The following is a 561,072-nucleotide window of genomic DNA, read 5'->3' as shown; positions in this document are numbered from 1 at the left end:
CCAATAACTATTTTTTCAGGTAAATCATCTTCTTCAGTATTTCTAATTTCTCTGATAAATTTTTCATAAAATTTTTTGATTATTTTAATGTTTTCTTTTATTGGTTTAGATGCAAGTTCTTTTTTCACGTTGGCGATTTCAGTACGAACTTTACCAATACCTTCAAGTATTTCTTCATCAGGTAGAGGTTGAGATGCAGCTATTTCAGTTGGAAGATCTCGTAAAATCTTTTTTGTTTTCTTGGTTCTTTCTGCTATTTTTTTAGTCTGCGCAGCGGTTTGTTTTAATACTTGAAGAATACCCTTCTTTTTCTTCTCCTCGTCCTCATCATCCTTAAAATCTCCCCATACAGCATTTTTAGTAATTGTTGTAATAGGTTTAAATAACTGTTCTGTGCCTTCTGTAAATTCAACTTGGGCTTCTTGAAGTTCTTACAATTTTTGTCTAACAGAATCACGAACAGGAATAAATGTTTTGATTGTTTTTAGTCTCTCTCGAGCTAATCTAGCAGTGTGAGATTCCTTAGCTGGTGGCATTATTAATACGATAATTTTTAATTGATAGCAGCAGAGGGGGCGGGCCTCCGGTATGTAAACACAAATTTCGATAAAAACTCTCGGTCAGATTGGTCAGTGACCTTATTTTTTTTATATTTCTAAAGAAGCTTATATTTTAAGCAAATGAGGTTTCAGACAAGTGGTCTCTTCGCCCCCTTTACTGCTCACCTAGCTAAAATGACTGCTTCTTTGTACTCAAAACATCAGTCTGAATTAGCCAGTGTGATTTGGATTTTTCACGTACTTCAACAAATTTTCAGTCATATCGATACGATGTCTCTGCAGTGTGGCGGTTCATAAGGATTTGTAACATCGGGGCGTCATGCCTCAAACACGTAGCATCATGTCCCACCCAGTCACATTATCCTGACACCAGACCGAACAGTCCTAACACTAACCTCTTAGGACTAAGCGGCATCTGCTAGTGTGTGTGTGTGTGTGTGTGTGAGAGAGAGAGAGTGAGTTTAGGATTTTTAACGTAGCTTTAAGTCATATCGCTACGACGTCTGCAGTGTGGCAGTTTATAGTGATGTCTAACACTGGGCATCATGCCGCAGACATGTAGCATGATGTCCCCCACCCAGTCACATTATCCGGACACCAGGCCGACCAGTCCTAACACTAACCTCTTAATACTGAGCGCCTAGCGAGGCAGCTGTTAGTACCATTTTTATAAGTCTTTGGTATGACTCAGCCGGGGTTCGAACCCACGACCTCCCGCTTCCGAGGCGAACGCTCTAACCACTAGGCCGCCGGGGCGGTGCAGCTGCTAGTACCATTATTATAAGTCTTTGGTATGACTCGGCCTGGGTTCAAGCCCGCGACCTTCAGTATCTGAGGCGAATGCTCTAACCAGCTAGGCTACCGGAGCGGTCCTGAATTAGTCTAGAGTACACTATCTTTAGCAGTTTTATAATGTAAAGAAAAAAAGTTCTTTTTAACAATATACATCTAAAGTCCAGGAAGTGAACATGACCAAGCGGAGCCGAACTTTTTTTTTAAAGCTGCACATCTGAAGCAAGGCCAAGCAATATACTGTATACCAATTTTACACACATCAAATAATATACCAAAATAAAGGCACTTATGTGTTCTTTGAACAATACCTACGATGTACAAGGTCTTTTGTATATGAAAAAATAGTATAACCCGTGAGGAAAACCGGGCAAAATTCTTTTTCTTAAAAAAATCTAACCCTCCACCGAAGTGCTTAAAGTTAATTCCTGAAAGTTCCGAAAAGTTTTATTTTTAAAAAGGACAGGTGCGAAAAGTGCTTCTAATATGTCTATGCTGTCGATTTCGTTCAAAAAGGCATATATATTTAAAACTGAAACATGAAGGATTAAAAAACTATGTAAAATACAGTCTTTAGTTTTGTTCTTTTTATTCTTGTTTTGGTTTTAAAGTGTCTATTTTCTTGGACGTAATTATGAATGTTATTCATATTTTTGTTTTACTCTGTCTTACGAGCTTCCATGCATCATGTTTTGTTGATATTTTGCCCTAGTATTAAAAGAAAATCGTCAGAGTATTATGTGACAACAGTCGGCAACAGGTGTGGCTATATATCTACCTTTTATCGACTGCTCTTTTGTGTTTGCGTTTCGCACTTGGCGTTTCTGATGGTGTTCTGGACCTTTGTGGCCGCTTTCTTTTAATTTGGTTAGGTTTTCGGCCTGCTGAGGACGTTTTGGTTGCGGTTCTTCTGCCATCTGTTGAGTAAACCTTATTCGGATGGTCTTTACTGCAGCCAGTGACAAATCTTTTGGTTTTCTTATCCCGTTGTTTTTCCGTCATTCTGGCCAAATGATCCATGTCAACAAGGTGGTGCAGATATCTTTCACTGAGGCGATAATTGCCCATGTTTCTCAGAGAACGACATCTCTCTTCCTACTCAGTGGTCACTAATTGTTGACAAACTTTGGTAAATCAGCTACCTTCCATTTTGTGGCCTGTTGTAGGATGTGATTGACACTTTCGAAGTTGTTTGTCCACGTGCTTGTAATTACGCTGTTGTTGACCGGGACAATGACGTGCTCATTGAGCATTGGATACAATTTTGTATCAAAGTAGGTGCGAAACTTTCTTTCGCTGGCTTGCGAGTCTTTTTCTTCGCTGATGGAATGTAATTTGTTGGGTCTTTCAGTGTGGATATCGACATCTGTTTTATTGTTCTTGTTCATATATATATATATATATATATATATATATATATATATATATATATATATATATATATATATATATATATATATATTATTTTTTTAATGTTTTTTATTAAAAAAAAATTTACAAGACCATTTGAGCCGAACACTAAATCAAGCACTCACTGGCGATCTTTAAACGGAAAATCTAAAGCAGCAGAGAGGGTGAACAGACCTTTTGCTGAAACGTCATTTCGAAAACTAAAACCTCACACGAAAAAAATATAAAAAAAATATAAGTGCACTAACGCTAAACCAAAGCCTCTATCTTACCGAGAGTTTCTCTAACTGGGTTAGTTTTATTTTGTTGTTACTTTGTCGTTTGTGTTTTTCTAAATTTGTATGTATGTTTCGTTTCCCACCGGACGTTTCATTGAGGTCGCACCCTCTCTGTTGCTATAATTAAATCATTATTATATCAACCAAATATTTTATCAAGACCTACACGATATCTTGTTCTGGGATCGTGTAAATTTATTGTTATAAAACCGTGTGATTCAGATTGTGCTTTTGAAAAGAAATTTTTGAACTTAATCATGTTCATATCCCCACTGCTCCAAGTCTGATGAATATTTCCCAGAGTATATGTATCAACTCTATTAAACACAACTAAAATATTACAATTATCTCTAATGACTTAAGGTATTTGTACATATCGCTGAGTAACATAAATTACATAGTATTTTTATGCCTTCCACTGGAAAGTATTCTTGCTGGATTTGTTTGTTTGTCAAGCATAACATCATCATACACAATTAAATTATTCATAAATCCATCTAATTCATCTACGGACGGTGCTTCATTAATATCTGTAATACAATTAATAATGTCATCGCCATCGTCATTTAACAATTTTGCATTTTTATTAAAATCTTTAAGTACATCATACAACAGCTGATCATCAACTGACGGAGCTACTAAATACAACTTATCCCATTTGAGCCATCTCATTGTCAAATTAAGTAATAATTGTGTTTTACCAGACCCGGATGGACCAATTATTATCATTCTGATGGAATTTGGTAATACTGAATATATATGCTTGACTGGTTCTTGCTTTCGTGTCGCTGAGAAATCAATGGCATCCATGTTGTTGAAATATAATAAATGATATGAATTTATATTGCGTTCGATGCAGAACATCCACCCACACAAGTGGATTAACAACTACAATAACAAAAAATAAAAAGCGTGTACTTACAGGTAAATGTGTAAAATGTGGTACAAAACTGAGTTAGGGACACAGTCAGGACATAAAATCGGCGGTGATATTGCCGCTTCATTAGGAAAATTACCAGGAACTCAATGGGCTAAATACCCAGGAGAAAAACATCTTCCAGGATATAATTATTGCGGTCCTGGTACTAGACTTGATATTCGACTTTATAGCCAAGACCAGCCAAGGCCTGGTGAATATCCAATAAACGCTACTGATAAAGCGTGCCACGTTCACGATGTAGCTTATAAAAGTAAAGATCTTCAGCAACCACATATCGCAGACGTGAAGTTAATTCATGCATTAAATTCTATTTAAAAAAAAATAAATCTTTCAGGGAATCATTAGCTAATTCGTTGGTAAGATCTGTGATGAAAGGTAAATTATTACTCGGAGCCGGTAATTAATCAACCAATTATTAAAATATTGGAATCGATTTATTTTAGCCCAGTGGGATATTGGAGGGGTAGAGCAGCGATTAGTACAATTGCTGATGCAGCAAATGTTACACGTTCTGTTTCTGCAAAATAGTTACCACGACATGGCAATATGGCATATTTATATACCATCGCCCAAAACAATTAAGCATGCACATTTTGATGTCAGCATTCCTAATGAAGTTCATCGAGCATATATTTCACTTTTATCACATGATACTTTTAAAATTGGAAGACGTCAATCACATACATATAAAAACGCGTTAACTATCGTTGACGTTGCAAGTAGATATAAGGAGGCGGAACCATTATCAACTAAAACAGCAACTGAAGTTTCTTCTGCTTTAGTTTTCTTCAGCTTTTGAACGAAATTATTAAAGAGGACCCTTACGATGCCACGCCTATTACAGGTTGATCCTGGCAAAAAAATTCTTGGTGCAATATCATCTCTGATAATAAAAAAAAAACATAACGTCAAAATCAGACGAGGACATACTGCAATTCATCGTGATCAGAATTGTTGAACGATTTAATTGAAAACTTGCTGAGCGGTTATTTGGATATCAATATGCAAAGGAAATAATTCGGAAAGATACGAGATCTCGCGAATGGGTTGCAAGATTACCAAGTGTGATAGCTGCGTTAAATAATAAAACTACTCAAACAACTGTCATGAAACTCGTTAATGCGACTACACAAAACATATACCAACACAACGACATGAATTTTCAAAACAACCAGTTAGGTAATGTTACTGTCAGGTATTTATATGAACCCGGTGAACTTGGAGGCGGTATAAAAAAGAGCGACTGATCCTATTTGGAGTATTAGAACACATAAAATGTCTAGCGTGGTAAGATCCACGTGGTAAGATCCACGGGTAGACTTGCAGTCTACAGATTAGATTCAGCTGCTACTCACGTGGAGTTGAACGCAAGCAATTACAAGTAATTCATGAAGACACACAAGTACCATCGCATTCAGTTTTGTAACCTAGTACCTCGACGTCGATTACATTCAAGACAGGTCAGATTACATTTTCGCCTGTATGACCAATATTACTATTAATTCTGTCTACGGTAAATTGTCTTGGATTATTATTAGAAAACTGCTATAACATTACTATATTACAGCTCGCACAATGATTATTTTGCTGTTGTTTCAATGTCATGATAAATTCAGCATCGAGATCAAAGTCGTGCTTTTTTGTCAGACTATTTATAACTAATTTTTTCTTACTATATCATTGTCAAAAACATCACTATTACCAGTAGTTTCTGTGAAGTCTATGACAATTCTCCACAGCTGAGATATTCTTCTGACTCGAGACACAGCGAGATAAACTAAATTTTACCATTCGATACGATCATCGACGATCCAGACATTTGTATCAGAGATAGCTAATCCTTGAAATGATTGAATTTTCATTGCGTATCCTAGCGTCCAAGGAATTTTGTCCATAGTTAACGCGCTCTCAACAACATTGACAGGAACTAAGACAATATCATTTAATACATGATTTTGTTTTTCTGACGATCTTGGTATCTTAACGTCGATATTCTGTCGTCGAGTATCTGCTGGTCGTTAACACAATGGTACGGGTATATTTGAACATTTTTCTTTATGTAACATAAATAATTGTTGCTGAAGTGTATCTCGAAATATCTTTCTACTTGCAACTATCAAATCATTGGTCTCCATAAATTCCAAAAGTTGCTCATCGAAGTTTCTGAAATTATCTCACGCATTATTTCACACTGAATTTTATTCTGTTGTAGTCTGATTAATTTCTTAACTCTCTTAATTCTGGATCAAGTGCTCTATGATCATCAATTATTTCTTTATAATAATCTACAATATTCCTCAGCCATCCATGTGGAGACAATCCAACAAAAGGTGGTGGTTGACCAAGATCGCCGCACATTATTACAACAGTATTTTTTTGCGAATAACCAATCATTAACATATTTCATCCCAAACAATAATTCTTGGAATATATTTCTCTCCCATTCGTTCAGGAGTACATTTTTCTCCCTTCCATCGAAAGAATTTATCATACGTGTATGATTTAATATTTCTTTATTTCATTTCTCTTTCGAGTCTGTGTGTAGGTGTTAATACAACTATTTCTGAATAACTGTTCAAGAATAATTCAATCACACGAGTTGTTTTACCAGAACTCCAGGCCCATTGAGATAAACAGTTTTATGTCTAGCTACAGGATCAAATACAGATGGTGCTGATGAAAATTTTGACATTTGTTGTTTTTTTTGGTAATGAATACCCTTAAGTTCAACGTCGGCGGATTAAGAATAATGAAGTATATTTTCTTCTTTTATTCCCTATTCACCCCATGATGCATACGTGCCGATATGTAGTTGTTCTAGCAATCTTGTATTTTTTTTTATATTGATATAAAATGAATCCGTTGCGACTCTTACAGCAAACTCAGAAACTTTATTTATGATCGATAATATATTTATCGAAACGTACGCGAGCACTGAAGATCTTAAATGAGTAAACTGCTGTGACTCACCATCAATATAACTCACAATTGTACCTAATTTAGTTTTGTCTCATAAATTAACATTACTTCGACTTATAAATGTATTTCTATTCGTTGAATCAGCAGTTAAAAATCTGGTTCAGCATCATCTATAATCAGTCTTGTACAATGTCGTTTATGATCATACGATCCTCCTTGAGTGAATTTACCGATTATTTTTCTGCCAAGAACTTTTGCGATTTTATTCTCAAAATCAGTGATATCAGGATTTTCATCATCAGAATATTTCTTTCGTTGTGGTAACCGAACTTCTTTCTGCAGACGATATGACATAATTGCTTCACTTGCTGTTAACAATAATATTATTTTTACATCGAGCATACACCGTAATAATACTGGTGGTGCCCACATTTTTTTCTGAAATATGTTTGCCAAACCAGACATAACAAATCGGATGAAGATTTTTGGCAAACTTAAATGACTCGATAAGAGCGACTCCAGTAAAATCAAAATCTGGTCATGGTCCATTTATCGATACTCTGGTCATTTCGTGTGTGGGGATGTCCAAATCGCTCAAGATACTTAGAACACTCTCCCATTCCAAGAAAACATCCCGGAAAACATGCAACCAAATCAACTGAAATAACATCTCTATAATCGTATTTGGTATTCCATAATCCAACGTGTCCGTATTCGACACAACTGCGTTGTATTTCTTCAAGAAAATTCAATCGTGTTGGTCTCCACGAAATTTTCTCTTTAGCAAAATGAGCAGTAACTGAAGGAACAATAAGGCATTTGCTCGGTAATTGTTCATTACCGTCATGGGTATATTTCAACGCAAGATTTTTCATTTCTTCATGGAGAGATTCTGTACGATAAATAACGCCATTAGGCCGTAGAAACTGATGATAATTTCCATTATCTGAACTTTGAAGGAACCACACTGCTACCGTATCATTCTTACTTATTTCGTTAATAAAATAAAATATATCTCCTTGATAAAATTTAACAGTTCAATTTCTTGGAAATAATGTTACTGTATTAGTCCACGCATGTGCATTTTGATCAAAAATTTAAATTGAAGCTCCGTTCGATTTATACCCAATTCAGACACGTCTTTGACAGATGCTCCGGTATCTTTAACTATTTCACCCCACTCTTTTACTATTTTACGTTTTTATCCATTAAAACATTTAAGCGTATCGCATTTGTAAAATGTTCCGTAACTCGTTCGGCTACACAATTTATTTTTGAAAATTTCATCGGTTTTAGATTATTAACGCTGGGTTTATCATTTATCGGATAAATTTCATAAATAACGCGGTTACAAGATACACTTTTTCATAATACGGTTTGTCAATACCAGTCAACATTCCTGGTTTGGAATTTTTAGTTAGTACGGCATTTTTTCATTATGAAGGACAGGGTTACGTTTGAAACTGATAATACAAGTATTGTTTGTTTTGCTAATACAATAAACTTTACTCAGAAAAAATATCTTTAATCGTCGAGATAATTAATAATCGTTGCCGCTCTTTTGTCGTACATTGTAGCATCGACGACACTGTCGACACCATCGGTGTTGCGAATGATTTTGAACGTCGACCACACACCAGATGCACCATCTTTGTTAAATTCTTTCTTGGCATCATGAAAAGTATTAATCAAACTTTTATTCGTCGGATCAACCAGAGCTCGCATCGGTAAGTCAGGGGATATTCTGTCAAGATGAAATTTATCTTTAGAAGGCTTAATTTTAATCGATGACAATTCGTTCATATTATAATTAAGACAAGTATATATTTAAATTGACATTATATATATATATATATATATATATATATATATATATATATATATATATATATATATATATATATATATATATATATATATATATATAATGATTCAAAGAAAGAACAAATGCAGGTGGTTTATGATAGGCTCTATAACTCCTTGTGACAAAGCTTGTGTAAACGAATTCTGCGGTTATCATTTACAAAGTGTACAGAGAGGGAGTTTAGGACCTAAACCGTATTTGAAATGTGGTGTTAGAGGAAACACGCAGTTATGTGTGCAATGTGGTGGTAAAAAAAATACAGAGAGCTCGATAGATATTATGATAACAAAAATTACAATGACAATAATGACAAGGTTATAAAAAACGCTGAAGAGTATCTGGCAAGATTTTCAAATAAGAAATTAGACAAATAGTCATTTAAAAAGATAATATTAGATGCAAATGGAACAAAAAGAATTTGTGAAGCATCATATCATCAAGAAATATGAAGCATCTCGTGATGGTTATCATCAGACACTGTCGACTAAAAGAACCAGTCGGTTATGGCATTAATACTGGTTAACTGATATTCAATGCCGGGAGAAATAAAATATATCTTTGTCATAAATTTATTTACGAGACTTTTAGGGGGGTACTCGAAGACGGTCTTGAGATCGATCATATTGATGGAGAAAAACTCAGTAACATTTTAGATAATTTACGAGCGATTACTCTGAGCCAAAATTGTAGATCTGGTAACAATTACAAAAAGGGCCGTTAAATCTACAAATACAGAGACTGCCGAAGAAATTGTATTTCAGTCAATGAACGCAGCTGGGAAATATTTTGATATTTCCATGCGCTCGGTTCAGTGCATCCCAGAAAATATAACCAAATCGGCTTTTATAAAGAAATATAGACAAAACGTATGGGGCCTCGAGTGGCCGAGTGGTATAAAGCGCTCTCCGTTACAGATCACTGCCATCTCACTTCTGTCTGTGGAGGTTCGAGTCTATGATTCAGCAAATGTCAGTATGTGAGAAAGCTTGCCAGTAGCGTCTCGTGGGAAGGTGGTTTTTTCTGGGGTTTTCCCGGGTTCTTCCTCCACCATTATTTCTGGCCGCCATGTATATCCTATCGTTTGCTGAAATATGGCCTTAAACCCCACAACAACAACACCAGTATTTTTGTATTGTTGAAGGGAGATAACTGTGTCTCTCAGATAGAGTAATTAAGTAGTTATGTCGCTTGTTTGAATATTATATAACGATATTTAATTTTTTGTTATCATCCACTAATTAATTAATTATGATAGATAATTTATTTCATCAATTTGAGGTTTCTATCGTTTTTGTTCAAACTTCAAATATATATATATATATATATATATATATATATATATATATATATATATATATATATATATATATATATATATATATATATATATATATATATATATAGTAATAGTCGAAGTTTCCACAATCGCAAGAATATCGAGATAGAATAATTATTTATTTTATTTGATACCAGGTGTGACAGTACAGTATAAAGTTTCAGTATTATTGAAGGGAGACAACTCTGTCAAGCTAAAACTGTCTCAGGCAGAATAATTCAGTAGTTATCTCGCTTGTTTGTTGCTACGTAGTGATCTCAAGAAAGGAGATAACTCTGTAGCATAACTTTCTACGATAGAGCTTTTTTATCATCTCTTAATTATTAACCATATGTGTTATAATATCAGTGGAGTAACATAATTCTATAATAGTTCAGATTAGTAGAAGGGTAGTTGTACTTTCTAACTTAAGGCAGAAAGCAAGTCATAAACACGCCGTTACACATACAATACAGCTGAGCTTTTTTATGGATCCTTCTGTTATACAGAAATATAAATCAAATTATTTTATACAGTGTGTTTAAAAATATTTATAAATCCACGCTGTAATTTTACTCAGTACTGTATCATATTCATCTGTTGCAATCCAGCATAGATAACTTTATAATAATTTCTGAAACATATATCGGTAAGATGTGTACAGTGGTACAATGCTAGAATGTTGGATTCTCATACTCGAGGTCCGACAAACGAAACCCGTGATTGACAACTGTCGACGGTGGCAATAATCGTGATTTTTCTATATAAGATGAGGGTCCGCCCCAAAGCTCACACTTCAACGGAAAAAACACCCTCCCCACCATATCACCACGTGGTGGGGACTCTCTTGTACTCTCCTGGGTTGCTTATTGGGGGATGCAAAAATATGTTGAACGTAGAAGGCTCCTGTCCTCATAATTAAGATTATATATCATGACACTATGTTTTATTCCTGACTGAACCATTTCATGACACTATGTGTATTCCTGACTGAACCATTGTCATAACTGAACCATTATCCAAACAAACTATGGTATTCCACTATGTGATATTCCTGATTGAACCATTGTCATGGCCAGTGCACTATGTGGTATTCGTGACTGAATTAGAATCAAAATTGTATATATAGTGCTGTAAATAGTTTAATACAATGCTGTACATATGATACTATATGTGTTGTGCCGTCCTTAAAATTAAGATTGTATATACGCTGTATTAAGCTTAATACAATATGTTTTATTTTTTTTATTATATTATGAATTACGAAATTATTAATGATATTATTTCTGCAATAAAATGTTTTTAAAAAGACGGCATAAAAATTCAACTTAATCCAGAAAAATTATTTGTGATTTTGAATCACTCCAAACAGGTAAATTTGGAGATAGATATACACAAACAGCGGAATATAGATTCATAAAGATTATACAACAAGCTACGTTCCAATCTTTGGCTACTGCAAAGATATAGATGTTAAAAAAATTCGCATCCCTCTCAAGCGTGATCGAAAAATTAGATCAGAATTAGCTCACGAATACGAAACGAAGAAAATTATTAACACGCACGTAATCATAATAATATGTTCTCGCTGCAGTTCATTTAATTGTTCCTGCGTCAACAAAAAATTGGCATTGCCATATTCGTCAATAATTATTTTAACACTAAATTGTTCTGTATTGACTGGGGACTGTGTTATTATGGTTCTGATGGCGTTTTTAAGTACCTCTTTGTCGTGTATGACAATTCTCACATGTTGGTACATTATATAATACCTCATGATTAAATGATTAATTGTAAAACACTCTGCATGATCAAAAAAAGTTAAGATCTTACATATAAATTTGTATTCAGATTTCTATTTCTTAAATCAATTAAGTGTCGGGATTGGTCACTAAGTTTGAAATGTAATCTTGATAATAAATTATTATGACATCGTAGATAGACCGGATTGATCGGTTCTTGTACGATTAAATATCCAGGAGGTACATGCGGTGTAAATGTATACAGAATATATCCTTGTTGAGCCTAACTAGATTTTTTAAGATCTATTTGATAGCTACCATCAGTTGCATTACATACAAGATTTACTGGGTTTGTTGATGTTATATTTACAATTCCTGATGAAATATGCCTGCCGCCACCGTACGGATGATTGTTATGTTGGAGAAGAGATGCTGGTGGGGCTTTTTTCTCCATGACTCAACAATTTTAGCAAAATTTTCATTAATAATACTTTTTTAGCTCCTCTTTATTAAGTTTTGATACCAAAAAAAATTGTAAAATCACCTGGTCCTTTATACTCTTTATCTGTTATTTTATAATGGTTGATAAATGGTTTTCTAGGGCGGGGAAAAGAAATACTATGTTTATATACTTCAGTAACAGTTTTTTTGACATAATCTTAATCTGATTCTACTTGATTAAGATGTTGTATTGACAAGTGATCTGTTGTTTTATATCATCATTATAGTATTGTGATAAGGACGAAAACAAATTTCGTATTTTATTGATTGATTGATTGATCTCAGAATTAATGGGATCGGAAGACATTTAATAAACTTATATGTATCTTAACTCATCACGAAAAACATACATATTATATACATCTGCAGTCCCATTCCACAGCAAAATATTTCGACATTTTGGAGTTGTTATATTTATTTATTTATTCATTCGTAAGAAATTCATTTAACCTTGGTTCTAGTGGTCCATGATATTCTGGTGGAATTTCAGGCCAACCTAAAACAGATTTAATTGACGATTGATAAATACCTACAACGTAATCTGGAGAATATATTTCAATCGCAGCCAATAATGTTGGTTCGTGAACTATTATAGCTATTTTAGATTTTCTGCCACTTATAGATTTTATTCTGCGCTGGAATTCATCATTGATTTGTTCGATTTGGTAACCGCTTGTTGGAATTTCGACAACATTCCAGTCGGGTGCTCCATCATCGTAATTTTTATTTGCAAGTGCAAGCGAATTATTAGCCTGTAATCCACAGAATGATTTTGATCTGATGTTTGGCCAGCTGTAATATACTAGTAATTGTGCTAGCGCTATTTCTTTCGCTAGAATTGCAGTTGGAAAGTTAACATTAAATTCAGGATTAGTTGAGTTTACTGATATCATTTTTGTTTTTGTTGGAGCTGTGTTCGTTACTATTTGTTGAAGTAATTCTTTCGGAGTTGACATTATTTAAATCCCGATTTTCTAAATCAATCACAGTCATTGCTTCTTTGTAGATTTTAATCATCTCCGGGAACTCAAAATCTGATATATTTTCCATCTCTAAGACTTGTTGATAATAACGAGGATAATTTGGAGTATGCTAACGTCGCTGTATGTAATTTTATTATATAATCATGCAATTTTGTGTTTGTGCACGTGCATATTTTATTTGCAATGATATTAAGGATACAGACAATCGTTGTCGCAGCTGAAACACAAGTTCCTACAACTGCTGGTGCCATCATTGTTATCACTGACAATAATACGCCGGCTCCAGCAATAATATCAGACACTGAATAAACAATTATGTCAACGATAAATACACGTCTGCGATATTTCTTTACTTCAACGAAATTTTTTAATTTTGTTTGCCATTCACGTGCTTGATTGTATCTAAAATGTTGAACGTTGATCGGAATACTCATTATATTTTAATTAGGTGGTAATTTAGCTACTGATTCAAGACAACAATAATAAACCAAGCAGATTTTTTTTTCTTCTTTTTCCACAGTAAATGTTTCCTCGTCGTTTTGATCTAACATCATTAACATAGATCCAGGAGATCCACCTAACGGAGTCAGTGGATAACGCCGTGACATCGTGATAGATCTTATAAATGTTGTAACACCAAGTACTGAAAGCCTGTATATACCGGTAACCTCAGCGCAATGTTTAATGGTTTTATTGAGTGGTGACCATAATGCTTGGTCAGTCGCTACTGTATATATTGATAATCTGCTTGTGGTGAATTTTAATCAGATTAATTTTTTAACGAAATCAGGAATTCCACTTATAACAACTTCTATTATTTTTTTTAATATCATCGATATTCTCTGCGTTGTCGTGATTAACTCTGAAAATGATTTAGGATCTCTGATAACACCTAATCGTTTATTAATCGTTTCAATGTCTGACATAGCTGTTTTAATGTCGCCGAGTTTTGTGTTAATATCAACGAGTTTTACGTCAACAGTCAATGGACTTCCAAAGAATTCCTCTACGATTTCATTAATTTTTCTAAAATCTCTACGAAGATTTGTAAACATATTTACGTGAATGTCATACTCAGCTCGCAGCGTGGTTAATTTGTATCTACTGTGTCTACATATTTTTTCTTGCAGCATCTTCATCGGTAGATCGCAAACGATTAGAAACGCTTTATGCAATTTCATTTCTAATAGTTGCAATTGATATAATTGAGTCTCTGATTTTTCCGTCATTGGTAAATGTTGAAATGGTATCCTCGGTAGCACCGAGAACTCTACGAACTATGTCTTTAAAACACAGTATTTATCCTGAAAAATAACAACTTCATCTCGGTCAACTCCTGAGAGGTTTCATACTATCGGCAAGTTCATCTTTAGTCGCGTAATTTGACAAATCAGTATCGTCTTTTTTTCTTGTCTTTGATAGAAGAAGATCTTCCGTAAATATCAACCATTATACTTTAAGATCTGTTTAAAAACGAGTAACGGCTACTTGTATACTCGTGCACGACTTTATGAGGTGGCAATGCTGATGAAGATATAGCATTTAATACTTTAATTACTTTACGACCACATATTGGCGGATCAGTTAGTGTTTGTGTTGGCAATGATGAATACCAAAATGGAAAGTTTTTGGCGTATTTTAAAAATTCTTTTGGCGGAAGAAGCCCATATGAACAAAATAAATAGAACCACGCGGACCGCACCAGTAGAGAGATTGTGTTTAACGCCTGATTTTGATTGTTTGGCGCTATTGAAATGTCTGAGTTGACGTTCTGAAAATGTTTATTTTGACCACCTGTGATCTGATCTTTTTTAGTGATATTTTTATTCCGCAGTTCTTTGCTGAACCTGATTGAAGCTTTTTAATCTGACCAGGAGTTAGACTAACACTAACATGATGATATGATATTATAAATGTCGTGAGTGATTTAATTGCATGTTTTCTACTGGAGCATCAATAACTCTCATTCGTCCACCATTATCTTCAAGTAACATTGTTTTATCGCTGAGTATAACAACGATTGCTCTGTAGCCACCAGCAGGCAGTCGAGCTACACGGGCTCGAAAATGTATATCAACGACAGATTGCCTGAATAAACGTAAATGTTCCAACGAAAAGTAATAAATTGGATATAATGTTGTGAAATCCCGCTGAGATATCTGCAAACCAGTGTCAACATTTTGATCACGCCCCATAAATGTCATGATAAGCACGTGCAACATGATTTTGTTCAAAATTTAACAAAACTTCTTCAGAAGGTTCTTGATGTCCGTTTATCCTCAAAGCAACTTCAGAAACTCCAAGTGTGTCAAATACCACTGGATTTCTCTCCTGCGAATCTACTCTGGCATTTTCATGAAATGCGATGAATATGTGTTGTGGTGCAGAAACTCCTTGCTGTGATGCTATCTGCCATGTAAATAAACCAGCCGCATTACTTTGAACGCTATCTTTAGTAATTGTCAACCATGATAACAATGATTTAACACCTGAATTCATCAAAGCAATTAGTTTTTCTTCTTCAGCAAGCGATGGAGTTATTACCGGCATCCACAGTGACAGTTTTGTTAGTATTACTTTACCAGCATCAACTGCGTTAGGTCGCCAGATTGCATCATTGTTAGTGGCTTTTCTCGCAAGTACCACAATGTGTTTAGCTCTAAATATAACGTTTCTAACATTTCTACAAAATTCAAAGATATGTGCTAGTAAAATCACCCATGAATCGTTTCTTTCTCCATTTAACATTGATCTACGTGCGGAAAATCCTAAGTTGAAATTTTCGTTCATCGATGCAACTTCATTTCCAGCTGAATTTAGTTTTACGTTATTAATTTCAGGCTGATCAGCAGTATCCTTTCCAAACATCATTGACGGACCAGCTGACCTCGAATAATCATTGCTGTATCTTGCCAGACCCAATATCGTCGTAGCAATATCAACATTTTCGAGACACGATTCAATATTTTTCCGTCAATCATGTATATAGCACTGTTAAATAATGCCATGACACCATTATTAACTAAACCAACTCGATCACCAATTCCGTACGCTGTATCATCTGCTTTCAAAAGTCTACCTTCTACTTCGATAAAAGCTTCAGCAGGTAAAAAATATATGCGTGTATCTTGAACTTGTAATTCGATTCGACCACGCTGAATAAGTACACATGCGTCATAAGAGTAATATTGATAATCGCGTATAGATTCATCTTTAAGAACCGGTGCGTCTATATCAAACGCTGGGTCGGATATACGCTTGAACATTTTTATTGTAATTGTTATCTTCTAACACGAAGACCACTTCCTGCTATCAGACTAGCAGTTATATTTTTTCTTTATCTGACTTGGGTATATTAGCCAACTCTGTTTTTTATTTGCAGCTTGATTTATTATTTTACTAACATTTGCAGGCATAACTTCAGCGCTGGGTAAATTTACTGGCTGAGGTTTTCTTCGTGTTAAACGGGCTAATCTTTCTTTGATTGCTGAAAATGCTTTACCAGTAACATTACCATCAACACTGATACCTTAATCGCGAATAGCATCAATAGCTTTCATTCCTAATTGTTTTGCAATCGGTATGGCTTTTGGAGCTATTATCTTATAAAAAAAAACACAAAAAAACCTTGAACAACATCACCAAGTCCATCTCCGTAAATCGCTTTGTACGTTGGCAATCATGAGTTTACTACCTAAACTATTGCAGGTCCACGTTGAGTATTGTGCATAATCATTTTTAAATTACATGTTGATTAATTAATTTTTTTCAGTCGCTGTAATAATCATCAGCAATTTCATTAATGAGAGAATGATAAATGTTACGATCCATAACACCGTCTGTAAATAATCTTCGGCAAATATCAGATATTTCATTAATAATTTCTGGAGAATTATTTCCTGCACGTTTTCTTCCGATCAGAACTTCTAAGCAATCAACATCAGCAAGAACGCTGTCAGGACAAGTAATAAGGCCGCTTCCTTGATTAGAAAAACCACTTCCACTTGCTCCTTCTTCCTCACTTACTTTTATATATGCTTCCTTCTCTCATTCTCCTGAGACTGATTTCCTTTTTACTTGGTGAAGAACGTAATTCCTTTCTTTGTCAAATTTCTTCAAATTCCTAATCTTCTTCTCTTTGTTTCCCTTCTCGTTCAACCCCCTTAATTTTCTACTTCATTTCTTCTTCTCTTTGTCTCCTTTTTACCTTTGCTTTTTGAAGTTGCAACTTCATTTCTTCTTCTTTTTGTCTCCTTTCCAGCATTACTTGTCTAATATGCTCATCTACTATCTTGTTAAAAATGTCAAAATTATTAACATCTTCCTCAGATATGATTGTTGGAGTATCAGATATACATCGCTTTTCCAATCAGAATGTTACTACACAATGTTATTAGAAGCATTAATTAAAACTGAAAATCAAAGCATAGTCGGTCAATATATATAATTTTTAATGGACTTTTTGTAACTATTCCGTATTCGTAACTTTTCGAACTTACCGTTCTTTAGTCATACCATAAAAATACTCTCTCTCTCTCTCTCTCTCTCTCTCTCTCTCTCTCTCTCTCTCTCAGACGTAGAGATTTAAGTTAGCTGACACATTTGGGATTCAGTGTAAATTAATAATCATTGCTAATGTTATTGTATCGCTGCCGTTTTCCTCCTCATAAAACTTCTTATATGTCATCATCACTACCACAACAGTTATTACCAACAGAACGGTTAATAGTGCTGCGTAACACGGGAGAGAGTCCAACGAGTGACAGGAATCCATATCCAAAAGAGAGATAAGTTTTCACCGAAAACTATGTGCAAACCCATATTTGGACATCGTTTTCAACTTTAGACACAAACACTGCTCAACGATGTATTTGCACACAAACTTCACAAAAAAGTTCCATCTTAATAAAACGTAAATGTGACTAAAATATTTCTTTTTAATGACATTTCGATTATTTTGCAAAAGAAAAAACATATCTCTGCTAAACATGTATTTGGATGGATAGATACGATAGATGTATATATTCGAATGTTCTACCACACAAATTTCGATTAGGTAATATTTAGTTCTCATAAGTAACTTATTGAACTGGGGTCATGAAAAATGGCCAAATGTAAATATCTTGTTTGCCACTTCTGTTGCTCAAGCACACTCCATACATGAATATCATTATTTTAATAATAAATATAAAATGATGTAACTTGATCGCTCTTGTCCCCATGCTTTGTCAAGAAATGTCGGTGATTAGATTTGACACAACAGACCATGATATATTACTTCACCGTCTCCAGCATGTATTTGGCATTCTTGATACAGCCTTACTGCGGTTCAAGTCCTACTTGGTCAACAGGACACAAATTGTATCTGCAAATGGAATACTCTCCAGCCCAGTTGATCTATGTTGTGGAGTTCCACAGGGGTCTGTTCTTGGACCTGTTCTCTTCATTCTGTACATTCAGTCGCTCTCAAGTGTCATAGATCATCAACCAGTGTCTCACCCATTGTACGCTGATGACACCCAAATATACAAATCTAGCCACCCAACTGAAGTTGATGCTACCATCCAAGGTGTTGAGAGGTGCATTTCTGATGTGAAATCATGGATGACATGTAACAAGCTGCAAATGAATGATGATAAAACTGAGGCCATTCTGATCACAACACAAAGACTTTCTCATTCACATCCTTTACCTCAAACAATAAATATCAGCAACACCAACATTAAATTCACACAGTCAGTACGAAACTTAGGTGTTACTCTGGACAGTACTCTCACATTGCACCAACATGTCATGAACATATGCAAGGCTGCATATCTTGAGCTGAGACGCATCAGCTCAATTCGCAAATATCTTTCAGTTGATGCCACTAAAACACTTGTGTGTTCATTAGTACTTTCAAGACTGGACTATTGTAACTAAATTCTGTCTGATTCATCTCAATATCTGCTCCAGAAACTTCAGAAAGTTCAAAACACAGCTGCTCGGATCATACTTAGAGTACCACGATGAGAGCACACCTCGCCGCTGCTCTGTACCCTATACTGGCTATCCATTCGATCCAGAATCAAACACAAAATTTGTTCTCTGTGCTACGTTTCACTGTCGGATTCTAGTCCAACATACCTATCCGACCTCACCCATGTGTACACACCAGCAAGATACTTACGCTCCTCTTCTGACAATCGTATACTCATTATTCTCACTATGAAAACAAAGTCATATGGACAGCGTTCTTTTGCATACCAGGGCCCAGCAACGTGGAATGAATTGCCCACTGAACTTAGACACAAAGACACAGTGATCACATTCAAGAGGGCTCTCAAAACTCACTTATTTCGACTGCAAGAACAAACTTAAAGACCTAATAATGTTTCCTACCTTAAATATTCTCAGCATGTTTTTTTAATGTTTTCTAATTTCATGGTGTTTGTTTCTGTAATCATATTATTATATGTTTTTTATCTTATAGGTGTTGTCTAATGTTGTAAAGCGCTTAGATCTTCTCAAGATTAGGCGCTATACAAAGTCCTCATTATTATTATTATTATGTGATTCTGATGGTCCGAACTAATCGATAAATCACCCCCACCCCCCATAAAGAAATATGTGTTGATACCGATAGACGATAGGTATCTGATGTCGGCTGTTCATTGAAATGAACCGCTCCTGTGGCCTAGTGGTTAGATTATCCGCCTCGGATGAGAGAGGTCGTGGGTTTGATCCCCGGCCGAATCATATCAAAGACTTACAAAAATGGTACTAACAGCTGCCTCGCTTGGCGCTCAGCATTAAGAGGTTAGTGTTAGGACTGGTCGGCCTGGTGTCAGGATAATGTGACTGGGTGGACATCATGGGCTACATGTCTGCGGCATGATGCCCCAGTGCTAGACATCATTATAAACTGTCACACTGCAGACATCGTAGCGATATGACTGAAAAATTGTTTCTTTCATTTTGTTTTTAACATTTTTGTCCTGGCCGCTATTATTCCACAAGAATTGTAAGCGAAGCGGGACTTCCACGGAACAAGAAGGTGATTTGTGGCATGACGGTAATATGTGGCATGACACAGTTTAATTTCAGGAGTGTACAAAAGAAGCAAGGCACACACATACACACAATATACATACCCATTTTAAGCAGGTATATAGATAGACACATTCGACAAAATGTAAGAAAATTTATTTGTAGACATAAATACATTCTTTTTAAAAATCCAAATCACACACACGCACACACACTTAAAGAGACAAATGAAACCCATCGAATACGACTAATCTGCGAAGTATTCGAATCAAATTAGCGGGCGTACAGTTTTGCCAGTTATAGAAACCTAAGTGCTTAATAGTACCACACCCAAATACACCCATCAAAGTATCGAACTGTCCATGTTCGTTACCTAAAATGAAGCTTGAAGTTAATTGAATAAAGCCAATTGGCCATGGTCAGTACCTAATAAATATTATAATACGCATACCATTGAATGGTGGCACAGGTAAATATTATAATACGCATACCATTGAATGGTGGCACAGATAAATATTATAATACGCATACCAGTGAATGGTGGCACAGATAAATATTATAATACGCATACCATTAAATGGTGGCACAGATATATATTATAATGCGCATACCATTGAATGGTGGCACAGACATGCAGAAACTGAGTGAAATGCATTTACCTCTTCACAAATCTACATTTGCACTAAAAGTCTACACTTGCACAGTTGAAATTGGGATGGACTTTCGGTGTAACATGAGTGTCTTTTTTAATTTTACATGCCAAAAGCAAAATGTAAGAAAATTTATTTGTAGACATATATATATGACTACCGTATATAGTCACAAACCAATTTGCAAACTGCGTGTGTAAAATGCGTTGGCAGATTAGGGTCCATCTTGTTTGCAGTTTTACTTTAAAAAATCCAGTATAAATTAAGAACAAATTAGCGGTAATACTAAGCAAAATTCATCAAATTAGATCTTGCGGTTGTGAATTCTGTCAGACATTTCTGACTTTTAGCTGATTTCTCGTAAGAACAAGAAAACTTGAATGTGACCATATCTCGAAACACCTCACATGAACAACCATGAAATGTGATATCGTTATTCAAAGCTGTTACCGTTCAGGTTGTTGTGTTTATTTAAATAAATATGACAAACCGTGTTGTCATTTCTTACAGCATAGTCAGTAATATCCTATTAAAAATGTCTCACTAGTTTTAGTGTTAGCTATTTTAGATACTTTCTTCGATGTCAAACTTTCATCCATGCCTTTTTGTGAAAAAGATAAAAGAAGAATGAAAATAGTTGTTGCGTACCCCTTTATAGCTATATATCATTTGCACTTGACCACTACTGTATTTCTTTCATTTAGTTTTTAACATTTTTGTCCTGGCCGCTATTATTCCACAAGAATTGTAAGCGAAGCGGGGCTTCCACGGAACAAGAAGGTAATTTGTGGCATGACACAGTTTAATTTCAGGAGTGTACAAAAGAAGCAAGGCACACACATACACATAACATACATACCCATTTTAAGCAGGTATATAGACAGACAAATTCGACAAAATGTAAGAAAATTTATTTGTAGACATAAATAGATTCTTTTTAAGAAAAATATCATCAAGATATAATTAGATGTTAATTAATTATCACGCGATCGCTTTTTAAACAGCGACTCGACATGTTCAAATTTCATGTCGCGTACCATACAGGGAGTATTGTATAAAACTACAGATAACAAAATAATAATAATGACAAAAATAAAATGCATAATAATTATGCATTATACCCGTCTGTTTAAAAGCTTTTATGTCTGGTTTCGTGGCTAAGATAAAAGAATAAATATCGAAATATGGAAGATCGCATGTAGCATAATTTGAGGGCAAAAGCATGTAACCTGAACCATGTGAAAGGTTGTTGATATTCCACGATTACAAAAATTTCTTTCTAAAATGTTGTACACAATAAACGTTGATGAAGAGTAGACGTTAGACAGAAAAGCAGAAAGACAGTGAGTACTGTGTCTCGCCTTTTCTGACACTTATCACAAGCGAGACACAGAAAAAGTAATCATCAAGCAAGACTGTCCATAACCGCGTGATTAGCAGTTTTAGTTGGTGGCATACCCCAAGAAGGACGAAGAATATTTAAAACAAACACTAGAAACGATAAAAACTGTCATCAGGAGCTTCATTCTTGAAATAATCGGGATTGCTGCATACATACATACATACATACATACATACATACATACATACATGCATACATACATACATACATACATGCATAATATATACATACGTGCTTACATACATAATATTTATATTACATACATACATACATAATATATACATACATGCATACATACATACGTGCATGCATGCATGCGGGCATGCATACATACATACATACACACACATATATACATACATACATACATACGTGCATGTATGTATGTGTGTGTATGTATGTATGCATGCACGCATGCATGCATACATACATACATACATACGTGCTTACATACATACACACAGTATACATACATGCATACATACATACATACATACATACACAAAGGACTTTTAAGTACAAACATGGTGATAATAACATGAAATCGGGACGAGATTTGTCTATGTTATGAAAACTGGATATTCTATATTACGTATAGTGAATTTGGTGTGGTGTCCCACGTAGGTTGGTTGTCATTTTCTTTAAATTGAAAGACAATCCTTTCACAAAGGGCCTTTAGAGTAAATATTTTCAAACAGAAAAGACAATCTTAATTCGACATGAAGACAGATCACATATTGATAAATAAAAAATAAACATTTTTTAGTAAATAAACAAAATAAATGGTTCAAGTTCAGTAGTTCATTCATGAGTGCATCCAGTTTACAACATTTTCCTTAAATCTGATTACGATTGCTGTCATAAACATACTTATCAGCAAGTCAATATACACATATAGCCCATTGTCCTCAACAACATGCTCAACTCCAAACTTCAAAAGCTCCGCTGTTTTTCAAAACAGACTTCTATTTTAGCATTAAGGGACTGACAATTACATACACGATTTACTTACCTCTAAAACTGAAGAGCTTAACCAACGTGCAAAACTATAGACCTCCAAGAATGAAAATTTGACAACGGAAGTGCCACAAACCTGCTTGGGCAATTTTACATTTTGCAAAATAAGCATATTTTAACAGATTCAGTTTATGAAGAATCAAGAGATCTATTAGAATGACCTAGCAAATCGTAATAATAAATGGGACCAAGTGTTTGGAACTATTTTGTCGCTCCTTTCATAAATACATGACCCGCAAGTTTTTCAGCGTAGGGATAATATGATAATTGGATAGAAAAACTCAAGACCAAAGAAGCTTACTTAGCAATGTACTGAGTAGAGTAACGCCCGATGGCCCGGGTAGGGGAGATAACTTTACACAGCTAATTACGATGCCCGAAAAGATGAATATTCCAGTCATATGAAACTGTGTAAACATTCACTCTAAAGAGATTGTGTGAACATTCACTCCTTGCAATAATTAAATTGGTTAGCGTCCCAACGGAATGTCTTTTATGTATTAAATGTCAGCTGCGGGTGAACGATCATTTCGTAAACTCATCATCTTATACATTCTTATTGTACGAACACCAACAAAAATTCGAAAATGAATGGGTTACAGTCGCAAAAACTACGCGTGTTGTTCATTGCAAAACTATATTAGTACATATCCATAGTTTTATTTCCCTGGTTTAAATAATAATTATAAATAATAAATAAACTGCATCTCGGGCAAGAGCTGTGATACATGATCTTCGTATTATGAAATCTATGGTCAACTGTCATTGTTATCAAACAATTTAAGAATGGTATTCTCTTACCACAAAATAATTAAAAATAATCTTTCTTCTTCAAACCTCTGGAAGGGAATTGCGTCTTATTTTTGAATCTTGCAGAATACTTGACTCGCGTGCCATACTCGAATCACGCACAATATTTGTATCCTGTACCATGCTGTTTTGTCGACAATTACCGTATCTGTCTATCACAGATTCAAATTCGCCACTTCCGGGAAAACCTAGAGGATATATCTTCTTTCTGAATATTACCGGTGGTGGTTCCTTTCTTACACCAGGTGGGGGAGTCATACTATCTGATATCCTGGACAGATTCAACATATCTCTCTTTGTAGGTGAACTTGTTTTTTTTCGGCAACTGAATAAAAGTCCTTCCTTTTCCAATGATTCTTTCTCCTTTCTTTTCAGTATTGGTTTCAGTTCCTTTTGCGTGACAGATGAGTCCAAAGCTTGTAATCCACGGGGTGTCATGTCGAATTCGACTTTCCTTCTCTTTGGTACAGTGTGCATGGATACCCTCGATGGAGCAAGTGCCTCCGTGAACTTGATTTCAATATTTGACTTTGTCGTCCGGGGACTCTTTGTCCTTTTTCCATCACCTGGTTCTTCGGGTACATTTTCCATCACATAACCATCTTCCAACCGCACTGAATTATTTTTTCTTTCGTGTAGCGCCACATTTTCTTCAGACAGCATCGTGTTTGGCGTAACGGGAGCTAAAAACTTCGTTCCTTTCTGAATGTATTCCATTTGTTTACTTTCGAGATCAAAACATCTCTCATGACCACGAAGTTTATAGTGTGACAAGGAGTGTAGGAATTCTTCTTTCGAATACCGTTCTTTGATCTTATTCACGTCTTTTAATTTTTCCCTCAAATCCAAACTATCTATAAGCCCAAAGTGAGCTCTGCCCTCAAAATGTTTCTTAGATCTTGGTGTACCTTGTTGGCTTATGCTAAGACGATCTCGAAGACGAATCTTCTGTCCGGTCATATCAAGTAAGGGCAATGATGTATTGGTATGGGAGCCTCGATAGGATCCAATTGTTTCTTTTCTTGGAGTCGATGATGTGGAAGAAGATGATGTATCACTATATCTACTACTGTATGAATTAATCCTAACCCTTTCTCCATCGTTGGGACCATTCGATCGTAGAGCGTATTGATATTTCCCTGTCGTCTGTTGGTCTGTATCTCTGTGCCCGATCTGAGGTAGTGGAATCTGATGCTTAAACCTTGGTTTCTTATCGTGTACTGGATTTCCCTGGAGATTTGCAAGACCTTTGCTGTAGTCAACATTTAGAGTTAATTTCTGAAGTCTTTTACGGATTTGTGAAAATGTAGCATCGGGACCAGCGTCCAAGAAGTTTTGCATCCGGTCCGTTTGCTTTGCTGGTCCGGGTCTCCGAAACTTTCTAAACGAAATTCCGATGCTCTGTACTTGATTCATTTTTCCACAAGCTTTAGTAAAAGCAAAACTGCAAGGAATTTTTGCACCAATAATCGAGATATAGATTCAAATTGTATGATCATAAATCAGAGTTATTTCACCTTTACTTTGGCGCCACCCTTCATAACTTGTTTATCAAACAGTTAAACATTTTGTTTCCACAGACAGCTAGGTGTATATCCGTATATCCTTTGTGATTTCTGATTTTTCGATAAATTCACATCTACATTCATGATGAATAACTTCTCTATATCTGCATTAAAAATTATATTTATCCGTTGTTTATGAAATGAGTTCATAAACTTACTTGCAAATACCTTTCTCTGATATGTCCTTATAAATGTCAATTGTATTTCTACAACTATTTGTATTCTGATAGTTCCACGTCAGGTTTTCTCTCTTAGCTAGCACCCGACTAATCTGAGCATTATATCAAGCTTATACTTAACCCGTGTTTTCACGCTTCGTTGGCTCATTTGAATTAGTGAATGGTGCATAAATATAAAAGACAATAGTAAAGATTAAAAGAGAAGTCCAAAAATAAACTGTAAATTGATCACTGAAACTACGTTAAGCTAAGAAAGAAATATTAACATTACCTTTTTACTTTTCGATATATGTGAAGTAATATTGTTTTGTTGTCTCGCTTGTAAAGCGACACTCTCTCGTTCACGACTAAAATGTTTACGTGAGACGATGGGTATTCTATACAATTGCAATACAAAGGCAGCAGACTCGTCGCTTTAAATTGGAAATTTAAAAACTGTCTTACCAGACATAGTATATACATTACGAATATTTGTATCCATTGCCCCCAGCCAACTCTTGTGAAAATGTATACTTTATTTAAGGTAAAATTTGTCTGTAAGGACCATTTACGATGCAGTACAAGTTTGTTCTTTACAGCAAGTTGTATTTAACATGAATGAACCTCCTGAGGTGTTTTCTATACATGTCCATGCGAATTAGTTACCTACCCATATTTACTGGGTTTTTTTTCAATTATGATTTGCTTGTTTTAGAACATTTGCAATAAAAGTACGGATGATACAAACATGTGATTTGGATTTTTGTAACGTATCTTTAACAGTTTTTTTTTCCAGTCATATCGCCACGATGTCTGGAATGTGGCAATTTATAGTGATGTCTAGCACAAGGGCATCATGCCGCAGACATGTAGCATGACGTCCCACCCAGTCACATTATCCTGACAACAGGTCGACTAGTCATAACAATAACCTCTTAATGCTGAGCGCCTAGTGAGGCACCTTTTAGTGCCATTTTTACACGTCTTTGGTATGACTCGGTCTGGGTTCGAACCCGCGACCTGCCGCATCCGAGGCGGACGCTCTAACCACTAGGCCACCGGAGCGGTGTATAAACATGTGAAAAAATGCTTTTCAACATATCATATCACATAGTCTACACCTTTACATTTTTGTTGCATGATATAGTGTTTTAAATATGCAGTGAAAATAAGCAATACCAAATCTTCTCTGTTAAGGTCAAACATGTATCCTTTATGCAAACGAATGATCACAGGAATTTCTTTGGGTGATTCCTGCGCGTGTCCTAGATGGACATATGTCCTTTAAACAGGGGTGTCATTAAAGGCACGTATCACTATAATTTACGTCGTTCGTACATCATGTTCGGATATCTTATCATACATACCCGAGCAGCATGATGGGCGGACAGACCAAGTTGTATGATATGTTGGACACCCCAAGTTTGTTTGTCCCGCCGCCACCCCCACCCCTAAGTCCTCGCGTGACCGCGCATGAAGGGATACTGGAAGATATTAGAGTCATCCATTTAAGAACCCACCCATGCTGTCGGGACTTAACATGTTTATTTTCATTGATGGCCCACTCCCAAAACGGCTAAAGGAGGTCCAAACCGTGTTTTGTTGGACCGACAGATACCCCCCTTACGGAGCTCGTTCTTACAAAGTGTGCTGGGTAATTTATGGTCGAAGTATTTGTGCAATGTCAGCAATTTTGTGATTGTTATATTTAGTAACGACCTGCTGACAGATAAATATGTTAGTGGATGACATGCGGCCACATCGCCAGTTGAGCCAATTGAGGGTTTCAGTTGTATGTGAGGCGCCAGATCATTCATTCATTCATTCATTCATTCATTCATTCATTCATTCAGTCAATCAATCAATCGAACGAACGAACGATCGATCAATCAATCAATCATAGCCGGCTTCAGCAAAGCTACGAATTATACTCTTGCACAAAGCCATGCACAATTTGTACCTTTTGTGTCAAAGAGATTTATGTGTCCCATGTTGTGGCGCCAAAGCACAAGTCAATCCTTGCAGCCCCTTGCAGATCTGGATTTTTCAATGTAGTTTGCAATGCTCACATTATGCAGTCTTCCGCATCCCTCTTCAGTCAGACCCTTGACACGTGAAGCAAAATCAAAGTTGTTCAAATACTTTTGTAATGGTGATTCCGGCTACAGCAAACCCGCCGACAACAAAAATTTTGTTCATATGAAAAATGGTTGGAAGATGAATCATACATGTGTTTACTGCTGCAATCACACACACACCCAACCTGCACAGTATGATCAATTTATAAGGAATGGTTGACCCCAGTAAATTCACCTCTGTCTGTGTTATCTGATGGTATGGAGACTTAATTAATTTAGTCCTGAGCAATTTTAAGTGCATAAACCAGAGAAGGACTGCCCTATAATTGACAGATAAGGGATAGCCTTTTGTCCATTATAATTTTAAATTTTGACAATGCTTACCTCTGTTATAATAAGCCCATTTTTTTAAATGTGTACTGCCTGCCTGTATATTGATGCATTCATCAGCAATGGTTTTGGTGAGTTGTGTATATACGCGGTTCGTCAAAACGAAAATGTTAGCTGCAATATTGATAGTTTATGACCTTCTACAGCAAATAGAATAAAAGTGCGTCAGGCGGCTACGGATCCTTCAAATGTCATAAGAAGCCAGTCGCAAAAATAGACCACTATGAATTCCTAGTGCGATCTTTTATGAACTCCTCGCAGGCTTTTGCTCTCAATTTTCAATTGACCACTCATACGTGATAACCGAAGTGTAAGCATGTGTGCAAGACCGTATCTTTCTGAGCGCCACCTAGTTTTAATGCTCATCGAAAATTATCTTAAACTCTCGGAAATAGCGTTATCTGCTAACGCCTTTGATGGTCTACGATCGTATTCAGCTTGCCTTCAGCCAAGGCGTGGATTTTGTCATTCATGTTTGTTTTCATGATTAGTTGCCAGGCATGGACACCAGCCCGCAGACCAGAGCTGCAACCTCAAGGGTAACTGCGATAGGGACGGAACTGATGCTTGGCATAATCCCTACGCCAGTGCCCAGAATCGCGGCTGTGATGTTAACACCATCCACCACACTTAGTACGTGCCGGTACTATTTGTAAAAACCATGCCGCTGTTCAACCTATCCACATATGGAGTTTCAAAATGATATTTGTTTTCATGCGTAAATCGTTTTAGGTATAGCGACAATATAATTCCTTTATGAGGAGCGTGATATGAAATTGTAATTGGTCTTGAGATTTGGGGAAGGGAGTTAGCTCTCATGCGGGCCCTGTAACATGTCGATGTGGCGTAGTGGCAGTACGGTATTGTGATGAAAGAAAATGTAAGTTTCTTTACTATCTTTAGATCCGAATATGAATAGGTTTGTAACACGTCCGCCAACATGATCACCAAGAGTCACAACCAGCGTGCCATATATTCGCAGAGCTTGTGATTTTGTAGGGTTTTTAACGAAAGACATTTCTTTTTCGAAGATCACACTTTTTTTGTTCAGTTTCTTGAGCCGAGTGGTAGACGAATTGACATACCCCGATGAAAGTATATTTCCTTAGAAGTATTTGCCAAAGGAGCTTCGCCAAATACTGCATTATCGTTGTGGTATCAACTGTGCCCGCGGCTCCTCCAAGGGCAGTACGTTTGTATATTTTTTCTTGCTGAAGCGGAAGCGCAATTAGGCTTAGGATATTCTGTGTACACCCAGTGTTAGACGTCCGTTTGCTTTCCATCTCCACTTGAATCGATACGTGTCAACCCACTGATATACTTCAACTGCGTGTTTGTATTTCCTGCTGATGTCAATTTGTTTTACTAGTTTCTCAAATACTCCGTCGTCGATATTAAGATCGTCAGACAGCACTAATGATTCGTGTTATATACCTGGCTGCTCCGCATGGTTTTCTGTTGAGCATGTTTTAAACTGCGTAAATGCTAACTCCGAAGGCCAAAGCCGCTTAGAGTAGAATCATTTCGGCTATGGGTCACCGTTGTGGCGATGGCAAAAGATAGACGCAAGGGTAGTTGTAAAGCTGTCTTTTGAGACATTATATATAATGGCAGTACTGATATAATTCACAATTAAGGCGCCGTCTACAGGATTGCAAGGGATGTCCATGTTTCTTAACTGCTTCTCCATTGGTGGTTAATAAAGTTAAACCTGGCGCCCGAGACGGTGACAGTATGGTCGTAGATGAGTACAAAATCTCCACAGTTTTGAAAGTCTTGCGCAGAATCCAAGCGATACAAACCGGACGTAGGTAACGGCCTAACTCCGTTAACTGGTTAACTGACGTGGTGCTATCGGACATTAATTACACACCTTTTAAGGCGGCTCCGATTGTGTTAACAACGAACGATAAAATCGCAGCCGGAAATTTGAGCATCTGGGGCAAATGGTGGTGATGGCTCCAAGGCAACCGCAGTGACGCCGCCAAGGAAGTCAGGACCCCGTAAACTCATTGTGTGTTTTGTCGTTTGCAGTCGTGAGAACACTAATACTTAATTCCAAGGGTGATAGTGCCCTTGAACATATTAAGTGGTGTCTATATTTCATCGAGAGCTCATGAATGCCCCCTTCACATAGTCTGCGCCATTGTGGTTAACGTAGTAGACATCAAACTTGTCACCACAGGAATATCTTATAGCCGGATACTATTTACTGTTTGATCCATCAAAAATTATTCTCTGATGTGTTTATGTAATCGAGGTAGGAATAAAGCCTCATTAATTCGATAAATGCCAAGGAATTAGGTGTTGTGTGCGTGTCTGCTCCGAAGATGGACCTGAGTGGCTCGAGTTTGTACACCCACAATGGATCAGTCGGAATGGCGCTGATCCGCATGGTCGCCGCAATGTGGTCTATATTAATTTCGGAGAGAGAAAGAGCTCAATGAAAAAAGGGAGACGAACAGCTGGAAGAACGGGCTAAGTAAGACGCCGACGAACGGGGCATTTTAGAAAGAAAAAACAACAGGAAACGGCCCACTTTTTGTTCCTGCCAAACAAATATATGCTGACCTTGGATGATATCCCTGGTCGTTGCAAGCAGGAAGAGACCGCAAAGGAGACGTGCAAAGTCGCCAACGCTTTAGCACGTAGCTACAAGCGAGGACCTCTAGTGTCCCAAACTGCTGAAGGTCGAAAATGGCACACTCTTTGCAAACGCACAATGCAAATGAGTTGGGGAAGGCTGGTGTCCACCGTGCATAGGGCATTGTGGAAAGATTCGTCCGTAAAATTTTGGGCATCAGTACGCCCAGGAAAGGGGAACCACGGAAAGATAGACTGCAAAGAGTAGTACTGAGTATGTCCATCGACTGTCTGCCTTTGTTGTGCCTCTAAACAGTAAGATAATTGCGTTGCGAGTTACGCCTGTGGTGTCTATGACACGACCGAATAATCTGGAAGAGAAACGTCTACCTTTATAGACCTTTGTGCGGTACTTATATGCACCAGGTTGGCTGAGAGGAGGACAGCGTCGTCCCGAGGACCTGTGAGGTCCATAACGGTCTACATGTTAGAGCGTACGGTTGCAAATACCGCTCGTCTATACTATATTATTTGCATAGAATGTACGCGAAGAGCTGAAGGCTGCGTCGCTAACAAAAATCTACCAACGGACCGGATATTTGAGCAGCTTCTCCTTTGTGGTCTCTGTACAAATGGATAAACTGCATTGCCCATAGAATGGCACTGGGCGTTGTCCAACTGGTCTACCCTAAACTGCCGCATGCCTTTCGTATCACAAGCCCAGATCATTCCCGCTCAGTAGGTGCCACTCTCGTTGCCTCATATCCAACAATTGATGGCAAAGCGATGCTTTGGAGATGAGACAGGTAGTCCATGGAAAGTAGTCGTGGACAGCCCGTATCTTGCGCTGGTTTCTATAATCAGTACACATACGGAAATTTTTAGCTGGTTTCAACACAAAAGCAGATAGCGAACTCCAATTGTTCCACTTGTTGGTTCTATAAAAAAAATTCTCCAGTAAATATTGAATTTCTCCAGTAAATATTGAATTTCTTTTTTCAAACTTTCCTGCTTGACAGGATTCTTCTTGTAAGTATGCTGTTTCACAGGTGTAGAATCTAGAATCTCACCTTTCTGATAAATTGTATTTGTTCGTATTGGAACATCAGGAAACTAGTATTCACATAATAGATGTGCTAGTTAACTCTTTTCCTACATATATAGATATGAAAATTTCTATTCCAAATTATTTAATGTTTCTGAATTCCGAAGATTGGTTAAGCCAATTCACTACAGTCTGGTTGCATTTCATCGTTTTTATCCACACTGCGTTACAAAGGTACAACTCAACTGATTAACAGGGATATCTCTTCCAAAATACTCATTAAACTTATTTATGTGACAAAGTTGATTCTGTTTCTGCCTCCCATGACTTATGATGACACAATTTAAATTATTTGTTTTCTTTTAAATTTTATAAAGATTATAAACTTTTAGCTCAAAGAGGATACTGAGTTATGAGCAAGAGAGCCAGAACTCTATCACCAGGTTGAAAAAAACTCATTTCCTTTGAATTTCTGTAATACCTTAAACTTATTTTTGACTGAGTAGATTGAATAGTTATTGCTACTTTACAAGCCTTTGACAACTTAAATTTGAAATCAGAGACATAGTCAAGAAAATTATTCTTTGAATCTTCATTTTGAAAGATGATTCCCTTGTAATAAAGCCAATGGTCCGCGGACAGTATGTCCAAAAACTATTTCAAAAGTACCAAAACCCAATGATTCTTGAACTGATTTCCTAACAGCAAATAGCAACAAATGAACACTTCCTTAACAATCTTTTCCTGTATCCAACCAATATGACCGAATCATATTATTCAAACTTTGATGAAATCTTTCCAAAGCCCCTTGTCCCTCAGAGTGAAAGACAAAATATTTAAACAGTTGGATTCCTAATTCAGGCAAATACCAGACATACAGTTTGAGCCTTGATAAGACTGGAATATTCAAGTGTAAAAACTATGGTTTTAGTCTTAATATTTCACAATGAATTGCCTCTGTAAATCTTGTGGATGCATACATTATGGTCAGTTGGTTCCCTGACATGGTCTTAGGTAAGGGACTGACAAAATCTACCATATTCTGCTAAATGGTTCGTCAAATTTAGGAATAGGTTGCAAATCAGTCGTATATATGATCTGAATAGTTTTACTTACCATTTGATAACTGTGACAACAACTACGTTAATTAGAAGCATCACTTAATTTTCGGCCAATAAAATTATTTCAGATACTGTGATAAGTTTTATTGACTCTTAAATGGCCAGCCAAGGGAGTTTCATGGGTTAGACTAACAATTTCCTGTTGATATGATTTTAGAATGACAATTTGATAACACACTGACCAGTCATCACCACCGGGTACTTCAGGTGGACACCATTTTATCATGAGGACCCGATGTTTTAGTTTTACAAAATAATATACTGGGACTTGTGTGGCTTCAGTTTCACTAATAGCCCTAAGTAATAAATATGAAATCACATGATCTTGTTCCTGTTTGACAATAAGTTATTTTCTTTTCTTTTGTCTCTCTGATTGTAACAGAAAGAAAGAGTAGTAAATAACTGTGACCAGTACCTATTGATTGATCATAACCAGGAACAAAACTTGACCTCAACAAAAGATTCATCGACAAATATGTAAGCTAAGGAATAAATTCCTGATCAACGTCATTCTCAGGAGCTATTTTGGCCCTAGCTCTGGTGATTGAACAAGCAGGATTAAATTCAGGGATACAACAGGATCAACTTTCTGACCCAAACCAAGGCTTGTCAGTTACAACTGGATTAACCACAACCTTATCTCCAGCTTCGTCATAGCCTGCTAATGCATGAATACCTTTTCAGCGTAAATAATTCACTTCTACAAGAGTCACGGGTTCTCAGACTATTAACAGACCCGCACTCTACGAATAAGAACACTCTCATTAGAAAAAGACTTTCAGACAGAGGCAAAGACCGTGATAACAAAAGACTGAGAAACTCCCCTCTCCCCTAGCATTTTTATAGAGACAGACTTAGCAGAATCACCAATATGTGATATAGAACTTCATGAATGGTTAATAAGTGTACAAATTAGAATCAGACTAGGGTTTGTTTGACCCATCACATGTATTAATTTCAACACAAAATTGTGTCCTTGACCTAGTTGAAGTAAGAACATTTGACATGGCTCTTTCTTATTCTGTTGCTTATTTTTTAATCTGTAGCAATCAAAAATAACATGCCCATTCTTCTTACAGTAAATGCACGTAGGACGAGATAAGGGATTATCACCAGTCTTATCAGAAATTTAATTTCTCAAAGATGTGCTAACTGAAATGAGACTGAGATGAATTTTGTAACCAAAATGAGGAAGACTTACTGACAAATGAAACTTTGTGAATTAAGGAATAATCATCAGCAGTGCATACGTCATTTTCCAAAGTTTCCACATTTTGCTCCACAAGGTCTTGACATCACTATGGATGCATTTCTTGAACTCTTCAGTTAATATGAGCTGTCTGAGGTTTCTGTAATCTTGTTCAGCCTTTATGGCTGAGCACCACCTGTCATATAGTTTTCTTTTTCGCTAGCAAATTTGGGTTTGTTTAGCTTCTCTTCTACAATGCATAAACCTATGTCGATATGCCTTAGGTACCAACTCATAACCTTTTAAGATAAATTCCATAACACATCATAATCAGCACTTTGTAGTACCATTTTGTGAAGTTTTGACTTCACGAGCATTGCCAATAAGTATACTTTGTACTAATAAAGTCCAATGCTTTCTTGACCATATTATGTTTTCTCAAATTCAAGAAAGTAGACTGCTACGTATTTATCTTGAAAGGGGATAGTTACTAACCTTATATTTCTGGCAACATCAAAACCTGAACTTGTGTACAATGTGTATTCCACCTGAAAGCTCTTATTATTTCTATTTCATTTTCCTTTCTTCTTTTTCTCTTGTTCACTCTGCTTCTCTCTGCATTAGTATTTGCTGCTCTTTTTGAGCTCTCTACATTAGGATTTGCCTCTCTTTTTCCTTTCTCTACATTTGTATTTATGTACTTCTTTTTCTTGATAAGGTTGGGTGTACTCACCTTATATTTTTGGTAAAATCAAAACCTGAACTTGCGTGTAATTGTGGGAAAGGGGCGTTTTCCGCCTGCCAGCTATAGTTCTTTTTATCTATACTGTATTTCTCTTTCTTCTTTTTCTCTCTGCCTCTCTCTCTCTCTTTCTTCTCTCTGCCTCTGGTTTTCCTCTCTTCGCATTTGTATTTGCCTCTTTTACCTCTCTCTCTCTCTCTCTCTCTCTCTCTCTCTCTCTCTCTCTCCATTTGCATTTGACTCTCCTTTTCCATTTTCTGAATTTGCAAATTGATCATTTATTTCTGAGGCTGAAGCTTTATTTATTCCGATTCCCTCAGGGTTTTTAAAACTATATTTTGTTTTAAATCTCCTATTAAAACGAGAGACCGGCTTGATTATAAGACACAAAGCATTACCATCCAAAAATTTCTTTCCCACCAAACACTGAACCACAACATTTTCTATTTCTAGCCTTGTTAAATATGTTTTTAGTTCCAAAATATGAAAATATCTGCCAAGCTTAAGCCACTAGCCCTTTTCATAGACTTTAATCCCTTCTGGATTTGGGTTAGGATTTGAAACAAAGTTCACTGCATTAAAAAACATTGTGAATGCTTGCTTTTTTCATAATATATTTCTTGTATGTGTGAAGTTAAAATCTTTACAAGGATAAAGAAAATTCCGAAACAAAGTCAATTTTAGTTTTATAGACAGTTTTTAGCATCTTTCAAATGTTTTAAAGAAATTCAGATCCTGGAGGAGACAACAATTTATATTACGACTCTGTAACAGAAAGTAAGCTCAGTAAAATCAACAAATAATTTATTTCCCTAGAATACAAAATTAAAATTCAAAAGACACTTACGGCATTGTGAATTCAATATCAAATAATCCTAAATGTCCTCTCATTAGTACACAAGTATATCATGCTCCGAATGAATTCCAATAATCTTAAATGTGTTGATGTACCACAACAGCACTGTTTCATACTGCAAAACACGTGTGTCTAATAAAAGCATGTGCGTTGGAACTAATTTTGATTGTAAAGAAACAATGTACACTCATATTGCCAACACCGAAGATTTCGATCTATTAGCAAGACTCTTGATCCATATCAAAGCAGAAATTATAAAGCTGACGGTACGGTCGAGTCCACTGAGTCACAAAAGAAACTTTCCACTGAGCAAACGACTGAACGTAATATCCAGCGATGGCTTTATGACAACGAGCGTGAAAAAATGCGGTATTGAAAATATTATGATCATTTAAACACATATGAAAGAGAAATGTTCACATCGACTGGCAAGTTCAGGCACTCTCTAGATATTTATGAAAAGTAGACGACAGCTCTATTACTGAATTTGAAAACAAAATGCAAGCGAAGAAGGCAGGTTTTTGGTAGAAAGGCAAGTGCGTCAGAGTCATAAAGCCAAGACGACGAAAAAGTCTTGTTTTCCGCAGGCGAATTTTTTCTTCTCGTTTTACATTTTTTTTTTAAATAGAAAATTATTGGCTTTATATTACAGGTCATACAGGTCATGTAGCTGGTGTCTCTCCAACAACGAGCATGCAAGTGATAGGGCATAAAAATATGACATCTAGCTTACAGAATTTACCCAGAATCTACTTTCTTAATTATTTATTTTAATGACAATTACATGGGTTCCAAAAGTTGATGCACAGCGCGAAATTGTATTGTAATTTTGACTACAGTTCCACTAGATACCACATTATAAAGGGGAATTGACTGCACTCAAAAACGAAATGAATTTGATATTTCCAAGCAAATACTATTTAATCCTGCGTCTACTTGAGAACATCATTTCTAAGAATTCCTATCTTTTCGCATCTGACCATTCTTAACTAACAGTGACAGAAAAGGAACATACAGCTGCAACTAGACAGGTATCTCTAGCTACATGTAAATCGTACGAAATTGACCAAGCTAATAAATCCAGTGCATTTCAAATAGAAAAGCAGAATTTAGTTGAATCGACAGAAAAACAAAATCCGTCCATTTCAGACCAGCAGGAAAAGTTGTCTGTTTCAAGGCTCAGTCATTCACAATATGACTCTAAATTTACATTTTAAGAAAATTTCTATTTGAAATGAATGATACGCTTCTAAGTTCAAAGGTCGCTGGGCAGTGCTATGTGCGCCTGACTATTGTTAATGTGCATTTGTTGAACTACAGCTGTGTATTTGCTTTGGAATCCAGCAGGAATTCAGTTACTTTGCTTGTGTTGATTTTATTTTGCAGCCTAAGGTACAAAAGCAAAATGTGCATATAATAAGATGCTGATTACATTTGCAGTAAACCATAAGAAGTGTTTTAGTCCAAAAGGTCAATGAGCGGTTTGTAATTGAAAGCAATAATTAAAATAAATAGTTCCTCTTAAATTATATCTGAACGCAGCTAAAATGATTCCACAGACTGATCATGGGAATGTGTGTGTGTGTGTGTGTGTGTGTGTGTGTGTGTGTGTGTGTGTGATTTGGATTTTAACGTAGCTTTAAAAAAAATCAGTCATATCGCTTTGATATCTGCAGTTTATAGTGATGTCTAGCACTGGGGCATCATGCCGCAGACATGTAGCATGATGTCACACCCAGTCACATTATCCTGACACCAGGCCGACCGGTCCTAACACTAACCTCTTAATGCTGAGCGCCAAGCGAGGCAACTGTTAGTACCATTTTTGTAAATCTTTGGCATGACTCGGCCGGGGATCGAATCCACGACATACTGCATCCGAGGCGGACGCTCTAACCACTAGGCCACCGGAGCAGTGTGATCACGGAATGAAAACTTTATTTACAAAAGCCCATTCATATGCATTCCCACTTGAGCTATGTCCCAATAACATTTTCTTTAATATAAAAAAATGGAAAATTACATCAAATTATCAATAAGGTGGCTTCCAGAACACTAAACTAGTAAACAAGGTCAGGCCCTGAACTGAGATTTTAGTAAATGTCTTAAAAAGCAATGCATTTGTTAGCTAGGTCAAAGTCCTACCCACCATCACGAAACAAATATCAATCACACATTATAAATTAAATATTACATAACGGTATATCCCCGAGATCCAATGAATTTCATCCCTGACCCGAAATGCGCGGTACTAACTCTAAGTCTATATTTCCTGGAATAGGCACGGGATATGTCACTGCCCGGTCGAGATCAAATATCACGCGCCTTGGGCTCCTCGAGCTCATGGGCACCGAGGCGGGCACGTCCTTGGTTAATTTCTTCTGATTCCCGCTCTGTCGCAGGGTCCGCTCTCTTGCAGGTAAGTCGGTCTCCAAAGCCTTTACAGTGATGTATGGCTCCGAAGGGTAACGGGGCCAGCCCCCGTTAATTCCTCATATTAGTCGCGCGGTGCCTGTTGTGCATGTAACATATACCTACCCTGTGGTTCCTCTGCTACCGGCTCTGCCGCACGAGCTCATCTCAGGGAGTCAAGCAGTTCCCGAAGCTGCTGAAGTGCTGAGCGGCTCCTGTATATGGGGTCGAGTTCCCTTAATACTTCACATTTATTGTGCACTGTACTTGCCCGTTGTGCTCAAGACATTTTTATACTAAGTGATCCATCATAACTGTCTAATAAAATAGGTTATATACTCACCGCAAATCTTTTCACGCACACACACACACACACACACACACACGAAAAGTATCATCATAATTTTCACCGCATAACACACTCGCACTGTTATGAACAGCTTGACCACCAGTTGCTTAAATTGCATGTTCTTTAATCCTTGCGCACTTTGTACTTTTTTTTGTCGTTACCGCACATCTGAGAGCGGTATTTCTTTGTAAGTCTCCCACCTATATGCACGGCACGACAACGGCGACGCACGTACCTTCTCAACCTCTCCGGGTATACCTTGCATTATTTCTGGACACACAGAGCCTCGCCGTGTCATTCCCAACAACAGCCATTCACTGGTCTTATAGGTGCTCTCTTTCCATGATACATTGCACAATATAATTTTCTAATAAAAATTGGTCCAGACGCGATCAGGGTCGGCCTCGTGTGAGGGGTCTCTGAAGGCCCAACAAAACATGGCTTGACCCTCTTTAAGCCCTTTATAGAGTGGCCCATCGATGAAATGCAATATTCTAAAGCCGATAGAGGGAATGGGAGTCTCCAATTTCTTTTTGCGTCTCTATATGGATGACATTTGTGGTTTCCTTCTAGTCCTTCCCATCATATATGACTAATTATAGCTTTAGAGGAATCCGCTGGTAACTTTCAAGATACCCGAAAGTTTAATATTATAAAGTTTTATAATTTTTGAGGTTCCTTTACATGTCCAAAACGTCCAAAGTTGTAATAGCTAAGATGCTTCTGGTTCCGTACTCACCTCCCTTCAGGTATTGCGCCTGTTTGTCGGCTTTCTTTCCCCTTCCTCCCAATCTAAGTTTTCAAAAGTTGGTTTCCTTTGTCCGACATCATTTTATTTTCGTATCTAATGATTTTTATAGCATTGCTTTTCTCATTTTTTTTTTTTTTTTTTTTTTTTTTTTTTTTTTTTTTTTTTGTATTTATGTATTAATTTTGGCAAAAGTGTCAATTTAGTCATATTTGTCTTTTTTATATTATTCTTTTTAATATGTGCGTGTTTGTAGTTCTCCGGAGCAGGCTTTGAAGAATCAGTCAGTACTCTCTTTTTGTTTTATGTCTTTCCCTTACCTCCTCCTCCTCTTTGTGCTACTTCTTTTGTGGCTTGTTTTTGGCATCTTCATTTTAATTCTTTTCTCTTTAGTTCAGTTGTATGTTGTATCGGACTCTTTGTTATTCTATCCTTTTATTCCTTGCTTAATCTTTGTTATCTTTATTACCCTGCTGATGGATCGATTAAGATAACACTATAGCTGACACAATTAAACACATTGTGCTGACATTTAAAGTGTTGGCACTGAAGCCAACAAACTACTAGCTCCACTGTTGGTATAACACAGTAAACATGAAACATACTCAACAAACGATAACATATTTAGTGGACTTGACAAATGTACATAAAGTTCAGACAGGAAACAATTGCGCTCCTGAAAATTGTACGATGATTCGTAGCCTTAGAATGGAATACATATACTCAAACATATTCACATACGCTATCAAATAACTAAAACAGTATGTGTTTTTGTTTTTCTTGTTCTTGTTTTTAATCCGAAATTTTTGCGAAAGTTGGATTTGGCTCGAATATATTTCACAATATTCCATTGGGTCACTGCCATGGTATACGTGACACGTATCAAACATCTAATTAAAGGAGCATACATGTATAAATAAAAGTACACGTGTTTTGTTCCGAATTGGCGGAAAAAAACTAGTTTGATACGGTGTATGAATATATCGAGGAAACATATTGTAAAAATTCTGAAAAATCCCCCAGGTGTTGTACGTAACAAGGGCTGGTTGGTTGGCATCCGTTAGTCTCGAGAGACGATGGAAGTGTGCCCATGCCAGATCTCCTGGTTGGTTGTTGTGCAGCGTCTGCTGTGGCTATGGAGCCCAACATGGGAGTGACAGTCCTTGCTGCACTTGAAGGTTGAGTCTGGTGTGGGTTGGAGCTGCTTCTTCTTCATCTGAGATCGCTTTTCATCAGCTAGCAAGCGTAACAGGGGATAAGCCTAGATATATACTGTGCAGCTGTGTAATCAGTCTGTCTTTAAGACACTGCTGATATGGTGATTTACTCTTTAGCTTCGAATGTTTCAAAATTGTTGTATGGGATTATGAATCAATGTAAACTGCAGTCATAGGCAAGTGGATTTATCCTTACTTCTCTAATGGAACATAGGTTTGGAATTAGTAAGTGACCCTTTCTTCCTACACAATACTGAATATACATACTCTACTTCCAAGCGGGAGGTCGCGGGTTCGAACCCCGGCCGAGTCATACCAAAGACTTAAAATATGGTACTAACAGCTGCCTCGCTAGGTGCTCAGCATTACGATGTTAGTGTCTGGACTGGTCGGCCTGATGTCAGGATAATGTGAATGGGTGGGACATCATGATGTATATCTGCGGCATGATGCCCCAGTGCTAGAAATTACTACAAATCACCTCACTGCAGACATCATTGTGATATGACTGAAAATTTTTTTTAAATCACACACACACACACACACACACACACACACACACAAGTTTCATGGCAAATTGCAAAGAACAAGCGTACTTAAATACTTTCAGTTTTCTTCAGAAAGCTCATTCATTTTCAATGCTTTCAAACTCTCTATTTGTATGTTATTAATACATTTAACTAAAAGGTGAAAATTTAAGCATATATTTAAACAAAACGAAGATTCGGTCTCTCTCTTTAACAGGCGGACTAGATTTTTAGGAATAATTTGGATATTTCTTGGAAAGAAGATTCTAAACAGTATTGTTCTGTTTTCTTCCCTTTCTTTTCTACTTGATCTGTGCCAAGAATTTAAAGTCTTTCGAGACTAACGGATGCCAATTCCCAGCATGTGTCCCAGTCATGAAAAAGTCTCAGCAACAATATTTTAACAAGATGCAATTCTTCTATCTTTGCGTCTTGTTCAAACAGCTGATGCTCTGTGTGATAAGTCAATCCACAGCAATACGCTCTCTCTCTCTCTCTAAGTGCATATATATATATATATATATATATATATATATATATATATATATATATATATATATATATATAAGTTCTGAAACTATAAAAGTCGAAATGATCTTTGGGTGGTCTGGGTTTTTAGATGATTGACATTGTGAAATATCTCTTCTCTGTGCCATCAGTACTGCAGCTGGGAACGGTGTGCATGGTTCAAAAATTTTATTTTTCTTCTCTGATTTCTTAAACCTTTTTGTTAAAGGTTTTTGTTCGCAAAATTCATCACTTTGTGGCAATTATCAAACTCTTCTGAATATCAAATGCTGTAGCCATATTTACTGTCCATTCATTATCTATTTATAGCTCTGTTGTAACTATTATGACTGGTTCAAGGTACAAACCATATGGTTTCACTAAAGTAATCATTTATGCACCAATTCAAGTGTTTGATTAAACAATGGTAAAGATTTGTTCGAACGTGAAGTAATTTCTAACCATACCATAATCTTGACATGACTTTACTTTGTCAGGTTTTGTCAGCGTCAAAGTAGTTGGTCCATCCTTCTCTATCATGTTTGATGTCAACTGGAAATATCAGCTTCACATGAGAACTCGTTGTAAAACATATTGTCCAAAACAATGTTGTTTAGTTTGCGATAATGAATAACAAAAACACGATGTTAATATCGCTAAGTCAAGCACAATTCATGGGAAATTTCCGTACATTACTTACTGACAGAAACTACGGACGTACCGGTACAACGAAAAGCACCGTGGTACGTACCACCGAAAACAAATATCGCAGTGATATCTCGCATTGTACTGTCCCCTATATGGAGCGGTCCAGCGGGGGGGGGGGGGGAGTGGTGGTGGTGGCGGATAAACCTCACTGCATGATTGTGGGTGGCCCTCACATTCTACAGTTTGGTCTGTGCGCTCTCCCTGCTGCTACCGGAGACAAAATCAGAGCTGCCATTGTAACATCATGTGGCACCACCTCCAGGAGATATTACCAGATGTAAAAAGTCCATTTTTGTGTATGGTTGAAATGCATTAATGGCGCAAGAAGAAAGAAATAGAAACTGTAAAATTTAACTCCTATAATAACAAACGAGGATTTGACCATAAACTCGCTCCCGTGACCAATGTTTCCGTTTCTTTCTATGTTGGTATAAAAGTAACTAAAAATTGTAACAGTACAAGTTCCATAAAAAAAAAAAATATTCCCAAAAGAAAAACTAGTTGCATAGAAATTATATTGCTGACTTTGTTAGGAAACACTGCAGTGAAAACCCTTACCAGACTTTCTTTATTACATTATCTTATTTGCCTCTTTCAAAAATTAAACAACAGCTCTTTTTGTGTGCAAATTATAGCTAATCTCAATACAATGCTAGTGTCCTTACAGGTTACGTCATCTCTGGATACTTGTAACTTGATATGCCGGAAGCAAGTTGTCTTTTAATTAAAGTATTTAGTACCTAAATATGGAAATTATTGAGTGTTAGGTAACCAGCTTACTCGTCATGTATAGAGCAATGTTCAACGGTGATGAGAATTCGATTTGAATAGTTTTGATACCTGGCCTATACTTATGGAATATATCGATCAATATATAAATATAGGATAAAAATATTACCGTATACGTTGACACTAACTGCAAAGAACAGAAACACGAATCTGCCGACGCTTACTGCGCTGGCTGGTCGGGGTTTACGCTACTTGTTGAGAGTAATCAGCGCAGCAAACAGCATAAAGCCTGATATCTTGGCACATTATGTGACGGCATATCAGGGTCTACTTATTTTGCAGTTGCACTGAATTTATAGCTAGCATATACGGTAATTGAATCTGTTGATTGTAATATTCGTAAAGCATGTCATTTCATTAGCCACCCAAAGAACAGACTGCCTTGTTTTGAACCAATTTAATAAATTTATACAGAACCAAAATTAATGTCCAATGATAGTTACACACGGAACAAGACACGATGCTTTGTGATGACTGCCACCAAATATTAAAATTCTCGATGTTTACACTACAGGTAAAACTCTTCGTAAAAATATAGTCTTATTTCTCTTTTCTATACTTTTCAATTAGCCGTTAAAAAAAAAAAAGAGTCCTTTGTTCAAAATAAATTCCTTAGACTTCTTGCGTTACCATGCTCTAACAGAAACACTCTTAATATCAGTAGGTTGTAAGCTGGACTGCTGCTAAAATAGCCTGAGATGGGTATTGTGGCGTGTCTATGGGCAAGACACTTTACTCATTGCCTTGTTCATGTGCTAATGTACCTTCACTCACTCACTCACTCAGTCAACCAGTCAACCTTAACACACTGAGAAAGATGTCAAAATAAGTGACAAAATGGATGCTAAACTTACGTAAGAATCTATTCGATATTTTCTGTGGAGTATACAAATTCCAATTTAACTGGAAGCTTTGGGAGGCGTCAGTGTTATACCATTCCATGGATACTACTACTACTACTACCACTAATAATAATAATAATAATAATGTGTGATTTGGATTTTTAACGTAGCTTTAATATTTTTCAGTCATATCGCTACGATGTCTGCAGTGTGGCAGTTTATAGTGATGTCTAGCACTGGGTCATCATGCCACAGACATATATCATGATGTCCCACCAAGTCACATTATCCTGACACCAGGCCGACCAGTCCTAACACTAACCTCTAAATGCTGAACGCCAAGCGAGGCAGCTGCTAGTGCCATTCTGTTAGTCTCTGTTATGACTCGGCCGGGGCTCGAACCCACGATCTCCCGCATCTAAGGCGGACACTCTAACCTCTTAGGCCACCAGAGCGGTCAATAATAATAATAATAATAATAATAATAATAATAATAATCTGTTATTTGTTTATGTATTTTATGCGAACAATCTGATTAAAATCAGATCTCCATTGTCATACATGAAGATCTGACAGCGATAACTTAGGGGCATGTTCTAGTAACCTATGTTATTACCATAATCGCTACTTTTATCAACCAATGCAGATTAAGTCTTATATCTTCGCGTGTGGAGACTGAGCAGTGTGGATGAAGAGCATGAATGTGTACCCAACAATTTGAATCACTTTCAGATTTTTTAAATCTGCATTTCCACTGGCTAATTCAAAGGTAACCAGGACATGGCCCTTAAGCGGTCGTTCGTCAGATTGTTTATGCGCACTAGGTATGTAAGTAAGGAGGCGGATATTTTTGTCATATTTTCTATGTATTTTCTTTTACCAATTTATTTTTGTGTATGGGATCTGATTATTGGTTCTCTTCATTTTCGTCCAAAATTTTGATAAAAATAACTTGTAAAAATTATTCTTTTTTTAAGAAATCATAATCAAACTGATTAGTTTGTTTTCATAAATTCAGTGACTATCAATCATATGTGTCGGGTGTGCACTGCACATAAAGAGTGAAAAAAATCATCACTCAATCAGCTTAATAATCTCTCGAAACTGATGTATTGATTCTAATGAAGATTAATTGTGGCATATTTCTTTTTCTTCCTTGTCTTTACAGTACAGTAACTTGTGTACATTATAGCATTAGATATATGAAGAATGGCATTTTCATCCACATGCAAATAACTGTTTTCTATCTTTGTGAATCTGTCAATCTTATAATAACCTAAAAGAAAATAAATAAGATTGAATGATAACTTTAGCATACAAAATAGCTAAATCTTTACTTTACCTAATGCGCTCTACGATTTTCAGTGTTTTCCTGAACATGTTTTCCAGACAAGTTACGACTATTAACATTTGTAAAAGCATTGCACTACCATTTGATATATCTGTTTTCTTGTGGTCAGCAGGGCCGGATCAGGTCAAGTGTTGGGATGGGGGGTGGGGTGTCCAAATTTCAAAAGGGCCCTAACTTTTCACGAACGGGTACCATAGCAAAAGTCTATCTATATACTGAAAATGTGCATATAAACCAGTAAACGTGCGCAAGAATAAAACGATGGTCAAATTTTGAGTGATAAGTGACTACACGTTTATATGTGTGCACGGTTTCTCTCAGCCGGAATGTGTCAGGAAACACCCCCACCCCCTCGATCCATCCCTGGGTCTTATCCATATGTAAAACTGCAATACATGTCAACGTCTCTGTCATAGTGTGTACAAGCTAGGAACTAGTTTTAGAAAGAAACCCTTGATTTCTTCTGTACCTGACGGAATTATTATAAAATCCAACAGCAGCAATAACAACAACAACAGCAGCAGATATATAAAAAAAAGAAATTCACTCACAAAGTAACTTCAGGTCTCTCCAATTTTGATAACACCATACTAAACATTTTGACACACACACACACACACACACACACACACACACACCACTTGCCACACAAAACCAAACTCTCTTAAGTGTTAGTGCAAAGCCGGCAAAGCCAGAAATGTGTTATGGCAGACTAGTTTCTTCTAACTTTGTCGAAAAACCACAATCCGCCCCAGTTGAATCAAATTTAATAATGCGATTGCAAATGAAAACTCGTGCACTTATCAACCAGAGCGGTTAATTCATCAGTCCACATGCTATTCCACCAAAAGATTTCCATGTAGCGTATCACTGCACTAGTGATAGCAACACTTGCCATATTTCCAGGACAGAAAATATAAATTTCCAAGAAAGTCATGAATTAGAAATTTCCTGGTGTCATTACACACTTAGAACTGTACCCAGTAGGCATATTGTACTGCATAGTATCGTACCGTTGCCTACCATAGAACGTTTACCAATTTAGAAATGATGAAAGTTAAAACAGCCATATAAAGATATTAATTATTTATTGTCAATTTTATATGACATCCATTGATTAAATGTGATAATACAGAACAAATATCATATGATTTTTATGTTTATATTTTCTCATGCGTAGAGCCTGTGTACTTAGAGCCGACAGATCACCCGTTGTCCTCATTAACGTATTTGTCTTAATGCGCAGTGTAAACAAAAGCACGTGGCTCGAGACGCTCATTGCGCAATACTTTCAACAAATAGCACATATAACTTTTTTCTTTATTTTTTTTTTCATTCCACTTAGATAATTATTCAGATTTTCATAAAAGAGAACAAAACCTGATCACCTTTATAGAGAGTGAGAAGTAATAATAGTTCCTGATGAATACTGTGTTTTGAATCTGCTAACTAACTTGCAAGGGTACGGGGTTATTTTACTTTAGTTGGAAACAAATTGGGTGAGGAAAATAATCTATGTCAATGTTTGCACCAGGACAAGGGAATCCCAGTTGCGGGGTTACATTATTTGTTTCCCCACTCGGCATAGCGTCCTAGGGAGACAAATAAAATAACCCCATGACTCCGATTTTCACTGTCTCGGCCTAATACAACGTATCTACCATCACCATCATATTGTATTCTTTGGATAGAAAATTCAAAGTTATTTCTGAAGAAATGTGAACATCAGCAGTACTGATAGGTTTATGACTAAAAATACACAGAAATCCCCATTCAGAGCAGAACATCTCAAGTATGCATTTTCTTTTAACGTTTAACCCAGTGGAAGATATATCTCCTTTTAAATATTGAAGTATATAGACCCCTTACATTCGTTGATAAATTTAACTTTGACCGTTCATAAAATATTTTATTAGTTATAATTTCAACACAGTTGTGTTACGAAATACCAGACACATTAACATGTATATTCAAACACACACATACGCACGCACGCACACGCGCACGCACCTTTAAAAATTATAAAATAATTGAAGTTTGCTGATTTGTCATGAGGGTTTGGGAGGTGCAAATCCCAATAAGCAGGTTCACCAGCATACCGTACACGAAAGTGTTGGACAGAAACGTATAATTACCAACTACTAAAAAACAATGTGAACAAGAGTAAGATCATGCTTTTTTGCATCGTCTTAAAAATGGATTTTTGAAACGCAAAAAAGTTAATAGACCCCCCCCCCCATCCGTTTGCTTGCTATTTTGGGTGAAAACACGAGCATAGCACGTTAGTGAAAAGACATTCACAACAACGATCAATTATATAAGTATTTTTGCAACTCTATCGAATTAATAACTATTAGGACTTACGTTGCAGTGTGCGTGTGTGTGTGTGCGTGCATGCGCGCGCGTGTGTGTGTGTGATTTGTATGCTTAACGTCGCTTTAACAATTTTTCAGTCACATCGTTGCGATGTCTGCAGTGTGGCAGTTTACAGTGATGTCTAGCACTGGGGCATCCTGCCGCAAACATATATCATGATGTCCCACCCAGTCACATTATCCTGACACCAGGCCGACCAGTCCTAACACTAACCTCTTCATTATGAGCGCCATGCGAGGCAGGGGTTAGTACCATTTTTATGTCTTTGGTATTACTCGGCCGTGGTTAGAATCCGCTTCTTGCATCCGAGGAGGACGCTCTAACCACTTAGACCAATGGAGTGGTCAGATATGTTCTAGAATACAACGTAGGAAACAACACTGTTCCGTTCATTAAAGTCATCCCTTTCAAAGTGGATTTTGTCATAGTTGCATACGATGAAGAAGGAAACACGTGTCATGTGTCACCGACAATCTGCATGTCATTTTTATCTTCCTGTCTGTAATTTGTATTTTGACAGCGTCAGTATTGGTAGTTATAGGTTACTGCATTTGTATGGGAAAATATGAACGAGTTTTTCTGCAAAATACTGCACGACATTTTTCACAAATGCAGTAACCTTTTTATCATATGATCTTTTTTAACTACATAAGGCTAAACAATAAAAGACATTTCAAGAAACAATGTGATTGAATTTATTCTTTATTCCAAAATAAATTCACAACCGTAGGTTCATCAATACACAATAACAGTATTCATGCGTACATGGCTCCGTCCAGCGCCATTTAACTTAGTCAAGCGCTCAACACCAGTTTAAAAAAGAATTGTCTTTTAGGTCTACTAAAAATTGAAATTTGAGTCATATTATGAATGAATGCGCATGGATTTTGTTTCTATGTTGACCCAACTCAATTCTGCTATTCTTGTTATGATGGGCTGGATTATTGGGTCTAATTCAGTGAAATAAGGGGAATGGATTTCAGCTGGAAATGTTTACTACTAGAAATTTTGGTACATCTTCTGTGTGTATCAGGTTTTGCAGGACATGTTGGTCGGATTTGTAGATCTAAGTAAGAAGGTACAATTTAAGAAAATTCAAACAATTTAAGTTTATTTCAACAGGCGGAGTTAAAAAAAAAAGAAAATGAGGTGATATTGCCGCGCAGTTAACGAAGTTACCAGGAACACTATGGGCTAAGTACCCAGGAGAAAAACACCTTCCAGGATATAATTAATGTGGTCCTGGTACCCGACTTGATATCCGACTTGATAACCAAGATCAGCCAAGGCCTGGCGAGTATCCAGTAAATGCCATTGATAAGGCGTGTTACGCTCATGATGTAGCTTATAAAAGTAAAAACCTACAAGATAAACATATTGCAGATGTGAAATTCATTCATGCGTTAAATTCCATAAAAAATAAATCTTTCACAGAATCATTAACTAATTGGTTGGTGAGATCTGCGATTAAGGGTAAGCTAGCATTAGAAGCCGGTAATTAATCAACCGATTATTATTATAATGGAGTCGATTTAATATAGCCCAAGAGGATACTGGAGGGGAAAAGCAGCGATTAGCAAGCTTGCTGAAGCAGCAAATGTTACACATGTTGCTGCTGAAAAATTGTTAGCACGACAGGCAATATGGCAAATTTAACTACCACCACCTTAAACAATTCAGCATGCACATTTGGATGTTAGCGTGCCAAATGAAGTTCATCAGGCTGATATTTTATTTTTACCTCATGATACTATTAAAACTGGAATACGTCAATTAACATAGAAATATGCGTTAACTGTCGTTGATGTTGCAAGTAGATGCAAAGAAGCAGATCCGCTATCAACAAAAACAGCAACTGAAGTAGGTTCTGTGTTTGAACGAATTTATCAACGTGGTGGTCTACGATGGCCACAGCTGCTACAAGTTGATCCTGGCAAAGAATTTCAAGGCGCAGGATCATCGTTGATGAAGCAACATAAGTCAAAATACGACGAGGACATACTGCAATTCATCGCGATCAGGCAATTGTTGAACGATTTAATCGAACACTTGCTGAGCGGTTATTTGGATATCAGTATGCGAAGGAAATAATTCAAGACAAAAGATCTCGCGAGTGGGTTGCAAGATTACCAAGTGTGATAGCTGCATTAAATAATGAAATTATTCGAACAACTAACATGAAACCTATTAGCGCGATCACAAAAAAAAACAACATACCCGTACAACGACGTGATTTTTCGAAACAACCAGTATTGGGTAATATGATGTAAGATATTTATATGAACCCGGTGAACTTGAAGGTGGTAAAAAAAGAGCGACTGATCCTATCTGGAGTATTACGACACATAAAATTTCCAGCGTGGTAAGATCCACGGGTAGACCCGCAATCTACAGATTAGATTCAACTGCTCCTCAACGTGGTTTTACACGTGAACAATTACAAGTAATTCCTGAAGACACACAGTTACCACTGCGATCACTTAACTAGCACCCCTACGTCGATTACATTCAAGACAGGTCAGCATCACATTTTCGCGTGTATGACCAAGACTACTATCTTTTCTATCTACGGTAAATTGTTTTGGATTATTACTCGAGTACTGCCACAACATTGCTGTATTACAGCTCGCACAATGATTATTCTGCAGTTGTTTCAGAGCTGTGATAAATTCAACATCTAGATCAAAGTCGCGTGTTTTTTGTCACATTATTTATAAGTAGCTTATTTATTTCTTACTATATCGCTGTCACCACGACATTTATCGAGGACATCATCAGTGTTTTCTGTAGCGTCTATGACAATTCTCCGCAGCTGAGATATTTTTCTGACTCGAGACACTGCGAGATAAACTAAGTTTGACCATTCGACACGATCATCGACAATCCAAACTCGCGTATCAGAGATAGTTAACCCCTGAGATGAGTGAATTGTCATTGCGTATCCCACTATCAATGGAGTCTTATCCGCGCTCAGATCATCCTCAACAACACTGACATCAACTACGACAACATAATTTAATACGAGATTCTGTTTCTCAGTCTGTCCTGATAGATCAACGTCGATATTATGTCGTCGTGTATCAGCTGGTCTATAACACAATGGTACACGTAGATCTGAAAACTTTTCTTTATGCAGCTGAAATAACCACTGTTGAAGTGTATCACGAACTATCTTTCTACTTGCCACTATCAAATCATTTGGTCTCTACGCTTACAGAAAATCGTTCATAGAAGTTTCTGAAATTATTTGACGCATTATTTCACATTGAATTTTATTCGGTTGTAGTCTGATTAATTTTTTAAACTCCCTTAATTCTACATCAAGAGATCTATGATTATCAGGTACTTCTTCATAATAATCTACAAAATTCTTTAGCCACCCGTGCGGAGATAACCCAACAAACGGCGGTGGTTGACCATGATCGCCGCACATGATCACAGCTGTATTTTTCAATAACAGCCAATCGAGAAACATTTTTAATGTATCTTTAGATACTGTGCATACTTCATCCCAAATGATGATCCTTGGAATATATTTTTCGCCCATTCGGTCAGGAGTCCATATGTCACCCTTCCATCGGAAGAAGCTATGATAAGTACATGATCGCACTCCTCGTTGTTTCATTTCTCTTGCGAGTCTGTGTGTAGGTGTTAAAACAACCATATCATTCAATAACTAGCGTTGTTTCACCAGAACCCAACGGTCCGTTTAGATAGACCGTCTTGTGTCTGAATAGTGGATCATAAACAGATGCCGCAGACGATAATTCTGATATCTGATTATTTGTTAAATAAATATCTTTGATTTCAACATCTGCGGATTCAGAATAATTATATAAAATTTATTGTTTTATTCTCCATTCATCCCAAGATGCATCAGTGGTTGTAAATTGTGTCAGTAATTCTGAATATTTTCTTTCGATATAGAATGAATCCGTAGCAACTCTGATCGCGGTGTCAGGGAATATGTTTATCATCGATAATAAATTTATAGAAACATAAGCGAGCATTGAAGATCTTAAATGAGTAAACTGAGGTGACTCACCATCAATATAACCAACAATTGTACCTAATCGTGTTCCGTTAGACAAGTAAGTATTTTCTCGACTTACAAATATATCTCTCTTCGTTGCATCAGCAATTATAAAATAATAGTCAACATCATCCATGATTAATCGTGCATAATGTCGTTTATGATCATATGCCCTGCCTTGAGTAAATTTACCGATTATTCATCTACCGAGATCTTTTGCAGTTTTATTTTCATCATCAGAACTTTTCTGTGATGGCAACCAAACTTTGGTCTGAGGACGGTATGCTATAATTGCTTCACTTACAATCAACGATATCAACATCGCTGCATCGAGAATATATCGTAATAAAACTATTGTTGCCCAACGTTTTTCTGAAAAGTGCCTACCAAACCAAACATAACAGATCGAATGAAGACCTTTACCAAACTCTAATGACTCGATACGGGCGAATCCAGTTAGATCAAAATCGGGTAGTGGTCCATTTATCGATATTCTAGTCATCTCTTGTGTGGGGTGTCCAAATCTTTTAAAATATCCAGAACATTCTCCGTAACCAAGAAAACTTCCCGGATAACACGCGATCATATCAGCCGAGATAACGTCGTTGCGGTCATACTCGCTATTCCACAACCCACCGTGTCCGTATTCACAGCAACTTAATTTGACGTCTTCAAGAAATTCAGATCGTGTTGGCTTCCACGAATTTTTCTCTCTTGCAAAGTGAGCAGCAGCTGACGGAACGGTGAACCAATTATTTAGTAATTGTTCAGTATTCTCTGTTGAAAATTTCTGCGTAAGATTTTTCATTACTTCATGAAGAGATTCTTTACGATATATTTCGCCGTTAGGTCGTACAAATTGATCATATTTTTCATCATCTGAATTCTTAAATAGCCAAACTGATACAGGATCGTTTTTACTTATTTCGTGAATAAAATTCAACATATTTCCCCCAGAGTCTTTAGGGTAAAATCTTACAGTCCGATCTCGTGGAAATATTGTGACTGCGCTAGTCCACGCGTGTGCATTATGATCAATAATTTCAATTGGAGCTCCCTTCGACTTGTTCTTTGAAATCGTATAAAATCTCTCGTTATCGTTTATACTATTATTGGAATTTTTAATTTACTTCCTAACTCGGCGACATAATTTATTGTAGCTCCGGTATCCTTAACTAATTCAGCCCATTTGTTTATTTTTTCAGGTCGTAGATCCGTTAACCCATTTCCACGAATCGCGTTTGTAAAATGTTCGATTACTCGTTCGGTTACACAATTTAGTCTTGACGAAGTAAACGATGACATTCTTATTGGCGCAAGATCATTAATGTTGGGGTTACCATTTAGCTGATAAATTCCATAAATAACCAAGGTCAAAGGATACGCTCGAGCGTAATATGGTCTGTCAGTACCAGTCAACATTCCTGATTTTGGAATTTTTACTTAGCACAGAGGTTTTTCCATTAGCAAGCTTGGTCACGTTTGTCACGGATAATCCACTCAGTGGAATCTGTTTCTGCTAGCAAAATAAACTTTATTCTGAAAAAATATTTCTGATCGCTGAGATAATCGATAATTGTTTTCGCCCGCTCATCGTTCATTGTAGCATCAATGACTTCGTCGACACCTTTGATGTTGAGTATAATTTTGAATGTTAACCACGTATGAGATGCCCCATCGTCGCGAAATTCTTTTTAGCATCTCGAATATTATTAATCAGATTATTCGTCGGATCAACCAGAGGTCGCCTCCGCAAGTCAGGAGTTCTTCTGTCAAGATCGAATCTGGATTCATGAAACGAAGTTTTCCAAGGCTCGATTGTAGATAGTCTCCTAAACTCTTCCATATTTTATTTAAAACAAGTATTTCAATTAAAAATATTATATATACAATGAATCAAGCAAAGAGCCAGTGCAGGTGGCTGATGATAGGGTCTGCAACTCCTTGTAACAAATCTTGTGTAAATGAATTCTGCGGACAACATTCGCAAAGTGTAAGAAGATGGAGTCTTTGTCCAAAACCCTGTTTACGGTGTGGTGTTGGAGTTAGAGGGAAAATGCAGATGTGTGTGCAATGTGGTGGTAAAAAATATAGAGAACTAAAACGATATTATGATTAAAAAATAACCCTGACGTTGTCAAGGACGTTGTCAAGGTTCTTGTTAAAGTTATAAGAAACCCTGAAGATTATAATTTAGACAATTAATATTATATATAAATGGAGCAAAAAGAATATCAGACATCCTATCATCAAGAATTATGAAGCATCTGGTGATGGTGTAATCAGAAACTATCTACTAAAAAATCAGTTGGTGTTGTTAATAATCAGGGTTATCTTAGATTCAACGCTGGAGGGATGATGTATTACAGTCATACATTTATATACGAATGTTTCTTCGGGGGTGATCAAAGACGGTCTTTTGATTGACCATATTGACTCAGATCCCCAAAATATCTCTACGGATAACTTACAAGCTATTACACAGAGTGAAAATTGCAAGTTCGGAAATACTGGAAAACGTAAAACTGTTGTAAGGAGGGCAGCTCAATCCATAAATGATACAGCTGGTGAAAAAATAATATTTCAGTCAATGTATGCAGCTGCCAAGAATTTTGATATCTGAATGCCTTCAGTACAAAAAGTCGCGAATAAAATATATAAATCAACGTTTTCACACAAGTATGAACAATTGATTTCACTTTGTTATGTCCCATAGTGTTTGATAAAAACAACAGAGACAACTCTACCACGGATATGTAACGCGGTTGATAGAGTTATCGTCGTGCTTGACTTACGGAGATAGATTTCAGAATATTTGTAAATTAAAAAAAATTGTGGTTAAGTCTCTCTTCGGAGTTTCTCTCCGGAGTTTTTCTCCAGGTCATGTATTCCTAAAGTCACAAAATCTAACGGTTGAAAAATAAACAATCTGTAATACTGTAATGTTAATTCGACAAGCCAAAATTGAACGTGGAAGTAAATAACTACGGTCTGTCGAGAGCGGCTTAATCATCCTGTGTTACACAAGGAAGTACAAACAATAGTATCTACTTGAAGCAGTGACAGTTGTCTCCGTTGTTTTATAACATTTCCTCCCCTGATTTTATCAAGGATTTTATCAAGGACTGTCAGTGAAGGTAGGTGTAATCGTTTATTTCAGATAAATGGAGTTTTTTTTTTAAGAAACATTATTCTTGTTTTACTGAATCCGTCAGGTTTCCTGGTTCATCTGTATTTTATCTGCGATTATATTTAAGAAAACATAAAAATACAAACAGCAAATAAGCCACGCCCATCACGTAAGCTATTTTCGAAGTTCCAAATATTGGTTACCTTATATACTATACGACCCGTTCAATTATTGGGGTCCTGTCCTATATGTTCTATCTTTAAAAGACAAACACACACCCTCCCACCATGTCACCACGTGGTGGTTGCTCTTTTGCACTCTCCAGAGGTTGATTTCAGGGAAGGTGTGCAAAAATCTATTGAACGTAGAGAATGGCCCCCGTGTATGTTGTGCTGTCGTTAGATAAGATTTAGGTATTGTGCCGTCCTTAATTAATTGTATATACTATATGTATTGTGCCGTTTTTAGAATTACAGTTTACTGTAAATATTTCTTCCTGAGCCTGCTAGAATATCATATGGCAATCTAGGAGCATATGGAGATTGTGCCGTCCTTAATTAAAATTGTATACACTACATGTACTGTGCCGTCCTTACTGTAATCACGAGCCTGCTAGACTGTCGTGTGGCAGTCTAGGTACTCACATGGGGTTGTGTCGTCCTCAGTATAAAACACCCTTCTGGACTTGCTAGAATGTCATATGGCAACCACGGTATTCACATGAGTATGTAAAAAAATTCTTTTAAACGTATATTTAGTATATAATGAACTGTAAAAAGGATATTTTTTCTGCTATTAAAAAATTAGACAAAGACGGCATGAACATATCTGATGAACTAAATCCTGAAAAAATTATTTCTGATTTTGAAACATTACAAGAACGTAAACTTGAAGGGGGATACACACTACCATCAGAATACAAGTTTGTGAAGCGAATTCAGGGGTCCATGTTTCAATCGTTGGCTACAGTAACAGAAACTGAAGTAGGGGAATTGGTCTATCTCTCTCGCGCAGTAGAAAAAATTAGATTAGAACTGTCTCGTGAATACGAAGCCAAAAAGACAATTAACACTGGCATAAGACAATTAAGAAGGATTATGTCAGAAACTGTCAGTGGTAATGGAAATGAAAGTTAGAGTCATTTCATGAAAATGAAACTGAAAGTATGTCAGATTTTAGTCTTTCTCTCACTGATTTTAGTCGATTTGTCAGTTAAAAAATAATATCCACGTTGTCTTTTGATGAAATCAAGGAGGGGAATTATTATGCATTTTTTTTTTCTCTCCTGTTTTTCAAGTATGTGTTATCCTTGACAGAGTCAAGGATAAAATCAAGGACTCTACAATTAAAAAACCTTAGGATTTCACATATCAATACGGACTTAACGTTTCATTTCGTAAATCAAGCAAGTGGCCGGTCTGGTCAGTTAGTTTTAAATTTATTCTTGATAATAGCGGATTATGACATCATAGATGGACCAGATTGATCGGTTCTTGCACAATCAGATATCCAGTTGGTACTTGCGGTGTAAAAGTATACAAGATATATCCTTGCTGTGCTTGATTTGATATTTCAGTATTTGTCTGATAGCTGCCATCAATTACTCCACATACAAGATTGACCGCGATCGTTGAGGTTATATTTACAATTCCCGGTGAAATATGACTGCCTTGTCCGTGTTATCCATTATTGTGCCGGAGAATGTTATCCTGCTGAGGTGCTATCTTTCTCCACTCAGCGAGTATTTTAGGGAAATATTCATCAATGATATCGTTGACGGATTTTTAAAAATTCGGATGGGATTATATATCCAGGATATATCAATGTCGGAAGATCTGCTTCTGTTATTTTATGTTCATCGAAAAAAGATCTTAACCTGATGCTTCAATAACTAAATTCATAATTATGTTGTGATAATATTCAATATCATTAGTGATCTGCTTTAGAATTTCTATTTGTGTGATGATTTCATCTTTCGTAGACGTCAAGTTGAAAAGATACTCTCTGAAACGCTGACGTAATTTTCTTCTTGTTTATGGTCACGGTTCATATGGTCGAAAGCTGGCTCAACGTGTTCCTCGTAAAGGTAACCTCCCGATTCTGCTATATCGTTGTGTAAAAGCCAAACGTGTTTACCGTCACGTCCAATCCTAAACGCGTCCCGTCTATCCCATCTTCGGGTTTTTACGTTCCACGTCGGATGTGAATGTATATAACTCGGAGTAATTCCATGGTACGGGCGTTTATCCGAAGTAAAATCACCCCGTGTTGATTCGGGTGATACGGCCGGGAGTGGCGGAGCAACTTCAGGCCATCCTAGCACGGATCTGATCGACGACTGATATATATCAACGACGTAATCGGGGTAATTTATCTCTAGCGCGGCTGATAGTGTTGATTCATGTACTGTTCTGACTATCTTGGATTCCCGGCCCGTAACAGATTTAATTCTACGTTGAAATTCATAATTGATCTGTTCGATCTGATAAATGCCGGTTGGTATTCCAACAACTACCCGATCAGGTGTTCAATCTGGCTTATTTTTTTTTGCAAACACCAGAGAATTATTTGACTGCAGTCCGCCGAATGACTTTGACCTGATATTTGGCCAACTGTAGAATACTCGCAAATGCGCCAGTGCTATTTCTTTTACTGGAATCGCGGTTGGGAAAACAACGGTAAATTCAGGACTGGTTGAACTTGTTGATATCACTGTGGTTTTAAACGGGGTTGTATTTGCGACTATCTGCTGAAGTAGTTCTGTCATTATTTAAACCGCGATGATTCAAATCATGGCTTTCTAAATCAATTACTTCACATTATGTCTTAAGCATTATGTCAAATTCAGAAATTGACAAATCTATTTCGCCGAATTTTTTTTACTCTTAGTAGTATCGCCGCGGGATCTTCCGTAAATATCTACCATTATTTTCTTCGTTCTTGATCTAAATCAATGATTTCTCAAACTGTTGACTTGTATAATTAGATACGTCTTTGTGAGGTGGCAACGATGGCGTCGTTGATACAGCATCAAGTACAGCAATTGCTTCACTGCCGCATATTGGTGGATCGGTTATTGTTTGTGTTGGTAGCATTGAGTACCAGATTGGCACTCTGCGCCCGGCTTTGTACGCAGAGACATAGTGCATAAATTCACGCGGTGGAGCTAACCCGTATGAGTCAAAATAAACAATTCCACGGGGATCAATTGCATATGCTACCCAACGAATTCCAATCCCGGTACTATTGTCGAGATTAATAATACCAGTTTCGGTGTTGTTTGGTTGTTGTGGTAACTGATCGCGCATAAAAACACCTCTAAATTTTTTTATTTTTAGTTGCTTAGCAGTATCAAATAAACCAAAATTTGACATCGGTGAAATTAACGTAGTGTTCCTGGAAGCCTTAGACCCTTTCCCTGAGGATGAGTTCCTGGAAGTCTTAAGCCATTTCCCGTTGCTTTGCCATTCCATCAGCGGTTCCAACAGCACCTAACGCGGCCGCTTTTGCAACGGCTGGGCCTCAGCAGCTATCAGCGGTGGTATTTCGGCGAGAAGTGGAAATATGCCACCTGTCTTAGCAGTATCCTTGATGACACCGGCGGAAAGTTCAAGTCGTACTCCGGTTTTGGATTGTTTGGCTTTATTAAGATGTTTAAGCTGACGTTCTGTCAACGACCACTTGTTTTCACCACCTGTAATCTGACTGTGCTTTAATGTTATTGTGGTTCCTGTACTTTTTACTGATGCGGATTGTAGCTTTTTAATCTGACCAGGAGTCAGACTGACGTTATCATGATGGTATGATGACATTTATAAAATACTCGTATTTTTAAATCACATATTTTCTACTGGTGCACCAATGACTCATTCGACCACCAACACCTTCAAGCAACATTGCTTTGTCTCTAAGTATAACCGCGATTGCTCTGCCACGATCAGCGGGTAAATCACCTATGCGAGCTCGGAAGTGTATTTCAACGACTGATTGTCTGAATAAATCCAAGTGTTCCAACGAAATTTAATAGATTGGATACAGTGTTGTGAAATCACGCTGAGATATTTGCAACCCAGTGTCAATATTATGATGACGCCCCATATACGACATCACTCGATGGTATGCACGTGCAACATGATTGTGTTCAAAATCCAACAATGTTTCTTCAGAAGGTTCTTGATGTCCGTTTATCCTCAGAACAACTTCAGATACTCGAAATTTGTCGAATACCATTGGATTTCTTTGTTGATTGTTTAATCTTGCATTATTCTGAAGCGCGATAAATATATGTCGTGGTGCTACCATTCCCTGCTGTGATGCTATATGCCACGTCAACAGCCCAGCGGCGTTATTTGGAGCGCTATCTGTGGTCATTGTATGCCATGACAGCAACGATTTACCGCATGTGTTCATGAAAGAAAGCAATCGCTGTTCCTCAGTAATCGATGGAGTCATTACTGGCATCCATAGCGACAGTTTTGTTAGTGTTACTTTATCAGCATCAACTTCATCAGCACGCCATATCGCATCGTTATCGGTGGGTTTTCTAACAAGAACTACGGTGTGTTTAGCACCGAATATAACCTTTCTGACACGAAAACTCTTCATCGTTGTTTAGCATTGCTCTACGTGAGACAAATCCTAACTTGTGATTTGCATTCATTGATATTACTGCAGGTGTTTCTGCGTGTCCAGCCTCGTGTCTCACATTACCCACGGTTACGTTTCTGTTCTCTGGTTGATCAGTTGTGTCTTTTGCAAACATCAATGTTGGGCCGGCTGATCTCGTGTAGTCGTCGGAGTATCTTGCAAGACCAAGTATCGTCGTGGCCACGTCGACATTATCAAGGCACGATTCAATATTATTTCCGTCAATCATATATATAGCACTATTAAATAACGCCATTATGCCGTTGTTAACCAACCCAACTCGATCGTTATCTCCGTATACTCTGTAAAATTCTACCTTCAACTTCGATGAATGCCTCGGAGGGTAGGAAATATTTGCTTGTATCCTAAACTTGTAATTCGATTCTTCCACGTGAGTCGGGTACACGTGCCTCATAAGCATAATATTAATAATCACGCACAGACTCAGCTTTGGAAACTGGTGCGTCTATGTCGAATGCTGGGTCGGATTCACGTTTGAACATTTTATTATATTTATTATCGTCTAACACGAAGACCACTTCCTGCTCTCAGACATGCAGCTATATTTTTTTATATTTCTTTAGCGGAAGGTACACCAGCCAACTCTGCTAGATTTTTTATTTGCGGCTTGATTTATTACTTTACTGACATTTGTGGGCATAACTTGAGTGCTGGGTAATTTTACTGGTTGTGGTCAGACCGCTTACGGTCTGCTTATTAATCGTGCTATTCTGTCTTTGATTGCCGAGAATGCTTTACCAGCAACGTCGCTGATTGCACCAAGAGCTTTTTCACAAATAACCTCGATGGTTTTCATTGATAATTGTTTTGCGATTGGTGCTGCTTTTGGAGCCATCCTTGTAAACAATCCCTGAATAACATTACCGAATCCATCTCCGTAATACATTCTATAAACGGGTAATCGTGAGTTCACTACTCTGACCATCACGGGTCTGCGGTGACCGTTGCTGTATATAATCATCTTATTTGTTATTCATTTATCTAATCATGGTAACAACTAGTCACTATGATAATCATCAACGATTTCATCAATAAGCGCTTGATAAACATTAATATCCATAATACCGCCTTGAAATAATCATCGACAAATATCAGTTGCTTCACTGATTATTTCCGGAGAATTATTACCGGCTCGTTTTCCTCCTATGAGAACTTCTAGTCGTTGCACGTCATCGAGAATATTGTTAGGACAGGCAATAAGACCACTTCCTGTAGTAAAATCGCTACCAGTAGGCCTGGTGTCAGGTGCATCGTAAAATTCTTCCTTTTTTCTAGAAGACTGTGATTTTTTTTGTTGTGGAGGAATTTGTGAAAGAGATTGTTATCGTTCTATCTGTTGCATTGTCGTTTTGGTCGCCCTCACTTGACGAATCCCGTAAATTGGATTTCTTTATCTTTTTTTAACGGCCGGGGTTGAGGTTAGGGGTTTAAGACCAACCAGCTCTTTTGAGGTCCCCTCTGGTGGGAAGTCGCCCTCGGTGGATGTTTCCCAAACATCTTCGTCTTTATCCGAGGACGATTCCCCGATGTTTAACGCACCGTCTTGTAGAACATAGTACTTGTTTTGCAGTAACAGTTTCGCTTCAATCTCTGATTGTGGGTTGCGGTACAGAAAGGGGGATCCCCCTTGAAGTTCTCCAATTCCATGTCTTTATGGTGAGTTATGTTACTTTCTGTCCTCTCCCCTCCTTCGACATTGGAGATACTTGTTGCCTGTATCTCATGTGTCCCTTCTGCAAGAGGGGGTGGGGTTGGGTATCTTCTGTGAGTTGTTCCTCGCTCGTGTTTCTCGTCTCAGTGATCTCAACTGGGGTGTTTATAACGCTTGTAGTACTCTGACCGGGCATTTCTAAGTTAGCTATTGTTGTTGGTGGTGGTAACAGTGATGGTATTTCTCCACTCATAGCGCCAGTTATACTTAGCTGCTTTTGCATCTTAGGTAATGTTTTGTGTTCCTACCATGTCTAGTTCGTCGTCCCTATCCCATTTTCGTTTAGAAATGCATTGTCGTTTTGTTGAATTCGTTTTCACAATCTGTCGGCACGGGGTTAAAAGCTTCGTATCTTGTGCACCGATGTTCATACCCACGTTATAATGTCTTCTGTATGAGTCCCATTACAAAAAAAAAATGTTATGATCTTTGGGTCATCCTCTTTCAATTGTTATTACTCTTATTCCTGATCTTACATTTTGAAAATCCAATATAATGACTAGTCTTTGGTGACATACTTTAATGTTTAATTTTTTCTGCCTTAAGATTTCCATGGTATCCACATTAATTGGTAGGAGTCTTTATTTATTTGGGTTGTATTTCCCTGACTGTTCCGTGGGGGGGGGGGGGCTTCCCTTACTCTTCCTACCTGTCATTTTATTTCGATCTCTTCATGAGGAAGGAGGGGTTTATTTTCCTTGGGGTATAAAATGAACCTCTTCCTTTCCTTCTATTTTTTGGAGAGCATCCATAGTCTTTATTTTGTGTCCCCTTGCTTCTAAAGTTGTTAAAATGTCTGCCTGCCTTGGACAGTTCGGACTGCGCCCATAGTCTGTTTCCTGGCACCCCGGGGGATGGTAAGCCATAAGTCTGTTTCCCGCCCCTCTTCCTTCCACTGTTTTGAATTGTTCAGATTAGATCCCATGTTTCCTTGGACTTGGGATAACAACACATTTTTTGAGCTGAGCTGACTTATCACAGAGTCGAAGTAGAAACTATTTCTGCTTTGAAAATAAAAATGAAAACTATATTTTAATGAGCTTAAACAAAGCAAAGTTTGTTAGTTTACCAACCACAACCAATATCCAAACATTGAAGAGGACTTTCTCTGGTCCAAATTGGCAAAATTTCCAAAACCACAATGAAATCTGGACACAAACACTGAAATTAAAAACTATTTTGTCCCACACCAAAAATGTCTTGGGTCGTCTAAACAAATTCCACAAATGCAGTTCAAAGAAGACGTCACTATAAAAGAACATAAATGTGATGCAAAAATCAGTCGTGAGGTCTACTCACTCCGCGGAAGAGCAAAATTAAAGTAAAGAAATGCAAAGACTTTCCTTCTCAAGACTGGTGTCAGAATCATGCCATATATGGACATACAGGTCCTCACTAAACTAATTTTACCATCACCTTTTCCAGAAAATCAAATATTGGGATTATATCGTTTGCTATTTTATTTCTTCACGGGAGCACTATCGGAGCGCGACGTCCTCTTCTCCAGCCTACCAGAGGGATAGCTTGAATAGCTAAGCCTACCAATATCATGCAATGAAACTACGAATGTGGCGAAGGCACGTAATGTCAAGACTGTTAGATAGCTCCCTCTTAAATTATTAAATTATTGTTAAATTAAATAAATTAAATTATTAAAGTATTGTTTGTCCAATTTGCTACATGTTTCTCTTATTTCTGCAAGAATATTACGTTTTAATTGAGAAGCGCGCGGTACATTAATATCTGAATCCTGGTGACCATTCTAGTCACTATTATTTTATTGGGGGGGGGGGTACCGTTTTTAAAAAATAATAATAAAGGTGTGTTACGGTGTGTCTGTTTGGAAATTGTATAAAAAGAATTTTGATAAATTTTTTTAGTTAAAACTAAAGTTTTGATGGGGTATTTGTTGTCCTAGTGTAATCTAAAGGGGTGTTCATCGATTGTGGATTCGTCTCCAGTATCGGGATCCCTTCCGTTGTTTGTTGAGTGATCTTTGCAAGAGATCTCCTATGTCCCGAGCATGCTATGTGTGTCTTTGCTAAATTGTTTGTGTGCTATAGATTTGCATGTAAGGAGGGCAGACAGAATCAAGGTATATCCCCAGTTGTCTTGTCATTGGAAATTTTGTGGAATGTCCAAGTTGGATTTCTATGATTTTTAATTTTATTTGAAATGTTGAATTTTAACGAGAATCGGTGTGGTATATTATATTTAAAATAAATTCCTAGTGTTTTATGTGTGTGTTCATTGTGTGTCGTTTCTCGTTCTATCTTGTTATGTTATTAGCTTGAGAAAGGCTATGCCTGAGTAAGAAGCCACATTTTCTTTATTTATTCATGCTTCACTTAACTTCAGGTACTAACCTTTTCATATTTTACAAAGTAAAAAAAAAATCCGAAAGGGTTTGAAAAGGAGGTTAGTTTCTGAAAGTTAGTATGGGTAGCTCTTTACTGTTATGTTTATCCTTTAGTTAGTCCCCCGTGATTGTGTTCTGTTTGTCCATGTCCGGCATGTCGGTTTATCTGACGCACTTTCGCAGGCCTGTTCACTTCGCGTGGCGCCTTGTGACATAGCCCTGCGACGTCTGTGCATCATACTTCACTCACATGCAGGTTCCCTATTTCCCTCAAACCTTTAAGATGGAAGGGAAGATAAAGAATTGGAGAGAGAGAGAGAGAGAGAGAGAGAGAGAGAGAGTAGGAAAAGAGAATAAAAGCTTGTACTTGATTAGTAAATTTATCATTCTCAGTTACCCAGTTAATTTTATGTTGTTAGATTATATTGTGGATATTGCTACCGTGAGGCGAGAGATGAGGACAAGGCTCCAGCCCGCGCACAGGGCGGTACACGCCCCTAAATGGGCTGTAAACCGAAGCTCTCCCTCCATCTCCCCCTCCGCGATCGATTTCTCTTCGTAAAGAGAATACATGTGTAGCTTTAAATTTTGAAGATATATTTTTGGATATTGGTACCGTAAGGTGAAAGATGAGGGCAAGGCTCCAGCCAGCGCATAGGCCGGTACACGCCCCTAAATGGGCTGTAAACCGAAGCCATCCTCCATCTCCCCCTCCCTTACCGGTTTATGTATCGTAAAGAAAATATTATTTTCTTTTTTAATTACTTGTCATCAACCTAACATGATTTTTGCTATATAGTCAGTTATTTTTTGTGTTACGTTGTTATCAAAATTCCCGTCTTATATAAAATATTATTTTTATGGTATTTGTTGTTATTTTTCTTGCATTATTAGTTTGACCCATTCGTTTTTTGTTTTGTCACGTTGTGTGATGGTATGTAATTTTGTAAAATTTGCTACTTTACATAATATGCATCTAGGCATTATTTTAATCACGTGTCTTTTAATTGCTTCTTCGCCTGTGAGCCAGGCGTTATGTAGAAATTTAAGGATTATGATTCGTATTTTTAATGATTTTTTAAATTCCAGTTTAGCCAAGTTCTCTTCCAGTTTACCCCCCCCCCCCCCGTTAACCTGTTCTTCCTTACATCCTAATCTCTTTGTTATTTCATCCCTTACCCATTCATAAGTTTTGTTTGTTTCTAAGTTCCATAATTCGTCACTATCTCTATATTTTAATAAGATATCCTTGAAGTAGAGAAATTTCCTAGGGACCTCTAATTTTTTTGTCAGTTGATTATTTTTATATATATATATCTGGCCTGTTTCTCATAGAGAACCCTAACCAGTATATATAGAGATATAAGGCTTCCTATGGCGTTTTGGGTTCTGACTAGATCTTTTTAATTTTATTTATTATATTTGCACATTTTAATATTATAGGACTAGGTAAACCTAATCCCCTTTCTTCGCTCTAGAAAGAGTCTCCTTTATGAGATAGTGTGTTTTGTTTCACCATATGAAATGTATTATGTCTTTGTCTAGTTTTTAGATTTTTATTTTTCATATCAATTGATTTTAGGGTATAGTTTATATTGGAGTATTGATATGTTTTGGCCAATTGGGCCCGTTCCATTATGCATAATTGCGTTAGAGCCCAGATATTTGTGTTTCCTCTAATTTTTTGGGTCAGTTGCTTTTAGTTTTCTAGGTCTGCATTTTTCCCGAAAATAATTCGTAGTGCTTTCACGCTAACTCGTGCTAGGTGCGGTGGTGAACCAGGATGGTTGCCAAGCCAGTTGCCTATTTTTAAAATTTCTTTTTTATCGTGGTTAATTCTTGACCCTGAGGCTTTACAAAATCTTTCAAACTCTTTCTTCAGGTGCTGGAAGGATTTTGTACCCCTTAGAAAGTTAGTACAATCTTCCACATGTTGGAGCATTTTAAATTCTTTTTTTAAGATTTGGGATTTGAATTCCTTCTCTGTTTGGGTTGTTCCGTATCTTATGGTTAAGAATTTAAATTGCTATTACATATAATAGCATAGACTGCGGGCATCCTTGCCTCACTGATCTTTGTATATCAAATTCTTTCGTGCTCTTTCCATTTACCTGTACACGCGATGTCATTCCAGTGTATAGGATTTCAGTCCATTTTCGGAAGTTTGCATAGAAACCAAATTTGTATAGTACTCTTTGTATATAGTTGTGTTCTAATCTGTAAAAGGCTTTCTCTTGGTCGAAAAGTACCATAGCATCTTTTGTTCCTGTTTCATTTATGTAATCTATTGTTGTTCCTAAGTTTAGAATGCTACTTTGTATATCCCTCCCTTTTCCCCCACAAGTTTGATTAACATTTATTATTTTCCCTAGTCCACTTTTCACTCGTTTTGTTAGAATTCTACTTAACGTTTTATAATCGGTGTTGAGGAGTGTAATATGTCTCCAATTTTGTTTCATCTCTTCTCTCTTTCCCTTCCCATTTATAAATTAGTGTAATTAGTCCTTCTCTCATTGATTTGGACATGTGGTTTTTTTTTTATAAAAGATGTTGTTCTATCAAGCGTTTAGGATCAGCGTTAATTCACCGTGGAAGATTTGATAGAATTCCACGGTGAGTCCATCTTTTCCTTGTAATTTTCCTTTCGCGGGCGTTGCAATATTCTTTTTGATTTCTTCGTCTGAGATGACATCATCACACAGGTCCCTGTGTTCTGTTGAAATCATCTCGGATCTTACTTCTTTTAGGTACTTGTTAATTGTGACCATCTCAATACCTTGTGTCGTGTGTAATTCTTTGTAATATGTGTAAATTCCATTTAAAATTTCTTCTTTTTCAGTATATGTTATTTACTTTAATTTTTTCTCAAATATTTCCCTTCCCTTTCTTAATTTCTCTCTTTTGTAAAGTCCCTGGGCTTTGTTATATATTTTTGTAAATTTGCCCGTTCTAATGATTCTTCCCTAGCTCTCTTCCTCTTATTTTTCTTTCATCCTTTTGTTAGTATTATTTTTTTTTTTGTTCTTCGTTTATCGGTTTGTTTAAATCCAATTTTATTTGTTTTCTTTCCTTATTTAATTTCTCCATTTTCATATTTGAGTGTTGAATAGCTTTTCTTTTCATTTTGTCTTTTAAGTTATCACATTCCTCTATAATATTTATGTTTTCTTTATTTGTGAATTTTGTTAGTATTTCTTTTATTGTCTTTATAAAATCCGAATCATTTAAAACCTTGTTATTTAATTTCCATGCTCCAGGTCCCCATTTATTTATGTCTTTAATTTTTATTTCAGTAGTCACCATTTTGTAGTCTGACAGTTAAAGCTTGTTATTCCTACCTTTTTATTTATTTGTTCCTTGTAGTTTGTTCCACAATATCGATCTATTCTGCCGGCTTGCCCTATTTTGTACTCATATGTATACTCTCTTTTTAGCAGATTCAATTTCCTATATATGTCGTGTAAGTAATGATATTTTATTAAGCGATCATTTCATTTTTAAATAGCATATATCCTGGTGTTAATTTGGTTGTCCTGACTACTTTGTCCTCTATCTAATTAAAGTCTCCTCCTAAAATTAGGTTTTCCACTGAGAAATTTTCTAAGTATTTATGTAAGTTTTCGAAAAAGAGCTGTTTTTTCCCCTCTGTTTGCCGGAAAGTATACGTTCATTATATGCCAGTTTTTAATCTTAACATGTATTAACCTACCTTTAAAAAAGTCCCCCTGATCATATCATACCCAACTCATTCAACGTTTGCTTTTTAAAATCATCGCGACCCCCTCCCCTTATATCCTCATTAACAGTCATTACCAATTACTGTTGAATTTAGTTTTTCTTATATAATCTGTTTTAGTTCTGGTGTATGTCCATTGTGTGTTTCTTGTAATATCAATACATTAAAGTTCATTTCTTTGGTTAATTTTTCCACTTTTGTTTTGTCTATCCCGTTGCTGTTTATCGTCCCCTATTTGGAAGTTTGTTCCCTACATTTTCTATTGTACACCAGGTTGCCGCATCACTCTGTTAGTTTATTTTGTATTTTATCCTGGTGTCAGGATAATGTGACGTGTGGGACATCGCGCTACGTGTCTGCGTCATGATGTCACAGTGCTAGGCATCACTATAAACGGCCACACTGCAGACATCGTAGCGATATGACTGAAAAATTGGTAACAGCTACGTTAAAAATCCAAATCACACACACGCAAGGAGTATCAGAGTCACTACTATCTTACAGCAATCAATAACCCCTAATTTTCGGGTGTTTATCACAGTTAATACGATATTATAGTAATCATACAAGGCACTCAAAATATAAATCGTTACCTGTGGATTAGAATAGTCAGGAGGTACTCGACACACAATGAACTGCCTGGGCGATTACTATTCATGGAAGAAACTACTAGACCACGTGACAAATACATGCAGTACACCAGTATGAACATTTAACCCAGTATTCTAGTTCAAACCATATTTATTTGAGAAGCATCATTAAATGCAATTACAAACATATAATTTGGGGGATTCAGTAGAAAGTAGAAGCTGTTAGCACTGTCTCTCCAACAGTAACACGATAGAAAATATGTTAAATCTCGTTGCCGGTACCAATGAAAAAACATGCTTACAGTTAGATACAAAGCATAACCATGATCAAGAACTAATTAGTTGCGAATCAAGCTGTTGAGTTCAGTCAAGTAATTAAATCGTAATCACCCTAATGTAGTGTTGCCAAATGTTTGTTTTCTACAGTTGACATAGTGTTGCCAAATGTTTCAGTTGTAAGAGCGAAAGGCGGTGTATATTGGATTTGATCCCTAAGATATTAATATTTGGAACAATCTATAAAAAAAAGTGTTTTGCATTTCACCGCAGGAGCGATAATTATTGTTAGATACATGATTCGTATGTAAATCGTAATTTAGGTTACTACAACGTGTTTTAGCTTAGCATATGCATGTTCTGAGATATTCTATCACCAGCATAGCAGTGGCGTGGAGTGGTTTCTTGATTACGGTTCAAGCAGGCTTTAAAATTATGTTTTGAAGGGTTGTTTCCCTAGTTTGAATTTGAGACTTTTCTCAGAGTAATTTAATTTCTCCCTGGTATTGTCGGAAATGTATTTGATACGTGCATGCCAAGTGGTATCACTGGATAATATAATGCCCAGATGTTTGTATGTATGATTGTATTTGTACGGCACACCAGCACTGTTAGGCTATTTAGCGCCATATAAAAGATTATATGGGTCATTCTCAAAAAATATTGATAATTGTGTGATTTCTGGTATATTTAACCCAATTTTGATTTAATTCCACCCTTTTTAGCTTGCAATGTCAATTTAAGTTATTACAAAAATAAATGTTAAAGAAAATGGTTCATTCCTTGTCTGAATTTTTCAGCGTTTGCCCCTTGGTTCATTGAATTTTGTAAAATCTTGATGTGATTTCGCCGTAACACAATCAATTTGTGTTAATTTATATCACATATATTAAAGTTTTTTCCCTAAACCTTCAGGTTATTATTGTATCACATTGTTTCTTCATAAATATCAGTCTTATTTACACCAAAAGATTGTGAAACTTATAGGAATTTCCAATAAATTCAAAGTGCATTTCGCCGTGTCCCTTGTGTTACTCAATATATCATTATCTGAGTAAGAGTTGTCTTTCTTATGGAATAATTTCATAAATAGTTTCTCCCTCAAGTAGAACTTCCTCTTTGGAATTATTGGTAATGGAGCAGACGATATGATGCAGCAAGGACGTTTTTATTAAGATTAAAGGTATGTATGGTAATGCCGTAACTTTTATTTCTGTCCACATTGTTACTCCATATATAAACAGTAAATATATTGATTTTATAATAAATTTGTGTGTAGCATTTGTATATCACACCATGGTTAAAAATATTGTTGAATCATTCTGCTAGGGAGCATATATTGTGAAATAAATGAGAAACACAGGTAAATATGTCCCTTGTGTTACTGTCCCTTGTGTTACTGTAAAAAATGTAACACAAGGGACTGATTTAATAACAATAGTGACAAAATTATTGTCTTTCACGGCATAGCATTTTATGAATAATAAAATTATGATTTGATCATAAGTAAACGCTTATTTACCTGTTTGCATTCAATGATAAACCACTGGATCACAAATTTAAATGAACCAAAACTGTCAGATAGAATTTAGTAACACAAGTGACAAATACGGTAACACAAAGGACATAAACTATATATTTTTTTTTTCAAAAGTTCAAGCATACATTTTGTACAAGGAATAAATTTAGGATAAGTTACATCATTCTTTATAGCAAAAATAACAGAAAATATTAGAATATAACATCGAAATACTTGCATAAAATGAGTTTACTTTTCAGTAGAAATAAATATTATTAACCACATCCTTAGTAACACAAGTGACTAAAAAAATACCAAGCTTAATTATTTGATAGCACTACAAAACAGCAGTGGAAAAAACAATATATAATTGATGGTTGTCCATCGTAAAGATATTTTGTCATTTGTTAACATACTCATTACTGTCTTATGTTGTTGCTACCATTAATATAACCACAAAGAATAAAAACGAAACTTTTTATGCCTTTTTATCTTTCTATGTGATTCTCTTGTTTAACCCAAAAATCTAAAAAAAAGGGAATGGACAAAAAAGCTTTTATATACTTTTATTTAATGATAATGAACCATTGGTTTCTTTTATTTTTCAGAATGTAAAGTAGAATCATAATGGCCTTAACAAATGCAGAAAAACAACGTCGTTATCGACTGAAAAGAGATGCCGATCCGTTAAGAAGAGAGGTTATGATAACTGCTGACGGCAATTGTTTACCTTATTCAGGAAGTGTGATTGCTTCTGGAAATGAAGATATGGGGGAAGAAATGCGAGTTAGAATAATAACTGAATCTTGTATCCACAAGGAATCATATTTGAACCAGACATTCTTAGAACGAGGAACTGACGATCCAATGAATGATTCTCTTGCAAAAACATATGCCTTCTATTCTGACGAATATTCAGATGAAGCACTCTCTGATGGACAAATCGAATGGATCTATGAAAAGGAAATCATGAAAATCTGCAAGAACAAATCCTATATGGGTATATGGCAGATATTTGCACTATCGAGTGTTCTTTGTCGCAGAATATTTTCCGTCTATCCTTTATTAGGAAACCCAAATGTAAGAAAGGATCTACACCAATTGGTTAAACCAAGGGAAGAAAGATCTACTCAAACGAGCTACATAATGTGGACAACAAGAAGACAAGACATGTCAAAACATAATTGGATTCCTAATCATTTTGTCACAATGTTGCCGATGGATCGACCAAATACAAAGATTTCTGTAGATGAATCAGTGAAAGATATTGAAATTCAGAACATTATGCCAGAAACAGAGGACAAACAAGAGACAAAAGCTAACGATTCAGAAACAAATCATCATGAATCAGAGAACATTGAAAGTAAGTCTGAACTCAATGAAAGCACCGAGAACATCAGGAGTCATTTTGATATTTCTGATTTAAGTCCTCAAGATTTATTGGGAAAGTTTGTATTAGTGAGTTATGACAATAAACCATATCCTGGAATAGTAACAGACTGTGATGAAGCTGAAGTATATGTCAGCTGTATGCACAGGGTTGGAAGAAGTTTGGAGAATTCCTCCTTTTATTGGCCACTTGCTGTTAGAGATGAGTGTTGGTATGATATGGAGAATGTTATTGGAACTATTCCCGACCCCAAGCTTGTTGGACAAAAGTACTGCATTGATAGTGAACTGTGGGCCTTAGCTTTACAAAAATTGAAAAAATGACATGATTATTTAATTTGTATTGTGAATTTTCCTCAATTTTACCATCTATACACGATGAATTGAAAGTGACTTCATTAGAAATTTCTTTTTCAATTAATAATCAAATATGTTGAGGTTTAATCTTCACAACATCCAACAAATATTTTTATAACGGAGGAGAAAAGTACAAAACTGTCCTTTGTGTTACTTCTTATTCCCTTGTGTTACCAAAATCAGTAAATCAAAAATCAAGGACCAGTAAACTGTGTTCATTCAATCATAGATGAATATTTTGGACTTTATGATTTACATCAAACAATAACAATGAATATTCTTGAAAAAAAATAGATGTTACATTTGTTTAATGTTTGAATATCACTTGTGTTACCATTTGAGTCATTTATGTTACACTATTGTCCCTTGTGTTACATGTCAAATATTAACCAGTTAAAAATTACTTTGCCATTCCAGTTGTTCAAGATTCGACATTAGAACCATTTTGATGACACTTGTTAACATATAGGATAAAAATTAGAAATAAGTAAATTCTTTTGGAATTATAATCAAAAATATGTAAGTTAGATTTTACCTTTTTACTAGGTCATTTTATAAATCTAAGAAAAAAAAAGATAAAAACAGATAAGAAAAAAAATCTTGGATTAGTTGAGTAATTTTCATATATCACAGATGTTAAGCTGATTACATCGTTAATATTAAAGATAATTCGGAGAAATAATTCTTATATTGCATTTGTAACACAAGGGACATTTACTAGTAGCAAGGAGCTATATTTTCAATTTTAATATTTTGTTTGAATTCAAAGTTGGTGTTCATTGTTTGTTTTACACATTTTAATGGTTAAGTGATGAAATAAAGCTTACATTGATGAACTTTGTGTGGTTTCATTATCCAAAAAAATCAGGAATAAGATTTTGACCTTTTTTGAGAATGACCCATATGTGGGATTATTTAAAAGTGATAAAATGTTTCATATCTACCAGCGATACCAAAACCAAATAATTGAAAGTAAAACGATAAGATTGTAATGGTAATAGATAAAACGTCGCGATCAACGGGGAATGTAAATGGTATATGTTAATAAAGACAGATGAAAAGTTATTGAACATAAGGGAAGGTATAAACATTGCACAAAAATGCTCAAGGGGATGGCACAAAAGTTATAGCTTAGAATAAATGTTTAATTCTTTCAGGAATTGTATAATACAAGTGATATTTATTGTATCAAAAAGTTCCTTCATGTCATGCTCATTGTAATACTGATCGCGCGTAGGTTGCAGGTCGAAACACTCTATCATAAAGTGCTTAACAGTGAATGGTTCATTGCAAGTAACGCACTCTGGTGGATGTTGGCCTTTTAGTATGTGGGAGTGGGTTATATACGTATGACCAATTCAAATTCTTGCAATGACTACCTCCTCCCTATGGATGGTTCTGTAGGAAGGAGTCTATTCTCCTAGGGTTGGCTTGATGGCGTGAAGTTTATTATTTACTGCATCATTCCACGATTCCTGCCACTTCTAACGCAAAGACTCTTTGATACTAGGTTTGAAAACAATATGCGGTATTTTAAAATCAGATGTTTCGTGTGATAGGGTCATTTTAGCAGCACGATGTGCTTTTTCATTACCTTTAATACCAATATGACTGGGTAACCAACAGTATAATATATTGTGGGAGATACTCAGCACAGTATATTTGACGAGAATATTGGTTAATAGTGTGTTCTCCAGTTTCTTATTGTGTAGTGACTGAAGTACTGATAGTGAGTCAGAGAAGATGAAGCTGTTTAAAATACGTTTATTTCGATATATTGCAGAGCAAGGTCTATTGCTCTGATTTCGGCTGAAAAAGTCGATTTACCATTTGGTAAGTGAATTTGTTTTGTGTGTTTTCCACTAACGAAGGCTGCAGCAGTCTTTTCGTCATCCTTTGATCCGTCAGTAAAAATTCTTGTGTAGTTGTTAAATTCGGCGAGGAGTTCATGATAAGAGTTGTGAAAGATGAATGGGTTTGTCTCTGATTTTTTTCCCTATCTTGTATCATAAAAGGTACTCTTGGTTGCTCAAATAGCCAGGGTAGTGTTTCTGAGACGAAAGTTTTCAGAATTTTAGAAAGATCAATTTTGGTACTGTCAAGGCTGGATGATATTCTAATGCCAGAGGAAGGTATGGCGTTTGGTTTATTTTCGTATAAGGTTTTGTACTTGGGATGAAAAACAGCCGAAAAAGCAGAGTTCAGAAGGTTTGATTTTAATTTGAGAGCATACTGTGCGGAAAGCATTTCTCTACGATGTGATAAAGATGGTTCGTTCGCTTCAGCAAGAAGGTTTTCACATGGAGATGTCTTAAATGCTCCTAGAGCGAGTCTTATTCCTCGATGATGAATTGGGTCAACGCAACCATAGTCCAGTTTGGAGCGAATCAATGTTCTATATAAATTGAGGATCACTTTTCTATCAGCACCCCAATCAGTATGTGCTACTACTTTAAGCAGATCTAGAGATTTCAAGCATTTAGCTTTCAAGTTCTTTAGGTGTGGAATAAAAGTCAATTTTCTGTCGAAGATAATACCTAAAAATTTGTTTCCACAACAAATCGAATTTGTGTTCCGTCTAGCGTGAGTTTAGGTTCATCATGATGTCCTCGTAACTGACAGAAATGCATACATACTGTTTTTTATTTCGATAATTTGAAACCATGTGTACTGGCCGAATTTCAATTTTGAATCTTGTTGATATTTTGCTGTAGTTGTCTTTCAGTTATATGCATGTGCTTTGATCGATAACATATTAGAAAGCCATCAACGTCTAAGGAGCAAGTCACACCATGAGCCAAACACTTGGTGATGCTACTGAATTTAATGTTGAAAAGCGTAACAAATAAACTACTGCCCTGGGGCACACCCATCTCTTGCTCATGCATATCAGAGATGGTAGAGCCCATTCGTACCTTAAATTCTCTGTCTGAGAGAAAGTTTGATATGAAAGGGGGCAGACGACCCTTTAGACCCAGATCATGCAGGTCATTTAGTATCCCGTACTTCCATGTCGTGTCATAGGCCTTTTTAAATCAAAGAAAAACCGCTACTGAATGTTCCTTTTTGATAAATGCGTCGCGAATAAATGTTTCCAGTCTAACTAGATGACCATTGGTGCTACGGCCATATCGAAAGCCACTTTGGAAAGGAGATATTAAATTGTTAGTTTCCAAGTACCATACAAGCCGAGAATTGATCATTCGTTCCATTGTTTGGCAGACACAGCTCGTCAGAGCAATGGGTCGATAGATGTTAGGATCTGCGCTATCTTTACCTGGTTTGGGAACTGGTATTACTGTTGCTTCTTTCCAAATGTTTTGTACGTTACCAGTAATCCATAAATCATTGATGATTTCCAGAAGAAATGTTAATGATAGTTCTGGTAGGTGTTTCAAAAAATGGTAACGTATTTCGTGAGGCCCAGCGGATGTATCATCCCATATATTTGTGCTGAGTAACCTCTTATAGGATTGTTTCAGCCATGCATAATATAAGATGGTGGTTTTGGTTCAGTTTTTGTCTTATTAGCATTAATTCAGTACTGTCTGGATTAAATGTAACTAAGCATTTAGTTGGACCATTCTTTTGAATATCAGTTTTTAAGATTTTACCAACTCTGATCTCACTATCAGCTATTATATATAACGCTGTATCGTCTGCAAACAGTCTGATGATTCTATATTATCCGATTGATGAAAAATACAAATAATAGTGGTCCCAAAATGGACCCCTGGGGGACTCCAGCTCTAATGTATCGAACATCGGATGATCTAGAATGTATAATAACTCTTTTTCTTGACAGTAAATAACTTTCAAACTGTAATAAGAGATTTCCATAAACACTAATACCTTTTTAATTTTGAGAGCAAGCCTTTGTGCCAAATGTGGTAGAGAGCCTTGCTAATATCGAAGAAAGTAGTCCTAATCTCCATTTCTTGGCCTAGCGCAGAACAAATTATATTATTAATGTCTTTAACTTGTATGTTGTCGAATCACACGGTGAAAAAAATTATTAATTGTGTGAAATTATATCGTGTCGAACAATACAATTGTTTAATATATTTATATACACAATTCTCAAAAATTTCAAATAAAGTACTTGGTAAAGATACAGAGCGATATTTTGACACAACGGTTTTAGAAACTTTCTTATGCGTTTGCTAGTTTCCAGTAGTCTGGAAACACTGAAGTTTGTGGAGCGACATAGTGGATATTTATTTGACTGTGCAATGTTATTCAGCAATTTAGCGTGCATTAAGTCAGAGCCACGTGCTTTCGATGCATTTAAACCTACTAAGACAGTATAAATATCAGCCTCAGTTGTTATAATCTCGTTAATTCCATGATATGTTAAATCTCTCTCAGCTAACTCGTGAATTTGTGGTAAATTTATCGATAAGCAGTCAACATTAATCCAGTTGTCTGTATCTGCTTCTAGGCAAGCAGACCATATTTAATCAAGTTATATATATCTGTATGTAGACAAGCAGTGAACATTTAATCCAGTTATCAGTATCCGACTGTATCTGCCTCATATGGGTTTTTGTTACATTCTACTAGCAAGGATTTTGTGAAAGAGTTACAACCCCATAATTGTTTTTTTAATAGTGTTAAAAATGGAATAATTGAATGTCTAATTAGGATATATACCCATAAATGCCCAAATTTGTGTCAAACTTAATTGCTCAAACAACTGATTTACAGCATTATTCAAATAAGCACGCCATATAAAGTCATCTACCACAGTGTTTTTTGCTTAATTATGGTTACATGATTGTTTAAAAAGGAATGCGACACTGACAAAATCTTAAGCTATCTTCATTACATTTCTTTCTCTTTTTTAGATTTGTATTATCAGCTACGGGTATTTATGGGCTGTAGTTAGTTTATGAGGCAAAATAATACTTTACTGGACTGTAATTTCTCAGTTTCATACAAGAACTTTATTTTAGTAGGAGAATGTTAAAGTTAAGGGTGGTGGTGCTGATCTTCCAAATAAAAAGAACAGCACTTTGAGAGCTACCGTCTGTAGTTTTTAAAAGTTTGCTTTTTTATTATTCAGCATTAAAAATGTGATCAAATATGTCTCATAACGCATGCAGTCGCCCATATCATTATAGGTGTCTGAAAAACATCAAAAGTATACATCTTTTGACTGTTCTGAAGATTAGTGATTAACAACAGGTTGGCTGATATTCCGTATTCACAATTGAATAAGGAAAAAGTAATCAGTTGTTAATTCAAAAAGGAATAAGAAACCTGTTACTTCGTCCAGATTCAACCATTTCTTCATACATTTGGCTACTTATTCCTTATTCACAATTTCCTAAACATGTTCTACATATAGTCCCTGATCTGTCTGTATTCAGCTTTATATAGCTGGTACCAAAAGAACACTTGTATGTCTCCAGTTGGGTAGAACAATATCAATGCATGCCCTGAAGAACTTTCATCACCAATACCAATAATAGTAACCAATTACTTACTGAATTAATTAATTTTACTTTAATTTACTTTAATTAACATTACCTTAATTTCTTGTTTACTTTAGGTTTGATACCTTCAGATTGATTATATTTATGATGTATTTATGTATGTATGATATGATCTTTTTCATATATATGGATCGTGCACAGCAAGAAAATTCCAGCGATGTGTGTTCACTTTGTGACAAAGGTATTGCAATGACGCTTTAAGTTTGATTACATTCTTTTAGGGATTATATTTTGGTGTGTTGTGGAAAACTTTTATTTTTGTATCCATTTTTCTGTAATCATTCTGTAAGTTTGATACCTTCAGATCGATTATATATATATATATATATATATATATATATATATATATATATATATATATATATATATATATATATATATATATGACGTAGTTATATATTTATGATTTAAGTTGAATATATTTCAATTTGTATAATTACTCAGGTGTTTTAAATCTTTCAACACTAACAACTGCTCAGGTGTTATAAATCAGAGTAACAACTTTCATTTTGAGTTTGCTTTGGTACAAAATATATTTACCTAATCTTGTTAAAGAGAACAATTATACTGGATATGCATGCAGTAAAGTAGCCTACATTCAAATGCAAATTGATTGTGTTTATGTTGAAAATAACGACACTTGTCTAAGTGAGCCACCATTGTTTTCCACAATTTTCTTACAACTAATACCCGGGAAATTATTCTACATTCAGTCTACGGATTTAACTGTGCTTCGTTGAGGAATGGGTCAGAGACGATAATTATTTCCATGATTAAATGTGGAGTGTATGTGGTAGAGTGTTTTGAAAATTTGGTGATAATGTAAAATGTACACTATTGTATATTGCCTAAAAATAACTTGTTTGGTCTTGGCTTTTTTTTAACTAAATGAAAAGAGATTATGGTTGCTAACATTTATAATTATGTTTTGGAGTCATAAGTGCCTTTCGTATATGAGGTAACCAATAAATATTACTGCATGACAGCTCTTGTTGTATTCTAAGAAATCCATTTATATTACCATTTCTATCTTTCATGTGTTGTTTTTTTTTTTGCTTGATAACTATTTAAATTTATTGCAAGTAAAATGCACACATTTTCTTTTTCTTCTTTTGTGTGTGCGTTATTTTCATTTTTAATGTAGCTTTAATAATTTTTCAGCCTTATTGTTACAATGTCTGCAGTGTGGCAGTCTATAGTGATGCCTGGCACTGGGGCATGATACCACAGACATGTAGCATCATGTCACACCCAAGCCCATTATCCTGTCACCAGACCTACTAATCCTAACACTAAACTTTTAATGCTGATCGCCAAGCGAGGCAGCTGTTTGTTCCATTTTTATGTCTTTAGTATGACTCGGCCGGGGTTCAAACCCTGACCTCCCGTTGACACTCTACGTGCTCGGGCTACCAGTGCGGTATTTTCTTTATCTGAAAGAGCATTTGGGTTATGAGTTAATATCCATAGGGCGAAAGCAAATTCTCTGTAACTGTACAGGGTTGATTGATTGATTGATTTTATTTTTACGGCACACCAGCACTGTTAGGCTATATAGCGCCATACAAAAGGTTATAAGTTGATCACTAAAAAGTGATAAAAGGTTTCGTATCGACCAGCGATAAAATATCAAATAGTTAAAAGTAAAACGGTAAGATGTAAGGGTAATATAGAAAGCTTCCTGGTCAACGGGGAATGTAAATGGTGTATGTTAATGAAGATTTAGATCACAAGGTATTGAATATAAAGGACGGTTTATACATTACATAAAAATACTCTAGGTGATAGCATAAACGTTATAGCTTAGAATAAATGTTTACTTCTTTCAGGAATTTTAAAATACAAGAGACGTTTATTGTATCAAAAAGTTCCTTCATGTCATGCCCATTCGCACTTAGGTTTGATGTCGAATCACTCTATCATAAAGTGTTTAACAGTGAATGGTTCATCGCAAGAAACACACTTTGATTGGTCTTTGCCTTTCAGCATATGGGAGTGGGTTATATAAGACCAATTTTAACCCTTGCAATGACTACCTCCTCCCTATGGATGGTTCTGTAGGAAGGAGTCCATTCTCCTAGAGTTGGCTTGATTGCATGAAGTTTGTTGTTCACTCTTTGATACTAGGTTTAAAATCAATATACGGTATTTTAAAATCAGATTGTTCTAGGGATAGTGCCATTTTAGCAGCGCGATCTGCTTTTTCATTGCCTTTAATACAAATATGGCTGGGTAACCAACATTTTTCTATATTATGGGAGGTACTCAGCTCATCATTTTTGATGAGGATATTGGTTAATAAAGGGTATTCCAGTTTTCTATTGTTAATACCAATATGGCTGGGTAACCAACATTATTCTATATTATGGGAGGTAGTCAGCTCAGAATTTTTGATGAGGATATTGGTTAATAATGGGTATTCCAGTTTTCTATTGTGTTGTGACTGAAGTACTGATAGTGAGTCGGACAAAATAATGCTTTTAAAATACGTTTGCTTTCGATATATTGCAGAGCAATGTCTATTGCTCTGATTTCGGCTGCAAAAATTGATGCACCATTTGGTAAGCGAACTTGTGTGTTTTCCACTAACGAAGGCTGGAGCAGCCTTTTCCTCATCCTTTGATCCATCAGTATAAATTTTTGTGTAGTTTTTAAATTCGGGAAGAGTTCATGATAAGAGTTGTGGAAGATGAGAGGTTTTGTCTCCGATTTTTTTCCATCGTGTAGCATAAAAGGTACTCTTGGTTGCTCAAATAGCCAGGGAGGTGTTTCGGAACTGCATGTTTTCTGAATTTTAGAAAGATTAATTTTTGTACTGTCAAACCTGGATGATATTCTAATGCCAAAGGAGGGTATGTCATTCGGTTTGTTTTGGTATATTGTGTTGTATTTGGCTTGAAAAACAGCCGAAAAAGCAGGGTTCAGAGGGTTTGATCTTAATTTGAGAGCATACTATGCGGAAAGCATTTATCTACGATGTGATAAATATGGCTCGTTCGCTTCAGCGAGAAGACTTTCACATGGGGATGTCTTAAATTCTCCCAGTGCGAGTCTTATTCCTTGATGATTAATTGGGTCAAACATATTTAAATATGACTTCCTGGCTGAACTATAAACAACAAAACCTCAGTCCAGTAGGAACGAACAAACGTTCAATATAAATTGAGGATGACTCATTTATCAGCATCCTAGTCAGTGTGCTACTTAAAGTAAATCTAGAGATTTCAAGCATTTAGCTTCCAAGTGCTTTATGTGTGGAAGAAAGGTCAGTGTTCTGTTGAAGATAATACCTAGAAAATTTGTTTCTTCAACAACTGGAATAGGTGTTCCGTTCAGTGTGAGTTTAGGGTTGTTATGGTGTCTTCGTAACTGACAAAAATGGATGCATACTGTTTTTGACTTTGAAAATTTTAAACTTTTGGTATTGACCCGATTTGAATCTTGTTTATATTTTGCTGTAGTAGTCTTTCAATTGTATGCGTGTGCTTTGATCGATAACATTCAAAAATCGTCAACATATAGAGAACAATCAGCACCAGGAGCTAAACACTTGGTGATGCTATTGCTTTTGATGATGAAAAGCGTCACAGAAAAAATACTGCCCTGGGGGCACGCCCATCTCTTGCTCATGCATATCAGACATGGTGGAGCCCACTCGTACCTTAAATTCTGTCTGAGAGAGAGAGAGTTCTAAATGAAAGACGGCAGACGGTTTTTTAGACCTAGATCGTGCTGGTCGTTCAGTATCCCGTATTTCCATGTCGTGTCATAAGCCTTTTCTAAATCAAAGAAAACCGCTACTGAATGTTCCTTCTTGATAAATGCATCGCGAATAAATGTTTCCAGTCTAACTAGATGACCATTGGTGCTACGGCCATATCGAAAGCCCCTCTGGAAAGGAGACATTAAAATTGTTAGTTTCCAAGTACCATACAAGCCGAGAATTGATCATTCGTTCCATTGTTTTGCAAACACAGCTCGTCAGAGCAATGGGTCGATACATTTTATGATCTGTGCTAGTTTTACCTGATTTGGGAACTGGTATTACTGTTGCTTTTCCCCCAGATTTTTGGTACATTACCAGTAATCCATAAATCATTGAAGATTTTCAGAAGAACTGTTAATGATGGTTCTGGTAGGTGTTTCAAAAGCTGGTAATGTATATCGTCAGGTCCAGCAGATGTATCATGGACGTTGTTCTAAGCTTCCATAAGCTCCAACAGTGAAAACGGTTGAGTATATCTTTCTGAGTTATTCATTGTGAATTTCAACCGTGTCTTTTCTTTTTGATTTTTAGTAAAATTTTTGGGCGTTGGACGATTAAATTTTCTCAGTGCCTCTCGATGTTGTATAGTGGCTTCTTTACGTTCTTTGGTGAACCCCGATTTTTGGAATTCTTTCACAGTTCGGTGAGGACTTAGGAATGGATTCTTCGCAATCTTGATTAAACAGAAGTAAAATACGGAATAGGGTCATTGTCGTGTAAAACAGTATTCCTGTTAAGCCTAACTGATGTGTGTGCGAAACAGATTATTGGAATGTCGTGAAAAGTCCAAATTTTTATATTCTCAGTATGTGCTTTACATTCGCACTCTACAAGCAGACCACCTGATTTCAGTTTTGTTTAACACTTTTTGGTTTTCCGGCTAATCCAAGTATAGTCTCTTCATCTATAAATGGCGATAGTGCGACAAGTGGTTTATCATCCTCTTTGGATTGGATGACCGTGAAGCGAGGAAAAGATTCCACGCCACATGACTCATCGTCAGAGTCTAAAATGGTTTTTGTTCTCTTTATCTGATTTTTTGTTTGTTTTGATTTTCCATTTTGTTTGTTCTTTTAGTTGTTTTGTCACCCGTGCTCGCCTATTAGCCACGGAGGCCAACAAGGAGACTTTTCAAGTGCCAGGGATGCACAGGTGGTATACTCAGTAGGTAAGATTACCTCCCAATTGACCCTTTAAGCCACCGCCTTCTAGTAAGTCTTCTGGGAGTAGGAGAAAGGAAAACTAAAGGGGTGGACAACAGGGGCAATGGTGGCATAAAGATAGATACATGGAGAAAAAAGAGAAAGTGAGCGAATAAATTAAAACCACTTAGGGCTTGGCGTGACCAGCCGATTTGTCGAGACCGGACCCTCCCGACCACCCGTCTAGAAGAAGTCGATGCCGTTGTAGTGTACTGCATCGAAAAGCCTCTGCTCAACTACCAGGATCCTTTCCTCCCCCGACATGTGACGCAACCCGGGGCAAACAGGTTGCCTCTACTTAGTCGCCTCTTACGACACATAGTGAGGACACATCGGGCCAATTCTACAACCCCAGACCCGCAGGGGTGCCCGTAAGATAATGATATCTTGCGTATACGTTTGGACCATTCATGACCTCTTTAATGGTTTTTTGACATGGATCCTTCTTTGATATTTTAACTCTAGGGGATAGATTCGACACATGAAGGACGTTCCGACAAATTCATAAAGAGGAATAATGGGAACAAAGGGCACCCAGTTGGTGCCGGGTATGACAAACACAAACGGAATGCACCAATTGTATCAATATTTTTACTAATTGGACTTAGAGGATTTTGATTTCAGCGCGTCTAGGACAGTGTACAGATTGATCTCTGTTCCAATAGTAGGAAAAGTTTAAAGAAAAAAAATCACTCTGGTTACAACACGTGCCGTAAGAAGATGAATTCTTTTCTTACTGAACATAAGTTGTCAGGATTTTACATGTTCCCCTACATTATCACCTAAACCAGTGTATGGGGCATTACCTTAAGATTATTTTCCATCCTGAGCTTCACTCATGTTCCTTTACTAGGACGCAACACACACATTCACAAACAGACACATACACTCACAAATACTGTACAAAAAGAACCACTCATTTACAAACCCCATGGTGTTTAACATTGTTTCTTTGAAGCGAAATTAAAGAAACACTAAATGAAACTGAAAGTTGACAAAAGGGTTCACTTTTCTTAAACTCATCACTTCTGTTATTTACTTTGGCAACATATTTTTCCAGCCTTTTGTACGATAAAACACAATTTTTAAAATAAGTATGATGTGGGATTTGATGGACAGCGTAATTTGCATATAACATATTTTGCAAGCAAGATTAGAATGTTGACTAGATAATCATTTTTTTAAAATAATAAATGATCTATAAAATCAGCTTTTCGTGTAATTTTAAAATGTGGGTCCTAAGTTTGGATCCATTCAACAAATCATTTCCAAAAATGTTCAGTAACTGAACAGTCATAGAATTAGTGCTCAGTTTGTTCTGTTCCTTCCTTACAGAAAGTGCATATTATCAGTATTACTTAAAGTAATCCTTTTCAACAACTGGTTTGTGGCAATAGTTCTATGTAGAAATCTAAAATAAAAGGTAATTAGTTTTGTGTCTTTTGTACAAAGGTTAGCAAAAACAAAGAGTTGAACCATTCATTTACACCAATTACACACCCCAGCTGCCTGGAGCAAGTTTCGTATTTACCATTTCGCTTTTGTGTCTTGGTTTTAATTAGCGCTTTATACATAAATTTATTCTTTGCTCAAAGAAGCAAAGTTTTGTCGAGTATTATTACACGGAAAGTATTTCTCAAAAAAAAATTAATTTCTTTTTCAACTTCACTAATATCTTTGAGATAAGAGCAAAGTACTGTATATAATTATTAGTTTGTGTTGTTTGTTTTATTTCATCAAAACATGAGAGGTCATTGTACATCAAAACGGTGATTAATAAGCACGACACCGTTTATTCTCCATCTTGTGTATGACATAAATTTGTCTATAGTTACTAAATTAAGGATATTTTAAGACAAGTATTCCTGAACAGTCGACGGTTAATTTTTCGATAGAGATGAAGAATAAAAAAAAAACGCCGATATATATATATATATATATATATATATATATATATATATATATATATATATATATATAATAACTGTATACCTCCAAATTTTCCAGATACTTGATCGGAAACAAAATTTTGCCATAAACATTCTTCATTCAGTGTAAGGCGCCTAACTCAGGAAAGTTTTATATAACACATTAATGGGTGCAAGTGAATCATATTTAACACCCTCCTTCTTTAAAGGAAGCTATAAGAGTATCTTTTAACACTATCGCTCTTGCCACCCTAAATAAACCTGAAAAATAACGTATTCAATTCATTTTATATATGGGGTGAAGGACTTAGTAAAGCAGCAAAAAAGCTGCATAAATTTTGTCAAAATGGATGATTTTATCAAGGTAATTTTTCCAATAAGGGTAAAATTTCCTCTGCTCCACTAGCCGAGCATATTCTTTTTACTTCTTTCAACTTCGTCAAATAATTAAGTTCAATCATATCCACCAAATTTCAAAAAGAAATTTATTCCCAGTAATCTAAAATTGGCAATAGACCAATTAATATCAATTTCAGGAAATATTCTTTGATTTTATTTTTTTTTTTAAATTTCCAATCCAAATAGTTTTTGATTTAAAAACATTGCAGTGCATCCCTGATGCCAAGGCAAAGTCGTTTAAAATCTGGAATGCTGTCTTCAAGGACAAAGGAGAACCGTCTGATAATAAGAAAGCGTCATCAGCGTACTGCCCTATTTGAATTTCATTTAATTATATAAAATGCCTGTAATATTTGTGTTCTTTTTTAGTTCTAGTCCAAGAAGTTCAATACCTGTTATAAATAAGTAGGGTGCTAAAGGGTCTTCCTGGCGGTAACCTCTTCTCCAATTTGAACATATGGATAAATGTCCATTATTAATGACACAACTTTTAGACTGTATTACAGAATACTCTAAACCACTGACAAATATATTTCCCAAAGTTAAAAAATTCCATGGTATTCTTCAGAAAGTCCCATTCGACCGAGTCAAAATCTTTTCGAAGTCTATTAGTAAGAAAAGACCAGATTTATTTTTTCCTCAAGATACTGCATAAGATCATACCAAATTCTTGTTTTCACTAATGAATATCCCTTTCATAAAACACTTTTGACTGTCACTAATAATAAGAGGGAGGACTTTCTTGACCCTAGAAGCAATTGAAACCGAAGCAATTTTGTAATCTATATTAAGTAGTGAAACTGGTCTCCAATTTTCAACGAATTTTCTGTCTTTACCTTCCTTTGGAATGTAAGTAATGATTCACTGAGACTGAAGTTCTGAGAAATGTTACATATCATATCCAGCATTTAGAGACCTAAACAGTAAGCCGCCTAGATCATTCCAAAAGAATTTATAGAATTCAACAGTAAATCCATCGGAACCAGGGCTAGTTTCATTTTCATATTTTTCAGTGCTAAACCACATTCCTCGAAAGTTAGCTTACCTTCACATGAGCATCTTTCAAAATCTGAAAGTTTTCTATCGTGATTTAAAATGTGATTAAGATTTTGTAAATTATTGTTGTTTTGGCTTTTGTATAGTTTTTCATAAAAATCTTTCTGGTGATTTAATATATCTTTATTACCTGTTACCCTTGTTTCATCTTCCTTAGTTAAAAAGTATTTTATTGTTTGGTTTGTGTAATTTCTCTTTTCAAGGTTAAGAAAATATTTAGAATATTTTCACCAGACTCATACCACATTGCTTTTTGATCTTAACATTACACCTTCCACCCCATTTCCCCTCATTTCTTCCAAATATGCTTGTTTTTTTATTCAGTTCTTTCACGATAGTGAAGTTATTATTTTGATTCTCTAATATATGTAAGGTCCGTATTTCAGCTTCGGTTTTCTTTAAATTTTGTTTCTCAAGTTTTGCCTTAGCTTGAGAATAACTAATTGATTCTGATCTTATAATCATTTTAAGGATTAAAAAAAAATTGATCATTGCAAGTTAATGTCACCTGAAGTGCATTTTTCTTATCGCCTTCACGATAATATTCTTCTACTGTGTTAGATATACAGCTTTTAACCAAGTGAATATATTCTTCTTGCTTTAATAACTTTGAATTGATTTTTTAGTACCCAGACCATCTAGGTACTGCGGATATCGATAATTTTAGTGTTATTATTGATTGGTCTGTTTTATAGCAAGGAATATTGAATGCATCAAGACAATCTGAAAACATAATCTCAGAAATTACAAAAATAATACAGTCTAGTCTGTTTCACAGGATTTGCCTGTCGCCATGAAAACATTCTACTCTCAGGATTGAGAGCTCTCTATGGATCCACTAAGTCAAGTTGATTCTTGATGTCCTGGACTGCTGTTCGGGCCATGGAATGTTTATCATACAGGATATTATGCGAGTCAAGCTCCATGTCCTGAATAACATTCCAGTCACCACAAATAATAACAGAAGAATTGTCAAAATTTATGATATCCTCTTTCAACTTCCAAAAAAGAAAATTCGTTCAAATTATTAGCTAGATAAATGGCTTTGGCTACAGCAAGCAGCAGAGAGGGTGAACAGACCATAGAATTCCGACAAAACAAATAAAACAAACAAATAAATCATCTCGTAGAAAGGTCAAGATTTTACAAATGAACTTTTCCTTGAGATGTTTTATTTCTGTAATGGACGATTGTACTAATAAAACCTCAGTTCGAAATAGTAGCTGAAAAAATAAAGTACTCTACGTGTTTATTTATTTCTTGTTTATTTGTTTGACGACCAACGTTGGTAGGTACCCTCTCTGCTGCTATTAATTTACCACCATACCAAGTTTGATGAATATTTTTCAACGCGTTCTCGCTGTCGTTTTTCCTCATCTGTTTCATCTTCATCTGTTTCATCTTTATTTGTTCTATGTTTCAAGTAATATTCAAGTTCTGATGGTGGTTTTTCTATTTTTGGATTTATGTTCTTTCTTTTTCTGTAATAGTTCATCAAACTTCTGTATCGATCTCCACCGCAATTTTTGCAAATCTGATATAATCCTCTAACGCCGTTGTTACAACCAACACAACTTCGTGGACCAGCATGAGGATTTTTCTTTATAAGATAATTATGTTTCTTGCAATATTCTCCACGGCATTTTTTATTACAATTGTTAGTGGTTCCTTGATGTAACCACGCACAGTTGTTCATTATATTAATGATATCTGTTTAATTAAATTTAATTTTATCATCACCCCTGTTACCCAAATATTTTATCAATACCCACACGATATCTTGTTCTTGGATCATGTAAATTTATTGTTATAAATCCATGCGGAGTAGCTTGCGCTCGTGAGAAGAAATTTTTGAATTTAATTATATCCATGTCACCACCACACCAAGTTTGATGAATATTTCGCAACGTGTGTGTGTCTACGCCATTAAACACAACTAAAATGTTGCAGTTGTCTCTGATCACCTTTGGAATTTGTGTATATCGTTGAGTAACATAGATCACATCTGTATTTTTATGTCTACCGCGAGAAAATATTCTGGCTGGATTTGATTGTTTATCTAGCATCACATCGTCGTATACAACTAAATTATTAATAAATCCGTCTATGGAATCTACGGATGGTGCTTCATCAATATCGGTTATAAACTCTATAACATCATTATCTTCATCCAGTAATCGCGCGTTTTCATTGAAATCTTTAAGTACATCATAACATCGCTGATCATCAACGGATGGTGCTACTAAATATAATTTATCCCATTTCAACCATCTCATTATCAGATTAAGTAATAATTGCGTCTTACCCGATCCAGATGGTCCTATGATAATCATTCTGATGGAGTTCGGTAGCGCAGGATGATGCTTAACAGGTTCTCGCTGCCGAGTTGCTGAGAAATCAATTATATCCATATATATTATAACATGAACTTATATTGTTTACGCTGTAGAGTTAAAACTCCAACTACTGATTTAGCTACAGTTATAACAAAAAATAAAAAAATAGCGTACGGTGGAAAATGTTCTGTGTGCGGTAGAAAGAAATTTTCGTTTTTACCTAATAGGCGCGGTGGTGATATTGCTAATTTGATGTCAAAGTTTCCAGGTACTCCATGGGCTAAATACAGTGGAGAAAAACATCTACCAGGATATAATTATTACGGTCCTGGTACTCGACTCGATATCAGGCTCGATAATCAAGATCAACCAAAACCAGGCGAGGAACCAATAAACGCTATTGATCGAGCTTGTCATGCTCATGATGTAGCTTATAAAAGTCAAAATCTACAAGATAGGCATATTGCAGATGTAAAATTAATTCATTCATTAAATTCTATAAAAAATAAAAATATTACAGAATCATTAGCTAATTGGTTAGTAAGATCCTCGATGAAAGGTAAATTAGCGATTGGGGCTGGTAATTAATAATCGAATCAATTTATTATTCACCGAGAGGATACTGGAGAGGCAAAGCAGCAATTGGTAAACTCGCTGATGCAGCGGCGGTTAAACATTCTACTGCTAAAGCGTGGTTGTCCAGGCAGGCAATATGGCAAATTTATCTACCACGTCCTAAACAAATTCAGTACGCGTATTTCGATGTCAGTGTTCCTAATGAAGTTCATCAAGCTGATATTCTGTTTTTACCGCATGATACTGTGCGTGGAAAAACGTACAAGTACGCGCTAACCGTAGTTGATGTTGCAAGTAGATATAAAGAAGCAGAGCCGCTATCAGCGAAAACATCATCTGAAGTAGCCGATGCGTTTGAACGAATTTATCAACGAGGACTCGGACCACGAGGTGGTCTACGATGGCCACAGCTACTACAGGTTGATCCTGGTAAGGAATTTCTTGGTCCAGTATCATCGCTGATGAAACAACATAATACCAAAATACGACGAGGTCATACTGCAATTCACCGTGATCAAGCAATTGTTGAGCGATTTAATCGAACACTTGCTGAACGGTTATTTGGATATCAATACGCGAGGGAATTTATTCAGGATAAAAGATCTCGCGAATGGGTTGCAAGATTACCAGGCGTGATAGCTGCATTAAATAATGAGATCACACGAACAACCAACATGAAACCCATTAGCGCGGTCACAAAAAAAAATATACCAACACAACGAAAAGATGTTGGAAAACAAAAAATATTAGGTGATGTTACAGTCAGATATTTATATGAGCCTGGTGAACTTGAAGGTGGTAAAGCGAGAGCAACTGATCCTATTTGGAGTGTTACCACACACAAAATATCTACCGTGACAAGATCCACCGGGAGAAACGTAGGCGTTTCCAGACCTGCAATCTACAGATTAGATTCGGCCGCTCCTCAACGTGGATTTACACGTGAACAACTACAAATAATTCCCGCGGATACACAACTACCACCAAAATCACTCCGGTGATTTCGATCACTTAACTAGCACTAGCGCTAAGGGTGCCTGCACTCAAGGCGCTAGCGCCTCTACGTCGATTACACTCAAGACAGGTTAACATGGTATTTTCTCGTGTATGACCGCGACTATTATCTTTTCTATCTACGGTAAATTGTCTTGAATCATTACTCGAATATCGTCATAACATTATACAATTACAACTGGTGCAATGATTATTCTGCTGCTGTTTTAACTCAATAATAAATTCAACATCAAGATCAAAGTCACGTTTATTTTTTTTGTCAGATTGTTTGTATCCGATTAATTTTTTTCTTATTATATCATCATCGATGATGTTAAATTTATCAACGATTTCAGGAATTATAATTCTACGTAATTGAGATATATTTCTGACCCTCGATACCGCCAAATAAACTAAATTTGACCACTCGATGCGATCGTCTACAATCCAGACTCGTGTATCAGAAATAGTTAATCCCTGAGACGAGTGGATCGTCATGGCGTATCCTAACACCCATGGAGATTTGTCAGCGTGTAATGCATCTTCGACCACACTGATATCAACGGCGACAATATCATTTAATACGAGATTTTGATTCTCAGTCTGTCCTGGAATATCAACATTAATATTCTGTTTTCGTGTATCTGATGGTCTATAACACAACGGTACGGGTAGTTCTGAATATTTTTCTTTATGTAGTTGAAATAACTGCTGTTGTAAAGCGTCTCTGATTATTTTTCTACTTGCTACGATCAAATCGGTGGGTCTCCATAATTTCAAAAAATCACTCATTGATGTCTCTGAGATCACTCCACGTATTATTTCACACTGAATTTTGTTTGATTGTAATCTGATTAATTTTTTAAACTCCTTTAAATATGCATCAAGAGCTCTATGATCATCATCTATTTCTTCGTAATAATCAACGAAATTTTTTAACCAATCATGTGGAGATGGTCCAACAAAAGGCGGCGGTTGACCATGATCGCCACACATTATTATGGCGGTATTTTTCGTCAACAACCAATCAAGAAACATTTTTAATGTATCCAATGACACCGTGCATATCTCATCCCAAATAATTATTTTAGGTATATATTTTTCTCCCATCCGTTCAGGAGTCCATGTATCTCCGCGCCACCGAAAGAAACTATGATACGTGCACGATTGTACTTGCCGCTGTTTCATCTCACGTGCGAGTCTATGTGTGGGTGTCAGCACGATCATATCTGAATTTCTAAAAACATTAATTGCTCGAGTCGTTTTGCCGCATCCACCAGGTCCATTGAGATATACTGTCTTATATCTGGTTATTGGATCACTCAACGATGGTGCTTTCGACATTTCTGATATTTTATTACCCTCACGATAAAAATCTCTCACTGGAACATCTGCTGATTCTGTGTAATTGTGTAATAGTTCCTTTTTTATTCTCCACGAACCCCATCGTTCATCATCACTTGTAAATTTCTTAACAGGTTCTAAATATTTACTTGAAATATAAAACGAATCTGTTGCGACTCTGACTGCGGTCTCAGGAAATCTATTAATCATCGATAATAAATTTATAGAAACATAAGCCAACATGGAAGATCTTAGATGAGTATATTGCGGGGATACGTCATTTATGTAACTAACGATCGTACCTAATTTTGTTCCGTCGGATAAATAAACACTCTCTCGATTTACAAATGTATTTTTCGCCGTTGTATCAGCGATTATAAAATCGTACTCGGCATCATCTAGAATTAATCGTGCGTGATGTCTTTTATAATCATATGCACCACCTTGAGTAAATTTTCCTATAATTTTTCTACCGAGATCTTTTGCGGTTTTGAGTTTATTAGGAATATCATCCTTAAACTCGCTGATAACTTCAGAATCTGACATGGGCAACCAAACTTTGGTCTGTGCATGATATGATATAATTGCCTCACTGACCACCAACGATGTCAGTATCATACAATCTAGCATATATCGCAACAAAACTATAGGTGCCCAACGTTTTTCACAAAAATGTCTACCAAACCAAACATAACAAATCTTGTGAAGATTTTCGTTAAGCTCGAATGATTCAATACAGGCGAATCCAGTCAGATCAAAATCAGGTAATGGTCCATTAATTGCCACTCGCGTCATCTCGTTTGTTGGGTGACCAAATCTTTCAAAGTACGTAGAACAATCTCCGTATCCCAGAAAACTTCCTGGATAACATGCAACCATATCAACCGAAATAACATCATTGTAATTGTATTTGGTATTCCATAATCCGCCATGTCCATATTCGACGCAACTTGCGCGTACGTCCTCGAGTAAATCAAATCGTGTTGGTTTCCATGAATTTCGTTCTCTGGCGAAATGAGCCGCAACAGATGGAACGGTAAAACAATTAGTTAGTAATTTGTCAGTATTTTCCGCGTGCTTGCACTGTAAAAACGTCGCAAGATTTTTCATCTCGTCATGGAGGGATTCTGTGCGATATATTTCACCGTTCGGTTTGACAAACTGATCAAATTCACCCTCCTCATTACTTTTAAATAACCATACCGATACAGGATCGGTTTTACTTATTTCGTTGATAAAATCAAACATACTATCTGCCCCAGAATTATCTGCCCCAGAATTATCTGGGGAGTAAAATCTAACAGTTCGATCACGTGGAAATATTGTTACTGCGTTAGTCCATGCGTGCGCGTTATGATCGATAATATTTATTGGAGCTCCCTTCGATTTATATTTCGACTGGTACAGTACTTCTCCCGTTATTGTCGCCACAGTTATTGGAAATTTTAATATTTTTCCTAACTCAGCAACATCTTTTATTGTAGCACCGGTATCCTTAACCGAATCAGCCCACGAGTTTATTTTTTCACGCCTTAAATCAGTTAATCCATTTCCACGCATCGCGTTTGTAAAGTGTTCTATTACTCGTTCAGCCACACAATTTAACCTTGAAAATTTCATCGGCGCTAGTTTATCAACGTTGGGTTTTTTATTTATCTCATAGATTCCATAAATAACCGCTGTTACAGGATACGCTCGTTCATAATACGGTTTGTCAATACCCGTCAGTAGACCCGGTCTGGAATTTTTACTTAATATGACAGTTTTATTATTGCCAAGGACAGGATCATATTTGTCACGGATAATCCAACTACCTGTTTCTGTTAATACAATAAATTTTACTCTGAAGAAATATTTTTGATTGCCCTCGTATTCAGCGATGTAGTTAATGATAGTTGCCGCTCGCTTGTCGTTCATTGTGGCGTCCGTGACAGCGTCCTTGACTCCGTCAGGGCGTATGATCTTGAACGTTGACCATGTATGAGATGCACCATCCGTGTAAAATTCTTTCTTGGCGTCGTGAATTTTCGAGATCAAACTTTTATTTTTCGGATCAACCAAATCTCGCACTGGCAAGTCAGAAGATAATCTGTCAAGGTTGAATTTATATTTAACAGGCCTAGTTTGGGATAATCTCTCAAACTCGTTCATATAATTAAAACAAATATTTAAATAAAGAAAATTATATATATATATATATATATATATATATATATATATATATATATATATATATATATATATATATATATATATATACAATGTCTCAATGTAGATGGTTGATGATCGGCTCAGTAAATCGATGCAACAAATCCTGTAGAAAGGAATTTTGTTGGATACACTCACAAAACATACGACGAGGAAGTCTAGGACCAATACCATGTCTGAGGTGTGGTATTGGAGTGCGAGGAAAAACAGAATTATGTGGAAAGTGCGGCGGAAAACGGTTCAGAGAACTTAAAAGATATTATGACAAAAAAAATAATAGCGGTGAAAACGCTATAAAATCCGTGAGGGATTATATATCAAGATTTCAGACAAACAATGATTTAAACGTATAATATTATTATAATGGAGCAAAATATATTTGTCCCACATCCTGTCATAACAAACTATGAATCAAATATTAATGGTATCATCAGACACTGTAGGTTAAAAAAACCAGTTGGTTGTATTAATAATCATGGTTATCTAAGGTTCACATGCGAGGGGGGAAAGAAACATTATCTATGTCATAGATTTACGTATGAATGTCATAATGGGATGATCAATGACGGTCTTGTTATTGATCATATTGACGGAGATACTCAAAACAATAATTTATCTAACCTTCGTGTTGTCACATACAGCGAGAATAATACACGTGGTAATACAGGAAGATGTAAGACAATCGGAAAGAGGGCGGTAATTTCCACAAACATAGAAACTGGCAAAGAAATTATATTTCAGTCTATGAACGCGGCTGCGACATATTTTGATATTAACTCGCGTGTAGTAAAATACGTCGCAGAAAATATAACCAGATCTACTTTCTCGAAAAAATATAAGCAGAAAATTACATTTCAGTATCAATAACTATCATCACCACATTATTAACTATCATCACCACATTGAATTAATTTTTTTAATTTATGTCACAGTAGGTCCTCCATACACTACTGAATTTTGATTATATAAAAGGGAGATTACTTTGTAATATATAGTTTTCTTCGTAGATTTTTGATTTTTTATGATCGTAATTAGTCAGTTTAACTAATTACATCGTAATTAATTACATCGTAATTAATTACTCGTAGAAGTATTATTTATGTTTTTTAAATATTTCCCCATCATACAACATTACGAGAGATCATGATAATGTTATTGATCCGCAGGAAGCTGTGTAGAACAGAACAGAAACCGTTGTCATGGTAATCGATCTGCAGGTGTGTGTTCATGCCACTGTTATTATTGATTCGCAGTCTGCTTAGGAAAAATGCTGCTATAAATACAGAAACTGTTATTATTCAGAAACCGCTGTTTTATATTCAGAAACTGTTATTATTCAGAAACTGCTGTTATAAATACAGAAACTGTTATTATTCAGAAACTGTTATAAATACAGAAACTGTTATTATTCAGAAACTGTTGTTTTAGTGTAAATATTGGTTCCTTAGCTATATAGCTTAACTATATATTAACTTCCGAAACATATGTTCGTAACAAGGTTTGATAGCTCAATCAGTATGGTATTGGACTGTGACGCTCGCGGTCCAGGATCAAACCCCCATGGCTGACAATTTGTCGGTGGTGTACGCATAATTGCGATTTTTATAATAGTGGGGGGAACCGCAAACCCCCCCCCCCCCCGCTCAGCAAAATCCCAACCACAATATTGACTTGTGGTTGATACATATTTTCGTATCACCCACTGGATTAATTATTGTGGGTGGGTTTTTGCTGAGCGTACATGTTTGTACTGTCCTTAGTTAAGTTATATGTTTGTGCTGTCCTTGAAACATCCCGACGAACTCGCTAAACACTCGATAGGTGTTCTAGGGATATTTTTTTAAAGATTTATATATTATATAATGAACCATGAAAATATCAATGATGTAATTGTTGCTATTAAAAAATTGAAAAAAGATGGAATTAATATATCTGATGAACTTAATCCTGAAAAAATAGTTTCTGACTTTGAGATTTTACAAGAACGTAAAACCCAGGGGACACACACACTATCATCTGAATACAGGCTCATGAAACGGATTCAGGCGGCAATGTTTCAGTCGCTAGCTACCGTAGAAGATGATCATGTGAAGGAGTTCGTTCCTCTCTCTGCCGCCGTAGAAAGAATTAAATCGTTATTATCCCACGAGTATGAGGCAAAGAAAACGATTAGTACTCGTATAAGACAATTAAGAAAAATTATGTTAGAGAGTAACTTCGTTACTGGTGAAACGATCCAAAGTAACTTCGTTACTGGTGAAACGATCCAGAGTAACTTCGTTACTGGTGAAACGATCCAGAGTAACTTCGTTACTGGTGATAATGAAAATGAAAGTTTTGGTAACTGGGGTCCATGTCAACGCTGACCACGTGTACTGGTAGTCAAAATCAAGAAAATTCTAACCCTGTCAAATTGTTCCTAATAAATTTTATTTATTATAAATTAATTTTATTTATTTACTGAATTAATTTGTTGTTTTTTTTACTGAAATTTAACAAAATTGTACAAATTTCTTAATTTTGACTACCATTTACCCCATCAAAAACATAAAATTGTACAAATTTCTTAATTTGACTACCATTTACCCCATCAAAAGCATAAAATTGTACAAATTTCTTAATTTGACTACCATTTACCCCATCAAAAACATAAAATTGTACAAATTTCTTAATTTTGACTACCATTTACCCCATCAAAAGCATAAAATTGTACAAATTTCTTAATTTTACAAATTATTTATTTCTGAATTATTATTTTATTTCTGAATTATTATTTATTTATTTCTGAATTAATTTATTTATTTTTTACTGAAATTTAACAAAATTGTACAAATTTCATAATTTTGACTACCATTTACCCCATCAAAAACATAAAATTGTACAAATTTCTTAATTTGACTACCATTTACCCCATCAAATTTACAAAATTGTACAAATTTCTTAATTTGAGTACCATTTACCCCATCAAAAACATAAAATTGTACAAATTTCTTAATTTTACAAATTATTTATTTCTGAATTATTATTTTATTTCTGAATTATTATTTATTTATAACTCTGATGGGTGAGTTGGTAAACCCTCCATTACATAAAGATCTACGACAAAAGTCTTACGACAAAAGTCTTACGACAAAAGTCTTACGACTTTACATACAGATTTATTACAAGTTCTTCTTCACGTATGTCAATTAAGCGATTAAGGTGGTCTGTGAGTTTAAAATTGATTCGTGTTAACATATTATTGTGACACCGGAGATACACAGGATTAGTTGGTTCTTGCACGATTAAACTTCCAGGGGGAACTTGTGGTGTGAACGTGTACAGGATGTATCCTTGTTGAGCTTGATTTGATCTTCCGAGATCTATTTGATAGCTGCCATCGATTACGTCACAAACCAGATTGACCGCGACCGTCGGTGTTATATTAACGATTCCCGGAGATACGTGTCTTCCGCCGCCGTGTGGATCATTATCATGTCTAAGAACAGCTGCTGGTGGAATTAATTTTCTCCATGCATCGAGTATTTTAGGAAAAAACTCATCAATGACATCACTGACAGATTTTCTTAACTCGGTTACACTATACCCAGGAAATTTAAAATTTGGTACATCGGCTTCTGTTAATTTATATTTATCTAACCATATTTTTGCATAAGTTCCTTCAGAAAATTTTAAACTAACCATAGCTTGAACTATTCGGTTATTAATATATTCCATATCTGATATAAGCTGATTTAATATTTCCACACGCGTGATGATTTTTTCACGCGATGACGCTGATATGTCAAACATATGTTCGTTAAAATATTGATTTAGTTGATCTAGTTGTTTTTTACATTCTTGATTGATTTCCTGAAAATATTTAATAATATCACTCCGATGAAAACCACTAGCAGTTCTTTCCTCGCGAGTATTTTTAAAAGTCCATGCCTCATCACTATCGAAAAGTAGAAAAAAGCTAAACATTGATTTACTTTTTACATCACGTAATCGTTCCAGGTATGATGGATTAATTTCATGATATGATTGTCTATCCGTGACATAATCAGACTTTTTCGGTTCTGGTGGTATCGGTGTTATCGGTGGTGATATTTCAGGCCATCCTAGCACGGATCTTATCGTGGATTGATAAATATCAACGGCATACTCGGGAGAATGTATTTCAATCGTCGAGGACAGGGTGGGTTCATGAACATTAATTGATATTTTTGCTTCTTTTCCCGTTATTGATTTTATTCTACGCGCAAATTCCTCACTGATCTCTTCAATCTCGTAACTGCCGGTTGGTATTCCAACAACAACCCAGTCAGGTGTTCCATCGGGTTTGTTCTTGTTAGCAAATACGAGCGAATTATTTGCTGGTGTACCATTAAATGATTTTGATCTGATATTTGGCCAGATGTAATATACTCGTAATTGTGCTAGTGCTATTTCTTTTACTGGAATTGCAGTAGGAAAGTTAACACTAAATTCAGGATTAATTGAACTTACCGAGATCATCGTTATCTTTGGCGGAGTTGTGTTGGTCACGATCTGCTGGAGTAATTCTGTCATTATTGATACTTGTATCTTTAATACCTTCGTCGTATATTTTGGTTATCATTGAAAATTCGAAATCAGATATAATTCCATCACTGAGACTCGCTGATAACAACGAGGATAATTTCGAGTATGCTACCGTCGTTGTGTGTAATTTTATTTTGTAATCGGATAATTTTTCGTTCGTACAAGTACATATTTTTTTTGTGATGATATTAAGGTCACCTGCAATAGTTGTTGCTGCTGAAATACAAATAGTTACAGCTACTGGTGCCATCGTTGTCAACGCTGATAATATTACACCGGTTCCAGCAACAACAGCGGATACTGAATAAACAATCACATCAACGATAACCAATCGTCGTCGATATTTTTTTACTTTTACTGTATATTGATCGACTTGATCTTTTAGCGCCGTCTGCCATTCACGCGCTTGATTGTATCTGTATTGTGCACCGTCCATATATATTTTTATGCAGTAACCAATTGAGGTGTTTCAGCTACAAATTCCAAACACCACCAGAAGGATGTTGCGGTTAATTTCTTATCATCTGCTTCCAGAATAAATATTTCTTCGGTTCCGTTATTTAATACAACAGATACAACCCCGGAAAACCTGTCGGTGGAATGACGCCATGGAAACGTTGTAAATATTTCAAATTTTGCAGCACTAAACACAGACAGCCTGTACACGCCAGTGACTGTTGCGGTATATTTGATAGTATTATTTTGCTGCGACCATGTTGCAAATCCCGATGATACCGTGCATACGATGTTTGTAATATGCCCGGGAGTTATTGCAGCTGAAATTTTAATCAAATTTGTTTTGTTGACAATCTCAGGAATTCCCGCTACGATGTTTTGCTGTCTTTGTTTGATCGTGTCTAGGTCAGTTTTGATATCAGAAAGTTTCATGTCAATGGCGCGTGGAGTACCGAAGAATTTATCTATGGATTCATCGGTTTTTTGAAAATTTCTTCGAAATCTTCCAAAAGCGCCCACGTGAACGTCATACTCAGCCCGTAACGTGGATAATTTACCGTCTACGGTACCATAGTTGACGTCGACGTATTTTTTTGTTGCTGCATCTTCATCGGATGTTGGATCTCTTAAAACTACTATTTTATTTCCGTTCATGCTGAGTTCACCCATCATTGTGTCACCGGTGTTTCTCACGCGATTAGCAACACTTTTTGCAATTTCATCTCTGATGGTTTTAAGTGACATACTTGAATCTCTGATTCTACCACCGTCAGTAAACACGGGAATATTATCCGTAACTGCACCGAGTACTCGCCGGACTATATCATTCCATTTGATATTGCTGGTTTTTAGTTTACCATATCGATCCTGAAAAATAACAACTTCATCTGGGTCAACTCCAGCCAGGTTCATGATATCAGCGAGGTCATCCTTAGTCACATACTTCGACAGATCAACGTCGCCGGGCTTTTTCTTAACGCGTGAAGATCTTCCGTAAATGTCAACCATTATAATAAGACCCGTTGTTTAAAATGCTTTACGCGCAACAAATCGGTTGCTTGTATAATCGTGCACGACTTTATGTGGCGGCCTGGATGATTTTGATATAGCGTCGAGTACATTAATTACTTCACGGCCGCATATTGGCGGATCTGTCATTGTTTGTGTGGGTAGCGTTGAATACCAAACTTTACAACCAGAGGTTCTTGCGTGGAGTGGTGCGACATACTTGATAAATTCAACAGGTGGAGCTAACCCGTACGAATCAAAATAAACAATTCCATGCGGGTCAACCGCGTATGATACCCAATGAGTACCGGGTCCGGAACGTTTGTCAAGATTAATAATACCTGTTTCTAGTTTGTTTGGTTGTTTCGGTAATTGATCTCGCATAAAAACACCTCTAAAGGCAGATATTTTTAATTTTTTAGCGGCATTAAGTAAATCAAAATTTGATGCTGGAACGTCTAACGAAATGATCCTGGAAGCCTTAGGCCTCTCCCCCAACGAGATCCTGGCAATCTTAAGCCGCGTCCCTTTTTTTTGTATCCTTGCCCTGTTGATTTCTTTAGTGCCATTCCAGCGGCTGTTCCAACAGCACCTAACGCGGCCGCTTTTGCTACGGCTGGAGCAGCCGCAGCTATTAATGCCGGAATGGCCGCAAGTAGTGGAAATATACCACCTGTTTTAACCATGTCTTTGATGGCGCTTGGGGAGAGATGGAATTGAACTCCAGTTTTTGATTCTAGGGCTTTATTGAAATGTTTAATCTGATTATTTGTCAACGATAATTTGTTTGGACCACCACTAATATGATCTCGTTTTAGTGATATTTTAGTTCCGCATTTGTTGGCGGTTTTTGATTGAAGCTTTTTTACCTGACCGGGGGTCAGAGTAACATTAACATGACTATACGACATTTTTATATAAATAATATTTTTCTAAATAACACGATTAAATATTTTCCACCGGTGCATCAACGACCCTCATTCGACCACTGCCACCTTCAAGTAACATGGCTTTGTCGCTAAGTACGACAGCGATCGCTCTGTAGAAGCCGGGAACAATTGGTGGACCGGGTATATCAGGAGGAGGGTTAGTAACATGAGCTCGAAAGTGTATATCAACAACAGATTGTTTGGATAAATCAAGATGTTCTAGCGAAAAATAATAAATCGGATATAGACCTGTAAAATCTAATTGTGATATTTGCAAACCGGTATCTATATTTTGATCACGTCCCATGAATGACATTAAACGATGATATGCGCGCGCTACATGATTTTGTGCATAATTTAACAATATATCCTCGGCTGGTTCTTGATGTCCATTTATCCGTAAGGAAACTTCATTAACTCCAAGGTTGTCAAATATCATATGTGAACGTACTTGATCATTTATCCTAGCATTATCTTGTAGTGCAATAAAAATATGTCGTGGTGCAGAAACACCCTGTTGTGATGCTATATGCCATGTAAATAAACCATTAATATTGCTTTGAGCAGCATCTGTGGTTACTGTTAACCATGATAGCAATGATTTACCGCCTTGATCCATAAAAGATAGTAATTTTTGTTCCTCAGTAATAGATGGAGTCATTACTGGCATCCATAGTGAAAGTTTTGATATATTTACTTTACCAGCAGCAACAACACCATCACCTCGCCAGATTGCATCATTATCATCACCTTTTCTTACGAGCACAATTGTGTGTTTAGCTCCAAAGATGACTTTTCTAACATTTCTGCAAAATCCAAAGATGTGAGATAATGGAATTGCACACGAAAAATTTCTATCACCTCCCGACAGAGCTGATCGGCGTGTTGCAAATCCTAGGTTGTAAGTCGTACTAACACTTTTTATAATATCAAAAGCAGCAGCTGGTCTGGCTGCGTGTTCAAAGTCAACTGGCTGTGGATCAGATGCAGTAACTTGAGGTGTCTGTAACTTAATATACTGAACATGATCAGCGTTGTCAGTAATATCCTTAGCAAACATCATTGTTGGACCAGCTGATCTTGTAAAGTCGTCAGAATATCTCGCCAGACCAATTATTGTTGTAGCAACGTCGACATCATTCTGAATTGATTCAATATTTTTTCCATCAATCATGTATGTGGCGCCACTAAATAATGCCATGATCCCGTTGTTGACAAAACCAACACGCAAATTAGCAGCATATGGGGTATTAGCTACAACATTCGTTACAAGTCTACCTTCTACTTCAATAAACGCTTCAGCGGGCAAGAAATATCTGCTTGTATCATGAACCTGTAATTCGATTCTCCCCCGCTGATTTGGTAGTCTTGCGTCATAAGAATAAAATTGATAATCACGTACCGACTCGTACTTAAGGACAGGTGCCTCCATATCAAATGCTGGGTCTGATTCGCGCCTGAACATTTTTATTATAGTTACCATTTTTCCAAATGATGATCATCGTCGACGAAGACCGCTTCCTGCTATTAAATTTGCTGTTATATTTTTTTCTGCTTCTTCAGATATCGCCGCTAGTTTTTGATTTGCAGCCTGATTTATTATTTTACCTACGTCTGCGGGCATCACCTCAGTACTTGCCAGTTTCACCGGTGATTGTTGTTTTCGTCGCAATAATCGTGCTAGTCTTTCCTTGATCGCCGAGAACGCCTTACTAGCAACATTGACAATTGCACCAGGAGCTTTATCACGAACAATATCAATAGCCTTCATCGATAATTGTTTTGCAACAGGTGCTACTTTTGGAGCTATCCTTGTAAATAATCCCTGAATGACATCACCAAGTCCATTTCCGTAAATAACACTATAGATTGGTAATCGTGAGTTTACCGCTCTAACCTGTGTGGGTTTACGATGATTATCATGCACAATCATCTTATTTTATTTACCATTTATCTAACAACTAGTCATCAACGAGCTCATCGATAAGTTCTCGGTAAACGCCAATATCCATGATACCACCTTGAAATAGTCGCCGACAAATATCAGCTGCTTCATTGGTTATTTCTGGTGAATTATTTCCGGCACGTTTTCCTCCTATGAGAACTTCTAGCCGTGACACGTCATTGATGATATTATCAGGACATAAACCAGATCCTGTTTTAGGTTCATCTTGAGGTGTTTTAAATACTGGTGGTTGCATTACCGGAGTAAGTACTTCAGTGGTGGCCGGGGGTGAGTCACTTTCTCGAAATCCATGTGGTGAATCTATCGGTGCAAATGTTATATCCGGTGCAGAAATTTTACGTAAAGGTGAAGGAATTTTCTTCGAGGAGTATGATTTAAGTGACTCTTTAGCCTTTTTAATTTCCGACTTCAACCTTTGCTGCGGCGAAGAAGATTGCTGTTGTTCTATTTGTTGCAGAGATGGAGGAAGCTGATACTGGGATAACTCTCCTTGTTTTGGTTGTTCCCGTCTTCCTCTAAGTCTATTTACTTCTTCATTAAATCTTTTAAATTCTTGACCTCTAGCTTGTTTTTTATTGTAATATACGCGATATATCCATTTAATGAAATCATCATCATTTGTTTTTCCATAAAAGGGTTTTAAAAAATTAGATTTATTAGATATATTTTTTGATATCATCTCAGGTAATTTCTCTCTTTCAGTTTTTCTAATTTCCTCAACAACTCCTTCGTTAAATCTTGCAATTAATTTTAAGCTCTCTCCCCCTGATTTGGATTTAGATGCAAGTTTTTCTCTCACATCGGCGACTTCAGTACGAAGTTCTCCAATACCTTCAAGTATTTCCTCACCAACAGGTGGAGGTTGAGCCGCAGCTATTTCCCTGGCTATGCCAGGTGGAAGATCTCGTAAAATCTTCTTTGCCTGTTTAGTTCTTCTTGCTATTTTTTCAGTCTGCGCCGCAGTTTGTTTTGATACCGGAAGAAGATCTTCTTTGATGACAGTTGTAACTTGTTCAGTAGCTGCAGTGACGGGTTTAAATAGTTTTTTAGTGTCTTCTTCAAACTCAACTTTTGCTTCTTGCTGCGCTTGCAGATTTTTTCTAAATGAGTCTCTGACAGGAAGAAATTTTTTAATTGTTTCTAATCGTTCTCGTGCTGTTCTTGCAGTATGAGATTCTGGATGTATCATTTTATTATAACATAATAATTTAATTAATATCAGCAGAAGAGGAGCAGCAGAGAGGGTACCTACCAACGTTGGTCGTCAAACAAATAAACAAGAAATAAATAAACACGTAGAGTACTTTATTTTTTCAGCTACTATTTCGAACTGAGGTTTTATTAGTACAATCGTCCATTACAGAAATAAAACATCTCAAGGAAAAGTTCATTTGTAAAATCTTGACCTTTCTACGAGATGATTTATTTGTTTGTTTTATTTGTTTTGTCGGAATTCTATGGTCTGTTCACCCTCTCTGCTGCTCAGCACGTTCCGTAAGATTATATCTTGCCTATACGGTTGGACCATTATATCCCCTCATGTACTCCCTTAATGCTACTTCACCGGTCAATCAAACATCGTGCAGACACTTTAGTGGCATACTTTGGACCGTCTAGGAATTTACCCCCGCCCATTTCTTCCATACCTCAGTCCAGTCTCTAGACTTTCCTTTTTTTCTACATTAGACCTTTATTGGAGTGCCCTTGCTATGTTCCTCTCTTAGGATATTGCAAACTTTCCTATCATCTTTTACATCGCATATATCTTTGTTTAACATTCATTTTTTAAAAATCTTCTATTAGCTTCGTTAATTTGTTGTTTCTGTAAATGTCTGTTTTGTTTTTCTAAATGAGCATCATCCAATAAATGTATAGGGATCCCAGACATACGCGGGAGATCCTTTTTGGCTTCCTGAATCTGTTGATAATATTTGCGATCTTCTTATGCTTTACATTCGGCAAGTTTATCCCTCCCTTTTCTTTATCCCGGTATAAATATTTCTTTTGGTAGGTAATGAAGTTTATCATTCCATATGTAATTGATTATAGTTATATCTAATATTTCTAGCAATTTACCTTCCAAATTTCAATGAGTGTGCAATGTAGTTGGTAGTACTACTTATGTAGCCTTTTGCGACCAGGGTTCTTTCCATTATGCTTAGTGGCATCTATGCTGTGATTTGTTCAATTTTCTCTTTAATATTTTTTTATAGTTTTCTAAAGTGTAATTTCCCCCACAAGAAACTTCCTTTAACCTTCTCTATTAGGTGGGGAGGAAATCCTGGGTGATTTCCTCTTCAGTTGCCTATTAATAGTATTTGTTTTATCTTGATTAATTCTCGACCCTGAGGCTTTTCCATTCGTTTTGCAGGTGTTTAAAAGAGTTTTATCCAGTTATGACACTCGTATAATCATTTGCATGTTGTATCATTTTCAGTTATTTTCTCCAATTTGGTATAGAAATCCCTTTTATGTTATTGTTATCTCTAATTTTGGAACATAGGATTATATAGGATGGACTTGGGGCAGCCCTGACATACTGATCTCTTTATCTCAAACTTTTTGGTTGTTGTGCCATTTACCTGCACTCTTGAAAAGATTTTGTTGTACAGCATTTTGGTCAATTTTCTCCGAAACCAATCTTTTTTAGTACCATGATAATGTAGTTATGCTCAAGCCTGTTGAAAGCATTTTCTTGATGAAATAGTATCATTACTTCTCTAGATCTTTGTAAATTTAAGTAGTCTATTATGGTTTTAATAGTTAAGATATTGTTCTGTATATTCCTTGCTTCTCCCCAACAGCTTTGATTTTCATAGATAATTCCAGATATCCCTTCTTTGAGTCTTATCACTAGGATTCTACTTATAATTTTATAGTCAATATTCAAAAATGAAATCGCTCTCGAATTTTTAAGGTCTTTCTTTTCTTTTTTCCCCTTGTATAAGATGATGATTATTCCCTCCAGCATTGAGTTGGCATTCCCTCTTATAAAAATATGTTCTTGTATAATTGTTTTGGGATGGGTTTAATTTCATATCTAAAAGTCAGATGCAGTTCTGCAGTGAGTCTGTCAGAACCCAGCGATTTGCCCTTGGGCAGTGATTTAATCATTTGTCCAATTTCTTTCCCTTGTATGAAAATCTCGCACCTCTTTTTCTGCTCTGCTTTTATCTGTTAGACATTAGCATTTTGCAAATACATTTTAGTTTTCTCTTGATCTATCTTTTGTTATATATAAAGAGAGATTGGTAAAATATTATAATTTTCTTCTTCACCGCTTCTTTTCCGATGAGAATTGTATTCACATCTTTTTTTTCTATATATATATATATATATATATATATATATATATATATATATATATATATATATCTTCAAATTTTCCAGCCCTTATGTTATTGTTGAGTTCCCAATAGCCAGGATCCCATTTGTCCCTTTTTGTTTTCTATTTTCATTACTATTTCAATTATGTGATGGTCTGAGATTTTATTTGCGCATATGTTGCGTTCTTGGACATAATCCATTCCTATTGCTGACACATACAATTTGTCCAATCTACTCACTTGGTCATTGTTTTATTTGTAGTTGCATTCTGTCCTTAAAAGGTTTAGCTTTCTATAGCTATCTACCAAATTATTTCCAGCTGTAGGTTTTCGAAAGCATTGCTTTCAGAGTATATCTTTGCTGTTAAACCAAGTTTCCTGTCTATTTCCCCTACTACCCACTTGAAGTTTCCCAGAATATAATTTTCTCCATAGTGAAGTTTTGTACATACACTGTACTAAGTAAGTTTTTCTATGAATTGTACTTTCCTTGTGTTGTATTGTGAAGGAATATTGATAATGCGCCAATCGTCTATTTTTATATGTAAAAGTTTGCCCTTGACAAAATCACCTACTTTGAGTCCTTCCCATTGTTTTGGCATTTTTTTTTATAGATAGTTTTATTATTATTGCTACACCTGCCTATACTTCATTCTTAATATTGTTGATTATAGCTATTGTGTTAAATTTTCCTTCTTACATTCAGTTTTTTTTTTCTTCTTACAGTTCATCTCATTTTCAGTCTATAATTCATTACAGCCTTGTTCGGCTGCAGCTATTTGTAAATAGGTGCTTTCAGATGTTACTACTATTGTTTCTCATTTTCCTATCTTGTTTGTCCGTTGTCTCGTTATCTCCTTTTCTTTGTTACAAAGATTCTGTCTGTCCGTTTACCTTATTTTCAATTTCCTATCTTTCGGTTTCATTGTCATTTGCTTCCATAGTTGTTCTGACCGTTTGTGTGTTTTCATCGATCTTGTCTTCTTTTTTCTTTTCCTTCTTTTTCTTTTTGTAGCTCAAGATCGTGATATTTTGAAGTGGAATTTTTGTTTTTGGTGTCTTGATTTTGCCTTTTTCTGGGTTTCAATCTCACTCATGAAACCATTCCCCTGAATTGGATTTTTTTTCTTCTTTTTCTTTCTCTAATGGCCAGGGTTGAGGTGTTGGTTTAAGACCAGTCAGGTCATCTAAGGTCCCCTCTGGTGGGAATACGCCCTTGGTGGATGTTCCCACCTCTCTTCGTCTCTATCCGAGGATGATTCCCTGATGTTTAGCAAAGCGTCTTGTAGCACATAGTACTTGTTTTGTAGCAACAGTTTCACTTCAATATCTGTATCTGTTGGGATTGTGGGTTGTGCTTCAGAAAGGGGGCTACACCGGCCCCTTGAAGTTCTACAATTCCTGGGCTTTTTGGTCAGTTTTGTCACCTTCTGTAATCTGCCCTTCTTAGACATTGGAAATACTCGTTGCCTGTATCTCTTGTGTCCCTTCTGCTGGGGGGGGGGGTCTTCTGTGGGCTGTTCCTCACACGTGTCCCATCTCTCTAATTTATGTTTTGGATTTCCAGAGACTCTCCACTCATAATGCTTGTAATACTCTGTGTGGGAATTTCTAAGTTAGTAATTGTTGTTGGTGGTGCTGGTATTTCTCCACCCATAGGGCCCATTAAAGTTGGCTGCATTGCATCTAAGGCTGCATTTTGTGTTCCTACCATGTCTAGTTCATTGTCTCCTATCTCATTTTCATATAGAAATGCATTGCCCGATTTTGTTGCATTCGTTGAGTGTGTGGGGTGGTGGTGTTACAATCTGTCAGTGTTGTTCACACCTACGGTATCATGTCTTCAGTATGAATCCCATTACAAAAAAAATGTTGTGATCTTTGGGTCATCCTCTTTCAATTGTTATTACTCTTATTCCTGATCTTACATTTTGAAAATCCAATATAATGACTAGTCTTTGGTGACAGGCGCCCCGAGTGGCCGAGTGGTCTAAAGCGCTCACCGTTCTGGATCACTGCCATCTCACTTCTGTCTACGTGGGTTCGAGTCCAAGGCTCGGCTAGCGTGGGTACATGGGAAAGCCTGCCAGTAGCTTCTCGTGGGTCGGTGGTTCTTCCCTGGGTTCTTCCATCACCAGTTATACTGGCTGCCATGTATAATTCACTGGACAACAAATTTTTACAAAAGTCATGTTACTGAAATAAAATTAGTCAATTCTTATCAATTTTTATGTGCTGAACACGAATATGACAGTCAAATTGCAAAATTGGCTCTAGTTTTTTTGTAATCTGCAAGAAATTAATGTTTACATAACGAAATGCATTCCAATAGTAAAAGGTCAACTGTAATAGCCTACCTATAAAAAATCAAGTCATTGACTACATCTTAGATTTCTTCACCTGTCTCTTGTACAGCTGTTCGGGAGCATCTCTGAGGAGTGTCCAGCAGTAGTCAGCCAGCATTGTAGTGGACCATTTTCCCTGGTATCTTTGTTCCATTGTTGCGATATCTTGATGAAAACGTTCGCCGTGTTCATCACTAACAATACCACAGTTGCTAGGAAAGAAATCCAAATGGGAATGAAGGAAGTGAATCTTTAGAGACATATTGCAGCCAAGTTTCTTATACTTCATCAACATGTCTTCTACTAGTTCCTTATAGTTTTCTGCCCTAACATTTCCGAGGAAGTTTGTAGAAACTAGGCGAAAAGCATTCCATGCTTGTTTCACGTCACCTTCCAGCAAGTTGTTGAACCGGTCATCTTTGAAAAGCTCTCGAATCTGAGGACCCACAAAAACTCCCTCTTTAATCTTTGCTTCGCTGAGTCGAGGGAATTTTTCATGCAGGTATCGGAATGCTGGCAAAGTCCGGTCAATGGCTTTCACGAAGTTCTTCATCAAACCTAGTTTGATGTGAAGGGGTGGTAGCAAGATTTTCTGAGCCTCAACCAGAGCTGGGTGTTGGATATTCTTCTCTCCAATGGCTACATTCTGCCTGTGAGTCCATTCCTTCCTCATGTAGTGCATTTCCCTTGCTCGGCTATCCCACTCGCATAAGAAACACATGTATTTTGTATATCCTTGCTGCAGTCCCATTAAAAGGGCAACTACCTTCAAATCACCACAGAGGTGCCAGCTGTACTTGTTATACTCAATGGAATTCAGTAGCTGCCTTAAGTTATCGTATGTCTCTTTCATGTGGACAGCATACGCTACTGGAATAGATGGAAGAATGTTTCCATTGTGCAAAAGCACAGCCTTGAGACTCAGTTTCGAAGAGTCCACAAATAGTCTCCATTCTTGTGGGTCATGAGTGATTTTTAAAGCATTCATGAGGCCCTCAATATCGGAACAGAATATCAGATTACTTTCCTTTCTGAAGAAAGGCTCCAATTGCTGGTGGCGCTTTCGATATGCAGTAATTGTGACATCTTCTTCTAGAAGATTCCATTGTTGGAGTCTTGATCCTAGCAATTCTGCCTTGTTCTTTGATAAGTCCAAATCACGAATCAGGTCATTTAGTTCTTCCTGTGTTATTCTGTGTGGGGTTGATGATGCACCACAGTGAAAATCTGGATCACTGCATGCTGATGGACCAGGAGAAGAACAGGTCGACTCACCTTTGTCTTCGTCAGATGAATCAAGAGAATATTCTGCTGGAGGTTCTGGAATAGGAAGTCCCTCACCATGTGGAACTGGTCTCAATGCAGACGGAATGTTTGGGTAGACTATTCTCGACTTCTTTCGCTTCGTTATTCCGCCGGAAAGAGGAGGAACCAAGCAGAAGTAACAGTCATTTAGGTGGTTGCTTGGCTCTCTCCACACCATTGGGACTGCAAACGGCATTGATGACCTTTTGCAATTCAACCACTGTGAAAGCTGTGTTGTACATGTAGCACAGCATATATGCGGAGCCCAAGGCTTGTCTTGGTCACCAACCTTGCATCCGAAGTAAAGATGATATGCCTTCTTCACTTGAGAATTGATACTTTTCTTCTGGTTGGCAAATGTCACTTCCCCACAAATATAGCAAAAATTGTCCGCGGTATTAACACACTTTCGAGGCATTACTGTTCTTTATTGTACGTAAATGGATAAAATAATAAGTTTTATGTAACAGTAGCTTGAACTGTCTCGCACAACGTCTAAAATATTTTAAATGCTGAACCTATCTGATTGGGCTTTATATAGTACACTGCTTACGTCAGCTTCAGCAGCCGCCTGGCATTAGTATAATAGGCCTACACATGTATAGTACACTGCTGACGTCAACTTACTTCAGCAGCCGCATGGCATTAGTATTGCATTGCATCAGAAAATGATGCAATCAACTGTGGATGATGTGAGCATGATGGTATTATGCAATGTTACATCATTATTCCGGATGTTGCTGCAGTCCTACTGGAGAAATTTACACAGTGAAACATAGAAAATGAGGTATATGAATATCTTCAAAACGAGAGCCAATACAAATTTTTCACGGTTATATTTGTGTTCGGCACACCAAAATACTACAGATTAGGGCCTTTTCAAGTCAGTAATGATTTCACTGTTGACCAGTGTAACCTATCTTGTGCTGAAAAATGGCGTTAAACCCTAGAACAACAAGTCTTTGGTGACATACTTTAATGTTTAATTTTATTCTGCCTTAAGATGTCCATGGTATCCACATCCATCAGTAGGCCTGATATGAGGATGTTTATTTCGGTTCTATTTCTCTTATTGTTCCTGGGGAGGGGATGGGGCCTCACTTACTCTTGCTACCTATCATTTTCTTTTGATCTCTCCCTGAGGGAACAGGGTTTTATTCTCCTATTTTGGAGTGCATTTATAGTGTTCAATATTTTGTCTCCTATGCGTGTAAAATTGTTAAAATGTCTGCTTGCTTTAGTACAGTTCTGACTCCTCTCAAATTCTGTTTCCTGGCACCCCGGGGGGGTGTAAACCATTAGTATCTGTACCCCACCCATCCTCCTTCCACTGTTGTTTTGAATTAATTTTTCAAAATTAGATCTCATTTTTCCTTTGATCTGGGATAAGAAAACATTTTTTGTGCTGAGTTCACTTATCACAAAGTCGAAGCAGAGATGATTTGTACTTTGAAAATGACAATGAAAAGTGATGGTTTTTTTTGGCTTAAGAAAGCAACATTTCTGTTGATAGTTTTGTATTCATAACCAATCTCCTAACATTGAACTGGACTTTCTCTGGCCCAGATTGGCAAAATTTCCCAAACTAAAAAGAAAAATTCAAATCAAGGCTAAAATTACAATCCATTTTGTCCCACACCAACAATTGTATGGGTCATTTAAACAAATTCGACAAATGCAAGTCGAAGAAAACATTACTATGAAGGAAAATAAATGGGATACAAAAGTCTTAAGCTCTACTCACTCCGCGGGTGAGCAAAGTTTAGTAAAGTAATGCAAAGACTTTCCTTCTCAAGATTGGTGTCAGAATCATGCCATATATGGACATACAGGTCCTCACTTCACTAGTGTTACCATCACCTTCTAGAAAATGAAATATTGCATATATATAGTGTTATTTTGTTCTTTCACGGGAGCACTAACGGAGAGCGATGTCCTCTCCACCAGCTGACCAGAGGGATAGCTTGGGTAGCTGAGCCTACCAATATCATGCAATGCACTACGAATGCAGCAAAGGGAAGTAACATCAAGACTATTATATAGTCCCCGCTTACATTAATTTTTGTCAAATTGCCATGTGTTTCTCTTATTTCTGCAAGAATATTACGTTCTAATTGAGAAGCGCATCACTATCTGATTCCTGGGTGTCGATTCTTGCCATTACTATCTTGTAGCAATCAAGAACCCCTAATTTGTAGGGTGTTTATCCCAGTTAATCCGATCTTATGGTAACCATGCAAGGCACTCATAATGTAAATCATTACATATGCATTAAAACATTCACGAGGTACTTACCATAAACTGCCTGGGTGATTACTATTCATGGAACAGGCTTGTAGACCACAGGATAAATACATGTACTCAGCTGAACTGAACTTAAGATGGATGTAATACACTTCTCAGTACTCCTAAAACTCTCCATATTTAAGCAGAGCATGTTCACACCGTGTACACCAGACTGAGACTCTTATTTTGTTCGATGCACAGTTGGAAACAATGAATTCAACTGAACTGGGACTACTATGGAGGCATGTATTCTAAATTCACTGAATGATATCTGGAATATATTTTATACATTATTTGTGCATGCTGACATGAATTGTTTTTATGTTTTAACTATATATGACTTTTCTTCAAAAGAGAAACATGTTTTCGTTTTTTCTCTGCACCCTCCACACCATGATAATTAATACCAGTCTGTGCCACAGGTACTTGACAGGTGTAAAGGATAAAGTTAGAAAGGCAAATAAAACGAAATTTGCTAGGTGTGTGTAATAAAAGTCCATGACTTTAAAAGTTGTGTCATTAAATTGAAACAATTTAGCTAGACATGTAGACAAGCAGGCTACATTTAATTCAGTTATCTATATCTGCCTGTAGACCTTACCTGCAAGTCAGATTTAATCCAGTTATCTATATCTACCTGTAGACAAGCAGTAAACATTTAATCCAGTTTCTAAATCAACCTGTAGACAAGCAGGTGTAATTTAATCCAGTTATCTGTATATGCATTTAGACAAGCAGTTAACATTTAATCCAGTCATCTATATCTGTCTGTAGACATGCAGTTAACATTTAATCCAGTCATCTATATCTGCCTGTAGATGAGCAGTGAACATTTAATCCAGTTATCCATAACTGTGTAAACAAGCAGTCAACCTTTAATCCAGTTTTCTATATCTGCATGTTGACATGCAGTGTACATTTAATCCATTTATTAGCATCTGACTGTAGACATGCAGTGAACATTTAATCCAGTTATCAGTATCTGCCTGTAGACATGCACTGAACATTTAATCCAGTTATCAGCATCTGCCTGTAGACAGCAGGCCGCAATTTTTTTTACCTGCCTCATAAGGGTTTTGTTATATTGTGCTAGCAAGGATTTTGTGGAAAACATTAAAACCCCATAATAGTGTTTTTAAAACCAAAAGAGTTGTTACAAATGGAATAATTGAATGTCTAATTAAGATATATACCCATAAATGCCCAAATTTTTGTCAAACTTAAGAGTTCAAGTATTTGGGTTCAAAAGCTCAAGTCTTTTGGCTCAATGAGGCAAATATCTTTTTTTAAAAGAGCTAAGAGCTCAAAGAAATCCTGATAATTAAATTGTAATGGCTTGCAAATCTAATCAGTTCATCTACAGTATCATACAAGTAAGTCAGTTAAATTTTTTATGTCCAACTCGAGTGAATTATTCTATTTGCTTCATCATTTCTGACTGTTATATATCAAATTACTTTATTACTAATAAAATAAATAATTACAATAAAAAATTTGATGTCATCATCTCAGAAACAAACATGTTTATTGTCAATGATGGAAATATTAGTATTGAGGAAAAAACTGTAAAATAAAGGAGGGGTATGTGGCCTAGACGAGCTTTGGAATGTTCTAAATTGATGGGCTGCCTTATTGTGGCTGAATCAATTCCATGGGATGGTATCTAATGCAGTTATGTTCATATTAGTATATTTTGTGGTCAATGCACATACTGAACTATGTTGCGAAATACACAAAGATACAACGGTTTGAAGAGACCAACATTCTAGTCAACAGCGTCCTCTTTATTACTTTTTCCCTCGGCTTGGTGGGGTCAGGGATGGAGGATTGGGGTGGGGTGGGGGTGATGAGGTACTGAATATTTTTTAGTTTTACTGATTTGAGTGAATTATGTAGGATTCTATTTATTTATGTAGGAATCCAGTGAACCCTTCTGATACGAAAAATTTCATCCGAACATCTCAGCCTAACTAGACATATGAAGTATCCAACCATGCAATAAGGCCTGAATTTGTCCTCCTTCTCTTCCTTCAAAGTATTGTACATGTTTTGGGCTGTCTTGGAAACATGATGGTCATTGTAGCAATTCTGAAGCATCTACATTGGAATTCAGCAATTAGCAAGTTTCTTTATCAACCTTGCAGTGGCTGACCTGTTTGCAGGAATTTCATCCAGGTGTCAAATATTTTTATTTCCTATTCCATGCGACTGATTTTTGTAGTTTGTTTCCTTGGTTATCAGTTTTTGACACTAATGACCTTGACCTTGCAGCCAGTAGTAACCTTCATCACATTGGATAGATATCTTCCTGTGTGTCATCCACATATACATCCTAGGATAATTAATAATACTACAGTGAATCTGTTTATTGTGACGTCATGGGTGTATTCTTTCATTTTATTTTTCTTCCCTTTCGAGGTATCTTTACTTGCTGAATATACCACCTATGTTTCCCTGGCACTTGAAAAGTGTCCCCATGTTGGACTCCGCAGCAGGTGGGTGAACATGGGTGATGAATATAAAACAAGACATAATGGAAAACAAAAACAAAAACCAACTAAAATGTTCTAAACCTTTAACTGACTCGGATAACAAACCAGGTAGCGTGGAATCATTCCCACAGTATATGGTTATTCAGTCAAAAGATTCTACAAAACCAATTGCTGCGTTTATCATCATTTATAGTCAAAAATACTATACTTGGCCTAGGTGGCGATACAAAAGCGTGAAAAAACTCAAATCGGGTAGCTTGCTCATTGAATATGAGCTCAAAGTACAAACAGAAAATACCAAGAAAATTCAGAATTTTTATGATATTCCAGTTACTTCTTTCGCTCATTTGACACTTAACTCATCCAAAGGTGTCATTTGCTGCTGAGACCTCACAGGGGTCAGTGACACTGAAATTGTCGAGGGAATGAGGAATCAAGGTGTTACTGCAATTTGTCGAATTTGTATCAAACATGAAGTACAATTGCAGGACACCAACACCATCATACTAACCTTTAACACACCAACACCACCTAAGGTAGTAAAAGTTGGCTTTTTGCAGGTTAAAGTTGAAGTGTATATTCCAAATCCTCTAAGTTGTTTCAAGTGTCAAAAGTATGGTCACCACAGAGATGCTCCAGAAGCCCCGTATGTGGCCGATGCAGTGAAACCAGCCATTGAGAAGCCGACTGCAACTCCCATTGTGCAAATTGTAGCGTAGATCACCATGCCAATTCTAAAGACTGTGAGACCTGGAAAAAAGAGAAGGATATCCAGAGGGTAAAATATACATCAAACATCCCCTTCCAGAGGCCAGAAAGACAGTCGAATCTCGAACCCATCTACATGGCCCAACCTTCTCAACTGTTGTAAAAGCCAGTCCCAAGACAACCAAGGATGGACAAACTCAAACAGATCTACCCAATACAACAGCAACTATTAATATTCCACACTACAAGGCACAAAGAAACACAATCTCCACACAGACAACTTTCAACAACAACCCCTCCATTACCTAAATCTCCACACAAAAAAAGGAAACAACAACCAAGCAGGCAGCAAAAGGGGTCTGATGACACCATTAAGCTGCACAATAGGTTTGGCAACTTTGAGGACATGGATGCAGAAACTGCTCCTTGTTCTCAGGGTGGCTCCAAACCTACAGCCAAAAAATGTAACCACATACTTCCTCCAGAAAAATAACCGCATGGATTGCCCCCGCAAAAGGTCTAACCTAGCTCCATAATCTCCACTTGAAACTTATAATGAAGAACAAGATCATACATTGGAACCATCGAGGACTTAAAACCAATTACAACGATATTCTTCTGCTTTTAAATGAACATGATCCTGGATTACTATGCCCACAGGAAACATACAGATAACATCACACTTAAAAACTACTCCCTTTTTAACATCTACTTTAAAAATGTTGACAGAGCCTCAGGAGGAGTTTCTTTTGTTGTGAAGGATAGGGCCTGTCATAATGTCATCCCTTTAAACACAGATTTGCAAGCCATTGCTGTAAGTGTCACTCTACACTGAGTGATCACCTTTTGTTCAATTTATATACCACCTAACATCAACCTAACACACACACACACACATATACCACCTAACACCAACCTAGTACCAAATGAATTAGACAATCTTGTTCAACAACTTCCCATGCCATTTGTTTTACTTGGAGATTTTAATGCCCATAACATTTTATGGAGTCAAATCACATAAGTGACAGAGGCCACAAAGTAGAAGACTTCATTTCTAGACAAGATTTTTGTCTATATAACACCAAATCTCCGATGTACTCACAACCAGGAATGGATACATACATGTCTATTGATTTGACAATTTGTTCTCCTTCTCTGCTTTTGGACTATGATTGGAAGGTTGCTGATGATCTTCACAGCAGTGATCACTTTCCTATCTCCCTTGAAAATATTAAATCTACAATTGATGATGCAATTCCACAATGGAATATCCAGAAAGCCAACTGGGCTAAGTTTGAAACACTCTGTAAAACAAGGCTGAATAAAGATACCCTTTTCAACATTAATGACTCTATTTAGTATTTTACTTCTATTTTAATTGAGAATGCAGAGAATCCATTCGCAAGTCCTCACTGAACTGTAAAAGAACCCCCAAACCATGGGAAATTTCTATAAAGAAAGTTTGGGACACTATCTGCAAAATAATTGGAAAGAGAAAACACAATTCTTTCTGACATCTGAAATTAAACAATAACAATTTTAGTTCAAAAAGTGACATAGCAAATATTATTGCTGACAGTTTCTCACAAAATTCCTCATCATCTAATTATTAAGAATTCTGAAGATAAAAAATATAAAAAAGAAAAGTAGTGTTTAAAATTCACATCCAACAACTTGGAAAGTTATAACCAACTGTTTTCATTAATGGTGATTATGGAGGCTGTAAACAAGGCCCATGATACAGCAGCTGGGCCTGATGAAATACATTACCAGTTTTTGAAACACCTTCCAGAATCATGATTAATATCTCTTTTGAAAATCTTCAAAGATTTATGGATTTGAAAAAGAAGCAACAGTAATACCAGTTCCCAAACCAGGGAAAGATAGCACTGATCCTACCAACTATTGCCCCATTGCACTGACGAGTTGTGTGTGCAAAACAATGGAATGAATGATCATTTCTCGGCTTGTATGGTACTCTGAGACTAATAATTTAATATCTCCTTTACCAAGTGGCTTTTGATATGGCTGCAGCACCAATGACTATCTGGTTAGATTGGAAACATTTATTCGTGATGCCTTTATCAAGAAGGAACATTTGGTGGCGGTTTTCTTTGATTTAGAAAAGGCTTATGACACAACATGGAAGTGTGGGATACCAAATGACCTGCACGATCTGGATCTAAAAGGCCATCTACCCTCTTTTATATCAAACTTTCTCTCAAACAGGGAATTCAAGGTACAAGTGGGTTCTACCCTCTCATATACGTACGAGCAAGAGATGGGTGTGCCCCAAGGCAGTATTTTATTTGTAATGCTTTTCAAAATCAAAATTAATAGCACCACCAAGTGTCTAGCTCATGGTGTGGATTGTTCTCTGTATGTTGATGATTTCTTAATATGTTATTGATCAAAGCACATGCATAGAATTGAAAGACAACTACAACAAAACATAAACAAGATTCAAAATTGGAACAATGCTAACGGTTTCAAATTTTCAAAGTCAATAACAGTATGCATGCATTTCTGTCAGTTTGAAGAGACCATGACAAACCTAAAGTCACTCTGGAATGAGTTGTTGAGGAAACCAAGTTTTTAGGTATTATATTCAACAGAAAACTGACTTTTATTCCACACCTAAAGAACTTGAAAGCTAAATGCTTGAAATCTCTAGATTTACTTAAAGTAGTAGTGCACACTGACTGGGGTGCTGATAAAAAAAGTCATCCACAATTTATATTGAACGTTTATTCACTCCAGACTGGATTAGGGTTGCCTTGTTTGTGGTTCAGCTAGAAAGTCATACTTTAAGATGCTTGACCAAATTCATAATCAAGGAAAAAGACTAGCTCTGGGAGAATTTAAGACATCCCCATGTAAAAGCCTTCTTGCTGAAGTGAACTAGCCACCTTTATCATACTGTAGAGAAATGCTTTCCATACAGTATGCTCTCAAATACAAAATCTTATATGAAAATAAACCAAATGCCACATCTTTCTTTGGCTTTAGAATATCATCCAGCCTTGACAGTATAAAATTGATCTTTCTAAAATTCTGAAAACATCCTTCTCTGAAAGTCCTCCCTGGCTACTTAGGCAACCAAATGTTCTTTTTATGCTACATGATGGAAAAAAATCAGAGACAAACCCATCCATATTCCACAACTCTTATCATGATCTCCTCACCGAATTTAAAAACTACACAAGAAATTATACTGACGGATCAAAGGATGAGGAAAAGGCTGCTGCAGCCTTCATTTGTCTAAAACACAGAACACATGCTCGCTTGCCAAATGGTACATCAATTTTTGCAGCCGAAATCAGAGCAATAGACACTGCTCTGCAATAAATCGAAAGCAAACGTATTTTAAACAGCATTATTTTCTCTGATTCGCTCTCAGTACTTCAGTCACAACACAATAGAAAACTGGAATACCCATTATTAACCAATATTCTCATCAAATATACTGAGCTGAGTACCTCCCACAATATAGCATACTTTTGGTTACCCAGCCATATTGGTATTAAAGGTAATGAAAAAGCTGATTGCGCTGCTAAAATGGCCCTTTAGTCTTTACATCATAAGTGGCAGGTATCATAGAATAAATAACAATCTTCATGCAATCAAGCCAACCCTAGGAGAATGAACTCCTTTCTACAGAACCATCCATAGGGAGGAGGTAGTCACTGCAAGAATTTGAATTGGCCATACCTTTATAACCCATTCCCACATGCTAAAAGGTGAAGACCCACTAGAGTGTATTTCTTGCAATGAACCATTCACTCTTAAGCACTTTATGATAGTGTTTTGACCTGCAACCTACACACAATCAGTACTATAATGTGCATGATGTGAAGGAACTTTTTGATACAATAAACATCTCTTGTATTATAGGATTCCTGAAAGAAATAAACATTTATTCTAAACTATAATTTTTATGCTATCACCTTGACCAATTTTATGTAATGTATATACCGTCCTTTATATTCAATACCTTTTCATCTAAATCTTCATCAACATACACCATTTACATTCCCTGTATAATGGGAATTTTTATATATTACCTTTACCATCTTATTGTTTTCCTTTTAATTGATTTTTTTTATTGCTGGTCAATAAGAAACCGATTATTACTTTTAATTAATCCTACATATAATTTTTTGTATGGTGCTAAATAGCCTAACAGTGGATTGATCATTTGGAAAGATTGGATTTGATGTTTATATCACCTAATTGTAAAACCGCTGTAACTCCTCCTATTGGCATTATCTGTGTTAATTTTTACCATTCTTACAATTATTAGGTATATCTTCATTGTATTCAAAGCTAGGAGATACTTTTCTCATGTGTATCTGAGCCAAAGGCACATTTTTGAGAAATACTTTTGATATCAACAGTAATGGCCAAATAAGTACAGATCGGAAACTGTTTGCCATATACATATTTCCTTATCAGGGCATATTTAAATCAGTGGATTACATCAATTCATGAGAATGGAACATTGTAGATTGGATTGTATTTGTGGGCATTGTAAAAAGAAAAATGAATCCGTTAACCTATGCATGGCAACACAGGGATTTCAATATGGCTGCCAGGAAGTTGTTCTGTAGATGTGTGCACGTTGATGTCCATCAAAGGCAACAGAAACCTTGGATTTCCACCGTAATAGTAATAAGGTTTTGATGGATGAAGCAAATGAATACTTCTTTATTGGACTCTAATTTTTTTATTTCTTTTTACTTTAGTAGGAGAATGTTAAAGTTAAGTGGGTGGGGTTGATCTTCCAAACTGGAAAAGATTTTAAGGGTACCTTCTGTAGTTTTTAAAAGTTTGCTTTTTTTGTTAATATTCAGCATCTAAAATGTGAGCAAATATGTCTTTATGCATGCACACCACTCCAGTGGCCTAGTGGTTAGAACATCTGCCTCAGAAGTGCGAGGTCATGGGTCAGATCCCTGGCCATGTCATACCAAAGACTCACAAAAATGGTTCATAAGCTGCCTCGCTAGGTGCTCAGCATTAAGAGGTTAGTGTCAGGACTGGCTGGACTAGTGTCAGGATAATGTGACTGGGTAGGACATCATGCTACATGTCTGTTTCACGATGTCCCAGTGCTAGTCATCACTATAAACTGCCACACTGCAAACATCGTAGTGATATGACTGAAAAATTGTTAAATCTACATTAAAAATCCAAATAACACACACACACTCTTATGCATGCAGTCACCCATATCATTATAGGTGTCTGAAAAACATCAAAAGTATACATCTTTTGACTGTTCTGAAGATTAGTGATTAACAACAGGTTGGCTGATATTCCTTATTCACAATTGAATAAGGAAAAAGTAATCAGTTGTTAATTCAAAAAGGAATAAGAAACCTGTTACTTCATCCAGATTCAACCATTTCTTCATACATTTGGCTACTTATTCCTTATTCACAATTTCCTAAACATGTTCTACATATAGTCTCTGATCTGTCTGTATTCAGCTTTATATAGCTGGTACCAAAAGAACACTTGTATGTCTCCAGGTGGGTAGAACAATATCAATGCATGCCCTGAAGGACTTTCATCACAAACACCAATAATAGTAACCAATTATTTATTGAAATGGGAATAAGGGATAAATAGGCAACTGGATGTAAAAAAGGAATAAGTAACGAAATTTGTATGTGAAAATGGTTGAATCAGAAACAAGTAACTGTTTACTTATTCCTTATTGTATTGGGAATAAGGAATAAGTTACAACGCTAATTTCAGTCTAGTATGTACTTGAATTTTGGCCAGCATTAGTTTTTATTTGTTTATAAAAGATTGTCACCACAGATGCAGCTTTCTCTCAATCTGAAAGCTCTCTTCCCTTAAATGAGTACACAAATGTGTTACAATCTGATGTAAAAGTATAATATCTTGTGCAGGATTATTATTATTATTATGCTGTTGTTGTTTTTGTTGTAGGGTTTAATGCCATTTTTCAGCACACAATAGGCTATACATAGTGGCCAGTATTAATGGTGGAGGAAGAACCCAGGAAAACCCAGGAAAGAACCACCGACCCATGAGAAGCTACTGACAAGCTTCCTCACATACCCACATTGGCTGAATCCGAGACTCGAACCCACGCAGACGGAAGTAAGATGGCAGTGATTTGTAATGGAGAGCGCTTTAGACCACTTGGCCACTTGGGGCCCCGATTATTATGTTGTAACGGTAATTTAAAATGACAATATAGTAAAATGTCAATTATATGAACACCAATTCTCATGACTTTGCTATCATTTAGACTGTGATTGTCCACTGGATACACTATTCTGTACAACTTTTTCAGTCATGTGGACAACTAGATAAAATCCATGTCTCCAGAAGATACTAGATGACTGATCCTTTAACATACACAACAAAGACATCTGATTTTTGTCTTTGTGTAAATGTTTCTGTAGGTAATCTAATCAAACTTACTGCAAGAAAATGCATTGTTGCAAGGATTATTTTACATTTACAGTGTAATAAAAATCATAAAGTATGGCCCAGGCCAATACTCTTACTCCTGATCTTGATGTATATTAAAAATGTGAATTGGGATCATGTTCATAGTACAAATGAACTTCTGTATAATTGCTGTATGTACTGAACATAATGGAATTATATTACAATGTTGGTAATAGTCCAATAACAGAGTAAATAGGAGAGCATTTTGCAAATGCAATCAAGTACCATTCACATCTTCAAATTTTTCTGAGAATAAGAGATCTCATATCTGTGGCTCATCACACCAAGAATAATCCAGTAATGCATGTTCACTTTGTTACAAGGGCATTGCAATGAAGATTTAAATTTGATTACATACTTTTAGGGAATTCTTTTGGTGCATTGTGGATTCGTTTAAGTTTTGTATTCATCTTTCTGTAACCAGTCTGTAGGTATAAAGTTTGAATAAAAGATTTATTAGTGAATATATTTCAATTTGTATAACTGTTCAGCGGTTATAAATCATAGTAACAACTTTCATTTTTAGTTTGCTTTGGTACAAAATATATTTCCCTAATCTTGTTAAAGAGAATAATTATACTGGATATGCATGCAGTAAAGTAGCGTATATTCAAATGCAAATTGATTGTGTTTATGTTGAAAATAACGCTTGTCTAAGACAGCCACCATTATTTCCACAATTTTCTTACAACTAATACCCAGGAAATTATTCTACAATCAGTCTACTGATTTAACTGTGCTTTGCTCAGGAATGGTAATTATCAGAGAAGATAATTATTTCCATGACTAAATATGGAGTGTATCTGGCAGAGAACACTTGAGTGTTTTGATAATTTGGTCACAATGTAAAATATACACTATTGTACTGGCAGAAAAATGCTTTCTTGGGCTTGATTATTTGATTATTTTACCTAAAGAGAAAGATTAGATCATTAAACATGTATAATCATGTTTTAGAGTCACAAATGTCTTTCCTATGTATAGTAACCAAGAAACATGACTGTATTACAGCTTTTTTAAATTCTAAGTGAGCCCCTTACTTTAGCATTTCTATTTGTCATGGTTTTTGATTGCTTGATAATTATATACATTTATTGAAAATAAAATGCACATAAGAAATTGTTTCTTTTTGTGAAAGGGGATTTTGGTTATGATTTAATATCTATAGGGTGAAAGCAGATTTTTTTGTAACTACAAAGAAGTGCAGCAGAAAAATTGAGAATGAGAAAATTAAATGAATTTTAAGCCAACTTATTTTTATATCAACTTTATTTGTAGATCAATTCATTGTGTTCGACCACATCAGAATTACAAAACATCTTTCACATATCTGATCAGTGCAAGTATAAATTTTTAATGTAAACAGTGACAACAAACAGATGAAAGTTAAAAATATGGAAAAAGCATGCAACATTTATGATTTCAAAGAATTAATCTAATTGTGATGCCTTATCACTGTAAAAGCTGATAAACTAAAAGAGATTCATGATGAGGTAGTAACTTTGTTCCAGAGGCTTTGATGTCATTATGGTTCAGGATGGACACACATTTATGGTATCAAAATAAAGACACAAAAAATGTTACAAATTTATAGCAAGAGAAGTAATTTTGAGATTTGATTCAAAGACTCACAGGTTCTGGAATTGGAGTTTTGGTCCAGATCCATTATATAAAGTTCGAATTTGACTTCTCAGAAGATCTCTCAATCAGATGGGTGGGACATCATGCTACATGTCTATGGCATGATGCCCTAGTGCTAGACATCACTATAAACCGCCACACTGCAGACATCGTAGTGATCAAGGTCATTAATATGGAAAAGGTCACAAGATATTCATATGACATGCTGTTCACAGTACTCTTGTTTGTCATCTAGTTCATCAATCTCACATATGTTGTCATCTGAAATGAAATTGATGTTCTGTTTGCCAAAACTCTCAAAAGACAGAATTGTAATTCGCATTGTTTCATAGATTTGAGTTGAAGAGAGCCCTGATATAAAGATCCTCTATTCTGTCTCTGATATGGATTACAGCCTCTTCATATGCATCATGTAAATGGTATAAAAAGGTTTGTCATATCACATTACCAAAACTGCAAGGCAGCATTCATGGTAAGGACACAAATGGAAGAAATGTAACAATCATGCTTTTGAAGTAACAGGTGTATCTTGTAAACTTACTACATACTAATACCTTCCTGCCAATTAAAAATCCAGAAAGAAATTTATCAACAGATATTAAAGAATGTTCAACAATTAAATGAATTTCATTTGAAGCTACAACTATTAATAAATATGACATTTTCACACAAATAACCATGAAAACTATTCATAAAAAATCTGAGAAAACGAAATTGATCACAGATCTGAATTCTAACACATAAAAGATAAATTATATTTACAAATAATAAAGAGTGTACTATTATCAATTTTTTTAAAATAGATATGCATGTCCATTTGAAGTACATGTATATAAATACTAGAAATTAAGAATACATGTTAATATAGAACTGTTCCAAATTCTACATCTCAGATCAAACATGTCAATTTTTGATATGCTAACAAGAATATTTTCACTAAAGACTATTAACTGGTAATTATTAATATCACCTGAATAAAATGAAAACAAGGTAGATAGATTTTGAAACTTCTCAGCAACTTTTTTTCAATCTCCAATAAAATTTGTTATTACTTTGTCTGCTTCAAATGTTTCATGAGCCACTGTGCAAATCTCTCCAGTTGAAAGATCCTTCAAAGAATGTGTCAGTGTGTGTTGTCCTACGTTACTCAGGCTGGAACGCAGGGTATAGATATTCTCATATGAACCTTCATTGTTCTGTGCAAAAGGAAAAATACAAGTAGTTCTAAACGGTTAACTTAAATATGGAATCCATTTCTAGGAAATGATAAATTTGACCACATGCAAAGATTCTTTACCACTTTATATTGGGTTTTAAAGTGACTAAACAGATTGGCTGTCGAGGCTGGAGATTACATAAAAGCAATGAAACTGAGAACAGATTGCCACTAGATCATTCATTATGCTACAAAATTTTGTGCTTGTGCAAGTCTGTAAATTTGTGTGCCTGTGTTTGTATGTGTCCAGATATAATACACTTTGACAACACATGTATATTGATTTTATTCATGCAACATTTCTAGTTCTTTTAAACTTTTTCAGTAGTATTGTAAAATTGTGCTTTTCATGCTCTATACTTCTGTCATATCTTAAATAAATGGAAATTTTCTCTACAGAATAATTAATACTATTAGAATAAAGACAAAAATTAATTATCAGAAACATAAATGTTATTAATATTGTCTTGCAGGTACAAGTCTAATATTAACCAGACAACAATACTCTCAATTCTTAGTATTCTGTAAATTATTATCCAAGATTTGATTTGATAGTTTTCTAAATTTGAAGAAACTAAACTAGCAGCTCTTAACCTCTCAAAGCCCCCAGTTTCCCACGTATCTCATCAGCAATCACTGGATAATATTTGTACCCAGCTTAGAGACTTGATTAAAAAATATGTAGTGTTTTGGGGGGTAAAACATATTTGAATGATTAATACCTACCTGTTGTTGTTACTGCAAAGCTGTACTTTTCCAGAGGGAAAATACCCCAACCAGGTAACAAAATTTGATACTCAAAATAGTGAGAAACAGAAAGTTACAGAACACTGGACCATACGGTGCATGTGTTCTGATGTTGGCCTTGATTTCATCATTCTTTTGAGGGCATATCTTCTGTAGTGGGATATCAGAGCGAGGTGGGAGGAGAAAATTTGGTATTAACAACAGGTAGATATATCATTAAAATTAGTGTTAGCCACCCACCAAAAACTAAATTTTGATATCAGTAACAGCTTAGCTGAATTTGTCAGTTAGGTGGGAGGCTAATGAACTCACAGCTGGTGAATAAAAAACAAAACATGGAATACTCACCCTCACAGGTGAGATGAAGACTACTATGGGAAGGAATCTGCCTTGGCTACTTTCTAAGTGATGACAATCGGGTCCAATTTGAAGACGCCTTCACTCTGGTGGGCCAGTGAGTGAAGGTAAATGGAGGTAAAAGTAGTATGAGAGCACCAAAATGTAGCTTTCATCACATCCTCCAAAGAGGAATGTGTTAGATATGCCCATGAAGAAGCAATTCCCCAAACCTCAAGGGGTTTAATTTTCATGTAAGATAAGTCCCTATCAGCAAGGGACTGGTAAGTTCTTTCAATAGTTAATGTAATCCACCTATAACTGGTGAAAGCTGAAATATCAGCTGAACCATTAATGGGTATGAAAAGCTGCTTTCAACCCTTACTCCCTCTTTAGAAGTTGCCACGGAAAATTTTAATGCTCCTACCAGACATAAAAATCTAACTTAATTATCCCCAGCACATATATGGCTGAGACATAGGAACTCAATCGGATGTGGTGCATCTTTGCTACAAGTCCTGGTAGCCAGAGAAGAGAAACTGACTTATAATTCCCACTGAACCAGATACAACCCTGTTCTATGGATAGGGCATGAAGTTTGCTCCTTCATCTTGCAGACACCAAGGCAAGCAAGAAAACCATCTTGAGGGTGAGGTTCTCAAAGTAATCTTCACCCAGATGCTCAGGGCGGGGCGGGGTTGGGGTTGTAAGAGACCACAAGACACGAGAGATTCCATTTAGGCATTAGAGAATGAGACACTAGTCTTTGTATTCAAAATAACTTATCATGTCTCCCAAGTTAGTCTGTGCTGATGGCTAGGCCCACTGAGAATTTAAAAGCATTGGAAAGGGTTCCTCAATAGCCCTCAGTAGTTGAGAGTGAGTATTATTTCTCTTTCAAGAGAAAGAGAAGAAAATCATCTACATCACTTCTAGAGGAACAGCTAGGATTGACATGTTTTCTACTACACCAATCAGAAAAGATGCAACTTTGAACAAAAACTTTTCCTTGCAGAGAGATTGTTTGAGTTGAGCCAAGCATGAAGGTGGAGAATCTGTGGACTGAAGAGAGCCCCTGTTTTGTGACAGAAGGTCCTTCCTCTGAGGCAAAATTCATGGATGGTCTACCAGCAGATTGTTGAACCATGATCATTGGGGCAACGGGGGTGGGTGGGGGATGTGGGTGGGTGGTGAGGGTGGGGTGGGGGCACTGTGGAGTGCCTGATTTTGTTAAGGACCTGTCAAACCAACCTGAATGGAGGGAAGGTATACATGTACAGATGATCCCATTTCAGGTTGAAAGCATCCATGGCCAGGCTCTCTGGTCAAGGACTGGGGAAATGTATAAAGGACTATCTTCCCTTTCCTTAACAGACTGTCCACCAAAATGTTTCTTCCTGCTTGGAATGTGGCAAACATGGAGAAAAATTGCTGAAGTTGCCCAGTGAAGAGGGTTCCAAACTTCCATGCAGACAGAAGATGCATGTGTGCCTTTTAAGCTCTTGTGGTACACAACCACAGGTGTTGTTTGAGGAGACCATTACAAGATGACCTCTTATTTGGTGGACACATCCCTGAAGGCCTAAAAATTATGCCTTCATTTACAAATTGTGTATGTGGAGAGTTGACTCTTCTGGGACCCTGAGCCCTGAAGAATCGGTCCCTCTGGCTCGAGGCAAGTACCCCACCCTGAATCTAATGCACCTGCTAACATGCAAGATTTGGGTTCAGGGGTGAGGTGTTTGTCCACCAATTTAGATTAAGATGAAAGTCTGAACTCAGAGAAATCATAGTATTTGGAGAGTACCTCTGCTGTTTCCACTCAGCTATGAGGAGAAAGTGGAGTACCTAGATGCAGCCTGCCTAGAGGAACCAACTCTGTTGCAGTGTTCAAGGTCAGCAGAGAGAGAGAAAAAGATGAGCTGCCCATGTGGCCTTTACTCTCAGTATTTCCAACAATGACATGATCTTGTCTACTCTCTCCAGAGGGACACTTACTCCCTGTTTGTGAGGAAATTCATCCCTACATAGACAAAATCTTGAGAAGGACGTACCTCTGTTTTCTCTAAGTTAGATAGAAGACTCATTCTGGTCATTATGGATTAACATAGAGCCAGGTTTAGTCTGAGGGACTCTTGACTGCCGTTGTGGATCAACCAATCAATCAACAACTGGAGGATTCGTATGCCTAATGATATCATATGGGCTGCAACTATTCATATGACCCTGGTAAAAACTTTGGGAACAAAGGCAAACCAAAAGGCAGAGCCTGAAATTGGAAGACTTCCCCATCCAGACAAAACTGGGGGTACTTCCTGTGCAGAGGAAAAATATGGAGTGAATTTATGCATCCTGACGATCAATGGAAACTGCTCAATTGCCAGGCTTTATGGCATTCATGACTGAGGATGTGGTCTCCATCTTGAAAGGTTCCTCTGCAGAAATCTGTTTATGGCAAAAAGGTCAATAATAGACAAAGCTTTCCCCCAGTTTTGGACCAGGAAAATCTGGGAGTAGAAGACCAGAGATTGGTCTTTAAACCCCTCTCTACTGCATCTTTCCACTGATGGGAATGAACCTATCCTGTAAGGGCCCTAGGGTTGACTGGCGTTGAGGGGAGTACGATCTTGAAACTGAAGTCAGTAGCTGACCCTTAAGATAGAAAAGACTCAGCCATCGACTGTTATGCCTAACAAGGCCTCTGAAAAGAGACCTAGTCTGGTGCCCAGAGGAATGGATGGAAGAGGTATGTTTAGCAGGAGAGGGTGCGAGTCCCACAGCTGTCCCCCCTTATCCTTGGGAAAAGGGGAAAGGCCTGTGAACTTCTTCTCTGGGTCTTTGTAGCATTCCTCCCAAGGTCTGGGGTGCTGCTTTGACTGGGGCTGTTCAGCTTGAAAAATTTAGCTGATGGGTCCTGTGGCCAGTCAGGATGAAATCGCTACATAGCTGATTTAGAAGAGCAAGAATTGGATGCAATGGACCAGTGTTGGTGGTCCACCAAATCCCATGTTGCAATGAAGTGGATGAGACCTCTGAAGAGATTCTTTGCCTCCATAGGGGCAGTCCTAAGAAGACTCTTACTGTGCTCAAGTAAGACCTCTGAGGTGTCCAAAGCAACATCCATGCGGAGATGGAGAAGTTCCGCTGACAAAGCCATGGACAACAATGAATGCCTCGATGTGTTGACCACTGCCTCCAAAATACTGTTGAGGGCCAATAGGGATAGAGATTCCTCTTTAAGCAGGCTAAATGAGGCTGCTGAAAAAAACATTAGCATGTTTATAAGTGACCTAGCCATAGAAATACCCACTTTGAGCTGCTTCCGCATCCATGGCAGGTGGTTTAGTGGGCCAGGATGGGGTGTGAACCTTATAACTAAAAGAAACTATCAAGGACTGCAATGTAGTAGGGGGAACAGACCACCCCAGATGTTGCCCGGCAAGTCTTGACCCTTGCTGAACCTTGAGAAAGCTCCTTGACTGTCACAGTGGGAGGGGAGTAACAGATCTGGTCTGAATTTGCCCCAGTAAGTTTCTCCAAGCTGGAAATAATTATGGAGTCAAAAGGATCTGAAAGTGTGGGACACAAACCACTAGGTAAGAGGCAGTAAACCTAATAAATTGCTTTATCAAATGACAAGGTCTTACCTTCAGCTTCCTTAACCGACTGTTGAGCAGGGGCAGGGGACCAAATAGGGGAAGTCACATTGGCCTGTTCTGTGTCAAACTCATGCAGAGACGAGGACAGAGAGTATATCCTCATCTTGTTCCCATCTTGGGAAGATGGATTATGCAACCCAATGTTTCTCTGTCTCTGAAGAGACACTGGTAGAAAAGAAACCTGAAGTGGTAATTCCTCTAGCTTAGTTAAGGGACTGGTATTCAAAGTGGTCTCCACAGGAGGTTTATGGCGACTCTCCAACTGCCTAGGGTGTATTGAGGAAGACTGTGTATTTTCTTCCTCTTACTGTGCCGAACTCTCACAAGACAATGAAGGTACACTGTCAGTAGCCCCAACATCACTAATATGCAGCCAAATTTTAGAACCCCAAGGATGCATGAAAGGAAAAGGACCAATGCTCCCCTGCATTGGAAAACCTGAAATCCCATAGGAATTATGAGGGATCAAAGGAAGGGGGGCATGTTGATCCAATCCCCTTCCTACACCTGGTGTATGCAAAGCTGGTCCCAATCCTTCATGGGTTGGAACGGTAATCTGAAGGAGGGGGGGCTCATCCCAAATCTGATTTCCATACTGACTGTAATTCCTTTTTCCTGGTGTTGGGTTCCTGGAGATCTGTAGGAGACCCCTTCCCCATACCTGATGGAAATGGATCTGTGGCTCAATCCAGTCACTGACAATTGGCCCCAGGATTTGGATGGGTCCTGCTCACCCAGGGCAAGACTCACAAACAGCCCTAACGAAGCTTTGGGCCACTAGAAGATGTTGCTCCACCTCTTGGCACAGAGGTACACAGACAAAGAGAACCCATTAATCTCTGAAGAAACCTTCTTCCTCCTCTTGCAAGTCCTATGATTTTCTGCCAGATTCCAAGTCTCATCTGGCCAAGGCTGCAAAACGGACAGCTGTATATCCTTTCACAATGAGTGAAAGTGGGATTTGTCCCCTTGGCTTTCCGGTGGCCACATGTTCCAACAGTTTGTCAAGACACAGTTCCTAATAAATTTTATTCAATTATATATGCTAAAAGAAGATGAATATAATGCAAATACAATCTTTTATTTCTTTGAATGCTAGGAAAATGTAAACTAATTATGCAATGCTAAATTAAGGTTTTAGCAATCGGAACTAAAATAAGGGGAAGCTACTTGTTCCTTGTGTAACAATAAGAAACAAATAACTAGTCAACCAGGCTTAAAAATGTAAAGGAATTATGGGGAAGAAAAAATAAACGACAGGGGTCATGATTGCTAATTTATTACAGAAGCCTATCAGAAAATAAACTGCCAATGTTTAATAACAGGGCATGTAATTAAAAAAGTAACAAATCATATGTGACCTGCTACTGCATATAAAAAGCATAATTCACTGTATGGATATGGTAAATTTATACATTAGGAACAATAAACTGAAAACGGGAGAGCCCAAGACTGCAATTATGCAATGATAGGCAAATTTATCATAACAATTAACCCACAGCTTACCAGAAGAAAAAAAACAAAACACACTCACCAATGGATAACTAAAAATAACAAATTAAACTGTCGTGGTATACACTATGTGTTCATAACAAATTATCTAAAAACTCGAAAGAGAGCTTAGCTACACAGTTGATAAAACTATATCAGGGTATAATCCTACATCTTAGAAGAATATAGCACAAGAACTAATCTAGTAATCTGCTAGCTGAACCATGAAGAAGTGGCTATCTTGTTCACATGAAGCAATATGAACCATCCTACATCACACCCAAGAGAAGAATAGTGAATTCGAGGCAAACGTCAGAGTGTGTGTGCCATACAGTAAAGTGTTCTAGAATTTTCTGATTCTCAATACTGTGAGGACCAAATTTCACCCACCCAGAAAAGCACGGCTATACAATAACAATAGGTAGGCTACTACTGATATTAAAATTGTCTTTAACTGGATTATAGAAAGACAGATGTTTAGATCAGATAATCCACCATCTCACAGTAAAGAAACTGGAATACGTAAGGACATACAGTGAAACTTGCCTTAGCAGCTACATTCATCAGAATGATATATACTCATCAAGGACAGTACCAAAAGATCCATTTTCTTAATTTCAAGTTGATTTTTAACTGTAATAATGATAATCTTTTGTGGTGACTTTAGTGTTCTTTATAGACATGTTTCACTGTGGCAGAGTTAAGGCAATACCTTTGATGTGCTGGTCCCTTTCACAACTGGAATTTTACTTGTTCTTCTATTCTCTTTCCTTTGTTGAGGCATACCTGCAATGTAATATCTTTCTGTCCGTAATGTGAGTTTTATTAGGTATTGCTTTAAGGGAATAAACTAAAGTTGCAAGAAGAGTTTCCTAATCAGCTGTCATATTCAACATCAAAGCAGAATAAAGATGATATAATCTGACCATGATTATCATTATATAAGGAATCAAGTAATTATGAAGACAGGCCAGGAGAGACTTATTTAGTAGTATCATAATGGGCATTTTACATTTTGGTAGCTGATTAAGGTCAACACTTTTTAATACATGACATGACAAATTTTTACCCATGTGTCAAATGCAAGTGTATGTGATGTGGTTAAAATTTAGGCAGTACAAATAATTTGAACTCTAACATGAACGATTTTACACAGAAAAATTAGCAAGCACAAACCAACGCTGGTAGCACCAATTATCAATTTTTGGAAATGCAATTACTAATGCTTTGGAAATACAATAACTATTTTACTGGAAATAAAACAGCAACACCATAAACAGTGACAAATACTGCAACTGCAGGTGCTGACAATTCCATCTCTGTATACACTGCCAACTTCAGCTGTGTGTTTTCCATAGCCTGCCTGATAACAGAAACACTTCCAAGCAGAGCTCTTTCAATGGTACATTATGGTGAGGTCCTGTGAAGAAACAGAATCTCAGATGTTCTGCACAAGATATATGACTGATCAAACAAAAGACAGTAGTTTGGGGAACCATGGCTACGTACTCAAGATTGATGATACCATAACTAACTCTGCTCCTCCATTCCCCAATTTCTTTTTAGAACTCTAATAATTACACAAAAAGAGGGTAAGAACATATGGTAAAGTGTAAATACTCCACATACAGCAAAAGCATCAAGCTTGAGGGTCTGGTTTGTAATAAATATATCTAGGCAACTGATAATTCAGTCTTGAGGCAAAATAGTTAATATCACATTAACCAAATTACATTACATTTCCTGGAAATCTTCAGGCCTCATGGTTTAATTAGTGCAATAGAACACTGGATTCCATCTTCAATGTGCCATGCAGATGACAAGTATTGAGCCAAATATATTTGGATTAACATCATTCATATATTCCAAAAATTCAGATCGAGTTCCTGAACCCAAGGCAATGCCCATTTAATTACTGTATGAGAGGGCAACACTATTATCCATAAGTAGTAGTACATGTACTTGCTAAACAAATATAAGGCTTGTATACAACTGTTGGTAAGAAGGCAAAATAGGCCACTTGCCAAAGTACAGCACTAGGGCACTCCTTGAGGTATGCCATTTTCTTTACGTTTGAGAAAAAAAGCATCCCTAAGGGGGGGGGGGGCAGGGTTCGAAGAGAATGATGGTATTGAACATGCTATCCTGAACCTTTGCATTTGGATACCAGGAAACCTGTTGTGGTCTGAAATTTTTAACCTAATTTCCAGATTTACCTTTGGCACGGTGAAATATTTACATTTCTTTAGCCGCATGAACTACATCTTACAAATGTATAATCCCTGGGATTGAGTTGATAGAACTTGGACAACTCTATCAAAAACTGCAATGAAGAACATCCAGCAGGTTCATTTGAGATGCTTTCTGTAAAGAGGCCTTCTACTTCATCCACCATTAGTGCCTGGGTGAATGAGTCATCATCACTGTTTTTTTTCTGGGAAGGGGGATGCCCTGTCACTGCTATCATCTTGGGATATTTTTGTGGTTATACAGCCAACAATTGACTTTGAAGTATTGTCATAGAGGGAGCTTTTGTAGCAGTAACACTGGGATGGTTTTTCAGACATGATTGCATCTTTTTGATATTGTTTGAAATAAACTGATAGAAGGATTCAAATGTCCACCATTTGAACAGTGGTGTTTGGTAACTGTTTTTGCAAATTCTTCAAAATGCATCATTTCATGCTGAAATTGGCATATTTCCTACATATGTATGGTCATAGAGACAATGTCCCACAGATATGCAACCCTTGGAACAACTTGGCTTTGTCTGTATAACAGGTAAATCTGAAACCTTTCTGTGGCCTTTTAGTAAGACCCCCCCTCAAGATTTTTTCATAAAACACCTTATTTTAGAATCATACATAATTTTAACTTATGTGGTGCTCTTAAAGTGAATAGAGCATATTTATTAGTGTTTTAGTACATATATACATTAATCTGAAAACACAAATTAGCAAATTAAGTTATGATAAGATATTTTTTGGTCCATTTTTACATCATGAAAATGAAATAGAAATAAAAATAAATTCTGATCATTATTTTGAGCAATATAACACATTTCTTGAATCAGATGCAATTTTGAAATGTGGTACTGAAGAGGGAAGGAACTGGCACAGAGTTGGTTCTCAATAAATATGAATGATTATGTTATTGTAGACGGACAATCTATTCTTTATAATGACAATATTCTCATTTATATTCACAAAGAAAATTGCATGTGTGAGGTTTCTTTTCTTCCAAATTCTGCAAAGTGATTAAACCATTTCCTCTTTTTTGCCAATACCAAGTATGTCAATATTGTTAATTTGTATACTTGTGTCTCTAGATGAGAATCCCACTCAAAGCAGATGGCCTGACATTGATAATATTTCAGTAATTATCACAGTTATATATGTCAAGTCTAGCCTCTAAAATATATTACATATAATAAAAATTTAATTTTTTTTACAACTTTGTAATAAATTTAGTTTAATGAGTAACATTACGTTTATATAATCCAATTACTTAGTATAAATGTCAACTTTTTTCATAAAATGAAATTTTTGTCTTTTTAATGCAATAAATGTCACACTCCTTCCGTTGTTTAATGTTTTTCAGTAGCTATGTGCCAGGATGGTTTACAGTTCTTGCTGTCACAGGTGATCTTCAGAAAAAGACATAATTCAAGGGTTTTACACAAATATTCCCACACATTTTGCCATTACATGTATTGGATAAAACAACACCAAAGTATTTAAAAAGCAGGTGTAGGTGAGTGTATATATTCGTTTTATGTATTTCTGCCAAAAATGTTGTGAAAAATCTGTGATGCCTGTATGCCAAATGGGCAGTTAAACTTTCAACAATGAATATATACTGATGTAATAATATCAACTTTTTACACATGAAAGCAGAGAAAGTACCAGTTGTAATGAGGTTGCCATTTTAAGATGTTAATCTTGATCACCAGCTCATGTATTGTTCTTTTACATTGTCACAACTGTTCATTTGCAGTTCACTGGTTATTTATCTGGTCAGTAAGCGACCATGTTGGTGTCACATGACTTATGACGCTGCTTGAAACAAAGAGGGCAAATTTGGATTTGCTAATTGAAATGATTGCTCTACAGCCTTCTGACAGGAGCCACAAAAACATGACCATCTTTGGTGTCATGAGCTCCAATAACATGCCCAACTTTGGGGTAATGTGCTCCAATAACATGCCCAACTTCATGGTCATGAACCATATCGTCACTAGATAGAGTTGCAATGAAGAGGGAGAAACAAACCATGCTAATCACAGCTCTGCAATCCATAACACGAGCTCCAATGACACACTTAATCCTAGCTTCATGAACCATATCAACATTAGATATAGTTGCATTGTTTATCATAAGAACGAAATAATGGCATGGTAGCAGCACTGACCAGTAAACTGTAACTTTGCTGTAGGAAGGAGTCACTGTACACAGAGTCAAAATAAAGGAAATAGTGCTAATACAAATCCAGCTGTCTATTTCTACAAGAGTCTTGAAATGCAAGGGGGAGACCCAAAACTAATGGAAAAACTACAAAAACTTCATTAGTAACTAAAACCATAAACTGACCATCACTCTGGACTTGAATACTAACTAGTCACTTGACCTATACATCATTCCAAGGCATCCCTTAGGGTTTGAAAGATTCAAAAAAATTTTTTTGAGAAAACAGAAAGTAACTTATGATGCAACAGGAATCTTTACCACCATAGCTTTCCTCAACTTTATGATGTCATTACTAAGTATGAAATCATACTGATGAAGACGTAAAGCCACCTAGCATGGCTTTTCTATCTATCTAACCATAGTTACCATAAATATTTATGTATAAGCCAAATAATTCAGGAAAACATAAAGGCCTGGAAGAAGGGGGTCAGTTTATCTGTAGGCCATGTTCTATTAGCTTGAAAGTTTTTAAGATTGTTTTTGCTGACTACCATTATGGCTGTAAATCTTGAGACACGAAGAAAAAAAAATTCTGTGTCCTAGATTTATATGCATGTAAAAAATACATTCTCTGTGTCCCAACACTTACTAAACTGTTATAAGTTACTAGATCACTTTTATTATTAATTTGCATGTGCATATTTTCTGGTTTCTCCAACATAAAATTAAATAAAGTTAAATAAATACTTCATAATTCATCAGCCAGTTTGAATTTACCTGGGAGACCAGGCTGTACTATAATATACAATATTTACACAGTGCAAATCTTGCTCAGCGTCACTTTAATCCTTGTTTATTCCCAAACATATTAGATGCAGATTTTGCTTTATTCATTGTTTCGACCAAATTGCATTCTTCCAGATAACACTTCAGCTAGTTGGTAATAGCCGTTTCATTTACATTGATCCACGTACTCATGAGTTACTCTTTTTCAATGATACAAGTGATGCTACAAATTGAGGTATTCTTTATGAAAAGGTACACACATACAATTGTGCAAGGCACATAACCAGCATACCTGTTACACATTCATGCAAGAATGGTAATAACAAAGGCAACAATTCTGAATATAGATCAACTAAATTCATCATCAATCTATTTTACTTTTGTGTTTTGGCTAAACAAAATCATAATTTTCCACACAATAGAAAGCTGGAAGTTTCGGTGTCTCTTTTGTTTGTAATTGACAGATTTGTCTTTTATTTTCTCGCAGCAAAATAGGCCAGTTTATCAATGAAACCCTGAAACTGGCTTGGGTTAAGAGGGAATTTTGACCAGCAACTATACCAGTACTTTGATGTGTGATTGGCTTTTACTCCATATATTAGCACAATTACTGTAGTTTTGTAAAACGAGGTGTAAGGTCACTTACATCAAAGCAAACTAAAACTCAGTTTTTACAGTATTAACACATTAACCCTGGCGATGAGTTAATGTGGCAGGAGGTAGTAGCTTACTGCCAAGCTCTGTAGCATCATGGTCATGTATGATGCACTAAAGTGGGGGTTTTTAAAGAAAGGTAGACAGTTGTAGCTTTACAATGATACCAAATAATCTGGAATTTCTGGTTGCACTACAAAATACAGAGGGAAAAGCGTCATTTTTTGGACCAGATTTTTTTCTACCCAAAATTTGCCTGTGGTCAGAATCCGATTTTGTGTCTGGATTTTAGACTTTTTGGTCTCAGATCTCAGGCAAACTGGTATGAACTACAAACAGACAGATGAACCTTTGCAAAAAGTAGGATAAGATGGGCACTTGGAATAAAGAGTGGTCTCTTAAAAAAATAATGGCTCTGTTTAGCAAAAGAAAACATTAAAAAAATATAAAATAAAAAAAATTTAAAAGAAAAAGAAACAAAAATAATAAAAAATCCAACTTTTACCCTTCTGTTCATGCGCGAGCCAAAGAGCCAATTAAAAACGATGTTTCTAACACAACTAGGCAGCATTTTATTGGAAGATCACCTGGAAGTTGGTGTTTTTGGATGTATTCATAAAGAGCTTTCAAAATGTGTTTCCTACTCAAATTTCAGGTGAAAACGATAAAAACCTCCAGGGGTTGATGTGTTAACATAATTTTTTCAATGTATTATTTCTGAAACTTCATTATTGTATTTTGGAGATATCATTAAAGTTTAGTGCAGTGGCGCCCAATGATTCGAATCAAAGGGATGAACTTCATTCAATGGAATATACTTTATTCAGCACTTGTTCAAACCCACAATGTACATGCGGTGGCACCATTATGTAAACATTCTCACTAGCCTAATTGTGAGTGTTGAATCAAACCCAAATGTTATTCATTGTTGTCATACTGGGATAACATTTTAATGAGTTAGGTATTTACAATTACAAGGCAAAATAAAAACAGAATTACTGGTGCAATGATATAAAAAGTCTAATGCAATAACACATAAACAAACAATAATCGAGTCAAAAGGGAGTGGTAGTGTTACAGCAACCCACAATTCTTCTCATTGTCTGATCAAGATATACACAAATCTGAATTAGGTAGAAACAATAAGAAAACAGAAACTTAAATAAATTTCATGACTTTTCAAACAAATTTACACCATTTCTATGTAATAATCATACATGCCAACCCCAAGAAAGGTATACGGGTAATCTTTGCTAATATAAATTTGCCTAAATAAAAGAATCTTGTGATGTCATTTTGGACTTGTGGGTCAGCTTATACGTGGGTCATGCACTTTTTAGTGTTTATACCTATTCTGTTTTTTTTTGGGGGCGTGGCATATGCAAATGGATCTATAGATGAGTATATATGGTAAGTGTGAAACATAGAGACTTATTGTTGAAATAATTTTCACATGTGAAAAATATATCCTTATACTTTCATGTGAAAATATAAAATTTCCCAATCATGCTATGCATCTTTTAAATGTGTGTATACCTGCAGTAATGAAGAAAAAAAAGAAAAAAGAATACCTTGTGAGCTAGAACAAATAAATAGAAACTGCCTTACATATCAGACATGGAAATTAATATCTGATAATGAAATCTGACCAGATGCCATTGGTGTCTCACTGAAGCTATTTCCCCTTACTACCTTGAGAACAACGACACAAACCCTTTGTGATACATTGATCAACTGGACTTGCATTGTTCTCAGATAGGGTCAAATAGTTTACAAAATGACAAATATGTAATTTACTGTGACTGATTATGTCAATCCAATCCTACTGCTTTCTTAAGTTTAGTATATTTTATGATCAGGCTATGATAGTAAGGTGAATTTATGAAAATGGGGATGGGGTGTGTATTGTGCTGAAGAGTGAGTTTAATCTTCTAAACTTCAATTTTGGAGCAAGTTTTTGTATAATATTAAAAAACATTATTTTCCTATGTTAATGTCAGATATATTTCATCTTGTGGTACCAAAAACTATATATTTTAAATTACGGCTTCACCACTTGTTAAAATATTATGTTTCTGGTACCACACGAAGAAATATATCTGGTATTTATGTAGGAAAAGAATATATATATATATATATCCTCTTGTACATAAAAAGTAAAATCTTGTACATGCAAATAAATTAAATCTTTCAGTTTATCATATACTGTATTTGTTTTTGAATGGGAAAAAAAATCTGAGACAATTCAAGAATGCAGTTATCTTGAAATAACAATATACCAAAAATGTTTGTAATTATACCTTTATGAAGCTTATCATTTGGAGCCTTTCTTGATCTTGCCTTGTTTTCCTTTGATGATAACATCTCAAAGGATTCACTAAGCTGCATGTGAGTTTCCTTACCCATGTTGGCATGGATTTCATCATCAAAATAAAACTCTTCCACTTCATGTGAACCAATCTGCTCTACCTTTTCTTTACATCCTTTTACTTTAAATATGTTTTTAGCTTTTTTCTTTTCTACTCCTCTCTGATAAGTTGAATCTGAAAAAGAATAACACTGAAACATGTACACCACTCCCTCGATGATACGCGAGTTACTGAGGGACCTCCAACAATTGACAAAAATTGCTTTGTCATAGAGAAAACCGTGGCAGGGGGGAGAAGCAGCGTTAGGGAACTTTGCTGTTTAATGACTGATTCCTCATTTTACAATCACATCGAAAATAATTTTTAATAATGCAATTTTTCTAATGAAGTTGTTCATTATTCAGTTTAATAATATTTATTTTCAAAATGTCCAACATACGAAAGATCGTTCCAACTGGTTTCAACAACCATCATGTTTACCTGAAAAATCTGTGTATTACGTCACTACTTTTTGTTTTCTTGATTTGTCTGGTTCCCATAGTGGTGTTTAATAGTATTCTGCCAAATCAGGAGTCCACAGAGCGGGGAACTAGACTAACTGTTGATACACCACCAAACAAGATTCCTTTTTGTTTAAAACAAGCAACATTTATTTCATGAGACAAAAGTCTACGTCGAAACTCAATTTTTATATTGTTCAATTAGTACAATATTGATGTTGTGATTTCATTGGAAGTAATAATGACTTTTTTTATCATCCTTGAGGATATCTCTAAGTGTCAGTTCAAGAATTCTCTGAAACTCGCTTGCCCACAATGGTCTGTATCTATGAAATCAAGCTCTTTATTTTACGAAGTATTCATTTCGCTTGGCTGCCTTGTTATCTTTGATCACGGTTATGAAAGAGTTGGTTAATTTAAGGCAGTTTATGTTACATACACAGTAAGATTTATAACAGTGTTCGATTGATCAAATGAAGTGAGTTCACCAGACATACGACCGGGGCTGCTAGATTTTGAGTTTGTAGGATTTTCGTGCCTTTTAACTTTTCTTTTATTCCACCTCCTTTATTTGAATCAAAAGACATAATTAACGTGATAATACAAAGGAGGCCAGCTTCCAGCTTTTAATTCAGTGCAACAATACAACAAATACTTCTGCAAGTCAGTTATCGAAAGACAGTCGGCACTTAATCAGTTTCTCAGAGAAACACTCACGGACATAGCTATTATGGTGGATTGATGCATTTTGCATTTAATTACAAGAGGACACATTGCATTTATGATGATTACACTTAAAAGTAACTAAAAGATAGAACTAGAACATAAATTTCAATTTAAAAAAAACATTTTTAATTTGTATTTATTTATTAAAGCACTGCCTCCACTTGGTGTGACATTCTCATTGATCGAAATTTCCTTACATATTGTTAATTGTGGTTTACTAGGAATGTTGCTTGGAAAAAAAATGTAAAAATTGTATGACCTATTTTTAAATTTGATATTTCATAGTGTTGGTTAGAATTCCCAGGTCCTATCTACCATTTTTGATGATAAAATGAGCGATACATCAAAGTTTTTGTTACCAATTTTTATCACAATTTTTTTCAAGTTCAACAAATAGGGATCAATTTTTGGGGTATTTTTGGGTTTAAAAAATGGGATCCACACCTGACCACATGTTATAAGTGGGTTCGCGAGTTAACAGGGCACAAGTTAATGAGGGAGTGGTGTATACAGTAGTCCAAAGCTAAAATGAACCAGTAGTACCTATTCAACACTGTGAGGAAAATGATACTGCCTCCAATGTAGTATATTTACAGCCTTTGATCACATCACTGCTTAAGCATCAGAAGTATCATGATATCACTTTTGTATTTTTGTTACTGATCAACGTCAAAGGTGAATATGCCACATGACTTTGTCCTCAAATCACATGTGCAATGCATGAAAATTACCAAACAGATACACATGCAAAAGGATGGTCATGTAGGATAGAACACATAAACCTAGTTCAGTAACCAACAAAACTGCTATTATAATACTAATCTACATGGATACAGAATAGACACAATGTAGATACGATATGGGTATGATGTGAGTATAAACACATCAATGACCATGTAAACGTCCATCTTCTACTGACCACTGTCATGATTTGCATCAATGCTCAAGTGATAATACTGGAGACAACTATTATTGGAATTTTATTTCAGACACTGAGCAGGCATACCATAATCAGTGCACCAACTGGGCACAGCATAATTGGTGGATTAATTGGTTTGAGAGCTCACTATTCAAACTCTGTTTCTTTCTGGATTTCATTTACTTTTTTACATCTTCTGCCATCAGTTTGACTTCTTAAAATACTCTTAGTTTTACAATAAGCATCTGCTGAAATCATTGCAAGTATTATGAACTTATTTACTGGCTCTGAAAGATTATCTTTGATTTCTGATATTCTTTTATCTAGATCTAATATTTTAAGCTTAATATCATCTCATCCAAGCATCACTGACTTAAACACTCTCAATTATAGGCTGCAGACCTTTTTTGTCGATATCAGTTGTTTCTATGGACTTAATCGTATCATTTTAGATTGTGGATCTATCTGCTTGATACCAGATGTTTCATACAGATTAGCAAATCTTTGAGCATTCCATACCTGATATAGTCCAGTTGAGCTGGTTCCATATATTTATTGGACTTCTTGCATAGGAATGGAACCAAGCAGACATCGTATTTCCACAATAGTCTGTGGTGGAAAGTCTGCTTGTTTTTTGGGGGGGGCATTTATACATTATATGTTTACCATGAAAATTACTATTCTTATACTGCCTGTAAATCCATTATCTCCGGTTCCAAATCCATGCTAAAAGTTGCTGGTGGTTTTCCATTTCTGTCAACACCATGTTGAACCCAGTCATTCTAATTGTTTATTCCTCAATATTTGTATTAAGACTGCTTTCTGCTGCTGCGAGAAGTATGGAAAAGACATGTATTCATGGATGCAGCTGTAATGGGATTACATTACCTACACCTCCAGTCCCACCAGTTACTACTGATATGGGTCCAACAATTCTGATTGGTGTGCCTATAATAGTTAATGTAGGTATGATTCCCACCACACCAAGGCCAACACTGGTTGCTGCAGCAATTCTGCGAATAGCATTTGAGAACATACACACATTTATATTTCATGAGTAGTGCAGACTCTGCAGTTCTCTTGGCAATTTCATCTTGCAGCATTTGTGCCACTTCAATTATATTCTTGTGTTAGTAGCTTTGAGCATCTACCATAGTTATTATACTTATACTGTCAACTTTATAACTAATTACTCAACAGGCTGACATTGTTCAGGTACAACAAGTGTACACCTTTCCAAGCAAGCACTTTTTCACTTGTATATAACTGACATACGATCACATAAATATTTTCTGGAGGAATATTCAAATCTCAGACAATTGTATGTTCCTTGAGTTTGGCACCACGTTCATTCAGAAACACACTGATTAAGCTTTAGTGTTTTGTCTCTAACAATTGTTTTTATTCAAGAATTGTTATGCAATCAAGTACATCCTTGTAAAATAAAATTCAATATCTTCCTCTTTATAACTGAGTCAATGCTGGTTCAACATATTCGCTGGGAAATGTCACTAGAATGAATTCAGTTGTGAATTTCACTTCACTGTTGTAGAGGCAGTCTTTGGCTTATTTTACACCTTACAGTGGTCTCTTTTTGTCTGGTGTGTTCACTTTTTATGCAACAATTTTAAGCTGGCCTCGATCTGGAGGGTGCACATCAATGGGGTGGTCCCAACAGTTGATTTCTATCTTGCCATCGAGTAGATTACATTCAAGTGTATATGAGGATCTGGTAACACAATTTATAAGTAGATATTTGTTGACAAGTGGAACAAAATTACTATTGATGTTAGCATCTGCTGTCATCTCATCCACCACCACTTCAGTGAATTCTGCAACATCATCATCATGTGGGTATTGAGAATCCATCACATTATGTATAATAAATCTTAAACACCAATGACAAAGACGGTTACATACCCACCCCGATAATTGCTGATTCCCTTCAAGCTGAATTTCATATCTGGTGATTAATAATTTTGATACTATAAGTGTGAAAAAATTCGGACAAATACCAATGCTGGTTTTGTTCATATGTGATATTTGTGGTAGCATTAATTATTTATTACCACCACCATTTGACTCCACCTACCATTATTTCTAGTTATAAACAAGTACATTCTGGACTTGTGCACTTTCAAGATGTGGCATTTAGATCTAGCAAAATCATTGTCAAGAACTGAAAACATGTCAGTCATTTGTAAAGGTTACCATGTAAGTTTTTTCCTTTACTTTGCTGATTAATATTCCTTGAATTTCGTTCCATGAAGTTACTGTGTGGTGGTGGGGGAACCTCTGTGACTTTAACATTCACATATTGTTTCATCTCTGTATTAGCAGTGTCAGTGTAATTGTTGATAAACTTAACCAACACACCTGTGTCTCTGATTCCCCAAATTTCATTGATTTTTGCCAGATTTATTTGTCCATGGCACCTCACAGCTTCAAAACAACAACTTGAATGTCCACATTAGAAGTTCATAGTTTTCCAGTCAGATTGTATGAAATCTCAGGAGAAGGAAAACTCTGATTCCAAACCTCTGCTGCCTTGTGGCTATACCCACTCATGGGAAAGGCTAAGGGAGTAAACCCCGACAGAAAATCCGGAGATGGAGTCCCTAAGGCGGTATGACATTGACTTCAACGTCATTCCGGCAACTCCTGCGATGCCGTTGGTGCCAAGCTGTATCGGCATTCGTCATTCCCTTGGGCACACCAGCTGCATGGAGAGGGGGGGATCTGCTGCATGGGCAACAGCTGATTCTCCATACCACCCTGCCCAGGCTTCATAGCTCCACTGGAGAGGACACTCCAGCGTCGTCGTACGGCGTCGGCACAACACGAGAAGTAGCAGTTTACCGGTTCTAAGTCAAAGCTCGATTGGCGTAGAGCTTGGTGCCAGGGGTTACTTCCGATGGTGGGAGAGATCACCAGGTCTCACTGGACAGCTACCGCCCACCTCAAGCTGGGCAGCCCCCAGTCAGTAAGGTGCTGCCCGCCATGGCCTGCCTGCTTCACTGGGTGCGTGGAGCTTAGAGAACCATCTCGACAAGTGGGCCACAAAACTCTGCACCAGGAAAGACTAAAAGAAGAAATAAAAAGACTCCAACTCTTCGTTTTGCAACCTGGAACATCAGGACCATGTGTCCTGGATTGACCACTGACCTACAGCAGATCGACGATGCACGGAAGACTGCCGTCATTGACAGAGAACTCTCCCGACTGAACATCGACATTGCCTGCCTCCAGGAGACCCGACTGGCTGACAGCGGCACCATCAGGGAAGAATATTACACATTCTTTTGGCAGGAGAAGCCCTTGGATGGACCTAGGCAGTATGGTGTAGGCTTTGCCGTCAAGAACATGCTAATCGCCTTCATTGAACCTCCATCATCAGGTACTGAGAGAATCCTTGCCCTCCGGCTGTCAACATCCTTAGGCCCGGTCAACATCTTCAGTGTGTCCGCCCCAACCCTCTGCTCCACCTACGAGGAGAAAGACAAGTTTTATGAGGCTCTGGATCAGGCAATATCCAGTATCCCCAACAATGAAAGCCTTTACTTACTAGGAGACTTCAATGCTAGAGTGGGAGGTGACCATGAGGCCTGGTCCACCTGTCTCGGTTTTTACGGAAGGGGCAAGATCAACAAGAATGGTCAGCGACTGCTGGAGATGTGCTGCTCCCACAGCCTATGTGTGACCAACACTTTCTTCAAATGCAAGGAGATCCACCAGGTGTCATGGAGACACCCACATTCATGCCACTGGCACCAGCTAGACCTCGTCATCACCAGGCATGCAGAACTGGCCAGTGTCCTCCTTACCCGCAGCTACCACAGTGCTGATTGTGACACGGACCATTCCCTCGTGGCCAGCAAGGTGCGAATATTACCCAAGAAGCTGCACCACGCCAAGAAGAAGGGTCACCCACGCATCAACACCTGCTGTGCAAGCAACCCAGAGAAAACACAGCAGTTCATCAGCAAACTCAAGGAAGCCCTCACCAAAGTGACACCTGATGACACCATTGACTCCAAGTGGTCCCATATCCGTGACTCTGTGTACAATTCAGCCATCACAGCTTACGGGAAGAAGGAGCGAAAGAATGTCGACTGGTATGAGGCAAACTGGGAGGAGATGGAGCCCGTGACTGAGGCAAAGAGGAAAGCCCTCCTGGCATACAAGGCTGCACCTAGCCCCAGAACACTACAAGCCCTCAGGATTGCAAGGAATAATGTCCAGAAGACCGCCCGCCGCTGTGCCAACACCTACTGGCTGAACCTTTGCAACAGTATACAGACAGCTGCTGACACCGGAGATACAAGAGGAATGTATGAGGGTATCAAAAAGGCGACAGGCCCCCCCCCAGCTACAAGACCGCCCCCCTCAAGTCCAAGACGGGTGAAGTCATCACAGACCAGGGGAAACAACTGCAGCGATGGGTTGAGCACTATCTCAAACTATATGCAACCCAAAACAATGTCACTGGAACTGCCCTGGACGCCATTCCAGACCTGCCTGTCATGGAGGAGCTAGACACACAGCCCACCCTGGAAGAGCTCGGAAAAGCCATCGATTGCCTTGCCTGTGGGAAGGCTCCTGGAAGCGACGGCATTCCGCCTGAAGTCCTCAAGAGTGGAAAACCAGCACTGCTCCAGCCCCTACACACACTCCTCTGCCTTTGCTGGGAACAGGAATACATCCCACAGGACATGCATGACGCCAACATCGTCACTTTGTACAAAAACAAAGGAGACCGTAGCAACTGCAACAACTATCGGGGCATCTCCCTCCTCAGCATCGTCGGAAAGGCTTTCGCCCGTGTTGCCTTGGCGCGCTTGCAGATCCTAGCCTCCCGCGTCTACCCAGAGTCCCAGTGTGGACTTCGAGCTGGCAGGTCAACTGTAGACATGATCTTCTCACTACGTCAGTACAGGAGAAGTGTCGCGAGCAGCAGATACCCCTCTACACTGCCTTCATAGACATGACGAAGGCGTTTGACATGGTTAGTCGGAGTGGACTCTTCAGACTCCTGCAGAAGATCGGCTGCCCCCCACGTCTGCTTGCTGTCATTATGTCGTTCCACGAAAACATGCACAGCACAGTGTGCTTCAATGGCACAACATCTGTTGTATTCCCAGTCATTAGCGGAGTCAAACAAGGCTGTGTCCTTGCACCAACGCTCTTTGCCATCTTCTTCTCCATGCTTCTCCAGTACGCATTCAAGGACTGCAGCGAGGGAGTGTACATCCATACCAGGGCTGATGGCAAGCTGTTCAACATCGCCCGTCTCCGTGCTAAGACTAAAGTCACAGAGGTACTCATCCGTGAATTGCTCTTTGCCGACGATGCTGCCTTGACATCACACACAGAAGATGGACTTCAGCAGCTGGTATGCCGCCTCTCCCATGCATGTAAGGAATTTGGACTGACCATCAGTTTGAAGAAAACGAATGTCATGGCACAGGACACAGACTCCCCTCCCTCTGTCTCCATCGATGGGTACAATTTGGAAGTTGTCGAGAACTTCACATACCTCGGGTCTAACATCTCCAGCTCACTCTCCATTGATTCTGAGGTGGGCGGCAGGATTGCCAAGGCAGCAGCAGTGATGGCCAGACTTAACCAGAGGGTCTGGAACAACCCCAACCTCACAGAGAAGACCAAACTGCGTGTCTACCAAGCCTGCATGCTCAGCTCACTTCTCTACAGCAGCGAAACATGGACCACCTATGCAAGACACGAGAGGAAATTCAACAGCTTCCACCTGAGATGTCTGCGGCGCATTCTGCACATCCAGTGGCAGGACAAAGTACCCAACACAGAGGTTCTAGAACGCACCAACATGAACAGCATGTTCTCCATACTCAGCGAGAGGCGCCTTTGCTGGCTCGGCCAAGTCAAGAGAATGGACCCAGGTCGCATTCCCAAGGACCTGTTATATGGGGAGTTAGCAGAAGGTGCACGACCAACTGGACGACCACATCTACGCTACAGAGATGTTTGCAAGAAGGATATGAAGACAGCAAACATCAATGTCAATGACTGGGAGAGCTGTGCAAACAACCGTTCCAGCTGGCGTCTAGCTGTCAGGCAGGGAGTTCAAAATGCAGAGGAAAAGAGAAGAATAAAACAAGCTGAAAAGAGAGCTAAAAAGAAGGATAAGCAAAAGCATACTTTGGAGCTACGCCATCGTCTCCCGTAGATGGACGGATGCCAAGAAGGTATGAAATCTCAAGCTCACCAAGGTTGATGTCAACAACAATCCATTGTGGTGGCAAACCTGTTCAGATCCACTTCAGCACTGTGACTGGTTTAGAAGCATCCTGAAATATTTAACATTTTGTATACTGTTAAGTGTACTTTCTAAGTGATAATCTAAAATCATCAAGTACATGTGGTGTTGGTGAATACTTGAGTGCACTCAATGCTTCAAGAAAAAGTTGTCCATGTATTGGGACATCCAGCCAAGTTTGTAATGGCAGCATTTAACAAAAAGTGACAGCACAAGCAAGTACAAGTCAGAATATCAAAGATGTTTAGGAGATACCACATTTGTGACCCAAAGAGTCCCAAGTCCAATTGATGAATCCAGGTTAACGATACAGGTTTCCGCTGTAAAGGGAATCATGCCCTACTGCATTGTCGTGCTTTACAGTTAACATGACTGTTTGGCTCTGAAAATAACCTTGTGAACATCTCTACAAAATCTGAATATATGACAGAGAAATTGCATATGAAAACATAAATGAGCCTTCATTAATTGTACTCGAGGCTGAGCAAATTCAATGTAAGTTGGTGCTAATTACATCTGGTATTTCAGCAGTTATTGTATTGTTTCTGATATTTCCAAAGGTATATGGTTTATGATCTGCAGCATCCAATGAGTCCTTATAAAACATCATAAATGGGACAGCTGACTTTGCATAATCATAGATATATCTGGCAAGGCTGATAATTGCCATGGCAATGTCAACATTGTCAAGAGTTGCTTCGATTTCCTTTCTGTCAATGAAATAACGTGTGCTTTCAAACAATGCCACTGTTAAAACCTTGACATCAACACCACGTCTATCTTTGCTAGACAAGGTTCTGATATGTTAACCCTATCTACACCTTGGCAGATCAATCAGATATTTCAGTGCTTTGTCTTAGTGAGCTATTGGATTTCTTGAGTTGTCTCCCCTATTATGTGATGCCAACTAACCAACAGCATTTAAACATGGATGCATTGTTCATCGACCGAAAATAGTGCAAGCAACTGACTTCAAAAGTATACTTCGTAAGTTTAACATCAAAAGTATTAAGTTACCAGAGAGAAACCATTACAGGTTTATATGATGGAAAGGATGTATTTGTACAAACATGGACCAGCAGTAGAAAATTGCTCATTTATGTATCAATTCCAGTTGTGTGCTGCCCTTGTCTCAATCATGTAGGAACAGTGTACAAATTTGAACAACTTGATTTTGGGAGGATGCGGTGGCTTGCGGCATCCAATGAAATTCACATACCCAAAGCACTAAAATATTGTATCCATCTGCCAAGGTATAGATAGGGTTAACACATTATAGCTTTGGCTAGCGAAGATGCACCAGGTCATCATCCATTACCAATTTTTCCCAATTTCCAAGGAGACCTCACATGGAAGAAAATACTGAAATGTATCCTGCACATGTAATTCTATTTTTGAAGGAATGTGGTCCTGAGCTGGATATGGATAAATACTGAAAATCTCTGGTTATGTGATCTACCCTCCTGAGTATGCCATGACCCACGTGCAATCTGGTATATCTTGAAGTTTTACCATTGATACTTTAATATTAGTGGTTTTGTCTAATTCTTTTGCATGAAAGCAGCAATCTGCTACCCATTACCATCTTTGGAATTGCTGAATAGGCTATATGTTGTTAAGCAGCTTTGTTGATGATGCAGCTGCCATGATGGCAAGAATAAACCATCTGTATCTTAATTCAAAATTTTTTGAGAATTCAATCTTATCTTTTGAGGTTTTCTTGGTGTACTCAAGGTAAAGTTTTTTGAGACTGGTTAGTAGCAAATGCTTTTTTTAAAAATATTCTTTAGAATCATTAACCCCTACTTGTTACATACTCCTTCTTGTGAGGGTATATGCAGGAATATTCATGAAACAGATAAAAATCCACAACTTTGTTATAGTCACTCCCTGGGAAATGCTTCTCTGTTGTTTAGTATTGGGATCATTACCAATTGGGATTACCTTCTTTAGCTGCCTGGCTGTCTATACTACATATTCTATAACACTGAATTCCTGAGTGGTCCTCTCCTTTGTTCAGCTGTTTGGTGTTAGGGCAATAACCTGATCTTTTCTTCTCACACAGAAACTTTTATTTTGTCTTTCAGAAGAGCAATCAGCCTATTCAGGTCACTACCAGGGTCACTCTCATTCTTTGTTGACTGAAGGTATGTCATTTCCACCTTTCTGCTGTCTGATATTATATAAGGCTGAGTAATAGATGTCATGAAAAGGTATACAATCAGTTTTGTTAAGAGAGTCAACTGATGTTTTCACTGGATGATATTCTTCATCATCATTTCTGTCTCAGAATGACTTTCTCTTTTACTGTTATTTCTTTTACAACATAAAGGCAATGCTTTATCACAGGCTTTAAGTGTAGCTGCTGGGCTGTTTTTATCTTACAGACTCTGTAAAGCATGAAATCAAATGATTCTTTACTTGAAACTTTTATTTCAGCTAAGCTATTTCATTGTGTTTCTCTGCAAAAATTTGCACAATTACAATAATGAATCATTAAATAAGAGATTCATTGGCCAGTTACTGTAGATAAGACATGTATTCAGAAAAAAAGATCACACATGCAAAAATTATATGGGTAATCAAATCATATAGTTCCTCAAAAGATTTTGAACAAAACTAACAATGTATTATATTGACCCAGACTTGTACAAGTTTACTCTTATATCTAAACAGAATTTCAAACTTGTGATGTCCTTCTTATGCACAGAAAATGGATCCTAGCAGTATTTCATTCAGTTTTCATAACATGTTAAGAACACCTTTTCATTATGGAGGCATGTTTAATTGTGGTTTTCAAACTGAATTCCACGTTGCCATTGCAGCAGTTCCTTATTTTCTTGCTTGAGCTTGGAAACAATAATAAATCCTGTTTTTCTAGAGAATGTCAAGTTATGACACTCCACATTTAGGCATTTCCCTATTTGACATGAAGAACTGCCTGAAACCATCTTGATCCTTTCCCAAAGTAGATTAATTTGTCAATGACAGCATGATTGGCTGATAAAGCAGCAGGGAAGTCGTACAGACCAGGTGGCTCAGATAAATTTAAGCCTCCCACACAACATTTCTCCGTAGAAGCCTCAGATTGCAAAAATAAACCTTCCTGCGCAAATTAATCCGCAAAATTTCAACCCAAAGTGCATTTTCAGGCATAAAAAAAAACAGCATTTTTTTGGGGGGGGTATTGTAAAATTTATTTGTGATTGCAAGATTGGGCTGCGGATATTAATTTTATTTCACAATAAAACAATATCTTTGAAAATAAGATGAGCCGGAAAACTAGCACAGTTGGAGAACCTCATTCTGCCAGATTAGCGCGAGAGCAATTAGCGGCATTAAAGAAGTTTATTCCGACAAAACAATTATTTAAGAAAAATGTTCGTGGTTACGAAGATATGCAACATGGAATTTTAGAAACTTCGGCAAAATGGTTGAAGCCAGTTACTAAAACAATTGAACAAACTGTATATGGTGACGAAAAAGATAAGGAAGATGAGGAAGCCAGAAAACGTGGAATTTTTCGTGCGTTGAAAGGTATTGAGGAGCAATCACGAACATTACCCGATCGATTAGCAATAGCAGCAGCGGCAGCGCAACAGGGTGGACAACCTGCAATTGCCTTTAAAGTAGGTCGTAAAGGAAAAACTGAAGCAAGACCTAGAGGGAGAAAACCTGGAGTAAAAAAAAGGAAATTTGATATCGATGATTTAAGAGAAAATTTCACCGATGAGGGATGGAATATAATATCACAACCGCTATCTACGATATATAGTTTAGATCAATTTGGTCAACTTGCTGAAGATATGTTCAGTATTCGAAATGACTATTTGTCTGATATAGGAAGAGGAAGATATCCAACTCGTAAAAGTTGGTTTAGTATGTTATTTAGAATTTATGATGGAAAAACGCAAGCGAGTGAAAGGGATCCATCTTTTAGAAGATTTATGGCAGCAGCAGACGATAGATATGATCATAATAAACAAATGGCGGAAGAAAGAAAACAGCAAGAGAAAGAAAGAAAACAGCAAGAGAAAGAAAGAAAACAACAAGAAAGAAAAGAAAAAACTAAAACACGAGGAAGAAAAGCAGCACCACAGGAAGATATTCAACTACAGGAGCCAATATTTCAACCAGAGGAATTAGGAGCTAGACCAAAGGAAGATATTCCACCACAGAAAAAAGAAAGAAAATCAAGAAAGAAAAAAGATCAGAGTGATGAACCAATAATTGTTCCCGAATATGTACCATCATCGGCTAGTAGTTCGTTTACAATTGATCCTAGTGTATCAGCGGATAATTATTTGAATATAGGAAGATTGTATTTACTTAGCAACTATGATTCAGTAGTTCAAATGACTGCGGATGATTCTACGGAAAATAAAAGATTCTTTTTGCGAAAAGAATTTGATGCTGATAAAGTTAAAACTGTTGATTGGTATGCGATAATGTATTTTGGTAGTTTAGGAAAACCAGTAAGATATTCCGATGAAGATTTTGGGAAATTTATATCGGATGTTGGTAATTACAGAATAGAGTTATCAGAGGGAAAAGCAATAGCAAGAGCAAGAGCAAGAGAATTTTTAGCAACACCTAAAAAGGATATTCCTGCATCAGCATACTCCTACCTCGATCCATTACCTACAGATGTTTCTACTTTATTACAACCTCTTCCTCCTCGTCCCACTCCTCTTTCATTACCTACAGGTAAGGAAAGTTCGCCACCTGAGAGAAGTGGTACTCCTGAAAAGGCTCAACTGAGTAATCTTCTTACTATAAGGGAAAAATATCCTAAACAAGATAGTCCTACAAGGGATTTGCCACCGAAGTCATCGTCGTCAGGGACATCTTCAACGCCGTCAGATGAAGTATTTTACGTAACGCCATTGGAATCTCCAGAAACAAAAAAAACAGGAAGCGGATATTCAGTTTGTCCCGATAGTGTTGTCAACGATGTATCTCGCCTCGAAGTATTAATCGGAGGAAAACGAGCCGGAAATAACTCTCGTGAGATAGTCAACGAAGCATCAGATATTTGTCAGCGATTATTCCGTGGTGGTATCATCGATTCTCACATTTACAAGGAGTTTGTCGATGAACTCATCGATTAAATCAACACAATTGAAATAATATGATTATTCATAAACATCAGCGCAGACCTAATCAGGTCCGCATAGTAAACTCTCGATTGCCAGTGTACAAATATATTCACGGCAATGGATTCGGCGATATCATTGGAAGTCTTGTCACGCGAGTAATACCTAAAATTGGACCCGTGATTAAGCAATTTGGGTTGAAAGCGATAGGAAAGATAGGTGAGACTGCTGTTTCTGGTATCGGTAATTTGGCCAGTAAAGGCTTCAACGCTATCAAAGATAAAATATTAAGTTTAGTACGTAAAAAGCAACCCGTCAAATTACCCATTACCAGCGAAATGCCACCTGAAGTCAGTAAGGCCATAAATGATGCGGCAAATAAAAAAATAAATGATCTAGCACAGGAAGCTGCTATAACAAATCTAGCGCAGGAAGTTGCTAATACAAATCTAGCGCAGAATGTTGATAGGACAAATCTAGCAAATACAAGTTTTGTTTCAGGTGATGGTCTTCGTTTTAGACGATATTATTAATAATAAATGTTCGCACAAGTGTCAAATGAAGTATTTGACATGGATGAACCAGTAGGTAGGGATACATCAGTGCGAGATTTCCAGTATTTCTCGTACGAGGTAGTTGAGCCAGATTCAAGAAATCGAAAGGAAATACAAGTCCACGATACAACAAGATATTTTCTTCCATCTGAGGCGTATATCGAATTTGTTGGGAGAATTGTAAAGGCAGCTGATGATACCAACTTTGCGGCGGCTTATAAGATAGGATTTGTTAACAATGGTATCATGGCATTATTCAAGAACGCCACTTACATGATCGATGGAAAAGAGATTGAATCAATCACGAATAATGTTGATATAGCAACGACGATCATAGGACTAGCAAGATACTCTGATGATTTTACCAGGTCAGCCGGTCCTAGTATGATGTTCGCCAAGGATAACAGTGATCATCCTGATAATATTTCAATTACTTTTGGTGTACCACAAAATCTCGCTGCTAATGCCGCCGCCACCAATGTTCCTGTAGCACTTAGCATCAATGAAAATTACAATCTTGGATTTGCAACACGAAATAAAATGTTAGTTGGTGGTAATCGAAGATTTTCTTGTGCAATTCCGTTATCTCACATTTTTGGATTTTGCAGACATTTTAGAAAAGTTATTTACGGAGCGAAGCATACGATATCTTTCGTTCGAGACGCCGATGATAATAGAGCCATCTGGCGAGAAGCTGGTCCAGATGCTGGCAAAGTTGTCCTTGAAAAAATTACCTTGTGGATGCCAGCAATAACACCGTCGATGATTATAGAAGAAAAATTATTGTCGTTTATGAATCAAGGTGGAAAGTCCATCATGTCCTGGTTGACAACTATGACTGACTCCTACGATATTAATATGAACGGAATATTTACCTGGCGAATTGCTTCACAACAGGGCTCCTCTGCACCTAGACATATCTTTGTTGCTCTCCAAAACATAAATAAATACGATCAATTACACAGTCACATGATATTTGATCAATTCGAGGCAACAAACGTATCGTTGAGAATAAATGGCCAACAGGAGCCATCCGAAGAAATAGCTATCAATTTTGAAAATTATTCCACGGCGCGCGCGTATCATCGCTTGCTAAGTTTCATGGGTCGTGATCAAAATATCGATACAGGATTGCAAATATCACAGCTGGATTTTAATACTTTCTATCCTATCTATTACTTTTCCCTGGAACATCTCGATTTAGTAAAGCAGTCGGTTGTCGATATTCATTTTAAAGCCAGAATTAACACAGGAGGAAACGCAAGAGCAATTGCAGTTATTCTCAGTGATAGAACAATGATCCTGGAAGGCATCAGTGGTAGAATGAGAGTTATCGATGCACCCGTAGAGAACATGTAATAAATTCTAAATTTAGATTAAGTGATTATTAATATGCCATACGATCACGTCAGCGTAACTCTGACCCCCGGTCAGGTGAAAAAACTTCATGCAGCAACAACAGCGCGACGAGGTTTAAGTTTAACCTTAAAAAGTAATCAACTTCACGGTGGACCTAACAAACTATCGTTAACTAAAAATCAACACGGACATTTCACCAGAGCCAGATCAGCAAATACTGGTATTCGCTTGAATCTCTCGATAGGTGCAATCAGAGATATGATCAAAGTAGGTGGTATTTTTCCTTTATTCGCCGCTATTCCAGGATTAATAGCTGCAGCGGCCCCCATGATTGCAAAGGCAGTAGGATTAGGTGCACTTGGTGGGATGGGTTCCGCATTAGGAAGGAAGGTCGTCGGAGGAAGATATCGCAAAAAAAAGGGAGGGATATTCCCTCTTCTCCCTCTTCTCGCAAAATTGATGCAGCCGCAACAAGGATCAGGCCTTTACCTAAGACGACCCCCGTACGGATCCGGTCTAAGTCGAGCCTACCAGCCTCAAATTTAGATTTAATAAGTGAAGCAAAAAAAAAGAAAATAAAATTTTTCAGGGGCGTATTTATGCGAGATCAACTACCGGATAAACCAAATCCTACCGAGACAGGAATAATAAACCTCGATAAAAATTCTGGTCCTGGCACTCACTGGGTTGCTTACGCGATTAATCCTCGCGAAATCATTTACTTCGACTCATACGGATTAGCACCGCCAAATGAATTTATCAAATATGTGTCAAAACTAAAACTTCCGGTTTGGTATTCAACACTTCCAACACAAACATTAGCAGATCCACCAATATGCGGTCCAGAGTCAATTAACGTCCTTGATGCAATTTCAAAATCATCCAACTCTTATCGCAAAATTTTATTTGAATATACCGTAGATAAATATCATGGTTGACATTTACGGTAGATCTCTCTTCAGAAAAGAAAAAAAGGGAGCAGTCGACATCGATACATCAAAATTCGCAACCAAGAGTGATATTAACAATCTTTTATCGCTGTCAGAGGTGGATCCTGGCGAAGTTGCTGTTTTTCAAAATACCGAAGGGCGATTACAAACTAGCAACGTTAAAATAACTGATATAATCAAGCGAGACGAATACCGCGATCACATTAGTCAATTTACTCGCCAATCGGAGATGGTATTAAAATCTGTTGCTGATATCGCCGATATTATAGCAAAGTTACCCCTGAAGGCCGATAAAGCATTACACGACGATCTTCAGGATAGAATGACAAAAAGACTTAATAGGCTAAATAACGACCTTAAAAAACTTGACGATGTTTTAGATAAATTTAGCAAAAAATTTGACGAGAATATAAAAACATCCAGTGATACTTCCTTCGCATCAGATAAAAAAGCCGATCAAGCATCGCATGACGATCTTAGCGAGAAAATAAAAAAAATCAACGAGGAAATTACTAATATTCTTGCCGAAATTAACGAAGTAAATATCTCGATGAGTCAGAAAATCGATAAAACATCAATCGACGATCTCAACAAAAAAATAAAAAAAATCAACGAGGAAATTACTAATATTCTTGCCGAAATTAACGAAGTAAATATCTCGATGGGTCAGAAACCATCCATCGACGATCTCAACAAAAAAATCAACGAGGAAATTATTAAACTCGGTAATGTTGTTGTTCCTGAATTTACCAGGGGGATTAACGTGATGCAAGGACAAATAAAATCCATCAACGATGAAATTAACGTGGTACGTGAATTAGCGCGTCAAAAGTTAGATACATCAATGTACGACGAAAAAATTCAAGATTTAAACACGAAACTTCTTGCTGCAACAGCAAAGATTGACCAATCCGACGATAAAACTGGTCACGCCACTGACGTAAAACAATTAGGTAAGGAAATTATCGAAACAACCACAAAAATTAACAATATCAACACAAAAATATCATCAATGAACCTTGAAAGATTATCGCGAATTTCGATACCAGAGGAAGTAGAAACAAAAAATCTTACCTGCAGTGTGCCACTTGTGGTAGAGGTACGAAAAGAGGCATGGTGGACACCCGAGAATAACACATTTAAATTTAAACCGCCAATTAGTGGATATTATCGAATATTTATTCAATCTCCGGTAGGTTTTAAAATAAAAGCCGCAGGTGGTAAAATTTTTGGTGAAAATTTTAATTATGTTATGTACACAGGTTACGAGACTACATTTGTGCTGGAACCACCAGATAGAACCAATATGGGACCGTTTGATTATAGTATAGTTTTCGAATTTTTGTCGGGATTGGAAACAGTTGGTGTTCCAGATGAAATTGATGAGACGGTAACTATCAAAGTAGGAAATTACCAGGAATTAATCAAATAAATAACTAATAATGACCGCATCTGATTACCGTTACAATCAGGCGCGATCATGGCAGGATTCGTTGCGAAAACAACTAGACGATTATCAAACAAAAATAAATAAATACCAGCGCAAATTAGTTATCATTGATGTTGCAGTGTACGCGGTATCAGCTGTAGTTGCTGGTGCAGGAATAATTCTATCCGCGGTAACAATGATAGCGCCAATCGTAGCAACAATAATAATTTCGTCAACAACAGCAATCGCGGGTGTTTTAAATATCATCGCGAAAAAAATATCATCGTGCACAAGTGAAAAATTATCATCATATAAAAATAAACTTGCTAAGATCAATGATGCGTACTCGAAGTTATCACTGTTACTTTCTGAAAGTCTCAACGATGGTATTATATCCGATCTAGAATTTTCTTCAATGATCAGTATTTACTCGGAGATTGAACAAATGAATATTAATAATGTCCGAGCTAGCCCAGATCGTGACAAACACGACACCGCCGACAACAACGTTAATATCGCTAAGTTCAACGAAACCCGAGTTTAGTATTAATTTCTCAACACCAATTAGCGTTAATGAAATTGCGTTAACACAATTGCGCGTCTACAATAGCTGGCCTAATGTTAGATCGAAATCATTCGGTAATTTGATGCCAAATAATTCACTTGTTTTTGCAAATAAAAATAAACCCGATGGAACACCCGATTGGATCGTCGTTGGTATACCAACGGGCAGTTACGAAATTGATCAGCTGAATAATGAGTTTACTACCAGAATATCAAATTTAACCGGCGATGCTACTCCGGGAATAAAAATATCTTCACATGATCCAACACTATCGTCAATGATAGAAGTGAAATCACCGTACGTGGTAGATATTTACCAATCATCGATCAGGAATATATTAGGTTGGCCCGAGGTCGCACCTCTGATAAAACCAAAGAAATCGGATGTTATTATTCCAGGTTGGTATGATGAAACCCTTCCAGAACTACCGGAACCAAAAAAGGAAGATTTTACAACCAACGAAGGATGGTATGGAGATATCAAACACAAGCCTCTGATCCACAGCGCCATCAATCTCATGAATAACCACAAAATTAACCTAGTAATATTCGCTTTCACTTTTATTAACGAAAGAATTCTCTCATGGCTGCCTCTTCCTAAAATCCCCCCAGATGTGAAAATCTTCGACGCTACCCACATTAACAGGATAATAGCCCCCATAGACGGTATCTTGGTAAGAAGAACCCTCGACGAGTTTATTCAAGAACACGAATTACAATTAAATTTATTGCGCGGATCATTTCATGAATGCATCCTAAATAAATCTGGTTCATGTAGCGAAATTATAAAGCACGTGAAGATTTTAAATCAACTCGCGAATGATATTGAATATTATCATGATATGTTTATTCAGGCGATAGTCGACGATATATCAATTGCCGAATATGTTCTTCCTATCAGCAAATTCGAGTTGATCAAGAACTCGGGTGAGAAACAAAAATTCATGAGAGTATTTGAATTAACCGAGGAAACACTGCCAAATTTCAAATTTCCCAATTCTGATTTTGATGCGATGAGAAAATCCGTCACTGATACCATTGATGATTTATTTCCGAAATTACATGCCGCATGGACCAAAAAAATACATTCAGAATTGATTCTTAAACACAATAACGATCCTGACAAAGGTGGACGACATATATCGCCGGGTATCGTTAATATAACGGAAGTTATCGCGATTTATCTTCACGCGGATGTTGTCGAGGGTAGTTACAATGTTGATGCGTCAGAGTCAAATCAAGCCCATCAGGGTTTTATATTGTATTCATTTTCACCTAGCGCATCCCCGGGTTATTTGATAATCAAGGAGCCAATGAATCCGTTTTACCTGCGATGTCATAATCGATTTTTATCAAGAATAAATTTCAAACTAACGGATCAGAAAGGAAATTTACTTGATATACGAGGAGAAACTGTAAGTATCAATCTTTTGGTGAAATCATAGATTTTTAAATCGCAAGTGAGATTTTCCAAATCTGTCTCCGTGGGAAAAATGGGCGAAAAAAATAAATAAAATCCAGGGAAATTTTCAAAATTAATCTTTTTTTTTTGTTTTGCGGAGATATTCAATTATTCTTCGTCACTCTCCGAATCAAATATTATTGGTACGTAGGAGAATTTGATCCACGAATCAGCATCATAAGAAAACGTTGCGTTGTATTTTCCTTCTGCCACAAATTGTACTGATCGTGGTTCAATAAAGAAATGTTTTGCTGCTGCACTCATCGATGTAAACGCGATTTCCTCACCTGTTGCCTGATTCACTGATTTAACAGTCTTCGAATAATTAGGAAATCCATGGTTATTACCAAATCTTGAATTTTCACTCTGGGTTACCGCGCGCAGATTGGAAAGTTTATTGTTAAGTTTATTACCGTCAATGTGGTCGATAACAAGTCCGATCTCTATTGGTCCTTTGTAGCATTCGAACACAAATCTATGATTCGAATAACATTCTGTTCTTTCATTTCTTTTATGGACTGTAAATTTGAGATATCCCGAATTACAAATACTACCAACACGTTTCTTTGTTTTGATGTTTCTGACATTACCATCCTCAGATGCTTCGTAACCTTCGATGATGGGATGCGATTTATACTCGCATGTGATTTTCATTGTGGGAATCGCTGATTTCATTTCCATATATGATATTCTCTTTGTTTAAATCGTAATTTGCTTTGAAACGATTAATATAATCTTCTTCACAAGATATCACTGACGAGGATCTTTTTTCATAATATCTCCGTAACTCACGATATTTTTTCCCTCCACAGGAGAAACATAATCTTGTCTTTCCTCGAATACCAACTTGGCAAACTAAACATCGCTGTGGTCCTTTGTTACCTCGTCGAATTTCGTATATATGAGCGCCACAATATTCACCTCTGCAGGATTTGTTACATGATTTTGTTGATCCAACTGTTATCCACGCGCATTGCTTCATTATATTTAGATATTTGTCTAAAATATAATAATGGATTTATTTGATCTCGATGAGGCAGAATATATCATTCCTGAGGTTGATCGTGCAAAGAAAGAATTTTTTGATGATGGAGCGATTCATGTTTGGTCGACATGGAAAACTAACTTTGTTGATGCTACGATGAATTTGGAGCGAGCGAAAAAGATAATCGAACATATAAAAAACTCACACAAAAAAGAGAGATTTATTTTCGGAATAAAATTTATTGCACAAATGCCCGATGACATTTGGATTATTCGTGATAAACGAGATCCGGTACGCGGCGGTAAGAAAAATGTTGTTCTTGATAAAAATTCGAAACCAGGATTGTTATTAGGGATTGATGGTCCTTATTATGCTAGGGCGTATCCTTCTAGTGCTGTTGTTTATGGAATTTATCGGCTGAATAATAATCCTGATGTGAAAAATCTACCTGCGATGAGGGAATCTCCGATGATAAATTGTGTAGCTGAGCGAGTTATCGAACATATGAGGAATGCCCGTCGCGGATCTGGTCTGACTCAATTGAGATTGAATAAAATTAATTCATGGGCAAAGACAGTTGCTGATGGCGCATCAATCGATGATGTTGCTGCGTTAAGTAAGAAACTTAAATTTCCTATTACGGTTAAAACACTATCAGGAGAAATATTATATTCATCGCCGTATAATTCTCGAGGAACACCAATCGAAATTGTTGATCATAATTCACATGCGTGGAGTCAGTCGGTAATGATATTTCCGCGAGATCGTGTTGTTAAGTTTTATCCCGTGGAATCTGGGAAAGATAGTTCCGATGCAATGTTTAGGTTTATCAAACTATTAGCCAAGTCCGATCCAATATCGATTTGGTTATTTTCTAGCGAAGAAAGATACGATCAATTTATCTTACCACGCGGAGATATTTACCGAGATGAAATATTACACGAAGCGATGAAAAATATCGCGGAGAAGTATTCATCAAATCCAGATCAGTTGCTGACAAACTGCTTTACTGTTCCGTCTGTTGCTGCTCACGCTGCTAGAGAAAGAAATTCGTGGAAACCTACAAGAAATGAATTTCTTAATGATATTCAACTTAGTTGTATCGAATACGGCCATGGAGGATTATGGAATACCAAATACTATTTCGAGGATATGATTTCCGTTGATATGAGCGCATGCTATCCTGGAAGTTTTCTCGGATATGGTGATTGTGCAAATTACTTTGCTAAATTTGGCCATCCTACCAACGAGATGACGAGAGTTGCAATTAACGGACCGTTACCTGATTTTGTAATGACAGGATTCGCTCATGTTACTTCATTCGAACTTGCTGAAAATTTGCATAAAATTTGTTATATTTGGTTTGGTCGGCATTTATCTCAGCGAAGATGGGTCCCTACGGTATTGTTGAGATATATGCTGGATTCGTCGATGTTAATATCATTGACGGTAAGTGAAGCGATTATATCGTATAGAAAGCAGACCGAGGTGTGGTTGCCGACAGATTGTGAAAATGCGAAAGATATTGGAAGAAAAATAATTGGTAAATTTACTCAAGGAGGATCAGTTGATCATAAACATCGCCACGCTAGGTTATTTATCAATGATGCCGAGATGGATTTTATTATTGCTGATACAGTATCGCGTGGAATATTTTGCAACAGAGAAAATATTATTATTGATGGAGAAAAGTTGGGTACCGTGATCACTTATCTTGATGGAGAATCAGCACAGTATACTCATTTAAGATCATCAATGCTCGCTTATGTGAGTATTAATTTGCTGTCGATGATAAATAAATTTTCTGATATCGCGGTAAGAGTTGCAACGGATTCATTTTATATCGATAAGAAATATCAGTGCAGGCTAGAAAATTTAATCACCAATGGTTCCTGGGGAACCTGGAGAATAAAGAACGAAGATATTCTAGATTATTGTGAGGACGCGGATGTGGAAGATTGCGATAAATTTCATAAAGATAAATGCGATGAAGTATCAACAGCAGTATCAGTGTTCGATCCAATTTCACGAAACAAATTCGTTTACCTAAATGGTCCTGGTGGTAGTGGTAAAACAACACGAGCAATAAATTTATTTTCAAATTCTGATATGATCGTGTTAACTCCAACTCATAGATTAGCGCGAGAAATAAAACAACGTGGCGTTAATTCTTGTACTTATCATAGTTATTTCAAGTACAGCGGTGGATTGTGGGATCCGGCTCGAATGGGAAACAAATATATCAACAAGATTATAATATTTGATGAAATTTGCACGGTAAATTTAGTTGTGTTAAAATTATTCCTGGGTTGGCTAGAAGAAAAAAATACTGCAGTAATAATGTGCGGAGATCACGGCCAACCTGATCCTATTGATGGTGAATCTCCTCACAGGTGGCTTAGAAATTTTGTAGATTATTATGAAGAAATTGACGCTGATTATAGATCTAATGATATTTTACTGACCGAGTTTAAAAAAATGATTCGATTGCAACCTAATAAATTTCAATGTGATGTGATGAGAAAAATAATCGACGAAACTTCGATGGATAATTTTCTAACTTTGTGGCGTCCAGATCATTTGATCGTTGCTAGCAGAAAAATTGTTCGCGATGTTATTCAGGAAATATTATTCAAACTTCATTGTGATAAATTTCCAACATTGCAGGTGCCGTTGTGTTATAGGCCAACTGATACTAGGAAACAAAATATCAATGTTATTTTGCCATGTGGAGAAGAAAAAATATTAGTTTTGAATGATATTATTTTCGTTGATATTAATCTTGTCAATGATGCAATAAACGCAGAAAGATCGCCATGGAAACTCGGATACGCAGCAACGATACATTCATCACAGGGATTAACAGTAGATGGCCAGGTCTGGATCGTCGATGATAGAATTTCCTGGTCAAATTTAGTTTATCTAGCCGTGTCTCGAGTAAGAAAATTATCTCAGTTAGGTAGAATTAAATTTCACATTAACGACGATGGTGGTAATTGAGTATCCTTTGGTATTATTTGTAATTCTTCTTTGGTAAATCCGCGTTGTGGCGCTAGTGAATCTAGAAAATAAATCGCTGGCCTTCCTGATGATCTTGTTACAGCTGATATTTTATGTGTCGTAACACTCCAGTTTGGATCAGTTGCTCTTTTTCTGCCACCCTCGGCTTCTCCCTCCTTATATAAATATCTGACCGTGACGCTACCTAACACAGGTGGAATAGTAGAATCTCGCTTTAGTGGTATATTTGGTTTTGTAATTGCAGTTGCGGGTTTCATTGATATTGTTCGTGTTACTTCGTTATTTAGTGCGTTAATCACGTGAGGTAATCTTGTTACCCAATCGTGAGATCGTTTATCTTGGATAAATTCTCTCGCGTACTGATATCCGAATAATCGTTCTGCAAGAGTTTTATTGAATCTCTCAACGATAGCTTGATTGTGATGAACACCTACAATACCGCGACGGATTTTAACATTATTCTTTTTCATCAGTGAAGTAACCGCGCCAAGAAATTCTCGACCTGGATCAACCTGGAGAAGCTTCGGCCATGTTAATGGAGATCGTGAATAAATTTCGCTAAACGCCTTAGCAATATCTGTTGCTGTTTTATTCGATAACGGTTCCGCTTCCTTGTATCTGCTAGCAATATCAACAACCGTCAGAACATATTTGTATGTAACTCCGTCAACGGTATCGTAAGGAAGAAACATAAGATCAGCCTGATGGACTTCATTAGGGACGCTGACAGAGAAACTCGCATATGATATTTTCTTAGGCGGAGGAAGATAAATTTGCCAGACTGCTTGCCTCGATAGCCACGATTCAGCGATAGATTGCTTTACTTTTGCTGCCTTAGCAAGTTTGGCAATTGCTGATTTTCCTCGCCAAAATCCTCGCGGAGAATAATATATTTGCTCCATTATAAATTACCAGCACCTAGTACTAATTTACCTTTCATTGCTCCTTTTATTAACCAAGTTGCCAATTTCTCTTTGAAATTTTTATCAGGAATAGCATCTATTGCGTGAATTAATTTAATATCAGCGAGATGTCTTTGTTGTAAATCTCCGCTGCGATATGCAAGATCGTGATAGTAGCATGCGTTATCGATAGCGTTTACTGGATCCTCGCCAGGATTTGGTTGATTATTATCGTTAAGTCTTATATCTAGCCTTGTACCAGGTCCGCAGTAATTATATCCTGGTAAATGTTTCTCTCCGGGATATTTCGCCCAGGGAACTCCAGGCAGATTTGTTAAGGAGGTTGCGATGTCTCCTCCGGTTCTACTTTTTTTTTTACAAATCTAAACTTAATTGTCTTACAAACTTCACATTCTCCCTTGATTGCATTTCTGTTGTTGCGTGTAACGACTTCGATTGGATTTATCGTAGCAGTTCGAGTGCGACACTTAACACAATATGAATCCATAATATTCTAATAACATGAATGTAATTGATTTTTCAGCCACAAAAAAACGCGAGCAAGTAAAGCACACCGAGGCATTACCAAATTCGATAAGAATGATAATCATTGGACCATCTGGTTCTGGAAAGACGCAATTGTTGTTGAATTTGATAATGAGATGGTTGAAATGGGACAAATTGTATTTGGTTGCACCATCCGTTGATGATCAGCGATGTTATCAAGTACTAAAAGAATTTAGCGATAATACTGAGGATGGCACAATAGAATTTATAACGGATATCAATGAAACTCCATCAGTGGAAAATTTAGACGGCGATGCTAATAATCTTGTCGTTTTCGATGATGTGATGCTGGACAAACAAACTAACCCAGCTAGGATATTCTCGCGTGGCCGACACAAGAACACCGATGTGATTTACGTGACACAGCGATATACGCAAATTCCGAAGGTAATTAGAGATAATTGTAATATTTTATCGGTATTTAATGGCGTTGATACTCACACGCTGAGGAATATCCATCAAACTTGGTGTAACGGCGACATGGATATAAATAAGTTTAAAAATTTCTTCAGTCACGCTCAGGCAACACCACACGGTTTTGTCACGATTAATCTTCATGATCCGCGTAGTAGGTATCGAATCGGTCTTGATCAAATTTACTCATAAAATTGCAGCCCAATCTTGCAATCACAAATAAATTTTACAATACCCCCCCCAAAAAAATGCTGTTTTTTTTTATGCCTGAAAATGCACTTTGGGTTGAAATTTTGCGGATTAATTTGCGCAGGAAGGTTTATTTTTGCAATCTGAGGCTTCTACGGAGAAATGTTGTGTGGGAGGCTTAAATTTATCTGAGCCACCTGGTCTGTACGACTTCCCTGCTGCTTGATAATGCATTATTTCCAGAAAATGATTCCTAGGAGATGGTACAATGATTAAGCAATAACTTTTAGAAGGCAATGCAGTATCCCTACAAACTGAAGCAACATTAAGGGCTAGGAGACGATGCAAAAAACACTTGGAACTTGAAGAAATGTTTGCTGTATGTAGCAAAAGTTTGATTTGAGCTATGAATTTAAAATATAAAAATGTAAGTCTGTTGTGTGTCTATTTTGACTATTTTGTAACTATTTCAGTAATATAAATCCTTTTTCATCTGCATCCAGGTGATTAAATGAAAAAGAACTTAGATAATTTGCAAACATTTACAAAGGCTATTTCCTTCTGAGGGTACTACTGATTTTCAGCACTGGCACTAGCTTCAAATAAGGTGTATAAATGCAATATGATTTGATGATGAAAAAACTGAGACAAACAGTTGAAACTGTGTAAAAAAATACAGCTAAGTATCTAGATCATATAAAAAATACATTATGCTAGGTAACTGCCCACTTCATTGATCCAAATAACTGCCAGCAGGCTTGGGGATGTAGAAAAGGCTTGAGATAACTGCCTTCATATTATAAGGTGTGGCTATGGAGGCAGGAACCACAATGGCTCAGCGGTTGCTCTCCAGACAGGGTGTTTGAATCATTATCATTGGATCAACCTTGTTTGGGCTACCATAGTGTGTTCTTCGGCATGGCACTTTACTCAAATTGCCTCGGTACAAATAATCTACTAAATAATCTAATAAGCATAGTAATATTTACATGATATTTTCAAATAATACCAACAAACAAAAATTAAAGCAATAATGAAGATAAAGAAGAGTGCTTGATAAGAAGAACGTTATGTCAGTTACATTAAGCAAATTCAAAGAGAAAAGGGGTGACTCATTTCTGCACTGGCCTTTAAATAAATTATGAATAAACAAATTTTTAAAAACTTTTTAGAAACTAGACATTGCAGTGCTAATGTCTGGAGCAGTGGCTGCAGAGTCAGCAAAATGTCAAAGTATCAATGAAGCCCATAACTCAAAAAAAGGAGACAGAATTTAGCATTACTCTTGTTTTGTAATAATAGCTGCTATATCTTTAACTAATCTAATAATAATGGTTTAAAACATAACTACATTACATTAGCATGATAAATACTGGGAAAATGCTGAATAGTTTCATCAAAGCAATTATAATGATATAATTTAGAAACATAGGCATCTGATGCTAATAGCCTTGTAACAGATAGGAAAATCTTGGTCATATTGAAGAAAATTTCTAGGATATAACTTATAAGAACAAAACAGTTTTGGTCAATATTCATCAATATTGAAGAAATAGGGAACATGACCTTCTTCCTCTCATAAAACTATATATATATATATACTGATACTGTAGTACACAAGTAAAAGACATTCCTTGCAATGGAATGTTGACATGTCATTTCATATTTTCTGTTATATATGATGTTGTTCTTGTTGTAGGTTTCAACGCCATTTTTCAGCACATGATAGGCTATACATGGCGGCCAGTATTAATGGTGGAGGAAGAACCTGGGAATTCCCTGCAAAGAACCACCAACCCACGAGAAGCTACCGGCAAGCTTTCTCACATATCCACATTAGCCGAATCCGAGACTCCATATATATGATGTTATCATCATTTCATATTAAAAACACAGTACAGACCAATACCTAAGTCATAAACAAAACTGTAACATGAAGAACCAATAAAGTATATACATTTCAGATAATATTCAAATCTGCTGTAAGGCCAAATTTTGTCAAGAGTTAACTAATTCCTTTCAGATGTTTATTATGTTTCAAATTTGGCAAAATTCTACTGATTCTGAGAAATCATTTAAAATTTTTTCTAATTATTGTGATGGCAGCCCAATTTGATTGTGGATTGGAATCATTTCTAAAATGTGAAAGCCAACTATGTTATGGTGCTTTTTGTCAAATTTGATGAAATCCTGTTGAGCATTTTTTTAAAAAGTTGGTTAAAGATCACACATGCAAAAATTATATGGGTAATCTAATTTTTGTAACAGCAGTCACATTTTATGGCAAATTGGGATGGAACATTTGTATATAATTTTAAAGCCACCGTGCCATAATGTTTTCTGTCAAATTTGGTCAAATTCAGTAATGCAGTTTTTGAGAAAAAGTAGTTTAATGGTTTTTCTTCTATTTAATAATGTTGGCCATTTTTTAAAGTGGAAAAGCATCATTGGTACAAATACTGAAAGTCATCTACGGTATTTCGCATTATTTTTCATACACGAAAAATTAGATGTAAAATAAATTATTATCATAATTAAAATAAAGGGATTGTACCTGAACAAGTTCTACGGAATACATGCTACTCAACAATCTAATGGTACAAATGTACAAAGTAAACGTTTATTTTCTGTCTCATTCTGCTCTCAACTCAAGAATCTAATTACAATAAAAATAAAAGTACTCAAAGATTTATGTTGTTATTAGTGAACGAGAGAGAGAGGATTATGTCTCAGTATGCAAGCTTGTCTGCATTTAGATCGTATGTAGCTGTTATGTAATGTTGGCAAAATGATTAAGATGTTTGAACATGTATTAGTTAAGGGTATTATTTATTAGACAACATTGTCACGGAATTAAGTGCAACTTGTATTTTTACATTAGCAATAATCACATTATCAAATTGCAATAAAAAATAAAGAACTTGAAATCACGTTTTAGTTAATGCATGTGCATATGTGTGTGAGAGAGAGAGAGAGAGATGAAACAAAATTTTGTCAGTGTACAAGAGCATATTTATTTAGGGTGGTTTTTATTTTAAGCATTTGCAAAGAGAAGAAAAAAAATGTTACTTGACGATTGTGATAATCCTCATGTATTATGACCCTACTATATTCCATTATCAATAAACATTGCTAAATCAACAATTCATTCTTGTTTTCATTACAATGTACATTGTCACAACAACCACATGGCTATGCAGTGTTATTTACATGGTAATTAAACATGCTTAGCGCTTTGGGTTATTCCAGTTGAAACCAGGTTGAGTGCAAGAATCGACAGAAGAGGTCAAATTAGCGAGGCTGCCAGTAGAGAAATGAGGCTCTCCTTAGGGAAATGAAAATCTGTCAATGTGCTTTTGAAGCCATTGTCCATACAGCAGATGTTTTAAGGATAAGCAATCATACACATTACTTGTTATTCAAACTCGTCAATAAAGATAATAGCAGGGTATATTGTAGAATAGATCTGCAATAAAATGTTAATTATATTATATTATATTTATCAATTTAACTGAGTCTGTGACTTTCATATTAAGATAGAAAATGACTAGGTTTTTTATTTTATGTTTGTATGGCTATAATGAAACAATAAGACTAGTTGACCAATGATCTGTGGTATTCACTTTAGCATGTACTGAGATGTAATTTTTGTTGGATAAGAAAACATCAAAGGTCTTCTGAACTCATTTTAAAATGCATGTGGTGTTTTGTTACGTGATGAACTTTATAAGGAGAACTAATTAATGATAATATTTAAAGGTATGGTCTGTGAAGTCCTTTCCTTTTTCCATTTGTTAATAAACACCAGTAGATATTGTAAGGACAATAAGAGCTTATGCACATGGGCACCCACAGGATTTTTTGAAAGGGGGGGGGTGCAGTCAGCATCATTTTAAAAGTTTTAAAGCCCTCTATGCCAGGATGCTTCAGTAAATTTTGGTCAAATTCTTTTAAGCACTTTTTGAGAAGAAGCTGTTTAATTTTTTTTCTATTTGAGTAACAAGAGCATTATTTGATGGCAGGATGCTGTCTGCCAAATTTGGATGAAATTAGTCTTCTGACTTTTGAGAAGTTGAAAATAGAATTTGTTGATGGACATATAATAGATGACATGAGAATTTTCTGACCACAAAGGGTCAGGTGAGCTAAATAAAAAGGTACTGGTCCATAATCAACCATAGGATACCTGAAGATTCCTGTCTTTTAGCAAGAGCTATAATTACATCCTCTGTAAATCCACAATCTTCTGACTCTGAACTGTTCTTTAGGATGCTTCTCTTGATCTTTTCAAGCTCTTTGTCCACCCATTCTGAAACTGTGGCTGAGTCCTGGCTATTGGCTTCTTTCATATACCTCTCAGAAAATTCTTCAGCTGATAAAGACATAAATTTAAATAAAATGTAGTAAAATCTTATTCACTTAATTGAAAGTGTGTTCCAATCTGGTTTCTTACTAAATTGTGAGGGTGCATGGAAAATCTAACCAAGCATTCATATGTTCAGGTTACACCACTTATTATTCACAATCAGGATTTAATGACATTATTATTATTATTATTATCATTATTAAAATGTCATGTGCTGTGATGTCACAATGAAACCTACACATGTTGATAGGCAAATTTTTCTACCAAAATTGTGATGATTAGACTTGATGGGCTCTTTTCTTGACCAGTTCAGTACCCATTCACTATTGTAAAACTCCATAGTGATCCATAAATTTTGTTGTGGAGTTTCTTGTTGACCATTAAGATGTAAAGTATTCAATAATCAGAATTAAATAGATTTAGGTTAAGCAAAATTAGTATTATATTTTTAAACAATAGTTTATATTTAATTTTAGATGAGTAAATGCACATAGATGACCTGTATGACTTTTACTATAGATATGTACCTGTGATAATTTGAAGGTGGACTTCATTATAGCACACTGTTATGAATTTTAATATCTGCAGTAATTCTATATCTTGTAAGATGAAATATTTACTTTTATCTGGAAGGTTTTATCTTTCTAAAGTTTTAGCAGTTGTTTTGCTATTATATTTGTACAACCTGTTTATTATCTATGCCCATTATCCTAAAGGACAATGTATTTACATTTATTTGTAAGGACATTTCTTCCCAGAGTTGTAATTTTTCCTCTTTTGTAATTTTATAGTATACTTTTAGTCAGTACTCTATGGCCAGGATTGTGCTCACTTCCTGTTAAACACTAAACATACATATACAAAACTGTATACATCATCTAAGCTATTATGACAAATGAGTTTTTACCTACAAAGCTACTGCATAGAAAGATGATGAACAACCCTAGAGCCTTCCAAGAGGGAGGAGGATCAAAGGCTTGAGACAACAGCTAGTTCTACAGACACTGAAAGGCGTAGTAGCAGAGGATAATGGTATCATGTGAAAATGCAAGAAATCAAGGGGTATGAAGATCAATCGAGATGAAAGTATTAGCCTTACACAGATTAGTTGCAGTGTGCAGAGCCTAGCTCTGGTGAGATGGAAAAAGATAATGAGCCTGGTATCACAGCAAAGGATTGATCTCTACACAGCAGATTTGTCCCAGTCAAGTTCAGCTGGCAGAGTGGAGGAGAAGACTGGACAGTCTTTTTCTGAACTGAAGAGAGACTACTGAACTCGATGCAACCACCTGAGGAGGGAGTGCCCATTCTATTCAGCCAGAGCTACAACAGCTTGTCTCTGAAGATCATGATCAGCAAAGAACATGCTTAGGCGAGTTGAGAACAGATGACAAGTCGAGCAAATGAAGATATGGCAGAAGCCTTGGTCAATGAGAACAGTTCTAGGATGCTATGCAAGAAATGATGGTGGGAGGTCCTTAATGAAAGCTGCTTAAAGTTAAGAAAGATGAACAGCTATAAGAGTGGAGAAGAGTGAAGTCACACAAGATGGTGGCCTGTATCATGAATCCCTACAAATTTGCTTCATCTATCCTGTGAGAAAAGCATTAGTCTGGCCATCTGGAGTGTTCCTGAAATAAACACATTCTAACCCTCACTGAGAAAATGATCTAGGAGAGCGTCTGAGAATCCTACCAGTAGAACCGCCATCTTGTGCCCCCAAACTGGCAAGCCTACCTGAAAAGAAGTGCGTGAAGTTGCAAAGAAAGTAAGATTAAGTTCAGCTGCAAGACCTAGTGATACCCTACACAAGGTGTACAAAATGTGCCAAAGTTACCTAAGCATCTGTAGGGACTGATGTGGATGATATGTAGGAAAGAAAGGACCCTATTTGTTAGCAGGATGCTGAGGGCTGCTTTGTTACAATGTAGAAGGATGCTAACGATAAGCCAATTCCCACTGATATCATTACTCAGTGTGGAAGGAAAGATATTGGCAAACAGGATAACAAAGTGCATAATAAGCAACAAATATGTAAATATATCAGTGTTGAAATTAGGAGTCCTGGATTTTCTGAGTGTACTGAACACAAGTGCCACAAGTCAACTCATCAGAAAAGCCAGGATGTAAGATGGCAATTTGATCCATGTATGGTTAGAGCTTGACAGTGAATATGGTTCAATAACGCAAAAGCTGACTTGACCATCACTATATATTAGAGAGTGTACAGCTGATAATCAGGAGGTATTACAGCAACATCCAGTGAGAAATTAAGGCAGAGAATTCCATCACTTCAAAGATTGCAATGGAAAGAGGGATCATCACATCTGGACTATATGTCATGGTATGAACCTCAAAGTAACAGAACTGGAGATGAGAGGGCCAAAAACAATATCAGGGCTATGCATACCAACCAATGGGATTCATGGATGACCTGACAGTCACCAATGACACACATATCCAGTCAAGTTGGTGTTAACTGCACTGAAGAAGACTGAATCATGGGCTCACATGAAGCTTAAGCCAAGGAAGTCCACAAGTTTGGTGATAAGAAATGGTTGCATCACCTCTCAGTTTGCAATGAAGATCCATGATGAAGAAATACTATATATTCTGGATAATCCTATCAAGTTCCTTGGCAACTGGTTTGATGCAACACTGAAAGACACCAATGGTATCAAATGGCTAAAGAACCATTCAGAAGAAGGGATGTGGAAGATTGAAAGATCAGGACAACCCAGGAAATTCATGGCATGGATGCATCAGAAGTGACTACCACCTACACTGGTCTGGCAATTTAAGCTTTATGAGATAGGAATGACAACTGTGGAAAGCTTTGAGAGAACAATCAGCATGTATCTGTGCAGATGGCTTGGAGTCTCACTATTATTCATGGGAGGTCGGTTCTACATCGGGTCTGAAATGCTTCAGCTAACATCAGTGGTGGAAGTGTACAAGGTGGCAAAAGCAAGGGTACTTCTGATGCCGAAGCATTCACAGGACAAGGGCAGAAAGCAGACTCCAGCACAAGGATATAATTGGAAAAACCCACTCTGGAAGACAATGCTTCAGAGCAAATCACACCCAGTGCTGGAAGGAAGTTGGTCCAGTTACAAGATGATCAATGATCCAGGATATGCAAGGAAACTGAATGAAAGGAGTTAATAATCAATGATTGTCCAACTTGGCAGCCAAGGAGCATGGACCTGAGAGGAAGCTTACATCATTTGATATTTGGAATTACTAAATTCCACTTTCATAATTGTCACCGATAGCATCATGGGTTAAATTGATTTAAATCACCTATGACTATTAAGATGTATTGTATCATCAGATATAAAGTTAGCATTTCTTTTCCAGATCCAGTGTCGGCTGAGATCAGTGTATTACCTTTGCCATCTCCAACAAACCTGCACAGATGGGGCTTCAATGAGAATCTTGTGTGGTTTTTTTCTGAGGTAAAAAGAGATAGCCTAGAGCACAGCCTGTCAGCTGCAAGACTTCACTAATACAAGGCTGTTACAGATGGAGGCATGACAAGGTCATCAGAGAGCTAGCAAACATGTAAGAGAGGAAGAAAGATGTATAAAAAAAACACCTATGACCAGGCCAAGATTTATGAACTTCATCAAAGAGGGATAAACCAGTAACATCTTGAGATAGAGGATGGGAATTCTCAACAAAGTTGACAGTTGGAACAAGTGTGTGGAACTTGGTAAGAAACTGGTTTTCCCAGATATTATCCAGATGCCTCCACATCCATATGTAGTGACTTGACCTGAATCTAGGCAGAAGCTTGTGGCCTTTAAGTTGACTTTACCTAAAGAGGAGACATGTGACAAGGCTCATGAAAGAAAGTTGTCCAAGTATGCAGAGTTGATGGAGACAAGCAAAAGCAGAAGATGGAATACTTGGTTATTCCAAGTAATTTTCAGAAGTGTCGCCAGCCCCCAAAACTTGGTTGGGAAGATGCTCATTACTCAAGGGATAAGAGAAAAACCATAAAGTTGTGGTTCAAGTACTGGGCTAAACTGATAAAAAAGCATCCAGATGGCGACTAATTAAATGAGGACAACAGCTAGCTGTCTACCACCAGCATGTAGTGACTGATCAACATGATCAGGAGGGTGTTCCTGGAACTGGGGTTTAATACCCAGTGGTAGATAACCCTGCCGATGATGGTAGAGCATAATTGGATACACTGTATTACAATATACACTGTATATATACTTGCTTATAAGTTCATGTTTTTTGTCTTAAAATGATTCATGCTAATTAGGGGTCATCTTATAAGTATGACAAAAAAAATGGATTAATCTAGGGGTAATATTGGAAACTCTAGATGTTTGCTGAACATAAAAAATACTGTCAATTCAAATCTATTATGTTTTCATGCTAATATTCCCATTCAGAAATAAGTACAGCTTATCGCATGGTAGTTGGGATCCATAGCTGCCTATTGCATTATATATGAACAGAAATATAGCAGAAATGATTGAAATGATTAGTGTGCTTGTGTGTTTGGGGAGGGGTGGTAAATAAAATGACATTAAAATGTATAGTAATAATGTTAATTTATGTAAATTAGTTTTTTTCTTCACTGCATGGTATTTATATATTTAATTATGCCCAGTAATGTTTAAAATGTAAATAAAATATAATACCAATCTTCAGGTTGTTTTCTATCAAGCCATATTGTTATGTATATAATAGATCAGATCATGAGTAACAATAAAACGATAATGTAAACACCACATTTTAATATGGTAAGTATACTTGCCATTATAATTTCTGTCTACAGTTGCATCAAGTTTAAAGTTATTTAAAATGATGAAAACATATCCACCTCCCCTCCCCGATTAAATTAAGGTTGCACTTGAGGTCAATGCATAAATAAATGAACATTTATCTGCAACAAGTGCAAGAAGTCATGTCAAGAAATTTTTATCAATAAAATATCATGTCTTCAATTTAAAATATCACTTACATATGATGATTTGTGACTCCGTGTCAACACATCATGTGCAGCACTTTTAATAATTCCAAAATATAGAATAACAGACAAAAGTATCAAAATAACAAACTTATATAAATACACATGTATGTAATCCATTTATAATCCAGTGAGGTCAGAAAAAAATGCATTTGTTCACAATAAGGACTAATCCAAATAGAATAAGCACTGTTCACTCACATGATGTGTATTCCCTAATGGAAGTATTTCATAACTTGTTCAATACCCAATCATTCTTGTTTGTATTTTTTTATATTTAAATAGCAAAGTTTATTATATTTCGCTATGCATAATTTTTGAGAACTCAATGTCCTAGCTTTCCAGCCACATGTTCTTTCTTGAATTCAAGTATGGCTTCAGAAAAAGCAGTGGGTATCTCTAGTGGGTCCTCCTAGTCACTATAGATCCTTCTTCTAGTTTTCTCTTTTGGTGCATAGGAAATACTGGACAATGTCAGCATCAGTCTTACATTCAACTGCAGGGCAGTCCTCATGAATTCTGATCCAATGCTAAACATCATCAAATGAGAAAAAACTTCCCCTTAGCAAAGTTTTAGCTTTTTCAACATCCTCCTCTGTGAATTCCTCAAAATCACAATCCTATTCGCAGAATAAACATCCCTTTTCCTGGTATTTCCATTGCAAGACAGTATGTCTTAATTAATTCACAAATACTGATAATACTGAACTCACTTTAAAATGCAACTGATTTCACTCGAAAGTGACAGTTAATTGTTTGAATGGACCTTATTTGTAGTACATTATGCAAACAAGCATCTATTTATTCTGGGTGGCACTGCAACATATCACAGAAAGCAGTGGCAAGTATAAAAGACATGCTGCTGCTAATCCTATCTGTGATTTCTTGCTGTCCAGATGTAAATAAACAATGATAATAAGCTGGTGTTCTGTATAATCGGCGAGCTGTGTTTATGGAGATTAAGTCACAGATCTGCTGGATGGCTTTAGTAATAAAGGCAAATTTAAAAGTCCTGTGTACTATAGCCAAATACAATAGTTGACACAGACCAACAACAATTAGGACTTATTAGAGACATGGGTAATTTTGGGCATGCAATTGCCCATTAGGAATACAATATCTAACATTACCTGAAAAAGTGGCTAATTAGAGTTAAACTGACTGTAAAAACAAGTTCTGGTAATGTCCAAATTAAGTACAGTTTTCAGCTGATAGATGTTAAAAATTATTATTTAATTATAATTATTATAATTTTGATTATGGGATCCAAATCATTACCACATTATATCCAAAACTGCATTATAAGGAGCTGTGTTACAGTGGGAGAGAACTGCATATGGTATGCACTGACTTTATCCATTTCATGGCTGTATTCATTACAAAATACTTGTATCTAGAATTATTTGGATTTAAATTTTAAATTGAAAATACTATGGGTAAATTAAATACTACCCCAGACAGGCTGAAATGTCTGTCAATGTTGGTTACCATGGTTGTTTACTAGCAAGTATAATGTTTCCGTTTTTGTGCAAGTCCTAACAATCTGCATAATATAATGTGTTTTGCTGTATAAACACTTTGCTGGATGCAATAAAAATTAAGATTTAATTTGTATTTTTTATTTCCATTAGTTAGATTTAATTTCCAAGTGATATTTCCTCTTCATTTGCAAATGTATTTGGCCCAATAAGCCCATGGCCTTGTAAAGGCAGCACTCACTTTGTTTTTAAGTTGACGATACTTTTGATTGAGCTGCAAATTTAATACATGTACTTGTTAAGTGCCAAGTGGTTCTACAACTTCCTGTGCATGTTTAATATTGATCCCTTAGCTTGTAAAGGCAGCACCCTCTTTATTTTTCCCATATGACAATAGTGTGTTCAATTACAGCCTTTAACCTTTTGCTGCAAATCACTCTGGATGTTGAAGAGTGATTAGCACAGGATTTATCCATTAATTCAATAATTTGGTGTCCCTTTTGAGTTTACTTCTTGTGCAATAATAATAATAATAATAATAATAATAATAATATTTATAGTAATAATAATAACAAATACTACTACTACTACTACTACTAATAATAATAATAATAACAATGACTTTATTTAAAGAGGGTAACACAATTAGCTAAGAACTAATCTACCTTGAAATTTATCATGGACACTGGATGGGTATTGGGTATACTTTATTTCAGTATGCAGGGGATGAAATGGTTGGTTACCATGACAACCAATTACATCCTAGAATGTGCAAAAATATTGAAAAAATTACATATTTTTTCAGCATTCATTTAAAATAAGCTTACTACTTTCTTAACAAATCAGTCAATCTTAGAATTTTTTCCATTTATGATTGAGAACAAAAGGATTTTCTAATTTTTGGTTTGGATCGATTGTCCAAGTTGCACCAAATATAGGCACAACAGTTGTTTTGTTTTCAGTGAAGTGTTCAGACTGAACACTTAAAGTCAATTACATTGTGGCAGTATAAATTGTGCGTATATTTTTCTTTAATGTACTCACATGGTCTTCAACATTTCAAACATAAAAATGTATTTTGGTTTAACATTGAATTTGTTTAAATTTATACCAAATAAGTAACATTTAAAAAAGCAGCCATATATGTTAAGATATTAAAAGTGAGTTGATACATTTCTAAAATATGAATGTGTTTTCAAAGACATTGAAATGACAAACAATTCATAAATGCAAGAAGATAAAATTATTGTAATCAATTTTATTTGTATTTATTCACACACACAAATAAATGAATGCATATATATATATAATATATACACACATACATACATACATACATACATACATACATACACACACACATACACACACACATATACATGTACTTAGATACTGCATTTGTTTACAAGGAATACACCACCACAATTACCACTGATGATGAACTAAGTTCTTATTGATGATGAACCAAGTTCTTATATTCTAGGATCAAAATTTTATCAAGAAAAACTAAAAATATCAGCTTTAGATGTGTTATAATATTTTCCTGCTGTTACTAATGTTAAATAAGTGTTAATTATTGCATATAAGCAATAATGTATTGTTTTGCATCATGGAAGCAAGCAGATTTTATGGTGAATGCTTAAAGTATACATATAAAAAAAAAATAATTTAAATTTATTGAACAATCCTCAATATCCAAGTGTGTACCTCTTTTAAGTCTATTGTTTATTATTTAGAAAAATGATATGTATCAAGCCATCAACTCTACAAAAGAATTTTGCAGCTTAGCCCAGCACACTTTAAGTATGCTATTTCATTAGGTATTTCTGTATGCAGTATTTGACAAGCTTGGTATTGTGAAACCGAACTTTTTTAAATGTATATACACCATGTAAATGCATCTGTACTCAAGATGTCATAAAGCAGTACAATCCAAGTTCTACATGCCTGTCAAAAAGCAGTTCTACCCAAGCTATAAAATCCTATCATTAATACTAGTGATTAATAGAGCATACAAGTGCATGAATTGGCAAATGTGATTTAAAAGCTCAAAATAAAATATATGTTTTGATATAATCTAACTAGGTGAAAATACAGTACACTGTGCCAACATGATTTCAAAATATTCACGTGTCAGAGAACATATCAGAAATAATTAATAATGCAATCTTTTGACTTTGGGATTAAAACAAGACAACAAAACAAACAGCTGTCAAAAGAAAGAAAGAACTTGACTTGCGTCAGTTGATGAAATAAATACTGGTATTTCAAGATCGGATAGCAATGTGTGTGTGTGTGTGTGAGTGTGTGTGTATGTATAGATGTAAAGTATCTCCTTAAAGCTGGGGCTTATTTATAACACTCATGTTGTATAAATATAAAATCATGTGAAATCAAATTTTGGATGTGTATGAAAGAGAGGCACCTTTTACTAAAGTGGTATGTTTTTGGGAAAAGGGGCATTTTTTTCGAACATAACAAAACGGGCATAATGCTATAAGTATTTTTCAACCAAACAATGCACTTTTGTGCAGTTTTAAGTAGGCTTTTCAGTGAGCTGGATAATGGGGGAGTGATGATATACAGCTAGAAAAGGCAGAGCGGGGAGAGCAGATCTTGAAGAATTATTACAAAATATGAACTACAGTATGAAATAATCCCAAAGATCAATGACTGAATCACACTAATCAGAAGTAATGAAAGGAACAGAAGAGTTACTTTCATCTTTGATTTCACAATGTCATATTAACTGTTTTGCTTATTGGGAATCATTAAACATTTCATTATCAGAAAATAATAAAGACTGTGAATATTAACATACTGTTTCAGAACATGGATAACATCATTAAATAATCAAGATGAAGGTTAAGAGGAAGAATAGCTTAAATTATGACAGCTAAAAAAATGTTATGGAAATATAATTGTTCAATATAAATATGAAATGCAATCAGTTTATAAATGTATAATTACTTTTGTTAATATATCACATCACAGAAAGTAATGACTAAGAGCTCATAATTTGATTTCTTTAAACATGTATTTAATCAAATCTATCATGTAAAAAAAATTATATTTCAATATCAATAGGTCAAATTATTGGAAATATTTTATTACTTATACCATTATAATCATTGTTGTTGTTAAGTAATTCATAAATCAACATTAAATTAATGTATCCCTTCTCTGTGTTTCTTACTAATGAAGAAGAGTGATGTAAGCCGAGTTTTATCTTTCTGTGAATTTCCTATCTGTATAAAGGTTGCCAAATTTCAAAATTGTAAAACTCACCATCTACCCCTCTTATTTTCAATGCAGAAGCAACTTGAAACGAGTTCTTGGGAGCAGTCATTAAACTGCTACTGATTAAAAACAAAGGTCTAGCAGATCTTTAGAAACATGGGGGAGGTGGGGTGGCAATCGCATATGAAATAAGTATTGATGTGCAATATTTATTATATCTAACAAATTTATTGGTTGTTGAAATGTAAAGAGCTTGATTCATTAAGGGACTCACTATCATACATCAATTTCCTTGTTAACTTCAACAAATTATAATGATTAATAAATGATATATTACATTAAATAAAGATTTAAAAGTATTGAAACTTGTTTCCCTAAGGGGAAAATCCTAAATTTACTGTGATAAACACATGATTGAGCTGTGGTGTTGCACAGAATTTGCTGTGAAATGTGACAAATTATTTTTTCTCTCTTCATCTGTAAATTTTTCATGCTGATTAACATTATAATTAGCGAGTAAATGGTTTATTTTTTTGTTTTAAATATGGAAAAACATTTTTTTTTGAGAAATAGGTGATTTTTGATCATATTATTTTGCTGAAATAATGGATATTGAGAACTGAACATTAAGCAGTATGTTATTTGTAGCATATAGCCTCATTCCAAACTTTGAAGTTTGCTCTAATATTCTTTTTTAGGGGGTGGGGTGAAACCTTGAAAATTAATAAACTGGACTACTTCAAAGAATGCATGTTCCATTGCAAATTATCAAAAATCTTTTAGCTGTACTATTCATAATTTCAAATGACTGCATGTCACATCCATGAATTACAGAAAACTTGTTTATAAATGTCATTGTCACATATAATAGATGAGTATAACTTGACCTGTGTTGTTGCTTTGATCCTGAAAATAAATTGATAATTTGTTTCATATTTATTTTCTAGACTTAGTTTTTTCAGCCTTAAAAGTGATAGTTATGCATATAAAGACTTAAGTTTGGTGGTACTGTGTCTTTTTTGGTTTTGTCTTTAAAGGTGTCATTATGCAGTAGGCTAAAAGGGCTGGTGTCAAAAGGCATCATTATACCATAAATGGTTTTAAAAAATTACAGAATGTATGATCAAACCATTAGTTACAGATTCCAAGCTCAGTCTCTACATATTCACCAGCATATGACAGTGAAGCGAGGGATTATGAGATGGATATTTACAATGATTGCAAGACGATTTACAACAGTCAGACAACAATGGAGGATTTCAGAACTTTACATAGTGGACTCTATACCTGAGAATCATGAAAATGGGGACTTTCATTGTTCATAAGATGTTGAATTAACATATTATGGGATATGGTGAATCGGATCATTATGAACTATTTTGATACCAGTAATTCATGGATTCATCATATAATGAATGTAAAATCTCACGCATTAATGGATTTTAATGTATTTAATAATGACCAATTATAAGCTGCCGATTTATTTGTGACCAATTCTACTAAATAATACGATTTTATTTTACATTGGTTTCATCTTTGTTTCTCCTCTTTATCTCTCCAGACCTGCTGGTTTATCTTTCCAACATGCAACTCTAACTCACTGACATGTCAACTCTTCAGACAGGTCTGACTTGTAAAATACACCCTGACTGATAGGAAGATCAAAGAGAATAGATTTTTGTAGCACTAAAAAGGTGAGACTTTACTAATGATTGAGTATACATGGTATTATATTAATACAGGATCACCTAACAATCTGTAAATGAAAACCTACATTGCGCGAAAACCATAAAGTGACCTTGACCTTTGATGTACTGACTATGATATTCTTAGGTATGTTCCATGTACTCTAATTAACTTTTGCACTGAATCTGACTTCATACATAGGAACGGAAGATATCACTACTTCCATATATAGAAACTGAAGATATAACCACTTCCCCAAAACTGGATAATTTACCAAAGAAAAGGCTTCAACTATTTACCCTTGACCTTCTAAGCCTTCATTCACAAGAATGTCAGTATACAATGATGTAATTTCTTAACAGACTTGAGGAAAACCTATTTATGGATGGCAAAGTTAATGTCACTTTCAAAAACAAACCAATTTAGCACACTACAACCTTGATCTTTTGACACCTTAATCTGTATACATTTGTAATATCTGATGACAAATTTTGCATGGAAACATAACCAGATCAAAAAATTGTAATCACATAAAAACCTGTAAACAATTTCTCTTATGATTCTAATTTGATGCCTTTTACCCTCCAATCTACAGGGGTGTTTTCTGCCATCTGATGAAGATATCAGCAAAGCCTGATGATAAAGATCTGCAGATGCAAAATGAATATTGCCAACCTTCCTTATAGCAGTGGAAGTGGTGCTCACTGCCTACGTCCATGAAAATTAATACTGAATAAAATGTTTTAGTCAATATAACTGGATCTAATAGCGTCACTGCTTGCAGGAATTTCATATTTAAGGAAAAGTGAGTGAGATATGTTAATTATTTTGAATGAACTAAAAAAAGCCATTCTTGCCTTTATACAGTAAGAAATGTTGCAACAATCATGCTATGGATGTGTCTCTCTAGTAATGCCACTGGGTTCTCTATTTTATTCAATCTAATTCATTATTTCAAAGACAATGTGTTATGTGTATTTAATTTGTATTGTATGATTGACCTTTATCCATAAATGAGGGCAGGAGTTGCACCAACATGTCTAATTTAATGTTTTGTGAGTATGTTTACTTAGGTTTGACTTCTGGATACAGCGCTGTTTTGTACCTTAGAATTTTCTAGGATTCTGTTTACAGTGTGATGGAATTTTCCATTAAGATGACAAAGTAGTGGGGATATATATATATATATATATATATATATATATATATATATATATATATATATATATATATATATATATATATATGACTATTTATAACTTAGATATTCTGTAAAAGAACTGTTGACCCTCATTCTGGTTCTCATATTGTGACTTAGGTTTTTCTACATGGAAGAAGTAAACAGAAATTCCTCATTCCTATATTAATATCAAAAGTGGAATCATTTTATTGTTTTCAATTTATATTTAAGAGAATTTATTTATTTATTCACTGAAATTTCAAAGTGCTCTTTGACTAAATCACTATTTTGGGATTATTGTAAATTCACTCAAGGACATTTTGGATTATATAATGTGATCCCTTGGGACTGCTAGCACATAAATGCTATTCCAGGCTATTGGCACATCAGTACATTCACAATACTCTTTACTTTTATGATTATATGGCATTTAATTCACAATGCTGTAAGTTCTTTCTTAAATTTTCACTTGTATTATAGGGAGATAAAATTATTTGTTGACATTTTACAAAAAAATATTTTTTATATACTTAGTTTAAGGCCATAGAATCATAACAGAAACTTGGGGCACTCAAGCGAGACACAAAATTCTTTAAATTATTTTTAAAAAATTCAGCTTGTTTTGAAATTTAAATTCACTTGGTCTTGGAATTTGTATTGTCCCTGGTATATTAATTTCACTTACTGGAGATATCTACAGTGAAACCAATAAGCTTTCACAATGTCACCTAAAGAAGAGAACTTTATTTTAAATTCTACCAAGGAAAGGTTAGAGTCCTTAATATAGGACAAATTGCTCCAGCTTGCCAGACAATAAGATTTTTCTGAAGCAAAGGCTTCTTTAATAAAGCAAGAAATAAAAAATATTTTGGTCCAATATTATGTGGAAAAGAATTTTTTGGATGAAAGTGCTTAGGGTTTAATTAATAAGTATATTTGGCTCTGAAATGAAATTAAAAATCCAGATGGAAATTGAGTTAAAACTGCTTCATCTTCAAAACTAAATTATGGAAAATGTAGTATTTTTGGGTGGTAAAACTAATTTTAATTATGTATTACTTACCCATACCTACTGTTTAGCATTTTTTTTCATACCAAAATAACACCATCCATATGATGTGAATACAGCTTCCTCTGGAGTGAAGAATTGTCAGTATGATGCAATCCACTCATGCTGCTTTCCTAGTCCTTGGTATGTCATGTGCAAAACAAGTGCAGATCATAGATCATCCTTTTCATAGGCATCTATTATATCTGGACATCAGAGCAGGGTGGTAGGAAGATAATGGACCAATAGCTATGGGTAAGTATTGCATAATTAAAATTAGTTTTACCCCCCATTTTAATAGCAGCGATAGCTTACAAGAAAAAAACAAGAAAGTGGAATGAACTCACTGTTGATGGAAAGGTCCATTATATGGGATGTTGGTGTTTCTCAGGTCCACATGTTGCAGCGTAACAACAGGACCCAGAAAAAATGCCTGCGCTTTGATGTGTTAACGAATAGAGGGAAAAGGCAGAAAAAGGTAGTATGGGAGAGCCAAAATGTTGCCTTCATGACGTCCTCCATGCAGGAGTGATTAAGGTAGGCCCAGGAGATAGCAACGGCTTGAACCTCATGGGCTTTAAGTTTCATAAAGGAAAGCTCTTGATCAGTAAGAGACTAGTACACTCTTTTAATCGTCGTGACAATCCATCATAAGACACTGGCTGCTGAAATGTCTATGGTACCCTTGAGAGGGAGGAAAAGATGCTTCCTGCCCTTTCTCTTTATCTGTATGCCTTAAGATAAAAACAAAGTGCTCTCAGGGGATATAAAAATCTATCTGTATCATCCACAGCACAAATTCAACTGAAGTGGGGGATTTCTATCTGTAGTGGAGTTATAGAAGGCAATTGATTTTTGGCTAAATGTCCATGGTTAACAAAGGAGGGAAACCAAATCATAATTCTCATTAAACCAGAGACAGCCAGTGCTGATAGATAAGGCGTGAATCTCACCTTGTCTTTGCATGGAAGTGATGGTGGGTAGAAACAATGTCTTGAGAGTGAGGTCCTGAAATGAAGTCTCACTCAATGGTTCTGAGGGGGGTTTCTTTCCAGTTAATGAACATAAAATGCAAGACATAATATACTTACATGGTTCCCACACTTTTCTAAAGATAAATTTCCTGGTCAATTCCAGGGTTTTCTCAGGATGAAATTAATTTTTTCAAGGTTTACATATTACCATTACTGAATGGGATTAAAGAACATTTTAGATTATAAATTTAAGGATGGTTCTCTTTCAAGACTCTCCAAAACATCTAAGCCAGAAAAGATGATCATGTACAAAACCACAAAATGTCACACGAAACAAGTTTAATTAAATTCCTACAAATTGGCATGTAAAGTCATTTCAAGGTGCAAAATGAAAATTTTGACTTTATCTTGCTGACCTGCATTATATTGCACAGTGGGAGCAAAATAATGAACAGAAATTAGTTTTGTTCCTTTCAAACCTTTAAATCTAAAGAATCCTATAGCAATATATATATATATATATATATATATATATATATATATATATATATATATATATATATATATATATATATACACACACACATTTTATAGAAAGTAAACATTTCCTATTACAGTATATAAAAAAACAATAAACGTCAATAATTAGAATCATGTCTTGTAATGAAAAGAGTTTATCCCTGAATTTATCTGTGCTAATAAAATCCCAAACAAGATTTTCCAATCAACCTTAAGACGATCTGGTTAAAAATCCATCATTTAAAAAACATTTTCAAAAGGGTTGATTTAAATTTTGACAAAAGACCCTCAAAATTATAAACTGTTGTATAAACAAGGACTGAATTTTCAGTAAAATCAACTTGTCTTGTAATTTGTTAAACCAATCCCCAAATCTGTATTGATAAAGGGGCTCGAATCATTCTTTATAATAGAAGGGGCGACAATTTCTCATTTCAGCTCTGAGATTCAACAATTTGGGCCGCAAATTTGGTTTGAAACAAATATCAGTCCGTTTTCTAATCTGGGTTTCCTCTGAATATTCCAACTCCATTTTTCATATTTGGACATTTAGGATGGGGTATGGGGTCCTTGCAATTGTCAAAACATCGAAAATTTGGAATTTGGTGCCACCGTGTGGTAGCGATATATGGTAGTCGTTTACCAGCTGGCCTAGAAAAATTACACTTGTGTTATATCGGACTGCTCCAGTGGCCTAGAGGTTAGAGCGCCCGCCTCAGAGGTCATGGGTTCGATCCCTGGCCAAGTCATACCAAAGACTTTCAAAAATGGTACTGACAGCTGCCTCGCTGGGCATTCAGCATTAAGAGGTTAGTGTTAGGACTGGTCGGCATGGTGTCAGGATAATATGACTGGGTGGGACATCATGCTACATGTCTGTGGCATGATGCCCCAGTGCTAGATATCACTATAAACTGCCATACTGCAGACATAGTAGTGATATGACTGATATTTTTTTTAAAGCTATGTTAAAAATCCAAATCACATCACATCCCAACACTTATGTTATATCGACTTATACCTGCATGAAATCGATAGGAAAATGATTTTTTTTCTCAGAAATAGCAAGAATTATAATCTTTGTGTCTTTAATCCACTGACAGACTAGATGTAACTATGGCATTGAAAAAATCTGACCCGGTACTCGCCATTTTCGTTACTAGTCACTTCACAAAGCTCAAATGATGACATTGGAAGTTCATTCGTCACATGATATCAACAACAAACTCCATTTTGATGTTGTTGTATAGAAATTCAGTTACGGTATATTAAATGAAAGTCAGATACATTTTGTAAAAACTGGCAATCTGGCCAGTCTGACTTATCAAGCATTTCAACATGGTAGGCCCGTGATACAACAAAACTCCAGAAGTTGTTCACGGAATATATAAATATGGAAAGTGTTGTGTTCTTTCATTATTGTATTTTTATTACAACCAGTATAAGACTTTCATTTAATATTTTTTTATTTTTTCTCTACAACATTTGAAAATATGGGTTGTTAGATATGTGCACTCATGCCACTAGCAATGCAAATCGCAAGTACCAGGTCACATTTCATCAATGCCATAGTTTTATCTTGTCTTTTAGCAAATTAAAGACATAATGATTTTAATACTCATAATTTCTGAGAAAGTAAGTAATTTTGAAATCGATTTCATACAGTAAGCGGCTATGGTTTGCCACCACTATGTTGGTCTTTTGTGACGTTAGACTGGTTTTCATACCTTCCACATAAGGAAAGATACGGATATTGAGTTGACTTTGAAAATAAAATTCTGCTAGACGAATCTAATCCACTGAGCATTTGGACTGACTCAGCATATATGTTTATTGCAAGCACCCAAATGATCATACTGCACCTTCCGAATATTCTAGTTAGAACTCGATAAATTTAACTCATGATCAGTGTAGCTACGACTCAGTTACGTGATTATTTTGGGTGTCAAGTGGTGGCAGAAAATTTCTGGGTTCTTCATGACTTTAATAGATAATTGTGAAATTCCAGTACTTTTCATGGTCGGGAAAAAAATTATAATTTTTCACGTCTTTTTCCCCCGATTTCTTGTTAGTGTGGGAACCCTGTACTTAATAAGATTGGCAAGGTGGTGCAAATCAGAACCAATTGCCATGCTTGAGAGAATTTAAGTGTGTTTGCCATGGCAGCTCTATAGCCCTTGACAGTCGATTTTAAGTATCTTTTGTTCTCAAAGAATAACAAAAGGAAATCAAAAATAGAAGTTACTGAGGGACAGCTGGGATCAACATATTTCCTACTAAATGAATCACACAAGAGTCTCCACATCGCATCATAAACCTTGGATGTCGAATTTTTACTGGCCTGCATGATGCAATTGACTTGGTCAGAAAAATTGTTCTAGGGGATTGATCACTTGAGATGAGTTAAGCGTGAAGGTGGAGAATGTGTGGGCCATTGAGTAGGACCGATCCCTGTTGTTGTGACAGAAGATTGCACCTGTGAGGATGAGACCTGGATCAAGCAATTACCAGGTCTAGAAGATTGTTGAACCACGAGTGCTGGGGCCATAGTGGGGCTATGAGAATGATGGAAGCAGAGAAGTTCTGTCTCATTTGCTGAAAGGGTGGGAAGGCATATGCAAACAATCGATCCTACTGGAGATGAAGGCACCCACCATCCAAGCTTCTTGATCCAGGACAGGGGAAACATACCAGGGAAATCTGTTGTTGAGCCTGGTTGCAATTAGATCCACTATAGGTCTTCCCCCCCCCCGTGAAAAGTGACTGCAACAGAGCAGTGAAGACTCTGTGAGGATGGCTTTGCCCATTGTAGATAGACTGTTTCCTACAAGTTTCTTGCTAAAAATGTGGCAAACTCTGAGTGTTATATTCTCCAAGGTGGCCCAGAGGAGGAGGTTCAAGCCTTCCACAAAGAGTAGGGGCATGTTTGCCTCCTAGACTTTGGAGATTAGCTACAACGATTGTGTTGTCGGAGGAGACTATGTCACACTGATCCCTTAGTGTGCTGAAGCACCCTTGCAATGCTCAGTATACCTCTTTCATTTCTAGGATGTTGATGTAGAAGGATGATTCAGAAAGGGTCCAAAGGCCCTGTAGAATTATGCTCTCCAGCTCTAAATGAGCACACCAACTGGAATCTGACACATCAGTGAACAGATAGGAGTGGGGGTCAGGTGCATGCATGGGGAATCCAATCATGAATACATCCAATTCATCCACCATTTCAATGGTGATGAAGTTTTGGTACTAGAAAGATAGATGATAGAGAATCTCTGTGATGTTGCCACCTGGTGAAAAGGAGGAACTGTAGAGGTCACATATAAAGATTTCCTAATAGAACCAAGTTGGCAGTGATGTTCAAGGTTCCCGGAAGGTACAGATGCAGTTGAGCAAAGAAGTTTTTGCAAGTAGTTCCTCTAATAGAGCCAGGATTTAATCTATCTGATCCAGTGAAACGTGGACTAAGTTCTAATTTGCAAGGAAATTAAGCCCCACATATACAAAGTCTTACAATGGAATGAGTTCAGTTTCTTGAGGTTGGGCAAAAGGCCCAGTTAAGTTACCACAAACAGCGGAACAGTTCCTGATGAAGGGATTGGAGGTAAAAATTCTGGGTACAGAAGAAATTATAAACGGTAAGACCAAAAGTTGAAAATCCTCCTGGTCTTAGCAAAATCAGAGATATTTATGGTGAGCAAGAAATATGTGGATGCATAGATAGGCATCCTGAAGGCTGATGGAGACTGCCCAATCAGACGGATGAAGTGCATTTCTGATTGAGGAGGTGGTTTCCGTCTTGAAAGTTTTTTCCAGAAGGAAATTGTTTAAAGTTCAGAGGTCAACTATAATGAGAAACTTTCCACTTTTCTTGCAAACCAGAAAGAAACAACAACAGCAGGCAGGTGACTGATCATTCAGAACCCTCTCGACTGCCCCTTTCTGAAAAAGCTTGACAAGCGTCAGAAAAGAGGCCTTGGGGAGCACTCAATGGGAACATCTGGGAGAAGGATGTGCAGCAGTAGAGGGCTCAAGTTGCTACAGATCTTTTCCAAGTAGGAAAGGATCTTTTTATTATCAGAAGACCAAACCTCCTCTTCCACATCCAAAAGAGACTAAGGAGCAGGTGTAAAAGCAGGCATCAATAGTGCTTCTTCAACATGAACTCATTAGAGTCTACTAGAATGGAGACAGCATCAGTGAGGACACTCTGGGCTTGGAGTGTGGGCATCGTTAAGTCCCTCAGTTGTGGAGAGGGCATAAGATCACTAAGCCCTGTACTTTAACATGGTGAGTGTGGGCTGAAGGAATAGCATTTATAGAGGAGAGATGATAATGTCTCTGTCCTGGAAGAAATGTAGCCTCCTGATTTGTCTCCACCTGGTGATGAGGTGACAGTGGAACATGCACTGCAGTATCACCTCTGCTATGAGGGCAGGGTCCAAAAGAATTAGGGGAAATACAAGACCAAGGACCCTGCAACTGAAGATCTCACATCCCATAGTTCAATGGGGAAATAGGAAAGGGGTGATACCAATCTGATCCCCTAATCTAGTCTGAGCCTACTGGTTAGACTCCCAGTGTTGTTCATAATAAGCTGGTGTGGGTGGAGAGGTGGAAACTCAGTCCAAACCCTATCCTTGTACTGTGAAGCCATAATGTGATTATCAGAGGTTACAGGATTGTCGACTGATGCACCACTCAAAAAGGAGTGGTACTGATCCCTCCATGGGGATGGCATTACTCACTACCTCTAAAGGGGTGGGAGCAGTGCATCTCCTCCATTTGGGGAAGTGAACTGTATGAGAAGACAACTGCATTTCCTTCTCCATGTGAGGTTGTGATCTTCCACGTGATGAGTGGTGCACATCTTCCATAACGGAAGGCAGCGACATGCTACTAGATGTCCAATGTATCTCCTTCACAACAGGAGGTAGCAACATGCTTCTGGTTAGAAGACCCAAGGTTCTTGCATAGTCCAGTAAGGTCTGTAAGAGTGAAACTGGAAAATTCTGATGAGGATAAAGGATGAAGTTCTTCTTTCGCTGATATCTGCAGGCTATGATTTACAAAAATGGACAATAATTTTTTTTTTCCTTGTGCATTTTGAATATTTAATGCAGTCTGGATGATTGTCCCAAGAAAACTTCTTATGGCCACACTTTCCCCCCAGACTGTGTTGACATTATTCTATAGTAACTAAAAAAATTACAATTTATGTATGTATGGATAGATGGATGTGTGTGTGTGTGTGTGTGTGTATATATATATATATATATATATATATATATATATATATATATATATATATATATATATATATATATATATATATATAATGTGTGTGTGTGTCTGTGTGTGTGTGTGTAACTCACCTTGTTTGTATGTAGTGCATATGGAGTACACTTCTGTGTTCTCTATGTATGTACTAAACAGTTTTACAGTGTTTACCTGTTGTTTTTCCATGTAAGAAAGAGACTTCTCAGTTCTGTGTAACAAAATTTATTGATTAAAGGAAGCAGACATAATTACAATAGCAATGTGAAAAGAAAATTCGAGGTATTGAATAAAAATAATATAGATACTGTATTCAATGTCAATCTAGACAGAAGAACATGTAGCCTCTATTTAGCAAGCTGTCATTCCTGCATAAAACTTACTGGTACCTAGATATATTTGATAAAGGTAGTAAAGTGTACCTGACCCCTGTGAGTGTACATAAAGTAACCCCAAGTCCCTGAAGAAACCGAATACCAGAGTGAAAAGATTGCCATGTATGACTTGGAAAATGAACAGATCATGCAACACAATTAGAGAAATAATTGTAGAGGCCAGGCTGCAAATGAGGTTAAAAAAACTGCTACAAGCAAATTTTCTCTGGTGAATTGTTGACACACATCTGATACTACAATGTCCTTGGAAAAGATAAACTATCTGTGCTCGTTTTGCACATGACAAACCAAGGACAAGGCGAGTTGCATGCATGAATTGCATCATACTGACAATTCTTCACTCCATAGGAGGTTGTATTCACATCAAACAGGTGGTGGATTTTTTGGCATGAAAAGCAAAGGTAAACAATAGCTATGGGTAAGCTATTGCTACTATTAAATCTAAAATCACAAAGAGAAATAAAATTGTAGAAAGAGAAAAAAGGGGAGAAAGAGAGAAAAAAATGCAAACACAAATGCAAGGTCAATTTAATAAAGACAAAGAAGAAAGGCAAATGCAACTGCAGAAAGATGCAACTTAGGGAGAGAGAAAGAGAAGACAGGCATAAGCAAATGCAAACAGAAAAAGAAGAGACAAGCAAATGCAGAAAGAAAAAGAAATGCAACTTAAATTAAAAGAATTAGAACTGGCAAGCAAAAAGCACACTGCTCAAACAAGTTCAAGTTTTGATGTTACCAAATATATTAGGTTAGAGCCCCTTTTTAAAGAAAAAGACGTAGATCAATATTTTCCTTATTTTGAGAAAATTGTTGAAAATTTGAAATGGCCAAGAGAACACTGGCCTTTATTATTACAAAGAGTACTAACTGGTAAAGCTCGTGAAGTCTGCACTTTGCTGTCTGATGTTGTTAAAGAATGTATCTTGAAGGGTTTAAAGTTGATACCTGAGGCATATCATTTATGGTTTAGGAACTGTGAAAAATAAACTGGACATACCAATGTTGAATGTGCATGGGAAAAAGAACAATTATTTGATAGGTGGTGCTCAACTAAGAAGGTTGATCAAGATATTGATAACCTCAGAATGATCATATTACATGAAGAGTTTAAAACCCAAAAGCCTACATTATCTGCAAAATGTTAAATATGCCAATTCCTCTGAATCATGCTGAATCCTGAAAGATATTGGTAATAAACATCATTGGCTTCCGTTAAAACCAGATAATATTGACGTTTCATCATATTATCAATCAAGTAATTTCTTCCTCAAAATGAGAAACCCTGCCATTTTTCACTTGTATGAATTAATCCAATCTTGAACAGCAACATCCATGGGTGAACCAATTTCTGTAGAAAGCTAGCACACAAGATTTGATAAGTCATTGTTGTAAGCATAAGCAGCTAACATCTCATAATCAGATTGTCTTCTGGCCAAATTCACCCTTCATTGTACACTGTAGCAACCTTGCTAATCATCAATATTCACCTGAGCCTTATTTGCATCTAATGGACATTTTGTTTCCTTTCTTGTGTTTTTACACAATTTGGTGTTCCCAAATCTATCCAGTCAAATCAAGGGTCAAATTTTACATCTGGAATTTTCTAGCAGGTTATGCATGAATTAGGCATTCAACAATTTCAATCTTCTGCCTATCACCCTGAAAGCCAAGGGGCTTTAGAAAGATTTTATCAAACTTTGAAGAACATGATTCAGTCATATTGCTTCGATACAGGAAATGATTGGTACGAGGGTGTTCATTTGCTGTTGTTTGCTGTTAGGAAATTAGTTCAAGAATCATTAGCTTGAAGTCCTTTTGAACTAGTTTTGGACATACTGTCTGTGGTCCACTGAAGTTATTAAATGAAAAACTTCTTTCAATCGAAGATTCAGAAATTAATTTTCTACACTATGTCTCTAATTTCAAATATAACTTGTCAAGGGCCTGTGACCTAGCAAGAACTAATCTTCACTCTACTCAGTCAAAACTGAAGTTAATGTATGACAGAAATACAAAAGAAAGGCATTTTCACCTGGTGACAGAGTTCTGGCTCTCCATACATCAAAATCCTCTTCAGACTAAGTATTATGGTCTTTAAACAGTTGAAAACAAAGTGACTTCAATGATATCATTAACACAACTGAGAGGCAAAAACAGAAACAACTTTGTCATATAAATGTTAAAGGAGTCTGTTGATAGAAATAGCCTTGTTAATCATTCAGTCAATTTAGTTGTGCTTGTCCCCCCCAGTCAGGACTTAAAAAATGGCATGCAACTGGACTGTATTGTCTTTAATGTAACTAATGTTTGGAATTCAGAAATGCTGAGTAACTCGGACCAAAACTTTCACATCTACAGCCACAAGAAAAAAAAAAGAGAACTAAAACAGTTATTATGTGAATATAAGCACTTTTTTCCCCAGATGTTTCAACACAAGCAAATAAAATCTACCATGACACTGACATTGTTGATTCTACATCTGTGAAACAGCATCCTTACAGGAAGAACCCCCTCAAACATTAATGTTTAAAAAAAGAGGAAATTCAATATTTGCTGGAGAGTGATTTAATAGAACAAAGTAAAAGTAACTGGAGTTCACCATGCATTCTAGTGCCGAAACCTGATAATATTTTTCCCATAGGTACTGACTGTAGAAATGTGAACAGAGTCAACAAAACAGATTCAATTCCAATGACTGCACTGACAAAATTGGAAATACAAAATATGTCACCAAGTTTAACCTTTTGCATGGATTCTGGCAAATTCCATTATGGAAAGAAAACAGGAAATATTTGCCATTCATAAATCCGGATGAACTATATGAATATATAGTGATGCCATGTGGTATATAAAGTTTGGCTTCATGCATAATTACATCTGGTCCAGATAATTATGATGCATACATCAATAATTCATCATCTACAATGATACAGGGAAAGATCACTTGGAAAACATTCAGAAAGTCTTTAATCAACTCAGTGATGCAAATCTGACAATTAATATATCTAAAAGTGAATTTTGCCATGTTGTGTTACATTTTTAAGACATATTGTGGGACACAATCAAGTTAAACCTCTAGAAGATAAGGTCAAGGCTATCTCTGAATTCCCTAAGCCTATCGGTAAATGCAACTGATACAATTTTTAGGCATGGTGTGGTATTATTGGAAACTTTGCTCCAATTTTTCCATATCTGCTGAACCTCTGATTATCTTGTTGAGTAAGAAAACCAAGTTTCATAGGTCTGGAAAATACCAGGAGGCTTTTGATAAATTAAAGGCCATAGTTAAGAGTTAACCAGTTCTTTAAGTTCCATATATCAGTCGATCATTTAAAAGGTCTGCTGGCTCCAGTGGCCTAGTGGTTAGAGCATCCACCTCGGAATGTTGTTTTTTTAAATGTTTTTGCAACATTTTGAAGTGTATATTAGCTCAGCTCCTTCCCCAATTATTGTCTTCAGTGATCATAACCTCCTTATCTAACAAAATGAAAACTAAAAATAAGAGATTATTAAGGTCGAGTTTGATGTTGCAGAAATACAGCACTGACATCAGGCACATCAAGGGAAATGATAATCTAACTGTTGTTGTTGTTGTTCTAGGGTTTAACGCCATTTTTCAGCACAATATAGGCTATACATGGCGGCGCAGTATAACTGGTGGAGGAAGAACCCTGGAAAACCCAGGGAAGAACCACCAACCCACGAGAAGCTACTGGCAGGCTTTCCCATGTACCCATGCTATCTGAGCCTTGGACTTGACCCCACGCAAATAGAGGTGAGATGGCAGTGATCCGGAACAGTGAGCACTTTAGACCACTCAGCCACTCTGGGCCCCAATCTAACTGTAGATGCACTTTCAAGTGTATAGAAGTAATATATTGCTTTGTGTATATTTTGTGTAATTTTAGTTGTCTGTAGATTTGACTAATATGTAAAAGAAAGTTTTATGTATAAATCTTTCTTTTTCATTATGATGGGAGGTGTTGTTTATATTTAATTCGTATTGTGTGATTAATCTTTATCCATAAATTGAGGGTAGGAGTTAGGTCGATATTTCAAAATCATATTTTGTAAATACATTTACTTAGGTTTGACTTGTAGATAAAGCCTTGATTCTGACTTAGAATTTTCTAGAAAAGAATTATGTTTACAGTTTGATGGAAATTTCCATTAGATGACAGATTAGTGGGGATCTACATAGGATTGCTATAACTTAGAATTTTCTGGAAATGAACTTTTGACTCTCACTCTGGTTCTTATATTGTGACTTAGGTTTTAATCTAAGGGACAAGTAAACAGAAATTCCTCATTCCTATTTTAACAACTAAAGTGGAATCATCTTATTGTTGTGTTAAATTTTTATTTGACAGGATTTATTTAGGTAAATTATTTAACAGAATTACAAAGTGCTCTTTGAATTTAGGACTAAATCACTATTTTGGGATTATTATGAACTCATTCAAGGACTTTTGGATTGTATCTTTGTGATGCATCAAGTCTGGTAGCAGAAAAACACTGTTTAAGGCTACTGACACTTCAGCACATTTAAAGTTGGAATTTATTTGGAATACCACTGAAATTCATTTGGAATACTCTATACTTCTGGACTTGTGATAGAATTTGTAGCACTATATGCGATTTAATTCATAATACTGTAAGTGCTTTTTTAAATTTTCACTTTGTATTTTAGGGAAATAAATCATCTGTTGAATTTTGCAACACTTTTGGTTTTTACTCTGTTCTGTTGCTTAGTCATAACACAATGTCCAAAATCTTGTTCAAAACCAATTATTACAAAATACTAAAACATTTCCATATTTTTCTATTATTTTCAATTTCTGGGTGGGTATGTTAAATAGCTTGCCAGTAACTTCCCATGGCCAGAGGCTCTTCCCAGGCTCTTCCTGATCCAAATATACTAGCCACCATGTATGGCCTATCATGTGCTGAAAATGGCATTAAACTGAACAAATCCAAACCAATAAAAAATGAATGCTTGAAACAAATTATCTGATAAAAAGAAATTATTTAAGAAATAATTAAAAAAGAGATTATACATGGGCTCTTTTTATCACAACTCAAAGCCAAGAATAAAATTTTGCTTAGTGACTTCGTCACCATTAACACATTAACCCCTGGAGGTTTTTGTTGTTTTCGCCTGAAATTCGAGTAGGAAACACATTTTGAAAGCTATTTCTGAATACATCTGAAAACACCAACTTCCAGGTGATCTTCCAATAACATACTGCCTAGTTGTGTTATAAGTTAGAAACATCATTTTTCATTGGCTATTTGGCTCACGCAAGAGCATAAGGGTAAAAGTTGGAATTTTTTTAAAAACATTTTTTGTGTGTGTTTAACAGGCCTATTATTTTCGTATCGAGACCACTCTTTTATCCAAATGCCCATCTTATCCTACTTTTTGCAAAGGTTCATCTGTCTGTTTGCAGTTCATACTGGTTTGCCTTAGATCTGAGACCAAAAAGTCTAAAATCCAGACACAAAATCGGATTCCGACCACGGGTGAATTTTGGGTAGAAATAAATCTGGTCCAAAAAATGAGGTTTTTCCCTCTGTATTTTGTAGTGCAACTAGAAATTCCAGATTATTTGGTATCATTGTAAAGCCACATCTGTCTTACTTTCTATAATACCACCCACGTTAGTGTATCATGCATGACCATGACGCTACAGAGCTTGGCAGTAGGCTACTACCTCCTGCCACATTAACTTGTCGCCTGGGGTTAATGTTAAGGTGTATTTACCAGATTCACTTGTAGATACTGTTGTAAAACTGTAAGAGCTTTCATTTTCATTGGGCTCTTCGTTTTTTGCCATTTCTGCATGCTCTGGAACTAAACTGTCCTCTTGGTCCTTCTCTATTAAATTGCTACAGTTGTTACCTGCAGAATACATACATGTATTTTTCATTCATTTTTCATGAAAAATTATTTAACCTAACAGAATAGGTCAGTGAAACTCTAACATCTACTTGACTAAAGCAAATTATACTGACCTAATTATATTTAACCTCAAGTGTTTTATCATAAACAATTGATACAATAATACCTGATGCTACACACATTTAAGGACATATCAAAGATAGATTTTGGGGTTTTATAATGCTTACTATCAACGTTAAATTTCTACAGCACCAACTCAAAACATATCAAACATTTACTCATCTTTACTAGCCAAGTCCCTTCTACATATTCGATTTCGAATTAAACCACATTCTTGACACTGTTAGCAAGCAGCTTGCAGATAATTGCCATTCAATCCATCACATAGCAGCCAACAAATGAATTTGATCCCAATATTCTATTTTTGGAATGTACATCTGTATTTCACAATTTTAGTTTTAATGTACCTAATTTAAACAGTTTTATGTGTAGATTTAAGCTGAACATTGGTGTTTTCATCAGGTCTACAAACTCTGAAAAACCTCAGACTATGATGCTTTGAACTAGACAGACTTTTGCCAGTAAAAATACTGAATTAGAAATTTTGATTAATGATACTTTAACTTAGCATGTTGATAAGAATCTTGACTGGAGTAGGCAAGCTGGTTAGGTTACACTGCACATTAAGTTCCAGAATCTATCTAATATGCATACATTCTCCAGCTTTTGGACTACTCCTGCACACTTTGGGGAAACACCTGCTAGTTAACTGCTCTCTCCAATTATAATGTGGTACTTGGAATCCAAAAATGCATTATGTACCAAATCATGGTGTGTGTGATCTGTGTGTGTGTGTGGGTGGGGTCACAAAACAATGGACACTAATCAAACATATGAGTTTGTGTAAATTGCATATTTTGTATTACTTCATGGAACATGTAATTTTTGAAAACTGATATTGTCAAATAATGTTTTAAAAAGGAATTAATGATATAGTATAATAAAGCTTCATGTTCATACATGTAATTCTACTGGCAATAGGTCACAAATACTGTTTTAAAGACTGTATACTGCACATACCATTTTATCGTTAAAATCTACCACTTTTAAAAATTAAACAGTAAATGTACTTAAAATTTTCTTTTTTTTATATAAAGAAACCCCAAAACATTGTATTTTTTTGCATTCTATCAACACAATAAAGGAACCCGTCAAAACCTGTCTACTGGGGACCAGAAATGTTCCACCAGTGTGATGACTAATGCAATGATGCGTGGTTGAATAATCAGATTAAAATTATGAATAGTCGACATGTGTGCACAGGAAGCTGTTAATTGATTACCTATTATTTTAAATGTTTAAGGCTAAATGTTGGTTGGTTCTTGAGGCATTATAAGCAATAAAGGGATCAAAAGTGGTCCAAGATGGCATCTGGGTCTTAAATTACAAAAATAGACCAAACTTTGGCAGAGGGGAGATCAAATGAAGAGAATGACATTTTTTTTATATTTTAAATTGGGTGAGCATTTTGATTTTGTATCTTGTTTAATTGGTATTGTATTGTTCATGATGTTTTATGAGGAATATTTTTAATATGCCTGTACTGAATATTTGCTTCATATTCGCTTCTGCCCTGAATAGTTTATTTAATGAGGTATTTGTATTCGGCAAAATAGTATGATGCAGCCAAATATGAGCAGTACAATGAGGTCAACCTTCATGAACAGCAGACTCATTGTTATCAGACAAGAGTAGCACAATTGATAATGACAACCAGTTGAACAAATTTCTGAATAAGCCTTGTATCCACAGATATATTGATCCAGTATCATAGTGGCAGACCAATGCTGACAAGTTTCCTTTACTCTTTTCTTGCACCCAAGGTTATCTAGCAGCACCTCCATCAAGCGTCCCAAGTGAAAGTCTATTCAGTGCTGCTGGCAACACCTTGTCAGACAAAAGATGTTTTCTATTAGCCGACACTGTTGCGGGACTCTTTTTAAAAATTGTTTTTTTAAAGCTAATGTAATCTTCATGCAGCAGTAACTGTTGGGTTGCTTTTGAAAGAAACTGAATGATGTTCCACCATGTTCATTATACTTTAAGCAATTTGAATGCACAAAGTAATAGAAATAACAAACTTACACTCATATAATCCACCTGAAATCTACTAATGTCAGAAACATGTCCTAATCCAAGTAGCACTCTTATGTCTGCATGATTTATATCCCATTTTCCATACTTGCTCACATTTACTTGTTGATTACAGACAGAATAACATTCCTTCACATCTACTTGATGTATCCAATGATTTTACTTTGTTTTAGACCTGCTCATTCCAGTTGTTCTTCCTGGACTTCTCTGCTGAAAGATTATATTTCCCAGTTCACTATTTATCCAAATGATTTAAGTGAACATTTTCTGCCTTACCAGTAATTCACTTGTCAATACTGCTAATACAATAATCAAGTTGCTGCTTACTGGTACTCTTAAATCTAAATGATTTCACAACAAAATCACACTAAATTTTCTTAATGGACTTATAGTTCATTAGGACTCTTTATTACAAACTGCATTTTAGTTGGGGAGAGCTGTATGGACAGGATCCATGAACTTCAGAAGAGGGCAACAAGTATAACCTTGTAACTATCACATGACACACTAGTGAAACTCTTTTCTCCAACTTAAAATTACTGAAATTTAAGTACTAACTTAACTAAATTACTACTAACTGACATTAAAGATGTTCAAAGTAACAAAATTCATGGTAAAATAGTATATGATGCATCTCCAGGTTAATTATAAGCAACATTTTAACATCATGGATACAAAACTGACTGTGTGCCTACTCTGGTGCTATCATATGGAATGAATTTTGAAAAAATTATGTCAGAAACAACTGTTTTTTAAAGGTAAAACTGAATATTTGCAACAGGTGCCAGGTACACATTGATCAACAAGTTTTATACTCCTCTGTTTCTAAGTGCACTGATTTATTGAATTAGTTTTTGAAATAACATTTGATAAATTTTCAAGAGAATATGTAAATCATGACTTGTAAATATCATGAATTCTTTTAAATGCATCTAAAAATTTCCTTCTATGTCTTGGAAGCCTCAGGGGATAATAGTTAACTGTGACTGAGTTACTCTGATCAGATAAAGTTTAAACAGCAGTATTATTATTGACAAGTGCTTAAAATCATGAAGCATTGAATTTATTCATGTCTTCTTACTGTTGCTATAGATTACTGTCATCTTATCTGCTTCAAAAACTCTGAAATGGGAACAAGGAACAGAAATACTGGCCAATAGTATCCCATTAGACTTGACCAAATAGATACCAAACTTTGGAGTTCTTTTACAAAACTAATGTGTCCTTGAACATCACTGTCTTATCAAAATATTTAATTTTGTTTTGAAAAGCTTTTCCTAACTTAAAGTTCCTTTGATAAGCTATGTATAGTTTGTATGTAAAACACCACTGTCGATAATCTGAATTCAATAAAAATGTCACATGATGTCACCAAAAATAAAACAGAGAACATCAGAAACCTGCAACTGATAAATTTCAAAGACAAATAATGAATACATTTTAAATAAAATATATATTTTAAAGAAAACGAAATGGAACACATGCAAAAACAATCTTAACTGAAAATTTACCAAAACACTTGCTTTTATTAGGATCTTGAGAAGTTTCCTGGTCCCTTGAATACAGCAACTGTAAATGTATTATCGATTCACACACTCATAGGTGAGTTAACTGTCAGAACATGCAAACAACTATAAAAAAAATCTAGTAGTACAACAATTCCAACAGCTGCCAGATACAGACTCACATTTCATCTAGCCAATGAATAAGGGATTATGTACTCCAAAACTCTGCAAGTCTAAACTGTATTTATATTTTTTTGTATGTTTGTTGTTGTTCTTGTGGGCTTAATGCCATTTTTCAGTACAAGGTATGCTATACATGGTGGCCAGTTAATGGAAGAAGTCGTGAATATCACAGGAAGAACCACCAACCCACGGAAGCTACTGACAAGCTTTTTCACATACCCACATTGGCTTAGTAAGAGATTCAAACCCATGTGGACAGAGCTGAGATGGCAATGATTGATAAAGGTGAACACTTAAAACCCCTCAGCCACCTGGGGTGCAATGTATATTTATATAAGCATAGTACCATTAAATGTCTGCAGAACTACCATAGGACTCTAAGATATCAGTCATTCAATTATTTTTAAAATCAACAAGTTGCACCAAAGTGTCAAGACAACAGGAGTCCAAGTGGCTGATAAAAGTTGACAAGTATCTATTGTAATATTATGCACTGAAGGCTGAATGGCAAATTAATAGTACTTTATTTTGAAAATTAAAAATAAACCCAAAAATTGTTCTTATTATTTCTATTCTGGCAAACTCAAGAGTCACTCATCCTGAGCATATCTCCCAGTGCCCAAAAGACAACAGTTAGAAATGAATCAACATAAGAAGCTGAAGAGGATCTGGTAAATAAACAGAATATTTTGGCAAGATCTTTCCACAGAAAATTGTATTTCTCAATAACTTCAAATTAGTTCAAACAATATACTTATTTCTAGAAAAGTTGATCATACAAGTCCTTTTCTGCTGAGACAAAATTCACTCCAATCTGGATCATTTCATGCATTATGTATATTTAATTTGCATTATTTGTTGGCTTTTCTTAATGTTATATACATCTGTAATTTGTACTTGTCCTTCTCCACAATCAAGTTCATGTCGTACCTGACCAGAGACATTTATTTTGTAAACATAATGCATAGCTAATATTCTGGATGAGTGTGGATTAAATATTCAGATCATTATCAATGAAGGTAAATATATTTATATGAATCTGAGTCTACAACATGGTTTTCCAGTTAGAAATTTCTAAACTTGTTGACAACTTGTAATGTTTTATAGAAGAAAATGGCCTACATCCTGGCTCTATTACTGTGTCTTAGTTTTTTATATAGTGTTGATTACCTGAAAAATTACTCATTCTTACCCTAACATCTTAAGCAGAATCATCCTTATTGTAGTGTTTTTTTATTTGGGTGGAGTTATTAATTCAAATTATTATTCATTGGAAATACAAAGTGCTCATCAATAATATTCTTGGACTGGAACATTTATGTGAAATTATAGGGAATTCAGACAAGGACATTTTGGATTATATTTCTGTGATACATCAAAAGATTGTTAGCACATAATCACACTCCAGGCCATTGGAACATAACAATGTTCGAGACTACAGGCACATCAACACATTCAACATTGGGATTTAATTGGAATACCACTGGAATTTAGTTGGAACTTCATACCGTTTGGAATTGGGATAGAACGTTTAGGACTATTTGGGATTTAATTCACAATACTGTGAATTCTTTTTATATTTTCACTTTGTATTCTTAGGGAAATTAATTATTTGTTGAATATTACAAAACTTGTTAGTTTTTCACTCTTTTCTGTTAATGAGTTTAAGACCATAAAGTCATAACAATATGGCATTCTTCTTTATTGATGTGATGGATATTAACATAAGGTTTGAATTTACATATTTTTCAGTAAACTTACAATCTGAATTATCAGTTTCTTCCAATGTGGCTTTCCAATTCATACACATAAATGTGTAATCTTTAGCGAAGCTTATACAACACTGACACTGATCTACATAATTTTGATTGACTTTCAGTTAAGCTTAATTGCTGTATATTAGTTACCTTACAATGTTCTCTACAAAGTTTACATAAACTTGTGAATGTAAACTCCAAATTCAACAACATAGAGACAAAAACACATCAACTGATTTATTCAGTCTTGAACTATTGATTCATATTCTTTGCCATTTGAGAGATTTTCTGAAGTGAAACTAGAAATGGAGAACTTTCAGTGTGATGGAATAATCTATTTTACATGGGATTATAGAATATTCATCTTCTGAGGTGTTGACTTTTTTGCTGGTTTTCTTTTTATCTAAATGTGTTTGAAACATCTTTTTTCAATTCTGCAGCAAAGAGTTGGGTGCTAATTCATCAAAATGCTTTTCAAGTTCAAGTCTGGGAAAAGGAGTTAACTGTTATGTATCCTTCACAGTTATAATCAGGATAAGGTGTCAATTCTTTTTACTAAAATCACACTTTCATTATCAACCAATTCTGGCCAACCAATGCCAGACAAACTCTATTTTATGTTCACACATTTTAGACCAGTTCCCATTCTTCCACATCATTAGTAAGGCTAATTGTTATATATGTATTTCCACTCTTGATACCAAAATGTTTCTCAAATTCTGTCATAAATACATACAGAATTGTAATTCTGAAATCGTTTTATTTAGCTTGTTTTCATTTTTTTTATTTATACAGAAATAAATCTGGTGTGCATTTGTCAGGTAGTTTTAATTATCACTGACTAGTTGAGGGTTAGACATTGAACAGAGAGATTAGTAATAAAAGTATAGTGGATATTTTGGAAAATACACATAAAATTGTGACTCTAATACATGTACATGTTCTTTCTTGTGGCTGGATATGTATTAAGAAAATTAGGCAAGTAATGCCTATTTTTCATTCATTATCCTACCTAAAAAGTTGGAAAGAAATGCTTCTTTTACTTCATGTAATACATCATATGAGCTACCTATACCTTGTTATTGGTGTGTGTGTGCAAGATTAAAAATTATCTTCCTGTTTGTTTTCAGACACCAAATTAAAGAATTTGATGTCTTTGGACAATAAAATGTAATTATTTTCTGCCATCCAAAAACACAAAAAATAAAGTATCATCAGGTATAGCAACATATCATTCGTAAAAATAAATACAGCTCCTCAAGTGAGAAAAGTATACAAGTTCATTTTACATGGTCCAATCAATCAAATGACAAAAATTAAGGCCAACAGTGAAACATCCTGTCAGTCAAAGGTGTATATAATCCAATAGTTTACCCCATACAGAGGCTATCTTTGCAAACAAAGACCAACAATGACGAAGCCATTATACAACCAACAGAAATACAAATTGGAAGAAAATAATAAAATAAAATATCTCAAAAGAAATTTAAAACATCTTCCTCATATGTAGGGAATAAATACCAGAAGACTTAAATGTGAAAGGTAAAATGCTAGTTCTGGTGCAATAACAATCTTGGGGGCCATAAAAATGTATGACTTCACTTAGTTCACAAAAATAGTGATCAATATTGGAGGAAATAATACCAGTATGGGGACTGACCTTGAACTTTTAACAGAACTTTAAGATCATCTACTAGATTTTCAAAAACCATGATTGTCATGTGGCACTGAGTGAGATGGCCATTGGAGAGTGAGGGTCAAGTGATGTATTATCGGTATGGAAAGAGAGACAATGTCCATCTCCCAGTGGAGTAGAAAAGTCAGCAAAGAACACAAATGCTGTCATAATCATTGCCTAGTCCTATAGCCATATAAAAAATTCAAGCACTATTTTAAACCCAAAGCAAGTCAAAATGGTAACAAGCACTGTGAAAGTGTCCCAAGAGGTATCAAGGGTAATTGAAAAGTTCAGAATATTTTGTTACAACTTTTTTGTTCTTTGAACCTGTCAATAAATTAAATGTTGATCGATATATAAAGTTCTGTAAAATGATATGCAGCTGCAAATGCAGCACCCAGTCACTTAGAGATATATGGGTGTGACGTAAAATGAGTAAATGAAAAGGTTGTGAGAGGACAGCTCTATGAGCAAAGAGCATATTGTAAACTGCGAGTGTTCTTCGAGTACTCTCTAACTTACATCAGGGCTGACCTGAATAAAATTTATGGATGGAATTCTGTCATATCCTCAGCAGCATGCTATGGGTAAATGGTGCCTGGGGGCCAGTGGTGTAAATGGCATCTAGGGCTACAATGATGGCCCAAAGGGCCAGAATATGGGGCCTAAAGGGAGGAAGCTGGGGGAGAGGTCTTGGGTGGAGCATTGTGAGCACCTGCTGTGAGCTCCCCAAGTGAGGCCCAGGGCAGAGCCCTGACTGCCAATGATTTTTCTGCAATTAAATGCCATTGACGAAAGCTGCCATTTGAATTATATTTTGTATTGGCCATAAATATTTTGTTGCACAAGCAAATCAGGTGCAAGAAACCAGAATTTTCCACCATCTTAGAAATTTTCACTTAAACTGCATGTGTGAACTTTGACAATTATATTATCAAGCATATAAACATGAGATAATATCAGGTGAATATATTCCAAATTTCATTTATATATCTCTCACAAATGGTGTTAGTGGAATGGAATTCACAAGATAACCTCACTTCCATGGCACAAGTCAGTATCTTAAAGTGTGTTCAATTAACTGAAAAAAGTTAAGTGAAACCCAATTTTGGTGTGTTACAAGGCAAATCCTTTGATAAACTTACACTGCATTTTTGGTGGCAAAAGGTTAAAAGGCATCGACACTAAAGCACAGACACAACCATTATACTCAAAATCCTGGAAAAAAATGCTATGGTGATACAGTTTCTGATTTGTGAAATGTTTTCACTCTGAGATGCACTAGTCTCTCATTACAATTTTGGTAGGAATAAGTGTAAAGGCACTGAAATTAGAGCCCATACATAACTGTAGATCAATCTGTATTAAATAATAATAATAACAATAATAATAATGAGGACTTTGTATAGCGCCTAATCTTTAGAAGCTCTAAGCGCTTTACATTAGACAACACCTATAAGATAAAAAACATATAATAATATTATTACAAAAACAAACACCATGAAATCAGAAAAACATTAAGAAAATAAAAAACATGCTGAGAATATTTCAGGTAGGAATCATTATTAGGTCTTTAAGTTTGTTCTTGCTGTCAAAATAAGTGAGTTTTGAGAGCCCTCTTGAATGTGATCACTGTGTCTTTGTGTCTAAGTTCAGTGGGCAATTCATTCCATGTTGCTGGGCCCTGGTATGCAAAAGAATGCTGTCCATATGACATTGTTTTCAATGTGGGAATAATGGGTATATGATTGTCAGAAGAGGAGCGTAAGTATCTTGCTGGTGTGTACACATGGGTGAGATCGGATAGGTATGTTGGACTAGAGTCCAACAGTGAAACGTAGCACAGAGAACAAATTTTGTGTTTGATTCTGGATCGAATGGATAGCCAGTGTAGGGTACAGAGCAGCGGGGAGGTGTGCTTTGATCATGGTACTCTAAGTATGATCTGAGCAGCTGTGTTTTGAACTTTTTGAAGTTTCTGGAGTAGATACTGAGATGAACCAGACAGAATTGAGTTTCAATAGTCCAGTCTTGAAAGTAATAATGAACACACAAGTGTTTTAGTGGCATCAACTGAAAGATATTTGCGAATTGAGCTGATGCGTCTCAGCTCAAGATATGCAGCCTTGCATATGTTCATGACATGTTGGTGCAATGTGAGAGTACTGTCTAGAGTAACACCTAGGTTTTGTACTGATTGTGTGAATTTAATGTTGGCGTTGCTGATATTTATTGTTTGAGGTAAACGATGTGAATGAGAAAGACTTTGTGTTGTGATCAGAATGGCCTCAGTTTTATGATCATTCATTTGCAGCTTGTTACATGTCATCCATGATTTCACATCAGAAATGCACTTCTCTACACCTTGGATGGTAGCATTAACTTCAGTTGGGTGGCTAGATTTGTATATTTGGGTGTCATCAGCATGAGACACTGGATGATGATCTATGACACTTGAGAGCGACTGAGTGTACAGAATGAAGAGAACAGGTCCAAGAACAGACCCCTGTAGAACACCACAACATAGATCAACTGGGCTGGAGTGTATTCCATTTGCAGATACAATTTGTGTCCTGTTGACCAAGTAGGACTTGAACCACAGTAAGGCTGTATCATGAATGCCAAATACATGCTGGAGACAGTGAAGTAATATATCATGGTCTATTGTGTCAAATGCTGCAGACAAATCAAGGAGGGTGAGGACTGTAATCTTTCCACTATCCAACGCAGAGAGAATGTCATTAACTACTTTTAGAAGAGTAGTTGACTTGAAAAATCTTGAAAAGTAAGTCTATGTGACAAAGTGTAAGTTTGATGTCAGTTCGTAGAGAAGGTACAGCCAAGATATGGTGGATGACCATAATTTTAAAGCAATTTTTTAAAAAAAGAGCCTCAAAGGTAGCTCACAGTGATTCAGTTTTGGTGCGCAATACATGTTCATCTTACAATGCACAATCAATGGAAGTTCAGTGACAACAGGTGAAAAGTGCTGATATTACAGAATAGGTGCAATTTTTAATAAATCTTGAAGAATATGTCATAGCAACCCAGTTTTATTGAAGGATAAAATGTCCCAAGATGCACATTAACTGATAGGTAAAGGTGTAATAATATAGAAATTACAGCAAGGACAGAAAAGATGGACACAAATTTTAAGTAATTTTGAAGAAAAAAAGATCCTGGAAATAGGCCACATGTAGCAACAGTTATGGTGTGCAGCATGCTTCTATCACAAGATGTATTTCTGGTATAAATGTGGTGGCAATAAGTGAAAAGTATTGGAATTAGGGCCTGGACATAACTTAACCAATATGTAATAAATCTGATGGATGGAAGCAGAGACTGATGGATAAAATGAATCCTATCTAGCCAGATATGACAAGAAATGTTGTACTGCGGTACTTCTGATATGTACCACAGTAAGCAGATGTTATATTAGGGCCTGACAAATATAATGTTCTGTGGCAGGGGCTCAAGACCTTTTTGAAACTTTCCATCTGTCAATAACTGGAAAAATATCTTGCGCTGATTTATAGCAAAATCACACCAAATTATATCCATTGCATTATTTGAACAAAATAATAAATATCTTGAGATAAAAGAAAATAAAATATCTCTGCTCAAAAGAAAATTGCAGCCCACCCCTGAGAATGTCAATTGGTTAGTACCTTATAGTAGATGAATTTGCTAGGTGTCTGTTGATTGTTGACTGTAATCTAAACTGTAACTAAAATCGGATAATTCAGCTTACACTATAGCTGACACCCAGTAAAAGACATTGTGCTGAAATCAGAGACTTTGCAGATACAAATGGAAAGAGTTGACACTGAAGTCTACAATTTCTAACTATACTATTGTTATATAATAGGCAAGGAAACTCTGAGTGGGATGCTAACACTCGCGTAAGATATTTACTGGGTAGGGCCAGTAACTGACAACAAACTTACTCAACAAATGAAAAAATATTTAGTTTACATGAGAAACTGCTCTCCTGAAAATCTTTGGATGATTTGCAGTTTTAGATAGGAATACATAGACTTAACACATTATTATACACTAGTAAATAACTAAAATATAACATTTTTGTTTTCATTCCTAAATTTTTCCAAAAGTTTGATCTGCTCTTAATATTGTTCATAGTATCCCATCTGCCACCAAATTAAACATGTGATTAAAGGATCATAAATATAATCTTATTTGTAATGTTCAAATTAACTTGTGACAAATACAACTGTTTGTACAAAAAAATAAAAGTTTTGATTTTTTTTCTCATTAAAAATGAAAACATCCTATTAATATAATTCAATTTTTAACAAGATTACTCAGGAATTTCCATACATTTCTTAGTGACAGAAACAACTGAAGTACCAGTACAGTGAAAAAGTATCGTGGTACTACCACCTGGAAAAAAATAGTGTTAAACCAGTATACAAGTAATATGCACACCTCTACTATATACTCCCTACTTCTTATAGCAGGTTGTACAAATACAATGGGACAAATTTTGTATTTTATATTTCTTGTTCTATTTTCAAGGGTAAAACTTCTACTAACTGGCTCCTCTTCATGATGCATAGCAGATCTGGATAACTTCCCCTCCAACACTGTTTGTTTGAAATAATGCTGAAACAGAAGTATGATATTGGGAATAAAAGAATAAAATTTTGTTACTGAAAGATATTCTGATCAATGACTTTATTATTAAGATATCAGAAAGTGAGGGGTATAGAAGATACAAGATCTACACTAACAGGACCTACTTCCAATTAAATATGTGAGTAAATCTGACACATACTGGAATTAGATAATGTTCCAACATATGTTTAAAAAAATCCAAAGCAAAATACTGGCCTAAAATTCCCCATGTCCCTACGGCAGAAGAATAAAGTTTTATTTGATGACTTTGAGATCATATGGTCTTCTGTCCCTTTATCTGTCAAAGATTTGCTATACAGATACCCCAAGATACTTAGAAGATTCCTTAAAATAATTATTTTAAAAGTGTCCATTTGAGCTTTGATCATTGTAACTAATTCCCCTCTTCTAGCATGGGTACTGTTATGGATTCCATTCAAAAACTGTTTGACTTTTGAATCTTGTTTTATCACACCTACTTGAATTATTTCACTTAACTGTACCTCATGGCCAGTGATAACCAATTATAATATGATTGTACCTCATTAAATACCCCAATTTTGTATTCCAAAGCACTAGTATGACACAGCCTTGTTGGAACATCCCTCAGTTAGAAAGCTAAGTCCTCACCTTTAATGTGGTATACTTTTATGGGACCTATGAACATCATTAAAAAAGAGGGTTTGGTCTGGTGTGGTGTTTTATGGCACTGAAGGTTATATTGTGCTGAAGCAGGTACATGTAAAGTGCCATGCCTATGGATGCACCATGGTATTTGATTCAATGGTGGGAAGTCAATCTGCAACGTTCTGATCACAAGTGTCCAATGCCTTAGCTCTGTATGTTAGATTTCATCTATATCTTGTTCATGAATCTAACAAGAGTCCCTAGAATTGACTGATCTTCCATGAGTTGTAAAGAATTCCCTGAATCCAAAATAAGTCCATTTCTTTGGTCTTTGTATTCTTTTTAAATGCTGAGTATCAAAACCCTTTGATATAGGCCATTCCAGTAAAATATGAATGTGACCCAGGGAAGGCACTTTCAACATGAGGTAGTCACCCAGAGATGCAATTTAGAATTTTGGCTCATTTATATGTTAACTCTGAGTAAGCCTGCATAAACTAGCAGATATTGTTTTTAAACTCTGACTTAACTGGGTACCTTGTATGTTTACACTGAACTGTCTTATTCTTAAAAAGCTCTAAACATACTAAATTTAGTAGCTAAAATATATTTTTTTTTAACGTTTTAATTAATATGTCCACAACAATTACCTTAACAGCAGTGCAAAATGTTTTATCATGGCCTTGGACCTTGAACCTATTATCATCAATAAAAGATCACTGAACTTAATTGTGAATTTCAAGATGTATCCAATTGCTTAGTTTGGTTAAAGACATAACTATTTATTTTTGGCAACAAAAAATAACTGAACTGGCAGTATTCAACATATTTTTTTCTGATATGTTCACAAACTTTTGTGCTTGCTTGTGTTATGCTCACAAACCAGAACAGCTAATACCCAAGTTACGACCTTTGACCTTTAAAATCTATGTCGGAGTGATGACTAACAACTTTTTTATTAGATGCATGTCTTGTCAAAATTCGCTTGCAAATCTGCAAATCACCATATTTGATGAAGGATAAGAATGTAAGCAGTGACCACTGATTTGACATAAAGGTCAACTACAACAACAACAACAACAATAATAATAATAATAATAATAATAATGACTTTATTTAAAGAAGAAGCTCATTTGGTCAAGTGATCAATCTTCCATGAGGCCTGCTACAGTGACATTTGTATAAATGTATACATATATAATGCACAATTTTTACAAGATGAGGTGTCTTTAGACAACAAATGCTATTCAAAACTAGACAATTGATCTACTGTTAAAATAAAGTATGCACAAAGCTTCAAGGATGAGTACATAATGGATTCATACAAACAGTAGTAGCAAACGTGTAAAACATAGGTGAGTACATGATACAATGTTGTAAAAAGTAGTAATTCTGAATGAACAAAATCATAATTGTTTCTGTGGATGTTGACCAAGAAGTGTTTTGAAAGCTTGGCATGAGTCAGCTGACTTTATATAAGGTGGTATGGAATTCCATAGTTTGGCACCAGAAAAAAGAAAACTCTTCTTATAAAACTCTGAATCTAGTTTAAGTAAATATAACTTATTGTTTTAGATGGATCTGAGTTCATACACATGTACATTTTCAACAAATTTAAAATTACATTTAAGACAATCAAAAACCAATCCATACAAAAACTTGTAAACTAGTGAACTCTTTTGAAACAGAGTTCTCTGCTGAAATGGAAGCCACTTTAGGGTTTTAAAAAGATTTGTTGATGTAGTATCTAAATCAACATTAATAATTACTATAGCTGCTTTTTTTTTTGAAATTTCAGTAATCATTCCTGATTATTTTTCTACCAGTTACCTCAGATATAACAACAATATTCTAGGTGTGACATGACATATGCACTGTAGAATATCTTTCTCTGTTTTTGAGGGAGATAAGTTTTATTCAGTTCAAAATATAAAGCAGCAAGTTAAGTTTTTTAATGACCTTATCAAATTCTATTCTCCAGCACAAGATATTGTCTATCATGATGCCAAGTAGTTTTTCATTTTCAGACTGCAGTATATTCATTCCTTTTATAATTACTTTGAAATCATTTTTCTCCACTTTTCTCTACTTGACTACCCATACAGAAAAATCTCACCAGTTCACATGAGCTGCTCATAAGCTGCACATGAGAACCTTGTTAGAAATGTATGCAAATTGGGTAGATTTAGCAGGCTCATGTGTGCAGTTTGTTAGATCTTGTGAGCCAAGGAAAAACTAACCTGATTCTCATGTGTGCAGATTTTGCTCACGTGAGAATCTAAACTTTCACATGAGAAAGTAGAACTTAGAAAACATTCTTTTCCATTACATACAACCATGTTTGAAAATAAGGCAGAGTTCTAATTTCTCACGTGAGAAACTTGGACTTTGATTCTGATTAAACACTTATTTCAAATTTATTCAAAGTTGGATTTTCTCATGTGAGTTATCACATGAGCAATTTTGACTTAAATATTTTGTGTAAATGTTGAATGTCAAGCATCTCCATTACTGTCAAATAGACATCATTTCTATTTTGCACTTGCTGTTGCTTTGTTGTATTTTTTAAATTTTAAAACATCTTCAACTTATTTTCTCACAGTGAGTTTAATCTTATTTTGACCCAACAGGCTCCTACCAGAATACAATTTGAACAATATATTAAGGTTCATTTCATAAAACAAAACAATTCAGAATTAAGGTCTCGTATAACCCTGAGACTACCCATTAAACTTTAACAGCTGTCAAAGAATAGAGTTAATAACTTGCATACTGATCGTGGTTGATGTTTAATAAAGTAATCCATAAAAAGGTGAAATGTTTCTCTCCCCAAAATACAGTTTACAAATATAAAAAGGAAATAAAACTTTTGCCCTAAAATGAATCCTATGTACCATAAACATATGATGCAACTCCTTTATTCACAAATTTCTAAAACCCCACTATAAAATTGTAAAACAAATACATAGCCACATATCTGGGAAAAAAATAAACACTGATGCACAGTCCTTTTGGCCTAATAAACTCTCAAGTCATTTTCCAGAAAAACTGGAGAATTACATAAACTACGTCGTTTTCTTCCATGCCTAATGTTCGCACAAAAGTCAATACAATCTTATACTTACTGAATTGTGTAATTCGGCTTAGGGGTCATCCACTTAGTATGTATGCAAAGATCTGGCAAAGCTTGACCTCCCCCACCCCACATATGCATGCATACTTTTATACGCCCCCTCCCCCCGGTGTATGTACGCTTGATGCCCCCTCCCCATATTCTATAAAACTGGCTATGTTTAATCCACGCAGAAACCATAAAGGATTAATAATATTAACGTGTTTAATAAAACATTGTCCACCGACGTTGAATGTCTGGCATTAAAGAAATATGCAGGGTAACATTAAACATTTTGTGTAGTGTCCGCTAAAATTCAAACGTCGACTGAACAGTCGAACAGGTTACGTATTAGACAAATTATTATCGAGGTTTCACCCCAACTCCGTTTCCTATGCATATGTACATTATCAGTAAAAAAAAACAACGTACTGTACATAAAATTTAATAAATCCGTAAGAAACTGCCTAATCCAGTCGTGTTTGGTTGTGTAGCTGTTTCGCACTGTTTTACACGTGTATATTCTTGGCAATGGAAAATTTTGCTTATTTGCAGCCTTTTAAATGTTCTGATCGTGTCATTTCAAAGTTTATAAAAGAAATTTCCTATTGAAATAATCACAAAACAAATCACTGACGTTTCCGTTAACTTTTCTGTGACCCAGGCTATCAGAGTACATGATGGAAGAATCCGTTTGTTAGAACCATTAGTGTCCTATGGGGCATGGCTCGGCACAAGCTACTGTAAAAACATCAAAATTAACTAGGTCTATATTAATTAACTTATTAATGATATGAATTCACTTATAGCTCAGTTTTTATGAAACATCAGATAATAAAATAGCATTTATTTGGTATTTAAAATAAAACATTAAGAAATACCCGAGTACATGTGTACAAAGGACTGAAAAACAAGAAAGGCTCGCATCGTTGCTTACAATTTAAATGTCAGTCATACAGTAGTGTAAAATAATAAAAGTATTATTTTTATACTACATGTATGACTGACTTTTATATTGTAATCAATGATACAAGCCCCTATGCGTACAACATGTTTACTAATAATTTACCCTTTATGGCGCCTCAGATGAACTCAACAGATGCTGGATGTTAACCTACAGTGTACATGTAGAATAGCACTTTTAAACTGAACAGACAGAAATTTATGCGTGGGCCATGTTCTTTTAGCAAGGGCCACGCTGTTTATGAAGAAATTTATTTAATATTCTCCTGCAACATGTTTGCTCTTAAAACATTCTGACAGCAAGAGTGTGGACATTATTAAAATATAGACACCAACATCTAAAGATGTCCACGTCGGTACTGATGTTAATGTCCAGTACAAAACAGAAGACGTCGACGTGCTGTTAGGGAAGATTCAAGGATTATGAAAGACTGGTTCTTTGCCGAGAAAGAGGTAAGTTACTTTTACTCATTTCTTTTTACAATTTTCACATATAGAATGATCAAAGTGGATAGTCTGAATCATCGACATTATAAGCGTAAGCATAAATTCGCATGGTCGTTTAAAATTGAGCCAAGGGTTTGTTTCAAATTTTACTTAAAGATAATAATTCAACCTCCTGTTTCTAAAAATGATATCTACACCACACTATCATCGAATATTTAAGCCTTCCACAATTCAACTGTGCAACCATGTCTGGCTCTTACCCACACCCCAAATAATAATGCGGGCGCCTCAGTGTGGAGCACTTGCGTTACCGATTGAAACAATGTGTACAAACATAAATGTTCTTCGTATTATTTTATTGCTGATTGGGTGGATCAAGATAAACATACATGATTGAGAACCAAATGCAGTAGCTTAATTCATGATTTTATTCCTAAAAGACATTTGCCCTGTCTGTCAAATATTTTGATTGGTAAATTTAAAATAGAGATTTAATTGGATAAGGATTACAGCTTTTCTTAATGCTTATATACACTAGGACTCTTAATGCTTATATACACTAGGACTCTTTTGCCAACCAAATCGTTTTCTCATTTCAGTGCATTCTTTCTGTTTTGCATAGATTAAAAAAATGATCAATTATACTAATTTTTTAATCTTTTTACAGATTAAACTTCATGAAGGTCACAAAATTTAATCAACACAACAAAGTTAGCAATCATCTGAAAGAAGTGCAAAACATTGACAGCAACAGGAAGAAGTCAGACAAAACCCCATTGCCATGTTAGAGGAAATTCTGACTCCAGTAAAGGGTATGTATAAGACGCTTCAAATCTTTTGATGTAATACACATGATAACATATGCATTTCAGACTCTAAAATTTGACCCCCAATACATTTTTTTTTAAAATATAAAAATTGGAAACCAGATTTTGAATTTCTTTATATATTGCAGATGTACATATTTTGGAAAAATGTATCCTAAAAGTTTTGGAGAAATCTTCCAGAGGACTGTTCCAGAAGTAGAGATGTCAATTTTTTGGAAATTTCTAATGTGTACTCATCAATCCAAACGATTGGTTACCAGAGTATATCAAAATGAAATTGTATTAAATGTGAAGCTGAACTGCTTTGTTGTAGGTTCACATGTTCCAACCCCAGAAAGAGCTGTTAGCATAATTATTACTAATATAAGTGGAAAAAATCATAATCTGAGCACAACAAGAGTATAAATTACATGCCATTATTACAGAAAACTGTATGCAAAATGTATATGCAGTTATAATTTTTGTCACAAATCAGCTGAACTCATGTGGATTAGTAGTATGGATGAGAATAGATAGAAAAGAAATTGATAAATTATTTGTGCATAACAGTCATTTCGACTAGTGTACATGTCTACAGTAACTTTCGCGAATTGTCATAAAGTCCATAAATATTGATTGTTGTATTATCCTCAACCTGCCATGGTTCATCCCATAATGACGGTCCAGTGCAACATGTTTTTAAGTTTAACAAAATCTCTTTTCTCTAACATTTTTTTAGTTACATAACATCCATCAGTTGCACTGATACATCCCGGGTTATTTTTGTTGTTTTTTCTTCTTTTTTTAAAAATGATATCTGGTGCCATTTATTTTCTATTTAAGCTGGACTGCTATGTGTGTAGTATCATAATAGAATGAATCTAGGGCAAATGGTTTCACATTCAAGAACATGTCTGTTTTCTTGGAACTGTTTGATGTAAAATTCATGCAGAAGTTACCAATACATTAATTTTTATTTGATTTTTTCAAAACTGTTATTAAGTAGCAAACTTTTTTTGATCTTTATATTTCAGTCTGTATAGTTGTCCATTTCATTCATTTTTTGTCCTAACATGGTGGTATAAGAAGTGCATGTTACAGTAGCCATGTTAAACCAGACATTCATATTGTGCTTAATTTTATTTGACCCAGTCAATGTCATCAGGATCTGAAAACAAGAGTGTTTTAAGTAATGAGAAAATTGGCACATGAACTATGGACAGGCATGAAGTTAGGATGGTCAGGCTTGAAATATCAGCACTGATTCTTAAATAGGTCACTTGAGAAAGGATTGTATTATTATACAGACCACGTATGACAAGTAAATTGTAAGCAACCATATGAGCCCCTGTGAACATTTTTTTTAACGGGTACCCAATTGTTTGTTTTATTACCCTGAGGTTATTATCAATGGGACAATTCCCGGGTACACATTGGCATCTTTATCCAGAAGTAGTCAAATTTGGAATATGCAACGTGACTTGCAGGTATCTCATCAACAGTGCAGTTTATATGTTTGCTGACCGCTCCGGTGGCCTAGTGATTAGAGCGTCCACCTCGGATGCGGGAAGGCATGGGTTCGATCCCCAGCCGAGTCATACCAAAGACTTACTAAAATGGTACTAACAGCTGCCTCGCTTGGCGCTCAGCATTAAGAGGTTAGTGTTAGGACTGGTCGGCCCAGTGTCAGGATAATGTGACTGGGTGGGACAGCATGCTACATGTCTGCGGCATGATGCCCCAGTGCTAGACATCACTATAAACTGCCACATTGTAGACATCGTAGAGATATGACTGAAAAATTGTTAAAGCTACATTAAAAATCCAAATCACACATATATGTTTGCTACTAAACTATGGTAATTCTATTGGTAGAGCTATTTGACTCATAGTCCAAAGGATGTATTTTCAGACTGGGTTGGCTGCGTAAGTGTGTCCTTGGGAAAACAGTTGGCTCATATTTTCACAGTGTGATAAAGTGCCATCTAATCCAAACTACAATTATGTATTTTGCCTTTACCTTGTAAAACGAATCTTCAAAAATCCACCTTACAGAATGTCTCAAATGCTGTGATCAGAAAAAAAACCTTCTACCAACTTTTTCATTTCCATTTCAGGTTTCATTTTTCAACAGTTCAGACCTGAGCCTGCTAACTTAAATTCAGTGGTCAAAAGGAAGCGCATTGATTCAAAGAGAACAATCTCCAAGTGAAAATACTGTTGCAGACTGGCAAATAATGAAATTCAGAAGCAGGAATGTCAATTACATGTTTTGTTTGCTTTGAATTTTCTCGAACAGTGAAGAATGGTCTTCATGTGAAGCAAATTTCCAGCAGTATCTTTGATTATGACCTTAAAGTTTTTAGAATAAATGTGATGTATTAATATAACAGGTACATACATACATACATACATACATACATACATACATACATACTCTAGTTGTCTTACCTTATTAGAAGATCACTAATCAAACTCAAATTATATGATTATGATTACTAGATTTGAATACTGATCTTACTCTGTTTAATTCTTGTAAAAGATGTATGTATGTATTCAATAAAAACTAAATACTATAGTTGTTTTTTGTTGTTTATGCAGATGTGAGCAAGATGCCGCTCACGTGAGCAAAATCTTGCTCACGTGAGCAAGATGTTGCTCACGTGAGCAAGCTGTTGCTCACGTGAGCAGATCTTGCTCACGTGAGCAAGATATTGCTCTTGTTAACAATTCCTGCACATGTGATTTTCTTATTAGAATCTATTTGCTCACATGAGTTCTACCTAATTTGCATGTTAAATTACACAAGAGACTAACCTGAGTTAGATCTCACGTGAGAACCTCATGTGCAGAAGGGTAGGCAGTTTTGGTGTGGGTACCTATGATCACGGATTTATCTTTAAAAATAATTCCACAGTGTTCAGACTAGTTATTTATTTTTACCAAATCTTTATTTCATTTAGTGCTAATCTCTGACATTATACTGACTTATATTAATTAATTATTACTGTAACAGTGTCATCAGAATCTAAATCTGATTTATGTTCAAAACTAGCTGTTTTATTATACTATGAAGAGACTACATATTGAACCCTTTGTACCCTCAGGGATCCAAATAGATGACTCATTGGTCACATGACTGGCCAAAGTGATGGCTAGTTCATGGTGTTACCTGCTGATGAAGTTTTTGTAGTTTTTCCATTAGTGCAGGATGTTACCTCGCATTTCAAGACTCCTGTAAAAGACAATCAGACTCAGAATGAAGCACTGTGTACAAAACTAAAAACCTCTGAACGTGGATTTTTGTGTGCAAAACTTCTATGGCCTGCAACCATGGTTACAGATGAACAAAGAGTTATGTTCTGTAGGACATTACAACAGAACAGAACACAACAGAACAACTATCAAGTGTTGCCATGACTGAACACATTATTGTCTTCATTGCAAGTATATCTTGTGTCAATATGGTTCATAACCTGGAAGTTGAGCATGTATATTGTTCATGACACTAAAGTTGGGCATATATATCATTTCATGACCCCAAAATTAGGTATATTTTTCATTCATGACCCCAAAGTTGGGCACTGTTACTGAAGCTCATTTCAAAGGGCTGAAGACAATCTTTTCAAATGGCAGTGCTAAATTTGCCATGATTGTTTCAAGTGACATCATGAGCCATGTGTCGACACCGATGTGGTCACTTAACATACCAGATAGATATCCAGCATGCTGCAAATGAACAGTTGTTACAACAACAAACCGATCTCCTAAAAATGGCACGATGAGCTAGCGATCCACATTAATTTTCATTGCTTTCATATGTGAAAGGCAGACATTATTACATCACATGTATTCATTGTTTAAAGGTTAACTGTCTGATGGACACACACATGCATTGCTTATTTTAACAACATATTCAGCTGAAATGCATAAAATGAACATACACACTTACCTAAACCTTTTTTAAATACTTTGGCATTCTTTTCATGTGAATAATGGCAAATTGTTTAGTAATATTTGTGTAAAACTCCTGAATAATGTCTTTTTCTAAATTGGGACAAAAAGCAACAAAAAAATCTATTTTTGAAATTCTTGACATTTATACCAAGGAATTATATTATATAACCTCAATGTTACTCATTGTACAAAACTGATAATTCAATTTAAGTGCATTTTTCATTTTTATTTTGTGTAATATATTTTTGAGGCTTGAATCAATGTACATGACTAAGAATTACTGCGATATTGCCAAAGTCAGTCTGCTTTGAGGTGGGATTCACATCTTGAAACAACAGAATACAAATTAAACATTTTCATATTCAGTATAGGCAAATAAGAGGTAACCATTTAACCACTTTCCATAATTTGGAATAAAGAAACCAATTTCATGTAATTTTCTTTCTGAAGTTTGTCATAATGAAGAACAGAGGGTTGATCTATCATGTTTCTTAATTTAACAACATAATCATATATATTTATTGAGAACCAACACCATGTTATTTCCTTCTCTCTCCAGTTCAACATGTTTACACTTGCATTCTGCTTCAAGAACTGAGTTATATTGCTCAAAATATTAATAAGCAGAATTCTTTTTTAATTCTGTTTTATTTTCATGTTGTGAACATTAACCAAAAATATCTATCATAACATGATTTAACACTGGCAATTTACTAATTTGTGATTTCAGATCAATGTATACAAGTACAAAAACACTAAAGCTATATTGGTTTTAAGAGCAAAATGTAATTTCAAATTGTGTATAACTCCAGAAACGGGCTACCATATTTGAACTTTGAAAAAAAGGGAACACTCAAGCGAGTGAGTGTATCTATATTGAGATTTAAGGACCAAAAAGGAGGGCATGTCTTTGAAAAAAAGAGGATGTATGGCAACCCTACTCTAGAATATGGTAATTTATGATAAAATGTTGTGGAGGAGGGTTGCTCAAGAGCCATAGAAAGGTTTCAGAAGTACCTGGAACAAACTCAAGTTGTTCTTGGGGTTCCATGTTCGCAGGATGTTTTCTCTATGATCATATTTGGAAAATATGCCAATTTCAGCTTGAAATAACAAGAGGTCCAGAATTTGCAAACACTGACTGAACACTAGTACTGAAATGCTTCATGTTGTAAATGTCTGAATGCTTTCTGTGAATTTATTTCAAATAATATTATGAATATGGATTCATGTTTGAAATATCACAGTGTTGTTACTAGAAAAGCTCTTTGTTACATCACTTTAAAAGCCAAATGTTGGCTGTAGCATCTCAAATATCTGAAGTTTACACTAGTGATGGGGGACCCCTCCCCCAACAATGATGATGACTCATTCACTCTGGCATAACTGGGGCTGAATTAGATGGCCTATTTGCAGAAACCATTGCAAATGAACCTGCTGGAGGATGAATTAGAAAGCCTCTTTGAATAAAATAATGAAAATGAACCAGCTGGTGGTTCTTCAATGCATTTTGTGGCATAGTTGTCACAGTTCTATCAACTCTGGGATTGTATTATTTGCCAGGTACAGTTCACATGGCCAAAGAAATATAAATATTTAATAGTCTCGATGTTAAATCTGGAAATTAGGCTTAAAAGTTTCAGACAATAATAGGTGACCCAGTATCCAAATGCAAAAAGTTCAGGGAAGCATGATAAACACCATCTTTGTCCTCAAATCCCCTGTTATGGACCTTTTTCTCACAAATAACAAGAATGGTAGGCCTCAAGATGTGTCCTAATGTGGTACTTTTGCAAACGACATATTTTACCTTCTCACCAACAGTTTATGTACAAGCCTTATATTTTTTTTATCAAATAAGACTGCTTATGGACAATAGTGTTGCCCTCTCATACATTAATATGATGCGGGTTGATTTAGGTTCCAGAACTCAATGATCTGGTTTTCTGAAATACTGGAATGGTGTAGAGCAACATATGTTTGGCTCAGAGCTTTTAATCTGCCTGGTACCTTGCACATGTTTCCAGATGTTTATTCATGCTTATTAAACCATGGTTCTGAATGCAGGCTGAAAAGCCTGAAAATTTCCAGGAAACTGAAAATATTTAGGTAAATGTGAAATTGATTCCTTTCTGTCCAAAGACTCATATTTCACACAAACTAGACCCTCAAACTTTACTAGTTGCTGTCTTTGCTGTATCTTGGATTATTTACACTCAACCAATGTTCTTCCCCCTCTTTAATGTAATAGTTACAGTTTTACAGAAATTGGAGGAGGGTGAAGAGAGGTGTTGATGGTATCACCAATATTGAGTACTCAGCTAATTTCACTTCCCCCATAAGTGCCTCGTGATCCCATGAGATGAGATGACGCTGGTCACGTGGTTGGTCAGAGAACAACGGTTGCATGAAGAGTACAGTTTGGGAGCAAATTAAAGAAGAAAACACCAAAAATTAACAGCGTAATATACGATTTTGGGAGAAAAGTTTGGCAGTCATTGGGTTTGTGCATTCCGAAGCACTAATTTCCGCAAACTGGGTTGCACCTTTGCAGAGGCAAAGTGTTGCAGATAGTTTCCCAACTTTTGCGAGTTTTCAGTGAACTTCAGTGTCAAGAAAATGGAGGGTGCAGACCACCCAAGGCAGTTCCCAGAGGGGACAGGCTTAATGAGTGAAATACTCAAAAATTGTCGCAAACGCAAAGGAAACGTCACAGATGATGTAAGTACGGTTTCCGGTACGGGTCTGATGGGGAAACGAATGCATTCACCATCAGCAACTGCCACCATAGGTATGAGGTCTAGTGGGGCACATGTTGGGCGGCTGGGGAAAGCTACATTAAGTCGACCATTACGACAAGAAGACATGATGTCATTGTCTGATACTGGCGCAAGTCACGTGATTTCTGCCCAAACAATCAATATGGCTACCCTGGATAAAGAATTGGCCATGCAATGTCAGTTGTGGACACAAAACGCGGATGTTGTGTCCAAAATGCATGCGCGCATGACAAAAATGGAAGAGATCTTGGCGAGTGTTTCTAATAAAACCCAAATGCCAAACACATCAACTGCGGTTTCTGCAGGATCGGCACACCTAGGGCAGTTTGAAAAGGATTTGGACACTGTGCACGATAAAGGGGACATCGACTCGGATGTGGATGTTGCAGGTTTAATTATGCCAGATGCAGATTCCGCTGAGGTCAGTGCAAATGATGATGATGATTTGTTTGCGGACTTGGAAAGTTTTGTCCTGGAACATCAAAAAGCTGGTCCAAATGCGGATGACAAATTAGTGGAAGTCCTCAATAAAGGACTACATTCTGTGTTAACCTCCGACAAGCTAAAACCCTTGCAGGAGAAGTATCCCAGACCAGGCAATTGTGACAATTTAAAGGTGCCAAGAGTCAATACTGAGGTCTGGAATGCAATGTCAAAACAGGCCAGAGTGTGGATATACTACTGCAAAAGTTGCAAACTCAGTTAGGGCAAATTTTGGTCCCTACCTTAAGGGCATTGGAATTGTTCAAAAAGCATAGAAACAATCTTCGAGAATTGCCGTTAGATTCAGTTAGGGACCTTGTCATGGATACTTTTAAAATGTCATCGTTTTTGTTCAGCGACTTCAATTTTAAGCGTCGTGACTTAATAAAACCTGAGCTAACCGACATGTATCAGCCCATCTGTACTGCATCGAATCCCATCACAGACTGGCTTTTTGGAGATAACCTGAATGGGCAGGTAACTAAACTAAATGAATCCCAGAAGGCTGGGACTCAGCTGCTGGGAAAAAAGCAACAAGAAGCAGCAAACGTCAGATGGCATCAAATTTTAAAAGCAATGTGCCTTTTTTAGGTCGTTCTTATTCACGGACCGGACACCTCCGGCACCGAAATTATCAGGGGCAGCAAAATCATCGCTGGAGACAGGGTTTCAAAAAAGTCCAGAAACAAGGAACTGGATTTCTCAAACATCGGAAGGATCAGTAAGATCTTCCCAGGCTATTTGTATGCAGCCTCATGTAAGTACATATGTTTCTTGTATGATCAATACACCTGACAATTTTGTTGCTGGGAAAATTTCAGCATGGTTTGATGCATGGCAGAATATTACTTCAGATCCCTGGATTCTGAATACTGTGAAAGGCTATGAAATAGAGTTTGAACAGCAACCTGTGCAAACATGTATACCTAACCAACTTAAAGTCTCAATAACTGAAGAGAAACAGATAAATGCTGAAATTAATAATTTTCTTGCAAAAGGTATTATTCGTAAAGTTTATTCAAAACCTGGACAGTATTTTTCAAACATTTTCATTAGACCTAAAAAAGATGGGTCTGTGAGACTTATTTTGAATTTAAAACAATTCAATACAAATGTTGAGAAGATACATTTTAAAATGGAAACTTTGAAAACAGCTGTTAATGCCATGAGAAAAAATTGTTTCTTTGCATCTGTTGATTTGAAGGATGCCTACTATTCTGTTCCTGTGGCTCAGATACATAGGAAATATTTGCGTTTTCAGTGGTTTGGGAATATATATGAATTTACCTGTTTGCAAATGGTTTGGCATCTGCACCACGCGTTTTCACCAAGCTATTGAAGCCAGTTTTTGCATCATTGAGACAAAAAGGGTTCACAAATGTGGCATACATTGACGATAGTTGTTTGTTAGGGGCATCTTATGATCAGTGTAGGCAAAATGTTATGGAAACAGTTCGTACATTTGATGGCTTGGGCTTAACCGTTCACCCCAGAAAATCTGTGTTTGAACCCACCCAAAATATAGTATTTGTTGGATTTTTGCTAGACTCTGTCACAATGACTATCCGACTAACTCAAGATAAAGCAGACAGTATCGTTGCTCATTGTTCTGACATACTGCGGAAACGGAACATCACTATTCGTGAATTGGCTCAACTTGTGGGAATGCTTGTTGCTTGCGAACCAGGCGTAGAGTATGCACCTTTATATTATAAAGATCTAGAACATGAAAAAGATAAATACTTAAAGATACATAAAGGTAATTTCGATGCTTATTTGTCTCTTTCGGAAGAGAGCCGACAGTGTATATCTTGGTGGATATCTAATGTGTCCTCCAGTTATAAAGTGGTTTCACATGGTGAACCACAAGTTGTCTTGACCAGTGACAGCTCCCTTGTTGGTTGGGGGGGAGTAAATCATACAACCAAAGCTGAAACAGGTGGTCATTGGGATCAAGAGGAACAACTGTATCATATTAATTTCTTGGAACTGAAAGCATGTTTTTTGACATTACAATCTTTTTGTTCCAAAGTGACGAACACACATGTGCGCATCTACATGGATAACTCTGTAGCAGTTTCATACGTGAAAAAAATGGAGGGCCGCATTTCTAAACTGCATAAATTATCACGTGATATCTGGCTGTGGTGTACAGTTAGGGGTATCTGGTTAAGTGTTTCTCATTTGCCGGGAACACTAAATTGTGATGCAGATAGATTGTCCAGAAACATAAATGATGATTCTGAATGGAAGTTAAGTGCTACAGTCTTCAATGCAATCATTAAAGTGTATGGGCACATAGATGTGGATTTATTTGCTTCCAGGCTAAATCACCAAGTTCCGAGTTATGTTTCATACCGACCTGACCCAAAAGCTATAGCAGGTGATGCTTTTTCTTTAAAATGGAATTACAATCGTCATTATTGTTTTCCACCTTTCAGTATGTTGGGAGCGGTGCTGCAAAAAATGGCCCAAGACGAAGCAGATGTTATTTTGGTGGCACCACTATGGACAACGCAACCCTGGTTTCCGAGTCTCCTGCATGCTGTAGTCGGTCCTTGTTTTCTACTGCCACGTCCACAAGACATTCTACACCTGGCACACAATCCACAACGATGACACCCCCTCCAAAAATTGAAGATGGGTGTTTTTCACTTATCAGGACAGCACTCAAAAGTCAAGGATTATCAGAGAGGGCTGCCTGCCTCATCATCAATTCATGGAGAACATCAACTAAAAAACAGTATTGGGGTCATCTCCAAAAGTGGATGCTATTTTCAAATCAGAGACAGATTAATCCATTTGACCCACCTGTGACTATTGTTATAGAGCTTTTAACAGAATTAGTAGATAGAGGTTTAGGTTATAGTTCTGTAAATACAGCAAGATCTGCAATTTCATCATTAGTTAGTCTTACTTCTAAATCCAGACTAAGCAAGAATATTTTACTGAAGAGATTTATGAGAGGAGTGTTCATTGCAAAGCCTTCATTTCCAAAATACACTTTTGTGTGGGATGTGCGGCTTGTGTTTAACTATTTTCTCTCTTTACAAGGCAATGACCAATTATCATTACAGGAACTTACTATGAAGTTAGTCATGCTGCTTGCTTTGTTGACAGGACAGAGGTGTCAGACACTTCACCTCATGCAGACAAATGGCATTAAATTTGGTGTAAACAGTGTACAAATACACATTTCTTCATTGCTGAAACAACCTAAACCAGGTAAACACCTGGAACCTTTTGTTTTTGAATCTTATCCTTTTGACAAAAAATTGTGTGTTGTTTCTTGTTTACAGTGTTATTTGCAACGGACTAAGCTTTTGAGAAATTCTGAAACACAGTTATTTATCAGCACACAATCTCCACATAAAAAAGTTGCCAAAAGCACAATGTCAAACTGGATAAAGACTGTTATGAGAAAGTCTGGTATTGATACCGCAGTTTTCCAGGCTCATAGCACAAGGGCTGCATCTGTTTCTGCAGCCTGTGCAAAAGGGGTACCATTGGGTACAATTTTGAAGGCAGCTGGCTGGGCTAGTGCCTGTACTTTCAGGAAATTTTATAAGAAGCCTGTTACAGACCAGACTGAATTCAGTACAAAGGTTTTGTCTGCATCCAGAATTGTATAATGGTAATGTAATGTACATCTTAATTTTGGGTTGTCTGGTTTAATATCAACATATAAAATTTCTTCTTTTTCGGGTTTTAGTTGTTGTTAATCAATTCCATAAATGGAAGCCTTGCTCTGAAATCTCATGGGATCACGAGGCACTTATGGGGGAAGTGAAATTGATAAATTAAACAAGACTTACCAAGTCGAAGTTTGATTGTAATTTCATGAACCCCATAAGTGCCTTAGTGATCACATGCCCACCCTTAATACTTCCCACCCAATAACACATTGAGGCTTCCATTTCTTTTGCTCTCAAGACTGACCAATCACGTGACCAGCGTCATCTCATCTCATATGATCACTAAGGCACTTATGGGGTTCATAAAATTACAATCAAACTTCGACTTGGTAAGTCTTGTTTAATTTATCAATTTTTTGTTCCCTAAACTACTGTCTTTTGAGTTTGATCAGTTAATACATGCCGCCAGAACATCTGGGATTATTTCTTTCACAGGACCTCACCATAATGCACCCACAGAATAAGCTCTGTTTGGAAGTGTTTCTGCTATCAGGCAGGCTATCAATAAAGAAACTTATCACAGTCATTTTCTGATGCAATAACAAATATATATCCAGTATTTGCTCTGCTTTTATAACCAAATCCTGATTTATCCATTTTGCTAGCATTACATGTATACCTATTTTGGCATCCTAACTTGAGCTCCTTCATCATGAATAAGGATATGGTGCTAGCAATACCCCCATATCTGCTTAGCACATTTCCAGACCTGCCAACCCTGATGAGTCCGTCTCAGTAAGGCAGATGCTTTTTTTCCATTAGATTGACCAGTTTTCAGTAAGGTGCAACAAAATATCATGTACTGCTATTGTAAAGCTGGAAAATGTAATTAAAAGTTTGATGCAGCGACGATAAACATCATGTTCAACTGAGAAGGTCGTAAAGTACATGTAGACTTTATTTACAAGTAGTACAGTTGTACAAACTTTAGTTCCAAATTCTATGCAACTCAATGGCTTTGTTGCTATCTCTCAACTTGATATAATTCTTGGAAATTCTTTTTCTATTTCACATGACACCGGTAATCATATCTGAGGACCGGCCATGAGACATACTCAAACTGGCACATGATGTCCAATAAATGTAATTGTGTCCTTTCCATCTTTTATTTATATGAATCTGATTATTCCTTTTTATTCTTCTGTGTTGATTATGATTTCTGGACGTCATTTAATTTTTTTTATATAATCAACAGTTTAATCATGCAGATGCTGCGCATGAACAAATAGGTGCAGTTAAAAGCATCTGGGGTGCTGCCATAAAGTTAATCTGGTTCCCTGATTAATTTCACTAATTCTAATACAAAACTCGGATCCAAATCAAACACAGACAAACCAATTATCCATATTTTTTGGCAAAAATCATTTTACCGTAGTTTTTGCATGTATACTGTAAGTCAGTACTTTTAGGGTAATTTTCGTAAGACTTAGGCAAAATCGTATGGGTTGGCTGGTCTGCATTTCTTATAGTCTCATTAGATGGTTCAGATTTTCTGTAACACCCATTACTTGCATGTTTCAGGTGATCAGTGTTTAATCAGAGATCTAATTTACCCAGGAATGCAGCAAACCTTTAAATTCTTAGAGCTTAGGAATTTACTTGTATATAAGAACAGAGTCATCTTTGTAATAGTGCTAAGAAATCATGTGCAGAATTTTTTTTGGGTGAAATGTGCATAGCAGATAGCTTATGCACTTAAAAGATGTCTTAGTACAGTCAATCCTTTAGATATTTAGATAGGACAAACAGTATTAGGAATAATAAAACCAAACTGTTTGTTAGTTTCCATGATCCTATACAGGCAGTGAACAGGGACACTATTTCAAAATGGTTAAAATCCACCATGCAAACTGCTGCCAATAATTACATAAATGGCATCATTCACTAATGCTACATTTTCAGATAAGGTACGTGTGGCTGCAGCATTCAAAACAGCTGGTTGGAGCAAAGACTTTAGCTTTCTGAAATATTATCTGAAACCTGTCTCGTTCATTATAAACCCATTTGGATCAGTTCTAACTCATTGTTATTAAACTGAGCACATTGTTCATCATGTTCAGTTGCATTTGCATAATAATTTCACATGAAAGATGCAGAGTGGTTTGCCTTTTCTTTTTACCCCACTATACTTCTATCACAAGATACACTCTAAATATCTTGTGCAGACCATGAGGATATCAAGGGTTCAATGAAAATGGAAAAGTAAGCAATCCTTTCCAAGATGAAGTTTGATGATAATTTCATTGAATCTGTAGTACTTTTAGTGATCACATATTCACCCACCCTCCCTGAATCTCATCTTATTTTGGGTTTAATGCCACTTTTCAGTGCAAGATAGGCTATATGTGGCAGCCAGTAAAACCAGTGGAGGAAGAACTTGGGACAAACCCGCTAAGAACCACCGACCCACAGGAAGCTACTCGTAAGCTTTCTCAACTACCCACATTGGCTAAGCCTGTGACTCAAACCCATGGGGAGAGATTTGAGATGGTAGTGATTGGTAAAGGCGAGCACTTTAGACCACCTGACCACCTTGGACCCCAATCTCATCTTGTATCCTGTCACCTCTCTAAACACTCAACAGTCACATGACCTATGTGTCATCTCGTGTGATCCCTAATGGTATGACTGGTTCCATGAATTATCATCAAACTTCAAATTAGTAAGTATTGTTTAATTTTCCAATTATGGCAAATAAATGTACTTAATTTGTTTTCAGTCCCTTTGAAGAATTTACTGTTTGTGCTGATAATAAATCTATGGGCTTAAGATTCTAGTTCTGTCATCTGTATGTATAATCTTAAAAGTAGCCAAAATTATAACTACAATGAGAAAACATTACAATGGTGACAAAGTTTATAAGTACCTCTTTGTTTTGTTGCTGAAACAAATCAACCAGGTTACGGACACTTCCTCTCCCTCCAAACCAGCCACCCCCGATTTCCACACTGAAATTATAAATATGTATGTATGTATGTATATATGTATGTATGTATACCGTATTTTTGTGCTTTGGGTCTGTGAATTTCATTGGATGTGATCACATGTGATCAAAATTATATTGTTAAAATCTGGACACTGTTCCTACATGACTGAAACAAGGGCAGCACACAACCTGAATGGACTCATAAATGAGCAATTTTCCACTGCTGGTCTGTTTTGTACAGATACCTTTCACTCAAACATGAAATGGCCTCTCTTTGGTACATAGTTATACTTCTGATGTTAATTTTACAAAGTATCCTTTTGAAGTTGATTGCCTCCACAATTTTTGGCCAATGTACAATTCGTTGCTGTTATGTGCTATTGCTTAACTGACATTACATACAAAGGGAGGCAACTCATGAAATCCAATATATGTTGCTAGGACAAAGCACTGAAAATATCTGTTTGATCCACCAAGGTGCAGAAATGGTTAACATATCGGAACCTTGGCTGGCAAAGATAAACACAATAATTAAAGCTAAATTTGTTCTTTTTATGTACTTTTATAATGACCAAATTGATATCTAGGGTTCTTCTTCCACTGAATTCAGTTGTGTAAGTATCAGCACAGTTCCAATGATCTATTATTGATCAACACATTTTCCCACTCAGCAGCTGGTTGAAATAGGATTGGGAAGTCTTTGAACTTGCCGCCTAGCTACTGTGTCATGCTACAACTTATACATGTGTGCCTGTGACTACATTAATATATACACTGTAAAAGTGTGATCAACTGCAGCTGCATCAGCATTTTGTTGTAATCATGGAACTGAAGAAGACAGCTATTGAAAATCATAGGTCTTACTTTGCATCTTTTAAATTTCTGTTCTTGAAAAAGAGGATGGAGGCATAAATTAGAATGGGGGCATTAATCAGGAAATAGACAATATATATCAATAATATTGATTATAACTGATTAACAAAAAGCTCAATCAGCATAAAACATGGTTGATTTGGATTCAATGTATAAGTTTCTTGAGATCTCTAAGCATGTACTATCTTCTGAGGCTAAAACACCAAATGATGGATGGACACTTGAATTTCAGTGATTAGAATCAAGCTCAAAGAACATGAAGATGCATTCTTCCCTTCAAACAAAACTGACTTTAAAATCTGTTACAGTGGCAAGAATGACATGTGGATAAAGATGTACATGCAAGACACTGCCAATCTTATAGCTGAATATAATCTCCACTTTACGGTTGCAGACCATTTTTCAGATCCAGTCAAAATAATGTACCCTGACTTGGTTGTCACACATAAGTTCTCATACAAGCAGCCAGAAACTGCTCACATATTGACCCAAGCTTAGGGTCCTCACCTTGATATGATAGTCAAAGACATGTGCTGCAAGGCAGAATTTGTCATTCTCAATGAAAATCCTACCTCTTTTTTTAAGTAAAAATTCCCACCCAAAGTTTGCATATTGTTTCATTTGTCCTAACACGACTTCTCTGCTCTGAAGCTGTTCTCAGTTGATTTATGTAGCTTCCAGAGATATATGACATTAGAACTCTATAGAAGACTGGATGATGGAAACCCCTAATGACCTGAAATGAGCTGCTGTTACTCCCATCACCCTAATAAAGGCTCTGGAAGTGGAGGTTATACTAATGGGATAAGCCTGAAAATTAAAAAAAAACCTGTGACTTGACAAAACCACAGGAATTTCCTGTGGGGCAGGAAGATAGAGAGAGGTCTATGGAGACCACTCCATTATTCTTCTTTATAACTTTCGTGACTGAGACAAACATCATTTTTGTCTTTAACTGCTCTTCCTGAATATTATATGTGTAAAGATTTATAATTATGCTGCACAAAGAGGTCAGAATTTAAAGGTTTGGTCGTTTTCGCCTGAAATTCGAGTAGGAAACACATTTTGAAAGCTATTTCTGAATACATCCTATTACATCAACTTCCAGGTGATCTTCCAAGAACATAATGCCTAGTTGTGTTAGAAACATCGTTTTTCATGGCTATTTGGCTCATGCATGAGCAGAAGGGTAAAAGTTGGATTTTTAAATATTTTTTTGCTAAATAGACCTATTATTTTTGTATGAAGACCACTCTTTATTCCAAATGCCCATCTTATCCGACTTTTTGCAAAGGTTCATCTGTCTGTTTGCAGTTCATGCCAGTCTGCCTTAATTCTGATATAAAATAGTCTAAAATCCAGACACAAAATCGAATTCTCACCATAGGCAAATTTTGGGTGGAAAAAAATCAGGTCCAAAAAATGAGGTTTTTTCCTCTTTATTTTGTAATGCAACTAGAAATCCTGATTATCTGGTATCATTGTAGAGCTACATCTATCTACCCTTCTATAATACCACCCACTTTAGTGTATTATACATGACCTTGATGCTACAGAGCTCAGCAGTAGGCTACAACCTCCTGCCACTTAAACTCTTCACCAGGGGTTAATGTGTTGAGCTAGGCAACTTCAAACAAATTAACTGGGATGTGCATCAAGGTCCTTGTTGATATCCCCACATAGGGACAATCCAAAATAAAGGCTGAAGGCTTGAGTATAGTCAAGTTTAGGTGAATGCACCTTGTTGACTGAGACTGAAACAAAGTTTCACAGTATGAAAGGGACAAACCAATTCCTCTGCTGTCTGGTTGACTCTTTGTTAAGTTCTACACTTTACCCTTCACCATAGTTAAGTGAAAAAGCAGCTGAAGATTGGATATCCTGAACCACCAGATGCATTATAAAAGTTCCTGATCTCCAAAGTCTTGAAAGTGTTGGAAGTGTTCCTAAGACTTACAGCCATGTATCTTGAAAGACTTTGGACACAAATCTGGGAGAAGAAGGTGGTACCACAGTATAAGATGTCCATACTTCATCAGCTTCTGTTGCCTAATCATTTGGGTGGTAATAAGGGTGATATGGAGATGGAGATACTAGAGAGAAGTAAAATGGCAATCGGTTTTACAATGAACTCAAGTGTATTCACTAGCATGGAGAGTTCATAGAAGTGATGGTCATATGACTGGTGACATGTGCAGCGATTGGTATTCATCACCATGTCTGGAGCATGGTGCCTGGTCACTAGTGACAAATATCCAGTGCCCAGTATTCACTGTCCTGCCCGTGACCAGAATATTCACTAATGTAGGCTAGTTAAAGGTTTGACCACACGCTGTGCTGTCACTATAATATCCTGCAAAACAATACCTTTGCTTTGATGTGCTAAAGGTTGAACGTAAAAGGAAGATAAAGTAGTGTGAGACCACAGAAAGGTGGCTCTGATAATATCCTTCAATGAAGAGTGATTGAAGTAGTCCCAAGATGTAGCAATACCCCTACTTCACATGCTTTAAATCTCATGAAAGATAGATCCTTGTAGTGAGGGACTGATAAGCTCTATTGATTATGAGGACAATCCACATGGAAATAGAGGCCTTCAGAAATATCAGTTACCCATCAACCCAAGAGACTGAAAGTGACAATTCTAACCCTTTTTTCTCCCTTAAGAGGAAGCCAAATAAAACCTAAAAGCCCTAGCTAGGCAAAGGCACTTCGATTGAACATCCCAACTCAGATATTATTAAGACTTGAGATCTCAACAGGAAGTGGACCTAATGAAAGCTGTTTCTTAGTGAGAAACCTAGAATGGTTAAGAAGAGAAAATGAATTATAGTTACCATTGAACTATAAGCAACCCCTTTCCACTGACAAGGCATGAAGCTTTCTCCCTCTCCTCACAAGGGAGTATTTAAAAATGCCCAAATAACACAAATAAGATTCTATCTAGGAGATACTGGCCTTTGAAGCTCAAAATGCCTGATGAGATCAGAAAGATAAGGATCTGACCCAATGATGGAATACATATAGAACTTGAGACTGTCAGAAAAGCTGTCCTATAGCCCTCAATAGTTTTTACTGAACATTATCTTTCCTTGAAAAGAATAAGAAGTCAGCAACTGCATTTAAAATGGGAGAGCTTAGATCAACATATTTCATACTGCATTCATTACTGAAAATTCTTCTCTTTGCATCATAAACCGAGGAAAAAGACTGCTTCCTAACATGGAAAGCACAGTTGGCAAACTTTTTCAAAAACTGGTCCTAGCAGACTGATCACTTAAGATGAGTCTAGCATGAAGGGGAGTCTGCTGGCTATTGTAAAAGAGACACCTAATGTGCTGTGGCAGCATCTCCCTCCTCTGTGGTAACAGCCTGGGCTCATTAACTGTTAATAGATGACTGTAGGGGACGCAGGGAGGCTACCAGGAAAGACTAAGAACTAGAGATCCTGATCTGCGACAAAACTTGCAGAATTACTGTGAAAGTTGGGAGGACATGCATATACAGACAATCTCATTTTAGGCTGACAGTATCCACTGCCCAGGCCCTCTGACTAAAAAGACAAAGAGGCATCCTACAGTGAATGAGTCCATTATAGGTCTCTCCCAAAGTTGTGAAAGTTACCAGCTTGTGCAAAGACCATTCTATGAAGTCTACATGGCCCCATCTGGACTGTCTGCCAGCATATCCTTCTGCTCAGGATATGGTGGATTCAGAAGGTTATCTTCTCTCAGGCTGCATATATGAAGTTCCAGACTTCCACCCAGAGAGAAACAGCATTTGCACTTCCCCAATGTTACTATAATGTGTTCTTTGAGGCAACCAAAGCACAATGATGCCTTATGAGTCTGATACATGGCTGTAAGTCTTAGGAACACTTCCAACACTTCTAAGTTGTTTACATGATGGGCTGCTTCTTCTCAAATCCAAAATCCCTGATACTCAACTCGCTCTAGCTCCAGATGAGTACCCTGTCCCAATGATAACACGAGTAAACAAAGGAATTAGGTGATGGGAAGTGGTCTTGGATCCTAGTTGGAAATCAGTCCTAATTTAGCCACCAATGCAGGTGTAGGTGAAAGTAGAATCCAGGGGGGATATAAGTTAATCTTGCGTGGGCTCCAGTTTGCTAGGAGCTGCAATTGAAGCAAGTGCAACCAAACTCTCCTTAGAGGAAATACGTCTACTGCCAAGTGACAGGAAGATGCGAATGTGAAGGTATGCACCCTGATGTTTGATGGAGACTAGCTAATTCACAGGACCTTATGGTATTGCTGACTAAGCTGTTTGTCTCCATCTTGAAGGATTCTTCTCAAAGAAATTTGTTCAATGTGCAATGAACTTTCCAAATTTTTTTACTACACCTGCAATAGAAATCCATAGTTTGATCATTTTCCACCCTTTTGACATCTTTCTTCTGCAGGTGTACTGCTTCCCTTAAATTATTTACTCTGGGCTGTTGAAAGATGGGGTTCATGATAGGGGAGGATGTTCCCAAAGATGACAGTGGTATCTGTTCTTTAAAGTAGAATGGAGCCACACATTCCCATGGTGCTAGACCAAACCCCTGAAAGAAGGACTAGACAAGCATCTACTTGGAGACTGGAAAGAGGAAAATGTTACAGGAGAGGGCGTAACTTCATAAGACCCAACCCCACCCTCCTGGGGGAAAGGGGAGGTGCCTGAAACATTTCTCCCTTGGCCTCTCCAAACAGCCAGTGACATGCAGAAGGAAGCTTTGAACTGGGGCTGCTTGTGATATATATTTTTTTATATATTTACACATATATTCATAATCACATACATATACACCACTCCCTCAATAACTCGAGAACCCGTTTATAATTTGGGGTCAGTCATGGATCCCATTTTTTAAAACTATTACTCCTATTTGTTGAACATAAAGAAAATCAGGATCAAAATTGGTAACTGAAGCCTTAATATAAAGCTCTTTCTATCATCGAAAATGGATTATATGACGTGGAAATTTGAAACAACATTATAAAATTATCAAATTTTAATAATAAGTCATGTATTTTGTTAAAATTTCTTTCCAAACAACATTCTTGTTTCACCGTAAATAACAGTATGTTACAAAATTTCAATCAATGAAAATGTCTCTAATGCCTATTTGAGGCATCACTTTAATAAATAAATACCAATTAAATGATTTTTTTTATCAAGTGAAGTGTGTTTTAGTTACATCTTTTAGTTCAGTTTAAGTTTAATGATCATAAATACAGTATGCCCTGTTGTATTCAAACGTGAAATATGTCAATCTACTGTAACAGCTATGTCCGTGAGTGTTTCTGTGAGAACCTAATTAAGTGCCGATGGTGTTTTGATACCTATTTGCTTAAGTATTTGTTGTATTCTTGCACTGAATTAAAAGCTAACCTCTTTATATTACCATGTTAATTACATCTTTTTTATCAAAAAAAGGGGTTGGAATAAATGAAAAGTTAAAAGGCATTCAAGTCCAACCTGTGTAAGAGCTAGTGGCCCCGGTTGAGTATCAGGTCAACTCATTACAAGTGATCAATCGAACAATGTTAGAACTTTTCTGTAAATGTAATACAATTAAACTACCTTAAATTAGCATACTCATTTACAAATGAGATCAACAATAGCAAGAAAACTATGCAAATGAATACCTGATGACAAAAAGTTATGTTTCACTGATACGTTTTATTAATAAGAAGCTAGTTTCAGAGTTTGCAGTTAATTTGTAAGTCCTGAATTAATACTTGGAGATTTCCTCATGGAAGAGAAGTTTCACTATTACTTGCAAGAAATCATGCATACATATTTTACTAACAGAGCAATTAAAAAAGTTGACTTTCAATGATGACAGCTATTTCATGAACAAAATGTTCCATTTTTAAAAATAAAAGGAATCTTATTCGATTCTGAATCTGAATCAATAACTAGTCTGGTTCCTTGCTTACCATGCTTCCTGCATTGCATTCCACAAGAGTATAGAGCAAAGCATGGAGCAGATGGATCAGGGAACCAGACTACTCAACAACAACAACATAAAGCAACGATGTAATACATAATTTTTTCACATACATGTGAAGGTTGGAATAGGACTTATGGTACTAATTCAGTTCCCTAGTAAACCTATGCAAACAACATGATATTAAAAATTTGATTACTTTAAATTTTTGAGTGCTCATGATCAAACCTAATTATTTATCAGTATAGCTGTATCCTGGATGACAGCTTCTGAGTAGAGAAGAGGATATGAGCCATGCCATTTTCTGGACCTAAATGTGTTTAAAACATATACATTCACTTACACACAAAAATGTCGGGTGTTAATTTCAGTAATAAGTGTTCCAAACTCAAGATTGTTAAAGGACTGAAATGCCATCAATAAAACAATGTCTCTATTTTTTTTAAACTCTCAAAAGATTGTTTTTACAAAAATATATCTTTCATTATCATCCAATCCTGGCCAGCCAAACCCATATATACTCTATTTTATCTTTCATCCATTTCCAGACTGGCTCCCATTTTCTTAACAATTATAATGTTAATGATCTCTCTGAGCAGTTGGGCATCTTGAAAATAAAGGGGATTTTTACATTAAAACGAATAACTTTGTTAGAAAAAGTGCTTTATTGACAATTATTCCCAACACAATAACTTGCACCCTTGCTTATAGTGTGTACTACGTTGGTGGACCCCACTCTATGTGACTTATCGAGAAAAAGCTGTATATATAAAACATACTTTGACCATCACTACCAGCTCTGATTACTGGTCTCCAGTTAATCTATTGTATCATCATATTTCTAATGGTGCCAGATATCAGCTTGTCATTAATTTTAATTTGTTAAGAACAGGAACATGACTGAGACAGGAAAATTTATATTGGAAGAGCTACATATGACCTAAAAGGAGCAGAGATCAGGAGAAGTAGTGATAACAAGATTTTCAAAATTTCCACAACAGCAGCCATAGTGGATGTTTGATTGGCACCATTTTCATTTTGGACCAACTAGACATCATAAAAGTCATTTGTGAAAACTGCATGCCAATATGACCAACCATTTAAGTGTAGCAGAAAAAACAAGATGTTCAAAATGACTGCCATTGTAGCCATATTGGATGTCCCAGGAGCACCAGTTTAATTTAGAACCAGCAAGATGATGGGATGAATGTGTATGTAAAGTGAAACATTCCAGTAGTTATGGAGGAGAAGTTATAACAAGCTTGTGCTAACAAATGCGAGATGAAAAGCTATCACATAAGCTCTTCTGGTCAATGACCAGTAGAGCTAAATTCAAAACAAAACAAAACTATTTCATATTCTATAAAAGATGCCTAGTTCTCTCATTCCTGTTTTTATATACATGACATGTTTAGCCCATATCTAATAGCCCTGATTACAGCCTTTTGTGACTGTACTATATGGAAGTGCTTCTAATGGCACAAAATATCAGCTTGTGACATTACCATATTTACCATATACATTGGGACACGATAACAAAACAAAAAAAATTTGTATCCCAGAATTTATGGTGAAACTTTTTTCACTCAAGTCATATGTCCCAAGACTTACAAAACGGAATAAATTTGTGTTGAATTTGCATCCTCCCTCCCTGCACATTGCAATAAAGAGATAAACAAAGTGCTTACTTGATAATAAAATGAAAAAAACCCAACCCTGTATTATCTTTTATTCCTCATTTTTTATGAGCAATAAAGAAAAAATATGTCCACAAACTCTGTGTATGTAGCATAGACATCCATACTGTAATGTGTATTGCTTTATGTCCAGTAACAAAGGATACATTGTTCACTGGTATAAATAAAGAGAAACAAATCATGTTTGGTTGTACTCAAAGGTTTCAATATGTTATCTGAATGAAAACTGGATCCAAACAAATTGCAAACAAGAGGGAAATAATCAACTGATTGCCTGAAGGTAACAGCCATTCATGCATGACATAGAGTTAGGAGCAAATTGAATTATATCTAGGTTAACTATATGACAGTATCTTGCAAAACAAAATCATTATTTGAAAATACATTCACTTGAGTGCACATTACAATCTTTTCTCTAGCATAGGTTACAATAGGTATTATTAAAGCAAGTTATTACTGTGTATACAATTTAACCACAGAAATCAATGCCCATTTGTATTAATTATGACTACAGATGCTGAGCAAATAAAAGCCCTGGTGGTGAATAAACACAACTGGCAGCAAGCAGTAAAGTAATTTTTTGAACTTAACAACAGGATATCAAATGCAAAAGTTAGTTTTATTACAAAGCATGCTGACCTTGGAAGCAGACTTTGGATTCTTTTAAGTGTGCCAATTTTTTTTTAATATACAAAGTTGTCAGACACAGGGAAGCTAACTTCGGTTACTTTTCAACGGTATTCACAGGAATTTTGAAAATAAATTGAAAGAATGGAACAATTTTTAAAGTGACACAACACTGTGCTTCATGCACTGACATCAGTAACTCAGCGTTACCCAGAAAACTGGAGAAAATAAAATTATTGATGAATTCTTGAAGGCCAGAAAAAAAAAAAGATGATTTCACAGACAATATGATCATTAACATGGATGAAATTCCACTGTACTTTGAGCTCATTTCTGGATGGAATGTCAATTAAGATCAGGGTTAAAGATGTGAGAATTAGCACAATTGGTAGAGATTTTTTAAAAATCTGACTTTAGTCCATGCAGTCTCTGCTTCAGGAGATCTGTTGCCTCCAACAATTATTTTTCACGGCATGAGAAAGCTATAAAAATATTCATGCACTGAAAGAATGGATTGTACGTGTGCAAGAGAAGAGTTGGGTTGATAAAATGATGCTGCAGTGGATTAAAGAGTTTTAACTCAAGTGCAGTTTTATATTTTGAAAACTAAAATTTAAGTTGGAATGCTTTATCCGATATGTAATTCTCAAATGATTTAACAGGTGTCCCACAACTTGCAACTAAAAATAATGATGTGTCCTAGAACATGCAGAGTACCCAAAAAAATTACATTAAATATTAATTTATGGTGTCCCAACAAACTTGGTGTCCCAACTTAGACAGTAAATATGGTATTTCTCATTTATCAAACCTAAAAATATGACTGAGATAGGAAAATGTATACTGGAGCAGTACAGCTATATATGACATGAAAGACAACTGAGCAGCTGATCACAGAATCACGATTGAGAGAATTCTAGTGATAAAAATTAAACTTTCATAAAACTTAAAAATAATATTTGACATTTTTTAGTCCATAGATTTAATAATAGTAAATATAAAATCATGTAACTATTTGAACATCTATTGTTCCTCTTTTAGCACAATAAATTTCAATGAGGCAGATGTACTCCAATTTTTGGATTCTAAGCTTTATCTTCAGTTGTGTGCTCAAAATATTTCAAGAATTTGTGGCCTATATCAGCTACAACCTACAGAGGCGGTGCTGGCTCCTTGATGTTACTTCTCCTTGACAGAGAGGCAGATCTTGGTGCTTGATATGTATCTTGTGACTTGGGGTAGGTCTTCTCAGGACTGTACTCATTGTATATTGCATACAGACTGCCTTTGGTGGTAAGTTTGCCTGCTGTGGTGTGACTCTCATCCACAAAATATTCTGTGTTATGACCAGCTGGTTTTGCACTGGTCTGGCATTTTTGCTGCAGATTCAGGTAGCTAAACTTGGAGATAGCAGCTGTTGAAATATTCTGGCAGTACCTGGGTATGATGAACAATATGAGATGTAGAGACAATAATCTTCAAAACTTAAGGTCTCAAAGAGGAACAGTATTACTCATCTGTCACTAAATACCTTTCAAACTCTTATAGAAAGAAGCAGAATGATCTTAATGTACCTGCTCAAATAAGAATTACAAAACCTCCAACAATATACAATATTCATACACCCATCAGCCAGGCACTTAAATTTGATTGCTCCATCTGACCCAATGGGTAACAACATTCATTGTGGGTTAACCTGTTATTGACTGGCATCCTATCCAAAATAAGTCATGTCTTCTCAATTGCCTCATGTTATGGAAAGCAGGATATTGGCTGCAGCCTTAGAGCTCTTACAGAATCAGTATTTGACTTCATCAAAAATAGTTGGTGGGTAATCTAAGACTGCTGTTGCAAGTGATTTTACGTTGAATTGTCCAATTCAAATGTGACAACTGATGGAGTCTAAGGAAAAGCCTCTTTAACCCCCATACCTGCCAATTTTCTAGACAGTGATCACATGTTCTTTCACAATCACACTGGGGGTTTTGTTGTGGAAAGGACAGGCATTTCAAAATAAGCTAATTCAGCGACAATTTGTCAGTTAATAATATTAAGTGGATCCAAGTGGCCATTTGTTTTTAAAGATTTTAAATTTAAGGGAAGAATAGATACTGCATCCTTCATATAATAACAGTTATAGCAAAATTCATTATAAAATGATTCCAGACATAATGCAGTCATACTTAGGACCCCTTAAAAAAAGGAACTATAATTTCCAGTTTTCATCTATTTAAAGATTAATATTATATAACCTCTTCATTCAAGTCCAGGCATAATCATTCCCCTTTAATTATCAACTGCTGCTTTCGGCAATTGTCAGCTATTGTATCTGCCAAGAGGCTACAGGACCCCTGAAATTGCAATCAGCACAATGCAAATTTTCCAGGTCTACCATTTCAGCTCTACATCTATACCATGTTTATCACATCTTTATTTCTAATCATACAGCAATTATCCCTCCATTTGATATTATAAAGTGCTGGTGTAAATAAACAATCGGCTGTTTAATTTGTCTATTCAGACAAATAACTTTAACCCTTCAATACAAACCCCCAACAAAAACAAAATGTCAGTAGAACATTGAAAAAATTGCCAGTGAACAAACTTAAAGAACTCATGGTGTCTCCAGATATGCTACCATTAAAGGAACATATTGTGTGTGCCACTGAAGACAAACCCAAGACATATAGTAAGGTCAAATTAATATTTAAGCACGCATGCACACACACACATGTGTGTGTGTGTGTGTGTGTAATTTACCATTACTAAAATTACACAGATATCATACAATATGAGACTGCTGAACACATAATTGTGTACACAATTAGAAACATCCTTCATGATGAAAGAAATGTGATGGAAATAGCTACATTTTCTGACTGAGTATTGATCATGTAGGACAAATATATGTCAGAACTAGTTTAGGTGTTAACAAGACTGAAGCATTTATGGAAACTGGGTGACCCATTTCTTTCTAATCTGACATGTGGATCCAACAAATGCAGACATAAGGATTTACAGAAAACACCTTAATTATGTTTATCACTGTAGCTTTTTTGCCTTGAAAGCAGTTAATAACTCTGAAGTGAAAAATACTCATAAAACAATACAAAATAAAACTGTCAAAAGCTATCTATTTTTGGATGCCATGTTTTTTAATGACAATTATGACTATCTATGCCACTGTGCTTGCTATTTCTCTTTTATTGTATATTATTCAATTTTTTTTCTTTCATTTTTCATATGTAATACCTATATTATAATATATATAATTCATTCTATTATTTTACAGATTTATTCTGTGAGTTCTCTTTCCTTAAAGTTCCAAACTACTGCTCTTAACAACAATCAGGATTTTTGTCACGTGTCTTCAGCTGCAGATTCTGTGCATTTTTTACTGGGTAAATTATCCAATAAACTCCTTCATTGTTTGTTTATATTTGGGAACCATGGTAGCTCAGAGTGTATAATAGTGCCAGACTTATAATACAAGGGTCATGGTTTTTATACCTGCCAAGGCCAGCACTGGCTGGTTACTTTCAATGTGTCTTTGGGAAATGCACTCAGCTTTCATTTCCTCAGCATAATACAGACCAGTCAACCATAATAAAACCTTCTCAGTAGTAAGACAGTGGAACATGCATTTCAATGTTTACAAGTGTGATTCTGGAGGGCGATGGAAAACATCATTTTCAGCTATAAAAATATTAAAGTTTACTGCAACCTTAGTTACTTCCAGTACAGTTTCACTAAATGCAGTTCAAAACCCAATGGAGCTCAATGGCTTTTTGATATCTCTCAACCGAACAAAATCCTTAAAAAATAAAGTACATTTCACGTGACCATGACAACAGCAATCATGTTTCCTGCCATGTGACATACTCAAATCAGCATATGATGTCCATTAAATGTAACTGTTGCCAATCCTGCTTTCTTTGCCAAGATTCTGAATAGACCCTTTTATTCTTCTGCACTATTAAAACTTTATCAAAACTTTTCAGAGCTTTATTGTCCCCTTTGACCTGCCATGTCATTTGTGTTGATACTCTACAGCTGAATATTTTTCATAGGGTTATATTTTTTTTAAAAAGGAATTTCCTGTTTTCCTCATTAGTTATACTGGCTATTTAAAAAAGACCTTGTATATCTTAGATATTGTTCAAAGAACCTTTAATTTCCTTTATCTTGGTATTTGACTGATGTATGTAATATGGGTTACAGAATATACATTTTGGCATTACTTCATATGTGCACCTATCAAAAAAATGCATGGTCATTTTCACTTTCTGGACTTCAGAGGTAAACTGTAAAAAGAAAAGAGCTGATAACATTTTCACATTTGATATATATTTGGTAATTCATTCATTGCACTTTCAGAAGCTGGTATTGTCAAGTCTGTGCAGAATTCATTTTCAATATGTTAAAAACTGATGAAAAGATTCAGGCTGAATTTTTTTTAGTACAAGGGAGCAGTCTTTTAGTTAGCTGTGTGCTTAGATCATGTGCAATTTCCACATGCAAGTATGATATCCAAAGCAATTTCAGCCACAGTACATGAAAGTAACATAGACATATACCAAAATTCCCTCCACTGTTGCAAATGTAAACAATTTCACCTTAAAACTGCCACACTCTCAGAAGTTCATAATATCTGCACAGCAACCTCTGCTGGACACCATTAAAAAGAAAAAATAAGCAACAGCTTCATCCCGCAGAGATTCTGCATCACAAGTTAAACAGTCCAAAGCATCTGAGATTCTCCAGTAAAGTTAGTCTGGTTAGCAAACTAATTAAAGTAATCAAACATAAAACCAAAATCTGAATCAAATACATTCCAACTAGTATCCAAATTAAATCTGGATTTTACCGCAAACTGTATTTCCATAATTTGTGCTTTAATTCTAAAAGTCCATATCTTAAGGGTCATTTATTTAAGGCTTACAGCAAAATTGTAAGGGTTGTGACTTCTGCACAATATAGCCAACAATGTGTTAAAAGTGCTGTTATAACAAACAAACATTGTTTGTATCTTGCTGATGGCAGTTGTTGTTGTTGTTGTTGCTGTGGGGTTTAATGCCATTTTTCAGCACTTGATAGGCTATACATGGTGGCCAGTAATAATGGTGGAGGAAGAACCTGGGAAAACCCCGGAAAGAACCACCAACCCATGAGAAGCTACTGGCAAGCTCTCTCACATACCGACATTGGCTGAATCTGGCTGACGGCAGTAATAAGTGGGTAAGCTGGCCTGAGTTTGGTCACCTGGCTGACACCTGTCTACTGACCCAGATTTCTTGGTCAGCAAGTTGCTTTGTGTTGAAATTCCTTTCAAAGCTGTTGATTACTTATGTTACAAAAATATTTTTTTAAGTTTTCTAAATTTTATATCTTCATCCATATATACATGTATTGATACATGTCAATTATCCAAAACTGAAATGCCTTTATGCCAGAAAGCTTTCTGTCAGAGTTGGTAAAATACTGTTCAGTACCTTTAAGGGATAAAGTTACTTAAATATTGTTCTTTGTAGAGTAACTGCAGTAATATTTAATGGCAGACCATCATCATTTATACCAAATTCAAACTATGCAGTATGTTAAAAGTGGTCATATTCTGTAGAGTTGTTTTTCAGAAAAATGTAATTTCAAGATTTTTCTGTTTCAAGTATTTTCTATTTCTAGTAATCATAGACATATTATCTGATGGATCCTCATTATTTGTTCAAATCTAAAAAGATCTTCATGTCAGTATGCCTTTTATAAAACTTTGTCCAATTATTCTGGTGGCTTTGGAGGCACTGTTTAAATATTGTTGTAGTTGTAGTAGCAGATGGCATATCAGATGGTGGATCAACATCATATATATACATACACTTTACTAGGATTGTCATCATCTGAACAAATTTGAAAGCCATCAATTCAAACAGAATTTATTTGCAGTGGAAAATACCCCAACCATATAGCAAAAATTCAACCTCCCACTAGGGTGAACCAGATGAATTTCCAGAACAATTGATTTACTCCTGGGACAACATACACCCACACACTACCCATGTGCTTTACTGCCCTTCATTCTCTTCCAAGGCAGCAGCCTAATTTAGTGGGCCATCAGTGTAGGGCAGGAGTGACTCTGGCAATAGCAACTGATAAGTCCTACATCATTAACATTAGTTGCCACCACCACCACCCAAAAAAACATGTTAATATCAGTAATATTTTACCTGTTGCTATTGCATGGCTCAATTTGTCAGTTTGGTGGGAGGCTGATATCACAACTGGTGAATAAAAAGAAACACAAGAAATACTCACTCTTATTGCAGATTAGGAGACAAATACAGGATGGAATCAAAATGTGCCACTTCCTGAGCAATGATGATTGGGCCCACGGAGAAAATGCATTTACTTTGGTGAGCTAACAAGTGAAGGAAAAAAAGAGAAAGTAATGTAAGAGTGCTAAAATGTAGCCTTCACAACATCCTCCAAAGACAAATGAGTTAGATAGGCCCATGAGGCAACAATGACTCAAGCAGCAGAAGCTTTAATTTTCATAAAACATAGGTCCCTCTTGGTAAGGGACTGGTAAACTCTCTTTATAGTTAATGCAATCCATCCAGAAATGATGAAAGCTGAAATATCAATTGAATGTTTAATGAGGAGGCCAAGACGCTTCCTACCCTTTCTACTTCATTTAGAGGATGCCAAATAAAATAAAAAGCCCTAACACAGAAGTCTATCTTGATCATCTCCAGCACAGATATGACTGAGACTGGGGATCTTAATCGAGAGTGGAGAAACCAATGGAAATGGATTTTGCCAAAACACCTGGTTGGCAACAGGGAAAAACTGACTCATAATTCCAGCTGAACATGATACAGTTCTGCTTTATGTTAACGGCATGAAGCTCACTCTTTCATCTCACTGATGCTAAGGAAAGCAAGAAAACTGTCTTTTGAGGGTAAAGTTCTCAAGGAAACTTCATGCAAAGGTTCATTTGGGGGTATATTAAAAGACTGCATGACAAAAGATTCCATTTAGGCATTAGTGAATGAGAGACCAGTCTTTGCAGCTCAAAATATCTGATCAGGTCTCTTAAGAGAAAATCTGACCCAATCACCAGGCCTTTCAAAAAAATTTGAGTGTTGGAAAGGGCTTCTTGGCGGCCCTTAATATTACAAACCAAGTACTGTTTCTCTTTGAAAAGAAAAAGAAAATCAGCCACTTTACTAACAGAGGGACACCTAAGATTGGCATGTGTTCTACTCACTAATCACAAAAGAATCTCCATTTGGCATCATCCACCTTAGACAATGATCTTCTCCTGGACTGAATCATTCATATGGCAACTTTGACTGAAAATGTTTCTTTGTGTAGAGATCATCTGAGATGACCCAAGTGTGAAGGTACTGTGTAAGAGCCCTTGTGCTGCGATGGAAGGCCCTTCCTCCTAGGTAAGGTGCTGGAATGGTCCAAAAGCAGATCAAGAAGATTGTTGAACCATGATCACTAGGGCTACAGCAGGGCAATTGAAATCAGCTGAGAAATGGAGTGCCTGACTCTGGAGAACCTGTGAGATCATCCTGAAAGGTGGGAAGGTGTAAGTGAACAGATAATCCCACTTCAAGCTGAAAGCATCCACTGCCAAAGCACTCTGGTTGGGGACTGGGGTAAACATAATAGGGGAGCTTGTTGTTTAGCTTGGTGTCAAACAAATCTACCAAAGAAGTCCCTCAAAGCTGGAACGGGGCTATGCTATGGATTGATGGAGCAACCATTATGTGGACTATCATCCCTTTCCTTGACCAATTGTCCACCATAATATTCTTTTTGCCAAGAATGTGGCAAACTTGGAGGGTAATTCCTTCTTAAGTTGCCCGGAGAAGGAGGTTCTAAACCTAAACCCACATCTCCTGATGCATGCCACCACTGATATGTTGTCAGAGGAAACCATCATGCATCGAACCTTTATTTGTTACAAGTACCACTGAATGGCTATGAACAATCTCATCATTTCCAAATTGTTGATGTGGAGGACAGGTTCTTCCAGGGATCATGAACCCTAAAGAATCAGTCCTTCTGAATCTAGATGAGCACTTCACCTTGAATCTGATGCATCTGCAAACAGGCAAGAATAGGGTTCAGGGGTGGAGTGTTAGTGCCTGACGACTCCAGCTAAAAACTGGTACTGATTTGTCCAGTAATTCAGATCATGGAGGAAAGCATGACAATGAGAAATAGGAGTATTCAAATGTATAAATAAATGCCTACTTGAGTCGCACCCAAAGTGTACTGTTTAGTGGTCCATCATGGGTATGAACCTTATAGCTAGAAGCAGATACCAGGAGTTGCAATTTTGGGGTGGGGGAGGCAGACTATCCCCTATGTTGTAAAGCAAAGACTTGACCCTTACTAAACCTTTAAGAGAGCTCCTTAATCATATCCAAGTGAGGAAGAAACCAGAGATCTGGTCAAGAACCTGCCCCAGAAAGTTTCTAAACTTGAAAGAACTTTGGAGACATCAGAACCTGGAGGCTTTGGGACACAGTCACTAGGCAAGAGGCAGTAGACCTTGTTTACCACTCTACTGAAAGACCAGCCCTCTTCCTCCTGTTGCCTTAACCAGAAGGGGTACTGCGTTAGCCTGTTCTGTATCTAACTCATGTGCACTGACATGGACAGAAATGATGTCTTCGTTCCACTCTCACCCCTGGGAGACTTGGAGAAACATAAACTTGAAACAACAACTACTGTTGCGAAGACAATCGGCTGTTTTTAGCAGTGGACTTGCAGGTGGGTGATGTCAACTCTCCACCCATCGTTTGGGGGAAGAAAGTCCATGGCCTGCAGGACATCTTCACTACCATGTGGCCAAGGTCCAGAAGTCCATGGCTGCATGTAGGAAAAAGGACAATTGCTTCCCTGCAGCAAAAGGCCACACATCAAGGGATAATGGGGAAGGAGGGTTTCTAACCTGACCCCCTTCACTAATCGAGTGTACCGTAGGGGCTCCAATGACTGGTACCCAGTAATGCAGACATTACAGCCATCCAACCATGAAACAAATGAAGGGCAGAAAAGAATATTGGCAGAATGTGTAGGGTGTCCTAGGGGCAATCCAGTGTTCTGGAACCTGTTGGTTCATTTTAATGGAAAGATGGTTTTATAGCTGGAATTATACTCATAGACCAAACTAGCCAAACCCATGGATACGTTTGCACTAGTTAATTCCTCAAAACAATGATTTTGAATGAAACCATGGACTTCTTCACCAATAACAAATGACCATGACTGAGTACATTGCTTTTATACCAATAAACATATTTAGTACAGTCCCATAAAAACTACATCTGTGTATATATACATAAATCCATATTTAGTTGATAAATATGGCCTTATCTTGCTAAATAACCACAGAAATTAAATGAATTTATTGCATTGGACTTGAATACTGGAATATGTTCATTCCATTGCAAATTGTTGCAAACCAATTACACAAAGGATTTTGTCATGGATAACCATTTGTGGGCAAATTTAATTCAACTTGAGATTCAACTTGTCATTTTCCAATTTTTCTCTCTTTTGTTTGATAGTAATCACTGATACTTAAGTCCTGTCTCCATTTACTTTCATGCCATTTTCCATACACCAGGAATCAATTCTAAATAAGGCATCTGAAAGGAGACCTCTAGGTCTGATTTCAGCCTTTTGAAATCTGATATAGTGTGGTATCACCTGCTTGTAAGCTAGTAAATGAAATACAGTTGCCAATTTTCGGTGACTGATCATTTATGAAAATGAGAAAGTGGAGTGGGCCTAGGATTGATCCCTGTGGTACTCACATGTACTTGGTTCTTTTTTAGAAACACAGCCATTCATTTTCACACACTGTTTATTCATTGTTAGACATGACATAAACCAATCAATTTTTGAACTGTCACATTGATAAATGCTCAATTTCTTGATAAGAATATCAATATCAACAAAGTCAAAAGCTTTTCTAAGATCATTTTGTGTGGATCCAACTAATTTTCCTTGATCTAAGGCAGAAATCCATCTATCAGGAGAGGTTTTCTCTGAACCATGATTAGTTTTAACAATTAAGCTACAGTTTGATAGTTGTATCAAAATTAAAGATTGTCTTGAAAACATTTTTCAAGTAGAGAGTTGGTAAGATAGAGATATGTCTGTAGTTAATGACATCTTTTTTTGCTTTTTTATTTCAGGTTAGACCACACAAAAAAAATTCATTTATGAATATTTTAACTGGTATTAATTCTTACTGTTTGGCCACCAGAAGATATTTACCAAGATCATCAGTCAACAATAATTCCTTGAATATTGTGCAATTTTTTTGAGAAAAAATGTTTGCTTAAACATACTTACAAATGTGATTTCTCAAGAATATGTGCAAATTTAATGATTACAATCTCAAAATTCTAAACACTAATCATTATTTTTCATAATAAAATGTGCTATATATCACACTTTTGTTAACAATTAGGAGCCTACTTTTGGGAGCCTTTGCTATAAGAAAAGAAACATGGTCAACACCTGCCACAGAACATTTAACAGGGATGATAAAAGAACCTTTTTGTCTGTTGCATTTAAAAATTCCAGTTTAAATTTGCTTCACCAATGAAAATGAAAGTATAAATTGATAAAATAGGCATGCATCAAATTGTAGTTCCTAATACCATTCAATTGAATGTTAAAATCCATTTGAATCTGTTTTGTGCAAGCCATAAACTGGATAGAATTGTTGACAAAATAAGTGTCCTAAGACAGTACTGATGCTCTACTGCTGAACAGAATCTCCAGGAATACAAGATTAGTCTTTTTCTTTCATCCTTTAATTCTTTCTAACTGTCAAGTATTGAAACTATCTCTGCTATTCTTCAGAAACTCCAATATAACAAATTTGACAACAAAAATATTTTCACAAGATGTCAGTAAATGCAGTACAAATTTCTTTTCCACAGCCTTTGACCTTGATCCTTATATCACAGAAAATCACTGAACTTGTCTCAATCTCAAGATATACTCGCATTCTAATGCTGGTTAAAACTATAATTAATATATGTCAAGGAAACAAAAGAATTTATCACTGGCCTAATTCAAGACATTATTCTAACATATCCATGAAAAGGGTTTTATATAAATTCATTCATTACTTTTTTGTGTAATCATTTTTATAAAGCCAGTATAGCTCAAACTTAAGCTCAGTATCAAAGTGCTATCAACTTGTTCTTTGGAATGCAACTAAATACAACTGTCTGGTCAAAATTCACTCATATATTTACAAGATCTTGAGTTCATCAGCAATGAAGTATGAAAATGACCTCTGACTTAATCTAAAAGTTGATTGCATCTGGTTTTAAAACTGCTTCACAAAATAAGTTATTGGTCAGATCTGTACCATTTTCCTTCAAAACCATTAAAATATTTCAAGAAGTGTTTTAGTGACAACATCATATCAATGCCTCCATTCATGCATGAGAATTGATAATAATAAGACTTTTGAGATGGCCACTATGATGCCAATAGTTGGAGGTCAGAGGCACATCAATTTCACTCAGAACCAGGCATATATTTTGTAGCATTTTAGTAAAAACCCTACGTTGATATGACAATCCATGTAGGAGTAGCCATATGAAGAATTTCTGAATGGCTATCAAAAAAGGCAGCCATTTTGGAGGTTTGATCTGCTTCTTAACACAGGAACAAGCTATATACTGTAAGATTGAAGTATTTATTTGTTGTTGTTTTTTAAATGTCAGAAGAATTAGCTGTTACAAGATTTGTCAAATTTGGGATGTCACAATGGTATCATTTTCGTTTAGGAACAAATACATTCGGAGTAAGAAGTTTCAGAAATCAAGGCTGATAAGAACATCCCTTCAATTGGAAAAATGATCAAATTTTCAAGATGGCCTACACCGATCAGCACTATCTTTATTTAGAGCCATCAATATATCATATGTATTCTACTAAAATATGTCTATATGATGATTTGTTCAGGAAAAGTAGCTATAATAAGATTTGCAAGATGGCTACCATGGTGTCTGTACGATATGACTGACACTATTTTCATCCGAGTCCAACTACATATCATAAAACATACTTTAGTGAAAACTTCATGTACCTAGAAATAACCTTTCAATTCAAGAGAAGAAGTGATGTGATCTTCAAAATAGCCACAATGGCCATGAAATTTGAGGTATGATTCACACGATTTTCATTTAGGACCAACTAGACATCATAAAAAGTATTTTAGTGTCAATATGACAATCCATTCAGGTGGAGTAGCAATGACAAAATTTTCACTGAATTTCATTCAGATCAGCATCATTTTGATATAGGTCCAACTAAACATCACAGAAGTATTGTTATGAAAATGCCTTGTAAATATGACCATAAGTTCAGATGAAATAGTGAAAAGATTGTTACAATTGCTGCCATGATGACATGTTGCATATTAGATCAACACCATTTCATTTAGTGCCAACCAGACAATATAGTAGGCAATTTAATAAAAAAATATCATGTCAATGTGACAATTAATTAAGGAAGAGAAAAAAAATGAGATTTCCATGATGGCCAACATGCTAGAAATATGGGATGTTATATTTACACCAATTTCATATAGGACCATCTAGACATATAAAACAGTTACTTTAAGCAAAAACCCCATGTAAATGCAACCATCCGTTCAAAATATGTAGTGATAATGAAAGTATCAAGAGTCCTAGGGGGCACCATTTTAATTTAGGACCAACTAGATGTGATAAGAAGTCTCTTAGTAAAACACCCTATGTCAATACAAGCATACATTCTAGGTGAGGAGATTTTCAAAATGGCTGAAGTGGTGGCCATAACTAATTTCAGATTGGCACTATTAACATTTAGGGTCAAATTGGCTTCATTTAAAATGTCTATCAGTGAAAACCCTATGTCAATACAACCATTCAATTATTTAGAATAGTGATTAGAAGACTATCAATACAGCCAACATAGCAAAAAATACTGGATGTCAGATCAGCACAATTTTCACTCAGAACCAACAAGACATATTTTACTATAAATCCACCACTGATATGACCATTCATTGAGGAGGAGAAGCAGTAAGATGCCCAATGGTCTCCAGTTTCATTTAAGACAACTAGAACTTAAGTTGTTAAGTTGAATGTGTGTGTAAAGTTTCATGGTAATCCTCTCTGAAGCTTAGGAGTGGTGATTAACAAATTTGTGCTACTTGATGGACAGCAGATGGACAAAGATAAAGGACAAAAGACCACAACACATCAGCTATTCAGGTATATGGCCAATACAGTGAAAAATAGTTTAAAATATGAAAGTATAAATCGAACATAGATTTATACAAATTATAATGCTAATGAGTATGGAATGATACAAGGTGATGATATTAATTTTAAATCCTCAGTGGCTGTATAAACATACCTATCTTCATTAAAAAACTAAAACGACTATATCCCCTTGAACATGTTGTCATTAAGATAGTTTGTAATGAACAAATGCATCTTCTGAATTGGGAACTTGTGGAAGGGTGAGCAATATGCTCACGCAAATGTACCTCCACCAGAGTCTCTTGAATCCCAATCCTAGCCCAAACTGCAAAAAGAAATACATTCACAAATTTGTGTCATACACTGCATTAAGCTGCAAGTCATAAAGGGCAATAACTCTTACAAAATCCAAAGGCGCACAAAGACTTGGCAATACTGTATGTACATCTTTACATACTGCCCATAACTTGTACATAGTTTCACAGCAATCTTTAAAAGAGTGAAAGACAGATTCTGTTCAGCTGCAAGCGCAATAATTCTTAACATTAATTGCAAAAGCAATATGAGTTGTCAGTATGCACAGTGCCATAATGGTTAATATTTGACAACTTTCATGGCAATTCATCAAAAACATGGGGACTTGCTCACAAAGAAGGTGTATATAAACAGCATTACTATGCTTAGGTAAATTAAAATATTACTTCCAGCATCCTAAACTGAAACAAATTTGAAATCATGGATAAGAAAACAGCCCTAGCCAGGTGATGGATATTACAAAAGACATCTAGTAAGCTTGCCATATTAAAAGTTCCCTGAATAAGGGTAAAAATTTCCAAGTTTTCCTAACAAGGAACTAAAATTACAATTTTCTCTGACTTTTCATAAAATTTCCAGGCTTGTAATTTTCCTGAAAATGGAAAAATTCATTACTTTATCCTGACCCCTGTTATAGATAAACTGACAGAAATATTGAAGTTGAATAGCCTGATACAATGAGAGATGAAGGCCTCCTGTACATTAGCATGCCTGCCATAATGTATCATGCTAAAAGCACTTGTTTTATTCCCAAACTCAACATGGTTGTGTACTGAAAAACACTTTTCCCAGTAAACTTCAAGGAAAAGAAAAAATAAGAAGGACCATCTAAATGTATGTTCATAACATAAATGACAAAAAGTCCTGCTTAAAGCTCTTGTCAAACTATTCTTTGGGTAGTTTCATACAGCTAACTGTTATAAAGACAATTAAAAAGTATGGTGGTCAGGTATAAACAACCACCCTTTTACATATTACCTAAATGGCTGAAAATAGCTTGGGTGATGTGTTAAGTCCTTCAAAGACTGCTGTGGGGGAGTCCATTAGGCTACTTTGCTTAGGTCAAGTTCACAATGTGGAACAATCCAATTCATTGTAAGTTATAGGTAAATCAAAGAGATGCATGTTCAAGAACAAAAGTTAGTACACTTCAATGCCAAGAATAAGAATGCTTAACCCATCTGTATTATAGATTATTAGCAACAGCAGAACCGTTCCTTTGAAGTTGGAGTTTGCTCCTTATATAAAACACAAAATATTATTTCAGTAATCAGAACAGTGTTAAGTCTGCTTCATTTTGTAAGACAAAATGTGAAAATGCAGCTGTGATTCTGGAAACAATAAGCCATCAGCAAAGCAATCAATACAAATAAAACAGTTTCAGAACTCCTGGTCGATGGAGATTGTTTTTGTGAAGCACAACATCAAGGGGGGACATTTCATTCTTTGCACATGCTTCAGTCACCATATCAACACTGGTCATTCTGGGTTGTATGACATCCATTAACATTGCAGCACAACTTGCATATAACATCAGGACAAACCAGAGCATATCTGACACACTTAATTGCACATTCAGGTTAGTTCTCTTTATTATTATTTGTTATCTTAATCTTGTAATAATCCCAACAATTAATCAACCCATGCTTTTTAGGATGATTTTTACCTTTCAGATGACTGACTGAGAGGCAATAATAAGCATATAGTCATGTTTGCACAGCTGATTTGTGTTGATAAAGAGATTGTGTTGACACCTGAACTGGACAGAGGTATTTATTATTGCTGTATTACCTGTATGGCCCTCATAAAGCTTGAAAACAACTGTCCCTATGAAATGGTCAGTCCTTAATGTGATGTATATTTTCTTTTTTTAGAAACAAGCTTATCTTGTGATCAAACTGCATCAGAAACAGTTCTGACGAAGCTCATGTTATGGTTTGCAAGAATACCTTTGTTCTGATTATGATTAGCCCTAAGAATCCAACAGAGCAGTTTGAATAACAGCACCATCCAGACCTTAATGAGTGCAAAGCTGAGTACAAATATCACTTGTATTACTTTAATCATCCCCAACTCTCTTCTATACAGAGCAACAAAGACTACATCTGATTAAGTCTATATTATGCCATCCAATGAATTTTAAAGACAGAAACTTGCTGTGGTTTTTCTAAAAACAATGTCAGCATTATTGTAATTATGCAAGTATCTGCACAAATGTGTATGTGTGTGGTGATTATATTTGACAATGCTAGGCTACGAGCATACAAATATAGTACGGTCATACCAGCCCTAATGGTCACCTTTACATACATAGTACAGTCACACCTGCTCAAATGATCACTTTTACATACAGATATAGTATGGTCATAACTCCCCTAACAGACACCTTTAAATTGAGATATAGTGGTCACGGTTGCAATAGCCTTTTCTTTGTTCTTTCCCTCTGTGAAAGAATTTATTTCAAGAAAGTACTTTATTAAAAAGTCACCTGCTTTTGGCATTCAGTATTTCCAAATCAAATTGTACTTTCTTACTGCTTAACATGGCCCCTCAAGCAAAATGACCATGCAAATGTAGTCTTTGTTTCACTATGAAAGGTATTCTTTTGATTTTTGTTCTTTTTTTGTTGTTGTTGTTTTGGGCTTAATGCAATTTATGAGCACATGATAGGCTCTAAATGGCAGCAAGTATAACTGCAGCTGAAGAACACTGGAAAACTGAAAGAACCACCAAAACCATGTGAAGCTACTAGCAAACTTTCTCCAATACCCACATTGACTGAGCCTGAGACTCAAACCCATATGGACTGAGGTACGATGGCAGTGATCGGTAAAGGTGAGCACTTTAGACACTCAGCCACCCTGGGCCTGTATTGTGTTTGGTAAAGAAATGTGACTAGAATTGATTTGTAAACATGCCTTACTTTGTTTATATTCACTGTACTCCAATCAATCTGTCTGTATAAGTTTAAGATTGGTAATCTCTCCATCATTTAAAGAACTTGAGTAAAGCTACAATATTATTTAGAAGTTCATTCTTGGGGTAAATACCGTAGATAAATATAAAAAAATTATAGGCCCACCCACCCCACCTTTAGTAGGTGGATGGGTGGAGAAGACAAACTAAATATTCAACAGAAAGATTAATAGAGATCAAATTTTACCTCAGATTTACTTGAGTTTATCCAAGATGCTCCCAGGATTTTATAATAAGGGGGAATTCCCCCCTTGTCATGAAAATGGGGTGGGGGGGGGAATAAACAAAAATGAGGGGGAGGCAGAAATGGCACAGTTCAATATTTACATAACACTTCAATATCCAGCTCTCTTTCCTCCTGCTACACTCTATAAGACTTACTGAAATCAAAATCTTTAAAATATTTGTAGATTATAACTTGCAATGGTCTCATCATATAAATTATACTTCAAACAAAATAAACTTTTATCTTTGGCTCCTAAAGAAAATCAAGGTCTTCATTCCATTACATTACAGAGTTACATTTTACAAAAGTTACACTCAATCACATCTTGACTACTGTAATATAATTTGTGGAAACACAAATGCTACAAATACAATAAAAATTTCCAATACTCCAGAAAAGGATATGTAAAATAATTCTTGATCAGCAAACTGAAAATGTTTAAACCGAGATACTTACATTGAAAATATTACCAATACATGAAAGAATATTTGTGACAAAAGCCAAAATAACGTACAAGGCATTTAAAAAATCTGCCCCCACTTACCTCAGAAAACACCATTTTCCAGGAAAGAGAATCTACTGGTACCCCAAATCTAAGATCATTAAATATTGGGCAAAACTTCAAAGTATCCAAGTCAAAAAAGAAGCTATTCAAAAATAGCTTTCAATTTTCATGTGTGCTTGTTTGGAATAACATTCCACATAATATTAAATCAGCTCCAAGCATCTCTTCCTTCCAAAATAGTCGTGATAGATTGATAAAATCATAAAAAAATGGTGTACTTATTAAAGTACATGTTACACCACCCACCTCATGTGCTTCATTTTCATGTCTGCAGCAATGTAGCATTTGTGTGAATAGTTGTTTATATACTGTGAATTTGCTTGTGTGTGTGTGTATGAACATTATTATTAGCTAAATGTATCTTATACATATAAACAGAGGGCCTCAAGGTAGATTACTTGCTCATTTGTAACTAAATGAGTCACCCTCTAAAAATAAATTCTAATTATTATTATTATTATTACTACTACTACTATTATTATTAAAAGATGCTGTCCCTAGTTGTATGAGCATGTATCTGTTGATTTTTTCAGAGCTTAATCTGTTCCTTATCTGTGTATGAATATTGTTCTGTCCTGAACCCCCCTTCATAGCCTGCTGTCTGAAGGGGCATATACATACACCACTTTCTGGGTAACTCGTGTCATGATAACTCACAAACCTTCTTATAATGCAGGGTCAGTCATGGATCCTATTTTATTACTAGAAAGTATTTTAAAAAATTACCCTTATTTGTTGAACATGAAGAAAATTGCGATTAAAATTGGTAGTTGAAACCATGACATAAATGGTTGATATGACCTGGAAATCTGAATCAACGTTATGAAATTATAAACTTTTAATATGATGATATATATTTTGTTAAAATTTCTTTCAAAACAACATTTTTGTTACACCAAAAAATAACAGTATAGAATGACATTTCGATCAACGAAAATGTCACCAACACCTACTTGTGGCAGCACTATAATTAATAAACACTAATTAAATAAGTGTTTTATCAAGAGAAATGTGTGTTTTAGTTACATCTTTTAGTTCAGTATAAGTGTAATGATCATAAATGCAATTTGCCTGTTGTATTCAAATGTAAACTATGTCAATCTACCTTAATAGCTCTGTCCACAAGCTTTTCTGTGAGAACCTAATTAAGTGCTGACAGTGTTCTGATACCTAATTTGCATAAGTATTTGTTGTATTGTTGCACTGAATTTTAAGCTGACCTCCATGTATTACCATGTTAATTAGACTTTCGTATCAAATAAAGGGGGTGGAATAAATGAAAAGTTAAAAGGCATGCAAGTCCAACCTGTGTAGGAGCTAGTGGCCCCGGTTGAGTGTCAGGTCAACTCATTTCGAGTGAACAATCAAACACTGTTACAATTTTTTGGGGTGGACGTAATCTAATTAAAATACCTTAAATTAGCATACTCATTCACAAATGTGACCAAAGATAAAAAAGAATAAATTAGTGAGAAAAAGCACTTTATTGATATTTTTTCACAACACAATTTTAAAGTAAGTATTCAGTCATTAAACAGACCAGTTCACCCTGCTCCCCCCCCCCCCCTTGCAGTTTTCTCAATGTCCAGTGAGGATGGCATCATTTCATATTGTTATGGAGGTCCCTTGATAACTCACACCCTCGTTTATAATGTTGTCTATGTTTTTAGACCCCATGACTTATTTAGGGAGTGGTGCTGATAGCTTAGCTAGCTTGAACAAGTTTGAAAACTTTTAATGGTTGTTGTATATAATTTTCCACAGCTCACAGGCATTGTCTTTTGGATATGTCTGCTTCAGTAACAGAAGCACTGCCAAGTTTAATTTCTTGAATTAGCACTCTACTGACTAGTATGAGAGATTTACTTTTCCATAATGCTGTATTAGCATTTTTAGTCCATTATTACCTGGTCTACTTTTTCAAACAGGTATTTTGATCAAATAAATATCTATACTTCTTAATTTCAATCTTGTTAGATTTATTAACCTTAATGCTAGGGCTATATGGTTTTGTAGCACATGATTGTGCAGTGCTAAATTTTGTCAAGAAAAGCAATCTGGCTTGTTTGTCTGCCTTTTCTACATTTAATTTCAAAATACCACTGAAGTGAAGGGCTGACCATAATGCCATGATTTTGTCTGTGTACAATGGACTCATATTTAAAACCATTTTCGGGTTCAAAATCAATTATTGATATCTCCATTAACTCTTTCTCAACTCCAATAATCTGATATGCTTCATAACCTTCAAAATAAATTGCCTTCATCACTAAGATCATCCAGTATTTCCCAAAGAAATCATCATCTAAAGATGAACTATGATAGGAATCTGCTATTTTGGTTCTTCTAGATAGCCCACAGTGTAAAAGCACATTTGTAAAACTTCCTTGATGGAAGATTCAGACTATGAGAGAATGCTTGTTGTTGGGCCCAATGTGCAAATCAAATTTAGTTAACAACTATTCACGTCAAGTCTAAGAAACTAGATGTGTAAACAGTTCAGAAAAGATATACGCTGCAACGTGAGCTACAATATTTTTACTGGCTTGACTTTTGCTGCGACAAGCACTGGTGAATGGCTGGGAGTTCTTGTGCATCACCACTTTCCAAGTGCATAAATTTGTACAAATTTTGCATGATTAACAAGATCGCATGCTCTGTGAGCATCTCTGAATTTTTATGTATTCAATAATTTATATCAGCATTTACTTCATAATATTACCAGAGGTTAGAGGATCCAGATCATGGCAAGTTCTTCCAAGATATTTTTTTAAATGCAAAATCTTTTGATCATTTATTTCAGATAAGTAGTATATTGTTATGATAAGTAAACTAAATAAACAGACAAGCAAAAGTATTTTAAGAATATGAAAAAGTCTGTATAAATCTTTATGCATGCATTGTAGTCTGAGAAAAAGAGACAGTTACAATGTACATTCCAGATCTTCGTTAAATAACTATAAAAATTTAAAATCAAAATGTCAACAAACATTTAATCATTAGTAAACTCTTTTTAATCCAAGAATAAACAATAGACCACACTACAGTCACTATTTCATTTAAGATATCTGCTGGTAACAAATTTTTATGGAATATTATGGCAAATTCCAAAGTCTGCAACAAAAAACTGTAGAAGAAGACTAGTGAATGCACAACTTAAAAGACATCACTTGTCTTTCAACAAAGGTGACCTGTCAATTATTTGTATGACACATTCTATATTTGGCCCAGGTCGGTTACTCCTAAGACATGCAACCCTCTCCAGCTGCAATATACTAGCTGTTGAACTAGTTACCTCCTTGATGTATATATAATTAAACAGGTATTAAATAAAAAATTTAAAGACAGAAAGCTTGAAGAAATCTCTGAATGAAACATCATTTCCATCTGAATTTCTTTAAATTCAAAATGCAAATGGCCTGAAATACTAATACTACTACAACTAATAATAATACTTGTAATAATGATAAGAATAATATTAATAATATAAACAATGGCACTTGATCCAAGATATTTGTTCAAAGGGAATGAAAGGTGAACCAGCATTGAGAAATCGCCTGTGTACAAAAGCCAGTTTGGCTTTTTCCAATGGGCGAATGCTATTTACAAGTCTGACTGCATTTTATTCAATTATCATTTTGTCTATTTCAATTCGTCATGCATAGCTTATGCAGAGCAAATTTAAACTACTCTTGTTACTAGTTTTTTTCTTTCTTTTAAAAGGTTCTCATAATCAAGTATAATATGAAATATGAACAACTTGAATTGTTTACTTTAATGATTAATATGACCAGATTATGCAAAATTTAACTATTACTAGAATGGCCAAAACATTACATGTAGTGTTCACATACATTTTTCAAATCTGACTAATTAATTCTTTCTGACAAGTAAACTGGAAGCAAGATATCAAGTCTCTTTACCAATTAAGTTCTAAAAGTATCATAATCTTCAAAAACAATTGTGACATAAATATTCACAAACTGGATTAATTTAAGTGATATAAATATTCACAAACTGGATTAATTTAATGGGATTCTACAGTTAATAACTTTAAAAAATACTGGACACAAGCCATTCATTAGCTATATTTCTACAAAAGCATTATACAACATCAGAACCTAGCTTTATTATGAAAAGTGTGTACTTCATATATGCTTTGGGTTATCTGAATACTTTCATTTTTAAATTTTAATCTTTTCTATGTAGATTTGATGAAGTAGAAGAAAAAGAAGATACGTGTGTATACCCAATTCCTTTTTCGTGATCCATGCTTGTATCTTTAGAAACTGTTCTTTTTGATGCAGACATCCTATGTTCTCCCTCCAAAGTATGCAATGCTGCACTGCTATCCTGATCAAGATCCTTTCTGAATGCTTTGTTTACAGTAACATACTCTTTCTCATTGTCTCTCTTTGTCCTTTGGTATTTGGTTTGCTGGTCAGTGGAGTAGCTATCCCCACATGAATAACCACTGGTTTCAGGAATAGCTGAGTTTTGGCCTGAGTTATAATATCCTCTGCATGAATAGCCTCTGGTTTCTGGAGTTACAGATATTTGTGCATTAGAGTGTGAGAATGAATGACCACTAGTTTCATGGGTAGAAAATGCTTGGCCAGTGGTGTGACAGTCTTTGTATGAATGACTTATTGTTTCAGAGGCAGAAGATGTTTTGCCAGTTGAGTCATAATCGCTGTATAAATGATCTCTGGTTTGCTTAGTTGGCAATGTCTGAGGATGTGCTTCAACAGTGTACTCATACTGATCAGGATGTCTTCTCCATTTCTGGTGAATGCCTATATTTAAACTGACAGAGACAATGATATATATTTTCCTGTTAAATAATAACTGCTAAATTATATGATTACCAAGCATGTTAATGCAGTCACATAAAAATTTTATTCCAGAAAAAGAAGTATAGTGTGGCCCCGCGATAAAGCAGATTCGGATATAACATGGAGCAGCAGAGGGGGCGAATCGGACATTTTGTCCAATCGTTATTTTGCTTAATTATTACTTTCTGCAACTCAACGATCTAGTGTCGTCAGCGCCTGGTAAAAAAAAAACGACGTCGTCGTTGGGGGATCGTCGCGTCGTCATTTGGTTTAATTAACACCTTCTGCGCGTCGATCCCCAGCGTCGTCAGCGTCCGGTAAGCACGTCGACGACCGCGTCGATGTCATCGCCCCCTCTGCTGCTAAGTGGTTATTTACAATGAAAATTATTTACAACTAACCGAATATTTGGTCAAGTCCGATACGATATCGTGTCCGAGGGTCATGTAAATTTATCGTTACGAATCCATGTGGGGTCGACTGAGCATGACTAAAAAAGTTTCGAAAAACATTAAAGTCCATGTCACCGCCGCACCATGTCTGCCAAATATTTCGTAGCGTGTGTGTATCAACGCCGTTGAACACAGCAAAAATATTACAGTTGTCTCTAATTACTTTTGGAATCTGAGTGTATCGTTGAGTGACATATATCACGTCAGTGTTTTTATGCCTGCCTCTGGAAAATATCCTAGCTGGGTTTTTTTGATTGTCTAACATAACATCATCGTACACGACTAGATTGTTAACGTCGCCATCAATATCATCAATACCTGGTGCATCATTGATATCCGTAATAAACTCAATAACATTTTTTTTAGCGATCGCTGATGCATTCTCGTTGAAATCTTTTAACACCTCGTAGCATCGTTGATCATCTACGCTAGGAGCCACCAAATACAACTTATCCCACTTCATCCATCTCATTATTAAATTGAGTAACAATTGCGTCTTGCCGGATCCAGATGGTCCGATGATAATCATCCGGATCGAGTTTGGTAACGCTGCAACATGCTTAACTGGTTCTCTTGTTTTAGTCGCCGAAAAATCAATTATATTCATATCTCTATACATAAATTATGGATCTATATTGTGTGAAGTGCAGAGTGCGTACTGGCACAAATGATATGACAACCGTTACAACAAGAAATAATAGATCGGCGCTTACTGGCAAGTGTGTACAATGCGGTACAAAGAAATTTAGATTTATTTCTATTAGACCCGGAGATGTTTTAAAAAAAAGCGAGGAGGTGACATCGCAGCCAAATTGGCAAAACTCCCCGGAACACCGTGGGCAAAGTATCCAGGAGAAAAACACCTCCCAGGATATAACTACTGTGGCCCCGGAACACGATTAGATATTAGACTCGATGATCAAAATCAGCCCAAACCCGGTGAGTATCCAATAAACGCTATCGATAAGGCGTGTCATGCTCATGATGTTGCTTACAAAAGTAGCGATCTGCAACAGCGTCATATCGCGGACGTAAAATTAATTCACGCGTTAAATGCTATTCCTGATAAATCCGTCAAAGAAAAATTGGCTTCATGGTTGGTAAAATCGGCTATGAAAGGTAAATTAATGATTGGAAGCGGAGCTTCTCGCGCTGGTAATTGAAAACGCTAGCGTTTATAATAACAACATGGAATCCATCTATTATTCTCCGAGAGGATACTGGAAGGGGAAGGCCGCAATTGGTAAGCTTGCAAGCGCTGCAAAGGTAACAAAGACCACTGCGGCTAATTGGTTATCCAAACAGGCTATATGGCAAATCTATCTACCACCGCCTAAACAAATCAACTTCTCGCGCTTTGATGTCAGCGTACCCAATGAAGTTCATCAGGCTGATATACTATTTTTGCCGCATGACAACGGTTACAAATACGCGCTAACCGTAGTTGATGTTGCGAGTCGATACAAACAAGCGGAGCCGTTAAAAACAAAGTCGGCAACTGAAGTAGCCGCTGCGTTTGAGCGGATTTATCGAAGAGGCCCTCTGCGCTGGCCAAATCTATTACAAGTTGATCCCGGTAGTGAATTTCGCGGTGCTGTTTTATCAACGCTGAAACATCATAGCGTCGCGATACGACGAGGTCATACTGCGCTACATCGTGATCAGGCAATTGTTGAACGATTCAATCGGACTGTCGCTGAACGGTTATTTGGATATCAATACGCGAAGGAATTCATCCAAGAAAAACGATCTCGTGAATGGGTTAAAAGGTTGCCAGGTGTAATTGCAGCGTTAAATAACGAGATTACCCGAGCAATCAACATGAAGCCCAGCGACGCGATTAAATACGAGTATATACCCGGAAAATTAAAAATAAATAGCGTTTCTAAGCCGATTCTTGGCGATGTCACTGTTAGATATCTATATGAACCAGGAGAGCTTGAAGGCGGTAAAAAAAGGGCTACCGATCCTATTTGGAGTGTTACCACACATAACATATCAACGATAACACGATCAACTGGTAGACCACCGATCTATAGACTGGATTCAACTGCTCCTCAGCGCGGATTTACACGCGAGCAACTACAAGTGATACCTAACGATACTCAATTACCCCCACGTGGTCTTAACTAGCGCCGTTGCGTCTATTGCACTCAAGACAGGTCAACCTCACATTGTTTTTGACATGACCGAGACTGTTATCGATCCTATCCACGGTAAATTGGCGAGTGTCTTTATCCGAATAACGCCAACTCATTATACAATTGCAACTCGCGCAGTGATTATTCTGTTGTTGTCGTAGCGAGATTATTAATTCGGCATCAATATCAAAACGCCGCTGTTTTTTTTTATCCTGTTGGCGGTAACCCGAGAGTTTTCTATCAATGACGCTTGCATCGATGGTGACTTTGTCGCCGGCTTCGTCAGTGAATCCGTCACCGGCTCCGTCAATAACAATTCTTCGAAGCTGATTTATCCTTCGTACTCTGGACACTGCAAGATAGACTAGATTTGACCATTCGATGCGATTATCAACTATCCAAACAATTGTGTCCGTGATGGTTAGTCCCTGCGAGGAATGTATTGTTGTTGCGTATCCTAGCGTCCACGGGGATTTATCAGCACGTAGCGCGTCCTCGACGACACCGATATCAACGAGCACGATATCATTCAGCACGAGAATTTGTTTTTTTGTCGGGCCCGGGATTTCAACTTCAATGTTCTGCCGCCGTGTGTCCGCGGGTCTATAACATAACGGCACTGGACGCGTTGGAAACTTTTCCTTATGCAACGCAAACAACCTCCGCTGAAGTGTGTCTCTGACTATCTTTCTACTCGCTACAATCAAATCGTTTGGTCTCCATGTTTCCCAGAATTCATTTAACGGCGTTTCCGGAATCACCTCGCGAATTATTTCACACTGAACTCTATCCGGTTGTAATCTGATTAGTTTTTTAACCTCGCGCAGTTGTTCATCAAGTGCTCGGTAATCAGTATCGGTTTCTTCATAATAGTCCACGAACCCGCTCAACCAATCATGTGGACCCTCGCCGACAAATGGTGGTGGTTGGCCATGATCCCCACACATGATTACCGCTGTATTCGCGCGCAGCAACCACTCAAGAAACATTTGTAAAGTATCTAACGAAACAGTACATATCTCATCCCAGATGATAATGTCGGGAATAAATTTTTCACCCATTCGATCAGGAGTCCACTCACCGCCGCTGTATCGAAAGAAGCTGTGATAAGTAACGGCGTCAACATTTCGTTGTTTTATCTCTCGCGCTAGTCTATGGGTCGGTGTAAGCACGATTATACTTGCCCGCGTTTGAAATAATTCAATTGCCCGAGTCGTCTTTCCAGACCCGCCACAGCCGCTTAAATAAACTGTTTTGTGTCTACAAATTGGATCAGAACACGGTGGTGCATTAGACCATTCTGATAAATTATTACCGCGTAGGTAATTGTTCTCAACGATGACATTTGCTGACGGGGAATAATCGCGTCGTATTTCTTCTTTAATTCTCCATGTACCCCAACTCTCGTCCGGACTAGTAAACTCGGCTACGTTTTCCTTATACGCTACGTCAATATAAAATGAATCAACGGCTACTCTAACCGCGGTGTCGGGGAATCTATTTATCATCGAGAATAAATTGATAGCGGCATAACCCAGCATAGACGCCCTCAAATGTGGATACGCGGGGCTGTCTCCATCGCTGTAGGAAACAACTGTACCCAACTTTGTTCCATTGGACAAGAAAGCTGTTTTGCAGTTCACGTATCTATTTTTCGCCACTGCGTCCTTGATTACGAAATCATATTCTGCGTCATCTATAATCAGCCGTGAGCAATATCGTTTGTAATCGCAGTTTTTTCCACCTTGTGTAAACTTACCAATTATTCTTCTACCGAGATCTTTTGCCTCGTGGTTTCGTTGGTTGAATATCCTCCTGGACCATTCGATGATATATTCCTCGTCGGCATCAATGTGTTTTCTGGATTCATCAATTATGCTATCTAGACGCTCTGGTTCTGGTAACCAGACTTCAGTCTGCGCCCGGTATGATATAATCGCGTCACTGACAATCAACGAAACTAGCATGCTACAATCAATCATATACCGTAGCAGCGCTATTGGCAACCATCTCTTTTCAGCCATGTGTCTACCGATCCAAATATAGCAACAGCGATGGAGTCCTGCCGCGAATTCAAATGATACTATGCGAGCGAATCCGGTTAAATCAAAATCAGGCAGTGGTCCATTAATAGCAACACGAGTCATTTCATGTCTGGGGTGTCCAAATCGTTTGAAATACTCAGCGGCGGATCCATACCCGAGAAAACTCGCTGGATAACAGGCAACCATATCAACCGAGATCATAGCGTCGCGGTTGTATTCAGTGTTCCATAGTCCACCGTGATAGTATTCCAAACAACTGGATTGTACATCCGGTAGAAATTCCCTGCGCGTTGGTCTCCACGCATTTTTCCTTGCTGCAACATGAGCTACAACCGATGGAATCGTAAAACAATTTGTTAGCAGTTGTTCATCATGCTCCTCAAATTCTATGGCGGTTTTTTTCATCCTGTTGTGAAACGCTTCAGTGCGATATAATTCGCCGTTTGGTCTTACAAACTGATCAAAGGTATCCGCATCGTTTTCAGCGCTGCGAAGTAACCACACTGATACAGGGTCGTTTTTACACAAGTAGGCAATAGCATCAAATAGTTTCCTCTCCGCGAGAAAACCGTCCTTGGAGAATTCTTCGGGTATATACTTTACTGTTCTATCCCGTGGAAATATTGTGATCGCGGGCGTCCATGCGTGTTCGTTATGATCAATAATTTTGATTGGGGCTCCCTTCGATTTATACTTCGATTCGTATAATACTTCACCGGTTATCGTTGTAACGGTTATTGGAAATCTCAGCGATGTTTCTAATCTCGCTATGTCGCTGATGGTTGCTCCACGCTCTTTTACGGTTAGTTCCCACTGGTTGATTTTGCTACGTCGTAAATCAGTCAATTTGTTTCCTCGACACGCATTTGTAAAATGCTCTATTACTCGTTCTGCTACACAATTTATCCCAGTTGACTGTTTCATCGGTTTCAGTTTTCCGATATCAGGTTTCTTATTTAACGGGTATATTCCATAAACAACTGCTGTTTCAGGATACGCTCATTCATAGTATGGTCTATCAATTCCGGTTAACAACCCCGGCTTGGAGTCGCGGCTGACAGTGACTGTTTTCTTGTCGCTGAGAACTGGTTCAAATTTATCACGTATGATCCAATTACCTGATTCCACCCGGACAATGAATTTTACTCTGAAGAAATATCTTTTACCATCAAGTTGTGATATTATCATTGCTGCGCGGTTGTCGTTCATGGTAGCATCAACAATGCCATCAATTCGAAATGTTGACCAACTGTGAGATGCGCCATCACGCTTGAATTCATTGATACAATCGCGTATTTTATTCAACAGGGTTTTATCGTTTATTAACGCTTTTGGTGTGTCCTTGAGGACTCTATCGAGATTGAATTTAATATTTTTCCGGGGCTTAATTGCTGCTAATCTCTCGAACTCATCCATATAATTAAAACAAGTATTTAAATGAAAGAATATAGTATAATGAATCACTGCAAATGGTTGATGATTGGGTCGACAACCCCGTGCAATAAATCATGTAGAGGTGAATTCTGCGGGTATCATTTACAAAGCGTTCGTAATGGTTCTCTTGGCCCCCTCCCGTGCTTGGTTTGTCACGTCGGTGTAAGAGGAAAATCGCAGTTGTGTATCAATTGTGGCGGAAAGCGATACAGGGAACTAAAACGCTATTATGACAAGCGAATTAAAAACGCCGTCATTGACCCTACCGCAGACTCCGTCATCAAAACCCCCCAGGACTACGTTGAAAGATTTATAATTAAACCAAATAATAAATTAGACAAGTAGTATTATTATACAAATGAACCAAGAATTTCAGCCGCATCCTGTGCTCGTCAATTACGAGGCATCTCGCGACGGCATTGTTAGAAACCGCAAACTGAAGAAGCCGGTTGGTACCGTGAATAATCGGGGGTATTTGCAATTTAGTGCTGGAAAGAAGACGTATTTTGTTCACAGGGTGGTATATGAAGCGTTTAACGGATTGATCAAAGATGGCCTCGTTATTGATCACATTAATTCTAATTGTCAAGATAACAGACTGTGTAATCTGCAAGCTATCTCTCAGAGCGAAAATATTAAAAAAGGCCAAACTGGTAAGTGTTCAAATCAAGCAAGAGGTGTCAAATCGTTTAATACATCAACACACGAGGAAAAAACATTTCACTCCATGCATGCGGCAGGAAAATATTTCGACATTTGTAGGGCCTCAGTACGATTTGTTGCAGAACGAGTATATCAAACAGCGATCTCAAAAAGGACCGGACACAGAATTCGATTTTCATATGTAAATATCAGCGAGTGACGAAGTCACCGGCGCCTATGGCGCTGACAAGGCCACCGGCGCTGACAATAAATTGTCCGTTCCGGAAGAAAACAAAGTATGAACACCTCGGAATTGATACACGGGGTTTTCATTTTTTTTTATTTAAAAACAAGATGTTTTATAAGAATAATGAATATCGAAGACATCAATAATATATTAACTGAGATTTCAAAATTAAAAAATCAAGGAATTGAATTATCTGATGGTCTCGACAGTGAAAAAATATTATCCGATTATGAGATTATTAACGAACAGTCGAAACGGGGGCGTTTTACCCTGGCCCGCGAGTACTTTTTTATAAAACGATTACAACATACGATTAATGAAAACTTGTACCACAATGACGCAAATGCATTCATTGGACTATTTACTGCCGTTGAAATAATACGAAAAAAACTCGGACGTGTTTATGAACGACGCCGGGAGATTTCTAGTAAGATCAAAAACATTAGAAGGATTATAGACGAAAACTCCGGCGAGAAATTAGAAATTGCTTCGCAATTGCAATAATGGTAGGCGAATCACTTACTACTCGGCTAGCCAGAGAGCGGCTAGCAGCGCTTAAAAAGTTTATACCGTTACGAGACAGGGTCCGAGAACAACTTCAAACGCGGCAGCAACTACAAACCGATTTTACTGTTGGAAGCGAACAACTCTTTGCCCCGGTAACTAAAGCGACCAAAGATGTTACGGCGGCAACTGTACCCGTTCTTGGTGCGCTTGAAAAGATAGCGGCTCAGACCGAACAAACAAAAAGGTCTTTAGAAACACTCCCTGCAAAAATAGCGGCTGCTGCAACACGGAGGCCACCACCACTCGCTATAACCGAACCACAAGAACCTTATGTTACAATGGCCGACGAAGAAGAACTAGGTGCTACTGCGAAAGAACCAGAAGAAGAAATACCCGAAGAAACACCAGAAGAAGAAATACCGGAAGAAAAAGAAGGGAATATACCCCGTATTGTACTCAAGAAGAGCACAATAGATCAAATTAGAGGCTTCAGCAACAGGGAAGAATTAATTAATTTTGCTGCCAACAATTTTGCTAAGAGCATACGAGATAAGAAGCATATCAATAGCGGTTACGAGAAAAATATAAAGTCGTTAAAGGACTGGGCAAGAATAGTGTATTTAGCAAGTAAACATAAAGATGCATTACCACATCGTAGTAAATCCGATTACGATGCATTCCACAAGGAAGTTAAGAGTATAACACCAAAAAAAGGAAAAGGATACTCTGTTGGTAAAGAATCCTACGGCGTTACCTGTCCTGGTAGTGTTCTCAGTGATATATCACGGCTAGAGGTACTAATTGGAGGAAAACGAGCCGGAAATAACTCTACGGAAATAATCAATGAGGCCGCTGATATTTGCAAGCGGTTATTTGCAGGCGGTATTATGGACATTAATGCATATCGAACGCTCATAGACGAACTCGTGGATGATTAATTGGAAAACTGGTGTTTTTAATAAGGATGATCATACACTACAACCATGATAAACCAGTACTCGTCTACGTGGTAAACTCGCGATTGCCTGTTTACCACGCGTACTATGGAGACGGTCTCGGTAGCACCATTGCGGGGTTATTTACAAGAATGGCTCCAAAAGTAGCGCCGTTAGCCAAACAATTAGGAATGAAGGCTATTGATGTTATTCGTGATAAGGGAATTAGTGCTATTGGAGATGTTGCCGGAAAGGCGCTTTCAGCCGCGCGAGACAAACTAATGTCATTGGTGAAATCCAGGAGAAAAAAACAGAAACCACCGGTAATGCCATCAACGACAGTGATGCCTGCAAATGTCAGTAAAGTAATAAATAACGCCGTGGAAGAAAAACTAGAGTCGTTGGCGACGACTCAGTCGTTGGCGACGACTCCGTCGTTGGCGACTTCGCCATCCGCCGATGCGGCAACCAACGCGCTCATGAACGCGATAGCGGGGAGTGGTTTAAATTCAAAGAATTTACGACGAAAAAATCGCAATTGAAAACATCAACATGATAAATAATAAAATGTTTGCGCGTACCGCTGACCCCGCGTTTGATATGGACGCCCCAGTGCGCAGGGATGATTCTGTCCGTGATTATCAATATTATTCTTATTATGCAGCGCAACCCGACCTACGATCGCGAATTGAACTTCAGGTCCAAGATACCAGTAAATATTTTCTGCCGTGTGAAGCGTTTATCGAAATCGAGGGAGAACTCGTGACAAATGCCGCCGATAATGCACCATACGCAGATGACCATCGTGTTCGAGTTGGCTTCGTCAACAACGGTATCATGGCGTTATTTGAGAGCGCCAGATATCTTATTGACGGGCGAGAAATTGAATCAATAGAACGCGAGGTTGATGTTGCAACGACGATAATTGGGTTGGCGAGATACTCGGATGATTATACAAGATCGGCGGGCCCATCTATGATGTTTTCGAAGGACACCACCAATAACGCTGACCATCTTCAGTACGTTAACGTGCTGGCGGAAAGAGATACCGCAGTTGACCCACAGGCTGAAGCAGCCAATCCAGACCGCAGAGCAAGACCAGGCGCTAATTTCAATATTATAAAAAGCACCAACAATGATTACAATCTAGGATTCGCAGCACGAGTAGGAATGTTGCAAGGACCACGCCGACAGTTTTCATGCGCGATTCCACTCCATCACATATTTGGATTCTGCAGAAATGTCAGAAAAGTTGTCTATGGGGCTAAGCATACAATCGCGCTGACGCGAAGGGGCGATGATAACAATGCAATATGGCGTGCTGCTGGCGTCGCTGCCGGTAAGGTTGTTTTAACTAAAATGGCATTGTGGATGCCGGTGCTGACTCCATCAGTTACCACGGAAGCACGATTGTTAGCATTTATGGAACAGGGGGGAAAATCGTTGTTGAGTTGGCTAGCGGTAACAACTGATGCTAAAGAGGATAACGTCGCCGATACGTTTACATGGCACCTGGCATCAAAACAGGGTGTTTCAGCTCCGCGTCATATATTCATAGCGCTACAGAATAGGGAACGATTGGGTAATCAAGAACGCAGCCATATGATATTTGATCGATTAGGAGTCATGGAGGTTTCGCTGAGAATAAACGGACAACAGGAACCATCCGAGGATATACAGCTTAATTACGGTGACAACCATGTCGCACGTGTGTATCATCGATTGCTGTCATATATGGGTCGTGATCAAAACGTCGACACTGGTTTGCAAATATCACAACTTGATTTTAAAAACCTGTATCCGATTTATTACTTTTCGTTGGAACATCTTGATTTAACGAGACAATCCGTCGTTGATATACACTTCAGAGCTCGTATAGCCCCGGGTGGCGCCGATTATAGAGCGGTTGCTGTCATTCTCAGCGATAAATCAATGCTGCTAGAAGGTGTTGGTGGACGAATGAGAATCGTTGATGCGCCAGTGGAAAACATGTAATTGAAAGCACAAAACGCGTTTACAATAAAATGTCGTATAGTGTCGTCAATGTAGAGTTGACTGATGGTCAAGTCAAGAAATTACGATCAAAGTCGGCTAAACAATGCGGGACCACAATAACGCTGAAGCCGTCGCAGATGGCAGGTGGTAATCATAAGATATCGTTGACGGCGCGTCAAATAAAACATTTCAATGATGCGATGAAGAATAAAAAGGGTGTTCAAATAGATTTTTCAGCCGCAGCAATTAAAAACATGGAAAAGACCGGTGGGATATTTCCGCTGTTAGCTGCGATTCCAGCGTTGATTGCCGCGGCGGCCCCAGCAGTGGCTAAGGCGGCTGCGTTAGGAGCCGTTGGTACCGCGGCGGGAATGGCATTAAAGAAGGCAACCGGGAAAGGCTACAAAAAAAAACGACCCGTGGCCGGAAAGGGTCTAAGACTACCGGGAACCCCGTATTCATGGTACTCGGGAAAGGGTCTAAGACTACCGGGAACCGTTTATTGACTCGGGAATCAATGACTCCTGAGTCTATGACTCCAATGTCTAATTTTGATTTAATAGATGCCGCAAACGCACTAGCGATAAAAAACTTCAGAGGTGTTTTTATGAGGGATCAATTACCGGCGGCCCCAAGGAATACTGAAACCGGCATAATTAACCTCGATGGGTCCTCCGGAGCGGGAACTCATTGGGTTGCATACGCAATTGATCCGCGTGCGATCGTCTATTTTGATTCATACGGGTTAGCCCCGCCGAAAGAGTTCATGCGGTATATCCGGGCGTGTTCAGCCCGGGCGTGTTCAGCCCCGGTTTTTTATTCCACGCTGCCAACACAGCAGTTAAGTGACCCACCGATATGTGGCCGTGAGGTATTGAACGTACTCGCGGCGATTTCATCATCGCGAAAACCACCTCATGTGGTTGTAAACGAATACACTAGTGGGAAATTTAGAGACAATTACATTAGATAATAATGATTGATATTTGGGGACGACCGGTTTCGGCGCTGAAAAAACCCACGGAAACAGTCGCCACTGATGACATAAAAAAACTAATCGATGATGAAATCGCTGATACGTTGAATCTAACAAGTGTTGACCCGGGCGAAATAGTTGTATTTCAAGACCGCCAGGGTAAATTGAAATCCAGTAATGTGTCACTGAATGACGTTTTAATACGACAGCGTGATGCCGCCGAGAACGCTATCGTGTTGTATACCGGCGACGGACGACTCAAACCGGGTGAAGATATATCGATAATAAATGGAAAAATAAGTACACTTGGCGACAATTATATAACCATGTCGGATTCGTAAAAAAATTTATTATACAAATTTAACATACAAGCAATTCAGTTCGAGGGGGTACAAGTATCTGTCGTCGGTATGCAATCCATTATCAGTAGTTTTTTTGGAACCACGACGATAACCGAACCAAATCTTGAAACAATAAGAGATGCTATTTTGGAGTTTACGGCGATGTCAGCCAATTTATCCTCGTTACGAAAAAATGTTAACAAGATTGATAGCGCCGTTGATAAATTCTTTGGTAAAAAAAATATCAAACCGGATGAAATCACAATAACTATAAATGATATCACTGCGTATAGACAGGAAATAGAAACAATCAAATTTACTGTTGAAGCGATTAGAAAAGAACTATTGAGAACAGAGCAATCCGAAAAAATAAAAATCCCTCATGAGAATATCATCAACACAGTATACACAATTCAGCATGGATCATTCGATTGGACTCCTACACAGAATACAGTAGATATCACCGCAACTGTTAAGGGTATTTATCGATTGACATTGATTTCGGCGATGCAGTTTAGTATATCATCGTCGAGTTCATCCGGGTTTAACAATACAATATCAACAATTATAGACAAGGACGCAACTGAACGGTTTGTGATTAAGGCCGTTGATAGCAGTATATTTAGGGCAGACATTACATGGTATGTGGAATTTGTAGCGAATCTAAGTAATTAAAAACACTAGCTCTTTTAAAATAAAAATGACCACCAAGGAAATTGAATCAGAGGTATCACCGACGTCACATCAATATCGATTCGATACCGCAAAAGAATTTTCCGCGAATTTGAAAACGCTTTCCGAACAATACCGTGTAAAAATAAAAAAATACCGCAGAAAAATAACCGCCATCGACGCGGTCGTGTACTCGGTATCGGGTATAGTAGCTGGCGCCGGTGTTATTTTATCCACGGTGACCACGATAACCCCGATCGCTGTTCCAATCGCTGTCTCCGCAATGACAACAGTTGCTGGAGTTGCCAACGCAATCACTAGGAAGATATCATCGTGTTTTCAGAAAAAACTCAACGAGTATACAGTAAAACATCAAATAGTATCCGACGCATACTCGAAATTATCCGGGTTGATCTCGTTATCGATTGATAATTTGTTCGTATCCGATGTTGAATTCTCCACGATGGTCCAGTTGTATAGCTCCGCGATGTCAAAAATCGAGGATTTTCAACTGGAAGCCGAAACCACCTGGTTGTTGAAATTAGACACTAAAGAAAACGAATAATAATAATGTCGCTGAACCCCGAAGGGTCTCAATTACTTCAGCGGATCGCGGAGAATACCACTCCGGTACAAACAAATATGATATCGATAACATCAACGAAACCCGAATTCAGTGTAAACTTCCCATCGCCGGTTCCAGTGAAGGAAATAGCGCTGGCAAAATTGCGAGTATATCACAGTTGGCCTAATATTCGAGCAGACGCATTTAACGGACAACAACCTAATAACTCGCTGGTTTTTGCATGGACAAATAAGCCCGATGGGACCCCAGACTGGAATGAGGTTACAATACCAACTGGGTCATACCAAATAGAACAAATCAATAAAGAATTTCAACGCAGGATAAAATCGATCACAGGAAAGGAATCAAAAATCGCTATTACGGTTCATGAACCGACGTTATCGTCGACGATTGAAATAAGCACACCGGGGTATATGGTTGATATTTATAACAGTTCAATAAGAACCATACTAGGATGGCCTGAGAATCCACCCGCGGACTTGCACACGAATGAGAAATCGTATCATGAGATTAATCCCGGGTATCGAGATAATTTGTCTATTATGAAAAACACGTCATTACCCAGCAGGTTTATATTTCAAGACATGGACGCCATGCAGTGGTATTTTCAGTATGACAAAACCCCTGAATCGATCGTCGTATTAACAGTTAATTTAGATGATATCACTAATGCGTTTGCCGAGATTAATTATATTTACCATTCACAACTAGAACAGCTACGGCAAACAAAAGCACGAAAACACGTTGAGGTGTTAAATCAACTTATATCAGACATGGAATATATCAATGAACGAATCGTTAAAACAATATCCGATAACAGCGATGGTAATAAACAAAAACTCCTAACCGAGTATAATATCACAGAAGCCGATTTACCCAATTTAAAGTTTTCAGGATACAACGCACCAGAACTAAGAAAATCTCTTAATGATTTTCTCGGTCCATCAACTTATATCCTCAAACACGATAACGGAGATGGTGGTAGGCATATTGCTCCATACAACGTAAATATCGCATCAGTGATAGCGATCAATCTAGTGTGTGATGTTATCGAAGGGAGTTATCAGGTGGATACCAAGCAATCAAATCAAGCTCAACAGGGGTATATCCTTTATTCGTTTTCACCAACAGCCCCTCCGCGATTTTTGATCATTGAGAGTCCGATTAATCCGGTCTATATGCGATGCCATGATCGGTTTTTAACGAGAATTAATTTTAGAATTACCGATCAGTCAAATAACCTAATTGATCTGCAAGAGGAGGAGTTAGTGATCACTCTGTTTGTAAGATCATTGTAAATAACCACTTAGCAGCAGAGGGGACAATGACATCGACGCGGTCGTCGATGTGCTTACCGGACGCTGACGACGCTGGGGATCGACGCGCAGAAGGTGTTAATTAAACCAAATGACGACGCGACGATCCCCCAACGACGACGTCGTTTTTTTTTTACCAGGCGCTGACGACACTAGATCGTTGAGTTGCAGAAAGTAATAATTAAGCAAAATAACGATTGGACAAAATGTCCGATTCGCCCCCTCTGCTGCTCATGGTCTTGGTGTGGCTCCCAAAATTTTGTACATGTATATTCATTCATACATGAATAAATATTTTTTGTTCAAAGTACGTGAAATAGTGTACAATAAATGTATTATCATTTTGGGGAAGAGATCGCATATGAATTCGAATATAATATGATTGTGGCATGGTTCCTAAAATTTTAAATACATGTACATGTATTTTTCTCATACCGGGATTTTTTTTTTTTAAGTATGAGAAATAGTGTGTAAAACGTTTATTATCATTTTGGGGAAAAGTTTGCATATGAATTTGAATATAATACGATCATGGGTAGCTTCTGAAATTTAACAATTTCACCAGGTTCTTGAAGTGTTATGCCAAAATAAACATTATTGGAAATGTTACTTATTACTGATCCATAAGTAAAGCCAGTAAGTTGTCTTTGTGATTGTCTTCAATTAATTCTGTATACATTCATTGCTTAAACAATAGCCAACATGTGTTTCTTCTTTAACTGCATACACAACCAGGCAGCAGACAATGCGGTGGTTGATAAAAGATTCTCACAACCCACTAGAAACCAGTGAAAGCCAATGTCAAAAGACAAGGATTGAATCTCACTTCTTTGTCTTGCAGAAGCCATAGCAAGTAGAAACATAGTAAAGTGTGAGATTTTGAATGGAAGTTTCAAGCTTCACTCAGTGGTTCACACAGGGCTTGGGTAATGACCATAAGAAACAAAATTCCATCTTGGTGTAAGAAACCGGGAGACCAGTCTGAGAAACCTAAAACACCAGCCAAGAGGTTCAAGGTGACAGAATCCTGATAGCCCTTGAGAGTGGATACTGAACATCTTTTGGTCTTAAAAAAGAACAAAAGGAAATCAGCAATAAAGTTAAGGGGACCAAAGAGGATCAACATGTTCCCACTGCACCCAATGCAGACAATTCTCCTCCAGGCATTGTAAACCTTGGAAGGAGAAGCTCTTTTGGTGTGAATAATGCAACTGGTAACTCGGACCAAAAATCTGTTCTGGCAGAGAGAACACTAGAGATGAGCCAGACAAGAAGGTGGAGAGTGTGTTGGCTGTTTTGGAGGAGGGATCCCTCCTGTGAGGAAGAGATCTGGGTTGTTCTATCAACAGGTTGAGGAGATCAATGGACAATGATCAATGGGGCCACAATGGGGCAATGTGAATGATCAGAGCAGAAAAGTTCTGACTACTTGCAGAACTTGTGGTAGCAGTTGGAAGGGCAGGATTCAAGCCTAAGTGAATAGGCAATCTCACTGGAAGCTGAATGAATTGATTGCCCATGCCCTCTGATCTGGGATAAACATGTGAAAGGGAAGTATGTTGTTGAGCTTGGTTGCAAATAGGTCCATTACAGGTCTTCCCCAGAGGGAAAACAGTGACTCTGTTACTGAGTGGTGAGGAGACCATTCTGTGAGGACAGCATGGTCTGTTCTGGATTGACTGTTCGATAATAAGTTTATCTTGCCCAGAATGTGGGAAACTCAGATTGTGACCTTCTCTGAGGCTCTCCAGATGATGAGATTCCAGACCTCCATGCAAAGAGAAGTGGCATGTGTGCCTCCTTGATGTTGTAGATATGCTAAGATGAACTTGTTGTCTGAGGAGACCATAAGATACCAGCCCCTTATTATGTCAACGCAACCTTGCAGTGCTAGAAATACTGCTTTCATTCCAAGGTTGCTGATGTGGACAGACAATTCTGCCCGAGTCCAAGAACAGTGGAGAATCATGCCCTCAAGCTCTAATTGTGACCCACAACTGGAATCTGACACATTGTTGAACAGATAGGAGTGGGTATCAGAATCATGCATGAGAACCCCAATCAGGAATCCGTCTCAATTCATTCACCAAGCAGATGGTGGTGAAAAACTAGTCTGAGAGAAACTCTGTGAGCCCACTAACTTGTGAGAAGGAGGAAATGTAGAGGTTGCATGAGGTATTCAAGGTTCAGAGCAGGGGAAAAGACACAGGCAAGCACACAACACAGTTTCTCATAGCGTCTCTATGAGAGCCATATTTGAACTACCCAATCCAGAGAAACCCAGACCAAGTTTTAGCTGTGAGGTAGTTAATCCACACATAAAAAGAGACCTGTGATGGAAGAAGTTCTGACTTCAAGGATAGGTAAGAGACCAACCTGAGTTAACATGGACCAAGAGCAGAACAGATCCTGATGAAGTGACTAAACCTGAACACTGTTGATCAGCCAGTTGTCGAACTACTTGAGAATCAATGTTCCCTTTATATAGCGGTAGGCCCATGATCCAGGTGAAGACTCTGAGTGAGGAAGAGATTCTGGATGGCAGAACCCAGAATTGTAAAACTTCCTGGTCTAGGCAAAAATTAAACATTTGCAGTGTGGAGGAAAGAAGGGATATGCAAACAGGCATCCTGAAGGTAGATGGAGATGGCCCAATCGAATGGATGTAGAGTGTTCTGGATTGAGGAGGTTCTCTCCATCTAGAAGGTTTCCTCCAACAGAAACTGGATGAGTGGGGAGAGATCAATTAAGGTTCTAAATTTCCCACTTTTGTAAGTGACCAGGAAGATTCGGGGAAAGATGGAGGGAGAGTGATTGTTCAAGACCCTCTTGAGTGCCCATTCTGCAAAAGGAAAAGATTGGACTGGGGAAAGAAAATGGAGGTCCTTGATAGTGGGGGTTGTTCCCGAAACTGGAGCTGATAACCCTCATTACAAAGGAGGGGACCCACCTATCATTCGTGATGCTTGACCTACCCTCTGAAAAGAGGCCTAGGTGTGTACCTACTGGGATGTGCATGAAGAGTATGCACAGCAGGAGAGGGTTTAATTGCTAGGGTTGTCCCCTCCCCCTTTCATGCTGGTAAGAAAGGAAGGAAGATCAGAGAACTTCCTCACAGATCTGCAGTAACGTGGGTGCTGCAGTGGACCTGATGAGGAAGTGGTCTAGTAGGAGTTGGGGATTGGACTGGGCTTACGCCAGCTTGAAAAATTTGCAGATGGCTACTGAGGGCAATTTGCCTGATCTCATTTTATGGTTGATTGTGATGGACCATGAGTGGAGAGAAAGATCAAGGCTGAAGAAGCCAGGTTAGGAATTATGCCCCCAAGAGGGTCTCGACTTCTAAAGGAGCAGTTCTTAGAAGGTCTTTACTGTGGTTAAACAAGACCTATGAGGAGTCCAATGTAACGTAATGGTGGATATGTGGAAAGTCTGCCAATAATACCATGGCAACATAGCGTATGCCAAGATGTCTGGCCACAGCATCCTGCACAGGTAGGAATTCGACTGGATTCAAAGAGGCCTCTCACAGCATCCTAAAGACAGTAGCTGAGAATAAGTTGGCATGCAAAACTACGGTTAAAAGAAACCCATTTCCTGCTACAAGGCATCAATTGTTTTGATAGGAAGGCGATCCCAGGCTCCCACAGAAATACCCACTTGGGCTGCATTGGCATCCAAAGAAGGAAGTTTGATAGGCCACTTTGTGGGATGTACCTGGTAGCTGGAAGAAGAAATAGGGGGTCTCAACGTTGAGGAACAGACCATCCTCTACCTTAGCCTTGTTTATACCTCAGTGATATTTCCTCAGTTGTGGATGAATGTGGGAGAAGTAAGAGGTCTGGTTGAGTTGGTACCCCAGAGATCTTTCCCAAAATGGAAAGGATCCTTATGGACTGTGTGTATGGTGGTTGGGGGTACAAGTCCGGGGGTAACAGATAGTAAATCTTTTTCACCACATTATCATAGGACCTGAAAGGTGTTATTGCCAAAGCTTCTATCTAGAACTTGCTGGAGACACTGAGAGAGAGAGAGAGAGAGAGTGTGTGCATCATCATCATCATCATTGTCAAGGATGCTCCTAGATCGAAAGGCTGGGCAACACCATGTCCCTTGATGGAAGGGGAATAGGAGCACTCTGTGATGACAATGATGATGACTTTATTTAAAGAAGCTTATTTTGGTAAACTGACCTATCTTCCATGTGGCCTTCTACAATGTCATTTGTACTTGTGTGTGTGTGTGTGTGTGTGTGTATATATAATGCACAATTATTACAAGATGAGGCAAATGCTATTAAAAACTAGACAACTGATCTACTGCTACAATAAAATGTGCACAAGGCTTTAAGGATGAGTACTATATTTATCGTATATGTTGGTACACGATAAAATAGTTGGGTTTTTTTCCTATCCCAGAACTTATGGTGAAACTTTCTTCACCTAGTTCATATGTCCCAAGAATTAAGAAATGAAATAAATTTGTATTGAATTTGTGTCCCCACCCCCACTGCATGTGCAATAAAATAGATAAACAAAATGCTTATTTGATATTAAAAAGAAAGACACCTACCTTGTATTGTTATCATTTATTCCTTTTTTCATCATCATGAGTATTAAAGAATAAAATATATCCACGAACTCCATATATGCAGCATAGGCTTCCATACAGTGTATCGCTTATGTCCGATAACACACGACATGTTGTTCATTGACATGAACATCGAGAAACAAATTGTGTTTGGTTGTGCTCAAAGAACAATATTTTTGCTAGCACGGGTTACAAAAGTATCATTAAAGCAAGTTGCTGTGTATATTATTTACAGAGATATGAAGACCTGTTTGTGTTATAACTAAAGATGCCAAGTGAATAGAAGCTCAGGTGTTGAATAAATACAACTAGCAGTGAGCAGCAAACTCATTCTTTGAACTTACTGACAGGACATCAAATACAAAGGTTATTTTTATTACAAAGCAATCCAACCTTGGATGCCAACTTTGGACACTTTGAATGTGGTTTTTCTGTTGTTAAAGAATATCAATACAAAGGTTGTTTTATTGCAAAGCAAGCTGACCTCGGAAGCCAACTTTGGATTCTTTTAAGTGTGCCGATTTTCTTTCTTTTTTATTTTTTATTTTTTTTGTCGGGAGTATACAACGATGGCTGAAATATGGAAGCTAACTTTTGTTTTTTACACTGGTATTCACAGAAAGTGTGAAAATAAATTGAAACACTGGAAAAAAATTAAAGTGAAAATATAGTGCTTCCTTCATGGACACTGATGACCCAGCATTGCCCAGATGATTTGGAGACAATAAAATCATTTGATGAATTTGTTAAGGCCAGAAAAGAAGTAGATGATTTGCAAACGAGATGAAAATAATCAACTGATATCTTGAAGACAACTGCATTTCACACAGGCACTCAGTGTTAGGCACAAAATAACCAATATTGAATTATATCCAGGTCAACTATATGGCAGTATCTTGCAAATAAAAATCATTATTTTAAAACACATTCACCTGAGTGCAAGTGACAATCGTTTCGCTAGCATCAGTTACAAATGTATCATTAAAGCAAGTTATTGCTGTGTATATCATTTACCCACAGACATGAAGGCTTGTCTGTATTAATTATAACTACAGATGCCAAGCACATAGAAGCCCGGGTAGTGAAAAAACAAAACTGGCAGCGAGCAGAAAACTCATTGTTTGAACTTACCAACAAAACATCAAAGACAAAGGTTATTTTTATTACAAAGCAAGCTGACCTCGGAAGCCGACTTTAGATTCTTTTAAGCATGCTGATTTTGTAATATTTTTATACATTAATATAAAAATATGGCAGAGATATGGAAGCTAACTTTGGATCCTTTTCACCGGTATTCATGGGAACACTGAAAATAAATTGAAACAATGGAACAATTTTTAAAGGGACACAATACAGTGCTTCATGCATGGACATCAATGACCCAGTGTTGCCCAGAAGAGTGGAGAAAATAAAATAATCTGATGAATTTGTGAAGGCAAAAAAAGAAATACATGATTTTGCCAACAATATGACCATCAACATGGATGAAATTCTAGTGTACTTTGATCTCATTCCTGAATGGACTGATAAGATTGGGGTCAAAAGTGTGCAAATTGGCATGACTGGTGCAGATATGAAAAATCTGACTTTAGTCCTTGCAGTTTCTGCTGATGTGTTGCCTCTTACAATAATTTTTCATGATATGAGAAAGCTACAAAAACTATTCATGCACCGAAAGAATTTTGATTGTAAGTGTGCAGAAGAAGGATTGTACTAATGAGATAAAGCTGCAGTGGATTAAACAGTTTTATCTCAAATACGCAGGTTTATATTTTTTTTAAATAAAATTTTAGATGGAGTACCTTTCTCGATATGTAATTTTTGAATGATTTAAAAGGTGTCCCACTTATGACTCAGACAAAACAATGTGTCCCAGAACATACAGTGCACCAAAAAATTACTTTCAAAATTAATTTATGGTGTCTGAACAAATATGGTGTCCCAACATATATGGTAAATATGGTACATACAGGATTCATACAAATAGTAGTAGCGAACATATGTGAAATATTATAACAGAGTATATGATAAGAATGTTGTAAAAAATAGTAGTACTGAATTAAATAAAATCACAGTCAACTGATTGTTTCTCGATGTTTACTAAGAAGCTTCTTGAAAGATTGGCATAAGTTATATAAGTGGTATGGAATTCTACAGCTTGACTCCAGAAAAAGCAAAACTCTTCTTATAAAAATCTAAACTTGGGTTTAAAAAAGGTAAATATAATTTGTTTGAGATGGATCTTAGTTCATACATACGTAGATGTTTAACAAATTTAAAGTTACACTGAAACTAAGTTCTCTGCTGAAATGAAAGCCACTGTAGGGTTTTAAATAGATTTGTTGATTGTGTATCCCACACTGTTGGACTAGTGGTGTTTCAATGCAAATGGAAGTTCCTGATGTAAACAAGCAGTCAGACTGCTTGCTGTCCCTTTCTGGTTTCTAGAATAGTCTATTTCAGTAAAAACTGTGTCTTCTGCATCCAATATCTGCAATGTCTAGTTATAATAATTCTAACACAAACTGAATAAATAAAAAATATGAACTCTTTTATGCAGTTATTCAAAGATATGTAAATTCAAAATTTATGAAATTATTGAGATTTTCAAAGTGTGAACTACATCACATCTGTTGCTTGAAAACACAGACTGGCCCAAGCATATATGGCGACTGTGTTGCTAAATAAACTCCTGTTTGATTCAAAATGCCAACAAACTAACAGTGTTTGGGAAGTATAAATCAATGAAATAAATAACTAGGTTCTTTGCATTTTTCACCCTTGCTGCCTTGTTTTTTAAATTGTTAGGTGGGGGTACAATCAGGATGGTGTGAGAACAGTATATCTTTATTTCCTTGCTAAACATATTATCTGACAAGACTGAATACACAGATACTGTATTTCTGACTGTCATTTCATTTATCAATTCCCCTCCCCTCCCCACCACACAAACACATGTACATGCAATCATAGAATTTTCATTCTTTTTGTATATATGGCAGTTCAGTATATAATGCAGTCAGAAGTTATGGACCTTTAAACATTTATAAGAAGGAAAGCTCTATTATATTGGGCAACAATAGATGAGTGATCAGGGCTCCTACCAAGCAAAAATCAGTCCTGAAAATTGAGATATTGGGTTTGTAATTAAAGAAATTACATCATGTGGCAGGTCACTTCATCTTGGACATACAGCTTTGTGTGTTCATATTTGTGATATTTGATAAGAAAATTCACAATGTCAAAGATGACGGATAAAGTCATAATTGCACTGTAAAAGAAATTCCAAGTAACCAAGGTAAAACATGCATAAAATTATTTTAAGGTACATGTTTAAGCATTAGTACCTATAATTATGCCATTTACATTGCCTACATTAAAGTGATTACAGCCTCATGAGATGATAAATGAGCCAGATGCTATTCCAGATTAACCCATCCTGATGCTGATACATGTACCATGTACTTGTTGCATAATCTTTAAGTCTTTTCACGTCTAAAAGGGGTAAATAATATGAGGCCTACTTTTTGGCCCAAAAATTTAAACAATTTCAACAAAATTAGTTGATGATAAAATACCAAGGCACAAGACTGAATAACATGTGAATAACCTAAATTGCATTTAGTTCTTGTTTACTCTGAGTCACAACAGCTTTGACCTCTAACCTTTTTTCCCCCAAGTCAATAGTCCTCTTCCATACCAAACCGCTCCGGTGGCCTAGTGGTTAGAGCGTCTGCCTCGGATGCGGGAGGTCGTAGGTTCGATCCCCGGCCGAGTCATACCAAAGACTTACAAAAACGGTACTAACAGCTGCCTCGCTTGGCGCTCAGCATTAAGAGGTTAGTGTTAGGACTGGTCGGCCTGGTGTCAGGATAATGTGACTGGGTGGGACATCATGCTACATGTCTGCGGCATGATGCCCCAGTGCTAGACATCACTATAAACTGCCACATTGCAGACATCGTAGCGATATGACTGAAAAATTGTTAAAGCTACGTTAAAAATCCAAATCACACACACACTCTTCCATACCATCACCATTTTTTTATTTTTCAACCAGTGACATTAATTATTGACGTATTGACCCCCAAATCAATCGGTTTCTACCTTTTCTTCTTTCAGTCATTGACACTTTAACCTTTTTATCTTTTTACCCTGTAATTGATAGACTTCTTCCTTACCCAAAGTGCAAGCTAATTGCAAAGGTCAATAACAGTATGATGGTAGGGAAGTCAGGTAACTGCAGAAATGACCTATGGAAGAGACAGACTGATAGATGAACAAGTCTTATAGCTCAATATGATTTGCCTGTGTTGGATATATAGAAAAACAATTACATGCACACATCTACAGGATCATATTAATCCCCAGGTTACATTTTATATAAAATGGCAGGGTTACAAAAACTGGGAAAAGGTAGGAAAAGACATTTTTTTAAATACAAATTTTACTTAAAGTTTTTGGCACAAGTTTACAAATTGGCATTTCGATCATAATTCATAAAAAGACAACTGTTCTGAAATCTGAAGAATTTATTATGTAATCAATCTCAACATGATGTGCTAACATTACGACACAACAATTTCATATCAAGAAAATTTTAATAATCAGACAATAGAGCCATGGAAAATTAAATGGGTAACAGCTGGGAGTTTTCTACGGTGTTTATGTGTAAAATTAATTAAATTTTTTGCCTTGAAATTATGAGATTAATTACCCTTGAGTATGACCATCTTCACATTGACTTTCACACGCCACTGAAGTGCATGGTTGTCTGCATGATACTGCCTGTTCATCCGGAGTTCCATCCAAGGCTTTGGGGTCTGTCCTAAAAAGTTAATCAATCAATATTTCATACATGCAATATAATGTTAATAATTAATTGTTTGAAGAAAAAAATTCAGTGCAGCTGATTCATACAACATCTGAGGAGTAATTTAGACATGCAATGTAGGTATTTTTTTAATTATTCAGGGCCATTCCCAATTACAGAAGCAATCATTTTGGAACCTGAATGAGAAATGTTTATAGATGAAGCACATCTATGTAACTGCTTTTGAGCATGATCAGTTCATGAAATGAAACTTCACCCACAGTTACAACATTTAGTTTGCTCTTAATGGGATTCTAGGAACTTCAAAAATCAGAGTGCATTCAAGGTAATTTAAAACAGTCTCCATTTATATGAGATTGTGGCATACACAAGCTGTTAAAAACCAGATTTTAAAGTAAGTTGTATAGAAGTTGTTTACTCTTACACAACACTTTTTTAAGCTGGAAGCACCTACAATGTTAGATAAGCAATCAAATATAAATCATCTGATTTAACTAAATTAGTGACAAATCCACATTCAACTTTGTTGTACTTTGAATTGGTTTCCCAAATTCATTCATGTGTACAACCCATTATAGAAACTTTACTCCTCTGCTGACACTCATATTCTCACTGTTCCTACTGTTAAAATAAAGTCATATGAACATCATTCTTTTCTATACCAGGACCCACTTATGTGGAAGTAACTGCCCCTTGATCTTAGACAGAAGGTCACTGATCTCATTTAAGAGTGTACCTATTTTGACTACAAGAACAGATTTAAAGACTTAATAATGTTTATTTCCTTACTGTCAGCATGCTTTTGTTTAGTGATTTCATGGTGTTTGTTTTTGTAATTATGTCATTGCACATGCTTTTATGTGCAGGCTTAATCTAATACTGTAAAGCATTTAGTGCTTCTCAAGATTAGGCACTTTACCAAATCCACATTATTATAATTATTATTATTATTATAAAAGGGGCAGTGATATACTGTGATGCTTTACAGTTGAGTAACAAATGTATTTACTTCTTACTTCTAGCTTCCGACTTCTTCAAAAATATTGTAGAACAATAGATTTACATGTGTAGGAACAATGACTTGTATCGGTATTTCTTTTTTTCTTGTATCTTTTGTGAATTTTAATGTACATTGCTCACATTATTTAACATATTCCAATGCAAAACTAATTCCGCAAACAACCATGAGTTATCATATTACAGTGAAAAATTAATTTAGAAAGAAAAAGTGAGAAAATAACTCATAAAAAATTGTAACAGGATTGTTCACCATGTCAGCTTGTTTTTGGACAGTAACATTTAACTGTCTTCATGTAGTATAAGGTGTATCCCATTAAGTTCTGTTGATGAAAGAACAAATGAAATGCTTTAGGCAAGGCTTTGTGTTTTATTTTGTAATACACATTTGAAACTGCAACATGTAAATAATGGCAATAGATATTTATCATTAGTTACTGAACTCTAAGGCTTGCTAATTATTATAAAGTGCATTTGTGAGCTGCTGCCTAAAAAAAAGATGAAGGGTCACTTAGGGCTGTTCTATTTAAACATACATGGTACGCAGGGAAGGCAGTTTTTTGAAAATATATGCTTGGATACTTTCATTTTACAGAGTTCATATTAAAATGGGAAGAAAATTCTAAATTTCATCTATGGTGAGTACCCTACATTAAATGTGCCTTCCCTGCATCCCAGGTATATTTTACCAGAACAGCCCTTATGAAAATGGTACTTATGAGTGATGGTTGTTGTGACTTTCACCCTGAGGCAAGTGGTACATCTGTGAATATGTAAGACCTGTCATGACATCCAAATGGGGGTGGGGGATTTGGATTTTTAATATAGCTTTAACTATTTTTCAGTCATACTGCTACAATGTCTGCAGTGTGGCAGTTGATAGTGATGTCTAGCAATGAGGCATCATGTCACAGACATGTGGCATCATGTCCCACTCAGTCACATTATCTTAACACCAGGCCAGCCTGTCCTAACACTAACTCTTAATGCTGAGTGCCAAGTGAGTCAGATGTTAAAAACGTTCTTTTAAAAGTCTTTGGTATGACTTGGTCAAGGTTTGAATGCACAACCTCCCGCATCTGAGACGGATACTAAAACGACTTAGGCCTCCAGTGGGGTCACCTCCAAAAGGTTAAAGTTTTATTAAAATATCTTTACTGATTCAAAAGTTATACCCATACAGAGACATCTAAACTACTCAAGGTTCCAACATGTTAACCCTATCTTCACCTTCACGTTTAAGGATGATGCTGATAACTACTGACCAATATCAATGCTACCAAACTTGTCAAAATTGATTGAAAAACATGTCCATTACTCATTCATGTCATATTTAACCAAACACTTGCTGTTACACCCTAATCAATCAGGCTTTAGACAGAAACATTCCTGTGAGACTGCCTTGATCTCCCTAACTGATAAATGGCTTCACGCACTTGACCAAGGTAGAATAATAGGATCTGTATTTGTAGATTTCAAAAAAGCTTTTGACACGATGGATCATGAAATCCTTTTCAAGAAACTGAAAATCTACCAATGTGATAAAATAACAATTAGATGGTTTACTTCTTACTTAAGTGAGAGAACACAACATGTTTACATAAATAATGTTCTGTCTGAACCTGGAACAATTAGATATGGAGTACCACAAGGCTCAATTCTAGGTTCATTACTATTCATTTTATTTATTAATGACCTACCAATTTTACTAAGAGACTCAATATCATCTACAGATCTCTATGCAGATGACACAACATTGTCAGACATCCAAAACACAAAGCTTGAACTTAAAATTTCTTTACAGGATGCCCTAAACAAATTGGAAAACTGCTGCACATGCAATGGCATGGTGGTAAATACTGTGAAAACTAAAATATTGCTCATCTCAACATGGCAAAAAGGACAAATCTTGATAGTGATGAACTATGTCTGACATTGAAGGATACAAATTTGCAAATGGTCTGTCATGATAGACTACATGGTGTTCTGATAGATAATAATCTATCATGGACTGAATATATCAGTAAAAAAGTCAATTCAAGTTTATGGCTTCTCAGTAGGATTAGACATTTTCTCCCGGAAAGGTACAGAAAACTATTTTATAACTGTTACATACAACCCTATTTAGACTACTGTAATACAGTATGGAGTAATTCAGATGATAAAAACATAGCAAAGGTGACACATCTACAAAAAAGAGCATTAAGGCTAATATCAATTCAGAAAGAAAGCAAGGAAAATTTAGCTGGTAAGTTAAAAATATTACCTATTAAAGACCTATTTGTTTGAGAAAAGCGAAATTAATGTACAGGATATCCCATAATAGTGCTCCTGAATAAGACATTTTCTCCCGGAAAGGCACAGAAAACTATTTTATAACAGTTACATAAAACCCTATTAAGAGTACTGTAATACAGTATGGGGTAATTCAAATGATAAAAGCATAGCAAAGGTGACACATCTACAAAAAAGAGCATTAGGGCTAATATCAATCCAGAAAGAAAGCAAGGACAATTAAGCTGGTAAGTTAAAAATATTATCTATTAAAGACCAAATCTGTTTGAGAAAAGCGAAATTAATGTACAGGATATTCCATTATAGTGCTCCTGAATATTTACAATCACTATTCCAGTATAGGCTACCTGGTAATACTCCACACCTGCGATCCATGTCTACCAAACAGTATAAAATTCCCAAACCTAATAAGGAGTTATTTAAAAAACAGTTTCCACTACTCTGGAACTCTGCTCTGGAATAGTATTCCAACTGAGATTAGAAATGCCCAAAATAGAATTTCCTTCTTCCAAACCCACCATATCCAGTGGCTTCAGAGATGCAGCTAAAATAAATAAATTCCTTTGCATGAGGGCCTCAAGGTAGATTAGTTCTTAGCAAATTGTGTTAATCTCTTTAAATAAGGTCATTATTATTATTATTATTATTATTCACAGACTGATTAGATATTTTAGTGCTTTGTCCCAGTGACATCTATTGAATGTGACAAGTTGTCTCCTTAGCATGTAATGCCAACTAACCAATGGTATGTAAGAGCGGTGCATTATACATTGGCTGAAAACGGTGGAGACAATTGACTTCAATTTGACACTTTGTAATTTTAACACTGAAAGTATGATGACGTAACAGAGAGAAGCCATTACAGGTGTATCCTAGGTAAAGGATGTATTTGTACGAACACGGTCTGGCAGTGAAAACAGTTGCTCATTTATAGTCCATTCCAGTTGTGTGTTCCTTTGCCTCGATCATGTAGGAACAGTGTTCAAATTTAATCAACTTGATTTTGATTGCATGTGTTGGCCTGCCACTGCATCCAACAACAAAAGAAGAAGACAGACCTGAAGCACTGAAATATGTAACTGATTCACCAATGTGTATATATGGGTAATACATCAGAACATTGGCTAATGATGATGATACACAGATAGAGGTCACTGATTTACACTGTTCCCTGCCATCACATTGACCTCAAATCAGAAGTCATGTCTCTGGTATAAAATCCACTGTCTAGCTATGCTAGATAACTGGTTAAGGTTTCACTAAAGTAACTGAAGTAGTTAAAATTTTATACAGAAGACATGAATGATGCATGTCTGGGAAATAACTTTTGCTGCAGTGGTCTCCACTTTAAGATGGGGGTATGGCTATGGTATATAATACACTGTCTAGACATGACATATAATAATTGCCTGAAATACTTTGCTTTATTCAATAGGCAGGAAGGAACAGTAACTACAATCGACCAAGTGACAGCCAATTCCTTTTTCAAAAATGTACCCAGATAAAATAGTTTGCAGAAATTTCAAAGCAAACAGATTACATTTGAAGCATCGATGTTATGAAAACATACTCGTCAAATAGAGAAAAAAAATCAGTTGCAATTAAGTAATACAATTATTTGATGTTGCCACCACAATATGAAATGGTCATTTGTTTGGTTCTCCAAAGCTCTCCTTTAGCGGTGACTTCAATAACGCATGCACCCCTCATCAAAGAAAGCTAACTACAATCTTCAATAAAAACAAAGAACATTTCTTCAAAGGAAGTCAGTACAAAACTTAAATAAAAGTAATGGAATCTGATGAATTTTTGCATTTTCCAACATGACTGGAACACATTAACTGTGCTGTGAAAGTTTCCTTTTCGCAGGGAAAAGTTTATGCTTAAAAATGCTACCAATGGCAGCTTAGGATGCTAACTAACTTCTACCGACTTGGGATGTACTGAAAAGTAAATGTGCTTCATCATTTGTTACGTGATTGTGCTACATTTTTCCACTGAATTCAGACCAATATGACCTGTGACAAAATTATTGAATATTTTAAATCTGTGTGTGTGCATATTTTCGATGGAATCGCTTGTATTGTGGATTCAATGTATATGATGAGATTTGCAGGGGAGTACAGTGATGACACTCTATTCATGCTATACATAAGACATGTATATATAAACAGTAGTCTCATTTAAGTAAAGTAAACTATTATATATGCCTTCTCTGTTTTCACTACAGGTGTATTTCTCATTTACTATGCATTTACTACACACATCCACACCTGGCTATTGTTTTGGAGTACATGCATCATTTTCTTCAGTTAACTGACCTGGTTGCTTATAACACAGTTTGGTCTATAACATGGTTGGGTTCTATGTTATAGCGGGGTCACACTATATAATCTTGCAGGGATATCAACAGTGTTGTTGGTCAACGATCCACTTGTACGACATAAGCCTAACTATTTAAATGGCAGTGTGTTGGATCTTGTAAGGCAACTAGTGTCATCAACTTATTTTTGCAACCAGGATTTATTTGTCCTGTATCCATCACACAGACTCACTAAAGAAATGAGAACCGGAAACATGAAAGCACATACGAATCACGATTTCAGTGTAGGAGTGATGCATTGGCACAGGACTGCAATGGGACAAAATTATAATGTTACAACTCTAAAGCCTTAAACTACATGAAACAGAAAGAAGCGAAACCAACAAATCTTGTAAAATTCAACAAACATTTTATTTCCCTCTAACTAATGAAAATTTTAAAGGAACTTACAGTCGTGTGTCTTAAATCCTAAATATTGTATCACAAGTCCAAAAGTAAAGAATACTCCAAATGAATTCAAACAGTCTTAAATAGGTTGTTGTACCAACACCCTTGATGTATCACAATATAGTCCAGAATGTCTTTCAATGATTTCACAAATATCCCAAATTAGTGTTTAAGTCCAAAAAGTCAATGAGCACTTTGTAATTCCAATTAATAATTTAAATAAATAATTCAGTAAATGATTCCACAGGCAAAAATGAAAATGGGAATGAATAATTTTGTTTCCCACAACCTTATGTACTAATTTAACTTGACCTAAGACACAATAAAAAGTCCAGGATGCGGGTTACAAGTCACTTCCAGAACATTCCAAGTTTGTAAATAAGGTTAGACCTCGAACTCAAACATCAGTAAACAAATTATTTATAACTTACAAACATGACAAAAAACAGCAACACACAAAACTCTACCCTCAATTATAAACAAAGGTCAAGCACACAATATGAAATTACATAACAATACACCTTGCATGATAATCTCAGATGAAATTTGTACAGTTCCATAAAATACCAAAGAGATATTCTTCACATGGTTGTTACAGAAAAAGAAGATCACATGTGAATATCAAGGTCAACCAATCATCCACCATTCTAGTTAGTGCAGCCTAGCATGAATGTCCTTCACAGAAGCCTGGTTGTCATGAAAGTAGTAAATTAAATGATTCCAGGTAGTTTCTAAATACATTACAAACATGTCTTTCTAATATCTTTGAAAGTGATGATAAACCTGATATAGGTATATAGTTATTCATATCAGAAAGGTCTCCTTCTTATATATTGGAGTTACTTTTGCCAGTTTTATCCACCTTCCTCCCATAGAGTTGAAAATGTCAGTATGGCACAGTCTAGCAATGCACCTGTCTTAGGTAAAGTGAAGAACCATCTCTTTCTCATAGATAATGATTCTGCCAGGATATCACAGCAATAATAATAACATTGTACATGTATACATGTTGAAGGAAACAACAATAAGAATAAAAACATTTCACGTATCTCTTTATGTCAATATATTTTTTATATAGAGGAATACACTATAGCCTCTAGCTGCCCTTTTATGTTATGCACATAGCTGCCAACCCTCGTGGACAAAAATAATGTTTATGGCAAAAAAACTGATTTTCAGGAATAAATACCGATTTCTAAAACTTTAATGCATATGTAACTATTTACAAACATCATTAAAATAGGACAATAACTTAAATATTTAATGTCAAAGATGCATGTGTTGCACTCTTGTACCTTCAGAACAGGCATCCTATTCCATTCCATTGCACATCCAGAAGGTGCACACTGAGACACAGGCTGTTTATGGAAGACTTTTCCACAATTTATTTTTTCAATCATTATCAATTTTAATTGACCATCTTTCATTTTTCATCTGTGCTGTAATACCTCAAGCACTTACCCATACCTTAGATGTATACTCAAAAGTAGTATACCATATTTACCATATATATTGGGACATGATAAAATAATTGTTTTCTTTCCTGTCCTCGATCCCCGGCCGAGTCATACCAGAGACTTACAAAATGGTACTAACAGCTGCCTCGCTTGGCGTTCAGCATTAAGAGGTTAGTGTTAGGACTGGTCGGCCTGGCGTCAGGATAATGTGACTGGGTGGGACATCATCTTACATGTCTGCGGCATGATGCCCCAGTGCTAGACATCACTATAAACTGCCACATTGCAGACATCGTAGCGATATGACTGAAAAATTGTTAAAGCTACGTTAAAAATCAAAATTACATCACATCTTTCCTGTCCCAGAACTTATGGTGAAACTTTTTTTACCTAGGTCATATGTCCCAAGACTTAAGAAACAAAATAAATTTGTATTGCATTTACGTTCACCCTCCCCCCAGCACATTGCAATAAAATAGATAAACAAAACACTCATCTGATAATAAGAAGAAAGATTTTTTTAAAAAAATAAACAAAGATGGCTGAGATATGTTAACAAACTTTGGTTCCTTTTAACCAGTATTCACGGGAAGTTTGAAAATAAATTGAAACAATGGAACAAATTTTAAAGTGATACAATAAAGTGCTTTGTGCACAGATGTCCATGACCCAGCATCGCCCAGAATATCTGGAGAAAATAAATCATGTGATGAATTCATGCAGGCCAGAAAAGAAGCAGGTGATTTTGGAGAGGAATATAATCAACCGACATACTGAAGACAACTGCCATTCATGCATTACACAGTGTTAGGTACAACATGACCATGACTGAATTATATCCAGGTCTATTGCATGACAGTATCTCTCAAAAAAAAATCATTATCATTACTATTTGCCCACACACATCAATGCTCCTTTGTATTAACTATAACTACAGATGCCAAGCACATAGAAGCCTGGGTGGTGAATAAACACAACTGGCAGTGAGCAGTAAACTCCTTCTTTGAACTTACTGACAGGACATCAAAGCCAAAGGTTATTTTTATTACAAAGCAAGCCAACATTGGAAGCCAACTTTGGATACTCTGAAGAGGGATTTTTTCTTTTTTAAAAGGATATCAATTCAAAGGTTATTTTATTGCAATTTATTTAAGTGTGCTGATTTTTGGGGGTGATTTTTTTTTAAATCTAAAAGATGGCTGAGATTTGGTAGCTAACTTTGGTTCCTTTTCACCGGTATTCACAGAATGTTTTAAAATAAATCGAAACAATAGAACAATTTTTAAAGTGATACAATATAGTGCTTCGTGCACAAACATCGATAACCCAGCATCACCCAGAAGATTTGGAGAAAATAAAATCATGTGATGAATTTATGAAGGCCAGAAGAGAAGCAGATGATTTCACCAACAATATGATCATTAACATGGATAAAATTCTAGTGTACTTTGATCGCATTCCTGGACAAACTGATGATAAAATTTGGGTCAAAAGTGTGAGAATTAGACTGGTGCAGATTTGAAAAAAATCTGCCTTTAGTCCTTGCAGGTTCCACTTCAGGTGATGTGTTGCCTCTAACAATTTTTCACAGTATGAGAAAGCTAATAAAAAGTATTCATGCACTGAACCAATGGATAGTACTTGTGCAGGAGAAGGGTTATGTTGATGAGATGCTGCTGCAGTGGATTAAAGAGTTTTATCTCAAGCACACAGTTTTATATTTATAAAATAAAATTTCAGTTGGAGTGCACTTTCCAACATGTAATTTTCGAATGAATTAAAAGGTGTCCCACAACTTATGACTTGGAAAAAAAGACGTGTCCCAGAACATACAGTGCACAAAAAAATTACTTGTAACATTTATTTATGGTTACCAACAAAAACGGTGTCCCAACAAATACGGTAAATATGGTAGTGTACCCAAACCCCTGAAGAACAGGATCCTTAACAAATGGGATAAACAAGGTAACTCTTAAATCGCTTAACAAACTGAATTCTAAAAGGGAGAAAAGGTTTCCGTTACTAAATTTAAAATACAGAACAGAGAGTGTAACATCGAGATTAAATAAACAGTAAACACTCGCTGCATGCAAATTTTCTCTGGTGATGAACTGGGTATAATGTCCATACAGCATCGTGACCTTGAGAAAGATGACCTCTCTATGCATGTTCCAGGCCAGGTGCATGGGTTGATCGCATCATACTTACAATTTTCCACTCTGTGGGAAGATATATTCATATCAAGTGGACAGTGGTTTTTCAGAACAAAAAGGTATAAAACAACAGAATAGTGATGGGTAATTTATTACCAGTATTAAACTGTAAATCAAAATATTTTTATGAGTATAAAATTCTTAATATTTAGCAAGGAAACTAAAGTTCTTTAACCTGCAAAAAATCTAAATTCCCTGCCCAACACAGCATTTACTAAATGTGCAAATATTTAATGAAAATGAAATACTATGATTTATTGTGCTAGTATCTGCTGAAAACTTGTACATTAAGAAATAATGGCTAAAGTAAAACCAGCCACATCAGAATATACTTAACATACCAGTCTCTGCAAATAGCTGGTGGGTACTTGGTGTTATTCTTGTTTAGGTCAGACCCAGTACTTTTCTTGGGGACCAGAGCAGGTTCATTGGTACAAAGATTTGTACCTAAATGATGTTTCTTGCTGATGTGTGGCATCTGATCAGTGTCTGATGTACTATTTGTATGCATCAGTCTCCTGTCTGCTTCAAAAGATGATTGGTCATGTTTGTTCCCCATCATCATAATATTCTTGTAATGGTCTTTAATATACTTCTTTGAATCCTAGAAAACAAAACTCATATTGGTCTTGTTTCACAAAGTATAGATAATTTCATCTATGACATCAGGCTAAAATGTATTAACCAATTATAGATTGTTCTTCATTCACTGAAACCAATTTTTACTCAGTATCTATACCTTCAACTTCAATATTCAAACTTCGATATACAGACATAAAAATATATCAATTTTTTATAATCTGTAATAAAGCTGCTTTTAATTTAGTTTCTAAAAATCTGTCTAAATTGATTTCAGCACACATAAGGCCTCTGCAATTACTACTATTAGAATCTGTGTATATTTTGTGTGTGTGTGTGATTTGGATTTTTAATGTAGCTGTAAAAAAGTTCCGTCATTGCTACAATATCTGCAGTGTGACAGTTTATAGTGATGTCTAGCACTGGGGCATCATGCCGCAGACATGTAGCATGATGTCCCACCCAGACACATTATCCTGACATCGGGCCAACCAGTCCTAACACTAACCTCATAATGCTGAGCACCAAGCGAGGCAGCTGTTAGTACCATTTTTGTAGTCTTTGGTATGACTCGGCTGGGGATCGAACCTGTGACCTCCCGCATCTGAGGCAGATGCTCTAACCACTAGGCCACCTGATGTATATTTTGTAATATAGTATCATGAGAAAGTAATGGTTCATGTCAAAACATGAGTCTGTATTCTTGAGAAAATCTGAAAAATCCACCTGAAATGTGAGAATAGATATTAATGTGCTAATAAATTAGACAAAAATAATCATATTTATTAAGATGATTTTTAGGATTCATTATCCTGCAACTCTGAATGAACCATCTATTACTAATCTGGCTTACTACCTGCAGTTTAAAAGAAATCTGACTGCATATACACATCACTAATTATTAACTGATGTACATGTACCTTAGTGTCATATTCATTTTATTCCAATCTCAATAAATAAAACCATAATGTGTAAACCACTATGTCATTGCAGATAAGGCAAAGTTTCTGCATGATATTGGCATATACTAAAGTCAACAGTGCTTTACTTTAAATAAAACTATCTGTAACATTTATTGTATTTGTATGAGGCATTGGAAAATATAAAAACTGAGTCACCTATTACGGTAATTTAACTTTGAAATAAATTTCTTACATTATAAGCTGGTTGTTTGGAAAACATGCTAATTCAGAAGAGGGTGGAACTAGAAAATATGCAGCATGTCAGTCTTACAAACATAACTGGGACTTATTTTAATACACCAAATCAAACCAAAAAGTGTTCTCTGTCTCTTACATTACCTCCTACTCTTTTCCAGAGAAATATTTAAAAGAGCAAAACAAATTTCATACATAAAAAGGCTCTATAAAGTTAAGCAAAATCTAAGTCAATCTTTTCAATTATAGATGTCCACCTTTGTAAAATGAACACTTTACAGCACAGATCAAAATGATGTTAGTGTATTGGGACACCATTGATGTGTAGTTATGATATGTCAGATGATCAGTGTATCATTTTGCTATGAACTAACTCTTTGAGAAACTAAAATCACATATTGCAACTTCTGCCTCTTTTTTAAAACTGAACAAAGAAAACAGTCACCTCATTCAAGCATTTACGAAGGATGGTGGGCATTACTGGAGTTAGCTGGAGACTGTATACATGTTATTCTGTCATAGGAGAAAGCAAGAACTCTTCTACAACAAGAAAAGTTTTTTACAAGTCACATTATGTATCATAAATAAAATGGACACCTCAACCATGTGTTTCATAGTTTAAAATCAACAGTTTTGTTGTCAACATAATAAATGGAAGGAAGAACCCCTCTATGGTAAATCCTTGACTTCTAACAAATGAGAGGGATGAGTGCATACCCTTGTGAAATAGAATTCTTCAAATTCTGAACAGTTCATGAAGTTTATGAACTATTTTAAAACTAAACATGAAATAAAGTTTGATAAGGCCCCTAAATTAGCAATAACTTAAGTATTTATAAGAGTTATTGTTATGGTTATGCAATATCCAATAAATATCAACTGCACCATATGTACACATAATCTAATAAAATAGTATGACATTTACAGCTAATCAAAAACTCAAATTTAAGTCAGGTTTTTGGACTTTCTTAAGTCCTCAAAAACTAAAAGTGCATTCAAGAACACATCTGAGCTTTTGACCGAAGATACTTTTTGTAACCATCCAACATGTATGCAAATTGTGTACATTTTCTTGCTTGTGTTCACCACTAACAAGCAGAAAAATGAAGGCAAAATGAGTTCTTTAGACCATCTGTCATTATATAATTTTAGACCTACTTCACAGTAACACAAAATGCCATTTTAATATTTAAAAAAAAATAATAATCTAAAGATAGAGGATTTCATAACTGGAATATTTGGATGACAGCAGCTAAATATAGAACAGGTGCACTGAGGAATTATGTTCTCAACAATTAAAAAAATAAATGAAAAAACCAAGCAGCTGATAATGCTACTTTTGAATAAAATCAACTGCTAAAAGGGAGTGAAGGTAGGAAATAAAATACCTGTATAATTTTTCATTATCTTGATCATGTTAAGTTGCATTATTTTAATTTAACCTGTTTACAAGTTTGGGGTAATTTCCCACTGTATGATTATGTCAACTGGGTTCTGTTATGATTTAGTGATGTTATGTGAAATATGTCACATGGGAAGTATTCTGACATAGATTATGAAAATATTGTGACATAAAGCCATAGGATGTATATAAGCTGAAGGGACAATTCATCCCTACTTACTATATTCTTGTTCTGAAATCAGTCTGCAGATATATTTAATGTTGTATTTAAATATAATTTTAGAGGAATTATTTCTTTGGATTATTCACTGGAATTACAAAATACTCATTGACTTTGGATTAAAACATTATTCTGGGATTACAGTGAATATGTTTAAAGACATTCTGAACAATGCCATTGTGACACTTCAGCATATTTTATGATGTTGTACATCAGCACATTCTGGACCTGGAATTCAATTGGGACACTATTATTTTGGATTTGTGATAGAAATCTTTTGGCATTATTTTGGATTTAATATATAATAATGTTAAGTTCCTATTAAATTTTCATTTCATAATTTAGAGAATAAAATATTAAGTTTTACAAAACTTGTTGGTTTTGCTTCTATTATGTACTTAGTTTAAGACCATAACGTCGTAACATCTTTTATTTTATTCTTCTAAGATTTTAAATATATTGGCACTCAGGCAAACTGGATAATACATGAATAATAATATGAATCATACCCATCTATTAAAGTTATGAACCCAGTGCTGAAGCCAGCAAAAATGCAATGTCCACTTCTAACATTGTTCATTTGATTCAATTTCATGTACATAGTTTTAAATTATCATCTGCAGACTAGATTTAAATAGACCTACTCAGTAGGCTACTTGCACATTATAACACAGAATAACACAATTGATTACAGCAATTTTCAAAGAAATATTTAAAGAAGAAAACAAATTTTGTATTATTAGAGTTCAATGTTAGTGCAACAATGTGTGTAAAATCTGTTTTTAATTATTATTAGTAAAAACAAAACAAAACAAAAATCACATAATTAAAGCTTTGGAATACATATATTACCCTAATGAACAACACCAGGCTAAAGTGTTGTTTATATAGCAAATTATCAGTACATTTGCAAATGTAGGACAGTAATGTAAAGGTAAAATGGTATTGTTTTCAGTAATAATATATAAGACAGTATCTGTTCAAGCCCAACAATAGCCTTTGTTTTCTTTTTTATCTTTATTATCATTTCTTTTGATTTTCTTTTCAATATAAATAAGTTTCAAATTACATTGTTTTCTGTGAATCATACTCATTATGTTCAAACCATTTCTTTATTTCTGTCTATTTTCCTTTTGTTAAATGTTTCTAATCAATAAATTAAATGATTATCCTTCCAAAGGTTTGAATTAGGAGTTTTAACTCACAAAGTATTTTCATTAAAATATTATAAATTCAATTTCAATAATTACCATAATTACACATTAACACTGTAAAAAAAATACCAAGGGTAGGGGAAGTTGTCAAGGGTTGTTTTTAGATAATTATGACTATACCCTACTGAGGAAGTGCAAACTACATGCCTTTCCCAATGGCACATCAAGACAGCTGGCCTGGACTGTGGCACAGGAAGGTATCGCACTGGTGACCCTTAAGATTATAAATCTGATGCTCAACCAACTGAGCAGCTGCATCTCCCCCACACCCAAAGGAAAACATAACCATAATATAACAGATATGATAGGGTTGTTTGAGTTGTATGATCAGAGACCAAAGATTTTTTAATAAAGCTATTTCAATGACATTTTTTCCTCTCAAAAAGTCTCAGCCTCTACACCCTCCAAAGGAAAAGAAATGCTGGTTTCCTATGTCATAAAAGGCTGGTGTGTGTATCATGTAAATTGAAATAAAAGAGATTTAATTCATTTTTGACATTTTTCATAAGGTCTCCACTCAACTGCAAAAAAATATATGACTAAGCAAAACTTAAAGGGAAATTATCACAAGACTTGTGTCCATCAATTTTGGGTGGACTGTGTTGTCCTATATGCCTATCTATACATGATTAGAAAGATATAGCTACACATGAACATGGGGTTCATGCACAAATACATTTCGATATTTAACTAAGAGCATCCATGAGGACAGAGAGAAGTTCTGTGAATTACCCTAGCAAGAAGAATGTTTAGTAAAATTCAACAAATAATTTATTTCCAAAGAAGACAAAGTGAAAATTCAAATGAAGCTTACAGTATTGTGAATTTATCCCAAATAATCCTAAATGCTCTATCACAAGTACAAGAGCATGTTTCGAATGAATTCCAGGGCTTGAATGTGCTGATGTACTAAGTACTAAGTCTTGAATATGCTGATATACCACTAGTCTACATGTATCCCAATGATATAATTAGGGAAGAAAGAGAACTTTCTGGGATATACCAACTACATATTCTACATCTGGTAGGGATTAACATCTCTGTTTAAATGAAAGTCCAGCCATTTTTAACTTAATTTATTATATTTCCTCCCCCAGTCAAAATGCTGGAATATTCCACTCTTCCGAGAAAAAACTCTCCTCAGTACACTGCCACAGCTTTTTAACAATATCAAAAATTGTGATGCAATCACTCTGATACATGACTGCTACATAGCAAAATGTACTACCAATGTTTGAATTGTAATGCAAAATTTAAACATCACCAATCATTAGTGTAACAAAATTACACACAATGGAAACAGTATATCTTGCAGCTTATGCAGTATAATCTTCAAAAGAAAAGAAGCTCCGTTTAACCACAAGAAAAACTGAAGTGCTCTATGTATACCAACTCAACAGAAACCAAAATCAAAATATCTTCAGGATGAAACAAACAAATGAACAACCCTAACCAGTTCTGATGGGATTGTACACCCCAATATTTCTGGAGAAATATATTTTGTAGGAAGGGTTCGTTATTAAGGACCCATGAAACCCAACAATAGATTGCACTGTACCACCACCTGGAATGGAATAACAGATGAACAATCCCAAACAACTCGTGTGGCATTATTTAGTCCAAGCAATCTGGTTGTTGTTCTTGTTGTTGTTATTGTTTTAGGGTTTAATGCCATTTTTCAGCACAAGATAGGCTATACATGGCAGCCAGTATAACTGGTGGAGGAAGAGCCCTGGAAAACCCTGGGAAGAACCACTGACACATGAGAAGCTACTGGCAGGCTTTCTCATGTACCCACATTAGCCAAGCCTGAGACTCGAACCCATGCAGACAGCGGTGAGATGGCAGTAATCCGGAATGGTGAGCACTTTAGACCACTTGGTCACTCGAGGCCCCTCCAAGCAATCTGGAAAACAGTTCTTTAATAAAGAGTGTTTCTGAGGACCTCATGACCCCAACAATAGTTTGGAGTTCACAACCACATGTTGCAACCATAGGCAACTTGATTTATACAGAATGTGATAATAAACCTTGTGAAGTTATGATAAAGTCTTAAGAAATTGTAAAAAAAAACATATATCAACCCTATAGACAATCTTATAATTCCACAAGGACTTAAAATCAACAAGCAGTTTGAAGCAGCTGCAGACATGATTTCAACTGGTAATTTTGTACAACAGCATGGCAGTTTCAAGTATTGCATAACAGAAACTAACTCTGTCATTCTATAATATAAAAACAAATTATCTGTAAATCTAAAATAAAAAAATTCATAAGAGTTTTCTAGTCCTTTCTTTGTTGATACCCCTCTTTATAAACAAATTTCTGTATGTAGCCAAAACCCAGCTACAAGACAATGGTTTTCTTTGGAACCCAGATGCTACAACAATAAAAGTCACGACAACTGTCACAGTACCTAAGAAGTAGCAATAACAGCTCTACCAGCAACAAAGGAATATATAAACAAATTAATCAACCTGAACAGTTTCCTCTAATGAGTTACAATAGTAACAAACTGGTTAGAGACAGGGGGTGACTAGACCACCCCAGCAGATAGGAAGGAAACAGGCCTCCACATACATTCAATCATCATCTTTGCTATAATGTAAGCTTTCCCCAGCCAATAAAATACAAAACTGTCTTGGTCACTGATGTTCTGAACATTTGGTTTTGATTCTTAATTATACACTGTAGCAACATATGGCTACTACCTATGTACAAAAGGTCTGCACAGCTTTTGTGTGATTATTTATGGTAAAGAAATACATTTTGTGGCAATCAAAGCAGGATTTTGAAACCTAAGTCAATGTTAAAAATAGACATAAGCATAACTTTTTACATGAGAGAGAAAATATATGTCAGAGGTAACCAACCATAGTGAATATAAATATTAACGTAAGTTAAACAATGTTGCAAAACAGAAAGATATATTTCTACATGCTATCATTGACTATTATGCATATGGTGTGCAAATGCAGAAATTTTATTGGTATCTTGTTTTTGTCAATCAGTTTCATAGAGGCTTGTTAGCCACACTGTGGTTCATGAATAACTATTATTCAAGAATTGTTTACAACATTTTTGCTGGGGTACATCCTTAGCCTCAATGCCCTTCATCCTTCACAAATGCTTGGAATATACAACCACAGTAGGTATTTTCTGTAAAGCCTTCAGCCTCATACGTATACACAACATCTTTAAAGACAGACAACAAATCAGCAGTCAGTCATCAAAGGGAAATGTATTCAGAATTGCTGAACATTAAATAACCAGTAAATCAAAATCAGAACAAATAATACTAGTACTTATGATTTACTTCACCATCATTTACTCCTTTAAGGGTGAAAACAAACAAGTTCTAAATGATTAATTTCAAGTAATAACTGCCTCTACAAACACCTTATTACTGTCATGAATATTCCTCAAATAAAACTTGTGAATTTTTTTTTACCAATACCTAGTGTGCTGTTTTCAAGATTTCTTGCAAGGAACAACCTTGTCTAACAGCATCTGATGTCATAACAGCTCTGTAAGAATGATCTTTGAACTTAAAAGCATCAATTTCTGAAGTTCTAAAATTGTTTTTAACCATCAAGCAATGACACTAGTTGTCACAGCTGTATATGAACAATAAGATTAAAAAACCTGAGTAAATTTCCGAATATTCTTTGTTCTGTCAATGTAAAGTAACAAATTTAGGATGCATTGCACTCAACTTCTCATTATTACAATGAATTGGTTGTCAATGGAAACACTAACTTTATCCTTAAGTTTTCAACAAATTAGAAGATCTTAACATTTTTTGTCACATGTTATATTACATAAATTCAAAGATATTAAAGTTGGTGCTCTAGGATCTGTTGATAAAGAACTGAGATCAACCAGTTTTGCTGTTAACACATTAACCCATGCAGGTTTTTGTCGTTTTCATCTAAAATTCAAGTAGGAAACACATTTTGAAAGTTATTTCTGAATACATCCGAAAATACCAATTTCCAGGTGATCTTCCAATAACATACTGCCTAGTTGTGTTAGAAACATTGTTTTTCATTGACTATTTGGCTCGCGCATGAGCAGAAGGGTAAAAGCTGGATTTTTTGGGGTTTTTTTTCCGTATCGAGACCACTCTTTATTCCAAAAGCCCATCTTATCCTACTTTTTGCAAAGGTTCATCTCTCTGTTTGCAGTTCATACTGGTCTGACTTAGATCTGAGACCAAAGAGTCTAAAATCCTAACACAAAATTGGATTCCAAACACGGATGAATTTTGGGTAGAAAAAAATCGGGTCCAAAAAATTAGGTTTTTCTGTGTTTTGTAGTGCAACTAGAAATTCCAAATTTTTTTGGTATCATTGTAGAGTTACATCTGTCTACCTTTCTATAACACCATCCACTATAGTGTATCATACATGACCTTGACGCTACAGAGCTTGGTAGTAGGCTACTACCTCCTGCCACTTAAACTCAACACCAGGGGTCAATGTGTTAACAACCTCAATGATATACTTCCCAGAGGAGAAAAAGTACACAGGTATTTCAAGACTGGGCTACATCCCAAATGTCCATGTATCATAGTTTGGATGGACACCTGATGCACAACCCTTCATGTATCTATTAATAAGTAATGATTGATGCACCAGTCATTACTGAACACTTTCAATATTTAAAGCAACACCACCTTGTGAGTACTGATGACATTATAAGTATTACCTTTATTTATAATGAAATTTAAACATCAAAATTGCTGTTACCAGAGAGACACAAGAGTGTTTAATTTCCATGATTTTATATCAAACACTCCATTTTTTCCGTGCCAGATTGTACTGCTTATTTATTGTCTAGATGCAATGGTAATGACCTCAACAGCTGTTCCTGGAATTCCTTGGTTTTGGAGAACTCTCCTTATAGAATCACTGTGACTAAAAGGAAGGTTTACCCTATGGATGAAGTTTTGTGACATGTAAATCTAATTGGAAGAGAAATCAACATGACAAAAATAAGAGGAAACAAAGACTGCTGTCCAATCTGGACCAATTTTAAAGTGCTTAAACATTATTAGCAATAATTTTATTCAATATTTTTGCATAAACATTAGAAGGGGGAAATATTATGGGGTTGGCCCATGCCATGAGAAAGAAAAACTATTTTTTAAAGCACCTGGTTCTGGAAACCATGATACAAAATTCTTTGTTTGATGGTTTAATCTGGATGTGAAGAGGTGAATTTCAGGAATACAAAACTGTGTAGTCCTCAAACATTTTCTCTCTTTAGCATCTATTTTGTGGAGTCTGAAAAGTTTATAGAAAGAAAATTTGCCTGGATATTATATTTACCAGCAATATGGACTGCTGATATGAATATATTCCTTCCAAACACCATTCCAACATCTGCCTAGCTAACTGATCCAAATGAATAGATGACATCCCACCCATGTCATCTAACATACCAGATAATTACAGTCAGGCTGAATCCCAATATGCTCCTTCTTATTATCTCAAACAAAATAAAAAATAATTTAAAGGACATAAAATTTGCTAACAACTCTAAGTAACTGACTTGAAAGTTAGTCACACTTTTTGTCCATATACCAAAGACCGACCTTCCTGAACAAATCACACAAGCTCCCCACCTGGATAGTGATGCTGTTTTAATAGTAAAAGCAGTCTTCTCTTGTCTGAGGGCTGTTCCATTAAAACAATTAAATGGGACCCAGGGAAGGCACTTTTAAGTAGGGTACTCACCCATAGATGCAATTTAGAATTTTCTCTTCATTTTAATATGATCTCAGTGAATCAAAATACCTTAGCATTTATTATAAAAAAATTGCCTTCCCTGGGTACCATGCATGTTTTTAAAGAATAGCTATGATTAATTTCCTTTCTTACCCTCAAAATTTTGGTAGACTATCCAACATTTTTGGCTTTACATGTACCAACTTTAAACCTTGTAGACATTAATAATGACTACAATTTCAATTTTCTTTCTTAAATCCTCTCACAATAGATGAAGTTGCTACAAAAAACTAAAAATTCTGAGTCTGCCTCAGGGTTGGTAACTGAGAAGAATTTATCCTCATCTGTAGCCATTGCCACTGTAAAAAAAAATTCTGCCAATCTACGATGAGTAACAAATGTAGCTTGGACTCTCTTCAGCTGGCTCTCCCAACACCACAATATTAAACTGAGTATCTACTAAATAAATATCATAACATTCCATGGCAATGCAAGTATAACTATGAAACACATGATTCAGGTGCCCCGTTTAAATATGATGCATGTGATTTGACCTTTTCTTAGAAGAGTGCCTGTCTCCTATTACAGAATAACATTATGTATACATGTGAGGTCGAAGGCTTTATGGAAAATAATGTTTATAATATTTTTATAATTACAATAACTGTCCAGTAAAATAGAATGATAAAATCAACATAAATGATACAAGACCTTGCAAAATCTTAAACAATTTACAATGTGCTACAAATCAGCCACAAAGGCATTTTTGCAGAAAACCAATGAGATATTTCTCTAAATTGTGTCTTACTGAAAATTTCTCTCAACATATGCTTTTCTCTGTCTATCTGACAAGAGGAGTCTATGATCTTCAATCTGTGCAAATGCGAACAATTCTGAAGTACTCATTAAGCTATAATGGATAATTAATGACAGGGTACTTTTTTCTACGTAAAAATCTTTACTTGGGGATATATGTTCAACAATGGGTAGTGCTAGAAAATGCACATGAATCAATACATTTTTAAGTGATTTCAGAATACTTGGCCCATAATTATGTAAAAAATTAAAATTTTAACAAAATACTCCAACATTTCACAAGTGATCATCCTGAAGACAGCATATTTGCTCAAGTATGGCACACACACAACTGCAAACAATGGTAATGCCAATCTTCATTATATAATGGGCCTAGGAATCAGAGTTTTTGCAGTTTGTTTGTTATAGGACTTCAAGCAGACAGAAACGATCTTGATAAGACAGTACATAATGTTACAGCAACCCTGGGTCCATGCTGTTGGCTGATGGGTGTGCATTTATATTACTAGTGAATAAGTTGTATTAGTTATAGGTTACTGTATAGGTACTGTCCTATATCTCATGCAGATGAGTTTCCATGGCATGTGGCTGATGTGTCTGCAAGTCAGCTAAACTAAAATGAGTCCACCTAACATATCAGACAGTAAACAAAATAATGTTTATTATATACTCTGGGTTATAACTGGTATCAGTTACCAGATATCTTAAAATTACAAGAAGGAAAAAAATAGAAATATTCAAATAAATATGCTCTTTTTATTCCTTACCCAACCTTATTCTTAACTACACTCATTGCACACATAAACATGGGCAAGTTGGATGACACCACAATGTAAAACATAGCATAATATTATACTGTCATGATGTGCATCCTAATAAGGTATTATGATTAATACCACTCTATGATGACATCTAGGGAAAATATTGCTCAGCTACCTGTTATTACTGAATATGTTTCGAACACAAAATCACCTCTGGAGCGGCCAATAATAAATCCTGAACATGCAGGAAAGATAACTTTCTGGAGTTTGGGTCTACTTTTAGTCCAAACCCCAAAATAACTTGAAACATTTCTGGGATCTTTCCACAGTTGATAGGCAAAGTGTCTCCTTTTGAGAGTTTGTTCCTTATTCCCTCATCATCATATGGTTCCCATGGAATTTCACCTGTAAAAAAAAATCATGTCAGGATTAATCCAGAGCAAAAAAATAACAAAATAGGTGTGGGCAAAGCAGCAAGCACAAAAACAATTTTTGGGGATGGCTGTCAGTTCAACTATTTAAGTTGGTGGTATTTTAAATAAGACTGGAATAAGAGATGCGCAAGTATTAGCAAACATACCCATTTCAAGGTCACCTGCTCACAAGGGTAAAAACAACAAAATCCTTCATATGTGTGATAGGAAAAGGCTTTGCCAAATGTCTTACGCCCACAAAAGTTTTACCAGAGCATTGAATTTTCCTATCCTACAGTGAAGCATAATGAAGGATTTGTTTTTTCTCACATTTCTGAATAGAAAATAAGGGTTGATCCAGACCTGCCAACCTCAACTAGAGTCCTGGAGGGAGATTTTGAAAAGTTTTCAGGGAGATTTCAATTATTGCATCGACGATTTCATCAGGGGAATTGAACATGTTTACAAAAAGTGAATGGCTTACAAATAAACATAAACTAATTCAATTCTAACATGGTTTAATTTTAGATAGTAAATAACAACATATAAATAACAGACTAAACAAAACTTAATAGTGAAGAACATCAATTAACACCACTCCTGGAGAGATATGGTTGTTGCTTCTTTGCATCTTTTAAGCATAACTTTGTCAAACTGTCTCTCTGAGCAAACAATACCTTCTTGTATAACAAGAAAAATACTTTTTAGTGTCTCAGTTTTCATAATGCTCCTGAAGTCAGTCCTATTCTTCCTCACAAAACCAAATTTTCTTTCACAAGATGTATTGCTGTGAGGGATTGCGAGGATATGGCTCATTACTTTGGCAAGAAGTCCAAATTTTGCTTGACCCATGCTATCTCTGATCTCACCAATCTTCATCCAAGTTTGGTCCATGGCAGCTGCTGAATTAGGCTCCAGCATTCCAGGAGGTAGTTCTTCAACCTGGTATAGAGAAAACTGAATCTGCAGCTGATCCAGTGAAGCTCCTGCAGGCATGATTGCTGGAAACTGCTTCACAAAGAAATCCAGCATTGCAAAGCTGATGAAGGGCCTCTTTGTCACATCTGCTAGAACTGCATTTTTAAGATGAGGTTCTGAAACATTTCCATGCTTAATTAGATAGTTACATGCTGTTGTATAGAAGGCTTTTATAGAGGTAAAGAACGAGTCAGCCTTTTCTTTAGGAAGTTTACATTCCTGCATGAAGCTCCGAGCTGCTTGACCAATCATTATTTCTTCATCATTCTTGATGTTGTATCCAATCCAAAAGTCAACAGATTTAGTATCCTTGTAGATTATAGCAGAAGGTTTCACAAACATGGCCATAATCTGCTTGATAAGCTCTTTTATCTGAGCAGCCTGTTTGTGGATCATTGGTTCTTCTGACTGCAGCTCAAGATTCACCCTGTCAAAAAAGGGAATGATGAAGTCCAAGAAGAGGAGGTTCAACTTAAAAGTCCTGGACCTTAAATTTTCCATAATTCTCTGCTTCCAAGAGTGGCTGGCTTCCACACTTTGTCTTGTTATAACTTCTTTACTGGCAGACTTCTCCTCTTCGCACTGTGCCTTAAAGAAGGCTGTAAGTGGATCCCACTGCTTGAGTACCCATTTTGTCCTTTTTCCAAGAGACAGCCACCTAGTACTGCCATGCTTGCACACCTTACTGATATCAACACCTTCTTCTTCTTGGCAATGAATGAATGCATGCATCCTATTGGTGCTCTTTTCCATATAGTAATAAATATTATGAAAGAACAAGCCTACATTAACAGTAAGCTCCTTGCAAGCCCATTCACAAGCCAAGTGGTGTCGATGACAAATGCAACCAGTTGCATATAACTCTGGCTGCTTTGGCAGCAAAAATCCATAGGCACCACTCTTCATTCCTATCACAACACAGGCATTGTCCATGGTGAATGCAATGCAATTCCTCCAAGGGATGCCTTTTTCCTCAAATTTGTTGTCAATTTGGGGTAATACCTCTAATTCAAACATAACAACACTTTCAAGACTCAAAAAAAGAGCTTGCCGTTTAATTCTAGATCAACGTATAGACAATTTTCAGGATGCAATGAATAATATGAAGGTTTTAACAATACATGAAAGAATATTTCTTAGAAAGGCCAAATTGATGTATAAAGTATCCAGAAAAGCCATTCCTGGCTATCTAAGCAATATCTTTCACCAAAGAGATGTTGATGGTACTCCAAATTTAAGGTTCATAAGAAGTAAAAATTACATTATACCAAGGCAAAAGAAGGAATTGTTTAAAAAAAGTTTTCAATATACTGGTCCATTGGTATGGAACAACATTCCCAGTGACATAAGGCTCCTATCATTTCTTCTTTTCATAATCAATGTCTTAAATGGATGAAATCTTTAGAAAATTGAACAGTTCTAGTACAAAAAATACTGCCAGCTTTTCTGTAATTTTGCATCATTTTCATAGTTGAATGTTTCAATGCAGGATGATATTTTGTTTTATATATGTTTGCATTCTCACAGATGCCTGTGCATGTGTTCCAGGCTTGATACTTTGAATTTTAAAATTAATTATTTAGTGTCAAGCCAGATTCTTCACATCATGTTGTATATACTGTATATATTGTACGTCATAACAGATAGAAGGCCTCAAGGTAGATTAGTTCTGTAACTAATTGTGTTACCTTCTCTAAATAAAGTCTTTATTATTAGTATTATCATTATTATTATCATCATCATTTTTGCAATGTTTTCCCCTTTGCCCTTTTCTGTGCACTCCAATAATGTTAGAAGTTTTGTTCTTGTATTTCCATTTTCACCACAGCGAACAACAAGTGGGTATAACTTGTCTCCCCTGTCATTGTACCATCTGTAGCAATGCTAAATGGCCCAATTTTCACTGTCTAAACTAGAGTTTCTGTAGAAGCAGCTGCCAGTTCCTTAACCATACTGTCTTTGTTCATCCACACTGATATTTTTTAATAATGTCGTATACTGAATGGGATAGATGCAGGAACATAGCCTTTAAAAGAGCACCTGCATGATTGGCTGCAGATAGAGGGATATTATGTTCAATGAGAAACCCAGTAAAAAGTGCTTCACATTTGGTCACAGTTTTTTCAAATAATTAATCCACAAGTGTGAAAAAATTTGACACATCCTGAGTATTTCTCTTTGTCTGTGCAGATGTTAAGTGCCTGTGAAATAAAGTACATGAAATTTAAAATAATGAATCAGAAAAAAAGACAACAAAATATAAATTGCATTCATTCACAAAAATGAATTGCATTTAATGTTTCTTACTTTTTATTAAAACTTGAGTATTTGTTTCTCTTCCCGAGCTTACTATATATCTTAGGCAAGTAGAAGTAGTTCTTTTGAAAGAGCTGATAAATCTGAATTGTTAAAGTATATTTTCGGGTTTATGGCTAAATAATAATAATAATAATAATAATACCAATAACAATAATATTAATAATAATAATGAAGTCTTAGTATTTTTATTATCTGCAATTGTATTGACTCAATAGTCATTTATTCAACTGTACCTGATTTAACTGATCTATCAGTGTATCCTAATTTCTCTAAAGATAATCATAATTTTAATGCTAGCAATCAAATTACAATTTGCAGTATATAATTAAGGCCATAAAAATAAACAGTATGATTAAAACTTACTTTTGTGACTCAAGACAATCATCGCACCCACAACTGGCAACACTGAAACATGAATTGCATGTCTTGCAAAATGCTTATGTTTATCACTTCCACAAGTCAGGCATGGAAATTCCAGGCTATAAGTAGCTTGGAAAGAAGTTTTATATTTTTTTTTACTTTCCAACTTAGAATCTCCCTTTCTTTTAGACACTGTAGAGGAGATCACCAAACATATGGATTCAACTTTGTGAGCTTTTCAAGGAATGTCTGCGCACTTTCAGTCTTACACACTGGGGAATTTCCAAAACATTTCTCGTTAAATGAAACAAATTTTTCCTGATATTTTTGTGGACAAAACAAATTTATTCCGGGAGAAAAAATAATAATGTTGGAGTGCAGGAGGTGCAGTTGAATTCAGGAAGTCTCCTGCAAAAAACGGATGTTGGCATGCTTGGTTGAGCTCAAAATGGCCTATTGTGCACACTGCTAAAATTTACAGCATAACAACATTTGAAAATGTAGGGTTTTTTTGAGACAGGGTAAAACTAATTTTAATGATATAATACTTATCTGTTGCTACTGCATAGCTGGTACGGGAAAATACCCTGACCATACGACAAGAATCCATCCTCTCATTAGAGCAAACTAGAAGATTCCAGAACAATGGCTTGCCACTGAGACACCCCAAAGATGAATTCTTTTTCTAAGACACAGCCTAACTTTGTGGGACATCAGTGCAGGGCTAAAGGTGGGAACATGGTAATAGCAACAGGTTAGTATTACATCAATAAAATTAGTTTTAATCTCAACACTACATTATCCAATTCTATTGTGTAGCATTATGCTTTTTTGTGTCAAAAAAACATCATCTGTTTAATGTGAACTATCATCTTTTTCAAGGATGCCATGCTGTTTGGACATTAATAGCTTGAGGTACCAGAAACAAATCTGCCTGTAGACCCAGTGTGTACTATCTACAGTGTTTTATTCAATATCTTGGTGTTAAACTATTTATTCATAATTAAATATCCATGCCAGTCAATTATTTTCTCCCTTTATAATTTTAATTCTTTCAGGGACATATATACCTTGTGTATCCTACCCTTTATGGGGTTTGGGTAAATGTTTAATTTTCAAAAAATACAACCAAGATACACAGGGAGTATTTAATAGTGTAATAATAACAGCAACTACAAGAGACAAGCATATTCCTCTCTCTCTGTGCTGGAAATAAGAATATTTTGGATTATTATTGTCGTTGTATATATATAATATCTATGAGTAATTCCATGTGTATTTACATTTGTTTTCCTCAAAATTGGTTACAACGGTATCTTTACTGATAAAAGAAAAATATTTGTACAAGTGGTCATTCATTATTTACCTTGTGTATACACAAGGGCATAATTAGTAGTATGCACTGTTTACAAATAAAGTGAGTATGCAATATAGTTATATAACAGATACATACATACATACATACATTCATGCATACATACATAATGCATGCATGCATACATACATGCATACATATATACATACTCTGTCATCATTTCTTTTTCCTTTTAACACCATAATATTATGTGGGTCAGTATCACCACAAGAAGGGCTCTTGGGACACTAACCAAGACTATCCATTCCACAAAGTGTACATAATAATAATACTAATACTACTACTACTACTACTACTAATAATAATAATAAAAAAGACTTTATTTAGAGAAGGTAACTCAATTAGTTACAGTACTAATCTACCTTCAGGCCTTGTATCTGCTATGTACAATATATACAGTATATACAACAGGATGTGAAGAATCTGGCTTGACACTAAAGAATTAGGTAATTTTAAAATTCAAATTATCAAGCCTACAACACATGCACAGGCATCTGTGAAAACATAAACATATATAAAACATAAAATATCTTTCCTGCATTGAAAAATTCAACTATGACAATGATGCAAAATTACAGAAAAGTAGGTGGTATTTTTTGTACTAGAACTGTTCAATTTTCTAAAGATTTTATCCATTTAAGACATTGATTATGAAAAGAAGAAATGCTAGGAGTCTGCCTTATGTCACTGGGAGAATTGTTCCATATCAGTGGACAGTATATTGAAAATTTTTTTTTAAACAATTCCTTCTTTGGCCATTATATAATGTAATTTTTACTTCTTATGGACCTTAAATTTGGAGTACCATCAGCATCTCTTTGGTGAAAGATATTGCTTAGATAGACAGGAATGGCTTTCCTGGATACTTTATACATCAATCTGGCCTTTCTAAGAAATATTCTTTCATGTATTGTTAAAATCTTTACATTATTCATTGCATCCTGAAAATTGTCTATACATTGATATAGAATTAAATGGCAAGCCCTCTTTTGGAATCTTGAAAGTGTTGTTATGTTTGAATTAAAGGTATTACCCCAAATTACACTACAGTAGTCCAGATATGGCTGAATAGAACTTTTAAAAAACATGACCCTATACTGAAGAGGAATGTATGTTTTGATTTTCCTCAGTAGCCAAAGATAAGAATTAACCTTTTCTGAAACATGCTTAATGTGAATAGACCAAGTAAGATTGTTATCTAAGAATACACCAAGAATTCTATCTTGAGAGGTCATATTAAGGCTCACATTGTCAAACAGAACCTGGAGTTTATCGATATCTAGCTTTGTTTGTTTTTGTTGTGTTGTAACTAGTAGGGCTTTCATTTTTTCTGTATTTATGATCATACTGTTTTCCTTGCAACATACTTGAAGTCTGTTGAGAGAATGTTGTATTAGTTGCCGCTTTGGTTTTACCCATCTTAGTGTAGTATCATCGGCACAGAGGTCAATGGAAGAAATTGAAGTTCAAATCTTAAGAGGTAAATTGTTGATAAATAGAATGAATAACAGAGGTCCAAGGCTAGAGCCCTGTGGTACTCCACAATTAATATTTTAACTTTCAGACAGTTGACCATTTAAAGATACTTTTTGCATTCTATCGGTTAAGTAAGAAGTAAACTAGTTTGGGGAGTTTTCACTGCATTGATAGAATTTTAGTTTTTCAAGCAAAATTTCATGGTCTACAAGATCAAAAGCTTTATGAAAATCAATCATACTAGTGCCTACCATTTCTCCTTGATCTAATGCTTTCAGCCATTTATCAATCAAAGATACAAGAACATGAAAAATGTCTTGTATATACTATAGAATATGGACATCAGAAACCTGGAATCAAGCTGATTCATCAATATTTATGGACAGAGAAGGAAACAAAATGTTCCCTCTTTCTCATTATCAGAATTTGCAGGTTTGTCACTCACAGGCTCTGTGAGAAACTTAGCTACTCAGTTCATAAGAGCATTCTAGGGTTCCCTCACCTTCTGTGACAATCTGATGACCCTCATGAAAGAGGGAAAGTATATTCACCTCAACATAGAAGGTATATGTTGAATGTCAAACACTTTTCATGTTCAGGGTAGCCTGTTGCTCCGTCCTGTAAGGTGGATGGTACACCGCTCACCTCATGTGCGTTCTCTTGCAATGGCATTATTGGTGGAATTTCTGCATATCCACCATTATGTTGCTCTGGACTATTCAAAAGCTTGATAACCATTGTAAAAATATTTAATGGGCTGCTCCATCTGAAGTCAAGATTCACCCCTACAGTGACTTGTGCACCATTAACATGGTCCTTCTCAACTACACCTGGCCAATCACAATTCACCAGGACACATAAAAATGTGACTCACCCTCAAGGGCATCAACCAAATTTATCCAATATATGCATCTCCAATTCAACTTACAACCTCAAATTAGACCTAGTCAGTCAGGTTCACTGCACTTGGGAAGGTTGCAAAGACCCTAAAATATAAATTTCTCTAACCCTTCCTTTACTAATGAAAGAAGGAGGAGGACATCCCTATGGATCCAAACCCTCTGCTGCTATGCATCCCTCTCCCAAACATCCCTGTAGGTGTTCATCTAGGCATCTTTTCAGAGGACTGGTCATGCATAACAGATGTTACTGTGTCCCTTCCATCGTGAGTGAGGGTTACTGACTCCAGTTTCGGGATCAACCTCTTCTATAAAGGACCTCTTGGTTCTTTGTTCTTTTATCAGTCCAATCTGGTGAAATTCAGGGATGAGCAGTAGAAAGGGTAATAATTGATCAGTCTCCCACTTACTTCTTGCTGAATTTTCCAGGTAAAAGAAACGGCATAAAGTTTTGTATCATAATCAATCTCTCCCTTTAAACCGATTTCTTCTACAGGAACCTTTGAAAATTCCTCAATCAGGAATGCTCTTCATCCATCAGAATGGGTTGTCTCCATCAATCTTCAGATGTTTATTATTGCTTGCACATCCTGATATTTCCTCCATGCCATAAATCACTCCAGTCTTTGCTTGTCAGGAAGTTTATCAATCCCAGGTTCTGCCATTCAGAATTTTTACCTGAGTTGTATGAGTAGTAATGGCATATCTCTGACCAATTCTCTAATATTTCAATGACTGGTTGACCCAAATTACTCAGGTTAAGTCCTTTTATCAGGATATGTTACGCTATAGGTCTGTGTAAGTTAATTGGGTCTTCTGCCAAGCTTCTTCCATCTTATGAAACTGTTTACATGGGTATCAACTTCCTAATGAACCAGAACATAGTCCAGGTTCTAATGTATATGAAAGATCAAATTCTGACACTTTAGAGGTGTTATGCACAGAAACATCCTTCTCTGCTTTCCTTTACTAATCCCTATCTGGAACCTGGAATGCCACTGCTGACTCAGTTCCCCATGGATGACTATATATGCAACCTCTACAGTTCCTTCTTCTCTCAAGGTGGAAACTACAGTGATTCTATATCAATCCCAATCACTCTTGCACCAATATTTCATCATTATTTGCACTGGTGAATGAATCTGGACAGATTACTGACTGGGGTCCCTATCTATGCACCCGAACCCTACTCCTTCCTGTTCACCACTGCGACAGATTCAGGTTGGGCCAACTCATTCATCACATCAACAACATAAAAATGAAAGCTGTATATTTTACCACTGCACAGGTGCATCAACAGAGTAAGGGGGGGGGGGGTCAATGTGTTATGGTCTCTTTAGACAACTCGTCCATTATAGTGTATCTTATGGGAGGCACACATACTCATTCTCTTTGCATGGGAGGTCTGGAACCTCCTCCACTGGACAAATTTGGAAAACCTCACCCTCTGAGTCAACCATACTCATGGGAAGAAGAGATTATTAGCAAACAGCCTTTCCAGGAATGGCAGCCATATTAACAGAATGATGTTTTCACCACTTCAGTATAAAGTCCCTCTTTACACTGAGAAAGACCTCTAGTACACCTCTTTGTGAAGAAGCTCAACAACATGCTTCCCTTATCTAGGTATCTTCTGTCCCAGACCAAGGAATGTAGGCAGTAGACGCCTTCAGCCTCCAGTGGGATAATCTATTTGCATACACCTTCACACCATTCCATCTACTACCTCAAGTTCTGCAGTTAGAACTTCCACAGCTCAGATCATTCTCATCACCCAACTGTGGCCCCAGTGATCATGGTTCAGTGACCTTCTAAACCTGTTGATTGATCAACCCAGGTCTGTAGCTCACAGAAGGATCTTCAGTCTCTCCTCCTCAACAGCCCCCAGATTCCCTATTGTAATACTTGGCCTACCTGACGTGATCTCCCCTGCCAGAGCAAGTTTTTTGGCCAGGTTGCCAGTTGCATCATTCAAGCCAGGAGAGTTTCCATATCCAAAGTCTAATGATGCCAGATGGAGAATCTTCTGTAACTGGTGCAATGTGAAAGACATTGATTTATGATCAATTTGACCAATACCATCTATGAATTTTTGAATGAGGCCTCCTTTCAGATTTTCACATTCAAAACTGTGTTTTTACTCATGCCTAAGCACCTGTGATAAGGTGCAGTAAAAGTCGTGCCTTATCAGTAGATATAGGCTGTCTCTGGTTTAATGGAAGTTACAATTGTGTTTCTCTCCTTTGTTAAATGGGACTTTTAGGAAAAAATTCAGTTACATTCAGTAGCTCCACAACCTATAGAAATCCCCAGACTAAGTTTAATATGTGCTGGGGATGACCAAGGTAGAATTTTATGCCCAGTTAGGGCTCTCCCATTTCTATCTGAAATCATCGAAAGATAAAAGGAAGGGTAGGAAGTGTCTTTTCCTTCCTCTTAAGGGCTCTACAGACATTTCTGCTGCCACTATCATGTGGTGGATTCTCATTACAATTAAGAACGCACATCAGTCACTTACTAATCGAAACCTCTCCTGGATGAATAAAAAAAACATGAAGTTCTAGTCATTGCTACCTCATGCACTTATCTAAATCTCTTTTTTTGCCTGGGACTATAATTGTGGCAAAACATGTGGCCCACAGAGAGAACAATATTCTGTAATGAAAAACATAGATTTCTCCCTCAGTGGATGTGTACATTCATTTTTTATCAGTTATAATGAGGGAGCATCAGCCTACCCACCTAAATGACAAATTCTGCTAGCTGCAGCTACACAATAGCGATGAGTAATGACGTATTGCTGCTATTAAAATTTTGTTTGTGAGGGTAAAACTAATTTTGATTATGCAATACTTAACCATCACTACTGTTGAATGTTCTCCTCTCACCTAGCTCTGATGTCCTGGCGAAATTTTTATCTATGAGAAAGATGATGGTTCTACACTTTACCTAAGCTATGTGCATTGCTGGATTGTGTCACACTGACGACTTCACTCTTTGGGAGGTTAGGTAGTTTTTCATATCTGAGAAACAGGTAAGGATAAAAATAAAAATGTACAAATGAACAAAATGGACAGATCTTGTTTTAGTCTTAAAAGCAGATCAAGAGCAAGCAATGGATAATGTCCAATACTGTAACTGTAGACTGTTTTCAAGTGCAACAGAAAATACCATAAATGCAACAGAAAATACCATAAATTGACCGTGGTAAGTTTGTTCTTCACAGCCTGTCTAATAATAGAAATGCTTCCAAGCAGAGCTGTTTCAATGGGTGTATTATGGTGAGGTCCTCTGGAAGAAACGGATTGTAGATGTTATGGGAAGTGTTTAGGACTAATGTGAAACAAAAGTCAATAGTTTCCCGGACCATGACTGAGTACTCAAGATGGGTGCTACCATCAACACCTCCCATGCCCCCTTCTCCAATTTCTATGGATCTCTAAGAAATACACTCAAAAGGGGGCAAGAACAATATGTTCAACATATGGTAGAATGTAAATACTCCAAGATACAGCAAAGATATGAACAAGAGATGCTTGAGGGTCTGGTTTGCATGAAATATATCTTGGCAGCTGACAATACAGTCTTGAGGCATAAGGGTCCATAACACATTTAGCAAACTATTTTAAATTTAGTGGAAATGTTCAGGCCTGGATTCAGAATCATGGTTTAACTGGCATGAATGAACATCAGCCTCCTTGTTCAATATGCCAGGCAGATGACAAGGGCTGAGCCAAAAACCTCTTACTCTACACCATTCCAATATATAAAAAGTCCAGATTGCCAGTTCACCCATACAGAAAAATCTCACCAATTCACATGAGCTGCTCATAAGCTGCACATGAGAACCTTGTTAGAAATGTATGCAAATTGGGTAGATTTTGCAGGCTCATGTGTGCAGTTTGTTAGATCTTGTGAGCCAAGGAAAAACTAACCTGATTCTCACGTGTGCAGATTTTGCTCACGTGAGAATCTAAATTTTCACATGAGAAAGTAGAACTTAGAAAACATTCTTTTCCATTACATACAACCATGTTTGAAAATAAGGCAGAGTTCTAATTTCTCACATGAGTTATCACGTGAGAAACTTGGACTTTGATTATGATTAAACACTTATTTCAAATTTATTCAAAGCTGGATTTTCTCATGTGAGTTATCACATGAACAATGTGACGTTCTAACGTATTGGGGTGGGGTTCTTCCAATATAATTTGATTAAATTATGATGAAAGTTCCACCGTGGCTCGTTAGGTTAGAAAGTTAAATTAGTGACGAGATAGATTTACAGCTCTGAGCCCCCAGTCAGCAATGCCAACGGTTAAATTATAGAGAACACGAAGATGAAATTCAATCAATAACAATTTAATAAATTTGAGAATTTTAAAACGATAACTTCCAATCACTCGTCTTTCCCTCGACCAAGTGACAGCCTAATTCATCCCGTGATTTACAGTGTGAGTTCGATTTTCCCCCGTCCTTGCATCTACTCATCTATTCTTTCCCGTTGATTCCTTCCTTCTTTCCGTTCCTCTAACTCCTCCTTTGTCTCCGTTTCCCTCTCTACTATCTCCTCCTCCAATTTCGCTCCCAGACTTCAACTTCACCTTCTTCTCCTTTTGTCTCCTTTCCTCCGTCTCTCTATCTGAGACTACGGGACCAAACTGAAACTGGTCTGTCCCTCAAAGCTTCCTTTTGAAGCTTTCTGTACTTAGAATTTCTGCTCTAAGATTTTCCCGCCAATAACGAATGGCTATTCGGAATTACGCTAACCTCTTCTCTGGGTAATTTCTCTCAGCGAACTAACTTTTGCCGGGAGACGCGGGGATATCATTCTTCCCAAATCAAGGTCTCTCCCCTATTTCGATTCTGATTGGGTGGCGCTGTGCCCCTGTCCAATCGTCTTAGCGGCCAGTTCAACCTGTCTGTCTGTTTGCAGGGAAAGAAGTTAAGACACTCCCACTTCTTCAGGCAATCTCTTTTGATCTTGGAAACATTTCGACACCTAGGTGATAAATGGCTGTCTGTGACTTCGCAACTCCGATGTCCGGTTCTTCCCGTCTAGCTACAACAATCTTACGTAAGGGAATAGTGCTAGCCTTCGGCAATGTTTAACATCAAACAATGGCCCGTCAGAATTACCTTGATTATACATGTTTCAAACTGGGCTACTCTGGGTCGGGGTAAACATGACACACCCCCCACGCTTGAGAATAAAATCGGGATTTTATTCCCTCAAAATTACTTCAAATGCAATGGCATTAATACATGAAATAACGAACAAAATTATCGCGACACTACACACTGAGTGCAAACATGAATATATATATATATATATATCGATCTATACCATTTCAGCGCTCCTGCTCAAGAAATTGGCACCTACGTTCTCAGTTCCTTTCACGTATCTGATCTGCATCTGGTACTGCTGTAAGAACAGCAACCATCGCATCAATCGTCCATTTGACAATTTCGCCTGCGCGAGATACGCGAGTGGTTGGTGGTCGGTCTCCAATATGAACTTCCGCCCGTATAAGTACCGCTCGAACCGTGATATCCTGAACACGATTCCGAGGCATTCTCTCTCCGATACGGAGTAGTTCTTCTCGGCAGCTGACAACTTCTGACTGCCGCACGCGACAGGAAAAAGCGTGTCATCGTACTCCTGCAGTAGTACTGCTCCCAGTCCCGTGTCACATGCATCGGTGCGAAGAACGAAGTCTTTTGCCAGGTCCGGTAGACGGACAACTGCGTCGGATGTAAGTCTGTCCTTCAGCGTTTGGAAAGCATGCTCACACGCATCAGTCCAAATAACCTTAGTCGGGGCCCGTTTCTTGGATAGGTCAGACAACGGCCCCGCAATCACGCTGAAATTGGCCACATACCTCCGGTAATACCCGGCCAATCCCAGAAATGACCTCACCTCAGTTTTCGTGATGGGCCGTGTGGCGTTTCTCAGCTGCTCCACCTTCGACTTCTCTGGGGACAGCACACCTTGGCTCAGGGTATGTCCCAAATAGTCCAATGTCCGGAACCCAAGGTGACATTTGGAAGGGCGAGCTGTCAATCCCGCCTGACGTAGCCGCTCCAAAACGTCAGCTAACAGAGTGAGGTGTTCACCCCACATTTCTGTGGCTAACAAGAGATCATCCATGAAGTTGTGGACACCCCTATCGCGCAAGGGTTCCAACAATTTCCGCATCATCCTAGTAAAGACGCTGGGCGCGTTCTGTACTCCAAACGGCATGACCAACCATTGGTAGGTCCCGTCGGGAGTAGCAAAAGCGAGCTTTGCCCTATCCTCCTCCCTTACCAGAATTTGCCAATAGCCCTTGGACAAATCCAGCTTGGAGAAATATTTCGCTTTCGAGACAGAAGCGAAAATATGTTCCGGGTCAGGTAGCATTTTGACTTGAAATTCTGTCACCTGATTCAGCTTCCGGTAGTCGACACAAAATCGATGGGTGCCATCCTTCTTCTGCACTAGGACTATCGGAGAGCTGTACGGAGAGTCAGCGGGTTCAATCACTCCCAGAGCAATCATCTGCTCGATCTCCTCCCTTACGACTTGTCGTTTTGCGTGGGGCAAGGGGTAGGGTTTCCGCTGGACTGGCCGGTTGTCCACCAGCTTTAACCTGAACTCGACAAGCGACGTTCTCCCGGGTATTTCCGTATGCACATCGGAATACCCGGCCAGCAACGTATCAATCTCTTCCCGCTGTACCACAGTCAACATGGGGTCGCACTCCACGGTCGAGGGTGTCTCAGCCCTCGTTAACGGACAGCTCGGGACAGTGTTGGCACCTTCCGTATCGCCTTTGGCATCCTCGGTGACTATCGTGGCGATAACAAAATCGCTGACGGTTTCTCTTTCCCGGTATCTCTTAAGGAGATTGGCATGGTACAGTTTCTCCTTCGTTGGTAGCCGTATCTGATATGTTTGACCTCCGACCTTCTCGGTGACAACGTATGGGCCCCTCCAGGAAACTTGCAACTTGTTGTGTTCTTTGGGCAGCAGTAACAACACCTTGTCCCCTACTTCAAACTGGCATGGTTTTGCGCGCTTGTTGTAATTCTTCGCCTGACGCGCCTTCGCTCGCTTGAGGTTCTCCTGTGCGAGGGAACAAACTTCCTCCAGTTTGTTGCGCAAGTCCGCAACGTACTGGTAGGTAGTGCGTACTTCCTCCACAGCGTGATCGTCTGTCCACAGTTGTCTCAGTACGGCGATTGGGCCATGTACGGTCCTCCCGTACAAGAGTTCAAAGGGAGAAAACCCTAAACTCGCTTGAGGTACTTCCCGGTATGCAAAAAGCATGGCAGGAATATACCAATCCCAATCCTTGGGGCGGCCTTCGCACAGCTTCTTGAGCGTGTTCTTTAGGGTCCCGTTAAACCGTTCGACCAGTCCGTTACATTGAGGGTGATACGGTGCAGTCGTGAGGTGCTTAATTGACATCAGTCGGTTTACCTCTGCCATCACATGACTCATGAATTGTGTTCCTTGATCAGTCAGGATCTCGTCGGGCACTCCAACTCTTGACCAAATCCCAAATAGCGCTTCAGCGACGGTTTCCGAATCAATATTATGCAGCGCAACGGCCTCCGGATAGCGTGTAGCATAATCTACAACCGTTACTCACTGGTGTCGATGTAACTTCCATCGGCTTCGCTTTCGTCTGTCGACTCTTGGACCTGGTTTCCACAGCACTCACCGGCATCAGTGTGCAGGTTTCGGGGTTCGGTTGTGGCAACACAACGACATCCCAGTATGATGTCATGTAATAAACCATCCAAGCATGCAGCTTCAATTTTCCCCTTCACGTACGGTGAATCGAGGTCAATGACAGCCACTGGCAATGAGTCATGTGTGCTGTTCACGTACTGAACTTCGCTTACCTCCCTTGTGTAATCCTCTGGCTTAACGTACTTCTTGTCAACAAGGGCTGGGACGCTACACCCAGTCTCATACAAGATGGTGGCACCTTCTCCGTTGACTGTAGCAGACGCAAGGTTGGCTGGGTTACAGCTTGCCTCTGGCTCGCGCTCCTTCCTAGCAACGGCATTCACCTGGGTCTGCCTGCTCTTGGGACAGTCCCTGGCAATATGCCCCGGGCACTTGCAGTTGTAACACGTCGGCGGCCCTCGCCGACCTGCAAGTCCCGCTTTTGTGGGTGAGGCCTGTCCAGGTCTATGGTTGGCATCCTTACCTGTAGATCCCCCTCCGACCCTCCCGCCGCCCTGACGGTTATGGACAGCCAGCTCTACCTCAACCACACGGCGACTCAGTGGGTCGGGGTCGGTCCGCACCCCCGGAACCTCCACTTTTCGAGTGTGCCTGCTCGTATCGCTCCGCCATGCTAGCGATCTCTTCGAGCGTCTGGTGCTCTCTCTCTGCTAGAAAGACTGTCAACTCATGACGGTAAGTACTCAGGACATGTTCCTAGAGTATAACCTCGCGTAGCCCGTCGTACGATCGTTCGACTTCGGCCATCTTCATCCACTTCTCAAATAACCCTCGAACATGGGTGTGGAATTGGGAGTGGGTCTCCGTTGCCTTTTTCGCCGAGTCCCGAAAAAGTTTACGGTATGTTTCGGCGGTCAGCCGATAATGGCAGAGAAGGGCCTTTTTGAGCGCATTATAGTTGTCAGCATCGTCTGCAGCTAAGCCGTGGTAGACTTCACGAGCTGCACCTTGCAAAAAAGCTGAGACATTAATCGCCCAATGTTGTTCAGGAATTTTATGAGCGTGAGCGAGTTTCTCAAACTGCACAAGAAAATCATCAACAGACTCTTCCTTATCGTTGAACCGCGGCATACTTATCTGGACCATTCGGTGGTCGATTGAAGGTCGTCCGGTCCCTCCAGAACTTGTGCTAGCGTCGTCCCGATCTATGTCCCTAGCGGCTAACCTGACCTTTTCCATTTCGAGATTGTGAGCAAGTCTGGCCAGCTCAAGCTCTTTCTGTGTTTCTCTTTCGGCGGCTATCTGGGCCAGCTCCAGCTCTTTCTGGGTTTCTTTGTCCGCTGTTATCTTGGCCAACTCTCGGTCCGCTGCTATCTTAGCCAGCTTCAGTTCTCGGTCGGCTGCTATCTTGGCCAGCTCTTGCTCTGCTGATATCTTAGCCAGCTCTTGTTCTCGGTCCACTGCCATCTTAGCCAGCGCCTTGTCCGATGTTTTTTCTGCCTTCCATTCCTTGATTCTTTCTTCAATAAATGCTGCCAGGCGATCACCCTCGTAGCTGAGATCTTCCGAACCCATGGCACGGTACTCCTTGATCATTTGCCTTTCTGTAGCCATATTGTTTTACTAATAGGAAGAGATACCTTGTCTCGACCTTACTAACAATGGACAGATATTACAAGTTCCCAGCCAAATACTTACCTGTCGACAGCAACTAATTTCGTTCAGGTAAGATATTTGTTTGATATTTGCTTCACAATTACTGCAAGTAATTAAAGATCTACCAAACATGCAAATATCAAATATAACAAACACAAGATGAGAAAATCATAAAAATTCAAAATACACAGGATGGAAAATATCTCACACTGTTCACTAATACTTCCTAACAAATAAACTTTAGGTCGTAAAATAATATGTATGTCTAATTCAAATCCCGGACGAAGCGCCCACTGTGACGTTCTGATGTATTGGGGTGGGGTTCTTCCAGTATAATTTGATTAAATTACGATGAAAGTTCCACCCTGGCTCATTAGGTTAGAAAGTTAAATTAGTGACGAGATAGATTTACAGCTCTGAGCCCCCAGTCAGCAATGCCAACGGTTAAATTATAGAGAACACGAAGCTGAAATTCAATCAATAACAATTTAATAAATTTGAGAATTTTAAAACGATAACTTCCAATCACTCGTCTTTCCCTCGACCAAGTGACAGCCTAATTCATCCCGTGATTTACAGTGTGAGTTCGATTTTCCCCCATCCTTGCATCTACTCATCTATTCTTTCCCGCCGATTCCTTCCTTCTTTCCGTTCCTCTAACTCCTCCTTTGTCTCCGTTTCCCTCTCTACTATCTCCTCCTCCAATTTCGCTCCCAGACTTCAACTTCTCCTTTCCCTCTCTATTATCTCCTCCTCCAATTTTGCTCCCAGACTTCAACTTCACCTTCTTCTCCTTTCGTCTCCTTTCCTCCGTCTCTCTATCTGAGACTACGGGTCCAAACTGAAACTGGTCTGTCCCTCAAAGCTTCCTTTTGAAGCTTTCTGTACTTAGAATTTCCCGCTCTAAGATTTTCCCGCCAATAACGAATGGCTATTCGGAGTTACGCTAACCTCTCCTCTGGGTAATTTCTCTCAGCGAACTAACTTTTGCCGGGAGACGCGGGGATATCATTCTACCCAAATCAAGGTTTCTCCCCTATCTCGATTCTGATTGGGTGGCTCTGTGCCCCTGTCCAATCGTCTTAGCGGCCAGTTCAACATGCCTGTCTGTTTGCAGGGAAAGAAGTTAAGACACTCCCACTTCTTCAGGCAATTTCTTTTGATCTTGGAAACATTTTGACACCTAGGTGATAATTGGCTGTCTGTGACTTTGCAACTCCGATGTCCGGTTCTTCCCGTCTAGCTACAACAATCTTACGTAAGGGATTAGTGCTAGCCTTCGGCAATGTTTAACATCAAACAATGGCCCGTCAGAATTACCTTGATTATACATGTTTCAAACTGGGCTACTCTGGGTCGGGGTAAACATGACAAACAATTTGGACTTAAATATTTTGTGTAAATGTTGAATGTCAAGCATCCCCATTATTGTCAAATAGACATTATTTCTATTTTGCACTTGCTGTTGCTTTGTTGTTTTTTTTTAAATCTTAAAACATCTGTCAACTTATTTTCTCACAGTGAGTTTTAGTCTTATTTTGACTCAACAGGCTCCTTGTATTTGAACATATTAAGGTTCATTTCACTGTTCATAAAATGAAACAATTCAGAATTAAGGTCTCATATAACCAGACTACCCATTAAATTTTAACAGCTGTCAAAGAATAGAGTTAATAACTTGCATACTGATCGTGGTTGACGTTTAATAAAGTAATCCGTAAAAAGGTGAAATGTTTCTCTCCCCAAAATACGCAGTTTACAAATATAAAAAGGAAATAAAACTTCTGCCCTAAAATGAATGCTATGTATCATAAACATATGATGCAACCCCTTTATTCACACTCTTCTCAAACTCCACTATAAAATTGTAAAACAAATACATAGCCACATATCTGGAAAAAATAAACACTGATGCACAGTCCTTTTGGCCTAATAAACCCTCAAGTCATTTTCCAGAAAATTTGGAGAATTACAAAAACGTCATTTTCTTCCATGCCTAATGTTCGCACAAAAGTCAATACAATCTTATACTTACTGAATTGTGTAATTCGGCTTAGGGGTCATCCATTTAGTATGTACGCAAAAATCTGGTAAAGCTTGACCCCTCCCCTCCCGTATGCATGCTTTCTTTTTTTACGCCCCCCCCCCGCATACATACGCTTGACACCCCCCCACCTAATTCTATAGAACGGCCTATATTTAATCCATGCAGAAACCATAAAGGATTAATACTATTAACGTGTTTAATAAAACATTGTCCACCGACATTGAATATCTGGCATCAACGAAATAAGCTGCGTAACATTAAACAGTTTGTCTCATGTCCGCTAAAATTCAAACGCCGACTGAACAGTCGAACAGGTTACATATTAGACAAATTATTGTCGAGGTTTCACCCCCACCCCGTTTCCTATGCGTACATTATCAGTAAAAAAACAAAACAATGGACGGCCCCTTATTACTGGCAACGATGTGCTCTGTTAGTCTTTTTTTCAACGACATTATTGTATGGAAATGCGAATCTAGCTTCTATATTAGCTGTCAGTGGATTCACTAATGCTAACACTAAATTATCATTGCCATTGAACGATATGTACTGTACATAAAATTTAATAAATCCGTAAGAAACTGCCTAATCCAATTGTGTTTGGTTGTGTAGCTGTTTCGTACTGTTTTGCACGTGTATATTCTTGGCAATGGAATATCTTGCTTTATTGTAGCCTTTTAAATGATCGTGTCATTTCAAAGTTTATAAGAGAAGTTTCCTATTGAAATAATCACAAAACAAACACTGATGTTTCTGTTCACTTTTCTGTGACCCTGGTTATCAGAGTACACAGTGGAAAAGCGGCCTGTTTGAACCATTAGAGTGTCCTATGGGGCTTGGCTCGGCACAAGCTACTGTAAAAACATCAAAATTAACTATGTCTATATTTATTAACTTATTAATGATATGAATTCACTTATAGCTCAGTTTTTATGAAACATCAGATAAGAAAATATCATTTATTTGATATAAAAAATATAACATTAAGAAATACCCGAGTACATATTTACAAAGGAGTGTAAAACCACAAGGGCTCGTATCATTACTTACAATTTAAATGTCAGTCATACAGTAGTATAAAATAATAACAGTATTATTTTTATACTACATGTATGACTGACATTTATATTGTAATCAATGATACAAGCCCCCATGCATACAACAAAATGTTTAATAATAATTTACCCTTTATGGCGTCTCAAATGAATTCAACAGATGCTGCATGCTGACCTACAGTGTACATGTAGAATAGCACTTTTAAACCGAACAAACAAAAATCTGCGCGAGGGCCATGTTCTCTTAGCAAGGACCACGCTGTTAAGGAAGAAAGTTATTTCATATTCTGCAACAAGTTTGCTCTTAAAAATTTCTGACAGCAAGAGTGTGGACATTATTAACAAATAGAAACCACCATCTAGTAATGTCCACGTCGGTACTGATGCTAATGTCCAGTACGAAACAGAAGACGTCGACGTGCTGTTAGGGAAGATTCAAGGATTATGAAAGACTGGTTCTTTGCTGAGAAAGAGGTAAGTTACTTTTACTCATTTCATTTTACAATTTTCGCATATGGAATGATCAAAGTGGATAGCCTGAATCATCGGCATTATAAGTATAAGCATAAATTCGGTCGTTTAAAACTGAGCCAAGGGTTTGTTTCAGATTTTACTTAAAGATAATAATTCAACCTCCTGTTTCTAAAAATGATATCTACACCACACTATCATCGAATATTTATGTCTTCCACAATTCAACCATGCAACCATGTCTGACTCCCACCCCCACCCCCAATAATTATGCGGGTGCCTCAGTGAGGAGCACTTGCATTACCGACTGAAACGATCTGGACCAACATAAATGTTCTTCATATTATTTTATTGCTGATTGTGTGGAGCAAGATCAGCATACACGATTGAGAACCAAATGCAGTAGCTTAATTCATGATTCCTAAAAGACATTTGCCCTGTCTGCCAAGTCTTTTGATTGGTAAATTTAAAATAGAGATTTAATTGGATAAGGATTACAGCTTTTCTTAATGCTTATATACACTAGGTCTCTTTTGCCAACCAAATCTTTTTCCCATTTCAGTGCATTCTTTCTGTTCTGCATAGATAAAAAAAAAAAGATCAATTATACTAATTTTGATCTTTTTACAGATTAAACTTCATGAAGGTCACGAAATTTAACACAACAAAGTTAGCAATCATTTGAAAGAAGTGCAAAACATTGACAGCAACAGGAAGAAGTCAGACAAAACCCCATTCCCATGCTAGAGGAAATTCCGACTCCAGTAAAGGGTATGTATAAGACACTTCAAATTTCAAATTTTTTGATGCAATACACATGGTACATATGCATTTCAGACTCTAAAATTTGACCCCCTTTACATTTTTTTAAAATTAAAAATATGAATATTGGAAACCAGATTTTGAATTTCTTTATATATTGCAAATGTACATATTTCGGAAAATGGATCCTAAAAGTTTTGGAGAAATCTCCCTGAGGATTGTTCCAGAAGTAGAGACGTCAATTTTTTTGGGAAATTTCTAATGTGTACCCATCATTTCTAATGATTGGTTACCAGAGTATACAATTAAAAGGAAATTATATTAAATGTGAAGCTGAACTGCTTTGTCGTAGGTTGACATGTTCCAACCCCAAAAAGAGCTGTAAGCATAATTATTACTAATATAAGTGGCAAAAAGCATAATCTGAGCACAACAAGAGTATAAATTACATGCCATTATTACAGAAAACTGTATGAAAAATGTATATGCAGTTACAATTTTTGTCACAAATCAGCTGAATTCATGTGGATTAGTAACAAGGATGAGAATAGACACAAAAGAAATTGATAAATTATTTGTGCATAGCAGTCACTTTGACTAGTGTACATGTCTACAGTAACTTTCGCAACTCGTTGTAAAGTCCATAAATGATGATTGTTGTATTATCCTCAACCTGCCATGGTCCATCCCATAACGATGGTCCAGTGCAACATGTTTTTAAGTTTAACAAAATCCCTTTTCTCTAACATTTTTCAGTCACATAACATCCATCAGTCGCACTGATACATCCCAGGTTATTTTTTTGTTGTTGTTTTTTCTTTGTTTTTTTTTAAATATCTGGTTCCATTTATTTTCAATTTAAGCTGGACTGCTACGTGTGTGTATCATAATAAAATGAATCTAGGGCAAATGGTTTCACATTCAAGAACCTGTCTGTTTTCTTGGAACTGTTTGATGTAAAATTCATGCAGAAGTTACCAATACGTCAATTTTTATTCGATTTTTTCAAAACTGTTATTAAGTAGCAAACTTTTCTTGTCCTTTATATTTAAATATTTCAGTCTGTATAGTTGTCCATTTCGTTCATTTTTTGTTCTAACATGGTATAAGAAATGCATGTTACAGTAGCCATGTTAAACCAGACATTCATACTGTGCTTAATTTTATTTGACCCAGATAATGTCACCAGGATCTGAAAACAAGAGTGTTTTAAGTCATGAGAAAATTGGCACACGAACCATGGACAGGCATGAAGTTAGGATGGTCAAGCTTGAAATATCGGCATTGATTCTTAAATAGGTCACTCGAGAAAGGATTGTATTATTATACAGAACTCGTATGACAAGTAAACTGTAAGCAACCATATGAGCCCCTGTGATGAATAAATGTGACATGACACAAGCCTCGAATTGTAATCATTAGTCTTCTCAATCTGAGCTTGGAACACTTTTTTTAACGGGTACCCAATTGTTCATTTTATTACCCAGGTTATTATCAATGGAAGAATACCCAGGTACACATTGGCATCTTTATCCAGAAGTAGTCAAATTTGGAATATGCAATGTGACTTGCAGGTATCTCATCAACAGTGCAGTTTATATGTTTGCTACTGAACTATGATAGCTCTATTAGTAGAGCAATTTGACTCATAGTCCAAAGGATGAATTTTCAGACTGGGTTGGCTGCGTAAGTGTGTCCTTTGGAAAACAGTTGGCTCCATTTTCACAGTGTGAGATAGACACTGTGTTAAAGTGCCATCTAATCCAAACTACAATTATGTATTTTGCCTTTACCTTGTCAAACGAATCTTCAAAATCCACCTTACAGAATGTCTCAAATGCTGTGACCAGAAAAAAAACCTACCAACTTTTTTTCATTTCCATTTCAGGTTTCATTTTTCAACAGTTCAAAACTGAGCCTGCTAACTTAAATTCAGTATCAACAGGAAGTGCACTGATTCAAAGAGAACAATCTCCAAGTGAAAATATTGTTGCAGTCTGGCAAATGATGAAATTCAGAAGCAGGAATGACAATTACAAATTCTGTTTGCTTTGAATTTTCTTGAACAGTGAAGCATGGTCTTAATGTGAAGGAAATTTCCTGCAGTATCTTTCATTATGACCTTAAAGTTAGTAGAATAAATGTGATGTATTAATATAACAGGTTAGATCTCACGTGAGAATCTCATGTGCAGAAGGAAAGGCAGTTTTGGTGTGGGCATGAACCCAATGCAACCCCAATTTTATTAAAGTATAAGAGGGCAACACTATTATCCATAAGTAGTCTTACTTGGTAAATAAATATAAGGGTTTTATATATACTGTTGGCAAGAAAACAATATCTGTCACTTAACACAGTACATGTACCACACTAGCCATCCCTTGAGGCATGACATTCTCTTAACTTTTAAGAAAAAGGTCCACAACAGGGGATGCAAGGAGAATGATGGTACTGATCATACTCCTCTAAACTTACTGCAATCAGATACCAGAGACCTATTATGGTCTTAAATTTTTAACCCAACTTCCTGATTTACCTTCAGCACTGTTAAACACTTTCATTTCTTTGACCGCGTGAACTGTGCCAGAAAATGTACAATCTCAGAGTTTATACAACTGTGACAACTCTGACACAAAATGCATTGAAGCTCCAGTAGGTTCATTTGCACCACTGCCCAAAAAAGGGGTCTTCTAATTTGTCCCCCAGTGGTGCCTGAGATGTACCTTTGGTACCACTGGGGGACGAATTAGTTTCCTTGATATATGCTTGTACACTTGTCCTGTATGCAAACAGTGTACCGTGCAGCCAGACATCCCAATTTGATACTTGTTCATTGGTTACCTTGGATAGCATTTCTTTTGGGGTCCAACTGTCATGTTCTCTCTGCCCTTCAGAAATCCTGTAGTCTATATCCTACTCACTTGTTAGGTTATTTGTGAGCTTCTTTGTGAACTCTTTTCCCTAATCAGTAATGACTGAGTCCATAGGACCAAGGCGACAGATAATATTTAGTAGAAATTGTGTTAGTTCATCAGCACTTTTGTTTGGGATACCTTCAGCCTCAGACCACTTGGAAAAATGGTCAGTGGCTGCAACAATATATTTATTCTCATTGTCTGTCATTGGAATAGGACCCATAAAATCAATTCCAACTAAACTCCACTTTGGATGGCACTAGTATAGAACTGAGAGAAGGTGTTGCTTGTATTGACTTTAGATTCACTCTGCTGCATTTAATGCCGTAACGGACATATTTTATTACATCTTGTTTTACCTCTTCCATATATACCCTTCCTGACATATCTCATATGCTTTGTCATGACCTTGAGGTCCTTCAGCATATTTGTATGTTACAATAAAAATATAACAATTCAAGTTTACTTTGGAAGTACAAGAAAAGAATGCTAACAATTTATGATTATAAGCTGTGTGTACTGCACAGAGAAAGAGAGGAGTATATATTTATTAGTGCACTAGAGAGACAGATGGTGAAAATGGAGAGCAGAGAAAGAGAGAGCTGGAGAAAAGGAAGAGAGATACAGATGAAGAGAGAGAGAGAGGAATAGAGATAGAGGAAGAGAGAGAAAGAGAAAGAGAGTGAGATAAACAGAGGAGGAGAGAATATCTATAAGAGCACCAGAGGGACAGAGGGTGAAAACTGAGGGAGCAAGATAAAGAGGGCAAGTGAAAGGAAAAGTTAGAAAGTATGAGGGAGTGTGAGAAAGGAAAAACAAAATGGAAGATACGGAGAGAGAGAGAGAAAGAGAGAGAGAGGAAGACAGAAGGAGAAGAATATAGGAAGAGAAGAAAAAAGACATAGGAAGACAAATACAGAAAGAGGATGAGAGATAAAGAGAGAGGAAGACAGGGAAGGGAGTGAGAGGACGAGAGAAAGATAGAGAAGAAGACAGCTGGGAAGACAAAGAAATTATGTTCATCTTATATATTTATCAGTGAAGACAGTTTCTTTGTATTACATTCAAGCAAGAGAGAGAGAGAGAGAGAGAGAGAGAGAGAGAGAGAAGGTGCAATGACAGAGACTAAAGACATTCAACATCTTTAAACACAATATATTCAAGAATACACTACTATGCATAATAATAGAGTCCATTAATTAACCAAGTACTATTCAGTTCTTCTAATTAAATCTAATCACTCCTTGAACTAATGGATAATTGATCTTGATAGAGCATGGACATATCAATATATTAATGAGCTTAACAAGAAGTATTACAGGTTTGTTTGCTTTCAGGAAAATAGACCAAACCTCTGTACATTGTTTCTGAATAATATGAATACTAATTTTTTCATGTACTACTTACCAGAATGAATGCTTTCAAGGATTGCTGACACTTCATTTCTTCTAAGAACACTGCATTTATCTTTGTTAAGTACATTATTGCTTGCAGTAAAATCTTTAGCCTTAATACAAATGCTGCGCTTTTCGCTTTTTTTCTTGTTGAGATCTTTGATAGCTGCCAGATTTGCTGGGTACGTGCCATCACCAACATATGATACTACATGTATATCAATGTATACTTGTCATACATGATTGTGAGCTGTGGAGTAATAATATTAAGGATATTCAAATTTATTTATACCAAGATTTTATACCACTAGATGCTCTCATAAATGGGATTAAAGAACAGTTTCCTGCAAGGAACGCCTGAAATTACATGTGATAATTTCTATGTACACTACATATGACAATTCTGGTGGAATTTGCAATGTACAAGTTTAATGGCTGTATTTGTATTTCAAATGACACTACCCTTCCCTGATCCCTTGAATACCCAAAATATTAGAACAATAACATTAACCTGTAATCATCACACAAGTGACACTTTCCTTTAATATACATACAATAAGGATCACCTAGAAAACTTTAGAAAAATGAGTTGCAAACTCCTTATTGTTTTCTCTTTAATTAGCAATTTCAATAAAATAAAATTACTTAACTTGACACATGATAATATAAAAGGACAAACTGGGACAATCATATTTCTTTTAAGTGAGAACTTAAAATAGTTATATTTCCTCATTTTTTATTCTAATTATGTATAAAATCCAAACAAAGTAATAAAAACATATATACTCCCTTAATGAAGAAATGAAGTATCAAAAGTCCTTGCAAAGCTTCATTCTGGTAAGTAGGACATTGAAAAATTATTATTCATAGTATAATATTAATGCAAACTTCTAAGTCATTCAGATAAAATGTACAGTATAGGTCTATTGCCCTGAAAGCAAAAAAGCAATTTAATACTTCTTGCTAAGCTAATTAATATACTGATATTTCCATACTCTATCAAGATCAGTCATCCATCATTATTTCAGGCAGTATTGCATATAACAGGAAGAACTGCACAGTACTTGTTTAATTAATTGATCCAATCTGTACTTAAACATATATGGATTCTTCCTTATTTGAGTGTATGCTTGAATCTATTTGCGTTTAAAGGTTTAAGCTGTCTTCAAGCCCTGTCATCTCTGTCTTCCTCCCTCTCTCTTCCTGTTTCTCTCTCTCTCTCTTCTGTCATTCTATCTTTTCCTCTATTTGTCTCTGCTCAATCTTCTTGTCTTCCTCACTTTTCTTATCTTTATTACTCTCTCTTCCTGTCTTTCTGTCTTCCTATCTTTTATTCTCTCTCTTCCCTCTATTTCATATCCCCTCTGTCTTCCTCTCTCTCCTCCTCCCTGTCATCCTCTCCCTATCTTCCTTTATGACTTCTTCTCTTTTCTTCTGGTCTTGCAGTGCCCTATCTCCATAATTAGGAGGGAGTAAGCTGTTGTTGTGGTGATCAACCTCCCTAATGAGAGGGCGCAGCCTATGGTTGCGGTGCTCCACCTACATAATGGGAGGGTCCAACTGGCTGTTATAATGTTGTACCTCCCAAAGAGAAGAGTGCAACCCACCACTGCCATTCGCAACCTATCAAATGGGAGGGTGCAACTTGCTAGAAACCAGAGGCAGCTAGTGTCAATAGACAGGGCATAAATCTCACTTCCTTGTCTTCAAGAAGCCAGAGCGAGTAGTGAGAACCAGGATTCGATTTTCCCAATGCAGAGGAACCCGCACAAAGTTTTAGTTGTGAGGATGTTCATCACCACAAAAGAAGACTTCTGATGGACAAGTTCTGACTCCTAGATTAAGTAAGAGACCAAGAGTAAAACAGACCCTGAAGGGACTACTTGAATTCTGTTGATGAGACAGTCATCGAAAACTGGAGAATCAATGTTCCCTGTGTTTTGAGGTAGGCTGCTACCACTCCCATGATCCAGATGAAGACACTCACTGCAGAATACATTCTGAACAGCAGAACCCAGAATTGAAAACTTCCTGGTCTAGGCAAAAACAAAATATCTGCGATGTGGAGGAAAGAAAGGGATGTGCAAATAGGAGTTGGAGATTCGACTGCGCTTGAGCCTGCTTAAAAAATTGCAAACGGCCCAAGGGCATTTTGCCTGAGCTCATTTCCTGGTTCACTAAGATGGACTAGAGTGGAGAAAAAGATCAATGTTGCTGACCCAGCAAGGCTGGCAAAGCTAGGGTAGGAATGATGCCTTCAAGAGGGTCTTGGCTTCTATAGGAGCAGCTTTCAGAAGGTCTATTAGATAAGTCCAATGCAGAGTCACAGTGGCAATAGAGTGCATGCCGAGATATCAGGCCACAGCATTCTGCACATGTAGCAATGCAGCTGAATTAAAAAAGGCCTCACTCAGCATACTAACGAAATACATGAGAATAGATTGGCATGTAAAACTTATAATGGTTACAAGGAACCGATTTTCTGCCACATGGCATCAATTGTTTGGATGGGAAGGTATGCCCAGGCTTCCATAGAAATACCCACTTTGGTCGAATTGGTGTCCTAAGAAGGAGGTTTATAGGCCACTTTGGGGATTGTACCCGGAAGCTGGAAGAAGAAAATGGGGATCTCCACTTTGGGGATTGTACCCGGAAGCTGGAAGAAGAAATAGGGGATCTCAACAATGAGGGAGGAACGGACCATCTTCTACACCACTGACCAACTGTCAAAGAGTAGTGTGGGCTAGCAATAAAACATGAATTTGAAGACAGAGAAAAGATGTCTGCAGTGCTAGGCATGGCATATCGTTATTTTCCTTACAACACCCATGCCACAGTATTTTATATATGCAAGGAAAACAATGTCCTCAACATGAGGCAGGGCCTGTTGTCATTTTCCTTAGAACACAACCTGGCTGTACATATTCAGAGGTTTCCTAGGAAACCTTGGACAAATGTTCCTAGGAAAAACCTCTGAATATTGGTTGCTGACTTTCTGAGGTAAATGTCCAAGGTTTTTATTGTCAAACGTCCAAGGTTGACCTTGGACTTCCAAGATTTTTTGTAACCAACAATCTGAGGTTTCCTAGGAATCCTTGGACATGTCCATGGTTTTTAAGCATTCTGGACATATCGTCCAAGGATTCCTCTGACATATCGTACAAGGATTCCTCGAACACCTCACTGGCATAAAACATCAGACCAAGAATTGAAGCAAATATGAAAGAATATAAAAATACATTTTATTTTTTTATTTGTTCAACATGTACAAAATAAAACTTAAAAATGTCCAAATATCAAGAATTCCCATAAGGTTCTTTTAGTGCCAAGTTGTCCATTTAATTTTGAAAATCCATCCATTTATATCCTGGTTTCTTGATGGTTTTAGCACTTCATTGATTTCTTGTTTATCATCACCTCTTTTATATTCTGCTATTTCTTTTGGATCAGTTCTGTAAAAATAAAATATTGGTTGAAAACATAAAATGTGATGAATTAATAACAAATAGAACGCACATAACATAAACTGTTATTGGCAGCCTTAAATTTAGAAATCATGTTTGGAACTCTTTAGTTCTGAAAACAAGGAATTAAACCTTAAAACGCTATGATTCCATAATGGACTGTTCTTTGAATTTGGGCCCATCATTCTAAATTGTTGACAACGAACACAGTCAAGGTTATATTCTGTTCCTAGCTCAATATCTTACAAGCTCAAACTAATGTATTCAATAAATTATATGATCCTGATGCACCCCTTTAAAGATATTATAAAAATTATTCAGAATTACTATCTTATTATTTCATTTTACTGTAATCAACCCTTAAAGAAATTACACAATGCTTGCTGCTTAAAAAAGTTTTTAGAAAGTTTGAAATTGCTGCATCTTCATCTTACCTTGGACTTTTTCGGTGTTACTGTCTTAGTCTGTTTTGGTGTTGCCATCTTGGTGGTCTATTTTGTTGCTACTGTCTTAGCTGTTTTTGGTGGTTTTTTGGTGATTGTGGATTTGTACCTTTACTTGTTTCAACTCTAAATTTTCACAAAAAAGTGCAATCTTTTCAAATAATATGCAATACATTCATTGCTATTTACTAGTGATGGGAATTAATTACTTGGGAAAAACTACATATATCCACATTTATTGCTGGAAAAAAAGAAGTGGTTTGGCATGTTGGTCTCTAAAAATAACAATAATAATCATTTTAATTATGTAACCTGACATCCTTTATAAAGTTAAGAGATTACTGATGCTTGCATTTTTCCAAATTTGCATGCAACAGGTAAAATAGAGCATGAGAATGGCATCATGGATGCCACATTTCCTTTTCAATTGGACAAAGAAAAGAAATCCAATTTAAGTACTATTTAATATCACCAACATATGACATGCATGAACATTATTCATTTTAATATGGTGCACAAATTTATACCTGAAATGAAGGACATATACTATCAGGGTTTGCAAGGTCTATAAAGTTGTTAAACAGTGGCCATCATATTATGTCATAAATTACTACCTTGCATCTAAAAGTAGAATGCAGCTGCAGTTTCAGACAAACACTTGACAATATGGCAGGCCAGTACAATTATTAAATTATAAAATACTTTACTTGAAAAAATGGATAAAGTAATTTAGCTTTTCATCAGTACACTGAAGCAGTAATGAATCTGATTGTTTGCTTTGTAGATTTTCTTGCTGCCTAACAAAATATATGCATTGATGTTCTGTTCTATTCTTACATGCCTTTAACATTATTCATAAGCCTGTTCTTCTGATTTAATGCACTATAATAATTATGTACACAGTTATTCTAAGATCCGTTTTTGAGTCATTAAATATTTTTTCAGATTTGATTGCTCTTTCAACGATTTTAAACATGACTCCATTTCATGTTCAATAATAATAATAAATAATTAAAACATTATTTCTTCTAAATTCAATTACTGTTAATGGATTAGTTTGCTTTACTCTATTCAAAATGGGCATAGTTAAATAATTTTTATCATTAAAATGTACTATATTCTTGTAAGTCACTTTCAAAGAATTACAACTGAATCGTACAAAGATAAAATTAGAAAACTAACAACAATAATAAGAGTTATTATTATTATAATTATTGTTATTTATCATATATCTATAAGGATTCAACAATGCAAAGAAGCAGGAACACTTAGTCCAATTTCCATACCATTGTTTCACAATTTTTTTTTTAAATCCCTTTTTGACAACTCACACAAGCTATCAGTGAGATAAAGATGAAAACAACAATAAGGTTTACTGAACACAGTAGGCCTACATGTTTGTCTGAAAACGATATGGCTGACAGCACAATGCCTAGTGGATAAATGACATCATACAGTATTTATAGCTTATTAAACAACCCCATTGCCATGGAAAACAGATGCAATCGACTGAAAAACTGGTGCAGTGTACAGCTGGCCTATGAAACAAGAGCCTATAAATGTTTTTTCTATTTTCAAATTTAATGTAATATGATAAAAAAGAAATGAACTTACCTCCAGTTCTTCCAATAATTCCTTCTGTAATATCAAAACTCTGCAACCTTGCAGATACCAAATCTCCGACTTTGTAATCTTTGATTGCCTGTCTTGGCTGAACAATATTTACGAGGTTATCAACACTTCCAGTAATAAGATTATCATAAACATAATGCAAACAAGTTCATGGCAACTGATGAATCCACTCCTTTATAACGTAAGTTTTCACAAACTAGTTTGCTTTCAATGGACCACTTTCGAATTTATTAGTATGGTACATACAAGATTGATTCATGAATCGGATGCTGTGATTGGACAATTCCATGCTCTGCAACCAATCGAAGAAGTGGCCAGAATATTAGTACAAAAATGCAAAATATTCCCTCACATGCGGCCACTTTTTATTTCAAATGTATCCAAAAACAATACTTATTTCATATTGTCACATAATATAATTAATCAGATTATCTCTATCGTCAATACATGGCTCCCAATGTCAAGTTTCCGTTATTGAAAGAAGTGTTGACAAAAGTACATGTAACACTAAGAATAATATTATATTATTGTCTATAAAAAACCTATGTTTACATGAAATGGGCTCAACAATATTATGATAGAGTTCTGGGCTTCACACATCTGTCGAGTTCTTCTCTTTGATGATTACACCCAGACGTAATTTTCAAGATCAAAACAGGGCCAGCATTGGCTAAAAACAGATTTTGTGCATTCACACACACACACACACATACACAGAAACTGAACAAAACAGAGTACCAAACAAACAAAGAAAAAACATGTGACAAAACATTTATTGCTTCCTTTATGAAGAAGGCATTTCTTCCACTCTACAAAAGTGTCATCTGCATAAATAAATTGCATACAGTTAGCAACATCTGAATAAATTTACCAAACATTAGCATGTAATATGAGATATATTATTTTAGAAGTCGGTTATTCTACTCAACTGAGATGGGGAGGGGGGAATTGCAGAAGAATTTTATGTTGAAAATACTCGAATAAACAACGTCATAACCAATAAGGAGGTTATTCAGCAGCAGTGGGAAAACGGAGCAAATGGAACAAGAATTATGTATGTACCAAGATTTAAATGACGTTTTTGAATGGTTTTGCAATGTGCATGACAACAATACCCACTCGCATATCATGCTTATGCAAAGAATAAGAACGATTAATGTATATTCAGCTGAAACAAGTATATTATTATAACAAGAAAAACATTTTAATAACTAATGTTACTTTTAAACGAAGATATTAAATGATGATATTAATTGCTTAGAATATGTAGCTTTCTTACTTCGTATATTACATATACTTCTCACAAAACAATTAGTCTCTCTCTGGAAAGGCCACCTGCCTAATGAGGCCACTTTCCTGGTGCAGAAGGGGTGGCGGTATAAGAGGGGGACCACTACAATGATATGATTACAAAAAACAAACACCAAGAAATTAGAAAACATAAAACATACTGAAAATATTTAAGGTAGGAAACATTATTAGGTCCTTAAGTTTGTTCTTGCAGTCAAAATAGGTGAATTTTAAGAGCACTCAAGAATGAGATCACTGTGTCTTTGTGTCTAAGTTCAGTGGGCAATTTGTTCTACATTGTTGGGCCCTGGTATGCAAAAGAACACTGTCCATATGACTTTGTTTTCATAGTGGGAATAATGAGTATATGATTGTCAGAAGAGGAGCGTAAGTATCTTGCTGGTGTGTACACATGGGTGAGGTCAGAGAGGTATGTTGGATTGGAGTCTGTCAGTGAAACATAGCACAGAGAACAAATTTTGTGTTTGATTCTGCATCGAATTGATAGCCAGTGCAGAGTACAGAGCAGGCAGGAGGTGTGCTCTGATCATGGTACTCTAAGGATGATCCAAGCAGCTGTGTTACAATAGTCCAGTGTTGAAATTACTAATGAACACACAAGTGTTTTAGTGGCATCAACTGAAAGATATTTGCGAATGGAGCTGATGCATCTCAGCTCAAGATATGCAGCCTTGCATATGTTCATGACATGTTGGTGCAATGTAAGAGTACTGTCGAGAGCAACACCTAGCCACCTAGCTTTCAAACTAACAGTGTGAATTTAATGTTGGTGTTGCTGATATTTATTGTCTGAAGTAAAGGATGTGAGTGAGAAAGTTTTGTGTTGTGATCAGAATGGCTTCAGTTTTATCATCATTCATCTGCAGATTGTTACATGTCATCCATGATTTCACATCAGAAATGTACACCTTGGATGGTAGCATCAACTGCAGTTGGGTGGCTAGATTTGTGTATTTGGGTGTCATCAGCTTACAGTTGGTGAGACACTGGATGATGATCTATAACACTTGAGATCGGCTGAGTGTATAAAATGAAGATAACAGGTCCAAGAACAGACCCCTGTGGAACACCACAACATAGATCAACTGGGCTGGAGTGTATTCCATTTGCGGACACAATCTGTGTCCTGTTGACCAAGTAGGACTTGAACCACAGTAAGGCTATATCACGAATGCCAAAGCATGCTGGAGATGGTGAAGTAATATATCATGGTCTATTGTGTCAAATGCTGCAGCCAATTTTCTTGTCTTTCCAGGCAACACAGACCAGAGTCTCTTTTTGCATAATTTTCATATCCCCTGTCATTTTAAACCACTGTTTTTTTAAAAAGGTTCTGGTATTCCTTTTCTATTTCCTCGGACGGTACCACAACAGAAGAGTCCATCTCGACGTAAATCTTCAAACAATTGGGGATTTGAAAAGAAATTGTCCATATAGATGTGGTCGTTTTTGTTTATTATTTTTCTGGTAAGGTCGTTCACCACTCTAGATCCTAATCCTTCTTCTGTCACTCTCCCTCTCTGTCCATCAGGTTTTCCAACATACACTTGAAATTCATGGACGTAGCCGGTTTGAGGATGGGCTCTTTCCCAGACTTTAATGCCAAATTTTGTGGGTTTGGCTGGCAGATATTGCTTAAATGACAGTCTTCCTTTATAAGCAATCATGCCTTCATCAAATGACTGGTTTCTGGGAGGATCATAATTTTCCAGGCATTTACGCAAAACTGTGTTGTAGAAAGGTCTTATATGGAAAATCTTTTCATGTCCTGGTTGGCCTCTGGGTGGCTTGACGCTTGTATCGTTGGCATGGAAATATTTCCCTATTTATTCAAACCTTTCTCTTGTCATGATTTCAGGTATTCCTGTGATCCCAAAACATACAGATGTCATCCAGACAATGGAATATTTAGATATCTGCATAATACTCATGACGATGTATATTCCAAGATATGCCCACATCTCTGTGATGCTGGTTTCATACATTTCTGGTCTTGTTTTTGGTCCAACATTTTCTTGGCATAATCGTTTGTTTCTTTCACAAGCTTTTCCACCAGACATTCAGGAAAAAACCTGAGGAAAAAATCTTTCTTGCTGCTTAGTAGTCTAAGCTCGATTGTTGAACCAACAAGAGAATCAAAATCATTGATCTCGAACACGACGAGGTCATCACTCCATTGTGCAAGTGGGACTGTCTTCCTCGTCATCTGATTCAAAATCACTTACATCTGTTGTTGAAACTGGACTAATATCAACATCTGATCCATTTTCTACAAATGATCCATTAAATTCTTCAATATTGCTTGCAATGAACCCTTCAAAGTTGCTCATATCTAAATTGGAATCCATCTTTGTTTATCTCAACTACACGTGTTTTGTAAAGTGCAGAAAACGTCTTACAGTGTGTCTAAATTTAACCTCTCAGCTTTCAAACTTGTATCAAAATGTTGAGTAATCAGTCCTCTCATTGGTTATGATAATCAAAGATATGTAAACTTCTGTACTTTCAAACAATCAACATTTCGTTTATTTAACATAGCGGTCACGTCCGCATAGATGTGACACTGGGGTTTTGAATACTGTTGAACTTTACGCACATAAGCAACACTGGGGTAGTAAACTAGGCTTATCAGCATATATGTGTCAGTGGGGTTCAGGAGCTGTTTACAGGAGATGCTTAGATGCGGCAGTCGTAGCTAAAGAGGTAAAGTAAAGACTCAGTTGAAATAAACCCTATGTGAGATTTGTTAAGTGAACCATTACATGTACTATATTTCACATGTGGACCTTAAGCAGATTAAGAGTCAATTAATTAAAAGAAACCAACTGGTTGTAGTGGGGGAAGTATCAGCTAGCTGATTATGTCCCTCCCCCATTTGTTAAGTGACCCATTATATGTATAATATTTCACTTCTAGGCCTTAAGGGTATTACCAAAGAGTGCATTCATAAGAGAAACTAACTGGTTAGGGGGGAAGAAGAAATAACTAGAGGGGGAAACTAATTGGTCGTGGGTCAGGAGGAAAGAAATAACAAGGGGGGAAAAGAATTGGCTGTTACACTGTGGATTTTCATTACTTTCCTTGACAGACTTTATGCCAAAATATTATTTTCTGGGAATGTGGTGAACTAGCAGGGTAATTCTTTCGAAGCCACCCAGTGCTGAAGGTTCCAAGCCTTCGTGCAGAGATAAAGTGCATGTGTGCCACCATACAGTTGTCAAAAGAGACCATCATGCAGCAACATCTTATTTGGTGGACACAGCCCAAAAAGGGCTAAGAACACTGCCCCTATTTCCAAATTGTTGATATGGAAGATACCATAAACTCTGAAGAATTATTCCTTTCAACATAAGATGAGCACCCCACCATGAACATGGCACTTCTCCAAACAGGTATGAGTAGGGTTTTGGGGGCAGTGAAGGAGCTTGGGGCAGTACATGGGATCTCCAAGCAAAACCTGTCCCAATTTGTCCAATAAATCAGATGGAAATCCCAACCTAGAGAATAGCATTCAAAAGGTCCCTGTGCTGTTCCACACTGCCAAAAAGAGAAACTGGAGAGGACACAAGTGCAGTCTGCCTAGGGAAAACAGGTCCACTGTGGGGTTCAAGGTCTACAGCAAAGAGTGAGAAAGAGAGAGAAAAAAAGATGAACTAATCTGTCTTTACTTTCAGAATCTCTTACACAATAAGGATATTTTCTACTCTGTCCAGAAGGACGCAGATTAATTATCTGTGAGTAAATTTATCCCCATGTAGACACAATCTTGTGGAGTGAGCTCCGATTTCTCTAGGGTTGGCAGAAGGCCCAGTCTGGTAACTATGAACAAACAGCAAGGCAGATCCATTGTGAGTCAACCAATCATCAAAATATTGGAGGATACATAGTGACCTGAAATTGGCTGCAACTACTCCCATGACCTTGATAAAAGCTCTGAGCATAGAAGCAACACAAAGGTGAAAGCTCAAAATCAGAAGACCTCCCAATCCAAGCAAAACTGGAGGTACTTCTTGTGTGGATCAAAGATAGGGATGTGAAAGTATGCAACCTGAAGATCAATGGAGACTACCCAATTGCCTGGTCTTATGTCATTCTTTACTAAAGCTGTTATGGTAGGAAAGATCGATAATTAGACAAGACTTTCCCCCTTTCTTGGGAACCTGGAAAATATGGGAGTGCCGGAAATCGGTAATTTATCACCCTTTCTACTGCACCCTTCCTTCAAGTGCACCAAATTTAACTGGTAGAAGAAAATGGGAGCTCTTACTAGAAGAGGGAGATCTCAAAACCAAAGCTGGTAGCCATCTTTTATGACAGAAGGGACCCAGCCATCAAATGGTATGCTAGACCAAGCCTCTGAAAAGAGAAATAGACTGGCACCAATAGGAAACAATAGAAGAGATACATACTGTTGGAGACAGAGGGAGTCTTTATCCCTTGAGCTGTCCACTCTTGTCTTATGAAAAAGGGAAGGGCCTGCAAATTTCCTGGTTCTTTGTGGTGTGCCCTTGTTGAGACCAACTGCTGATAGGAATCTATGAAATGGGAGTGTTGCTTTGATTGTGGCTGTACAGTAAACAATTGAACAGATGGACTGTGAGGGTGGTTAAGCTGATTTTGCTTCTTGGCTGCTTTCAAAAAGCCATGATACAAGGGACTGGTGTTGTTGGTCTCTGAAATACTAAGTAGCAAGAGAGGGTCAGCCCTCTGAAGAGAGTCTCTGCCACCAAGCTTCTTAATCTGCTCTAACAAGACTTTGGAAGTATCCAGAGCAACATCATGCAGATGTGGAGATACTCCACTAACAAGGTCATGGACAAGGACAATGAATGTCCATAAGCTTCTGCCACTGATTTCAACAAACGCCAAAGGAGGTCAGCAGATGGTCATGATTAATAGTTATCTAACCTTATGTTCTTAAAATTCCAGAGTTTTCACTGGAAGGCAAGACCAGGTCCCTGTAGAAATGCCCATCAAAAACACTTGAGATTCCAAAATGGGTGGTTTAGTGGGCCAAGATTTTGCGAAACCTTTGAGAAAGCTCCTTAATCATAACCAAGAGAGGAAAAAACATGAGGTCAAACTGGAAAAAGTTTAAGATTCACAAGAACCTGAAGATTTGGGACACAGGTCCCTTGTCAAGAAGTAGTTAACATCATCTACCACTTTAATGAAAGAGCAACTCTCTTCCTCCTCACCTGCCTTTACCAAAGGGTGTGATGGGGCAAGAGACCCAATGAGAGGGGGTACCACATTTGCCTGTTCTGCATCAACCTTGTGCACATCAACGAGGACAGACAATAAGTCACCACCCCAGCCTCTCTCATGGAAGTATGACAAATTACCCAATGACTCCATGTTGCAGCAGAGACATAGAGGGAAAGAGAAACTTGAACTGGTAACTCCTCCCATGGAGCTAAGGGACTGTTCTTAGCAGTGGACTATGCAGGTGGGCGAGATTGACTCTCCACCATCTAATGCTTCGTTTTGACCAAATTTTGTAAGATTATGTAGGTCCATGACTCATAGCAAGGTCTAGATGTCCATAGCTGCATCTTGGGAAAAGGCCAATCACTCACCTGTGGTGGAAGATCCCACACCACATAGGGATTCAGAGGAATAACAGGGAACAGGAGTGATGCCAATCCAATCTCCCTCTCTAATCAGGCGTCTATAAGCCAATTCCCAGTCCCCTGAGGTTTGCAACAGCAGTTTGGAGGGGTGGTGCTTTACATGGCCCAATCCCTATATGACAATGACCGGTGACCAGGAAAAGACTGAGATCATCCCTTACAGGGTTGCTTGATTCTGTTGCCAACAACAGGCTCCAGGGACTGAAAGTTTTGTTCCCCCTTTATCAGAGACATGACCTGATCCCTGTCCTCATGGAATGGGGTCAGGGTGCTGCTCCTCCCTAATGAGAGGGTATGAATAACTCTCCACTAATTATAACCTCCAATGAGAGGGAACCCACTAACCCCAAGAGTCTCCAGAGAGACTTTAGTAATCTTTCTCCATCAAATGAGGGACTCAGAGAACAAGAACCCCAAAATTTCTGAAAACGATTTCTGAATATTTCATTGCATGAAATATTAAATGCAGCAATGATCAAAAAGAGCCAGCTATGCAACAGCAACAGGTGTTATTAAAGATATTAAAATTTCATTAAGACAGTGCAAAAAGTTAGATTTATACTTGTTATGAAGATTTACTTTAGTTTGTCTGTTAGTTTTATTATTTTATTATTTCATTACATTACTGTAATGTAACACTGTATGCTGGACTTGACCTTGTCCAAAACCGAGTTCATTTCTGCTTGACCTGATTGACTTTATTTCATTTATGTAAACAACTAATAATAGCTTCATTATTCTCTAAGTGTATGAGCTTTTTATGAGGATTATTATTCAGGTAAACAAAGAAGGAGTAAATGTTGATCAGGGTCAATGTTTTGGATATTCCTAAGTGAATTTTGCAGGCTACTGTGTTGAAAAAAACAAACAAGGATCATTAGATCATTCTGGAAGGTTATTTTCCATTAGATATTGGTTGTTTTTAGAAAATGCAAATTGTGATCTAAGGTCAAGCAGAGAACTATATTATCTTGTGACTGTGAGGATTTTACCAGTCATGCTTTAACATCTAGCACTTTAAGTTGCATTATGTTGTGACCAGTTTTGGCTGAATTCAAGTAACTATTCCTTCTGGAAACACAAAAGTGCTCTGACAAAATTCTTGGATAAAGACATTTATTGTAATTTATACTTAATTAAAACCTGGAATAATATTTTGGTGATTCAACAAGAGACTGTTGATACATCAGTACTTTGTAGGTTATAACAGACATGTCATTGCCTTCAATTCTGGATCTCTTCGGGACTCGAACAGAGTTTTATTCAGGACTTTTTATTACTAGGACTTGTGTCTTTAATTCTTGGATTAATTTTGTATTTAATCTGCAATACCTTAAGTTCTATTTTCTCATTTTTCACTTTGTATTCTAGGGAAATAAATTATTTGTTAAATTTTACAAAGCTTGTTGTCTTCACTCTTTACTGTTACTTATTTAAAGAACACAGACTCGTAACATGCAAAAAAAATTCAATGTCAACCTTAAATGATGTTTAAACATATTTTAGTTTTCAAATAACACTGATTGAAACAGCTGAGGTACAAAAGAATGATATAATTTAAACTCAAGGCTTCACCAATCATTAAAATATCACCATTTTTTACCATTTGATGAAATCTATCCAGTACTAACAGAGGAAAATAAAATATTCTTTTAGCCTGACCAGCTAATGCAACAATAAACAATCAAATGCAACAAACAAAAAACACATATTAGCTATTTTCTTTCCTCAGTATTATTTTAAATACTGTTTCAGCTTTCTGGTGCTAACTTCAGTCCATTTTATATTTTGGGTTTTCCCAATTGGCTGAAATTTGATATAAAGGCTATCTGTCTATAAAGGCCATTTTTGGCAGGTCCCAGGGTTAACAACTACAGATTTGACTGTATATAATTTCTTTTAAAAGTAGAGTATAATACATGGATACATTTGATTTGAAAGATCAATGGCAAGAGACAAGAAATCTGTCACTTGTTTATAAGATTACTTTCGAGCAAAAGAATAGAAATTTGTGGAGACATTTTATGTGGATGCCAACACCCAAGCAAAAGGTTTATCAAAGAGGGCCAAGAAAATATTTACCGTATATACTCACGTATAAGCCCGTTCGCGTAAAAGCCGACCCCCACCCAAATGAATTGGTAAAACTGTTATAAAGTGCATGACCCGCGTATAAGCCGACCCATAATTTCTAGACTACCGGTACATCACAAGATGCACAAAGTGAGTTCTGAATACGTTTATTGAGGCAAATCACATTATTAAATAAAATGAAAGTACGAAAGCTAATTTATATGTTGAAATAAAAACAATTCTAAAGTGTTAAGTCTTAATGAAAATTTAATTAATCCTCATTCTAAAATCATGAATTATAAAAGTTCTATCACTTTTAGAATCCTTCAAAATCTGGCTCTGTATCAGACTCGCCAAACAATTCAAGAAACTTGGCTTCTGTTACGGGCGTGCTTTCATCATATACGTCGTCATTGTCATCATGGTCATCCGAAAGTGTGTCGTTATCCTTCTTGCTCTCCTCGTCATTGTCGGATTGAAATATAGCATCATCCTCTGTTCCATCCATGGCAATGCTGATACAGCACTTCCCAAATGATTTTGCAATTATTTCCGATGGAATTGAGTCCCACGCTTCTTTTACCCACTTGGCGACCAAATCGATGTCCGGCCTCATTAAATTCCCGCCTTTTGTCATTTTCACAGATAATTATTTATCATTGTTGTTTACCAGTAGTGTGATTCAATTGATCAAAATATGATTGGTTTCAGCGTGGACATTATTCAAGTATTGTGACAGTTTATAGCAGAAACCATGTCTACTATCATATCTCATTAAACAATACATCTGAGAGTCGACATGTATTAGTAAAGTCATTGACATTGTGCAACTAAACAAACCTATTATCCCCAAGGCATTTACCACAGATTAAGCATATGGTAGCTATTGTACAACACTCTACTGCTAACAAACCACTTTGCTTTACAAACAACTAAACAACAGTAGTATATAAACTGTGGCTGCCGATTACTTCTAAAACACCTGTCAAAGAAATCCCACATATTATATTGTTTTACAATTATTCACGCTGACTCGTATATTGCCCTGTTATTTACCCTTCCTAAGCGTGCGCGCAACAAACCCCTATAGAGCCTCTCGCTATTGTTCCTTTAAGACTACTGTACATGTATTTCTACTCTCGATCAAAATGTATGTCGTATATACCTTCAGTATCGTAATTCTTTTATTTTTTTATGTAGTTTCATTTCATATTTACACTGAAATAAGCCAGCGTGCATTTGTACGATACCGTAGAGTTTAATGATTACTGATTAGCTGAGGATGAAATACTTGACTGGAGATTACTAATATGGCGGTTCTTTTGGAAAATACACGTACCACCGTGGCTCAAATAACACGTATGGCTGCATTTTCTGGTGGATGGACATCTGTCAAATAGACGTCAAGTACGCTAAAACATGTTTTTCATTCATTATCCTACCACTTAAGTTAGAAAAAAAATATTTATTTCACTTCATGACAGCACATTTCTTATGAGCCATGTGATCTCATCTTCGGCAATCAACAGAAACAATAAATACTGGAAATTGAGGGGAAAAAAGCATTAAAAATTTCAGACTTGGACCTTGGCCCGCAGATAAGCCGACCCCCCTTCTTCCAGGCCTTATTTTTTCCCTAAATTTTTCGGCTTATACGCGAGTATATACGGTAGTGGACTGGAGAAATTACATAACATTCAGACAGAAAACAAGTGTGCTCATGAAAATCAAAGGATAATTTGTTGTCTCAACTCATTAACCCCTGGAGGTTTTTGTCATTTTTGCCTGAAATGCGAGTAGGAAACACATTTAGCCTAATGCCTAGTTGTGTTAGAAACATCATTTTCCATTGGTTATTTGAAGAGCTACATCCATCTACCTTTCTATAATACCACCCACTTTAGTGTATCATACATGACCTTGATGATACAGAGCTCAGCAGTAGGCTATTATCTCCTGCCACATAAACACGGTGCCAGAGGCTAATGAGTTAACAAGAATTTGGGAAGTTTTTACAAATTGACAAGGAATGGCTAAGTTTGTAATTTATGTGCAATGTTGATGCACAAGTAAATACATCCTAATACATCGACTTCCAACAAATTTTCCATTAGCCTAATGCCTAGTTGTGTTAGAAACATCATTTTCCGTTGGTTATTTTGCTCTCGCATAAGCAGAAGGGTACAAGTTGGAGTTCTTTTTTCTTTTTTTTTGCTTAATTAACCCATCATTTTTGTATCTACTCTTTATTCCAAATGCCCACCTTATCCTACTTTTTGCAAAGGTTCACCTGTCTGTGTGAAGTTCAGACCAGTCTGCTTTAGATCTGAGGCCAAAAAAGTCTAAAATCCGGACACAAAATTGGATTCTGACCATGGGCCAATTCTGGGTGAAAAAAAAAAACTGCTCCCAAAAATGAGGTTTTTCCTTCTGTATTTTGTAGTGTAACTAAAACGTCCAGATTATTTGGTATAACTGTAGAGCTACATCTATCTTTCTATAATACCACCCACTTTAGTGTATCATACATGACCTTGACGATACAGAGCTTGGCAGTAGGCTACTACCTCCTTAATGAGTTAAAGTAATACTTAACACATTCATATATACTTGGAAATAACTAAAATATGATATGAAATGTATATTTTATATATATTTATCTTGATGTTTTCATTAATCTGATATTTATGCACGAGTTGGATTTGTCCCAAATATGTTTCACAACATTCTGCCATGGCATAAGTGACATGGGTCAAACATATGATAATAGGATCACAAATGTAATGATAGTGATATTCACCATTAATTTGTAATAGATACTACCATTATGTAAGAACATTTTTTAAACTATTTCGTCATGGATATTGAAAACATGCTATTTATATCATTCACGTCAACAAATTCGTTGGGAATCTCCACACATTCCTTACTAACAGAAAATACTGACATACCCATACAGCAAGAAAGTACCATGGTATATACCACCAGAAACAATTACCAGGGTAAACTGGTACACTGGTAATACCATGCAGCTCTACTTACCAGTGTCTAGCCTACAAGAAGCATTGACCCAAACCTGGCAGTGCATATGAGTCTCCTATGTTTGCATGCATTCTTAAGTAAAACAAACAGCACAGACTCTGATCCACCAGCACATTATGCAGTGGCAGAGTCTGTGTCTATACTAGTTACAGTTCAATGCAAATTATAATGGAGTAAATATGGAACAAGTTTGAAACGAAAGCAATTTTACCAATGAATATTTCCCAAAGAACACAACAGAAGCTGTACATATCACTGAGAGGTGTTGGTGGCAAGTTATGCATTATTTCTGGAGCCATCCAGCTGATTCTAGCTTGAGGCGTAGAGGCCACTGTGCTTTTTTTCCCCATCTCACACTTGGACCTGTGGAAGGTAAATGCTCCATCAGACAGCAAATTGACAATTACAAAGATACCCAATTTTAGAGCAAAATATGTTTCTTCAATAACACTTAACCCAATCATAATACATTAGGAGTACAAAACCTACCTTGCAAATCCAGCAAGATATAAAGCAAAATTATAATCAATTATTACATAGCCCACCACTATAAAGCTTTAAATAGTCTCCAGTAGCCATTGTGAATTTTAATTATCATGCAGATAATAAGCTGACTAAAGACATCTTAAGAATGAAAAGTTGGACCCTTGTCTAAGTAGCTCCTTTTGCAATTTTTTCAATATATTTTAACTTTTTAATCTGCACTCTATAGCCATTCATGTGCTGACTTACTGTTAAAACAAGCAAGCAGGCAACTTACCTATGTGACAAGGCATAAAAGACATAAAACTATAAAGAAAAAAGAACTTTTTCTTCAAGTTATAAGTAGAGGTGCTATAATGAGTTGATACAAACCTGAGATTAATGTTGTTTTTGTATTTTTTAAAAATATTTTGTTTTAAAAATCTCCTTAAGAATCTATTATCATTGTTCAACCCTAGAAGCAGAATATTTTACTAGGTGTAAAAAGAAAGACAGGCTCCAAGTGACAGCCAGTAGTACCAGTAAGTGGGACTGATGTGATTGTGTGTTCACCTCAGGGAAAAAGCTACATTTCAACTCAAAATGGTAGGTATTCTTTCCCAAATAATTCTGTCCATCACTGTTCTGAAAACAGCTTATTTCTGGGGACTTGTTTGATATAAGCCTCCTGGGTTCAATCTAAAATTCAGCCTGCTGGGGCCAATGGTACACTGAGATTTCAGTTACAGCCACCAAGAATTTAAATAAGGGCCACTACTTTTTTTGATTCGGCAAGTTGTTACATGAAGATTTGAGGATAAAAAATGTAAACTAAAAATGTGCTTAAGATATTATTTATTCTTCTAATATTTTAATATCATATTCTTCTGCACAAAAAGCATATATGTCAACCAATTAACCAGGAAGGTTTCCCAGCTAAGATGAGGTGTGTCTCCTGTTCCTACCATCACTCACTGAAATCAACCATATATGCAAAATTATTAATGAAAAATTTAATTTTTCCACTTTATCATACCTTGCTTCCAGTATAATATATTTACAGTAATACTGCCTATGATCATGTGACACTGACCTATTTCAAGCTGGGCAAGACAATTTTTTAGCTATTACCAAGCACCACAAAACAATTAACATCATACTGTCAGTGTTTAAAGTTTGTCAACATTAATTAAATTGTGTGAATTATATTGTGTATGTGATCAGAAGTAATTTTGACAAGATTAAAGATATTTATTGATTATGGTTGGATTACTAAAGAGTTCAATAAGCATAAACAATTAACATCCCTCCAATTCTCTCCATAGAGTAGGTTCTGCTTTGATGACTAAAATTGTTGAGATGGATTCAAGTCTCTACAATATGAGATCAAAAGTAATTAGAAGAGGATGAAAGATGTTCATTGATTATAGCTGAATTACTAAAGAGCACAAGTGATATTAAAAAGAGTTTAAGCCACCAAAATATCACTCAAAAGTCAAAGATGAAGAGAAACAAGAATTCCAGTGAATGGAAAGAAGTTCAAAGGGCATGAATATGCATCCTGACCTTCCCATATAGATGATTTTAAAATCTGTTAATGTGGCAAGAATGGCATTATGTATCATGCAAAAACTCCATCCCATGAAAACATATTAAACATGACAATATGCCATCAGTAAAATCCATGTTCATGGAATCTGCATCATATGTGAATATAGATATAGTTCCAAGATGCAGTTTGCTGACTTTATAGTCAAACATAATCTTCCATTTATGATATTTTCACAGTTGAAATTTTCAATGCAGGATCATCATATTTTACATATTATATATGTTTATGTTTTCACAGATGCCTGTGCATATGTTCCAGGCTTGATACTTTGATTTTTAAAATCACTTAATTATCTAGTGTCAAGCCAGATTATTCACATCATGTTGTATATACTGTATATATTGTACATAACAGATAGAAGGCCTCAAGTTAGATAAGTTCTGTAACTAATTATTGTTGATTTGTGGCAACATGGGCAATATCATGTGCAAAATTAAGAAGTTTCTGGTGGCCTCAACTGCCTAATTTTTTTTTCAATGGGAGAGCTTCTGCCTTTTGGAATCAGTCAAAAGCAAATTATTGACATAGGTGGCACTGGCAGCAATGCTGATGACATCCACATTCTTGATCATGAGCTCTTAACTCTCTCATTTGGCAGAGTTAGTTGTTTGGCAGTGAAGGTAAATTTCAACTATAAAATTGTATGTGCCTTTAAAACAGTGTTTTTGACCTACCACTGATAGAATAATGTAGTCATCTTGAATATTTGTAAACATATCAGACATTCTTTACATGAGTGTTCCTGCTTCCATACCTGTCAATTTGTATGGGTTACTCGTAATTTGTATGTTTTTTTTCTTCATTTTCATCAGTGTATGGCCAAACAACCAGTTTGTACGTTTTTTGTTTCCTATAAAAATTGTGTTTTTTATATATTTTTTCTTCCTAGGAATCTGAACATCATTTTTTTTAAAATCGAGTAAGATCTAGAATCTTGTTTTTTTGCTATGCACAAGCAAGGTAGGGATAACTCTAATATGCTTTGGAAAATTAATATCAGGCCCGGAGATCAAACATCTAAATTATTGATTTTTATGTCAAGTAAAACCCCACATCTTGCGTATCTGGCATTATTTTAATTTTAGCATGCTTTTTAAGGTGAGTAAAGGCATGACAAAATATTTAAATGGCATTTTATCCTTTTATTCTGCCAAATATGCACTTTACACACACATTTTTAGAAAGAGCATCAATTTAACCATTTTTTAAGATATTTTGGAAATTTGTTTAGCTCATGTGCATTGCCTGAAATTAAGTTTTGAATTATGGGGGTCAGATTGTAACCCAAACAGGAAGACGCATGAAAATATGTTACACTGCAAATTTATATCAACTTTTTCACCATATTCGGCACACCAAATATCAAATTCATAACTTTTAAAACACACTTTTAATAGAAATGATCACCAGCTCAGGAGGTATAAACTTTTGGACTGCTACTTTGGCAATTATTTTATTTTTAGATTTTAATTTTTGGACAGCTCCTGGTGTAATATCTTAGGGTGTATGGGGGAAAAATATAAATATGTAATAATGAGACCATGACAAATCCAGAGAAATTCATATTACACCTTAAAAATGCATTTTTCAAATTACCTTTGCACACAGCTTTTGTTTTTACTAGTTTTACTTTCGTTTTTGAGTTGCTCCACACCTGGATCATAAAGTGCTTAAAGATGAGTTTGAGGATTATTGCATGCTGCCTGACGAGTGTGTGCCTGTATTAACAGATGATGGACAGAAAAGGAGCTTTTGTAGCTACTGGCTGGATATTATCAACCAGAGAATCAGTACTGGTGGCATCCGATTCCCAAATCTAAAAGTTTCATAGATGTAAATAATTATGAAAATACATGTAAAATCAGATCATGTGTGGCATGATTCAAGTTCAGGTGAGCACAAGACAGGGACCGTGATCTTTGAAGTTTTTTGGTCAACTATAAGTGATCATAGGTATTTCTCCCTCAGATGTGCAGAGAAGTCAGTAATGTTTGTCTTCAGACAATTTGCCCTGTTTGTGGCATCTGGGTAGTTGGCAGTTTTAGTTTTGTATCTAAGAAGACTTTCAGATCATAGCCCTGGCTTTCCCTATAGCCAGATATCTAGTTTTGTTCTTCTATCTCATTCTTTTTAAGTGCAATTTGAATTCTTCAAATCTTTTGATGAGCATCTTATTTTGGAGTATATACTTTTGATGTGAACATAAAGGTTGCATGATAGGTTTTCATTACAGTCTAGGATGACAGCTGATAGGCATGAGACACAGACGGAAGTTGGTGAGTTTGCAATATGAGATGGTTCCATTATTTCCATCTTGTAATATGGATCAGGTATTAAGGAATATATTTCACTTATCTAACAATTCCAATGTGAATTTGATGATGGGATGAAAATCACTGGCAAATCCAAATTATTGTTGGAGTGGCTCTTACTACTCTTACCCATTTTCTCTCCAGTCATCAATAAATCTGCACAAGCTTAAAGGTTTGTGAGGTGCTTGATTCAACAGTGATTGCTCTCACCTTCCTATAAATATGTCCACATACGAGGATGCCATTTTGGTGCCCATTGCTGTACCACTAAGTTGAAAATAGTTCTGGTCATTGAAATTTTTGATCCTCAGAACAAGATTTACAAGTTTGATAAGCAACAAGGTACTCTGTTCTTAAGGGTTATGATGGCTATCTCATGCTTCCTTGCAAGTTTGCTGTACAAAGGGGCAGATGGATGGATGGATGGATGGATACAAACAGACAGAGAGCATATAACAATCTCTCCCAATGCACCTAATCTTGCTATGATAAATTTTCTTAAGGAAACTTTTGAGAGGAAGCATGATGCAGAAACTGGTCGGGTGCTTTCAAGAGTTATGGATCTCTATTTCAGATCAGACAACAAAAACAAATAACAATTACAAACACAAAAATGTAAACAAAATATCTATTTACATACTGTTTTGTTATTGAAACAAAAACAAATATAGTACTAATATATCTTAAAAAGCAGAATGTTTTGTGCTTTTACTCAAAGATCTTGACAAGTTTCTGACTTGCTGCACTGTGCATGTCACGTTCATTTTATACATTCACATTTAGAGTTTGCAGCAGATTTTGAGCATTTCTGGCAAACAGTAAAAGACACACACATCTAAAGTGGTTGTTGACCTGCAAGTACAAAAGTCACTAGTGCTGCAGAAAAACATGTATATAATCTGTAGTTTTCATAGGCATTTAAGATGACTAGGTGTAGACATGCATGTCATACTGCAACAATTTTACACACAAAGAAGACTGCTACAAAGAAGAGTTTCAATCTGCATTATCCTTTGTTACTTTTCTTCTTTCATTGCATCAAGTTTTTCTTCTGCATGCTAATTAGCAATGACAGATGATCATAACATCCATAAAAGTGTAGTCTTATAGAGGGTAAAGACTTTGTGGCAAGTCAGGTGAAATAGTTGCCTCTGTGCCTGTCATGTGCTTAAGTATATAGAAATAGCAAAGCTGACTTCACCTTGTCTCAAGCTGCTGTCACCCCACCTGCACCCTTCATTTTTGTTTATTGTAAGCTTTTGTACTCAACTGCTGTCTTTGTTTCTGTACAAAAAACACTAAAAACAGTTTCAATATATTATTTTTTCAAGTTTTTTTAAAATACATATTTTTGGTGTCAATTTAAAGTTTATTTATGCCTGCAATTATGTCTCAATCAAAAAGATTCCTGCAGAAAATTCACACATTATGCATTGATGAACAAGGTAAAATTCTACACATTTGTAGCCCAATCAAGTGCAATTCTGTGGAGTTTTACAGCCTGATTACAAGTAATGATCAACAGATTTATTTCACATTTCATCCTGTTGAAGTACTAAGAGAGGACTGATGAACTTCAATATCTACCACCTGTTCTTTTGGAGTAACCAGTTCTGTGGTTACCGTCTTTGGCAAAAACTGTCATACAACAATTTGCAGAATCAAAGGAAAATATATTTTCATAGAATTTTCATAATTTCTTTTATATCATAAGGCTCAAATGATTAGTAAAAGGTCTGTCTTGAGTGATGGTCTTAAACAATCTAAATTTTGACCTCTGCACACTCAATTCTCTATATTTTCCCAAAACTCTACCCTATTCTAGCAGGAAACAGAAGTCACTTCACCCAAAAAGTTGAGTCAAGTGTGGACCCTGCTTATGCTATTTATTGACTTGTTCCATAAAAAAATAAAAATAATGCAACACAACCCACTGGCTCGACTTGTCTCATTGTGAAGAGTTCATCTATATCATGGCTACATTTGCTTCATTTTCCAGTTTAGTTTATTTTTCAGTAAACTCAAAAACCTTGCAAAATCATTATTTCAAAATATCATGCCAAAACGATTTTTTACATAAATTGTATAATGAAATGTTGTAGTACACTTCTTTTACTGTGAAAGACGATAAATCTGATGTCCAAACTGAGTCTCTCTTAAATTCTGCAGTTTAGAAATTAAAGTTTGTCAAATACATGTAAGTATATACCGTATTTTCCAGCCTACAAGTCGATGCGGAGTATAAGTCAAATTGACCAATTTTGTAACTTTTCCATCCTTCGTCCATATATAAGTCGATTCGGAGTATAAGACAAGGCCAGGTCAATAACTTGGCTTTGTATTTTATACTAGTAACTTCCGGTTGCATGAATATTGATGGTATCATTGTATGATATTCCATATTACCGGCAATCGTGAAATTGCATTACCGATGCTAACATGCTTGTGATTTTACTTCTGAACTGCTATATTTTGTTATCAATTGACACAGCTGAATAAACAGTCCATGCTTGTTTTATTATAACTGAAAGCACATCCATGTTGTAGTTCATTTTATTACCTGTAGTTACGAACGTAACTTATACAAACTTGTCATTTTCTATCGTAAGTTTGAAAGTCACGGATTCCGTTAAATCGATTCGTATATATATATATATACATATACTATTTTTTAAGTGTTTGTTCTGTTTGGACTTGGATATAATTAACATTTTATTACTAATCTATTCAATGATATACCCCACTATTATCTTTATCGGCGAGTTCGAATACAAAGTAATGGGTATGAACTCTTGTCCTTATAACAAATTTTGTATGGACAATGACTTCAATAAAATGTTGACAGATTTTCATTTCCCTAAAAAAGCCTCATTTCCCTACTGGCAGCCTCGCTGATTTGACCTATTCTGTCGATTCTTGCCCTCAATCTGGTTTCAATTATAGCCAAAGCGCTAAGCATGTTTAATTACCGTGTAAATAACACTGCATAGCCATGTGGTTGTTGTGACAATGTACATCATAATTAAAACAAGAATGAATTGTTGATTTAGAGGTGTTTATTGATAATGGAATATAGTAGGCTCGTAATACATGAGGATTATCACAATCGTCAGGTAACTCAAAATACCGTCTTTTTTTCTCTTTGCAAAAGCTACAAATAAAAACCGCCCTGAATAAAAGAACGATCTTGTACACGGACAATTTTTTTCATCTCTCACTCTCTCTCTCTCGTGTGCACACACACAAGCACGCGCGCGCTCACAATATATCTGATTTTAGTTTAGTTTAAACCATATTTGTTTTAATTATGATATCCATTGCAACAAAAGCCACGTGGCTGTGCATGCTATGAATATTCCTTCCAGTTGAAACCAGTCTTGAGTGCAAGATTCAACAGATGAGATAAACTCAGTGAGGCTAACAATAGGGAAATAAGGCAATTCATAGGGAAATCAGAAATGTGAAGAAAATGAGGAGACAGAAAACAAAAGTTGCAAACAAAAAATAAATAAAAATACTTTTTATTATACTTTAACATATCTGTGAAATCCCACCTTTCTCTTCAGCGAACTTCACAACTTCCAGCTTAAAAGTCGTTGTGTAAGACTTGTGTGATTTGACGGGAGGCATTGTGAGATAAGTTGTATGATTTGTACGGGGATATTTATATGAATGATTATGACTGAAAAGATTGATCAAAATATACCGAACTCATTAAAATGTGCCCATACTATAGCAATGAAAACAATGCCCATGGCTAAATTCATTAATTACATCTAGAGAAGGGAGTGGGCATCATTTCCTGTTGTACTTAATCCCATTGATATTAAAAATGGGTAGCGTAATTGATGCGGATTAATGATAAAGAACAATGGGGTACCGGCAATATGGTAACTAGTATCGGTAGCTAAAGCCAATATCAAGGTCTAAACAATTGCGGCAACTGGCTTTGATTGTTGTTGGAAACCAAAGACCAATTTATCAACAACCGGTATAATCAAAGAGAGACACCAAATCGTCAGCTGGTTAAGAATGAATATAGGTGAAGTGTTGACATTACAATTTGCTTTAAACTGAATTGCAAAACTAAAAATCATGGATCACTGATGATCTATGAGTACTGGTAGTCCATCTATATATCTGATTTTAGTGTAGTTTAAACCTAATTTATTTGAGAAACTTTGTCAAATACAATTAGAAACATATGATTTGCGGGATTCAGTAGAATGCATGATCTACATTATTTTATAAAAAATCATAGAACGCTCGAGTTAATATGGATTACATCCCTTTGTAGGATCAATTGGATCAATCAAAAAGCTATGCTGGTAATTGCTCACGTGTGTCCAACATTATACTGGAAAATCAAATATTAATGGACCAGTTATTTCATATCTTTTTTTTTAGGAACAAACAATATGCTTTGAATTAGTACAGTACACTATAGAGTATAGACCGTAAGTGTGCTATGCGGCCCGGTGAAGTTTTTACCGGTACGGTAAATTGTTTTCTTTTATTTTATGTTTGAGAAATAAGAAAAAACACGCAGAATGCAAAATAAATAATGACAAAACTTACAAATATAAACGCAGTCATATTAGTTTATGACAATTTATTGACATAGTAATTTAACATGAATTTGTACTTCTATGTGACCTGTTTTCGATTATGCCGATTATAGAGCAATGTCAATAGCATACCGGATACTGTAATCCATATATAAGTCGATGCAATTTCAATGACACAATCCATATATAAGTCGATTCGGAGTATAAGACAAAGACCGAACTTTCAAGTCAAAAAGTATCGACTTATACGCCGGAAAATACGGTATGTGGTGTAATGATACATCAGCACAATCCTAGATATACAGTGTCAAATAAGGTTAGGTTGCTTGGTTCTTACGTATTTAACACCATTTTTCAGCAAATATAGGCTATACATAGAAGCCAGTATATCTGGTTCAGAAAAATCCCATGGAAGCTACCAGCGAGCTTTCTCACATAACCACATTGTCCAAGCATGATAATCGTTCTACATTCTGCATCTGTAATAATATAAATGAACCCTGACTGTACAAGCTAGTAAGCTAGTATGAAGTCATGATAAATCTTCAGCAAACTTTACAGTTTAAATATGTCCAGGATATGATGTACAAAAATGAACATTCAACATGAAACTCTTTCAAATGTGCAGTTAATTTACAACTTTGTACATGTACTTTAGCACAACAAATTTTGCAAAACTATAGCTCAGTGCCAAATAACTTCTTCCATGTGTCTAAATGCTGTATCAAAGTTAAGTTCACTAACACAAGTTCCTGAACTCTATGTAGTAACATACTGAATTGTAAATAAAGACAAATAATATTCAACAACAACAATAATAATAATAATAATAAAGACTTTATTAAGAGAAGGTAACTCAATTAGTTGCAGAACTCATCTACCTTGAGGCCTTCTATCTGTTATGTACAAAATATACAACATATATAACATGATGTAAAGAATCTGGCTTGACGCAAAATAATGAAGTGATTTTAAAAAAAACAAAGTATCAAGCTTGGAACATGCACAGGCATCTGTGAACACAAAAACATACCTGTAAATAGAATATAAAATATCATCCTGCATTTAAAAATGAAAATGATACAAAACTACAGAAAAGCACGTGGTATTTATTTTACATAAACTGTTCAATTGTCTAAAAACTTCATTCATTTGAGACACTTATTATGAAAAGAAGAAAATGTTAGGAGCCTTATGTCACTGGGAATGTTGTTCTGTACCAATGGACCAGTATACTGAACACTTTTCTTTAAAACAATACCTTCTTTGGCCTTGGTATAATGCAATTTTTACTTCTCATGGACCTTAAATTTGAAGTACAGTCAGCATCTCTTTGGTGAAAGATATTGCTTAGACAGGAAAGGCTTTTCTGGATACTTTATACATCAATATGGGCTTTCTAAGAAATATTCTTTCGTGTATTGTTAAAATCTTTATATTATTCATTGCATCCTGGAAATTGTCAATACATTGATCCAGACTTAAATGGCAAGCCCTCTTTTAGAGTCTTAAAAGTGTTGTTATGTTTAAGTTAGAGGTATTACCCCAAATTACATTACAATAGTCCAGATATGGCTGAATATAACTTTTATAAAAGATGACCCTATACTGAAGAGCAATGTATGTTTTGATTTTCCTCAGTAGCCAAAGAGAAGAAGAATTAACACTTTTTTGAAACACGTTTAATGTGAATAGACCAAGAAAGATTGTTATAGTAAAAACTGCTATGAGCGTCCTCTGCTATGAGCAACCACCTGTCATTTCTGACCACAATTGCAATGCATGGATCAATTTTATTATATAAATGCTCCGTTATGAGTGACCACCTGCTGAATATGACAGCGATCATGATGTCTTGGCAAAATATGCATTCTGACACTGCTATGAACAACCACATTGCAAAAACAAGGATAAACTCCACCGACCTTAATTTAATCTCCATAAAAATGACTGCTCATAATATTCTAAATTGAAAAAAATAGGCTGGCTACTGATGTCTGAATTTTTTTAGCTATGCCTATAGTGTTTTATAGTTTCTGTCATAAACCAGACTAAAGTATATGTAGATTATTTCCTAGTTTGGATCCCAGCTTCATATGCTTCATGTGCTCTCTGAGTTGTTCTCCACTATTCGTATAGGGGTGAGCAATGCAGGGAGCATAAAAGCAGGGAACCAGACTAATTATTCATTCACTTAGCTCGCTTCTGGGCCTTATTGAAGGACCTGGCATCCACTTGATTAGCAATGATTGTTCTGATCAAAAACAAACATAAAAGGAATAGATAAAAAAAAAGGATTGTTGCTACCAGTGCTAGATGCTAGTCCGTAAACCAGGTTAATGTACATGTCATGAATTGCCATTGTAGGGCCAAAGTTGACGTAGTGGTTGCGTAAATTGTCTGTCTATAGAGTCAATCCATATTGCCGGGGGTGAATAAGGTCACTGTCTATTAAACCAGCAAGAGAGAATCGTTTGTGGGATTTGATTGATAGTGTTCAAGACTTGTGATGTTTGTTGCATTTCCCCTGATATTATGTGATTACATCCCAATCACAAAGCTGTCATCTATTCAATTTGGCGTGACCGGGTTACACACATTGCTTATGGAGTTAATCCCTGTATGTCATCTTTTGTCTCTGAGTAAATGGTTCTGTTCCTGGGTGAGATAATTGTTTCTTTTTATTTCATTAATTGTTAGATATGCAATGCACATGTATAGATTTTTCATATTTTCCCACAGCCCAGACAAAACCATCTTCATGTTTGATATAACAAGATGGCCACTATCGCTTAACTGGCTTGAAGCAGCTGTTCCGTTTTTCATTGCCATTTTCATGATATTTGTGCTTGTTGCCTGTTTTCATCTACATTATTGTGTTCATTATGTATTGGCTGTTAAATTTGTATTCATCTCCTTGTTTTGGAAATGAGAGCAATTAGACTTTTTCTCAGCTGTCTTGTTCCACTGTTTTTGAACAAACCACCATCACGTGATACTCGCCAGGCAACCCGTTTATGCTACAATGGACCCTCATTAATTGCTTTAAATGATCACACTTTGGCTCTCCACATTACATTGTGCTCTAGACTAAACGAACTGGGACTACATTCATCAATACCTAAATGTAAACAGAAGCGAAGAAAGAAATGTTGTTTCAAAGCTGGCCGGCGTAGAACAGGAAGAACAATTCCAGCTATCTCCCTTATTTTGGCTCAACAATTTTTTTAAAAAAATCGACCATTAATTCAGATAACCTAATTCAAATCCCTATTAATTCATCAAAGGTTGTGTCAACTATCCAGGAGATACCTCTGCGTATTTCCTTATTCAATGCCCAGTCAATAGGACCACCGGAAAAGCGCACAGAAATAGTAAATTTTATGAACGACCAGAATATTGACCTATTTTTCCTGACAGAAACATGGCTAAAAACATCAGGCGATGAGCCCAAGTGTGCGGATCTAACACCCACTGGTTACTCCATCAAGTCGTTCCCCCGTAATTCTCGCAGAGGTGGAATTGCTGTCATCACAAAGAACACCATGATAAAACGTCTTAACCACACCACAACATTCAATTTCGACCACACATCATTTGAACTAGTCCAAACCACTCACACTGGAGCAAAGGTCAGTCCATTTTTTCTGCCTATACCACCCTCCTCCTAGTAGGAAAAACAAGCTGGCTGACTCTCTCTTTTTGGAGCAGTTTCCAAATCTCCTGGACTATGGAAATTCGATAGGTGGCAACCTGATTATTCTAGGAGATTTCAACTTTCACTTGACTGTCCCGGAAACCCAAATACATCAAAACTCATAGATTCCATTAATGTTTTCAACCTGAAACAGTCACATAACCAACCCACCCATAAACACGGTCACATTTTAGACTGGATTCTTCATAGACCTGATGATAACATTCTACGGTCCTCCCTGGTATCCCATGTCCTTGCATCAGATCACCTCTGCATTATATGCCATCTTGACATATCAGTCCCTAACCCTCCACCTTTATCTGCTACTAACCTCCGTATGATAAATAGAACCAAACTAATGCACGACATCCAAGCTAACTTAACAACTTGCTTACCTCCTACCACAGAACAACTCGATAAATGTCTGCGTTCATTGCTTGACAAACATGCACCAGCTACCAAGTCCAGAGTATTAATTCAAAAGTGTTCTCTAAGGTATAGCAGTGTTAGGGACTAGCTTTGCACTGCTGAAAGAGACCGCCGTAAAGCTGAGAGGCTTTGGCTTTCCACCAGACTCACTATTCATAAGCAAAGCTATGAAGCTGCTAAGAAGAATGTCACAAATATAGTCCATGCAGCAAAATCAGCCCACTACACTACCAAGATCATGGAAAGTTCCAGCTGCAAACAGCTCTTAGAGATTACTAACAAGCTAATGTCAAGGAACAAATGTACACCACTTCCAACTACCTTCTCTCCAATCGACCTTCTGGACATGTTTGCAAATTTCTTCCGTGACAAAGTACAAACCATTAGAGATAAGCTTGACACCACAATTTCAATTGACTCGTCGTCACCATACAGTTGGGATACATAATTTGAGCGGCAACCATTTGCAGCATTTGAACCTGTCTCTATGGATTTTGTATATACAATCCTGATGAAGAGTGCACCAAAGTCATGTGAACTTGATCCAATTCCAACATCACTGCTGCTTGAGTGCTTAGATCCAGTATTGCCTTCACTAACTGATGTTATTAATACATCTCTCTCATCCAGGGAATTCCCATCACTTTTCAAAACTGCCATTGTAAAACCTCTGCTGAAGAAACCAACACTAGACCATAATGATTTAAAGAACTACTGCCCAGTTTCTAATCTCCCATTCATATAAAAAATCTTAGAAAAGGTTGTTCTATCCCAGCTTGTATCTCATCTAACTTCAAACAGTCTTTTTAGCAATGTACAATCTGCATATCACCCTTGCCACAGTACTGAAACTACTCTTCTAAAAGTAGTTAATGACATTCTCTGCGTTGGATAGCAGAAAGATTACAGTCCTCACACTCCTTGATTTGTCTGCAGCATTTGACACAATAGACCATGATATATTACTTCACTGTCTCCAGCATGTATTTGGCATTCATGATACAGCCTTACTGTGGTTCAAGTCCTACTTGGTCAACAGGACACAAATTGTATCTGCAAATGGAATACACTCCAGCCCAGTTGATCTATGTTGTGGTGTTCCACAGGGGTCTGTTCTTGGACCTGTTCTCTTCAATCTGTACACTCATTTGCTCTCAAGTGTCATAGATTATCATCCAGTGTCTCACCAACTGTACGCTGATGACACCCAAATATACAAATCTAGCCACCCAACTGAAGTTGATGCTACCATCCAAGGTGTAGAGAGGTGCATTTCTGATGTGAAATCATGGATGACATGTAACAAGCTGCAGATGAATGATGATAAAACTGAGGTCATTCTGATGACAACACAAAGACTTTCTCATTCACATCCTTTACCTCAAACAATAAATATCAGCAACACCAACATTAAATTCACAAAATCAGTATGAAACCTAGGTGTTATTCTGGACAGTACTCTCACATTGCACCAACATGTCATGAACATATGCAAGGCTGCATATCTTGAGCTGAGATGCATCAGCTCCATTCACAAATATCTTTCGGTTGATGCCACTAAAACACTTGTGTGTTCATTAGTACTTTCAAGACTGGACTATTGTAACTCAATTCTGTCTGGTTCATCTCAATATCTGCTCCAGAAACTTCAAAAAGTTCAAAACAAAGCTGCTCCGATCATACTTAGAGTACCATGATCAAAGCACACCTCCCCGCTGCTCTGTACCTACACTGGCTATCCATTTGATCCAGAATCAAACACAAAATTTGTTCTCTGTGCTACGTTTCACTGTCGGACTCTAGTCCAACATACCTATCCGACCTCACCCATGTGTACACACCAGCAAGATACTTACACTCCTCTTTTAACAATCGTATACTTATTATTCCCACTATGAAAACAAAGTCATAAGACAGTGTTCTTTTGCATACAAGGGCCCAGCAACGTGGAATGAATTGTCCACGAATTTAGACACAAAGACACAGTGATCACATTCAAGAGGGCTCTCAAAACTCACTTATTTCGACTGCAAGAACAAACTTAAAGACCTAATAATGTTTCCTACCTTATATATTTCCTACCTTATATATTCTCAGCATGTTTTTTTAATGTTTTCTAATTTCATGGTGTTTGTTTTTGTAATCATATCATTATATGTTTTTTATCTTATAGGTGTTGTCTAATGTTGTAAAGCGCTTAGAGCTTCTAAAGATTAGGTGCTATACAAAGTCCTCATTATTATTATTATTATTACAAGCACTGATAAGAGACAAATTTTAAGGCTGGAGAAAATAATTATTGTAACTGAAAGAAGTGAAAAAAAGCAGACCACTCACAAAAAGCGGTTTAAATGTTGATAAAACAAATTTAGGTTGTTATAAAGGAAAACAAGTAATTCAGAATCAATTTCATATGCTAAAATATGTGATCTTCAAATGTAAATGTAATTTCATGTTTAATGATAGAAGTGCATCTTTATTGTTTTATAATTTTGTTTTCAGATGAATGCATACAATATTTTAGCAAGAACTATTAATAAAGAATAGAATATATGTACAGTGATTGTGGTTATTTTTGATGAAATTGTTCTGAAACTGGACCTTGGAAACTGGTCTTTTTATATAAATCTGCTGAGACCACCTGTCTTGAGAGACTACTTTTTGTTGGCAGATGGGGCAGTCTCTCAAAACAGGTTTTACTGTATCTACAAATACACCAAGAATTTTATCACGAGAGATCATATTACTGCTCACATTGTTAAACAGAACCTGGAGTTTGTTGCTATCTAGCGTTGCTCGTTTTTGTTGCATTGTAACTAGTAGGGCTTTCGTTTTTTCTGTATTTATGATCATACTGTTTTCCTTGCACCATATTTTAAGTCTGTTTAGGGCATCTTATAAGTTATTTTCAAGTACTGTTTTGGTTTTACCTATCTCAGATGGTGTAGTATCATCTGCATAGAGGTCAGTATAAGAAACTTAAGTTACTATTTTAAGAGTTAAGTCGTTGGTAAATAGAATGAATAACAGAGGTCTGATGTTAAAGCCCTGTGGTACTCCACAATTAATATTTTTACTTTGAGAAAGTTGACTATTTAAAGATGCTTTTTGAACTCTATTAGTTAAGGAAGAAGTAAACCCATTTAGGGCTGTTCCAGTAAAACATATACCACCTGGGGGGAAGGCACTTTCAAATTCAACCAACCCACAACAGTCAAGCAATTAAAAAAAAGTTATGATCCACCATTAGATATGTTTTAATCAAAAAACACTGCCCCATACAGAAGCATATTTTTTAAACATAATTTCTGGCTATGGGTTAGTGGGCAGTAGAAGCGATTTTAATATTGGGTTGGGGAGAGAAGTGATTTAAATGACAGCTGACTGGAGTTAATCTACTTAATTCTTATAGATCATATAATCTACTGCATCTTTTTATTTGCATTCATTCATTATAATCAATCTTTTGTCCTTTTATTTGTTTGTCTATCAGCCATGTATGTCTCTGATACTGTGAAATGACAAATTTTCATGGTGGCTTATTATATGTAGATGTCATTGATCAGTCCCTTAATATCTACTAATTTCATGTCCAAGATACAGACTTTATAATAGAGATTTCTATTCAAATACAGAAATCATGAATTTGTATCCTTACTAAACTGTGTGTTTACTAAAGTGATCACTATATTTTGCTGTTTTTCTTTGTTCTCAGGCATGCTGCTTTTGATTAGAATAATAGTTACATCTTGTATTGCTTTAAATGTGTGGTCAGATGCTATGATTTCTTATTATTTTTTTCAACAAATGTTTTGGTAGGCTTATAATACATTTGTCAGAAGAAAAAAAAAACATTAATGCCTGTGGAAGTGATTTTATTTCTGCCTACTTTTACACTACATCATTTGTTGTAAGAACATATATTTCAGTTACCAATGTCTTATTTTTATGCTTGTTGCAAGACTAATATAAAGTTAAAAAAAAACAAAAGAAATATAGCAAGTCAAACATTTTTATATCATTAATTAGATTTTAAAAAATGGATGAAAGTCAAGGAATCATTTTTCCCAGCATACTCGTAAAATCAATGGCATTGCAGTTAACTGTATTGTCAACAGCAGTATCATCATCACTGATGGCCTAGCAGTAACATTCTGCACTTTCAATCCAGTTGTCACAGGTTCTATCTCCCACTTCTAGTCTTTCATGTGAGACTTATACCTATGGTCTGAGGGGCTTTCATGGCTGAGTGGTACAAGATGCTTGTCATGTGATTACTTTCCTCCGATGTGTACATGAGATTGTTGTCCGTTACTTGTGGAAGGTCAGTGGTTCTACACAAGTGGTGTTTGGTGTCTCAAAAGTATCTGCATTTTCTTCACCAGTAAAACTGGCTGAAATAGATTCTCTTCATCTGAAAATGGTGTAAAGGCCATAATGATCTACCGAAACCCAAGATCTTATGCCTAAATGACTTCAGCTGTTGGAGATAAACATCAAATAAACAGAGGCTCCATGTACCCAAGTGTACTAAGGTGCTTGCTTTTACATCACTTGCACATCTCACAGAGTGAGTTTTTGTCACAGATCAACCAATTTGGCTTGGTGGCCTCTTGGGGTTCTTCCTCCACCTAATATATTGTTTTTAAAAAAAACAAAAGCAAACCAACCAAACCAAACTTAATCAACCAACTAATCAGCTGTGGCAACTACAGCAAAGGTACTAGTCCATCATTTTTGCCACCGCTGTACGAGTTTATAAATTTTCAACTTTCAACTTCAAGCTTCCATACAAAAAGTATGGGCACATTGTGCCTGTACAGGAGCAGTATAAGAGGCATAACATGCTCAATTTAAAGGTGTAAAGCAACTTTTACAGGCGTACAAGACCCAGAAGCGTAATACTGGTAGGAGTTTTGAAAATTACAGGCGTATTCCAAAAACAATGCTGGCATACTGGCAAGAAAAGGCATATTCTGAAACTTAGCAAACTGTAACACTAGTTAAGGCATAGTTTGGAACTTAGAAAATTGCAGTATGGTAGATGAGATGTAATTTTGAACTTTGAAAATCTGCATGCTGTTGATGAAGTGTAAATAGGTTTTTGACAAAACAACATGCATGAGGCGTATTGCACCACTTTGTTTTATTCCAGTCTACTGAGAAGTCTCAAATAAATGACAGAGCTAAATCTTTTTGTATTTGCATGATTAATCCATTTAATAATGACATACAAAGACAATTGAATGCTGAAATATTGTACTGAAACTATTAAATGTTGAATATCCAAATCCTAAGATCATGTTTTCTTTTTTCCCCCTAATTTTAAATGGTAGTTCATTTATAACAAGGAATATTGGCCTTATTGACATCTTACTACTTTTGAACACAGGTGCACCATCAGTGTTGAGTGTGAAGGATACACTTTCTTGTTTACTTAAAGGTCCAGAATTTTCACCATATTTTTTGTAAAAATTTCCATCATAGATATCTCCAATTTTACCACTCACAGAATGTCTTTCAAACTATGTTTAAGAGATTCAAAAAAGCCCTCTTGTGAAAAGAAACTCTTTAGCTAATCAACCACTGGCATTTCTAAAAAGTATGGAATTTTAATTTTCTCAAAGCTTTTGGAGCAGAAATCATTAGGACGTTGGAGTTTTGTATTATCACTGAGACCACCAAGGCAGAAAGGGCAGTAATAGTGATATTTCATTGGGTTTTTCACATTTCTGAAGAAGATTTTAAAACTGTGTAAACTTGTGCATAACTTGTGTCCATTTCACAGAAGAAATGCAATTATTTGCAGTAACTGTTGCATACTATCACCAACAAGGTTATGTTTGTTGCAAAAATTGCTAAAAGCAACATGGCTGCACCAACTGTAATGCCAGCACCTTCATATAGTGGTATTTTATTATTTATTGGCTCTTCAGGAATGGCATTTGTGAAACACAGGTTTTCGTCATCAGTACTGTCTATATCCTCAGTAAACAAATCTTCAAAACAATGAATTCCAACATCTGGGCTTAATGTCAAATCACAGCCTTTTTCTTCCTCAGTCTCTTGGTCTGTCTGTCCACATTGTTGCTTGAATTCCTGGCGGCAAGCATTCTCATAATTAAAAACTTCCCCTTCCTCATGAATTTCATCTTCAGCACACATACCTTGTACTGACTCACAACAGCTTGAATCATTTGGCATCTAAAATAAGTTTTTAAAAATAGTTTTATTAGAAGCTGGCAAATAATTTAATTACTGTAAAATGTTTTAATTAGTGGTGTACCCTTTTTGAAGTAGTCTGTATGCTTCATATTAATTAATTTAAAAACCAAATGAAAGTTGTTCTGTCATTGAAATCATGCATGTCCAAAAAAATACAAACACCCATGAAAAGGTCAATTTACAAGACTATCTTTCCAGCAATCCTATTTTTTTTTATTTTCCTTCTTTTTCCTACCTTTTTGTCAGACTCTCTAGTTGTCCCTACTTTTTTAATAAAGTGTTTTAAAATAGATATAGTATCAAAAGGACAAAATATATGTTAAAAGTGTTTCCAAATTTATACAGAGCAATATATAATATTTGGTTTACACAAAAGATTTACTGTAAACTTGGAAATGTCATAACTTAAACATAAATTGTAATTTGACTTACAGTCGTCATGATGAAGATGTTCAAATCAGGAGACATTTTCAGTTTCAAAACATTCTGGAACAATTAAACGGCTCAACTGAAAGAAAGATATTATTAAATTAATTTCATAAATACTGAGAGACATTTCATGAATGAAAAGAGAAAATTGATATGTAATGGCTAAATCTCAACTAACAAGAAATTTTTGCTCTGATTTATTTGCAAATATTGACAGACTATTATTGCTAAACTGATTTAAAACAAAATTATATTGTCTCAAAGTCTCACCAAACAGGTACTACAAGTAATTTGCCAATAATAAAACCATTATTTAAAAAATACAGTAGACATAATATTAATGGCACCTTCTTACAATAACAGAACATGAATGAAACCCATACAGTAATGTCAATATTCTTGAAAGGATTGAATTTTCATTCAGTGAAATATTGCACAGGCAAAAACTTTTGCCAAAATAATATTTGTACAGTGGATGAAGTAATACAAATATTTGACTTTTTCTTTTACTTGTATTGTGGATCTTAATCATATAGAATTTTTGCATGAAAGTCGCAATCTGTTACAAATGTTCTTTCCCCGAGTTACATCATTTCAACAGTACTTACAGTCAGAGGTTCAGCTTGGTGACTGAGGTGTGGATCAGGCTGAGGTATTTCAATGGCATAATCCTGTGCCAACATCATTTGATCCATTTCATTAGGTTCCAGTGTTGAGTTTCCAGTATCTTCTTCTACTTTTTCTTTTCTTTTCTTTCTATAAGGTCCTCTCCTTGCTCTTTTGAAACTTAGGGTAGCCATTTTGTCCAATTACACACAAGCTAGCTATTCTGTTCTACTGGCCAGTAATTACATAAACACATGTCCATACTAAACTATACCAAACTGCAGTAACTTGATATTGAATGAAGCCACAGCAGTTTGTTCCCCCCCCCCCAATGAGGTCAGAGTGTGAGGACACTTTAAGGAGTTACATTAATTCTTGAAAGAATAATTATATTTATAAAGATATTGAAAGTACTCTATCATTACCTCAAAGACAGAATTTTACATTGAATACATTTCACAGATTGAGTAAAAAAATTGACTAGTACTGAATCCATTCTACAATGAAAGTTTGTTTAAAAATACTCAAGACCCCTCAGGAGGACCCTATGAATCCCATAATGCATCAGTAGTTCAAAATTTGAAATCATCACTGTAATTTTAACTCTGCACGGTAAAGACTAGCATTTTCCAAATATACACAATGTTTGCTTGTATTTACTTTCATGAAGATAAAACCTTTAGTGTTGTACATTCAAAAAGCAACCCTTCCCTGAAAATGAAGACTGATTTCATTATAAAAGGAGAAGTTTAGATGAAATGGGGTTGCAAGTTCTTCAGTGGAGTTATAGTAAAAATAGGTGGTAAGTAAAACCCTATGTTCACTTTGCATATAATCAATCTATTCGGTGGCTGTCCTTGACTTCTAGTTACATCTTAGGTTTCTTTTTGTGCATATTTTATCATGAATATTAATTATGGTATGAAGATAAAACAACTGTGTACTTTGCAGATATGCAAGTAAATACATTCTTAAGTACTGTACATTATGAGAATTTATATAACACCTGTCTGACCATCAGCACTTAGGTTAACAGCCATTTTAAGCTGATTAAAGAAAATTTCATTGTGGGAAGTTGTTGACTGAGAAGCTTAGAATTTTAAGAAGTAAGAAAATTTTTAATCAAAATACCCTTGTGGTGCTTGTTAAATAGATTACAGTCAGACCAGTGCTTTACCAGAACAGTCATAATTTGCCACTGCTGCACGGGTGCTAAGACAATTATTACTATTTCTGCATGTACATATTTTTGCCACTTTTCTTTAAATGAGTCATATTTATAGAAAAAAATCATTAAAATCATTTCTTGGTAAAAGAAGAAAAAATAAGTAAAAAACCAAACATGATAAGAAAGACATTTATACAAGATAAATTGTTTTAGATAATGAAACTGTGCTCAGGAAATTTGCCAAGGGAGCTTATGAATCTGTTGTCAAGTCCTTCAAGCCAAAGTATGAAGGAGAAATTCCAGATGATATGTTTGAGCTTGGCATGTCAAAAAAACAACTCTGAAGATCTTCCTGCTTCTGGAAAGAGGAAGAGAAAAGAGACAGAAAAATTAAGAGAAAGTAAAACAGAAAGAGGCAGGGAATGAAGTTGTAAGGAAGAAAAAAGAAAAGGTGACACCATCATCAAATAAGGCTGAGAAACAGAAAATAAAGGCTTTTGTGGCTTGTAACCAGCCAAGAAATGCTCCAGACAGTACTCATGAACCAGTTTTCAAGCCCTTCCATAGTTGGTAGTGATTCACTAGAGGATACACCATTCACAGAAACATGGAGGGTCATACAACAGGACATTAATAAAACTACATATCCGGAGAGAACAAAGTTACCACGTTTGCTTTATCTCTTAAAAAATATAGTAATCACTCCTATTTTATCTATTTAAAAGCATTTTCAAAAATCCTTTTTAAATTAAATGATTAATATATATAATCACTCCATACAAAAATAAATATTATGTAAAAAGAGTCAACAAATAACATTGATGAATATATATATATATATATATATATATATATATATATATATATATATATATATATATATACATACACATATGCATATGTGTGTGTGTGTTTTGCTTGACATTTAGTTCATATATATTCCAGTTCCATCAACAAATGTCCTGAAGATGTTCTGCCTTTTAATAAATCCAGAGGTTCAGTCCTACCTTTCTGCCATGTGCAATCATTTTGATGTTGATGGGAACTGTGACCATGGAAACTTAGAGTGCATTGAGGTAATTATTCTTCTGTAAATGACAGATGATGCAAAATAACTTTTTTCTGTTTAAGACATATAGAAATGGAAAGGACTTTCAGTTATACTGATATTAGAAGCAGGCCCATTGTGAGCAGCACAGGTCTTCCTTAAGTTTTTCATGTCATGCTTAGACTTCTGATTTCATAATAAAATAGTATATAATGAAGTGATGTACAGGCAACAGCTGAGAATACATGTGATTTGTAGATACAAACAAGTACTAAGTGACCTAAAAAAATATAGTGATTTCACTAGTATATATGTAGATAATACTGCTCTGCTTAAATACTAATGAAATCACTATACATGTATTTTGTTTAGTTAAATACATTGTCAGGATTCCATACTTGTACACATTTATTCACAGTTTCAAAAAATTTATATTCTGAGGTCATCAAGTCACATGTTCAGGGTTTCAAACCTTGGACCCATCTACTCTGAAACAGGTGCTGTACGATATCAGCTATCATAGATGATGCAACTTACCCATTTATGAGTCAAATAGAGTGTACATAGCAAGATCAGATTAGACATTAAACATTTCCTTCTTTTGACATGATACAAATGTTTTCCTTTTCTCTGCAAGGTTACTGGTATTTTTATGTGCAGATATCAATTTTAAATGGATGCATGTAACAGTAAAATGATGTATACAACTATAAATTCTTGTGCATTTTGAGCAAATTCACTATTTCATATAGACTGATTAACACTTTCTTTAAGATCATCTTCAAACTTGAAAAAATGTTCTTTCAGCTATATTTGTATAGTAAGATACCTATTATAAGAATTAGTTACCTTGCCAGAAAGGGAAGTAACAAATACTAGCCAACAAATAGGGCATTAATCATGTAAACAGAAAATTACATGGATGAGGCAGTTCTTCACAAGAACTTTTAAAAATTTGTTTTTCGAAAAAAGATTTCCCAATATGTTTGATTATTTAGTAGAATAAACCTACTTATTCCATTTTGTATTTCAAGGTACATAATACTCAAGAGAACCATACACAGCAGTCAACTCCATGGGAAAATAATTTGTTTGTGTCAGAAGAGCCAACATACTACACACTAGAAGCTCCCTCATCACTTCATAATCCTATACAAAACACCCAAAACATGCCCAGTGCATATGTCCCATCTGCTGTAACACAAGCAAGAAAACCCATGATGCAACAATGGAAAGGAACTATGAAGATATCAGCCTCTATCAGGACTCCTGCAATTATGAGCAAATGAACAGTTGTCAAATGACAACTCACACAGTCATCAGCAGCCAGGAGAAGCAGCAACCTCTGCTGCCACCACCAACACCGATAGTGTCGACAACAGCAAATGCCACCCATTCATCACCAAGAGGTCACCACGAAAGCTGGCTGCACAGGAATCACCAGCTTTGGGGACTTCGTCTTCCTCAGTAAGTAGAACGATAATGATGAGTCAGATGGCAGCAAGTATCTAGTATTTTTATCCACTTTGCAATGTGGGCAGGGATACACTATGTTTGTCCATCTAAAAGAGCTTATGTATGTGGTTAGTTGTCTCTCATCCTTGTCCAATTTCTTTAATTAAACATAGGGATAAACATATTTAACATAGCGTTAATGTTTGCAGGAGCCTGCAGGAAGTATAAAAGCCTGTGGGATGTAACATGTAAATGAAGTAAGACCAACAAATGTTTTGTAATAATATTGTTATTCTTAAATAATTAATTATTGGGTATATGTTGCTGTTGTTTTGGGTTTGTCAATGCAAGACAGGCTAAAAATGGTAGCCAGTATAACTGGTGGATAAAGAACCGAGGAAAACCCTAGTAAGGACCACTGACTCATGGGTAGATACTGGCAAGCTTTCTCATGTAACCACATTGACTGAGCCCAAGACTTAGACCTATCAAGACAGAGGTGTGATGGCAGTGCTTGGTAAAGGCAAGTGCTTTAGACCACTCATCCACCAGGGGCCCCCATTTTCACCTAAATCGTATGCAAAACACTATCAAATGATCCATTTTAAGCACAAGAATATTGCTCCCATGAAGCACACAAATTTCTGCTATTTGAATATGCTGGTGTTGCAATGATGTACAGCATTTTAAACACAAGAATATTGTTCCCATGAAGCACACAAATTTCCAGTATTAAAATATGCTGATGTCACATCGATGTACACATCACAGCCTGATCAAGCCCTTTCATGTACTTTTAGAATTTCATAGAAAACTCTTAAACAGTAGCCAGTAACACTAACTGCCTTAAGTTAAAGCATATTTCTACAATTGGGAGCATCATTAGATGAAAAATTTATAACTCACCAAACCTTGGTCACTTTGACCTCTGACTTCCAACATTTTATATTAAAAGAATGCTAGAATAGTATAAAAATATAAAATATCTTGATATTATTTGCCACCTAAGTTATAATATTTATAACCTATGTATAAATAGTTTGTAAAACAATATAACATACTTTGTAAGTTTGATCAGTTATTTCCAAAAGTTTGTTAATAATATTTTCAAACAATTCTTTTTCATTTTCAGAAAACAAAACTCCTAAGCTCTTATGATGTCATGGTGGACAGTAACAGACTGAGGCATGCCTTGAACCATGCCAAGAAAGCAAGCCGTCCAGGATATGCCCTCATGAGAAAATTGCTACCGTTGGTGTTTAATGACAAGGAAATGGCCCTTTCCCCGAGGTCCAGGACTGCTGAAATCTAAGGAAGGAGATCTAAGGTCTCCCTTAGACAAAACATGCATATCAGCATGTACAGGTGAGATGCATTACTGATGAGCATCTTTATCCACAATTTGTGAAAGTTTCTTTTTCAAGTTCTATTTGTATAATTTGTTTTTGGTTTTATTAGAAATATATCATATTCCGTGAATGATATTTGGCAGCAAATATAATTAATGCATGAAACTGATATTTCAATAATATATGCTTTCTCTGCATATGTTAATAATATTGTAATAATTGATTTATCTGATTATATTCCTTCATTTTGAACCATGGTGGCTTATTGGTTAAGGTGCTGGACTCGTGACATTAGGGTGGGAGTTTGATTCACATCTATGTGTCCTTTGCACTTTCTTTTCCCTCAGCACAATATAGCATTAAACATGTTGCTGTGCTGTAAAACCACCAAACCCCAAGACCTTTTTAATTAAAATTTGTCAGAATTAATATGCTAAAATATGACTTAGTTTTGAAAAGCAAGCCACTGTAGCTCGGTGGTTGAGTGTCATCCTTGTAATCCAAGAGTCAATGGTTTGGTACTCAACTAGGCCAGCTGTCTTGGCGTATCCTTGAAGAAAAGTACTTAGCTCCCATTTCCTTGACATAATATAGTCAATAACATGTGTAATGTGCCATTAAACAACAAAATCAACCATCCGTTTTCATAACGTATTCCCTACAAATTAATATCAAATACATAAATTAAAAATTAATATTTTTACTTTCTTCATTAAATGAATTAAATTCATTCCACATATATCTTTATTTCAGAATATGTGAATGCATGGTGTAGTAAATGTGGAATAACAAACCCATCAATGACTCATTTGAATGATGCTGTGACTGAAACTGTCAGTTATTTGAGAAGAAAATGTAGACAAAACTTGATGAGTACAGAATTACAATAAACCATCTTTGCTCAGCAGACAAAGAACATGGCTGTATTGCTATGAATGATTCTGCCAACAACTGTATTTGTGTTATGATGTTATTAAAATCAACTACACTGTTCATCTATTTTGTCTGTTTTCATTGCTTCATGAGTAAATTAGCTGGATGTACATTTTTCAAATAATATGCCTCTTGTATAATACGCTTTGTTTGAAATGAATATAAAATATGCCCATACTCAAGGTCTGGTTTATGCCAATGTTTTACGCTTGTAATTTTGGGTTTGCTTTCGCCTGTAATATACGCCTGTACTTTTGTATGGTTTACATCTGTAATATTACTCTGATATGTTTTACACCTGTGATTTACACCTGTACTTGAATATGTTTTACGCCTGTAATACACCTTATTACATTTATGTATTTGAATACAGGTGTACTAATTTAAATAATTCGCCTCTGTGTACACCTAAAGTACACTATGAGTATTATGCCAGGGATACACTAGTATTATGCCTGAGATACACTAGTATTAAACTTTTCTCATATTCTCATAAACCAAAGATGACCCATATTTTAGGTGCAGAATACGTCTGTAGTATGCCTATGATACAGGCGTATGATTTCGTACGAGGGACTCTAGTAATTTTTGTAGACCTTTGAATATCATCAATTATGCCGTTCTGACAGTTGACAAAAGTCACCACCAGTTGGTACAAATGGATTTTTCAGAAATCCTGCATCAAACGTTGCCGAAAAGTTTACATTTTAGCTCACTAAGTTTCTCTAACAATGTCCATTGTTCCAACTAGAACTTTATGACTTATTCAAGTTATATTCACCGATATCTGGTGATATGCATCTGTAATAAATATTTGTAACAAAGTATGAGAATGCATCAATGTTTTTCAATGATGCATTTGAATTAAGCAACAACCAGATTCAACAAACAAAGAAATAAAATTATTCACATGTCTCATGCAGATATACAGTGCATACCGGTAATCATAATCGGCCAATTTTTTTCCCAACCATACTGATTCAGTGGACACAATCACCAGAATGGACAGAAACAGACCAGAACAGATATAAACAAAAGGTTAAAATCGATTTGATACATCTTTTAAGTAGCTAAATTCACACTGGTTTAGTTAACTGTACACCCTTTATTGTCTTCCCTTTGATGTAATTTCTTACTGAAGCTGAGAAAATAATGTTGCACACATAAAAAAAGAGGCACACTTCTACTCATTATTGTTTTTATTATACTTCTCCATTCCAACCTGTTCTTATGATCTTGTCCTGCCCCCACATACTGTTTGTCTTGTTTATGATATGTATCTAAATTTGTCACTTTTCCTACTACTATACTAATTGTCTGTGAATATGCATATCAATGTGAAATGCAACGGAGAGACTAAACCCAGGATTGAAAACTTCTACATTTCTGGATGTATTTTGCTTGGATTCCATGTTTCTGCACAAAACTCAAGAATTCTGGACTCGCTGTACTAATTCAGCTCTCACTGTAAACCTGTGCAAACACCATGATAATAAAATTCAATAATTTAAAATTTTGAGTGCTCATGATCAAAATTAATGACACTGCTTCAAAATGTTGTGTACTAGATAATAGTAATCCAGTCTGTAATAAAAATACCAAATGATGGCTTGGAACTAAGTGCCAAAAGGTCTGCAGAAAATATCACCATGATCATAATATACATAGGAAGAACCGAACACAAACAGGACAAATTTGATCCATCTTGCTTTGAGTTTACACAGATCAGTCTCTTATGTTTAATGTCATTTAATGTTTGCACATAGAGAGCATGTACTTCATTTGGTAATACATCTGCATGATATGAAAGTTTGTCTCGTTATTTTTTTGTTGCCATAGTGGTTCTGCCAACTAGAGATCTACACACACATAATTATGTTGTATGAGGATTCTCTGATGTTCCCTATGAGCATTAATCTGTTAATTGTTTCTGAATTTAATATAATCCTCCTCCTATGTGTATGAATATTATTCTGTGCTGAGAACTCCTTTCAGTGCCTGCTGTCTGAAATGTATATGCATAACTAGCTTGAACAAGTTACTGTTCATTATGGTTGTGCAATTTTCAACATCTTACAGGTATGGTCCCATAGGTATTCTCTTTTCAATATCTCTGTTCCAAAAAGAAAAGTTTTCCAAACGTCTCGCTAGGATTTTAAAACTAAGAGTCCAGGACTCCCATTTTGCTAAAAATAGGAGTCCCACCAGCAAAAGTTGAAAACCGTCCCAGAAAACTATGCAAATTACAAGAATTATTGGTTGCCATTGAGTTTAATTTCTACATTCTTTATAACACTGACATAGCTCTTGTTTGTCCATCAGATTGAGTCTGAATTTTGTCACTCCAAGGAAGGTCTTATTCAAAGCACTAAGTTAGGCATCACACACTTTCTTACACTTGGCTACTGTCCCATCCAAACTATCAGTTCTAGCAACTTTAGCACTCTCCTAAATCTTGTTACTATCTTTGTCAGTTTGCCATTGAACCCCAAAATACTCATTCATGTCTAAGTCTCAACATGTTATGATTCCGAAGTCACATGCACTGCTTATTCCGCTACACTCAGAAATGAACACAATAATAAAAGCTAAAGTTGCTTATTTGATGTACTGTTATAAATAACCACATGTACATCTCTGGGTCTTTCTGCCTCTGAATTCAAGCACTGTAAATATCAGTAGATTTTCCCAACCAGCTGCCAGTCCAAGCCTTTGATCTTACCACACAGCTATTGCAGCATGTTCTTTCGATGTACTCTTATAATAGTGACATGTACATTGGGATGGGGCTTTCAGCCACTAAATTCTTTCATTGAAAATATCAGCACAGCTAATTGATCAACACATTTTCCCACTAAGTAGGTGGCTGAAGCAGGACTGGAAAGTCTTTGAATTTTGCTGCCCACCTATTGCATGCAAATGGAGGACTCTCGCCTAAGTGATTTTCTGCGTCCCCAATAAAATATTGGCATCCAAATACGTGTGATTAAGCATCTGCAAAACCTCTGAGTTTTCACTAACATTAACTCTGCCAAAGATTCACTTCTTTGAATCAGTGCTTCGCTGCCTCTTATGCCAGATTTTTTCTCTTCCATAATGCTGTATTAAGGTTTTAAGTCCAACATTCCCATAGTCTTCTTGTTCAGACATGGGTATCTTGAATGAATATAACCCGCATATTGTCCATCCAACACGTACATCGGACTCGCACTCAACATCAATTTTGGGCTCAAAATCACATACTGGTATTTCCAGTGACATTTTCCCAATGTCCAACAGACTGAAATACATGAAATTAATTGTCATCATAACTATCATCAGCCAGTATTTGCTGACTAGAAACGTCGTCTGAAGACAAACCCTGTTGTGATTCAGCCATTTTGGTTTCCTGTGTGGCCATTATTCTAAACACGCATTTGTAAAACTTCCACGATGAAAATAAGGTTAAAACTACCACAAAATGCTTGTTCCAGGGCCCACTGAACCAATCAAATTTAGTTTAACAACCATTCATGTCGAACAGAAGTATCCAGCTATCTGGATGTCACATCAAGCGCTGCAAGACAGCTACTGGCAGTGTGAATTACATCACAAAATGCACTTTTAAAGTTAAAAGTTTAATAAAAATTGCATACTGCGCAAAGCATGTGTTTTATATTTGCGACGTTTACGTAATTTGTGGAACGCGTATCACTGCTTTAAAAGTATGCGAATTCATACAAAATACGTGCACTCATGTGTACTGGCATCATTCTCTGACCCAATGTTTTATTCAGGTTAGACCACTAGGAGGAGGTTAGATACGATTTAAAATATAAATTCGGACTTTTTTCTTCTGATAACCTCACCAGCGATTTCTCATTTTGCTAACACAACCCACAATAGAATTGATTTTCCTAACCAACCTTCCACTGTCAGAATCAAAATAGTTTGAAACACAACCTCCTAGAGAAGTTTTTTTGAAGTGCCATCCCCGGGGGGATATATGTTTTACTGGAACAGCCCTTAGGGAGTTTACACTGCATTGATAGATTTTTAGTTTTTCAAGCAAAATTTCATGGTCTACAAGATCAAAAGCTTTACAAAAATCAACTGTAATAGTACCTACCATTTCTCCTTCATCTAATGCTTTCAGCCATTTATCAAAGATGTAGTGCAGTTTCACAGGAGTGATTCTGTCAAAAACCAGACTGATTATCATGAATAAGATAATAAGTTTTCAAATAGCTGAGAAAAGAATCATGTACATGTTTTTCTAGCAATTTGGAGAGATAAGGAAGGACAGAGATGGGTCTAGTTATTTACATCATCTTTTGTTCCTGCTTTATGAAATGGTGTAACCATGGCAGTTTTCCATGTTTGTGGAAATTTATTAAACCTAATACTTTCAAATGAAAGCTATACTCTCTACAATTGCAAGTGCAGCTACCTTAAGTAGCCTTGATCCAATCATATCAAGTCCTGTAGCTTTAAAATCATCCATTTTTTCAAAAAAATTTTTCAGCACAAATTCTGGACTCATTTCAGGAATTTCAAACTTTATATTGTTTGGTAGTTTTTTTTAGCACAAACAGTTTTGAGTTCCAGTTGATCAGATGAAGTTCTGGGTTCTTCAAGTTTTTCAGCAATATGAATGAAAAAGTCATTAAAAATATTTGAGATGTGAGTTGGATTATCGGTATAAATGCCCTGATGATTGAGGGATAAACTTTCAGTGCTACTCTTTCATTTCCCTGCACCAAAAACTCTGTAAAAACTTTCCAGATAGCTTTCGGGTTATTTCTGTTTTCATACAGCACTTTTTTGTAGTACACTTTTTGGCTTAATGTATTATTTGATTAACTTTATTCCTCTAAGTTCTATATTCAGTTTGATTTCCTATAGATTTTAGTTTGGTCTCTTTGCTTTATTGCTTCCAAAAATTCTGGGGAGATCCAGCCTGGCTGGTGGTCTTTCCTTATCTGTGTGTTTTTAAACGAGCATATTTGTCCTGATGAACAGATCTGTCCAAGTATCTAAAACGTCATCAATATCTTCAAAGATTTGGACTGTATTCCATGGAATCTGTTTCATATCTTCCAAGAACTGAGCAGTATCAAAGTTTTGAAAAGATCTATAAGTAATGGATTTATGGATATTATTTTTTTCTTATCTGGAATTGACTTTACATGTTAGAAAAACTGCAAAGTGGTCACTTATACCAATCTTTGAAACCATTACTTGCAAAACATTTTCTTTTGTATTGGTATAAATATGGTCTATAAGAGTTTTACAGGTAGATGTTACTCTGGTGAGTTCATTTACTAGTTGCTCCATACCTAAAGAAGCAATAACATCCATCTAATTCACTTGTATTTCATCATTGAGAAGGTCTCTGTTTATATCACCTAGAACATAATATTAATTCTCTTCATTCAAAATTTTATCTGTCTTAAGTTCAAAATATTCACACCAATCAGTATGTGACGACCGGGGGGTGGGGGGTGGGTCGGGGTCTGTACACAAATCCAGCTAAGTAGGGCTTGGCTTTTTCTGGAGTGATATCAAGCCAAACTGATTCTATTTCATCTATTTCAATCACTAGGTGAACACTCATTTCAGCTTCAGCAGATACAGTTCCACGTGAATTATCTCCACAGAGGAACAAAAGGACTTGTTAATATACCTGCTAAAATGACCAGTGCCAAAGGAATAATGAATCTGTGAAGTACAGATCAACTTCTGAATATTTTATTCAGTCACATCTATTATGAGGAATAAATGACTTTACACACCTTTCAACTTTTAAAGAAATTGCAGACATTGTAATGATATGACTAAATTCGCTAAAGCTACATTAAAAATCCCCAAAACACAAAACACAATCATTTTCACAGCATTCCTTGTATCTGAGAACATCTAAACACTACAAGCTCACCTCTTGCAAGACTTAAATCAATGCAGACAAAAGTTGTTTGTTGTAGACAGATATATGCCCTGATAAAAAATCTCCTTTCTGACAAGAGAAAAAAACTGACATCTAGTTTCACTTTATGATTCATCATTGTCTATTGTGACATCATGTTTTTGTCTTTTCTAACCTATTTATAACTGATCAATGAAACTATTTTTGGTATACATCCAATCATAGTGACAGACACAGTGATGCCTTTGTCTGGTCATAACTTCTCACTTCACTGCAATGTAGTTCAAAACAATAGCAGTTGGTTGATGGAATTCCAAAGTAGAAGTTTTAAGAGCATTTTTTGCTCTGGAAGACCTCACCAATTATTTCAATATCATATCGAAGCAATTTCATATAATAAACAACCAGTGACAGTAGTAATTTTGGACCCATACTACCCTGCATATACTTTTTTCAACTGCCATCTCTGTCTCCCATATCAGTTTTAATGGAACAGGCCTTACCTAATTTTAGAAGTACAATTTCACTAATCATTTGTTCTTGAACCTAAATGCTATCAAAATTGCAGCTATTACCTTTCTATCATGTGCTCAAAGTTTCCAAGCTTGAAGGAACTGGGTGTTATAATGTTAATGGCATGGGACGTTATATTGCAGTGTATACAATTCTGATGATGAATGAAAAGAATGGCACCAGTAATCTGAACTGCTAGGTCCTGTATTGCAGAGAGAGACATTTGTTCCATCTGTAAATATAAAGATATATTAATGACAATAATAATAACAACAAAAAGAAAAATAAGAAAAATAATTTCAGGGGCTATTTTGATAGTGATTATAACAGCAATATTTATATGGAACATGGTTTTAAAATATATGATCAAAGTAAAATGTATAGAAGTCTTTAAGAATAGGATCAAAATGTGTCATCTAACCACACTTTTTAAAGAGTCCAAGATTCTCTCTGGTTGTACATCATCAAAGCTTCTTAATTTAGTTTATATTAAAAGCTTTTCCTTCGCTTAATTCAATTCATTTATTAGTATAAAGAAAATCTGACAGACCAATGAGACCCAATGAAGCACTGTGTTTGCATTATAGAAAAAATATAGCAAATTACGGATAAATAAATTATATGCAGGATCAAAGCTTAAAAAAAAAAAAAATGTTTTACTGTGCAAAGATTTTAGATATAAAGAGGTTTTCTTTCTTCTCAGTCAATATATAAAGCAACATATGCATCCTGTTACAAGAACAATTAATAGAGTCCTTTAAAATGAGGCACCACATCTATAAGAACAAAAAACAAGTTTAGTTCCCCTGACATGAAGCAAAACATAATGTGGGTTTTGTATATATCCTTGAGTTACACTTAACTTTAAGTATGTGCCAAAAATATTGATAATGAAAAGATGCACAGAGGTTCTCAATGTAGCATATACACCACAGTGAATGAATGAAGAGTGATTTATGAACTATCAGATTACACTTGTATACCAGTATTACATGCAAAATCGCAACTAGTACATTGAATTGGTGTGTAATACATTTGTGTAATCACTGGTTCTTCCTGGATACACAAAGATTTTAATATTTTCAACAATCCTGTTTAATTCTGTATTGAAATCCAACCTTTTCATGAAGATGATTGTATAGTGATCCTTCCCCAATTCTCTCAAAGATTAAAACAAGGGCTTCCAGGTCTGTTGTCTGGCAAACTCCCATAAAGATCAGAATATTTGGGTGTCTCAGCTTTCTGAAATTGAATTTATTTATGCATTTATTTAGTTACCACTTTCATGATTTATTTTTCAAATTTTTATGATTATTATTCCCTATTTATTTTTAAAAAAATTAAGTTATCATGGCCTGTGCAGCCCAAGGGAGTTGTTTTTCAAGGAGTTTTCGATGAGTATTTTTTCTTATGGAAACAGTGTTTTTCTCCGTATGTTGTGTTAACACTACATAAATGTCTACAAAATCAGAATTGAAAAACAAACAATAATTAGCACTCATCTGCAGCAAAGGGGCAAAATCCCATCCCTATTTCATGTCCTCCCAATTTTATCCAAGTCTATTTATCTATTCGCTGTTTTTCGAAACTGTGCATTCAACCAAAATTCTAAATTTAAAAAGACATATTTTATACAATTTTAATGTTTTGTATTCCCTGAGAAAAATTCAATCAAAGTTAAGAAAAATTTAAGGAGTTTTTCAGCAAATTCAAGGAGTCCTCAAGAATAAAATAAATCTGTTCAAAATTCAAGGAGTTTTCAAGTTAACCCGCCCAAACTCTAGGATTTTTTAAAGTTGTACAACCCACTTTAATTTTGTGTGTATAAATTTTCATATTTTGGTTTTAAAATTTCTTTTAATTGTTACTGATCTTATCATGGGCACTTAAATTCCTGGATATGAAGATGATGTCTATTTCTCTTTCATGGCTGAATACCTTTTGGCTGGTCTTAAAATGTATGGTTTAAAGCAAACATAAAATCTATGTAAACTGGTACACCACAAATAAAAGTAAATACACTATTTTATTTCCCCTGTAATTGCCTCAGTATCCCATGAGATGGAATTGGTCACGTGATGAGTCTGATGCACAGTGAATGGTCCAGTGTCAAAGAGTCAGTACATGTACTTTGTGTTTTTCTCGAGTTTTAAAATTTTGTGATTCCAGTAATTTACAGCTGAACTTTCATGCAAATTTGAAATCAGCATGGGGCAGAAACTTCCCCTACCATTTTAAAGGCCTTATACAGTCATAACTGTAGCATACTTCACTGTTTCATCATTTTTTTAGTACGTCGTCTCTTGCACAGCTTTGCACAATGGCGGAATCAGGACAAAGCCAAAGGTATCCTGTCAATACGGGGCATGGACTATTGCAAGAAATATTGCAAAATAGAACCAAGCAGCGTTTAGCTGATAAGGCCAAAGATTTCTCCATCAGGGTTGCAACAAATCGCAATAATTCCCAAGGAAGAACAACTATGCTAAATGATAGCCCTGTTGTGGCATCAAAATCACCTGACTGTGAAATCTCAAGAGTGTTGGTGACAGAAAATATGACTTCTGCACAACAATGGTGCACCCAGATGACCGTCTTATTGAACAGCAAGCAACACACAATCAAGTGAGGTGGGACCGTCAGCTTGAATTATTGACAAATCTGTCAGCTACAGTAACAACTTTGAAGTCACAAGTTGACACTTTTAGCAAAAAAACCATGGCTGATATGCGGGGATTTGATGAACCGGAACAGAAACGTGTACAGACAGAAACAGTTCAGCATAACGAGGGAAGTGATCGCCCTAACACCGGTGCGGTAAGTGAGGAAAATATCGATGACTTCGAGCATGGCCTTCAAAATTTAGTAACATCACCACCAAATTTACCCTCAAAAAATGAAAGAAATGACATCCAGAAGAACTTTCCGACTTTATGAAGTGCATGAACGTTGTGGGCTGCCCATTCAGAAGAGCTTGGCCAAAGTTGTGAATGCATGATTCAGGGCCCAAATAGCACAGGATAAATTTAAGGATTTGAGTGAAAAACATTTAAAACCACAAAATTGGCAAAATTTAAGCGTGCCTAAAGTAAATCTCGAAATATTGAGCAAAAATGAACAAAGCTACAAAACAAATGGATACCAAGCTCCAAAAGTTCCAAGAAACTGTTGCCAAAGCTACTGTTCCCCTTCTCAGGCTCATACTACATAATAAGTTAGATGGTATACCTGCAAATGTAAAATAAACTGCTTGCAGATGCTGGTGATGTACTGTGGATGCTTTCTTCTGCATTTTGTGACATGTCTCATAAGAAGAAAGAACTGATCAAGCCGGATCTCCATTACAGTTATCAATCTCTCTCTGTACCCCAAAATAAGGTAACTGACCTCCTGTTTGGAGATGATCTGCCTATAAAAGTTAAAAATATTGCAGATGCTCAGCAGATGGGGAACAAAGTGTCTGGAAACCTTTCAGCTTCAAACACTGGAAGATACTCAAATTATCAAGGTGCTCAATCAGGACCCCAAGTCTTTTTTATTCAAGATGGGGGCCAGGTCCCAGCCCTATCAATGGCAACCATACCAACAGGAACCACAGAACCTCAAAAAGAGGAGATCTTACAACCCCCGTCAAGATTTGTGAACAAAGGCAGTGTTGCATCTTTCACAAAAACTGTAAGTAGCAGTTTTCCCATTCATGAGAGCACAGTTTTTTTCCCAGCCTTATATAATACGCCAGAAAATTTTGTTGCTGGTAAAGTTAGTTTGTGTGCTATATAATAGCAGAAGATAATCTCTGATGCATGGATTTTATCTAATCTGAAAGGTTATAGACTGGAACTCGATAGCAGCCCAAGTCCAAACTTGTATTCCAAAAACAGAGAAAATTCTCTGACAACTCCATTGTAATTACAACTGAAATTGATAAACTGCTGAAAAAGGGAGTATTGGAGAGAATAAACTTTGCCTGTGTAAAGTACTTGTCTAACATTTTCACTAGAGAAAGGCATGACGGGAGCATCCAAGTTATTCTTAACCTGCATGCTTTCAATGCACGTGGTACATCACCATTTTAAAATGGAGACATTATAAACAACATGACCATGGTGCGCAAAGATTCATCTTTTGCTTCTATGGACCTGAAAGATGTATATTCCAGTTGACATTGCTTTTCGCAAATATTTATGCTTTCACTGGAAAGGACAATTTTATCAGTACACCTGTTACCAAATGGACTGGCATCTGCACCATGAGTATACACCAAAATAATGAAGCCTGTTTTTTCTTCCTTGTGCAAGATGGGTTATCTCAATATTGTTGTCTATTTGGATGGAAGTCTTCTTCAAGGTTTAACATACTTAGAGTGTCAAAACAATGTGTACCATACTGCTGCATTATTGGACAATTTAGGATTTAAAATACACTCATCTAATTCCATTTTGCAACCTACACAAACTATCAGCTTTGTGGGATTTCTCATTAATTCAGTAAATATGATGGTTAGATTGACTGAGGGAAAGGCACAGGCATTGATTGAGTTTTGTGAAACAGTGTTGAAGTGGAAACATTTGATTATTTGTGAATTAGCATAATTATTAGGCACAATGATTGCTAATGAGCCAGGATTAGAATATGCCCCTCTCTACTACAAAACCTTTGGAAAGGGAAAAAGACAGATTACTGAAAATGCATAAAGGCAATTTTGATGCATCAATTTCTCTTTCCAGCATTGCTAAAGATACAATTCAATGGTGGATCCAAAATGTTACAATCAGTTTTAAGCCTATTTACAGAGGTAACCCAGACATTATTATCAAAAGTGACAGTTCTCTTATAGGATGAGGAGGGGCAAATGCGACAGACGATGGTCAAACTGGTGGTTGCTGGAGTTACATAAGTACTGAGAAAATGAGCCACATCAATGTTTTAGAATTGCAGGCCTGCTTCCTGATATTAAAGTCTCTTTGTGGATACAAATATAACTTACACATTAGGATCTTCATGGATAATACTGTAGCTCTGAATACATTAACAAAATGGGAGGTAGGAAGAGATTACTAGATCAAAAGTCCTGTGATATTTGGCTTTGGTGTATAGAAAGACAGATTTGGTTGAGTGCTTGCCATCTTCCTGGGAAGAATAATGTAGAAGCAGATCACCTATCTAGGAATTTCAATGATGATGCAGAGTGGATGTTAAACAAGGCAATTTTTAATAAAATTCGTGCAATATTTGGAAAGTTTGATATTCATATGTTGCCTCTAGACTGAATCATCAAATTCACAAATACATGTCATATAGACCAGACCCACATGTGTGGGCCATTGATGCTTTTTCTATGATGTGGTCAGACCTAATTTTATAAATATTCCCACCTTTCAGCCTTGTATGATGTGTTCTTCAGAAGATAGTAGACAACTGTGCAGAAGTGGTTCTTGTAGCACCTTTGTGGAAAACACAGCCCTGGTTTCCCTGCTTTTTGCGACAAATTGTTCAGCAATTGTACATTCTTCCACAGATTCACTTCCTGTTGACCCTACCTCAAAATCCACTCAAAGTAACATCAACTGTGGAAAACCCGGCAAGCTGTGTTTCACTTGTCAGGAAAGCCTTGTTCCATAAAGGCATATCAGGACAAGCTGCCAGTGTCATACTTGACTCATGTAGAGAATCTACACGGAAACAATATTGGACACATCTCCAGTTGGGAAACATATTGATCCCCTTGATCCACCTGTAAATTTGGTCCCGGCTTTCCTGACAGAGCTGTTTGACTCTGGTTTAAGTTGCAGCTCCATCAACACTGCCAGATCTGCTATATCTAGTTTAGTTAAATTGAGTAGTAGTGTTGACCTAGGTAATAATGTGCTCATAAAAAGATTTTTGAGAGGAGTTTTCAATGTAGGCCATGTTTGCCAAGATATGGCATAACCTGGTATGTGAGAACTGTACTTCAGCATCTGAAAAAATTGTTTCCCTTGAGGAACATTTCTTTGAAACAAATGACTCAGAAACTAGTGATCCTGTTGGCCTTACTTAGTGGCCAGAGATACCAAACTTTGCATGTCATAAATATTGATGATATTACTATTTTTTCTGATAGAGTTGCTGTTGTCAGAATTAGGGACCTTTTGAAGCAATGTAAACCTAGTCAACGTCTATCACAAATGACTTTTTCTGCGTATCATGATAAAAGACTATGTATAGTTGAAACCTTACAAGAATACATCAGTAGAACTTCTTCCCTTTGGGGAATGAGAAAAAATTATTGATAACCACACAACCTCCTTTTAGAGCTGTTGCTAAAAGCACCACAGTTAGATGAATCAAAACTGTGATGAAGGAGGCAGGGATAATGATACATCCATTTTGGGGGCCCACAGCACTAGAGCTGCATCAAGCACTGCTGCAGCTAAAATGAAACTGTCTTTGCATACTATTATTATGACTGTAAGATGGAGTAATGATTGTACTTTCTGCAAGTTCTATAATAAACCTGTATCGGATAGCTTAGATTTCAGCAGTGCTGTGCTTGGGAAGTCCCAGCCATAAAAAAATTTGATTCAATCTTAGATGCTTATACATTGTTCTTTATAGTTTTATCTAGTATCACACATATATATTTTACTTTATTTTTTCGACACTGTTGTGCTTGGATGCATAAACTCTGAAATCTCATGGGATCCCAAGGCACTTACAGGGGAAATAAAATTTCACAATTAAACAAGACTTACCAAAGTCGCAGTTTGATTGGGATTTTATGAACACGTAAGTGCTGGAGGGATCAAATGCCCACCCATATGTAAATTAATTATCTACATGCATATCCCACCCTATATTGTTCTCTGAGGCATCCAAGATGATCGTGCTCTAAAGACTGACTCATCACATGACCAATTCCATTTCATGTGATCACTCAGCCACTTACAGGTTCATAAAATCCCAATCAAACTAAAACTTTGGTAAGTCTCGTTTAATTTTGAAATTATTTTCTTCACCTTAAAAGAGAGAAATACACAAAGCATGATACACACATTTTTCTTCAAGTGCAAAGTGCACAGACCCAGATCTGTTATCTCATAATGCAATGCAAATCTAGGTCTCTGTTGTTTACCATTAGACTCAACTTATAAACAAGTATATATGGTACATTCAGAAATTCATTAATAAGCCATCTACTAATCTACAGCACTATTTCTTCAAACTTGTAAGATTCCAAGCCATTTCTTTAGCATACTTTACTGGAGGATAGTAAACACATCTGTTTTAAAGGGTATAAATGTCTTTCAATATATCATTAATCCACTGTGAATATTTTTTTCTTGGTTTTCTATTTTTATGGTTTTGTTATTAAAAAAATGTCCTTCATTTACATGACAATTTATACCTATATATAAGCACTGTATTTAAATTTCTTGTTTGAAACAACGAAATTCACAGAAATTGGTACCCTACCAAAAAAAGGATTCCCAGTAAATTAAGATAGATGAAAAACTGGCAATAATGCAGTAAAATCTTTATGCACGAATTTATGTATGTATGTATGCTTGTAGTAAGTGTGTAATGGCAATGGCTATATGATCCCAACTAAAAGTTACAAATATAAAAATGAAGAATGGCACACAAAATGTTGGAAGATAAACTCTTCCAAATAAATTCAAACAGGACACTTTGGATCATCGCATAAATTCTTTAATGAGATCACACACAAAATTACTGCAGACAACCTAGCAATGTATTGTTTTCCCGCAGATAAGCTGATTCATTTGCAACCCAAGCTGGGCATATTATCAAGGTAGGTTTATGATTTAGTAAATATATTATTATGTATTGGATGGAAAAATGGGATTCATATGCAAAATAACTCACCCCATAAACTCCAATTCATTAATGAGATGGTCGACAGCTCCTCCTTCATGGGCATCTGACTCCCTGTGCATTCTCTTCACAGTCACATTACAGTAGTCCCATTTCATACTGAACAGAAAACAAAATGTATGAATTAAAGAACTTTACCACATTCAAGATTATTTGAAGGAAAATTTTCTTGTTTTCTCTCACATATGCAAAGGACAGTCATCATGTACACTACATGTGCTGAAAACTCAATTTCAAAGACAAAAACTAGAGGAATGGCGAGTAATATGCTCATGTACTTCTACATCATCCTGGAAAAGTCTATAGGCCATTTCACAGTTGTAAAAGAGTACAGCTTTAAATTACCTTACTTACCTCCATTGCACATTCCCATAAAAATGTTTTCAGTTCTGGTTAATTCAGAATCTCAAAACCATTTTATCCCTAGTTTGCAAAACATAGTCACGTCAACAATGGGAAAATATATTGCTGTGTGAAAGACTATTCCAAATACTCCTGAGGAAGATTATTGATGGGAAGACCATTTCAATGCAACTGAGAAAATTTCTTGCATTTGGAGCCAATTACTTGGATGTTGTAGAAAGGACTTACAATGACATAATAATTATGCAATTATCATTTGATGGGATTAGCAGGATCATCAAAGATAGGAATAGTCCCTAGCATATTTCCTGAGAAAATTCAAGACTTGGATGGTAATCACAGCTGTTGCAGTAAAACAAACTTTGTAACATCTTGCTTAGGCACTGATAATTCAATATTAAGGATGGTGTTGGGTAGGATAAAAAAAAATTGGGTCCTTCATTTATGGAGGGGAAAAAATAGTTTCTTCTTATCGGCTCACCTGTCCTACTCATTAGCTGGCTGAACATTTTTTTGTCCTTTACAAGGAGCAAAACAGTTTGTCTCCAAAGAAAATCTCAGCTCCCTCCCCTTTCAAAAATTAAATGGTCAATGCCTTAGAACAAATGTAAAATGTCTGACAGGTGACAATCCATTACAATGACAATTCTGTTATAGTTTAGCTTAAATTATGTAGTGAAGATATGTTTAATATGTGTGTGTGTGAAACTTAAGATTTTGGCTGCCTCACAGCACTGCAGGGAGCTCTATCAAATGTTTCTGTTGCATTTAAAATAAAATACAGTTATACAGTTCCCTTTCCATAGAGTCTGTAATCTTAGTCATGTGGTCAATCATCCATCCTGAGTGTACTGCTTTGGAAACAAAGTCTCTGCAAGTGCCACTTTGTCCACTTTTAATCCATTTCCAAACAAGGCTTCAAAGTGGGTATTTGTTACAGAATAAGTGCTCCCATGTGATGGTGTTTGCATATGCCTGGTGGTTTAATTTCTTCCTTTATATGCTATCTTTCAATCCAGTTTGCAACACACAATGCAACCTTGGGACTTAGCTACTCACAAGTACATACTTAAACTCTGATTTCCAAGCATTGCTGATCTTCCTTGTAGTATTTCTAAGCTGGTGATTTTTGAGCACTGGGAAAAAACACGTTTTGCCTTTCTATCATGAAATGACAAAAAAAGAGATATGAGCAGCTTTTAAATATGCCTCTTAAAAAAAATTCAAAATCCTTACTCTCATGTTTCTGCAGAAATCATTTATGGTTGGTCTCTCCTTTTTATGTCACCTCTGCCATAGGTTGGCAAATTCTTAACCAAAGAGTCAAAAGCCATCACGGATCACCTTTTATTCCTTTATTACTTCTAACACCACAAAAAACATCCTGCTTTTGGCTTTGAACTCTCAAATTACAGTAACAGGGTAATCAATGGAAAAAACCTTTCTCTATGCCGGATGTACATCGATCAGGTCTAAGTCACTTCCTCAGTGTACCATCATTTTTTCCAGGCAAACCCATTTAGTAATAATATGATAATAACACTTTATTTTATTAAAGTAACTCAGTATAATTTTTAAACTATTCTCCCCTGAGGCCCTCAGGATATATTAAGTATAAAGGACAAAGTGCATATGATATGCAATAATTGGGAAAATTGGATAGCACGCATTTCAATATTTAAAGTGAAAACTGCCCTTCAAGATAATGGTTATATAATTTTGTAGATTAGATTCTGCTCTAATGGTGATCCGTCAAGATATGGAAGAGAAATGCTCATTTAAAGGAAACATAACGTCAGTGATCGTTTGCTCTAACAGGACCCGATATTCATTTGGTTTTAGTTATTATAATTTTGTAGCATATACCCTTGATGTATTAAAATATTATTAGTGTTAATATTAGCATTACTAGTGCTCATGTTAGCATTAGCAGTCTTTTTAGCACTTTATTATCCCAGCCACATATGTAGTGATGCTAGGGTTGGGGTCCTGGATTCACCTCACCTCTCTGTAGTTTGGACACAAATATCACTATCTAAACAAATACACCGAGTGAGGGTGGTGTGTATACAGTGTGCTTTAATATGACAATACATGTATAATCATTCCCAATATCAATAACTATTGGAGAGGTTTAGTGGATTTAATTATGAGAATACAAGCAAAAGATTTAGAATAAATTATTTTCTGTTGCATTATCAAAGTAACATTACATGATGTCTCTACATGATATAACTTGTTGTAGAGAAGACTTGCTCTAATGAAGCATATTTATGTAAGTCTTCCACTTCTTTGGAAGTGTCTTGTTTTCCAAACACTTAGAAGCATTGTATTTTTCTACTAAATAAAAGCTGTTTAAATAGCTTGTTTAAAATGTGATACACAAGAATGGGTAGTACAATACTTGCACTTATATATTAATACTTTGTGTAATATTTGTAACTGGACAAAATCTTGCCTATTGTATATCATAATAATAATAATAATAATAATAATGAGGACTTTGTATAGCGCCTAATTTTTAGAAGCTCTAAGCACTTTACAACATTAGACAACACCTATAAGATAAAAAACATATAATGATACGATTACAAAAACAAACACCATGAAATCAAAAAACATTTTTAAAAAAACATGCTGAGAATATTTAAGGTAGGAAACATTATTAGGTCTTTAAGTTTGTTCTTGCAGTCAAAATAAGTGAGTTTTGAGAGCCCTCTTGAATGTGATCACTGTGTCTTTGTGTCAAAGTTCAGTGGGCAATTCATTCCACATTGCTTGGCCCTGGTATGCAAAAAAACGCTGTCCCTATGACTTTGTTTACATAGTGGGAATAATGTGTATACGATTGTCAGAAGAGGAGCATAAGTATCTTGCTGGTGTGTACACATGGGTGAGGTCAGATAGGTATGTTGGACTAGAGTCCGACAGTGAAACGTAGCACACAGAACAAAGTTTGTGTTTTACCAAACAACACCTTTTCTTTTGATAAATTACGATTTTGTACACAAGTACGTTTATTTTGTAGTAATCAATGGCACAAAAGCTACACAACGCCTCTTAACTACCGGTACATTACAGTCCCAAAACAGATGGCATATAAATTCAGGAAACTTTCCACAACAATGCACATATTACTATTTATTATACAAGTTTTAAATTAAAAAAATTATTTAGCAATTGCTTTGTGTAGAACCTTTATCTGAAACCACATTATTTGTGGACACTGTTAATCTGGATGAAAGACAGAACATTTGTTGCAAGTCAGCATCTTCTTTTGGTCAAATTTTCTGTGCCACTGGTAGGAATTTCTCCCCGTTTGATCAGTTTCTCGTAAATACTTTTTGCAACCATTTTGTCTGCTACAATATAAAATAGTTTAGAGCTGATGCATGGATCTGCAAGTTCTGCTGTTTGTCTAATGCAAAGTTTTATCTGATCTTCAGTTATTGGTCTTATTAATCCTTGGTATATTAAACTATTTGCCTGAAATGAAAGAAAAAAAAACCAGCTGAATGTGATTCATAATAAACACTGTCCACTAAGTCATTAATTCTTCTAATTCCATGTTTAAACCAATTCTTATTTTTTTTAAAAAAAAACAAAAATCAGATTATCTTCTCTAATATCGTATTTGTGCCACAGGTATATCAACTAAAAAAGTATTTTCAAAACTGGTCCAGTAGCGAAAACATATCTCTCCAAAAGGCATAAATGTAATATTTTTTCTTTAGGTAGTCTACCCCAAACAAGTGGAAATTAGTGATATTTTGGCAAGATACCTCTAATGATGTATTTACCTTTATTAGCAAAACATTACCCCTCAGTCCTTAATCATCAAATTGTTTGTTCTAATAGTCCAGTCATAATTTTAAAGTATTTTATGCATAACAAGCCACCAACCCTAATCACTCCTCATGGGTTTGAGAGTTACTTGTAGGATTATGTAAAATTTCTAATGAATTGTCCAAATTATCCATTCATATGTTTTCTTTGTGTGTTTACATGTTGTACAGCAGTTCATATATCAGGTTAATATTACTTATTGCAATGTACATTAATTATTAGCATATAATCTCCTAGTAGATCGGCATAGATTTTATTTTCCCGGTAAGTACCTCGGGATCCCATGAGATGGAATTGATCACGTGATGAGTCAGTGAATGGTCAAATGTCAAGGAGTCAGTACTTAGTGTTTATCTAGAGTTTTAAATTTTTGGCGATTCCAGTAATTTACAGCTGAACTTTAATGCAAAATTTAAAATTACCACAGGGCAGAAACTTCCTCTACCATTTTAAAGGCCTCATACAGTCATAACTGTACCGTACTTCATTGTTTCATCATTTTTGAGTGTCGTCTTTTGCACAGCTTTGAAAAAATGGCAGAATCGGGACAAAGCCAAAGGTATCCTGTCAATAAGGGGCATGGACTATTGCAAGAAATATTGCAAAATAGAGCCAGTCAGCATTTAGCTGAAAAAGCCAAAGATTCCTCCATCACAGCTGCAACAAAATGCAATGACTCCCAAGGGGGAACAACTATGCAAAATGATAGCCCTGTAGCGGCATCAAAATCAAGGAGAAATCCTGCATCTACAGATAAGGGGACCTCGCCATTACTGACAAGAGTTTGTCACGTGACTGTGAAATCTCGTGAGTCGGTGATAGAAAATGTGACATCTGCACAACAATGGCAGTGCCCAGATGATAGTCTTATTGAATGATAAGCGACACACAATCAAGTGATGTGGGACCATCAGCTTGAATTATTGACAAATTTGTCAGCTACAGTAACAACTTTAAGTCACAAGCTGACAGTCTTAGCAAAAAAAAAATGGCTGATATGTCGGGATTTGATGGACCAGCACAGAAACGTGTATGGACGGAAACAGTTCAGCATAACAAGGTAAGTGATCTTTCCAACACTGGTGCAGAAAGGGAGTTAGATGTTGACGACTTCAAGCATCGCTTTCAAAACACAGTAATATCACCACCAAATTTACCCTCAGAAATTGAAGGAAATGACATCCTGAAAGAACTCTCTGACTTTTATGAAGTGCATTAACGTTGTGGGCTGCCCATTCAGGAGAGCTTGGCCAAAGTTGTGATTGCAGGATTCAGGGCCCAAATAGCACAGGATAAATTTAAGAACTTGAGTGAAAAACATTTAAGGCCACAAAATTGGCAAAATTTAAGCGTGCCTAAAGTAAATCCCAAAATCTGAGCAAAAATGAACAAAGCTACAAAACAAATGGATGCCAAGCTCCAAAATTTCCAAGAAACTGTTGCCAAATCTATTGTTCCCCTTCTCAGGCTCATGGATGAATTACTAAATAATAAGTTAGATGGTACACCTGCAAATGTAAAATAAACTGCTTGCAGATGCTGGTGATGTACTGTGGATGCTTTCTTCTGCATTTTGTAACATGTCTCATAAAAGGAAAGAACTGATCAAGCCGGATCTCTATTACAGTTATCAACCTCTCTCTGCACCCCAAAATAAGGTAACTGACCTCCTGTTTGGAGATGATCTATCATCAAAAGTTAAAAATATTGCAGATGATCAGCAGATGGGGAACATAGGGTCTGGAAACCTTTCGGCTTCAAACACTAGAAGATACTCAAATTATAAAGGTACTCAATCAGGACCCCAAGTCTTTTTTATTCAAGATGGGAGCTAGGTCCCAGCCCTATCAATTGCAACCATACCAACGAGGACCACAGAACCTCAAAAAGAGGAGACCTTACAACCCCCGTCAACATTTGTGAAAAAAGGCAGTGTTGCATCTTCCACAAAACTGTAAGTAGCAGTTTTCCCATTCGTGAGAGCAGTTTTTTTCCCTGCCTTATATAATATGCCAGAAAATTCTGTTGCTGGTAAAGTTAGTTGGTGTGCTAAGAATGGCAGAAGATAACCTCTGAGGCATGGATTTTATCTAATCTGAAAGGTTATAAATTCGAACTTGATAGAGCCCAGTCCAAACTTGTATTCCAAAACAGAGAAAATTCTCTGACAAAGAATCAACTGTAATTAAAACTGAAACTGATCAACTGCTGAAAAAGGGAGTATTGGAGAGAATAAACTTTGCCTATGTAAAGTACTTGTCTAACATTTTCACTAGAGAAAAGAATGACAGGAGCATCCAAGTTATTCTTAACCTGCATGCTTTCAATGCACATGTGGTACATCGTCATTTTTGAAGTGGAGACAATTAAAACAGCACTGACCATGGTTCGCAAAGATTCTTCTTTTGCTTCTATGGACCTGAAAGATGCATATTATTCTCTTCCAGTTGACATTGCTTTTTGCAAATATTTATGCTTTCACTGGAAAGGACAATTTTATCAGTACACCTGGTTACCAAATGGACTGGCATCTGCACCACGAGTATACACCAAAATAATGAAGCCCATTTTTTCTTCCTTGCGCAAGATGGGTTATCTCAATGTTGTCTATTTGGATGATAGTCTGCTTCAAGGTTCAACATACTCAGAGTGTCAAAACAATGTGTACCATACTGCTGCATTATTGGATGATTTAGGATTTACAATACACTCAACTAAATCCATTTTGCAACCTACACAAACTATCAGCTTTGTGGGATTTCTCATTAATTCAGTAAATATGACGGTTAGATTACTGAGGGAAAGACACAGGCATTGATTGAGTTTTGTGAAACAGTGTTGAAGCGGAAACATTTGACTATTTGTGAATTAGCAAAATTAATAGGCACAATGGTTGCTAGTGAGCCAGGATTAGAATATGCCCCTCTCTACTACAAACCTTTGGAAAGAGAAAAAGACAGATTACTGAAAATGCATAAGGGCAATTATGATGCATCAATTTCTAATTCCAGCAATGCTAAAGATACAATTCAATGGTGGATCCAAAATGTTAAAATCCGTTTTAAGCCTGTTTGCAGAGGTAACCCAGACATTATTATCAAAAGTGACAGTTCTCTTATAGGATGGGGAGGGGTAAATGCAACAATGTTCAAACTGGTGGTTGCTGGAGTATCTATCTATCTATAAATACGTTGACACAGTCACACCTGACTATTAAGCAACGGGTGGTACGTGGTCAAAGATAAAGTAAAGATGAAAGTGATAGGACAGTCAAAAGAGTAATGATAGGAAAGGCAGAAATAGGTAAAAGTGTGTCAGTGTATGTTTTCGTCCCTTCATACTCAGATCAATCTGGCTACCGTAACGGCAATGCGATATGGAACCTCAACCGGCATAGCCCTGGGAATCACTAGGTCTTACTTGTAGCTGACTAGTTCATTAGAATGTGATTTTGGAAAGCTCCTGCTTGTGAGATACCATGTCAGGAACTTCTGCAATTATTGATGGTAATTTGTTCCAAGTCCCTATTGTACATGGGAAGAAGCTGAACTTGAAACAATTTGTCGATGCTGACTTTAATTGGAACTTTTTCCTGTGGTTTGCCCTAGTTTGGCTATATGCCAGGCTCAGGTATTTGTCCGCTGGTATGTCCAATAGGTTGTTCGCAATCTTGTACATCATGGTTAGCTGGGCCTTGGTTCGCCTGGATTCGAGTAGGAAACACATTTTGAAAGTTATTTCTGAATAGATCAGAAATCACCAAATCCCAGGTGATATGTCAATAATATACTGCCTAGTTGTGTTAGAAACATCGTTTTTCATTGGCTATTTGGCTCGTGCATGAGCAGAAGGGTAAAAGTTGGAGTTCTTTCTTTTTTTGCTAAACGGAGCCATTATTTTTGTATCGAGACCACTCTTTATTCCAAATGCCCATCTTATCCTACTTTTTGCAAAGGTTTATCTGTCTGTTTGCAGTTCATTCTGGTCTGCCTTAGATCTGAGACCAAAAAGTCTAAAATCCAGGCACAAAATCGGATTCCAACCACGAGCGAATTTTGGGTAGAGAAAAATCAGGTCCAAAAAATGAGGTTTTTCCCTCTGTATTTTGCAGTGCAACTAGAAATTCCAGGTTATTTGGTATCACTGTAGAGCTTACATCTGTCTACCTTTCTATAATACCACCCACTTTAGTGTATCATGCATGACCATGACGCTACAGAGCTCGGCAGTACGCTACTACCACCTGCCATGTTAACTCATCCCTAGGGTTTAATGTGTTAAAGTCACTTTGTGGATACAAATATAACTTACACATTAGAATCTTCATGGATAATACCTTTGCTGTTGCCTACATAAACAAAATGGGAGGTAGGAGGAGATTACTAGAGCTAATAACCCATGATATTTGGTTTTGGTGTATAGAAAGACAGATTTGGTTGTGTGCTTGCCATCTTCCTGCAAAGAATAATGTAGAAGCTGATCACCTATCTAGAAATTTTAATGATGATGCAGAGTGGATGTTACACAAAGCAATCTTTAATAAAAATTTTGCAATATTTGGACAGTCTGATACTGATATGTCTGCCTCTATACTGAATCATCAAATTCACAAATACGTGTTGTTCAGAAGATAGGAGACGACTGTGCTGAAGTGGTTCTTGTAGCACCATTGTGGACAACACAGCCCTGGTTTCCCTGCCTTTTGTGACAAATTGTTCAGCAATCGTATATTCTTCCACAGATTTGCTTCCTGTTGACCTTGCCTCAGCATCCACTCAAGGAACATCAACTGCAGAAAACCTGGTTAGCTGTGTTTAGCTTATCTGGAAAGCCTTGTTCCATAAAGGCATATCAGGACTAGATGCCAGTGCATAGGTGTCAACCCCTTGAGATGAAAACTTATACACCAGACCAATAAAAACCTTACAAAGACCCAAAAAACATTACATTAAAAAATGTATTCATACATTATATAAGATCAACAGTTTTAAAACAACAAATGCGATACACTAAGTAGTTTTACACATATTTACATAAGTATTTACATTTCTGAAACTCTATTTCATTCTTTTTACTTATAACACTATCAACTTCCTGCTTTGGCTAAGCGAAGAAGTTTTGATGAATGCTGCCTTCTTCATTTCAAAATTTCATTCATACAGTTTTGTCCTGAAGTGTTCCTCCAGATCATCTATGCTTGACACCACTTTAATGTCTGTACTGCATATTTTACAAAAAGCATGTGAAGATCCTAACTTGGATACATCTACAATGCCAGAGAAGACTTTAATCCAATCAGCCTGAAACTTGCCATGTTCTCAATCAGTGTCTTCGAACTTCCGTTTCTTTGAGTTAGGCTCAGCCATTTAATGGCTGGAATATTTCAACTAGATGAGAGAAATAAAAATAATAATTTAAAAATTTTGATTTGACATGTGATAGAGGAAGATCTCCTGATTACAAATGTGTTATGAATTTATATTTTTCCCCATAAACCCCAAGATATTATGCCAGGAGCTCTCAAAAAATTGAAATCTAGAGATAAAAAAATTGACAAAATAACAGTCTAGAAGTTTATACCTCGTAAGATGTTGATCGTTTCTTTTAAAATTGCATACCTGGTGTTTGAAAAGTTATGAATTTGCTATATGGTGTGCCAATTTTGGTCACAAACTTGATATAAATTGGCAATGTTACTTATTTTCGAGCCATGAGAACGATGTCACTCAGTATCGGTACTACAGCCATTACACTGGACAACAAATTTTTACAAAAGTCATGTTACTGAAATAAAATTAGTCAATTCTTATCAATTTTTATGTGCTGAACACGAATATGACAGTCAAATTGCAAAATTGGCTCTAGTTTTTTTGTAATCTGCAAGAAATTAATGTTTACATAACGAAATGCATTCCAATAGTAAAAGGTCAACTGTAATAGCCTACCTATAAAAAATCAAGTCATTGACTACATCTTAGATTTCTTCGCCTGTCTCTTGTACAGCTGTTCGGGAGCATCTCTGAGGAGTGTCCAGCAGTAGTCAGCCAGCATTGTAGTGGACCATTTTCCCTGGTATCTTTGTTCCACTGTTGCGATATCTTGATGAAAACGTTCGCCGTGTTCATCACTAACAATACCACAGTTGCTAGGAAAGAAATCCAAATGGGAATGAAGGAAGTGAATCTTTAGAGACATATTGCAGCCAAGTTTCTTATACTTCATCAACATGTCTTCTACTAGTTCCTTATAGTTTTCTGCCCTAACATTTCCGAGGAAGTTTGTAGAAACTAGGCGAAAAGCATTCCATGCTTGTTTCGCGTCACCTTCCAGCAAGTTGTTGAACCGGTCATCTTTGAAAAGCTCTCGAATCTGAGGACCCACAAAAACTCCCTCTTTAATCTTTGCTTCGCTGAGTCGAGGGAATTTTTCATGCAGGTATCGGAATGCTGGCAAAGTCCGGTCAATGGCTTTCACGAAGTTCTTCATCAAACCTAGTTTGATGTGAAGGGGTGGTAGCAAGATTTTCTGAGCCTCAACCAGAACTGGGTGTTGGATATTCTTCTCTCCAATGGCTACATTCTGCCTGTGAGTCCATTCCTTCCTCATGTAGTGCATTTCCCTTGCTCGGCTATCCCACTCGCATAAGAAACACATGTATTTTGTATATCCTTGCTGCAGTCCCATTAAAAGGGCAACTACCTTCAAATCACCACAGAGGTGCCAGCTGTACTTGTTATACTCAATGGAATTCAGTAGCTGCCTTAAGTTATCGTATGTCTCTTTCATGTGGACAGCATACGCTACTGGAATAGATGGAAGAATGTTTCCATTGTGCAAAAGCACAGCCTTGAGACTCAGTTTCGAAGAGTCCACAAATAGTCTCCATTCTTGTGGGTCATGAGTGATTTTTAAAGCATTCATGAGGCCCTCAATATCGGAACAGAATATCAGATTACTTTCCTTTCTGAAGAAAGGCTCCAATTGCTGGTGGCGCTTTCGATATGCATTAATTGTGACATCTTCTTCTAGAAGATTCCATTGTTGGAGTCTTGATCCTAGCAATTCTGCCTTGTTCTTTGATAAGTCCAAATCACGAATCAGGTCATTTAGTTCTTCCTGTGTTATTCTGTGTGGGGTTGATGATGCACCACAGTGAAAATCTGGATCACTGCATGCTGATGGACCAGGGGAAGAACAGGTCGACTCACCTTTGTCTTCGTCAGATGAATCAAGAGAATATTCTGCTGGAGGTTCTGGAATAGGAAGTCCCTCACCATGTGGAACTGGTCTCAATGCAGACGGAATGTTTGGGTAGACTATTCTCGACTTCTTTCGCTTCGTTATTCCGCCGGAAAGAGGAGGAACCAAGCAGAAGTAACAGTCATTTAGGTGGTTGCTTGGCTCTCTCCACACCATTGGGACTGCAAACGGCATTGATGACCTTTTGCAATTCAACCACTGTGAAAGCTGTGTTGTACATGTAGCACAGCATATATGCGGAGCCCAAGGCTTGTCTTGGTCACCAACCTTGCATCCGAAGTAAAGATGATATGCCTTCTTCACTTGAGAATTGATACTTTTCTTCTGGTTGGCAAATGTCACTTCCCCACAAATATAGCAAAAATTGTCCGCGGTATTAACACACTTTCGAGGCATTACTGTTCTTTATTGTACGTAAATGGATAAAATAATAAGTTTTATGTAACAGTAGCTTGAACTGTCTCGCACAACGTCTAAAATATTTTAAATGCTGAACCTATCTGATTGGGCTTTATATAGTACACTGCTTACGTCAGCTTCAGCAGCCGCCTGGCATTAGTATAATAGGCCTACACATGTATAGTACACTGCTGACGTCAACTTACTTCAGCAGCCGCATGGCATTAGTATTGCATTGCATCAGAAAATGATGCAATCAACTGTGGATGATGTGAGCATGATGGTATTATGCAATGTTACATCATTATTCCGGATGTTGCTGCAGTCCTACTGGAGAAATTTACACAGTGAAACATAGAAAATGAGGTATATGAATATCTTCAAAACGAGAGCCAATACAAATTTTTCACGGTTATATTCGTGTTCGGCACACCAAAATACTACAGATTAGGGCCTTTTCAAGTCAGTAATGATTTCACTGTTGACCAGTGTTATTGTGGCAATGCATCTTCTTGTTTGCTACAACAGCACAATAAAATGGCAGTGCTAAAATTAGAAGAGTATTTATTTTTAATTAGTATGTTGTTAAAAATTTTAAAAAATCGACTTTATCTCCACACCGAAAAGTCAGACGAATTACGGTTACACCAACATGACTGCCACACTATGTAAATTATAAAAATTGATGCAAACTTTAAGCATTTGATAGTAAAAAGTATAAATCATAAAATAATGTATACAATAAGAAAACATACTTACTACACAGGTAGTTAGTCAATATTAGAAATCAGAGTAAGCGTCAAATTTCAGAGCAATAAACGACAAGATCTTCACACACAGGAGTTGAAACATGAATGAAACTAGTTTCATTATAAAAGAAATAGCATGGTTTTGAGTATGATTTGATTGGTTGTTTCACGCCACCCTAGTCTCACTGAATTCTCGTTCTAAAATTAAAGTTATGTCCAAGTCCCAGATGGACACAAAATGAAAAGAAAAAAAATATTAATTAAAAATGTATGAAAAAACCGTACAAAATGGTTGTATGACTGTACACTGATGAAAAAGGAAAAAAAAAAACGTATAAATTATGGGTAAACCGTACAAGTTGACACCTATGCCAGTGTCACACTCGACTCTTTGAGAGAATCTACCAGGAAACCATACTGGACACATCTCCAGAAATGGTTGCACTTTTCAGTTGGGAAAAGTATTGATCCACCTGTAAATTTGGTTCTGGCTTTGCTGACAGAGCTGTTTGACTCTGGTTTAGGTTACAGCTCCATCAACACTGCCAGATCTGCTATATCTAGTTTAGTTAAATTGAGTAGCAATGTTGACCTAGGTAATATGTGCTCATAAATGGATTTTATAGAGGAGTTTTTCTATGTAGGCCATGTTTGCCAAGATATGGCATAACCTGGGATGTGAGAACTGTGCTTCAGCATCTGGAAAAAATGTTTCCCTTGGGGAACATTTCTCTGAAACAAGTGACTCAGAAACTGGTGATCCTGTTGGCCTTACTTAATGGCCAGAGATGCCAAACTCTGCATGTCATAAATATTGATAATATTACTATTTTTTCTGATAGAGTTGCTGTTGTCAGAATTAGTGACCTTTTGAAGCAAAGTAAACCTTAAGTCAACATCACAAATGACTTTTTCTATGTTTCATGATTAAAAAAAACTATGTACAGTTGAAACCTTACAAGAATACATCAGTTGAACTTCTTCCCTTTGGGAAAATGAGAGAGAAAGAAAGAAAAAATATTGATAACCACACAACCTCCTTTTAGAGCTGTTTCTAAAAGCACCACAGCCAGATGGTACAAGACTGTTATGAAGGAGGCAGGGAATGATACATACATGTTTGGGGCCCACAGCACTAGAGCTGCATCAAGCACTGCTGCAGCTAAAATGAAACTGTCTTTGCATACTATTATTAAAAGTGTAGGATGGAGTAATGATTGCACTTTTCGCAAGTTCTGTCATAATCCTGTATCAGATAGCTTAGATTTCAGTAGTGCTGTGCATGGGAAGTCCCAGCTACAACTTTTTTTGATTCAATCTCAGATGCTTATATACTGTTCTTTATAATTTTATCTAGTATCACAAATATACATTTTACTTTATTTTTTCCTCATTATTGTGCTTGGATGCATAAACTCTGAAATCTCATAGGATCCCGAGGCACTAACAGGGGAAATAAAATTTCACAATTAAACAAGATTTACCAAAGTTGCAGTTTGATTGGGATTTTATGAACCTGTAAGTGCCTGAGGGATCATATGCCCACCCATATGCAAATTAATTATGTTAATGTATATCCCACCCTATTGTTGTTCTCTGAGGCATCCAAGATGTCCATACTCTAAAGACTGACTCATCACGTGGCCAATTCCATCTCATGTGATCCCTCTGGCACCTTGTCAAAAAGGGAGAAACAAGTAACACCTCACCAAAGATGAACGGATTCTTTAAAGAGGCAGACAGTTGGCACATGCATATGGATTTTAGGAAGAAATTGGTTTTCTGAGAAATTTCTAAGGCAAACCAGTATGAACTGCAAAGACATCTTTATGTCCGGATGTAATAATTTGGTCAGAGTCTAGGAAAATGCTGATGGCCAGGTAGCCTAAACTGGAAAAGTGACTGCAAATAGGAACACTGTTGTCAAATAACTAGTACATAACCTTAGATTTTCAGTCTTTAATATGAATATTTTTAACATAATCAGCAAAGTTTTCTGTTTTGTGTTTGGACTGATATTGGCACAAATTCTCTATTTTGAAGACATGCTAACTTTGCTATGTTTGATCATCTGCACTACCCTGAACTGAATTAAAGTAACCTAAATAGACTTGTATGCAAATGTTATAGAATAGTTTCCTGTGCCTTTCCAGGAGAAATTATAATACTGAGAAGCCATACACTTCGATTAACATATTTTATATGTTCAGTCCATGATTATTATTCACAAAAACACAGTACTCTATCATGAAAGATGATTTGCAGATTTATATCCATCCATATCAGACATAATTCATCACCACCAAGATTTCTTATTTTTTGACAATTGTTGAGAGGTGTAATATTTTAATTTTACCATTATTAACTACCATGCCACTGCTTCTAACATCAATTGTCCAGTTTGTTTAGGGCAGTTCATGCTTTGTGTTCTGGATGTCTGATAATGTTGTGTTGTTTAGACAGTGATTTGTGGATGAAGTTGAATCCCCCAGTAAAAATGGTTGGCCATTAATAAATAATATAAATATTAATTGAGATAGAATTTAGCCTTTTGGAACTGCATATCTGACATAGCTGTCACAACACAGCATGTCATGCTAAAACATAAATTTTTTTCTCCCAAGCTCCTTGATACAATGGTGTTTCAAAAAACACAATTTTTAGTAATCTTCACAAAAAAAACACCACCACTTCAGTATATACCCATAACATGCAGCATGTATCGATTGTAAACAGTACTGATTGGAGCTGATATAACTATCCATTGGACAGTTTAAATAGCAAATAAAAAGGCAAAGAGGTCAGGTATAAACCACCATTTCATATAATACTTAACTGGCTGACAACAGCTAGTGTGAGTGTGATGCGTTAAGTATTTTGAAGACTGCAGTAGGTGAGCTCATTATGCTATTTGCATATGTAAATTTCACGAAGTGAAACAACCCAATATATGTAAATCAGCGGCATCATTCCCTTGAATTACTGTTTAAGCCATCTGTATTAAAGATTAATGACAAGTCTGTGAACAGCTACAACATTTCTTTCAAGTCAGATTTTACTCCATACATAAAATGGGGTCCTACTGGACACTGCTAAGAGGCACTAAGAGCACTAAGAATGTACTAATTATAGTAAAAAGTCACTAGCAAATACTGAAATACAGAAAGGCACTAAAATACAAGCAATCAATGACAAGCTCAAGTTGTTGTTAAGTAACTAAATCTGCAACAACAAAAATTAAATTTCTTTGTGCCAGTGCACACCTACTAAGATTTATGTTCCACTACTGTAATGGAGTAGTGGTAAATATTACACCATGTGCACTTCATGGTCCAGATATTTACCCCAAACACTTAATAACACCTAAAATACCACTATTATTATAATTACAACTATTGTAAATAATATGCACTCCTTTCTAATAATAATAATAATAATAACAACAGTAACATACTTTTACACATGAGAATGAAAATAAAAAAGTACACTGAATCACCACAACTTTCTAAATAATCACTTGCAATTTGTTTAGACATTTTGAAATTGCCCGTACAAAATTGTCCACATGGACTGGATATGGAATCCACACGTACTTTTACAGAAATATCCACATGGACATTTTTATTCTATAGCTGAACCCCTCTTTTGGATTTCATTATATCCATATGGAAATGTTATGGATTCCGTATGTACTCCGTATGGAAAATCCTACAAAATATGCAAATTAGTCCATGAGATCTGTAGGTTGTCCATATGGAATAAAATTAAAATTCCATATGGAATTTGGCAATAATCCATATGGAATTTCTGATTAATCCATATGGAATTAGTGAATATTCCATATGGAATTTGTGAATAGTCCATATGGAATTTGTAAATATTTCATATGGAATTTGGTAATAGTCCATCCCGTACGAAATTTTCCAGGCATACTTAAAGCGGATTTTAGACGGGTTTTTTAAGCACTTTCTGACTAAACCACAAAAAATCTGCTTCAGAATTCTATTAAACTGCATAATGATTCTTAGACATTATTTGGAATCAATGATAAATATTCACAATAATTTTAAAATGGATTATTTTGACAGACATTATCAAATAAGACTTAGGTTTTTCTTGTCCTCATTTTCTTCCATTGCATACAAAACCTAATCCATGATGGCATCGCTTAAGTCTTTTTCATTTTACTTAAAAGTTTGGTGAGATTTCACAAATAATCTGACCAAAACTTTCACTGAAAATGTGGTGAGATCTCGTTAAAATTTCACTGAAATATTTGTGAGGTTTCAAAAAAAATTTGACTAAAACTTTTGTGAGACTCCACTAAAATTTTGATTATATCGTATTTTACTGAAGTTTCAGTAGTTTTTCAGACATTTTAGAAGGTTTCAAATTAATAATAGACAGTAATTAAACAGGACTTTATTAACCGAGGTGATATTAAGTGTGCATGAAAACAAATATACAGATGTTGTAATTATATGACATCCAAGGCAAGAGATATGGGAGTTAATAAAAATAATAATGATAATAATGACTTTATTTAGAGAAAGTAACTCAATTAGTTACAGAACTAATCTACCTTGAGGCCTTCTATATGTTATGTACAATATATACAACATGATGTGAAGAATCTGGCTTGATGCTAAATAATGGATTTTACAACTCAAAGTATCAAGCCTGGAACATATCCACAGGCATCTGAGAATACATAAACATGTATAAAATATCAAATATTAATCTGCATTGAAAAATTCAACTGTGAAAATATACAAAATTACAGAAAAGCATCCATTTGAGACATTGATTATAAAAAGAAGAAATGCTAGGATCCTGCCTTATGTCACTGCTGTACTGCAGACTTGATTTTTGATTAATGTACAAACTATTATGCTGTTGTGGTCTCTTGAATAAGTCCACAGTTCCATAAGCAGCTGTCACAAACGTTTATCATGATATAATTACTCACATTTTGTACTGAATTCTAACAACCTAGAATATTTTGATAATATACACAATATTGCCTGAAGATATTCAAAGATGATTATAAGTGTGGGCCAAGAACATTCCACAAAGATATGACTATCTTTGATAGACATAGGTATCTGGCAACAATTTACACCAGTGATCTATACGTTGTTCCTCCTTAAATTCATTCTGAAGTTAATCATGCTGGCTCAATTCCTTGTCCTATTTAGCATGTTAGACGCTACTGTAAAGCATTTTATGGTACAAAAAGCAAAATGCTAGTCCTGGCATTCAGTTTTCAATTACGTTCCCATCGACTTTGCATTCAAGCTATTCTCATTGCCGCACAATTTTTAAATGGTTATTCAATCTTGTATCCCGCTCGAAATGTCAAAAGGCCATGTTTAGCAAGCATGCTCAATCCCATCAGTTTCCGTTACACAACGATTCATTGCGCAAGTACAAAATCTTGACCAATCAAAAAGCTTTACAGTGATCATCTTTTAAATAATAAATGGAACAAATACTTATTTGAAAGCTTGTTGCAGAATGGGACCAGAAAGAGCATTATTTAAAAAAAGTTTCAGAGACAATATTTAAAAAAAAGGGTCTGTATCAAGGAAAATCAGATTCAGGTCAGGAGAAAAGTGAAATTCTGTTTTAAAACGGAAAACAAGAAAACTTGTTTGAGGGCAGTTAAATCCAGTTTAAGTTAAACAAAAATACAACAACAACAATAACAAAATTTGAAAAAGAAATATAACAAGGAAAGATGTGGAAAGAAGTTATTGTGCCCAAAATAAACAATAAAATTACAGCTATCAGAAACAGGAAACATAAATGCTGCTGAAAATCATTCAAATTGTACAAGAAACAAAAAATAAATTTTACTTTAACTTAACGATATTTTTTATTGAAATGTTACTGATATTACAATCACAAAATATCACTAAATTTTCAGAATTTTTGACAAACTCTTAGTGAAATTTCAATCACAAATTCCAACTGATATTTTCAGAAATGTTGGCAGAGTCAGTGAAATTTCAATGACAAACTTTCAATAAAATTATCAGAAATTTTGGTCAAATCTCCTAAAATACCATAATTGTAGCGAAAAATGACATTTGAGTGAATGTCAAAAATGTTCACTGTGATTTTGCTGAAATTTCAGTCACATTTTCACTAGCGTATGATTTTTGTATAGCATATTTTAATAGGAAGCCAAAAAAATTAATTTTCAGAGTAAACATCAGATCAAGCCCAAAATCCACCTTGCACAGAAGTCCAAAGATTCATCTATGCTTGAAATACCAGATTTTAATTTTCTGATGATGTTTACATTTTCTCTACTTTTTGGGTCATGTCTTTGTCTGTTTTTAAACATCTGTGGAAATAAATTAAAGAAAACTGACATGCATGTGTTTCTTCAAATTTATATGAGTATATATTCATCTGTCCACATCAGCTACACTGACATGTACATGTACTCTAACTCCTACCAATATTTATATTTGAATTAGATAGTTTAGGTTATTAATTCTTCAGAGGGTATTTTCCATGATGCTATAACACATGAGCCTGCTTTCCATATGGAAAAAGTGCTTATGGATTAAAGTTGCAACTTTATTCCATATGGAATTTTCACTTGCTGTGAAGTACTTATGGAACTGATATGGAACAAATTGTCTGATTCCACAAGTTTTTCTGTCCATATCTCTTCCATATGGATTCCTGAAGTATTCCATACAGAATCCATGAGAAATTTCTGTACGGGTGTTATTCTCAGATAATTTCCATATGCCAAAATTTAATAAGGACATGAATAAATCTGTTAATAAATATATTTTTATGTTTCAATGAAAATAAACACCCAAAAACAAAACATCAAATTTAATTATGTATTTATTCATTGACATTTGGACACTTCATTGAATTCAATTATCAATCATAACTGTAACCTTAGGAGGTACTTGTGAAATTTAAAATCCATCTCTTCTACAAAATCCAATTAATACATTATTGAAGTTATTTGAAATTTCGAAACTATCACACATGTACACATCATGCATTCATCATGAATCAAGTGTATTGTTGACCTTTGTAATTTAAACATTAATTAAGAACTTAAAATGAGACAGTGGCACTATTACTTTAATCCTCTTAGAAGCATAAAATGACACTGGTGTTAAGTTTACAGTTAATATCCTTCACATGTCCTTTCAATATTAATAGATAAAACATTGATCCCACAATTAATTATGTTATTATTATAAACATTGTAAATAAATAACTGAAATTGTGAATCAAATTATAAACACATGTATTTTATTTTGGAAGTAAAACTCTTTAAAGCACAATAACAAACTGAAGCACAGAAAAAATATTTTATTCACAAAAGGTTCTTTTTGTCATTTTGCTTATCACTACTTAACCAATTTTTCTTTATTTCTGGTTTCAATTTCTTACCACTTACCAATCATAATTCGTATGGGTCACACATAATTGGTTTTACGTTGTTTCAAACTTTCAGTTAAAACTTCACAAATGCCAATATTTACATTAATATATTTGTTTCTTATTCACATGTTCATTTTCATATTAATTATAATTTAATTGGTTAAATGTAGTTTAAGTAATACACAGTGCATAAGGAAGCTCCTTGCTGGGCCCCTCTTTGTCTACTATGGTTCTCTGCACAGACATGCTGTCATTTCATCCAATATACGTTAATAAGCTAGTAACTAAATTTAGATATATTGTCATGTTGAACCAATCAGATGACTGAGTTGAAGCATGTGATTAAACATTGTCGGTTAGGTATCAGTCATATAACTGATACAACTGTAGAAATGCATTCCTTTCAGTGCAGATGCTGCATTTAATTTTTAACATTATTTGTGGAAAGAATCACCCGCCTCCCCTTCTTCCACCATGTTGTTCATTTGGGACATTTCTTGCATAGCGTACTGTTCTAGCTCTGTTCTAGGGGCCATTTATCAAACTGGCTAATGTTATTGCCATTGCCAAGTTTCATGCATTTACAGCTTTGCTTCTGACCCCCTATTTGTGTCAGTACTTAAATGTACTCAACTATTATGTCCATATACTTCATACCCGCTTCCTATGATGCATGTATAGAGTACTGGCAGAAGTTTGTTAATTATAGCAATCCTCAGGATCAGACTTATCAAGTTTCGGTTATCAGTGTCCCTATATACCTTGTATCAGCCCCTTGTGGCTCCACATACAGGTGTTGGACACTCTGCACAACCCTACAAACTCCACTGAGTCTCTCTTCCTGAGGTATTCCTATAGAAACAATTCAGAGCTCGGCTGGTGCAGTGTGCTGTGACAGGATTTGCCCCCATTATGCCAAAGATTATTTATATTTACAATAAAGTTTATACTGAACCTATGTATTGTGTGTTATTTAAATGTACATAGTTGCAGCAAATGATAAGAAGTTAATGTTATAATACTTAATAATGACATAAATATAGGTCATTAAACCCGAGTTGAATGTTTTTAATATCCATTAATAGACTAGATATCAAACATACACATTACATACATTTCTTGGAATGATAGTATCCCTTTATGGGCTTATGGTAATTTTGTATCCAAGTAACTGATGTAATGGTAGTTTCATACTTACTGGAATTATTAACTACATGCAATATATGTGTGTATGTGTACACCGCTCCCTCGATAACTCGCGCCCGGATAACTCGCGATCCCGCTTATAACGCGGTGTCCGTCTTGGCTCCCGATTTTTTTTCCAGAGAAGATGTATTTAAAATATCTTTAAAATATTCTGAACATGAAAAAATTACGATAAGAATTGATAAATTAAACCTTGATACATTGCTCGTTTTATCATCGAAAATGGTGATTAATGCCCGTAAAAATATAATCAATATTTTGAAATTTGCAAGTTCTAAAGAAGAATTAATTTCAGAGGTCTCGAAAACGCTTAATTACGTGTATTTGGATGCCAATTTTTGATCTGGGATGCAGAAAGTCACTGAGGCGGGAGTCCTCCGTACGCATGTAATAGGTGCACGGGAAAATTCAAAGATTTGCTGGTCCTGTTTCAGCCACCTGCTTTGTGGGAAAATGTGTTGATCAGTTAACTGTGCTGATATTTACAATGACAGAATTCAGTGACTGAAAGACTCTTTGATGAACTGTTGCCATTTTATAAGAGTACATTAAAAAAAAAAAAAAGAACATGATGCAACAGCTAGGCGGCTAGTTCAAAGGCTTTGACTAGCGGCCAAGTGAGAAAATGTACTGATATTTAGTGATTGAATTCAGAGGCAGAAAGACCCAGTTTTAAAATCCTAGCGAGACCTCTGTTTAAAGATATCATATATTATGTAAGTTTTTATGATAAATAGTTGTCAGTATACTGCTAACAGGTGGCAACAGGGAATGAAATAAACACCAATTAAACGTCTTCCTGTGTGAAAGTCACATTCTAATCCTTTAATTCTGTTTCAGTGTAAACATTATAATCACAACTTATTCTGTTCATTGTAAACATGAAAAGAGTCAATCGACCGTCACATCGAAACCCGTGAGTACTTCTGTGAGAACCTAATTACATGTACATGCCAGCTTTGTTTTGATCAACAACTTGGGGAAGTGTTTGTTGCATTAAAAAAAAGTCGATTACAAGAGACCTCGGGTGCTGGATTAAGGGTCCTGGAGCTGCCTTTGACGTGAAGCAAAACAGTAACAGAGACAACGTTGATGATAGTGACTTCGAATGTTTCAGTGAAACTGATGTCATTAATGCCGAGGCTGTTTGGGAGAAATTCGTACAGACTCATGGTCCTGAGATGGGCGTTTCACTTGATGATATGGAGGAGTGGATTTGTGCTGACAATGATTGCCCCACAGCCGAATACATGTCAGATGAAACTATAATTATTTCTATCGTTCGATCGACACTGTTTCTCGAAAAGAGTCGATCTTTTGTATATAAAAAAAAACGTCTAATTTGGATCAAAGAATAAAACTAGAATGTATCCAATTCAACATAAAAATTAGTGACGCAGTACACAATGTGTTAAGTGGTAAACATGTTAAGTGAACGGAAACCACGTGGAATAATGGTTTTGATGATCGCCTCAATATACTGTAATTTATCCTGAAATTAATGTTGTCCTATGAGGAAATAATAAAGTACACTGTTATGTAGAGATATTTATTAACAGTTAATCTCAGAACGATTATAAAGTGAGTATTCAACAGTATAATCTGCCTACCCCCCCCCCATTTCTCCGTTATGTCGTCAATCACTTTATTGGTTTTGGGCTTATTTTATAGGTCCCTCGATAACTCGCGCCTCACTTATAGTGCGGTCGATGTTTCTGGACCCCGATGTGCGCGAGTTATCGAGGGAGTGGTGTATGTATGTGTCTGTGGTAAGAAAGCAACATATAACTTCAAAGCATTTACTATCTTCATTAAAAGTTACATGAATTATTCAAAAGTTCTTACTGTGTTAAGTAAAGACTTATTTGAAATTAACATCAATAGTTTTTATTTTTAAACGTGAATGTAATTTAAATGTAATGCAATTCAAATCTTGGTACATACAATGCTTGACATTTAGAATAATTCTCTTTCCGTTTACTCCATTTTCCCACTACTACAGAATATTCTTCTATTTGATTTATGGTGTTGCTTTTTTGAGTCTTCCAAACATAAAATTTATCAGCAAGAACTCTTGAACTCTCCCAACTGCGTAAAGTCAAATAAGTTTTACTTTTTTATCTAAAGTATATTAATCTCCACTTACATGATGACATGTTCATGTTTTGTAACGATTTATTCCTATGTTGTATAAAGTATTAATTTTCCACTTATGTGATGATCTGTTCATGTTTTGTAACAATTTATTTCTATGTTGCTAATGGTACTGTACAATTAACAAACTTTCCTGTACAATTTTAAATCCTCCTGCAAGCACATCTCAATTTATATTACACGACAATACTGAAGTTCATATATCGCTGATTTTTGGACAAACACACTCAATAAACATCATGTCAATTAAGTCTTCTAGTACATGCAAATGTTTGTCATGTAAATAACCCCCAATAGCAATAACAAGATTTTATGGCAGCCATAATGGATGTCAGATCTGTACCATTTTCATTTTGGAAAAACTTGAGAGAGTGTGAAGATTTTTAGAAGAAAAACATATCAACACTATCATCTGTTCAGGAGTAACAATAAGATTTTCAACCTGGCCTATGTGGCAGCCATAATGGATGCCCTAGGGCATGTCCAACCATTTTTATTTAGGACCAACATAACATAATAAATCTTTTTGTAAAAGAAGCATCTTGTGCAAAATAAGTTTCAAACCTTTCCATTACAAATAATGCTCCATTGTTGTATGTCTCGCCATTTAAATCATGTCGCAAACTGTTCTGACTGACCATTGGAACTGCTGATAGAAAGCCATTGTAATTTGATCCACCATTATAGACCTGTAATAAAATAAAAATGGTACAAACAGCTCCCTCGCTTAGTGCTCAACATTAAGAGGTTAGTGTTAGGACTGGTTGGCCTGGTGTCAGGATAATGTGACTGGGTGGAACATGATGCTACATATCTGCAGCATAATGTCCCAGTGCTAGACATCACTATAAACTGACACACTGCAGACATCATAGTGATAGACTGAAAAACTGTTAAAGCTACATTTAACAAAAAATCCAAATCCAGAGAGAGATTAAGAGTCTAAGAACTTTAATTTCTTGGACGGATACAGTATTGGTCAATGTGATCAATGGGCTTAAATACTTTTTTTTATTGTTGTACGTAGTATATTTAAACATTGTTCTTAATGTCAACAACAACATCAACACCTCTTATCCATATTGTGAACCACTACATCCACACTATAAAAACTTGAATACATGTACATATTAAGATGGAAGCAGAAATGTAAAGGGAAATCATTCCATATAATTTTGTTTATGTTAAAGGAATTTGTTGCCAAAGTATTCACCAAACAATGCTTAGAAATATAGTGAAATGTGTAATTATTTATTATACCAGAGAAAGGCCGCACTAAGGAGTTTTCTGTTCCAGCAGCAGAGAGATTTAACCCACCTTTTCCCAAGGGTCCGTAACGACGAAATAAAGGTTGTAAAAAACGACGATTAAAAGACGTAATAATGCCGAAAAGAGCTTTCTAATTACATTATGGCTGCACCCGTTGAGTTAGCATATATATTCTGCATATTTTTCATAAGCTGAAATTTACATATTTATATAAATATAACTAAAATTGAACCAACTTGGTGTCTAAATCTCTCTGCTGCTATTCACATAAAGATTTTAACAATACTGATGTGATATCTTGATTCAGGATCATGTATATTTATCATTATAAATCCATGTGGTGTTAACTGTGCTGGTGAAAAGAAGTTTTTAAATTTAATCATATCCATATCACCGCTGCACAAAGTCGTATGAATATTTTGCAACATATGCGTATCTACACCGTTAAATACAGCTAAAATACTACAGTTATCTCTGATCACTTTCGGTATTTGTGAATATTGCTGTGTAACATAAATTATATCTGTGTTTTTATGTCTTCCTCTAGAAAATATTCTAGCTGGATTTGATTGTTTATCTAGTATCACATAGTCATACACAACTAAATTGTTAATAGATCCATCAAGATCATCGACGGATGGTGATTCAGCACTTATAGATATAACATATTTTATCCGGAAAAAGTATGCTCTATCGTCAATATAATTAATATTCTTTGTGGCGCGATCATTATTCATTGTAGCATCAATGATAATGTCATCACAAATAATTTTCAATGTTGTCCATACAAAAACAGTACCATCATTAAGAAATTCTTTTTTGGCATCAAGAATAACTCCAATCAAATTATTATTCTTTTTATCAGCCAAAAATCTTCTTTGTGAAACATGAATTATTTTATCGAGGTCAAATCTATACGAAATATCCTTACATGTAAATGAAAAATCATTCATTGTAATATTTAAAAGAATGATATCTAATTTAATGATTTTTCATATTATTAAAATGACCAAACAAAAAGACAAATGCAAGTGGTTAATAACTGGGTCAACCAATTTTTGCAATCGCAGCTGTGTAAATAAATACTATTCATCTCATAAATAATACATAAAACATAATAGTAATGGTCCTATTCACTGCATAAATTGTCAATGCAGAGTGTGAGGAAAAACAGAACTGTGTTTAGCATGTGGAGGTAAAAGTATCGTGAATTGGCGCAGTATCATAAAAATAAAAATAATGATTCATTCATCACTATTTGTGATTATATAAATAAATATCCACAAACAACTGTTTAGTCCAAATATATATTTTAAAGATTTAATTATTATAATATGGAGAAGGAGTTCATGAAACATCCTACAATTAATGAATATGAAGCATCTCGTGATGGAGTCACCAGAAATTGTAGATTAAAGAAGAATATTGGTTGGATTAATAATACTGGTTATTTATATTTCACGATTAAAAAAAAAGAATTATCATTTTCACAGATTTATGAATGTTTTAATGGATTAATTGAGAAAAATCTTGTATTTGACCATATCAATTCAAATCCATTGAATAATAATTTACTTAATCTAAGAGCTGTTACTCAGAGTCAAAATTGTAAAAAAGGGCAAGAATGGTAGAACCGGCAGACCTAAAAACCCTATCACACCAGTTGTCGCTGTTGTTGAGATAGATGAATTTAAATTTCATTCAATATACAAAGCCGCAAAATATTCAATATTAATAAGCAATCTGTGCAGCATTGTGCATATGGATATGGAAATGAATTTTCAAAGAAATTCTGTACGTGGATATCATTTTATTATCCCTAAAAATTATAATTTAGAGATACAATATATAGTATATGGACCAGGATAACAATGATAATATTATCAAAGAGATTGAAAAGTTAAAGACTACAGATTTATCTGCAAAAATGATTTGCATTGAAATGTTTAATGCAGATTATATCATGGATGAGTTCGAAAGGATAGATATGGGAAAATCTTTTAACAAGGACACATTAAGTATCGAATATTGTCTTGTTATGAGACTCGAAGATGCCGTGAAGGATTTATCTTCACATATGCATCGCAGTAATATTCAAGAATTAATTCCTCTTATTAGTGCAATTAATCACGTTAAAGATATATTATCTCCTCGATATGACGACCGAGATAAAAAACAAATATATGCATGAAGAATAAAGAAATTATATAACTCTGGACAAAATGGACTTAATAAACAAAATAATGATGATAAGATCAAGAAACTTAAAGATGAAATTGAAAGAACTGAAAATGAAAAGACCAGTGACACACAGATAAATAATTAATTTTGTTTTAAAATACTGTTATGAACCATTTCAGCGATACTTACGCTCAATGAATTATTTTTTTTTTACCAGATTCAATATCATCATCAATATTAAACATTTCTATTTTCATTGTTTTTTTATGAGATTTATTTGGATTATCAAGTTTATACTTAAGATTGATTAATTCAGTGTTATTTTTTTGATATCACTGTGCAGTTCATCACATAACGATTTATTTGTATTAAGGTCTTTGTTGCAGTCGTTAAGAGTTTTACTTAATCTGGCACTTTCAATTTTAACAATGCTTAATGCTTATTTGGTCCTCAATGGATTTATTTTCATCACGTAGTTTACTATAAATATATTTATTAAATTTGATCTTTTCTTTTTCAGATTTATTAGGTCAAAGATCTTATTTACTTTATCTGTTAGATTTTTGCCCCAGGTGGTCCCAGTAACACCTGCAGGAAGCTTTTTACTTTTACCTGCTTTCTCCCATGTCTTATATAGCCTATTTATGCCAATATGATATAGCTTCACAACTCTACATGGAGATTCACCGCGCAATGAAATAATTTTTTCTTCATCATCATGTGACAAATACGTCGATAAGTTAGGCATATAATAATAAAGCAAAAAAAATTATAGAAATAATTATAGAAAGTAATCATGGATCAATTATATCAGTAATTATAAATTATAATTTGCGTATTACCACAGCATTTAGTAAATACTATGTATCTGCAAATTATTTATGAAGTATTTATTTATATTCATAAAATCCGTTAATTATTCAAATGCCACTGCGTGGATTATTTCCTGAAATATATGCAGTAATTATGGACAAATAATCACAGATAAATAATTATTGCGGTAATTATAGAATTCCAAGTAAATAATGCATCGGCATGAAAAATAATGTAATAATAATTCTATAATTGCCACGCTTATTTATTTATATATGTTTATCCATGCAGATGCATTATTTCCTTAAAATATATGCAGTAATCATATACAATAATCACAGATAAATAATTACATTGTTAATTATAGAATTCTAAGTAAATAATGCATCGGCATGAAAAATAAAAAATAATAATAATTCTATAATTGTCAAGCTTATTTATTTGTCTACGATTATCACCATAATTTCCTAAACATTGGGGCGTGGGATATTTACATATACATATATATGCAGCAATTATGTATAATAATTATAGATGAATAATTATTACGATAATTATGAAATCTCAAGTAAATAATGCATCGGCATGAATAATAATGTAATAATAATCCTATAGCTGTCAAGCTTATTTATTTATCTATGATTATCGCCATGATTACTGAATCAATATATATATATATACATGCATATGTAATTTGCTGATAAATAATCATAGGTAAGTTATTATGGCTAGTATTAATGGCATTTAATAAATGATTATAAGTAAATAATGCCTAAACATGAATATTTATGGAGCTCGACTTTCTGTGATTATTGCCATTATTGTTCATAAATATATTTTTTTCCCTCTATAACTACTCAACAGGTATTTTGATATATATGTGACAATATTAATATTAAAAATCTATGATTTTATAAATAAAACTTGTACTGATATTATTCTGATTATAATATTGTTGTTGATTTATTTATAAAATCCAAGGTTTCTAGTCAAAATTCATCATTTTTCAATAGTCACAACTCCAGAAAACTTATCAGTTGAGAGACGCCATGGATACGTAGTAAATATCTCAAATTTTGCAGTTCTAAACACAGACAGCCTGTACAAACCAGTGACTTCTGCAGTGTGTTTAAGAGTTCTATTTTGCTGTGACCATGTTGAGAATCCAGATGATACTGTGTATACTATATTGGTAATTTGCTTATGAGGAATTTTAATCAGATTAGTTTTATTAACAATATTAGGAATTTCAATTACAACACCATCTAATGTTTTTTTGGTTGTATCAATAATTGTCTTGATTTCAGAAAGTTTCACGTTGACAATAAATGAATTACCAAAAAATTCATCTGCGATTTTATTAAGTTTATTAAAATTTATGCGAATATTTATAAATATACTCACATGAGCGTCATACTCGGCCCACAACGTAGATAATTTACCATCTATGGAACTGTGATTAACATCAACATATTTTTTGGTCACGGCATCTTCATCAGATGTTGGATCTCTTAAAATAACTATCTTATTTCCGTTCATATTAAGTTCACCTGTCATTGTATCACCGGTCAATTTTAAGCAATTAGCAACACTACAAGTAATTTCACTTCTAATAGACGCGATTGATATACTTGAGTCTCTGATTCTACCGTCAATGGTAAAGACTGGAATATTATCCATAACTGCTCCAAGAACTCATGTAATTATATCACTCCACACGATATTGCTGGTCCTTAAAACACCTTGTTTATCTTCAAAAAATAACAAGTTCATTTGAATCAACTCCAGAAAGATTCGTGATATTACTAAGATCATCTTTAGTCATGTATTTTGACAAATCAATATCATCGCGTTTTTTAGTAGTGCGAGAAGACCTTCCATAAATATCAACCATTATGTACTATGATCTGTCTAAGGGCTACTTGTATACATATGCACGACTTTATGAGGTGCTTCAGAAGACTTTGATATAGCATTAAGTATATTAATTACTTCACGACCAGATATTGGTGGATCTGTCATTGTTCGTGTTGGTAATATTGAATACCAAACTTTTACTTTATGAAGATTTTTTCTTGCATTTATGTATTTTAAAAACTCTTTTGGTGTTGCTAATCCATAAGAATCAAAATAAACAATTCCATGTGGATCAACTGCGTATGGAACCCAATGAGTTCCTTGACCTGAACTTAAATCAAGATTAATAATACCTGTTTCGATATTATTTGGATAACTTGGTAACTGATCACACATAAAAACACCTCTAAAGTTTTTAATGTTTATTCGTGTAGCAGCATCAAGTAAATCAAAATTTGACATCGGAAGAGTATATTTCATTAACATTGTCTTCTTTCTGGAAGTCTCAGACCACGACCCTTTTATAAAATTCCTTTTCCTGTCACTTTTTTTAGTGCCATTCCAGCGGCGGTTCCAACAGCACCAAGTGCAGCTGCTTTTCCAACTGCAGGTGCTGCGGCTGCAATTAACACTGGAATAGCTGCGAGAAGAGGAAATATACCACCCGATTTAGCAATATCTTTAATGGAACTCGTGGAAAGATCAAATTTAATTCCGGTTAGGGTTTCTAGTAACTGTTTAACAGTAACAGTAAAACAGCTGTTTTTCGTCCAAAATAAAAAAACAGTAAACAGCTGTTTTTTTTCTAACTGTTTTACTGTTTCTAATGGACATTGAGACATTGGATTTTGACGCTCTCAAAACTCTTCTGAAGGCAATGGAACCTGTGAAACTTGCTGTTGAGAATCTAAGTCGAGAAGACGTGACGTTGATGAGTGCTGACACAATTTTAGAATTCAAGTTCAACAAGCTCTCTAACCTGAATAATGACATTAGTACCAAGCTCATGGAAAATTTGGAGTGTCGCATTGAAGAGCGATTGAACAATGATGTCATGAACCTCCTGCGCAGTCTCAAAGATCCATCTGTCGCCCTGTCAAAAACTACACTAAATTTTGCAGGAAATCTAGCATATCGTCTATTTGAAGTCAACGATGTAGAAGATGTCGTCGAACAGTCATCAAATGATGCTGAAAGTGTGAACTTGTCTCTTCAAGATGAATTGAATTTGTTGCTTCAAATAGATGGATCATCAATTGCAGTCGGAGGGCAAGACAGTTTCAAATGGCTCAAGTCCGAATTCACGCTCTTCAGGAACTCTGGCCAGCGTACTGAAAATCTCCAGAAATTGTACAATGCAATTCTATCCATTAAACCGACATCAACGGACGCTGAAAGAGTTTTTTCGGTCTGCACGAATTTCTGTACAAAATTAAGATCGCGTCTCTCAGACAAGTCACTTAATGCACTTGTATTCTTGAAATATTATTATAAGAAGTAAAAATGTATTGATTTAGAACTTATCACGAAAGATATATAATAAAATGGTGTTCATCACAAAAATAAGCTATTGACTGTAAAATTAGTGAAAATATGGAAAAAACAGTAAAAACAGCTGTTAACAGCTGTTTTTTGAAAACTGAAAACAGTAAACAGCTGTTTTTCAAAAATGACTGTTTTTCAGAAACCCTAATTCCGGTGTTCGATTGTTTAGCTTTATTGAAGCGTTTATGTTGACGTGGCAATAATGATATTTTATTTGGACCACCCAAGATCTGATCTTGTTTTAATATTATTTTTGTTCCGGTATTCTTTTTTAATGATGATTGTATTTTTCTTATTTGACCAGGAGTCAGAGTTACATTAACGTGAATATATGGCATTATTAATATTATTATCAGTAACTAATTGTTGCCATAATTACATATTTTCAAATGAAGCATCAATAACCCTCATTCGTCCACTAACACCTTTAAGTAACATTGATTTATCTGAAAGAATAACTACAATTGTTCTGTAATCACCATAAACAGGGGGGTTACCAGGCACGAGAATAGAAGGCTCTGTTACGTTAGCTCTAAAGTGTATATCAACAAGAGGTTGTCTAGATAAATCAAGATGTTCCAATGAAAAGTAATAGATCAGATACAGTTTCTAAAATCTAACTGTGATATTTGTAGACCTGTATCTATAATCTGATCACGTCCCATAAATGTTATTAAACGATGATATGCACACGCTATGTGGTTATTTTCAAAATTTAAAATTATATCTTCAGATGGTTCTTGATGTCCATTTATCCATAAAGAAACTTCACTAACTTTAAGAGCATCAAATATCATATGACTAAGTTCTTGATTATTTAATCGTCTAATATCTTGTAGCGCGACAAATATATGTCTTGGCACAGAAACTCCTTGTTGTGATGCAATATGCCATGTAAATAAACCATTAACACCACTCTTGAGTGCTATCTGTGGCTAATGTCAACCATGATAATAATGATTTGCCGCCTGAATCCATAAAAGAAAGTAATCACTGTTCTTCAGCAAGCGATGGAGTCATCACTGGCATCCATAATGAAAGTTTAGATAAAATTACTTTACCTTCAGCTACAGTGTCTTGTCGCCAAATAGCATCATTATCGTTACCCTTTCTCACAAGTACAACTGTATGTTTCGCTCCAAAGATAACTTTTCTGACATTTCTACAAAATCCAAAGATGTGAGATAATGGAATAGCACATGAAAATCTTCTACGACCATCTTTTAACATTAATTTATGTGCAGCAAAACCTAAGTTGAAATTTGGTCTGGTGTTAATAATCATGTTTTCAGCATCAATATCTGCAGCGCCTGCATTATTTCTTGGTCATCTTATATCATACTGGTTACTTTCAGGGTGATCAGCGTTATCTTTGGTAAACATGATTGACGGTCCAGATGATCTAGTATAATCATCTGAATATCTTGCTAAACCTTTTATTGTTGTAGCAACATCAACTTCTCTTTGAACTGTTTCAATATTTTTTCCATTAATCGTGTAAGTGGCACTATCAAATAACGCCATAATACCATTATTAACAAACCCAACTACGACATCATTTCCATATGGTGTACTGGCAACAACATCTGTTACAAGCTCACCTTCTAATTCAATAAAAGCCTCAGAGGGTAAGAAATATCTGCTCATATCTTGAACTTGTAACTCAATTCGACCACGTTGATTTGGTTGTCTTGCTTCATAAGAATAAAATTGATAATCACATATTGATTCATCTTTAAGAACCGATGCGTCTATATCGAACGCTGGATCGGATACATGTTTAAACATGTATTATAACTGCCATGAACTAAATCATGGTCGTCCAACACGAAGATCACTTCCTGAAATAAAACTTGTATTTGTTGGTATAATTTCATTAGTTAACTTTGTAGGAACAACTGCATTAGCAGCCAATTCTGCTAGTTTTTGATTTGCAGATTGATTTTTTATCTTACTGACATTTGAGGGCATAACTTCAGTGCTGGTCAGTTTTACTGGTTGCGGTTTTCGTCGTATTAATCATACTAGTCTGTCCTTGATTGCCAAGAATGCTTTACCAGCAACATTACCAATTAAGCCAGGAATTTTACCACGAATAATATCAATAGATTTCATTCTAATTGTTTTGCAATTAGTGCTGCTTTTGGGGCTATTCTGGTAAATAAACCTTGAACAACATTGCCAAGTCCATCTCCGTAAATTGCTTTATAGACTGGTGATCGTGAACTCACTACCCTGACCATGATCGGTTCATGTTGAGCAGTGTGTATGATAATTTTTTATATATCTAGTAGTTGTTTAATCGCTGTAATAATCATCGGCAATTTCATCAATAAGGAATCGATAATCATTAATATCCATAATTCTGCCGGTAAATATTCTTCGACAAATATCAGATATTTCATTCATTATTTCTAAGGAATTATTTCCTGCACGTTTTCCTCCAATCAGAATTTCTAGTCATTCTACGTCAGAAATGATGTTGTTAGGACAATCAATAAGACCATTTCCCAACTGTGTCAAGGTATTTAAACCACTTCCAGTTGCTCCTTCTTCTTCCTCACTTATTGTTTCAAGAGATTGTGATAATTGTGATTGTTTTTTTTTTTCTGCAAGATATTCGTTTATTTTTCTGCGATAATTAATATATCTTTGATCATTAGATACAACTCTATTTTTATTGTGATATATACAATATATTTGTACCAGATTTCGGGATTACTAATACGAGCGGGATTATATCCAGGTTTCAAAAGTTTATTTTTTTTATATTTACTTTCCACGGCAAGTTTTGATAATATATCAATGTTCTCAATTTCTCTTATGAATCTAATACCCTCCTTGGTAAATTTATCTCTCAGCATAATTATCTCTTCCTCCTCCTCTTCCTCTTGTCTTGGTTTTATTGATTCACAACTTTTCATTTCATCTGTATCAACATGAACTCTGTCAATACCTTCAAGTATTTCTTCACCTACATGAGGTTGTACAGCAACTATTTCAACTGGAAGATCTCATAAAATCTTTTTTGTTTGTTTAGTTCTTCTCGCTATCTTTTCAGTTTGTTCAGCAGTTTCTTTTAACTGTGGAAGAAGACCTTCAACAGCTTGTACAACCTTTTCAGTAACTTTTGTAACAGGTTTAAATAACTGTTCTGTACCTTCTGCAAATTCAACTTGTTCTTCTTGACATTGCTGAAGTTTTTGCCGTACAGAATCTCTCACAGGAATAAATTTCTTTATAGCTTCTAGTCGTTCTCGAGCTAATCTAGCTGTGCAAGATTCCTTAGCTGGTGGCATTTATTAATATGATGATGATTTGATTATATTACAGAGAGATTATACGGACCCTTGGGGGAAAATGGGTAAAATCTTCATGTGATAAAATCTTTACGTGAATAGCAGCAGAGAGATTCTGACACCAAGTTGGTTAAATTTTAGTAATATTTATATAAATATGTAAATTTTAACGTATGAAAAATATGCAGAATATATATGCTAACACAGCCGGTGCAGATTGTAGAAGACAATGCAATATGCTTGCTCTCATTTAATGTAATTGGTCTGCACTGATCATCTTGAGTGTTTGTCTGGATAATAACCTCTTTTTCCAATTTTCAAATAACCATTTCAAATAAATTTACATTTTATGCTAAATTTCTGCAAGCTGCTTTCTTCAAAAATTGCATCCCACATATCAATAACACTCTCTCAGAATAAAGCTCTTCTTTATTATAACACCCTCATTACACTTGGTACCACTATAGACCCATGCTCAGAATGAAATTCTACTTGAATTAGTTTATCAAATGTATGACAATATGGGTTGAAAGAAAACAACATAACCTAAGTATTATGTCTTTCTTTCTTTCAAAAACATCATTATTTTAAAAAATTAAATGCACAAATACCATGGACTGAAAATATTTCATAACTAAAATTATTACAATATGTTTCCCTTTCATTTTTTTTGTTGATTCCCCACAACCCTGACACACATAACAGACAATTATCAAATTTTTAATCATTCTTGTAATACCTTGGTTTGGTACATAATGCAGTCAGCAATTATAAGCTATAACTACCATTCTATAATGAATTACAAATGCACATTAAACTAGCAGTCAGCAGTAATATTACATGAAAAAATGCAACAATCCATTACCAATTAGGCAAGCCTAAGAACTGTTCAAGTGCCAAATTTTTTCCATTAATTATAATCAATTGCCATTTTTTAAAATATAATTTGCCTGCCATTGGTGATTTTACTGACTGCTAGTGCCAACACTTCAAATATTTTTGGTTTTAAAAAAAGAATTATGTCCAGAGGACGAATATGCCTCTGTCAGTGTTGGTTCAAAATAAATGGTTAATTTAACCAACATGAGGCCATTTTTAAATTCATATTTTAACAGGGAAGGGGGAAAAAATAAACATGACTTAGGTTCTCTTTATATTGGACCATATACTAAAATTGGTAAATCCATAAAGTAAATTTGACTGTCTGCTGAGCTGAAACAAAATTCATATTGTAAAAGAAAAGAGCAGATGACAAGGTAACACTATTTGACCATATCTACATAAACTGAAGAAAGTTACCTGACCAAATCCGAGAGCATGAGAGCTTACTCCAGCTCTCTGATCCAAGTGAGTTCCTGAAATCTGGCCCAGTGCATCACGAATGACTTTAGTTATCGAGTGTGTCCTACCGTGCATCCTTAGAAAGAAAGAATAGTAAATCACACAGTGAATTCTCTATTTTTCAAGGCATACCAATTTTCATGATTTTGTAATTACTACAAACTACACACACAAAAAAAATGATAATGATCCTTCCATTTAAACAATATTCAATTACCCTATCAAGAAATCTAAGTACCAACAAAAATAATTTCATTTAATTAGCAAAACCAATGAAAATCAAAAAACTTCATAGTAGTAATGTATACGAACATGGAAATTCATCACTTGATGATTTCTCTCTCTAAAATGAAAAAGTCAAGTTTAGCATGATATGAATGCTAGCAAGAATAAAATCAGTTTTTAAAAAACATGCAACCAGCCAGGGTTCTGGGGCTGTCTATCACAAAAGTGATCCTTTATGGCAATGAGAACACCAAATTTCTGCCAAAACACAAAACTTTTCTTCATGTTTCATAAATTAAAGTCGTCTATATCCTTCTTCAAATAAGTATTTATTCCAGGGTCAAATCAAAAGGTATCATGACATTATTAAATAAAACTAACAACATCATGCCTACTAGATATATTGTATTTGTTCTATCACAACTTTAAGCAAAAACTTGTGATTTAACATGAAGTACAGGCATGACCCAAATAAAAAAAATAATTTTCTCTCTGCCTGAATAATTCAAGTACTCATTAAAATTATCAATTTTCCTGAACATTGTCTGAAAAAATTATGTCTTTCTGGTCTTGATTGTGTATTGATGCACCCTGCAAGTACAGCATCTCGGTAGATAAATCATATCTGCCATGACATGAAACGTCAGGCAAAAAAAATTATTTTTCGACTCCAAAACCCACTGAATAATAATCTGCCATGGGTGCGGGTGGGGCTTTTTTTTTTTTAACCACCATTGTATATGTCCAAAACATGTAGTCTGAATAAACAGTAAACAGTCCTGCTTAGACTCCATGGGAAACTATCATCAGTGCAGGTTATTCAGCTGAATATCATGGAGTCAATTAAAAGGTAAAGCAGTCAGAGATAAAAAAAAAAACACCATTTCACAGATTACTTAATTGGTTGAGTATAACTATGATAACATGCTGCTGTTTGAGACTCCACTAGGCTAATTTGCAAAGGTAAAGTACACTAAGAGGAACACCCCAATTTGTTCGAGTTAGGTATAGTCACAGAGATGCATGCTGAAGAACAAAAGTTATACATCATTGCCTTGAATGATACTGTTTAAGTCAGGCATGTGCAACCTACCACCCAACATGATTTTATCTGCTTATTTATATCATAGCATGTGACTTAAAAAATTGCGTATCCAGGCCTGCACTGATGGGGAAGTTGAACATGCCTGGTTTAAGCCACCATTACTAAAGATTATATTAAAGATTATTGACAAGTCTGTGATCAGCAGGAATTCTGTGAAGTTGGATTTCGCTCCATATATAAAATGCAAAACACAATTATTTTGAAAGTTGCAACAGTGTATAAATGTTGTTCATACTTTCACAGCCAAATGTCAAAAAGCAGATTTAATTCAGGTAATGAATCCATTTACAAAACAAGCAGAGTCAATCAATATTAAATTTCAGAATTCCTGGAAAGAGTTCAACTTTGTTAAGTGCAACAGCATGGAAGAGTATTTTATTTTTTGCACACACTGCAAATACTGTATCAACATTAGTCATTCTGAAGTGTACATCTATCAGTATAGTAACACTACCTTGCATGTCTGTCACTTGCATGTCTGTCACTCACTTGCTGCAATGCAGATGTAGAAAAATCCTTTTCTATGCTGAGAAAATTTCAACAAGATTTTCAGGGAAGTTTGAACAACACTACCATCCAGTCTCAAATGGGTGCCAAGATGAACACAAGTAACATTTGTATTACCTTCAATACCCCATCCTATTCAAATATTTAGACTAGCAAAGACTGTAGCCAATTAAGAAAATATTCTGCTCTTCAAAGGATATTATAGACAGAAACATGGTATTTTTTTAAATTTTATGTCTGGTTTTATTTATGCAAGTGTATACACACTATGTGTAGTAATGTTACATGACAATGCTCTAATAAGTCTACCAACTATTTTTGGTTTGTAAATATATTAAATGCTTCAAAGAAAATAAATTTACTTTTTAAATCAAATCTTAATTTCCAGCAATTTTAAATATATTTTTATGAAAAGCTTATTCTCATCACTTTTTAGGTCATGTGCACAGACCACTCCCTTGGGACCTCAAAAATAGCCCATTAAGTCACCAAACCCCCAACAATGTCTGGGAATATGGCAGGTATGAAACCAAGTTGCATTATATCCTTCCTTGCCAATAAAGAACACCTGCATGATAATAACAAATAAGGAATTCCAGTTGCATCTCGGGTGTTTTTGTTTGTAAAACAAAGAGATTCTGTTTGTTGTGTACATGTACTGCCACTGGTGGTAAGTAACTTTATCTATGAATTTAGCCCTCCTTGAAATTATGCTGATACCCTTAAATAACATATCTTATCAATGAAAATCTGAATAAAAATCTCTATTTATCGTGCCAAAAAAAACACACCATTCATTCAATGTGAAAACATTCTCCCCCCAAAAGTGGACAATTGTCAATATGATGCAATCCATTCATGCACCTTGGGGCATGCATAGAACTGTGATCTTTTTCACAGACTATGATTCCACTAGGAGTGAGATGGGAAGAGGACATTCAACAACAGTAACATGTAAGTATTGCATAATTAAAATTAGTTTTACCCCACCCCAAAAAACTACATTTAATAGCAGCAATTACTTATCTGTCACTTTTGTGTAAGTGAATGTGTCAGATGGGAAAGCTCTTGTTATAACTGATAAGAAAAAAGACAATGGAATGTACTAAGCATTGAGGGAGAGATTTATGTTTTCACTGCAGAATATTTCTGAGTCCCACATTGTGCTGCAACCATAGGTCCTAGAGAAAAAATGCCTGCACTTTTTTGAGCTAATGTGCAAAGGTAAAAGGAGGAGAATGAAGTTTCAGAATGCCAAAATGATGCCCCCATGATGTCATCCAAGGAAAAGTAATTAAGGTATGCCCATGAAGTAGTAATGACTCAAACCTCATGATTTTGTTTTTTTCATCAAGGTGAGGACTTGATCAGTAATGGACAGATATGCTCTCTTAATTGTGGTGAAAACCCACCATGAGAAAGAGGCAGCAGAAATGTCTACTAAACCCTTAAGAGAAGGAAAATATTTATCTTACCTTTCCTTTCTCTTTTAGACGCCTTAAGACAGAAACAGAGGGTCATCACTGGGCATCCTGATCATCTCCAGCACAGATATGACTGAGACTGGGAATCTCTATATGTAGTGGAACCAGTGAAGGTAACTTTTTTTACTAGAAATCCCAGTTCAAAACAGATAGAAATGTTATTTTCATTAAACCAGAGACAGCTTGCATCAATAGACAAGGCATGAATCTTGCTGTATCTTCTTGCAGACAATAAAGCAAGTAAAAACACTGTTTTGATTGTTAGGACCTGATAACTCAAACTCTGATCACTGGTTTCGGTCGAAGACCATAAAACACAAAAAAAAAGATTCCATCTGGGCATAAGAGATCGCAAGAGAGGGTTTTTTCCCCGCTCAAAATACTTAATAACAATGGCAAGGTGTGAATCTCAACCAATGGTCATGCCATGAGAGAATTTAAGTCCTTGACAGCAGATACTGAACATTTGTTGTTCTCAAACAGGAACAAAAGGAAATCAGCAGCAGAAGTTGCAGAGGGACAGCTAGGATCAATGTTTCCAACTACACCAATTACAGAATATCATCCAGCTGTCATAATACACTATGGATTTATAAGTTCTCCTGGACTGAATGATACAAATGGCAATCCAGCCCAAAAACTTGTTCTGGCCGAGCTAGAGATCACTTGAGATGAGCCAAGCATGAAGGTGGGCAATTTGTGGGCTATTATCAAGGAAAGGTCCCCAGTTTTGTGACCAAAAATCCCATCTGCAAGGTAATTGATAATTCAAAAGATCTATGAACCATGATTGCTGGGGTCACAGTGGAACTAAGAGAATGATCTAAGCAGTGGGAAAGTGTATGTTAATACTCGATCCTTAAGACAGCTGAAGGCATCTACAGATCTGGGACGGGAGAGACGTAGAACAGAAGCCTGCTGTTGTGTTTAGTTGTTGGGTCTTCTCCAGTGTGAAAAGGGACTCTGTTATGAAGTGGCACTGAGACCATTCTGTGAGGATGGTTCTGCCATTCTGGAAAGGCTGTCTACTAATATGTCCTTTTCTCCCAAAATGTGGCAGAGTCGGAGAGTGATGTTCATTGAATAGCCCAGCAGTGGAGGTTCCAGAACTGAACACAAAGAAAATAGGCATGTGTACCTCCAAGACATCAGAGATATGCTATGATGGACGAATTGTCTGAGGAGACCATGACAAATCGAGCCTTACTCTGATGATGCACACTTGCAATGCCGAGATACTGCTTTCATTTCTAGGTTTTAAATGTGGAGGGGCAATTCAGCCAGAGTCCAGACCCCAGAGAATTAAGCCTTCTGGCTCTTAATTAGTGCCCTAACCAAAATATAACACACACAAACAGGTGGGAGTTGGGCTTGTGTGTATGAATGGGAACTCCAGTCAGGAATCTGTCCCAATTCATCCACTGCATGGTGATGAAAAATTGGTCCTGGGGTGATTGGGGTTGATAGAGAATTGTGTGGTTTCCACCTTGTCAGAAGGGGAAACTGTAGAGGTCGCATGTGTAGGCATCCTTGGGGAACCTAGTCTGCAGCAGTCTTTCATGGTTCCCAACAGGGATAAGAAAAGGTGAGCAGATAAGGATGTTTATTTCACAGCACCTCTAAGAGTGCCAGAATTTGATCTGTCTGACCCATTGGAAACCAGACTAAGTTGTGGTTCATCAGGAGGTTCATCCCCATGTAAACAAAGTCCTCAGATGGAAGAAGCTGACTTCCTGAGATTGTATAGAAGACCCAATTGAGTTACTTTGGACCAACAGTAAAACAGATCCAAATATTGTGGATCAGCCAATCATTGAAATACTGGAAAATCAGTAATCTGAGGTATGCCACTACTACTCCCATAACACTGGTGAAGATTCTGGGTGTGGTATAGATTCCAAATGAAAGAGCCAGAATTGAGCAACTTCCTGGTCTGAACAAAACCGGAGGAATGTGCAGGAAATATCAGCAAGTGCAAATTGGCAAAATGAAAGTCAATGAAGACCACCAAATCTGATAGATGAGTGTGTTCCAGATTAAAGAAGTGGTCTTGAACAGTTCCTCAAGAATAGTATAAAGGAGAGATATCAAATATAATGCAACCAATAAGATTCAGGAACAGAATGTGTGATAATAATCATCTGATCATTCTGGACCCTCCTGACTGCCCTTTCTGCAAAAGGGTGCACACCTACACCTCAATTTCACCAGACTGGACTGGTGAAGGAACATTGGGATCCTTGATAGAGGGGTTTATTACCAAAATTAGAGTTGGTAACCCTTGCTCATCATGGAAAAACCCAACCATGGAAGATGGATGCATGGCAGGAGAGGGTTTGGGTCCCTAGGGTTGTCCTGCCCCCCCCCCCCTGTAGGAAAGGAAAGTGGATTAGAAAAGCTCCTCTCTGGGATGCCAGTAGCTTCTCGTGGGTCAGTGGTTCTTTCCAGGGTTTTCCTGGGTTCTTCCTCCATCATTTATATGATGCCATGTAAAGCCTATCTTGTGCTGAAAAATGGTTTTAAACCCTATAGCAACAACAACATCTTCATTTAGGATCTGCAGCATCTATTTCCTGTGCATCATGTACCCAAATGATAAGGAGGAGATCTAGTTTGAGGTTTCATAATGGACTGGAGCTGCATCTGTTTGAAAATACTAAGCAGACAGTCCTTGAGGGCAATTCACATTCCCATGCTGCATGGTCAATTGTGATGGGCCAGAAGCAGTTGGGAAGGATGAATGCTGATGATCCAGTCAGTCTTGAGAAACCACTGCAAGAATGAGTCCCCAAAGAAGGTCTCAGCTTCATAAGAGGTGGTCCTTAGAAGATCTTTACTATGCTTAAGTGGGGCCTTTGATGACTCTGTCTGCCCTGGATAATGCGGCACCTCTAGGCTTCTGATATGATGTGACCTTATGGGGAGGTGATGGCGGGACATGAGCCATATCATCACTTCTACTGTGTGGGCTGGGTCCAGTAGGCCAGAGAGGCATACAGGACCAATACCCCTGAGGTGGAGGGTCCACATCCCATAAGGATTAGTTGGGGGAGGATAATGAGCCAATTCCCTATCCTAGTCTACGCGTGGTGGGCAGACTCCCATCCCTGCAGGGGAAGAATGGTAGATGGGAGGTACACAGTCCATACCATATTTTCCCTACCCTGATGCCAATGAGTGATAATAGGAGAATACTTTATCCTCAACTGATTCATCACTCAAAAGGGTGCAGTGTTGATCCTTCTCATCCTCCATAATGGAAGGCTGCAACACAGAAGATAAGAGTTGTGGTGGTCCGCCTCCTTAATAGGACGAAGCACCCTCAAACATGGGGCATGAAGTGAGCTGTGCACCGCCTCCCCTTTAAAAGGGAGCAAATGCCACCATGAACATGAAGAGCATCTGACATTATCTTTCCTTTGGTGGGAGGTGACTGACTCCTTGAACATTCAGTCCCTACTTCAGGAGAGTACACACATGCCACCAAAGAAGATGAATTTAAAATCATTACTTGTCACTTGTTTCCAATCCAATTATAATCTCTACATGTGGCAATAAAATATACCTGAACTAATTACAGTGGTCCCTCTTCTGAACAGCCTTTTGACCAGTGGCAACTCACTTTATATGGACGGAATCCCTTGGAACTGACAAGTTTGTGTTCAAAAGTACCCCTCTAGAATAGCCATCTCTCTAACATGGCCTGTCACCAGCATAATAGTACAAAAACTGTCCAGTTTTCCAATCAGAAGTGGCCACATAATGGGGTTGACAGATATAAATCCCATGAATATTTATTTTTATTTATTGTTCTAACATGCTGATAAAGTGACCAAATTTAATACATATAAAGAGGTAAGCAATCTGTGTATCCTTGCCTCTGTGTATTCCTTATATGTAATGATTTCCCATTATTTCCAATGATAATAATTAAGATGACAAAAGATAACCAATGAGTAGCAAAGTACTGTATTGTTCTGCTTAAGTCAGTGGGACATCCAGTTGCCATAATGTTAAGAAATGGTATGTTAGCCAGACTAAAACAAGTCAATCATGTGACAAGCACACTTCCTTTCCAAACACTTGGCATTTTGTGTAATAACTACAAATGAAGGGATAAGCTGCCAAACTGGAAAATTTCATCACACATTCTCAGTTCAGATTGAAAAGTAGAAGCAATCTGATACAATGAAAAGTGGCAAGTCCTAAGATCACTGCCAAGAAATTTGATGTCAAAAAGATTCAAATAATCATCATCAGTTATATGTTCTACAGCAACACTGGGAAACTGCAGTCAACAGACAAGGAGTTACAGCCAGATGTTTTACTGCAATGTGGTTTTGTACCATGACTATGATATTCATTTATTTTAAATAACATTAATCAAACTTTGTATCACCTTGATTCCATAACATACTTGTCATTTTTCATACTTTGTATGTAATTATTACTTACATCTATGTAATCCCCCTCCAGAAAGGCCACTCCATTTACATGGCCAATTTAATGCTGCAGTTTGAATGGCCTTATAAGAGGAGACCCAATGTAACAATATTATTAAATTAAAATTCTTTTACAATAAGCACATACCCTACTTTCACAAACTGTTGGCAAAATTTTTGGAATTTTAAGAAAGCCTTGTCCAATAATTTCACAAGTACAGTCATGATTGGGATTTTATAAACCTCTAAGTGCCTGAGGGATCACAAGATGGAACGGGCCAGGTGTAGGAAGGTTCCCATTTACACGCTTGGTGCTTATTCACGATTTTGGAGTGTATCTTTCCTCCAAAGCTGGCAATACACACGCCCGAAACCATATCCTTGACTGCACAGTGGAAAACTTTTAGAGATCTCATCTATCAAATTATACGTTGCAAAAACATATTATCTCCCTTTTTAGATCCAAGCATCAAATGCCAACAACTTAGCTAAACTATAAGAAAAGCTGGTGTATATAACAGTCCCTGGTATTTTTATTAATATTTCATGCATGTGAGACAATAGTGTTGGGAAACTCAAGATATATTCATACTATACATGTCCAATACAGGCAAATAAATCTATGACATGTATGAAAGAAGTACGTCAAAATGCTATTGGAAAAATGCATGAATTCATTGTAGAGTTGCACCGAAATTGCCTAATTTTCCTACCCATCTGTAAAGTTAAGATGTCCTGTAAAGATATTGAAAAGACATCCTTGATATGCAAAATGTATTTTATGATTATTAAAAGAGCTATATCCACCCCTAATTCATCAATATTCAAACAGGAATGAACACATGTGAATCAAGTGATAAATTCTGTTAAGGTGAGATTGAATTATCACAAACCAAATTTGGAAGTTAAATGCACAGAACATCAGTAAATATATAGAAAGATACATATATTATATAGAGGTCAAACATTTATAAGCGAAACAATCAGTCTCAAAATGAAATATTTAATTACAGCAAAATGTTTTTCATTATCACGCTCTTAAGACCTGCAACTACACGTGCAATCAATCATAAGCTGTTGAATGCATTCAATGTTCTTTTAAATGTATATATTTGCTTCAGTTGGTGATCTGATGACTTTGATTAACATATCATGAATTGTGTTTGTATCCATAGTTCTGTTGTAAACAAAGTCTTATTAAAACAACACACAAAATGTAAACACAAGGCATCAGTCTATATTGTTTTCCCAAATTTAAAGAGGTCTTTAACGATAGCCAAAACAGTCAGGATTTTCTACTGGACCAACTTGAGTTTACATCTTAAAAGAACATTTATTTAGAGCCGCATTAGACTGTAATATTCTTACTCAAACAGTCTTTGTTCAGTATGTTTTACACAGGTGACGTGGAAAAAAAAAACTGTTTAAAACTTCCAATCAAAATACAAAACACCTTTATGAGGTCGAACCTTGAGTTAGCAAATGTATAAACTAAGTGATTTGGAAGTTAACCCTGAGAGTGTTGTACCATTAAAGTATATTCTTGTTCATTCATGGCACCAAAACAATAAAACAGGATAAACTGTTTGTAAAAAGGTATTAGAAAATTATCCCCATCCACTAACTCTATACATACATGTACTCTATTAGAACTCTGTACTTCACTTCTGGAATTACTGAACTTTATAGCTATTTTAGGAGTTTTCAATTCAGTTAAAATAGATAAGTTGTTGCTATTGTTGTTATTGTTGAATTTAGTACATCATTATTCTTTATGTTGAGGTTGATATAAAACACTATATAGATTACAACAGAAATAATGTTGTATGCATGATCGATTTATTCAGTCAAAGTAACTTGAAAAATACAAAGTCTCCATGAAATAAACAATATGGTTAACACAAACATTTGTTCCCATTCTCAACATTAAATCTGCACATGCCCAAGAGAAAGAGATAGAGAAGATTCATACACGTATTATGCAACAAAGATATTACTCTATTTTGTCAAAAAGTGAAAAGTCATTGCCGATAAGGTGAGTTTCCTGCTTAAATGCTCAAATCCAGTCAGATGGTATGATCTCCAAAGCGGTGGATTAGTCCGAAGCATGTTATGTTGTACTAAAGTCTAATTGCAGGACAATCAGTCAATCAATAAATTGATCAGACAGTCAATAACAGCAAGATATATATTCATATAATAATGTAATTGCCCTATAGAACAGTTGTAGATGAAACCCTTACGGAAGTTACAGTTACTTAATACTAGTATGTGATTTGGATTTGATTTTAACATAGCTTTAACAATTTTTCAGTCATCTTGCTACGATGTCTGCATGTGTCAGATTATAGTGATGTCTAGCACTGGGGCATCATGCCGCTGGCATGCTGCATCATGTCCCATCCAGTCACATTATCCTGGCACCAGGCCAACCAGTCCTAACACTAACCTCTTAATGATGAGCGCATAGCAAGGCAACTGTTAATACCATTTTTATAAGTCTTTGGTATGACTCGGCCAGGGTTCAAACCTGCGACCTACCACATCCTAGGCAGACATTCTAACCACTAGGCCACAGGAGCATCAATACTAGTATATATTATGAAGCATCCGTATCTAACATGGTTATTTCATTTCATTCATTTCCTATGACAAAGTTAGTCATATAGTTATCGTACATGAGACTCCTATCCAAATCTAGATGTGTTATAATACAGGTCAAGCAAAACTACTTTTTCAGTATCGTAAGAGTATCTGTTTTCTGTATCTTTGTTCAACATAGCAGTGGATAACTTTCCCATAATTAGACCTTTACTTCTAAAAAATTTTTAATAACTTTATTAATTATAAAAATTTCCTGATATTCATGCTGAATGTTGGTGTCAGTTTGGATTTCAGATCTTGTCAGTTACACTTCAATGGGTAGAGTATATTTTTGGGATTTCGCTAAAAACAGCATTTCCAGTCACATCACTATTAATAACATACTGTGATTTGTAAGGTATTTTATAACAAAGCAAGCTAAGTAGATTACTTGAACCTACATACCCTTATGGGAGAAAGTGTCCAGGGACACACTCCATAAAGCTAAACATGAGACAATGCGGCTCCTAAATTCGACCCGTATATTGATATATTTACAAAATGCCAGTTATCTGGAAAATGAAACACGTATCACTTCTGACAGAATCCATTTCTCTTTACAAATGTGCATGTAGAATGATAGCTTTACTTTATTGTTCACAAAATGTTTTTACGCACTGATAACTTAACACTGTCCCTACTAATAGTTCTTACAAAAAACTTGGGTCTTAATTTTCCTGTAGAATTATATGCATGTATGTGCAGATAACAGTTTTCCTTTTAATGCATGCCCCTTCCTTCTCGATGGTCACAACAGTTTGATAAAAAAAAAGGATTTTAATTTTAGTTTTATTTAATTAAATTTTAATTTTAATTTTTAATTTTTTATTTATTTTTAATTATTTTTTTGCTTTCTCAGAGTTTCTGGCAGCCTAATGCATATTGACCAATAATGAATCGATACAATGAGCAAACTGCTTATGCACATTGGCCATGCACTCTCTACACATGCCAGTTTCTAAATTTTTGAATACAGAAACCAGATGTTATATCAATGAAACATGATAATAAATGGGTGAGATTTATATATGCAAAAAGAATCAGTTTCCCAATATCAGTCTTTGTGCAACATAGAATACAGGGGGCCCCGAGTGGCCGAGTGGTCTAAGGCGCTCTCCGTTATGGATCACTGCCATCTCACCTCTGTTTGTGTGGGTTCGAGTCTCAGCTTTGGCTAATGTGGGTATCTGAGAAAGCTTGCCAGTAGCTTCTTGTGGGTCAGTGGTTCTTTCTGGGGTTTTCCCGGGTTCTTCCTCCACTATTAATACTGACCGCCATGTATAGCCTATCGTGTGCTCAAAAATGACGTTAAACCCTACAACAACAACAACAACAACAAAGAGTACATAAAAATCATGCTATTTACACCTAGGTGCTGGAGTTGGTTTTATGTAAGTCACCTGTAACTTGAATCTTCAGTTTAATGTCTTTGAACCGAAACTTACTACACAGGATTAATTTGAGTCTGCTTTAACACCTGTGAAGTTTTGACACTGCAATGACCTTATTTCCTGACTAACTTGCATAAGAATAATAAAACCTAGACAATGAAATGTATCTTAAAGTGCAAAGAATGCATTAGGTTTTATTAAGTTTTATTTTTACATTTATAACGTAGCTTTCCTGCCTAACGCACTGTCAACAAAATAAAACGAAATATTAAAAAAACACAATTAACACTGTGCTTTTATAATAAGATTAAAGTTTCTTTTATTTCATTTTTATTCTCTTGACATACTTTTAATATTAGTATGGAAAGTATAAGCATAGAACGTATCATTTTTAAAAATCAAATATGAATATTGGGCTGGAGAATTGTATTCAGTGATATTAATTCACATAATTTTTAATTATCCATAAACAAGTAAAATAGAAACATTGGTTTGAAAATGTAATAGTACAAGTTTTCTCATTTTATACAAGTGTTTGGTTTCTTTTTTTCTCCTACATTCTTCTTGTACAATCTCTCAGCTTCAAACATTAGATAAATGGCAGAACAAATTATATAACATGAGTTTAGCACTGATCCAAGCTTTCTATGCTGATCAAGAGAGCTGGAAAGAACGTTTCCATAGCTACACCTAGATGAAATGAATCTCCATGTACAGTTACTATAGGGTGCAAGAGAGGTCATGCTTGTCTACATCTTATGGGCCCTACTGGTGTAGCACAGGCAAAATTAAGTATTAGCTTTGCAGACGACTGTTAGTACAGGTCAGAATGAAGTTATCTTTTATTTAAGCAAAGTGTTTTTCAATAAAACATTCTAATGGAATGTAAACATTTATATAAGATACAGTGGGTGGAGGGTCTTAAATGATTGTCTATGTTAAATGAAATCTATGGAACAAATTGAATTATTAAGGACTCTTAAACCATTTAAAATCTTCTCCAATTTACGACAGTATTACATGTAAAAACCAATATTACTCAGTAAGGACCATAAAAATAATATAAAGAATTGACTTTAAAAATTACATTCCCTAACGTTATATGTTGTCATACCATAATTTGTTATATCATTGGGTGTTATTAAACTAGTATAATATTGGAGAATATGATATGAGTATATATATATCACAATAGCCAAGTGATAGATTCATGTACTTAAAGCAGATTACACACATATATGAAACAACTAAAGTATTTGCATAGACTTTGCAATTATTTTTTTCAACACGACAAGACGCTTTCTTTCAAGCACCAACATGTGACATTGAATTCAAAATTGACAAAACAGATCACAAGTTCAGAATCACGTCATACATACATGCATACCCCCCTTGACAAAGGACATATCCTAAGACAAAGATGGCACAAAGAAGTCGCTGATATTGATATTCATGCATAGAAGACACACCCACATATCCATCCAGTAATTAATTATCATCTCAGTACACTGTCATTCTGGAGTCCTACCAGAGTGGACTATTAATGTCAGTTACAATTATACACCATACTGAGCATAATTCTAAAATGAACTCTATAGACGAAATTAATTCTAACCGAAAAAATATCAATAAAGTTGCATAAGCATGAAATATAGGTCAAAGAGATCTTTTTTCGCTATAAAGGTGGAGTAATTATTAAGATGCTTCAGTTCATCAGATTCATTAGTCTTGGCAGGAAAGTTTGCATATAGCATGCCAGAGTGTGTGTGTGTGTGATTTGGATTTTTAACATAGCTTTAACAATTTTTCAGTCATATCACTACTATGTCTGCAGTGTGACAGTTTAAAGTGATGTCTAGCACAGGGGAATCATGCTGCAGACATGTAGCATGATGTCCCACCCAGGAACCTCTTAATGCTAAGCACCAAGCAAGGCAGCTGTTAGTACCATTTTTGCAAGTCTTTGGTAGGACTTTGCTGGGGATTGAACCCACGACCTCCCCCATCCGAGGCGGACACTCTAACCACTAGGCCACCGGAGCGGTAATTATGCCTAAACCCAAAGAGTTAACTAAAGCCAATATAAGGTGAAATATGGGTCACACTGATGTTTCATTTATCTTAAAGAGGTAGCACTAACATGGGTGCATTGAAACCAGTCAACTGTGTGCAGATCATGCAACGTGCAACCTGATAGCTATTTTATTGACACTTTTCTCTTGACCAGGTGCCAACATGTAGGAAACACGCATATTATATTTCAAAATCATATCTTTCCATGATTTTCTATAAAAAGGAAACAACAAAAACTGCAACAAAAACAAAAAAACAAGGAAAATGAGTACATTGATTTTATCAGGTTTCTAATTTCTCTTTTAATATGAGATTTCCATTCTGATCTATGTATTACAATGGCATTATACTTCATCTAGGACTTCATGTTTGTATTATCACATCCATGTCAAGTTTATACCTTACCCACTTCTGAAAATTGTCATTATTTCATGATTGTATTCAGCAATTTAGTTTAGCTATTCCTCCTTTTACATAATATTAAAAGTATTAGTATATACCAAGTTTGTTACATTTTCAAAAAGAATATTTACTCGCAAGTCAAAAAGATTTTAAATTTAGACCTGATTAGCAAAGCTGGTAATGGCTGTTTCCATGGCAATGTACTACTGCCTGCAATAGAATATTTGTGATGTAGGACAACATTAATCAGAGGTCAAGTCAGCAGCATAGCTGAATTTGACCAGTTTTATACTGAACCATGAGTTACACATGGATGAACTGAAAATATTTTTATTTCAAATTATAATATAATATTCTAAGTTCTTTCATACCAATGTAAATGGAAGGAAACAAAAAACATACTCCTCTCAGATCATTCACAAATGATAAATTATACTTTCAGTACTGATCAATGAAACATTTGCTACAACAAAATATTCATGTTCTGTCTAAACATGATGACGTTTATCTTTATTACTGAATATTCAATTTCTGACTCAGCATTAACCTGTAACAGACATGCATATTTATTTATGTGTCAGAAAATTACATGTACATATGCCATTTTTAAACAATGACATTTATATGTACAAAAATGTGTATAAGATTTTAAAATAAGTAAGACAATATTGAAAATGAAGTATAGAGTTTTATATCCCCGATGTATTCTTCTCACTGACCCAATGGTTTGCAATGATCATAACATCACCAGTTTCAGAAACTAAAGAAAAGATTTTTACAACGACATATTCAATACTGCGAAAGAAATGGTTGAACAAGAGCTTGGTTGTTGTAACAAGAGTTGACAGTTTTATAAAGAATATTAAATTTCAACCAAGCAGTTTAGGAGGAGACAGCATTATAGAGAGAGAGACTGATATCATCTTCGACGATGACATACATTCCAAAGCAAAAATGATTCGATTTTCTTTGGCATGCGAATGGAGTAGAGGCATCCAAAGGCAATTGCAATGAGGTAAAGGGTTAAGGTACATCAGCACATGTAATTTATATAATGCCAGACAACTGGAGTAGTGTGCCTGCCCAAGGATAAGCCACAGTAGCCAACCCATCACTAGTCCAACAAACTAATTATTGAGCCACCGACAGCCCCTGCCTCCACTGGTCACTTCTTATGACCAATCTGATTAAAATCAGATCTCTGCTGTCCTACATGAAGATCTGACTGGGATCGCTTAGGAGTCATGTTCTGCTAACCTATGTTATTACCATAATCGTTAATTTGTCAACCAATCAGAAGAAGTTTTATGTCTTCATGTTTGGAGACTGATAATGAATGTGTACAGAACGAAATTTTTACTCACTTTCAGATTTTTGAATTTAGCTGTATTTCCATTGGCTTAATTCAAAGATCACATGATCCTTAAGTGGTCATCATCAGATCTTCAAGTTGGACAGCAAAGATCTGATTTTAATGAGATTGTTCTTATGACACAAGGTAAGAAGAATTAGGCCAATTCCACATCTGCTAGCCAACAATGAGAAGGAAAAATTACATGTCCAAAATGCAAATTAATGAAAGTTGACCAAGACTTCACCTTTGTTAGTAAAAATAAATATATCAGATTTTTTAAGCTACTTATTCATATTTTGATCAAGTATTCATTGTCCTATAGTATTAAGAAGATTTCAAATGTTCTCAACTGAAAATAAAGTCACACTCATCAATTTAATTTGTACATTTTTGCTGTAGAACATGACCAATTAGGTTATACATGTCTTACTTCCATGGACTAGAAAGAAGCAATACCCTTCCCAAAGGTAAAAAGCCACAAGAAATGGAAAGAAATTGCAATATCATTATAGTAGTAGTAGTAACAGTAGTAATACTAGTAGTATTGTGATACTAAATGAAAGAGTAAGGGCCATTGGATTATGGCTTTAAGGAATCATCTGATTCAGGCCAAAATTCACCTGACACCACAGTTAGAAACATGTATTTAAATTTAAATTTTGCTTGTTCTGACGTTGAAGAAAGACTAAGATTTTGAAGTTGTATTTTAATCTGTAGGAACATGAAAGAGTTGAATACAGTTATCACTGAAAATGATCTCATATCTTTTTCCAGAAAATACTAACCAATATAAATAAAGACCTAATATATGAAATGGCAGTGTTACCATGCTTTTTTGCCAATGATTTCTCAAATGAATATAATAAGTGAAAACTAAATCACATTGTTGTTTATTTGAAAATGTCATGTTGTATGTAGTTGGAATCTGATAATGTCAGCATCTACATTATGGTTTTATTGACCAGTAAGTGCAAAAGTTCAATGGCCAACTTTAAACTTCATTCCTCAATAATGTCACTATACAACAACCACAAAAGGTACAACCCATCAACAATTTTATTTTAAAACGGCATATTTGAAGTTTCTCGGCAGAGTAACAAAACTCTAGATGTGGAATTTAACTGTACAATGCAGTTTCGTGAATACTTTTTCTTCAATTTTTAATAAACTAACGCCATTTTTGGTACGAAAAGTTTCTTGAATGGTCAATGCTTTTAATATCAATCAATGATTACAGAATTTTATAATATAAAACTTCTCAGGAAATATTTATGTTTAAGAACTTAAGAATTATTTAGACCTGTCTTGCAACAGCTGATCAAAATGCATCAAAAACAATTCTGCAACAGTAAAATGTATGCCATAAGAAAGAAAATCAGTACTTTTAATATCGATACTGATGGAATTCCACTTCTGAGGAATAATAATAATAATAATAATAATGAGGACTTTGTATAGCGCCTAATCTTTAGAAGCTCTAAGCGCTTTACAACATTAGACAACAGCTATAAGATAAAAAACATATAATGATATGATTACAAAAACAAACACCATGAAACTAGAAAACATAAAAAAAAAATGCTGAGAATATTTAAGGTAGGAAACATTATTAGGTCTTTAAGTTTGTTCTTGCAGTCGAAATAAGTTTTGAGAGCACTCTTGAATGTGATCACTGTGTCTCGGTGTCTAAGTTCAGTGGGCAATTCATTCCATGTTGCTGGGCCCTGGAATGCAAAAGAACGCTGTCCATATGACTTTGTTTTCATAGTGGGAATAATGAGTATACGTTTGTCAGAAGAGGAGCACAAGTATCTTGCTGGTGTGTACACATGGTGAGGTCAGATAAGGTATATTTGTTGGACTAGAATCTGACAGTGAAACGTAGCACAGAGAACAAATTTTGTGTTTGATTCTGGATCCAATAGATAGCCAGTGTAGGGTACAGAGCAGCGAGGAGGTGTGCTTTTATCGTGGTACTCTAAGTATCATCCGAGCAGCTGTGTTTTGAACTTTTTGAAATTTCTGGAGCAGATATTGAGATGAACCAGACAGAATTGAGTTACAATAGTCCAGTCTTGAAAGTACTAATGAACACAAGTGTTTTAGTGGCATCGACTGAAAGATATTTGCAAATTGAGCTGATGCGTCTCAGCTCAAGATATGCAGCCTTGCATATGTTCATTACATGTTGATGCAGTGTGAGAGTACTGTCCAGAGTAACACCTAGGTTTCGTACTGATTGTGTGAATTTAATGTTGGTGTTGCTGATATTTATTGTTTGAGGTAAAGGATGTGAATGAGAAAGTCTTTGTGTTGTGATCAGAATGGCCTCAGTTTTATCATCATTCATCTGCAGCTTGTTACATATCATCCATGATTTCACATCAGAAATGCACCTCTCTACACCTTGGATGGTAGCACCAACTTCAGTTGGGTGGCTAGATTTGTATATTTGCATGTCATCAGCGTACAATTGGTGAGACACTGGATGATGATCTATGACACTTGAGAGCGACTGAAGTGTACAGAATGAAGAGAACAGTTCCAAGAACAGACCCCTGTGGAACACCACAACGTTTGCAGATACAATTTGTGTCCTGTTGACCAAGTAGGACTTGAACCAAAGTAAGGCTGTATCATGAATGCCAAATACATGCTGGAGACAGTGAAGTAATATATCATGGTCTATTGTGTCAAATACTGCAGACAAATCAAGGAGGGTGAGGACTGTAATCTTTCTGCTATCCAATGCAGACAGAATGTCATTAATTACTTTTAGAAGAGTAGTTTCAGTACTGTGGCAAGGGCAATATGCAGATTGTACATTGCTAAAAAGACTGTTTGAATTCAGATGAGATACAACCTGGAATAGAACAACCTTTTCTAAGATTTCTTATATGAATGGGAGATTAGAAACAGCGGTAGTTCTTTAAATCGTTATGGTCTAGTGTTGGTTTCTTCAGCAGAGGCTTTACAATGGCAGTTTTGAAAAATGATGAGAATTCCCCGGATGAGAGAGAGGTATTAATAACATCAGGACTCAATTAAACCTGAAGTTCTGTGTCCCCTAAAATGCTTCCTGTGAAAACACAAGGATGGTACAGTCTTTTCACTTGGCCCTCTCATCTCACACTACACATAGCCTATAATCAGATAACAGCTATTAAACTGTTTCGGTCACACATTTATTCACCTCAAGATACCCATACAGTCTTGTATTATAAAACAAACATCATAATACAGCACGGCATCAATTATTTCTTATATACACATCAATAAAATCTGTATCATCAATACATATTCCTAATCCTGTTAAACTAAACAATATCACAATAATGAGACACATTCCTTTACTGTACACTCATATAAAGTACATAAATATTCAAATATTCATGCTCTGATATATTCATACGTCCATAGTAACTAATCTTACATACTTCACCCATTTTCCGAATTCACAATTCAAGCATGTGTAAATTCTAATATAACGCATTAATAAATGTACTGGTTTACTACAAAGTAACCTAACAGCGAATTACAAAATTAATTCCGACCACAAGCTAACAATCTACATATTTCCGCCTCACATCTAATAATTCTCTACATAGGCTCAAGCCCAATTCTCAAATATGCATGTAAATGAAACACTACAAAGGTAATTCTACACACTAAATGATGCTAGTAATTAAGTATACATGCTACAAATAATTACAATTATGATGCTGTAATATACCGCAAAAATTGAGCAAATAACTTACTGACCTTTTCAAAGCTTTTTCTTTCCTTAGCATCTACCTCTAGGTTTTGCCATTAAATTATGAGTGGCTCTCTAGGAGTAATCCTATTGCTTAGCAATCTTCCCTGGCAAATACTTTTTATTTACAAGTTTGGAAAGTTATTCTTCAGTTTGGAATTGTAATAACACCCTCTATCTCAATTCTGATTGGATATTGCTGTGAACCGATCCAATCAAACTTAGCAGACAATGTCCTTCTTGCCGTCTGTCAACGTGGGTATGAATAGGAACACGCATTGTTCACCCCGTGAGAATCCCTCTGATCTTAGGACTAAGCTGCAACACACAAGGTGTTTCCAGTCTCTGGTGGTCATATTAACATTGCGTAAGAGTTTGACACCAGCCTGCAGCAATCTTTAGACATCAAACACATGGCTGCAGTAAAATTTCCAAGACAGAAGATTATAGCTTATATATAACTTTATAGCTAGGGCTGAGCAAACGTGACACCCTTGCTGACCTGCCACGTTACCCACATCATTGGCTGGGAGAAAGCATTTTCTAGTCTCTTGAAAAAAAAAAGTTTTTTTTTCTTCAAAATGAATTAAGATCTTTACTATTTAACTTCTCGGCAAAGAATTCATCCAATATATCTAGTGTATCACATAACTTAAGGCATACTTAAACTGGGCCCTGAATTTCATCATCATATCACATAAAAAAACCATACCTATACTTACCATTATCACGCCATGAGATGCAATAATCCTGACCTTCTTATGTGAATCTTTTATAAGGAATCCATCCTGGTATCACATAATTTTTAGAATTTGCAATGTGGGCAACAGTATTAATAGCATCTGCTAGGACTTTTACAATAGCACACTACAATATATCAACAGCCTACCTATCATCAACATCAAAACAATTTACAGCGTTGTATAACACGGCTTCATACTGTGACAATGCACAATAAGTAATTTGTCACTCGTGCATGCCCAGTAATGAAATATGTGACCCATGCCTCCTTGATCTGTATATAGGTCAGCATTTTAAAAATGTGTGTTAACCTATGACAGGATCTTCATCGTGAGTTTATATTTGAAGATGTTCTGGATTAACACACGATCTGTTTGGATTTCTATACATTAGAAGGTTCAATACCGAAAAAAAATGAATGTACTTTGTAGGGAAAATAATTTTGATCTGAATTACAAGTCTTATGGATTGATCACTGATAAAAATGTAGGCAAGTGTAATACTAAGTGCCAAATGTGTATTTGTGAAAAAAGGAATAAAAGGAATTAAAACTGGAATAAAAACGCAATGGAAGCATCAAACAGTGGTATTTGGCAAGGAACCAAACAATTTCCTGAAAACACACACAGTCACGTAAGAGGAAAACGAAAGGAAAAATGTCAGTTCAAATTACTGGAACATTTATCGCTTTGCAAATGGAAACAAATTGCCATTCAGTATAACTGATAAAAAAAATAAAAATTTCAAAATCCATCATAACATGGATTTTAAAAATAGCATCTTTTATTAGAACTGATAAACTGAATAGTTTCTTTTAAAAATAGACTATAGAGAATATTATCTGGTCATAGAAAATTCTGTTCTTATATGATCGCTTAAACAGCCTGATGTTTATTCGTTTGTTTGTTTCTACTGTCACTCGTAATTTTAAGCTATGCAAACCAACCATGGAAAATTGACTTCAACATTTTGTCATTTGTTCAGTCAATTTAAATAAATAAGATCGGCAATATTTGTATTTTTATTTCTTTTAAATCTAATTTAAACAAAACTTCCATTCCAATGTATAATTTCCTGACTGCACAATATTCCATTTAAAGGTAAATTTCATGACATTATATACAGTGCCATTTTAGCAATGGGATCAAAAATCCGTAAAATTTAAACTCACACATATATTTGGAATTTAAAATTATGTATGACTGTAAAAGAATAAATCATGAAATTTAAACAAAGTTTTCGAAAATCAAAAATAAATATTATTTGGCAGTATAATTTATCTCCTTATATGGCAGCATTCCTTAAATCTGAATCTTTTTAAAAAAATGTCCTCGTTGGCCATGATCTACCAATGACCACAGTCTCCGTGATATTGTCAATAGTGTGCGTCCTTGGTTTGTATTGATAGTTCATGCTAAATGTGTAAATATGTCTTTGTTGCCCATGACATTCCAACGTCCACAGTCTTTGTGATTTTGTCAATAGTGTGCATCCTTAATTTGTATTGATTGTCATGAGTAGACCATATGTGTAAACATGTCCCTGTTGGTCATAATGTAACAATGTCCACGGTCTCAGTGATTTTGTCAATAGTGAGCATCCTTAGTTTGTATTGATAGTTCAGAATAGATGAGTGCGTCCTCAGTTTCTATTGATAGTTCATGCTACATGTATAAATGTGACATCGTTGTTCATGAGGTACCAATGTTCACTGTCTCCATTATATTGTCAATAGTGTGGGTCCTTACTTTGCATTGATAGTTCAGACTAAATATGTAAATACGTCTTCGTTGTCCATGACGTACCAATGTTCACAGTCTCGGTGATTTTATCAGTAGTGTGATCCTTAGTTTGTATTGATATTTCAATATGTGATGTGTGTGTCCTTAGCTTGTACTGATAGTTCAGACTAAATGTGTAAATACGTCTTCATTGTCCATGATGTACCAATGTTCAGTCTCCATGGTTTTATCAATAGTGTGTGTCCTTAATTTGGATTGATTGTTAAGACTGGACTAGATGTGTAAACCTGCCCTTGTTTTATTGGTTGTAGAGACTAGATGTGTAAATGTCTTTGTTGTCCATAACATTCCAATATCCTCTGTCTACGTGATATTGTCAATAGTGTGCATCCTTAGTTTGTATTGATAGTTCAGACTGATGTGTAAATATGTCTTTGTTGCTCATGGCCTATCAATGTCCACACTCTCCATGATTTTGTCAGTAGTGTGCGTCCTTAATTTGGATTAACTGTTAAGACTAGACTAGATGTGCAAACATGTCCTTACTGGTCAAAATGTACCATGGTCCATGGTCTCCCGTGATTTTGTCAATAGTGTGCATCCTTAGTTTGTATTGACAATTGTGTAAGTGAGTCTTCCTTGTCCATGACATATGAAGGTCCATGGTCTAGGTGATTTTGTCAACAGTGTGCGTCCTTAGTTTGTATTGATAGTTCAGATTAGATGTGCATGTCCTTAGCTTGTACTGATAGTTCAGGCTATATGTGTAAATGTGTAATCGTTGTTCATGAGGTACTAATGTCCACAGTCTCTGTGATATTGTCAATAGTGTACATCCTTGGTTTGTATTGATAGTTCAGACTTGATGTGTAAATACATCTTTGTTGTTCATGGCGTATCAATATCCACAGTCTCCATGATTTTGTCAATAGCGTACATCCTTAATTTGGATTGACCGTTAAGACTAGACTAGATGTGTAGATATGTCCTTGTTGGTCATGATGTACCAAATTCCACATTCAATAGCATGCATCCTTAGTTTGTAATGATAGCTTGGAATAGATGTGTGCATCCTTAGTTCTACTGATAGTTCAGACTAGATGTGTGAGTGCGTCTTTACTGTTGATGAGATACCAATGTCCATGGTCTCCGTGATATTGATGATAGTGTGCATCCTCAGTTTGTATTGATAGTTCAGACCAGATGTGTGAGTCTTCGTTGTCCATGACATACCAATATCCACAGTCTCCATGATTTTGTCAATAGTGTGTGTCCTTAGTTTGTATTGATAGTTCAAACTAGACTAGATGTGTAAACATGTCCTCGTTGTTCACGAGGTACCAATGTCCATGGTTTCTATATCTTTGTAAACAGTGTGCATCCTTAGTTTGCATTGATAGTTCAGACCAGAGGTGTAAGTGAGTCTTCGTTGTCCATGACATACCAATATCCACGGTCTCCATTATTTTGTCAATAGTGTGTGTCCTTAGTTTGTATTGATAGTTCAAACTAGACTAGATGTGTACACATGTCCTCGTTGTTCAAGAGGTATCAATGTCCATGGTCTCTATATCTTTGTAAACAGTGTGCACCCTTAGTTTGTATTGATAGTTCAGACTAAAAATGTGAATATGTTATCATTGTCCATAAGTACCAATGTCCACGGTCTCCATGATTTTGTTAGTAGAGTGCATCCATGATTTGTATTTTTTGTTCATACAAGATGTGTAAATATGTCCTCATTGGTCATGATGTACTAATAATGTTCACAGGATCAGTGATTTTGTTAGTAGTGTGAGTCCTTGTTTGCACTAATCATTTAGGCTAGATGTGTAAATATCTTCTCTTTGTCCATGATTTTTCAATAACTGTGTGCATCCTTAGTTTGTATTGATATTTGTTCTGTCTGTGTAAAGTGTCTTTGTTGTCCATTATGTCCGCAGTCCATTTTTTGTCAACAGTTATGTGTATCTTTTGTATTGACATCTGATTATATATATTTAAAGATATCTTCTTAGACTATCATACACCATAGTTGATAGTCTTCATGATTTTTGAAAATCATTTTCTTTCATTAAAGAATAGTACAGACAATCAGCGTAAAAGCATTCATTAAATTCTTAAGTCAAAGTTAACAAAAAGTCATCATACATATTAATAAATAATAATAATATTAAAGACTTTATTAAGAGAAGGTAACTCAATTAGTTACAGAACTAATCTACCTTGAGGTCTTCTATCTGTTATGTACAATATATACAGTATATACACAACGTGATGTGAAGAGTCTGGCTTGACACTAAATAATTAAGTAATTTTAAAATTCAAAGTATCAAGCCTGGAACACATGCACAGGCATCAGTGAAAATATAAACATATATAAAACATAAAATATCCTGCACTGAAAAATTTAGCTATGAAAATGATGCAAAATTACAGAAAAGCGGGCATATTTTTTGTACTAGAACTGTTCAATTTTCTAAAGATTTCATCCATTTAAGACATTGATTGTGAAAAGATGAAATACTAGGAGCCTGCCTTATGTCACTGGGAATGTTGTTCCATACCAGTGGACCAGTATGTTGAAAACCTTTTATAAAACAATTCCTTCTTTGGCCTTGGTATAATGTAATTTTTTCTTCTTATAGACCTTAAATTTGGAGTACCATCAGCATCTCTTTGGTGAAAGATATTGCTTAGATACACAGGAATGTCTTTCTGGACTCTTTATATATCAATTTGGCATTTCTAAGAAGTATTCTTTCATGTATAGTTAAAACCCTTATATTATTCATTGCATCCTGAAAACTGTCTATACTCTGATCTAGAATTAAATGGCAAGCCCTCTTTTGGAGTCTTAAAAGTGTTATTATGTTTGAATTAGATTATTACCCTAAATTACATTACAGCAGTCCAGATATGGCCGAATATAACTTTTACAAAAGACGACCCTATACTGAAGAGGAATGTATGTTTTGATTTTCCTCAGTAGCCAAAGGTAAGAACTAACCTTTCTTGAAATAGGTTAAATGTGAATAGACCAAGTAAGATTGTTATCCACAAATACACCAAGAATTCTATTGTGAAAAGTCATACTGAGGCTCACGTTGTCAAATAGAACCTGGAGTTTGTCACTATGTAGCCTTGCTCATTTTTTTTATGTTGTAACTAGTAGGGCTTTCGTTTTTTCTGTATTTATGATCATACTGTTTTCCTTGCACCATACTTGAAGTCTGTTGAGAGCATCTTGTAAGTTATTTTCAAGTACCGTTTTGGTTTTACCAATCTCAGACAGTGTAGTATCATCTGCATAGAGGTCAGTGGAAGAAACTGAAGTTCCAATCTTAAGAGGTAAATTGTTGATAAACAGAATGAATAACAGAGGTCCAAGGATAGAGCCCTGTGGTAATCCACAATTAATATTTTTACTTTCAGAAAGTTGACCATTTAAAGATACTTTTTGCACTCTATCGGTTAAGAAGTAAACCAGTTTAGGGAGTTTTCACTGCATTGATAGATTTTTAGTTTTTCAAGCAAAATTTCATGGTCTACAAGATCAAAAGCTTTATGAAAATCAACCATAATAGTGCCTACCATTTCTGCTTGATCTAATGCTTTCAGCCATTTAACAATCAAAGATACAAGTGCGGTTTCACAGAAGTGATTCTGGCAAAAGCCAGACTGATTATGATGAATAAGATCATAAGTGTTCAAATAGTTGAGAAAAGAATCATGTACATGTTTTTTCTAGCAATTTGGAGAGACAAGGAAGGATAGAGATGGGTCTGTAGCTATTTACATAATCTTTTGTTCCTGCTTTATGCAATGGAAAAACTTTGACAGTTTTCCATGTTTGTGGAAATTTATTAGACCTAACACTTTCATTGCAAATGAAAGCTATACTCTCTACAATTGCAGGTGCAGCTACCTTTAGTAGCCTTGGTCCAATCATATCAAGTCCTGTAGCTTTACAATCATCCATTTTTTTAATATATTGCAACACAAATTCGGGACTCATTTCAGGAATTTTAAACTTTATATTGTTTGGTAGTTTTATAGCACAAAAATGTTTGAGTTCCAGATGATCAGATGTTCTGGGTTCTTTAAGTTTTTCAGCAATTTGAACTAAAAAGTTGTTAAAAATATTTGAGATGTGAGTTGGATTATCATTATAAATGCCCTCATGACTGAGGGATAACATTTCAGCTTTACACTTACATTTGCCTGCACCAAACCCTGTAAACACTTTCCAGATAGCTTTGGGATTATTTTGGTTTTCATCAAGCACTTTTTTATAGTGTGCTTGTTTGGCTTGATGTATCATTTTTTTAACTTTATTCCTCCAAAGTCTATATTCAGTTTGATTTCCTATAACTCATTTTAGTTGGTCTCTGCCTAATTGCTTCTAAAATTTCTGGGGAGATCCAGCCTGGCTGGTGGTCTTTCTTTATCCTTGTGTGTTTTTAAAGGGGCATGCTTGTTGACTATAATGATGAACAGATCTGTCCAAGTATCTAAAACATCATCAATATCTTCAAAGATCTGAACTGTATTCCACGGAATCTGTTTCAGATCTAGGAATTTAACAGTATCAAAGTTTTGAAAGGATCTATAAGTAATGGATTTATGGATATTAATTTTTGTTGATTTGCCATTGACTTTACGTGTTAGAAAAAGTGCAAAGTGGTCACTTATACCAATCTTTGGAACCATTACTTCCAAAACATTTTCTTTTTTATTGGTATAAATATGATCTGTAAGTGTTTTAAAGGTAGATGTTACTTTGGTGGGTTCATTTACTAGTTGCTCCATACCTAATGAAGCAATAAAATTCATCCAATTCACTTTTATTTATTCATTGAGAAGGTCTCTATTTATATCACCAAGAATGTAAAATTCTTTCCCTTCTTTCGAAATTTTATCTAATTGAAGTTCAAAATATTCACACCCAATCAGTATGTGATGATGGGGGTCTGTACACAAAACCTACTAAATAGGGCTAATAGCTTTTTCTGGAGTGACCTGTAGCCAAATGGATTCTATTTCCTGTATTTCTAGGCCTTCCCATCTTTTACAAATAGTACTGGTTCTAACATACACAAGGAGCCCACCACCACCTGTTTTCCTATCCTTTCGATAAGGTTTGTTGTAGCCATTGATATGCAAGAAATTTTCACCCTGATTTTCTGTTAACATTGTTTCCAAGAGTCCAAATAAATGGATATTATTATTTGGAAAGGTTAGCAGTAACTTCACTTGATCAATCTTTCCACAAAAACCCTGAATATTTAAATAACCTATGTGTAAACCTTTGCTAGAAACTCCTAAATTCATGAGATTAATATCAATGATATTAGAGGCACTCAAAGAGACATTAAAAGTATTAAAACTATGTTCACAGTGATTATGATCATTACAACTATCATTACTGTATAAAAAATTAGTTTCTCCACAACTGCATTTTCTTCTTTTATAATCATTGTATAAATCTGAACTATCAGTCATATTTGAATATGTACAAGTAGCTGGTACGTTTCCACATTCAGAACATGCATCAGCAAGGGGATCAAATTTGTTCTGACAAGGGATGCCTGGTGTATATGACAGTCCTTGATAGATAGATTGGTTCTCCCGTTGAGTAGAGCCTTCCTGTGGAGTTGAGATGGCCTCATTGCCCTTTTCCTATTCCATACATCTAGTGTGAGTTTTGGTTTTGTGTCCAAAGCTACCACACTGACGGCACTGTATTGGCTGTCTGTGCCTGCATTCTTGTGCTGAATGTTTGATCTCACCACAGTAATCACATCCTAAAGTGTATTGATATGGCTGTCTGATGCTGTTTTGACCTACGCTGGATTTAACTATAGTGAAACAATAAAATCAAATTCAGTCATAATACCAACAAGGAAAATCAGTTTCAGATTTCATGAATTATATGATGGTTTAAGATTTATTAGAATAGGTTCATGTCATATATAAACTGCTCTTGAATATAACAATACATGTTTTAATACATAAGCATATTAACAATCCCAGTACTATTCTTCCATCTATGAACATTATGGAATCACCAGCCTGCCACAATGTTGTATGAAGTAACAAATTAAAGACTGATGCCTTAATCTGAGACAGGATTATCATAATTTGAGTGGCCTCTTTATTCTGGAAACAGTTAAAGATATTTCTGAGATGAAAAAAACAAACCACAATTATGTCAAAGTGCACCAACCCTCTTAGTCTGAACAGTTCATGTATGGCTTACTAATGTCTCTCTTCATTTTCATTTCACAAGATAATGGGAGTCACAGCTGGCCATGATGTCAAATTGTCTACAGTTTCAATGTTGTGGTCAATAGTTTTGTGTCCTTAGTTTGCATGGGTTATACAAAAAATCTGTAAAAACATGTGCGTCCTCGCTTGCATTGCTAAAATTTCATATTCCTTAGAATTGATAATACAGTTCCCTCCTTGATACATCACCATTTGTTACTAATTTACTGCCTCAAACTGTATTTCTTTTCGCTCTAAGATCACCAGAACAAATGTCCTTGGTATGCAGTTCCATACCTGAGTCCTCGATATCCACCAAATACAAGAATGTGTATGTGTGTTTGTGAGATTTGGATTTTTAAAGTAGCTTTCAATTTTCTTTAGTCATATTGCTACGATGTCTGCAAAATGATAGTTTACAGTGATGTCTAGCACTGGGACATCACGCCACAGACATGTAGCATCATGTCTCACCCAGTCACATTATCCTGACATCAGTCTGACCAGTCCTAGCACCTACCTCTTAATGCTAAGCGCCACGCAAGGCAACTGCTAGTACCAATTATCAATGTTTTTGGTATGACTCAGCCGTGGTTTGAACTCGCAACCTCCTACATCCGAGGTGGACACTCTAACCTCTGGGCAACCGTAGTGGTAAGAAGTAAAACTAAACTGTGCATTAAGAAGTATTAGATGAGAATATATGAGAATATATTCACATAGATGTGTACATGAGATATCTGAAAATTTCAAAACTGTGACTTTCTAAGCACAGCGCTGCAGAAATTAAACCAATGATTGCAATTGTGGAAATCGCAATCTTTACTCCACCCTACAATCTTTAAAACAGCTTAGGTATCAACCCCTTGAGATGAAAACCTGTATGCTAGACCAATAAAAACCTTACAAAGACAAAAAAACCTTACACGAAAAAAATGTATTCATACAATATATAAGATCAACAGTTTTAAAACAACAAATGCTATACACAAAGTATTTTTACACATAATTACATAATTATTTACATTTCTGAAACTCTATTTCATTCTTTTTACTTATAACACTATCATCTTCTTGCTTTGGCAAAGCAAAGAAGCTTCTGATGGATGCTCCCTTCTTCATTTCAAAATTTCATTCATGCAGTTTTGTCCTGAAGTCTTTCTCCAGATTATATATGCTCAGCACCACTACTTTAATGTCTTTAATGCATATTTTACAAAAAGCATGTGAAGATCCTAACTTGGATACATCAACAATGCCAGGGAAGACTTTAATCCAATCAGCTTGAAACTTGCCACGTTCTCAGTCAGTGTCTTCAATTAAGCTTCTGTTTCTCTGAGTTAGACTCAGCCATTTGATGGATGGAATATTTCAACTAGATAAGAGAAATAATAAAAAAAAATAATAACAAAGTTTAGATTTGACATGTGATAGAGGGAAGATCTCCCAATTACAAATCTGTTACAAATTTATGTTTCCCTATAAACCCCAAGATATTATGCCAGGACCTATCCAAAAATTGAAATCTAGAACTAAAAATATTGACAAAGTAGCAGTCCAGAAGTTTATACCTCGTAAGCTGTTGATCATTTCTCTTAAAATTGCATATCTGGTGTTTGAAAAGTTATGAATTTGCTATATGGTGTGCCTATTTTGGTCACAAACTTGATATAAATTGGCAGACTGTTACATATTTTCGAGCCACAAGAACGTTATCACTCAGCATCTGTACTATGTCCATCATTATGGCAATGCATCTTCCTGTTTGCATTACATATCTGACAAACTTAACTCAAAACTACAACAGCACGATAAAATGCTGGTGCTAAAATCAGCAGAGTATTTATTTTTAATTGGTATATTGTCAAAAATTTTAATAAATCAACTTTATCTCTACATAGAAAAGCCAGACGAATTACGGTTACACCAACATGACTGCCACACTATGTAAAGTATGAAAATTAATGCAAACTTCATGCATTTGATAGTAATAAGTATAAATAATAAAATAATAATGTATAAAATAAGAAAACATACTTACTACACAGGTAGTCAATATCAGAAATCCGAGTAAGCATCAAATTTCAGAGCAATAAACAACAAGATCTTCACATACAGGAGTTGAACCATTTTTGAGTATGATTTGATTGGTTGTTTCGGGCCACCCTAGTCTCACTGAATTCTCTTTCTATAAAAAAATTATGCCCAGTGTCCCGGGTACACACAAAATGAAACAAAAATTTGTGTGAAAAAAACTTACAAAACAGCTATACAGTTGTACACTGACGAAAAAGTGAAAAAAACATACAAATTACTGGTAAACCATACAAGTTGACACTACTGTAATAGTGTTCAAAGGTAGATTCATCAGAGCTGCAGCACTACTTGAAGCACTCTAGTGTTATAAGCCCCAAAACTTGTCTTAATCTATTTAGTTACAATGCTCAAAGCAACAGCTATGAAAACAACTTGTATACTTATCCATAATTTTTCCTCAGTTCCCCAGAGGAATGAAGTTCTACTGATATACTTTGAGGCAGCAACTATGCAAAGTCTTTTAGCATGATATGCATAAAAGTCAATCGTGATTGATGCTTACGAGATTTATTTTATTTCAAATGTTCTCTATTGTCATCAACATTTATTACATGCAAAATTTGGCATGGCTGGCCATAAAATGTTTCCAAATGCTGAAAAACAGTTCTCACATCCCAGGTATGCTGTATCTCAGTAAACTTTGCATGTGTATAGAAACTGCTCTCAAAAATCTCTATACAAACACATCATTACCAAGATCTAAATTACTACTTAGATCTAGCAGTGTTGATGGAGTTATAATAATAAAGCAGTTCTCTTAAAAAATTTAGAACATTATTTACCGATGGATCCAGGGGAAGAAATTATTTCAGTAATCTGTCTTTTTCAATTCCCAAAGGTTTGTAGTTGAAAGGGGCATATTCTAGGCCAAGTTCACTAGCAACATACATGCCAACTCCCAGTGAGGTATAAGTGTAATTATTGCTATTATAAGTGCAAAAAAGTATAATTTAGGCATAAAAAGGATGACCCATATATTACATGCCAGAATTACAGCATGTATGAAAAAGATACATTTATTTATGCTACTAACCTGGTTCTGCAGCCGGTAAAAATTCTTGTCACAAAGGGCAAAATCCATATGGATCAGAACCAGAATATAAACACAAAATATGCTGAAAGAGTATTTATATTCAGCACTTACTTTAATTAGTCTACAAGTATAACTTTCACCGAATGATTGTGAACTGGAAATTTACAATGAGCATGATCATGTGCTCAGCATGCTGTATTACATTACTCTTATAATTTCTTCTTTTAAAGTGTGTAAAGTGGTGTTGATTTGTCCTTTTTATCTAATCTGACATTTTGTTTGGAAAGATCCATCTGTTCTAACATTTTTTGCCATATAACATTCACAACTCACACCGTAAAGCATTTCACTTAACATGTGACACAATTTTCTTTGAAAGTATAGACTGGACCACTGACTAAGCACTTTATTGACATAATAAATGTAAAGCAAAGTTCAAATATGAAGGAACCCACTTGTTTTCTTGGAAATGGGTCATATACAGTTGCTATAAATAGCAAATAAGGAAAGTATTCTTACAATATTCTTCTGCAACAGTCATCCTTTTAAGAATACTCTCAAATTCATACGAGTAGAATTAAAGTGGTGATAATAAAAATGACAATAAACAACTTTTCATTTCTTCATTTTTATCTAATTATTAATTACACCAACAAAGTGTAATCCATGTACAGGCAAGCGTAAAATGTAATTTGGGGAAGAAAAGCATAATGGCTGGCATGGATGTTGCAACCATTTCCCCTATTAACTGTGTTAATTTCTTAATAGTCAGATTTTTTTCTGCTTCATCGCAGCTTTGCAAAATTCAACCAATGCACATCCATTTTCCTCATGAATTGAACAGTCATAAGTTACTGAATTATGAAGAAATCCCACAAAGCTGAATCCTTGTTTGTGGGTTCAAAAAGAGATTTGATGGGATGTATTCTAAATCCTACATCATTCAATAATGCCGCAGTATTGCAAATTCCTTTTACAGTCCAAATAAGATGACCCTTATCCCATTCGGCCCCAGAGGTTTTTGTCGTTTTTGCCTGAAATGTGCGTAGTAAAAGACATCTGGGGGCTATTTCTGAATACATTGTAATACATTAGTTTTCAACAGAGTTTCCACGTGACTAATGCCTAGATGTACTAGAAACATCGTTTTCCATTGGTTATTTTTATTGCGCATGAGCAGAAAGGTAAAAGTTGGATTTTTTAATATTTTTTTTGCTAAATGGATCCATCATTTTCGTATGGAGACCGCAATTTATTCCAAATGCCCACCTTATCCTAGTTTTTGCAAAGAATCACCTGTCTGTGTGCAGTTAAGACCAGTATGCCTTAGATCTGAGGCCAAAAGGTCTAAAATCCGGAAACAAAATCGTATTCCGAACTCGAGCGAATTTTGGGTGGAAAAAAAAACGGGTCCAAAAATTGAGGTTTTTCCCTCTGTATTTTGTAGTGCAACTAGAGCTTCCAGATTATTTGGTATCATTTTAGAGCTATATCTGTCTGCTTTTTTTTAATACCACCGACCTTGGTGTATCTTAAATGACCTTGATGCTGCAGAGCTCGGAAGTAGGGTACAGCCTCATCACGCCTACAGACGGGATTCGCGCCGAATCGGTTAAAGAAACTATCATCCAAATAAACTATGTTGAAATAACCTTTCTTGTGTAAGCAAGAAAATATAGGCTCTGTGGTTTTGGTGCATACCTGTGGTGCAGATGCCAGTCCATCTGGTAAGCAGGCATATTAATAAAATTTTCCTTTCCAGTGAAAACATAAATATCCATGGAAGGCAGTGTCAATAGGAATAGAATGTATCTTTCAGGTCAATTGAAGCAAAATAAGAGTCTTTGCAAACCATGAATAATGCAGTTTTTAATGTCTTCATTTTGACAAGGTGATGTACAACATGTGCGTTCAACACATGCAGGCTGAGTATAACCCTCATGTCTTCATCAAGCTTTTCTCTACTGAATATTTTAGACAAGTACTTTTGTACCTAAAGTTTATTTCTCTCACTGTCTGCCTTATTCAGCAATTTATCAATTTTTGTTGCAATCAACATTGATTCATTGTCTGAAAATTTCATCTGTTTAGGGATAAAAAATGTTTACTGGATTGCAATCAAGTTCAAGTCTATAAGCTTTTGATGATGCTGGACCAACTCCCTGACTTGTCATGCAGCAAATTCCATCTTGTGATCCCAAGGCCACTAACAGGGTGAAGAAAAAAAAAGCCCATTTAGGTGCTCTAGTGCTCAGTGGTTTGGATGTCTAACTCATGACTGACAGAATGCAAGTTGAAATCCTAATATCTGATTAGCCTGTGCAGGCTGCCATGGGATGTCCTCAGATATGGCATATTACTATATTGCTTCAGCAGTAAACAGCCTCCTTCAATTGCTACAACATAAAACACCAAGCCAAACCAAACCCATTCCCATTTTTTTAATACATATTTATGATATAGGCCTCATAAGCTTACCAAATAAGAAAATACAGTGTAATCAAAAACTTAACAAATACATGTGTGCTTACAAGTTAAACTTGGTATTCATTCAGTCATGAATCTGTACTTTTTTCTTCACCAAAAATGATGGCAAATTAAGATGAGTGTATTCTTGTCTTTCTTGCATTAGAGATAGTGAGAAATAGGTATCACTGTGCCAGCGACAATGGCAGCTACTTCAATTTCATTAATAATGTTACAATTTTATGTTCAAAATTTTAAGTAAAGGAACTTATTATATGCTCATTTTTGTCTCCATTAACTTTACATTGTCAGAATAATGCAGTATTTTGCGATACTGAACAACTTCATATTGCACTCATGTGCACGGCACATGTGCCTAAAAATGATATCATCTATTAGGAACTATTATTATAAATAAACAATGGACACAGATGGCAGCACTTCTGATTTAATCTGTGGATTTGGTAAACCAAGTGTTTGAGCCATTTGAAAGTAGAGATGCTAAAGTTGACAATGTGGAAGAATTCATAGAGTCACAAAAGAAACGTTCAACGAAGCAAGTGAATGAACGTGATATCAGAAATGTCCAGCAATGGCTTTATGACAACAAATGTTAGACGTGCTACAATGAAAATATCATTCTGGATCTTTTCAACACGTATTTAGACGTGATGTTTATAACGATTCACAAAGTGAATGGTTCTGACTATGAGCCATGCTCTTTAGAATCTATAAGATACAGCACAGAAAGGCATCGTAAGGCAGACCTGTCAACCTGACAAGTCCGTCTCAGTAAGGCAGTTGATTTTCCATAAGATGGACCAGTTTTCAGTAAGGTGTAACAAAATATCTTTTAACTGCTATCGTAAAGCTGGAAAACGTAATTAAAAGTTCGACACATTGACAATAAACATTATGTTCAACTGAAAAGTTTGTAAAGTACCCGTAGACTTTATTTACCACTAGTACAGTTGCACAAACTCTAGTTCCAAACCCTATGCAACTCACTGGCTTGTTCCTATCTCTCAACTTGACATAGTTCCTGGACATTCTTTTCCATTTCACATGACGATGGTGATCATATCTTCTGCCCTGAGACATCCTCAAATTGGCAAATGATGTCCAATAAATGTAACTGTGTCAATTCCAGCTTTTATTCACTAGAATCTGAATACTCCTTTTTATTTTTCTGTGTTGATTATTAACACTTTTCTAGAAGCAATTTTCCCTTTCATCTTCAACATGCATTGCTTTCCAGATGCCATTTTAAAAAATTCTATAATCAACAGTATGATCATGCAGACACTTCATATGAACAAACAGGTGCAGTTTAAAGCATCTGGGGTGCTGCTATAAAGTTAGTCTGGTTCCCTGATTAATTTCACTAATTCTAACATGAAACCCAGATCCAAACAAAACACGGATGAACCAATTATCCAGATATTTTGGCAACGATCATTTTTCTGTAGTTTTTACTAGCATGCCGTAAGTCTGCATTTTAAGGGTAATTTTCATAAGACTTACAGCAAAATCGTAAGAGTTGGCAGGTCTGTTAAGGCTAAGAGTTATCCCATCTCTTAGAGATTGCCCATTTCAGAAGTCAATCGAAGCACTAAATTCTTTAAAAAAATGCAACTGAAGAAGGCTGGTTTTGGAAGAAAAGCAAGAGCATCAGAGCCGATAAACCTCAATGACAAATAAGCTTTATTTTCTAGTGGTGAAATGGGCTCTCACACGCCTGCTGCTTTGCAACTTTCCGTATTCTACTTCTGGGGTTCTGGGGGAATGTTTGGATTTAGAGGCCAAGACAAGCACTGAAAATCAAAGTTTGGAAATGTATCAGTTTTAGCAGATCCCACCAGTACTCAATATCTTCAAGATGCTGAGAGAGATAGCAAAACCTTTGATGGTACTATAAGGGATGACAACAGATCAACAATACCTTGCATTTTTTCCATCGTAACAGCACCAGAGCAAGACCCAGTTCATCTTTATCTTTGGTATTTGAAATGAAGACCCTTTCAAATGATGGATGATGACAGCTTCTTTTATTTAACACCAATTCCAATGCAGAAACTGACAAAAGCTTCTTAGACACGGCAATCATATTTCTAAAAATTCAATTAATGTCCTTATTTTGATATAAAAATATAAATAAAGAAAATATAGCCATAACAAACTTTCAGACAATATAATGAATGAACAAAAATAAGTAAAGAAAAAGGATGGGAAAAATCTGCAATAAAATGTGTACTCTGCACATATAAAAAAAATTCCATAATCAAATGCATCAATCAACATTGCAAAATATAAGCAAAGAGATTTTTAACAAAGTGTACACTGGAACAAATTCAAATAAAAATATATTTTACTGGACAAAATAATAAATATTACAAGTATTTTATTCAAGACTGATGGGGGATAATCAACTGGGATCTCTGATGAAACAAGCCACAGACAATGCAGAGTCCGGGGGGAAATCACATACCGCTCAGTAAGGAAGACTAATGTGACAATCCTGTTGAAAACTGGGGTCCTGCCGACAAAGATCATGCAAGTGACTGGGCATAAAAATATGTCATCTAAAACTGGCAAAAATAATGAGAATAAATCTACTTGCCGATCTCGAATCTCCTCAAAATTTACGTTGTGGGTTATTTCTGCTAATAAGAATTACGCAGTTTTCAAATACTGGTCAGCATGAAAATATATGCTGTAATATGTAGGCCTATAACCTATACTACATTTGAAACCGAAATCACATTCCTAAGGAGAATTTACTGCCCTCCAAAATGAATAGAATTTACTGTTCACTAAAAATCGTTGAATAAAGCATCGTATTGAGAATTTAAATTAAAAGACTTTCATATTTTTCCAGCTTATGATTCCAAACTATCAATGGCAGAACAGAAACAGTTATGCAGTTTGTTGTCAAAGCCAGTCCCACAAGCCACATGTACACTGTGAGGAAAACACCCACTAGATAATCAGAATTTAGCTGATTGACAAAAAAACTAAATCCATCCATTCTTAACCAACTGGAAACTTTGTTCAATGGCGTAGTCATTCATAATATGACTTTAAATTTCAATTTTAGATAGAGCAAAATGGGATTTCTTTTTTAAATGGGTGACTGAACGCGTGGAAAACTACCAAGTTTAAAGGTCACTGCGCAGTGCTATGTGTGCATGAATACTATTACTGTGTATTGATGAATCTACAGTTGTGAATTTACTTTGTAATAAAGCATAAATTCAATTACACCGCTCCCTCGATAACTCACGCCCAGATAACTTGCGATCCCGCTTATAACACGGTGTCCGTCTTGGCTCCCGATTTTTTTCCAGAGAAGATGTATTTAAAATATCTTTAAAATATTTTGAACATGAAAAAATTGCGATAAGAACTGATAAATTAAACCTTGATACATTGCTCGTTTTATCATCGAAAATGGTTATTAATGCCCGTAAAAATATAATCCATATTTTGAAATTTGCAAGTTCTAAAGAAGAAATAATTTCAGAGGTCTCAAAAACGCTTAATTACGCATATTTGGACGCCAATTTTTGATGTGGGACGCAGAAAGTCACTGAGGCGGGAGTCCTCCGTACGCATGTAATAGGTGCGCGGGAAAATTCACAGATTTGCTGGTCCTGTTTCAGCCACCTGCTTTGTGGGAAAATGTGTTGATCAGTTAACTATGCTGATATTTACAATGACAGAAATCAGTGACTGAAAGACTCTTTGATGTACTGTTGCCATTTTATAAGAGTACATTAAAAAAAAAAAAAAAGAACATGATGCAACAGCTAGGCGGCTAGTTCAAAGGCTTTGACTAGCGGCCGAGTGAGAAAATGTACTGATATTTAGTGATTGAATTCAGAGGCAGAAAGACCCAGTTTTAAAATCCTAGCGAGACCTCTTTTTAAAGATATCATATATTATGTAAGTTTTTATGATAAATAGTTGTCAGTATACTGTAAATAAACAGTCTGGTGAAATAGCGATCAATGAAAACTTCTGGTAAATGCTAACAGGTGGCAACAGAGAATGAAATAAACACCAATTAAACATCTTCCTGTGTGAAAGTCACGTTCTAATCCTTTAATTCCGTTTCAGTGTAAACATTATAATCACAACTTATTCTGTTCATTGTAAACATGAAAAGAGTCAATCGACCGTCACATCGAAACCCGTGAGTACTTCTGTGAGAACCTAATTACATGTACATGCCAGCTTTGTTTTGATCAACAACTTGGGGAAGTGTTTGTTGCATTAAAAAAAATTGATTAAAAGAGACCTCGGGTGCTGGATTAAGGGTCCTGGAGCTGCCTTTGACGTAAAGCAAAACAGTAACAGAGACAACGTTGATGATAGTGACTTCGAATGTTTCAGTGAAACTGATGTCATTAATGCCGAGGCTGTTTGGGAGAAATTCGTACAGACTCATGGTCCTGAGATGGGCGTTTCACTTGATGATATGGAGGAGTGGATTTGTGCTGACAATGATTGCCCCACAGCCGAATACATGTCAGATGAAACTATAATTATTTCTATCGTTCGATCGACACTGTTTCTCGAAAAGAGTCGATCTTTTGTATATAAAAAAAAAACGTCTAATTTGGATCAAAGAATAAAACTAGAATGTATCCAATTCAACATAAAAATTAGTGACGTAGTACACAATGTGTTAAGTGGTAAACATGTTAAGTGAACGGAAACCACGTGGAATAATGGTTTTGATGATCGCCTCAATATACTGTAATTTATCCTGAAATTAATGTTGTCCTATGAGGAAATAATAAAGTACACTGTTATGTAGAGATATTTATTAACAGTTAATCTCAGAACGATTATAAAGTGAGTATTCAACAGCATAATCTGCCTACCCCCCCCCATTTCTCCGTTATGTCGTCAATCACTTTATTGGTTTTGGGCTTATTTTATAGGTCCCTCGATAACTCGCGCCTCACTTATAGTGCGGTCGATGTTTCTGGACCCCGATGTGCGCGAGTTATCAAGGGAGTGGTGTACATTGTTTCTTGCAATATATTTTATTATTAAGCTTTAGGTAGTAAAAAAAATTATAAAATAATAAAGAGGTTTCTGCAGTTGTAATGAAAAATATTATTTTGTTTTTTTCTGGAAAAACTTGTTCGTACAAATTCAGTAACCTATAAATACAAAGCAGATTATAGAAATCAGAAGTTTTTTCTGGTATCAGTGTGTGCTAACTCTAAGGATGTTATTGAAGCCGAGCCTGCAGGGCAAGGGTATCAACATACCCAAGTGACTTGCAAGCACTGAAGACAGAATAAAAGATGTATCGCTATTCTTAAATAGTTTTTTTAAATATGATATTTTCTGATGCAATTTCAAGTTTCCTGGTGAAAACATTGATCTAGTATACTGGCAATACTTAATCTTTTTCTTGGGATGCATGCACTTCAAAGAACTATTGAGAAATAACCATTTTCGCAAACAATTTAGCATATATGTCATTTTTGAGGAACAATTAAGCAACTACCAGATGTTTAACAGGTAAATACATGAAAGTAAACAAATTCTGAACCATATTTTGATCAATGTACACCAGTTACAATAGTGCAGATGAGATGAAAATCCATGTGTCCGTTATTATTTATATTATTCCCAATGAATATGATGTATTAAAGCAAGAGAACACATCATATTTCTCTACTTGAACAGCTCACTTGTACAACTGGAGAATGTAACTGCATTATATGTTTTCAGACATCACACACGATATGGAATGCAGAGTCATTTGTTTTGGGTGCAGCCTGAATAAAGGGTAAGTACAACTATACATCAGGGCATCACTGCCGCATGAAATCTCTATTGAAACACATTCATACATGTCATCCAACAATGCTGCACAATGATTTTATGTCAGAATTATAGAATCCTTCATACACACCAGTGTAGGATATGACAAGACTGATCCAATGGGTGGAAATTTTATATACAACACAGATATAATGATTGTTGTCCTTGTTTTGTTTGCATTAAGTTTCATATTCTTGTTATTTTTATGAAAGGAAAAATCAATTCTAAAGTTGAATGGAGGACTATATAATTATTTTTTGTCAATCTCATTTAATCTTACTGATAGGAGTGGGCTTCATTCTTTGAATTGTTCATATCTGTATCATTGTGCAGGTTATCTTCAGTACACAATCTAGATGTTGTCTATTGCCATTACCTTCTTAAATGCTTTATTCTGTGTAAACCTAAATTATTATGCCCTATTTTATGGTAAGGATATCTTAAATGTTTGTTTTGTTGGTTGAGAGTTGCATCAGTATTCACAATATGTAATTTCAACTTAGTACGATTTTTTCTTTCAAGAATGTGAGAAAAATAATCCTTTATTTTTCAACACAAAACCTGCACAGATACTAAGTCAATCAATGCAAAACATCCTGTTTGCAGACTCTAACTTCAACTTCCACTTCTTTTATGAGGTGATTGTGTTGGAATTAATGCTTATCTTGATAATTTTGAAAGAATGCTTAAGTAATGAGGAAATGATGGAGTTTTTGCCAGTTTGTGTGCACTATGCTCATACCAGACAGTCAAGTGATAAAAGATTAATATTCCCCACACAAGAACATGATCATACACATATAAGAATGTAAGAAAAAGGATACCTCGGACATTGAGTAGCTCTGACAAGTTTACCTAAATAATTACCAACCATGCAAAGTTCAAAAGTGCCTTACCTGGGTCCCTAACTGAATCTACTGGGACAGCCCAAAGACACTGTGAAACATGACACATATTACCTGTCCATTTTAGCTGATGATGCTCTGGCATAAAGCATGTCCTGCCCAGAACTGGTCATAGCAAAAAGTTTTGCCTTGTCCAGAAACTCCAGCATTTTCATCCTCCTCTTTGGGTCTGGTTGAAACATGGCCCAATCCTTTACTGTTCTCCCTTGATTGTCGTGCAGTCTCAAGTCCCCACCATTATTGAGCAAGCACATCAGCAGTTTCACATTGCCAATGAAAGCAGCTACATGGACTGGTGTCAAGCCAGAGTTACTTCTCCTAAAATTGTATACAATAAACGGAGTGTAGAAACACAGAAGCAACAAATTTACAATTAATGTAAGTGAAATTAATAGATAGATAACATGGTTATTATCACTATTTATGGATACAGAGAAGTGTTCTTGAGGTCCCATGAGGATTGTTATAAATGTTTTCTGTAAATCATAACATTCCTTGACTTCATATTTTATGTCAGAAAAAAAAAAATAAGACCCCTAAAGTCATTAAGTACATCAAATGTTTTCAAGTACAAACTACAAAAATATTTGTAAATGCATGAACATTTGTATATTAATTTTGTTTTCACTTTTATCTGACTTATTACCTGATATTTAATGATAATTTCATTTCACCTGTCATACCCTTACAGCGGTGGTCCCTAATCAGTGCACAAAAATACTGTTACAGGAAGGAATCATGGTGAAATCAGTCCAATGAAAGGGAACAGTTAATATTCGAGTCCTATAGTCTTTTACAGGATTCTTTAAAATTTAAAAAAACAAACATTCTGACAACAAAAATTTCATCAAAAAGGAATCCAAATATTTACCATTACTTTGGACTTGTATGCTGACCAGTCATGTGACCTATGTGTAATCTTGTGGGTCCACTTACGATGGGTTATATGAAATCTACCTTATTCCATATCCAAAGGTCCCATTCTTTTTTTATAATGTCTTCATACCTTGTGTTTTTTTAGATTGTGTTGGTATGTATATCTCTATATTTTATACTCCTCAGGTACATGATTTTTATCAAATTTCTGTAATTTTTACTCATGGTTGTAAATTGTACAGATTATCTTTATTTAGATTTTGCCTACGTGAAAGGGTCTGTTAAAAGCATAAAATTACATAGGATCTATAAATAGATGCTTACATATGTGCTGACAATTCCTAATAATAATCTAAATAATAAGACTTAAGGATGACTTTGGTTAATTTCTCATTGACTAATAGGATTTGGACAGTTCCGTAAGTATTCATTACCTTTTCATTGGTTGGGCTTGATCATATGAATAGGCAAGTTCAAGATAAATGGAATAGTAAGATTTGTCATGTGGGTTATGTTGTGAAATATAGTTGTAACAGGTGTCAATAAGGAAGGAAGTGAGTAATCAGATTCATTCCTATTTTGGAGTCATCCTCTTTTTCTGTGTTCCTGTTGTAAGTCTGCATACATGTTTTATGTTGTACTTTGATATTATTCAAGAAGAAAAACATCTGTTTGGACCTTTTTATTGGAAATAAAAAGTGCTAATTAGTGGAAATAAAAAGTGCTAATTATCTGGACTATAATATTATTCTGGAACTATTGTGAATTAATCAAAGGAGTTCTGGACAATGCCATTTTGACAACAACATGACTTGGCATACTAGTAAATTTCCAGTTTTGAAATTTACAAAGAACTTTTCATTAATCTGGACTTTCATAGAATTTTATCAGGACTATTTTGGATTCAATTCATAATACTGTAAGTTCCTCTCCCCTCAAGTTTCATTTATAACTTCAATCATTACATTATTTGTTAAGTTTTACAAAACTTGTTGGTTTTTTGCTTCTTTCTAATGCTTAGTTTGTGACCAGAGTTGTAACAATATTGTATTGAGGGTCTTGGGGGAAGATTAGTGTAAACAGTGTTACCATCAATGAAGAAAATGCATTGTTATTATTAATGGTTGAGTGATACTGCACCTAGTTTTGTTTTCAGTTTTCTCATTTTCAGAAGCTGAAGGAAGCAAAATAAATCCCATACTGTGCTAAACTGACTTATGTGGGCAGGTGAGAATAATAAACAAAATGAGGAACAGTGTCAAGACTTTTTTCCTGTAAAATGACCAACACAGGTTACACTTCTCTAGTAAAATAAGGCAAACATTATACACAGGCAAAAGAGCTCATACTATTTATGAAGCAGAACTGATTCAATTCTAAAGCCAACAAATTTTTCACTATCTTCAAAACAGGATCATCTTACTTAAAAGCTTATACTAGCTGTTAAAAAAACACAGGGCCATCCTCTAATTTCTTAATCTTTTAGCCCCTGGATCCAGTTTTAATAATGAAACCCTATGTACTGTCTTTAGCATATGTTTCTGAATGACAGTAAATAATTAACTATTCTGATGTCCAAAATACTTAGGGATGCAAACAAGAAATCCCAATAAAACTGTCTGGGAACAAAGGTCAGGATAAGGTGTGGGAAGATCAACCAGCAATTGTGTTTCTGGAGTTGGCAGATTAATGACTGTGGTTGAAATGAACCACTTTAGTCTACATAATAATTGCTTTTGACACTTTAATTTAAAAGGCTTCGTTTTCAAATTCGAAATTGTGTACATCAAAATAGCAGTTTGTTAATATCTGTTAAGTTCAAGTTATCATTACTCCCATGCATAGTTGTCTCCATGCATAAGATTCAATTGTTAATCAATACACTAAAAAAAAAAGACTGTCAGACCACCTTTCTGCAAGAAAATCTGAGAAAAACTGCTTCCTTTATTAAAATTTCTATACTACCGTATTTTCGCGTATATAAGACGCGTCTTATACAAAATTTTACTTACCCTGCACCCAGGGTGCGTCTTATATTAATGGGTGTCTTATCTAAGTATTTTTTAACACAAATGAACGGTACAGTGTGTGATATTGAAGGACGATTATTGCGGTCGATATTCACGTTTCACGATTTTCATTCCTAGTTGTAAAAACAATTGGGTAAGTGTTCAGTAATTACCACGTGTACCAATCCAATGCAGGCCACTTCAAATTTCAAATCCTTTCGTTTGAATGTTTTCTATAATTATTGCAGATCTAAGTTTAGTAGGAGTAAATGTTTTAAATTTATATAATATAGTATGTTTAAATAGTTTTGTTTATTGTTATTAATTATCACAGCAAAAACTACGGCGGCTATATTACCTATACATCCGGTTGGGTTCAAAGATACTTAAATTTTCAGTATCTTTGGTGGGTGCGTTCGAAAACAAGACAAGACTAAATAGTTCGAAAACAAGACAAGAATTTGTTCAATATAGGACTTAAATATGAAAATTAGTTCTACCATATATTTAAAAATTTTATTAAACACAACATAATAAACTGTTACTAAACAGTGTTTGACTTGATCAAAAATCAATGTACCGTATTGTTCTATTCATCTTCATTTTCATCGTCATCAGTTTCGGCTTCAAATCCATCGAAACTTGAATCAAATTCACTGTCGTCGTCGCGGAATAACTCCATAACTGATGCTAACTGATCCTCATTGGCATCAGTGGTATCAGATGCAGCTGAGTCGTCGTCCGAAGAACTGATATAGTTAGCCAATTCGGGAATTATCCCACACTTTCTGAAGCCATTGATTACTGTCATAGTTTTCACTTTCTCCCATGCCAGAAGAACCCAATTACATGCCTCTACGCACGTTGCATGACGTTGTCGACCAGCTAGCGTGAAGGTGTGTTTACCGCTAGTCATCCAACGATCCCATTCCTCACGAACAAAAGTCTTAAACGGGTGATTGACGGCAACATCCAAGGGCTGTAGTTTGCAAGTCAGGCCACCTGGGATAACGGCTATGTGGGCTCCAGCATTGTTGATGTGCTTCTGCACAGTTGTCTCCTTATGGGCAGCCATTGCATCAAAAATCAGAAGAGATTTCTTCTTGAAAAATCCGCCTTTTCTTGTTCTGAAGCATTTGTCCGTCCAGGTCTGCATCACCTCTGTGTTCATCCAGCCCTTTTTGTTGCAGACAACAACAACTCCAGCTGGCAACGTTTCTCTTGGCATGGTTATCCTTTTAAAGATAACCATGGGTTTCAGTTTTCCTCCTGCAGCAGTGCAAGCCAATACAACAGTGAAGTTGGTTCGTTCATGTCTGGTGGTATCAATCGCGACTGTCTTCACTCCTTTCTCTGCCACTGATCTAGTAGCTGGAACATCGAATGACATTGGAATCTCATCCATATTGATGATGTCATCATCTGCCAACTTCAGTTCACTTATTTCCTTCTGAACAAAGGTATGGAAAACATCCAATTTATTCTCCCAATTGTCCGGAAGCTTCTGTCCAACAGTTGTCCGTGACCGGACTGCAAGATTGTTCCGTTTCATGAACTTGTACACCCAGTTGACACTGCCACCACGTAAGTCTGTGATCTTCATTTCTCTAGCAATAATTCGAGCCTTCAGTTTGATCGCTATCGTTAAAACGACACGGTTACTGTCACGTTGCGAATGCACCCAGTTGGCTAGATTTTCTTCCAAGTTCGGCCATCTTGCCTTTCTACCTCTACGAGCTCGTTTCCTTGGATTCATCTTCTTAATCTCCTCTTCCTCCAACCTCCAATCACGTACATTCTTCTCGCTGCAGCTAAATTCTCTTCCAGCAGCTCTGTTGCCACGCTCCTTGGCAAACTTGATGACATCTAATTTAAAGTCGGCCGTATATGATTTTCGCTTCGGCATCGTGACAATTTTATAAATTTTAAAAATGCTAAGCAAATTGATCACTCATTTATATATACCAGTAATAAGAGACTGTTCCCACGTTTACCGGTATATATGCTAACCGCATACATCAGGCATTTATTGGTCTATGTACGGTACTAATCCCACCCGCTGAAGACTTGGCCTAGCAGATCAATGAAGCCGCCTTTACATCTGGCGTTTATTGTTCTAGAATCTAGATACCAGGTACTCAACCCATCCGCTATTGGCCCAGCGGGAGATAAGAATAAACAATAACCGTTGCGGTCCTGCCTCAGACAATTCTTTGATCTCAACTAAAAATGGTAATGAAGCCTTGTTTATATCCGACGGGTGATGAAACATTGGACAAATTTTCATTTATGATAAAGGAAAGGAAACCACTGGAGATAAATTGCTCAGTGCGGCAAATGGCTAGGCCGCGTGCGTCTTATATTTGTGGGCGTCTTATGTAAAATATTTTTTACACAAATCGTCAAAACCCGTGTCTTATATATGGGTGCGTCTTATAATTAGGTGCGTCTTAAATGCGCGAAAATACGGTATGTATAAGCTGTTGTGATGTGAACTGTCATTTTCAAACAGACTGAACAATTACTTAACCTAGTGCTTGCACAGCAGTAGACCACTTATACAAAAGTATGCAGTGTCAACATGATGTGTTTTACTGCCAGGTATTATTACAATTCAAACTTCACAGAGAATGGGTTGATTATGGTATTCAGGTGAATATTAATCATGTTGAATCAAGTCTACATATCTCTCTCTCTCTCTCTCTTTCTTGAATGTAATACAAAGAAACTGTCTTCACTGATAAATATATAAGATGAACATAATTTACCTAAGAATAACTTCTGTATTATATTACCTCCACTGGCTGTAATGAGACTATAAAAACTCAAAATAATCAGGAACATGGTAAAGATAAATGGTACATAAATTTAGTACTCTACTGAACAGAGCTTTTTGTCTTGATGCACAATATCAGTTAGATAAAGAAGAAATAATTCACTCTAAACATTGTACAAGACAATTTATGATTAAGGTAGGGTATCAACAAAGCAATTTTTGAGCAACCAACTCTCTGATTTACACAAGATGGCTTGAGCTGATTTTTAATATTTAATTACTTTTAGGAAATGAAGTCTATGAACAACTATTTTATCAAGTTATCATTTCATTCTGGCGAAATTCTGTGCTTCTCCCAGGAACACAACCCCTATGAAAACAAATTCGTGACTTCATGAACAACCGTGAACTGTTCATGAATGTTCATGAACGTTCTTGAAATGTTCATGATCAGTTCATCATTTGAATTCATGAACAAATATTCATGAAAGTTCCTCATGAACTTGGCTGAAAACATTTCATTAGTAAGTGACAAAATATAATCCTGTTTGGTCAAAATTTTGATTTACTTGAAAGATGAAAAGCTTATATAAATTCTAACATCTAAATATTTGCATGTGTTACTCCACATACATTACAAGGAAGCATTAGGAGGATATCCTCCTAATGTCAGGGGTCCTCCTAATGTTGGTGTGTAAACACGGGGTTGTCCTCCTAATGTAGGTAATGTGTATAATCTGTTATCTTCTTCCATTAAATGAGTAAAAACAATTTCACGATCAGTTTCGATTATGTAATCTATATTATTTTGAAGGCAACCACATTTAAGAAATACAAAATGTATTTTATGAGGATAAACATCTCTTTAGTTGTGTATGTGAAATCTGATATAAAAGAGGTATTCTTGCACGGATAATATTTCAAACACATTTGGTCTACTGTGATTTTGGACTTACCCATTCATACATCCCTCAGTTTAAACTTCTCTCACTTAACTCTGAAAAATCGTACTGCCTTAAATTAATTCAACCCTACAGTTTTGTCTAGGATAAACCATCTTAATGTGAAATGAAATTTTCATAATGTACGTTGACGTATTGTAATTTGTTTTAATTAATGAATCTGAATAAGGAATGAATTAATGTTTCAGTTCTGTCCTTATTTTATTTTCCAAAGAAAATATGATGACTATATTTCACAATATACCCCACTTGATTGACCTTACTATTCCATTTAACATATCACAATGCTTACTCATGTATACAACCACTTGAGTTTAACTAGTCAATCATAAATAGCTCCAAAATTGTAAATATGTTGATTAGAAACTTGACAACACCCATTTACAGATCCTTTGCAATCTACATGACGTAATTTAAACCAAAAAGTAGATACAGCCATGCACCAAAAGTAAAAAGAACGTATATATACATAACACCACCCCACCACCCAAATAACGGAAAGGAAAGATGCCTCATGAATGACACAAAATATATCAAACAAAGCACTATAGTACAAAGCTAGGTGAAAGTGCATCTGTAATCAGATTCCCATTTCCTTTTATGTGCCTAATTCAGAAGTTATATTACTGCAAGACCAGACCTTAACTTTAACAGGTAAATCTTGACCATGTTCTGCATTATGTCCCACAAATTTAACACAAACTCGGCGAAAACTCACTTTTAGTCTAATTAATTGTCAAATTTGTCTAATGCAATATAAGAAAGATTTTCCGGATAGTTTCCAGGTGGTCTTTCAAGGCGTCACTGTGTATAATGATGTCTTCGATATAAGCATCAAAGCCATCTACATGAGATGCACTATGTTCATTAAACGCTCGTATGTTAAGAAAGAATTTTTCATACCGAAATGTATCACTTTATAATGGTAAAGTCCACCTGGAATTGCAAATACCGACATTTCATTTGCGCTTCCATAAGTGGAATTCGCCCAAACTTTCTCTATACGTAGAAATTGATGACACATTTTTCATTTCCAATTTTGTCAATGCGGTCGTTGTTTGTTGGTATTGCAAATGAATCTGTTTTTGGTGACACTGTTCAATGTTCTGTAGTCAGTGCACATAGGTAAAGTATTATCTGGTTTTGGTACAAGTATACATGGCGAATGCCAATTACTTCACTTGGTTCAATAAAATAATTCTGAAACATATTCAATTTCCTTTTTCAAACATTTCTGCTGGAGAAGATTCATCCTGTAAAAATGATGTTTCACATGCGTAGAATCTACAATTTCAAGATCATGGTAGATTTTATTAGTTCGTTTGGAACATCTGGAAATAAGCTCACATAGTCACAATCAGCTTTTTTAACCCAAACCTTTCTTGTGTATGTAGATGCGAAAGTGTTTGGCCCAGATTATTTCAAATATCGGAATTCTGAAGACTGGTTTCGCCAATGTCACTACAGCCTGATTGCAAGAAATAACAATAATGCAAATTAAATCCCAAGTTGTCTTAATAGCATTAACACAAGTTCAAATATATGATGTTCCAACTGAATTCCAGTGTTATTCCAAATAATTATAGGTTACTGCATTTGTATGGGAAAATATGAACGAGTTTTTTAATGGAATACTGCACGACCTTGGGAGTACAGTATATCCTTCCGACAAAACGAGTTCATATTTTCCCATACAAATGCAGTAACCTTTTTATTATATGCTCATTTTTTTAATTCTACCTAAGGCTTAATTATATAAACAAAATACACTACAACAAACAACGTAAATGAATGTATGCCACATGCCAAACTAAATACACAAGCGCATATTCATCATTACACAAATCAACATTATTACTGCGCACATAACTCCGCCCAGATAAATTTGAACTTAGTCGCGCGCTCGACATAACTTTCGAAAGAAAATGTCAAGTCTAGTTAAAATTGAAATTTGGAGTCATATTGTGAATGAATGTGCATTGCAACAACTTTTCCATTTGATCTGGAATGAATAGATTTTGGTATTTTTCTCGATTCTAGGAAATTTCATGATTATGGACTTGATTTGTATGTGACAATTCCACATGAAATACATCAGACTGAAGAAGGTAGGGAGAAGCGTGTTTACATCTGAAATTTGTGTTTCAGTTTCTGTCATTGAATGTTTGAGATCATAATGTGGGAAAAATATGAAGTTTTTCAATTGCAATTATGAAAAAGACGCTATGGAATTTAATGCTATTTCATTCTGAGTGCATTAAGGAGGATGTAATTGCACTTATCATTGAAATTACAGTACAATTTCGAAATGTGTAATGCAGATTGAGAACCTATGACATGGCTCATGTAATTCGGATTTGCAGAATTAAAAAATACATTTTGAGGATATTCAGGATGTAAAATTGTAATTTTAATTTTGCCATTCTTATCACCAGCTAAAGAAGAGAGTATATGACTTGTCACTTGTATGTTATTTGTAAGGACCTTATCTTGCGTCTTTTATATACTGTAGCTAGCCTAAATCCGAAACATTGTATCAATGCGGAATGTGCCAAAGCAGCTGGTATGTGGCAGTCAACGAAACATCTGTTTTAGTTCATTCAGAAACAAATATAAACAACCACAACGTAAAGAGCATCTTATGCAAATGTACATCATTTGTGTACAAATCAAAAGTGCTGGCATCTGCGTCCATTGTTTGTTTACAATAGAAAGTAGTTCCTTTATGCACGTGAATGCTATATGTGTATTGTCGCACAGATTCAATATCGGGTAATACTGCCCGATTCTGACAATGTAAAGTTAACGGGGGGGGGGGAAAATGAGCATATAATAATTTCTAATACTATCTTGATGCGCGTGTAATCTAAAATATGCTAATATGCCAATGGTTTGTAGTGTGACGATGCGCTAACAATGTTTTAATGTATCACAATAATATAATCCAAAAGTCTTCTTGTCTGAATTCCCCAAAATTACAAATTAATGTTCCAGTCCAAGAATATTATTGATGAGCACTTTGTAATTCTGGCAAATAATAGTCTGAATGAATAATTCTGCCCAAATGAAATACTGAACATAACAATAATACTTATTTTGCATCAGATGTTAAATGTAAGAATGAGTAATTTCTCAAGTAAACGTGTTTATATTTTTTAAAAATCCTAAGACGTACTAGGACTAGGATGGGGGTCAAAAGTTCATTTCTAGAATATGTTTAAGTTCTCAACAAGATAAGGTCTATTACTAAGTTATAATAAAGAACATGGGAAACATCAGGTAGACCAGGTTTTTATGGGGGAATTCCAATGTCATAGACCCAGAGAGAAAAAATATGTTTACTTAATCTTTATCTGACTAATTAATCCACAATCATAGGAAAAATATTTCTAATATAGTATTTTGTTTACAAAATAAATGGTACTTAACGTCATAGCATATGCTGGCTACAGTACTGTTTTCTTCCCTTCAGCATATTCTATCTCCATGATAGTAATTCCTTTCAGAACGTTATACATGGCATTTTTTTCTTCTTATATGGTTTACAAATGTTATCTGTGGTAAGTTTGTTCAATAATGAAGATGTAAAATACAATGTTGGACTAACTTGACAGATATTCAGAACTGAACTACTTTGTTATTATTAGCATTATATATATTATTATTTGTTATTATTATTATTATTATTATTGCTATAATTATTGCCATAAGTTTGGATTCCTTAATAAGTTCCTCCTTGTTAGATTTGCTCCAAACATGCACGGTTTGGTTTGGTTTGATGGTTTACATCACAGCAACACAAATAGACTATTTTGTACTGAGGCAACAGGAGTTAACCGAAAACATAGTATGGCAGCCCTCTCATGCTGATATAATGGCAGGATTCTAACCTGCACAGTTATACTTATAAATTCACGTATAGTTACATATGTTATGGTTGTATAGATACTGGTAGTAAAACTGATTTTACTGATAAAATGAACAGTGAAATATCTCGGTTTAAAATTCATCAGAGACAGCTTCAGTTGCATTCCTGAAAACCCATTGGACTCTTTTGTTAAAACTAAATTAAGCCTTCAATTCTCTGATTATGTAGTTAAATTTTATTCACATTTAATTGCAGATTTGGTTTCAAAAAGATCAGATGCTGTACCTATTGACTGTATCCAAAATAAATGAAAATAAATGTATCACATGCATTTTTTTAAAAATGTCCTTAAAATTGAGATTTCACATATGCGGCATACACAAATCAGTAAAAGGCATTGCGCATGCATTAAGTTCCATTCCTATACAAACAGGATCAAATCAGTTTTTTAACAGTAGTCCCAGGTGAGCCTGAGTGGTCCTTTCTGACTGAAAAACTACATCAAAAAGCACAATGCCATGGTAATTCGCAGGGCAAATTATGTCAGAATGATCTTTAATGACATTTAAAGTTTCACTATTTTTAGTAATGGCAGCCTTATTCGATGGCAAGTTATCTTCATTTGTGAAATCTTGAAACAGTTTCCACCAACATTAGGAGGACCTCTGACATTAGGAGGATATCCTCATAATAATGTCCTCCTAATGTTTGTGGAGTAACATGTGAAAATATATAGATCTTAGAATTTATATAAGCTTTTAATCTTTCAAGTAAATCAAAATGTTGACCAAACAGGATTCTATTTTGTCGCTTGCAAATGAAACAAAATCATTCAAAACCATTAGCTGCATTATGTAGTTTGTTGTAATGACTTGGTGAAGTCAATCTACTGCATGTATAGATCGTAATTTGAACCAGTCAAATTCTTCGTCAAAATGTGTTAACATATGTTTTTGTATAGTGTAAAATTGTCCATCCTCACAGGACCACTTCCGTTGTTTATTAGTCATTTTCGGAGATTGTGTGCATGTTGTCAAGCTCTGCAATCAAATAATGCCTAAGTAGATGTGATCAGCTTTGAAAACCACAGAAACTTAGGACATTCCCATTACAAGCTAGACATGGCCATGATGGCACCAAATTAATATAAAAGTGCTATATGATGACCAGGAAAATGGAGATAAATGCCAATGGACACACAAAGGCAGTCAATCATTTTGACGTACCTTTTGAGTCAGTGATACTGTACGGATGTTCGAAGATTGATTAGGAGATGTTTTGTTTTACTTGGATATCCTTTTCTATTTGGAAAATTCCATCATATATTTTGTCTTTTTCTATAGCTATCACACATATTTCATGTACAACTGATATAAATATTCACGTTGATGGAAATGAGAAATAATACATAAATGTGTGACTTTATGTTGCTAAGTACTTCCAAGATCTTGTTTTTCATCAATAATCCATTTTCTTGTCTCATTACTCTTAGGACTTTTTAATAATAATAATAATAATAATAATAATAATAATAATAATGTCTTTCATTATACAATACATACGATTCATATATTTAATAATTACACACAACTCTCTCGACAACAAAGTTAATATAGGGATAAATTTCTTTCTACCCCAAGCGATGCAAGTGCTCAGCGCTGAACCACTTGGCATGTTTAATTTAATGCTAATGCTGAGAACTGAGACGATTATTTGTCAAAAAATAATCTATATGATCCTTGTGCGATAGTTTCATTCATTTGAATCTTTTCCTAATATTTCTTTCTTGGAGAATAATTATCTTAAACCTGACTTCACAGTTAACTATCTGCCATCTATCATCTCTTATAATTAACTTCTACAAATTCTAATATATATTACACACAAAAATGCCATTGTCTCAGATAACAGGTGACTTATTTGAAATCTTAAAATCTAATGCACAGTTGACTGACACTAATAACGACAGTCATGGTCAGTTTAGTTACACATACGTGGACCAGATACTTCACTAAGTCTCGAGACAAACAAGTCTTTAATGTGGCCAAAATGGCGATTTGTTACCTAAAGACACTAGATTAGGCCACACTAATTATGCCAGTGTAGCATATAATATCAATTCAATGTTGACTTGCAACCGGTAAATTGTCTTACAATTAAATGTACTGTATATAACATCCCCCATGAAATCGATGTATCACAGGGCCACTTTCTTACTCTAAGGAATGCCCCAACTCATTTTCCCAATGGATGTCCATAGCATCATTATCCTAGCGATGGTCAGCAGATAGTGATTTTGGCTCTTGTTCGCTTTTGATGCTGATGCTGCTGGTGGCGATCCTCCCTGGCTCAGACACTTATACCAAATTTATGGTAAGTTAACTTTGATTTCTGGCATTACCTATTTAATGTTCGCATTTTCGGAATTCGGGCAAAGCGAAATGGGCGGATGGGGGGGGTGTAGCTTACATATTTCAATCTTTTCATGATTTAGTAATTTTGCAAATCAATATGAAAATGATTATAATTTATCTCAGATAGTGAAAACTTCAATGACTGTTTTAACTGGATTACTCTTACATTTACATGCCCTGTACGAATACAAATAAAATGTGAAGCGTCTTAAATTGTAACATGTTTGAAGCATAGCTTATCTCCTAATTATATTTTTTCGATCAAGGAAAACCTGCATATACCATAACCAATTAGTTTTTCCTTTCCACTAATTTTGTAGCGTTTCTTTGTTAGTCTGTATTACCTTAGACCTTGGGATCAAATTTTCACGTTGTTTATTAGAACTAGATATTAGTTATGAGGACGGTTGAACATTAAATTCTATACCGGATCATTCTACAACGCAAATTATTGCTACTCACTTTTAGTTCATTGCTGAAAAGTTTTCAGGCACTACTAATATAAAGTAATGTACAAATATTATAACCAGGGTAATGACGTCAGCAGAAACAATGTTTCGAGAAGCTGCTTTAAATAGGCCATTTTCTTATCATTATATATGAGCCCCATGGGTGTGCTGCTAAATTATCTGGAGATCATTGGGACACTAATCAAACTAATCGGTTTGTAACTGCTCCTTTTTCAGCCTTTAGAGCTCAAACTGTAAGCTTTTGCCAGGTATTTATTGCTAGGTAATAATAATTATGGAAATCTGATAATTTTGTTTTGTTAGAAATAATTTAAATTATTATATCCACACGAAAATTCTAATTTACATCTTTAAACATAATACTTGTGAAATTCCCAAAACAAACACCAGTGGTGTGAAGAGCTATGCCTGTGAAACGTAAACTGTGCTCAGCAGTTTACTTGTTAGTGCTGAGAGCCTTATCTGATCTGTCATAGAGAAAATGTCCAGTTAGAATTTCTTTCTTTCACCTCAGTTACAAATAGGCTGACAGATGTTAAGTATTATAAACTACTTGCATATATAAATACAGACATGTACACACACATATATCCATACACAGCTTATTTTTCTCTACCAATCTGTTTCTAAACTCCATTCGTTTAATACTGGCTGAACATACCATATGTTACATTTTAATAAATAAACTAAATACATGAATTAAAGATCTGTTAGATTTTTGTTTCAGTTGCGTTTATACTTAAAAACAATTATATATATATATATATATATATATATATATATATATATATATATATATATAAAATCACCGAAATATTCTAAATTAAATCATGACTATTGTGATAACCAATCACAAACATTTTTGCTTTAATATTTATATATATTTTCTCTCCAGAAGAAAAGAAACCAAGAAAGAAATGGACAAAAGAAGAAAAAGATGCACTATTAGCTGCATTTGAGACGTGTTTTCTAGCAGAAAGAGTGCCTTGAAAGAAAGAGCGCCAGGATGCTATGAGACAATTTCCTCTATTGGCTGGTAGAAGCTGGCGAAATCTTGTTTTTCAAGTGAAGAATATGCTTGTAACAAAGAAACTTAAAAAGACAGCATTTGTAACAAAATTAACCTAGTTTTCATCTTGTGATGCTGTGTTTTTCACCACTGTATCTAATATACTAGATGTGAGCTTACGAAGCAAGCAGACCAAAGAAATACATGCCCAAATGTATCCAAAACAGATACAGGTTTATATCATTGCATCAAAATATATTCAAATCATCTATATCTGCATACAAATGCACCTGGAACATTTCATGTCTTTTTTTGAACTGCAATAAAGGTTCTGACAAAGAATATTTAAACCTTTCCTATCACACTTCACAAAAAATAACAGAAAATGCTGTAAAGAGCTGAACATCTAAGAAGCTCATGCAGACTTAAATACTACTGTACCTCCAAAATTACATTGCTTTGTCGGGTGGTTTTCTTTAAGTCGTGCTAATAAAGTTTTGGTAAAAGATATTTCAAAACAAGATGTAATTAAACATTTCTGTAATTGTCTGAAAATCGAACATGAACATCTGTTGATGACGTACCGGTAATGAAGTTTGTAGAATTTTAAAGCACCAAAACAACGTGCCTTCTTATGCTATAATAACAATAAATATTACAGTACATATTCTACTGACTAGGAATTCAACAATATTCGTTTTCTTGGTATAGTGAAAATGCCATTTATTTAAGTCATTTAGATAAATATGAAACAAAGTCTCCAAAACGTTTATATAATATCAAGATCATTTCTGATGTGATGAAGAATAACTTAGTATATTTTGAGACTATCAAATTCAATACCTTAAAATAATACACTCAATACCTTTATTGGGTAAAAATTTTATATTTTTTTTTAAATCTGTAAGACTTTCATATACATGTATTGACATATTGCAACGCAAAATAAAGTTGTCAGCTAATAAACATTCCAGCGGGCTTACATCAAATGTTAGATATTATTCTCTTTTGCCGGGTAGAAAACTGGAAAAACACTTTATTGTTTCAAGTCATGAATATGGAGAAGTTCAAATACGTCATTGTTTGCACTAACTTGCATATTCTTGAGTTTATTTTATGAGGTATATAAAATCCAAACATAATTTAATCAAATGAATTAATGATTTTCTCAAGTGCATTAAATTCTAAGATTACACTAACGGGCAACACATCAAAACCGAGCATTGATATTTAGATTCTGGACTAGAGATTCTGAAATTTGATAGCATGTATTTAGTGACGTCTGGACAATTGAGGACAGGTGCTATTTTCATATTCAAATGAACTGCGTGTGCGTGCCACTATTACCAAAGTCATACTTACTTGCTTGTTTTAATACTAATTTACTACTCTCATTTAAACTATCTTAAAACCTAACAGAAAAACAATGACTGTTCTCATTGCTTACATTTAAAGACCAAATTCTTGTGAAGAATAGCTATTATTTGGTCAAAAATTTAATCAAAATATGAAAATATATACAAAAGAAAGACCAACATTAGCACTATAATTGGTATGAAAGAATAAATTGTATTTATAGTCCTCATAATAAAGAGATTGAAATTTTACAATTATTTATAGTTCTAATAAAAACGATATTGAAATTAATCAGTCTTACTTTAGATATATGCAAATATATGCCTTAGTATTATTCTAAAACATCATGTAACGAGTTAAAAGGCAGTTATGTTGCATTTAATTGCGCTTAAATACCCTGCTTGACTGCACCCATTGTGTTGCAGTTTGTTCAGTGTAGTTAAGAATGGATTTTTTGAAACAGGTCTTGAAATTTTGTTATTGTTTCCAAACGTTTACTCTTGACCAGCGACGAGAAAGTAATCTAAACTGTGTTTTATCATGAAAATATGCAAATGAACGAAATAACTTGCGTACAATGATTATTTTGCGCTTGGTCTGCAAATTTTATTCGTCAGTAAATCACTGAGTTTTGTAGACTGGTTGGGGTTTTATCACAAACTCTATTCATATTTACATTATTTCACTCCATACTGCACAGACCCAATAGGCTTCCGAAACATTTTACAGCATGTTCGAAACATTTTAAACACCATCTGCAAAATTAAATATATGAACTTGCAATGTCAAACATGTAATTTCATACTTGTTATATGTATTCTGACACCCATACGATACATACCTGCAGGGTGTTATGTATTTATTTGCAGATGTATGAAGGTTTTAACAGCACATCAGCACACTACTGCTGTATGTGTACAATATAACTTGCAGACCTAGGTATCCTCCAGCACTGTGTAAACGTCAACACTGTGATATTTCAATACTTAATTTGCTGACACATCAATATTGCGAGGTCTTATGTGACATGTATACACATTAACATTGCGAGGTCTTATCAGGTGACATGTTTACACACCAACGTTGAGAGGACTGCACAAATCAGGTGTGTATTCGCTCATTTATGAAGCAATTAGTGTTAATCATAGAATAATAATCAATACTTTGTTTATGCTACTAGGGATATCTTTAACAAATCCTTCCAGGAACAACTTCAACACATTTCAGTCAGTTCCTCCTAAAGTATGTCTTACAACATATAAAATTTTGACTGACCATTGCACAATATGATGAAGTGTATTTTCAGATCAACTTACACTGTACGAATGTGTAAGTCCTCTCAATGCAAGTGCAGTTCAGGGTGTCATATCCAATTTGTAGAACCCACTCAATAGGATCTTGAAACTCAATCAAAAAATTATGTTTAATCTCTATTTTGGACATTATTCATCAGTCTGTCCTGAAAATGTGGACAATTTTAAAATCATCTAGAAATGTTAACAATTATTTATCATATACAAAACGAGTAATATTGACATAGTGTTAAAACAGATCAAGGCATTCACATGAATCATGTCCATGTTTCCTGTGATAACACATTTTACAAAATTTGTTTAACCTCACTTGTAGGCAAAGATAAACATTTTATTATATTGCCAAAAAGCCGTATTAGAAATGATAATTATATGTAAGTGTGTGTCCTTTCCATGTCTATGTGTGTATATATATATATATATATAACATCTGCTCTATCTAAAACGAAGTTGATTTTAACTGCCACTTACGCTTCATGATTATTTTGCCTATCTTGAAGTTCAGCTGAATGTACCAAGCAACAATTCGTCAACTAGAATGAATTATTACCATACTTCTACAGTTACATTAGACATATTACAAAGTCGACTCCATACATGAAGACAATATTAGCAATCAACACTTCTAAGTATCAGTACCTATAATACATTAAGAGAATTGTACATAAAAAAATGTATGGTACATGGGGTTTCTAAAATGTTTTATTATTTTATTCGCATTAAAATTATGGAAGAAGGATCTGCTATGAATGCGAGGTGCGCCTCTGGGCAAGATATAATCAAGATAAAAATGTACAATATAGTAATATACCTTAACTCAGACACTGCTCGTTACTTTTTTAAAATCTTTTTTTAAGTTGTAGATCAAAGAGTATGCATTACTATTGAGCCTCAAATATACATATATGCTTAAATAAAGTTTAGAAATGGGCAGACAAAAATTGACTCAAACCGTACAGAAGCAGGAAAACTAAACATTGCAAAATTTTGGAAAATTTTGTGTGCCAAATCACCATTGTGGCTATAATAGCTTTCTCAATTTGATTTTATCAAATATTTTGCAACAGACCACTTGTTCTTCCGAATAAGTTCAATTAAGTCAAAACATCAAATCGTGTCTATGAGTCCCTACATACAGACAGTTCAAATGCCGGAAACAAGTGCGAAACCCCCTGGCAGCATCTCAAGTTTGTTACTGTGTAAAGCCTTAATTTTCCAACCATACTAGATCTTTAATGTACAATGAAATCTTTTAAGAAAAATATCCTCTATTCTGTATATCTTTGCAAACAGAGAGCCTTGCAAAAGCTAAACTTTGGCAAGCCTGTAATAGCCAAAATCTTTCAGAAACATGATTCAAGCTACTACATTACCAAAGATGAATGGCTGATGAATTCCAAATTGATTAAACTTATTTCCTACTCAGAAAAGAAGTAATTAACTGTTTTAGTAATCACATTTTAAAATGATAAGGCCTTTTGTGTGACTGATCATATTAAACAAGCAACTAATAATAGAGATTACGTATATGTTATACATTTTGCAGACAAAATACACGCTAGTGATTTCAGAAATAATAATAATAAAAACAATAATAATAAATGTGCTAGTCTTGCCATTCACAAAGTGTTTATACGAGTGTCTCCTCATAGTTGGAGTGTGGTTTCATTAACCTGGATCATAGGTTTCATTCTGTTTTACCCTGTAATACTTCAATAACTAGACTGCAGTCATTGTAGACGTTCTAAAAATACAATGAAAAGTCGCTTCTAGAAGCTGTATCAATATAAGTGCGAATTACCCCTCCATTTCAATACAGGTCAAGGGTAATGTGGATGACAAAAGGTCGGATATGTGCAATACTTCAATAACTGGACTATAGTCATTATATACGTTCGAACTATACAGCAAAAAGTTGCTTCCAGAGACTGCAGCAACGTGAGCATGTAAGACCACTCAATGACAATATAGATCAAGGGTACTGTGTGTGTTAAATTAAAGTTTAATGTGTATGATAAAATATCAGATATATGTAGCGACTCAATCATTCAAGGTTTCACTGCAGTCATAATGGACGTTCTAAAAAAAACCACGAACAATCACTTCCAATGGAGATTATTATTATTATTATTATTATTATTTTATTATTATTATTATTATTATTATTTGTTGCTGTTGTTGTTCTTGCTGTTGTTGTTGTTGTATTATCAAAAGACAGCCTCAATAACAACTACTAATATTACTACTGCCCCTATCATTTTTACCACTACTAATATTCGTACAACTATTACTAATTTTCAACACGATACCTAACTCATTTTTCTCAAATCTAAACTGTTAGGTATCAGTGAAATATGGACACATTTTTTTTTTAAAAGTACTAGTGACATAAGTTTTGAGCACTGAATATATTTTTAACCGAATGATATAGGCAGAAAACCTAAAGAGTTCGCATACACTGTATTCTAAATTTGATATTTATCACCAGAATCCATTTCATGCAGACATTTCAGTGAAAATCTACAGAATCATTATCTACATTGTTAGGAGATAAATATTACAATTATTACATATATGTTGTAAGGAAAGGTTTAATTAAAGTGAATTTTTCTTGAACTGGGGGAAAACAAAGGAACTTCTAGAACTAGATAGCAAACCTCCAATGAAAGTATTCTATTACAGACTTTCAACTCACATCACCAGAGCAACATAGCCATCTGCTGTAGCTGAAGCAGTGGTGTTATGCAAAACTAACGGTTAAGTACAGGTCAAGTCGGCATCGAAGATAACATTTTCCTAGCCTAATGTTTTAAGCTTATATAGATCCTACTGTTCCATATACTGATAAAATAAAGTTTGGTACTTAATTAAAAAGTACATTTTAAAGTAATGTTATGTATTCGCCATTTACAAGACTTTAAATGAGTATATTTTAACTTACAAAATTTTATACACATTTTTAATGGAGTTGCATTAAGTTAGTTGAAGCTCGTGGCAATTAATGACTATATGAATGTAATCTGACCAACTCCAGTTATTGTTTATGATGACATTCCAGAAGGAATATTCTTTCTTTATCAGGGGAAGAACCTAAATAAAACTTTACAAGTTCAAAAGAATGCAGAATTACTATTCTTCTCGTTAGAACGATTTTATCACAGCGCATAAGCAATAACTATTTACATAAGCACATATTTGTACTGTGAAGAGGGAAACTATATGCAACAACAAGGGTTTTTACAATTTACTCCCAAAATAAGATTTTATTAAACTCACTGCTTAAGATTTCATTGAACATAAAGTTTAATATTCACTAAACCATTATTAGATTTTTAACCCAACAAATACAAAAGTTTACAAGACAGCTATACTTGACGCTTACAGCAAGTAATACACAGCTTTAAATGCAAATCTTAGTATTCATTAAACGCTTATTAAATCATAGATGTCAAATTTGCAAATTCTTACAAATAATTCATATTCTTTAAACTTAATTTTTCATACAGGTAAAAACATGATTTGGCATCTGCTTAATATTTATATCAGGAAAAACTCTTATAAATATACATTTAACCTGGAAAAAATGTTTTTGCTATGAATTGTATTTTGGACGCCTAAGAAGTTAAAAACTTATTCTCAAAGAAAATTAACACAGCTTTAACATATTGTATGTATTTTTTTTATTGAACATGCATTTCTGTGATTTTTATAAGACCGTTTGTGTTGAATCTAGTCATGTGCAGCTATTTTTACCCCTCCATTAGACGACAGTGTAATTGATGAACATTTGTTTTTGCTCGTATGTGTGTAAATAGTAACTATTGTCTTCAAATTTCAGCAACGGATCATCCAACTTTGTAAGTCCTATCTGATGCAGTTTTTGCTCGTATCTACTTTTTTCTGTATTAGGAAGGTTACTGAAATATTCACTCATGATTGGCGAACAGACTATTTCTGTAAATGGTGTACAGATGTCAAACCTTTACGTCTTTGTCAGAAATTTCCTGCACGAACATACACACTGTCAATGACGACCACTTAAAAGTTGCCCTACGTTGATTGTGCATGCATTAAATATTGCCGTGGAAAAAAACCAATTTTGACTTCCAGAAAAAGATCTATAGGCAACTATGTACTTATAATTAATATTAAATCTATACATGTTACTGACAAACGTTTGACCGTATCATCACAGTCAATCTGGCCCAAAGACAATTCGGCCCAAGACAATTTGGCCCAACTTGAAAGACAATTCGGCCCTACTTCACAATAGTTGGAACAAGTTCTTTTTCTTCAAATAACAAGTATATACTATGTAAGATAGGTTAAAGGAATAGATTTTAAGGAAAACAACTAACTTTAAACAACCCAAATTATCTTGATATTCTTTAAAAGAAAATAATTAATCATACTTCATAACGTACATATATATGAGAGAAAGCACAAACTGACATATCTTGCTCGTTCTAGTTAAAATATTTATAACATTTGTTTTTAATGCTAATAAAACATATGCAACTGCACAACGACACTCTCAATTTAAGTCTTCCAATTAAATTATTGATATTTATTGATAAAACAATAATACTTAACAGGTAATATTCTATAGATTACGTATACATGTTTCTAAGGGTAGCGTAATGAGATATTATAATAAATATATTTAATTTTAGGTATCAGGTGTAACACTGCTGCATATAATACACACTCGATTACACATGAGAGAGAGAGAGAAAGAAATGTTCAGCCTTTTGTCAGTTTATAGTTGCTGCAATATTAAGTTCTTACCAGTTAAATTTACTGTTTGTTTTTATTTTTCAAGTTGTCTTAGTGTGTACGCGTGTAAACTGAAAGCTTGTCATTACTAGTCAATATCATCAACCATATTTGCTTCATTATTCCATACAAATAAGGAACAAATTTTGTGTTGAATTTGTGCCCCCACCCCACCCCACCCCAGCAACGTACAATAAAATTGATAAAACAAACATTTGTTTGAAAATAAAATGAAAGTAACTAACCTTGCATTGTTATCATTTATTCCTTCTTGTTTCATCATGCGAAACTACTGAACAAAATATGTCCACGAACTCCGCATATGTAGCGGATGCTGGCTTGCATATGCATCCTTTCTGTAATGTGTATCGCTTATGTCTGATAACAAAATCGCAAAAGAGACAAAAATATCATCCAATTGCTTGAAGGCACCTGCCTTTCACGCATGATAAGTTACAAGGTCCAATCTGACCAAGATTGTATTATATCCAGGTTAACTATGCGACAATATCTCGCAAATAAAAAAATCATTATTCTAAAATACATTCAATGTGAGTACAAATGATAATCTTTTCGCTAGCATGGGTTACGAAAGTATTATTAAAGCAAGTATTTGCCCTGCAAACATCAATTATGATAAAATATGGCAAACAAACAGAAGCCCGGGTGATGAATAAACAGAACTGGCCATGAGCAATAAACTTCTTGCTTAAACTTATCGACAGGATATCAAGTACAAAGGTTATTTTATTACAAAGCAAACCTACCCAGGAAACTGACTTTTGTATCTTTTAAGTGTACTGATTTATGCTTATGAAGTCTGCTGACACAAGGAAGCCAAGTTTGGTTTCTTTGGATTCTTTTAAGTGTGCTGATTTCTTTTTTTGTATAAAGTCAGCCGACATAATGAAGCCAGCAATGATTCCTTTTTACCTGTATTAACAGGATTTTTCAAAATAAATTGAAACAATGGAACAGCTTAGAAAGTGACACAATCTAGTGCATCGGACATATCGATATAAGGCTAAACAGTAAATTAGTTTTCAGTAGTTTCATCTAAATGTCCCCTATCCATCGTTTATAGTGTTTTATTTTCCGACAAGAAGAAGCATGTATTTCGTCTTGTGGAGATAAATGTACGTCATTTCCTGTTGATGTCCTCTATAGGTGGAAAATCATAGCTAAGGGGAAGTAACAGCATTGTATACTTCTATTTCTAGTACTTAAATTATAATTCCTTCTTTACACTTGATAATTTTTTGTTCTTTTTGTGCGAGTATAACTACTTTTAATCATGTTATGCAAATTTGATGTAAAAAGAAAAAATGTTGGAGTATGGCCAGTAACCTTTAATGTCCTGCAACGGAATTTAAATTCCGCGCATGCTCATTTTGTGTGGGGACAAAAAAAACCACAAAAACAAGCAACTGAATTCAAATATCTACTAAAACGAGCCATTACGTGAAACTTGGCCTGAAAAGAGCAAATATAAGTACTATAAAATGTTGTCTAGTCTTGGATTCGGCATTCCCGAGTTCTTTATGCTGATGAAACCTTTTCCTGTAGAATTCTTTTTCTACAGTTTAAATGCCTAATTTTAATGTTTATAAACATACCTGTTCAAATGTACTGGACACATATAACAATATCATCGAAATATTAACTAATACCATGCTGGATTTATAAAGAATGTTTTAATAATCATACAACTAAAGGTGTCATTGATTATAACCAATATATTTTTTTACAATATCCAGATAATGAGATCAGAACATTGACCAAAATAGTACTTAGAGCCACTGAATATTAATTAGTTCATCTTCGAAACCTGACTGATATAATTTATTGCAAAGGTGTGAATGGTACCATACTGAAATGGAACCGTATTTAAAGAAGTGTTAGGATAAATGATACCATTGTTAAAGAATATCCTGACCGACTGAGATCTCAACATTGTACATCATACTGGCTGAAAACAGTGCAAGCCAGTATACATATTTGCATTATGCTCACACAAGAAATACTGTAATAAACCAAAGGGGTTTCTTGACTAAGTGATGTCAAACCCTGGCGCGAATCCCACTACAAGTCATAAGTTTCCCCCGATTCCAAGGAATCCTATACAACTACTTCTGTAAACTGTAAAGTCCAACGTGTCCATTCATGGGGCTTAGACTTAGATGACAAAACACTACAAGTAGCAGATACTTGTAAGACTTGTTTCTTCATTTTGTATTATCCATTTGTTTGGTTGTTGTAGTGTTGTAGTGTTTTATCATGTAAGTCTAAGCCACATACCTGAATACCTGAGAAGGCATGGCTAAGGCAGTACAATCAGTGGTTAAATGAACAATTTTGATATACTTTATCTTTACATATTATGTCGTGCTGGTAGTCTAATAAATCCCAATGTTACAATTTTGCACTAAGCCCTTTTAGCACAGCTTGTACTGCTTGATTTCATTGTACTAATACTTATTTAGTTACTTTGGGGATCTGTATTAATGATATGAGTTAAAGGCATTGTATTTAGAAATACCAAGTTAATACATAACCGGGAATAAATTAATTTTACTATAAATCCTGAATAAAAGCCTAGCATCCAATGAACATTAATAAGCAAACGATAGCCAACTTTCGCACCTGTAAGTTTAACTGCTCTGCTAAGCTGCATCGTCGCCATGAAAAAGATAATACCACATTGAGAAAACTGTTAAAGCAGACACAAATCCAATAAAATGATCTGAATAAGCACATACATTAGCACGTGAAATTTCATCTATGCTTTTCCGACCAGTTTTTAACACAAAATGCAAGTCCATACAAAGATAAAGTGAACAAATGCAGTAATTGTTTAGAAGTTTTAAAGATCAGACAGGTCATCTGTTGGTCCTTAAATATTTAGCCTATTACATATATATTTATTTCTTTAGTTGGAATGGTTATTGCATAATCAACTTAACACATTAACACCTAGCGATGAGTTAACGTGGCAGGAGGTAGTAGCCTACTGCCGAGCCTGTAGCGTCATGGTCATGCATGATACACTAAAGTGGGTGGTATTATAGAAAGGTAGACAGATGTAGCTCTACAATAACACCAAATAATCTGGAATTTCTAGTTGCACTACAAAATACAGAGGGAAAAATCTCATTTTTTGGACCCAACTTTTTTCTACCGAAAATTCACTCGTGGTCGGAATGCAATTTTGTGTCTGGATTTTAGACTTTTTGGTCTCAGATCTAAGGCAAACCGGTATGAACTGCAAACAGACAGATGAACCTTTGCAAAAAGTAGGATAAGATGGACATTTGGAATAAAGAGTGGTCTCGATACAAAAATAATGGCTCCGTTTAGCACAAAAAAAAAAAATAACCCTTCTGCTCATGCGCGAGCCAAATAGCCAATGAAATACGATGTTTCTAACACAACTAGGCAGTATTTTATTAAACGATCAGCAGGGATTTGGTGTTTTCAGCTCTGTTCAGAAATAGCTTTCAAAATGTGTTTCCTACTCGAATTTCAGGCAAAAACGATAAAAATCTCCAGGGGTTAATGTGTTAATAATCTTAGGACAGTCGGGAAGGCGGACCAAGGAAAATGAATATCACACATCAGTATAACAGAAAGGAGGGTATTTCTATGTGTCATCGTTCAAAAACGAAGCAAACTGTTGGACAAATATAGTCCTTCCAGCTAAATATCTTTCTTGAATGACCTCAACATGAAAATCTGTCTGATTGTTCTGTCAAGATGCCTGGCTTCACCATCTTCGTGATAAGCTGAGCTGATAGGTCTGATACGAGACTATGTTTTGTTTCAGATATTTGATGTGCACCTTTAGTGTCACTTGTTCGATATTCTTAAATCCTCTCATAAATCTTATGGACCTTTCATGAAACATATTGTATGTTGCTCTCCATGATTGTTACGATAAGTCAATGTATCTCATGGTGCATTGGACACAATGCAACACCCCTGCACCCAACACACACACACGCACACACACACACACACACACACACACATGCACACTATCATTTAAGATCAATATATGTAGTTTCAGCCATTCGAAAGTGTATTGTGTTTCCATAGCGATTATTCAATCTTTGGTATCATTTTTGGAAAGCTCAATTTTCAAATACAAATCTCTGATTAATGTTTATGAATTTTTAACCAGCAGAATATTTTCCGCCTTTTAATAGCAATTCAACGACCTTCAGCAAAAATATATATGGAAACCTTGTCTATTGCTTCTTTCATAGTCAATCTATTTTGTGTCAAGTTGGCTTCTCTAACAGTCACTGTACACCATACTGGTCTAATTATTTTGTATACTTTTTCATAAACAAGACCCAAATAGTGAGAAATGAAAAGTTTACTTTGCATTTCTTGAAAGTGCTTTGATACTGTATCCACTGAATAACATTCTAAAAATACATATGACCTATGGTGTTACCTTCAATTTTTATTGCTTAAATAAACTCAGAAAAACTACAAAAATGTGTTATTTAAATCCCCAATAAATCTGGAACCTTGCAGCAAAATAAAGAATCCAAACATACATTTGTATATAGCGATCTAGCAAATCTACAGTTACCAATAACCTATAGAGTGTGGACAATGTGTTTCAATGCTGAATTCTGTTTTCGTAATTCCTTACAACGCCATTAAAACAAACGCCTTTCCCCAAGCAATATAGTATAAATTTACGATAAAAAAATTTATTACAACTGCTTCTTTGGGGTGTCATGTGTGACCAGTTTTTATTAGTACTGTGTTAGAAAATTATTGCAACAAACCAAAGTAAAGAAAACAAACACTTTTATCAATTAGTCCATATTGTTTTGCAAATTATACTTTATAACTGAATTCAGTAGAACCCAGAAGAATTTATTTTTGCAAGCACATCACGACTGCGGTGTTTATACATTATTTTTATATAAAGCGTGATCATTGTACATGCAAAGTATACATTTACAAATAATTACTCCAAATGAGACAACACATACATACATACGGATTATAATCGTGAGATAGCAAAGGATGGTTTATATTTTAAAAGGTAACAAATACACCAACACAATTAGAGTCTATGAGAACATCTTATATCCTTCTTAGATATACTTAGCCATAATACAAATTGTTTCCAAATATGAAACTTATACATTTCAACATATTTAAACATATTCCAACCATGCTGGAAACAAAATAGTGAAGTTAATTTAGTTTAGCATAAATTGTAAAATAGTTCTTTATTTTTGGTATGGGGTCTGAATAAAAAAGTATCTTTCTCAAATTTGCTAACTACCACACTGTCATTATATAATGATATACCTACCTGCTGTACCCGGCTGTGTGTGTGTGTGTGTGTGTGTGTATATCACATGTTTGTGTGTTTGTGTAGAGGAATGCATACATCACAATCGCACTCGTAAATTTTAATCAATACCATCTCATGTATGGTTATGAGTAAACTCGCTTCATCAAAGACAAATATCATCTGTTTTGTGGGCTGATTTCTGAGCAAAAGTTTGGTTGTTTGAATTTCAGCAGGCATGATTGTCAAACAAATTTGGATTAACCTAAATACATGAATGTTTATTTCATATGGGAGCATTGTATCACCATATTAAAGATATTTCAAGTTAATTTACCATATGGAGTAGGGTTTGGAACATTACATGGCCTTGTTCTAGGTAATATTCGCAAGAGAAAAATATGTTGTGTACTTTCTTCAATTAAACATCAATATAAAGGGGATCCAATTAAATACTTTTTAAATGTTTGTTCATTACTTGAGACAAAATTTGTATTAAGTCAAGGAGGAAAAAACTGATATTTCATTCTACCCAATAACAATGTCTGGGAACATGATTGTCATGATTGTTAAATGACCTTTTTATTAATGGAATCGCTTTAACGAGTCTTATGAGATAATGTGTTTCTCTGTCTGATGACTGAAGGAAGAAAAAGTTGTAGTAAAGACTCTTACTCCAGCTTGTATTGATTGGAAGCTATTTACGTCATTAGCTATGTCACTAACAACTGGTGCAATCAGAGATATTATAATTAAGGAAGCCTTGAGCCAGTTGCCATTTTGCATAGAAATCTAAGTTAGTGTTTTTGTAGTCTTGATCCATGATTATCCATCCAGCCTTATTTTTTTCAACATAAAACTTCAATAGTTACTAAAAATTTTGTATTGGTTACAATTCTGGCTGTCTTATTTTTTAACATTTTTGATTTCCCCTTTCTCAAGTAATATATACTAAAAATTTTGTATTGGTTACAATTCTGGCTGTCTTATTTTTTAACATTTTTTATTTCCCCTTTCTCAAGTAATATATAGTCTTAAATTGACAAATTTTTAAAATATGCTACTCCCAAAATAATTTATTGTTTGGTAATTGCATGTTTTTATTGTCTTATTTGGATCCATAAAATCCATAAAATTTTAAACTGTCTCATACAACTGTAAAACAACCAGTGATATTTAGCTCTTACTGGGTCATTTATAGTCATCAGAATGACTTATACTAAAGTAAAACAAATATAGGAATAATGTATATACTTATATAATGTGTTGCTTCTGTTTTTATTTATAATACACCAAGTAAAGTTGGAAACATAGATCAATTAAATAAATAAAATTTACGAAGTAAACGGAATTCTGAAATTTTCCCTTGGACAAGGAGGAGGTAATTCTGCAAAGTCCTCTTAAGTGTAGTGAACTACAGGTGTGTAAACCTCTGTCCCCGTAGTGTATGCCATTCACCACATGTGTGTCGTCTCCCCAATGTACGTGGAAAACACATCATATCAATAAAATAAAAATGTAGTTTTTCAAAACATCTAGACCCTGATATATGTTTTCGTTTAAAATCAAACAAAATCCTCTATAAAGGAGAGAGAGAGAGAAAATGAACAATGTTTACAAGATGCAGTGCTTTTATACAACAAATGCAATAAAAAAATCTTGGTAACAGATCAAATGCTACAATAAAATATGCACAAGGCTTTAAGAATAAGTACATTTTCAGACAAAATGTAGTAGTAGTAGTAGTAGTGTGTGTGTGTGTGTGTGTGTGTGTGATTTGGATTTTTAATGTAGCTTTAACAATTTTTCTGTCATATCGCTATGATGTCTGCAGTGTGGCAGTTTAAAGTGAAGTCTAGTACTGGGGCATCATGCCACAGACCACCCAGTCACATTATCCTGACACCAGGCCAACCAGTCCTAACATTAACCTCTTAATGCTGAGCACCAAGCAAAGCAGCTGTTAGTACCATTTTTGTATGTCTTTGGTATGACTCGACCTCCTGCATCTGAGGCGGACGCTCTAACCACTAGGCCACCAGAGTGGTCCAAAAGTAGTAGTAGTAGTCTAGGATGAAACTGCAATTTGCTGATTTATAAACCTTGTCTCTTATTATAGATTTATCTGAAGAGCTATTTTATTAGAAGGGATAATACCTGTCATCACACCAAATAAAATATTTTCATGGTTTGGGCCCATTTTAGTATGAACCATGCATCAGGTCCCAGTGAATTTGATTTGTAAGATTACAAGCTGAGAAGTTGGAAAGTGTACTGTGTTAAATAAAGTGATGATGGAGATGAGCATCTGTTGTGACTCACTTCTTTTAGGGACAAGAGCTTAAAAAACATTTTCCTGACCCTGAAGTTCTGCCACTTTTTTTAATGAATAACCTCTGATACAGGCTCACAAAAAAAGAACAACTTCTGACTGTTTCAAGGAGGGGAGTTGTTTAAGAACATAAAGTTTATATAGACACTGATAGGGATAAAAGATACTGCTGTGATTATGAAGCTGCTACGCTTGGGAGGTGACCATTACGGGCGTTTGGACTACGTTTAAAATTCTGACTGTACTGAATTAATTGTTGCATCTACAATCAATACAGAGAAATATAACTGAAAACAAAGCTCAATAAATAAGTTACAGGGCACAACAATGTCATTACATGCCAGGTGTTTTTTTTTTTATTAATACTTAAATAGGGACTATGTCCTTTACATCTGGGGTAAATCCTTCCAAAAATATACTTTGTGGAATGAATGATTCCAAGAATAAACAGTAGCAGAATTGGAAATTTTGCATTAATTGCAAATAACTTGAAAGTATGAATGGGAACCATATTCAGTTCTAAAAAGGCCCTATTAAAACATCTGCTTACTCATTTGGATTGGCTCCAGATGACACCAGAAACTCCACTGCTCCTTCTTGATTTCCATGACAGGCACAAAACAATGGGGATTGGCTTTCATCATTTGGATAGTCAACAAAGATGCCTAGCATTAATTAATAAAGAATGAAAAATCAGGCCTTGTTTTGTAAAGATATAACTTTTAATACATGACAAAGTAACTTCAATGCTTTTTTTATTAACCTCAACATGAAAATAAATCTGTCACTTCTATATCATATAATTTTATTACAATGCATTTCAACTGAGAATTTACTTATATCATTTACCATTATGCATAATGTATAATCTATGATCACTCATTACACCAGACATGCTTTTATGAACTTATTACTACAAAAGAAACCTTTTTTCCTTACATTGTTTCTCCATCATATTTATGACAGCTCTTGCAAGTACTATTATGATTCTATGGTCTTAAAAGAAGCATAGCCAACATGTTTTGTGAATTTCAATAATTTATTTCCCTAGAATACAAAGTAAAAATTTAAAAGGAATTAAATCCTAAATAATCCTAAATGTTCTATCACAAGTTTAAAAGTACAGAATATTCTAAATGAATTCCAAGTCTTAAATATGCGGATGTACCTATAGTTCTGAATAGGTTGATTTTTCAACAATTCTGAAGTATCACACTAGTCCTCATTAATCCCAAAATAGCATTTTAGTCCAAAAGTCAATGAGCACTTTCATATTCCAATTAATAATTTAAATGATTCCTTTCAATTTACATCTGAACACAATTAAAAGTGATAATAATAATAACTATAATAATAATAATAATAATAATAATAAAAATAAAAGACTTTATTTAATGAAGGTAACTCATATAGTTACAAAACAGAACTATTCTAACTTGAGGCCCTCAAAGCAATATGTACAGATATACAGAAAGTACAGTAAATCACTGTCCATCTCATGTATACATGTTTACAAACTTAGTAATATCAATGTTTTCCAGATATTTTAAAACAAAAGTTAAATTTCAAATCTATCATCCTTTGATAATGTTTCAGTACAAAATCTTCTGAGATGTGAATGATCCGATACAACTTTAGGTTTTTTAAGGCTGGAGGCCACATTCACACAGTCATTAAACAAATTGGAATGATTAGAGATAGAATATCAATCTTGCTCTTGGATTTTCCAGCTCCTAATTCATTATATGGTCTCCAAGCTGTTTTAGGGTTTTTCTTATTTTCATCAATAACTTTTTGATAATGTGTCTTTTTAGCACTCCTAATCATTTTTGTTACTTTATTTCTCTAAACTGTATACACTTCACTACCTGAAGCTTCCATGTAGTCTCTTGTTTAAATAGCATCCAATATGTCTAAAGTAATCCAATCTTGTTGATGATTATGTTTTATTCTTTGCATTTCTACTGGTGTGTTAATCTAATACATTCATAAACAAGTCTGTTCACATATCTAAGATGTCATCTATGTATTCAAATACTGACACAATATCTCCCTGGAATCTGTTTCAAGTCTGTCAGAAAGTTGATGTTGTTAAAATGTTTAAAAGATCTGTAAGAAATTGATTTATGAACATGCTTTTCCTTTCTCTTTGGGCTAGATTTTCAGGCAAGAAAAATGGAATGGTGTCACTCAACCAATCTTAGGAACACACATTTAAGAAAATTTGTCTTTCATGTTAGCATAGCTATATCAATAAGGGTTTTTGAATTTGCTTTTATTCTAGTGGGTTTCTTATTTAATTGGGTCATTCCAAAAGGTTCCATAAAATCAGTCCAGTTTTCATATATATATATTCATTTAGTAAATCCATGTTAATATTACCAAAAATGTAATATTCTTTCCCTCATTCAGAACTGTTTTTGTTTCTAATTCAAAATATGCATTCCAATTTACATGGGCCGTAGGTGGCCTGTACATAAATTTAGCCAATAAGAAAGGGTTTTGGAATTTTGTGGAGAAATCTGTGTCAAAACAGACTAATTTCATTTAGTTTTAGAGCTTCACATCGTTTTGCTATAACACCATTTCTGACATAAACTGAGATCCCACCACCTGCTGTTTTCCTGTCTTTGCAGAAAGGTATATCGCAATTATTTACTAACAAAAAGTTGTCCTTTATGTTTCAGAAAAAACAAAGACATGTACATTATTTTCTGGTGATGTAAGCATAAGTCTTACTTAATCTATTTTATCCCTAATTCCTTGTAAGTTTACATGTCCTATATTAATACCTTTCGTATTTATCCCTAAGTTCAATATGATAGTTCCTGACTGGGCACTCAGGGAGATATTATTTAAAAGTACATCAACATATGCTGCTGCTATTTGATTTTTATCATCTTTCATACTGTGCTCATAAGTGCACATTTCAAGTATTTCCAGATTGCTGTTGTCACATTTATAAACATGTATATTATTGTCAGTGGTTTGGGTGGTAAACCACCAATAGTAGAGACAATTGTGTTCTTTTGGTTGTCATCACTGCCAAACCTCTACTGTCCATTAGTATAATGGATTTTTGCCTTATGACCTATTAAGCCATGGCAAACCCAGTATCTAACGTTCCTCTCATGCTGACATCAGTAGTTCGAATGGTTGGTTTCACGACAGATGTTGCACCCCTTGCGGTATTGTGCCTCTCTGTTAAAATGTTCACTTTAACCATTTTCTCTGCTATGCATAGTTGGATATTTTCTTCTATATGTTATGTCACTTTAACTTCTGACATTATTGACCACTACCTGAATGTTCTTCATAAGTATTTCAGTACCGTCATATAATAAATGGACCAAGGAATTTTGGCCATAAAGTTTCTTGTTAAAATAACCATTGTCTGTGAGGTAGTCCCTGTAGTTGTACACAACCTTACACTAGCATCGTCTTGCCAAGTAACAGAAAAAGTCATTTATCTCCATACATCACAGTCTTCTCCAAGAATCAGTTCACATAACACAATTTGACACTGGGGATTTTGAGTACAAATGTAACATCTGATCATAGACTTCTTCAACTAACTCATGATCACTTACATTAGCAGCATTGTTTTTCCCTGTATAGATCACAACCATAGAGAATTTTCTGGTGTTAAACAGCTTCTTCATAGATTATCTCCAAAGCTGCACTAGCATGTTTTTTTAAAAATATTTCTCTCCAGTCCTTTCATATTAATGGTTTGTAGAAATGAGCTTCCTATCATCAGAAAATTGTTTTTCTTTGAATTTTCAATTTTTTAGTTTCCTAATTTTTGCTGGACTGTGGATTTTTTTGTTGCTTCTGATTAGTGACTGAAGGCTGATTTTTTTTCTTATATTCCCTGGTGCAACATTCATATCCCCCCTTTTACTTTGGGCATGTATCTTGTCCTGAGGCACAGATGGTGTCTGTGTACTCTATGTGTCAGACACTAATGGTTTTAGTGTATCTGCTTTAGGTAGAATTTTGTCTGTCCCAACTGCTGATGTAACTTTTTCTTCATTAAATTTTTTCTGTTGTTTCTGCAGTCTATCAATCTGACTTTGAAGTCCTCTAATCTTCATCAAATGACCAGTGTCAGAGGATATCATCTTGTTGGCATGATTTATTGGGGTACTACATACAGTGTGAACACACTGCTCTCAGGGGACTCTCCTGAATAGGTCGTTGAGGCCATCTGATCCTGATGATTATGGTTACTATGAAGGGAAGTTTCCAGACTAGATATGACTGTAGCATTTGTTGAAGAATCTCAATATAGATCAAGGATCATTCTCAAGAATTTATTCTCTCCACTGTTTAGCTCCCTGCTCCCTTGCCACAACAGATTTTTCCTTAGAATTAAAGCTTCAAGTGCATTTCAAACAATCTATGAGTTATTACAACAAATGTATCAGGGCTTTTTACTGTCTGTGTTAAACTCCTTTTCAATGATATTTCGAAACTACTTGAAAAAACACTAAGATAGGATTGTAATAGCAATATGTGTACAAGAAAATTCCTTGGTTCTAAATAAAACCCCTTCCAAAGGGTCTTGTACTGTACAATCCAAATCTCTGGGGGAAATCCTGTTATTAGTAGAGATACAAACATTAGAGTCAGATGAAATTTCAGATCCAGAGATGGAAAATTCTTCCATCATCAGCATGTGAGCTTCATCAGGATTAAGCTCCCAATGTCAACCATTTCTGTAGTGGTCCAAACAATGTCAAACCATGAATTTCCATTTCCTTGAATAACAATAACACAAAAATTATACATCCAGTTCTCATGGGATTTTTTAAATTGTTCACTTAATTTTACAAAGGGAATATGACTACAAAGAATCCTTGGACAACTCCTAAAAATGCCCTTTATACCTAAAATTCAGAGCCTCATAAAAAGTTCCCTCTAGTTAATCAGCCATCTTAGTTGGGCTCTATCTGATTACAGACTGATATTATAATACAAGAGTTTTGTGTCTGAGCCATGAAGAGAAAAAAGACTTTGGGGAGGAAGCCCTGGAATCCATCTTTAGTCCAAGTCAGGACCTTCCTCCTCTGGATGGACATTGCTTGGAGGAGTACTGGTGAGCAGTCAGTAACCTCAGAACCCCAGCAAGAGGAAAACTTAAGTTAGAACGTCTGTGCAGGCTGAGCATGATTGTCCTATCGTTGCTACTCTCTAATGCTGACACAGAGGACAATCTCCATTCTTCACAAAATACAAAGTTATTGAAGGTGTGTGTGTGTGTGTGTGTGATATGGATTTTTAACATAGCTTTAACAATTTTTCAGTCATATCACTATGATGTCTGCAGTGTGGCAGTTAATAGTGACGTCTAGCACTGGGGCATCGTACTGCAGACATGTAGCATCATGTCCCGCCCAGTCACATTATCCTAACACCAGGCCGACCAGTCCTAACACTAACCTCCTAATGCTGAGAGCCAAACAAGGCAGCTGCAAGTACGATTTTTATAAGTCTTTGGTGTGACTTGACTGGGATTCAAACCCATGACTTCTCACATCCGAGGCAGATACTCTAATCACTAAGGCCACCAAAGCAGTTGATATTCAAGAGGAAATCTTTCCCAGAGAACCACTGAGAGCCAGCTGAGTGTGAAGCCTAATAAACACAATGAATATCTTGACAGTGATTTAAAAGATAAACAACTCTTTCATTTCAGTAAATTGACAATATAGACATTCATTTTAACTAATCATTACTGTAACATTTTCCATCAGAATCTGAATCTGATTCATGCTCAAAACTTGTCGTTTTATTATAGTATGAAGAGTATACATGTTGTGGCAAAAAATGCACTTGTTTGGTTTGCAATCCCCTTAAAACATGTAAAATTTATGCCAATAAAAATTATGCTAGTTCAGAAGCCAATCTAGTGATCAAAATTTGTAAATCTACTGGTTCTGACACATGTATGACATAATGACTGAATAAATGCATGGGATAATTATGAGCACCATATAAATGAGTTTACAACCTGTCAGTTGTGATCATTTTCCAGACATATCTGGCAAATATGGCTGTTTTATAACTATTGAAAATACTGCACAAAAATTAATACAGACTTCTTTGCCTAAAGAAAATGCTATTTATCCATTAGAAAAACATTATTTGCAAATGCTTCAACAGTAATGTTACATATATTTGGATATGTGAATAAGGATATGTTTAATGAGTCGTTTAGGAATTGGAACTGGGCAGAAAAGCAGAGTTTGTAGGAAAGTTTTAATACTTTTTAAATTCTTACCAAAGTGGGTGATTTTGAGACAGCATTCATCTCGTACAATGTAAATTTAACTGTAAATAAAATGACCTTAATGAAACTTTTCCATTTTTCAACTTACCTTTCTGCAAGACTTTTTTAAGTGTCCTTTTGTTGCCATGAAGTGCTGCATGGTGGAGTGCTGTACCAAGTGCATCACTTTCATCAATATTTCCCAGGGGAATATAATCTTTGGTGTCGGTTTGATGATTCTATGCAAAAAATCATTAAAATTTATGAAGAATATTTATATCCTCTTGATCTAACTTTATAGTGATGAAAAGTATATCTGAAAAAAAACAAGAGTCCCTGGAAAGAACTGCCATCCTACTGTCCAAAAAAGAATTTCCAGGAATCCAGGATAAGCCTGTTTCTTCTTCTAACTGCTGACTTTTGGAACCATCTCTGATATTCTTGAACAATAACAAGAATTTGTTACCCACCCAGGTCAGCCCAGGTCGTCTGCTTTGGTATGTCCTAGGGAAAGGCACATGGCTCCCATTTACTCTGTAGGATATAGCCAGTAATTTGTTAAAAAGTACTATTAAACTAAGACGAAAATATATTGGCCATTGCAGTGGTAATATTGGCTGTCAGATCAACACCATTTTAATTTAGGACCGAAGAGACAAAATAAGGAGTCTTCTGGTGAAAACCCCAGGTTGATATTACATTTCGTTCTGCCGAGCAACAATAAAACAATTTCATCATTAACAATTTTGCCGTGAAAACCCTATGCCAATAAAACCAAGTAATAAAGAGTAAAAAACTTTATCAAAGCTTTTACTGTGGTTTTAGATTTAATATTCCTCAAAGTAATTGCCTCTGGAAACCTTGCTGACACCCACATAATGGTAGCCTGACTTGGTCTTAGGTAAGTGACCAACACAATCTACCATAATTCTACTAAATGGTTCGTCAAAGGCAGGAATAGGTTGTAGATGAGCCTTAGGTATTTTCTGATTGGGTTTTCCTACCATTTGACAAATATGACAAGATCTACAGTATTTACCAACATCACTTTTGATTTTTGGCCAACAGAAGTGAGTCAAGTATTTCCTGTCTGTAAGGTTTTGGAACTAGAGGACTCACGGTACCAATTCAGTTCCCATAGTATACCAATGCAAACACCATGATATTAAAAATTCAATAACTTAAATATTTTTGAGTGGTCATGATCAAACCTACATTTATCAGTATAGATGAAACCTGGATATCAGCTTCTGTGTTGAGGAAAGGATATGAGCCACTGCATTTTCTGGACCTGCATGTGTTTGAAACATGTGCTTTCAATTCCACTCGAAAGAGTCAGGTGCTAATTTTAGAAATGAGTATTCCAAACTCAAGACTGTTAAAGGACTGAAATTCCATCAATAAAACAGTGTCTGTATTTTTCTGTCACTTACAACTAGAATAAGCTCTCAAAAGATTCTTTCTCCTAAAACATAACTTACATAACCAATCCTGTTCAGCCAAACCCATATATACTCTATTTTATGTTCACCCATTTCCAGGCTAGTTCCCATTTTTCCATATCATTAGTATCGTGTGTCCTATGATTTGATAGTTCACTGACCACTCATCACCAACAGGTACCTCGGGATGTCTCCCTTTTCTTATAAGAATTCCATTTTTAATGAAATAACAGACAGGAACTTCATTAGCTTCAGTTTCACTAATGGCGCTTTGAAACAAACAGGAGATCCCAAGAGCTTTTTCCTGTTTGATGACAAGTGATTGTTGTTTATCACCCTGATTAGAATAAAGAGAATGAGTCATTAAAAGAGGATCACTGTGATCAATACCTTCTGACTGATCCAAACAAGGAGGGAAAGTGACCTCATCAAAAGCCTGACCAATACATATGTCAGCTAAAGGAATACTTTCCTTATCAACATCATTCTCAAGAGCTTTCTTTGCCATAGCTCTGGTAACTGCACAAGCTGGGAATAAATCAGGGAATTCTTTTTCAATTGGATTGGCTTTCTGATCCAAACAAGGCTTGTCATTTACAAGTGGATTAACCACAACCTTGTCTCCAGCTAGGTCACTGCCTAGTAATAAATGAATGCCCTCAACGGGTAAAACAGACACTGTGCCAACTGTCACAGGTCCTGAGACTAAGTCCGATGACAAATTTACACAATGGACAGGAACAATAACAAAGCCACACTCTACTCCCTGAATAAGAACACTCTCATTAGAAGAAAACTTCTCAGAAAAAGGCAAAGTACCTGACAATAAAAGACTCTGAGAAGCTCCTGTGTTCCTTAAAATTTTAATAGGGATAGGATTGGCCGAATCACCCAAGAGTGATATAGAACCCTTCGATATGAAAGGTTCATAATTCTCCATAATAAAATCAGACTGGGGTTTATTAGACCCAACAAATGTATTGCTTTCAATACATGACCATGACCTTGACCTCTAAGAAATAAGAGCCTTTGGAATAGGTGTCTTGATTCTGATGCCTATTTTTCAATTTGCAGCAATCAGAAATCACTGTGTCATTTTGTCTTGCAACAAGTACACATAGGAAGAGACAAGAATATTGAATCAAGCTTATGAGAAGCTTGATTTTTAGAAGTTGTGCCAGTTTGAGTTTTAGAAGAGCTTGTATTAGGCTGAAATACTTTTCTGCCAGAAGACAGGTGAGTAGAAGTCTTATTTACAAAAGGAACTTTATGAGTTAAAAAATACTCATCAGCAGCTCGAGCAGCATTTTCCAGGTTTCAATCTAATGCTAGTCAAGAAAAGACTTAATGTCACTATGGACACAGCTTCTGAAATCAAGTAATACAAGTTGTTGGAGTCTTTCATAATTTCGTTCAACTTTCTTGGCTAAGCACCATCTATCAAACAACTGCTCTTTTTCTCCAGAAAATTCGACAGGAGTTTCTCCAGCTTCTTTTCTATAGTTTCTGAATTTTTGCCAATAAGCTTCAGGGACTAACTCATAACCCCTTAAGATGCATTCCTTAACCATATCACAGTCACCACTTTGTTCAACTGACAGTGAATTGTAAATATCACTAGCCCTACCACTGAGTACACATTGTAATAACTGAGTCCAATGATCCCTTGGCCATTTCAAACTTTCAGCAACTTTTTCAAAACAAGTAAAATATTTGTCTTCTTTTTCTCTGATGGGGGCACTAACCTAATATTCTTTGCAAGATCAAAACTTAAATTTGGATTTGAAGTATGAATGTGCCTTTCACTTGCCAGTTCCATTTCTTTCATTCTACATTGATATTCCCTCTTTCTCTCTTTCTTCCTTATCTAATTGCCTTTGCTTTTCTTGTAATTGCATTTGTTTTCATGTAACTGCATTTGTCTTTCTTTCTCTCGTTCTTCCGCTTGTAAATGCATTTGTTCTTTTTGTAACTGCATTTGTCATTCTTTCTCTTTTTCTTCCACTTGTAAATGCAATTGTTTCTCGTCTTTATCTTTCTGAATTTCCAACTTCCTCAACTCCAATTCCATTTTGTATTTAAATTCTAATTCCTTTACTTTTATGTCAGAGTCTACTACAGACTCGCTGATCGAAACCAAAGCACTTTTATTCTAAACCTTCTTTTCTACCAAGGACTGAACCAAAATATTTCTTATTTCTTGTTTCACTAAAGAAACCTTTACCTCAGAAAGATCATATTTTCTGGCAAGTTTAATCAATTTATCTTTTTTTGAAAAGATCTAATTGTTCCTGGGTAGGATTTGAAAGAAAGATTTCCACTTTTGATGACATTTTAAAAAAGCTTGCCGATTTCACTAAAGATTTAAAAAACATTGGAATTCAAATTTCCAAAAACATAGTTTTCTGAAATATTATAGCCAAAATTCAAAATTCCGGACAAGCAACCCAATTCTTATATTATGTGTTTAGGCTCGAATAAACAGTAGCACAAGAAAGAGTGAAAACAACAAGCTTTTAAAGTTTAACAAATAATTTATTTACATGGAAAAATACTGTAAAAATAAAAAATAAAAGAACTTACAGTTTTAAGAATCAAATCCAAAAATAATCTAAGAATAATCCACAAATACAATTTTAGAAGTCCTAATAATGAAATGTTCTAATGATTTCAAGTTTGAGTCCTGACAAAGAATCCAAAATGGAAGGCGATGACATATACTGTATCCATTACAGTGTTGTCATCTACAGTTCCTTGTAGGAACACAACAGCAAAAAACTAACACTCCGGTGTTGGAAATCTGAATATCTTTTTGGGAGAAATGTCTTTTGTTCAAGAGTTTTGTATGAGCACACCTATATTTCCAGGAAAAAAGAATTAATCCTTTTGAATCCAAATATTTTGAAATAACACCAAACTGAGACAACAAAAGAAAACCTTGACATCAAGTATTATAAGCCCAGAATGAGATCTCTCTCTCTAAACATCACTATTTAAACTAAGTAATGCACAATTTTGGAAATGGCTAATTGCAAAATAGAGGATCACGTGATCATGTTTACATATAAAAAAAATTACGTAGCCCCAGTATGACCTTGATAAAAACCAATCACTTTACTCCGAGAAAAAAAAGTTGTTTACTTCGCTAAAACTATTACAAGCCTAGGGTCACGTATTCAACACAGACTCAATCTCAACCTTATTATTTCCACAATAAAAATAAATTAAAAATAGCTTGTTCAGGTTACTGTTACTAATTCTGAATTAAGGTTGGGAACCAGGTCAGCCTTATGTTTACAAAATTGAACAGTCAAGGTCAAACTATTTTCTGGAAAAGTATTGAGTTCCTAGTGAACAGAACTACATTATTTTGACACATAATAAAATTTAAAAAATAAAAGATTTTAAAACTTACAAACAATTAAATCAGATATAAATTTAATCAAATATACATAACATGTAATTCATAGTTAATACAAGTAAACAAATTACCATTTTCATTAAACAAAAAAAAATACAGGTTTAGATCATGCTGTTACTTATTTTTATAACTGAACTCAGCCACAGGGATTTTCTGACATTTTTAAATTGTGGCCTGGAATCTAAGGTATTGGAAAACTATGAATAAAAAGGTCAAAATAGGAAATTTTTTGTTTTCCTATAATACTTAATTAACCAAAATTTACGATTAAATTCTTAAAAATTCAGATAATTAATAGCAGGATCTATGCTGGATTAAATATTTGGACAAAATGACTTCTCTCTCCAGTAAACATTAGGTGAAGGTGACAAAAATATGGAGGAGTTTGTGAAGAAAATTTAAAACTTATACTATTCAAATTGGTCACTTTAACCCTCTCTTTTGCAAATTTTCATGTCAGATGATTAAAATACTTATCAAATACTATTAAAACTGTATAAAATATTAAATCTTTTCTTATATTTCTTCACTACTTCTGCTATATAACATTATGTGGCAACTTTTAAAAAAGGATAAAAGACTGGTAACTGTTTCCATACTAGAAGTCATTATTTCATACATTTCTAAATATTGGAAATAATGAATTTCATTAGTAATGAACACTGAGCCATGATTCACTTCCAAATGGGCTACACAAAACTCAATCATGGGAGCCATCACAGGCTACCAGTAAATAAATACTGTCTACTCATTAAACAAATTATATCCTGGACTCCTCATTTTTGAAGTACTTAAGCACTTCCTTTGACCTTTTCAGAAATATACCTCTTTATAGTGATAAGTCTAATTACTTTAGAAACATTATTTATTTTATCAAAGTATGGATAACAAATTACAATGATATATTCCCTCATACTTTTCTTAACATGCTTTCAACTAGATGACATCTTGTCATAAAGATCATGTGTTACATCATCCATTTTGACACACCTTACAGACGTCTACTTCTTCCTGTGACACTATTGTATGTGTGCTCCAGTGAAAATAATATATAGCAGAGCAACACCAACAGCACACAGACAATGTAAGTTTATAGGAAAAGTTACATAAAGAAACTAAACTTAGTATTCCTAAAGCTGTTCTTATATCTCATCATTTTCATTCTGGAACAGATTTTCTCACAAAATCTAAAAGAATTACATTGGGCAAAATCAATGATGGTATTATGACACAATTGTTTACATATAATAAAAAAGTTGTTTAGACTTATCATGACTTTTTTTCTCCAATACTTGAGTGGTACTGTGAACATACAGAACATCAATACTTGGATGTACTGTTTTTGGTACTTTAAAACTGTTTTGCATTCTTCATAACTTGTGTCTATTGAATCACAAATAATCAGGAACAGAAGATATAATGTTGCACAAGATTTTATTTTCATTTATTGTAATTCTTAAAATTATTTGACAAAGTTTAGGAAAATAATTTGGTCAAAATAAGTTCAATATCAAGGCTCCCCTATATGATGATTAAAACTTCACTGTTAAAATAAAACTACCTATATATCAGAAAATCCTAATACTTTTATTTAATTAAGCAAAAATGCAGGGGATGGTGAGTTAATTATGAAATATATTGTGAAAGTATGGGTTTCTAGTAAATTTCCTTAAATTATAATAACAAAGAACCACCTCTGAACATCACTAACAACAGATCCTCATAAAAGTATATTAGACTGTACACCATTCTAAACAGTGTTATGATGCAGTTATCAGCAGTGAGTTACATCTGACACATTGTGTGTAGCAAACTATAGTATTCTCATACCATCCTGTTTGTTTGCACCTTCCCAATAAATTTGAAAACAGAAAACATCAAGGATATAAAAAAATGCACAAAACTTAGTAATTTCATTCACTGATTTATAATTTCCAACCTGATTATTGCCAGGTTTTCCCAAACACTTGTCAACTTGTTGGTGTTTCGAATCAAACAGGAGTTTCTTTAGCAACATGGTCACCATATTTGCTTGGACCAGTCTATGTTTTCAAGCAACAGATGTGACATCTTAGCTAGCCAAGGTTCCGATAACCCTATCTACACCTTGGCAAATCAAACAGCTATATCGGTGCTCTGTCCTAGCAACAGCTTTTGAATTTCATGTGTTGCCTCTCTTAGTATGTAATTCTAACTAACCAATAGTGTAGTGCATTGTACATTGGCTGAAAACAGTGGTGGCAATTGACCAAAAAAGGATACTTTGAAAGTTTAACATCAAAAGTATGAATATGTACCAGACAGAAGCCACTACAGGTCTATTTGGGTGAAAGGTATTTGTGCATACATGAACTGGCATTGGAACAGTGCTTATTTATCAGTCCATTCAAGTTGTGTGCTCCCCTTGTCTCGATCACGTAGGAACAGTGTTCAAATCTGAACAACTTAATTTTGATTGGATGTGGTGGTTTGCGTTGAAAGTTGATGACAGTGCATCAAAATAGGTAACATCAAAACAGGTTGTGGGGCAATATCATAAACTGATATTAAGTAGAAATTTAAATAGTACAACAGGTTAGCAGACATTGTCTGTATTAATTATTTTTCATTAAATTAATTAATACAGACAATGCCTGCTAACCTGTTGTACTTGATGGCTCTCAAAATGGACTCCATAACTCCTGGACCAACAAGGCGGATTACATATACCACCATATTGGCCAATTCTGCACGTCAGGTAATTCTGTGCAACAATATGCCACTTCTATAAACATTGGATCACGTGTTATTTTGGGTCAAAAATTCATTTTGTATCAAGAAAGAACAGTTGTACTTTAATTAAGAAAAGTGATATTCATAAACTATACAAAAATATCCCACATTTCGACTCGAAATGCATATGAAAACATGATTTCTAAATGTCAACATGAAGACCCACTCCATGACCTTCTTGAACCGGTAACCCAGAAAATCCTATTTACTATGTATCTTTTAGAATCATAAAATAAATACATTATATAAAAGATTGAAATGTATATCTTAAAAAATTCTGCATCTTAATCCAAGTTTCCAATTTTGCAAGAAGTTGTCCCACACATACAATATCGTCTGCTACCCATCGTGTCAGCTTGATGCAAGAATGGCATTTTCAAGATATTCCCCTGCGTATAGTCTGTTTCTAACTTCTTTAGTAATTCTTCCCCATAAACAAGACGTTGCAAACACATTACATCTTATTCATTGTTGCTTCTCTTCCACATAAAAGCTTATTTTTTATAAAATGTTGAACTTTACTAAAAAAAATGTGCAAGATCAGTTTAGTTTGCTTAATATCTCTTGCCATTTATTGGCATTGTTAAATTGAATTTTGTAAAACTAGCTATAAACCTGGCCTAATTACTCGACTGAAAAGCTGACAGAAACAGTTGAAAGCAATGTATTTCATTTCTATAGCCTGATGGATAAATATTACATCTTTTAAAAGCTATGTGCAGAATATACCGACATATCGTGAGTCGTAAAAACACGGGGGTTGGTATCCCGTGTGTTCAAAATTAATATTATTTTGAACAGAATATTCTGGTGATAATTGCCACTTTTCAAATGGTAAGCAATGCAGTGTTTTATTTTTGTCAATCGGTCAAATTCGGTAAGCGTTTTGCTTCAATATTGGAGACGGAAACCTTAGGTGCGCAGAAATGCCCGACAACATTGTACAGAGCAGTTTTTCAGCATGTATTGAATGTTTTACTATGTTCACAAAAATGTTGTTGAAATTGTTCTGTGCAAAATTACCTTCGTAATTTAATCTACATTTTGAGATTCTCACATGACAATTCACTGGGGTTCATATGCTATCATTCGCGATGCTGAACTGTCTCAACTATTGTCTTTCCCATCTGATGGCAAATAAGCAGTTTTACTTAATAGTAACTTTTCCATATCCTTTCTTAATTAACTGATTCTCAATATTAATTTATTTTCACCTATTTAATTTTCTTTATTTGTGGATAGTTGCAGCAATGACAAGCCATAGAAAATAAGATATTCCTCTCACATGATTCGCCTAGGACGCCAATTGCTATACCAGCTATTCTTTTAGAGCCGCCCCTGACGCCCAGGTTAATAGTCACACTATACATTCCTTGACTTATTACACCCCTTTACTCATCACACGTTTTCCGTGTTTTGTATGTCTCACATACCCTGAAGTCATGGCCAGATATGTATTTTTTCATCATGGCTAAGGTTCTTCCAAAGATATATCCATCTAATACTTGCAGACGACTTTACAGCGTCTCCATCTTTAATGAATGGTTCTATACGATTTCGAAATTAAAAAGATACATTGTAGTTTCATAAAATAAACCAGTCTATGGGTGTCACAGAAGGGCATACCGTTATCAGCATCATTTCTTTGCCTTCTTCTAAAGCTGCAGACCTAAAACAGTCTTGCTAACACAGTGGATATGAGAAGCCAAATTGGCGTTCATTCGAAAAACCAGATTTCTCATAAACTATATAAGATCGAACTATCTTAAACTTAATACAAATCTGATGAATTTAATAAGATACCTTTTCAATGGTTCATTAGATAAGATATATTTAACGATAAAAAAAAATTTCATGTACAAGTCCATGGACAACAATCAGCTATTGTACACAAAATATGACTAAAATATATATTAATACAACAATTTACTATAATGATCAATTTGGGTGGCTTACGGTAGCATGCAAAGTGATATACTTTTTTTAATATTCTTTTGTTGTTATGGGTTTAACGCCATTTTTCAGCACAGGATAGGCTATACACGGAGAACAGGATATTTGGGGTGCATAAAAACACCGAAACGCCGGTGTAGTGTTAAATTTTGACCCTCGTTGAATTCTGACCCGCCGGGTCATTTTTCAACGACCGTGATCAAAATTTCACGTTAAAATCTGACCCTTTTTTAAATGTCCTATTAAATAACGACCCAGATGTAGCATCACATTTTGACCCTCGTTGAATTCTGACCCGGACGGTAATTTTTCAACGTGATCAAAATTTCACGTTAAAAACTGACCCTCTTTTTAATGTCCTGTTAAATAACGACCCGTTCAGGTGAAATTATGACCTTAGGGTAAAATGTTCTGTTATCAAAACTCAACGTTGATTTTTGAACCACTTCAAAAATGAAATCAACTTATTACTCACTGAGCTGTGTCTTTCTTAATTTTTTTCTTTTTTCTTTTAAGGAAACAATTGTGTGCAATAGAATCTTGTTAATCTGTCACTATCGTAATTCTCTCCGTTATACTTTTATTTTAAATGTCCCAAAATGCGGAACATTTTCAAAATAGCTGAACTTTGCTTTGGACAAATTGGACAAACTGATAAATGATTGACTATGTTTCACTTCGGTAAAGTCGCAAGGTTCAACAGGGCAGGTAAACAACTGAACAGTATATTAGCGATGATCAGGAGCGTAGCTGCCTACAAGGCAGCTGCCTACATAGAATTTTGACGATTTTTTTCAATGGTTTAAGTTTCACTCACGAAACCGATATGAAATCTATATTTATATAATACAATACATACGGAAAAGAGGATTCATTAGAAGCAAAAACACGAACAAGATAGTAGCAAACTCGATTTTATTGAGTCTGTTCATAAGACGTTGATGTTTTTTTTTTTGTTTTTTTTTTGTACAGTATTAAAACAGTACCAATGTTCAGAAAGTCTCAATTAGTACTAATATTAGTACCCTTACACGTACCTCGTGGACAGGGTACTAACATGAGCATATACGTGTTAATGGAGCAAGCTGGGAGTGAATCACACCCGGCACTCTTTTAGCCTCATAATAACACTTTAAACATATTCCTTCCATATAATCCAATAAATAGAGTAGTCCTCTTATTTAATACCGGAAGTATCGAAAATCATTGTAGAAATAGTTGTAAAATCTCGTTTACTTTTTTCAGCCGATATTTTCGTTTAAATCGTTCGCCATGTTATTTCAAATAATGATTAATTCCGTTCTCAGCCTCGTTTGTTTGTGTGCCATATAAGGACATTGACGCCTTATTTGGAAATGTAGACAAATCGTAGTAATAATTTGGCGCCGTTTGGGTCAGAAATTCTGCGCGTTAAAAGTAAATACGATTTATCGGCAACTTTGAAATTCAACCAAGAAGCGATTATTCGCACTTGATTGATAATAATATAGCGTAGAATATCCAAAATATGTTCTGGCAAGCCTTACGTAGAAAAGGGGTCACGGCGAGAGTCTCGCGTTATCTGTCATGGCGGACAGGATAAGGTTAGAGTAACCATGCCAATTTATTTTATCGTGTAAGGGCTTAATAAATTCAAAATAAGCCAAACTTCTTTCACAACATGATTATACTTATGTAGTTGATTTCTACACTGTTTGTTTTTCTGACTTTAGTGATGATTTTTTTTGCTCCATTACATGATATGGGATCAGTTCGTAGCCTCAACCACAACAAATAAAGTTGAGGCTACGACATCGTAGTTAAGTCTCAACAAGATGCATAAAATGCTATCTCAGAGCCTCTAGATTGTAACAATGTTGCCCCGTACCCACACACACACCACTCCTCTAGCAGTTCGAGGCTTCGCCGTTCAACATGACTAATCATCAATCATATACTAGATACGTCCCTGAGGATAATTATAACAGTAAATAAAAACCCGTGAATAATGAATAAACTATATACAGTCGGTTTAAAGATGCATACTAATGAACGACTTTGTCTATTTGTTAATAAAGATGCATACTAATGAACGACTTTGTCTGTTTGTTAATGTAGGTAAATCGGGTAAAATTAGGATTTTATTAAATGAAAATGCAGGTTATATATATATATATATATATATATATATATATATATATATATATATATATATATATATATATATATATATGTGTGTGTGTGTGTGTGTGTGTGTGTGTGTGTGTGTGTGTAAGCGTTCGAATCCCAGTGAGGGCACTCTTTTATTAATTTATTTAAAATCGAATTTTGAAGTATTGATATGCAATTTGTTCTAACGTTTTCTGGTTTATAATTTTTCTTTTTGAAATTATTTTTGGGAAATGCATCTTATTTTATTTTTTATAAAATAATATTCAAGCGATACGACAAAAAAGACGTGGCGATGTAACTCTTGTTAGACCTAATGTGCCTTGTATGTTTCTGAAGTGACCGCGCCTTCGCTTGCGGTTTGTATATACGTGCATTTAAGACATTTTGATACGATTTTAAAATTGCACTTTGATACGATTTTAAAATTGCACACCGGTACTCTTAAAATCGATAATGCTAACTGTTTTGTCATGATATTACATCAAATAAAAATCTCAGATATGCATCGGCATGTATTATGCATTATATATATTTTTTAAAAAATCATATCGATTGGGAATAGAACCAATGACCCTTTCTTGATAGACAAGATTTTAAAAAGCTTATAATGGCATGCATTTTAATGCAAATCATTTCAACTGTTATCAATATACATGGGTATAACTTATCTCCCTATAAATACACCAATGTTTATAACGGTTATCATGTAACTATTGGCCGACAATACAGAGAAGCAGAGATCAATTGTCAATGTTTACGTTTAGACCAAATACAAACAATATATATATTAAAATTTTAAAAATACATTTCTTAATTTTATTACAGGAAAAACGTAAAACCTGCGGCCGTAAAATATCGCTAATTTAGCACGATTTACCTGTATTAAAAGATTTCCAAAAATGGCTTCCTTCACTTGGAATTAAATTAGATTGTGCTTGGTAGCGAACATTCCATTAATCTTTTAAATTCTGACGAATACAATTGAATAGTTGGGAGCAATCAAGTTTCCAAAAAGCAATCAAAATCTCTTAAGTTTTTGCTACATTTAAACTAGTATTATGTGTTATTTGTTCAAAATCCCTCAACATGTAAGGGTGATATGGAGCGGAAACCAAATATATAGTCTATTGGACCATCACTAACAGGTGTACGTGGCGTTCCAAAAAACAGCACATTTCAGGGCTAACCAAAAACTCTAGAAAAGAAACACTATTCAATTTGCCAATGTGAGAATGTGGAGTAGTGTTTATATAAACACTCCCTCCTTTCCTGGCATGTGTGTGTGTGTGTGTGTGTGTGTGAGCGCTCACATACGTTTGTGTGGATGATAGATTATTGGGTTTTGTAAGCGCTGAAGTACGTTTGTGTAGATAGTAGAGAGTATGGTTTTTAAACCTTCACGTGTATGGATAGTATATTATGGTCATGTTTCTGTTTTTCCGTGTGTGGATAGTAGATTGTGGTTATGTTTTTGCTTCTCTCGTGTGTGGATGGTAGATTTTGGGGTTTGATTTGGCATCTCTGCGTGTGTGGGTAGTAAATGGTGAGTTTGTTTCTGCTTCTTGACGTGTGTGAATGGTAAATTTTGGGTTTGATTTGGCTTCTTCTCGTCTGTGGATAGTATACTGTGGTTATGTTTTGGCTTCTCAGCGTGTGTGGATAGTATATTATGGTTATGTTTCTGCTTCTCTGTGTGTGGACAGTAGATTGTGTTTATGGTTTTAGTTTCTCCCGTATGTGGATGGTATATTTTGGGGTTTGATTTGGCATCTCTGCGTGTGTGGGTTGTAAATGGTGGGTTTGTTTCTGCTTCTTGGCGTGTGTGGATGGTAAATTGTATGGCTTGATTTGGCAGCTCTGCGCGTGTGGATAGTAAATGGTGGGTTTGTTTTTGCTTCTTGACGTGTGTGAATGATACATTTTTGGGTTTGATTTGCCTTCTTCTCGTGTGTGGATAGTAGATTGTGGTTATGTTTTGGCTTCTCAGCGTGTGTGGATAGTATATTATGGTTATGTTTCTGCTTCTCAGTGTGTGGATAGTAGATTATTGGGGTTTGTAAGCGCTCACGTAGGTTTGCGTGGATAGTAGAGTGTGTGGCTGTTTAACTTTCCTTTTGTGTTAATAGTATAATTGGGTTTTGTTTTTGCTTCCCGGTGTGTGTGAATAGTATAGTTAGGGTTTAATTGGCTTCTCCCCGTGTGTGGATAGTATAGTTTGGGTTTGATTTGACTTCTCGGCGTGTGTGGATAGTAGAGTTTGTGTTTAATTTGGCATCTCTGTGTGTGTGGATAGTAAATGGTGTGTTTGTTTCTGCTTCTTCACGTGTGTGAATGGTACATTTTGGGTTTGATTTGGCTTCTCAGAGTGTGTGGACAGTATATTATGGTTATGTTTATGCTTTCACTGGTCAACAGTGAAATCATTACTGACTTGAAAAGGCCCTAATCTGTAGTATTTTGGTGTGCCGAACACGAATATAACCGTGAAAAATTTGTATTGGCTCTCGTTTTGAAGATATTCATATACCTCATTTTCTATGTTTCACTGTGTAAATTTCTCCAGTAGGACTGCAGCAACATCCGGAATAATGATGTAACATTGCATAATACCATCATGCTCACATCATCCACAGTTGATTGCATCATTTTCTGATGCAATGCAATACTAATGCCATGCGGCTGCTGAAGTAAGTTGACGTCAGCAGTGTACTATACATGTGTAGGCCTATTATACTAATGCCAGGCGGCTGCTGAAGCTGACGTAAGCAGTGTACTATATAAAGCCCAATCAGATAGGTTCAGCATTTAAAATATTTTAGACGTTGTGCGAGACAGTTCAAGCTACTGTTACATAAAACTTATTATTTTATCCATTTACGTACAATAAAGAACAGTAATGCCTCGAAAGTGTGTTAATACCGCGGACAATTTTTGCTATATTTGTGGGGAAGTGACATTTGCCAACCAGAAGAAAAGTATCAATTCTCAAGTGAAGAAGGCATATCATCTTTACTTCGGATGCAAGGTTGGTGACCAAGACAAGCCTTGGGCTCCGCATATATGCTGTGCTACATGTACAACACAGCTTTCACAGTGGTTGAATTGCAAAAGGTCATCAATGCCGTTTGCAGTCCCAATGGTGTGGAGAGAGCCAAGCAACCACCTAAATGACTGTTACTTCTGCTTGGTTCCTCCTCTTTCCGGCGGAATAACGAAGCGAAAGAAGTCGAGAATAGTCTACCCAAACATTCCGTCTGCATTGAGACCAGTTCCACATGGTGAGGGACTTCCTATTCCAGAACCTCCAGCAGAATATTCTCTTGATTCATCTGACGAAGACAAAGGTGAGTCGACCTGTTCTTCTCCTGGTCCATCAGCATGCAGTGATCCAGATTTTCACTGTGGTGCATCATCAACCCCACACAGAATAACACAGGAAGAACTAAATGACCTGATTCGTGATTTGGACTTATCAAAGAACAAGGCAGAATTGCTAGGATCAAGACTCCAACAATGGAATCTTCTAGAAGAAGATGTCACAATTACTGCATATCGAAAGCGCCACCAGCAATTGGAGCCTTTCTTCAGAAAGGAAAGTAATCTGATATTCTGTTCCGATATTGAGGGCCTCATGAATGCTTTAAAAATCACTCATGACCCACAAGAATGGAGACTATTTGTGGACTCTTCGAAACTGAGTCTCAAGGCTGTGCTTTTGCACAATGGAAACATTCTTCCATCTATTCCAGTAGCGTATGCTGTCCACATGAAAGAGACATACGATAACTTAAGGCAGCTACTGAATTCCATTGAGTATAACAAGTACAGCTGGCACCTCTGTGGTGATTTGAAGCTAGTTGCCCTTTTAATGGGACTGCAGCAAGGATATACAAAATACATGTGTTTCTTATGCGAGCGGGATAGCCGAGCAAGGGAAATGCACTACATGAGGAAGGAATGGACTCACAGGCAGAATGTAGCCATTGGAGAGAAGAATATCCAACACCCAGCTCTGGTTGAGGCTCAGAAAATCTTGCTACCACCCCTTCACATCAAACTAGGTTTGATGAAGAACTTCGTGAAAGCCATTGACCGGACTTTGCCAGCATTCCGATACCTGCATGAAAAATTCCCTCGACTCAGCGAAGCAAAGATTAAAGAGGGAGTTTTTGTGGGTCCTCAGATTCGAGAGCTTTTCAAAGATGACCGGTTCAACAACTTGCTGGAAGGTGACGCGAAACAAGCATGGAATGCTTTTCGCCTAGTTTCTACAAACTTCCTCGGAAATGTTAGGGCAGAAAACTATAAGGAACTAGTAGAAGACATGTTGATGAAGTATAAGAAACTTGGCTGCAATATGTCTCTAAAGATTCACTTCTTTCATTCCCATTTGGATTTCTTTCCTAGCAACTGTGGTATTGTTAGTGATGAACACGGCGAACGTTTTCATCAAGATATCGCAACAATGGAACAAAGATACCAGGGAAAATGGTCCACTACAATGCTGGCTGACTACTGCTGGACACTCCTCAGAGATGCTCCCGAACAGCTGTACAAGAGACAGGCGAAGAAATCTAAGATGTAGTCAATGACTTGATTTTTTATAGGTAGGCTATTACAGTTGACCTTTTACTATTGGAATGCATTTCGTTATGTAAACATTAATTTCTTGCAGATTACAAAAAAACTAGAGCCAATTTTGCAATTTGACTGTCATATTCGTGTTCAGCACATAAAAATTGATAAGAATTGACTAATTTTATTTCAGTAACATGACTTTTGTAAAAATTTGTTGTCCAGTGTTTTCAGCGTGTGTGGATAGTAGATTGTGGTTATGTTGTTAGCTTCTCCCGTGTGTGGATGGTAAATTTTGGGGTTTGATTTGGCATCTCTGCGTGTGTGGATAGTAAATGGTGGGTTTGTTTCTGCTTCTTGGCGTGTGTGGATGGTAGATTTTGGGGTTTGATTTGGCATCTCTGCGTGTGTGGATAGCATATAATGTGGTTAGTTTTTTGTCTCATTAACTTTGTGTGAATAGTAGATAATATGAGAAGACAAAAGTAGGGGATGTTTTCCTTCACGTTATTGCTTTAGATATAAATGTAAAAAGAGCCCGTCATTAGCGCCATTCTACGGAATAAGTGAAAAGATGTTAGTAGTATCTGACTTGTTTAACCAGTTGAAGGAGAGTTGGTATTGGATGATAGATCCGGAGTATGTGGTGGAAAGACTTGAAAGAGAATGGAAGTTCCCAGGCAGCTTGGACTTTGCAAACAATCTGAAAATAGCCAGGGAGAACATTGAAGGGATGATAGAAAAAGAGGTAAAGAAGTTGAGAGGTTTCATCTCGCCTGAATATGTAAGAGTCGGAACAATGAAGCAGTCTCTTAAAATTGTTATCAGAGTCAGGTATTTTTTGGATGATATCTTCAATTTGACAGAGTGGGCTTTGGTCAAAAGGGGACAGGACCAAATCCATAATGCAGAATAAATTATGAAAAGTGTCTTGGAAGAAGAAGTCAAGAACGTTAAAGACACATGGGCAAAAGATAGGAAAGAACAAGAGAACAGAAAGAAACAAGAAGCATTTGAGAGAATGAACAAAAACTGGATGAATGTCCAGGAGAAATGTAGAGCGATAGGTCATCCAGACTGGATTCCTGAGTCGGAACACAAAAAGAAAGGAATATTGGAAAAATTTTGGAGATGGATAAAGAAATGGAGAAAGTAGAAGAAGAAAAAGCAGAAGAACCAAATGACTTTCATGCCTAAACCCCCCCCCCCAATTTTTTTTTTAAATGTGGTATCAGTGTTTATAATCCACGATATATTCCCATGTTTATTTCCCCTTGACGCTAGGCAGGCCCATGATATATTCCTATGTTAATTTTCCCTTGACGCTATACAGGCCCAGGTTGTACTTAAAAGTACTTGTCACTATATCGTCCCACGGGACCTTGTAATGGTAATTCCCATTGTCGCTATAACTATTGTCGCCATATCGTCCCAGGGTGGTTTGTAATGCTAATTCCCATTATCGTCCCACTATACTACTCTGATGTCTTTCTTTAAATGTTGGTCTACGTCTGAAAGTGCTCTACAGGCGTAGGCAATACTCTTTCCATTATTAGTTAATAATGTGCCTAGACCGACAGGAATTGCATGTACAAGTAATTGCGTTTCCTTATTAGGATCAAATTACGCTATTATTGCGTTATTTTTTAAAATTCTGTTCGAGTTTTTCAAACGCTTTATCGTTTTTCACTATATTCCCATGGTTGATTTTGTTTGGTTAAGGCTCGAAGAGGGTCATTGATTGTTTGATGGAACGCAGCAGGCAAAGTACAAACAAAATTACATTATATCCATTTAAAATATGGAATATAACTATATTCATAATTTCATTACTACATGTACTGCATTACATTGCTTTTGTTGATTTTATACATACTAAGCATTTCCTTATTGATTCATAAACCCATGTATGCATAACTTAAAACAATATCCGTTAAAAAATGACCCGGAAATCTGATCAAAATTCAACGCTGCGATCAGTTTTCAACGACCGTGAAAATCAAAATTCAACGTTAAGAACTGACCCTGGGTCAACTTTCAACATTAAAAGCAGACCCGGAGGGTCAGAATTCAACGAGGGTCAAAATTTAACACTACACCGAAACGCACCGAGACGCCATAAAAACACAGAAACGCACTTCAATTATATCGTATATATCATAGTGTATATTGGTTGTGTATGTATAATTCATATCTGTGAAATTTAATACTAGTTATATAATACATTAATGTACTTTCTTTTCTGCAAGTGATGCAACATCAAATTAAAAAGAAGCTGGAAACTGCGCATTTTGGCGACAGTTTGGAAAGTAAAAAAGTTTAATATTAACAGCGTGCATTGCGATTTATACATGAGTTATGCTTCAGCTAGTAATAATAAACACATATTAATATTGATTTATTAAACTGATTATTATATTGCGGTTATTAATAATTCATTTTTTCTTATTATCTTAAGTTCGGAGATACGTGAGATTTGCGCAGACCAAATGGTGAAACAGCTGTATAGTTTAAGTGTAACTATCATGAATTATGCGCGATAATGGTCTAAATGTAAAGAAACATGCGAGAATTGAGTGTCAAATCATTTTCGTCTTTCGTTTTATACGAGACTGTTTGTCTTATAAACTCTTAGTAATGCTGTTTTCCATGACCATATAGAAGAGAGAGAGAGAGAGAGAGAGAAGTTCAGGCTCTCTTGAAAGAGGTATCACTTGACGGCGTAGATATGACTACATCTGGGGAATATGGCAAGCGAAGGCACAGGATTCTGTAACGATACAAGCCTCTTTGAGATTCCGACGAACGGACTCATTTTATTGAAATACTCAACATATAAAGTTACATACCCATATCAGTCTACATAAACTTAAATTACAGATATAAGAGATCCATATAAAACTACGACATTCCTTCACTAACCAGCATCAAACATTTGTATAATTTCTGCATTTTAGAATATAATACAGATAATTAAATATTGAATGAATTCACGATAGGTAAAGAATCTAACATTCAATATTTTTTCAGACTAATACCGCAATCATTTAGTAGAAATATATTTTACTGAATTTAATCTAAAATGTCAACATATTAAACTCTAATATTTAAAGAGTATTTTATTTCTGAATTAACTATTACTGAGTATGAAGTTAGTAGCGAACATTTTTATTATTACTATAATCAATAATATAATTACAAGTAAATATAAGTTCTTCAAACAATTACACTTTCCAATACATTATATTAAAGAATAGTAAAGAAATGTTAAAATAATCCAATGTTGCAACGTACCGATCTTAGATTAACATCTTAACACTAAACATCCTTATACTATATAAAAATTTTACACAGACGATATCTTACCTGTAATGATACAAGCCTCTTTGAGATTCCGACGAACGGACTAATTCGTCAACAGATCTCCTCGCCTTTTATACATTTTCTTTAGACGCAGCCAAATATGGTCATACACCTAGTTCTTAAGCTACGCCAGAATCTCACAGTGAGGCTTCATCGCTTCTTACAGACTATCGTCTGGGTCTATGTACGTCATTAGACAGATAATTTTGCTACATCAGCTCATTTACCCACTTCGAGGGAATCTTTGGAATTTGTTAGTTCAGCTACCTACACAGCTCACCGAGTGTAGTTTTTTTCCTGACATATGATACAAGTGAAATGTATAGTGCAAGAGGGTTTTGCCTTTTTGCTCATAAGGGCGTAATCTTTATTAAATCTTATATAATTGTAATATCGAAATAAATGAATTTAATCTCAATATATTTTAATAGGAAATTAATTTTAATATAATTTCATGAAAAATTACTTTTAATACAATTTAGAGAAAATTTCAATCTCATTAATTTTTTCTAAAAAAATTCTGTCTTAACACGTTTACGGTTTTTTTATTGGCAGAAGAGTATAGGATACTGTATAGTGGCAGAAATGGGTTTAATACACAAAGACAACTTTTGGAACATATTTCAAAGTGCTTTTGTTTCATGTAACACAAATGTTTACAAATTATTATACAAATAAGGCAGGTCTGACGTGCCTACTCGGAGAGTACATAAGATTAAATATAGCAACAACAAGAATAAACACATCCCAAGTTATATCAATTAAACTGATAAGACTTTGGCCTCAGCATACAACCTCATGAACTATATATATATATAGCAAATAAGATTAAATATTATGAACAACAGAAATAAACACATCCCAAGTTATATAAATGAAAGTGATACGTCCGTGGCCTCATCATACCAACGTGTGTGTCAATATATATATATATATATATATATATATATATATATATATATATATATATATATATATATATATTCCAAAGGACAATTTACTAATATATACCTGTTTATATACCGTAAAATTATGATATAAGTCCTATTAATATGAAATGTAAACCTTATCAAAAATATGAACAAGAAATGCGGGCATGTATGTCACAGAATTAGGCAAAAAAAAAATAACTTGGTTTTGCCTTAGAACTATTTGACTATTTTTCGTTGTACATACGTACAACGTTATCTAGGGTGAATAAGTGTTTTTCCAGGTAAGCATCTGTATTAACATATACCTCGCCGGAAATTACATGCGACGAGGGACATTAATAACATGATATTCACGGGTATTTTGCCCTGACTATTGCTCACTCTCTTATGGATTTAAGTAAGATCAATTTCTAAACCGACACTGGTCGTTTTGGATCACGTCAATGAGTGTACGCTCTCCATTGTTCTCTAGACATATAGGTAAGTGTTAAATTTATATTTCATTTGATATGCGAAGCTTATTCGGTTTGTAATGTCTTATCGCGTAATAATGCATTTATTACAACGCAGATTTGAACAGTGAAATACAAATCGAGATTTTACAGAAACTATTATTATGACCAGTTTGGTTTTATTATAGCTGATTGTGACTGTGAATATGACTAGAGCTGACTAGAGTTGACTAGAGATGTCTAGAGCTATCTGAAGCTGTTTAGAGCTGTCTGGAGTTTCCAGAGTATTTAAGGCTGCGTGCTGTCGATATGTATGTTTGTACGTATGTCTGAGTCACGGACGTTGACGTAGCTAATTCAGAAGGGTGCTGTATGCTGTCTGTATGTGTATATACGTATGACTGTACATGTGGTGGATCCATGAAGGGTACGAGCGGCCGATAAGAGTGTGGGCCAACCCAAGGAACCGTGCGACTGTACAAGGGGTTTAGAAGCATACGTTTGGTTCAATTGTTGTTCCAATTGGGTGCATTTTTATGTTCATAAGATTATTTTGAATCTTAGTTGTGTTCCAAGAGATTATGTTAATCTCTCTTATAGTTTATGACATTATTTTGAAACACATTTGAATATCATAAGATTATTTTGAATCTTAATCGGAATCCATACTTGAGATTATATGAATCTCTCTTGTAGTGTAATACTGTTTGAAACGTATCTGCAGTCCATGAGGTTCTTGGATCTGTATTTCATATTGAGTTCATATTCTTGGTTTACTTTCAGTGTGTGAATGTTTGTGTAGAGTGAGTGGGTTAATCGTATGTTGAGAGCGTGAGAGAATCATTGTATTTTTACACCATATATTTTTCTTTATTAATTCATTTCATAAATTTCCATCTTTCACACATTGTGTTTGTCTTATTCATTTAGTCCAAAAACCAAATCGGTTTCTATTCTGCGACAATGTAAAGAGACTAGTTTTATAGCAAACATTGGATTTGCCGCTTATGTGGTTTTGAAAATCAGTTCGAAAACAACAGTTGATGCCATTGACAAAGAAGAGAATACATATGGGTATTGAAGAAAAGCTGTCATAAAAGGAAAACTGCGTGTACTTTCTTCTTCTTCTTCTGGAAAATATAACTACTCTGAATCACGGGCCAACATTTTTTGTTGTGATGTAAATTCCAAAATAAATACGGAAATTATACCACATGCCATTTTTGCGTGTATCTTTGTATTTAGATCATTAAAATAATTGTCCGCGCATAATTCTTGACAGTTACACTTACACTGTGCGGCTATTGAAATTGCTGTTTTTCCCAAAGTTCATACATCCCGGCATTATTAATAAATCATTACTAATACGTATTTATTAGTAATAGATCAAGCATTAAACTTATGTAAAAATTGTTTCAGACACTAATAATAGTAAAAGTAGTGAAGGGGGGCTATTCAAGGACAAAGGGAATTTAACATGGGGAATTTTAACAGGGGTGGGACTATACAGGGACAAAAAAGTCTTGGAACTGTATAGGGACAAGAGGAATTGAACAGGGAAGGTGACGTCACCGTACTGACGATGAGCAACAATGTAGCAAGAGGCTGAACTCAATCGGAAAAAAACAGCGGGAGAAAAAAAAACCTGGAACGCTTGGCGGGAACGGAACTGGTGGGACAGAGACAGACAACATACAGTCACAAACACTTATAAAACACACTAAAAAAAATTTGAGGCAAGAAAGCAAATGTTTTCGAGGCATATGAGTAGCCCTGAAAGGGCCTTTGGGTTTATGCTAAAATTATTCCGTTAACATAGAGGGCATCGCACAGGAATTCTTCTTTTCCTCAAACTTTGTCTGACCCCTGGTCCGTAGATAAGGACCCTCTTCAAACAGCCTTGTCTCTGTATATAAATTCTTCTTTTCCAAACGCTTGTATCCGTGATCATAATAATTGTCCATGATGATTTCACATACATGGGCAAGTCCGTACAGAACAGCATTGACGATACAAGAGTAGAGGATTATACTTGGTCCACATCTTTTGACGAGAACAGGTGAAGGGAATGCGGTGAACTGCGGTTATTTATAGGGGAAGGAAGGATCGAAACGGATTGAGTTAATTCACCAATCCAAACACGCGTTACAAAATTCAGTCACAACACAGAGTCAATCTTCCAATCCAAACAAAGAAGTCTGTGACGTCACATTCCCTATATAGATGCGCTAGCGTCTGTGCGCAGTCAATCCATGCGACACAGTTTTCAGTCATGACGGAACCTAAGATTCGCATACACCTCAACAGTATGAAAGAACATACTGAGGATATAATGACAGATTGGGAAAAAATTAAAAATGAAAAAAAAACGGATAACCAGATATTATAGCAAGACAAAATAATATTCAAAAACAGTGGATAAAAGAAAAGCATTCAGAAATTATGACCCTAAAAAGACCTAACAGAGTCAGAAAAAAACAATAATAAAATAATGGGAGGAAATGGATAAACAAATCACACAGTGGATTAAACTAAGGGCGGGGAAATATGAAAACCTATACAAAAAGGGAGGGGAATATATAGAAGATTAGAAATTAAAAGGGGAGAAAACAAAAAGATAGATTCAATACAATTTAATGATAAAATTTATAAAAACTAAAACTGACATATTAGAGAGTATAAGACAGTACTTTGCTGAAACATATAAATCTCAAGATATAGATGAAGAGATAATAAACAATTATATAGGGGAAACAATGTATAAACAAATATCACCAAATGCAAAGAAGTTTTGTGAAAATTTAATTAGTAATAAAGAAATATTAGAGCCAATTAATAGTCTACAAAAAGGGAAATCGACAGGCTCAGATGGCATAACCGCGGAATTCTATAAGAAATTTAAGTATGAATTAATCGATTTCTTAGAACTATTATACAATGATATACATTTAAAGGGGAGATGCCAAAAACACTAAGGGAAGGAATTATTACTCTAATATATAAAGGGAAGGGAGACAAAAAGATTTTTAAAAACTGGAGACCAATAACTTTTGCTAAACAATGATTACAAAATCCTAAGCAAAATTATAACTAATACAATAAAGAATTGTATAAATAAAATTATTGACATAAATCAAAGCTGTGGGTGGGAGGTGGAAAATATTATGGATAATGCTCTATATATAATTGCTATAACTGAATTATTAAACACTAAAAGAGAAAAGGGAGTCATGTATCTATTCGATCAAGAAAAAGCTTTTGATCGAATAAAACATGACTTCATTTTTAAAACATTAGAAAAGTGTGGCTTTGGACCTAACATGATAAACTGGGTAAAAGCCATGTACAATAATATAAGTTCTAAAATAATAGTAAATGGAGATATCTAACAAAAAAAATAAGTATACAAAGGTCAGTTAGATAGGGCTGTCCCCTGTATATGCTGCTATATGTAATAACTATAGAATCCCTGAACATAAATATCAACCAAAATAACAACATTCAGGAATAAAATTACCAAATATGAAAAGAAACTTAAAACTATGTTACATGCAGATGACTGCATTAACTTCACCAGTGATGGATAATCCTTCAAACAATTACAGCACGAATTCACAAAATTTGGAAAAGCCTCCGGTTTAGCTTTTAATCACGACAAGACAGAGATTTTACAAATAGGCAACTGATGGGGAAAAAACCCAGGTTTACCAACCTGATTAAGAAACAAGTAAAAGCACTAGGAATTACATATGGAATGAATTCTACTCACAGAAACTACAGTGAATTATTAATCAAGATTGAAACACAAACAAAAAACTTGGCTGCATACGAAGATAAACCTAATGGACCGCATACAGGTAGCAAAAACCTACGTGTACAGCCAATTGAACTATAAAACCATCTTAATACGATTAACAGAAGCAATGGTTAATAACATTGAAAGGAAAATACTGAGCTTTATTTGGGACAACAAAATTCACCATCTAAAGAAACACCGTATCTGCAGACCTAAGGACAAAGAAGGATTAGCCCTCCCTAAATTGAGTCTAATACAAAAATCCAATATTTTGAACAGATTTAAATATATAAATAACTCTGCCCAATGACCATGGGAAGCAATATATATATATATATATATATATATATATATATATATATATATATATATATATATATATATATATATATATATATATATATATAATAATAATAATAATAATAATGAGGACTTTGTATAGCGCCTAATCTTAAGAAGCTCTAAGCGCTTTACAACATTAGACAACACCTGTAAGATAAAATTACATAATATTATTACAAAAACAAACACCATGAAATTAGAAAAACATTTAAAAACATAAAAAAACATGCTGAGAATATTTAAGGTAGGAAACATTATTAGGTCTTTAAATTTGTTCTTGCAGTCGAAATAAGTGAGTCTTGAGAGCCCTCTTGAATGTGATCACTGTGTCTTTGTGTCAAAGTTTAGTGGGCAATTCATTCCACGTTGCTTGGCCCTGGTATGCAAAAGAACGCTGACCATATGACTTTGTTTTCATAGTGGGAATAATGAGTATACGATTGTCAGAAGAGGAGCATAAGTATCTTGCTGGTGTGTACACATGGGTGAGGTCAGATAGGTATGTTGGATTAGAGTCCGACAGTGAAACGTAGCACAGAGAACAAATTTTGTGTTTGATTCTGGATCGAATGGATAGCCAGTGTAGGGTACAGAGCAGTGGGGAGGTGTGCTCTGATCGTGGTACTCTAAGTATGATTCAAGCAGCAGTGTTTTGAACTTTTTGAAGTTTCTGGAGTAGATATTGAGATGAACCAGACAGAATTGAGTTACAATAATCCAGTCTTGAAAGTACTAATCAACACACAAGTGTTTTAGTGGCATCATCTGAAAGATATTTGGGAATGGAGCTGATGCGTCTCAGCTCAAGATAGGCTGCCTTGCATATGTTCATGACATGTTGGTGCAATGTGAGAGTACTGTCCAGAGTAACACCTAGGTTTCGTACTGATTTTGTGAATTTAATGTTGGCGTTGCTGATATTTATTGTTTGAGGTAAAGGATGTGAATGAGAAAGTCTTTGTGTTGTGATCAGAATGGCTTCAGTTTTATCATCATTCATCTGCAGCTTGTTACATGTCATCCATGATTTCACATCAGAAATGCACCTCTCTACACCTTGGATGGTAGCACCAACATCAGTTGGGTGGCTAGATTTATATATTTGGGTGTCATCAGCGTACAATTGGTGAGACACTGGATGATGATCTATGACACTGAGAGCGACTGAGTGTACAAAATGAAGAGAACAGTTCCAAGAACAGACCCCTGTGGAACACCACAACATAGATCAACTGGGCTGGAGAGTATTCCATTTGCAGATACAATTTGTGTCCTGTTGACCAAGCAGGACTTGAACCACAGTAGGGCTGTATCATGAATGCCAAATACATGCTGGAGACGGTGAAGTAATATATCATGGTCAATTGTGTCAAATGCTGCAGACAAATCAAGGAGGGTGAGGACTGTAATCTTTCCGCTATCCAACGCAGAGAGAATGTCACTAACTACTTTTAGAAGAGTAGTTTCAGTACTGTGGCAAGGGCGATATGCAGATTGTACATTGCTAAAAAGACTGTTTGAATTCAGATGAGATACAAGCTGGGATAGAACAACCTTTTCTAAGATTTTTTATATGAATGGGATATTAGAAACTGGACGGTAGTTCTTTAAATCGTTATGGTCTAGTGTTGGTTTCTTCAGCAGAGGCTTTACAATGGCAGTTTTGAAAAATGATAGGAATTCCCCGGATGAGAGAGAGGTATTAATAACATCAGTTAGTGAAGGCAATACTGGATCTAAGCACTCAAGCAGCAGTGATGATGGAATTTGATCAAGTTCACATGACTTTGGTGCACTCTTCATCAGGACTGAACGTACGAAATCTATAGAGACAGGTTCAAATGCTGCTAATGGTTGCCGCTCAAATTATGTATCCCAACTGTATGGTGATGACGAGTCAATTGAAATTGTGGTGTCAAGCTTATCTCTAATGGTTTGTGCTTGGTCACGGAAGAAATTTGCAAACATGTCCAGAAGGTCGACTGGAGAGAAGGTAGTTGGAAGTGGTGTACATTTGTTCCTTGACATTAGCTTGTTAGTAATCTCGAAGAGTTCTTTGCAGCTGGAACTTTCCATGATCTTAGTAGTATAGTGGGCTGATTTTGCTGCATGGACTATATTAGTGACATTCTTTTTAGCGGCTTCATAGATTTGCTTATGAATAGTGAGTCTGGTGGAAAGCCAGAGCCTCTCAGCTTTACGGCGGTCTCTTTCAGCAGTGCGAAGCTGGTCCCTAACACTGCAATACCATGGAGAACACTTTTGAATTGATACTCTGCACTTGGTAGCTGGGGCATGTTTGTAAAGCATGAACGCAGACAGTTATCGAGTTGTTCTGCGGTAGGAGGTAAGCAAGTTGTTAGGTTTGCTTGGATGTCGTGCATTAGTTTGGTTCTATTTATCATACGGAGGTTAGTAGCAGATAAAGGTGGAGGGTTAGGGACTGATACGTCAAGATGGCATATAATGCAGAGGTGATCTGATGCAAGGTCATGGGATACCAGGGAGGACCGTAGAATGTTATCATCAGGTCTATGAAGAATCCAGTCTAAAATGTGACCGTGTTTATGGGTGGCTTGGTTAACTGACTGTTTGAGGTTGAAAACATTAATGGAATCTATGAGTTTTGATGTATTTGAGTTTCCGGGACAGTCAAAGTGAAAGTTGAAATCTCCAAGAATAATCAGGTTGTCACCTATCGAATTTCCAGGGACCAGGAGATTTGGAAACTGCTCCAAAAAGAGAGAGTCAGCCAGCTTGTTTTTTCTGCTAGGAGGAGGGCGGTATAGGCAGAAAAAAATGGACCGACCTTTGCTCCAGTGTGAATGTGGTTTGGACTAGTTCAAACGATGTGTGGTCATAATTGAATGTTGTGGTGTAGTTAAGACGTTTTATCATGGAGTTTTTAGTGATGACAGCAATTCCACCTCCGCGAGAATTATGGGGGAACGACTTGATGAAGTAACCAGTGAGTGTTAGATCCGCACACTTGGGCTCATCGCCTGATGTTTTTAGCCATGTTTCTGTCAGGTAAAATAGGTCAACATTCTGATCGTTGATAAAATTACTATTTCTGTGCGCTTTTCAGGCGGTCCTACCGAATGGGCATTGAATAATGCAATACGCAGAGGTATTTCTTGGATAGTTGACACAAAGCTTGACGAATTAATAGGGATTTGAATTAGATTATCTAAATTAACGGTAGAATTTTTTTAAATGGTTGTGCCGAAATAAGGGAGACAACTGGGATTCTTCTTCCTGTTCTACACCGGCCAGCTTTGAAACAACGTTTCTTTTTTCGCTTCTGTTTACATTTAGGTAATGATGAATGTAGTCACAGTTCGTTTAGTCTAGAGCACAATGTAGTGTGGAGAGCCAAGGAGTGATCATTTAAAGCAATTAATGAGGGTCCATCGTAACATAAACGGGTTGACTGGCGAGTATCACGTGATGGAGGTTTGTTCACAAACAGTGGAGCAAGACAGCTGAGTAAAAGTCTAATTGTTCTCGTTTCCAAAACAAAGAGATGAAGAAACACATACGAATTTAGCAGCCAATACATAATGAACACACTAACGAAGATGAAAACAGGCAACAAGCACAAATATCATGAAAACGGCACTAAAAACCGGAATATCTGCTTGAAGCCAGTTAAGCGATAGTGGCCATCTTGTATATGGATACCTATGCCGTTTTAATAACACAATATATCAAAACAAGCTACTAACTAAACTATTAAAAAACCCTGGAAGGTGTTAAAAGAATAAGTGAACTGTTATATAAATATAGAGATAAAAAAAGATATTATGGGAGAAAAATAAGAAGATATATAATATATTAAATGAGATTGCAAGTCAAGATAAACGTCCAATAGAATTGAAACATCTGAACCTAAACTGGCCAATAATATTGAAAAACTAAGCGGAAATTAAATCACCAGCTATTCGAGGTAGACTATTTCTATATCTACATGGAAGCTGGATGACCGGTGAGGCTGCTTTTAACAGACATATAATTAACACAATAACACGATGCACGCTATGTAAGAACCATACTGACTCAAAAGAGCATCTAATATTAAGATGCCCAAAGAAGAATACAGAGAGACAAATCATGTAAAACAAAATTATAAGTAAATATGGAACGTTTAATCCTATGCAGTATTATTTACAAATAATAATGAGGAAAAGAATATATACAATGACCTAATAGGGTATATTAACACTATTATGAAAATAAGAAGGGAAGATTTTGAATAATAATTCTAATTTCTAAAATATAATCCAAAATGAATAAGATTTAAATACATTTAAACAGTTAAAAAAGATTTTTTTTAAAAACCATAATAAGACATATTTTTGTCTGTAAAATGGAGGTCCTTGTATGACTGCACTATCTTTGACAACAACTACACATACAGCACATATATAAACACAAATACTACTGCTTTTATCCATACTATATTTCTAAAATACAACAAATACGACTATTCTACAACCTACTACTTACCCACACTAAAATGCTTCTATACTATATAAAAAACAAGAACAACTAAAAAAGATTCGATTTAGTAAAGCCAGTCCGAACACAAACACAAGAATAAAAGCAATCAAACAATATAGCACCATACATATAGCATACACCGGACAATATCGATCCACTGGCCTGGATCACTTATGTAAATAACTCCAAAAAACCAGCAAGGGCAATAGAGTTTTGAGACACTAGAGTAGGGCGGTTTGTAAATCCTATCAAAATTTATCCAAATGAAAATTGAAAATAAAAATATATAAACACATAATTATTTAAAAAAAGGAAACAAACATACATAGAATCCTTTAATTTTAGGAACTAGGGGGTTCGTCAAACGATGTAATTCTGAGACGGACCACACCAATAACGGAACCTAAGAAGAAATTGTTTTGGGGTGCACCGGCTGTGGAGAAAATAAGTGATGGTATAACAGCGGCTACTCAAGTCAACACAAGCCTACTTCCAGAAGCCTGTACCAGTATCCTCGCCACCATCTCCTTCTTTACCACACGTGGAGAATTTTAAACAGAAACAGAAAGAAGAATTGGAGAAAATTTTACAGCAGTAAAAGGAAGCAGAACAAGATTTCTTCTTCAACAACAGCGAGAAGAAGAAGAGGCAAGAAGGAAACGACAGGAAGAAGCAGAAAAGAAACCAGGTCTAAGAGAGAAGGAGGATAGTGAAAGTCAAAGGTCACGGTACTCTTAAACATTTTAGCAGAGTTAAGGAGTCTGAAACAAATATATCAGATTTCTTTATTATGACCGAAGAGAAAAAGACCTTCCCAAGTTAATCAACCCAACCCTGTTACTACGTCTACCATACCACCCCTAGTGATTTCTACCAAGTCTTCATTGACAGGAGGCAGTCCAGAAGTAGGCCTTGGCCCTACCAAAGGCTTCAGACAGTTAAAGCTGATTGCTTCCCGTTCCTGAGTTTGTATTTTAAACAAACATAAACCCAAAAGACCTTTTCAGGGCCACTCACTTCTCTCGAAAAGGGATAGTATTTCAATTGCCAAAATCAATTAAAACTCAAAAAGCCCTTTTTACCCATAATGTACGTGTGTGAGTGTGTGAGTGTAGGTTCTTATTCTAAAAATCAAAACCAAGAGACACTTACGTTTTATGCCTGGATATTCTGGTACAAATTTTACAATCCAATTCACAGCACAACATAACACTTAAAAAAGTTCATAGGCCTCTTCTGTCTCTGTCTTTACTCTCTGTTTTTTTTTTAACTTTCTTCACTTTCACAGGTTTTTCCTCCACTTCTTCCTCACTTTCTCCTCGTCTTCTTTTCTTCTCATGTTTCCCTTTCTGAACGTGTCTGGGTTCTTCCTTTGGGGTGGGTACCTCTTCTTCATCCTGTTCTGATCCCCTCTCTTCTTCTTGCTCCTGTTGTTTCTTAGGGCAATCTGAAGATCAATGTCCTTTTTCTTGACAATGATTACAGGTATCTGGACTTTTCTCTCTTCTAGCACATTGCTTTTTTGACGGTCTGGACACTCTGAAGACCATTGTCCTTTCTTCTTACAGATATAGCAAGTATTTTGACTTATATCTCGAAAGGAGGGTGAGTAGTCCGTCGGCTTGTCTGAAGAAAATTTTCTTATGACACTTCGCAAAGCTCTGATGAAAAGTTCTATCTGTGTGGGCTCTTCCATCCTTCTGCTCAGTTTGAGAGTGAAACGAAATATTGGAAGGAAAGTCACTCTTTATATATACGCTGGTCTCACATGGATATAAAGTGACCCATGGTGTTTAAAATTTAGTCATTTGACTTTTCGCAGTCAAGATGAAACGATCGCATAAATTAGTGAAGAATGGATAAGAAAGTAAGAGGCAGAAACGTGATTTATCGCCTCGTACATTAGCTGAAGTCTTGGCGCATATTCATGCCAGTGATTTTGAAGATGACATGAGTGAATCAGAATCCAGACCCAGACATTCTTCACCTAGCCAAACTTCACCACCATTAGTAAACCCTCAAAATTACTATCACATTCGAGAGACGGAAAAGCGCTCCTCTAGAAAATTTAGAACTACGGCTTACACCTACACGGTGAAGTTTAAAGATTTCAAGTCCGACGTACCATTGGGGAAAGCAGAGGGCTTCATCACCAAGGTGTGGGATTCTGTGTTAACCACTCTGAAACGCCAATTGTGAAGCCAAAGAAGACGATCGCTTCATCATAACAGCATGAAGTCACCTGTTTGAATCGAGTTAAGCAACTCAACAGAACTGACACCTTTCAAAGTCATGAACAAGATTCAACACGTGAAACAATCCAACGATAAATTTCATATCACCGATGAAACGTGACACTGTTCATGACTCACGTCTCCCTCCCCAAGGGAACCGGACAACGCAGAAAAGTGTTATTGGTGGACGACCTTCGCAGCACCAAAAAGAGCCTCGTTTAAATTAACAACCCTCAAGACCAGATGTGTTTAGCCAGGGCTATCGTGGTGGGACGAACCTATGCCGACAAGAATGACACGGCAGAATGGAAAAGAGACTGGGAGAACATTCAAAAATCGAACCGAGCCAAACAACAAAGAGAAGCAGAACTTCTATTACAACAAGCCGGCCTGTCCAAAGACACACCCTGTGGCATTCCTGAAATGCATTAATTGCAAGACGTCTTGGCTCCACACTACATCTTGAAACTACACCCTCAAGAAGTGCGAGAGCCTCTATTGTTTCGAGGCAAAGATTTCCAAGACGGAAATTCATTCACGTCTATTATCACGATGAACATTTCGATGCTATTACCAGTATCACTGCATTCTTGGGATACGGTTATTGCTGTGAACAAGGAGACCATGGTTATAAAAACCGAGAGCAACACAAGCATTGTGGATCGAAATGCTCAGGATATTTGGCCTCTCAAGCCTGTCTGAACGAAGGACAAGAAGTAGTGCATTGCCCTGCATGTCAGCGCACTTTTTTCAGTCCACCCTGTTACCAACAGCATCTGAAGACGCAAGGTTCACAGCAGAAAAGTGCTTATCAACTGCTGAGATTGTGCCGTACTTGTGGACAAATCATACGTAGCAATAATGTCAAGGCACACGTATGTCCAGGAAAGAAACGATGTCACACTTGTCACCAAATTGTAGACTTGGAATACCAATGCTTCATTCAAAGATTCAAACCAAACAAGAGGAAGATGACCAGAAGAAAGGTAATTTCACCTTTTTCGATTTCGAATGCATGCAAGAGACCGGCATTCACATTCCTAACTTCTGCGTGGCTCATCGAGCGTGCGAGAAGTACATACAAGAGCCTATCTTTAGTCATTGCCCTCAGTGCAGCAAGATTCCTGGAGGACGTGAAAAAATATTTCAGTGACCGAACACGCTGACCGATTTCGCCCAATTTATCTTAGACCCCATCGACGAGACGTGGAGCCAAGAGAACATTGAACGTTACGGAGATTGTCATCGCCATGCCACAGTAATTACTTACAATTTCTCGGGATATGATGGACAGTTTCTTTTGAGATACTATACGGAACAAAGTACCGAACGTCCTAAAGTGACTTTGAACGGAGCCAAAATCATTTCAATGCAAGGGGGACAAGTACAGTTTAAAGATTCAATGAGCTACTTGGCCATGCATTTGAGGCGAATGCATAAAACGTTTGGAATGACAGAAATGACCAAAGGCTACTTTCCGCAATTTTTCAATATCAAGGCAAACCAACACTCGGTTCTACCCCATTTGCCTGAGGGTCACTACTACGACCCCGACAAATGCGTACCGAACAACGAGAAGCTTTCTACGCTTGGTACCAGACTCACACCTCAGACCTTCGACTTTCAGGAAGAAATGTTAAAATATTTCGTTCCGACGTGGATATTTTACAACGTTGCTGTGGAAAATTTCGAGAACTGTTCATGGAACACGGAGGGGTGGATCCTTTGAAAGAAGCCTGCACCATTGCCAAAGCGTGTTCCTTAGTGTACCGTCAACGATTCACGCCCGAAAACACCCTGGCTATCATTAGTCCTCAAACGAACAACTTCGTCAAACGTCAATACTCAGTGAAAGCACTACGCTGGCTACATTACTTGTGCGACAAGGAAGACAAATGGATTCAGCACGCCCGCAAAGGAGGAGGCGAAAAGACCACCAGAACGTATTCGGTGGATGGATGGGACTTAGAAAACCCCAAGATCGTGTACGAGTTTAACGGCTGCTTATTTCACGGATGTCCCGTCTGTTACCCTCAACGTGGCACTAAAAATCAGTTTTTACAACGAACCATGGAAGACTTGTACCAGGCCACTTGTCATCGTTGCTTGAAGTTAGAACAGCAAGGATACCAAGTAGTGGAAATGAGGGAAAATGAATACGATCACCATTTGAAAACCGATCCGGAATTTAAACACATCGTGGAAAGTTACAAGTTGATAGACCCACTGAACCCGAGGGACAGTTTGTACGGAGGAAGGACAAATGCCACCTGTTTGCTGTACCACGCTGACGAAGACAAAGAAGAAGAAATCAAATACTTGGACGTGTGTTCACTGTTTCCTTACGTTTGCAAATAGTGTCGCTTTCCTACTGGGGACCCGCAATTGCAGACGGAACACATCGACCTGGACAACATTCGACAATATGAAGTCTTGATCAAGTGCAAAGTCTTGCCTCCCACGGACTTAATACCATTCCGTGTTACCTCACCATAGCCAAGGAAAACTGAGGTTTCCCTTGTGTCGTACTTGTGCTGAAACGTGTAACCAAGACCAACCTTTTCAGAACACCCAGGAAGAAAGCGCCTTGACGGGAAAGTGGGTCAGCGTGGAATTGTTCAAAGCTCTGCACACGGGATACCAACTGTTAGAAGTGTACAAAATTCACCACTTTCCCAAGACACAAAAATACCACAAGGGAGACGAGACTCAGAAAGGCATTTTCGCAGACTACGTGGATGCTTTTTTGAAACTGAAACAAGAAGCCATCGCATATCCTTCCTGGTGTCACACTCCCGAAAATCAAAATGCATTCAAAGAGAAATACAGGGAGCAGGAAGGCATCAATTTAGACCACGTCGAGAAAAACGAAGTAAGGCGATCGTTTTCCAAAGTGATGTTAAATTGCTTGTGGGGCAAAATTACACAACGACCGTGTTTCCCTAAGACGGAGTATTTGACAGAACCTTCCCGATTCACGACAAAACTAAATACATGAAACACGGGGACGTCGTTCGTGAGGATTTGATCTTAGTCAATTACGAAGAGGATCTGGACTTTGTAGAAGCCGACGAATTTGGAAATGTCATCATTGCGGCTTACGTGACAGCCCATGCTCGCTTAAAATTGTACGAAGTTCTAGAACTGTTAGGTGATCGGGTCATGTACTTTGACACTGACACTTGCATCTACATCGATCACCCGGGTCAACCTCACCCTGACATCGAAGGATACCGTTTAGGAGCCTGGACAAACGAACACCCCGACGAGATTTTAAGTTTCGCTAGTGGTGGTCCTAAAATTACGGCTACGAATACCGGGACAAACAAGGAGGTGTACACCGAGTGTAAAGTGAAAGGATTGACTCTCAATTATCGCACCAGTCGAGTGGTAAACTTTGGGGTATTGAAAGAAGTCTGGACAGGATGGAAACTTTAAAGTGACCATCTACGAACCGAGCAAGATTGTACGTTTACCCACTCACCAAATTGTAAGTCGACCCTTCGAAAAGCTGTATCAAATCGTGTACCCGAAGCGAGTACGTTTTCCCAATCATTTAACTTTACCGTATGGTCACGTCGATATTGGTCAGCATATAACAAGGGACAATGTCCAAGATCGATAGTTCATTGTGATTACTAAGACCAAGCGAAAAAGACGAATCCTTTTAGACAGACATCATTCAAGTTCGGTGATTCTCAAGTGAAGTGAGATAATGTGCCTTGCGATGAGAGCGATGCAGTAAAGCATCATGGGAACTTTGTTATCACTACTACTACTACCACTACACCTACCATAGAAAGCGATGCTGTGCGTGTCGAACTTGACGGATGCGAAAGCAATGCCACTCGTTATCGTGTACTCTTTACTGGTTTTCATTGTCAGTGTCAACTTTCACGTGAGGCCATGCGTCTACCACCCTACGGATGTCATCCAACACTGAGCAAACTCCTGTTTATTTCACCATGCCCTCATGAACACGAACCAGTGAAACACGAATATTCGTTCCCTGTGCGTTTGCCTGAATACTGTGACTTTGAAAATAGTCTTCAAACCTTCCAAGGAAAATGGCCTTAATATCTGGGAGAACCGACCCCCCAAGAATTAGCCAGAGCCGGATTTTCTACTTGGGCGAAGGGGATAAAGTCAAATGCTTCAGTTGCGGCGTGTCACTTCATCAGTGGGAGCAACAAGATTCGGCATATCTGGAACATGCTGGATGGTCCCCGAATTGTCACTACCTACCATTAGTGGGACCGAGTTATTCAAGTGACATAATATGTCCTTTAAGAAACCAGATATGCTAGGAGTCAAACGTTGGACACCACCGAGACCAGTATTTAAACCCCATTTAAAAAATAATATTCAAGCATTACAAAACGAACTGCAAGCGAAGATCTACAAGGAGCTTTGACAGAGACTAGCCAGAGCGAAATTTCAATGGGTGACTGTATAACATTTTTGTCGAGAAATTCACAAGAGGAAAGTGAAAGAAGTCAACAAACGGATAGATAAAGTGTGCGTTCAACCTAATATTTTGCTTTAGACCGTTTACATCAGAAGATTTTTTTGACATTCTTGCCCGTTACCCTGAATGGCAATGGTCAGAAATTACTCACAATGTTCATTACTTTCGCTCTAGAAGAAGATTTTATTTAAAATAATACTGACTGACATGACCGTGGATACTTTGCAAGAGAACATTCGGGGGTTGCCTGTGGAGTTGAGAGAACGCATTGACCGAGAATTGGTCAAAATACAAGTGAAACGCAAACTCAAAATCATTTCTCGATTTTTAAATTATGCTCTTTTCCAAAGTATAAGAAGACTGATTATGAGTGGACACTACCTCAGTCACAAATGTAAACGAGGCTATTGGCCACGAACCAATGATTCCAAAGGAGGACATGATGATGGATACTTTACAAGAGAACATTCGGGATTTGCCAGTGGAGTTGAGAGAACGCATTTACCGAGAGCTGGTCAAAAGTCAAATAAAAAGCAAAGAACAATCGCATCCGTTACGTCACCGGAGTTTAAACCACTGGCACCTGAATGTTATAAGAGGACTAATTCAATCGAAACTGTTCCAGTGGCCAGACCTTGTTAAAATGTTCGTGGACCAGAAGGATCGGTATGTTAGTGATTTTTTTTTTACTACGAGGTACACATACAGCAACGAATTCAACAAGAAGAGTTGGATGATTGCCAAAATCTTTTACACAACGTAAACTTAGTTAAGAGGAAGCTTCTGAACGAAGTGTAATGTGTATGTTAGTGACTGAACCATTTAGATTCTCTACTGGAGTACGATTATCTCTTTTCAGAAAGTACATATATTGATTCCGAAAAAGAGGGTATAAAAACAGGCTACCATGCCAGACCTTTATCAGAAGTGATACAACAGATTCTGTGGGAGGAAATCAAACAGTGGAAGATTACCAACACTTATTACGTGAACTGTGTCCAATGAATTGGGGTCGTAGTGTGGTGTGTGTCTTAGTGACTTGTTTTCTGGGAATCCGTTTACCAGTCGATTCCGTTTGGACTCTTTACGAACTGTACTTACCACCCAAAAAAACATAAAAGTGGTCCCTTTAAATGTCCACGAGAGACCCTTGCGTTTTCATCTGGATACTTCTCGATCACTACTGGAAAAAAAGATTCGTCAACTTTTCGGTACCGCACATGTGTATGACGAAGTGTTTGTAGCTTGTGACTTACACCCACATTGGACAGATGTTCGTGACTGGAAAAAATTTGAGGCTTGGACCAAAGAAGCGGCCCATTGTGCTCGAGAGTTGTGATCCTCCATTCAAACGTCCAAAAAGTCACTTTTAAACCTGTGTTAGTGACAGTGCCAGAAGAACCCGTCACAGAGGACAACCACTTCCTTCCGAACAGGTCTGTCATGGACATTCCCGAATGACCATTCCAGGAGGACACTTGTGTGACATTACACCATGTAGAGTCTGTAAGAATATTACACATTGTCCCTATGACATCTTCATTACCAAAAACATGTTGTACAGAGACTTGTTTATATTCCACTTTGATCGTTTCGATGTGTATTTTATCGTTGTACTTAACAACTTGGGTTTTATGAATTTTTGTCTTTCGTGTTTATTTTTAAAAAAATCAAAATCGTGTCCTGAAAAAGAGTATAAAAAACTCTTGTCTTGTCTGTCGTCATGTCACAAGTGACATTCCTTTGACTATGGCTACCTCTGCTGTCTCGGGGGCCCTGAGTGGCCGAGTGGTTAAAAGCGCTATCCGTTACGGATCACTGCCATCTCACCTCTGTCTAGGTGGGTTCGAGTCTAGGATTCGGCCAATGATGGGTATGTAAGAAAGCTTGCCAGAAGCTTCTCGTGGGTCGGTGGTTCTTCCCGGGGTTTTCCAGGGCTCTTCCTCCACCATTAATACTGACCGCCATGCATAGGGGGCGCTCACCAGATAATATGTACTTTTGAGAGTGACGTATGTAAGGTGAAGTAGTTCGCATTTAAAACATGCACAATGGAGAGAATGTTGGCATACCTCTATGCTACATTAATGTAATGTGGATGATATTTCTTTGGATATTGTACTTTTGGAAATTTTACATGATTTAAGCACACTGCTAACTAAAATGACTGCTCCCTTGTGTTAAAAAATCAGCCTGAATTAGTCTAAAGTACACTATACATAGCAGCTATTAAAATAGGGAAAATGAATTTTGCCAGACTAGACAATACCAGCTTCTGAAAGTGCAATGAATGAATTACCAAATATATAAAATGTAAAAAAAAAGTTATCGGCTCTTTTTTATACAATTTACCTCTGAAATTCAGGAAGTAAAAATGACCAAATAGAGCTAGCACTTTTTTGAAAGGTGCACATCTGAGGTAAGGCCAAGCTGTATACTCTATAACCCATAGTACACCCATCAATCATACACCAAAATAAAGGGAATTAAAGGTTCTTTGCATTATACCTAAGATATACAAGGTCTTTTTAAATAGCCAGTATAACCAGTGAGGAAAGCCGGGGAAATTCTTTTTCTTTAAAATCCTAACCCTATGGAAAATGCGAAACTGTATAGCGCCACCATAGCCTATATAGCGCTGAAAAATGGCGTTAAATCCAACAAAAACAACAACCTCTGCTGTCTCGGCTCCCTCTTCCTCCACGTTCAAAGTCATCGACGAACATTTAGATCGTGCCAGGTGGGAGGCCTTGTATCTTCGCAATCCCTTTAACATGTTAATCGCTGGGTTTTCGGTAACAGCGCGTCAATTACTGCAAGGCATCATTCAGATATCTCATCAAACCAAACGCTCTTTTGACAGAAAAAAGAAGCCTTGACATCGACACTCAACAAAAAAAAAATCAATTTGAAACCTGGAGGAAGTGGTTCTCTAGTAGGTGTCATCATTCGCTCCCTCTTAAAATGGGATCATAATGCCCCAAAAGTTCTCCCAAAGAAAAAGCAAACTCACAAAATAGCCAAACGAAGCCCAAAGAAGAAAAAGAGCAGTGGTGTCAAGACCAGATCACAAACCAAGAAAAAGAAAAGTCCACAGAAAAAGAAAAAGAAAAGTCGCCAGAAAAAGAAAAAGAAAAGTCGCCAGAAAAAGAAAAGCCCACAGAAAACAGCTTCTACCCGCTGAAGAGACACTTCGGCCAGGACGCAACCTTACATTCACAAACCACAACCTGCAACAACAGTGACCGCGTCTCTGGTAGCCTCAGGTTCTTCCACTTCTCCGTTGCTGGTGATGCCTACCCAACCCAATCTGACACCCGTTCTTCCTCAGTCGATGAAACTATGGAAACCCACGTCTCCAAGAACTGTACCTTCAGCGGTGACACCATCCTCCTCTTTAGCTGCAGTGGCAGCTGCTCACAAAGTACCTGGTCCCAAAATCAAAATCCAAGAGAGATCGGGTATGTTACAGAGCTTACTGGATTTGTCCAAGCAAGAGCTTTCCCGATTTAGACCTTTGTGAACCCCTCCACCACACGTGATGGTTGTCATCAAGTTGATACAACGCAAAAACAATCAGTGACGACGCGTTCCAGTATAAAAAAGACAAAGCATGGGTATCAGTGTTTTTGAGCTCCTGAACTCCCAAAGATGTCACCTCAAACAAGTGTGCACCGTCACTATCGTCATTCCCCTGTCCAAAAAAGGAAAGAGACAAGGATATTCTCGTCATTCGACAAAGCGCTTAGCTAATCATCGACGTTACCCTAAGAAAAGACACAGTAATCCAAAGAAAAAGAGGAGTAACCAAAGGGGATGATTGGCGATTTTGGAAAACACATTGTCACATTGTCATCGACGTAAGTGTATTTTTGGTGTGTGTCCCGGAACCAACAAGCAAAGATGTCACCTCCCAGAAAACATCCCTCTTCTAAACCCAAAGGAAACAAAAGGAAAGGACTGCCTCCTCGTTTAGTCAAACATGGGGACATGTCTGCCTGTCCAAAACTTCTCCACCCATGCGAGAACAAAAAACTCATTCAAACCGCCTCCAAAGATGTCATCGATACCGTGTGCGAATGTTGTTTGAATGTCTTGAAAGGCACGATAAATTTGTCTAAACAAAGGAAAAACATCGTCACGTTCTTCGCCAAATGGTTCAAAAGAAAATCCCCATTCGTCAAAAGAAGATGTTGGTACGACGCGGAGGAAATTTGACTCTGTTGTTAGGACCGTTGCTGAAAGGAGTATTGGGAACCATGTTGGAAGGACTCGTGGGAGCAAGATAAAAATGACCTCTGGACTCCAAACATCTCAGACGTGACCCTTGAAATCGAATGGAAGGACGAAAACTGGCTTTAGTCCCTTACAAACGTTGGATGGAATATCATCGCTGGCAAGAACAACGGACCCCGCATTTGTATCCCAATCCAAATGTAACCGAGATGTCCCCGTTACAACACGAATTGCAGTCCTTGATGGATCGCCAAGATTTGTCCGAAACAGAAAAATCGCAAAAGTACGGTCAACCCTTGCAACGACTACAACTCTTTCGACACGAAGCTTTAGACGAAAGAGCTCTACCCACTCTGAAAGATTTTAAGGCCTTGATGAAAAGTCCGTCACCCACCCACCCCACCTCCACCACCCCAAGTGGTCATCAGAGATGTAACCCCACGAAAGCCTGAGGAATAAGAGGTACGAGAAGTCTTTCACCGTCAGCAGCTCCCATTCCTAGTGATTTCAGCGTCGTTGTCGACCCCTTCCCCTACACCCCAACGAGAAGAAATGAAAGCTTGGGTTGAAAAGATGATGTCCACTCTTCCTTCGACAGAAGTAAAAAGGATAGACGGGAAACAAGAAGTGGAAAAAGAAAAGAAGACCAAAGCCATTCCATTACCACCTCCACTACCTTCGACTTGTACTCCCGTGGCACATAGGACACGTAAATCCGCTTCCAAACCACCCTTTTGCCCCGTCCAAAGTAACATCAGCAAAGAGTGGATGACTTATAAAAAAAATGGGGAAGATGTTAGCCAAAATTTGCTACGATCTATCCCATCCTCCAGGTTACGGAAGAGTTCAGAAATTGTATCGTGCTGCCAAAATCCGACTGAAAGGTCTCCGTTGACCTCAACATCCAACGATGGTTACAAGAACAAGCGACCTACACTTTACACAAACCCATTCGACGAAAGTTTTCCAGAAGTCGCACCCAAGTGGAGGGCATCAATCATCAATGGCAAGCCGATTTAGCCGATGTCTCTTATTTGTCCACCTACAATGGCAGCTACAAATATTTGTTCTGTGTCATCGACGTCTTTTCCAAATTTGCCTGGGTCGTCCCATTGTCTTCCAAATCGAGCAGTGATTGAGTGCGAGCCCTGAAACTGGTGTCGAAACAAAGCGGTCGTCACCCTCTTCGATGGCAAACTGACAAAGGCAACGAATCTCTGAACCAAGCTTTCCAAAAAGATTTAAAGAAACGTGACATTCATTTTTTCACCACCGAGATTCCCGAAACCAAAACCAGCATCGTGGAACGTTTTCAACGCACTTTGAAACAACGCGTGTGAAAATATTTTAAACATCACCACACATCGACATCTTACCGCACCTGGTTCAAGCGTACAACCAATCTTACCATCGAAGCATTGGACGTGCCCCTCCAAGAAGTGACTCCCGACAACGAAGTGCTCGTTTCTGATCGCCTGTTTGGTACGTCCCCGACGGTAGCTGTACCCAAGAAAGGAGGAGTGTTGGCTGTAGGAGATTTGGTGCGCATTGGCAAAACCAAACGCACTTTCGACAAAGGTTACCTACCCAACTGGACCACCGAATTGTTTCGTGTCACTGGACGAGTGCATGGCCGTCATCCTGCCGTCTATAAATTGGAAGACATGAACGGGGAAGTGTTTAAAGGAACGTTTTACTTACCCAAGTTACAACGTGTCACCAAAAAAGAAGACGTGTACGACATCGAAAGCATTCTCGAACGGAGAACCCGTAAAGTGGGAAAACGACGTGTCAAAGAAGTCAAAGTGCGTTGGAAAGGATATTCTCCCAGTTTTCATTCTTGGATCGACGCTTCGCAAGTCATCGACTATAAAAAGTAGTGACAATCATGCTCTTCCACACAGCCTCAGCTGCAGCTACCACTGCAGCGACCACTCCTTCATCCAGTTCTTCTCTGCAAGATCTACAAAAGCAACCTTTGTGGGTGTGGTGTGGAGAACGTGTGCCTAAAACCCAATCGTCTTTTTCTGCCAAATCTTTCTTGTGTATTGTGTCATCTCGTTCAGCCATCGCCAATTTGAGTTTGCAACAAGGAGACAAAAAATTGTGGAGCATTTTACTGGGCAGTTGCATCAGTTACCTTCTTCCCAATCCTTCCCTGAAATACTATTCGAACTGGAACAAATGGAATATTGCGTCCAGTGTCAGTCACCACTCCAACAACAACCACATTTTGGGCGGAGACACTCCTCTGACTTCCACTGACCCCTCGGGGAGTAGAACTCTCGAATTATGAACAACAACCAATTTTACTTAACCCCGTGACAGTTCCATGGAGGTGTTTCTCAACAACACTTTGTGCTGTTACACGGCCAAATTACCCCAGGACATCCAATAAGATCATGACGCCCATTGGGAAGTGGCTTTGGTGTAAATCATTCACCCTACACAAATCAAAAACATCACTGAAACAAAAATAGTTTTGAAGTTGAAATTATGAACGAAACACAACAACAAACCTTGACTAACGCTAAACATCATAAATTAACTGCAAAGCGTACAGTACCCAACAGTGACCCTCCTTTGTACATCTATGAGTTTAAAATTAATTCAGGACATGATTTTAGTGGTCAACATCTCGTGGACGCGATTGCTGACAAATTCAATACAACATCTGACAAAGTTCTGGCCACACACAAAAAACGTGTCACCATAGACTACCATAAAATTTCGCATCGCCTGCTAATAAACTTTGAAAGTGAAGGAAAAGTATAGGTATTATATTTTGCCTTGAATTGTATGATTATTTGGGTGGAGACCTCAATATGGCCACGGATAAGAACAAAAAGATCACCATAGTGGATTTTGCGAGGTATTTTCGATCCCCGGTAGAACTGAACCAAGCAGTGAATTTGACCTTTGCGTACTCCGATGTGGTGGAGTTCAACGTGGTGAGACACACCTCCGTACCGTTACTGCATGTCATTCCTTTCAAAGTAGATTCTGCCACGAACTCTGAAGAAGAAGGTGAAAACACGTTCACCGCGAATTTGTACATCCTCATTATTGACCCGTCAGTAAGTAGTATTTTGACACTGTAAAGATTGCTATATAAGGAGATCTAGGACAAAATATTCCATTCACCAAAGGGAAAGTCACGGTGAAAATCCATTTTCGAAAAACGATTCTCTAACGAATCGTAAGTCATATATCCATTGTACCGAGGCGTCGCTCGACAGCTAGGACATGGTTTAGGAGATATGTTCAAATTGGCCTATCGTTCAGTGGCCCCAGTTTTGAAACCGATGGTGACACGAGGATTGCACGCCTTGAAAGATGCCGCATTGACGCAAGGCAAAGAATTTTTCCAAAATGTCATCATCGACAAACAAAACCCCAAAGAAGCTTTCTTGAGAGCAGGTAAAAATATCTTGCTGCAAACGGGCAAATATATTTTGGGTCGACGAGAAACACCTATAAATGCCCTGGACGCTGCCAAGTCAGGCATTCCTGCTATCCTAGTGCCACAGCAAGGGCATGGCATAAAGAGACGAAGAAGAAAACACCCCGTCAGAAGTTTTCATAGTCATAAAGCTGGAGAGACTAAAAAAAGAAGAACCATCTGAGACTTTTTGATTATTAAAAAATCACAGAGACAAAAAACAAAAATGATGCACCGAGTCTTGTGCCTGTTCCAAGTCGGAACTAGATTTGTTTGCCATGCCACCCACCATGATGACAATGCAAGAATCCCAATGGGTCGAATTTCATCCCGTCTCCTCTTTGACGGATTCTGCTCCCATCGAGTTTGAAACCAAAGGGCAGTCTGAAGATTACATTGATCTGAATAGCAGTTATTTGTACTTGAAAGTAAAAGTGATCAAAACGGGCAACAAACCCAATCTAGTTGTCTGATCCAGAGTAGCTCCCGTTAACAATGTTATGCATTCCTTGTTCAGCTCAGTGGATCTGTACTTGAATAACAAACTTATTAGCAGCAGCATGGATACTTACCCTTACCGAGCGTACCTGGAAAATCTCTTGACGTATGGAAAAGAAGCCAAGAACACCAATCTGGATGCTTGCGTGGTATGAAAACCTGACGCCATTGGTGAAAAGTTCAACAGCATTACGCTTGATGGGGATGGACTAAATCGAAATTTAGAACTGACGGAACGTTCGCATTTGGACATGTGGTTGCAAGAAAAGTATTTGCTGAACGGTGTGGATGTCCGCCTGAGACTGAATCTCAGCAGTACTGCTTTCCATTTGATGGCTAATGTTAAAGAATATAAAACCGTCATCCAAGAAGCCAGACTTTACGTGCGATGTGTGGAAGTTTTACCTAAAGTGGGAAACGACATCAGTCACACTTTGAGCAGAACGACTGCCAAGTATCCGATACGACGTGTGGAAGTGAAAACATTCACCATCCCCACCAACCAGAAATCCATGATCGAAGATAATCTGTTCCAAGGTCAGTTACTCAAGCGTTTAATCCTTGTTACGGTCGAGAACTCAGCCTTCAACGGAGCCTACTATGAAAATCCTTTCAACTTTCGACACTTTAACGTGTAGAAAATCGAAGTCAGTGGCGATGGCAAGACATTGTGTACCAGACCTTTCGAACCTAACTTTACCCAGAACAATTGCTTGAGATCGTACTTGTCCCTGTAAGAAGCCAGTTAGGAACCAACACTAGTCACGTTATTAAGTACGATGATTACGCAGGAGGTTATACATTGTCGGCTTTTGATTTCACTCCAGACCAAGGCAGCGACGAGGGACATTTCCACCCTATCAAATCCGGCCAGATTCGTGTGGAACTTCTGTTTGCAGAACTTCTACCTGAGACGGTGAACGTCATCCTGTATGCCGAATTCGATATTACCATAGAAATCAACAGTTTGAGAGAAGTCATTCTAGACTATTAGAAGCTATGGAAGATTGTTATCCCTCTTTGAATAGTGGAGAATCTATGGACATGGAATGGGAGGAGCACATGGAATTAGAACCCCAAGACAAAGACGAAAAGGACATAGTGAGTGATAAAGTCCAGATGGCCAGAACAAGAACAGCATTTAGTCTCCTGTTTTGACAAACACTTGGCAAAAAAATAACAGAACTGATCAAGAAACATTGCTATGGATGTCAAAACGATCATCCCAGTCAAATTCAACACGATAAATGTCTGATACTGAGTCAAGAAGAAAATTTGGACTAGTATCTGGGCGAAGCTTGGGGTCTCATCTCGGAAGAAGCCGTGTTGCATCAGTGGTATAAAGGCTTGCGTGAACATGCCTTTCCTCCATTAACGACTCTAGAGATCTATCGCACTGAAGCTCTCTTGACTCAGAGTGCAGAGACGAGACGAAGAAACGGCTACTTGTCAGGCAGATTCAAAGAGAAAGTCAGGATTGAATTGATCACTTATCATTACCTGTGAAGAAAAACAACACAAAAATGGATACCTGGGAACTTTATTACCTTTTGAACCACAGTTCTTACACTGCTTCTTGAAATATTGTCGTGTATGCTAAAGATGAACTACCTCATCGCAAACTTCAAGACCATCAAGCTTATGTTATCAACACGGACGACATTAATATCCCAGGAACCCATTGGGTAGCCGTCTACTTTCCCCGTGATGGTTGTGTGGAGTATTTTGATTCGTATGGATTACCCCCTTTGGAAGACGATATCATCGACTTTATGAGAAGAAATGCTCAGACAACACGATTCATTAATGTGACATATTCCATGGTGTGTGTACAATATTGTGTATATTTCCTTCATCAACGCAGTCTTGGATATTCTTTAGAACATTTATTGACTAATTTTGATAGCCACTCCTCTAGAAACGATGAGAAAGTAGATCGATGGTTTTGTGACCATTATGGTTATTTTTTGTCTTTAACTAGGATACGTAGTGTACATCAATGGCCCAATGACTTCCATCAGTGGAAATCTAACTTCAATTTAACAACGGTGTCAACCTTGTCCAAAATTGATTATTAATAGAATAAATGTTTGTTCTTTATTGAAAAGTTAATTTAAAATTTGTTGATTGTTGAATGTTAATTATTTGAATAAAAATGTTGTGTTTTGAAAAGAAAGGTAAACAGCAGACTAACAAAAATTCTGGAACTTCAGATGCACCTGGAGTACGCCCGACGTCTGTTGGATGAGATGGTTATGGAGGCAGTCGAAGACGAAGCAATGATAGAGAAGGAGGAGGAGAGAAAAAAGAAAGAAGATAAGGAAGAAAGAATCCTACCTCACCTCATGCTCAGGCAGAGTTGTGAGGTAAAGCCCATGGTGAAGACACTTCCACAGGTAGCACCAGCACCAGCAGGACAGCCACAGCCATAACAACCACAACAACCACTAGTAGCAGTACCACAACCTGTAGCAGTACCACAAATTCGTCATCCACGGGTGTGGCATAGAAGGCAAGAACACTTCAGAATCCCACAAACGGAAAATTGGGATAGTGAAGCCAATCATGCCCCCTCTGCGATCCCAGACACACGTATCAAATGAGATAACGACTGGAGTCGTCAATGTGTCTGCGGTGCTACTAGACCTGGGAGATGTCATCATTATCCAGGTGCGTCTTAAGTTTAGAAAAACCAACAGCCCTTTTCATGGCTAACCAAAGCTCTAGAAAAGAGGCACTATTCAAGAGGCCAATTGGTGTGAATGTGGAGTAGTGTGAATATAAACACTCACTCCTTTACTGATGTGGTTGTGTGTGTGTGTGTGTGTGTGTGTGTGTGTGTGTGTGTGTGTGTGTGTGTGTGTTTGTATGAACTCACGTACGTTTGTGTGAATAGTATATTATTGGGTTTTGTAAGCGCTCACGTACGTTTGTGTGGATAGTTTGTTTGGTCTTTTGTGGGTTTTTTGTTGCTTCTTCGCATGTGTGGATAGTATATTTTGGTTATGTTTTTGGCTTCTTTGCTTGTGTGGATTTTTTAAATTTATTTATTTATTTATTTTGCTTCTCACCTCTGTGTTGATAGTATATTGTGCTTATTGTTAATATATTTTGGGTTAGTTTTTTTTCCTTCCCGTGTGTTGATAGTAGATAATATGTGAAGTGACAGCAGGAAATGTTTTCCTTCACGTCCGTGCTTGACAACTATAAAGTCAAAGCGTTCGTCCTTCGCGCCATTCAACCTTGAATAACCAAAGAAGATGGTAGCAGCCTCAGACATTTTCAGGAATTTGAGACAAAGTTATTTATGGATAATGGATGTGACGTATGTGGTGGAAAGGATTTTGTTGCTAGTCTAAAAGTAGCCAAAGATCTGATAGAAGGTATGATAGAGGAGGAAGTGAAGAAATTAAGAAAAGTGATTAAACCAGAATATGTGAGAGTGGGAAGCTTAAAGGAGGCACTGGATCATGTCATCGAAGTTAGGTGTTTATTATAAAAATTATTGTATTGGACAGACTGGTCCTATGTAAAGTGGGGATTGGATCAGCTGATGAAAGCAGAGGAAATGATAAGAAAAATGCTGAAAGAAGAGGTAAAGAAGATTAAAGATACCTGGACAAAGGAGAGGAGAGAAGAAGAGAACGGAGGGAGAAAAGAAAGATTTGAAAGACTGAATAACAACTGGATAAAGATACAAGAGAAATTTAGAGCCATGGGCCATCCTGAATGGATGCCAGAGACGGAGATAAAGAACAAAGGAATGATGGAGAAAGTAAGAACATGGCTGAAGAACTTGAGAAAACTGAAGAAGAAGAACCCAAAGACCTTTTCAGGGCCACTCATATGCCTCGAAAAGATATGCTTTCTTGCCTCAAAACATTTTTTAGTGTGTTTGTGACTGTATGTTGTCTGTCTCTGTCACGCCAGTCCCGTTCCCGCCAAGCGTTCTAGGTTGTCGTTTTTTTCTCTCCGCTGTTTGCTCCGATTGAGAACAGCCTCTTGCTACATTGTTGCTCATTGTCAGTACGGTGACATCACCTTCCCTGCTCCATTCCTCTTGTCCCTATACAGTCCCAATACGCTTTTGTCGTTGTATAGTCCCACCCCTATTAAAATTACCCATGTTAAATTCCCATTGTCCCTGAATCGTCCCGGTGGGGGGGGGGGTGTCTGTAATTATTTTCCCATTGTCCCTAAATCGTCCCCCTTCACTACTAATAAATGTTATTTTCTTTCAAAAATGTCGCAAATTTCACAGTTTCCTGCTATGGTATATTCAATACTGCGTTTCGATGTTTTCATTGCGTTCAGACGTTTCGGTGCTTTCTGGCTCGTTTCGGTGTTTCTGTGCACCGGAATATTTGGGGTAGAAAGAACACTGGAATTCAAGGGAAAAACCAAGGACAAGTGTTTTGTCACATCACCACCTTGGCTGAGCCCAAGACTCGAACCCGCGAACTGAGGTGAGATATTAATATTCTGTTATGGCGAACGCCTTAGACCATTCGGCTACCCTCAAAATTACTACCAGTGATTTTATTTAAAAAGGGGGACCACGCATGTGTTTTGTGTTGAAAAGGAAATTCACGTTTGCAAGACTTTAGGATTAAACTGTTTTCTGTTTAAATTTTATGTAATTTCTCCAGCCCACTAAATATTTTCTCGTGCGTTGAGTCAGCGTTGAGATATCTTATTAAGTATATAATATATCGTATCAACTTTATAAGACAGCTTAAAAATTTTATTGGATAATGTATTAACCAAATGTGTGTGTGTGTGTGTGTGTGTGTGTGTGTGTGTGTGTGTGTGACATTTGGATTTTTAATGTAGCTTTAACAATTTTTCAGTCATATCGCTACGATGTTTCCAGTGTGGCAGTTTATAGTGATGACTAGCTCTGGGGCATCATGCTGCAGACATATAGCATGATATCCCACGCAGTCTCCTTTTCCTGACACCAATCCGACCAGATCTAACACTAACCTCTTAATGCTGAGCACGTGGAGAGGCAGCTGTTAGTACCATTTTTATAAGACTTATGTATTTCTCGGCTGGTGTTCAAACCCGCGACCTCCCGCATCAGAGGCGGGCGCTCTAACCACTAGACCACCGGATCGGTTATAAACCAAATTAAATTAAAATATCTAGTGTAAGTGAGTCTCTAGGGTCATAACGGGAATTTACATTCCGCCGGAGGTTTTAATTAATATGACATTCTGGGATCAAACGGATCTAAAACTGAGGGTACATTGTCTTGTTGTCAGAAGCAGCTGACCTCAGATGGGGTTACATTACGACATTGTTAGAAGCTCTAAGTTTATAGGTTTACATTATGTGTCTCGGTCAAAAAGAAAATGTAATGGGAAATAGTAATCCACTTTCCATAACCTGGCGATCTACTACCCAACAACCACGTTTTGATTACCGTCCGACGCTCCGTATGTAGTGACTAATTCTTAATCTACTATCCAACACCTGGCACTATACTATCCAATGCCTAAGTTCTTTGAAGTTTGTGCACATTCTGGATCTGGATCAAAATGTGCCTTTACCTGACAGAAATAGCAGGTATCTTGATTTTTATGTCGAGAGGAGTAGTCCGAAGTTTGGTTGCAAGCGTACTTTCGACTGACTCTCTGAAAAATTCTCTGACCTGAAGTACGAACTGCCGTTTGTCTGCCTTCTTCACAGATTGAGAATGAGTGCATTTTCTTAGGGTGGGGTCTCTATTTATATAGAAAGAGAATGCGTACCTTAGTTAAGTCAGATTAAGAATTAACATGTAAACATCAAACCTTTTCCAATGAGAATTCAGAACAGGCTAAGCGGCAACAGTGTCGTGTTGCTTCATACGCTAAGAGATATATTAGCACAAGTTCATTGAAGCGATTTTGTAGAAGACATTAGTAATCCTAATGCAATATCATGTACCTCTACCACAAGATCAGCCAAGAAAGAAAGTCGTTCGTTAGCTCCTGAAGATTATTCTTACATTCAGTCTTTCCAAAAAGTGAGTTTCAAAAAATTTAGAACAACGGCAAAGCACTTCACATGAAATTTAAAGATTTTAAGTCTCCACTTTTATCAAGGAAAGCAGCTGTCTTCACTGGAGTTTCTCCTAGTGGATATGAAACGACAACGACGCGCTCCAGTCACAATCGTTTGAAACTATCCGTTACATAATGGATTTTAGACCCCACCGATGATGCTTGGAGGGAAGATGGAGTTCAGCGTTACGCGAACGATGATCGATATGCTACAGTCGTCGCTCACAAATTCTAAGGCTATTACGAAAAATTTCTGTTGAAATAGTATTCTGAACAAAGAGCGGAAATCCAACAGTGACTATATATGGAGTCAAAACCATTTGTATTAAAGTGGGAAGTGTATAATTTAAAAATACTTTCCCCATGATGCCTAAAACGTCTGGAATGACAGAAATGGCTAAAGGCTATTTTCACATTTTTTTTAATACCGCAGCTAATCAGCACGTCGTGCTCCCGCATCAGTCTTATGTTTGCTAATACAACACCAACAGTATGGAAGCAGAACAATGAGAAGTTTTCTACGCTTAGTACCAAACTCACTCATCAGACCTTATTGATTTTAAGAAGAAATGCTGATATGCTGTCGATCCGACGTAGACATTTTATGACGTTGTTGTAGATAATTTAGACAATTGTTTGTGGATTACGGACGTATCTACAACTTGAAGGAAACTGCTACCATTGCCAAAGCATGTGGATTAGACCGTTCAAGATTTCATGCCTGAGAACAAACTAACATATATCATAAAAAACCTCAGCTTGTCTCTCTCTCCGTCATCGTTCTTCAGGGTAGGTTTTTCACTGGCACATTACTTGTGTGAATGTCAAGATAAGTAGATACAACATGAAGGAAGGAAGATAACTGGAACCATTTCCGTGGATGATAGGAATTTATAAAACCTAGAGATGGTGTTAAGAATTTCAAGGATGTTTATTTCACGGAGGCCCTACTTATTTTCTTCAATAAGACCTGATAAATAATTTCTCAGAGTTCTCATGGAAGTTGTGCGACCTGACATAGAAATGGTTACTGCGAAAACTATTGTACCGCAGTACACCGCGGTATATCTGAACGTACCGCGATACGTACCACAGCATACCTCATTTATATTAGTATCAACACTTCAATGTTCTGTGGCAGGGGCCTGACACTTGATATTCGACTTGATAACCAAGATCAGCCAAAACCTGGTGAATATCCTATAAATGATATTGATAAAGCATGTCACGCTCATGATGTAGCGTATAAAAGCAAAAACCTACAAGATAGACATACTGCAGATGTGAAGTTGATTAATTCGTTAAATTCTATAAATAAATAAAAATATCAGAGAATCATTAGCTACTTCGTTGGTAAGATCTGCGATGAAAGGTAAACTAGCATTAGGAGCCGGTAATTAATTAACCAATTATTAAAATAATGGAATCGATTTATTACAGCCCAAGAGGATATTGGAGAGGTAGAGCAGCAATTAATAAACTTGCTGATGCAGCGGGTGTCGAACGTTCTGCCGCCGCAAATTGGTTAGCACGACAGGCAATATTGCAAATGTAACTACCACCACCTAAACGAATTCAGCATGCACGATTTGATGACAACACTCCTAATGAAGTTCATCAAGCAGATATTTTGTTTTTACCACATGATACTATTAAATTTGGATGACGTCAAATAACATACAAATACGCGTTAACTGTCGCTGATGTTGAAGTATATATAAAGAATCACAGCCGCTATCAGCTAAAACAGCTGCTGAAGTTATATCTGCTTTTGAACGAATTTATCAACGAGGACCCTTACGATGGCCACAACTATTACAAGTTGATACTGGCAAAGAATTTCTTGGTGCAGTATCATGTCTGATGAAAAAAACATTATGTCGAAATCAGACGAGGACATACTGCAATTCATCGTGATCAGGCAATTGTTGAACGATTTAATTGAACACTCGCAGAGCGGTTATTTGGATATCAATATGCGAAGGAAATAATAAGACACGAAATATCGCGAATGGGTTACAAGATTACCAAATGTGATAGCTGTATTAAATAATGAAATTACTCGAACAACTGCCATGAAACCTATTAATGCAATCAGAAAAAAAAAAAAAACATAAACCAATAAAACGAAATGATTATTCAAAACAACCAGTATTAGGTAATGTTACTGTCAGGTATTTATATGAACCCGCTGAACTTGAAAGCGGTAAAAAAAAAAAGAGCCACTGATCCTATTTGGAGTGTAACGACACATAAAATACCTACCGTGGTAAGATCTACTGGTAGACTTGCAATCTACAGATTAGACTCAACTGCTCCTCAACGTGGATTCATAAGCGAGCAATTACAAGTAATTCTTTAAGACACACAATTACCACCTCATTCACTTAACTAGCACCTAAACGTCGATTACATTCAAGACAGGTCAGCATTACATTTTCGCGTGTATGACCAAACTTACTATTTATTCTGTCTACGGTAAATTGTCTTGGATCATTACTCGAATATCGCCACAATATTACTGTATTACAGCTCGCACAATGATTATTTTGCTGTTGTTTTAGCATCATTATAAATTCAGCATCAAGATCAAATTCGCGTTTATTTTTTGGTCACACAGTTTATAGTTAACTAATTTTTTCTTATTAAATCATTGTCAACAACATCGCCAGTGGTTTCGGTAACATTTAAAATAACCCTAAGCAATTGAGACATTTTTCTAACTCTAGACTCTGCGAGATAATCTAAATTTGACCATTCGATACGATCATCGACGACCCAAACTCGCGTATCAGAAACAGTTAACCCTTGAGATGAATGAATCGTAATTGCGTATCCTAGCGTCCACGGAGATTTGTTAATAGATAACGCGCTCTCAACAACATTGAAAGGAACTAAAACAATGTCATTTAACACAAGATTTTGTTTCTCTGACGATCCTGATATACCAAATTCGATATTCTGTTGTTACGTATCAACCGGTCGATAACACAATGGTACGGGTAGAGTTGAAACATTTTTCTTTATGTAACATAAATAATTGCTATTGAAGTGTATCACGAACTATCTTTCTACTTGCAAATATCAAATCATCTGGTCTCCATAAGTTCCAAAATGTGTGTATAGGAGATTCTGAAATTACTTCACGCATTATTTCACACTGATCTTTATTCGGTAGTAGTCTGATTAATTTCTTAAATTCTCTTAATTCTGGATCAAGTGCTCTATGATCATCGGTTATTTCTTCATAATAGTCTACAAAATTCGTCAGCCATTTGTTTGGAGATAATCCAACAAAAGGTGGTGGTAGACCATGATCGCCGCACATTATCACAACAGTACTTTTTGTTAATAACCAATAAAAAAAATGTTTTTAATGTTTCTAACGACACAGTACATAGTTCATCGAAAACAATTATCTTTAGAATGTATTTTTCGCCCATTCGATCAGGAGTCCATGCTAGTCCTTTCCATCGAAAGAATTTCTGATAAGTGCATGATTTAATATTTCTTTCTCTCATTTCTCTTGCGAGTCTGTGTGTAGGAGTTAAAACGACCATATCAAAATTCCGAAATAGTTTAATCACTCGAGTTGTTTTATCAGAACCACCAGGCCCATTGAGATAAACTGTTTTATGTCTAGCTACGGGATCATACACTGACGGTGCAGATGATAGCTTTAATGTCTGATATTTTCTGCAATAAATATCTCTGATTTCAACATCAGCGGATTCAGAATAATCGAGTATATTTTCCTGTTGTATTCTCCATTCGTCCCATGATGCATAATTACCGATATTAAATTTTTCCAGTAATTTAAATCCTGATTTTCTAAATCAATCACTGTTATTGTTTCTTTGTAGATTTTGATCTCCTTGAACTCAAAATCTGATATTTTTCCATTACTAAGGCTCGCTGATAATAACGAGGATAATTTGTATTATGCTAATGTTGCTGCATGTAATTTTATAATATAATAATGCAATTTTGCATTTGTGCACATACTTTTTTTTTTGCAATGATAATAAGAATGCCGGCAATCGTTGTTGTAGTTGAAGCACAAATTGTTATAACTACTGGTGCCATCATTGTTATTGTTAATAATAACACGCCGGTTCCAGCAATAACAGCAGACGCTGAATAAACAATTATATCAACAAAAACTACACGTCTGCGATAGTTCTTTATTTTTTACTGTATATTTTCGATGGTATCTTTTAACTTTGTTTGCCATTCACGTGCTTGATTGTACCTAAATTTTTGAACGTCGACTGAAATGCTCATTATATTTTACTTAGGAACCAAATGAGGTGTTTCCGCCACAAATTCCAGACACCACCAGTAAGAAGTTGCAGTTAATTTCTTATCCGCTGCTTCCAGAATAAATATTTCTTCGTTTCCTTTATATAATATGATAGACACGACTCCAAAAAAAAAAAATCGGTTGAATGCCGCCAGGGATACATAGTAAATATCTTTAATTTTGCAGTTCTGAACACAGACAGCCTGTACACGCCAGTTACTTCTGCGGTATGTTTTATGGTGTTATTTTGCTGTGACCATTTTGAGAATCCTGATGATGCTGTGTACACTATGTTACTAATATGCCAGTGGGGGATTTTAATCAGATTAATTTTTTTAACGATCTCAGGAATCCCACTTATGACATCTTCTAGTTTTATTCTAATCGTTTCAATTTATGATATAGCTGTTTTAATATCAACGAGTTTTACGTCGGCAGTCAACGGAGTGCCAAAGAAATCATCTGCGATTTCATTAAGTTTGTTAAAGTTTCTACGAAGTCTTGTAAACGCGCTTACGTGAGCGTCATACACAGCTCGCAGCGTGGATAATTTTGTATCTATTGTATTATAGTTATTATGTACACATTTTTTTGTCGCGGCATCTTCATCAGATGTTGGATCTCTTAACACAACTATTTTATTTCCATTCATGCTGAATTCGCCTGTCTTGTATCACCGGTGTTCCGCAAACGATTAGCAACGCTTCTTGCAATTTCATTTCTAATAGTTGCGAATGATATATTTGAGTCTCTGATTCTACTGGAATGTTATCCGTAGTAGCACCGAGAACTCTACGAACTACATCATTCCATTTGATGTTGCTCGTCTTTAAAACACCATATTTTATCCTGAAAAATAACAACTTCATCTCGGTCAACTCCAGAGAGGTTCATAATATCAGCGAGTTCATCTTTAGTCGCGTAATTTAACCAATCAATATCATCTTTTTTTCTTGCCCTTGATAGAAGATCTTCCGTAAATATCAACCATTATATTTTAAGATCTGTTTAAAACGACGCGATTACTTGTACAATCATGCACGACTTTATAAGGTCATGCATAAAAACACCTCTGAAATTTTTTATATTTAACTTTTAGCAGCATCAAGTAAATTGAATTTTGACACTGGACGGATTAGCGAAGTGTTCTTGGAAGTCTCAGACCATTCCGTATCGATAGGGGGTTCCCGGTAATCTTAGATCCCTTCCCTTTTTTATATCCTTGTCCTGTTGCTTTCTTTAATACCATTCCAGCGGCGGTTCCAACAGCATCTACCGCGGCTGCTTTCGCTACAGCTGGGGCGGCAGTGGCTATTAATGCTTGTATAGCTGCAAAAAGTGGAAATATACCACCAACTTTAACCATATCTTTAACAGCGCTCGGAGAAAGATGAAGTTGAACTCCAGTTTTTGATCCTGAGGCCTTATTAAAATGTTAAAGTTGAAATATTGGTTAATGATAATTTGTTTGGTCCACTATTAGAAATTTTATCTTTTTTTAGTGATATCTTTGTTACGCATTTACTCGCAAGTTTTGACTGCAATTTTTTCACCTGACCGGAAGTCAGAGTGACTCTAACGTGACTATACGATATTTTTATAATAGGATAAGTGATTTAATTACGTGTTTTCTACTGGAGCGTCAATAACTCGCATTCTTCCACCAGCACCTTCAAGTAATATTAATTTATCTGAAAGAACAACTGCAATTGCTCTATACTCTAGAATATCATCTCTATTTACGCGATCTCGGAAGTGTGTATCAACGACAGTTTGTCATGCTAAATCAAGATGCTCCAGCGGAAAGTAATAGATTGGATACATATTTCTAAAATCTAACTGTGATATTTATAAACCAGCATCTATAGTTTGATCACGTCCCATAAATGTCATTAACCGATAATATTCACGCGCTCAATGATTTAATTCAAAATTCAATAACATATCTTCGGATGGTTCTTGATGTCCATTTATCCTCAGTGAAACTTCACTAACTCCAAGTTTGTCAAATACCATGTCACTACATGTTTGTGAATTTACTCGCATAAAATCTTGAAAAGCAACAAATATATAACGTGGTGCAGAAACACCGTGCTGTGATGCTATATACCATGTAAATAAACCATTAATGTTACTATGAACACTATATATGTGGTCATCGTCAACCATGACAACAACGATTTACCACCTTGGTCCATAAAAGAAATTAATTTTTGTTCTTCGGCAATCGTTGGAGACATTACCGGCATCCACAACGAAAGTTTTGTCAGTATTTCTTTATCAGCATCACCACCAGGTCGCCAGGATGCACCATCGTCAGTAGCCTTTCTTACAAGTACAACTGTATGTTTAGCTCCAAAAATTACTTTTCTAACATTTCTACAGAATCCAAAGATGTGGGAGAATGGAATTGCACGTGGAAATCTTCAATGATTACCAGCTAATACTGATAAACGCGTTGCAAATCCTAAATTATGATCTGGATTGACAGACTGTAACATCATAAATGCTGCGGCGGATCGGTTTATTGCTCCAGGTGGTTGTGGATTAGACGCAGTATTTTGTTCTAATTGTACCAAACGATGAGGTCTATGGTCAGGATGGTCATAAATGTCCTTTGAAAACATCATTGATGGACCAGGTAATCTTGTATAATCTGAATATCTTGCTAGACCTAATATCGTTGTGGCAACATCAACGTCTTTTTCAATATTTTCAACATTACTTCCATCAATCATGTACGTAGCACTGTCAAACAAAGCCATAATACCGTTACTAACAAAACCGATTTTAAAACCATCCGCAAATTCAGTATTATATGCTTTTATAATTTCACCTTCTACTTCAATAAATGCTTCAGCGGGTAAGAAATATCTGCTTGTATCCTGAACTTGTAATTCGATTCTCTCCCGCTGATTTTGTTCTCGTGCGTTATAAGAATAAAATTGATAATCACGTATCAATTCATCATTGAGAACTGGTGCGTCTATACAGAACGCCGGATCGGATACACGTTTGAACATTTTATTACAATTGTTATCGTCTAACACGAAGACCACTTTCTGCTATTAAATTTGCCGTTATATTTCCTTCTGCTTCACCAGCCAACTCTGATAGTTTTTTATTTGTGGCCTGATTTATTATTTTACTGACATTTGCAGGCATAACTTCAGTGCAAGATAATTTTACTTGCTATGGTTTTCTTCGTACTAATCGAGCTAGTCTATCCTTGACTGTCAAGAACGATTTACCGGCAAGATTACCAATAGCATTAATACCTTTATCACGAATAACCTCAATAGCCTTCATCCCTAATTGTTTTGCAATCGGTATTGCTTTTGGAGCCATCCTTTTGAATAGACCCATAACAGTATCACCGAGTCCATCTCCGTAAATCGCTTTGTAAGTTGGTAGTCGTGAGTTTACTACCCTGACCATTACAGGTCCACGTTGTGCATTGTGTACAATCATATTTTTTTTTAATTACATACTGATTAATTAACTGTTTAGTCGCTGTGATAATCATCAGCAATTTCATCAATGACAGAACGATAAACATAGATATCAATAATACCGCCTTAAATAATCTTCGATAAATATCAGATATTTCACTAATAATTTCTGGTGAATTATTTCCAGCACGTTTTCCTCCAATCAGAACTTCTAATCTATCTACGTCGGTAAGAACACGGTCAGGACATGTAATAAGACCGCTTCCTTGAGTAGATAAACCACTTCTTGTAGCACCAGGGGGCGTGTCATCGCCAGAATCTTTCTTCCATTTTTCTGGAGGAAGATAAAGACTTAATTGTTTTGCTCATTTTTCTTGTCTCTTTTTCAATCTCTCGTCTGCTGCCAAAATTGTCTCGCAGTTTCTTTTTTATATCTTGTTTAAAAAGCTCAAAACTCATGTCATCATCACTTGGAATGTTATTAGGAAATATAGAATATAAATCTTTAGCCCATTTTTCTTGATCTGTTCTATAATCATCAATATTCAGGTTTTAAATACATTGTTTTGCTATCAAAACCTACGATTGCAAATGAAGCAAGTTCACTTAAATTCGATGATCTTTCTATACGTTTCAATCCAATATCGTTAAATTTTTAAATTAATTCAGCTTGTTTGGTTTTTTTCATACAACGTTTTCTTCTCCACCTTCAGCATCAGCAGGAGGAGGCTTAGCAGCAACTATATAAGTTGGAATAGTTTCCAAAATATCTCTTGTTTCTTCAGTTCTTTTTGCTATTTTTTCAGTTTGCTTATCATTTTGTTTTATTGCTGGAAGAATCCCTTCAGTAGCTTCTACAACTCTTTCAGTAACCTTTGTAATGGGTTTAAATAAATTTCTTTTGTACATTCTGCATATTCAACTTTTGATTCTTGACGTTCTTGAAGTTTTTGTTTGAGAGAATCACGAACAGGCAAAAACTTTTTGATCGCTTCTAATCTTTCTCTAGCTAACCTAGCTGTGTAAGATTTAGTACCTGGTGTCATATTACTGATATATAATAATGATCTAATTATAGCAGCAGAGGAGGCGCGACCTCAAATAAGTGTCCCAACGGGTAAAAAAACGACAGTTTGACGTTATTGACTCTCGTTTTCGTAGGAAGCCTTAGTTTTCAAAAATAAACCTTCCAGCAGTGATATCTTCACTTTTTCTCTCATTTTTTTGTAGGAAGCCTTAGTTGTCAAAAATGGACCTTCCAGCATGTGGTCTGTTCGCCTCCTCTGCTGCTAGATTTGATATTGGTCACTCAAGAAGAAATAGCTGAGTTTTTATATCACTGCTGCTTACGTGACAGTAGTTGTTGTATGAGGTACATGGGGGGCAAATCATACTTATATGGGCGCACGAAGTTTAATATGTACGATATATGTTCTTTTATGTTTACAATGTTTTAACATTATATTTATATTTTAATTTAGATGTATGGGCAATGTAGTCTGAAATAAAGAATTCTTATCTTATCTTATCGTATCTTATCTTATATGCGAGAGACACGGGGGGGGGGGGCAAATCATATTATACAGGCACCCATAGGTTTAACATGGGAATGGGTTTATAGGGACAAAAGGGTTTATGGGGACAAACGAGAAGGGTAATATTAATATGACAAACAAACACTTACACACACAATAGAACATACACATGTGGCAATGTTTTAATAGTATATATATTTTCTAAAGATCTGGATGGCCCTGAAAAGGGCCGTTTGGAGTTTGTTAACCAAAGTGAATTAACATACGTGGCATCTCACCGGTCTTGTTCTCTTTCTCAAAATTTCGTTTTACAGTGGGTCCATACAGCAAGACTCTTTTTAAGACACCCCTGTCTTTCCAAATAAATTCTTCACTTACAAATAAATATGTCCATAATCTTGGCGATGGCCCACGATCCCTTTACATATATCGGGTAGTCTGGATGAGCAGATCCCGGAAAAAAATTGATGATTCAACGTTTGTCTACATCTTATGGTGAGAACAGGCGAAACAATGGGACAAAACACTTGTATTTATAGTCTAAAGCCGTATCGAAACGGATTTAAATGTTTCATCAATCCAAAGTTGCGTTGCAAAATCCAGCCAGAGCGGGAAGTCTGTCTTCCTATCAGAAGAGAACGACGCGTGACGTTGCATACATACACAAACGTTCATTTACTTCTTCTTTCAAAGGCTATCTCACCTTTTGAATTTCTTAACTGGCATGGGTTCTTCCTCTTCTGCTGTTTCTTCTCATTTTCTGGATTACTTGGATTTTTTTAAGGGAATATGTTCCTCATTCTCTGTCCACTTCCACCTCTTCTTCTTGCTTCTTTTGTCTGTTTTCTTTCTCTTAGGGCACTCTGAAGACTAGTGTCCTTTCTCTTGACAACGATAACATGTATATTTACCTTTGTCTCTCTTTCACTTGCCGTTCCTTTGCTTTCACGACGTGGGCATTCTGAAGCCCAATGCTTTTTTCCTGGCAGATATAACAAGTATCTTGACTTTTATCTCGTGAGCATAAGTAGTCCGTTATTTTCTCCAAAGTATACTTTGGTATAACTCTCTGCATATCTCTCACCAGAAGGACAATCTGTCTCTTACATCTTCACCGTTTGATAGCTGAATGAGTACTCGTTGGGTAAGGCTATCCCTATATTGAAACAATCCTGACTACCTGTCAACTTATATTCTTACAAAGTGTATTTGCACATATCATTAATGTTTGAGATAATATATAATCTCCTTTTATTGTTAACATTCCTTTCATGTTGGAAAGTTGTACCTGTTTCCAATGCAAATAATAGTAAATGTAATAACAGTCTTTGATATATTACCCCTACACAAAAGAAAAGTAATTTGATACAATGTGTAAATCATATAAAACAATGATTTGTTTAAATATTTATCATCTGGGTAAATATTTTTTAAGCCCAGTGTGTACATGAGAGGACTGTAAACTGTTATTACTTACCTTCTTTTTTCAGATAGAAATAGGCAATTGTATCTATTTTTCTCCAGGATTAAGGTAACACTCATGTAAGTTCATAATTTTTCGTCACCAGTTTGATGAAACTGCTCATCATCAATGTTTGTATAATTTATTGTGAAATAATTGCTATATTTTGTCGTTTGAAATCGGGTGGCATTTTTACTGCCGTGTGTATTGGGAGCTCGACTTTCCACTAGATGGCGCTCAGGTTAATCTTTCCGAATTCTTCCATAATTAGTCATATTCGTGAAAACATTGTCATGAATTTCCCGAGTGTGTTCCCAAAAC

At 36.1% G+C, this 561,072-nt stretch overlaps 3 protein-coding genes and 1 long non-coding RNA gene across 9 annotated transcripts; 3 read left to right on the top strand and 1 right to left on the bottom strand.

Moving 5' to 3' along the window:
* Window positions 1-69,062: 69,062 nt before the first annotated feature.
* On the top strand, window positions 69,063-72,369 carry LOC149803277 (vertnin-like). The gene is made up of 2 exons (XM_089952948.1): window positions 69,063-69,451; window positions 70,396-72,369. The coding sequence occupies exon 2, from the start codon at window positions 70,415-70,417 to the stop codon at window positions 71,498-71,500; it is 1,086 nt and encodes a 361-aa protein (XP_089809074.1). The 5' UTR covers window positions 69,063-69,451; window positions 70,396-70,414; the 3' UTR covers window positions 71,501-72,369.
* A 49,649-nt stretch (window positions 72,370-122,018) lies between these two features.
* On the bottom strand, window positions 122,019-508,524 carry LOC149803274 (uncharacterized). Of its 6 annotated transcripts, none has more exons than XM_089952942.1 (23): window positions 508,438-508,524; window positions 499,479-499,608; window positions 493,646-493,760; window positions 463,669-463,932; window positions 423,092-423,209; window positions 411,393-411,517; window positions 387,418-387,525; window positions 380,667-380,790; window positions 379,611-379,780; window positions 347,049-347,200; window positions 303,650-303,843; window positions 291,899-292,161; window positions 281,689-281,799; window positions 257,507-258,064; window positions 237,030-237,311; window positions 226,659-226,740; window positions 206,842-206,910; window positions 198,676-198,733; window positions 194,873-195,010; window positions 168,142-168,327; window positions 137,955-138,197; window positions 130,521-130,594; window positions 122,019-123,555 (listed from the first exon to the last, which is right to left on the bottom strand). In XM_089952942.1, exons 1-23 carry the CDS (start codon window positions 508,471-508,473, stop codon window positions 123,385-123,387), a joined length of 3,771 nt encoding a protein of 1,256 aa, XP_089809068.1. In that variant the 5' UTR covers window positions 508,474-508,524; the 3' UTR covers window positions 122,019-123,384. The 6 variants fall into 6 exon arrangements, with proteins under 6 accessions (XP_089809068.1, XP_089809069.1, XP_089809070.1 ...); XM_089952943.1 differs by having other exon boundaries at window positions 198,688-198,733; XM_089952944.1 differs by lacking the exon at window positions 206,842-206,910.
* On the top strand, window positions 211,796-215,431 carry LOC149803276 (uncharacterized). The gene is made up of 3 exons (XR_016420172.1): window positions 211,796-212,077; window positions 212,739-212,883; window positions 214,995-215,431. It is a non-coding gene; the product is annotated as an uncharacterized LOC149803276 (long non-coding RNA).
* Window positions 222,566-223,731, top strand: LOC149803275 (uncharacterized). The gene has a single exon (XM_089951497.1). The coding sequence runs from the start codon at window positions 222,605-222,607 to the stop codon at window positions 223,727-223,729; it is 1,125 nt and encodes a 374-aa protein (XP_089807623.1). The 5' UTR covers window positions 222,566-222,604; the 3' UTR covers window positions 223,730-223,731.
* Window positions 508,525-561,072: the final 52,548 nt, after the last annotated feature.

The sequence above is a fragment of the Sinohyriopsis cumingii genome, chromosome 3, assembly GCF_028554795.1.
Source record: "Sinohyriopsis cumingii isolate HCF-2022 chromosome 3, ASM2855479v2, whole genome shotgun sequence".
Lineage (NCBI taxonomy): Eukaryota > Metazoa > Mollusca > Bivalvia > Unionida > Unionidae > Sinohyriopsis > Sinohyriopsis cumingii.
Note: the sequence above shows the minus strand (reverse complement) of the source record. Positions and strands in the feature narration are given on the sequence as shown.

Excerpts from the sequence above, each read along its gene's own strand:
- LOC149803274 (XM_089952942.1), bottom strand. The coding sequence starts at position 508,473 with ATGATGAAAAAATACATATCTGGCCATGACTTCAGG. Across the intron at positions 226,741-237,029 it reads AAGGAGCCAGCACCGCCTCT|TGTGGAAATCGGGGGTGGCT; the intron begins GTAGGTTGTAGC and ends TTATAATTTCAG. Across the intron at positions 206,911-226,658 it reads TTCAGCAACAAAACAAAGAG|CATTATTTCAAACAAACAGT; the intron begins GTACTTATAAAC and ends CTTCTGTTTCAG.
- LOC149803275 (XM_089951497.1), top strand. The coding sequence starts at position 222,605 with ATGGACAACGCAACCCTGGTTTCCGAGTCTCCTGCATGCTGTAGTCGG.
- LOC149803277 (XM_089952948.1), top strand. The coding sequence starts at position 70,415 with ATGGCCTTAACAAATGCAGAAAAACAACGTCGTTATCGACTGAAAAGA.